Source organism: Schistocerca nitens, chromosome 2 (assembly GCF_023898315.1).
Source record: "Schistocerca nitens isolate TAMUIC-IGC-003100 chromosome 2, iqSchNite1.1, whole genome shotgun sequence".
Classification (NCBI taxonomy): domain Eukaryota; kingdom Metazoa; phylum Arthropoda; class Insecta; order Orthoptera; family Acrididae; genus Schistocerca; species Schistocerca nitens.
The window spans coordinates 422,157,046-422,733,761 of record NC_064615.1 but is presented as its reverse complement, the minus strand read 5'-3'; the positions used below and the strand labels follow the sequence as shown (position 1 = coordinate 422,733,761).

The window sequence follows — 576,716 nt, the reverse complement described above, 5'->3', positions numbered from 1 at the left end:
TGGATAACCGAATCAGAAGCTCAGTAACATTAATGATTGACTGTATCAGTTACTCCATATGATAAAATAAATGAAAATTGGATAAAACTGAAGTACGTTAGAGAAATCTCGATCTAGAATTGGAAAACTGGATAAAAAGAGAAGAAGTGAAGCTGAATACGAAAAACCCAGACAAACAGAAGCCAATTTGAAAATAACATCGCAATACACCAGACAATATTAGACGGTGTTTTTGCTGCAGTATTAGGACTAAAGAATGAATTTGTGTCCGTAAAACAGCGATTCGACATGAATAATCAGCTGAGAAAATATTCTGGAATGTTGTTGGACATGTGCAAATAAAGGCTGGAACAAGTAAAGTGAATAGAAACTGAGACCAAGGTGGACGAGTTGCAACAATGAATCACTGTAGCAGAACAGGAAATAAGCAAGAAAGGTCAGGAAATACAGGCAGGTCCCAGAAATTGTCGTGTGTGGGGCACAGAATGAGAACTGTAAGCAAAATTGTGAGAAATCGAAGTTCATCAGTCGGAGAGAATTTAAAAGAGGTCCTTTACACACAATACAATTTGTGGACAGACTGTGGAGAAACGTTCATTGGAATGGGATGCAGAAAATGGAGAAAGCTTGTACTATGATTAAAGATAGTCAATACTGGCGTCTTATGCATTAAACCAATGCTAAAACTTCGAAGAGATGAATTCAGAAACTATCAGGAATTTTGGCTCCCTGAAATTTAAGCAGACATAATGATGGAGTTTATATGGAGTCGAGGCTAAATTGGTGGAAGTGAGTATGTATATTACAAAAAGACGTTCAGATGGTTATGTTCTACTTGCAAATTTGGTAGCAATGAAGTAAAGATTTCACCATTATGGACGAATTTGCCGTGAGTGATACAAGATGAGCCGGCCGAAGTGGCCGTGCGGTTAAAGGCGCTGCAGTCTGGAACCGCAAGACCGCTACGGTCGCAGGTTCGAATCCTGCCTCGGGCATGGATGTTTGTGATGTCCTTAGGTTAGTTAGGTTTAACTAGTTCTAAGTTCTAGGGGACTAATGACCTCAGCAGTTGAGTCCCATAGTGCTCAGAGCCATTTGAACCATTTTGATACAAGATGAGCTTGGTTCTATAGTAGGCAGTGTCACGCTTCAGAAACTACGTAAGATCAGAACCATGCATGAACTGGATGAATAACTCGACCAGAAGCGATAGGCATATGAGAAGAATATTCCAGAGGTGAGCGAGGAAGACCTAATTATGGACGAAACTGCAGAAGAAATAAAGAAGAATAGGAAAACATATCTTCGCAGAACGATGCAGAAAGAGAGGGCCAATGAAGGCTCATGTTTAGGAAAAACAGAACGCCTTGGACAACTAGAGATAGGTCTTTCATATTCACATGGCATGGGCTATAATTATTTTTTGGAAAAAGGCGTTAACATATGAAGTCTCGGAGTATTTCTCTCGTGTTGGTCTTTGGTAGGTGTCTGTGATATTCCTTATGGTATTTTGTTGTGGTGGTTCACTTTTCCACAAATATGAACCATAGCCTCATCGAAAACACTTAGCGTGAAGAGAATTCGCTATATTCCATTTCCACTTCGAATTCAAAAAACCCAACATTATAACTATTGAATCCTGTATCATTTGAAACATTAGCGTCGTCGCAAAACACGTCAGGCGATACACGAGGAATAGCTGTCTCTTGGCAGAGAGCCGGCCGGTGTGGCAGAACGGTTCTAGGCGCTTCAGTCTGGAACCGCGCGATCGTTACGGTCGCAGTTTCGAATCCTGCCTCGGGCATGTATGAGTGTGATGTCCTTAGGTTAGTTACGTTTAAGTAGTTCGAAGGTCTAGGGGACTGATGACCTCAGATGTAAAGTCCCATATTGCTGAGAGTCATTTGAACCATTTGAACCATCTTGGCAGAGACGACGACTGAACTTTGATGGACTAAGAGCGAAACACTGGTGAATGCATTCTACATCTTGCACTAGCACACGGCGGTGGTCTGTGGCTTTCTCTTTCCGTAAACAACTGCTGGTGCCATCGTCGAATGCTTTGATCGCCAGGCCACATGGTGCCAAACATTCGACGAAAAACACGCCACACTGAAGTAAGTGATTTGCACCTACTGAAATGGAGAACCGACGTTACCCATTCGTGAAGAAGATGCATCTGATTCAGAATAAAATTATCACTGTTGAAGTGTTCTTGGGGTTCCATATGAATGGCTGTGTTGAAACTCCGTGACGTTTCAATAAGTGTCACTCTAAGTATCTTCTCGTGAAATTGCCAGATGATGATGATAGTGACACTCAGTGAAACGTCATGAAGTTTCAACACAACCATCCACATGGAAGGCCGGGACGACTAAGTCATCAGTATACGCCAGGAAAGTCTACATTTACACATAACAGAATTACCTCTTATATAAAAGCTGAACTCAGCCTACTTTTTAGTATTTCATAAATTTAGTCATTTACCTTAGAAATTCCTATACCATTCTAATGTCAGTAAACACTGTATGAGCCGTAGCACCATTGAGTTAGACTGTTTTGTCTTGCGTCTCTGGCTCAGGTGTAGTATCGACTATTACTCTTGATGCCCCATTGCCAATATCTATGTGGAAGAGTTGGTATATGTGGGTTGTGTCCTTAGAAGGTCTTTGCTTGCCAATATATATATACGTGGTTCGCTGGCCCGAGAGGGAGGCACGAAGTTTTCGGATTGGCGGTAGCGTCGTGACAAGAGGTGGCCACGAGCTCCGAGCTGATGAAGCCGCGAGTGGCGCAAGGAGGGCCTGCGCAGAGCGAAGATACCGGAGTACTTCACCGGGGTCAGCGTCGACTAGAAGCAGCTGGCCGACATTCCGTCGGCCGGTTGGCAACATTCGTGTCGGACGACCACTCGTGGCCTGGCTGCCGTCTTCTAACCGGTAGCTGATAAAGGGGAGTAACATTCTGTAATCCTCGTGGTGATTTGTGTCATTGTCTACCTGCCCTCCTTATTATTTTCTGGTTTTCACCCGATGCTCAGAATTTTACTCGGTCGGCTCTTTGGTTGTAAATATAGACAATAGTATTGTAGTAAGACACTAGTTGTCGTCTGAAAATCTGTCCCGCTGTTATACTGCCTTTCCTTTCTGGTTTGTACTCAATCATTAATATCCTAATTAATCAGCTTTTGGTCGTAAATACAGCTGGAACAATTTTACTAAGGCACATGTTGCCATTAAACAAAAGAGTGACCTTGTGGTTAGATTTAGCTGTTAACCGGTTCAGTTCTTTGATCAAAAAATGTGTGTGAAATGTTAAGGGACATAAGTGCTAAGGTCATCAGCCCCTTAAGCTTATATACTACTTAATCTAAATTATTCTAAGGACAAACACACACACCCATGCCCGAGGGAGGACTCGAACCTCCGCCGGGACCAACCGCACAGGCCATGACTGCAGCGTCCCAGACCGCTCGGCTAATCCCGCGCGGCTCAGTTGTTTAATTGTAATTGCTTTTCTCAGTCATTAGTTATAATCTGGACAACCTGTTGTACTCATCTGTTCGTTTCCATGTTTGAAAGACCGTGTCATTATTGGTGTATTATGATGCTGTCGAGTGTGTTCTCTTCTAATAAGTGATATTTTAAGACGTTCCTTCAGAGCAGTCTTAGTAACTGACAATCCGTTTAACCTTGAGAATATTAACAGCCAACTGTCACCAGGGCTTTAGTCAACTGTCAGAAGGGACCGATTGGAGTCCAGTCGCAGCTTGGTTTCCGTCTGAAATTAAGAGGTTGGTTACTATGAAGTAAGCCTTATGACGGTCATATTGTTTGCTAATCTGTTTATCTTTTAAGCACAGTTGCGCATCTTAACCGTGAACCTTTCGACATGCAGCTTTAAAATTAAAAATTAAGTAATCTGTTTTGAGTAATTGAAAAACTCTTGTCATCAGTGGTGCTTGTATAGTTTTCATGTATTGCAGAGGGGCATTTAATAAGACAGACTGGGTCCAGCGCGGTAGTAAACACCGATGTTTCACCTGATAACGGGCGGGTTACAGGTCCTGCCGTCTTGTAATCATTGTCATATTGTTTGCTCCTTTGCCGTACAGCACTCCAGATTTCTTTTGCAGAGATTAAACGCTTATTGAACTTAAGGTTTAAGGCCAAAAGAACTTTGCAAAATTGTTCATGTTGTTAAAGAAAACGCTATGTTTAAATGCTTCGATTATCTGTAGAACACAGTTTATATATTGTTACATAAACAGCTTGTGTGAAAAGAAAGTTATATTGGTGGGTCCTCCCTTCCAAGTTCCCCTTAATTCCAGTAAATAACACGTATTACTTTGTAATTGCCTTGTTAAAGAAGCACAGCTAACCTATATAGAGTGAACCGTATGAAACAGACGCATTACTGACACGTTGCGGTGATCAAGTCTCAGTCCACGTCGTGAACCACTAGACTATGAACGTACCACCACCAGCAAATCTCCGTCTCCACCCACCAATGAGGAACTCATTTTAAGGACAACTGATGAAGAGCGCTTTCACAACTCGTCTTTCATCTTTCTAAAGATATTACGCCTTTGACCACTTCTAAAGAAATTATGTCTTCATATGTTGTTTTCAGTACTATTACAGTTCAGGTTAATAGTGTTTATAATAGTAATACTAGCAGCAAACCTCCTGCAAATAACTACATAATTACAAACAAAATTTTCGTTCATTAATGAAAATTGAAAGTAAGATAAATATTGCATATCTCCAAAGTATGAGACTTTTAGAAAACTAAACCAAATACAATACTAGCAAGAAAAAAGTACAAATCTAGCTATATGTAGTGCAGTAGATATTGAGGCGCTATATTTACATCCACGTAAAAATAAAGCAAAAATTAACAGTGATATCCGCCACTCATGGATTTGTACAGGGTGTGAACGAAAACTGTTTTCAGCGTACCACAGTGTGATGTGGAAGTCGAGACGGGCAATTTGATGTCAGACACTTGTGATTGATGAAGCTGGAAAAAACCTCAAACTGGCCTACAAAAACTACCTGTGAGGGCAATAAAAGAAAAATACTTTTGAACAAGTTGGGCAAAACTAGTTACGTGGCCGTTCGACCCATATTTAAGCCATACTAGCTCAGTCGTCTCGTGGTAAGAAAGGCCAGAGGAACAGCTCACTTAAATTATTAAATTTACGCTGTTAAATTTCACAAAATTGTGAAATAACACTTACAGAGACCTGAAGTCTACAATTTGTAAATGAACAACTAAGCCGATATATTAACAGGGAGAGCGATGTACACTTAATTTAGTGACGGTACAGAATATCTTTATTTTCGCTTCAGAATGTTCCGTAGCTTTAAATTCCTATAAAATGGTTCAGATGGCTCTAAGCACTATGGGACTTAACATCTGAGGTCATTAGTCCCCTAGACGTAGAAGTGCTTAAACCTAACTACCTTAAGGACATCACACACATCCATGCCCGATGCAGGATTCGAACCTGCGACTATAGCACCAGCGCAGTTCCGGACTGAAGCATCTAGAACCACTCGACTAAAGCGGCCGACTTTAAATTCCTATACCTTAATTTCGCTTGAGTATTCAGAGTAATTGAGTTATCACCGAGTTCTCAAATGGCTCTGAGCACTATGGGACGCAACTGCTGAGGTCATTAGTCCCCTAGAACTTAGAACTAGTTAAACCTAACTAACCTAAGGACATCACAAACATCCATGCCCGAGGCAGGATTCGAACCTGCGACCGTAGCGGTCTTGCGGTTCCAGACTGCAGCGCCTTTAACCGCACGGCCACTTCGGCCGGCCTCACCGAGTTCTGTAATGGTCAAACGTTGGCTCACATAATTCGCTGCAGTTCCTGTGGCCGTTCAGTTTGCGTGCGATCTGTTACATTCCCTTAATATGAATCTTGTTCAGAGTACTATAGGTAAAAGAAATTGTTTACTGTGTTCGATGAGGAAAAGTTGCAATTGGCTTTTACCTAATTATAACTTTAACTAATTGTGGCGGGGTGCGGCCGCACGGTTTGAGCCGCCATGTCACCGATTGAGCGGCCCCTCCCACCGGAGGTTCGAGTCCTCCCTCGGACATGGGTGTGTGCGTGTGTGTTGTTCTTAGCATAAGTTAGTTTAAGTACTGTGTAAGTCTAGGGACCGATGACCTATGCAGTTTGGTCCCTTAGGAATTTAAACACATTTGAACTAATTGTGGTGCACATTTCAGCGGCATAATTTACAATGGAAGAGATTATACATGACGATGCCATGTTCCCCAACATTTCGGAAGATGGTAAGAGGAAGAATTTATGTATTACATTGAGATGTGGTAAAATGAGAAATTTAGTGGCTACCGCAGTATTGTTTTGGTCGAAATGTGGATATTCTAGAACTTAATGGTCCAAATTATAACACGTACAGAGTCCTAAAAAAGAACCAATTTTTTCCTTTACTACCAACACAAAACATCTACCTAAGAGCATAGGCAACTCATAGCAACTATAAAAATGACGACCACCAGTCTCAGCTTACGATTACTGCGGCACGTAATATTTGGTCACACTCTCTCAAATATTGCTGATGTCTGATTTGCAGTGGCAGCTAGAAAAGTACCAAGTAAATTCACGTAACAATATTTGGAATAATATCCGTAGTAGTTAAACACAGTGTTTGCACTGACCATGGTGCACACCCTCTCCCTCCAACGCAGCGATGAGGTTTGTGTTAATATCGAAGTGTGATGGTGTAGAATCATTTGGAAGCACATCTTCTCTCGGAGAGCATAAGTCTCTGAGACCAGTGCCAGCACATTCGAAGAGCAAGTACAGTATTCAGCAATACGATTTGCGGACATTTCATGTTCATCTTGTGTAATGTTTGGCCAGGATGGACAATAATAAATCACAGGATTTAAAAAATGAAGGTATGTGGTTGGATAAATACAATTTCCTGCAGCAAGTGCATGAAACAGTAGCCCTACAATCAAGCCGGGACTAACACACGATACGGTCCGGCATCCATCGCATCCTTTCCTCAAGGTGTCATGCTATCGCCCTCCTACACGTTTTCAGCTTTCCAGGCGTTGGAGCAACTATTTGTCACTAAAGCAGTTACGAGATTGTGTGCATCCCCCTGTAGTCCTCTCGCCAAGGCAAAATCGTTAACTGTAAGGGACTTGAAGCCGGGTCCTCTGCAGTGTAATCAGACCTCCTGATCTGTCACGTATGGAGGCCCTATTTCGAATCGGCCATTCAGATATGTTTGGGAATTTGTACGAAACTTCATTAACAAAATAATTTCGCAACGAAACACATCTACGTGGTTGCCAATGTGCGGATGTTTCTTACGGAGTCGGTTGTTCGGACGCACATACATACCAGACTAGTTTCTGGATGAGAATGTGCCAGCCGTTACAGGTGTTTATAAACATACACAAAATAAAAGTAACTGATGAACTCACAAAAGTTCGGCGTAACAACACATCGACTGAATATTCCTATTTCCGAGGAACGCAAGAAAACTATGAGTTGTAGAGGTATTAGAAAAAGAATACGGCCGAACATCATCAGAAACGATTCAGGAGTTGGTGAAAGTATTGATCCTCCCATTAGGCATGCCACATTATTCCTATCGTACGTAAACCGAACGCCTTACGTGTAACCATCATACATAACTTCTGGTTAAAGGAGCAACAGATAGCAGACCCAATTATTAAATGAAGTCTACGCATAATTGTTCAGAACAAGGAATCACATATTTTTACATAGATTCATAGTTGCATCTGTGATTATCAGATGAAAAAATATTGTAGTAAAGTAGTGGAGCAAGAGCTAGAAACTAGACGAAGTATAAATTTAGTTTTGAGTGAAACACTCAGTACCACAGAACGAGTTGCAAGTAATTGACACTGATCTTTCAGCTTTGCGTCACAAGAAGCCTGGGCCTCTACAATTGCTGAGTGTACAAGAAGGCTAGACTCTATTTACTGTATTATCCTCCGGCCCATCCGTGTATATGCGTTTGAATAATAACAGTAGGTAGGTTAATTACGTGTGTAAGTTTATATCTGAATAAATCTTACCGTTACGCTTATAGTTTCCTCCAGACTGTGACAGATTCCCTTGTGGTGTAGTGGCTAGTACTCACGCGCTTAAATAACTTTATTGCAAGACCTTTTTATAATTACTTAAATTCCTTTAACTACCACTTGAAGTTTAAGCCTAGTCAAAGCATTCCCACTTGCTAGAACAAAAACTTATAGTCAAGAGATAATGAAACATAATAGTGAAGTGATACCGCTAAATACAATAAAAAAATTTAATACAAGAAGAAAATAAATTAAATTGGCCCTTTAAATAAATTAGAATATTATCCGAAGAGTAGACAACTATCCATTTAACAACTTTTTACTCACTAGCTTTAGCCACCTATTCGCTTTTAGTGTTGATTTTCAACATTAAGTACCATTTACAGGTAATTACACTCTTAAAGTTATGTTTCCCTGCTGACCAGGATGAAGAAGTTGAGGTTTTTCTTTGTTTTTTTGGCTCACATCACCGAGCAACAAAAACGACTCTTGCATTCATAAAGAAAAAGGTGAGAGCCATCATAGGCAAAATAATAGACTTATATCAGACGTGCTGGTGTCAACACATACGAAGATTGACACTCAAACTAGAAAAGTTAATATTTCGCATTGAATTAACCAAAAAACGAAGAAGGTTTTGCAGAACAACAGTTATAAATTTCCTCGGATATAACCGATAAAGCATGACTCATGTTAATATTCGTGTTCTCAAGGAGATAGAAATAGAGAAAAAATTTCACTCACTGAATAGGGAGTAGATCAGCGAGGAAAATGAAAAACGGGCATTTTCTATAAACGATTGTTGGAAATAACATCAAGAGTAAATAGTTAAAAGCAAATTTTTCAAAAGACCAAAGAAGTCAAAATTAGTCCAGTCGGACTGGGATAACAACTACGGGAGGTATAAGCCGAATTTTGGTGTAAGTAACGGAAACATTCAGAGAGAATCAAATACTTGTGCTGTTGCGGTTTCTTCCGTATACTTCCAGCGGATGACAGGATCGTAACCTATCCCCTTTGTTACTTAATATGTAGATACAGCAAGCTGTAAGGACACCAACTAGAAGTTAAAGTTCAAAGTAAGAAAAATGGAAGTCTTTATGTTGTCCAATGACACTGTAATACTCCGACACAGTATTTGACCCGGAATATCAGTTGAACTGAATAGATATCAGTCCTCTGACTGGTTTGGTGTGGCCTGCCATAAATTCCTCTCTTGTACTAACCTCTTCATGTTAGAGTAGCATTTGCACCAAACGTCCTCAGTTATCCGTTGGATGTTTTCGATTCCGTCTTCCTTTACAACTTTTATCCTCTTCTGCTGATTCTGTATTGCAGAGGTTATTCCTGGTGTCTTAAAACAAGTCCTATGATCTTGTTCCTTCTTATTGTCATTGTTTTCCATATGTTTCATCTTCGCCGATTTTGTGCGCAAACTCCTCATTCTTTACCTTATCAGTCCACTTAATTTTCAACATTCTTCTGCAGCACTACATCTCAAACGCGTAAGTTTTGTTCTCTTCCGATTTTCCAACTGTCCTGGTGGAATTAGATTAGGAAATTAGTCACTAAAATAGTAGACGAGTTTAGTAATAATCGACGATGACTGAAGTGAAGAGGACATACACTACACGGGCAGCGGCAAGAAACATGTTTCTGGAAAAGAGCAGTTTGTTAACATCGAATGTTAAATGAAGAGTCAGGACGGTTTTCTGACTATATTTATCTGTAGTGTAGCCACTTAAAAGTGGAAAATCAATTACAAACAGTCCAGACAAGAAGATAATTGAAGAGATTGTAATGTGACGCTACATAAGAGAGACACATATTAAATTGGCACGTAAGATAACGGTGAAGATGTACTGAATCGAACAGGGGAGAAATGAGATTTACTATACGACTAAAAGAAGAGTTCGATTGATAGCACATTTGCGGAGACATCAGAGAACCGTCAGCTTGTTAATGGTGGGAATTCGTGTGATGGGAGGGGATGTGTAGGTAATTGAAGATAAAATTAGGAGAGGGAGACCAAAGTTTGACTGCGGTGAGCAGGTTCAGGTGAAAGTAAGTTGCAATAGTAATTCAGAGATGATGAGGCTTACACAGAAGACAGCTGAGAGTTGTATCACACCAGCCTACGGGCTACCGCTCCGATGACTGAATTTCAGTTTTTATATTATGGACACTGGACACTTTCCGCCACTAGAGAATTAACTTTCACTACGCTATGCTAGTATGTTTCCAAATACAGGTGATGTTGTACGACGTTTCCCGTGGTAACAGTGCAAAAGATGACTGTACGTTACTTTATAACGTATGCACAAAGTCTTCCTTGTAGCATTTACTTTTGTATTTCACTGGGCATCTCTGTAACGCTCTCGTAGTTAATGAACCACCCATTGGCGAAATATGCCGCTCTTAGTTGATACTTACTTTCTTCTATTAATTCTCCTCGGTAAGGATCCCGATAATTTATGTAACAACCATTATGCCCGCATCTCGTGGTCGTGCGGTAGCGTTCTCGCTTCCCACGCCCGGGTTCCCGGATTCGATTCCCGGCAGGGTCAGGGATTTTCTCTGCCTCGTGATGGCTGGGTGTTGTGTGATGTCCTTAGGTTAGTTAGGTTTAAGTAGTTCTAAGTTCTAGGGGACTGATGACCATAGATGTTAAGTCCCATAGTGCTCAGAGCCATTTGAACCATTTGAACAACCATTATACAAACCTTTCCCTTCATGGATGAATCAGAGTTGGCTAGCTAGCTGGGCTAGCTACGTCTAATCCGTGTAAGAGATAATGGGACCAGTTAGTGTGTTCATATGCTCTACAGAGATATATAGAGATGGATAAGATGGTTTCAGAGAGACTGAACGTAGGAAGGAGGCTAAGGACCGCACTGGGGATCGTCCCTTTGGAGGTAGGAGCCAGTGTCCCTTCGAGCCAGACAGTAGACTCACGACAAGGGCAAAGCGGAAGAACAGTGTGCATTTAGCCGGCTGTGCAGCCGCCAGGCAAACACTGAGCGATAGATCACCAAAGAATCTGCCGCTCGGTTTGAGTAGTTTTGTCTTTTACGCCCAACATTTTTAGCAAGAATCTGTCACCGTTCATGGAGGAGTGGATTTTGGACATTTGCGAACTTCCAGGAAGGGATATAAATAACAACTTGCTAAGGTCTAACCATTAGCCAGACCCCATAACGCAGAAAACATAAAGGGCAGGGTAATAATAATATCAGGGAGTACACCAGCTTCTAAAGCAAAGGGAAAAAAATTATTAAAATTCAAAAAAGTTTGTTCTCTCGCATATAAAAATATCAAAAATACCAATTTCTTAAAAAATAGATTATTCATAGCTCCTGAAATAACTATGCTTGAAAGTTGGGCACATCACATACCCATTACAACACTGAACGTGGCAAATTTTTAGAGAGAACTAGGCCAGCAGATTAGGACAAGTCACTTAAACACACGACCCGGAAAGGACGTACTGCCGATCCGCACCGCGTGTTCATTTGCTCCAAGCACTGCCGCTGGCTCCAGCTCCACACCGAGCGATGATTCCAAGTAAAGTGCTGCACAGCGCTCTTCGAAGGCCACCAGAACGCCGCTCCAGGGCCGCTTTTGAATCATAGCCGGAGCAGCGATAACCTGGTGAGACGCCAGTTACAAGCTATCGATAGTGGGGAGGTTAAACGAGCCACCACGCCTCAAAGGTAGGTTTTGTGAAAGTGGACAAGCTTGAAACCAACGTATTTAATAGATATTACCAACACGAAAGGTGTGGCATGAATCAGAATACGAGTTTTAAAGCGATTTGATTTAAGAAGTCGTTCACATTACAATGCATGACTATTTGCGGTGAAGACTGGCCTCTCTACAGCGTGAAACAAAACTTATGCACTGTTAGGAATCTCTCAGAAGTTGGTTATAATAACGGAAATTTAGGAGAGTGATTGTAATTATTTCATACAGAGTGAATTATATTTACATCTACATCTACACTTCACAAGCCATTGTACGATGTGTGTTAGGGAGGTGGGAGGAGCTGGGGTATTTTGTGTAACACTGCCATTGCCCCCCCTTTCTCTGTTCCAGTGGCATATGGTTCGCGGGAAGTACGATTGCTGGTAAGCCTTCACGTGAGCCGAAATCCCTCTAGTTGTATCTTATTGTTCTTTTATCGAGGAGGAAGCAGTATATTGGTTATACACTGTTGGGACTTCAAACACAGGCCACACAGTAATACTGAAATTGAAATTGTAGGATACCACAAGTCGCTTATAACTTTTTCCTTATTTTTTTACATGTTTCACTCAACCAACGCGAGCATCTTCAGTAATTACGTAACACAGGCTCACACGTTACAGATATCGGGCTCGTTATGGCGCTATACACAGCGCGATACATGTAACGTGTCGTGTTCAGTCACCTTATGTCTAAACATCCTCTCGTAGGTCGAGTAAAACACGCAAAAATAAAGACAAAGTTACATGTGACTCGTGGCTGCTCTAGAATTTTGGTTTCTAGCTGTCGCTGTTTCATTTCCGGCAATTGCCTGCGACTGCGTAATGGAGAACGCCTGTTTCACAGTTGCCACTGGACTTGGCTGAGCATCTCCGTGACGCTTTCGTGCTTACTAAATTAACCTCTAAAGAAACGTACTGCTCTTCTTCAGACACTCTTCATTTTCTCTTTCCGCCCTATCGGACGATCAATATTCATGTATTGGTGGAACGAGCCTTTTGTACGTTACCTTTGTAGGTGACATACTGTTATTACATGTCCTGAGGATTCCTCCAATGAATCTGTCTGGCATCTGGCTGTAATGGGATTAGTTTCATGAGCACGCATACTGCTAGATATTTTATACACAAATCAAAAGAAGTTTTGCATCAACTCAGTTCCGAGAGTTCCGGGACCTGTAAAGAAAATTGGAATAGAGATCAACATAAACATCATTTCCGCCCTTGCACATTCAATGTTCTACCACCATACAGCGAGACCTTCAGTAGTGGTGGTGGTCCAAATTTCTGCACACACCGGCACCTCTACTGCCGAGTAGCACGACCTCTTGCATTGATGCATGCCTCTATTGGTCGTGGCATACTATCCACAAGTTCATCAAGGCACTGTTGGTCCAGATTGCCCAACTCTTTAACGGCGATTCGGCGTAGATCCCTCAGAGTGGTTGGTGGGTCACGTCGTCCACAAACATCCTTTGTCAATTTATCCCAAGCATGTTCTATAGGATTCATCTCTGCAGAACATGCTGGCCACACTAGTTGAGCGATTTCGTTATCCTCAAGGACTTTATTCATAAGATACGCACGATGGGGGCGCGAATTGTCGTCCATGAGAACGAATGCCTCGCCAACATTCTGCCGACATGGTTGCATCATGGGTCGGAGGACGGCATTCGCGTATCGTACAGCCGTTACGTCACCTTCCATGACCACCAGCGGCGTACGTCGCTCCACCATAATGCCACCCCAAAACATCTGGGAACCTCCACCTTGCTGCACTCTCTGGACAGTGTGTCTAAGGCGTTCAGCCTGACCGTGATGCCTTCAAACACGCCTCCGACGAATTTCTAGTTGAAGGCATACGCGACACTCATCGGTGAAGAGAACGTCATGGCAATCCTGAGCGGTCCATTCGCATGTTTTTTGGCCCATGCTACATGATGACGTAGTAGGAAAAATCGCCATGGACGTCGGGAGTGAAGTTGCGCATCATGCAGCCTATTGCACACAGTTTGAGTCGTAACACGCCGTCCTGTGGCCGCACGAAAACCATTATTCAGCATGGTGGCGTTGCTGTCAGGGTTCTTCCTAGCCATAATCTGTAGGTAGCGGTTATCCACTGCAGTAGTAGCCCTTGGTTGGCCTGAGCGAGGCATGTCATCGACAGTTCCTGTCTCCCTGCATTGCCTCTATGGCCGAACAACATCGCTTTGGTTCAGTCCGGGACGCCTGGACACTTTCCTTGTTGAGAGCCATTCCTAGCACAGAGTAACAATGCGGGCGCGATCGAACGACGGGATTGATCGTCTAGGCATGGTTGAACTACAGACAACACTAGCCGTGCACCTCCTTCCTGCTGGAATGACTAGAACTGATAGGCTGTCGGACCCCTCCTTCTAATAGGCGCTGCTCATGCATGCTTGTTTACATTTTTGGGCGGGTTTAGTGACATCTCTGAACAGTCAAAGGGCCTGTGTCTGTGATACACTATCCACAGTGAACGTCTATCTGCAGGAGTTCTGGGAACTGGGGTGATACAAAACCTTTTTTGATATGTTTAGAAGTTAGTGCTTCCACTTTTTTTTTTCCAATCGTGTAATCATGCAGTAATGAGTGTATATCTCTATGTAGTCACAATAAGTTACATTTGTTAATATTTAGTGCCAAGTACAGCTCCTTGCACCAAGTGTCAATTCTGTGCAGGTCTTCCTGCACTTCCCTACAATTTTATAGCTTTTCAATTTCTCTGTATACCGAGAAAAGCCCCATGGAACTTTCGACGTTATCTACTAGGCCTTACCATACACTGTGAAACGTAATGGTTCAATAACACTCCCTTTGGGCACGTCCGAAATTACTTTTACGACTGAAGTCTTCTCTCCGTTTAGAATGACATAGAATGCTAGAAACTCTTCAGTACAGTCACACACCTAATCTGATAATACATATACTCGTAGTCTTCTCATTATGTGGAAGTGCGAAAATGTACCGAATGCCTTACCGAAGCCAAGCAACATATTATCTACGTGGGTGAATGTATCTAAGGCTTTCTGTATCTTGTGGACGAACAAGGCCAGATGGGTTTTATACGATCGTTGTTTTTGGTACCCATATTAGTGCGTACAGAGGAGACTTTTGGTCTCCAGAAATGTTATGATACGCAAGCGTAAAATTGTTACAAAATTTTACAACAGACCAACGTCGAAGATGTAGGCGTATAGTTTTGTGCGTCTGTTTTCCTCGAAAAGGGGAAAGACCTGTGCTTTTTTCCAATCAACAAGAGCGCTACGATCCTCTAGAGACCTACTTTGCGCTGTTGCTAGAAGGTGGAAATTTTTTTGACGACTCCGCGGTCATGTCAGTGGCCTTTTCTCTGTTGAGCGATTTCAGTTGCTTTTCGCTCCCTTGGCCACTTAATTCGATGCATATCATCCTGTCGTTCGTGCGACGATAGAAAGGAGGAACTGCAGAGCGTTCTTCTCCTATGAAACAGTTTCGGTAAAAGAAGTTTAATATTTCAATGCCGTTATGGTCACAGAGTGACTGGGCAGGTGGATTCAATTCGTTTATTTATTAGTATGAGTCCAAAACTTCTTACGATTTTCTGCCGAGTTAGTAGACAAGAGTTTTCATTTAGAATTTGTTGAGAGCTTGGCGCATGCCTTCCTTACGCTAATTTTAGCTTCGTTTAAATTTGCAGAGAAGCTATCTTTGGTTTTGTAGCGGCTTCATAGCACGACTGACAAAACACGCTACGTCTTTCCCGTCTCTTGCAATTGTGCTCGGTATTTAAGAGGGTTGCCCAGAAAGTAACGCATCGCATTGTCTTTCTTCAACAATTCTTTATTGAACATAATGGGAATTACACACATGAAAGAATGGTTTTATCTACACACCCTATTTCTCCACGTAACCTCTGTCCCGTTATAAGGCCTTCCTCCAGCGCGAAGCAATGTTATACCCTTTGGTACCAATCGTTGTCTTGGTGGTGGAGCCTGTGCTTCGCTGTGTGAGTCACCTCCTCATCGTTCTCAAAATGTCTTCCATGAGTGGCATCCTGTAATGGCTCAAACAAGTGGAAGTCCGAGGGGGCTAAGTCAGGGCTGTAGGGTGGATGGGGTAACACTGTCCAACCCTGTCTTGCGATGTGTTCAGCAGTCTTGTGTGAGGCCGACCGTTATCGTGTTGCAGCAAAACATCAGGGTTGCCCGAGGCGCGTCTTGAATTTTATTAACATGTTGACATATGCTTCTGAATTAATGGTACCGCCTCTAGGCATCACATCAATGAGAAGTTCCAGAAGACAGTGATTATGACCTCAAAGGCAGAAGAAGTTGCTTTGAATTCTTTCTTTTGTGGGGAATAGGAATGGTGCCATTCGATCAACTGTCGTTTTTTCTTTTTCGTGCTCAAACTAATGTACCCAGGTTTCATTACCTGTTACAATCCGGGACAAGAAGGCCTCCCCCTGAAAACAGTGCAACGAATCAAGACAAATGTTTTTTTTTTTTTCTGTACGGTTTGTGATAGACCTTTAGACACCGCGGGACACCCCTTGCACACACTTTTGAGTATCTTAGAGTGCTTATAATTGCATCCACACTTCCTTTGCTGCCTGACAGGTGCAGCGCCAACTGCCGATTCATTCCTCGGGAATGAAAACATCAACTCGCTGCAATGTGTAAGGTGTGACAGCCGTGGACGGTATCCACGACTGCTGCAAATCGTGGAGCTCCGCCGAACCGCCTTCTGATGACCTCCATGGCCAGCGGCTAACTGTGCTTTTATCGACAGCAGATGCTCCATACATTTTGCACATGCGTTTGTGAATATTCCCCACAGTTTCTTTATCTGCAGAGAGAATGTCAACGACGGCACTTTGCTTGTAAAATACATCGCCATTTTGAAACTGTCCCGTAGCTCCGCTATGTGTCGTAAGTGACAGAGACTTGGGGCAGCAGACTTCAAATAATGCGCTACTGGCCAGTAAAATTGCTACACCACGAAGAAGACGTGCTACAGACGTGAAATTTAACCGACAGCAAGAAGAGGCTGTGATATGCAAATGATTAGCTTTTCAGAGCATTCACAAAAGGATGGTCCCGGTGGCGACACCTACAACGTGCTGACATGAGGAAAGTTTCCAACCGATTTCTCATACACAAACAGCTGTTGACCGGCGATGCCTGGTGAAACGTTGTTGTGATGCCTCGTGTAAGGAGGAGAAATGCGTACCATCACGTTTCCGACTATGATAAAAGTCGGATTGTAGCCTATCGCGATTGCGGTTTATCGTATCGCGACATTGCTATTCGCGTTTTCGAGAGCCAATGACTGTTAGCAGACTATGGAATCGGTGGGTTCAGGGGGGTAATACGGAACGCCGTGATGGATCCCAACTGCCTCGTTTCACTAGCAGTCGAGATGACAGGCATCTTATCCGCATGGCTGTAACGGATCGTGCAGACACGTCTCGATCCCTGAGTCACCAGATGGGGACGTTTGCAAGACAACAACCATCTGCTCGAACAATTCGACGACGTTTACAGCAACATGGACTATCAGATCGGAGACCATGGCTGCGGTTATCCTCGACGCTGCATCACAGACAGGAGCGCCTGAGATGGTGTACTCAACGACGAGCCCGCATCTCGTGGTCGTGCGGTAGCGTTCTCGCTTCCCACGCCCGGGTTCCCGGGTTCGATTCCCGGCGGGGTCAGGGATTTTCTCTGCCTCGTGATGGCTGGGTGTTGTGTGCTGTCCTTAGGTTAGTTAGGTTTAAGTGGTTCTAAGTTCTAGGGGACTTATGACCACAGCAGTGGAGTCCCATAGTGCTCAGAGCCATTTGAACCATTTTTTACTCAACGACGAACCTGGGTGCACGAATGGCAAAACGTCATTTTTTCGGATGAATCCAGGTTCTGTTTACAGCATCATGATGGTCGCATCCGTGTTTGGCGACATCGCGGTGAACGCACATTGGAAGCGTGTATTCGTCATCGCCGTACTGGCGTATCACCCGGCGTGATTGTATTGGGTGCCACTGGTTACACGTCTCGGTCACCTCTTGTTCGCATTGACGGCACTTTGAACAGTGGACGTTACATTTCAGATGTGTTACGACCCGTGGCTCTACCCTTCATTCCATCCCTGCGAAACCCTACATTTCAATTGGATAATGCACGACCGCATGCTGCAGGTCCTGATTCAAAAAAGTGGCTCTGAGCACTATGCGACTTATTTTCTAGAACTTAGAAGTAATTAAACCTAACTAATCTAAGGACATCACACACATCCATGGCCGAGGCAGGATTCGAACCTGCGACCGTAGCGGCCGCTCGGTTCCACACTGTAGCGCCTAGAACCTCGCGGCCACTTCGGCCGGTGCAGGTCCTGTACGGGCCTTTCTGGATACAGAAAATGTTCGACTGCTGCCCAGGCCAGCACATTCTCCAGGTCTCTCATCAATTGAAAACGTCTGGTCAATGGTGGCCGAGCAACTGGCTCGTCACAATAAGCGGGTCACTACTGTTGATGAACTGTGGTATCGTGTTGAAGCTGCATGGGCAGCTGTACCTGTACACGCCATCCAAGCTCTTTTTGAGTCAATGCCCAGGCGTATCAAGGCCGTTATTACGGCCAAAGGTGGTTGTTCTGGGTACTGATTTCTCACGATCTATGCTCCCAAATTGCGTGAAAATGTAACCACATGTCAGTTCTAGTATAATATATTTGTCCAATGAATACCCGTTTATCATCTGTATTTCTTCTTGGTGTAGCAATTTTAATGGCCAGTAGTGTACGTGTGTAACGTTTCTCATTCGTAGAATTGTTTTCTGCTGAGAAAAAATGCGGTGCATTACTTTCTGGGCAACCCTCGACTAAAGCCGAACTATCAGAGCTGAAGTTGAAATTTTCGTACTAATCTTTCACGTAATCTGATTTGGATTTATCAGATCATAGCTTCAAGAAACATTTATACGTATGTAATTCGAGGAGATACAGTCAAAGAGCAACTGTGAAGTGAAGATTTTAGCGACGATGTGTTGTTATCTTTCAAAGATGAGCAATTTAGAACTTAAGCTTAGAACGTGACCTGAACGATTCCCAATTTCTTCTATTTAGAGAGAACGATCTGCATGGTAGTTAGAAGACTTAAATAACGAATTTTCGACCTGTAGAGGCAATGAGCTTTACCGCAAGAAGATGAGTATGCTGTGAACGGTACGCTCGGTCAACCAGTAAGTTCAGAAAATAGTTTGTCATTGCTATACAGAGACTAAAATCTCGAAATTAGGAACTCATACTGATTAATCTCTAAATAAAGCTGAGGCAAATTTTAGCCAACGGAGTGTATCGAACAGTGGACTCTGGTATTGAATATTTTCTGAAGCTATCATTCCCACCTTCATCGAAGCAGCGCAGTCGATTCAACCGCAGTTGAATGAATCTCGTATTGCTACTTTTACGCTCATTTTCGCTTCGTTTACCTTGTGACAACTATGAGTTTTCTTATTCATCGATCTGCTTTTTCTTATCCCAGTAGATCTATGGACGTTTTCTGTGCTGAAGTCCAGTATTAAAATGTGCAGAGGAATCTACTGACGTTCTGATACAACCTTAAATTTTCGGATCATAAATAAAAAAATTTCGCACTTTTACATTTATGCATCGAGATTAGCTGTGACTAATGAATTAATAAAAGAGACATGTGCCAGGGGAATATGGAATCCGTGTCACAAGTCTTGTTCGTAGAACAAGAAAGGAACGCATTTTCACAATACGTAAATGTTTTATTACGCAATGTTCCTCAGAGAAAAGCTGCACGCGTGGTTGTGTAATTTTTTGTTCCCATGAACACTGTGTACAAAGAGGTAGCCATACTGTTTCACCATTGAATGTAACACCCGTGGTTGGATATTTTTCTCTTCTGAAGAGCAGTGTTTACATATAGATGGCCAGTCCTCCTTTTAGTGAAAGCCATCGCTGCTTGGTAGTATCGCGACAGCATTTTGCCGAATTTTTAGCCCTGGGTGCCATAATAACAGCGATAACGCATGCCAAACTCAAACTCTGTGAGCGGAACGCCACTTGGTATTTACTGCAGGGAATATGTGCTTCCGCACTACACACGGCTTTCCATGCAACGAAGAAGACACAAACGTTAAAGACAAACAAGCCATGTTGAACATTAGTCTCGGCGCAGACAGAGCACTTCTGCCGACGCGCCGCGCTGTGCCTTTTCCACACGCATTTATATATATTGTCTTCGCTGCCTCTTTGTAGGGAGCCTGCGTTTACCCAGCGGACGCCAGCTAGGCTCTGTTTACAGTGTCCACTTACTCGGTAGCAGTATATTCTCTAAAATAAACACGAAATACGGAGCCCATTGAAACGTCTAAAATCCACGAACCTTTCTCAGAAACTTCTAATTTTCGTTTGTTTCGTGCCTTACGTTTACCATCAGTACAGTCATGTTTTTCTCTTGTTTAATGACAATATGATGACGTCTCTGACATTTACTATAACGTGATATCTCTGTAGCGGCAAGTAATGGCCAACGACTTACGTAACTTAATTCTGGACTTATTTCGACCGGGACACATGAATTCATTGTGACTAAGTCACTTATTCATTATTCGTAGAGACACACGTAGGATACAAAATAGCAGTTTGTTACTCCCCTCCGTCCCCCTCCCCCCCACCCCCCCGGGCCACCGCCACATTTCAGGTGGTACGGATGCCTAGTAGTAGATTAAAGGTCATAAATACAACAAACAAAATTCTGGCAGTCTGCCTATTGGCTTCTGTCTCGGGTTCTTCGACCGACGTTCATCTGATGATTTTACTGACGTTTCGCCAGCTCGAGTGACTGAAATTGTCAAAGCTTCATCCTCCATTGCCGGTGGTGAACTAGAGCCGAGCTCGCGGTCACGGACTATATGTACCTGGCCCGTCAACGTCCGAGGGCTTCTGCGTGGTCATTTCCGGTGCGGTTCTCCTCTTGCTGCCTGCGACGGTCGTTAGCTGCAGTACGGGAAGCCAGGATCCGTTTACCTTAGGGCTTTCCTTCTTCTTGTTGAAGATATTGTCGTGTTTTTGTATTTCTGCAGTTTCTCTGAACAAGCAGGTTTGATAGTGCTTCTCTACAGCCAGAAATTCCGTGTCGGCGATTTTTATTAAGTGGGCTGTCTCACTCAATGCGTGCTCTGCCACGGCCAGTTTCTCCACTTGCCCCAACCTGCACTGTCGCTTATGTTATTTGATCTTGGTGTTGATCAGGTGTGACGCATGGTGCAGGGAATGGCAATTGAATCTCAATGTAGACAAGTGTAATGTGCTGCGAATACATAGAAAGATAGATCCCTTATCATTTAGCTACAAAATAGCAGGTCAGCAACTGGAAGCAGTTAATTCCATAAATTACCTGGGAGTACGCATTAGGAGTGATTTAAAATGGAATGATCATATAAAGTTGATCGTCGGTAAAGCAGATGCCAGACTGAGATTCATTGGAAGAATCTTAAGGAAATGCAATCCGAAAACAAAGGAAGTAGGTTACAGTACGCTTGTTCGCCCACTGCTTGAATACTGCTCAGCAGTGTGGGATCCGTGCCAGATATGGTTGATAGAGGGGATGGAGAAGATCAAACGGAGGGCAGCGCGCTTCGTTACAGGATCATTTAGTAATCGCGAAAGCGTTACGGAGATGACAGATAAACTCCAGTGGAAGACTCTGCAGGAGAGACGCCCAGTAGCTCGGTACGGGCTTTTGTTAAAGTTTCGAGAACATACCTTCACCGAAGAGTCAAGCAGTATATTGCTCCCTCCTACGTATATCTCGCGAAGAGACCATGAGGATAAAATCAGAGAGATTAGAGCCCACACAGAAGCATACCGACCATCCTTCTTTCCACGAACAATACGAGACTGGAATAGAAGGGAGAACCGATAGAGGTACTCAGGGTACCCTTCGCCATACACCGTCAGGTGGCTTGCGGAGTATGGATGTAGATGTAGATGTAGATTGATCGTCCAGTCATTCCGACATAAACTTTTCCATGCAATTGTGTCATATGATGACATGATGGAGACCGTGGATGTTGTTTGAAGACAGGTCCTAACACCATCAACATAAACTTTTCCGCATGTGCATGATATGCGGTATATTGCCGACAGTGTAAGTGGGTCCCTTTTCTCCTTTGCCGATCTAAGACACTGTTTGATTTCCCTTGTCGGTTTGAAAATCGTCATTACGCCGTGTTTGCGCAATATACGGCCGATTCTGTCCGTCACTCTGGGAATGTATGGCAGAAAGGCCGTACCCGACATTTCATTTCCTGATTTCTTACTTCGCCGAGTCTGTGGCTCTGTTACATTCTAATATAATTTGTGAAGTACCCATTGCTCCTCAGAGCATTTTAAAGGTGTTGCATTTCGCGTCTGAGATGCTACGGCTCACATATTCGTCCTGTTCGCGCTACGAGCGTATTAATTATGCCTCTTTTCTGGCTCGGGTGGTGGTTTGATAGTTTGTGCAGGTATCGGTCAGTTTGTGTTGGTTTTCGATACACGATGTGTCCCAGGTTTTCGGCATCCCTTGTGACCAGCACATCTAGAAACAGCAGTTTTTTGTCCTTTTTTTATTTCCAAGGTAAATTTTATGTGACATGAAGGATGTTCAAGTGTCTCAGGAAGTCACCGAGCTGTTCTTCACCATGGCTCCACACCACGAAAGTATCATCGACGTACCTGTACCACACCTTAGGTTTGCAAGTCGCCGAGTCCAGTGCGTGTGCTTCGAATTGTTCCATGAAGAAGTTGGCCACCACTGGAAGAAGGTTACCCATGTCGACGCCTTCCAGCTGTTCGTAGAAATTGCCATTCCGTGTGAAATAGCTCGTGGTGAGACATTCATGGAAGATCTTTGTGATGTCTTGTGGGAAAATGGAACCTATGTGTTCCAGACGTCACTGAGTGTCACTTTCGTAAACAAAGAAACAATATCAAAGCTGACAAAGATGTCGTTTGGTGCAAGTTTCAGATTCTTCATCTTCTCTCTGAAATGTTCTGAGTCCTTTATGTATGTGTCGGTCTTCCCCACGTGCGGCTGGAGCAGAGAGGCCTAGTGTTTTGCCAGATTATACGTCGGTGAACCATGTAATAAAATTCGCCGACACGGAAGTTCTGGCTGTAGAGAAGCACTATCACGCCTGCTTGTTCAGAGAAGCTGTAGAAATACAAAAACACGCGAATTGCTTCATCAAGAAAGAGGAAAACCTTAAGGTAAACGGATCCTGGCTTCCCGTAATGCAGCGAACGACCGTCGCATGTAGCAAGAGGAGAACCGCAACGGAAATGACCGCGGAGAAGCCCTCGGACGTTGACGGGCCAGGTACATATAGTCCGCGACCGCGAGCTCAGCTCCAGTTCACCACCGGTAATAGAGGGTGAAGTTTTGACAATGCCAGCCACTCGTGCTGGCGAAACGTCAGTAGAATCATCAGATGAACGTCGGCCGAAGAACCTGAGACAGAAGCCAATAGGCAGTTTGTCAACAAGTGGCCACGAAAGGCTTAACATTATTGCAAACAAAATTGTTTTTGATATATTAAGAGTAATTTGTTTAATACATAAAATGTGTTAATATAATGATAATGCCAATGTTAATACTTAAATTTGTCATGTTATATGGGAACCACAATTCAGATTAATGTAATCTACAAGCAGCTGTAATGCACGTGGTGATAGCAGTACGCTTAATAAATATTAGTAGAATGTTAGTGGTGCAGTAGAATTTATTTCACAAGTAATAATAATAAACATAGTAAAATAATAATAATGGGCGTTAGTTTCAAAAAATTGCAGTTCGGAAGACGAAAACTTTCAAATGCATTAGACAGAAAATTTGAGAAGAACATGTCTCAAGCAACTAATTTAGTAATTTATTATCAACAAAAATCTTTTTAATTTTTTTAAAATTCGTTTTTTATTCCACAATCTTCTGACTGGTTTAATGCGTCCCACCTAGAATTCCTCTCGTGTGGCCGTGTGCCAAACTTTTCAATTCAGAGTGCAGGCCTCTGTGGCCGAACGGTTCTAGGCGCTTCAGTCCGGAACCGCGCTGCTGCTACGGTAGCAGGTTCGGATCCTGCCTCGGGTATGGATGTGTGTGATGTCCTTAGGTTAGTTAGGTTTTAGTAGTTCTATGTCTATGGGACTGATGGCGTCAGATGTTAATTCCCACAGTGCTTAGAGCCACTTGAACCATTTGATTTTTCATCTCAGAATAGCAACTATACTCTATGTTCTAAATTATTAGCCTGATGTATCCCATCTCTGTCTTACTGTACATCTTTTAACCTCTACAGCTCCATTTAGTAACGTGGCAATTATTCCTTGACGTCTTGTCGGTGTTGTCAGTGTATTCCTTTCCTCGACATTACGAGAAATTTCTTCATCAAATGAAGGCCTGTGCTTGATACTAGTAGACTTTTCATTGTCAGGAATGCACTTTTTCCAAGTGCTAGCTTGCTTTTTATTTCTTCATTGCTCCATCTATCATGGGTTATTTTGCTACCCAGGTGTCAGAATTCCTTAACTTCGTGATCCTCAACTCTGATGTTAAGTTTCTCGCTTTTCTCGTATCTGCCCTTCTGACTACTTTCGTCCATATCCGATTTACTCTCTGTCTATATTCTGTGCTCATTAGACTGTAATTCCATTCAAATATCGTGTAATTCTTCTTCACTTTTACTTTCACTGAGGATGGTAATGATATCTTTCCGCACCCTGAACTTAAACACCACTCTTGAAACTTCCTCTTATTTCCATAATTGATTATTCTCTGTATCCATTGAACATTAGAGAACAGAGACTACATGCCATTCTTATACCTTTTTTATCGACCATTTCGTTCTTGGTCTTCCATTCATGCTGTCCTGTCCTGGTTGTTTTACATACCGTGTATCACACGACTTTCCCTATAGCTTACCCTTACATAACTAAGAATTTCGAAGATCTTACACCACTCGAGTTTGTCGAACGCCTTTTCCAGGTCGATAGATCCTACGAACGTGTCGTGATTATTCATCAGTCTTGCTGCCATCATCAACCACAACGTCTGAACTGCCTCTCTGGTTCCTTTAACTTCCCTAACACCAAACTGATAGTCATCTAAGAGACCCGTGGTTTTCTCTGCTATACTTCTGTATACTATTCTTGTCAGCAACTTGTATGCATGAGCTGTTAAGCTGATTGTGCGATAATTCTCGCTATTATTCACTCCTGCTATATTTTTAAATATTGAAAGTCTACCCCTTGTTTGTGAAGCTGATTAATTTGCATTTAAGGGATGTCTCCCTTTAATATAAGCGGACGCAGTGCTCCATGGTTGCCATTCCTACCGCTATGTATCTAATTCTTTCAATTAGGCCCGATTAATTGAGATATGGGGTAACCAAACCCGCTAGAAAAGATAGTATTCTAGTTTAAAAATGAAGCAACGGATAACGCAACGTCGGTGAATGGCCATGGAAGAATACGTGCACATTAGGGACGGTAAGACTTTCTTTTTCTGATACTATGAATTCAGTTAGTCGCATGAAGTGCATAATGCATACAATGGATATGCCTGGATTGAAAATTCATAGAATACAGTCATTATCTCAGTGGTATGGATGAAGGATACTAAATAACGCTAAGAGAGAATTTCAATCATCATTCTAATTTATTTCGATAATATTTAAGAAAACTATTACTCTCTGTGACAAAATATTTAAGAAAACTATTACCCTCTGCGACAAAACATTTAAGGAAACTATTACTCCTTGTGACAAGACATACATGAAATCTATTGTATTTAAGGAAACTACCACTCTCAGTGACAAAACCTACATGAAGCACTCTCTGTCTCTTGCATCTCGTTATACCGGAAACATAGACAATACTTGGTCACCAGTTACATCTACCAATGATTAAAATGGGTAAAAATTAATGTTACTGAATAGTGACCTCTTAACACTATTTAGTTATTGTCACACCTATTTAACGCGCGGAGTAGGGATGGATATTACCTTTCACTCTCTATAACATTACTTTTGTTACTACACATGCAGTACCATGCGGATAAGTTCATGTGGAAACCGCGTATTATGCAACCGCAATGCAACGTGAACAAACCAGCTCAGGCTTCATGACTCCACATTATTCTTACTATGATTAACGAATAGCAAATCCAGTGACTACCGTTATGAATGCTGGCAACATGTGACGAAGTTCGACAACAAAGAAACGAGTAAAATAAACCGTTGAATCATGAATAATTTATATTGCTTGTATCCAGAACGAAACTATGCAACAAATGACACATTGTTTTCAACATATGATCCATATATAATATGAACAACAGTGGAGACGGGTTGCAGCCTTGTCTTACCCCTGAAACTATTCTGAACCATGGACTCAATTTACAGTCAACTCTAACTGCTGCCTGACTATCTATGTAAAGACCTTTAATTGCTTGCAAAAATTTGCCTCCTATTCCATAATCACGTGGAACAGACAATAACTTCCTCCTAGAAACCCGGTCATATGCCTTTTCTAGATCTATAATACATAGATACAATTCCCTGTTCCACTCGTAACACTTCTCCATTATTTGCCGTAAGCTAAAGATCTGGTCCTGACAACCTCTAAGAGGCCTAAACCCACACTAATTTTCATCCAATTTGTCCTCAACTAATACTCGCACTTTCCTTTCAACAATACCTGAGAAGATTTTACCCACAACGGTGATCAAAGAGATACCTCTGCAGTTGTTACAATCTTTTCTATTTCCATGTTTAAAGATTGGTGTGATTACTGCTTGCTTCCAGTCTGATGGAACCTGTCCCGACTCCCAGGCCATTTCAATTATCCTGTGTAGCCATTTAAGACCTGACATTCCACTGTATTTGATGAGTTCCGACTTAATTTCATCCACCTCAGCCGCTTAATTGCACTGCAATCTATTGACCATTTTCTCCACTTCCTCAAATGTGATTCTATTTCCATCATCATTCCTGTCCAATTGTACATAGAAATCTGAAACATTACTGATCGTATTTTCACCTACATTGAGCAACTCTTCAAAATATTCCCTCCATCTGTCCAAGGCATCAACAGGATTCACCAGCAGTTTTTCTGACCTGTCCAAAATACTTGTCATTTCCTTCTTACCTCCCTTTAGAAGACTGCTAATTACACTCCAAAATGGTTTTCCAGCAGCTTGACCCAAGGTCTCCAACCTGTTTCCTAAGTCTTCCCAAGATTTCTTCTTGGATGCTGTAATTATCTGTTTGGCTTTGTTTCTTTCTTCAACATAACTTTCTCTGTCTACCTGAGTTCTAGTATGTAGCCATTTTTGATATGCCTTCTTTTACCTTTTACAGGCTGCCTTGACTGTGTCATTCCACCAAGCTGTTTGCTTCATCCTACTTTTACACACTACTGTTCCAAGACATTCTTTGTCCACTTCTAGTACTGTGTCCCTGTACCTTGTCCATTCCTTTTCCAGTGACTGCAGTTGAGTACATTCAACTAACTGGTACCTTTCTGAGATCACTGTTATGTACTTGTGTCTGATTTCCTTATCCTGAAGTTTCTCCACTCTTATCCTCCTACACATGGACCTGACCTCCTGCACTTTCGGCCTCACAATACCAATTTCACTGCAGATTAAGTAGTGATCAGTGTCATCAAAGAATCCCCTGAATACACTTGTGTTCCTCACAGCCTTCCTGAATTCCTGATGTGTTATTATATAGTCGATGACAGATCTGGTTCCCCTGCCTTCCCAAGTATACCAGTGAATGTTCTTATGTTTAAAAAAGGAGTTTGTGATTACTAAGCCCACACTATCACAGAAATCCAAGAGTTGTTTCCCGTTCCTGTTGGCCTCCATATCCTCTCCAAATTTACCCATAACCTTTTCATACCCTTCTGTTCGATTTCCAATCCTGGCATTAAAATCACCCACGAGCAGAACAACTACATCACTGAGTGCGTCAACTATCCATCTTATCTTGATCTGTCCCTTCACAATGCGAATATACTGACACAATCCTAATTTTCTTGCTAGACACTGTCAAATCTATCCACATCAGTCGTTCGTTTACATACCTTATTGCAACTACGCTGGGTTCCATTTCTTTCCTGATGAAAAGCCCTACACCCCATTGTGCTATTCCTGCTTTGACTCCTGACAGGTAGACCTTGTATTCACCCACGTCCTCTTCTTTCTCACCCCTTACCCGAATGTCACTAACAGCTAAAACGTCCAACCCCATCTTACAGCCTCTGCCAGCTCTACCTTCTTCCCAGAGTAGCCCCCATTGATATTAGTAGCTTCCCATCTCGTTACCATTCGTTTGCTGAGTCGTATCTTAGGAGTCCCTGGTTTGTCAATTAGAGGTAGGACCCCGTCACCTCCAAAGGTCCGAGGCATTTTGCTCTGATTGTTGCCAGCATCATATTTATAGTACCAGGGAAGCAGGTTGCTAGCCTTACTTGCCCCGGGTCCCATTGAGTTTTACCCATAACGGTTGAGGGACTAACCGGTGGATTTGGTAGTCTTTGCCGTCTGAGCACAAAGGTGGCCACGACTCGGAATATGCCACTCGTACGTTGCCCGTGGTTCATGAACTAGGACATGATACCAGAAACGCACACCATGAACAACCAGAGGTTAATTAGGTAGATGAAACATTGGAAGGACGCTCTCGGCGTAAAATGAATTATTAAACATACAGAAATTAATCAGTCAGTTAAATGAAGCGTCAACCTGTGACGTTTCAATGTATGGATGATGTTTTTCTGAAAGTCTGGTGGTGTACTGCTTCCCTCACAAATTCTAACATCAACGTAAATAGTCCTTTCGTTGTTACGTCTCTCAACGAGTTTAGAAATCCCGGAGGAATGTTTCCATCCCTTCTACCTTACTCAGTCTTAAGTCGTTCAGAGTTCTTTCAAATTCCGCTTATAATAGTTATAATACTGTATCGTCTCTCTCTTCCCTGTCGACTCCTATTTCTTCTTTACCACGTCTTCAGACACGTCCTCCCCTTCACAGAGGTCTTTAATGTCTGAGGGAGTGCTGAAAAATAATGCCTCCGAATTTTCTATGTGAAAACTCTCAAAAACTCTTTTAAATAAAACAGTGGTATTAACAACCTACACCTTTATTCTTCATATCTTCATTTTTACTTCTCAACCTAGTGACGCTGGCGACGATCAATGTTTCCCAGCCAGAGTACAGTTTGTTGATACACTAAACAGAAAGTGTTCTTTAAGTTTGGGAAACAGAAGAAAATCCGATGGGGCCAAGTTGGCACCGCATAGGGGATGACAGAGGACAGTGAACACAAATTGTTGCGGATGTCGCAGCACTAGTAGGTGGTCTGGCATTGTCATGTTGAACAAGAGGGTTCTTCATGTTTGGATGAAGTGTTGGAATTCGAAATTAGATTGAAGCACACTGTTTTTCTCGCGTACACGTAGTTAAGTTACACATTACAATTCGGAGCCTTCTTGCGACAAAGGCTGCAGATACATAAACATGAAAAATAAATGTGTACAATGGTAAAGAACATTTGTTGTGTTTAAAAAGCATTAAACATTCACACGTACAAAATTCGGGGGTATTACTTCGCAGCACACCCTCGTACTCTTTCAACTTACCCGCTCTATCCTCTGCATTTACCAGCGGAATCCCCATTGCACTATTCATGTTATCGCCCTTCCTCTTAAATTTCCCTAATGTCATTTTGATTTTTCTGTGTGCTGAGACATTCCAACAGATAATCATTCCCTTTTCTATTTCTTCACATTTTTCACACAGCCATTTCACCTTCGCTTCCCTGCACTTCCTGTTCCGAAGTGACTTGTCTTCCTGTATTCCTGAATTACGCTGAACATTTATGTACTTCTTTCTTTTGTGGAGCTACTGTACTATTTCTTGTGTTACCCACCGTTTCTTCGAAGTACGTTCCTTGTACCTACGTTTTTCTTTCCAATTTTGTATGATTGCCTTTTTTACAGACTGGCATTGTCTTCAGCTGAAATACCTACTTAACTCTTCATTATCGCATATCAGAGATATTCAAGCGCACCTCTCCATTCCTTAGTACTTACGTATCCTGTTTCTTTGCGCATTGATTCGTCCTAACTTAAATGTAAGTCTACGCTCATCATTAGCACTACGAGCGTGAACACGGATCTGCAGACTGTGGCTATGTGATACTGCAATGTCGACGATGCTGCTTCTTTCAATTGTTTCTGCCTTTGGTTGGGAAAAGTTAATCTTTCTGTTTTTTTCTTCACTTTCTTTTCCTAGTGGAGGATCTTTCCCTTTCTGCCTTGGCTTCCTCATCATCTACGGTTTGCCGGTTCTGCCCATGTACTCAGGTGCCGTTTTGTATTTATTCTTGACAGCACATACGGTCAGCTTGTAATAGTATGCCTTTTCTTGGTTTGGATGTTCTCTGGAGCTCATCAGGCTGTTAACCCACATGTGCAGACTCTCAAACAAGCAGCTGAAAAGTATCGAGAATTAAACAAAGCTTTCTAGGATATTTTGCCATTCTTGTGATCCCTAGTTTACACGCCACTGTATGCTCCAAAGGTTATCTAATAATTTGGGTGTTAATAAATGGAATATCATTTTTGGTGGGGTGGATGGCCACGTTGCCAATGAGAACGATGTTCTCCACCACATCCACGTTCGATCCACGTCTGCACACACATTCTCAGTTTGATAGAGAAATACTTTTATCGGTCAAAAATACGTTCTTTACAGACGTAGTCATGTTTTTTGACTGCTATAATATTCCTTCGTTTCCACTCTATGTGGCTACTTCTGTACCTTGAAAAGTGCTGCTGATAAATCCTTGTGAACAGTGGCTCTACTATCAACTAGCAGTATCAGGTACACATACACTTAAAGTATAATTGCTGAAATAACTAATAGGGTCTATGTCCAAAGCACTGATTTATTCAGTAACACAAATACTAAATTCTCATTCGACTGACATACATACAGTCTTAGTCCGTGCCAGAGCGGAGACCAAGTCCAAATCAGTGAACTCTACGAGCTCATTCCCGGCGTGGATACTGATCGGTGGCAAGATCTCGCGCTGTGACTGGGCTGCTGAACCACGTCGGACTCGTCTTGGGCAAGCGTGACATTTCTTCAGTGAACAGTTCGATGCTCCGCGGCACGTGAGCTGCGGTAAGGGGAGCAGCAGTTGCGTTTGAAGGTTTAGCCTCGGAGAGCAGATGGTGTCCTGGTATCTGGTTTGCACAGTGAAGTGAAACTGGACACGATTTATTCCATGTTACTGCTGTAGGGCGACAGAGTTCATATTTGCTAGCGATTACAGCAAGAGACCACTCGTGTCGCTAGCGGAATCGCTGCGCCTGGTGATTGGACTGCCCCGTGCATCCTGCGTAACCAGAGGGAAGGCTAGCATGCAGTGTTTCGCGACTCGCTCTAATAACTACTTCGATGTACGTAATTTGTTTAGCGCACTTCTGAAAGGTCTCCAGATATCCATGGACGTAATCTGATATTATGTCACCTCTAAAGCCTAATAGGCAAAAAAAAAAACTCTTTACACACACCCACATCCATTATCAAGAGTAAGACATGCCCAGAATAATTTCGTAAATGTCTTGGCGGTACGCCACACAACGTCATAAAAATGATATTTAATAACTTCGCAATGTACCAAAACTGACATCGTAATGAAATAAATATTATCGCAGAAAAAATAACAAAGATTCTGTAATCATTTAATGTGATCTGCGAATGTAACTGCAATCTCTGTTCTTTTGCTCTCTCTTTCCTTTTGTTTCTGTGTAGTGTAAGAAGCCATTTTGTGATGAGGCACGAAAACGTGTAAGTTTCATGTAATATTAAGCCTAAATATAATCAATTATTACTTTTAAATGTGGTAAAATTTTATATTTTCCTGTTCCTATATTCATAAAGCTGCAAAATTAATGTCTTTATGGAAATTTTATAGGGGAACATTGTTGCAGTGGTCAGCTCTATTGTTCTAAATGATAATGCCCCAGAGCAGTAATAAATATCTTAATATTTGCTAATTTTGACAAACATAAATAAATATAAATGTAGGACATTTCTCCTGATTAGAGGTCCTTCCATCGCAACAATAAAAGTAATCAATATTTCCATTATTGAATCATATCTGAGTAAAGTGAGTTCAGTGAATTTTTTCGATCACCGCTTAACGAAACTCCGAGAATCACCTTAGCCTTGCATTTTCATAAACGTAAAAAGTAACTGACGATAGTCAATTTCAATAACAAAATTAAGTTACATGTCTAGAATTGACTGTGTTGGTGATTTCTTTAATACAAAGACATCGTGTCGGGCAAACTAACTGCGAGAAGTACCACTACTTAGTCACCGGTGTAAATAATTTTCCACTTGTGAAGCTGGCAGATTAACACTAACTCCACCTTTTCATAACATACAAATTCCAATATACAAAAAGAGCCACCACAATGGAGCCCACAATGTGGGGCATGAACCACCGATAAACGTACCTGTTGTGGAGGTACACGAAGAACCACCACAAGATACGGAAATTAGGGAAATTACAGAAATGAAATAACTGACCGGTAGTACCACAAATTGCGTCTCAGTAGTAAGTTATATCTGTAATTCTTTCTGGTTTAATTTGATAGACATGAATAACTTAGCGACGCTGCAAACTATTAATTTAACAATAATATCGTTTTAGCTGTAAATCAGCCAACAGCCTTGAAAATCGTACAGTTTATATCGCGTTAAGGTATACTAGTAACCGGGCAGCTCGAAGCCAATCGACAGGACTGATTGTTGCGGGGAGGCGACTAGAGGATAGCTGTTGATTGTGGAGGAAAATGGAGTCTTCTTGCTGCGAGATGATGAAGTGAGGCTTTAATGTGAAGGTAATAGAGACAAGTTGGTCTTCTTAGTATCTGGGCGGTTGACAACAGCATAGCTGAAATTTATGCTTTCAGAGAAAATCCACTGTGGAATTTATATATTTTCTCAAAGTATTTTATTTTATGAACAAAAGATTGCATCATGTGTCGTGTGAAAAGGAGTCATATCGAAAGAAAATGAACATTTCTCATTATTTAGTGGGTTTTAGTGCAGCGCAGTGTACATTAGTTGTCATCTCACGGTTGCTGTCTCAGTAGTTTTTAGCTTTAAAAGGACTTATATTTTATTAAAAATATGTATTTTAATTTCACATTCGTTCTAGTTTCGTCTAATTTATCACGTTGAATCAATCTACTTGCATTCATTTATGCTCCGCTAATGAAGTTTATTAACTTTAAGACAGTAGGGAACTGTTTTATATAGGTTCGTTATGGGCTTCCATGTAGTTATTTTCGAGTCAAAGAAATTGATCCAAATCTGATGGTGAGCTGAACGTGACAAATCAAATGAACTTGTAATTTATTTAACAGAGGGTGATTTATAGGTCACAAATGGGAGGCTTCCAGGATGTTTCATTTTAGCAAAACCCATGAATATTACTGTGGAGCACTACAACGTCGGCAGGGAACAGTAAGTATCAGTTAGTGTCGGTGGTTCGACGAATCGCATCACTACAGTCTTAAACTCGATTGTCAGAGGCTTCACGCCCAGCAATCATAATATCGGTAGACCGAGACTTCATTTAGCTATATTCACAACTTGGATGCAGACTTAACAACACTGTAATTCATACGTCGGTACGAGATTTCGAGTCGCATCACACTGGGTGGTGCAGTGAGCAAAGGCGACGCACCTACAGACTCTGGTGGAACGAATAGAACTGCATTCCAGCAGAATCAGCACACACAACAGGCGTTCAGGGACTTCAAGAACATCTTTCAACTACCAGCTGCGATGCTCTAATTTTTTTGTTTGCTAGGGTATTCATAGCTATAGCAGTTCACAATAAAACGTCACTATTTAATTGTGGTTCGATACGGGGCGTTACTGAACCAGTAATTCCAAAATAGGGAGTGGATATGTCAAAGGAGGCATATTCATGGAAATTCATTTGAGTAAATTAGGATTTTTATCCTGGAAACTTGAAATTGGGGAATATGGACTACAATTGGGAAAATATTTTTGGGTGTTAAATTATAAATCAAACAGCATTAAAATCAGCGTGAATGATAAACTGGAGTGACTGGAAATCAGCGTAAAGAGCTGCCAGTTCATACAACAGCCGAAAAAAGACTGTACTGTTCGACTGGTTCTGAATCATACAGAGATTATTACAGTCGATTTGTCTGAGACCAATAGACGTGACAATTTGGAAGAGTTGCTGCAGATGTTCCATAGAGTGCAAGTATTAACTTCCATAAACTTGCGTGCAGCATCTGGCAGACTGGTTCAGCTTTCAAATGCCAGTAATATACAACATTTTTGTTTCGGCACATATTAGCAGTTCAAGTGGAAACCCTTCGCTCTCATTGTTTCTTCTGCCACATTTATTACAAGACTGAACACGATCCTTTCTGATGAGTTAAGGCTTGGCTTTACCTTACATATTAATTACATTTTGATAGCTGAAAAACGTGCGGAACCAACACTGAGGTTTGAGGAAGATTACTAGAAGGTTTAGTCAATCTTGGGTTGCCGTCAACGTATAAAAATCGCAGTTTTGTGAGGGCAGTATAATATTATTCGTAGGTCATATTGAGTCAGCGAACGGTGTTCAACCAGATCTTTAAAAGATTCAGGCAGTGAAAGAATATCCCGGAAACAACTGAGAGCCTCTCTAGATTTCATTAAATTCTATAGGAATTTCTTAACAAAACCATATTATCCATGCCCCGATTGACCAAGTAACTGGGGGAAAATTAAGTCTGTAAACGGCACCATGATGCGCATAGAGAATTGGGCAATATTTGTGATACTTTAGTTAATAAACCGATTCTACCGCATCTGGACCTTAATAAGTCGTTTTGTATTGTGACAGATAGTTGTAGGACAGATTTTTGTGCCGTTTTGTTCTAAGAACATGAGGGTAGTGATCCACAGAACTGAAAAGCAATTCTTTCTCTAGTAGCGTTCTCTCATGGTGTGAGCGGAACTATTCCTTATCCAAATGCAAGGCACTTGCCATTTTGGGCACTAAGAAAAGTTCGTTTCCTCCAGTTCGGGAAGAAGACATGTATTCAACAATCAGCTGTAGAGCTATTCATGACAGCAAAACTAACGAACGGGAGTCTAGCTTGTTAGGCACTGTATTTGCAGGAGTACCAATTCACTATGGAGGACATACTACGGAGTAGGAATGTAGCTGCAGATACATTGTCCCATGCATCAAACGGTTTGACACACAGTGTTGAAGACAACCAATGAGACAACGATTTCAGCGTGTTCTACTGAAAGAATGTAATCTTTCAAGAAGATGTAACTTCCACAGTAGAGCAAAATATGCTCGAGCAAGACAAAGACTCGGTGTTGAGTGAGATAAAATCGAAATGGTACGATGATGACGATGAACCACTGAGTAATTTGTTTGATGAGAACATTGAGTCAGTGGATGAAAAGCGCCTTTACATAAAAAACGACGGAAGATGATGAGTATGAAGATAGAGATGATGACGATGAACCGTTGGGAAATTTACTTCATGAGCAGATTGAGTCAATGGATAAACATCACGTTTCCACAATAAACGACAGAAATCCGAGACAAGTGCGTTTGGAAAACGATGAGAATGATGATGAAAATGATGACGAAAATGGTGAAGAATGGGAAGACGTGGACCGCGATAATACAGAAAAAAGAATTTTCTGATCAGCAATTTGATTTGCTAAGAAGATCCTAAATCAATGAGCTCAGATCGGAAGGAGTTCATGGATAAGGTGCTCCTAGAGGCACGTACGATTGGGTGGAGCCCATGGAAGGTAATTACGAATAATAGGATGAAGACTAGAGAGTGCGAGAATGGTGACGACTCACTGCAACGAAATTAATTTGATGCCGAAATTGAGACAGAATGTGATATTGTAACTGTGAGTAACAAATACATAATGAATATACACTCCTGGAAATTGAAATAAGAACACCGTGAATTCATTGTCCCAGGAAGGGGAAACTTTATTGACACATTCCTGGGGTCAGATACATCACATGATCACACTGACAGAACCACAGGCACATAGACACAGGCAACAGAGCATGCACAATGTCGGCACTAGTACAGTGTATATCCACCTTTCGCAGCAATGCAGGCTGCTATTCTCCCATGGAGACGATCGTAGAGATGCTGGATGTAGTCCTGTGGAACGGCTTGCCATGCCATTTCCACCTGGCGCCTCAGTTGGACCAGCGTTCGTGCTGGACGTGCAGACCGCGTGAGACGACGCTTCATCCAACCCAAACATGCTCAATGGGGGACAGATCCGGAGATCTTGCTGGCCAGGGTAGTTGACTTACACCTTCTAGAGCACGTTGGGTGGCACGGGATACATGTGGACGTGCATTGTCCTGTTGGAACAGCAAGTTCCCTTGCCGGTCTAGGAATGGTAGAACGATGGGTTCGATGACGGTTTGGATGTACCGTGCACTATTCAGTGTCCCCTCGACGATCACCAGTGGTGTACGGCCAGTGTAGGAGATCGCTCCCCACACCATGATGCCGGGTGTTGGCCCTGTGTGCCTCGGTCGTATGCAGTCCTGATTGTGGCGCTCACCTGCACGGCGCCAAACACGCATACGACCATCATTGGCACCAAGGCAGAAGCGATTCTCATCGCTGAAGACGACACGTCTCCATTCGTCCCTCCATTCACGCCTGTCGCGACACCACTGGAGGCGGGCTGCACGATGTTGGGGCGTGAGCATAAGACGGCCTAACGGTGTGCGGGACCGTAGCCCAGCTTCATGGAGACGGTTGCGAATGGTCCTCGCCGATACCCCAGGAGCAACAGTGTCCCTAATTTGCTGGGAAGTGGCGGTGCGGTCCCCTACGGCACTGCGTAGGATCCTACGGTCTTGGCGTGCATCCGTGCGTCGCTGCGGTCCGGTCCCAGGTCGACGGGCACGTGCACCTTCCGCCGACCACTGGCGACAACATCGATTTACTGTGGAGACCTCACGCCCCACGTGTTGAGCAATTCGGCGGTACGTCCACCCGGCCTCCCGCATGCCCACTATACGCCCTCGCTCAAAGTCCGTCAACTGCACATACGGTTCACGTCCACGCTGTCGCGGCATGCTACCAGTGTTAAAGACTGCGATGGAGCTCCGTATGCCACGGCAAACTGGCTGACACTGACGGCGGCGGTGCACAAATGCTGCGCAGCTAGCGCCATTCGACGGCCAACACCGCGGTTCCTGGTGTGTCCGCTGTGCCGTGCGTGTGATCATTGCTTGTACAGCCCTCTCGCAGTGTCCGGAGCAAGTATGGTGGGTCTGACACACCGGTGTCAATGTGTTCTTTTTTCCATTTCCAGGAGTGTAATTTATTTTCTATTCGTGTTAGGTTCTGGTAAGTTGGTTTGGTTTTGTGTGATTGTCTTCAAATGTATGTATGCAGTGTGACACTCAAAAGGTGGGGTTTTTAATGATTTTGGGTTTCCATTGAGTGACATTTTTTCGGAAATGTATTTTACTGCTCTTTAATACAGACTGTCTTAAACCTTTTCGGTCAAACTGAAGCAGGTGACAGAGGGACCAAAACACATTATACCGTGATGCATATTTATTGTGTTACGAATATACACTGTGTAAAAACAAAGCAGCTCATAGTAATTGTTCAAATCGACGACCGTCAGTCTCAGTGCACATATTGCAACGGCGAATGTAGTTTTGCCGCATTCTCGCAAAGATCCTGGGTGTCTGTTGTGAACTGGAATAGGCAGCGGCTGATAAACAGCGAACAATCCTCGCCGCCAAATAGGCCACTGCCCTCAAGCACCTGAACATTAACTATCCTCGTCTTTGGACTGGAAGCCAAGGTCCTGTCCCAAGGACAGCGCAACTTTCGAATCTCTCACCACTAGACGTTTTCCTCTGAGGTTACGTCAAGACGTTGGCGTATGAAACATCCTTAAAAACAATGAAGACAGCTTGCTGGTGTCCAAACTATCTGTCTCCTATTACGACAAACACCAGGGATGTTTGAGAGAGGGAGCCAGAGCTTCGTGTGGCGTTGTAATGGATGCATTGAGACTGGTGGTCATCAGTTTGGACAGTTACTGTGAGCTACGTCGCCGTTATGTGGTGTCAGCTGTGTATGTCCATGGAACTATAAATAAGCATGTCCTACCACTGGTTCCATATTTCAATACAATCGGTTGTTAACCCACTATCACCTGTTATCACCTATTCAGTATTTATTGTTCACCTTGTTGTAGCTGTTTAATTAACTTTAAGTGTTGTCGGTTTTTAAATATGATTGTATGCTTTGTACTTTTCTCGTTGTAATTATATTTAATTATTTCCTTTTTGTTGCCGTTAGGCCTTTTCTGGACTAGTTCAACAATCTAATTACACCCGACTAGATATATCTGATTTCAAACTCATCCTGATCTGTGTTTTTGTGGATATTACTGAAGTAAGTGACGTATCGTCAGTATAGGTATATAGGGGTTTGTTCCTACTTTCACAGGGCATGTTGATTTACCGTAAAGTAATATTTTTCTAATTTGCTATGATTCTAAAAGCACTGTGAAAGAAACTAATAATAAAATTGTTAGGAGAAAGTATTGGCGCTAACTTTCCACAGCAAATTTATTTCTGTCACAATGTTTCTTTTCGTGACGTTGCTGTGATGAGAGAAATCTGTTAGATCTCTGTCATTTGCTTTTCTAAACTGTCCATTTGCTTTTGGCATTTGGTAAATGTTTGTGAATGTGACGGATCTCTCGGAAAGAAGTAAGCAGTAGTTTTCTTTTGGTTTGCAAGTTGTTAAATGATTACATGGGTCCGCAGTCCCCGTTTCTTTCCTAATCCTTATAATGTGAAAACCTAATCTGATTACAGACTATAAAGAGGTGGATTAACACAAGGAACACTGGAAGATGCTGGTACGTGTCTCACTTCGTTCATTTTGACCCAGACAGTCTCTTGCTTTAATTCAAAATCCGTCAAGACTGTTTTCCAGGAGTAGTTTCATTGCGGAAACAATTGTAGCCATCCAATTAACTCTTTTAATAAAATACCGATAGACTCTGCAATAATTCTCTTCATAGGTAGAGGAACCAAGTCGTTTCTTACTGAAATAACAGTCTTTATTTCGTCTGAGGTAATGTTCAAACGGTTGAGTTTCACCAGAGAGCCGTGTGTCTCCTGGCGGCCCTCTTTGAGGTACTCAGACAATGCATCACCTTCTCGTGATGCATTCAGAAGAGACGCCTGTCCAGGACGGTCCCTTCACAGGCCCTGCATCACGATGGACACTTCGCCAATCAACAGCGGAGAGAGGCATCTTTCAAGCTCGATGGCTCCCGCCCAAGAACCTGTTTACGCCCCAAGAGTACGTACTGACGCCAGTCTAAGGTTGACAGCTATGCTGATTAAGTGGTAACTCAAGTCCCTGACAGACGTAATGAAGATAGTTACAAAAACTTTAGGTAATGTTTAGGCGATATCGAAAAACATTCAGAATCATAGGTGGAGGAACAAGCGCTTTGCTCATATCTCGTATGCCAACATCATGACTAGTGCCCTCACTGATCGCTAATTTGTGGCTTGGATCTTTATGAGACTCATAAGACGAGTGGAAGGGAGACGTGTGGAAAATTGCCATTCTTATAGCTACGAATTGTTAAAAATGATGTCAAGTCTGCGTAATTCAATAGCAGCTAAAGTATCCTTAAATATAATATTGAGCTAGAAATTTGGTTAGTAATCGGAGCAACAGCTCCAAATCTACCTTCCAAACTCTTTCAATAGGTGAAACAAATAAGCACGAATCCTGGTAGGCTGGTGTGTGCATTCGGCGGAATTAATGCTGTGCAGACGCCACAGAGAAATTAACAGTTGAGAGCACATCGTTAGGGAGGGTAGTGGAGAACTTCCGGTTTCATAGAGAACATTGAGTTCCGGAGGGTGGAACACAAAAGGTTCTGATGTGGAGGGTGACGGAGAACAGCGGCTTCCTGTTTCCGAGATCGATGGGGAGCAGCTGATCTTCGTTTGAGGTCCAAGGTGGCAGCCAGAATTGTAAATATTCTCGCTGCAATTATGCTTCGCAATGTGTCAACTTTAGGAACCTTATAATCAAGTTAGGGTTCTGTCGCAGACTAAGTCATGATGCTTTAATTTTTATATCCATTCTTTCGCGATTCCGGAATCTTGAGTTACCATTGACTTGCTCGTCAACTTTCTCAGTGCACCTATTACTTATGCTTCATGTCTAACCTCTCCTTAATACCATGGTTAACGCAATAACTTCTGCCACACCATTTAAAGTCGAGTCATTTGCGATCTGTGGAGGTAACGCCTTTTTTACACCGTTTTTCCCGATACCTTGGGTGATCACCAACTGTCCATTACTTCTAATTCAGACGATTTAATAATTCATGTATTTCTTGTTATTTTTAAACGAAGAAGTTCGCCATATTCAGTTTTTTTAGCTTTTTTCGTTGTGTACATCATGGAAAGACAATTACTTAGTAATCGGATTTCTCTGTATATTATTTCAATAATCAGTTAATCCCATGTCACTTGAATATCTATTAGGTACCAAGGAACACTGCTTCTCATGACAGCTCATTTACGCAAATCCCATTTTAAATCAGATAGCTGCTGATCATCCTACAGGCCATAGGAACATTGATATATTTTTGTGTTAATCACTGACGCTCGGGCGTCTACAACCCCTGAATTAAATCATTAATAGAATCAGTAGCAGCAGCTTGCAGTTTATTTAGTCCATCCCCACTTATTTCTTAGTAATAGTTTACTTTCATTTGACTCACTCTGTGAGGGTACTTAGTCCTCCCCAGTCTCCCCTCTTTTAAGTCATAGAGGTAACTTTCAATATTTGCAATGAGATGATTTGACAATCACAAAAAAATTGTCCCCAACAGAGCGCAGTTTAATACGATTAATAAAAGGGACATGTTTCCACATGACTATGTAACTGACAAATTCGATTTGTTGGACGAAGATTTGTCACAAACGGAAGCCGTCAACAACACGTTGGCTGGTGACATCACAATAAAGAAATATGAATACTGAGGAGCGTGCAAGGTTTGGTGTTTACTTGAATGTAAGACAATAGGAGATTTTACCGGCATTTATTTGACAATAGTTGTCTAACTATTAGAGGAAACCTTTGAATATTTTAGCTCACTCTATCTCAAAATTTACTAACTGGATCTAGCCCATTATCTGGTTTCACTTCGTTTAACATGGGATGCTTTGCTGAAAACTAAAACTTATTACGAATATTTTGTGTAAGTTAAGCTTTCACCTCAGCAAACTCAAATATATTAGAATTTCGCTACCAGAATAAAGACTGTGGTCCCAGACTGATGTTGAGAGTGACGCAGCGAGGATGTGGACCGATTGAATTATTTTGCATAGAATTTGCAAATCGCCGTTTGGTAGTGACTGTAGCTGTATGATTGATTTGAAGAACTTGGTCGTCTTGTCTCAATGACTGCATGTTCCACACACATAATGATTAAGAATGGATGTCGTATATTAGCAATAAAATCACACCAGTGGCAGAAAGGTAGCAAATCAAAGTGTTGCGTCTTCCCTGCCAGAAATGCGTAAAATTGAGACTCATGACACAGTGAATAATGAAACAAACATGTGGACTGGAGGATTTATAATGAAACACCACGTTCATAACTCAGGGTAAGCTAGTATCTCGTGAAATCACTGCATTTTTAGCCCACGATGCTTACATGTCAAAAACTGAAAACTAAAATACAAGTAGGAACAACCAGTCTTTTCCTATCGGTCTCAGAAAATTTGAAGGTTGCGCCTCCTTTTATTATACAGGTAATAGAAATATAAACATTGAATCTACGGCCGTAATCTTTCTACAAATGTTTTACACATAACATAGATTTTTAGAAAAGGACTACTACAATGTGAATGACTACGGTACAATTGATTCGTTGTGAGTAGTCAATCCAATTTTAAACAGCGGGAAGAAAAGTTAATATACACATTTCTTTTTCTTGTTCGATAAAAAAATCCTTAGAAAAACTTGTCCGTAATAAGTTTGACATCTGAGCGACACAAATTTATGGGGGTGAGCATCGATTCCTAACATTTGTCGGCTGGCTGCACAATGTCGGAGAAGTGACATCAGCTGCGGATGATGACGTTGAGGCGTAGCATCTCTAAATCGTCCCTACTGAGATAGGAGGTATGTAAACAGACTTGCAGTAAGAGGTCGTCAGATGACTCGAGCGCAAGTAATTTCTGTGGGATATGATAAAGGTCACCATAAGACGAACACTGTTTGAGCTGCAGTGAAAATATTCTTAATTTTATTTCAGGCTTTGTTTATTTAATTTTCTAGTTTTTTTTACCAATTACTACTATTATTGTGTTTCGTTATGACAGTGAAAGAAGGTGGGAATGTGAAAAGGGCTCAGAAAAAGTAAATCAGCAATCGACCAAATATTTACACTAAGACAAATATTACATAACAACTGGTAGCACAATCATGATACCTTTCGCCAGTTTATGCATTTCAACAAAGCATATGACAGAATAGTAAGAGAGGAAATTTAGAGGATAATGGTAGAGTGTGGGATACCTGAAAAACTTATAAAGTTAACTAAAACATGTGTCATGGAATCAAAGTACAGAGCGAAAGTACAGGAGGAGTTCTCAGACGCATTTGAAGTAAAAACATGAGGGAGAGAGGGAGATATTATGTCACCAAATCTGTTCAATTTGTCCCTCAACAACACCCTGAGGAGAGTAACATGTGAAAGTGCAGTAGGAGTCATCATAGGAAATAAGATAAATGTCCCGGCTTTTGCGGATGATATTGTACTGATAGGAAAGAATATGGAAGACCTGGAGAAAGTGGGGACTGTGCTAATGGAAGAAACAAAGAAGGTAGGTCTAAGAATAAATGAGAGGAAAACAAAGTCCATGGTAGCAGGAAGAAGAGCTCATTTAGAACCAAACCATCTGAAAATCGGAAATCTAACAATGTAGAAGACAGACACATTCACCTTCCTCGCTGTCAACATCAACAAGCAAAACCTTATAGATCTAGAGATAGTAACAAGAACTCAAGCTAGGGGAAGATACCTAGGTGCTATGCACAACATCATAAGATCGAAGTTACTATCTAGGCAGGCAAAAATAAGAATATATCAAACCATCATCAAGCCAATAACGTGCTATGCAAGTGAAACATGGACCCTGACAAAGAAAACTGAGAAAAAACTCATCACTTTTGAAAATGAAGTACTGAGATGAATATATGGACCAGTGAAAGAAAATGAACAGTGGAGAACAAGGGAAAAGAGAGAACTAAGACAATTATACTGACGTCGTAGCGAGTGTGAAAATAAAGAGACTAAGATGGTTACGAACATGTGAGGAGGAGAGGGGAGAACACGGAAATAAAGGCTGTAATGGATGGAGAAGCTGAAGGAAAGAGACCACAGGGACGGCCGAGAATGATATGGAAGGATAATACCGTGGGAGACACGCAGATAATGGGTCTGGGAGATGAAGATGCAGATGACAGGAAAGCGTGGAAGGCTGGACTGAGTGAGGCCACGGACCGGCTGTGGTTTTTGTGGCCAGTATAAGTAAGTAAGTAACTTTTATACCATAAGTTGAAGTAATTGGTCACCTGAGTAATTTTCGCGAATGACGTGTGCATTAGTTATTCGCACCCATGTCGTCAGGTTATGGTACTGGGGAAAAAAGATAACGATTTCAGAAAATTCGTTTTGGTAAGAGGGAATTAATTTGATTTTTATGCGTTATCTAAATTTATTTGCGTTAAGTTACTGTTCTAATTCGGTGATTAATTTTGATTGGTGCTGTATTTACGCACTGGATTTAGCGGGCTTGATATTACTCTCCGACTGGCTGTGATGTTTCTCTTCCAGTCGTAAATTAGCATATTCGCGCATATTTTGGAAACTAGAAGCTCCTTTTGTATAGAGACAGCAGTAGAGTCGTGGCATGGATTTCATAGTGATCAGACCTATTGATACCTGCTCCACTGGAAATTAATTATATTGTGATATCTCGGTACTAAAACGCTTGGAAAGTGCCGTATAGTGTGGGAAGGAGTTCGATTAAAAGTACGGAGTCAAATTCGGAATGTTTGGTGATGTTTACTACACATCCCGCGTGGCATATTGCTCACTCGCCAGCTTCAACATTTTGTTCCTTTAGGCTAATATTAGCAACATTTTAACAAGCAATTCTAAAGGAAACAGTCCGCGGTGAAACATTACCATAAATTGGCTACAGTTATGAATGAGGTGTTCGCGCGAACTTTCACACTTTGTACAGTTTATAATAAGTCTTGGCAGTGACTGGTGTATGCAATGTTATCATAATAGAGTTAAATTTTACGCACATGAACACTTTCCTATAACTTTTCCAACCACCGACAAAGCAATTTTCATACGATTTGTAGTTACAATGTGTACAGCTGTTTTTTATACCATTTTGAGGCTGAGGACTGCATTTCAGTAACTGCAAGGAGGTGTGCATGTGAGAAGAAGTTAACCACAAGGTGAGAGGATCTTCGCAATGCACCGAAGCGCCGTATATGGTGCAGCACGGATCGAGAAATATTAATAGCTGTAGAGGAGAGAACTGCAGTCGAGACTAAATGTGAAAATGAAAACTGTTGAACAGTGAGCAAAAAACGGGATAGAAAAGTGTGTAACATAGTGGAAAAGCAGGACAATGCAGTGAGAACTGTAATTCCACCATGGAAAGAAAGAGGACATCCCAGATACGACAGACGAAGCAGGGTGGATTTAGGGGGGGGGGGGGGGGGAATGACGGACGCAGCGGCAACTGCGCTGACGGAGTTGGCCGTCGACGGGAGACCACGAACTGAGCCTAAAGTCGACAAATGGGGGCAAGTTAGGTTTAGTTGAGCTACTGTTTGCTTGTATCAAAAGACTTTTTAAAAGGAAGGGAATGACGATTCTGCAGTTGTGAAGGAAGAGGTTATGATTCAGTCTGATGGAAGTGCCAGGCAGGCAGGCGTTACAGCGTGCAGAAATGTGGGTGAACTAGAAATTAATGATGCTTCAGTTCCCAATTTACAACAGTTACCTCCAGCTGCCGGTCGCGGTGGTCTCGCGGTTCTAGGCGCGCAGTCCGGAACCGTGCGACTGCTACGGTCGCAGGTTCGAATCCTTCCTCGGGCATGGATGTGTGTGATGTCCTTAGGTTAGTTAGGTTTAAGTAGTTCTAAGTTCTAGGGAACTGATGACCACAGCAGTTGAGTCCCATAGTGCTCAGAGCCATTTGAACCATTTTTTTACCTCCAGCTGTCAGAGAGAAACAGGGACAAAATGTTTTAACACATGTAACTAGTGGAGAAGGTACCAGCTCTTTTAATAATAGACTTAGTGGTTTTTGTGATGCTGATTTATTTGACATGAGCCAGAATGGCTTAAATGAACAAGGGACAAGATAGGCAGATGCCAAATTTGATATGTTGCAAGTAAAGCAAACTGAATGGGAAAATGTAAAGGATATGTTAGCAGGATTAATGCTTAGCAACAACGTAGCAAATAAAAATATTAATAGGAAAACTGATCAGCAGTCCAGTGCTATTATTAATTATTCAGCTGGTGAGCTTAACAGCACAAAGTTAAAACTGATATTAAGTCAGAAACCAGACTCTAATCTAAACGAAATGTGGCATAAACAATTGAAGGCATTTGATGGAAAGGTCGAAATTAAGGATTCTCAAGGTGAGGAAAGCTGTAAAAAAGTCCTCAGATAGTCAAATAAATGAATTAACTGGGACCATACAAACGTTAGCTACTGGAAGCATGTAAAGAGTGGGTCAGATACAGGTACATGTTCAGAAAATTGAGCACAAAACAGCTGCATGTGAAAGTAAGTATACAATTTTGAATAGTAAAATCAATGAAAAAAGTGAAAATTGTTTAAAATCTGTAAAAATAGCGTCTAATCAAGTGGAAGAAGTAGAGACAAGCATAGACCATTCAGGGAAGTGTTACAACCCACTCGAGCTCAGAGGTCGTAATATGTAGGTCTGGTTTGAAAGAGAGGGATGACTCACGCCGCGGCGTGCAGAGAAACACAGCCAAGCGTGACACCGACTTTATTACATAGAAGATACACAACGGGCCTTCTGCTGAACTCGGCAGTGGAGAACGCCAATGCCGTAATCTGTAGCGTCGGTGTCCGGTCGCCTCGTCTTGCGGACGTAGCGCTCACATTCACACCATGGGTAAGTGGGCGCTGTGTGCGTTAGCTGTGCTCCTTGGCTCGTAACACGGCTGACAGCTCCCTGAAGCGCGACTCGGGGATCCCATGCAGAGCGCCGAAGGGAAGCAGCCGACCGCCGTCGATGTAGTGAGCCTTAGCAGATCAGGCCACACGCCCGGGTTCCCGGGTTCGATTCCCGGTGGGGTCAGGGATTTTCTCTGCCTCGTGATGACTGGGTGTTGTGTGACGTCCTTTGGTTAGTTAGGTTTAAGTAGTTCTAAGTTCTAGGGGACTGATGACCATAGATGTTAAGTCCCATAGTGCTCAGAGCCAGATCCGGCCATCCGCACAGGGCCGCTCGTCCAGTGCCTGCAGACAGCTGAACATCCGAAAGGCCGTGAGTTTGCGCCCCTGTCCATCCCCTGTGGACGGCAGCTTGCAGTCCACCGGACGATGCCAAAAAAATGCTTCAAATGGCTCTGAGCACTATGGGACTTATCATCTGAGGTCATCAGTCCACTAGAACTTAGAACTACTTAAACCTACCTAACCTAAGGACATCACACACATCCATGCCCGAGGCAGGATTCGAACCTGCGACGGTAACGGTCGCGCGGTTCCAGACTGAAGCGGACGATGCCACCCAGAGAGCGGAGGGCAGTATTCCTCTCGCTCCTACCCCCGGTTTAGCTCCAGGTGCGACGCGCTCCGCCGCAGCAGTGACGCGTCCGTGCAGCGGAGGTTGGAAGTAGCCTCAGCGGGCTGGCTGGCCGCCAACATACATCACCAAAAGGTGGTCGTGGTTGGCCTGCAGTTTAAACAATCATCATTATCTCCGATTCTAGATACGGACAGAAAGGCGGCGCCACTGTCTGCTTTCACCCTCCGCCCTCTCCCGTAGTTCCTCTGTAGGGGACAAGTAGAGTCTTCGTTGATAATTACGGCAGCTTTCCTTAGCCTGCTTCGGGCCATACATACAGGTCAGCAGGCACCGTTGTACTAAAAAGTATGTGTTATTCACAGCTCATTGCTGCTGTCTGGCCCCGATTATTTCACATTTGCATATAGTGCCAACCGGGCCGTGCCTTCTAGTCTGCGAGCGGTGTTGTAAACCTGCCTCGCAGGATCGTTTGCAGAATATCAACATTGCCAGCGCCTGCCGTCCAATGTGCCAATCGGTTCCTTAACTACTATCTACCAGCCACAGCTGCGCGAGATTGAAAATAATTCCCCGAACCCATGCCTGCATTTATTTATGGTGCAGCAGAAGGGAAGTTGTACACTTTTTGCTATATGAATTTGAAGTCAGTAATAGTGAGGAGAGTGACAGTTTCCCTATTAGTTACTGCAGAAAAGGGGGCTATGTGACAGAGTGTAATGAATATGGCACTGCGAAAATGGGGGTTCGCCCAGAAGAGTAGCTGGTTGTAAGAGATATTTATAGAATCAGTAGGAGTAAAATGAGGTAGAGTGTTTGCTGACTTTGGTAAGCACACCACCTGAGGAGTGGTTCGTTCCCTAGCTTGGTGCATCCGTTCTTATTTTCTGGTTCAATCCTTTCGTATCTTTGTTCTATTCCCATTCTACTCTTCAATTTTTGTTATACTCTTTTCTATTGGGGTTCTGTCCTATTTAAAGTGACCGCAACGTCTGTGGATTCAGAAAATGAGTCTTTGGGACAGTTATACACTCGAAGCACCTGCCATTTCGTGCAAAGTAGGGCAACAAATAATTTTTGTTGTAGCGTAATTTTATATGCTGACAGTTCAATGTTCTGTACGAAACTTTATTTGGAAGAAATAAGGTTCTGGTATCCATTCTGGATGATAAATTTGAATCAACTCTGGAGTTTGGTATAAAATAGATGTGTACCGCAGTGACAGAAGGTTAATAATGTGCAACATTAGACCGCTACGGTCGCAGGTTCGAATCCTGCCTCGGGCATGGATGTGTGTGATATCCTTAGGTTAGTTAGGTTTAAGTAGTTCTAAGTTCTAGGGGACTGATGACCACAGATGTTAAGTCCCATAGTGCTCAGAGCCATTTGAACCATTTGCAACAGTAACAATATTGATGGAAGTAAGCTAGAGAGAGCTTCAGCGGAAGCCAATGGTTATTGAGTACAGGTAGCAGGGCCTGAAGCTGGTGTTTTTGTAGGTAGTAAAGCACAAAATGTGTTTACTCCAGTGTAGAGATGGAAGTTTAGAATGAACAGATAGTGATTCGTGTGTTGTGGTCGAAATGGTAATGCACAAAAAGGGTGCCTAATTTAGGAAGTAAGGAAGGTTTATGTGGAGAAAAAAGTGTTAATCTTGTGATAGCTGAAGCTGTAAGCAGTCAAATTTAGCTTAATGAGGTAAATTCTATTGCATGTGGTATGTATGTAACTCTTGAGCAGGCACATTTATTCTGTTAAACCATGTGAAAGTAAGCTGGAGAGAGTAGGATGCTAGTAATTGGATAGCCAGGGAAAAATGGATTCAGAAATGGACTGTTATAAGTTGTGACATTTGTAATACTGAAGGTATCAGGGAGATAAATGAGTTGGAATAAATACCACAGAGGGCATCGCACTCTTTGCAGTGCCAGGCAGTTTCCCAGAGAAAATGCTGCCATAAGGTAAAAGCAACAAAGCATGAGTTCCAAAGAAGCGAATTTTCACGTTATACGATAAATAAAAGCTATATGGTCAATAAAATTCCTCTGGGTTTGAGGCCGCATTGTCATCTATAAAATTCCGACATTTCGGCGACTGTTGCCTTCCTCAGGGTATTACGAGTTCATGAACTCCTAATACCCTTCCTCCTTACCCTCACACCCAATGACAGCACTAGTCCATAGGATATAAGTAACCAAACTAGTGCTCATTCAGTAATTGTCGATACAACATGAGGAAGGCGCATTCCAACAGTCGCCGAAACGTCGAAATTTTATAGATGAGAAATCGGCCTCAAACCCAAAAGAATTTAATTGACTGTGACGACGACCGGGAAAGCCTACGTTTACGAAAGCTATATGATTCAATATAGAAATGTAAAGCAGGTCTGAAAAGTTGTCTTATTATAATAAAATTTCTCTGTGTGCTAATGTTCAGTACAGCTCCCAGCATGAAAACATATATCGGTAGTAACACTTAGAAACTTATAAATGCGAGAGACAGTTTACAAAAGAACTTATGGAACTTCCCAGAGACACAGCTTTTGGGAAAACGACAACGTGCAATAAATGAATTATGTAGTAAATTGTAATTGGAAAGTAGGTTAGGAGCTGTTGCTCCGATTACTAACCCAGTTTCTAGCTCAGTATTATATTTAAGGATAATTTAGTTGCTATTGAATGACGCAGACTTGACATAAATTTTGACAATTCTTAACTATAAGAATGGATATTTTACACATCCGTTAAAAGCTTCTTGTAGGTATCCATCACAGGTAAATTTTTAAGAGCAATGAGGCAAAAAGTTTTAAACTGCATTGCACACACATGGATATATCACATAACTACCTCAAATATTTATGATTTTACTGAAAGCGTTCTGCATAGGTCGTTCGATATCTCGTGTTATCCCATTAATACCATTTACAACAAAACGAAAGTTGGTTTAATGAAAGATGAAGGATCGGTGAACATAAATACAGAATTCATTGGACTGAGTGAAAAAATGCATGCTCTCGAAAGTAAAACATAACGCGTAATGCGTATACCGGAAGTTGTGAAACATTTATAACTAACGAATTAAGCATTGCTGATAACTGAGACAGATAAATCAACTGTTCAGTACACAATTCGGTCGAAGTTCCCACTGTAACACCATGAAAACTGGAATTGTCAGCGAAGGTCAATAAACCCTTCATCCTGGATGATGAAGTGAGCGCTGAAATGACGGTTCATTTTCAAGAAGACAGGACTAGCTAGCAGCTGTATGGGTGACTGTACGTCATTTTAAATTGACTGAGCTGTACAGTACTGACTGTAGATAGAAGTAAAATAGCTTACAGGTTGTAGATGTATTACAGAAGTGTGAGTGTAACGTAATAGTTATGGACGTTGATGATACATAATCTGAAATTGTAACGTATATGTGATGTTAATATAACACACTGAAATTTTAACCTACTTGTTGTGGATGCATAACGCTAATATAACGTAAAGCTAAGGTAACACAATGATTGTAGCTGCCTTAAGATTATATGACATACTGATAGTAGTTTAAGTAACACAGTTAATCTATTATGGCAATGTAAAAAAAGTTCCATAATACAGTGACCTAAATAATGAGCCTTATCTTTTAATCGATACCAGTCGTAAGAGAACGGATGCCTCTTGTTACCTGCATGGCAAATAGACTGTTGAATCTACTTTATACATGTGCACAATTGCCAAGATTACAAAGCGTGAAAGTTTTCGTCAAGGGCTTACTTTGTAAGATAGTGCAAGCGCACAGGCCTATTCCAACTTACATGGCGGACAATCATGAGCAGATATTATGTAGTTGACCAGTAGGAGCCATCATCTCCGCCTTGCCCAGTTTTGCCGAATAAAGCTGTTGGATTCTCTGCTTCATTTTTTTTCAGAAAATTTCAAATAAAATTAAAAGAAAAGTGTGAGACGGGTAATGGCTTGGTAACGGACTGTAGGGTTTGGGTAATGGAGGGAGGAAGAGAAATGTCATTTACGAAACATTAAATTTTATTGAAAATCGTTATTGCATTCGTATTTACCGTGTCTGTGAAGGGACGGGATTCCATTAATACTGCGTTAGTTTATCATTTTAGTTCTAAAATAGTTTTACTGTAATCTCACAAAGTTATGTTAACATCTTTGGTGAGGTTAGATGGTCTTAAAGCTATACCATAAAGCATTAGGTTGCAATGTCGTGTACATGTTGCCTGTGTCACAGTAATTACTTTTCAAATTGTAGAACTATCCTTCTCTAAATTCCTCCACCAATCACTTCAGTTCCTGGCCTTCGTAAATAATTCTCCTTTTCTCAGACCCATCACCTCCACATTCCTGTTCGTATCATTCCTCCATTCTGTCCGTGGCCTTCGTCTCCCTTCTGCTCTCCACGGATCATGAGAATGCTAATCGCTGTAGTCTTTCGTTTTCCATCTTAATTAGGTGTCCAGCACAGATAACCCACCTTTTCTACATCCTTTGGACAGTATAAACTTGTGGGTACAGGTGCAATATCTCCTGGTATTTTAATATCTCCAGTCCTGTGACTGGGGATACCTCCTGGAACCAATTTTTACCTAAATATCCTTCTCTTTAACGACTAGCAGTTTTTGTTCATCTAGTTTCCTTAACGTAAATATGTCAGATTAAGATAGGGTTACCAGAATAATTAAACTCCCGTATAACCTCGTTTTAAAAGTTCTAGAAATTTCTCTATTCCACAGCAAATCCTGTAAGCAAAAATTTGCTCTAATTGACATTGCCATCCTTGCCTTAATCTCAGTTTCCAGTCTGTACTGTTCGTTAAAATGTTTCCTAAACCTTTAAATAATTTTTATTCTTTGAAGGGTGAATTCGGCAACTGTCACTGGGGTACGATAATTAGGTGCCTTGCTTAAGAGCATGTACTTAGTTTACTCATCATTTATTTGTAACTGGGCTGTTTGCTGTCACTTCTTACAGCAATATCTTCCGCATACAGAAGTCCGTTTATTGCGTCATTACCAGTAGTAGGGCAACAGGGTCTGTGGACAACATTGATAGTGTGGGCTGCATACATTCAGAGCCAAGCATAAACTCAGGGAGAAACATAATTTATTTATGATCCCCTCACCCTCCTCTTAACCTGTTGTTTGGCTAAGTTGCTTATAAAATCCGGACAGGTGATTTATGATCCCCTGGGGATAATCCCTCCTTCTGACAAGCCCCCCAATGCCTTACCCCCTCCTCCACCCCCACCAATCCGGGAAATCCCCTCACTGACGCAGCCATACCTTCAGTATCAATTAATTGACTAATTAATTACAGAAAATAATTAATTATTCCTTCTCTCCTGGGAAATCGCATATTCTCCAATCCCCTCCGTACCCCATCCAGAATTGGTGAGAAAAGGACTCAGTCTGTACTGGAGAAGAAGGATCTCACGATACAAAATTGAAACCAATGGCTATTACATAACAGAGAATATACTGGTTATTTACAAAATTTAATTTTCAGGGGTTGGATCTCTTTATTTGTCAGTAAAATCTTACATGTGACAGATACATGTCTTACTTAAGTGCACTGAAGAGCCAAAGAAACTGGTACACCTGCCTAATATCGTGTAGACCCCCTCCCCCCCCCCCACAAGCATACAGAAGTGCAGCAATATGACATGGCACGAAATCGACTAATGTCTGAAGCAGTTCTGGAGGGAACTGACACCATGAAACCTGCAGTGCTGTCCACAAATTTGTAAGACAGGGTTGTCAGACATGTGATGTTTTACTGCTTCGTGATATGGTACACTTGTAAAATTGCTGTATGGGAAAATCCCTACTTCAACGCTACCTCGGAACTTCTGTGTGCTATCATTCATGTGCCGATTGTAACTCACTTAAATTTTGATATCCTACCGTTGCATAAACGTGGTCTTGGTTGTACAGGTACCCACATGTAGCTCTAACGAAATCGATGTTAAAAATTATATGTCCATATAAATCTAGTTATGGCTTTGCTTCTGAATGAAACAGTCTTCCACACAAATACCATGACATTGAATATAGACAGTGATCATGGCATGCGTATTTTCAGACTGAAAGTCCAGGCACATGTCATCAGCCATTAAAGCTAGTAATAAAATCACACTTCTCATCGAATTTAGATAGTGCGTAGGCTGGGGAATGTAGTATTAAGTCGATATTTACAAGTCCCTCATGCTGCTGCTAGATGTTTCCTCTACTAACGAACAGTATTTACGCATTATGTCTCGATATCATGTGGACAGAGTAACACAGGTTCTGCAATATATCCATTGGATTATAGGCGAGGGAGGATTACGGTTGATTGAGAATAATCACATATAGTAGATGGTATGCTCTGCGAGGAATTACTTAAGAAATGCAATGCTAGATTGAAGTCTGTCTATGATTTGGAATCAAGTATTTCCATTCAACCACACACTCCTTTAGATCCTGTGGAGACATCTTTTAATGATTACAGCGACCGGTGAATCATATTCGTGGCACTTTCACATCCTGAAGCGAGTTACTTTTTTTGAACCTATCTGCTAAGGAGCCCACACATCAACACTCCAGTGTGGTTTTAGACAGTCTCTCTGCATCTTGTAACTGGTCCTCAATCTCCGACCTGCTCTCCGAGCGGCTTTGTACATGTGATCGGTCAAATTCAAGTTGAAACCAAGAGGAAATCAGATAGTGCTGTATCTACCACCTTCTACATTCCGTGGATAAGCGGTGTGAGATGAGTTAATGTGTCAGGAATGTTTCTGTCACATTAATAGAATTCACTACAGATCTGGAAATCAGATCCCCTACAGACTGCAGTACCTGTAGATGGTATGCTCTGCGAGGAATTACTTAAGAAATGCAATGCTAGATTGAAGTCTGTCTATGATTTGGAATCAAGTATTTCCATTCAACCACACACTCCTTTAGATCCTGTGGAGACATCTTTTAATGATTACAGCGACCGGTGAATCATATTCGTGGCACTTTCACATCCTGAAGCGAGTTACTTTTTTTGAACCTATCTGCTAAGGAGCCCATGCTCTTGAACGCAACGCAATGCAGTAGCATATCATGTCAAGTCTTCCTAATTTTCTCCATAAGGAACACCACCATAACTACTCTTACGGTGTTTTCTGCTACCTCTTGTTGCAGGAGAAGGCTTCGTTTGGCCATGAATATATCGCAGAACCTCCTTTATGTTGTCCACATGGTATCGAGATAGAGGGCGTTACAATTATTTTCTGTTAGCGTGGACAATATCTAGCAGCAGCATGAAGAGTTGCAAATACCGGCTTAATACCACATTATTTACCCGAATCACTCTCTAATTTCGGTAAGAAGGGTGAATTTATTAAGAGCTTACACTATTGGCGACGTGCAACCGCACTTTCGGTAGGTTAGTACGCATCCTGAGACCATCGTCTGTATTCGATATCGTGATACTTGTGTGCATCGCCACTTCAGTCGGAAGTAAGACCATACCTGGATTTATAAAGCTTGTATAGTTTTAACATGGATATCGTTCGTACTACTTGTGTATGTCTGTAGAACCAAGACCGCTCTTTATGCAGAGTGACAGTAGCATGGTCGTCGCGATTGTGTTTTTAATAGCTGGTGTAGCTGATGGCTTATAATACGATTACGGCTCTCTTCTTAAGACAAACTGGTACCATTAACATGAAAAACAAATTTTCGCTAAATAATGCTTAGTGTTACCAGCATTCAGTTATTGGCGAAGTGTTGTAGTTAGTAGGGGATGTGTAATAGATCGCTGTGATCCACAGGTTTATAAAATATGTGTTATGGTGGAATGTTACTGTGGTCAGTGTTCCAATATGTGCAAAGAAAATATATCCACCGCAAAGGAGGTATGGATTTTACGTGGAAAAATTACGATTTCAACACGTCGACAGCCGTAAGATTTTACGTGGAAAAGTATGTATAGACGTAATGAGGATATAGATATTGATATTTCAAAGTGATATTCGCCCCAGATACAGCCGAGATATTTATGATACATCGCTCAGTGTCGAATGTCACCAGATTCGGGATGCAATAATATTTAAATGCAATTGCAGTGATAAATATATGACTGGTTTCGTTGGATGACACTGTTTGGCATGCTGGGTGCGTTTTGGGTGTACACATTGGCCGTAGTGAATTGACATTTGTGGCATAACACTGTCGCTAGCGGCGGGTATAAATAAAATTTACGCCTTGTCAGCTAGTCGGTTCTTGGCAGCAGCTGCGGGCACAAGTCCTGGCGGCTGTCTTCGCGGCGCCCTCAGTTCCGGTGAATTGTGAACTAATTCTCAATATGTGTTGGTTAGCCTTCATGACGGTCTGTGTTGTGCTTGATCTCTGACTTTTTTATGGACATTTGAGAAGATTCAATATTGCGTGTATTGACGCTGGACGTACTGATGAGATCAGAATTCCAACCACTAAGGTAATCCTGTACACCTTCCATGAACAGCAGGTCCTCTTGGATGTCCCGAGCCCGGCTGCAGATCAGATTCGATCGCTGGGATCCACGGCGGCAACTAGCAGCGTGCCGCATATGGCCTGGGGCACTGCGTGTAGACATCAAGACATGAGCGCGAGCGGTATGTGTGAGAGTTTCAGCGATTTCTCACATCTAGCCATGACAACTACTTCTATGGACTGTGGTTTAAATGTGTCATGTTTGATGGTTCAATGGCTCTGAGCACTATAGGACTTGACATCTGATGTCATCAGTCTCCTATAACTTACAACTACTTAAACCTAACTAACTTAAGGACAGCACACACATCCATGCCCGAGGCAGGATTCGAACCTGCGACCGTAGCGGTCGCGCGGTTCTAGACTGAAGCGCCTAGAACCGCTAGGCCACCCTGGCCGGCTGTCATGTTTAGTGGTTCTCAATACATCAAAATGCCCTCGGTCTTGCAGTGGTGTTTGTTGTTGTCCCTATCCTGACACGAAGTAGGTAACCTTCCTTTTGCTCCCTAATGTTGCAAACAGAACCAACTAAGGAATTCTATAGTGCTTCAGAAACCCAAGTGCAACGTCAAATATTCGATTGACTAATTTATTGTTTTCGATAGTGCTAGTAAATAAATGCATCTATCCAGATCCTCCTGCAAGTTGTTCGAGGACATAGCATGCAACTGAGCTGTAATTTGAAAATTTCAGCTACTTCCAATGTAATGCACTTCCACCCAAATGACCTAATTGTGCCAGTATCCACCAATAGGAGGCTAGTGTAAAAGATTCGGTAGGGGGAAGAAAAGGGATTGGAAACCAAGAACTAGTGGGATTGAATTCTGCCAAGTATACCAGATATATTATCCACCGATATGACGTAAGGAGAACCTGGCAGCACACAAAGGGTATCGGTTTAATTAATCTGGTCAATCAATCTGACAGAGTGAAATAATATTTCCAAGACATCCACAGCTGTTGGTTTCCAGGTACCCATTACTTTGTTCAGGGCGAAGGGAGGTTAGTGTGGCACTCGGCAGATGCTACCTACTTCTTCTCAAATGTCTTTGTTCCATCTGCTATAGGTTCCCATAGAAGTGTAAACATGAGAACAAAGAAATGTACCGACTACAACGTCTGCATGAATGACGAGGAGGACAGTGGAGGGGTGTGGAAAGTTGAAGTAGTGGGGGGCATCTTGGTCTGTGTGTGATAGAATACACTGGTTCACACAGACAGGAAACAACTACTTGAGATAGAGAGAAAGGCTGGAAGTCAGTCTGGTATCAAATTTCAAATGGGTGCCATTTGCTGATGGTTTGTTTGCGGAGGATTACCTTGTCTCACAGGTGCAGCGGTCCGTGGCCGTTGGCATGCGCAGTGCAGTGCGATTGGCCCAGCAGTCAGCCACGTGATCGTCAGCGTTTTTTCGCGAGATATGTTTATCTCGGTCTGTGACAGTTTAGTTATGAGTGGTGAGTGTTTCAAGGCGGTTACGCTTGCACGATCGGAAAAACCTATGTATTTAATTATTTTTTTTCGTTGCATTTCACAAGACCTGCACCTTCTGAAACAGCAGAGACTGATAAGGGTTTCTCACCAAATAAAAGAGAGATCCAAAGCCTGAAAACTGAATTTTATAGAGAAACAGTACATCCTTTGCAATGTAATTGAATTTCCTGGAGTGCAATCCTTCCAATCCTGCAGTTCAGTGATGTTTCCCACCAATTTTTTCTGAGAGGTGTGGGGTGGGAGGTTGCGATAGGTGGGACATTCTCTGGTGGTGACATTGTGCTCCAGCTCAGTCGATCCCTGCATGCCTAAGTGAGCACACACGAGAATTTCTTCCAACAAGACAACACCTACGAACTGCAGCAGTGTAATTACCTAATTAGGACATGTAATTGCTGGATGTAAGCTTTTCCCACCAAAAAGAGAGATCCAACCTCTGAAAATTGAAATATATAAATAAACATTATTTCGTCGGCTATGTAATTTGAAACGTCCCCTTTTTGAAGAATTGTACAAGACTGTGCTTTAACTGACATACAATATTTTTTAGCGCAACGCAATCTGACTTTCAATAATCCCTACAAAAGAATGGCCCTGTCTAATATTAACCTATACGTTTCACAAATCACTTACCTCACAAAAATCTTCGTTACTCGAACTACTGCAATACAGCGAGCGCCACTACTGCCAGCTAAATAAAAGATTCAAACTAAGGAAGGCACTAACTACTGATAGGCATAGTTAGCAAATGAAAGACTTTAATAGAGAACAAACACTGTATTTACCTTAATAGTCATATTATATATAGCAGTTCATGACAGTCTTACAAATTTCAAAACTCCGCCATCTCTCTCGCCACATCCATCACTGCTGGCGGCTCACCTCCAACTGCGCAACGCTACGCGCTGTTAACATCCAACTGCCGCTGCCCAACACTACAATGGCAGACAACAATGCAAACTAGCCACAGACTGCACACAGCACAGCCAGTGATTTTCATACAGAGCGCTACGTAACGTTGCCAATAAGAAAACATAAACAGCCTACTTACATAGCCCCCATGCCCCCACAAAAAAATTTACAAATTGTTTTGGGCAGTGGCCAATAATGATTGGATAAAATTTTTCATAATTACAATAACAAAGATATCAAATGCACACACTTATTGATACACTGTTGGTCAAAAGCTAAAATTTTCTCACAGTCCATAAAGACAGTCCTGATCGTTCATCACAGTAAAATAGCAGTGTTTTTCTCAAAGTCTGAGCAGTAAAAGAAAATGCACACAGAAGTAGTAGATTTCCATGCTGTCTTGAAGAAGTAGTGTTGTCCTTCCAATGGAAAGACAGTGCTGACTCTTGACATGTAGACAAGTAATGGGCCACAACAGAGCAAACCCACAGCAGAGTCAATCGAAGTTTTGAAGAGTATTGGTAGGTCATCACAGAGCAGACCCACTGTAGTCCTGGTAGAGATTACGGTATTGGTGGGCCACCAGAGGCGCAGACCCACTGCAGTCCTTGTAGAAATAATGGTACTGGTGAGTCAGCAAAGACGCAGACCCATTGTAGTCCTTGTAGAGACGGCCAGAAGCCATCTGTTGCAAATGTGCAGGTGCACAATCACCATCGAAGAGTCTTGCGGACAATATAGCAAGTCCATAAACCACCACTTGTGCACTCACAAAGTTTCTGGAACTGTCCTTAGAACCAGCAATGCTGTTATCCAGTCCCTTGCTGAATCATTAACACACGTGCAAACACTATCAGTCCCTACTTCTCACATATTGTCCATATACTATGACCAACAGAAACGTGTGCAGTGAAATGTAACTTACAAGTTACTTAATTTGATGAACTGGTGTCAATTACAATTTTATAACATAAGAATACAATAACAAAGGTACAAAATACATCATTAAAGAACATAACAATACAGATAACATTTGTAGTAATAGGGGCTTTACAAAAGAATAGAAATAAACATATACATCAGTGTTACAGCAATTATGACATAAGTAAATACATAAAAGATCAGAATAATTTTTGAAACATCAACTTCACACACGAGCATTAAAACCGAACAGTATTAATAATGTCTAACATCTTTACAAAATAAATAACATATTATTAATGCAAATTATATTTGAGGATAACTGTAATTGCTGGATGTAAGCTTTTCCCACCATAAGGAGAGATCCAACCTCTGAAAATTGAAATATATAAATAAACATTATATCGTCGGCTATGTAATTGATATTGACTTCAATTTCGTACTATGAGATCCTTCCTCTCCAGCACAGACTGGCTACTTTTCCCACCAGTTTCCAGATGGGGGAAGTGAGTGGGAGACGGGGATGGGAGGGGAGCGCTGGGCGATTTCCCAGAGGAGGAATTATTAATTAACTTTTAGATTCAATTAATTAATCAGTTAATTTGATATCAAAAGCGTCCTTATACTAGCGAGTGGCTTCCCATGGGGGTGGAAAGGAGGAATTGGAGGGGAAGGGTTGGTTGTTTCTCAGAACGACAGGTCTAAATCAACCCTCAGTGGTTCATAAACCACTTAGTCCACCAATAAGTTAAGGAGAGGGAAAGAGGATTGTAAGTCAAGCAATGTTGCTCCTAAATGTGTGCAGCCCACACTAACAAATGGCCCAGATATCCTGTTGCCCTGTTACTATTACCCACTCTTAATCAAGCTAGGTTTAATGTTTGTGAAATACAATTTGTGAATATGATCGGTTGATCTGATCTGTGGCTGCGAATTACACTATTTTAAGACATACAGCAACCGTCCTTCTTTACATGTATTTTTATTTACGCCAGCGCACGTTTTGGATTTTCACTAAGCGTTGGATACTGCAACTAGTATCCATAAAGAAATTGTTGGTTGCGGCACTGCATAAGATAATTACCTGTTTCCTCTGTCTGCCTTTTCTAAAACTGAATGAAATTGTTTTGGAAATTATTCATCTCCTTATCTGTTCTGACTTGAAAATGCTGTGACATTCCTCTGCTGATCTTTACCCTGCAATGGGAGATGCTCTAAACACGTCTACATTATACGTATTAACTTTTTTTGGAAACTGAAACCCCTTCAAAACATTGGTGACACTGATGACTGTTTTTTTTTATTTTACATTCAATAGTTAGCTACTCAAAAGAGTAGTCCACAGTGGAATGGTGGTAGTATTGATTTCGTACGAGGGGCGCTCTATAAGTAATAAAAGACATTTCCTTTCTCGACCAGTTTCGGTTGAGAAAAGCTGGAATTTCTTGTGGGACATCGTGGAATAATACCGCAGAGAACCAGGACATCGGACATATTCATATACACTTGCGGAATGTCTACGGAGACCTGGAAGTGAAGCAAAGCGCAGTGAGTCGTTGGGCGAGCTGTCTGTCATCATCGAAACAGGGTCGCGCAAACATGTCCGATCTCCGACATTCTCGATGATTGCATGCACCTGTGACTCCTCCAGTGTAATGGATGGATCACAACCAATCACCTGACTGATGAATTGGGCGTCTCTGTTAGTGATGTTGACACACTCGTCCACCAGTTGGGATGCTCAAACCTATGCGCCTGCTGGGCTCCTCACCGCCTAACAAACGACCATGAAGAGCGACGAGAGACCATCTGTGTGAAATTGCTTGCGCGTTACAAGGGTGAGGGTCACAATTTTTTGTCGAACATCGCCACCGGTGAGGAAACATGGGTTCATCACTTCGAACCGAAGCAATCCATGAAATGGGCCACTCCTTCTGTCCTCCGCAAAAAAATATTTAAATGCGCACAGTCATTTGGTACAGTCATGACGACCGTCTTTGGGAATTCTGAAGATGTTATTCTGTTTGATATCCTTCCTCCATGAACCACGTACCCTGCCACCGGTGGGCAGGCTTGTGTGCCTCTGCGATAGAGATAGCCATACTGTAGGTACAACCACAATGGAGAAGTATCTGTTGGGAAGTCAGACATACGTGTGGTTCCTGAAGGTGGACAGCAGCCTTTTAAGTAGTTACAGAGGCAACAGGATGGATGATTGACAGAACATCGATCGAAACGGCTTGGCTGATACGGTATTGCGAACGGCTGAAAGCAAGGGAAATTACAGCTGCAACTTTTCCTGAGGGCATGTAGCTCTACTGTATGATGATGGTCGGCAGCGGTGGCCTAGCGATTCTAGGTGCTTCAGTCCAAAACCAGGCGACTGCTACGGTCGCAGGTTCGAATCCTACCTCGGGCGTGGATGTGTGTGATGTCCTTAGGTTGGTTAGGTTTAAGTAGTTCTCAGTTCTAGGGGACTGATGACCTTAGATGTTAAGTCACATAGTGCTCAGAGACATTTGAACCATTTTAAATTATGATGGCATCCTCTTGGATAAAATAATTCCAGAGGTAAAATAATCCCCCATTGGGATCTCCAGATGGGGACTACTCTGGAGATGTCTATCAGCAGAAAGAACATGCGTTCTACAGATCAGAGTGTGGAATGTCAGATCCCTTAAGGGGACAATTAGGTAAGAAAATTTTAAAATTGAAATGGCTAGGTTAAAATTAAATGTTGTAGGAAGTTCGATGAGAGGAGGATACAACTTGTGGTCAAGTGAATACAGAATTATAAATACAAAATGAGATAGGGATAATGCAGGATTAGGCTTAATAATGAGTAATAAAAATAGGAACGCGAGTAAGCAACTATGAACAGCATAGTGAAAGCATTATTGTTACCAAGACGAACACGAAGCCCACACCCACCACGGCAGTACAAGTTTATAAGCCAACTTTCTCCGAAGGTGATAAAGAGACTGAAGAAATGTATCATGATAAAAAAGAAATGATTCAGATAGTTATAGGAGACGAAAATTTAATAGGAAAACGAAGAGAAGGAAAAATGGTAGGTTAATATTGGCTGTTTGAAAGGAATGAGACAGAAAGCCGCCTGGTAGAATGTTGCTCAGAGCACAATTTAATAATCGTTAATTCTTGTATTAAGAATCGTGAAAGAAGTCTGTGTATGTGGAAGAGTCCTGGAGACATCGGAAGATTTCAGACTGATTATGTAATAGTAAGACAGAGATTTCGGAACCAGATTTTAAATAGTAAGGTATTTCAAGGGGAAGATGTGGACTCTGGCCACAATTTATCGGTTATGAACTGTATATTAAAGTAGAGGAAGTGGCAACTATGTAGGAAATAGAAGATATGGGACCTGAATAAACTGAAGGAACCAGAGGTTCCTGAAAGTATCAGACGGAGGATTAGGGAACGATTGACAAGAACAGTCAAAAGGAATACGGTAGAAGAAGAATTGATAGCTTTCAGAAATGAAATAGTGAAGGCAGCAGAGGATAAAATAGAGGAGGTTTCGCAGAAATCCTTGGCTAACACAAGAGATAACGAGTTTGACTGATGAAAGGAGAAAATATAAGAAAGCAGTAAATAAAGCAGGTGAATTGAGTACAAAAATCGAAAAATACCTAAGGAGGGATTTATAGAGGATCAATGTTAGGATTTAGAAGTAAATATCTTTAGGGGAAGGATAGATACTGTCTACAGGAGAATTAAAGATGCTTATGGAGAAAAAAGAAGCAGCTGTATTAATAGATGAGTTTCGCTATTTGGGCAATAAAGTACTGACAATGGCTGAGTTAGAGAGGATGTAACATGTAGACTGTCAATGGCAAAAAATGCATTTCTGAAGAAGAGAAATTAGATGTAAGTATCTCTTCTGAAAGTATTTGTATGGAGTGTACCCATGCATGGAAGTTAAACGTGGACGATAAACGGTTTAAACAGGTAGAGAATACAAGCTTTTGAAATCTGGTGCTTCAGAAGAATGCTGAAGATTAGAGGGGTAGATCACGTAGCTAATGAGGAGGTAGTGAATGGAACTGAGAACAAAGAAATCTGTAGCACCACCTGACTCGAACATGGGATCTTTTGGTAGGACACGTTCTGAAACATCAAGGCATCACCAATTTAGTATTGAAGGGAAGTGTTGGGGGTAAAAGCCGCATAGTTAGACCAACTGATGAATGCAGTATGCAGATTCAGAAAGTTGTAGATTGCAGTAGTTGCTCGAAGATGAAGAGGCTTGCACACGATAGATAGCATGGAGAGCTACATCAGACCAGTCATCAGTCTGAAGACCCCAAGACAAGACAGGTCCTCGCTCATGGTGTAGCGATCAACTCTGAAACGTATTGTGCTACCCTTCAGTGGGTTCGTCGTCACAAAAATGTAAACCAACTTCCCTTTCTCCATGACAACGCAAATCCTCACACGAGTCTGCGCACCTGAGAGGAGCTCACAAAACGTCACTGGACTTTTCTTTAGCATTAACCCTACAACCCGTATCTCGCATATTCCGGCTTCCATCTGTCTGGTCCAATGAAGGATGCACTCCGCGTGAAGCAGTACGTGGATGACGGGGAGCTTTCTGATGCAGCAGTACGTTAGCTCCCATGTCGACCACTAGAGTGGTAGCATGTTGAGATATAGGCCATCCTGGTAAGGAGGCGTCAGGCCGTCGCACTGAACGGAGATTTGGTTGGAAAACGGGGTGTTGTTGCCAGAAGAATTGGAATAATGTGATGCTTTTGAATACTGCTTTTAGAATAAAAATGTGTGATATTACTCACTCAGCACCCCTCGTAATTATTGTCTTTTCCCTTATTTAGCGAATACTGAGCACTTCTACTCTCTCGAAGTTATATTGCATTGTCCTAAGCATTTTTATTTGGATTAAGTTCAGAACTCATTGCCTCATTTCCGAACAGGCTTATGAATATATGGGTTTGTAATTTATGAACTTGTGTACTGTCGAGTTACAATTTCCCTATTTAATATAATCCGGTTAAAAAAGTGTCGCATTCTGGTTTTAATGCCCTGTGTTTCAATTAGCTGTTGTTTCCCTTGGGAGAAATAATGTAATCATTTACTGAAATGAAATGGAATCGACGGGGGGGGGGGGGGGGGAGGTCCGAATCGCGCACTGATAGCTGGCTCTGCTGACGAAGTTTTCCCTGGAGCTCTCCAGTGCCCAGCGAGGAGGCGAAAGGCTGCGCGTGGGCAGTGCGTCTACTGGCGCTGATGGCTAAGCCACCGAGAGCTGGCCGGCTCTGTGAAGCGGTGTCAACAAGTAGGGTAGGGGCAGGGGGTGGGGCTCGGCATGCGCGTCACGCCGCCTGCCACCTCAAACTGGCGCCCGGCGCTGCCGCCGCTACGTGACCAGCGGTGGCAAGCAGGGGGTGGCGGCGGGGGCGGCGGCGGCGGCGGAGGGCAGCTGATGGCCGGCGTGCGAGCAGCGGACGGCGGGGGCAGGGGACCAGGGCCAGATAGCTTCCGTGTCGACGGCGGCGCCACGTGTGGAAGCTAGACAGGGGGGCCCAGGAGGAAAAGCCAGTATTCATGGATACTGTTTGAAGCAATACGCTTCATATGAACATATGCACTATTCCGAATGACTTCTGAAGTAGAACATATTTAACGCACACAGTTACTTATTAGCAGTATAGTTCAAAACAGGTTGACACGCGGCCACATGTATAAAAGTTAGTGAACCTTACAAAATGCGTTTTGCAAAGCATCGATTGGAAAATACGTATTTTTAACGCGTTCGCCTCTTCACATTGACGCACACGGCACATTACAGCTGTTATATATTTCACAAGGAATCCTCGAAAATCCCCATCATTATCTTCAGTGCATTTATATACTCTTGGGAAAACATGTAGCCGGCCGAAATGGCCGTGCGGTTAAAGGCACTGCAGCCTGGTACCGCGAGACCGCTACGGTCGCAGGTTCGAATCCTGCCTCGGGCATGGATGTTTGTGATGTCATTACGTTAGTTAGGTTTAACTAGTTCTAAGTTCTAGGGGACTAATGACCTCAGCAGTTGAGTCCCATAGTGCTCAGAACCATTTGAACCATTTTGAAGACATGTGTCTAACAAATAAACCTACCATAGGCATACTCTTAGATTTGGATCGGCTTTGAATATGTTGTAGCGCCGAGTAAAATAAGAGACACATATTGTTTTTTCATAGGTGCCCATATCGCTGTTAATAGGATGAAACACACTCGTGAAAAAAATTGAAGTTAATGTTTCCTAATGAATGTCATTGAAACGGTAACAGATATAACAGGACTTCTAATAAATGTTCTCTGGTTTTAAATGTCGTTATAACGGTGCACTCAGGTTGTAGAAAAAGGTAATTTTTTTCGAAATCCCCTCTTCCCCACTATTTTGTTTTTTTTATTTCAACACATGACTAATAGCAAAACGCATGGCAACGTTAATACCATTTTGATCCACATACGATAAAGTGGTATCGCAACTGTTTGTTGTGCCTGGTGCTCAAAATCAAAGTGCATTCAGTACTTCTTTGAGTCGAACAATTCGGCGGTTCCTCAAAAAAATGGTTCAAATGGCTCTGAGCACTATGGGACTCAACTGCTGTGGTCATTAGTCCCCTAGAACTTAGAACTACTTAAACCTAACTAACCTAAGGACATCACACACATCCATACCCGAGGCAGGATTCGAACCTGCGACCGTAGCAGTCGCACGGTTCCGGACTGCGCGCCTAGAACCGCGAGACCACCGCAGCCGGCGATGCGGTTCCTCATTACTGTACATATATATACAATAAATTTACAACAGTAACATGCAAACGGTTTGAAATATAACACAATTAAATCTTTGAAGGTCACAACCTGAAAACAAAAAGGTACACCAAATGTAAAAAAACTGAAAAGTAACATTAATTTTATATTTCATAAAATTAAAAAAAAACTGTGTAAGGAACAAAAATGTACAGAAGATGCGGAATATATTTATCTGGGATATACTTGTTAAGGAACCCATCATGAGAACTGTCTTTGAAATGGAGAAACATGGGGTGAGCGTACAGAGATACAGAGGTATTTGTAGCTTGCTTTTGACAAATGTGCCTTTGGAATACCACTTCATCATATATGACTGAATTTTGTGTTAACGATGTTACACGTTTTGCCTAATGACAAACGTTGAAACGAAATGTGAAATACGGGGAGGGGGCTCGGCTCTGAGCACTATGGGACTTAACATCTATGGCCAACAGTCCCCTAGAACTTAGAACTACTTAAACCTAACTAACCTAAGGACAGCACACAACACCCAGTCATCACGAGGCAGAGAAAATCCCTGACCCCGCCGGGAATCGAACCCGGGAACCCGGGCGTGGGAAGCGAGAACGCTACCGCACGACCACGAGATGCGGACACGGGGAGGGGGGGTTGCGCTTTTTCGACAAATCGGGGTGCACCGTTGTAACGTACATTAAAAACCGTAGAACCTCCATTTGAAGTTCTTTTATGCCTGTTACCGTTTCAAAACCGTGTTCATTCATATGTATTACAGTCATTTTTTTTAAGTTGTTTAACACATCCTCCACCCTAGAGGCCATAAGGATTCGTTAAAATGTGTCTCGTATTTTAATCTAGACTGAAACATAAAAATCCGATTAAAATCGAACTGTATCCCTTGAGTAGCTTTGGTTGTGAGTGCTAATGCGCTTTCGTAATGAGGACAGCAGCGTCCGTGATGCGACGAAGCAATTCATTTCGCGCATTCATCTTTCGTTTGTACACATCAGACTTCATCCAGCATATAATCAAATTTCAGTAGCACGGGATCTGGCGACCTTTTTAGGTAGTTATTTGTACCACCATGACCCGTATTGCAATTAGGGTAAGTGCGGGTGATACGTTCACTCGCCTGGTAAAAAGTGAAGGAGCTCCGTCGTGCTTGAAGAACATTGCAGTGCGCATAGCCGAAGAAACGTCGTCGTGGTGTTTAAAAACGAATTTTACAAAAAATCGCATGTAATTTGGTCTCGTCAATCACTGTTACAAAATGAGATGACCTGTCAATATGTTACGGATAATACCGCACCAAATATTGATCGATAATCGAATTGGAAATGCGTTTCCATTGTTGCGTGTGGATTTTCCTGTGATCATCGATGATGGTTATGAGTGTTTCGATTCCGCTCAGTGTAAAAGTGGCTTCGTCAGTGCATAGTAATGATGAAAGCAGTTATCGACGTAATTGAACCAGAGGCAAAGTAAAGGTCGTGTTGTATTATTTGTGTGTGAAACAGGTACAAGATATCCGCATCTAATGCTCGCCCTAAACCTGTTCGTGAGTCACTGATGCGTGCAGAAAGTCGCCGTGTACTGGTAGTAGAGCTCTGCTGCAACATATCAACGGTGTGCTGCCGATCCTGCACAGGTTGCTCAACTACATGTGCATAAGTAAGCTGGGAACTTGCAAAAATACCTGTTTCACGCAGTGAGTTAATGTCTCTGGTAAATAGTGTACGATCAGAAAGTCGACGCGACAAAAAGGGACGAAGGTATTCTCCGACAGCACTATGAGCACTGTCATCGTAAATGCCGTAAACATACAGTGTATATGCATATTTTTCATTACTGTAGATGGGTGTAATCTTAGTGAACTCACGTGGAAACATAAACGACGGACAAAAAGTCACAACAAGGAAAAATAGTAGCGGTAGAGTAATGAAATTCCGGGATTACAATTTTATAGGTAACATGCTTAAGAGATTAACACTGTAAGGTCACAGGTTAATGTAAGCTCCAGATAAGGCACTGAAACTGTGAAATGCTGGTACGTTACTACCCGGTGTAACTGCCAGAATGTTGAGTGCAGGCACGCAAACATGCATGCATTGTGTTGTACAGGTGCCTGAAGTCAGTTTGTGGGATGGAGGACTGTGCCTGTTGCACTTGATCGGCCAATACAGGGTCGGTTAATGTTGTTTGTGCCACTGGTGTTGTCCGATGATGTCCCATATGTTCCTGACTGGTTTAAATCCAGTGTGCCTAACACGCAGACACACGCAATCACACGCAGACAGGCATCTTTTTAACCAACATACTGCCATTACTGGCACTGAGGCAGAACCAGCTGTCATCAGAAAACATAACTGACCTTCATCCTGCCCTCTACGAGATATTGCTTGACACAACTGGCATCTCGCTCGGAATTTTCATTGAACGAAACGATACGTAACAGTTCATTGCCGGCCGGAGTGGCCGTGCGGTTCTAGGCGCTACAGTCTGAAACCGCGCGACCAGCAACGGTCGCAGGTTCGAATCCTGCCTCGGGCATGGATGTGTGTGATGTCCTTCTGTTAGTTAGGTTTAAGTAGTTCTAAGTTCTAGGGGACTGATGACGTCAGAAATTAGGTCTCATAGTGCTCAGAGCCATTTGAACCATTTGAACCAAACGCCAAACACGTTGGTCTTCGCTCTCGGTAGTGCCACGTGGCCGTCCGGAGCCCCGTCTTTTGCGACTGTACTTTCTCGTGACAACGGCTGCCAGCGATCGTCTACATTGGCTACATTCCCCCTGCCCCCATGTCTTTCTGCAGTATCGCAGAAGGAACATCCAGCTTGCCGTAGGCCCATTACAAGACCCCATTCAAATTCAGTAAGGTGTCGATACTGGCGTCTTTGTCGCCTTGCGTGTGTTTTTGAGCATCGTACACTCTGAAAGGTAATTAAAGCTAACGAACGTTACAGCGTGTAATTAAATCAAACATGATTTGCATCGTCGTAGTGGCACCACTATCGACGCTGTTGTGCGACAGGCGCGAAATTTGAATAGACATCAGTTTTCAGGTGTAGAAACACGACTATCAACTTTCGTTAAATCGCTCAACACTTTCTCGGTGTTGTGATTTTTGTCGTCAGATTAATTATCCGATGCTTCTGTCTCATACCCCTTGATGGCCTCGCACTACATCGCTCACAAGACACCATGGACTGCGTTATTTACTGGTTAGTTAAGGTGCACAAAGAGATCCCGAGTAAAGTGTCTGAAAGGAACAACGTAGATTGGGCTACAATAATGCCTCAGAGAAGGTAAGGGGGTAGGACACGTACGTGTGCGACACTAACCGAAAAACAAATGTTTATTAAATGTGTTCTATTTCTGAAACCATTCGAAGTAGAAATCTATAACAAATTTTTTGCCTCAAATGAGCATTCGTCTCACATTCCAGAATACTGACCATTTCTCGTGGGACATGCTGTATGTAAATAATTATCAAACGTTTGGCAACATGGTAGCGCTAATTAAAAAAGTTCTATATTGTGTGTGCTCAGTTGTTATTGGTTGCCGCGCGGGATTAGCCGAGCGGTCTGGGGCGTTGCACTCATGGACTGTGCGGCTGGTCCCGGCGGAGGTCGGGACGTATAAGTACGTGGCATCATGTAACATTCCGCCAGTGCGGACGTTATTTGCCTCGTGATACATTACCCGTGTTAAAATGGACCCTTTACCAATTGCTGAAAATCTCGATATCGTGTTGATGTAAGGCTTTTGTGATCAAAATGCCCAACGGGCATGTGCTATGTATGCTGCTCGGGATCCTGGACGACATCATCCAAGTGTCCGGACCTTTCGCCGGATAGTTACGTTATTTAAGGCAACAGGAAGTGTTCAGCCACATGTGAAACGTCAACCACGACCTACAACAAATGATGATGCCCAAGTTGGTGTTTTAGCTGCTGTCGCCGCTAATCCGCACCTCAGTAGCAGACAAATTGCGCAAGAATCGGGAATCTCAAAAACGTCGGTGTTGAGAATGCTACATCAACATCGATTGCACTCGTACCATATTTCTATGCACCAGAAATTGCATGGCGACGACTTTGAACGTCGTGTACAGTTCTGCCACTGGGCACAAGAGAAATTACGGCACGGTGACTGATTTTTTGCGCGCGTTCTATTTAGCGACGAAGCATCATTGACCAACAGCGTTAACGTAAACCGGCATAATATGCACTACTGGGCAACGGAAAATCCACTATGGCTGCGACAAGTGGAACGTCAGCGACCTTGGCGGGTTAATGTATGGTGCGGCATTATGGGAGGAAGGATAATTGGCCCCCATTTTATCGATTGCAATCTAAATAGTGCAATGTATGCTGATTTCTACCGTGATGTTCTACCGATGTTACTACAAGATGTTTCACTCCATGACACGACTTGTAACGGCGGAGGTTCTAGTCCTCCCTCGGGCATCGGTGTGTGTATTTGTCCTTAGGATAATTTAGGTTAAGTAGTGTGTAAGCTTACGGACTGATGATCTTATCAGTTAAGTCCCATAAGATTTCACACACATTAACATTGGTATGGGTTACGGAGACTCACCTATTAGAATATAGTTAAAAGCTCACAGAAGATCTTAGGCGAAGACAAATAATTAAGTTCAAAGCTGATTTTCATAAATTGTACCTCCGACGTCAACGCACATTTACATTCTCTTGACGACACAACGTGTCGGTCTTCTGAGGTTGTCTAGGGTCACACTAGTGATTGCTTTTGGTGACATTTGTTCTAATAAGCGCCGCTCGAAAGGACCATTTCTCGTTTGGGGCAGGGAGCAGCTGATGGTGTGGAAGACACTTGCACGAGCATTCCGAAGACTAGCTGAGTCTTCACTTGTGATTAGTTTCAGACAGGCGTGCGCCAGCGGAAGGGAAGCTGAGGAAATTACGTGCGCAGTTGTACCACCTGCTCTTAGTGACGATTCCGTACTGTAGCTATTATCACGTCGGCTTCAAACGTGTTTCAACCGTCCAACCAAGCTAATGGCAATACCGTCGAAAACTAAGGTGTGGACAAGAAAGGTTAACATTTCTGCTGATTCATCTTCGGTTAATATCGCCTGAACATCAGAACGTGCTGATCCTCGTAGCCAAAGAAAATTCTTCGAATTGTGCTGGAAGTTCGTCTACAAGAATGTCTGAACAACGAAACCATGTAAGACAATACAGTAACACAACGGACCCAAGGAAGTGTTCGTCTTTCGTAACACACCCACACATTAACAGAGAAGTGTCCATGAAAATGTGTTTCCCGAAAGACTAGTGGATTTTCGTCGGACTACCGATTCGAATGACGAGTATTGTAAATACCTTCACTAGATACAGTGGTTTAATCGTTAAACATGGTCAATGGGTTTAATCGTCGATGTCCCCTAGGCAACAAAGTTCCTATCTTCTACATTTATCTCATTCTCGAAGGTGTTGATTGGACTGTAAATAAGATAGCGGTCATGCATACGCGATGTCCGTCATACAAATCGTAACAGAAGAATTACTTGAACTGGCAGACGAAAGAAAGAAAGAAAGAAACACAAAGATGTTCAAGGCAAACAGGAATACACCAATATAAGACTCTTAAGAATGCTAGGCAGCCAAGACGAAATGACTGAGGGAAAAATGTGGAGATATCGGAAAAGAAATGGTCGTCGGAAGGACTGACAAAACATACAGAAAAGTCTAAACAATTTTGGATTGGGTTACAACATTAAGAGCTCAATGATAGTTTCATTGTTAAATGCAGATGAGAGAGAGGATTGGTGGAAAGAGTACATTACAGGCCTGTTGTGGCAAAGGATTCGTCGGATAACATATTAAAGGAAGAAACTGGAAATTAATATGGAAGATATATGTTATCCAGTATAAGAGTCAGAGTTTAAAAGAGATCTGGAATTCTTGATATGAAATGAAGAGGAAGAGAGCTAGCACTCAAACGGCTATTCAAGTTGGCGCCAAGGCTCTGTGATGCTGGCGACGCACCATCAGACTTTCTAAAAAATGTTATCCACACAAATTTGAAGGTACTGCCGGTATATAAAGGAGAGAACTACTGCATAATCACCTTAACAGTTCATGCATCCGAGACGCTGGCCAGAACAATATACAGAAGAATGGAAAAGTAAATGTAAGACCTGTTAAATGGCGATCAGCTTTGGTTTAGGAACGGTAAAGGCACGAGAAAGGCAGTTCTAGTGTTGCGCTTGGTAATGTAAGCAAGACTGAAGACACACTCATAGGACCCGTTGGCTGAGAAAAACAGGTGCAAGACGTTCGAAACTCTGAGAAAAGTAGGAGTACGCTGTAGGGAAAGATGGATAATATACAATATACACAATGACAATGAGACTGGAAGACCAAGAACCACGATGTCGAATTACAAAGGGTGTAATTCAACGATACAATCTTTTGCTCTTCCCTTCAATGAGACAAATAAAAGCTAATTTTATGAGTCCAGGAAGAAAGGATAGCTATCAAAAGTTTCGATGACGACAATACCATTCTTAAGGACATAAAGAGTAGCAGAATGAGTTGAAAGGAATGTGCTGTGTAATGAGTATGTAATGTGGATTGGGAACAAACCGAAAAAGTTAAAAGTAATGCGAAGAAGAGGAAATGAGAATGGCGAGAAACTTAACATCAAATATGGTGATCACGAAATAGACGAAGATAATCAGTTTTGCTGCTTAGGCAGGAAAATAACTCATGAAGAACGAAGCAAAGAGGACGTGAAAAGCAAACTAGAACTATTAAAGAGGGCATTCCTGCAGGAGAGCAGTCTACTGGTATACCACATATAAATTTCTGAGAACTACATTTGGAACACACCATTGAATGGTAGTGGATGGTGGACTGTGGGAAAACTCGCACAGCAGAGAATCGACGTTTTTGGTGTGGTGCTACAGACGTATGTAGATAGTGAGACGGACTCATAAGGTATGGAATGAGAAGGTTCTGCTCCGAATCGGTGAAGAAAGGAACATATGCAAACACTGAGTACAACAAGAAACAGGATAATAAGATATGAATTAAGGAATAAGAGAATAACCTGCAAGGCACCAAGGGGAGCTGCAGAACTTAATAACTGCAGGGGAAGACAGAAATGAGGACAGAAGGTGCAAATGGTACTGTGATATAAAGAAGTTGGCGCAGGAGTGAAATTTGTGACCGGCCTCATCAAACCAGACAGATGCCGGATGTCTCAAAAAATGAAGCCAAACGAAAATCGAAATTCTGTGAGAATCTGTTCAAAGACTGCGCTCTGCAGACTGAATTGTTTCTGCTACATCAACCGTTGCCTTTATATTTGTACCTTCAGATGCTTCCGGATGCAGAAAAGGAACTGGCTTAGTCATCGGCCCATTTTTAAGGCGAAAATGGCTGCGTGTTTACGGACTCTACAGGAAGAAATCGCCTAGCAGAGCATGGAACATCTAAATAACTGCAATGGTAGTCTAGCGAACGAAGTGGACGTGACGAGTGGACTTCGAAAGAATTATCCCAATGGGATCGAAATCAGTAGATGTGACTTGCATGTACAGAAGAAAAAATGATTACAATTTCAGAAAAAATGTGATGTTTTGTTCAACACAAAAAGTTACACATATTAAGCAAATCAGTAACGCAATGGTTCACTTCTGGGCCTTATGTCCTGTTGTTCAGTTTGAAATTATTTGGTAGAGTTGAGGAAAATCGTGCCAAATTCTGTACAATTGGCGCAGTAGATAGTCAAAATACCGGGCTGGTTGGAGGGCCCTGCTCATAATCCTCCATACACTCTCACTTGGGGATCTTCTAGGTCAGGTTAGTGCTTGGCAGACACAAACACAAGCAGCAAAAACTTTTTCTTTGGTCCACAGTCTCAACGCATTGCAGAATGAAAACGTGGTCCAAATAGGCGACGTTCTTATTATCTGAGCGATCAACCAAATTCAACCTAAAATGATCCAAGGTTGAAATTGTCCAGTAATAAAAAGGATACAGCGTACTTTGACTATGTTTCCATTCTCAAAGCAGTAGAAACCGCGCCATGTGCGGGTAGGCATTTGTTTCTTGAAGTATAGTTTGCCTTGACAGGCAACAACACGGGGCATAGAATACCGCCGACATACCGCAGTGCTGTTAGGTACCCGCGGATGACAACCAAATGGGTCATGCTATGAAATGAAATAGCACCACAGATCATCGCACCTGGCTGTCGGGTAATATGGCTGTTGACATTCATGTTGGTGTCCCATCACTGTTCGGAACATCTCCAGAGACGTCTTCGCTGGCCATCGGGGCCTGCAGTTGGCTTGAGTAGATATCTTCAGTGATGATGTCCCGGTGACTGGTGAAGACGTGTCTGTAGATGCTCCAAAAAGTACTGGGATATCCTATTGGCTGTTACCAGCCGACAGCGAGGAGTGATGGCCTGGGGTGCCACTTGATTTCGTAGTAGAACCTCTTTAGTAGACATCAGCGGTAGACTTACAGCATGGCAGTAATTCGACGATATTCTACGCCCAATTTTGGTACCCTTCACGGCAAGGCATCCTGGGTTTACATCTCAGAAAGACAATAACCACCCATATATGGCGAGAGTTTCTAGTGCTTGTCTGCGAGCTTGGTAAACCCTGCCTTATACCGAGCGAGGTGGCGCAGTGGTAAGACACTGGACTCGCATTCGGGAGGACGACGGTTCAATCCCGCGTCCGGCCATCCTGATTTAGGTTTTCCGTGATTTCCCTAAATCACTCCAGGCAAATGCCGGGATGGTTCCTCTGAAAGGGCACGGCCGACTTCCTTCCCCATCCTTCCCTAATCCGATGAGACCGATGACCACGCTGTCTGGTCTCCTTCCCCAAAACCAACCAACCAACCAACCAAACCCTGCCTTGGTCAGCAATGTAACGACATCTGTTTTTGTTTGTTAGAGTGTAAATTCCGTTTTTCTCCAAGGCAAATTTGAAGTGCGGTGTTCTTGTGTGCGTCTCTATCCTTTTTGGCTGTAGATCGTAATGCTGTGTTGTTATAAAGGATACGGTAAAACTGTTTGCTGACAGTTTAGTGACTGTTTGCGGAGTTTCATTGTCTAATCCAGTAGTCGGACATTTTGAAAGTTGTTTGACTGCCACAGGGGACTTGCTAGTGATGTAAAAGAATTGACTATTTTAGTCCAATCTCGTGGGTCAAAGCAAGGCTGAAGATATTTATTTAAACTGATCGGTTGTTTGGGGCAGCTCACAGAAGTCATCCGGCCCGGCAAGAGACATCTCCGCAGCTGTCTATGGAGTACCACGACGCGTGTTTTTTTTCCTCGAACACTGCACAGAGGTAATAGAGCGTGGATTTCAGCTACAGCCACGAGTAGGACCTACCTTGGACAGTTCCGGGGATAGGAAGAGACGGAAAGTCAACATAACATCTCTTCCCTATACTATCTACTGCAGTACAAATTAGATCGTTATAAAAATAGGACTGAACAGTTAGAAGGAGAAAAAGTCGGGTTCTGGCTCATTGGCTCAATTCCTGCCTCACCCTCCGGGTTCGTTAGAAATTGAGCCACTTACCCAGAACCCGCCTTTTTTCTCTCACTATACTCCAACTATTCAGGTCTAACACACCCCAGTTTTACTTAAAAAGAACGTAGTTTTTACAAAGGTGCACATAAGAAAAATGAATTTTAATGTTCTTTTATAAAAGGTGCACGTAAGAAAATAAATAAACTGAATTGGCGAATTAAAGTAAATGGTTCATTTCCCTAGGTGAACGTAAGAAAATAAAGAAATTCATCCTAAAAAAGTTCAAAACATTCCCTATCGCGCAACTTCCACTCAGTGATTACTGAGTTTGAGGCCTCTGCCTTCTGTATGTCAACTCAGCATGGATCTCATCTTTGAATTAACTGAGCTGCTCCATTATTCGAGTTGAAACACACCACCCCACCTACAGAGAGGTCCGAAACCCACTTCGATTGTGATAAATCGTACAGAGTCGAGGATAGGAAATGTTCTGACAAATGGCTAGCTGTCTTCAAACCACTGATGCTTGATGACTCCATGAGATAATGGCCGAAATCCTTCAGTCTGAATACTCGGTTAAGAGGTTTGACAGAGTAAGAAGGATTGAAAAGAGTTCATATAATTGGTATTTGAGTCACAAACAAATTACCCATTTCTTCATGGGTTTATAGTATAATATTAATTACTATCATCATGTTAAACAGTATATTAGCTCAACTTTAAACTTTAATTAATCTAAATCGGGTAAAAAGTAGTAAATACCTTCGAAAACTTCAATTGCACTGAAACAATGGTATCAAAATATATTGTAAATGATTATAAAATTTTGGACTATATAATGATCATTAAAATGATTTTAATCACTTAGAAACTGTAGGAAGCTTTTCAATTACCTTCATTTCAAAGTTTAAATGGCTCAAATCGGTTAAGAAATAGCTAAAATAAGTAAAATATTGTATTATAATTTTCTGCAGTGAGAGGCCTGTATTCATAGTTTCCTCAACTGCTGCATGACAAGTGTAGCTGGGAATGACAGTGACAGAGATAAGGAGGTGGAGTAAACACAAAGCCATGGCTACACTGTGCGGTAGCCGGTTTTCTCACGCTTACATTTCCTCCAGCCATGAGTTGAGTTAGAGCTGTACTTGGAGCAGGACCTCACGTAACATTGTGCTTTCTACAGCAACAGTATAGCTCGATTTTTCACTAATTTCTCAGCCAAATTCAACCGATTTTAAAAATTCCAATTTCTAACATGATAGAGGTAAAAACTGCTTTATCTGTTTACTTTCCAATTTATCCATCTTTTTTGAAAAGTTTCAGATAAGCACGAAGTTATCACATCCATAAGCTTTTTAAATTTTTCATTAATTTATGTAGAAGTAAATTGAGCATTGTATGTAAGATTCTTCTTTCCATACATAACAACATATGCTAAAGCATCTTCAGGAATTTTATTATTAAAAGTTACACATAGTCTCATAGTCGTTTTCTATTATGTTACTGTATAGTTTCAGCGAGTCGTATTAATAACATATATCGCATAATTTGTTACAAAATATGGGCTAATATCAAGATCTGCTTTCAGTTGTCTAACTCGTTTAAAATAGAGTAATGCATCATATGCGGTGACAAAATGATTTGGATGATTAATATTACACATCTTCTTTGGGAAAATTTCGTTTCTTTCATTTTCCAAGTATATATTCTGTAGATTAACGTGATCGAATAATGAAGAGTCCACAAACTGATTATTTTTACGATTTGTCTGAAATGTAACAAATATGAAATATGGCATATCAATTTCTACTGAGTTATAGTAATTCGTGATATCTAGTTCAAAATGATTCTTACCACTCAATCCAGCAACTTCTACAGTTTGTAGTTCATAAAAAGGTATCAGAAGTTTCGTATTTTTCAGTGTATATTCCCTTTGGTCAAACTCATAATCTGGTTCACATTTAACAATTGGTACACAAATATCTATGGATTCTACAACAGTTTTGCCAACTTTTGGAAGAGTGTCTTTTATTTCAATTCCAGCATCATTACAATCAGACCATCGAAGAGTAGAATCTTCAGAACTTGGTGACCATGTAAAACTTACTGTTAAAACTCCCTCCCACATACTTTCTCATAATCTTTAAAAATTCCACCAAGTATTCATAATCGATAAAGCAGTTAATTTTTTCCTGCTCTTCATTTTTCCATAATTAAGAATATACCCTTCCATACGTATTTTAGCAGAAAGAAATGTAGTCAAATGCAGTAAAACTGATGAGGAAATAAAAGGATGCTCTATTTTAGATATAACATTGTTTCCCTTATTTATGGTTATAAAATCAAAACTTTTGCCAAATAATTATTGATTAAGTTCTTATTTGATTCTCCATCATAGGTTGCCATCACTTCCAGTAATACTGAATTTCGTGTCTAATTGGGGGATATATTCAAGAGTAGCTTCACATATCTGTAAAAATGAAGTACTAACAAAGTGTCAGTTTGGTTTCCAGAAAGGTTTTTCAACAGAAAATGCCATATATGCTTTCACCAGTCAAATTTTGAATGATCTGAATAACCGAACACCACCCATTGGGATTTTTTGTGATCTCTCAAAGGCTTTTGATTGTGTAAATCATGAAATTCTGCTAGACAAGCTCAAGTATTGTGGCATGAGTGGGACAGTGCACAAATGGTTTAATTCGTACCTAACTGGAAGGGTGCAGAAAGTTGAAATAAGTAGTTCTCGTAACATGCAAAGATCAGCACATTCCTCAAACTGGGGAACTATCAAGAATGGGGTTCCACAAGGGTCAGTCTTGGGTCCTTTGTTGTTCTTATTATATATTAATGACTTGCCATTCTATATTCATGAAGAGGCAAAGTTAGTTCTCTTTGCTGATGATACAAGTATAGTAATCACACCTGACAAACAAGAATTAACTGATGAAATTGTCAATACTGTCTTTCACAAAATTACTAAGTGGTTCCTTGTAAACGGACTCTCACTGAATTTTGATAAGACACAGTACATACAGTTCCGTACAGTGAATGGTATGACACCATTAATAAATATAGACCTTAATCAGAAGCATATAGCTAAGGTAGAATATTGCAAATTTTTAGGTGTGTCCGTTGATGAGAGATTAAATTGGAAGAAACACATTGATGATCTGCTGAAACGTTTGAGTTCAGCTACTTATGCAATAAGGGTCATTGCAAATTTTGGTGATAAACATCTTAGTAAATTAGCTTACTACGCCTATTTTCACTCATTGCTTTCATATGGCATCATATTTTGGGGTAATTTATCACTGAGGAATAAAGTATTTATTGCACAAAAGCGTGTAATCAGAATAATAGCTGGAGTCCACCCAAGATCATCCTGCAGACATTTATTTAAGGATCTAGGGATATTCACAGTAGCTTCTCAGTATATATACTCTCTTATGAAATTTGTTATTAACAACCAAACCCAATTCAAAAGTAATAGCAGTGTGCATAACTACAATACTAGGAGAAAGGATGATCTTCACTATTCAAGATTAAATCTAACTTTGGCACAGAAAGGGGTGAATTATACTGGCACTAAAGTCTTTGGTCACTTACCAAATAGTATCAAAAGTCAGACAGATAACCAACAAGTATTTAAGAAGAAATTAAAAGAATTTCTGAATGACAACTCCTTATACTCCATAGAGGAACTTTTAGATATAAATTAAGGAAAAAAATAAAGAAAAAAATAAAGAAAAACAAAAAAAACACAATAAAATAAAGTTGTTATATTAACTTAAGTATGTTGTTAAATTAACCTAATTATGTCATGTATTGAAAAATTCGACTCATTCCACATCATTACGAAATATCGTATTCATGATCCATGGAACTAGTATTAATCTAATCTAATCTAATATAATGATTAGGATGAAGCCATCCATCAGCAATATTTTTGTTATTGCAGTATCCTTGTTGGGCACATTTAAATTATTTTTTGTCTTCTCTTTCAGAGGAAATTGGTAAAAGTGATAAATCTCAATTTTGTGCATGATACAAGCAAAAGCTGCTTCAGCTGTCACTGATTTATCAAGGGAAATAATTATTAAGGCATTTCTAAAACAACTGTATAGTCACCCCATTGAAGGCAATCAGATTATCATTTGGATAAGTTATAGTTATACCTAAATTTGGGGTGGGATCAAATATATGAATATTTACAGGATAGTGTGGTTCATGAATAATTGGTCCTCCAAATTCTGCATTGGGGTTGAATGAGGCAATAATTTTAGTTTCTCTGTGAGAATGATCACCGTATTTCACAAACATTCAATCAGCTAGGTAAAAATTTATATTTCTTAATTCAAATGGAACAATTTTAGGAACATCCCTAGCAATGCACACATCCAATACTATCTTTTATAACCAAACACAACTTAACATCACTCTCAATAGTTACTCTGCTTGAAATTTCATCTGCTTTAATGTGAATAATAGGCTTTTTCGAATGAATAACATTTTTTAAAGTTTTTCAAATTATACTGACCTGTTACAATATCTATTGTTCTCCATCAAAATATAGTTTATTATTTCGGATGTAACATCTAGAGTTAAAAAAGTTGACTAAAAACCAATGAATGCAGCATTAATTAAGTTGTCTTGCATTGGTACAGTCAATCTGTTTTTGGGAACAGATGACTAGTAATTCTGTTGAAATAATCCGCTCATTTACTATTTGAAAAATTTATTTAATTAAATGAATACAGATTGAGAACCAAAAATAAGAATTCCTGAAAGGAATTAGCATATAGCTAAGGTAGAATATTGCAAATTTTTAGGTGTGTCCATTGATGAGAGATTAAATTGGAAGAAACACATTGATGATCTGCTGAAACGTTTGAGTTCAGCTACTTATGCAATAAGGGTCATTGCAAATTTTGGTGATAAACATCTTAGTAAATTAGCTTACTACGCCTATTTTCACTCATTGCTTTCATATGGCATCATATTTTGGGGTAATTTATCACTGAGGAATAAAGTATTTATTGCACAAAAGCGTGTAATCAGAATAATAGCTGGAGTCCACCCAAGATCATCCTGCAGACATTTATTTAAGGATCTAGGGATATTCACAGTAGCTTCTCAGTATATATACTCTCTTATGAAATTTGTTATTAACAACCAAACCCAATTCAAAAGTAATAGCAGTGTGCATAACTACAATACTAGGAGAAAGGATGATCTTCACTATTCAAGATTAAATCTAACTTTGGCACAGAAAGGGGTGAATTATACCGGCACTAAAGTCTTTGGTCACTTACCAAATAGTATCAAAAGTCAGACAGATAACCAACAAGTATTTAAGAAGAAATTAAAAGAATTTCTGAATGACAACTCCTTATACTCCATAGAGGAACTTTTAGATATAAATTAAGGAAAAAAAAAGAAAAAAATAAAGAAAAAAAAACACAATAAAATAAAGTTGTTATATTAACTTAAGTATGTTGTTAAATTAACCTAATTATGTCATGTATTGAAAAATTCGACTCATTCCACATCATTACGAAATATCGTATTCATGATCCATGGAACTAGTATTAATCTAATCTAATCTAATATAATGATTAGGATGAAGCCATCCATCAGCAATATTTTTGTTATTGCAGTATCCTTGTTGGGCACATTTAAATTATTTTTTGTCTTCTCTTTCAGAGGAAATTGGTAAAAGTGACAAATCTCAATTTTGTGCATGATACAAGCAAAAGCTGCTTCAGCTGTCACTGATTTATCAAGGGAAATAATTATTAAGGCATTTCTAAAACTACTGTATAGTCACCCCATTGAAGGCAATCAGATTATCATTTGGATAAGTTATAGTTATACCTAAATTTGGGGTGGGATCAAATATATGAATATTTACAGGATAGTGTGGTTCATGAATAATTGGTCCTCCAAATTCTGCATTGGGGTTGAATGAGGCAATAATTTTAGTTTCTCTGTGAGAATGATCACCGTATTTCACAAACATTCAATCAGCTAGGTAAAAATTTATATTTCTTAATTCAAATGGAACAATTTTAGGAACATCCCTAGCAATGCACACATCCAATACTATCTTTTATAACCAAACATAACTTAACATCACTCTCAATAGTTACTCTGCTTGAAATTTCATCTGCTTTAATGTGAATAATAGGCTTTTTCGAATGAATAACATTTTTTAAAGTTTTTCAAATTATACTGACCTGTTACAATATCTATTGTTCTCCATCAAAATATAGTTTATTATTTCGGATGTAACATCTAGAGTTAAAAAAGTTGACTAAAAACCAATGAATGCAGCATTAATTAAGTTGTCTTGCATTGGTACAGTCAATCTGTTTTTGGGAACAGATGACTAGTAATTCTGTTGAAATAATCCGCTCATTTACTATTTGAAAAATTTATTTAATTAAATGAATACAGATTGAGAACCAAAAATAAGAATTCCTGAAAGGAAATCAAAAAAATAAACATGGCAAACTTTTGCCAAATTCTATTCAATGTGCAATTATAGGACCAAGTGGTTGTGGAAAAATTACACTAATGTTTGACATATATATTTCAGCTCCATTATGGTTGAATAGAAACAAAATTAATTGTCTGTATTTCTTTTAATAGTTCAGATCTACCAAAACATCAAGAATTTACAAAAGGTGTGAAAAAATTGAAGATAAGCATAAAGAAAAAATGGCTACTCATATTTAAAACAACGATGAAATTATTCCCTTAGATGAATGCCAAGAAAATTCTGTTGTGGTATTTGATGACTTCGTTCTAGACAATCAAGATGTAATTAGAGAATATTTTACTAGAGGATGACACAGGGATAAGGATGGCTTTATTTAGCTCAAACTTGCTCAAAACACAGAAGCAATTATACATAGATAATCTCAATTTCTTAAATACTTTTCGACAGGATGATACAAATTTAAATAATATTTATCATGAATTTGTAGGAGGCAATTTAAAGTTTGTTGATCTTAAAGAAATTTGTAGTAAATGTTGTAATGAGTTTTGACATTTTACAATAGACATGACTACAAAACCAAATGAAGGTAAATACAACATTTCATTACATAAACATAAACATAAATGTTAAACATAAACATAAAACTTTCAACACAAACATTAGAAAAGCTTAATTAATGTTTTTTCCTCTTTAAAATACGATCTGAAATATGTTAAGAAAGGTAAGCGAAATACAACGAAAGCTGAAGAATGGAAAGCACAATTCTAGCTTTCCAAAAACAACCAAGAACAGACTATGAAAAATATTAACAAGGACATCAGTCCACTATTAATGCCAATGAACAAGTAAAACAAGTAATTGAAGGTTTTATTGATAAGGTTCTGAAAGCAATTAAAGAAAATAGAGAAGTTGTAAAACAAATCATTTAATATCTTTGTCATACAGAAGATTTTTGAGATTTGTCACCAATTAAACCATTACATGATTGGTCTGATGGTATTCATGGTAAATATGCCTATATATTAAGTGAATCAGAAGTTCTAAATGTTTTAAAGAATTATGCTGAAGACAGACAAACTCAAGGTGCCATTAAAGGAATAAGGAGACACAATCTGACATTCATTAGGATAAAGCTAAAAAGTTAGAGAAAGAGTGTTAGAGCACATTAATCATAATGAAAACAAAGAATTTGTTATGAAACCTATTGGCATGTTTCAATATGTCAGTAAGCAACCAGTGGAATTCAGTGGAGATAAATTGTGAACTGGTGAAAAGACATTTGAAGGAACTCATGGATTAAAAGTCTTTTCACTGAAAAACATAATACTATAGATGATATGGGTAAAAAGTTTGATGGTGTAGATTTATCAAATTACTAGTATATATTATTCAATTCAGGGGCACTGAAAATAACCCAAATAATATAAAATCAAATAAAGGTAATAAATATAAATATTTGATACTGCAAATTGTTGACAAGTATTTCATAAATATAAGAAGACTGACTATAGATTCTTCAGATGTTTCTCATCTCCTAGGTTTTCCAGATTCTTTGATAATTCAGAAACAAGTTTGCCTGAGGAAAAAGGTAAGGGTTTAATAAACAAATATACAGCAAAACCAGTTGAATATGAGTGATGTTAGATTTAATCGATAGATTCACTGTAACTCATGAAGAAGAAATGGCGAGAAATAAAACTTATGATAGAAATGTTGGTATAGCACAAATATTAACAAATAAATTCAATGATTTCATAGTCGATTATCCAAAAGGAATTCCATATTTAATTAGAATTTTGAATAATGTTCATCACACTTTAGAAAAAGTGAGAAATATGGCTCAGGTTTTGTAAATAACTTAATTAACAACTTACCATTTGTAATGCATACTCCAGGCTGTTGGTTTTGTGGCCTGGGGACCAAACTAGATAAAACATTAGCTAGAGGAGCTCAAGGAATTAATCCACCAGATAAAGCTTGGAAACAACATGATGTGCAATATCATAAACCCAAAGATTTAGAAAAAAGACATATAGCTGATAAGGAACTTCAATTAGCTGCAAAAGAAAGAATGCATGCAATTGATGCTTCAACTGTCATCAAAGAGCTGCAGTTGCTGTTAGGGCTACATTGTATAGAAGGAGAGAATTAGGGGTGGGATTAGGTCTGGATGACAATGGTTGGGTGGTATGAAAAAATTATTTAATTTTTTAATTTGTCTAAATGAATAACTTTTCAATCGATTACACTTTGAAACTAGCAACAAAACTAAATCAAAATGAATTAAATTTAAACTGAAGAATGATCAGTTAAATAGTATTGAACCATTTTAAGTGACGCACAAAAAGAAGCAAAGAGACAAAAACTTATGGTAATTTATTCACTACACTATGTATTCCTGTTGTGAAAAACTATTGAATATCTAACAAAAAAGAAATATGTCTCTGGATTAACACAACATGAAGGTGGATGTTTACCATTACTTTTGGCTGCGTTACCATAAATGACAACTACTGGTTCACTTGCAGCTGGATCTGCAGCAATTGAAAATGCAATAATAAACAAGAAATAATCTGATGCAGAATTGGAAGAACAAAAAAAGGCATAAAGAAGCAAATGAAAACAAAAGAGAAGGAGTCAAAAATTCAAAGAAATGATTAATAAATATAATAATCCATTATCACCACATTCATGGCGTTTTTATGGTAGATGAACTACCAGATCATCCTTGTGAATACGAATATGAAACATTTTATTTAGATACATCTCGTCACGTTGCTTCTCATTGGATTTGTTATTATTAGAATGTTGTTGTTGTTGTGGTCTTCAGCCCTGAGACTGGTTTGATGCATCTCTCCATTCTACACTATCCTGTGCAAGCTTCTTCATCTCCCAGTACCTATTGCAACCTACATCCTTCTGAATCTGCGTAGTGTATTCATCTCTTGGTCTCCCTCTACGATTTTTACTCTCCACACTGCCCTCCAATACTAAATTTGAGATCCCTTGATGCCTCAGAACATGTCCTACCAACCGATCCCTTCTTCTGGTCAAGCTGTGCCACAAACTTCTCTTCTCCCCAATCCTATTCAATACTTCCTCATTAGTTATGTGATCTACCCATCTAATCTTCAGCATTCTTCTGTAGCACCACATTTCGAAAGCTTCTATTCTCTTCTTGTCCAAACTATTTATCGTCCATGTTTCACTTCCATACACGACTACACTCCATACAAATAATTTCAGAAAAGACTTCCTGACATTTAAATCTATACTCGATATTAACAAATTTATCTTCATCAGAAACGCTTTCCTTGCCATTGCCAGTCTACATTTTATATCCTCTCTACTTCGACCATCATCAGTTACTTTGCTCCCCAAATAGCAAAACTCCTTTACTACTTTAAGTGTCTCATTTCCTAATCTAATTCCCTCAATATCACCTGACTTAATTCGACTACATTCCATTATCCTCGTTTTGCTTTTGTTGATGTTCATCTTATATCCTCCTTTCAAGACGCTATCCATTCCATTCAACTGCTCTTCCAACTCCTTTGTTGTCTCTGACAGAATTACAATGTCATTGGCAAACGTCAAAGTGTTTATTTCTTCTCCATGGATTTTAATACCTACTCCGAATTTTTCTTTTGTTTCCTTTACGGCTTGCTCAATATATAGATTGAATAACATCGGGGAGAGGCTACAACCCTGTCTTACTCCCTTCCCAACAACTGCTTCCCTTTCATGCCCCTCGACTTTTATAACTGCCATCTGGTTTCTGTTCAAATTGTAAATAGCCTTTCGCTCCCTGTATTTTACCCCTGCCACCTTTAGAATTTGAAAGAGAATTTTCCAGTCAACATTGTCAAAAGCTTTTTCTAAGTCTATAAATGCTAGAAATGTAGGTTTGCCTTTCCTTAATCTTTCTTCTAAGATAAGTTGTAAGGTCAGCATTGCCTCACGTGTTCCAGTATTTCTACGGAATCCAAACTGATCTTCTCCGAGGTCCGCTTCTACCAGTTTTTCCATTCGTCTGTAAAGAATTCGTGTTAGTATTTTGCAGCTGTGGCTTATTAAACTGATTGTTCGGTAATTTTCACATCTGTCAACACCTGCTTTCTTTGGGATTGGAATTATTATATTCTTCTTGAAGTCTGAGGGTATTTCGCCTGTTTCATACATCTTGCTCACCAGATGGTAGATTTTTGTCAGGACTGGCTCTCCTAAGGCCGTCAGTAGTTCCAATGGAATGTTGTCTACTCCGGGGGCCTTGTTTCGACTCAGGTCTTTCAGTGCTCTGTCAAACTCTTCACGCAGTATCGTATCTCCCATTTCATCTTCATCTACATTCTCTTCCATTTCCATAATATTGTCCTCAAGTACATCGTCCTTGTAGAGACCTTCTATATACTCCTTCCACCTTTCTGCTTTCTCTTCTTTGCTTATAACTGGGTTTCCATCTGAGCTCTTGATGTTCATACAAGTGGTTCTCTTATCTCCAAAGGTCTCTTTAATCTTCCTGTAGGCAGTATCTATTTAACCCATAGTGAGATAAGCCTCAACATCTTTACATTTGTCCTTTAGCCAGCCCTGATTAGCCATTTTGCATTTCCTGTCGATCTCATTTTTGAGACGTTTGTATTCCTTTTTGCTTGCTTCATTTACTGCATTTTTATATTTTCTCCTTTCTTCAATTAAATTCAATATTTCTTCTCTTACCCAACGATTTCTACTAGCCCTCGTCTTTTTACCTACTTGATCCTCTGCTGCCTTCACTATTTCATCCCTCAAAGCTACCCATTCTTCTTCTACTGTATTTCTTTCCCCCAGTCCTGTCAATTGTTCCCTTATGCTCTCCCTGAAACGCTCTACAACCTCTGGTTCTTTCAGTTTATCCAGGTCCCATCTCCTTAAATTCCCACCTTTTTGCAGTTTCTTCAGTTTTAATCTACAGGTCATAACCAATAGATTGTGGTCAGAGTCCACATCTGCCCCTGGAAATGTCTTACAAAGTAAAACCTGGTTCCTAAATCTCTGTTTTACCATTATATAATCTATCTGATACCTTTTCGTATCTCCAGGGTTCTTCCATGTATACAACCTTCTTTCATGATTCTTAAACCAAGTGTTAGCTATGATTAAGTTGTGCTCTGTGCAAAATTCTACTTGGTGGCTTCCTCTTTGATTTCTTAGCCCCAATCCATATTCACCTACTACGTTTCCTTCTCTCCCTTTTCCTATACCGAATTCCAGTCACCAATGACTATGAAATTTTCATCACCCATCACTATCTGTATATCTTTTATTTCATCATACATTTCTTCAATTTCTTCGTCATCTGCAGAGCTAGTTGGCATATAAACTTGTACTACTGTAGTAAGTGTGGGCTTCGTATCTCTCTTGGCCACAATAATGCGTTCACTATGCTGTTTGTAGTAGCTTACCCGCATTCCTATTTTCCTATTCATTATTAAACCTACTCCTGCATTACCCCTAATTGAATTTGTATTTATAACCCTGTAGTTACCAGACCAGAAGTCTTGTTCCTCCTGCACCGAACTTCACTAATTCCCACTATATCTAACTTTAACCTAACCATTTCCATTTTTAAATTTTCTAACCTACCTGCCCGATTAAGTGATCTGACATTCCACGCTCCGATCCGTAGAACGCCAGTTTTCTTTCTCCTGATAACGACATCCTCTTGAGTAGTCCCTGCCTGGAGATCCGAATGGGGGACTATTTGACCTCCGGAATATTTTACCCAAGAGGACGCCATCATCATTTAATCATACAGTAAAGCTGCATGCCCTTAGGAAAAAGTACAGCCATAGTTTCCCCTTGCTTTCAGCCGTTCGTAGTACCAGCACAGCAAGGCCGTTTTGGTTATTGTTACAAGGCCAGATCAGTCAATCATCCAGACTGTTGCCCTTGCAACTACTGAAAAGGCTGCTGCCCCTCTTCAGGAACCACACGTTTGTCTGGCCTCTCAACAGATACCCCTCCGTTGTGGTTGCACTTATGGTACGGCTATCTGTATCACTGAGGCACGCAAGCCTCCCCACCAGTGGCAAGGTCCATGGTTCATGGGGGGGGGATTATTAGAATAAAGATCTAAAATTTGTTATTGGTTCATTTGGAGCTAACATACCAAGCCAACTAGTGAAATATTTGGGGAAAAATGATCTAGACTAAAGTTTATGAGAGAATACAAAATTTTAATGATGTAATATGTGCTCACTTCTGTTTGTTTGTTTTAAAACTATTCTGTGATGTTTTTGAATTTAATGATATTTTGTGTTTAATAAATAGACATTTTGGAAATAAGGAAAGCAAAGGAAAAATAAAAAAAAATGAAAAAATTAAATAATAGTTAAAAAATTAGAAAGTTTTATTAATAAATTTCATAGAGAATTATGAACCATTTTTAAAGCAGAAAAGGGATATATTGATATTAAAATGTAGAAGAATCATAGATATAAAAGATCTGGTAAATGTTTATGATGCAGTTATTGAACAGTACACAGAAAAAGCATATGCTACAAAACATGAATACATAAATATTTGAACACATATTAATAATTGTATGACTGCTGCACAGATTAATGAAGAAAAATTAATCAGATTCATCAGGGTAACTATAATGCTATAAAAAATTTCGTCACAAAATGAATAAGAAAAAGGTTTTTAAGATTATTTTTCAAAGGCACATATAGCTCCATACTTAGATGAGTTAAGTTATCTTCAAGATAAATGATATGATAAAAAAATAATTGAATTTCCGTTTATGACAGGAGGGGAACGAAAAACACACAAAATCAAGTATAGGCTAATTTTTTTAAAAAAATCTGTTGTTATTGGTCAAAATATAAATAAGGAATTATCTTTTAACGACTCTGATATTACAGTAAGTGGTTACGATAATCTTGATGAAGTACTTCCTACGAATTGTTCAACAATTGTAAATAAATCATGTTTTCTGAGTGTAAGATTGAAAAATTCTGTTAAAAGTATTCCAGTCTATTTAAGGTTAATTATATTTGGTGAAGTAATTTAAATCTTATTAAATTTTTATTCTATTTAAATTAACAACCACACTTCACACTCAGCTCTTCACCGGTATCACACTTATTTTTTGAAATGTAAAAAATTTACTGAGACTCATAATCCTCTCAGACTCGCCACTTAAATGGACACTAGGCAACTGAAGTTGTTTGCACACTGTGTAAAACTAAAAAGAGGAACTTCGTTGAAAAATTGAGCAGGTGAACATAGTTTAGCTCTCAGTGATCATATAAATATTTGTGACCAAATTAATAGTGCATTATATACACCAATAAGGAAATATTTTAAATGAACAAGTGTAATTTCTCTCTGTATTGATGATCTGTGGCAAGGTGAACTAGTCGAAATGAATTCAGGTAATTTGAAAGGTATTTCGATATAAATTAAGGATATAAATATTTATTAACAGTTATCGACATCTTTTCTAAATTTTCTTGGGCTATCGCAGTTAAAGATAAAGCAGGTAAGAATGTTGTTGATGCTTTTGAAAAAATATTCCAGTTGAGACAACCAAAAATTTACAGACAGACAGTGGTAAAATGAAGATTTTCAAGAATTGATGAAGAAATACAACATTAACCATTATTCAACATTTACAGAATTAAAAGCACTGTTGTTGAAAGATTCAATTTGTGGAAGAAATTTTGTCTTCAAGGTAATTATAAATGGGTCCAACCAATCTCGAAATTAGTTGATGAATACAATAACACAAAATATTCGACTATAAAAATGAAACCAATAGAAGCTAATAAAATGAATTATAAGATAGGCACTATTGTGCCAAATGATAAGGCTAAATTTGAAAAACGAGATTAAGTGAGAATCAGTAAACTTAAACGACTTTTTGAAAAAGATACACTGCTAATTACTCAAAAGAAATTTTTGAAATTGAAGATGTCATTCATTCTAATCCAATCATATATAAACTAAAAGATATCGAAGGAAATTTTTATGAGCAAGAGCTATAGTAAACAAAATACTGAGATTGATATCTTTTTGAAAATGTTTTCACATTGAAAGGAGATAAAGTGTATGAGTATGTTAAATGGCTGGGATCTGATAATTCGCATAATAGTTGGGTTAGTAAAGAGAATGTCTTACACTGATTCTATCTTAGATGGGCAACTGCCGAAATCAGTATTCAGAATGTGTCTGTGTCTACACCAAGATTCTTTATATCTTTAATAAATTCTTCCTGTGCATAATTGTTCAAAATATGTTGAGATTACACACAATTGTCAAATTTTATTGGATTCATAGATATGTAGAACATTTATGATGAATTCCAAGTTAAGAACATTCGAAAATATTATTATCGATGAATAATAATAAAGAACCATCTGATTCATCAACAAAAAACTGTGAAGGTTGTCAAAATATAAACATTTATGTTGTTCTTATGTAAATCCTTTACATAAAGATAAATATAACAATAAATGTAAGTTGTACTTTAGAATACATGACAAATAAGAAATTCGAAGCATCTCAGACTTATTAATTAAATATCTATACATAAGGATTCTCTCACTGATCAATTTTGAAAACTTAATTTTTACAAATCTAATGAATTTTATTTCCTTTAAACAGAAAGGAGTGATTCACAGTTGCTCATCTTCAAGATTATTTGAGAGGTCAAATGGAGAACTTCACGATTGTCCAACTTCATGATTACTGTAAGAGAGAGAGTCAAAGAGGGTAAATTAAATTAAGGCAAGCTGACGTAACTGCATTTATTGTTAGACATCATACAGCATAAGTCGGTTCCCCCCCTCCCATGAACAAACTTGTGAAAACATTACCTTATCATAACACTGAAAATGATGATGAAATTTTCCAAACTAAGGCGGATAAACCACTGAAAAAATAATTCCTTTGTCTACCAATGCATTTGCAAAACAGAAAACTGAAGATAAACCATTGAAAAAATTTCCATTTTCCACCAATGTGTTTGCAAAACATAAAATTAGAACTAATGAGGAAAAACGGTTTCCCTTTTACACTAATTAATCTGAGAAACCAAGAGACAGGAAAATGGTTAGAGTTTATGTAGTTGATGCTGCATTTAAAAACAAACTACAAACTATTAATTTAGAAAATAATAGAAACCCAATAGAATCTAACCATTTCTTGACTGTGATAAAACCAAAAATTATGAAAATTGTAAAAGAGAGCCTGAAAATCATAGCAGTTTGAAGGTAAAACTAAGAATATGTTCTGAGTATCAAATGAAAACAAATGAAAATATTATGGGATATGGTTTTCAAACACAAAGTTTTACAATCACAAATGAAAGAGAATTAATTTAAAAATTTAAGTTTGTTTAACAAGATATTTTATCGAGAATCGGTGATTTTCAAGCACATGGAACTTAATGGTCATTAAAAAGAAGTATTGGTTTACGATTAGGATTTATAGGATCATCTTACATTGAATTACCAGATGAAATAAAAAATAACATGCATGTATTAATGTGAAAAATAATGATCAAGATTGTTTTCTGTGGTCCCTTAAATCTGCATTATATCCAGTAGATATGAATTCTGAAGGAGTTACAAAATATAAAAATGTTGGTCTTGGTCTTGATGAAAAACATGAAAATTTGGTATTTCTTGTAGTATTTGATCATTTTCGAAAAACTGAGAGTTCAATTAATGTCTCTCTTAATGTTTGTTCATCTGATGCAAAATATTATGTGCATCCATTAAAAATTACGAATGTAAGAAAGAGAAATGTATAAATCTCCTTTATTTTAAGGGAGGAGATTGTGACATAAAAAGTTACCTAGCCTTGTTTCCTGCCAAATTACTAAAGACAAAGAAGCAAAATTTATTTGTGATATATGTTTACTCCATTTTACTACCACAGAAAAATTAGATAATCACACACCAAGATGTTTGACTAACAAACCATTAAAAGTACAAATGTCAGACAAAGGGTCATACATTAATTTAAAAAATTATCAACATATGCAGAAAGTTCTGTTTCTTATTTATGCTGATTTTGAAAGTTTACTGTTGAAGATGGACAACTGTGAACCAGATCCATAAAATTCATATACAATGAAATATTGAAAACATGAACCAACTGGATTCTGTTATTATATCAAGTATGTTAATGGGCATTACAAAAATATCCTGTTGTTTACAGAGGACCAAATTGCCATTAGAAATTTATTGACTGCATAAAATTGGGAGAATTTATTCTGAAATTGAAAAAATTATTCCATTAACTACTGTAGAACAATCAAGACATAAAAAAATCTAAAGTTCATACACTGTGTGGATATCATTCTACGAGAAATAGTATAAAGGTAACATCATGATTATATGACTGGAAGAAACATAAACCCATTATGTAATACATGTAATTTACAGTTAAAACAACTAGGCTTTTTACCAATTTATTTACATAGTTTATCTGGATATGACTCTTACTTGCTTGTGAAAGAACTTTGGTAAGATACGAAAGAAATAGATTTAATACCCAAAAATGAAGACAGGTGTACTAGTTTTGGTAAAAGGACATGAAGTTTGAAAATGAGATTTACTGATAGATTTAAATTTATGGCGTCTTTAACTCACAAACTTTCATCAAATTTGAACTAAAATCAAATGAAAAATGTTATGAAGTTTTTCAAAGCCGAATTATTCGATTTAGTGATCAGAAAGGTGTCTATCTATATGATTAGATAGATTCTTGGAAGAAATTTGAAGAAACACAATAACCAGCAAAAGAAGAATTTAACAATAAATTGACTGACCGCAAAATAAGTGAAGAAGATTACAAACATACAACTGGTTTGAAAAAATTCAGTATGAAACATCTCCGTGAATATCGTGTTTTGTATCTGAAAACTGATGTTTTGTTACTGGCTAACATGTTTGAAAATTTTAGAAAAACGTGTATACAAACTTATGATTCAGATCCTTCTTGGTATTTTACATCTCCTGACTTGTCTTGGGATGCAAGGATTCATAATACTCAACAACAACTTGATTTGTTACATGATTATAATTTGATTCTGATTGTTGAAAAGGGAATAAGAGGCGGAATATCACAATGTTGCAAGAGATATGTAAAGGCAAATAACAAATATTGAGTGATTATGATGTGACTATTATTTAGCTTATTTAAATGCAAATAATTTTTATGGTTAGGCTATGAGTCAATACTTGCCATATGGAGGATTTGAATAGGGTGAACCTGAGTCTTTCGATTGTGCAAATACAATTGAAATGTCAGATACTGCTAATAATAGATATATTTTAAGTAGATTTAGAATAACCGAAAGAATTATATGATTTGCATAAAGGTTTACCACTTGCACATCAAAGAAAGCAATTTGGTGGCTACTCTGCTTGACAACCAGAATTATTTAGTTCATTATAGAAGCCTCAAACAGTATCTGTCTCTTGGAATGAAACAAAAATACACAGAATCTTAAAATTTAAGCGATCTTATTGGTTGAATAAATACATAGACTTGAATACTCATATGAAAAATGAAAACCAAAAGTGCTTTTTGGGTAAGATATCTACAAATTGATGAACAGTTCTGTGTTTGGTAAGACAATGAGAAATAAAAGAAATAGAGTGGTTGCAAAATTGTTATCAGATGGAGAAATATGTGATAAATTAATAGTAAAGCCAAACTTTAATGGAAGAGCTATTTTTAATGGAAACCTTGGTAATTCATATGAACAAGGCAGAAACCACATTTTATAACCTCATTTATATCAGAATGAGCATATTCGATTTATCTAAAGAATTTATAGATGATTTTCACTAAAGAATAGTGAAACCAATTTATGGAGAAATATTGAGTTGTTTTATCAAATTATGTACAGTTCTGAAGATTTTTATGAAGATATTAAATCGATGATTGATTACTTTGATAGAAGTGATTATCCAGCATACAATATTTATAGAATTCCACAAGTAAACAAGGAAGGTTTAGGAAAAATGGTAGATGAATGTAATGGAAAAATAATGGAAGAGTTTTGTGGTTTGAGAGCAAAAATGTATGCTCATAATGTTGGTGGTAAAATAGACAAAATATCTAAAGGAGTTAAAAACTGTGTTGTTAAAAATAGAACAAGAAGGTTACAAAGATTCTTTGTTTAAAACAAGGGAACACTACATAAAGGTCAATATGATTTGAAGTGAAAGACTTGAAATATACACTGTTAAAGTAAACAAGATGGCATGGAGCCATCATGATAATAAAAGATATGATCTGGAAAATAAAATAGATACATTACTGTATGGACATTACAAATTATAATATATAAGTGAAGTTTTTTCTATATTAATGGAGACCATAATCAAGAAGCTCAGGAATGTAAGTGTCTGGAAAGAGATGAAATATCGAAGTGAGCTAGATGTTAACGTTTTATATAATGTTACTGGATGTGAATATTTTAATACAAGATATCGAGAAAAAACTTGTATAGATCTTAATAAGGACTTTAAAATTTTTTACCAGATATAAATTCTAAATAAATTAGTGACTGGTATGTTCAGTTTTATGAAAATGGACAGATGAAATTGAGATACAAGGGATGTAGAAACTTAAAAATAAATATAAACAATTTTGTGATCTGGAACTCACTATGTGAAGTTTTTTTCCCTCAGTGCTAACTAAAGTTTCAAATGACTTACAATATTGAACCTCAATTCATTTATTAATTTTCTTATATGCACCATTTATTTTCTAATGTCCAACAAACATCTTCTTACATGCACCAGTCATTTTCTTACATGCACCTTTTATAAAAAAAAATCATTTTTCTTTCATGCACCCTTGTGAAAATATATTCCTTTAAGTGAAAATGGGGTTAGACCTGAACTGTTGGCGTGTAGTAGATGAAAAATGTGGCTCTGGATAAGTGAGCCAAAACCCAACTTTTTCATCTACTACAGTTTCAGAACTAGTAGTGTTCATCAAAATAATGAAAACAGCTGATGAAGAAAACGTAATACTAACCATTACCTTTTGCTAGTGAGTGTAATTGTGCCAAGCGACATGAATGAAGAAAAAGAATGAAGATTGAGTCTAACGTCTCATTGACATCGAGTCTTTAGAGACTGAGTACAATCTCTGAGAGTATCAGGGATGGTGAAGTAAATTGGCCATGACCTTTCAAAGCAACCATGCCAGCATTCATCTGGAGTGATTTAGAAAAATCATGGAGAACCTAAATCCGGATGGCCAGAAACAGGTTTGAACAATTGTCCTCCTGAACTTGAGTCCAGTGTGCTAACTACTGCCTACCACCTCGATATGCTGCAAAGGACAGGTGATTATTTTAGTTTATATTTGGTAACATTTTAAAGCATGATATAGCAATGCTTTTTAAAACTGGTCAAATTCAACAGTTAGCACTGCAAATTCCTCTTGACTCAAAACAAAGTGCATACAGAAACGCATATTTACCGGGATTTGAACACTTTTATGTAGCACTTGTTGGTAGATCTTTGTTTTTATGATATGAAAATAGTACTTGCTTTGGTGGTTCATGAATAGTCGCCAAAGTATTTCAGGTTTTCCTGTATCAAAGACTGCAAGAGCATTTTACTTTGAGAATTATGTACTCTGATATCAGTCATGTATGTCGAGTTCTGTTGCATGTCAGTTTCAATTGCTTTAGTGTGTATTACTATGCAGTAAACTTCTAGTAACTCTGGGTACATAAAGCGGTGTCGTATCTACTGACACAAATTACTTTTGAGTAGCTTGTTTGTACTCAGGCTCACAAACTCGATATGTTACACAAAAAAAATGTATGTATGATAATTTTTTTGTTTCAGATTCGTTACAGATCATGTTAATGTGTGTGTTTCAGTCCACATGTGGAATGATGAATGAAGTTATACGGCTCATATTCTGTGGCACATTGCATAGACATAATCTGTATGTTGTTTAACGATGGATTTACAGTCGAAATTCGCCAGTAACAAATAAATAACCTCAAAGTTTTACAGCCCATAATGGACGTTACCTTTTGAAACCAGTTTTTCATTTGTTATTATTGCATTGTTTGCACGAACTTATGACCTAGTATTTTCTTCATTTCCACTGTATCTTAGCAATGGAAGCCTACCACAGAACAATTGACCCAGAGGATATAATTATCTGCTATGGTTTATCTAATGCAAGTCCCCAGCGCGACCATGGCATCTACGTTATTAAATATTCACATCATAGGGTATTATTTGATAAGCGTATCATTTGAGTATTCCAGTATACCAAATGGAAATCAATAGATGTCCTCACTCAGTGTGTACGACTATGATCGAGGAGTCTGTGCTATAATTAGAGTTCAAAACTCCTTGAACCAGTGGGCAAAGAATAGGAACAGCGGAATGCATGATTAATTCTCTTATAATAACGGTATTTCGAAAAGATTTGCTGTATTTATACCATCTTAAGCACATCCATGTCATACAGCCACAATATTTGTCAGAAATGTAGGCTAGATCAACGAGTGGTGAAGATTTGGAATTTAAATTTCAAGCTCATGGAGTTTATATGATCTCTCTTTGTCTCCTGGCTGTGTACTGACATTCACTATTGCTGGGTATGAACTTTATGGCTCACAAGAATATTTTATATATCTTGTTTTCTTTTAGTATCAATGTGTGTTATGGCGCTTGTTTACTGAGTGTTTTAAGGTACTGTTCTATGTAATATACTTGAGTGTTCAGTGTCAGACTGACAAGACTCAGTCAGATGTAGTGGATGGTAGGAATTACTGGATATTAAATTATGGCAATGTTTTCCTATGACAACTTTAATTGCCATGCAGATTACTTGAACTGTAGCTATTTTGGCATTTATTTACCTCAATAACACGGCATTAATAAATTTGCTACACTGATAATTTCAATGTGAAGTACCACTTTTCCCTTCTTCGTTTATGCAAGATAGCTTTTATTAATTTCATGAGGTGTAAAATTTTTATTACATAGATGAGACTGGCTTATCACGATAGACTCCGTGTAACAGCATAAATTATTAATTTTAATGCTTTTATGACATGATGTAAACTTAAAACAGGGTCACTACTGTAAATTGCAGTCTTCCTTTTCCTGGTTTCACTGATTGTACTTTGAGATAGGTGTAGAACTACATATCACCCACATTGAAGTGCTATTCATAAACACTTTCAGCCAGATTTCATTGGTCATATGATCTGCTATTTATCCTTGTTGATATGATGAAAATGAGAATCTGCATTTTCCTGTTCCACACGAAGGAAGAAATGGGCACATATATATTAATATATGCCTGATCCTGCCCTTCTATTAGAAAACAGGCACCGCTCACGTCTCTATGATGGCGGAGTAATAATTACAATGTGTAGTTTTATAAGGATATCTAAACGAGGAAAGAGTTAGCATTAGTGTGGTAATTTGGATTTTTCTGGTGTTAGACTGAATTTTAAGGACCTGCAAATGCCTCTTAAATGTGATACATGTAACTTGACGACTTTGGATAACGACAGATATATTTCCTGATCAGATTCCCTGATGAGTAACAATTTTGGCGACATACCAAAATTAATGGACTGGTGGTCAGTTGATTTTGCGGTATACATGGCTCTGTTCAGAATATGTGGATCTACATTGTCAAGGACCAAGCAGTGCATGTCTCCATAATGTTCATTAGCTGACATAACAGAATTAAGTGTTTCACATTATGATCCTCTGGTCCATCAGCTAAAGCCCTGGAGGGAACAGCAAAATTTAAATAATGATAAATGTCAAAAAATGGCTATTATCTTCTGCTAATAAATTGATGTAGGAGACACCACAAATCTGTGTCGAATATAATGATAATTTGTTTGTCAACCACATGGAAGAATACCTAGAAATTATGGTTCCACAATTATTCAGTTCTGGAATAAAAGTAGATAAATAAATAGCTGATATGAAGACTGCATGAATCTGTGCAATCTGAATGGTAGTAGACTCCTGAGAAATCAATAACTCATCAATGGCTCATGAAATAACAAAGCCTCATGCTTTTAACCAGGCACAAATAATCGCAGAACGGGAAGTAAATCACGCCAAAGTTTCTTGAAGCACATCTTATTATGCTTGCATACAGTTAAAGTCCACACTTACTCCATGTCTAATAGTCCATCTTGCCTCACAATTTACGAAGCATTAGAAAATTATAAATTATTACCGACTGATAGCCACCCTGGTGTACGATACCAAGTCTCTCTTCCCTATCATCACGGCACCAAGTCTTCCTTCTATCCAGTCTCGCCACAAAGTGTTCCCCCTATCACATCTGGACAAAATATGATACACAACTCCACATCTACCAGATATACTTCTTTGGTCACAAGAGCCACTCCACGAATTAGAAGGCCTTGCTGCTTGGGACACTCACAAACATTCGCTTCCCCACCAAATAGAATATTTACTAAACATGTGTAAAATGGACCACCTTTTGCGTAACAATAATGTTACAGGTTAGATATTTGGCTTCAATAAAGAACATTTCCTCCTGCTTCTGCAGATACCAAACACGATATTGTACATATAAATAGGTAGACACAATTAAACATGATCTCATGCTTATGCTCTTATTAAAAAAATGTATAAGTTTGGCCAGCTGCGTCTTTTCTTTCTCAGTCTATGAATGGTGTTAAATGTAATGGATAATTTACCATTTTTAAACTACGAATGTCTCAATCCGTTGATGGTATTAAATCTTGTAGTTCATTTACCGTTTTTAAATTACGAATGTTTCAATACTGGCAAACACAGCTTTTACACTCCTGGAAATGGAAAAAAGAACACATTGACACCGGTGTGTCAGACCCACCATACTTGCTCCGGACACTGAGAGGGCTGTACAAGCAATGACCACACGCACGGCACAGCGGACACACCAGGAACCGCGGTGTTGGCCGTCGAATGGCGCTAGCTGCGCAGCATTTGTGCACCGCCGCCGTCAGTGTCAGTCAGTTTGCTGTGGCATACGGAGCTCCATCGCAGTCTTTAACACTGGTAGCATGCCGCGACAGCGTGGACGTGAACCGTATGCGCAGTTGACGGACTTTGAGCGAGGGCGTATAGTGGGCATGCGGGAGGCCGGGTGGACGTACCACCGAATTTCTCAACACGTGGGGCGTGAGGTCTCCACAGTACATCGATGTTGTCGCCAGTGGTCGGCGGATGGTGCACGTGCCCGTCGACCTGGGACCGGACCGCAGCGACGCACGGATGCACGCCAAGACTGTAGGATCCTATGCAGTGCCGTAGGGGACCGCACCGCCACTTCCCAGCACATTAGGGACACTGTTGCTCCTGGGGTATCGGCGAGGACCATTCGCAACCGTCTCCATGAAGCTGGGCTACGGTCCCGCACACCGTTAGGCCGTATTCCGCTCACGCCCCAACATCGTGCAGCCCGCCTCCAGTGGTGTCGCGACAGGCGTGAATGGAGGGACGAATGGAGACGTGTCGTCTTCAGCGATGAGAGTCGCTTCTGCCTTGGTGCCAATGATGGTCGTATGCGTGTTTGGCGCCGTGCAGGTGAGCGCCACAATCAGGACTGCATACGACCGAGGCACACAGGGCCAACACCCGGCATCATGGTGTGGGGAGCGATCTCCTACACTGGCCGTACACCACTGGTGATCGTCGAGGGGACACTGAATAGTGCACGGTACATCCAAACCGTCATCGAACCCATCGTTCTACCATTCCTAGACCGGCAAGGGAACTTGCTGTTCCAACAAGACAATGCGCGTCCGCATGTATCCCGTGCCACCCAACGTGCTCTAGAAGGTGTAAGTCAACTACTCTGGCCAGCAAGATCTCCGGATCTGTCCCCCATTGAGCATGTTTGGGACTGGATGAAGCGTCGTCTCACGCGGTCTGCACGTCCGGCACGAACGCTGGTCCAACTGCGGCGCCAGGTGGAAATGGCATGGCAAGCCGTTCCACAGGACTACATCCAGCATCTCTACGATCGTCTCCATGGGAGAATAGCAGCCTGCATTGCTGCGAAAGGTGGATATACACTGTACTAGTGCCGACATTGTGCATGCTCTGTTGCCTGTGTCTATGTGCCTGTGGTTCTGTCAGTGTGATCATGTGATGTATCTGACCCCAGGAATGTGTCAATAAAGTTTCCCCTTCCTGGGACAAGGAATTCACGGTCTTCTTATTTCAATTTCCAGGAGTGTAGTTATCGTTCAGAAAAAGTTAACAATTTATATAAACATAACATGCTCATGTATGGTTAGAGCTGAGAATTGCCACAAACCTTCTACTTGCTGAGTAACTGTGGAGGATACTAAGGTCTGACACATTTACACAACGAAAAGATACAGAATGGAGTAATTCGGTAAATGAAATATGTATCAATTTGTTACTTTCAGGGATGGCAGCTAGAGTGAGGAGTCCCACATTCCATTTCTGAAGATTGCATGAAACTTTCGGCAGTTATTAATGTCAGTGACTACTGTAAGTATGTTTGTAGACTTTCTTCAACTAACTTCTTCGGTTTCTGATATATTTTTAATGTGAGAGTCTTGGTAAATGCGTCTCAATGCCACAAGCACGCTTATATGTTTGGATTCGTAGTACAGTGAGGCATCAATTTATTACAGAATTATGAATTGTTTCAATATGCCCTTCTTTCATACAGCATCGAAAACCGCCATTGTAGCAGACATGTAGTGAAAGCCCTTTTGTCGTCTGCTGCTTGTCGACCTTTTGTTTGCGTGTGCTGTCATCTTTGAAATTCCCTGTGCTAAGAGCTCTCGCCTTTGGCCGCAGTAGTTGGACCCATCTCTCTTGATATAGTTTAAAACTTCTTCCTGCCTGATTTCACGAGTACTTGCGCGATGTTACATACCACTGGCAACCCACCATTTTCTAAGTGTTGATCACACACCAGCGAACTGCATGACTAGCTACATGCAAATGTGCCTCGTTAACAGCATTTGCTTTTTCTTTTTGTGTTTTGTTTAATGTTCCCTTTTAAATACTTTAGGTAAACATTAATTGTGATCATGATTCATTTTCAATTTCTGAGATGAGTACTGAACTGAAAAATTTGGTGGAATCTCTCTCGTTATGTAGAAGTGGAAGACATTACACGCCACTTTATTAGAATCAGAGGGACACTAATAATAAATGCTTCTGCTTTTTACCTCATTTCTTTGACTCACTAGCACTGAAAGACATACGACTATTTGAGTACATCTTTAATTAGAGCATATCCTATCAACTATGTACGATAGTTTATCGTTTTGATTGCCATTTTTATAATATTTTATAATATTTTACTCGTATCAGTGCCTGTAACAGGGGTGTCCAACGCACAGCACATGGGCTGTATGCAGCCCAAAGCAAGTATCAATGCAGTCCAAAAAGGACCATCTATGAAAAAATTGTTCAAATGGCTCTGAGCACTATGGGACTTAACATCTGAGGTCATCAGTCCCCTACAACTTAGAACTACTTGCCCCCAGGGGCTCAGCATTCATTTGCTGGGTATGCGCTTAGCGACCCAGGGGTTCCTGAGCTGGGGACTGGTACACGCCGATAGTTCCCCATTCACCGTAAGCTCTGGGCATACTTCAGCGACCACCATGCGGCGCGGCGGTGGAACGTTGTGTGTCTCAGGGAATGGGGATATTGGCTTGACCGCCCGGATCGCGAGGATGGAATAAACCTCTATAAACAACCCCTCAATCTCAAGGTGTGCTGCGCGCTGATGAGATGCATGGCTGTTGAGGTGGAACAGTCGTTAGCGGGCAACCGCTGGGAGACCTGACGCACCTCAGTTGTATAAGGCTTACCTAGGTATGCGGGGTTCTGTCCAGGTGGACTTCTAGTTCCCTAGCTGCTCATGGGACCTAGATGGATCCTTCGAAATCCTCTTTTCCTCCTCCCAGTGGAAAGGGTAGGCCGCTGGAAGTTTCTCACACCCAGTCTCTGAAGAGGGCTCGTGCAGTCAGTCCCCCTGACTGCAGCACATCTTTGACAAGTCAACTCTTTATTAACAGAATGCTTTCTGGTAATCAGAACGTGTTTCTCATTGTAAAACGGAAGGAGGGTAGTTTTGAGAAGGTTTCGCCCTTCTATATACAAAAGGGTTTGGAGGGTATCTGTGGCTCCTTAAAATGAGTGAAGCGTTTGTGTAATGGGACCTTGCTCGTGGAAACTTCCACTTCCCAGCAAGCAACTAACCTCCAATCTGCTAAATGCCTTGAATTATAGCAAAGGTGTTGTGACATGTCGGGATCTCGTCGGCATTCCCAAGGAAGAACTGCAACGTGAGTGGGCTCCAGAAGGTATCGTTGATGTCCAACATATTATGAAGAGGGTTGAGGGCAATCATGTGAAATTCGACTCCTTTATTCTGACCTTCAGGAGCACGAAACTGCCAGAACATATTAAAGCTGGCTTCCTTCGCCTTAGTGTGAGGCCTTATTTCCCGACCCCAATGCGCTGTTTTAAATGCCAGCATTTTGGGCATAACACCTTAGTTTGTAAAGGTGACGCACCTTGTGGCAACTGTGCTAAGGCTGCTCATGAAGGAGTTGGTTGCTCGTCTCCAGCCAGATGTATCAATTGCTCTGGAAACCACCCTGTTTGGAGTAGGGACTCCCGAATATTTTAGAGGAACGCGAAGTCCAGGAAATAAAAACCACCCAGTGTATACCCTATGGTAAGGCCAAGAAGATCTATAAGTCGATGCAACCTCCCACATTTGCTACATATTTTGCATCCTCGTTCAGAAGCCTACTACAAAAGCCGATGCCTCAACGCAGACAGAGGTGGTAAGTACTGGCACTAATACCTGCAGCTGTCAGTGCACTTGCAATGCAGCCAGTGTTTCAGAGCCAGTAGCCCCTACTCGAACGGCAGACAAGGGTACAGTGGCGAACGTGGGCCAGCCCCTGGCGCCTCCAACAGCTGAGGCGGTTCTGAGGCACATTGCGGCCATTATCACTGCCACATCGGCTCCCCTAAAGCCCACCAAACCGCAGAAAGCTCCCGTACACCAGTAATAGCGGGTCAAATCCCGTAGTAAACCGACTGACATGCGGATGTTGTTTTATGTGAGGCTTCATCTGACTCTTCCCCAGAGTTGGTGGAATACGACGTATGTGTGGGGCAATCATCTCGCCCCACGCCTGCCCCTCCACCTGCTGCGTCTCCCTGCCCCGTCGGAGAGGCAGGATGAAGGGGCTACCCCTATCATAGATGGCTCCCATACTTCAGTGGAACTTGTAAGGGTTCAGGACGCATGTGGAGGAACTTCGTCTACTCTGTCAGGGTAAACCACTGTGTCTGTGTCTCCAGGAGACTTATTTCAATCCCTCATACTCCCCTGAGCTACGAGGCTATACACTCCACAAAAAGGACGGTCTGCGTGGAGAGAGAGCTAGAGGAGGCGTAGGTATTTTCGTCAGGACGGACTACCACTCCTCGCCTCTCTCGCTTACGACGACTTTACAGGCCGTCGCTGTGTCCGTGCACTTGCGTCATCCATTGACTGTCTGTTCACTTTACTTGCCCCCACATGACGCACTTGATGAAGTGGCCCTCACCGACCTTCTTACACAGCTCCTCCAGCCATTCATTGTTTGTGGTGATTTTAATGCCCACAATGTGCTTTGGGGCTCTGCAATTACCTGCCCAAGGGGTAGAGCAATTGAGAGGCTTCTCCTGTCATCCTGTGCCTACTGGCTCAATGGAGGACAGAGTACTCATTTCTGCACAGCAACTGGGTCGTTCTCTGCCATTGATCTCTCGCTTTTCTCTCCAGCTCTTGCCGCCAGTGCTCACTGGGAAGTGGTTGCTGACTTGCACAGCAGTGATCATTTCACAATCTGGATTCACCTGCCAGATGGCGTTGGCCCCGAAAGGAGACCACCACGATGGGTGCTCAGTGGAGCCGACTGGATACTGTGCGAATGTTGAGGCGTGGGTGGATCATATTACCAAAACGGTCCACCACTCCGCTGCAGCATCCATTCCACAGTCCACAGGCCACCGGAAGAGGCCACCTGAGCCCTGGTGGAGTGCCGAATGCCGCTCTGCAATCAGGACCAGGCGTGCGGCTCTGCATCGGTTGAAGTGTCGGCCGACTGCTGAGAATCTTGCAGCCTTTCGGGTGGCGAGGGCAAGATGTCGTCGCATTATTTGTGAGAGCAAGAAGAGGTCGTGGCAAAAGTTCGTGAACACCATTAATCGTTCCACCAAAAGTTCCATTGTGTGGCAGACCGTCAGGAGAATTTCTGGCAGAGGAGGGAGATGCCCCATGGCTGCTGTAATGGATAATGGCACTCTCCACACGGATCCGCGAGACATTGCCCAGACTATGGCAGCGTATTTTGCCACAGTTTCTGCAACAACCAGTCAGGATCCAGGTTTCCAGCGCTATAGAGCGGTTGCTGAGAGATGTAGTCTGGACTTACAGTCCACCTCTCATGAAGTTTACAACTGCCAATTTTTTTTGTGGGAGCTGGATTCTGCGTTGTCTGCCGCTCGTGACACATCCGCTGGTCACGACATGATCAATTACAGTATGCTACGGCACCTCACAATGCGCAACAAAGAAATCCTTCTTGCACATTTTAATGCCATTTGGGCGTGAGGTCACTTCCCTGACTCGTGGCGTGAGGCAGTTTTAATTCCTTTTTTAAAACCTGGGAAAGACCGCACGACCCCGAGTAGCTACCGTAGTGTTGCCCTCACTAGTTGCATGGAGAAGACCTTGTCTGGATGTTCGAATCCTGGCAACTCCTTAGTCGCTTTCAGTGTGGGATCAGGAGTTTTCGTTCCACCTTCGATAATCTTGCCCTCCTGGAGGCGGCTATACAACAAGCTTTCCTGCGCCGTCATCACCTTCTAGGTGTATTTTTTGACATCGAGAAGGCCTAAGATACCACTTGGAGGCCTCTCATGCTGGAGCAGCTTGACGAATGGGGTTTTCGTGGTTGTTTACCTCTTTTTATTCAGTCTATCCTCTCGCCACGCTATTTTAGATACCGAATTGGTGACGTCCTGTCTGATCGTTTTGAGCAGGAGAACGGTGTCCCTCAGGGTAGAGTTTTAAGTATGACTCTCTTTACCGTCGCTATTAATAGCATCACGTCCATAGTGAAAAGTCCTGTCCAGCGTTCCTTGTTTATGGATGATTTCTCTTTGTTTTTCTCTTCTTCAAGCCTTGCAACGACAACGTGTCAGTTGCAACATACTCTTAGACGTTTGGATGCCGCAGAAGATTGGTTTTAAGTTTTCCACCGATAACTCTGTATGTGTTCTTTTTCACCGTTCTCGTCCGATATTAACCTTTCCTGAGCTGAGGATGAAGGACACTATCCTTACTTTTAACGACACTGCGAGATTTCTGGGGCTCATTTTTTACTCGAAGCTTACGTGGTTACCTCATCTTAAAGACCTGAAACGGCGATCACCTCAGGCTTTAAGTATTTTAAAATGTCTTAGCCACAGTACATGGGGATCTGACAGTACTTGTCTGCTCCAGTTTTACAGGGCGTTTGTGCGATCTCGACTCGATTATGGGTGCACGGTGTAAGGGTCTGCGAGGCCTTCTTACTTAAAGTTGTTGGACGCTTTGCACCATGAAGGGCTTCGGTTGGCCACTGGCGCATTCCAAAGTAGCCCCATACCAAGCCTCTGTGCAGAGGCTGGTGTACCGGCACTTCATGTGCGGCGACGGCTACTTACAGTACGCCAGGCGTATAAAACTTTGTCCACGCCATACACACCTGCATACCACACCGTCGCTGAGCCTCCTCTGGCACGGCTATTTCATAACCGGCAACGTGCGACGCAGTCTACATCTACATCTACATTTACACTCCTCAAGCCACCCAACGGTGTGTGGCGGAGGTCACTTTACGTGCCACTGTCATTACCTCCCTTTTCTGTTCCAGTCGCGTATGGTTCGCGGGAAGAACGTCTGAAAGCCTCCGTGCGCGCTCGAATCTCTCTAATTTTACATTCGTGATCTCCTCGGGAGGTATAAGTAGGGGGAAGCAATGGGATTCGCGCACAGGATTGCTTCGCTGCGATTTCTATGGCTGGTCTTCGTGTTTTACGTCGCGGTTGGAGCAGATTTCCGCCTTGGCTCCTGCGGAGACCCAAACTTATTTTAGATTTGACTAATTTTAAGAAAGATAGCACACCAGATTTTATATTGCAATCTCTGTTTTTTAACATTTTAGATGTGCATCACGGTTTCACCGTCGTTTACAGTGATGGCTCCAGACTGGAGAATTTCCTTGGCTGTTCTGTGGTGTTCCCTGATCATGTTACCTGGATTCGCCTCCCTGCTGAATATACCGTTTTCGCCGCAGAGCTCCACGCGATCCTGAAGGCACTGGAGCAGATGAATCGTGTTTGGGGCGATCGATTTCTTCTCTGCTCCGATTCTCTTACTGCCTTACAATCACTGCAGAACCTGTACCCGACTGAGGAGATGGTCCAGCTGATATAGGACCAACTGTACTTGCTCTAACGGCAGGGTAAAGAGGTATCCTTCTGCTAGGTTCCTGGTCATGCAGGCATATGGGGCAATGAACAGGCAGATCGGGCTGCCTAGGAGGCCTGCATAGGGCAGGATGTGGTCCAGTGTCCTATTCCCTTGCAGTCTATCATCTCTGCACTCCATAGGAAGTGCATGGAGTTGTGGGAGGACGAATGGCTGGCGGTGACGGCCAATAAACTGCGGTTGGTAAAGTCAACTACTCGGCCGTGGCGTTCCTCCTGCCGGTTGCTCAGGCGGGATTGGGCACTGTCCTCTCACACATAGCTTTTTATTACGGCGGGAGGTTCCTCCGTTTTGTGATGCTTGTGGTGTGCACATCTCTGTACGGCACATTTTAACAGACTGCATTTTATACCGTGATGCACGGGTAGAAGCACAAGTTGATGGGGATCTGCCTTGTGTTTTAGCTAACGATGAGACGTGTGTGTCTCGGGTTTTTAAGTTTTGTGATGTGTCTGGACTCTGGCCTAAACTTTTAGGCTGGAGGTTTTAGTGTATTGCAGAGTGGCTGACTCCTCCCTTTTTTCCTTGCGGTCAGCCAGCCACTTCCATCTGCTACATTGCTTTAGCTCCCTCTACCACTTTCTTCCTATGTTGTCCATGATTTACTGCTGACGCCCTGCTTCAGTCCACGCTTCGGTGTGGGTAGGCACATTTTTTCAATGCTTGTTCCCTGTGTTTTATGTTCCGTTTTATGTTAATGGCTCTGAGCACTATGTGACTCAACTGCTGAGGTCATTAGTCCCCTAGAACTTAGAACTAGTTAAACCTAACTAACCTAAGGACATCACAAACATCCATGCCCGAGGCAGGATTCGAACCTGCGACCGTAGCGGTCCTGCGGTTCCAGACTGCAGCGCCTTTAACCGCACGGCCACTTCGGCCGGCCCGTTTTATGTTACTGTTCTGTGTTTTTTCCTTGACACCCGTCTCACTACCGCTTCGTGCACTCAAAAAACACTCTACTACTTCTACTTAGAACTACTTAAACCTAACTAATTTAAAGACACCACACACATCCATGCGCCAGGCAGGATTCGCACCTGCGACCGAAGTAGTACCGCGGTTCCGGACTGAAGCACTTAGAACAGCTCGGCCACAGTGACCCGCCAACCATCTACCACACTATCGGTAAATGATAAATAAAAAAAATGCAATTTCAAACTCTCTCCCTTTCTTGGTAGTAATTGTATTATGTGCGGCCCAAAAAATAGTCTCCTTTTTCGATTGTGGCCCAGGTGACCTAAAACATTGTACACCACTGGCGTATAAGAAATTATCTGTGGGGGACGTGTTTTATTTAATTCTAACTTTCTGTTAGCCTCTATTTCATAAACACACTTTCTCTTGCATGATATCCATTCTGTTACTTTGACTGGGGCTAAGGTGTATTATTTTCTCTCTCCGAGCTTAGGAATAGAGGGCTAAATTGTTGGAAAGCACAGGACAACAGCACGGGGGAGAATCGAACAACAATGAGAGACATTGTTGCGGAGGATTCCAGTTCTTTCTGACTTGGCGTACGAGACCTGGAGAATGTAGGCAGAACGATCTTTCCCACCAAAATCGTGTGCGAGAGTTCCCATCTGCTGCTGAAAGTTCGAGGCCTATCGAGATATCTGTCAGTTAAAAAGCGCGAACAACGGATGCGTAGAGCATGTTCTGTGACGTTAGCCGATTGGGCCGTCGTGCTGCTCCCAGTATGGTAGACACGTGACTGGTCGGAACGTGCGCCAGCAAGTGCGTCCACTAGATGTACCGAGGTAGCTGAAGGTGGACGAGCTGCAGTGTGGACGTGTTGGAGATGCTGTTGGTCGGTGGGGACGCTGTGTCCGGCTGTATCACGCGACAATGACGGCGAGGCGAAATACAGTTCCTTACTGGCGTACTGCTAATTGGGTAGCAATCAGTGCTTGTTCGTAGCCACAATTTTTTGCACCACAGTCTTCCCGAATTGCTGAAACCTTCGCCGCTTGCGTCATAGGCTAAATTCCTTACACCACTCTGTTTTAGTTGACCATTATATTCGTCCCCATGCTTCAATAACTGTAAATAATATCTTCGAAGTTGTCAGGTCTTCATTTCGTAAGGGATAGTAGCGTTTAAGAATGTTGCTTGCTACGCAGTTCAAATGTACTTCATGTAAAAGGAGCTGTTAATGAATCGAAAGGCTTGAATTCAGTCTTTTGTTTCAAGCCCCCAAGGTCATATTCAGAGCCCTTACGCAACAAATAATATACGTGTATGATGTACTGATAAACAATGCATTTGCCTCCATAAGGCCATACTTTGCTTCTCGTTTCCGTGGCGTTATGTTAAAGAAATTATTTTACTTGTTTTTAGGGCAGAACTTCCTCCTACTGTAATTAATCGTAGTGTGGCCATTGCACTCACAGAGTACGAATTATCAATGGAGCCATTAAAGCAACAACGGGAATAGTTGATTAAAGGTATTTCTATCACATTTTTGCTTGTTTTTAGCCATAAATACAGTTAAGGTCCCATGTTTATCATTAAACCACTCCATACTACCAAAATTAAAAACACAGCCAGCACCCTATAACATGACGCTACCCTGTCATACCCAAAGAGGCACCCACGTATATGCGCAAGCACCGATGCTGTACTATCTTGTGCTGGCTGGAGTGGCCGTGCGGTTCTAGGCGCTACAGTCTGGAACCGCGCTACCGCAACGGTCGCAGGTTCGAATCCTGCCTCGGGCATGGATGTGTGTGATGTCGTTAGGTTAGTTACGTTTAACTAGTTATAAGTTCTAGGGGACTGATGACCTCAGAAGTTAAGTCCCATAGTGCTCAGAGACATTTGAACAATTTTTAGTATCTTGTGTAACTCTTTGGACTCACAGATAGCCGCATGCCTATCATACCCCATGGCAATCTCTTTGACTGCTGCTACCAGACGCTCGCTCGAATACTCATTTTTTCTGTAGTGGAACTGCGGCGTGGTGTGATCTTGTTACTCTTTGTGTTTTGTCTTGGTTCTGGTCGGCCGTCCGCTCATCGGTGCTGTGTTCGGTTCGTGTTGGTGCAAATCTGTTGGTGAAATGGCTAGCCGTCTTTTGGCTTACGAAGCGCATACCAAGTACAAACAATTGCACTCACGTAAGATGACCTTATTTTTCCGATGCTGAAGCTATATACAGTATACCGTTTACATTTCTTCGGCATTCTGACCGAAAATGGAATTTAGTTCATCCTGGATTGGATTCAGCCATATGCCCACGTGGTCCTGATACCCTTGTATTTTTAAATGAAGTCATTCCGCTTTAGAATTTTGAAATATTATTTACTGCGATTGAAATTTCGACATATGATCATTGCCAAGCAATCTGAAAGCAATCAGCCACGAAATAAAATCACTTAATGACAAAGGTTGAGATATGAAAATTTCAGAGCTACTACTTGGATATTATTTGGTAACTGCTTTTAGAATGCATCAAATGGCCATGTGTCGAAAATGCTGTGGCAGTTAATAATATTTTAACAGTTTAAAGCAGAATGACTTCATTTAAAAAGAAATTATCGAAAACTTTGGATCCAGTCCTCATCAAAACTATCCATGCATTCTGTTGACCTCGATGAACACCCTCACCACTCATTCAGCAACAAATAAGTCTGACTCTCTGATAGTATTATTTTATATACTTTGTAAACTCACCTATTTTCTGTACATAGGGCGAATTTTGTAGTTGATGAGTGAACTTCAGTGTACACTTGCTTAATCTGTCCAAAGAGGAGTTTTCTAATACAACAATTAATTACAAAATGTGGTATCCGTATGTTTTGCCAAGCTTCCCCTGTTCTTTAGTAATACCACAGTCTGCAAAATGCCATACTATGATCACATGTCCTATTTAAAAGGGGTGCTTCTCACAAATATTTTGCACTTTTCCTGTCGTTAAAAGTGTCATCACATATTACGTGACATTCAGCATTTTGAGGTAACTAACCATACAGGAAACGTGGTAAATTCAGCAGGGCATCCAGCACTCGCTACGGATAAGCTTTCACGAAATCTGAAGCCTCGGGTGGTATAGAACTGATATAATTAAATTTTCCTTGAAACATTTGGGTATCAACTTTATTTACGACAACGTTAGAAGCTGAAGAAATGAATTACAATCTGCGACACGGTCTGGGGCACATTTTCATCCATTTCTTCAGCTTCTGTCATTATTGTAGACCTCGGGTTGTATTCAGTGTTTGTTGTTTGTATACCTGAGTACTGTTGGGAGTTGATTCGAATTCCACGTAGTGCATGGCACTGAGATTTCCTTTATGGAGGTATACATTTGATTACGAACTGCTAGTCTATGCTCTTTCTAGCTGACATTACCTTTGTTTATAGAACTAGGCGATCATTACCAATTTCACTTCTCTCCATGTATTACTCTGGAGTTTGTTTTCCGCTGTGATTTTGAAGGTTAAGGGGTGTCACCACATAATGGTCGGAAGTATATTTACACATGCTTGCCGGATTAATGACTGTAAACGTTGCAAATATCTCTGACATTGGTTGATTTGTTAAATTAATGAAAAGACAACAGTAGTTAGCTTTCACAGTTTCCTCATAATTTCCACCCAGATTACACCCTCATTAATAAGTTACCGTATATTAATATGCGCAGTGCGGCTGTACGCGTTATTATATAAGCACTACATGCACCGAAAGTAGCCGAGTCTAGCTGACTTGCATTCCAATACAAGACTTACCTGATGTTTTTGAGAAAATCTTTTAATAAACGATCAACCAATGGTCTTTCAAAGAATCTTTGAGGGAAGTTTCAAAGGCAAGATTAACAATCGTTAGTTTACTGTAGTTATAATTTCAGTAACCATACGGATCGTCAGGTGCATTTTCTTTGGTGTTTCGACAGATATTTGGAGTTTCGCGTTAGCAGCGTGTAGCTGGAGTCAACCCAAATAAAAACTGCTAATCATCTCTTTCATACGACGTCCAGTGTCCATTCGTTGCCCATTACAAACAAAATGATTTTTAAAGGGGAAGTTTATGGTCCGTTGGACGGAGCGGTCCCACATTAGTTGGGTGGTTGCTGTTTAAAGGGACTGAACTTCTAAGGACATCAGTACCCCAAATTACTCAAGTGCATTATTCGTTATATCGACATATATTAACAGGAGGAAAACAAAAATCAGAATTGGGATACATCCACCAAATAATTGAGGACGTAGGTTGCAAATGCTACTCTGAAATGGAGAGGTTGGCACAGGAGAGGAATTCCTGGCGGGCCGCATCAAATGATTTAGGAGTCTGACGACTGAAAAAATTTACTGGTGCAGTAAACCACGAAGAATAACCAGCAATCCAATAGCTACTGAGCAGCGCTTGTGCATGGCGGTAGCGGTCAGTGTAGGCCAGCGCTGTTGTCGCTGCACTAGTACTCATTATTCTTCGTGTTTTACTGTCCGTGGTAGTATTTATCGATAAATTGTAACGGACCGGTAGAAAGACCTAGCCAATGGTACCTGAGTCTAATGAGGCAAACAAATAAAAATAATTGGAGCCACAGTGATATACAAGTTTCGAAGTAACCGACGTCTCCACCAAAGATTCTCACGCTGAAATCACAATCAAGTCCAAAACCAAGGCATGGCCCCACACTTACGAGTGAGACACATTTAATACAAACACCAACATATAGCCAGAACAGAACTGACCTCCTGGACTGAAAGTACAGCTGCAAATATCAAATGTTCCAGAATGCTAGTATTACTGAGTATCGAATACTCCTGAACATGCAAACATTATAGACGTGACGTCTTTTAGGAGCCTCCCAGAAACAATGAATACTAAAAAACAAAGAATCGCTGTTGGCTTAGTTTAAACTGATGACTGTCAGCAGGCAACTACGCAGAACTGCTCGCGCCACAACACGTGGCCTGTGGGAATATGAAATTCTCAAAGTCCTGCTGTTGTGGAAGAAGCCCAAGTCTCCATTGTTGCAATATATTTCGTTGCAGTCACGGTTTTTTCCTCGAAACAGAATGGCTGACGCACATTTTCACAAGAAACACCACCTTACACGTTCACTTTCGTGCTCACCGACTTTTGTGGGTTCTAGAGTCTCCATGTGAGCGTGTTAGCCGGTTAACTTTACCGCTAACTAGAAATTTTTTTTCATTGTGGAAATTAACCAGGATGAACATGTCGTCTTTCAAGAAAAGGACTGCAGAAGTCAATACGTTTTGTTGTGATTCGCTCAAGAGCTTGTAAAAGCCTGTCTTCTCGTTCCTTAGAATTTCGAGGTCGATCTGTTCTAATAGCTTTGAACATGCAATCCGTCCCTTCAAATTGGTCACCATAATGACGAACCTAGAAACGGGTTCTGATTCATTGATTTAATATATGGACTAAATTACAGCTTCTCCGTTACTGTTTCAAGGAAAAGTAAACACAAAGTCGTTTGATATGTAGCTGACTGTAGATCATAGCGTTCCTAGGGTGTTACTTTGGGTGTGAACATAATCAGTAATTTGTGCTCGACGTTAAAACACAGTTTATTATGCTTACTTTTTTCTACCAACAACGAGGGGAGTGTAAAGTATACTCCACGATGACCTGATGTAATTGACCTCGAATTCAGGAGTTAGGCCTGCAGTATGCGTCTGCCCGATAGGGTAGAACTTGTCCATTGCTCTATCGATACTGTCTTAAAGAGTTTTGTTTTGCTTTTGTAACTGACATTGTGAACCAGACCGGAGTGACAAAGCTAGTATTGGGAGATAAGCGAGCGTCAACAGGACGCAACCGTGAATATGTACTAGGCGACTACGTCTTCGTTAAAATTAGTAATGTCAGAACTAAAGAAAAAGTACCTGGCGGTTGTAACATTTTTTCGTAGGTATCAGGTTAAAAGAAATGCCTTTATGACAGAAATATCCAAAACGTTGCAGATTTTACCCTTATCACGTGTACTACAAAGCTTGGACAAAGTTGAGCGACAAAGAGCAAGTGTAATTTTATCTTCGGTTTGGGAACAGATTACTGCAGGTATCACCATAATATAAACATCACATGAGATTTTCTATACAAACCCAAGAAAGATCACTGTCACACAGGAATAACCACGGCCACCGCCCTAAAAAGGGCAAAACAAACGCAAGTATACTTAATACATGTTAAAAGAAGGAAACTAATGACGTTTATTTCAAAAGAAAACGAGATTTCGCTAAATCCTCTATAATTAACAGTTCATTTGAGTACTTGATTTATTTTTCGTCTTGACAAGGTAAGTTAAGTTTTTAATACAGTAAATACGAAAATATGTTCACAACAAGAAAATACTTTTCTTTAAAGATTAGAGTACATATTAAAATACCTCATATGATTTTTACAATTGTTGATAAAAATATGGCACACATCAGACAATAACAATTAGGAAGTTACTAACACTAGTATTTCTCGAATTGTGAAGTACACTTCTAGTGATATTGAAGACACATACCAAGAACCTTTACCAGAAGAATTATTGGCAGATGGCTTTTGAACTACGAAAGTTTGAACATAAACACGATAGTCAAAAACAATATCCCTTGTGTAAGAAATCGATTAGCATTTTAATAAGTGTACATAAAATACTTTAAATGTGTCATTAGACTATAATAAAGAAATGGAACTGTAATATTACTAAACGATAACTGACATTAAGGCTCAGTTTCATTGGTTTACGAAAATGCATAATTACCATGTAGTAGTGTTTAAATTAAGAGTACATAAAGGTAACAGCAAAAGTATTGAGTCCAAGGAAGTATCAGGTTTTGTACAAATGCACGAATCTGACATCTTCCAAAAGGAAATCTTTGAGTATTCCACCACCGAACTGATAAACAATATTTTGGTAGAAACTGACGAACTTATTGGTGTCCCTCATAGCAGAGCATATTTTTTGCGAATTGCAAAGTTACTGACGTCCTGCAACGTCTTAGGAAACATTATTATCTGATAGATGGCTGTCACATACCTTACGAAAAATATTTTGCTCTTTGTAATACCGTACACTTTAGTACTTTAACTGAAACGTTAAGTTTCAAGATACCGTTAATCTATAAAGGAAAATACCATTATTAGATCGCATCATAAGGACAGTGTGGCCACACGTGAACGTTTTTCCGGATAATAGCTCTTTAGCAAACGTAGATTCTAACCTGGACACCTGTCTTCCGCGGGCAGGAAACTTTCGATAGGACTATCCATGCAAGCATCAGTTCAAAACCTTATCGTGTGAATGATTCTTCTCCATATCTTCCAAGCTTCAGGTTTCATTCTAGCTTTGACTATTATATATATTTTGTAAATGTTCACTCAACGATAACCTCGCTAAAACTGTCGTAACCTAAGTGATTATGGGTGTTTAGAGACAGTGGAAATGTGAAAGAATGACGTAATGGTCACGCGTACTGCCTCAAAAAATGTTTCTGCGGGAACTGTGCAATGAAATTACAAATTTCGTCGGTATGGTAATAGCTGCAGAGCACCGTTACTCATCGTCTGTAGTGGATGCGTAACGTTTGAGGGAGGCTATTGATATGTGTACTCAACTGGCAGTGATAGAAATGTTACGGCTGCAGTTTTCTGCCGTTTGATACGACGATCGGCCGTAGCTGTTCTGGTCCAATACTCAAAGCCGGAAGAAAGTATTAAAACGGTGAGGTGTGGAATATCTTTCAGAAATTTTCAGATCTCGGGCGAATAAACACAGGCACTCAGTATGTCAAAAATATAAAATTTCACTATAGCGAGTAGCTGACCAGGTCTCATGAGTTATATCTATCATTAAGGCAACGTTTAATTTCTATTTTTTTAAGGTGATGAACTTTGCTTTTGATGAGTCAAGAATATAATATATGTAAATGGGCTAGTAACTCACACACTTTTAGTTCCCCTCTATTCACAAATGGACATTAATATCGAATATATAAATTGTCATAAATTGTAAGGTACTTTAATAGATTTGTAATAGATAAGATCAAAGACAAATCATATTAACGATTCTAAAATGTGACACTCTTTATCTTTTTATTTCAGTGCATTTATGCTATAAAATTATTCGTCCCAGCAGAAATACATAGCTTCGAGTGGCATCATCGATTCGATAAAACTAGCTGCTAATTAACTTGTGAATTGAAAAAGGGCCAATCTTCGGTAGTAATTATGCCTCAATTAGTAGCGTGGAGAAACTATTAACTGTGTAATAACTGCAATTGAAAGTGATTGTGCTTTAGGTGAAGCTGTGGTATTGTTCTGAATTAATAACCTCAGCTGGTTATGAATACCATTCTTTGAAACGTTTTGTTAAAATTTGTGGTGTGTCAGTTGTAAAAACATTATAAAGTAGCACAACTATACGTATTTTGAGTGGCGGACGGCGTACGTATTCATGGCTTTGCTACAGGTCTGTCTCAGTAACGGCGCGCTTCCTATTACAGTCGTTGTTTTCTGTTAGGCTGCTATCCGAACAGTCGTCTGCTAACTGCTCTTCGGGCAGAGTACCACGCACGAGGGCCCATTCACGTATTTCAGGCACAAGCACACATGCACCAGCTATCCCACTACACACTTTCTCTCCCGTATCATCTTTGACATTGTTAAGCAACAATCATCATCCTAGTAAGTATTCATAAATATTAATATAGGCATTTCCTAACTCGTTTACGTTCAGAGAGTATGTGTTCTTCCTGAATCGAGTGTCGAAACCCCTCTGCCTTTTCCCTATGTACTGTTCACAACTGTACTTCATCCTATACAAGATGACGTCCTCAAAATTTAGGGACGGGTACTTTACCAAAACAAGAAAGAAACGTCCATTAAACATGGAGCTATGAGTACTTGTGTATCCTTGATGTTGTGAAACACATCTCTTCTACTGTAGCTCATTGCTTTCCATATTTTGGGAGGAGAATGTATGGAACACAACAAGAAAAATTGTCCAGTAAACATGGAGACTAAAGTGCATACGTTGATAGCGGTAAGCACCTGCTCCTGTTGGCTACTGTGAAATACATCTTTCCTACCGAGAAAGTGATGATAGCTCTTAAGGTATGCACATTAGAGCCCATGTTTAGACATTATTTTCTTCTTTTGGTCCATACAAGTTCCTCCAAAATTTTGGAAAGTTTGTAGCAGAATATATGTGTTTCACAGCCTCGAGGACGTACAAGAGCTCATAGTTCTTACGGTACGTACATTAGTGGCCATGTTACTACACTTTTTTTCTTGTTTCGGTATAAAGAAACTGTCCTCTAATTTTTAAAATGTAGTTGTGAAACGCCCTTTACACGCATGAATCGCGAAATTTGTTCCTGCTGTTACAGTCTTCATGGCGGAACCCGAATTTCTTATACGTTATTTTTTCGAAAAAAACTATGTTTGCATTCGTTTGACGAGAGGATTCTTCGATTTTGTAGGAAATATCAGTTGCAGGATAAGGTCAGGTGTTTTCTGTTGTAGTTATTTGTGACATCACCTCTGCTTACTTGTTTTATTCCTTCCTTCTTTACCTCATTACTAATTTTCATAATGCCATTACCTCTATATCGAATGGCCATGGCCGCTTGCTTCAAATTTCAGGTTCATGTTTCGGGAGCGGCTATCGTAATAACTTACACTAAATTTCATTAAAATAAGACCATTTGTGGTGTGCGACCTTTGTTACATAGTCTTGTGTATTTTACCAGTAGGTCAGGGCCTGCTATTGTAACGCATCGTATGACTTGTGGTCTCACTGTTTCCTCAAAAATATTCGTATTACAGCCACACAGTAGACCGTCAAGCTGTCTAACATTCTGGTGCAACTGAGTTGAGGCTAGACTACAGAGAAGTTGCTATTTCTAGTTCCCGCGTTGCATTATACAAATAGTTCCCAAGCGTACATCCATCAGCAAACCACGAATATAAGCCAACTCATTGCTCTATTCAAGACAGTATCAGCACAGTATGAACATTGCCTGAAGATAGCATTAGGACCGGGTCTACAGTCGCCGGCGAGAAGAGACAACTGGGCATTCTACAAGTGATGGTTATTATAATTCACTGAATTCTGGGATGAACCAGAGTAACAAATACATCAGCGCAAACGAACAATGAAACATTAGCACGCACCATTTTCATATTTCACTTAATTATTTGTAATGTTTCTATAGCTGCAAGTCAATACTTTCCGCCGGAAACAATTTACGAAAACTGACCTGTTCATAGTGCAGTGACGACCCGAAAATCTACGAACGTCTGGAGTGCCACTATGCTATTCTGCGTGCAGAATATGCATACCCTTTTGGTATAATTCTACGCATGCCCAACAGGTACACATTGCTGTCAATTACACCTGCTGAACCGTAAAAGGTTTCCTAAAGTCTACTCCAGTCCAATGACTTTACCGATTCACAGGAATAGCACCATCACCTATTCCACGAATTCTAGCTGCGGATGAGGGAAGAAAGAAAGTGGAGCGGGAAAGAACGCATCCTCTCTATGGGCACGAACTGTACCATTAACGACTGAAGTCAGGGAGGAGTTTCCTTAGAATATCGACGTCGCTTATAATCACTGCTGGAAAATCTAGAGTGCAACCATCGACAGCTACAACCTGCTTTCCCCCTAACTGGAATATCTGCCTCATTGCTTTGATGAAAAATGGTTGATTTGGAAGTCCCTGAATATACTCATATTTGGAGTTGCTAGAGCAAAGGTTAATTTGGCAAGATGGGACTGCATCGATCATGATGATACTCGCTGTAACTGTGTAGAAGACCAGACTGTTTGTCACATCCTTAATGTCGACTATGTCCAGCCTCCTGCACGGACAATATACTTGATCAAAGAACAGAAAATGCCATGGAAGTGACCAAGTTTTGGGCAAAATTAATACAGCCATCACTATGTGTAATATGAACGCTCCTCATACGAGAATTACAATACTGTACAGAGACTGCGTTGCCATACCAAAGCCGGCAACACGAATCGATACCGCAGACGCCAGCGAGGGCTCGATGCAGTCTACAAAGACGTTTGGGACGTACTCTTGAAGACCACGCCTACTCTCTACGCAAAATGGAGCCATCACGCTGAGGTCAATATAGTGTTCAGCTAGCAATATCTCTGCCCATTTCAAAACCTGAGATTCAGCAGTCAACAACATCGATTAGGACAGTGTTCGTGAAGTTTCAGATAGGCATCGCATATAGTTTTGTCGAGGTTGATTATAATAATTCAAGAGGACAGTTTGTTAATTAGTGCATCAACCGTCGCTTTGCTAGTGCATGACAGCTCTAAATTATTCAGTACCCCTGTGGCAAAGAAGTGTGGCAAAGGTAAGTAAATCTTTTATTCGTTCAAGTAGCAAAGTGAACTAAAGTTTCATTTGTTGCTGTTAAAAATGAGCCGTATCACAGAGCACTAAAAACAAACAGAGCTATGGCCAGATTATTGTAGTCTCATCTGGTCACAATAAGAATAAATAAAAAAAGGGAATTGTTAATAATAGATTTCAGCTATCAGTCGTCCTTTCTAAATCAAATCTAGATTTCAGGTAGAAACTAGCCATTCTCAATGCACTATCAGTTTTTATCAATGCATGTAATGCCTGTTGGTCGGGATTCATCCACAGCTCATGGAATACACGCATTGACCAAAAATTATAGTGCATTGAGAATGGCTAGTTTCTAGCTGAAATCTAAATCTGCCAATAAAATTTTAAAAGGACGACTGATAGCTGAAATCTATTATTTACAATTCAATATAACAGTCGCTGAGTGCAACAGCCTTCTGAATCGAAGGTAACCTGATCAAATTAAAAAGGTTTCTATAAATAAATTACTGTTACTTTTTGTTAATTTGAGTTGCCCTTATTCTGCCGTAGTAGTTGCCAATCCTATTTGGCCCCATGATGAGGTGGTGTAATAGCTGAACTCAAGCAAGCCACCTCATTTCAGTGTTATGGGGTTTCTCTTCCTATCAAATATACCGGGTGATCAAAAAGTCAGAATAAATTTGAAAACTTAATAAACCACGGAATAATGTAGATAGAGAGGTAAAAATTGACACACATGCTTGGAATGACATGGGGTTTTATTAGAACCAAAAAAATGTATTGATAGACGCGTGAAAGATCTCTTGCGCTCGTCGATTGGTGATGATCGTGTGTTCAGCCGCCACTTTCATCATGCTTGGCCTCCCAGGTCCCCAGACCATAGTCCGTGCGATTATTGGCTTTGGGATTACCTGAAGTCGCAAGTGTATCGTGATCGACCGACATCTCTAGGGATGCTGAAAGACAACATCCGACGCCAATACCTCAGCATAACTCCGGACATGCTTTACAGTGCTCTTCACAACATTATTCCTCGACTACAGCTAATGTTGAGGAATGATGGTGGACATATTGAGCATTTACTGTAAAGAACATCATCTTTGCTTTGTCTTACTTTGTTATGCTAATTATTGCTATTCTGATCAGATGAAGCGCCATCCGTCGGACATTTTTTGAACTTTTGTAATTTTTTGGTTCTTATAAAACCCCATGTCATTCCAAACATGTGTGTCAATTTGTACCTCTCTATCTACATTATTCCGTGATTTATTCAGTTTTCAAATTTATACTGACTCTTTGATCAACCGGTATATGTTTGACACCAGAAGCATAGGATGATTACAATAAATCTCATAGAATAGGAAGGAGAATCAGCATCGGTCGTATTTTTTTGTTTTATTATCCGGAAAATCGATTTTCGGCCACTTAGTGACCATCCTCAGTGCTGTAATATACAATTAAAGTTGGTAGGCACTGTTATGACTGGTATCACATATGTGATCGCTCTAAGCTTGTTAATACCAGTGCCTACCAACTTTAATTGTATATTACAGCACTGAGGATGGTCACTAAGTGACCGAAAATCGATTTTGCGGAAAATAAAAAAAAAAAAATTCGACCAATGCTGATTCTCCTTCCAATTCTATCCACTATTTGGTCGTGGTGCACAGATCACTCCATGGAATCGCCAATCAATAAATCTCATAACGAGATTAAACATCTCACCAGTAATTAAGAGCCACTACTTAATCAAGACCTAAAATGGGAGAATGGAATCCACCGATATATCTGGAAATGAGCTGAAACTCAAAACTGCCCAGTAGTGCTGTATAAAACTTGTGTTTAACAAACAGCCCATTGTATATAGTGAAGTTTTTCTTCGAATACTTGTAATTGTGGTTATTGTTTGTGTGTGTGAGTGTGTGATGGTGTGTGCGTTTGCAGCTGTTGCGAGGTTCTCTGGAGGCTGCGCTTCACTGGCTGCGAGGCAGGCGCTGTCAGTTAGGAGAGTCGGTAGGGCAGGTCGACGTGTCCGGAGAGCCTGCTGCGCCACCAGCAGACGTGGCAGACGGCGGCGACGCAGCAGACGGCCAGCACGGCCCCGCAGGCGGCGCCCACGGCCACGGCGGCCCAGCCCACCTGCTCGGCGCCGCGCAGCTTGCACAGCTCGGGGTTCTCGTCGTGCGGCCCCAGCGCGCCGGTCACGTTGGGGCAGTTGACGACGCCGTTGCAGACGAGCCTGGACGGCACGCAGAAGCCGGCGTCGCCGGGGCACAGGTAGGCGCAGTCGCCGGCCGCCAGGCCCGCCTGCGCCACCGAGCCGTCCGGGTTGCGCGGCAGGTGGAACAGCTCGGTCCACGCGATCTTGAAGGCGGTGCGCGCCGGCCACACGCTGCCCGCGAACTCGATGCGCACCGCCGGCAGGTGGCCGCCCGCCCCCGCCCCCGTCCCCGACGCCGGCGCTCCGGCCGCCTCCGCGGCCTCCGTCGCCGCAGCCATTATGTCCGCCTCCGGGATTATGGGCACCTCTTTGAGCACGCTCACGTTGCTGCCGCACACCGACAGGAAGGGCTCAGTCTTGCCCGGCAGGAAAAGCTGCAGGTGGCCGTCCTCGCACGAGCGCGACGCGAACTTCACCTTGTCGAAGTGCAGCCAGATGTCGCGGTCCCGGTGCACCTGTTGCAATAACAGTATTCGTCGCAATATCTCAAACAAACTAACACACATAGTCGACCACTATAAAAAAATACCAAACAAATCGAAATTCAACCTACTGTAAAATCCGGTGAATCAGAACTGTTCTTTACTTTAAAAGAAAAAAATTTATAAGTCTATAATAACATTAAAACTGTAAAATCGCTGTGTCTATCTGTTTTTGTATGCGTTAACCTCCAAAACTACTAGACGGATTTCTACGGGGTTTTAACAGGTAACATCAGCGTAGCCTGGGGTAACATATAGGCTTTATTTCATTAGAATTGGGCAAGGAAAAGAAATACACAATAATTTAAGGTTTCATTAATTTTTTCTTGTCTGTCTGTCTTCTTGAACACGCTGATCTCAGAAACAACTGCACGAAGTTTCGTGGGGTTTTTGTAGGTAACTTGAGTACCGTATAGCTTTGAGTACCGTGCAGGCTATATTGAAGCAAATTCGGATCACGAAAAAGAATGATATCCATACACATTATAGCAATGCTTGTATCTTTGTTCTACGTCTCCTCGGAAACCAAAGGAAAGGCTTCATCCAAACTTTGCCTACATGTCATTTACTGCCTGGGAAGAATCCCTGTGCAGGTAACAGCCAGCTACCTGCCCAAGAAAGCCCGCCCGGTTGGCCGCGCGGTCTAACGCACGGCTTTTCGGGCAGGAAGGAGCGCCGGTACCCGGCACGAATCCGCCCGACGGATTACTGTCGAAGCCCAGTGAGTCGGCCAGTCTGTGCATGGTTTTTAGGCGGTTTCCACCTGCCTCGGCGAATGCGGGCCGGTTCCCCTTATTCCGCCTCAGCTACACTATGTCGGCGATTGCTGCGGAAACAAGTTCTCCACGTACGCGTACACCACCATTATGCTACTATGCAAACATAGGGGCTACATTCGTCTGGTGTGAGACGTTCCCTGGGTGGTCCACCGGGGGCCGAACCGCACGGGCCGGCCGTTGTGGCCGAGCGGTTCTAGGCGCTTCAGTCTGGAACCGCGCGACCGCTACGGTCGCAGGCTCGAATCCTGCCTCGGGCATGGATGTGTGTGATGTCCTTAGGTTGGTTAGGTTAAAGTAGTTCTAAGTTCTAGGGGACTGATGACCTCAGATGTTAAGTCCCATAGTGCTCAGAGCCATTTGAACCATCAGATGTTGTAATATGTCAGAATGACTGAGAGGTATGATTTCGGAGAGAAGGGTGACTCACGTTGAAGCATGCAGAGAAACACCAGCAAGTGTCTCACTGACTTCATTGCATCGATGGTACACAACCGGCCTTTTGCTGGTCCAGGTGAAGGCACCTTGCAGTGTACACGCATCCGTGGGTCAGCGCCAGTGACAATGCCGGGATCTGCTGCATCGGAGTCTGGTCGCTCAGTCTTGCAGATGGAGCGTTTCTACTCAGGCCACGGCTAAGTGGCGCGCTGCATGTGTTCGCTGTGACGATAGCTCCCGGTACGGTTGACTGTTCCCTCAAGGGCCACTGGTGGATGCCATGTAGAACGCCGAAGGGAATAAAGCAGTCCGCCGTCGATATAGTGAGCTTTAGCAGCTCAGGCCGTCCGCCCAAGGCAGCTCGGTCGGCGACCGCAGGTAGCTCTGCATACACGTAGCTGCAATTCGTGCCCCAGCCTCGTCCCTGTGCATTGCATCTTGCAGTCCGCTGGACCATATCACCCAGAGAGCGGAGCCCAGTATCCTTCTCCTTCCTCACACCGATGCAGATACAAGGTGCACCCTGCCCCTCCACACCTATGATGCATCTGTGCAGCGGAGGTTGGACGCAGTTTCAATGAGCCGGTTGGCAGCCAATATGCATCACGAAAAGGTCGTCTTGACTGGCCTGCTACTTAAACTATCGTCATTCTCTCCAGCTCTAGACGTGGGCAGAATGGTGACACTTCGGCCTGATTTTAGCGTCAGAGCTCCCTCATTTATATGTCCTTTCCCTACACGTATGACGCATTTCTTCTTGGAGAGACAAGTGGGGTGCTCTTTAATACACTACTGGCCATTAAAATTGCTACACCACGAAGATGACGTGCTACAGACGTGAAATTTAACCAGCAGCAAGAAGATGCTGTGATATGCAAATTATTAGCTTTTCAGAGAATTCACACAAGGTTGGCGCCGGTGGCGACACCTACAACGTGCTGACATGAGGAAAGTTTCCAACCTATTTCTGATACTCAAACAGCAGTTCACCGGCGTTGCCTGGTGAAGCGTTGTTGTGATACCACGTGTAAGAAGGAGAAATGTGCACCATCACGTTTCCGACTTTGATAAAGGTCGGATTACAGCCTATCGCGATTGCGGTTAACCAAACCGCGACATTGCTGCTCACGTTGGTCGAGATCCAATGACTGTTAGCAGAATATGGAATCGGTGGGCTGAGGAGAGTAATACGGATCGCCGTGCTGGATCGCAACGGCCTCCTATCACTAGCAGTCGAGATGACAGGCATCTTATCCGCATGGCAGTAACGGATCCTGCAGCCACGTCTCGATCCCTGAGTCAACAGATGGGGAAGTTTGCAAGGCAATAACCATCTGCACGAACAGTTCGACGACGTTTGCAGCAGAATGGACTATCAGCTTGGAGAACATGGCTGCGGTTACCCTTAACGCTTCATTAAAGACGGGAGCGCCTGCGATGGTGTACTCAACCACGAACCTGGGTGCACGAATGGCAAAATGTAATTTTTTCAGATGAATCCAGGTTCTGTTTACAGCATCATGATGGTCGCGCTGAACGTACATTGGAAGCGTCTATTCGTCATCGCCATACTGGCGTATCACCCGGCATGATGGTATGCGGTGCCATCGCTTACACGTGTCGGTCACCTCTTGTTCGCACTGACGGCACTTTGAAGAGTGGACGTTACATTTCAGATTTGTTGCGACCCGTAGCTCTACCCTTCATTCGAACCCTGCGAAACCCTACATTTCAGCAGGACAATGCACGACCGCATGTTGCAGATCCTGTACGGACCTTTCTGGATACAGAAAATGTTCGACTGCTGCCCTGGCCAGCACATTCTCCAGATCTCTCACCAACTGGAAACGTCTGGTCAATGGTGGCCGAGCAACTGGCTCGTCACAATACGCCGTTCACTTCTCTTGGTGAACTGTTGTATCGAGTTGAAGCTGCATGGGAGCTGTATCTGTACACACCATCCAAGCTCTGTTTGACTCAATGCACAGGTGTATCAAGGCCGTTATTACGGCCAGAGGTGGTTGTTCTGGGTACTGATTTCTCAGGATGAATGCACCCAAATTGCGTGAAAATGTAATCAGATGTCAGTTCTAGTATAATACATTTGTCCAACGAATACCCGTTTATCATCTGCTTTTCTTCTTGGTGTATCAATTTTCCGCTCGGCCACATCTGCCGGCCGTAATGAATACATTGTTTATACCTTTTTCAATGTGTTTGATCCATACTTGCACTCTATTTGTTGCCTGATATACACGTTGAATAGTGTATAGCTACTACACGTGGTAGTCGATATTGGAAAAGGAGAGCACTTAGTCACCTGCAACGAACCTTACACATAATTCAAACCTTTACAAATCTTTTCTCGCTTACAGCACCCACAAAATGATGAAAGCAATAAACGTTTATCACTTACTGCATTTTTGATGTTCATATGTTAAAACTGTTGCATCAGACAATGCATCATGACGTTTAAATTCTTAACTTCTTTGCAACTAATTCCATTCGCAATACATTTAGCAAAAGTATCCACATATGCTGCTGAATGAATCCACAAAATTGTATCATTGTACGGCACAGAGAGAGGGAGAAGAGAAGATGGACATAGAATGCAAAGAGAATATGGACAGAGAGAGCAGGGAGTAGCAGATCGACAGAGAGAGGGGTGGGAGTGGATGGTGTGAGTTTCGAAGAGGTGGAAAAACAGAAGGGGGGGGGGGGAGGTGAAGGATGCATAGGGGGGCAAAGGAGACTGACCGAACGAAGGGGGAAGAAGGAGATATGCTACTAGAAATGAAATAAATACGTGTCCATTGGCCGGTGTGGCCGAGCGGTTTTGCGCGCTTCAGTCTGGAACCGCGCTGCTTCGGCCACAGGTTCGAATCCTGCCTCGGGCATGGATGTGTATGATGTCCTTAGGTTAGTTAGGTTTAAGTAGTCTATGTTCTGGGTGACTGATGACCTCAGATGTTAAGTCCCATACTGCTCAGAGCCATTTGAACCATTTTTAAATACATATCCGGGTAGCGCTGGGAAGTCAACTAGTTTTAAAAATTAAAAACCAAATAAATATTATGTGGGACTACGAGTCTCGAGCCTAACTTGATACTTATACCCAGTTTTGGGACCAATCTCATGATTAATATAATTAAAAAAGTAAGAAGAAGTACTTCTATTCATCCCCGGGAAAAGGTTGAATAAAAGCAAGAGTCTCTATCGTTTTATTACTTGTATTTATTTCTCCATTCGGCAAATAGGGACGATAACAAGAAGCAAAATCTCTCTGGTTCAGAGAAAGTTTAATTCACTACAAAACTAAGAATAACGGATGACTTCTGATCATTTAAACTGTCTTCCAAATGAAAGGTGTTATATTTCTATTTAATTTATTGTAAAATTATGTTGATGTACGTGTATGTTAATAGGTTAAGTGACTGACATCATCTTTAAAACCTATCACGTATTTGAATCTACAAGTCGCACGTACCCCGAGAAGTAACTGAAAGCTTTTGAATGGCTAGAAAGTGAGTAGTGATCTGTTAAAACAAACGTCTGTTACCGGCCTTGATTTTTGCGAAGAGAGACCAACGTACCTCTGCCTTCTACAAAACAAATTTTACATGCACACGATCTAAATGACTATTTATTTCTCATGTACTGTAATCACAACCTGTGTACAGAACAGCGTCGTGTGTCTCTTTATTTCCGTCAAGTTCTTGGTCTTCATTGGAAGAAACAGTGACGATTCCTATTTCTATTCACTCCACAGATACCGAAAACGTAACCCTATGTTTTCAGTTAGCCGAAACACGAGTCTAATATTAGTATACATTGAAGCCGAGCTTTTGGTTAATGAAACAGAATTGCAAATTCCTTTCTAGGTACTTAAGTTAAAACAATGCAAATTATGTTGGCATTTACATATAAAGCTTGGAGTAAGCAAATTCAGCCAACATCCGATGTTTGTCATACAGTGAACAAAGCATCTATTAACAACGTACACAACTTAGAAATACATACTTTCCGTGTTAAACTGGTTCACTACCATTCTAGGCAAACAAATCTTTGAGTTATATTCTCATTTGTCTCCGACGCGATATGGTACAACTTCCGTGGGAGCTTGGACTCCCTTCACGCCATTTTAAGGTACGCCTTCAAGTCCTGCATCTCCCTATTCCGTGAGCAGCTGCATTCTGCTGGCCACACTACATGGTTTGTATAAGCAGCAAAACCCAAATTCGGGAAAAAAGTATTGAAGATCACAATATGGGATTGTGGGCCTTACGTCCGCCTTGATGCAAAATATTTTCTTGCTTTGTTGTCCTTATTTTCGGCATACTGTGAAAGGTAGCTGTCTTATTTACCATTACTATTTTCAAGAAGTTTTCATCGTAAATGTATATGAAGTTGTGAGTTTAATAAATGTACTGAACATCTGTAGTATCGGTATAATCATAATCTTTGTAAGTCTGTTATTGAGACCACAAATGTAGGTCAGAGATGTTACTTCTTTAGAAGAGAGTAGCAGTAGTGTGGGTTGGACAGACTGGCTATGTAGTTTGTTCGAAAAGGATGGAAGCTGGCCTGCTGTTAGTGGAGGCAGCATTATTTAAAAAGGGTTTTGTAAAAACATAATTTGAGGAGAAATTTCGAGGAAATGATATGATATGAATGCAAGAATGACTAAAGGTAATTTTTAAGATAATCCAGTCTTTTTTATTTGTAACTGTTTAGTTTCTTGTTGTTAGAAGTTTGTGTATGGTTAAAGGTTGCTGTAGAAATTTTATTGTGAAACACATGGACCTCTCTGATAGTTGAAACAAGTGTCAAGGAATGCCATTTCACGGAAGGGATTTATTAAGACATATTTTTGCTGACGTTTTTAGGTGTGAGAATTTTATGAAAATTTGTAATGTTGCCATGGCTTAGTGATGCATGGTTAATCTCGCAGTCTTGTTCTTAATTGTCAATCGGTAAGATTATTTTCCCCTTTTCATATACTTTCATGACTCTGCATACTCGCATTGTATATCTCGAGTTGTGTAATGAACAGCGTTTCTATTGAAACTCATAAGATACTGTCCTACACTGCACATCGCAAGTGCATACAGTAAATGAAATTAGAACTGTGACAGTGTCATCATTATCCTAATAGTGAGAGGTTACAGAGCAGACGAGCGTTCTGTGAGCACAGATAAGCCAATCAGATTGATTACCGTCAAAGCTCATGTCCATTGTAAGGCACAGTGACTGTCAGAATGTTTTTGTGTAAATGTTAGTACCATTTCTTATGTTTAATACTAGTAAAAGCTTTCTGTGAAGCGCTACCTTGTAAATTTTCAAGCAGTTTTATTATATAGTGAGATGCATTAATTTTTATGTTCATCTGCCGTGTATTACAGTAACGGTTCTGATACAGCAAGACTAAAGATAAACATTAGCAGTATTTTAATGGAATCATTTTGTTTGACAGTTTCTTAACATACGTTAAATTCATTGCAAATATGATTGCTTTCTTGCAGACGAATTGTCTGATAATCCGACCAGTCTGTATTTCTCATCGTGTAGCTTCAGCTCCCTCCACATAATTACGTTCGAAATTGTATTTGAAAACAGTTCTGTCAGCCTGCACTTATTTCTACATCAGAACAAGTTTTATTCATTTATCACTTACCACTTTTGAAGTTTAGCATTAAACTTACAACTTTCTGTGTTTTTGCTACCGTTTCTTCGGCAGGCAGCGTGTCATCTGTAATCGTATGATTGGCTGTTATTAAATGTGAACTTACGTACGTCAGGGTTACGCTGTTGGGAATTGCGTTGTTGTGGTGGATACACTTTTGATGTGCACTAGTTTGTTAAATTCCTGAAGCATTTATATGGATAATTTTACAGTTCAGTAGGCCGTATAGCTTATTTCTGTTTCCACACAGTATGTAACACGTGTTATTACTTATTCTAAGGAGGACAGGTATGTACTTATTGAAATCAAGGTAAAGCTTGCATAAAGGTTTGGCGTGAATCTGGTTACCTGTATGATTCTCACTTATCCATAGTGCTACAGTTGCTGACTGCTGCCAATTCAAGAATTTACTGTGTAGAGTAAGATTGAATAGCTGTTAAGGATGTAGGGTAAAAGCATGTGTGCTGTTTCCGTAATGACAGTTTAAGAGCATGAAAGAGCGTCAGCCATTACGACGTTGGTCATTCGTGTGGGACAGATGGAGAAATGCAGACGTATTTATCTATGAGTTGTGACTGGGTCGTGTTAGTGCAGTGTTCAAAATTTTATAACGACACATTAGAGCCTGTGAGAGTCGCATGCATTCCTGGGTATCAGAGTGTGGATTTAGAATGATTTCAGCAACTTAGCAAGAAAAAGGTTTGAGTGCGGAAACATTTTCATGAATTTGCGATTGTTCTGGACTTGCGATTAACACTGGAACGTTACGTCTGAAGACACATCGTTGAACTCAGAACGATTTTTTAGTAGTTTACCGGGAGTACTCATTGGTCGACCAGGTGCACTGCTCTTGTTTATTTATTAAAAAGCTATAGCTGTTGTCATTGCAGTGATTCAACTAACACAAGGAAAGATTAAATATTTTAATTTGAATCAAAACTTCATTATTTTTTACCGCTTAACAAAATCCTACCTGCGTGTTATTAATTCATTGACCAATAGAGTGGCAATTTATCAGTGTGTAGCGAAAAGTGCATTTGTTGTCTCCTACGCGTTAAATGCAGCCAACTAATTAAAAGCAGTCACTCATTCTGAACCCAGGAACAGTTCAACCAGCACATATTCATTTTACTTTTAGTCCTTATAGTTAAGTATCTTGGGCATAATTATAGGCGATGTAATCGTAATTTGAGAGCGGATTTTATTCACGACATTCCCGTTGGTTAAAATAACAAAACAAAAATTAATAAGTAGCCTGCTCACAACAATCCCTGGTCTATAATCACACGAAAGGTAATACAGGTATGTTGCAATAACACTTGTATGGAAAATAAATAATATGTAACTTTCCCAATACGTTAACTGGTCTGAACTGCTCGCAGCATCGCGCCAACACGCAGGGAGCATCTCTGGAACTAGGCAGACGCGCGTATACGAAGCTCTCGCTAAGTTAAGTGATTAACATTGAAATAAGAGCTAATTTTGTTAATATTTTAGACTAGTGTATATACTTCTTCTCTAGGCTATCTATTGAAGATTTCGCTTTTCTGACCGTATTTAGGTTGGAAAGGAAGTATTTCGTAAAAGGCCGGTACTCTCTAGTTTTGTTTACGTTTTTTAGGCGTAAATTTCGAGCGATTGAAGATATTCGTTTTTGACTAGAGTTATCGCTTTAAAGTCAAATTAATTCGCGTAGGTCATACAGACCTAGGTAGTTTTGGAATTAAATTTAAAAGACTGTTTACATTAGTGTTTATTTACGAATTATTAGGCTACACGTTACGAAACTACGGTGGTCTTGTGCCAACTTATTCTCTGCTTTTGTGTTAAGTTTGTCTATCAAACAATGTGTGACAAATGTGGTGGTTGCCGTAGAAATTTGAAAGAGGGGGTGTTCTGTGTAGACAGTAAATTATGGTTTCATTGGGGCGAATGTAGCGGCGAGGAAACGAGGGTACAAAATGAGGCTCTTACATGGCAGTGTAGGTTATGTAGAAAGGAGAGAAAAATCGCTGAACCAAAATTTGTGCCCTTAAGGCTGAATTACAAAACGCGAACTTAGAATTACATAGGTTACGGGAGGAAAAAGACAGTGGGAACTGGGAAAAAGTAGCAAGCAAAGGGCGAAATAGGGAAACACTAGAAAAAACTACAGAAATTAAATTAGTAAATCAGTTAGGCTTGCTATAAAAAGTGGAGGAAGTTCCTCATCCAGACGTAGTTGAAAGTCGGTTGAAGCAGAATATTAGCTTAAAGAAAAAAGACAGGTCGAGATCAAACCAGAATAGGAAAAGAAGAATTCTGCTTATAGGCAGCGGTAATGGGAGGGGTGTAGGCCAGCAGATTCGGCAGAAATTAGGTGCAGGGTACCAGGTCACAAGTTTTGTGAAACCAAGTGCTAGCCTTAGCCAGGTGACAGAAAGCTTAGGTCAGCTATGCAGGGACTATGAGAAAGAAGATCAGGTAATTATAGTTGGGGGAGCAGGAAACAGCCTGGCTATGAATCCAAGATACAGTATTTGGAGTGACCTGGATAAAATAGGAGCAGAAACTGAGCACACAAATGTGTGGTTTTTGGAGTTCTTTCAGCGTCATGATCAGCCCTGGGTGAATCTGTAAAGTATGTTAACAATGAGATGAACAGGATCTCCAGACACCGTAAGTGCTGTTCCAGTAAATGCTATTGGTGGGTGGGGATACACTACACATGGCCTGCACCTAAATAGGGTGGGGAAAAATTTGTTAGCATCTCTATTAGCAGAAACTGTAAGGGGGTCCACAGTCACACAAGGGGTGATTCCTGTCGTTAATGGGCCCAGGCAGAAAGATTTTTTAGGTTAAAGCCAAAGTCCAGGCAGATGACAATCGAGATAAATAGAATAAAACAAACTTCATGTACAGTAAATAGGGGTAAAGCTAAGGGCAGTATCAACTTACTTCATCAAAATATCAGGGCAGTAAAAAATAAGGTACATGAGATATTAGTGTGTTTAGATGATCTCAAAAATAAGAATGAGATTGATGTACTCTGACTGTCTGAACACCATGTAACTGTGGGCATATTACACTTGTAGATCTAGGATGGATAAAAGAGAATTTGCCATTTTCATAAAACAAAAATGCAAAACTCTAAAAGTAAGCTAATTTTGTGTTGATGAGCACTTTTAGGTTTGTGCATGTGAACTTCAGCTAGGTAATGTAGTATTGATATTAGCAACAGTGTACAGGTCCCCGTTAGGAGACTGGGAGCTGTTCATAAAAAAGTTTCATACCCTATTATGCAGTCTGTCAGACAAAAAGGAGAAGTCATTAATCTGTGCTGATTTCAATGTAAACTTTCTAAATAATTCTGAGAGGAAAAGTGAACTAGAAGTGTTATTAACAACATGCAACAGTGATCAATTTCCCTACACATATAGCTCAAGACAGTAGCACGCTAATAGATAATGTATTTCTACAGAAAGAGGATGTAAAACAAACACATGCTTCCCTGTGGTAAATGGATTGTCAGACCATGATGCACAACTGATTAACATACAAAACCTAACAGGGTGTACAGTTCGGAAACCATTAAGTAAGAGTGTAAGGTCGCTCAAACCGGTATCTATAGAGCACTTCAAAGAAAGCTTAAGAAATGTTACCTGGGGAGATGTATATAATGAGGCAAATGCTAATGATAAATGTAGCCTATTTCTAATAAATGTATATCCCTTTTCGAACATTGTTTCTCAAAGAAAATTACTAAATGTAACACCAACACGTTTCAAAGACACCTTGCATTGCTGCAGGTATTAAAGTGTCTTAAGAAAAGAAAAGAAAACTTTATGAGACAGCAAGAACTAGTAAAGATCCAGAAGTACATTTAAACTACAAAAATTCTTGTAACATACTGAGAAAAGTTGTAAGGAAATCAATAAATATGTGTGTTAGATAAGAAATTAACAACTCCGGCAATAAAATCAAATCAGTATGGAATGTTGTTAAAATGTCCCCAATAGGAATTTTCTGTGACTTGTCCAAAGCATTTGATTGTGTGAACCATGACATTATGTTACAGAAATTACGGTTCTATGGCATAAATGGTATAGCGTATGAGTAGTTTAAGTCATACCTACAGAACAGGAAGCAAAAAGTTTCCTTATATGGGTCAAGTGATTTAAATAAATTTGCGACATCATCTAACTGGGGTGAAATTACATTAGGTGTTCCACAGGGTTCAATGATGGGTCCCCTTCTGTTCTTGATATATTTGAACGACCTCCCTTCGTATCTGAAACAGGAAGCTGAACTGACACTGTTTGTTGATGATACAAGCACCATTATTAATCTGGTAAAAGAAACTCAAATTGAAAGTGATACAAATAAGGTCTTCGGAAAAGTCATAAATGGTTTTCGGTAAATGGGCTTGCTCTAAACTTTGAAAAACGACAGTACATCCAATTTTCTGCTGCAAAAAGTGCATTCCTTCAATAAATAGAACATATCAACGGAAGTCAGTAGACATGGCTAAGCACACAAAGTTTTTGGGTGTACACAGAGATGAGAATCTTAATTGGAAAATTCATATTTAGGATCTTCTAAAGCGACTAGGTTCAGCAACCTTTGCAATCAGAGTAATTGCCAATTCTGAGGATATAGAAATTATTAAGCTAATATACTTTATATACTTTCACCTTCTGTTGTCATACGGAATAATTTTTGGGGCAACTCAACATTTAGACAGAAAGTATTCACTGCTCAAAAGAAAGTAGTTAGAGTGATGTGTGGGGTTCATAGTCGCACATCTTGCAGGCATCTTTTTAAAAGACTGGGAATTCTTGCAACAGCTTCACAGTACATTTACTCACTTATGAAATTTGTTCTCAACAACAAGGACTATTATAAGTACAACAGTGACATTCTTGATTATAATACCAGAAAAACGAAAGACTTACACTATCCTTTACTTAACCTATCTTTGGCACAGAAATGGGTAAAATATGCTGCTATTTAATTTATGGACAAATTACCAGATGAAATAAAATGTCTGACAGATAGCACTAATAGAGTCAAAAATATATTTAAATAATATCTACTTGACAACTCATTCTATACCATAGATGAATTCTTGAATAGGAATAAATAAATCTACAAATATAGTATATGCATTCTGTGCCATTTAAGGTAATGGGGTAAATAATAGAAATACTAATCCTTAACTATGTATTGTAATATATACATATTAAAAAATCTTGTTTCATATGTGCATTTCTTTTGTACTTGACACGTTCCACGTCATAATGGCTACCGTACCGTGCGACTGATCAATGGAACACGCAAACAACTAACTAACTGACTAACACGCCGCTAGACTGCAGCCGTCATGGCGTTCACATCACATCAGCGCAGATCACGTCATGGGGCATTGTTTGTGGCAATGCGCTGTGGATGCGCGCTGTTCATAACTTTATATATAGATTAGTTTAATAAATACATCGTGATGAGTTCATTGAAGAGAGATTTCTAACCTATTGCTAAATCTTATTTGACATGTTGCTTAATTATAGGTGTCAGTTGACAATCCTAAAGCAGCATTCAGTCACGACGTTGTATTCTCCGCCGGTTCCATGTCACCTAAAAGCAAGAGTTCACTAAACTACTCTGTGCAAACAGAAGTCTACAGGTTTTCTTAATTGAAGACACCGATCTATCATTTTTTGTAATGTCAGCTGCCTGCTGTAATACGTAAGGCGCTTCGAGCGACAAGAAAGTAGTCATGGCTGCAAGAGCCAGATATCTTACACTCATCAAGCAGCGCCATGCAGGCAAATTCACCTTTGCTGTTGCCTCATGGCGTTGTCGTTTAAAGGTTGCCTTCACTTAGAGTAACAGGAAGAATTCTGCTAGGGCCGCACAGAGTTTGAATAATGAGTGAGGAAATTCGGTGAGAAAGGTCAACATGACTATCTTGACCCTTCTCACAGTCGGTTTATTAACTCTTGTGTGGTCTGTAGTCATTCGAACACTTAACCGCCGGTCTGTGTTCAACGCAACATGCGTACTAAGCACATTGTCCTCGTTTCTGCTCGTGAATGGGCATCTGCGTGGGGATCGTCTTCCACAGACTCACGACCTCTTTTGAAACACTTGTGCCGGCTAAATAGCCGTTGCTTTTGATTAGCCTTCACTTTCTGACGTTCGTTAAGTCCTGCTCAGCGTCTCCATAGCCGACTTTCAGACTAGCACACAGAATCTGATGGTGTAGCTCTTTCTATACCATACAACTTTAAGCTTTGACTGAGCATATAGACAGAGGACGATCTGTTTTGACTTAAGGATGGAATACTCTTTTTGTAGCACAACAAAAGTGAAAGGTTATTTCCTTGAAAAACCATAGTATTCTCCCATTTGCAACGAAGGAATTCGAAAGAGTAGAGCCAGAGTATTGAACATGAGCGAGTCCAAGGGTGAACTGAGTGCAGAAAAGAGTATTAGGTGAACAGATATAATGACGCCAGCAGAAGCAGAAGCATCTGAACGGAGAAGCACGACACGAATTGGAAAACCTCTGTAGCTCATAATATGATCTATTTTACCAAAACGGGGGAAATATCGTGACCTGCAGAAACCGTGAAGTATGCACTCCCCATATTGCCAGAACACAGAGGGAAAAATGTGAATGAACCACTCTGTAGAATATCAGAAGAGAAAAAATGCCGAAGAAATTAAGAATATAGTTAATAGGAGGATAATTGTTGAATGCACCTGTATTGATTGTGCCAAGGAAATGAGATGCCAGTCGATTAGTAAAATACAGATTCGAACAGACTATGGAAACTGAACGAAATCTCTTTGGGGGAAGACTTTTCCAACCCTGAAGTAAGTGAGATATTGGACCATAAAGGATAGCCAAGAATTTTTGCACTTTAGATTTGGCTAGGGTACTATCTCATTTAAATGAACCAGTAGATAAGAGAAACGATAGCATTCCGTGCCAATTTTCATCAGTATGAATACAAAGAGATGATGATGCGGTTTAAGAATGCACCAAGCACATTTCAGAGACTGATGACTATTATTCGGCAGGATTGCGAGGTACAAAATGTTTGTGGATTAGGATGAAATAATTAACTATGGAAGTTTTGAAAGAGCATAATGAGAATTTGCACAAATTCTTGGACAGGGTTACGGTACATAGATTAAAGCTGCAAGTAGATAAGTGCGAATTTCTGAGAAAGGATGTAATATTCCTAGGACACAGAATAAGCCATAAAGTTGTAGAGCCGAACGAGGGAAATGTGGAGAAGGTAAAGAACTTTCCAGTTCCGGAATCCATCAAAGAGTTAAATGGATATTAATGGTTAGCCAGATATTACCTTTGGTATATTCCCAAGTTCGGTAAGATTGCAAGTCCACTACATCAACTGTTGAGGACTGGAGTGCCATACGAAAGTGGAGGCCAGTAATAAGCTGCATTTGAGGAATTAAGAGAGAGATTTCTAAATCCTCCCATACTGAGCTACCCACATCTCGAGAAACCATTTATAGTGACTGTCGACATTTTAGCATCGCAACAGTTCGAAAGCCACTGGCGTGCATTTTCGGTGTCAAAGATCCATCATGAATGTTACTGAAATGGAGATTTAAACTACAGAAGTATTCTTATGACATTATGTACAAATCAGGAAAGCATAATTCAAATGCAGATGCATTAAGTCAAATGTGGTCTGATGAAGTAAAAGATATAAGCGAAAGTATGGGACACATATTAATGTTTAGGGAAAATAAAAAAAAGCGGAAATGAAAAAGGAAATGCATGGTAACCTATAAGGGGCACCAAAGGATGCAAATAACATTAGACCGAATAAGAAATAGTCTATGGACTGCTGCCAGACGTACGAGAAAATTTTTATTGGTAACTATAAAATTTTATTTTTTCAGTTCTTTGTTTCTGGTGAACTGGAACGTGTCTCACCGTAAATTTGTGGTTGAGTGTGAGCAGGTGTGACACTGGACGTCACCGGATATCACCACCTACCCACAGTCCACCTGAGTAGTGTTCTCATCTTGAGTACTGCTGAAGGGATAATGATTTATTAAAGCATGGGTGACTAGGACACATTTGCAAAGTACCATTCAGCGGCCAATCAGAGGGCTGTGGATGTTAACGTGGGGGCTCAGGACAGGCTAGCGAGAGCGCGGTGGACCATAGGAAACGCTCTCTTTGTTGCCAGCTCTCGACGTAACCAGAAGTGCCTTCCTGTTCATTCTTGTTCGGGCACTGTGCCCCTCAGTCTGGCTGTCCGTGGCCTCCCATGTGCCACGCTCTTACACCTGCAGCCTTTACTGATAGCTTACTGATAGTAAATTTAGCAAATTTGTTCGAACATCTCCTGCTCTAATTTATTAATTTCCTTATATTCCCGGCCGCTCACGTTCCGCCTTGACCATGTCCTCGATAAAATCACGAACAGAAGTGTAAACGGTGGAAAAGCATCAAAAGAGGCGTAGAAGAAGGCGTTGGGAAGTGCGACAAGTGTCAAAGGAATAAGTACACTCTGATAGAGACAAAGGTGCCTCTAGTAATTACAGACACAGTGACGACATTTGTAAGATATGTAACACAGATACAGTAGGTCTGTTAGATAACACAATGACTGGAAATTGATATTTGATATTTCACATTAACATAAGTAAATTCGTAGCAGCAGTAACAGTCGAGAAACAGGGCGCCGAGACAGTGTTGCAGAAATTTGTGGAAGAAATTGTGTTTATGTAGGGAATTCTGTTAGTATTTAAGGATTCAGGAGCGATACAGGCCACATCATATCACTGACAAACAGAACGCTGATGGAATATGTACGTCACAAAAGAGTTCTGTAGTAACTGGGATCTGTCGGTACCATATAATATTTTGGTATTTATTACAACGCCATAGCTGCGACCTAGAATGCGAGAAGTGAACCGAGTGGCATGAGAAAAGAAGCGAAGAAAGTCAGTAAGGATCACTGTTACCAGACGCATAATTCAAGAATATTCAAAACAGGAAACTGGATTGGTTTATGTAGCGTGATGAGACGGTAATAATAAGTCATTCTAAGAAACTAGATGCACATTCCTGAGGGCCGTAAGAAGTAATTACAGTAAACCTGCCCAATATCACAATTAAAAACCTAGAAATAAGCAAATAAAAGTACTTGTAAATCGGTTGCAGTCTTATTATTAATGACAAGAAAAGTGGAGACACTATGAAGATGATTTTTTTTTTTTACGGAAGCCTGGGTTCAGTCTAAATTGATGTCATTGTCATTGACCCTGCTAAAGAGTCCACTGAGTGCCGAATCGCGTGAAGACACAGTGAAGATCCAAAATATGAAAGACACACTTGTGATTTGCTTCTGTCATCATGGCAAGATACAGATTACGAAAATTGCATGGAAAATTATGACGTACATTAACATGATAATGCATGACGATTAATTCTATAAAGTGGCCTGGATAGAGAACAGAGACGTCCAAAAGTGCCGAGAAAGATAAGCAAATTAAATATCATTAGGGCTGAATATAACATTCTGAGTAATGACAGTAATTCAGCAAAATTGTAACAAAGCAGACACATAGTTCAACAATAAATAAATCACAGCTCCAGATCCAGTAGAAAAATTGTCAGGTCTTTGAAGCAAACTCTCTAATAACGAATTCACGGTATCGAGGTATCTCCAGTAGGCTAGTATCGATACATCTGACGCTAGTATCGATACATCTGTCGACAAATCAACACTAATATCATAAGTGCAGCACTCTCATAAATATCCTTCAAAGTTTTGGCATGTCCATATTGGTCAATAGTGCCACAAGGGTGGGTACAATGACTGGATCAGTAATTGACCATGTGGCCATAAATATGGACAGGGAAATATGTGATGTGACTATCAGACCATATCTGTGACATAACATTAGTAAAATGAGACATGGAATCATTCCCTAAACTATAAGCCTACAAATTACATCCACCAGAAATTAAAATAAAGGTTTTTCAAAGGAACTAGCAAAAAAAAAAAAAAAAGCTGGGATGAAGTGTATAAGGAAACCAAGGTGAATATGAAATTCTATAAATTCCCCGCATTATTGAAATTGAACTTTGAAAATTCATTTCCAAAGGTACACATGTCTGTATCAACATCTCAGAGAAACAGATCGATAACAACAGGTATTAAGAAGTCCTCCCAAACACTCTAATACTTCAGTTCCATGAAAAAAAGTCGCAATGATCCAGAATTCTTAAATTTCTATCATATCCATAGTAACGTGCTCATTGCTGCAAAACAGACATTTCATGAAAAAATAATATAAAACGCAAAGAATAAAAGCAAAGCAATCTGGGACGTTATAACGAAAGGCAACAGGGAGAGGCAAAGAAATGCAGAATAACATGCTGCAAAAGGAGGAGGATAACATAATAAAGGATCCACAACACTTATCAAACTATGTAAATGAGCATTTTTCAAGTATTGCAGAGAAGGTACAGCAAAAATTCACCCAAAAAATTTAACACCTGTAAATAATGTTGCACTAAATACAATGATGTTGCTTCCAAAGACAGAAAATGAAGTCAATAAAACTGTTCAAAAACTAAAAAATAAAAAGTCAGTAGATTAGGATGACGTACCAAGGTGTGTACGGAAACAAAGCATATGGATTATACAAGGCCCCTTAACAAACATAATAAATGAGTCATTCACATCAGGGACATTTACAGAGCAGTTAAAACAGGCAAGAGTTGTATGTCTGCTGAAGTAAGGCAATGCAGAAGACATAGAAAATTACCTGCCCATTTCCCTGCTGTCACCATTCTCAAAAATATTAGAAATAATTATGAAAGATAGATTAATGAATTACCTGAATAAATACAATCGTTTAAGCGAATCACAGTTTGGTTTTCGAAGTGGCAAAAACACGGAGTCAGGCATGGTAACATTCACGAAAGTTGTACTTGAAGCTCTTGATAAAAATGAGTGTGTCACAGGCATATTTTTGTATCTTTCTAAGGCCTTTGATACAGTCAACCACAAGATTCTATTAAATAAATTAGAAGCATTAGGAATAAGAGGGGTAGCCAATCACTGGTTTCGATCATACCTAGCAAATTGGGTACAAAGAATAGAGATAGCACATACTTCAAATAGATATAAATATTTAGTAAAACACTTATCAGAACCAAAATACATTAATATAGTGGTTCTGCAAGGTAGCATATTAGGACCAATACTATTCCTGATATACGTGAATGACTTTCCCAGCAGTGTTACCCATGGTGAAAAAATTCTCTACGATGATGACAGCAATATTATAGTCGCTGAGAAAGCAAGAGAACTCCTTGCAGAGAAAGCAAATGAAGCTCTTAAGGAAGTTTGCGACTGGTCAACAAGCAATAAAATGACTTTGAAAATAAAGAAAACTAATGCCATGAATTTCAGTTGGAAGAGCAAAATGAAATTGTCTTCTAATGTTAAAATATAGATAGCACCTCTATAGACTGTGTAACAAATGTAAAGATTCTAGGAATGAATACTGATTCTCAGTTGAAGTCGTGTGAACACACAAAGGTAGCTGCAAACAGAATATCATCAGCATGTTATGCTCTTGGAGTCCTAACATCAGTGTGTAACATGCAGTGTCTTTTAGTTACTTACTAATCATTTTTACACTCAATTCTTAGCTATGGCATTCTTTTTTGGGAAACAAATGTACAAAATAGAAACATAGTTTTCAAACCGCAGAAAACAGCCATAAGAATCATAACCAAAAATGGTAGTCAAACTCGTTGTAAAGATCTGTTCAAAACACTGGGGATTTTAACTTCTCAGTGTGAATACATTTACCAGTCAGTCGTACACATCAAAGAACATTGGTAATTATTGCACAAACATTTCTGTCTATGACCATGGAACAAGAACTAATATCAATTTACATTTGCAAGGAAAAAATAAACATAAAACTCAAAAGAGTATTTTCTACCAAGGAATAAAACTGTACAATAAACCGCCAAAAGAGATAAAAGAAATTTCAAAATACACTTATTTATAAAGGCTGCTAAAAAGTACCTGTTATGCAATACATTTTATACATTGAAGGATTAATTAGATAAAACTGAGTAGGGGTTTGGTAAAAAAAAGTTATACAAATAAATAATAATGATTATAAAACATCCAACATTCCACATTACACCTTCAAACTATGTTTTATCCTTTTGTTCGTTTCTAGAAAAACGTACCTCCAGGCTATGTATCGCACAGTACTAAAACTTCTTCCTCCTTCTGAGCTCAACATCTCACTGATTATAGAGGGATGCTGACTCAGTTTTTAAAAATAGGTAATGGGAAGTTGTGCTACAGAAAATGCCCAGAGATCACCAGTGTGTGTGTGTTTGTGTGTTTAGTGAATGAAGTGTTACAAAACAATGTGTGTATAGTGTGTGCAGTGACTGATAGTGAGATATGAGTGAACAGTGCGGCGTTACATTATTTCATTAGCTATTTGTAAAAAAGAAAAAATAATTAATACCGGTAGTAAGTCTAATGATTGTCTCTAACTAGAAATCTGTAAATGTACCTTTAAACGAATTAGCTTACTTAAAATTGGTCTAAACTTGTAAATACTTTGACATGTCCTATGTCCTTGTAAAAAGAGATCTGCGGATGAATAAAGCTACTACTGCTACTACTACTAGTACTACTGTATAAAACCAGACTTGCCACACAAAAATCAGAGATTGTTCATGGGGGATTTTAGGTTTCTCATCGTCTCTGATGGCTAATTAGAGAGTAATAATTTGCTTGGTATTTATTCATTTTATTACTTCAACTACATTTGTTTCTGTTGAAATATCTTCACAACTGTGAAAAAGCCGTGCACTTTAATGGGGATGTTTATTTCAATACTAGTTGAGAGCTTCGGTTTGCCCAGGTATGTATTTATTTCAATCTTCAATAAGACCATCTCCTCCTTGCCCCATCTCCCTGTCCATCTACTCCTTCCCCCACTGTCCATCTGCTCCTTCCATCTATCTTCATCTCACCCCCTAACATTCACGTCACCTTACCCCTCGGTCCATCTCCTCTGCCCCCTCTCTCAGTCCATCTCCTTCAACCCTGTCTCTCTGCCCATCTCCTCCTTCCCTGTCACTTTGTCAATCTCATCCACACTCTCTCTGTCCATTTCCTCCTCTCCCCTCACTCTTACTTTCCATGTCCTCATCTTCCCTTTCTATCCATTCCCCCTCATCCACTTTCTTTCCCTCTCACCCCCCACCCTACAACCTCCATCCATCTACTCCTAGCACCTCTCGAGCTGCCCATCTCCTCATCCCCCTTGTCCCTTCAGTTTATTACTCTCATACAGAAAGGAGGTTGCTGCTTCTTATACCCACAGTATCTCTTTCCAGATAGTAGGCAATATGTATACAGAGGATCGTTCACATCGATCCAGAGGGCTTAAGAGGAGTTCTTAAGCCAAGGCTCTGCTTATGATGACATGTGTCACGTATATTTAATATATATTTAACTATGTTTTACACATACATCACCTGTAGATGAATCATTAGTCTCTACAGTGAAATGAATTTGTAGATACATACAGTCATTTATGTGAATAGTGTAGGCGAGATGTGTTGCGAAATAGTTAGTTATAAATAAGTAATAAATTAAAACGTCTTGCATGATATAACAGTTTCTCACGCATCTCCTTGTTTATTAAGTCATGTCTCCTGATCTATGTTTCGTATGATGATATATATTTTTGCACTTACATTCAGTAATATATATGAATACTGTCTGGATGTCTGGAAAATGTGTTGTAATTATAGTAACAAAGAAGTAATAAATTAAAAGGTCATGCCTGATGTGGCAGCTTCACTACATTAATAGCAAAAATGTTGTGAGCGATGAACGTTTTTTATTTTACCTTCTTGTGGGCCTTATCGACTAGAAAAAGTTCGAAAGTATGTGTAAAGTCGGTTGCAAGTAGATAAGTACCCTCAATCTCAAAAATTCGATGAATATATTCTGGCTATTGGCGCGAAGTGGCTTATGCTACTTTTCACCCTCCCCCCTCTTTTTAAGAGCTAAGTGGTTCTTACTCCTACAGAGTATCTTTTCAGACAGTATGTGATCGTGCGTAAATCTGTGCAAGCGGTGCATTACATCGTCAGCATACAGGAATAGCTAGAGGGCCCCGCATGTAAGAGTCCTAAAGTTCTCAATCGGGAAGAGATCCGGCGACGTTGCTGGCCGAGGTAAGGTTTGGCTAGCACGAAGACAAACTGAAATGTTAGTCCTGGATTGTTTGCCATGAAGGGCGACAAAGCAGGCCGTATAATATCGTCGTTGTACCACTGCGCTTTAAGGGTGCCGTGGATGCCAACCATAATGATCCTGCCGTGGAAAGAGAAGGCATCCCAGACCATCACTCCTGTTTGTCGGATCGTGTGGTTGGCACCATTCAGGTTGGTTTCCCACTGCGGTCTGGGGAATCTGTAGACCACGTCTTCGGTGTTTAAACTCATGTCTTGAGTAGAAATAATTCAGTGATGAGTCTCGCTTGGAACTGAGGCCTGTCGACCAGAAAAGACGTGTCTGAGGACGCCCCAGACAGCGATGGCATACCGACCTGAGGTTAGCCCGTCATATTACCGGACTACCTAGTCTGATGATCTGAGATACAATTCCTTTCATAGCAGGTCGACTTTGGTCGTCATCTGCAGGAGCCTTATAGCACAGCGGTACGTCGACGATATTCTACCCCCCCCCCCCTCTCCCCGTTTCGCAGCCCTTCATGGGAAGCCAACCTCGGCTTACATTTCGGCAAAATAATAACCTCACTCCCGCAGCAAGAACGTCTACTGCTTTTTTTTCTTTTACGGATCATCAGTTTCTGAGTGGTGTGATGCATTCCGCCACGAATTTCTCTCCTGTGCCAAACTTTTCAGCTCACTGTAGCAATTGCACCCTACGTCTTCAGCTATTTTCTGCATATATTACAGTCTCTCTCCTCCCCTACAGTCTTTACACTCTACATCTTCTTCTAGTACCATGGAAGTCATTCCCTGACGTCTTCACGGATGTGCTATCATCCTATCCCTTCTCCTGGTCATACTGTTTGCCAAGCCCTATCTTGTCCAACATGGTCGATGCATCTCTTCCAGATTGAGAAAGTTTGGAACTTTGTGGGCAGGGCCCCCCAAACATCTCTGGATTTTGATGGCAGAATCTTCCAAACATGTCTGTATTTGAAACTTTCTGGCAGATTAAAACTGTGTGCCGGACCGCGACTCGAACTCGGGACCTTTGCCTTTGGCGGGAAAGTGCTCTACCGACAGAGCTACCCAAGCACGACTCACGCCCCGTCCTCACATCTTTACTTCTGCCAGTACCTCATCTCCTACCTGCCAAAGTTTACAGAAGCTCTCCAGCGAACCTTGCAGATCTAGCACCCCTGAAAGAAAGGAGACATGGCTTAGCCACAGCCTGGGGGATGTTTCCAGAATGAGATTTTCACTCTCCAACGGAGTGTGCGCTGATATGAAACTTCCTGGCAGATTAAAACTGTGTGCCGGACCGAGACTCGAACTCGGGTTCTTTTCCTTTCGCGGGCAAGTGCTCTAGCGACTGTATTTTTTGTAAACCCGCCAATTGGACAGAATTTGGCACGGTGTACCTCAGGTGGACATCCAACAACACCATCAATCAATGCCAAGCTGAATGACTGCCTGCATAAGGTACCCTGGTGGACCAACGTATTACTTTTTTGCTGAATTTGTCTCTTGAATAAATTAACTTTGTTTTCTGAACCTGTAATAATTCGTTTGACTGTACATGTACTTGTCATCTAACGATATCTGTCCCATTTCGAAAATTCGTTCGTAGTGCTCCCCCCCCCCCCGCGCCAGTTTTAAGTGCATTATGGCGGAAGAGGCGAGCGCGTGTACCTGGAGCTCCCATATGCAGCGGATCTGTCGGGGCGGCTCCGCGTGCCCGAGAGCCTCATAGTGCGGGAAGAGCAGCTCGCCCTCGGTGGCGGGCGCGAGCAGCGGCGGCCCGCACAGTGGTCCGTGCACGAACTGGTAGCGCGCCTCGAACAGCGGCGCCGGGTGCTTGAAGTAGCTGACGGCGGCGTGCGCCGCGTCGACGCGCAGCTCGAGCGCCAGCCGCTCGGAGCGCGACACCACCGACACCGGCGGCTGCTGCGCGCCCCCGTGGCACAGGCAGCGGCTGGTGGCGCCCTCCGACTGCGGCTCGGTCCACGCGGCCGGCGAGTAGGCGGCGGAGACGGCGGACGCGTTGCCACCCGCCGCGTCACTGGCCGGCTCCCACACCAGCAGCTTGTCCACGCGGTCGCTCCAGCAGTCCGTGCACGACACCGCGCTGTACGGGTGGTCCTGCAGGAGGGTAAGGATAGTGCTGGACGCTCACCGTGATCCAGTACATTTACATTACACCAGATGTAGAAGTAAACAATGTCATCAAAAGCATCCGGACACACACAAAAACCTATCTTTTTCATATTAGGGCATTGTACTGTCACCTACTGTCAGGTAATCCATATCAGCGACCTCAGTGGTCATTGACATCGTGAGAGCAGAATGGGCGCTCCGTGGAATTCACGGACTTCGAACATGGTCCGGTGATTGAGTGTCACTTCTGTCATGTGTCATATGTATGTACGCGAGATTACCACAGTCCTAAACATTCCTAGGTCCACTGTTTCCGATGTGATAGTGAAGTGGTAACGTAAAGAGCCACGTACAGCACAAAAGCGTACAGGCCGACCTCATCTGTTGACTGACAGACACTGCCCACAGTTTAAGAGGCTCGTAATGTGTAATAGGCAGACATCTATCCAGACCTTCACACGGGAATTCCCAACTACATCAGGATCCACTGAAAGTAGTGTGACAGTTAGACCGGAGGTGAGAAAAATTGGATTTCATGGACTAGCGGCTGTTCATAAGCCACACTTTACGCCGGTAAATGCTAAACGACGCCTCGCTTGGTGTAAGGAGCGTATACATTGGACGACTGAAAAGGGGAAAAACATTGTGTGGAGTGACGAATCACAGTAAACACTGTGGTGATCGGATTTCAGGGTGTGGGTACGGCGAATGCCCGATGAACGTCATCTGCCAGCCTGTGTAGCGCTAACAGTAAAATTCCGAGGCGGTGGTGTAATGGCTTGGTCGTGTTTTTCTTGGAGGGGGCTTGCAACCCTTGATGTTTAGCGTGGCACTCTCAAAGCACAGACCAACATTGATTTTTTAAGCACCTTCTTGCTTCCCACTGTTGAAGAGCAATTCGGGGATGGTAATTGCATCTTTCAGCACGATCGAGCAATTGTTCATAATGCACGCCTGTGGCCGAGTGGTTACACGACTATAACATCCCTGTAATCGAGTGACCAGCACAGAGTCCTGACCTGAATGCTATAGAACATCTTTGGGATGTTTTGGAAAGCTGACTTTATGCCAGGCCTCAGCGACCGACATAGATACCTCTCCTCAGTGCAGCACTTCTTGAAGGATGGGCTGTCATTCCCCAATACATCTTCCAGCACCTTATCGAACGTGTTCCTGCGAGAATGGAAGCTGTCATCCAGGCTAAGGGAAGACCAACATCATAGTGAATTTTAGCATTATAGATGGAGGGGGTCACGAGCCTGTAAGTCATTTTCAGCCAGGTGTCCGGATGCTTTTCATCACATAGTGTACGAAACCGGAATTAGGTTGCAGTAATTACAGGTCTGTTGATTGAAACTGATGAACAATATTTTATCTCCATTGCTATTTATATATTTCTCCCGACTCTCATGCAGGCTCTGAATGCAGGCTATGAATTGAACGCCAAACAAACTGCTCTTCTTTTGAATCAAACCAGTCAGCGAGCCCTTGTCGTACATTTTCATACGGATTGACACGTTGTTCGGGGAAATAGTGTAACAGTGATGCAAATAGATGATAATCGGACGGACCCAAGACTGGAGAATAAGTTGCATGCCCTGGTATTTCGCAACTGAAATCCTCGATCCTTTCCCTGAGCTGTTTTCCTGTGTGTGATGGGGCGTTATCATGGAGCCACATGACTTCGTGTGGCGTTTTTCTTTATTTAGGTGGTTTTTCACGTAACACTCGATTTAAATCGATCATTTGCTTTTGGTAACGATCAGTGTTAACAGTTTCGCCATGTTTTAGCAGCACATAATAGATGACACCCTTCTGATCCCACCGAACACAGAGCATTGTTTCTTTCCAAAGTAATTTGGTCTTGCAGAGGATGTAGATGGTTTGCCTGGATTCACCCATAATTTACGTCGCTTAATATTTTCAAAATATGTCAATTTTTCATCACGTCTTTTTTTTCTGTCGAGCAGCGTTTCAAAAGTGGTCTTTCGATTTGCTTATGGTCTTTCATTCATTTCATGCAGAATCTATTTTCCCAATTTCTGTACCTTTCCCATAGCTTTCAACTGAAGAGAAACGGCTTTCTATGTTATATTCAATTGTTCTGCGAGTTCCTGTTGAGATTATCATCTGTATCCAATATGACCTGCAATTTGTTGTCTTAGAACTTTCTCGTTGGTTTCACGGGATCGTCGTTTCTCATGTCAAACTCACCACTTTTGAATGTTTTGAACCAGTCGAAGCACTATGATTTCCCAAGAGCTTGTTTTCCGGAAGCTCGACAAGTACTCGATGCGATTCTCCAGCAGTTTTCTTCAAATGATAACAAATGCTCTCCACAAGCCAGAAGCCTCAACATGTTTACGGGTTTGAAACACATACCAATGTATGTAACTTTGGTTACTGCGTGTTGACATTTTTCGTCAACCGTTACAGTAAGCAGATGGTGCTGTAGACGCGCTCTCACAGACCCTGCACTGACTGTTAGTAGCACCATCTATAGGCAAATTCCGCATTCCATACTTCTACACTTGGAACATTAGTGTGCAGATTTTTAGGATGGAACGACAGTGAGACGGTCGAAAAAACTCGAAATTTTTTTATCATCGAATTCGAATGTATATACATTGAAGAATTATTCCGCAAAAAATAATGCGGAAACTCCAAAACGTAACGATTCTGTGAGCGTTTGAAGGTGAGCGTGCACTACACGCCTAGGCGTTATAGAATCCGTTGCCAAAAGTCGTTATCGATGCCACCACCCATATTTATACCGACTGATCTACTGAAGCGTTGTTTGGGCGGTTTAACTCAAAATATGAATGAAAGTTTGAATAGTCTCATTTGTGGAAACGCTCCAAAAACAACATCCTGTCGAAGCCAGATTGTCAACATTGCTTCAAATTTGGCAGTATGTCTATTCAGTGTAGGCCATACTCCATTAATGCACGTGGCAAATGGGCTTCAAATCAAAATCGGCAATGAAATGCACCGGTTCTGTGAAGACAGGGACGCCAGCAGCGATGCGCCCAGCCACGTAAAGGGCTTTGAAGACAAAAATGTTCAAATGTGCGTGAAGTCTTATGGTACTTAACTGCTAAGGTCATCAGTCCCTAAGATTACACACTAAGTAACCTAAATTATCCTAAGGACGAACACACACACACCCATTCCCGAGGGAGGACTCGAACCTCCGCCGGGACCAGCCACACACATTGAAGACAAAACTGAGTACTTATCAGATCAAAGTAGCAGAAATCGGCCATCCACTATCCGGGGCGATAATAATTACGGATGTGGCATCGACGATATCCCGTAAGTTTGAAGCTTCGTCCCTTTTTTTTTTTTGTGACGAACACTTGTCAAACTTTAAACGCGTTTTTCTGAAAACCGTGTTGTTCGAGCGTGGTTCTCGCTACCCATACTACAATTTTCATCTAATTTTGATGATTTTTAATCTCCCTTGAAGAAAATTCAAATTCTTCAATTCATCGTAGCCGATTTTTTATGTTGATATTTAGTATTTTTTCTGCCAAAAATATGGTTCCACAAAAGATGGGTACAAAAGCTGCCCAACAGCCCATTTTTCAAATACCTATTTTCGCAGTTTTTTTTCTTTTGCAAATCCCTGCGATGAAATAGCATTAAATCTGTAAGGACCAGGGTGATATTTTAGTTTCCTGTTTCAGATACCCGCAACCGGAGTTACAACTACAGCCGTCCATCTATTTCCTTTTAGATCTGCCTCGGGAAAATCCCAATTACACAGTGAGGATACTACTTTTTTCAATGAAGAAAATGCCAATTAGAAGTTCAATGTATGCTGTATTCATTTCATCAAACCCCATTTGTTCTCTGTATTCCAGTACGGAGAAAAACAATCCTGAATTAGAGCTATAATTTCGTCCGTCACCCTCTCGTTGGCCCCTTAAGGTCGGAAGGAACTTTCATATGATGTGTCACTATCAAGTAACACAGCTCTATAAACATTGCGCCGTACATTGGAAAGAGCTGCTATAGTATTTCATAGAAGATGACAAAGAAATACGCAAAGAGGCGACCAGAAATGACATTTTTATTCAAAGAGAAAAATTACACAGAAGTCATCGCGATTCATGATGGTCCCATGGATATTACGAAAGGGGTACGCAGTTGGTAACAGAATGTGTGATCACCACCGACCGCAGTGCGTCCTCTGCAATATGCTATCAGTGTTGTGTGATGGCGGGCTGGGTGTGCGAATGTGTTCTCTATAGGCGAGAGCCAGTTTGATTTTGTTAATTACACGCCGCAAGAGTAATTGATTTGGTTGGTTTACTGTAAAGTCTGTGTCTTGTTTCTATTATTCTGTGAACGTAAATGATTCGGTTTATGCCATTTTAAAACGAGAGTTACCTTTTAGTTTTTGTGCGTGAGAGTGATTCATTCAAAGGTTTTTTGTGCAGAAGATAGTATTGAGATACATTGCGTAGGTAGTAATGTAAGTAGTGGGTGACGGGAGTACTCATAGAACAATGTTTGGATCTCTAGGTGATATCATCGTGTCCTGTGGTTAACTCCAGAAGCTGTATTTACTGTCTTTTTCTGTCTGTGGCCAAAGCTCATGTATCTTATCCATCTATGCACCACAGAGTTATTCGCGCGTAAACAGTTATTTATGAACGAGACCGCGAGTGTATGTTTGTTCCAATCTTCTATTAGTCCATCTTCTCCTTAACCGTCCCTCTGTTCACATCTTCTTTTCTTTTTCTGTTAATGTCCTCCTTTCCACTCTTCTTATTCATCTGCTCCTCTTCGCCTTCTCTCTCCACTTCCTCTTCCCCTCTCTCTGACCAGCTCGTCATCCCCCCTACTTGTATCCATCTCCTAGCTTCCCGCTCTCTCTGCCCAGCTCCTCATCCTTCTTCTCTCTCAGCATTATCAGCCTTACCCCAGTAGGGGACTGGCGGTTTTTACCCCATAGTATTACTTTCCTGATTGTTGCTTATATGCGTACCATAGTTGGTTGAAAACGTACCTGGGTTTTAGGATAAACTTTCTATCCGAAACTTTGCCTGCGTATGCTTATGTCAAATGTATTTCACATGTATTTAGCATAGTTTACAATTATTTTACACATATTTCACCGCTATGTGTAGAGTATTTCACTCTGCCGTTTCGTTTCTAAGCAGCACAATGATTATGAAGTCGTATTTTCTGAACCACTGTTGTGAAATAGAGTTCCCAGTAAACAAATAATACATTAAAATAAGCAAGCAATATATTAAAACGTCGCGCTTCTTGCGGTGGTTTTACTGTATGAACAACGAAAATGTAGTAACGACTTTTTTTCGTACATCCTCAGCGAGAAAAAGTTAAAAGTTTGAAATTATGTGTAAGGTTTGTTGCTAGTCACCGAGTGTTCTTACTCTCAAATACTGAGTAAGTAAATTCTGAGTATTCGCACGTCATGGGCTACAATGCTTTTCCAGCCCCACCTCTTTCGACAGGTAGCTATAGATAACGTAGCTTATGTGTTCATTCAGGGAATAAGCCATACCTTTCCTTTTCCAAATCCTTCCAGCCGTTTCCAGTGTGAAGGAGTAACGCGCACACACAGCTTCCTTCGCATTTATATGATTATTATAGTTGTTGGGAGATCTGTATGCTGAGACTGTGTTTATTTGCTTTTGTTTCACTGTTTCGAGGTCATCTTAGTTCTTTTTTCTTGTTTTAGGGCTGCCTTTCTAGAATTATATTGGGCTGCAAATTGTGTTATGTTTACGTGTTACTGTTCTGTCGTGAAGACGACTTTATGCTTTACACACTAGTTGGCAAATTGACCTCACACCTGTGCAACCACCCAGATAGATCGTCACTGCACCCAGACACTACGCATGAGCAATGCTGCTGCCGACCGTCTCCTTTGTCCGCCTCCGGCTCATTGTCAGTAAGCGAACAATTACACCTGAATTCGCCCGAACTGCGCCTCTGGCCACTGGCGCGTGCCGTTACGGTCCGCAGATGCCTGTCAGCTGGTGCGTGTAGTCCAACTCCGATGTGCCTTCCTCAGATAAAAGACTCCTTCGCTGCACGATTTTTCGTACAACCCCGCAACGTTTCGTTTTCTATGGTCATATAAAAACTTTATTTTCCTATTACGTTCCTCTGTAGCCACTCTTCTGTAAGCATCGTCACGATAGGCTAAGTTCTCGATCTCCTGCTTGTCAATCCCCACTATTCTGAAACGACCACCTCTCTTTCTCCCTCCTCCTTTCCTTTGTCGCTTTTGCTGTTAGTTATGACTGGAAAGCACAAAATTGTTGACATTGTACTCTACTTATTTATTTAGCCGGTTGTCGGCTTACAAGCTGATCGACTTAACTTCAACTGACTATCGTAATCAACGAGGCTACCATACTGGTGAACTACAACGGAAAAGATGTTGTACGTCGAGAGTTAGTTGCAAATACAGACTATATGTTGTCTTCAACAGTAATTTAATTGAAAACATTAAATTTAAACAATCAAATAAGTGTGTGTGTGTGTGTGTGTGTGTGTGTGTGTGCGTGTGTGCGTGTGTGCGTGAATATATGATTGGAGGGAGGAAGATAACATCAGCAACAGAAGAGAAACTGTACTATTGCTATGTGTGTGTGTGTGTGTGTGAGTATGTGTGTATGTGTGTGTGCGTGTCTGTGTGTGAGTGCATGTGTGTGTATGTATGTTGTGTGTGTGCGTGAATATAAGGATGGAGGGAGGAAGATAACGTCAGCAAAGAATTACACACAACAGAAGAGAAACTGTACATGTGGTAAAAAAATGAATAAATTACAATTTACAATAAAAAAGAATTGATACAAGACACGAGTAGCGAAGCACAGCTTGAAGTTGTATTAATATGGAAGGGACAAGGAAAATGGAGCAAAAGTCTTTCAGCACATTACCTTTTCAGCTTTTGTTTGCTAAGTAGAGGCTGTGGGACTGTTGCTGGTAACTGTGGCCTCTTAAAGCGCACGTATTTTGTTGTGATTCTCATTAAAGTTCTTCATGATGGAATGCCACGCTATCTTACGTGCAGTTACACTTTGGTCTGAGGAAGGCCACTGCATCAGTCCCGAAACGTCGCTTTATATCGGTAACTTAGAATTTTAAATTTTTTTAGAGAATGACGTGGCAGTCAGTAATGACTGATTTTAGTGAGATTAACATCGACTGCGACTTTCAGATTCCGTCTACTTCAGAAGTAGCATTCCCTGTCAGCCTAATTATGGATTATGGTGGTGGCTAGGCAACGGAGGTTATCCATGATGCTTTAACAGATGTCCTATCATTGTGTCCCTTTTTCTTGCCATTGTTGTTCATAAGCGTCTCTCTCCGCCAATTCCACGGAGAACCTCCACATTCCCTATCATGCCAGTCCACCTAATTTTCAACATTCTTCTGTAGCACCACATCCCAAGGGATTCGATTCTCTTCTGTTCTGGTTTTCTCACATACCATGTATCAGTGCCACAGAACGCTGTGCCCCAAACGCACATTCTCAGATACTTCGTCCTCAGGTTAAGACCTATGTTTGAACCAGCAGACTTCTCTTCACCAGAAATGCCTTTTTTGCTAGTGATAGTCTGCTCTTAACATCCTCCTTGCTCCGTCTGTCATACGTTATTTTGCACCATAGGTAAAAGAATTGTTTAAATTCATCATCTTCGATATCTTCAACTGTAATGTTAAGTTTCTTACTGTTCTTAGCTCTGCTACTTCTCTTTACTCTCGTTTTTCTTCGATTTATTCTCCATTCTCATTCTGTACTCACTACGCCGTTGATTCCATTCAACATATCTTGCAGTCCCTCTTCATTTTCACCGAGGATAGCAATGTCGTCAACGAATCTTATCACTGATATCGTTTCACCCTGAATTTTAATCCCACTCTTAAACTTTTCTTTTGTTCCCCTCATTGCTTCTTCGATGTATACGTTCAGCAGTTGGGGTGAAAGACTGTATACCTGTCTTACACCCTTTTTAATCCGAGCACTTCGATCTCGATCTTCCAGTCTCATTGTTACCTCTTGGTTCTTGTACATATTTCGCTGTAGCTTACTCCTAGTTTTCTCAGAACTTGTGACATTTTTCACCATTATACATTGCTGAATACCTTTCCCAAACAGACAAATCCTATGAACGTGTCTCGATTTGTCGTCAGTCTTGCTTCCATTACCAACCGCAACGTCAGAACTGCATCTCTGGTGCCTTTACATTCCATAAAGCCAAACTGATCGTCATCTAACAGATCCTTTCCTGTCTTTTGTATATTGTATGCATAAACGTGAATTACGGCGGCATAGAACCGAATACCTCGAAACAGGACCAATGCAGTAGGGCAAGCACAGTTAAACATCCATCGGAGAATGATGAATGTGTATGGGGCAGCATGTCTGTCGAATACCACCGACGTGGAACGGTGCATAAGTTCCACACAAGAGGCACTGCTGCTACATGGTAATGAATGTACCCATATGGGAAATGTTGTAACGCGGAAATTACGCCAACTCAAGTTGGAGATATTCGAGCATCCGCCCTGAAGATCTGACCGCTCCCCTTGCAATTATCAAGCCCTCTGTTCCTTAAAAAAGGCATTGAAGGGTCGACGATTCTTGTCGGACGAGGATACGCATCAGGCAATTACGGACTTCTCCACGCAGCAGGACACGGTGTTTTACCAAACGGGTATCTTCAGCCTGGAGCGTTGGTGTCATGGTTGCCTCAGTGCTCATGGTGATTATGCCTGATTGGCATGTTGATTCACGGCTGTACGGTGTTCAAACGGAAGCTTTTTTTGATCGCCCCGTATATGTTTATGTTTACATTTCGACCTGACCATTAAACCCAACATCTTCTATAACCTGTTCTCTTTGTCTGCCTCAATTACTTTTCCCTCTGATGCTCCTCAAAGGTGCCAGGTTAACTAATTCTCGTTCCCTTAGCACACGTCTTTCCAATCGGTCTCTCCTTCTGACGAAAGCCTTCCATGTCAATTTCCTTAGCACTTCATTTAGTACTTGACCCGTCCATGTAATTTGTAATGTTACATTTTCACCTACCTCGTTCCTCCCCGCATTTCCTGTAGTCCATCTTTCTCCGTCCACGCAGTTCTGTACTCTCCATTACCAGCAATTACGGTGGATTATAAAGTTCAGCACGAATTACAGTGAGACATCCATACAAGAAAAACCGTTTCCAACTTGGAACAGTATTGTGTATGTGTATTGAATTGGGGACCCAGACGGAGAAGCGTCGTCCCGCCGTAGTGGTTCACAACCTTACAACAGGCCACAGCAGTCCACCCACCCCACCACCACCCTACAGCGAATCCAGGGTTAATGTGAGGTTCAGCCCCAGTCCAAACCCCCCGCCCCTCCGGGAACGTCTCATACCAGACGAGTGTAACCCCAATTGTTTGAGCGGTAGAGTAATTATGGTGTACGCGTATGCGGAGACAGTGTTTGCGCAGCAGTCGCCGACATACTGTAACTGAGACGGAATGAGGGGAACCAGCACGCATTCGCGGAGGCAGATGAAAAACCGCCTTTAAAACCACCCACAGGCTGGCCGACACACCGTAAATCGACACGAATCCGTCTGGCGGGTTCGTGCATGGGACCGGCACGCCTTCCCTCTCGGGAAGCAGTGCGTTAGACAGCGCGGCTAGCTGGGCGGGCTTGAACATTATTACTGACAGGTAGTGAAGACCATGCTTTGATTATTTCATGAGTATGAAGGGACACGAGTCATAAAATTATTTCGTCGGTAAAATAAGAACAACACAAAAATATGGAACCTTCTCAATACATCATTTGGTTTTAACTACAAATAATAATAAAAAGAAAAGTTGTGCCAGTTGCTAAAATCCACTCTGGTGGTAACCCTGTGCACAGTTTACACTACACATGAACTATTCAGATTGTCTATCAATATATGTACTTATTACGATAAACCGAAAGCATATTTATCTAATAATGCATCGAACGTATACCAATTGCGGAATCTCTTCTGGGAAGCTAACTATTCTGAAAACAAATCTGCCTAAGTAGAGAAGGCGATTGATAGCTTTTCAGCCCGCATGATATGTTCCGTTAGCTTATTCATTTTATGTTATATTGGTTATAAATTGTACTGTATGCACTGCAGTACGCCGAAACATCTTGATATATCTTGGTGTAATTTCTGGGATAGTTTAGTGTACTACAGTAAGAAATAAAAAGTGATTCGAATAAGAGTATTCTCTTCAGTTAGACAAGACAGTCGCATAATGTATGAGCGTTTTTAAAATACCTGATGTCAGCGGGACCGTCAGATTTCTTTGTAGATTTCGAGTTTAGTCGTTTACTTGGAGCTGTCACAGCACATGTTTTTGATAGGAGAACAGCCCTAGAAGCTGTAAATGCAGTATCACCGTCCAATGAACAATTTAGCTGAGCTGGATAGTGCTAGGGATGCACTGATGAGGTTGAGGATGTGGAGGGGAGGAGGCTAAGACAAGTGAGATATGGTAGTACGGAGTAGGGGTAACAGACAGTGAAGAGTATTGCCTTGCTACATCAGTTAAGTAAAGAAGAGGCTCAAGTAACCGTAGATGTAGGTAACACCCAACAGATTGTCGTTAGGAAACAAACTGTTTCAAGAAAAGTAGGAGGAAAGTTCTGTTGCTAGGAAGTAGCTATGGAAGAGGTTTGGGCCACATTTTGCAAGAAAAGGTATGTGACAGGTATCAGGTCATAAACTTTTTCAAGCCCAGTGCATATCATAGTCAAGTGCTAGAAGATGTACGGTCCTTGTGCAAGGACTTTACAAACCAGGATCGTGTTTTTCATAGTGAGAGGAGCAGGAAACAGGGGTCAGGAATAGAATGTTGAGAGTAGCCTGGTAAAAATATCTCCCGCGGGTGCCTGTTTTCAGGACGTGTGATCGGCTCCAGTTGAACACCTATGTAAGGAGGGTCAGTACGGAGTTGGATCGGATGCTTCGGATGGCTACTGGGTAAGATATGGCTTTGGTTCCTTTTGATTCCATTGGTACGTGATATTTCACTAGGTTTGGCAGTCAGTAGGAAAGGGAAGGGCAAAATGGCTTGGTTGATAGCAAAATCTTTAAGGAGGTGAGATGGGCACTGCAGTTCAAGAGAGTACCTCTTCTTTAGGCCAAGATCAGGGGTCAGTGATTCAACATTAAAAGGAATTAAGCTTAATTAGAAGCTCATACAGGAAGGCACTAATGATATTAATGTATCACAAGATCGTCATGAACGTAGACTGAAAAATAATGTTAGTATATTTCATCAGCATATCAGGGTATTATAAAGCAATGCAGATGAGCTCCTGGTTTGTTTGAAAGAAATAGAAACTGAGGATGTAGTAGATGTACTATGTCTGTCTGAACATTATACAGTTACAGATATGGAAAAGTCAAATGGAGTGCATATAAGCTTTCAGCACATGTAAGTAGAGACAATATGGTGAATGGAGGAGTTACCATATATGTTCAAAGTTATCACAGGGTTAAAAATTGAGGAACTAAAAAACTGTGTACAGTAACATGTAGAAGCCTGTGTGCTTAAACCAAGTAGTGTTACTTTTATAAATGTAACGTTGTACACGTCTCCATAGAAGAATTTACAGCTCTTTCTGAAAAACAGGATTCCTCTGTTGTGATGTCAGAAAAAGAGAAGCAAATTATTATTTCTTGAAATTTCAATGTAGATTTTCTGTAAGGGTCTGATAGTAAGAATGAAAATGAAGTATTAGTCGGACCTTTCTATCTGATATCAGTTATTCTTATTCCCACTGAGGTACTACAGGGAAGCAGGACACTGATACATAATATGTTGTAGACAAAGATAAATTTAATCAAACAAACGTTTTACCGTGCTCAGAATAGCGTTTCTGCTCATGATGCACAGCTATTTACAGGGTATGACATATCTCAATGCAGTAATACAAAACAGTGCTCCAATGTGATGCATTAAGTTAACGATTTGACAATTGCAAATTTTAGGAAATGCTTCCAACAGTTAAAGTGGCATCGGGCGTACTGATGCTAATGTAAAATATAACTTATTTCAAGACATGTTTGTGCATACAGTATATTTGAAAACAGAGCGGTGATAAACCGAATGCAAATTAGAATGATGGCTTCTTCACAAATGGGAGACGTAGGCTAATAAGGTATCAGAAGGCCAATTGGCCACTGAAAATTTAAGAACCCAATAGCTGCGACGAGTGAAATTACTTCCCGGTAACAGGCAAAGAATACTTCTGTGTCTGTTAGTGTAGCAACAGATACTATTTTGCAACTACTTCTGTAGCTTTAAAACGAAATGACTGCTACTAAACGGGAAACAGGTACTATGAATCAAAATCTGGATATAATGATAAACGGTATGTCAACTATGAAACAGCAAACTAGTAACATGAATCAAATCGGAAATAGTATCATGCAAAAACAAGACAGCGTGGCTGATAACTTTACTATCGTTGTTCAGAAAGAAGACAATATGGTTAACGAATACAGTCACTTGAACCGAACGAAGATCAATCTGAACAGTTCACTGAAGCATACACCGAGCAAAACACTTCTGCAGAAATGATCAGTGACGACTTAGACCGAACGCAAGAAACTTTAATACATGATTTCCGTGAATGGCAAGAAAAGCCCAAAGTCACATTAACGATAAGGCAGGAAAGCTAGAAAAAGAATTAAAAGCAGTAAGGAATCACTTTAAGAATGACACATCCCAGGTAGCTAAGGTAGCGGTGACTTGTGATGATCCTAATCCAGTGCCCAATGTAAGAACTTACTTTGATGAAATGCACTGTAGAAATCTGTCGCCACATAAACATACAAGGGGGAGTATGGGGAACGGCACCTCGAACCAGAAGTTCAAGCTCAGCAATCCAAAGTTTTGGTGGTGTAATTGCCTGAAGATGTTTTGTTGTATTTTCTGTGCAAGCGGAAAATTACTTGATTAATAACAGAAATTGTACTTATATTTTAATGCATTATGCAATACGAGGCATAATCACAAAAGGTTCATAAATGATTTCATTGCCTCTGTTCACTGCATTCCATTACAACAGTCTTATGTAATTTAATGTTCTTTCATACAAATAAATCTCGCATTTGGAGATGATAGTCTCTGTAATACACATTCATGAATTCAAGTTAGAATTTTGTGTCAATATTTATACCGTTAACAGCACGTGCACGCTCGTGAGTTGTCGATACTGGAAGACCAACAATAAAACATTCTCCCTCTCCCGTCCCCTAAACTTGCAATGTCAGCGTTATTTTCCCTTCTGCCCCTGACGCACGTGGCCAACTTTACTTAGCTGAAAGCTCAATTCACCAACGTCAATTAAAATTAAGTCCTTTTCAAAATATTAGTGCCTGTAATGCCACATTTTTAGATTTGCCGGCAAGTTGTTAGATTCATATTGTTACAAAATACAGATAAGAATCGCCGTCCACATAAATAATTGATTCGGGTCGCATGTGGCCCGCAGGTAGCTATTTGACGACCACTGTGATACACAAAAGTATACTCAAATACAAACGGTTTGAAATTTTCACGTCTGTGACAAGCAGAAGTGATTACAATGACAAAACGTATAACAGTTGTGGTGCGAGTTACTTCTCGCAGCTGCACGTAAAGTTTTGTTAGAGCGCTACGTCACAAGACGAAGACAGCAATTCGGTTACGCGGGCAATCATGCAGCCGCTGTATTATACTCGATACACAGAACGCGGCCCGCCTTGTGTCAATAAAATAACATTGGCGGAAACCCAAACTGTTACCGTCCTCCGGATCATGAAACAAAACATTGAACGTGGCATACTACACATGCTCTGGTGCGTTACACAAACAAAACACCACCAGAATGTATGAGGGCGGTTTTAATCTAAATCATTGACCTGTTACTTATCCCACTACCAAAACGTATAAAGAACTATATTCACACAGAGGTCTTAAAAATACTTTGACCCACTACAGAAGTAGAAAGTGAACGACGGGTTCAGAAAATACAATTTTTTATATGGGGTCACCCACTTCTTAATTGTTCAATAGGCACCGTTGAATGCTTTCAAATTATGGCTGAACTAAGGCAAAATAAAAGTTGATAGGTAATGTAGAACTCTTGTGAAGTGAATAGCGTCCTATGTTCTCTCTGAGATGCTTTACCTTTATTCTACTAAATGAATGTAAATACTATTTTGTAAGTAACTAGAATTCATTAGAGGTTCGTTACTGTTATTCAGTAGGTACACACTTGTTATGATGAATAAGGATAGGTATATGACCACTGTAATAATTAGGATAAGTTTGTAAAAGGGAAACTGGGTGTTGTGTGCTGTCCTTAGGTTAGTTAGGTTTAAGTAGTTCTAAGTTCTATGGGACTGATGACCATAGATGTTAAGTCCCATAGTGCTCTGAGCCATTTGAACATTTGTAAAAGGGAATCGGAGTCAAACGACACAACCCCGATGAGTAGTTAGGTGCATATTGGCCGGGAGTATGGAATATTGGAAAGGGACGAATGAATCGACCTTAAAAAAGAATGGAATTTAACTAATGAACATGTAAACAGCTGTGCAAAAATGCGTATGTAATGAGTATTTAATAAAGCAGATACTTTCTCATGTAGAACAGGTAAGGTTATCTACTTAAATTAGCTAGAATATAAATACTAGCACTCTCAGAGGCCTGAATGAATGCGGTAACAGACGCGGTATGCTACACGGATCTAAGTTTAACTGTGTCAACTGATAAAATAAATATGAATACTTTAGTACGAAGCCTAGGTCAGAAAATTGCAAGTATTGCTCATTTATGCCTTTTTAGACAATATTCCGTTTCTGCGCTATAGATCCAAGTAAGCACCTCACCACATATTAATACAAATACAGAACCAAGTACAGCGGGAATAATGTAATTAATGGAATACGATCTTGTAGTGTTACGGGGATCTCTTTCAGTAACAACTTCATCACAGTAACGAGTGTAAGCTGTAAAGGTATTTGTAGTGAACCCTGACAATAAACTTTCTATATTAGCAACGAAATGAGAATGTAAATAGCATCTAGTCCTCAAAGTCACTGAGGATTATATGTATTCTTCCTAGAAAAATGAAACCGCAGAACTGTGTGCTGTGAACTTACCGTGACCATAACCCAGTGAAAATATCTGTCACTGGGTGATATGACGAAATAATGTAGAGATACACTGGCAGCGAAACCTAGTAGGTGATAAGAAACTTATCAATTAGTGTAAATCTACAAATAATAATACACGCTTGGTATGTTACACTGATGCTTCTGACCAAATTTTGAAGAAAATGCAGAATTTTGAGTAGCACAAGATAATTGGACTAAGCCTATTATTGTTACCAGCTTGAAATGTTCTAAACAGGTATATAATTATTTGTAGGAGTAAGTGAGTAGTCTCATAGAAAAAAATATGATATGTGAATGAAAAAGGAACAAAGTTTTCGCGTTAAAATGCATTGTGAATCTAACAAGATAAATAACAAATGTACGCTTCTACTAATATATCAGACGTATTTCTATGCACAAATAGGCTGATGAGGGGTGGTATAAAATTGCGTGTACGAGTCTCAAATAAATGAATTTCGTAAGTTCCGCGCTTAGAATTCTCGATTGTTTCCGTTGTTGGGGCCGACTTTTTTCACACATTGGTGCTTGTAATGATTTCGTTAGCGCATTAGAAATTTATTGTCTTCACATTTCAGTGAATGAATTAGTGATGTATTGTCTTGCTAAGAACAGTTGAGGAGGACACTATATGCACTAAACTGTGTTCCCGTTTGAGCGGAGTTAAAGGACGAAATATCTATTTTCCGGTCACCTGGATGACCTTCCCGCACAGAAAGAGGAATTTGTAAATGTACAAAGTTTTGTAATATAAAGTAAAAGCATCAGATGAAGTCTTGGCTAATAGCCAACTACTTGTGAGCGAGACATACACATGCACAATATGTTCTATAAGACGAAGAAGAGAGAATAAATTTGTTTCATCCATTCTTAGCAACTAATTGTGTTACGTGCACTTAAGATAGTTTGTGATGGACAGAAAACGAAAGGGTGACAGATGGCGGTGCGTAGTAACTGTTTCACCCACTCTCAACAAATTATGCGAATATGAAACTACATTTCACTTACCAGTACTGGGACGTTTCGGAAGCGAAAAGCAAATGCAGTCACAAAAAGATTCTTCGATCAGTGAATAATACCAAATACTGTAAACTGCTGGTGATACACACGTCTTGAACGTTCACTAAATCGACGACATGTGAGTCGCGCCATTCATTACGGCAGCATGGCTGCCGGGTATGGCGACGCAAGACTCAATTAACGTCAATGTCCTGATTCAGACGCCTAGACTCTTAACTTTCAACGGACAAGCAAAAGGTTTTTAAAATGACAAAACGACGCTCAAAGACACTGTAAGCTACACCTACGTTTAGTTATCCCTAGACTAAACATTCATTAAAGAAAATAAGCTACAAGCTCTCTGTAGAGTGCCGTGAATAAGATTGACACAGCCAGGTAAAGATACAGTGGCATCAAATTTATGTTCACGAGAATTCCTTACAAATAAATTCTGATGCAAGTGAAAACGACTATTGTCGAATAAGGAGAAAACAGAGAGCCGACCCGAGAAACAAACTTGCGACCTTTGCCGTTCGCTGAGCAACCCAAGCAAGACTCAGGCCCCGTCCTCACAGCTTTAGTTCCACCAGTACCTCGTCTCCTAATTTCCAAACGTTACAGAAGCTCTCCTACGAACCTTGCAGAACTAGCAGTCCTGGAAGGAAGGATATTGCGGAGACATGAACATTGGAAAAGTGTATTTAACTATGTATATGAAACCCTTAAGTGTGTTCGCTGTCCGGCAGACGGTTTTAATCTGCCGGGAACTTTCATATCAGTGTATACTCCACTTCAGAGTGAAAATCTCATTCTGGAAACATCCCCCAGGCTGTGGCTATGCAATTTCTCCGCAATATCCTTTCTCACAGGAGTGCTAATTCTGCAAGGTTCGCAGGAGAGCTTCTGTGAAATTTGGAAAATAGGAGACAAAGTACTGGCGTAAGTAAAGCTGTGAGGACGGTGTCTGGGTCGCGCTTGGGTAGCTCAGATGGTAGAGCACTTGCCGGCGAAAGGCAAAGGTCTCGAGTTCGTTTCTCGGTCCAGCACACAGTTTTAATCTTCCGGAAAGTTTCATATCAGCGCGCACTCCTCATTGTGGAAGGAGAAAGCAAATTAAATTTAACCTCAACTGAACATTTTTGGCCCACACGCAGTTATCTCGTGTGTGCCACTATTCTAACACCCATCTATTCTATGTTTTCATGCAATCGACGGAATGTCGACGTCGTCATTATCTCCTACAATCCTGTCCTGAATGGCGTCGAGGTATCTCGTCCATCACTTTCGGAAAAGAACTTCATGGAATGTTCTGGCTTCCTTTGGTGGGTCCTGAGGCACCACGTCATTGCTTTTACATTCCTACGCACCTGCTCCGTCGTCTCAAACGCACTTGTCACCGGCCTATCCAGATGACGTTCTCATTTAAAATTCACCTCGATGTTATGACTAAAGAATTTTTATCCAACCTTTTAAAGAGAAGTCTAAAACGGCAACCAAGCAACTTGTGCTTTGTGTTGCATGTTGAATAATTAAAGTAACTACAGGTAAGTATGGTGCAAAACTATTACTTGAGCTAATTGTGTAAAAGATCTGACTCCTGAAGATAGAAAACTATTAAGACAGACCCAAGGACAACTCAGCATAATGAAGAACGTGTTTTTCTATATGTATTCGCAGAATGCGCGGGTCTTATAAAGCATATAGTGCAAGAATTTATTTCTGCCCAAAGATAAATACTTATCTGAGCCTTTTATCTATCATTTCTGGACATTAGGAAGTACTGAAAGTCTTTTGAGTTTGATTTCGTCAAGTGAATACAGTAATTTACTTGCCTCAAACAAAGGGCCTGTGCAACGAAATTTTAGATATTATCTCTTTCTATTCTTGCTTCAATAAATATGTGGTATTTTGGAGCAAATTTAATAGTCTGACTATAAATATGTTATTTGAGGTCGAGGAAACTACCTGTATTTGGGACCTGCAGTCATAATACATAAAGATTGAAGTTATCAGTTAAAAATATGTCATCGTTGTAAAACAATGTCCACCTTTTGTCCGGCATATTTCATTTGTTTCTTTCATTTTCAGCTTTCCTCCCTCCTTTGTCAGGTTATTTCATTTTTTACAGCTGATATCCTTGGTACGTTATTGACAAAAATTAAAGTGGAAATCCGGGTGAGTCTGACGGTATAAAGGAGAATAGCCGGTTTGAAAGATGTCTGTTTTGCCACCATTTCAGCTATCTCATTGAGGTGTCAACTAATTGTAGTAATTATTCGAAATAAGCCTGCTTTTCAATTTACGAACTCCGATTTGCTAGTGCGAACAATACTGACGCACTTCAGGGATTCGAAGCTGACACGGTCGTGAAAATCAGAAACCAAGACAGTTATTCCAGCAACTTACAATATTTAGTGGAAAATTAACATTTCTGTTCATCTTTAATTTAACTCGCCAGTTATAGTTATGAATAATCAGTTCTGCACTGTAGCATAATGAATCACAGCCTTTAATTTTAACAGTCAGAACGCAGATACGTTCGTACTGTGGTAGCCTCTCCTGGTCTGTTTACCTATCAAGTTACTATATGGCATATTTAAGTTCTTAAAATTGAATACAGAAGTTAGTTTGATTTGTAATTTAGTTTCATAGTATTTTACTACCCCCTTTTTCATTGTTTTTAAACACTGTATGTAAGAGTGACATACAACAAGTTGAAAGCGGTTGTTATACTTTATGTGGAAAACATTGTTGCGAAATACAACAAACGAAATTTGTAAAACTATTTTTGGTAGCCATGTAGAGCTTTTATCTGCGATCGGAAGCTAAGGAACGGTACATTGAAGAGGATCGCTAAAGCTTCAGTGAGAAGCTTTCCCTTACAGGCAGCTTGCAAACGTATAAATCAGGAGTTTTGATATTTTACGAAACAAATACTGCAACATTCTTCGCTCCTTTCTGCAGAAAATGATATATAAATTATCTCTGCGTGACGTTTGGAAGTACTTTCCTTTTAATTTATAATATTACTTACGTATGTCGGAAACTACTTAATTTCGGACGTGCATCTCTTCATATGCGGATATGTTGGGAATTACGCCATAGAAAAGCCTCTGATTTACACCTATAGACAGAAAATATGCGGCACTTAATGCTGGCCACTCTGCTGTTCGCAGTGTGTCTGCTGCTTGGCTAATTTTTCTTTGCAAGTAATTAACTTTTGAGTGAAATACTGACTTTCCAAGTGATGTGGTGCAGACACAATCTAAACATGCCTAGAAGGGCCAGTCCAGCACTATTGGAATGGCCATCAGGAATAACAGATATGGTTTATAAAGTATTAAACATCAGTCTGAATCTCATACCTCCACCGAGGTTTCATAATTTTGATCTTGTGGGGCACCAAGGCCTCAATATGTTTTAAGAACGAAAATATGGTCCGAGCAGGCAGTAATCTATTTATTGTCTGTGCCATTAGCTAATTCCGATCGTCTGTCATTTTCAGGCACCTCAAATGTATCCACAAAATGGTGGCATTGGTTTATACACTCCTGGAAATTGAAATAAGAACACCGTGAATTCATTGTCCCAGGAAGGGGAAACTTTATTGACACATTCCTGGGGTCAGATACATCACATGATCACACTGACAGAACCACAGGCACATACACACAGGCAGCAGAGCATGCACAATGTCGGCACTAGTACAGTGTATATCCACCTTTCGCAGCAATGCAGGCTGCTATTCTCCCATGGAGACGATCGTAGAGATGCTGGATGTAGTCCTGTGGAACGGCTTGCCATGCCATTTCCACCTGGCGCCTCAGTTGGACCAGCGTTCGTGCTGGACGTGCAGACCGCGTGAGACGACGCTTCATCCAGTCCCAAACATGCTCAATGGGGGACAGATCCGGAGATCTTGCTGGCCAGGGTAGTTGACTTACACCTTCTAGAGCACGTTGGGTGGCACGGGATACATGCGGACGTGCATTGTCCTGTTGGAACAGCAAGTTCCCTTGCCGGTCTAGGAATGGTAGAACGATGGGTTCGATGACGGTTTGGATGTACCGTGCACTATTCAGTGTCCCCTCGACGATCACCAGTGGTGTACGGCCAGTGTAGGAGATCGCTCCCCACACCATGATGCCGGGTGTTGGCCCTGTGTGCCTCGGTCGTATGCAGTCCTGATTGTGGCGCTCACCTGCACGGCGCCAAACACATATACGACCATCATTGGCACCAAGGCAGAAGCGACTCTCATCGCTGAAGACGACACGTCTCCATTCGTCCCTCCATTCACGCCTGTCGCGACACCACTGGAGGCGGGCTGCACGATGTTAGGGCGTGAGCGGAAGACGGCCTAACGGTGTGCGGGACCGTAGCCCAGCTTCATGGAGACGGTTGCGAATGGTCCTCGCCGATACCCCAGGAGCAACAGTGTCCCTAATTTGCTGGGAAGTGGCGGTGCGGTCCCCTACGGCACTGCGTAGGATCCTACGGTCTTGGCGTGCATCCGTGCGTCGCTGCGGTCTGGTCCCAGGTCGACGGGCACGTGCACCTTCCGCCGACCACCGGCGACAACATCGATGTACTGTGGAGACCTCACGCCCCACGTGTTGAGCAATTCGGCTGTACGTCCACCCGGCCTCCCGCATGCCCACTATACGCCCTCGCTCAAAGTCCGTCAACTGCACATACGGTTCACGTCCACGCTGTCGCGGCATGCTACCAGTGTTAAAGACTGCGATGGAGCTCCGTATGCCACGGCAAACTGGCTGACACTGACGGCGGCGGTGCACAAATGCTGCGCAGCTAGCGCCATTCGACGGCCAACACCGCGGTTCCTGGTGTGTCCGCTGTGCCGTGCGTGTGATCATTGCTTGTACAGCCCTCTCGCAGTGTCCGGAGCAAGTATGGTGGGTCTGACACACCGGTGTCAATGTGTTCTTTTTTCCATTTCCAGGAGTGTATATTGTGTGTTTACACAAAAGATCTCATGTACTTTGGCAGTGAAGTGTATATACACACGAGATCTTTCATGTAGACTGAAAATATATAAAATAATCCCATCATTTTCGCGGGTGTATTTCAGGTGCTTGAAACTGACACAGAGTCGAAATTAGTTAAACGCACGGACAACAACAGATTGAAGCCCTCTTGGAACATGTTTTCGTTTTTCAACAATGTTTCAACTGACAGATAATTGATATATTCTCTCTGTCTATCTGGATCTGAATGATAGTGTAAATTTCAGAAGGCTGATGTCTCAGGAGTTTGTACTGAACGTAAGAATTCTATTCCTGAAGCTGTTGTGGCAGCCATCATGCCAGTTTAAAGGAACCTAGCTCACCCAGAACTGCTCTGAATGTATCTACAGGGTGGCTTCATAATCCCTATGAGTCTTTCAATAATGCTGATCACGCCTCCCCAAAAATGTGTCTGGAGGGTTAAATACATTGAAATTGGGAGTTAGTGACGAAATAATTGGAGGAATGAGGGCTCCAACCCATGTTAACATCATCCCAAGTTGTGATACTGTACAGGTCTTGAAATTATTAGACGAGGTGCAACTTCCCAAGGTACACTGTGCAGCCAAGTTCACCACCAAAAAAGCAAGATCAACACAAGAGTGACAAGGGTCATGATGCTGACTATTCTGCAAGGTACCTTTGATTCTTAACTAAAAAATTTCAGTTTTTGTCATTTCAATATTGAAGTATGATTTTTTTAAAATGACCTAGTTTATCTTTATGCAACTATATATCAAAAACTTATTCTGATAGTTTCATGAAATTTTGTTACACGTTTTATTCGAACATGCTGTGTCAACTGAACCAATATCATGGTAATGATCTGAATAGGTATGAACCTAGGGGCTTACATTTACAAATACTGGTAATAAAAACAGTGCTAAACTTAAAAGAATGTATCTCCGGTTCTTTTCTACCTCATCACTTAGTTCTGTTTCCGTAGACATAATTAACTTGAATAAGTTACCTGCAAAATTTTGATTACTGTCCTCATCGGTTAGATAAGCTTGGCTCATTTAATACTGACCGCAAAGACCCCGCAAACTCCTCTTAATGGATCGAACACGATTGAATTCAGCTTTTCAGAGGTCTGGGAGGTAGACTGGGATCTTCCCTTACTGTCCCTGATCTATATATAGAAAAGGCCTCGATGGTTATTAAAACAAGTGAAATGACAATCAGAGACTTTACTGGTCTCATACAGATATGATTTTATGTCTAAAGCCTGATGCCGAGAGTGAAAATTTGTACGATGTCCGGGATCCGAACCTAAGCGGTGGTGGTGGTGGTTAGTGTTTAACGTCCCGTCGACAACGAGGTCATTAGAGACGGAGCTCATGCTCAGGTTAGGGGTGGATTGGGAAGGAAATCGGCCGTGCCCTTTCAAAGGAACCATCCCGGCATTTGTCTGAAGCGATTTAGGGAAATAACGGAAAACCTAAATCAGGATGGCTGGAGACGGGATCGAACCGTCGTCCTCCGAACCTAAGTCTCCAGTTTACTAGGCAGGTGCGCTAGCCACTGAGCTACCTTGACACAGCGGTTTGCGTCACTGCATGATTTGCCCTGATAGGCCTCCCTCCTCGATCCAAATTCTTACTGCCGCCCCAGTCTACTTTAAATTCTCACACACGAACAGATTTGCTGAGGCTCTCCATGTTCTGGAACAGCACCTCAGCATTGAACAAAATTGGGGGAACTAGCCTAAAAGCCAGGTGCAGGTTCTTATAGAGATGAAATGACACATTTTATGAGACTTTAATGGCATCTGGGGTCGCAGTGAGAATTCAGATCGAGAAGGGAGGCGTGCCAGGAAATCCGTGCAGTTGTGCGAACCGCTGCGCCAACGTTAACGTCTATTTGGCGTCACGCATCCCCCATTTTGCAAAGATGCTCCCGATACCATCTACTCTGGCTCACCGCATGTTGGCGGTTTTGGAATCCTTTGTTAGTACGGGCATGTTTTTTAAGATTTGTTAGGAGTTCCTCTCCTTCCCGAGGAGCAGAGGGGGTTTAGGCCTTTGTCATTTTCAGAACAGAGCGAAGGCCCTGTTCGTCAGCTGTCATCTGCACCTGCGGCGACGAAGCCCGACGTGCCTCACAAGTCTATTATTACTGGAGGCCTTACGCCCCACCTCACTCTCCCCCCCCCCCCCCCCCCCGTTATGATATCGGACATCACAGCCCCTTTCTTCTACGTTAGCCAATTTTTCCTTGAATTAAGCTACATCTACACCGCACTGCTACCCACACGCTTGATGACGACGAGGGCGATATATACTGCCATACAACTGAACAGGACCCCGAATATGATAGAAAGCAAACACCATACTACATAGTGGCGTGCTGTGTGGCACTGCCACCACCCTTGATATTGATGTGCAATCTGCATAATACGTAACTGTTGATGGGCAACAGTTGTGCCAGTCCCGCCTAGATCACTTCCACCTCGCCGACTCGCCCTTGTATGCCACATGCCAAGTGACTGACGCGGATGAACGTCGTTTCGAATGCGGGTCGGCAAAGGACGTTTGGTATTTGGTGCGTCAGATATTGGCTTTCCTGACACGCACGACTACCGACAGGATAACTACACAACCACTTCTTTTCCCAGATGGGGTGTATTTCCCAAGAGCAAAAACGAAGTCTGTGATGTGGATTAGCAGTCACGCTGTTCACTACCTATTCGGCAATGACGTAAAAGACAGTACCCTATTTTTGGTATTACCTCAACGAACGACATTATGCGATCGTCAAGAACGCTAAAGAATGTTCAAATGGTTCTAAGCACTATGACACTTGACATCTGGGGTCATCAGTCCCCTTGACTTAGAACTACTTAAACCTAACTAACCTAAGAACATCACAAACATCCATACCCGAGGGAGGATTCGAACCTGCGACCGTAACAGCAGCGCGTTTACGGTCTGAAGCGCCTAAAACCGATCGGCCACAGCGGACGGCTCGAGAACCCTAAATACGTACAATATTTTTCTAATTTTCTTTGGAGAGCATTCCATAACGCGCCTCGCAGCTGGATTATCCATGACATGAGAAGATAACCTTCGAACCTCTTTCCAGTTCCTTTTTTTAATGAGACTGAACAAACAACGGAAACAACACAGCGACGAGACGACAGTCATCTGAAATCCCGCAGCGGTCTATAGCATGGAGCGTCCTGATGTCGTAACGGGACGACTTTTATTATTGTCGTCATGTGACTTAAGAGGAACGGCATTTCTTTATGCACTTGTATATATATATATATATATATATATATATATATATATATATATAAAACATATATGGCTTAATGGCTAGCACATCTGCCTAGTAAGCAGGACACCCGTGTTCGGTTTTCGGCCTTGGTACAAATTTTCACTCGCTGCTTCAGTCTATATACATACAATCAAACAGGGATTACGGTCATTTCTTTCCCAATCCTTCTTGACCCGTTTATCATGAATGACTATGTGCTATTAAACACCCGCCCTTCAGGCAAACTATTTACGTAGCCGAGTGATAACGTAACTACTGAGATCCCGCTTACCTTGAAGCCCATGGACTCTATGGTGAGGATGACCCTGGCGAAGAGCCTCCTGTCCGTGATGAAGCGGTACTGGCAGCGCACGCTGTGGTGGTGGTCGGGGCTGCGCTTGTACACCAGCGTGTTGAGGGGCGAGCGCAGGCGGCCGGAGGCGCTGCGCCACGCGGGGAACACCTCGTCGCAGGCGCTGCCCCGCACCGCCTCGCCGCTGCGGCTCGCGTTGAAGAAGTCGTAGTGCGCCCAGTAGTACAGCGAAGACCTGCCGTGGGCACAGGCTAACGTCGCGTAACGAGTTCCCGCACAACATAAAGCTGTGGGTAAAACGTAATGACCGGCTGCTTAATGGCGGATAGGTCCACCTTTGGAAAGAAATGCGGCGTCCGAGAAGCTTACGTCCACGATTCAGCATGATTTTAGGAAGCTTCACTTGTGCGAAATTCAGCTTGCTCTTATCTCACGTCATATGCTGCGAACTATGGATGAAGGGCAACAGGCGTGTGCCATATTTCTAGATTTCCAGAATGCATTTGACGCGGTGCTCCATTTCTGTCTGATGAAGAGGGAACGAGCAAATGGGATGAGTTAAAATATGTGAGTGGTTCGAAGACTTCTGAAGCTATAGACCCCAATACGTGGTCCTCGATGGTGAATATTCATCAGAGACAAGGGTATTGTCGGGAGTTCCCCTGGGAATTGTGACAGAACCGATATTTTTCTCTATATACGTAAATGATTTGGAGGACATGGTGGACAACAATCTGCTGTCGTTTCCTCATGTTGCTGTTGTGTACAGTGAGGTGTGGAAGCTGAGTCACTGTAGGAAAATACGGGATGACTTAGACAAAATTTCTACTTGATGTAATGAATGGCAAATAGCTCTATGTGTAGAAAAATATAAGTTAATGAATGCGGTTGGGTAAGGAAAATAATCTCGTAACGTTCAGGTACAGCGCCCTGCTGGACGCTGTCACGGCGTTTACGTATCTGGGCGTAACGCTGCAAAGCGATGTGAAATGGAAACAATATGTGAGAATTGTGAGAGGGAAGGCGAATGGTGGACCTGGCTTCATTGGGATTATTCTAGGAAAGTGTAATTCATCTATAGATGAGATCACAAGTAGGACGCTAGCGCCATCTATTCTTGAGAAATGCTAGAGAGTTTGGGATCGGTACCAGGTCGGATTAAACGAAGACATTGAAACAATGCAGAGGCGGACTGCTTGACTTGTTACCGGTAGGTCCGAACAACACGCAAGTCTTATAGACATGCTTTGGGAACTGAAATGGGAATCGCTAGAGGTTAGGGCGAAATTCTTTTCAAGAAACACTGCTGACTAAATTTAGACCCGGCACTTGAAGCTGACTGCAGAACGATTCTACCGCCTCCAACATATATCGCGCATAACGACGACGAAGATACGAGAAATGAGGGTTCATCCGGAGGCATATATATAGTCGTTTTTCCCTCGCCCTGTTTGAAACAGCTAAGGAAATGACTGGTAAGTAGTGGTACAGGTCGTACGCGTCGTACGGTGGGTTGCGGAGTATCTACACTCCTGGAAATTGAAATAAGAACACCGTGAATTCATTGTCCCAGGAAGGGGAACCTTTATTGACACATTCCTGGGGTCAGATACATCACATGATCACACTGACAGAACCACAGGCACATAGACACAGGCAACAGAGCATGCACAATGTCGGCACTAGTACAGTGTATATCCACCTTTCGCAGCAATGCAGGCTGCTATTCTCCCATGGAGACGATCGTAGAGATGCTGGATGTAGTCCTGTGGAACGGCTTGCCATGCCATTTCCACCTGGCGCCTCAGTTGGACCAGCGTTCGTGCTGGACGTGCAGACCGCGTGAGACGACGCTTCATCCAGTCCCAAACATGCTCAATGGGGGACAGATCCGGAGATCTTGCTGGCCAGGGTAGTTGACTTACACCTTCTAGAGCACGTTGGGTGGCACGGGATACATGCGGACGTGCATTGTCCTGTTGGAACAGCAAGTTCCCTTGCCGGTCTAGGAATGGTAGAACGATGGGTTCGATGACGGTTTGGATGTACCGTGCACTATTCAGTGTCCCCTCGACGATCACCAGTGGTGTACGGCCAGTGTAGGAGATCGCTCCCCACACCATAACGCCGGGTGTTGGCCCTGTGTGCCTCGGTCGTATGCAGTCCTGATTGTGGCGCTCACCTGCACGGCGCCAAACACGCATACGACCATCATTGGCGCCAAGGCAGAAGCGACTCTCATCGCTGAAGACGACACGTCTCCATTCGTCCCTCCATTCACGCCTGTCGCGACACCACTGGAGGCGGGCTGCACGATGTTGGGGCGTGAGCGGAAGACGGCCTAACGGTGTGCGGGTCCGTAGCCCAGCTTCATGGAGACGGTTGCGAATGGTCCTCGCCGATACCCCAGGAGCAACAGTGTCCCTAATTTGCTGGGAAGTGGCGGTGCGGTCCCCTACGGCACTGCGTAGGATCCTACGGTCTTGGCGTGCATCCGTGCGTCGCTGCGGTCCGGTCCCAGGTCGACGGGCACGTGCACCTTCCGCCGACCACTGGCGACAACATCGATGTACTGTGGAGACCTCACGCCCCACGTATTGAGCAATTCGGCGGTACGTCCACCCGGCCTCCCGCATGCCCACTATACGCCCTCGCTCAAAGTCCGTCAACTGCACATACGGTTCACGTCCACGCTGTCGCGGCATGCTACCAGTGTTAAAGACTGCGATGGAGCTCCGTATGCCACGGCAAACTGGCTGACACTGACGGCGGCGGTGCACAAATGCTGCGCAGCTAGCGCCATTCGACGGCCAACACCGCGGTTCCTGGTGTGTCCGCTGTGCCGTGCGTGTGATCATTGCTTGTACAGCCCTCTCGCAGTGTCCGGAGCAAGTATCGTGGGTCTGACACACCGGTGTCAATGTGTTCTTTTTTCCATTTCCAGGAGTGTATGTAGATGTATATTTTGCATGGCATTGGTCCCTCAAGTCCTTGTATGGTTGAAGGTTAACAAGAAGTTTTCTTACATTATCTTTATATTCACGAACGGTTTCGATCACGGATCATCTGCACAGCGGAAAAAAATCTAGCGTTCCAGGTTCACAAGTTATAGATTCTATTTAACCAGAAAGATATACTACAGAGCTAACTTGCAAACGTTAGAAAAAGACACCCAACGCCATAATATCAAGAACGGTTTCGATCACGGATCATCTGCACAGCGGAAAAAATATCTAGCGTTCCAAGTTCACGAGTTATACATTCTATTTAACCAGAAAGATATACTACAGAGGTGACTTGCAAACGTTAGGAAAAGATACTCAACGCCATAATACCGGCTTAAACAAGCAGAAAACATTGAAAACCCGAAAATGAGTGTCATGTAACAGCAGTAAGTCCACAGCACAATTGCTCTGGCATAGTAACGTGAATGCGATTCTATTCTTATTTTACAATGTTGACGACAGCTGAAAAATAATGTTTTCGCTTTTGGGGAACGTCGTCAGAATCCCGTAGCAATAGTGCAGTTGTATTCTGAAAGGTATCATGATGGTGTCAAGTAATAACGACCTGTTTTTGCGAACAATATTAAAAAAAAAAACTTCAAGAAACCGGAAATGTGAAGAAAAAAGCTTTCCAACGGTAACAAAACTTGCAAGTCAGTTGAAGGGTTTAGCAAGCATGACATGTGATGTTGTCACAAACAAAATTTTTCCACTGTGTGAAAATGATCAACGATAGAAACCAGTTGTCTATAAATATATTGTAAACAGCACAGTGTGTCTCACGCATTTCACCAATATATCGATGCTGTTGATAGTTGCCTTAAAAAAATTTTTGCTAACGAGGAGACCGCAGGAAATCGGACTTCGTAATTTTTTTAATTTGTGGTACGTGAAGTTCAGGACTGAAATTTCAATTCCCAAAGCAACTCGATGTAACTGAGAAGAATTCTCGAGAAAATCTACTCTGAAATTTTCCGAGCATCTTTAATTGCGTAAGAGTGAGCTGGGCTGCGTGGCATATAGTACAATGCTTTCTTCCCATACAAATGGGTTGTGTTCGATTCCTAGGCAATGCATTATTTTCAATGCCGATGCATGCTCTACGAACATCTCCATGAAGCGTAAAATACATAAAGATGAGAAAAAGAAGAAAAATCAGTAGCACTCGAGACCGGTAATCGCTGGTCTCAGTCTCCTTTCAGTCACTACTTTTTTTCGTTTTTTCGCTCAGTTCGAATACACGCGTCATTTAAATATGAAAGACATGAAATGTATGGTAATGGACACACAAAAATGAGCTTCCTATTTGTAACTAAAAGTCGCACACAAACTTCAGTTTCCAGCGCAAATATAATTTCTTATTTAGTGATGTTTTGTGAAAGATTACTCTTTAGGATCGTTTAAGTTAAAACTAATTTTAACTTCCGCCCCATTAAATTTAAAGTTAATTTAATATGACTGAATAACATGTAGTTACTTTAATGGAAACTTTTGGGTATGAGAAGTCGCTTCCCCACCAATTGTGCCCCGCATTTCCAGATAGAAATTTTGTTGCTATTTTGAATTCTGAAGCCTATAAAAATGATTAGAAGCTGTAGTTCATAAGCATACTCTGACTATCGATGTCGAAGTCAGGACTTGGAATAAAAGTTCTGTGGCGCTGCAGAATTCCAGCGACCGTCTACTGTGAAATTCCTTTAAATAATCAGAGGCAAAATCGTCCTCCTTGGGATAGCCGTCTTGGGTTCTATGAGGTATTCACTCTGCAGCATGGAAATCAGTCTCCAAGTTGGGTATCAACTTCTATAAAGTCCAGAATTTAATCTCTTAAAATAGAGCAAAAACGACTGTGGTGCAGACTTAACTGATTTCTCGGAATACAAAGTTTCCCGGAGTGAATAGTTTCCTACAAGTTACGACGTACTAATTATTGGTCCGAGCCACACACTAGGGAGGAGTTAAAATATCCAAAGAACTGAAGGCACCTACCCCATTCATGAAATTAAATTTGTCCATGGTTCAAATGGCTCTGAGCACTATTGGATTTAACATCTCAGGCCATCAGTCCCCAAGAACGTAGAACTACTTAAACCTAACCAATCTACGGACATCACACACATCCACGCCCGAGGCAGGATTCGAACCTGCGACCTTAGCGGTCGCGCGGTTCCAGACTGAAGCGACTAGAACTGCTCGGTCACAACAGCCAGCCAAAGTTTTCCATGAATGGTGTTCCCTGCTATATTTCATGTTCCTAACTACATTTCAATATACATATTGTATTATTTGAAATGTTATCATAATTCATCAAATTACATGCGGTATTCAAAATTATAGCTTACAACCGTGCCGCTAATTACAGTTCCTTTCCGTTCCTACTCCCCACAATTCTCGATCAGAAGTAAGAAGTCCATTTTTCATATAACGTTCAACATTATATCTACAGAAGTTTAACATCACAAGTCAGATATAATTTTCCTCTCGCTGTCATAATGTCTTTGAGCCGTATGAATTTCTTGTGCGGCTGTACTTGATCAGCAAGTTATATTGTACTAAAAGGTAGGTGATACGGAATTGCTGGTTGTTCTGTAGGGACGGATACGATAAACTGAATATGACCTATGTGACCTTAGACTACAAATTTTACAGTACTGCGAACTGCCAATGTGACGCCCCCGAGCCAAAGGAAATTAATACCGTATCGATCAAAAATGCTGCATTTTCAATATTCCCCTTAACTTACATGCAATTTTCATAAAAAATATAATTAGATCTGAGTTAATATTCGTTTCATGAATTTAATAATTAAATGAACAGACATTCTAACTGAACAAAAAAAAAACTAAAAATATAACTACCGAAACGAGGTCGTACTAGCTGTTAACCAGTCTCGAGCCCTACCGATTTAGTTTTCATCTTAACGTACTTTACACAACACGGAAGTGCTTGTAGGACATTTATCGAACTTGACTCGAATCCGTGCCACCTACGTGGATTTAAGCAAAACACTCTGCCTTACGAGAGTTCTCTTAACTTTAGTTAGTTGAGAACGCTCGGGAAACTTAGAAGTCGATTTTCCCGATAGTTTTTGAGAGTTACATTGAATTTCTCTCGATGACTAATTTTTAGCCTGTGAACTTCACGTATCATAAACATAAAAAATTTATAAAATTCAGCTACCGTATGGTCCCCTTGTAATCTTACGTGCGGTTTTCGCTGGGCTATAACGGACAGTGTATCGAATTTTCTAAGTATGCGTATATTTACATGCATTTATTAACTACAATGGCAAAATTTTGGAACTGCGTACTTTATTGCAAGGCATTGGAAAGTTTCTTCAAAGAGGACATCAACGACGTAATGTGTGTGGAACTTGACCAAACAGTAACAAAATTGCAGCACTGTACGAGCGTGACGAGAAGAGTTCCCATTCACCTCTGCTCTACTGCACCATATGAAAGCAAACGGAGCAGCTCAGGAACAGGTCGTGTATTTAACTACGTATTTGAAACCTTTAAGTGTGTTCTCTTTCGCTGTAGTGATTAGACAACGTGATCGTGATTCCATTCAGATTTTTACAGAGTTTACGACAGCTGAAAAATTATGTTTTCGCTTTTGAGAAAGGTCGTCATAATCTCGTAGCAATGATACAACTGTTTTCTAAAAGGTATCCCGATGGTGGCAAGTAATAACGAATTGCTTTTGCGAACATTGTAGCTTGAGCATTGTCCTGTAAAATGATGGTCAGGTCTTGCAGGAAGTGTCATCACTTTTGTCTCTAAGCTGGTCGTGGGTTGTGAACAGCATACAGACAGAAGTGATGACACTTTCTGCAGGACCTGACCAGCATTTTGCAGGACAATGCTCAGGCACGTACAGATCAAGCTGTTACTGATTTGTTTGACTGATGGGGCTGCTAAGTGCTACACCACCTACTGCACTCCCCTGACCTAAGTCCTCGTGAGTTCAACTCGATTTCAAAACGGAAGGAAACACTTCACGGCGTTGGCTTCAGAACTGCTAAAAATTCGTTGGGCAAAAGGCTACGCCGCTCGAACTGTCAACACAACTGGCTCTGCTAAGAGTGTCCTACGACATCCACATCACTGGCAACGGGTTATACACAACGCAGGAGACTACTTTGAAGGTCAGTAAAACTTTGAAACACGTATCTATTTTGTACGGGCTATAAATAAATAGTTTATTAAACTCCCAACCCTCGAATTTTATACGATGTAGCTACAAGCAGGCCTGACTTTATCGACAGTGTCAGTATAGTCATGAATTAGCGATCATGGTGTCGTCATAGCAACCATGGTTACCAAAGTTACTAAATATAGCAGGAAGGCTGGAAAAGCTTTTGTGCCGGGAATAGCAGCTGAGAACATATTCAAAAGAAAATACGTCCGTTAATGCCTGAGCAAATTTCAGTCTATTTTTTGTCGACTGTTGATACGTATGTCACATCTTCTGCAACTTGTTGGAGAGATGTTATCTGGATTTCGCTTGGTAATGACTACTAAGTCGAAACTGGCCAGTAGCAAACAAACGCCAAATTTTACTGCCCGTAACAGACAATGTTTTCATTTTCAAAAATATATCGTGGCTCTGAACCCGTGTGGAACCAAAGTCACCAAAATAACCAATTGTTAGCTTGCTACTTAGACAATGCATGCACATAAATTAGTTCGGATTTGATGAGCGTAAAGGAATTATGGGCAATGTTTAAACTAATTGAATATTACGCTCTGTTCATGTATTTGCCTAGTAAGTAGGTTAAGGACGAAAAGACCAACAATGGTTTAATAAAAAAATTCGAAAAACGCTGAAGAAGAACAGATGTTGCACTTTCAGTTAGAAGGGGGAATGCCGACAGTCGAAAGTTAGTTGAAAAATGTGCGTCTATAGAAAGATCGATATGCGAATTATACAACTTCCATCTTCATATCTTAGCAAAAATCTTACAGAGAACACAAACAAATTCTAGTCCTACGTAAAATTAGTAAGTTGGCCGAGGATTTCTATCCATTAACCTGTCGACAAGCCTGGTGTGGCAATAGAAGATAGCAAAAGAAAAGCTGAAGTTTTAATGTTCATGTTTAAAAAATAATTTGCGCCAAATGACAGCCCAAACATAGCATTGTTCAACAATAGCAGAATATAGAGGGTACAGATATTGGCAAATCTGCCGCTGAGAAGCAGCTGAACGTGTTTATAAACTAGTAAGTCAGCAGGTGTAGATGAAACCGCAGATCGTTATTACAGAGAGTACTTTTCATCACTGGCCCTTTAATTAGCTGTCGCAAATCTCTAGCCCAGAGCTAAGTCTCAAGCAACTGTAAAAAAAAGGGTAAAAGAACGCACCGGTAAGTTACTAGCATCATTAACATCGGTTAGCTGCAGAACTCTTGAGCGTATTCGAATACACTGAAGAGCCAATGAAATTGGTACACCTGTCCAATATCATGCAGGGCCCCCATGGGCAGGCAGAAGTGCCGCAAGATGACGTGGCATGGACTCGACTAATGTCTGAAGTAGTACTGGAGAGAACTGAGACCATGAATCCTGCAGGGCAGTCCATAAATTCGTAAGGGTACGAGGGGGTGCAGAACTCTTCTGGACAGCACGTTGCAAGGCATCTCATACGTGCTCAATAATGTTCATGTCTGCAGAGTTTGGTGGCCACAGGAAGCGTTTAAACTCAGAAGAGTGTTTCTGGAGCGAATCTGGAGCAATTCGGGAAGTGTGTGGTGTCGTATTGTCCTGCTGGAATTGCCATGTCCGTTGGAATGCACAATGAACATGAATGGTTGCAGGTGATCAGACTGGATGCTTACGCACGTGTCGCCTGTCACATCTGTCAGACGCGTATCTAGATATATCAAGGCTCTCATATCACTCAAACTACACAGGCCCTACACTATTACAGAGCTTCCACCAGCTTAAACAGTCCCCTGCTGACATGCAGGGTGCATGGACTCATGAGGGTGTCTCCATATCCATGCATTTGATACCATTTGACAGGAGACTCGTCCGATCAGGCAACATACTTCCAGTCATCAACAGTCCAATTTCAGTGTTGGCGGGCCCAGGGGAGGCGTAAAGGTCTGTGTCATGCAGTCATCAAGGGTACACGAGTAAGCCTTTGGCTCCGAATATGTTTTGTTGAATGGTTCGCACGCTGAAGTTTTCAAAAAAATCTACAGCAATTCGCGGATGGGTTGCGGTTCTGTCACGATGAACGATTGTCTTCAGTCGTCGTTGGTCACTTTCTTGCAGGATCATTTTCCGGCCGCAGCGATGTCGGAGATTGGATGTTTTACCGAATTCCTGATATTCACGGTACACTCGTGAAATAGTCGTATAGAAAAAGCCTCATTACATCGCTGCCTCGGAGATGCTGTGTCCCATCGCTCATACGCTGACTTAAATCTTGACAACCTGCCGTTGTAGCAGCAGTAACCGATCAAACAACTGTACCACACACTTGTCTTATACAGGCGTCGCTGACCGTAGCGCCGAATTCTGCCTGTTTATGTATCTCTGTATTTGAATAGGCATACCTATACCAGTTCCTTTGGTGCTTCAGTGTATAGTAAACTGACTTGGAAAAAAAAAACTGTTATGTTCGGAAAGTCAGCACGGAATTAGAAAGCTTTACTATCGTGAATATCAATTTACCATTTTCTCATATATTTTGCGAACTTTGAATGCAGTGCAACAAGCAGATCCCATACTCCTATATACCCGGAAAGTGTTTGACCCAGTCCCCCCTCCATACAGACGGCCTACGAAGATCCGAGCACACGGAATAGGTTCACAGGTTCAGTGAGTAACTCCATTAACAGAATTCAAAGAATTCAGTACGATATCCGTGGTTGCGGGTGATCATCAGAGACAAGGGTATCGTCAGGAGCGCCTCAGAGAAATGTGATAGGACGCTCTTGTTCCCTGTTTACGTAAACGATGTGACTTGTAGATTGAACAGCAATCTGCGAGTGTTTGCTGATAACGCTGTTTTGTACGGTCAAGAGAGTGTTTGTAGGAAGATACCGGATGACTTAGACAGAATATCCGTGTCGTGTGACAAACGGCAGCCTGCCTGAAATGAAGAAAAATATAAGTTAGCGCATATGAATAGGGAACCGCTTCTATTAAATAACTTGGCATAACGTTTTGCCAAGTGCTATGAAATGGAGGGAGAATTTGAGGTCCATAGTGGAGAATACTAATGCCCGATTTCAGCTTATTGAAGAATTGTAGGAAAATTTAGCTCACCTGTAAAACTGATTACTTATAGAATTCTTGAATATTGGTCCAGTGTTTGGGAGCCCGCCGGGTCAGAATAAAAGATGACATATAAGCATCGGGTTCGATCAACATGCGATTATTATGGAGATACTTCGTAAACCCAACTTTAAATCACTGGAGGGAAAACGACGTTCTTTTCACACAAATTACAAAATTTACAGAGCCGGAATTTGCGGCTGTCAGCCGTACGATTCTACTGCTGCCACCGTATAAGGACCACGAAGACAAGACAAGAGAAATCTGAGCTTGTATGCAGGCATATACTCGTTTTTCTGTCGCTTTATTTACGAGATGAACGAGAATGGCAATGGCTAGTAATGGTGTAAGGTACTTGCCACCATGCGTGTTATGGTGGCTAGCGGGGATGGACCCGAGACATAGGTTCCGAGAAAATGTTGCTGTATGGCAAGTAATTTAAGTAAGTCATAAAGGTTTTTTTGCAACCTAATCTATACTGCAGATTGAAATACACATTCCGGTCTCTTTGCAAGACTTGTAAAGAAATGAATATTTGGTCCGGTGAGGAAAGAGCAACCTAATATAAAACAGCAAAATACACCCATATTTTGGGTGGAGCTACGATGACTGGTGTACTGGAATTCATGGAATATATCTGTTTATGAATATTTGTGTGGATATTATATAGAAATTTGTTATTTTTCACAATAATCAAAATTACCTTATAAACATTTCAATAATCAACGTCCTAGGGAAGTAACTATTTATGTCAAAGTACTTTGGTGAATGTAGAAAAAGAACGAAAATAATAGGTCACCGAACCAGATAGAAAGAGTAATGTTAAACGATAATAAAAGCAAAAATTTTTTGCCATTCATTTTAGTGTAACTTGTAAATTGCAAAAAACTGGAAATGAAAAACATACGCTTAATTGAGTAACGGGCGACAGGAATAACGGACGAGGTACACAGATGAAACTAAAATTTCAGTGACACTGCAAGTTCCATAGATTTCAGAGTCTTTCAGTTCTATTAACAATAATTTCTGCCCATCGCTGAACTGTGTTTCTATGAAAAAGTTATTTGCATTTTCAGTGCAGAAAAGTTTATCATCTGTTGGAGGTTTGTGAACAACCATAAACTGAGTACCAATTAGTACTTTTAATCCAATGGATCCCCATGCAGTATAATACAGCGCAAAGATGGCCAGACATATATTACCAAGTTAAGTGTAATAAAAAGTCATTCGTTATAAAAGATAAAATTGCCGATCGTAACTCCTTCCAAAACAAAACTGCCGCAATCCCACATAACAAGCTAAAGGGACACTGAAGCGCCAGACCGAATCTCTTTTAATAATCCGAAGGTTTCGACATAAAAATAAAGATTAATATACCGCTGTAAAAAATTTAAAGGAATACTGATATCTTAAATATAATACATGAGTAATATAATAAATTTGTCAACGTTTCTCGCATTTGATTTTGAACTTGTGTTTATTAATTCATTCATGATCCAGTGCCTATGTTTCTCCTATTACTGTACGTCTGTTTTGAGTCTACTACAGTTTATTTTTTGCAATTTCTTATCCTTATCCCGCCTTGTGCATGCATCGGTTCTTCTTCTGGAGGTGTCATAATTCTTTCCATTGCTCTTAGAGGCAAACAATATAAAATTAATAAGAATTAAACGTACATTGTGTAATAAATTATTGTCGTAATGACTATCATCATATTTTATAATGACGGTGTGAGACTAGCATGCTACTGTTTATCCGTCTAGGTGGCACTAAGGTTTTGTGCTGGGAGATCAGTGGCGCTGGACGACGTGTGTAGAGCGTATATGAAGCAAAAAATACAGTGACAAATGCCGTCAGGTTAAACTGTTACAGGAAGTTTATTTGGCTACCGAAACTGTAGCTTATACGAGCGGTGTCAGTAACCGTCACCAGAAGAAAACAGCGTTTCATGATCAACCGCTCTAGTAGGCTAAGGCTACAGTAGGCAGTAGCAGAACTGAACTCGAGAACCTACATCGAAATTGGTTAGTCGATGCCGTAACTCCACCTGGTGAGGTTTGAGGTGCAGTGCACAACTCTGTGATCCATTGCTAATGTCCGATGCTGCATGGAAGAATCTTTTCACGTTTGTTTCCAAGGCCGCTTTTGGTCATCTGATTCGGCTAAAACTGATACACTACTAGTCAAATTTCCGAATAACACCTGTCAAATAGGAGGAAGGTGCCACAGCATATACTGCAATGAGAGTCTGTCTGTCCTGTATTGTTTATCGTAGTTGTATCAAATGTGGCAACATCTTGTGGCGATACGAAGAAATTTACTGTACACAGATACAGATCTGTAACGCATTTATTTACTGTCGAAGACGGGTGTACTTTTAAATTAAAGAATATCTATCGATTATTACACTGACATTTTAACTGAGGATCATGCAACAAGATGAAATACAGATTTCCTGAAATAAATTTGCTGAACTGTTTTGACATTGTAGGAAGAATGGAATTGGATTGAAGTTGATCTGTTTTAGCAGGGAACGTAAGAATGAAATACTAATTTTATGGGAAACATAAATTAAGAGCGTATGGATACGAAAGTTGACCCTTTATATTCATATTCACAGTTGTATCACAGCAGTCTTTCTGCACAATTCCAAGCAGCAACAGGGGCAGCTCTTTCGTATTACATTAACACTGACCTGTTGCGAAATTTAAACAGACGGTGGGTAGCTTCAGTGCCTCACGTCACCTGATATTTTTGGCTGTTACAGGGCTGATCAAGCAAGCGAAATAGCTTTGAAGAGTCTGTTAGTGTGAAGGTTCTTCGCCGAAAATCTAACAGGATTCACTCGATAACTGGAATCCATTTCATAAAGGAAAGAGATTAGGGCTTTAAATGAAACGCATACCGCGTGCCACCTGATAAAAAGTATCTATGGCGCACGGGATGTCATTAACCCGTTATCAGAATGTTCTGATAATTTATGGTGTTATCGAGCAGCGTAAATAAAATATTTCACGTGCAGCTACTCTTCTGAATTCAATCTCTTTGTACTGGTACAGCTTTCATTCCATTTACGGGTATTGTTAGCCAGTGCATTTAATGAATTCTCTTTCCGTGCGCGAATGGTACCTCATCGCTTTTGCAGGAAGCTCCACTTTCAGTTCATAAATGAAGAATCTGCTAGACAGGTATCTTCATTTTCTGATCGAGAAGGACAGACTTGTGAACAACGGCACAGTGTTTGAAACCGTCTGTGTTAACAGAGAAGGAAAACTTTTCGTGTACTGGAAATTATCGGTGTACTCTGCAATACATTACGCTCATTTATTTTACAAAATATTGCGTGTAATTAATAAAGGAGTAAATTTTTGAATGGACATGACAGCGCTACGAGAGACTGTATCATAAAAATGGGAAAAATACGTCAAGTGATGTAATATCATCAGTACAGTACCAACTAGAAGTTTTGATAATCGGGCCAAATATGACTCATCCTTGCCTTCAAAGAAAATACTGCGAGGTGTATCTGCTGAACAGAAAAAAACAAGCATTCATTCATGTTTGGATGAGGTTGAAAATAAATTGTAGCAATATTTTCTTTCGAAGACTGTCGTACAGTTCAGAAAACACACGCATGATAAAGCGCAAACGTTTGAGCAAAGCACATAAAAAGTGTTGAAAGTGTCACACCATTTCAGCAGACCTGAAAAGAATTAAAAACTCACATTATGTTCGATTTCAAGGAAACTACTGTGCTCTACGACTGTGATGTAATCCAGGATAGAATGAATGTCAGCATTGGCCGTAATGTCTTCTGTCTTGTTTTATTGCGATGTAAATTTAGATTTCAGCTGACTGTGCAGCTGTGACCAGTGCATTATAAGCATTCATGTAGAGTGAAGTAATTATTACGACACACATTAAAATATGACTTCGGCACGCACAAGCATTAGTCCAAATAGCTGAAATCTAGAGTTTCAGTGCAGTAACAAAGACAGATGATGTTACATCCGAGGCTGACCTTCTTTCTGCCCTGCATTAAAATCACTGAGATTTGCGGTGCTTGTTTTGTTTCTGGTACGCGGTAAAAAAGCATGCTATCTGCTTGGAAATGGATTATCTCCTGTTTGTCAAATAAAGAACTCATTGTGATAAATAAACAAGACATTCCTCATAATGGAGCAATTCCCAAAATTAAATTAATAAAAGTGGGAACGGACCTCACTCAGTATTGAAATGAGTAATGAATAATACCATTCAGTAAATGTTTCCTAGCATATTTATTGAAAAAGTATTCTTCTTTCACTTACAAATTGCTTGTTATGAAAGTGGATAGACGAAGCAAGTAATGAAGAATAGATCTGCTTCCTGTTTTATGTTACCCAGAACACGAGATAAACAACGCAACAGTATCATATGAGACTTGTGAAAAATAATGACTGCGAATTTTTTATTCTGTTCTCATTACCGGCTGACATATTGCATGTCATGCAAATTGCTTGATTGACTTTTCCACTTCGCTGACGCAAGCTGTAGCCCTCTGCTGCTAGAGGGCTCCGAATTATAGTGTGTAACATGGTGGCGTATAACGTTACCATGGCGATGGGTGAGAAACAGTAATCGAGCTTCGAATTCGAAGCGTTCGTGAAGACGCGTAGTCCTGTCTCCTTCAGCACGACAGTGCCATATCACACAGGTGCGCTGCAACATCTGAAGGCGCAGGTTCACAGTAGTCATCGACCAGTCCCGACCTGCCCCCATCCCAGTTTCACCAATTTCCAAGACTTCACTTTGGCAGATGAAGCTGTGCAAGTAGACGTGGTGTTGTGACTCTGTCGATAAAGCGAAACACTTTTCCGGTGACAGTATCAACAAACTGGTCTCTGTGAGAGTTGCGCTCGTCGTCCGGACGACTATGTTGACAAAATAAAAAGTCGTAATAATGAAGAATAAACATGTAGAATGTTAACAAAGTTTCTTTTATTTGAAAAGATTTAAAAGTTCCCACATAAGAAAATTCGTTGGCGCACTTCTCAGCACGCCCTCCTAATAATGAGATGTTAAGTCAGATCTGTCTTTAGACCAGGAAGTAAATACGACACCTGTACATGATGTAACCACAATGGGTGCTTTCAGTATTCAGTCCTATGACGTTAGAAATCAGTACTCTTCCGAGTTAATACGACAGGTCCGCACACCACACGGATTCGTGTAAAACGGGAATCAAGGAGCCTTGTTTCCCTCCACCATTGCCTTAAGTTATGTCAGTAAGGGGTTGCGTATGTGCCAGTCGATTGTATTGACACAGCGCAGTATGATAGGTCAATAAGTCAATGTGGAGACGTGACAGAGCGGCAGACAGGGGCATCCATGTTTCGACGTATTAGTGACAATACAGGAATGAATTTTACCTGTTTTTGATGTATCTTTTCGGACTGACCAACGAGTCTACAAGGAATGATGTATGTTTGGAAACTATATAACACGATATAATTACAGAGTTCGTAGAAACATTTTAACCCATGCTTGTCAATCATTTACCGTAACTGCCAATTCCTTCCAAACATATCCATTCTGGCGACACGTTTTCCCTCTCGTATCACAATGGTATTTGGCTGAAAATATCGACGTGATCTACAATGTCCCATGGTAGTTACTTCGATGGGGATTAAACAATCATATCCGGAATATTACAGTCGACACATAGTACATTAGAATGTTAAATAGTGAACAGTTAAAAAGCTCGAAACAATAAGTAGAAGGAAAACGCCGTTGCCCACTATATGGAGTGCACAATTTCATAGTGTTTCCTACTGCAGTCAACGTTTATGAAACTTTACCGCATGTTTTCATTTTTGAAGCAGTGCCTGTTACGTTTCTCATCACCATTCGAGACTCTGAGCTTTCATAGGAGCACTGCGATGTTAACATAATATTCAGTATTGAGGTATGCATTTTGTGACAGGTCTAAGACAAGAGATTTACGTTCTCTGAATTACGTTAAGACAGCTACCCATGATGTAGCATTTTATTTGGGAGTTAATTGACCAATTAAAATGTGATGATTATTATCTTGACATACAACTGCATCTAGTTGCTGCGCCACAGTTCCGCCTGGAGGAGGAGGAGATTAGTGTATAACGTCCCGTCGACAACGAGGTCATTGGAGACGGAGCGCAAGCTCGGGTGAGGGATGGATGGGGAAGGAAATCGGCCGTGCCCTTTCAAAGGAACCATCCCGGCATTTGCCTGAAGCGATTTAGGGAAATCACGGAAAACCTAAATCAGGTTGGCCGGAGACGGGATTGAACCGTCGTCCTCCCGAATGCGAGTGAAGAATCATTCGCTACTCCAGGTGGAAACCGAGCGAGGTGGCGCAGTGGCGCCACCTCGCTCGGTTTCCACCTGGAGTAGCGAATGATTCTTGTGGCCGACTCAGCAAAACGACGTCATAAGGAGGGTATTGCAAGACGCATCAGTAACTAGGCATGCTAGTGCGAGAACATAAATTCAGTGCGCAGTAACGTGTATTCAGGAAGCTGTAATTGCAATAGCCACCTTACTGGACCTCTGAAAAAGAGGAAATGCTACAGTTTACAACACTGTCAGAGGTTCTAGAGTACTGAAATGACAGGAAAGCTAGGGCAAATGATGTCACGAGTACCCAAGAGTTAAGCCTGGCAACTCCTGCCTGTTATGACCTAATGGTCACGAACACTGCCGTTTTAGAAACACTAACCTGGTATATTTATTACCAAATTCATGCAGAAATTCTCAGTTATGTGGTCACTGCCAGCCACTAGTCAAATCAGAGATCTATGCCCCTGTATCATCCATGATGAAACCGCATACTGCCCCAGACAGACTGCGTCATCAGCAGCTACAGACTGACGCCTTTTTCACCGGCGAGGATCCCTCTGGGTGACTGTCTACAGCTACTAGTCGTCTTGCTTGTGGAATGGAGTTCGAGCCAGGGCCTTACATCTGCCCAGCCATCACGGCCTGAGCAGGGCGAACACTGTAGTCTTTCTTTGTCGAATATGGACACACGCTGTCACTGTCCACAATAGCCATCTGCAGGCACAGGACACTGTCGTCATCCCTGCTAGGGACCTCACCTGCCCAGTGAGTTGTCTCGCTGATTAATTGAGGCAGGCGAGCTGTTTGATACCACGAACTTTCCGACCTCCGCGCACCGCCTGGTGCTGTTCCTGTGTCAAAAGTGTTGCCATCGTGCTAAAGTAGCAGCTCCATGCTGACTGGCCATTGCCTGACGAAACGCACAGTGGGTCGTCCTTCCGATGGGCCCTGCTTAGACCCAGCCAATCATGGCCGCCTGGGTCACTGGGAGGCATTAACCGCGTCCCCAGCTATGTCTTCGCTGCTGCGTGACACCTGATGCCGCAACACTGCAGTCCCGTTCAGGATGGTTAACCGATAACATTCTGATGTATGTCAACCTCACCAAACGATGTGACTGCACTCAAGCTGGCTGCTACACATTCTTGCAGTTAATTAACAGGGGACTGCTCCCTGTTGATCAAAAAGCACAACAATGCTAATAACCACTCTTCTACCCTTCGTTACAAAGAGTTAATGTACTTCTAGTGAAACAGTGTACTTGTAACACGTTGATGTTGTTACGAGACAAGCTAAACTAAAACGTCATCTTAGCACTGGCTTAAGTTAATCGTCAGTTGAGTTCTGTCCAACTTATTTGGCCACAAATTTCCCACAGTTACTTAGTGGATGTTCAGTTTCGGAAAGCCACGCACATTGCATCTGGTACATCTCTGCCTACACCCAGTGCTAAGCAAGATGATCCAACCTCATATATCGCTCCGTTATGGATGTTAAATCATATAGAAAGGTCCCTGAATCCGACTGAAATACTGTCAGTTAGCCAGGAAAACCGCAATGAGCTTCTTAGACAGTGCAGTCAATCCTGTGGCCGCTTGGAAACCAGAGTAGTCATCTTCTCCCAAGAAAGGCTTTTTGTGAATTAGAAATACAACTACAAAACTCGTCTTGAATATTGCTCGCGTTACCTGCCGCAGATAGTCGAGACAGATATAGGACATGGAGTACAGCGGATACTCTCTATAGCTGGGAGACTCTTCAAAGTGTGACTGCAGCAAGCTGGCGCACGCAGTGCCACATATCACGGAGGAGTGCGCCCTGGAAAAACTTCTTTCATGTTTAAAACAAGTGAGTGCTCGCAACACCTGGACATTAATCATTGACTTTTCCTTTTGTTTATCTAACTGACAGTTTATCGTTGTTTTGTTTCTAACTGTTAATATACTTGTGAATGTCTAAAGGTGTCAAATACTACGAAAGTATATAAATGGGGAGCTGCTAACTAGGGTACATCACCGCTACAATAATGGCATATAAAATGATATGCACCAGCTCAGTTCTGAAAGAAGCTACTCTTGTCGCTCACCCAGAATAGCTGCCAGTCTTGCTCTCGAAGCGCACAAAGAGCGCGTTCCCGGTGGAGACGAAGTCGTGCTTCTCCATGGCCCTGGAGAAGGTGTCGCAGAAGGTCTTGATGATGCGCGCGTCGTCCGCCCACGCAGCGTCGTACAGCGTCAGCGACTCCCCGCAGTCACCTTCATAAGGCTGGATGGGCGCTTCGATGCGGTTTATCCTGAAACTGCACAGGAGGCATTTGTAAATCACATTATTAAGCTAGTGACAGGATGAAGCAAATGCGAAAAATTGGAACAACCAATTCGCAACAATGAAAGACTTTTTCCAAGCAGTGATCAGCAGAGTCCTTAGATTACGCCTTTCTAATACAGAAAATAACAAACCACTGTATACTGCGGGGAACTGATATAAAAACGGCTATCATTTCTGTGTAGTTGATAAGAGATGTGATTCTAAACTTGGGGTTCTTCGAAACAGACTACATAGACAGTGATGATGTGACCGTAAAGATATAAATTCGTTTCAGTTCCCTTTCATGGCAACGTATCTAATACACTCGGAACATTGTTACACAGATATAGTGTAATAATTGCCTTCAAAGCCGAAAACACACTAGGTCAGCTACCTGTACACGACATCAAATCTAGAATATCTGCTACACTGACTTCAATGCCTTCTATATTGGCCAAACAGGCAGAAATTTTGAAACTAGATTCAGAGAACATACAGAAGAACTGAGGAAGGTTTCAGAAGATAAATCTAGCTTTGCGTCTCACTTAACTTCAAAACAATCCATTGTCCCTAATACTGCCAATAATATAATAATTATGAATAAATGGTAAGTTCCCGTATGAACAGTTTTGAGGAAACTGAAATCTACAGTCCTGTCCACCATAGTAACAGTGATATTCTTAACGAAAGAAAAAACCTGAAAAACTTTGTTATCTTGAATACCTTTCAAAATAGTTTCTATGTGTTATAATCTAATTAATTTTAAACCTATTACATCCCTTTAAAGCAGACCCATCTATCGTAAACAGTACCTTATGGCTACATGCCGTGTTAACATAGTGTTTGCGAACAGAAGTGTTCTTTGTTACTGTGTTCATTCACCGTTGTTGCTTCCCAGATCATCATAGAGTCTCGGAGCGTCATCTGCTGTGCTTCCTCGTTTCGTAATAATACTCTAACTTTTTTACACGTCTTGTCATTATGCACCTCTGTCAGTCATTTAAGTCTAACTTCCGTTCTTATTTTATTTTTAAACAATTTTATCCTCTTTTGTCTCATAATTTCCATTTGCCTAATCACCTACCCACCCCGTAATAGCCCTACTTGTAACTTGCTTCTCCCGTATTAAAGTATTACTCCTGACCTCCGCAGTCGTCCTGTGCCCGCTCGGGACACCTAACTTGCAAGTTCAAGAGACATATGTCGATTTACTAGACTATGACAACTTGTTACAATATTTACGTTACCATGGTGTTTCCTCGTGTTTGTTGACAAGTCTTTCAACTTTATTTAATTTATATAGCATATACCCATTTTAATAATAGACCAGTTCGCCCTATATTATGTTAGTTGATTGATTATATGAATTGTGTGAACGAATTGTTTTGAACATTTATGTGTTTGAATTGCTGTTGATGATGATTATTGCTCTCATTTGATTAATTCGGTCATACTTCGCTGTTTCATATGATGCAGATTCCGCTAAATAATGGTCTTTGTGGCAGAAACCGGTGGTGGTTAAAAATAAAAATAAAAATTGCAACTGTGGCGGACATTTTTTCAATACTAAACATAACGATAAACACTGAACTGATGAATAAATATTGCACGCCAAGAAACAGGTACCTAATAACTTCAGACTGTGGAGTAATCAGTGGAAAGACACTAAAAATATGCATATCCAGCTCAGTGTCTTTTGAAGTAGCAAGCATCTCTAACAATCCACATCGACGATATGTTAAACCTTTCAGGGTGGGTACTTCTTTGGAAACTTGACTACATATAATTAAGCCTTGATGTCCTGTTGTAAACAAATTCATGCCGCTATCTGACTTCAGTCATGAAAAGGAATTAAAGTATGTAGCTCACACGTAGACAAGTCGCGGATCCAATGAATGGTAGACATTGCAAGTATAATCAAATATCAATCATTGCGAAAATTCCAGAATGAGATTTTCACTCTGCAGCGGAGTGTGCGCTGATATGAAACTTCCTGGCAGATTAAAACTGTGTGCCCGACCGAGACTCGAACTCGGGACCTTTGCCTTTCGCGGGCAAGTGCTCTACCATCTGAGCTACCGAAGCACGACTCACGCCCGGTACTCACAGCTTTACTTCTGGCAGTATCTCGTCTCCTACCTTCCAAAGTTTGGAAGGTAGGAGACGAGATACTGGCAGAAGTAAATCTGTGAGTACCGGGCGTGAGTCGTGCTTCGGTAGCTCAGATGGTAGAGCACTTGCCCGCGAAAGGCAAAGGTCCCGAGTTGGAATCTCGGTCGGGCACACAGTTTTAATCTGCCAGGAAGTTTCATTGCGAAAATTATTCGCAAAATATTATATATGTTAACTTCTATAACAGCAACTTATAGCCGACACGGTGCAATAGGCATCGCAGCCCTTTCCTGTAATCACAATATTCTAAAATGGTAAAACTTCTCCAAGTTACACGAATTACGATGAGGTTCGAAGGAATTCAATATGCATGAACTATTGCATATATCTGAACGCTCGATACAACAGTCTCTGCAAGTCGTATTTGTGGAACATGAACACACATACTGTGTAAAATCTGCTACAGCAATTTTGCACTTAGTGATCGGGTAGAACTTACCTTTACTTTTGAAAAATTTGCATGCAGCGATTGGAATGTTTAACACTACAGACTGGAGAAAACCGTCTTGGAATTCAATGACTTATGCTTCATCATAGCCCACAATACGACAGACAAAGCGGGTACTTCGCAATATGTGAATACGGATGATGCACAGCAGCAGACATCAAAGTGTTACTTAAATGTTCAACAAAAGACTTGAGAGAGCGGGAGCGATAACAAGAATGCAACTAAACTGTATGTTGATTTTAAATCAAACAAACAGGATACATGAGGGCACTTGGCATTCTAGATACACACACTATTTAAGTCGGAAGTTAAAGAAATGACAATGACACAAATACCTACGCACGACTTCAAAGTAAGCACAGAATGAACTAAGTTGAAGGGGAGAGTGACGAAATTGAATGCATAATGCTTTGTTTGGACTGATGGTCATAAGAAGTTCCTGTAACATGCTTCAAACTTACTAAAAGCCCAAAGGCTCTGCACGCGCCTGAATACCAGCTCACCTTCGCACTCAAAGCAGTTTTAATGTGCAAAATTCGTGAAAATAAGCCAGGGCTAAAACCGCCAAGTGAATAAAATCACTCCCATTTCTAGCCTGTAAGCAACCACTTCGAGTAACAAAAATTTCTCACCAGCAACTGAAAACACGAAGCGCCACATCTGTCCCAAGACCTTTCATAGCAAACATGCTGGAAGAAGTACGTTTCAAAGCCGAACGCTTGAAATGGCATGCACGGGGATGGGCTGAAAACGCCCGGAAGCTGTCAAAGCTCAAAAATGGTTCAAATGGCTCTAAGCACAATGGGACTTAACATCTGAGGTCATCAGTCCCCTAGACTTAGAACTACTTAAACCTAAGTAACCTAAGGACATCACACACGTCCATGCCCGAGGCTGGATTCGAACCCACGACCTTAGCAGCCGCGTGGTTCCGGACTGAAGAGCCTAGAACCGCTCGGTCACAGCGGCCGGACTGTCAAAGCTGACCATGCCTCTTGGGAGACATCTGACAGAGACAGACAGCTCGAAAAATCGGCGCTGTATATCTCGATAGTGGATACAGAGCATCTTTACACTTAATGAACTGAAGAACTGAAAGAGCCCGTGTAACACACAACATTCAACCTTAGCTCTCTGCCCTTACCTCAAGTCACAAGATATCTACTATAATGGATTCGGGCTACACTGATAACCACATTCTCTAAGAACATTAGCGTGACCTCCTGTCAAAAGAATGAATAACGACGTTTCGCAGCGTAGCCCATGGAGAGACGTGCAGGAGGAGAGTTGGTAGGGTTCTGGAAGATACTGACATGAAGGTGGAGCCATGTCGACACCGTTGCCGTGGCCAGCAGCTGAAGGTTTCTGGGCTAAGAACACATGGCACGAACAGTCCGGTCGACTGGCTTTTAATCTGGGGAGTTTCGTGGCCAGGGAAGTACGGCAGTCATCCTGCGGCTCTCCGAACGATGGACGTACACGTTGAGCTGTTTAACATGTTGCATTGCCCTGTTGGTAGATTCTATCAGCAAACTATATGTAGGGGATGTACAAGGTTCTCAAGGATAGTTGCATACGTGCGCTGATTCATTGTTCCTTCCAGAATGAAGAGATCCCCAGGGAATTCTACGAAAACATGCCCCAAAACATAACGCTCCCTCCTGCGGCCTGGAGCCTTTGCATTCAAATGTTTCACGACGTGCTCGTCAACGGCCGTCAGTCCGATGGAGCACGAAATTTGATCCGCCTGAAAAGAACACGTGTCGCCAATCAGCGGGTGTCGAGTTGCGGTATTGGCGTGCAAATTGCAGTGTACGTTGCCTATTAACAGCTGTACTTGCATGGACCAGGCACCTGCTGTAGAGACCCACAGGCAGCAATGTTCGCTGAACGGTCGTTGAGGAGACTTGGTAGCCCCTTGGTCCATCTGGGCCGTCAATTGTTCACCAGCTGCACATCTCCGCAGCCGTCGTTCACTCCTGTCATCTATTGGTGAGGGTACACCATAGCTGCCTCAGCGCCACTTTCGGATAGTCCATTTTCCCAAGCACAGTGTAAAATAATCACGGCGGTACGTGAACAGTTTACAAACTCAGCCGTTTTGGAAATGTTTCTATTCTTGGTCCGAAAGCCATTGATCATACCCTTTTGGATGTCAGATAAATCGCTCCGACTACGGTTCAATTGTTCTCGACGTCCCGCGACACGGCTTATACAGCCTCCACTGCTTGTGCTTCCACCTGCCGTCTGTGGATGGTTATTGGAGCTCACGTCAAACATAGGCGGTAATAACATTAATGTCATGGGCCATACCCGACATATTTATGTCGATTTGGAAAACGGGCAACACCAGCGTGCGACTGTGGTGCTCCGGATGAAACACCCGAACATGTCGTCTATGACTGCACGTTATATGACGATGTGGCGCTCGAACTCCGAAACCAATTACCAAACAGAGACACATACACACTACTGCGATGTGCCGAGACCTTTAATGTCCTCAACAATTTGGCAAACGAAATATCCAAAAAGATCATGAGGGATTTTATTAGAAATCAACACGGTTAGAGACCAAAAATAACCCGATGAAGACACAGGTACACCTACAATTGCCGCCGAGCGCGGTACTGGCCGGTTGTTTCACGACCGGAATCCGCCGCGCTGATGGACCAGGAGAGCAGGTGTACCATTCCCGGACTTAACTTATGCACTAGATTCCTTAGAAAGTAGTTACACTAGAAAAATGTAAAATTAGAACACTAACATTACTAACATAGGTAGGGACTGCAGCGATTTCAAAAGTAGTTGACCAGCCCAGTGCCAGGGGCACGCTCACTGGGATTAGCTCAGTGAGCAGGCCTTATTAGTAGGTTTGTATATCATCTGGCACACCTGTAACGCTGCAGGGTAGCTAGTCTTAGAATAACCAGAGTAGTCAAGTAGCTAGATTAACCCTGTCCATAGCAAGTGCCATTAATCAATCAGTATAAGCTGCTTGTTAAGTATAATAATTGGACCCACTAATTATATAAGGTGGTGGTTTAGTGTGTATAATACAATGTTTGTTGTTTATGAATCATCTGTATCACAATACTTGTTTTTCAATCGTGTTATAATGTTGTATCAATAAAGAAATTTTTTTAAAAAAAAGATACATTAATGTGACAGTACAGTGTGTAATTTTTCATTTTATTTTATATTATTTTGGCCATGTCTATGTAAGATGTAACTGAAGTTTCGGTTCAGTGACGAGAAAAAAGAAATACACTTCCTAACATTTCCCTTGCGGAAAATCCGAACTCAGAGAAAAATCCTGTGTTTAGTGTGTCTCGAATCTTCCTCTTGTGAGTATCTGTGTAGTGCCGAAGGTGTTTGTCGGCTAGCAGTGGACGTACCTGGGGAAGTAGAGGCGGACGACCTCGCCGGGGCGTCCCCGCATGAGGTAGGTGCAAGAGGTGTGCGGCGGGTACCAGTGGGCCACGCTCAGGAAGATGCCCTCCGAGTCCCCGGATGAGGCGAGCGCCTCGGAGCTGAGCAGCCAGTCGCACGTGCCGTTGCGCACGCCCGCCGTCTCCACGTGGCCCGGCCAGCTGCCCACGTTGAAGTGGAAGCCCGTGTTCAGCAGCGGGCCCGCCGCCGAGCTCGAGAACTCCACCAGCAGGTCCTCCGACGTGCCGATGATGGAGTACGGGAACTTGCCCATGCCGCAAAACACGCCTGAGGGCAATGGCGAGCGTCACACTCTACCCATAAAACTGGCTCACGTTATTTACAAGTATTAACAGATTTGTCACCAACCTGACACAAACGCTTTTCAGAGAGAATATTCCTATTTCAAAAGATCATATGAAGAGTGGAAAGTGAAAAGTTTCTAAGTAGCAAATCTCACATCTGCCAAGATATACGATAGTGCAAGAAGTGTTGCTTTGTCACTGCTGTCCAAATGAGAAGTGCAGTCCGCAGCTCGTGGTCGTGCGATAGCGTTCTCGCTTCCCACGCCCGGGTTCCCGTGTTCGATTCCCGGCGGGGTCAGGGATTTTCTCTGCCTCGTGATGACTGGGTGTTGTGTGATGTCCTTAGGTTAGTTAGGTTTAAGTAGTTCTAAGCTCTAGGGGACTGATGACCATAGTTGCTAAGTCCCATAGTGCTCAGAGCCAGACAAGTGCACGTACCGAAATGGTTCAAATGGCTCTGAGCACTATGGGACTTAGCTTCTAAAGGCATCAGTCCCCTAGAACTTAGAACTACTTTAACTAACCTAAGGAAATCACACACATCCATGCCCGAGGCAGGATTCGAACATGCCGCCGTAGCAGTCACACGTACCGAACTGTGCCGCCATCTGCGCGCGTTTCCCGTTGGCATTGGCTGGCCGGAAAGGCCGAGCGGTTCTAGGCGCTACAGTCTGGAACCACACGACCGCTACGGTCGCAGGTTTGAATGCTGCCTCGGGCATGGATGTGTGTCATGTCCTTAGGTTAATTAGGCTTAAGTAGTTCTACGTTCTAGGGGACTCATGACCACAGCGGTTAAGTCCCATAGTGCTCAGAGCCATTTTTTGAACCTTGGTACTGATCTGATAGGGTCACGTGGCCGCCTGCAGTTCGAGTCAGGTCTCACAGTCAGAGAGGTAACAACTGCAATGTACTCCAGCGAGGAATGCACCGATATGATACTGATCTAAGGAGAGACGCAGCGCAGTGCAGCTGAGGCCCAGAGGCTGTATTGACAACGGTTACCGACGCGACGTCTAAATTCTGCGTATGTTTTCAGAGACAGGTTTAAGAACGGAGGAAGCTTTCCATGTACAGTATGTCGTGGACAGACCTATCCGCGACACAACCGATGTTTCCCGGAACGTTATCGAGTATTTAGAAATACATGCCACGCACGGTAAGTACAATTTAAATGAAAATTACGCATACGTACAATGAAGTATAAACGAAACTGTTACGGTGCTATTGTTTTTAGGTTTCTGTGTTATTCTTCTCTATAATAAAATAATAATAATAATACTATTAAGGTTATTAATATTATGAAAGTCGTTACATTTCCCCTCGTAATAGCTATTTCTCATCGTAATTAGGACAAAGATGAGTAGGAGCGGATCTCGGGATATGGAGATATGATAGTAGCATCTGTTTACGTTGCACCTACACCATCAGCTACATGGAAACGATATCCAAAATAGGGTATTGTTCAGCCACATCTCGTAAATAAAGTCGCCGTAAATCCAGATTTCATCAAGCAGATTTTCGATTTCCTGGGTAGATTAATGATATTTCGCCAGTGGCGCTCCTGTGCTCCCTGCCACCGTTGGATAAGCAGCTGCAGCAGCAAGTCGTATACTCCTAGCTCACTCATTTGTTACATAGTTTAATTCTTAATTTCTTTGCATGTTTTTGGTACTTCCAATGTTTAATTCATAAATTTCGGTCGTATTATAGTATTTGAGAGTTGTAGCATCGCGTTTTAGTACCTGAATAGTGTAACATCGCGTAGTCTCCTTCCGCCGCCGAGCAGTGTGTCAGCAGTGCGCAAGTAGCAGCATTACTGCATTTACTAGGCAATCTTGTATTTTAATAACCGTTTAAATTTTGTGTCGATTTGTTTGCGCCCTCTGTAGATTAGTTCAGACGTTCTTTGCACAACAGTTTTTAGCATGGATAGGGACTGCAACTGCTGTGTTCGGATGCAGGCTGAGTTGGCATCCCTTCGTTCCCAGCTTCAGGCAGTGTTGGTTTCGGTCACACAGCTTGAGGCTGTTGCCAATGGGCATCACTGTGGGGGTCCGGATGGGGGTTTGTCGGGGACGGCCAGCTCATCCCACGCATCCCCCGATCGGACTACGACTGTGGTTGGCCGGGATACTGCCCGCATTGAGGCTGATCCCTCACCTATGGTAGAGTGGGAGATCGTCTCAAGGTGTGGTAGGGGGCGAAAGGCATTCCGGAGGGCTGAACGGAAGGCCTCTCCAGTTTGTCTGACGAACCGGTTTCAGCCTCTGTCTCAGGCTGATACTGATCTTTGGCCTGTCATGGCTACTTGTCCTGTTCCAGAGGTTGCCCATCAGTCTGCAAGATCCGGGCGGTCGCAGAGGGTGGGCTTACTGGTAGTTGGGAGCTCCAACGTCCGGCGCGTAATGGGGCCCCTTAGGGATATGGCAGCAAGAGAGGGGAAGAAAACCAATGTGCACTCGGTGTGCATACCGGGGGGAGTCATTCCAGATGTGGAAAGGTTCCTTCCGGATGCCATGAAGGGTACAGGGTGCACCCATCTGCAGGTGGTCGCTCATGTCGGCACCAATGATGTGTGTCGCTATGGATCGAGGAAATCCTCTCTGGCTTCCGGCGGCTATCTGATTTGGTGAAGACTGCCAGTCTCGCTAGCGGGATGAAAGTAGAGCTCACCATCTGCAGAATCGTCGACAGGACTGACTGCGGACCTTTGGTACAGAGCGGAGTGGAGGGTCTGAATCAGAGGCTGAGACGGTTCTGCGACCGTGTGGGCTGCAGATTCCTCGACTTGCGCCATAGGGTGGTGGGGTTTCGGGTTCCGCTGGATAGGTCAGGAGTCCACTACACGCAACAAGCGGCTACACGGGTAGCAGGGGTTGTGTGGCGTGGGCTGGGCGGTTTTTTAGGTTAGATGGCCTTGGGCAAGTACAGAAAGGGCAACAGCCTCAACGGGTGCGGGGCAAAGTCAGGACATGCGGGGACCAAGCAGCAATCTGTATTGTAATTGTAAACTGTCGAAGCTGCATTGGTAAAGTACCGGAACTTCAAGCGCTGATAGAAAGCACCGAAGCTGAAATCGTTATAGGTACAGAAAGCTGGCTGAAGCCAGAGATGAATTCTGCCGAAATTTTTACAAAGGTACAGACGGTGTTTAGAAAGGATAGATTGCATGCAACCGGTGGTGGAGTGTTAGTCGCTGTTAGTAGTAGTTTATCCTGTAGTGAAGTAGAAGTGGATAGTTCCTGTGAATTATTATGGGTGGAGGTTACACTCAACAACTGAGCTAGGTTAATAATTAGCTCCTTTTACCGACCTCCCGACTCAGCAGCATTAGTGGCAGAACAACTGAGAGAAAGTTTGGAATACATTTCACATACATTTTCTCAGCATGCTATAGTCTTAGGTGGAGATTTCAATTTACCGAATATAGACTGGGACACTCAGATGTTTAGGACGGGTGGTAGGGACAGAGCATCGAGTGACATTATACTGAGTGCACATCCGAAAATTACCTCGAGCAATCAAACAGAGAACCGACTTGTGGAGATAACATCTTGGACCTACTGATAACAAACAGACCCGACCTTTTCGACTCTGTATGTGCAGAACAGGGAATCAGTGATCATAAGGCCGTTGCAGCATCCCTGAATATGGAAGTTAATAGGAATATAAAAAAGGGAGGAAGGTTTATCTGTTTAGCAAGAGTAATAGAAGGCAGATTTAAGACTACCTAACAGATCAAAATGAAAATTCTGTTCTGACACTGACAATGTTGAGTGTTTATGGAAAAAGTTCAAGGCAATCGTAAAATGCGTTTTAGACAGGTACGTGCCGAGTAAAACTGTGAGGGACGGGAAAAACCCACCGTGGTACAACAACAAAATTAGGAAACCACTGCGAAAGCTAAGAGAGCTTCACTCCAAGTTTAAACGCAGCCATAACCTCTCAGACAAACAGAAGCTAAACGATGTCAGAGTTAGCGTAAGGAGGGCTATGCGTGAAGCGTTCAGTGAATTCGAAAGTAAAATTCTATGTACCGACTTGACAGAAAATCCTCGGAAGTTCTGGTCTTACGTTAAATCAGTAAGTGGCTCGAAACAGCGTATCCAGACTCTCCGGGATGATGATGGCATTGAAACAGAGGATGACACGCGTAAAGCTGAAATACTAAACACCTTTTTCCAAAGCTGTTTCACAGAGGAAGACCGCACTGCAGTTCCTTCTCTAAATCCTCGCACAAACGAAAAAATGGCTGACATCGAAATAAGTGTCCAAGGAATAGAAAAGCAACTGGTATCACTCAACAGAGGAAAGTCCACTGGACCTGACGGGATACCAATTCGATTCTACACAGAATACGCGAAAGAACTTCCCCCCCCCCCCCTTCTAACATCCGTGTACCGCAAGTCTCTAGAGGAACGGAAGGTTCCAAATGATTGGAAAAGAGCACAGGTAGTCCCAGTCTTCAAGAAGGGTCGTCGAGCAGATGCGCAAAACTATAGACCTATATCTCTGACGTCGATCTGTTGTAGAATTTTAGAACATGTTTTTTGCTCGAGTATCATGTCATTTTTGGAAACCCAGAATCTACTATGTTGGAATCAACATGGATTCCGGAAACAGCGATCGTGTGAGACCCAACCCGCTTTATTTGTTCATGAGACCCAGAAAATATTAGATACAGGCTCGCAGGTACATGCTATTTTTCTTGACTTCCGGAAGGCGTTCGATACAGTTCCGCACTGTCGCCTGATAAACAAAGTAAGAGCCTACGGAATATCAGGCCAGTTGTGTGGCTGGATTGAAGAGTTTTTAGCAAACAGAACACAGCATGTTGTTATCAATGGGGAGACGTCTACAGCCGTTAAAGTAGCCTCTGGCGTGCCACAGGGGAGTGTTATGGGACCATTGCTTTTCACAATATATATAAATGACCTAGTAGATAGTGTCGGAAGTTCCATGCGGCTTTTCGCGGATGATGCTGTAGTATACAGAGAAGTTGCAGCATTAGAAAATTGCAGCGAAATGCAGGAAGATCTGCAGCGGATAGGCACTTGGTGCAGGGAGTAGCAACTGACCCTTAACATAGACAAATGTAATGTATTGATAATACATAGAAAGAAGGATCCTTTATTGTATGATTATATGATAGCGGAACAAACACTGGTAGCAGTTACTTCTGTAAAATATCTGGGAGTATGCGTGCGGAACGATTTGAAGTGGAATGATAATATAAAATTAATTGTTGGTAAGGCGGGTACCAGGTTGAGATTCATTGGGAGAGTCCTTAGAAAATGTAGTCCATCAACAAAGGAGGTGGCTTACAAAACACTCGTTCGACCTATACTAGAGTATTGCTCATCAGTGTGGGATCCGTACCAGATCGGGTTGACGGAGGAGATAGAGAAGATCCAAAGAAGAGCGGCGCGTTTCGTCACAGGGTTATTTGGAAACCGTGATAGCGTTACGGAGATGTTTAACAAACTCATGTGGCAGACTCTGCAAGAGAGGCGCTCTGCATCGCGGTGTAGCTTGCTCGCCAGGTTTCGAGAGGGTGCGTTTCTGGATGAGGTATCGAATATATTGCTTCCCCCTACTTATACCTCCCGAGGAGATCACGAATGTAAAATTAGAGAGATTAGAGCGCGCACGGAGGCTTTCAGACAGTCGTTCTTCCCGCGAACCATACGCGACTGGAACAGGAAAGGGAGGTAATGACAGTGGCACGTAAAGTGCCCTTCGCCACACACCGTTGGGTGGCTTGCGGAGTATAAATGTAGATGTAGATGTAGAATAGACACAATATACATAACCGGGCTCCTGAAAATCTTCACTGGTTATGACCATTCGGAGGCGCGCTGGTGTGTTAACGTATGGAACGGTATTCTAGGAGGTCCCATCTTCATCAATGGACCAGTTCATTTGGCTCCCAAAGTAACTGGTGAGCTAAATTTAGGGATCTCCTAGAAAACATCCCACTTCATTTATCTGTTATTCATTGATATCAGCACCATTATGTACCCCCGATTATTGTAGGGGGTTTAGGGAGTATCAGAACAATGTGTACCCTAAACGGTGGAGAGTCGTGGTGGTTCCATTCGATGGCCAGCGAGATAACCTGATTTAACGCCCTTGGATTTCTTATGGGGTTATATCAAAGCCAAGGTTTACGAAACTGAACCGAAAAACTCAGATGTTTTAAAAGAAAGAGTATGTCATGCTTGCTCTTCAATACCATCAGAAATGTTACGAGATTCCATGTCAATACCGAAAGGCTCTTACATTAATGCATCCAACAAGGCGGACATGCATTTGAACATTTGTATTATTAATAATGCAGTTACAAACATCTGGCAAGGAAAGCATTTCTGAAGAAGAGAAATTTGTTAACATCGAGTATAGATTTAAGTGTCAGGAAGTCGTTTCTGAAAGTATTTGTATGGAATGTTGCCATGTATGGAAGTGAAACGTGAACGATAAATAGTTTGGACAAGAAGAGAATAGAAGCTTTCGAAATGTGGTGCTACAGAAGAATACTGAAGATTGGATGGGTCGATCACATAACTAATGAGGAGGTATTGAATAGCCTTGGGGAGAAGAGACGTTTGTGGCACAACTTGACTAGAAGAAGGGATCGGTTGGTAGGGAATGTTCTGAGGCATCAAGGGATCACCAATTTAGTATTGGAGGGCAGCGTGGATGGTAAAAGTCGTAGAGGGAGACAAGAGATGAATACCCTAAACAGAAACAGGAGGATGTAGGTTGCAGTAGGTACTGGGAGATGAAGAAGCTTGCACAGGATAGAGTAGCATGGAGAGCTGCATCAAACCAGTCTCAGGACTCAAGACCACAACAACAAATATCTGCCAGTTTATAACATAGGTTTAAATGAAAATCATTTGTGATATTCATTGTATTCATTGTTCTTTGTGGCAGTCAAAGATGTGATAGCATTTATGTAATACTGCCAACTGTGAATCACGAATGTGTTGTTAATAAACTGGCTGTCGTATGTTCGTATATTGATATGCTTTGGCGCTTGTATAAATTCTTTCGGTCAGGGACAATCAATCTTCTAAACTGGCACCTTCCTCGAGACCCGAAATCTAACCCAGCACCGCTCCTACAGCAAGTAAGTTTTCTGGCGACAAGCTATACGACGAGTTATAGACGCAAAGCGTATGATTTCAAGCGCTGGTCTTATTTATAGCAGGGTCTCCTCCTTGTTGGTGTGGAGCGCCCTTTAGTGTTCTACTTAGGCAAACCTTTCGGCGTTTGTGGTATCGAGGATTAACTAACGTCAACGGAGGATGGCGTTGGTGTGACACCTGGCGTGCATCTGTATTTGTACATAACTAAATTGAATAAAAAAATTGAGAATATTCTGATAATACACAAATAAGTTGCTCCCCACAGCATCAAAAAGGAAAAATAATGAGCCAAATTATAAATTAAATATATTCTTGCTAAATAATTCCTGGCAGATAAAACTGTGTGCCGTACCGAGACTCGGACCTTCTATATTTTTGCTACTTCGTTACACCGTATGAAAAGTGGAAAGCGAAAAATTTCTGAGCACGAAATCTGATATTCATCAGGAAAATGAAAAAATACAATCTATCTCTCTTTGTATGTAGCTAACTTGAGTACAAGTAATTTGGAATGTATTCTGATGCTACTGCATCATCGCAAAAAATAATGAGACTAATTAGAAAATAAATTATAAAATAAATACTTTATTACAAAAGTTTTAAGCTTAATGGAGCATGCACACAAACAGCTGACAAGAATAATGTACGGAAAAATGGAAAACAGATTTGATCATCTGTTAGGTGACGATCAGTGGGGCATTTGAAGAGGTAAAGGCATCAGAGGCACAGTTCTGAGATTGCACTTGATAATGAAGCATGATTGAAGAAAAGTCAAGACACCCGCATAGGATTAGTCGATCTAGAAAATCGTTCGACAGTACAATATCGAGCAATAATGGTGAAAGGTTAGGAAAAAAATAGTAAGTTATTGGGGAAGGTGGGTGATGTACACCACGTACAAGAGCAAAGTAGGAAAAATAAGACTGGAAGACCACGAACGAAGTGCTCGAACTACAAACTCCGTAGCAGTAGCATATAGTCTTTCCTCCCGCTGTGCAATCTATACACAGAAGAAACAATGACCGAAATAAAAGAAAGATTGAAAAGTAGAAATAAAAAGTCAGGGTGAAACGATATCACTTACAAAATTCGCTGGTGGTAATGCTATCTTCAACGAAAATGAAAGAGAATTACAGGATCTGTCGAAAGGAATGCATTGACCAATTAGTACGGAATATAGACTGAGCGTCAACTGAAAAACGACAAAAGTAATGAGATGTAACAGAAATGAAGATAGCGAGAAACTTGACATCAAAACTGGTGATCATCAAGAAGGTGAAGTTAAGGAATTCAACTACACAGGCAGCGAAAAGCACGTGACGGATGAAACAAGGATGACAAAAGAAAGCAGACTAACACACTCACAGAACGCATTCCTCACCATGAAAAGTCTACTGGTACCAAACAAACACTTTAATTTGACGAAGAAATTTCTGATGATGTACGTTTGGAGAACAGTACTGTATGGTAGTGAATCACGGACACAACAGAAACGAAACGTTTTAGATGAGGGTCTACAGAAGAACGTTGGGAATTAAGTGGACTGATAGGGTAAGGAATGAGGAGGTTGTCCGCAGACTCGGCAAAGAAAGACACATATGGGAAACACTGACAAGAAGAGGGGACGGGATTATCGTACATGTGCTATGACATCAGGGAGTAACCTTCACGGAACTAGAGTGATCTGTATAAAGTAAAAATTTTATGGGAAAACGGGGATTTGAATATATCCAACAAATATCTGAAGACGTAGGGTGCAAGGTCTACTCTGAGATGAAGAGTTTAGTGCAGGATAGGACTTCACGGAGGACCGCATTAAACCAGGTGAGTGGCTATAGTTGCCAATGAGAAAGACGTATTTTCGAGATGAAAACGTCATACAGAGACAAATGAATACGGTTACCAGTTACTAGCCGACACCTTCATCTTCCGAGAGCTGGTCATATTTCTATTAAATTCATTGTTTTTAATGTTAATTGTTTGCGGTTTTGTCCACAGCAAATGTAAACTACAACAACAAATCTAATATGAACATGAAAAGACGTAGAAATATGAAGTTATCAGTTCTAAATGGAGTCCACTTGTATTTTGTACACTGCAACGGTGTCAGAAATGTAAGTATTCGACAAAATAACAGGAAGTAAGTTTTTGTTCCAATTACCACTGTTACTGAGGCGCTACGTTTTATTTGTGATAGTGCAAGTGCATAAAGCTACATCAGGTTCTTACGTGGTCGAATGATACTCAAAAAACACACTTCCCATATCTTTCAAAATTTGAACCTCCAGAGATAAGCACAGCTTGGCATAATGATCAACCTCCATATAATAATGCGTGTTTGATGACTTTCTCCATGGTTTAGCGTCTGGGTCAACTCTAGGGACATAGGGCGCAACCATAAGAATTTTTCACATAACCATTAGAAATTGTCAAGCCATCCGACCGTTAGCCACTCTTCATGTCCTATTTTGCGGTGACGTTTGTGTTTCAAACCACACGGGATTCAATTCCTCCAAGTGTTTCGTGGTGGTGATGAATAACAATGTGAACAATAATGTATTTATAGAGTGCAAGGTTACTTTCGTATGGGCGACGTTCGATTACTTTTACAGATACAGCATCTTGGTTCTGTAGTGAGTAATGGTTTTGTAGTAGGCTTAGTGCTCAATATATTTATAGAGTGCAAGGTTACTTTTTATAGGTGACTTGGCATTACTTTCAAGACAACAGACTCTGGATTTTGTAATGAGTAAAGCGGATACAATTATCGCCCCGAAGTTGTAAGCTATGTACGAGTTCTTAGCGATGAATAAGAGAGAGAAAACGACGCTCTATGAAGGAATCGTCCGTATGGACTACGTCTTAGAGTGTATGAGTAACATTTGTCACCATCTGGTTTCCTAAAATATGCTTCAAAATGGTTCAAATGACTCTGAGCACTATGGGACTTAACAGCTGAGGTCATCAGTCCCCTGGAACGTAGAACTACTTAAACCTAACTAACCTAAGGACATCACACACATCCATACCCGAGGCAGGATTCGAACCTGCGACCGTAGCGGTCACCTGGTCCCAGACTGAAGCGCCTAGAACCGCTCGGCCACACCGGCCGGCTAAAATATGCTTCCTTTTATTGATGTTTTACTTAAATTTGCTTCAAGTACGAGCTAGTGAGATACGGTTGCAGCTTGACTACGATATTAGGTAATACGTCTTTGCATGCTAAGTAGTTTACAGGAATTGAGTAAGGTCAGAAGTCTGTTGCTGTGTCACTGGGGGCTTATGTGAAGCACGTTTTAACACTTTCTCATTGAACCGTTATCATTATTGTGTGTGAGAGGTACCTGTCTTCTGTTATACTATCTTTCATACAGTTAACAAATTTCGGCACTGTGAACTGATGGCTACACAACTGGGGAAGCTGCCTCACAGCGGAGAAGCTAACAGATGGTAGGACAGCATATTCCCTTCGAAAAGTTATTAAGTTAAGTAGATCCATTCCAAATTATTTAATGAAATGCCGCCTCTTATCTCGTCTGATGCGTTAAATAGTGTGAAAATTAGCGTTGTGTGATTAGTTTCAGATGTTTATCGAACGTATTCCTTGGTGCCTACGTATTTTATTCTGCATATCACTAGAATATCCCGGTTTGAGAGTGGTTTAAGCAATTTCAAACACATTCACTCCTTACTACCTCTGCTGTGAAACACAAACGTGATCGTCACCAACAAACTTAGGGTTTATAAGGCGCTTAGCAACGACGTACCGTAGTCCGTCTCGCACTCCATGCCAGTCCACTGTTAATTCAGTTCGAAACAGATGTTTCCGACTTATACTGATGGCTCCACTTTGGTTAAGTGTAAGAGACATACACGAAGAACTGAAGGTCATTACCATCAGCAACATGATCACATTTCCCACCAAAAAACTATTAGAGAGGGTCGAAAATCTTATACTGACAATGCTGCTCTTACAAGAGAAACTCTCCATCTACTCACCCCCCCCCCCCCCAGATTTAGTTGTATAGTGGCCTAGTGGATAACCCGTCAATACGTGAACACAGAAGATCAAGCACGAAAAAAAGAAGTGGTACAGTGAACGGCCCAAGCTAAAGATGTGAAATGGCAAGCGAATTGTCACAATCACGGAGTCGTGGTTGTGTGGTGACGGTGTTGGACTGCAAAGTGAAAGATCCACATTAAAATCCTCCTCGTGCCCTTATTTTTTTTTTCACAAAATTATGAACTTTCCGTCCGCTCATTGGTATGTCTCTTCTCCTTCTGTAATCTTGGCAATTATCATACTATACAATGGTTATAGATTATGAGTCATATGATAACAATGTATTGCCGTCGCAATCGAATAGTGAGAGCATGCGAGATGCCACGTAGACGTCTAACAGAAATGAAAACAACTTGTAAAAGGATGTGAACTATGTTACAACAAAGGAAGTCAAGGGTCAAAACTTCCAAAACAGAACGCAAGAGTTATAATATGTGCTACTTACGTAGGAAAGGAAGGTGGGAACGTACGTCTAGAGATCCCTTTCTTACACCGGGCTGCTGGGAACGGACATTACACCACGACGCTAACACAGATTAGGAAATGGCAAACAGACTCGTCGATGACCAGACGAACAGTCCATAATTTTGTGAAAATTATGGGCACGAGAGAGATTTGAACACGGATTTTCACATTGGTAGTCCAACACCGCGACCACATAAGCACGACGTCATTGCTGTTATTATTCGCTCTCTGCTGTATATCTTCCGCTTGGATAGCTCACGGTTTACATTTGGTTTCGTTTTTCACAGTTCGGTACACCTCCTACCTGTTTTCATGCTTGATCTGTGTTCAGGTTTTGATGGGGTTTCCATTTTGCTGTTTCACCACTAAATGTGAGGGAGGTGCGGGGGGTGGGGGAGTTTCCATTATATAGGAACAGTCAACCCAGGAAGATTGGATGATGTGATAGTTTAACACTCAATCGCTGAGCACCCAACACAGGCAATAAAGTTTAACGAACACGTGAATAGGGCAGTAGAGAAACGATGTAAATTTATAGATCAGACATAGTTATAGGGCTATGGTTCCAAAGGCATGATGACATACATTGCAAGGATTTTTCTGTAACTTTCTTGAGGCGAATTAGTGCTGAAAGTGTGAAATACTGTTTATATGCGTCTATGCGAGATTCCGTTCGATCTTCACCCTATCGCGTGATTCAGGGCTTATAGAATATAATACTGCACTTCAGATGGCTCTCTGCATGTAAATTTATATGAATAAAAGGATGTCGTAGGATATTTTAAGGCAGCAGACTCAAAATTGTTAAACGGTAATAAACTGGACCAATAACTACGTAATTGCTAGTACATACTTCGTTATTCTGTTCTGCGAGGTTTACCAGTAGCTCTGATACATGCAGTCCGTTAACCTAAGCATAAAAATGTGGAGTGGTTCCTTCTTCTGTAATGACCATTACTGTTACAATACTCTTACCCTCTTAAATACCGTGAACGTAAACTAGGTCCTCCTTTCAATATTTATAAGAATTGGAGCTCATTTTCTATGAAAAGTTTAGTTTTGAGCCGGTTTCAATAATTAAATGATTTGTTACCAAAAGCTTAAACATTTCAGTCGTGTGATGGAATTCACAGATTTGATAACCATTCTGTTTGAAACGTGAATAAAACTAGATTATGAAAATACCTGTACAACTGCGTAACTACTGGGGAAATACAAAACGATTGCGATTTAATTTACGACCAGAAGCTAACTGAGACGATGTATCAAACTTAATTATAATTTGCTGGATAGAGCTGCATATCTCAGACGAGTCACTGATCAACTACAAGAGGCCAGATGGACGAACAATACGTACAAGTCTTGGATGGTACTGAGGCCCAAAGATCTACACCTAAATCCTTCTCCATCATTCACCTATAAAATAGTTAATCATTTCGGCTTCAAATAACAGATTTCTCTATTCGTCCTTCTTTGAAAATCACTTGTTGTCTCTTCTGATTCAAACAAGCGGCGCTTCTAAGAACTCACACTTCCAATAAGAAAGATCTCTGAGATCTATTATGATATCTATTGAAGTATATCGAGCAATTGAAAGTATATCGTGTAATTCAAAACTTATACAGTACACGTAGCTCTTCCTTGTACCGATGTAAATTATACATGCATCCTCCACTGTCAGTGCCGTAGATTTAAAGACAATTTATTTTCAGATTCAGTGCTACGTCTTCCGTTAAGCTCATTTTCACAGCTCCTGCTGCTCAAGGGGGACCCCAGTTAATTTAATAAGAACTTGGCTGCCAGAGAACTTATGAAGTTAGAAGTTGTGTTCCGAGTCGTCGCAGCGGTAGAGAAGCTTCTAGAACGTTAACTTCCCCTAATACCCGGAGTTACTCTTAATGTCTCCGAACATTTTAATTTAGTCCATGATTTGTTGGCGAGTTTTGGGTGAAGACGGATCGTTCAAGCATGGACGGAACACCCAAGGGAGGATTAATGCGTCGGAGCGTTCGTTAGCGTTACGTTGGCAGGGGTCGATGACCATGGGTTGCAGACAGCCGGTCTGTGCGGTACAAGACCAGCCAAAAAGCTGCAATTGTTTGCTAGTCGGAAAAAATATGGGGCCATAAAAGTGATGAATGGCGGTAATAAAAAAGCGCAGTCGCCTATCGTAATATGTTTAGACGTATAGCAGCAAATTAAAACAAAAATGGGTGCATTAGTGTTACAATAAAAGCCAGTTTACTTAACTGCTCGGCAGCATAACAAACAGAGTGTTTAGTAATAAAAGATGCATTTAATTCTGAAATATTCGGAATGAATTATTGCACACACTGCTTGTAGGATGTAAAATGAATAATTCCCAAGTGAAAACTACCGCACATCAGAACGCGCGAACAACGAAAACACGTTAAATGTTATCCATAAGAAAATACAGAAGTGTGCTGGTGTCATTACATTCATAATTTTACAGTATCCTTGTCAGCCGTGATGTACTCGATAGTAGTACGCATGCCAATGCTGCAAAAATGAAGAAAAACAATTTTCCGCAGGAACAGTTTCGAACGTATGTCAGTGAAGTACCGTTTGTATAGCATTATGCTACCGGTTCATTTCTAGACACCTCGAATGCTATACTCACTCTTATTTGATACCAGAACCGGACTGTGTAGATAGGAGAACAATGCGTTTTGCGGTAATTGACTACTTAAAGCTCGTTGTTGGATTTAGCGAATACTGCAAGCACTTGCTATGTTGAGATACAAAAAAATTGAGCAAACTATTTATTTAAATGCCAAACTGTCTGTAATTTTTAAATCCTACCCCTAGTGATTTCATAATCGTAGTCATATATATAATAAATTTTGGTTCTTCTCTCACGTACCATCATGAGATGATTGACATATTCTTTATTATTATATGCAAGACGTTTTTGTTGTTGCAATACGCCATTTATGCCAATTATAAACTATGACATGTTAAATTTCATTATATGTGACAGTGTCACATCAGATGCTTCGATATTCCTGGTGATAAAAGTATGTCCACGTTGTCTGTAAACCAGTTGCTATTTTCACTTTGCTAAACGACTCATGTTCTGTTCACTTCAAATGATATACATTTTAGCGTCAGAATATCATGACAAGCAAATGAATGAAGTAACAGCGATTATATTAATTATATTAATATAATAGTTTTTTGGTAGATTCCTACTAAATTTAGTAGTTTTCACTTGTGTCCCAGATTTGACAACGACCTGCAAGTAATCTCTAAACCAGTTTTCCTTACATGTAATCATATTATCATCAGTCTCTAGTCACTTGATAGATATTCAGCCCATGACAGAACAGCTTTGTCGACGCAAAAAGTCGTGACTAGGTAACCTGCATCAACCTCCCTATCCATAACGGTTGCATTGTTGAAACACATCCCAAATGCATAAGATAAACCTAACTAACTTTTAATCTAAGAGCCTATATGGGTTACCACATAACTGAGCTTTCGTAGGATATTTAATTGCCGAATTACTTTATTTCGTAGCTACTATTAGTACCACGCATTCTGCAAACTCAACACACCCAGCCAAGTACGTAGAAGAGAACACCGTACTGTGTCGCCGTTTCTACACTGCATAGTAGAATTAAAAGATCACATTTTCGAACATCATAAATGACTCCCATTGCGACACGTAAGTTTCAGATTTCGCTCAAAGGTGCCCACAACCTTCCTTTGTAATGAAGCGAGTGATACCCTGTGACGTCACCGTCGGACACAGTGACTCCTCAGACTGCAAGGTTTCGACGCTATGAAAAAAAGGCCGCAGCTAAGAAGTTCATGTGACCTGTGAGGTGAGTCAATGACGTCACACTGGCATCAAGTTTCACAACAGTTTCGCGCAAAGCCATCGCGGATGTGTCACACCACTTGCAGGTAGTCACACCCCATCTGACCCACATTTCACTCCTTCTTTTGACGTCTCTGTGGTAGAGGTCGGAACCGTGACCCCCAGCGTTGAAATCACGCAGTTTCCTGATGAGTGGCCGAGGGAAACATTTCAGACACACATTTGCTAAGAATCGACAAGAAAAGGCCTCTGAGGGCATTAATGAAACCACCCCTTTCCCTGGGTCGTTGATTCACATGTATTTCGTGGTCGAAAACAACAGTCCGCAGTGCAACGAGCAACCGAAAGATATTCTGGGCATTCTTTGGCACTGTTGACACCCTCAGTCGTTTCAGTCGTTCTCGTAGGACATTTTGGGGTTGCATCCCTGTTGAACGTGATCACGCCCATCTTGAGTGCAGCGAGACTGTAGATTTTGTTCTCGCGTACAAATGGGAACCACTAGGAGCTGTTCAGAAACACTCGACGAGATTTGAAGGTGATCTGAAGCAGTGAAAGGTAATTATGCTTTCTCAACCTTTCTCTTTTGCATCCTCCTGTGGCGTTATCAGGCGAAGGCGCAACATTGACATATGTGTGAATAAAACAGCAAATCATACCTCTAAAACCCGCCAGTTCGGAAAAAGCTTTGATGGTACACACGAAGGTTTATTGAGCGGGTTACATATATACACTCCTGGAAATGGAAAAAAGAACACATTGACACCGGTGTGTCAGACCCACCATACTTGCTCCGGACACTGCGAGAGGGCTGTACAAGCAATGATCACACGCACGGCACAGCGGACACACCAGGAACCACGGTGTTGGCCGTCGAATGGCGCTGGCTGCGCAGCATTTGTGCACCGCCGCCGTCAGTGTCAGCCAGTTTGCCGTGGCATACGGAGCTCCATCGCAGTCTTTAACACTGGTATCATGCCGCGACAGCGTGGACGTGAACCGTATGTGCAGTTGACGGACTTTGAGCGAGGGCGTATAGTGGGCATGCGGGAGGCCGGGTGGACGTACCGCCGAATTGCTCAACACGTGGGGCGTGAGGTCTCCACAGTACATCGATGTTGTCGCCAGTGGTCGGCGGAAGGTGCACTGCCCGTCGACCTGGGACCGGACCGCAGCGACGCACGGATGCACGCCAAGACCGTAGGATCCTACGCAGTGCCGTAGGGGACCGCACCGCCACTTCCCAGCAAATTAGGGACACTGTTGCTCCTGGGGTATCGGCGAGGACCATTCGCAACCGTCTCCATGAAGCTGGGCTACGGTCCCGCACACCGTTAGGCCGTCTTCCGCTCACGCCCCAACATCGTGCAGCCCGCCTCCAGTGGTGTCGCGACAGGCGTGAATGGAGGGACGAATGGAGACGTGTCGTCTTCAGCGATGAGAGTCGCTTCTGCCTTGGTGCCAATGATGGTCGTATGCGTGTTTGGCGCCGTGCAGGTGAGCGCCACAATCAGGACTGCATACGACCGAGGCACACAGGGCCAACACCCGGCATCATGGTGTGGGGAGCGATCTCCTACACTGGCCGTACACCACTGGTGATCGTCGAGGGGACACTGAATAGTGCACGGTACATCCAAACCGTCATCGAACCCATCGTTCTACCATTCCTAGACCGGCAAGGGAACTTGCTGTTCCAACAGGACAATGCACGTCCGTATGTATCCCGTGCCACCCAACGTGCTCTAGAAGGTGTAAGTCAACTACCCTGGCCAGCAAAATCTCCGGATCTGTCCCCCATTGAGCATGTTTGGGACTGGATGAAGCGTCGTCTCACGCGGTCTGCACGTCCAGCACGAACGCTGGTCCAACTGAGGCGCCAGGTGGAAATGGCATGGCAAGCCGTTCCACAGGACTACATCCAGCATCTCTACGATCGTCTCCATGGGAGAATAGCAGCCTGCATTGCTGCGAAAGGTGGATATACACTGTACTAGTGCCGACATTGTGCATGCTCTGTTGCCTGTGTCTATGTGCCTGTGGTTCTGTCAGTGTGATCATGTGATGTATCTGACCCCAGGAATGTGTCAATAAAGTTTCCCCTTCCTGGGACAATGAATTCACGGTGTTCTTATTTCAATTTCCAGGAGTGTACCTGTCACAACCTTCCACATGAGTCATCCTGGCAGCTGCTGTAGCGCCTGAAGATAGACAAACCGCACCCAGGAGTGTCAAAGTGGTTGCCTGTACCTCAGGCGCTAGAGCAGCCGTCAGGCTGATTGGTGTCTGAATTTCTGACATGTACATTTGTAACGTGCTCAATGAAGGTGCGTCGGGTTGCACCGAGAGTGTTGCCAAACCAGGGAGATGCTAGAAGGACCCTTTGCCCTTTTAGTCAGGAACTTATTAATGTTGCACTCCCACGTGATCACTTGACCGGAGGGCGGGAAACAGGAGAGTTTAAAAAGCATACCTAAGTACTATTTGAAGCGAAACAAGCGCTGTATCGTTTGTAAGATACAAGGGCGAGCGAGGGCGCCGGGACTTACCCCAGTTCACTGCTAGCAGAACCACGTCACCTTAACGCGCTACGCGTAGCACACAAGATCGTTCTATAACTAAGTATAAAATTAAAAGGCAAAATTTCCATTTGAAAATTTGTCAATATATATTTTATTGTAATGACATTTTGAGTATCAAATCTTAATGTAATGAAACCAATGGCTTCCATCAAAAAAACAGTTTTAAGAAAAAATGAATGGCGCTAAATAATAAAGCTAGAAAGTCAGAATTTGGTCAGAATGTGCCTCTGGAGGTACGAAATGCACGGTGCAAGTTTCAAAGCAAAAGAATTAAAATTACAGCCGGAATTCACGTTTCAATAAAATTGAAGGCGCTGAATATTGAATTTAAAAACGTAAGAATTTGTTTTATGCTTCAGTTCACCGTAAAAATAATAACTAAGATATCACGTTAAGCTACCTTTTATAGTTTTTGATCAATTTAATGAAAAACCAAATTTGTCACTAAAATAAATTAAGTACCCGCAATTTTAATAGTAGAAAATTTTGGTTACAGCGCATGATAAAACCTACTAAATAATAGAGTTATACCAAATTTTAGAACCGCAGTAATAATAACATCCAGTACTAGTTCTAGTAAAGGTATGGTTCAGAGGTAACGATCTACCGTTACTTCCAGTATAAAAATTATAGAAGGTAATGTTTTCAGTTCAAGCGAGCTGAAACTTTTTCTGTGCTTTCAAACAACTTACGCGAATGCATGTAAAAATAAGAAGATTCGAAATTAATTGATAACTTTGTTATTAAAAATTATGTGTGCAAGGCAGCGGTCGTACAGAGGCTGCTGCAATGTGCACAAGACAGATAACAACAGATATTCCCTTGGCCGTCCGGTGCGGCACATATATAAATACAGCCAGAGAGGCAGGAGAGAAGGCGCCACCGACGTCCAGAAGAGGCAGCTCATGCACGTTGCGCCCTACGCGGACGATACGGCGCTCTACGAAGAAGCATCAACTCCAGGCTGATGCGTCGCCGCCTGCAATCGGCTTGCGACGTCCTTGGAGCTTGGGCTACCAAATGGCGGCTCAGGTTTAAAGGAGCCAAAAGCCAGGCGGTGATCTTCACAAGGAAGAAGATTCCTGCCGACCTGCAGCCACTCAGCATCATGGAAGGTCCCATCCCATGGTCGAACACCGGACGCTACCTAGGCGTCACTCTGGACCGGCGCCTGACGTGTAGGGCGCACATCAGGGAAATAAGGGGTAAAGCGCTTGGCAGATTTCGCTTGTTATACCCCTTACTCAACCCAGCGACGACCCTGACCCCACACGGCGGCATAACTCTGTCCCTGACACTAATCAGGCCTGTGTTAGAGTACGCTGCTGTTGTATGGGGCAACGCGGCCAACCCGTCAATTGCAAAGCTGCAGACGGTCCAGAAGAACGTGCTTTGGTTAGCGCTTCACCTGTCACGAGACTTCAGCATCGGAGAACTCCACAGATTAGCAGGAGTACCAATGCTAAAACACCGATTCCGGCAAGCGGCGCATCGTTTTTATGCGGCCGGGCGGACGCCGGAGAACGACCTCGTCCGCAACTTGGGCAACCAAGTGCACTGGCGCCCGACCACGAGATGGCCAGACCTGTTGCTGGTGTAACGGAACGCCGCAACATGAGCAAGAAGACCCACTAGTAGCAACGCAACCATGAAGAAGATTCCAACGAGCAGACCACATTCAACACCCTCAGGGAGATGTAGGAAAGGCGTGATCCGCCCATTCTACAACTCACTGGAGCATGAAGCTCCATGAATTTGCGAAGCTAAGCGAAGCAGGAGAAAAGGTTCGCTTCGCACTCAGCCACTGTAAGATCCACGTCTGTTAACCGTCGGATTGCGCTCTGCCTCAGATGACGTCAGAGACGGACTGTGACAAAAGCGTATTTGCGGTAAAAACTGATAGTGGACTAGCGAGGACTGTACACGGTCCTGGATCGCTTATATTTTGCTAAAATAACTGTTAGTGTGCCGTCCGTGATAATTACAAATCTGCGTGACAAGCGGTGAATATTATTTCCACTTTCGTGACGAGCATTTATTTCAAATAGTTATTCGAGTATTAGCAGTCAAGGCGAAGGAAAATTTGGTAGGAACGTAGCGCGGAAGTGGCCCCTGAACTGCTAGTTGTGCTGATTAGAATTGAGAGATTTACTGTCAATTTAACACTGTGGTTTTCAAAGTGTTGTGCATGAGATACTTTACTCAATACATGTTAGAACTAGAACTTTATACCTTCATATATAGGCATAGTCCTGACCCCGATAAGTAGAAAGAAAATAGAAACATTTCTTTCAGTGGGTTACACCAAAATGTGGCCGTGCAGTATGCAGCTCTCTGGCTGACCACAAAAATAGTTGCCAGGCTCGAGTGAGTAAGAAGGCGAACAACAATACTATAGAACCAACAACAACTTAATACTTAACCCGCCGCCCCACACATTTATTGCTTCGGATCACGTTCAGACTTCGTCGAATGGTTTTGTACGCTTTTAAGTGCTACCATCACGTGCCCGAGATCAAAATTGCGGTTGCGTTGTACTACAATAGCGTGAGATCACGTTCAATGGGGATACAGCAGTACAGTGTTCAAGAACCTTTGCAACGTCCGAAGGTGTCAGCAGTGTTCAAGGATGTCAAGAACGTCTTCCCGTTGGACATCACATTGCGATCTTCCGTTTTCGACCCCGAAATGTGTGGGAATCACCGCCCGAGGGGAAGGGGTTGTTTCATTGACGCCCTTTGTGTCACCACCTGAAGCCTTTTATTGTCGATTCGTAGCGGTGGAGCGTCTAATTTTTTCCTTCGGCAACCAATAAGAAAATCAAGTAATTTCAACTGTAGGTATCTCGGTTCTGACCTTCACAGCAGAGATGTCACAGGAAGGGGAAACCGTGGGTAAGAAAGGCTGTAACACCCTTTTCACTGTGTGACACGTCCACCGTGGCGTTAGAAAGAAGTGTGGTGAAATATGGTATCAATGTGACATCATTAACTCTCCTTACAGCTCACGTGACCTTCTGAGCTGTGGACTTCGTTTCGCACGTATCGACGCCTTGCTGTTTGAAGCGTCGCCACGATCGAGCGTGATGCTGCTGGGCGCTACACTTTAACACCTTCACAGAGGAAGGCTGGAAACAACTTCGAAGCAAATTCAAAACTTCTGCTTCTCAATTTGAGACAGTGACAAGCCCGAATAAGTTATCCTTGACTTTTGTTGCGCAGTGTAGTTAGGTGACGTGGAATATCAGTAGCCTTCAGTGATGTTCCTCGACGTTTAATGTACAGCCAGCATACGGTCACGGAATGCAGAGAGTTTCTTACAATTGATATATGTTACTTAGTGTTCTTCTGTACTGTACGTTAGCTGGGCCTGTAAAGTGGATTGAAGTGAGTGCATATCTACATCTTGATTTGTATGAATGCGGTGACCGATTTAATCAAGCAAAGGTCCTAGGTAATAAAACGTATTAGGTTCGAAATCTGTCACACATTTCCTGGGAAGATTATTAATTTGATAGTTCGAATAATGGCGTTTTCTCCATCCTCCAGCAGGAGGTAAGAAATGTGAGTAAATATTTAAGTCCCTGTCTCTTCAGTTAATCGCTTCTGGTATGGCCCACATACTTCCTTGACTTTAATAAGAATAGGTTGAACGGCGGTGATCTAGGTACCTATTGTGTTATATGGTTTTGACTGTGGGTAAGTTTTTCAAATGAAGTAAGAGGCAGCTCACAGTGGCGTCCCCTGTTCCGTGACTGCGTACAAACCGGAGAAGCGGTCCCATCCACCGTATTAGATTGAAATCCATACATTCGGCTGATTTATTCAATGACGTACTGCCTTTTGGCAGCGCTTAGTTTTGACGGACACAGAATGTCGGGCACCAAGTTCGGAGCTTTTCAGCTTTAATGTTTTAGTAATATGTTCACCTGAATATTTGGGTCTTAGCGTAGGTGAAGCCATTTATCAGTACCCAAGATTAATACTCATAGCTGTTACTGCCCGATCTACAACGCTGCTTTCAAATTTTATCGCCCTTCTCAAGGATAGATATTTCTGGAAGTGTTGAGACGGTACAAATTGTAGAGTGAAATTACAAACTATGGGTATCGTTTAACCAAAAATGTGATTCTTCGTGTGAAAACTAGTTGAGGAGGTCAGTTCTTTACTTAGCAACAAAAAGTCTGAGATCTTTTGTGAATTTACATCAGATTTGCATATGCAGGAAAAGATGTGAGTGTACAGTTCTTAATCAGAGGGGTGTAAGAGAAATGCAAGCAGCATGTGATTGAAGGATCTAATTCTTTTAATTATTTGAGCAAGTATGTTGTTAGATACATTACTTCGTTTTGAACAGTTCTCTTATATTGGTCTTCAGATACGTGAAATTCCAGACCTCCTCGTTCACACGTGCCTTAAATTAACGAAGACTGAAGTGTAGCTTATAAATGCCTTGCTAAATACCTATGACAGGAGCCGATTCATCCTTGCCGTCATAGATTTTGATGTAATCGTATGGGCAGTTGCGCTCGCCCGACGAGATGGGCCTCATGGGACAGGTCATGATGTTCTCGCAGCGCTGGCCGTCTATGTTGAACTCCTCGTTCTCGATGTAGAGCTTGATGAAGGGCAGCCTCGTGTTAAGGTGGTAGCGGCAGTGCAGCCCCCTGGGGTAGACGCCTGGGTAGGCGGGAGACTGCACGTAGCACGTCTGCAGGCGGCAGTCGCGGAACACTCGCTCGCAGTAGGATCTGCAAGCATAGGATAACACTGTGAGTAGGTTGTTTAGGTTCTTATTGGTAACGCCACGTAGCCCTCTGTATGAAAATCACTGGCTGTGCTGTGTGCAGTCTGTGGCGGGTTTGCATTGTTGTTTGCTATTGTAGTGTTGGGCTGTTGGCTGTTAACAGCGCGTAGCGTTGCGCAGTTGGAGGTGAGCCGCCAGCAGTGGTGGATGTGGGGAGAGAGATGGCGGAATTTTGAGAGCGGATGATCTGGACGTGTGTCCATCAGAAACAGTACATGTGTAAGAATGGATGTCATGAACTGCTATATATTTTATGACTTTTGAACACTATTAAGGTAAATACATTGTTTGTTCTCTATCAAAATCTTTCATTTGCTAACTATGTCTATCAGTAGTTAGTGCCTTTAGTAGTTTGAATGTTTTATTTAGCTGGCTGTAGTGGTGCTCGCTGTACTGCAGTAGTTCGAGTAACGAAGATTTTTGTGAGGTAAGTGATTTGTGAAACATGTAGTTTAATTTGGTCAGGGCCATTCTCTTGTAGGGATTTTTGAAAGTCAGATTGCGTTGCCCTTAAAATATTGTGTGTCAGTTTAAACACAGTCATGTGTAATTTTTCTAAGGGGACGTTTCAACACCTCCCATCTTTATAAATTAAAAAAAAATTATTATACGATATTTGTCCTTCAGTTGTTGATACGAAGACAACTTAGTGGCGGTAGGAGGAGTAGTTTCTCGTTTCTGCAAGGAGTTACTCAGATTGCAGACTTGAGTGGCGACAGTGACGAAATCTTACAGGCGGATTTCACTTTAGCCTTTAAACCTAGATCGAACTGTCACACCCTCCGCTGTACCGACGTACACCCGTGTTACATATCACATTAACCGTCTCAGTGGTCGGTAACGCTGACTCTTCCTAGTGCGATGTAGGTCGCCCCGGATATATTAGCGCTTAGTATTGGCAGCGTGAGAAAAGTGTTTGACAGAGTAAGACATTTGACAATGTTAGTGGTGAACTATCTCTAGGATGGAGAATTTAAGTACAGTGTCTAACGTACGTGTGAAATGGGTCTCCTTTTCCATAAGCGCAAAGTTATTTACTCGTGATTCGGTTCCTTTATATACGTTTTACAGGTACCCTTAGTTTCATCTGTCACATTCATTAACTTGGTAATCTACACTCATGCTCATAAATTAAGGAAAGCTGCAGAATTTGGCGCCACACAACGAGGCTGGAATCGTTACCATAATCTTGAGATCACACTTTGTGGCACACGGAGGGCCCGTGATACCACCTGCTGTGTTTGACCAGCCTCCATTCGCCCTAGTATTCTAATCCTCAAAACGTCTTAAGGGGCTCCGGAAAGGCTCAAAATCATGAAAAGTTCAATTTTTACTTTTTTGCGTTTTCTGAATCTGCAGACTATTACCTTTTAATAGATATATAATTTATTCAATTCCGAAGACTACAACTATTTTTAAATTTTTTTTGAAATGTGTTCTACATGGGCGTGACCCACTGTGGCGCTGTTAAACTGCTGTCAAATGGTGTTATTATTAACGTCCGTGTTCATCAGGTACATTTTAGTGATGTGAGACAAAGTATGTGTTGTGGCTCTCCTGTGATGGTTCAATATATATCGCTGGTTTGATTGTCGATTGTTTCATGTTTATTTACTCTGTCGTTATCTCGAAAATATTCGTAATTAATTCTGTTTCTTGAGTCTCTGTTTTGTTGAAGTATAATAATGAGTAAAAGTAAAGTTATTAGAAATCCTCTGAAGGCTTTTAAGAAAAGGAGAAATGTTGGAAAGCCAAAGGTATGTGTTATTACTGTAAACAATAAAGACGATAACCAAGTTAGTGAACCTAACCTCTCAAGTACACCTGCCCATAGCAGTCAAAGTGGGAAAGAAAATCACAGAAGAAGCTTGGTTCAATGAGTGAAAACTATGAATGTTTTATGGGCGAATCGGATGTGAATGAAATATTTGATATGTCGGTTCTCAAAGGAATTTTTTCAAACTGTGTAAGATGTATTCATTGTAGTGAAGTTGGTCTGGAACTCTCCATAATAAAGCACGTAGGACTTGCTAGTGAAATACAACTGAAATGTGATAAGTGTTCATAGATGACCACCTTTTGGAACAGTGTTGCAGTAACTGCAACTGAAGAAAATGGTAGCAAAATCTACGAACACAACATTAGATTTGTTTATTCCTTGCGTTCAGTTGGTAAGGGTGCTACTGAAGGTGCAATTTTCTGTGGCATCATGAATCTTCCAAATCCCCCAACCAAGTTTACGACCTATAATAAATTAATAGGGTCTAAAGTAGAAGATGTCTGTATAGAATCTATGAAGAATGCTGTGGAAGAGGCAGTAATGGAAAATAATGGTAACAGAGATTTGACTGCAGCGTTCGATGGTACCTGGCATAAATGGGGACACACATCTCTTCATGGTGTAGTATCTGCCACCAATATGTATACAGGGAAAGTTTTAGATGTAGCAGTAATATCAAAGTATTGTAGATGTCCACAAAAATATAAAGGTACACATGAAAATAATTGCAAAGCTAACTATAGTGGCAGTAGTGGAGGAATGGAAGTGGCTGGTGTTGCCAGTATATTCCAGCGTTCTGAGGCGTGTGATAAAGTGCGATATGTTAATTACCTTGGTGACGGTGATTCTAAAAGTTTCAAACATGTTCAAGGACTGAAGCCCTATGGTGATGATGTTGTAGTGCAGAAATTTGAGTGTATTGGACACGTACAGAAGCGAATGGGAACAAGACTTCGGTGACTGAAAGCTTCGTACAAAAAACTAAAACTCAGTGATGGTAAAGGGTTGGATGGGAAGGGAAGGTTAACTGACAGTGTAATTGACAAAATACAGAACTATTATGGAGTGGCTATTAGGCAAAATACACAAAGTGTCAACGAAATGAAGAAGGCTGTTTGGACTCTTTTTTTTTTCATACTTCTTCAACCGATGAAAATCCCCAACATAGCTTGTGTCCCAAAGAAGAAGACAGTTGGTGTAAATATAACAAAGGATGCTAACTGGTGAAGTGTACACTCATAATCATAGTCTGCCTCATGCAATAATTGAGGTGATAAAACCTATTTTCAGAGACTTAGCAGCACCTGAACTGTTGAAAAAGTGTATTCACGGAAAAACTCAAAACCCCAATGAAAGTGTAAATAGTGTTATATGGTCGAGAATCCCCAAGACTGTATTTGTTGGAATAGAAACAATTCACTTTGGTGTGTATGATGCTGTTGCGACTTTCAATGATGGCAACATTGTAAGGTGCAAGGTATTTAGAAATATGGGAATGAAGATAGGTTCTAACATGGTACGAGCGATGCTTGCTTTAGACAAGGAACGCCTTCGGGCTGCAGACAGGGCTGTAAGGAGTCTAGAAATACAAGCAACAGTAAACAGGAGGAGGAACAAGAGGAAGCTGGAGAAGGAGTTTGCAGAGGATGAAGATAATCCATCCTATGGACCTGGAATGCACTAAAAAGCTAATCCAATCTTTGTCGCTCGATTCCCAAAACTTTTATTTTCTCATACTAATTACATGTTTTCTAAGGATCTTCCAAACATATTTGTTTCAAACTTTCAATAAATGTTACACAGTACCTTCTGCATAATTTAACACAGCCTCTTTCCAAAAAACTGTATATTTTTGAATATATAAATAAAAAATTGAAAAAAATGTTGTGAATTTTCATTACAATTGAAAAAAAATCATCTTTAATAACTGAACTAAAATTTTGTAAAATCCCTGTGTTAAGTTGTAGCCCATATTCCAATAAATAATCTGTAAAAAGTTCAACTTCCTACCTCAAATACTTTGTGAGGAAAGATGTAATTTATAAGCGTTATTTTATCATTGCAAGTATAGGGCGTTCCGGAGCCCCTTAAATATGTGTTCTTTGAGCCATTTTCAACACACATTCACCATTAGCACGGCTGAAAACGTCTGCACATTTACTCGCTGGACCGCACTCTGACATGCACCAACACACCTCTGCGTATGTGGACTGCTGCCAGCGCCACCGTGCGACGACGGCAGGTCAGATGCACCACATGGTCATACTCCGAGGTGATTTAACCCGCAAAACGCCTACCACAGCGTTGTATCACCATTAATCAGCATTATCCTTAATCTATGAGCATCAGTGTGGTTCCTGTGGTGTCTGTATATTATGTTGACAAAACAAATTGTTTCCAACAGAAGTAAGGACCAACATTAATAACCACTTCAATAAACGATTTTGTTTGCGTCTGGCGATTTGCAGACTGTCTCTAGTCGAAGCTATAAACGATCAAGGCTGCTATGAGTGTTACTTGAAGAACATATTTTCTGAAACACCCGTTACAGTCGTGATTGGAGCACAGCGTGTTCCATTGGATTCTCAAAAAGACATCTGCTTGCACTGAGCTGCTAGTACACTGCTTGCTTACAATTTTGTGCACATCTCTACTGTTAGACGTAGACGAATATAGTTACCGCATCTGACCAGCGAAACAGTCATGTTCGGCATCCTATCACCGTATGAGGGATACTGTTGCATCCAAGAACACTTTCGAACAACATCGTTGTGGTTGTCCATGTGTTATGGTCTGTGTAGACTTAATATCCCATTGGCGTACTGGCTTCTAAATCTTTGAACTCTCTACAGTCACCGGTGAACGTTATTATGATATTGTACTTTTTCTCTATGTATGCCTTTTCAAGGATGCATTTGGCCCTGACCAAATTTTTATGCACGACTATGTGCGATGGAAGAAGGTTGTATACATCGAAGAAGCGTAGAAATACTAGATGGTATCAGATAGATTATATAATGGTAAGAAAGAGATTTAGGAACAAGGATTTAAATTGTAAGACATTACCAGGGGCAGATGTGGACTCTGACCACAATCTATTGGTTATGAACCGTAGACTAAAACTAATGAAACTGCAAAAAGGTGGGAATTTAAGGAGATGGGACCTGGATAAACTGACTAAACCAGAGGTTGTACAGAGTTTCAGGCAGAGCATAAGGGAACAATTGACAAGAGTGGGGGAAAGAAATACAGTAGAAGAAGAATGTGTGGCTTTAAGGGATGAAACAGTGAAGGCAGCAGAGGATCAAGTCGGTAAAATTCCTTGGGTAACAGAAGAAATATTGAATTTCATTGATGAAAGGAGAAAATATAAAAACGCAGTAAATGAAGCAGGCAAAAAGGTATACAATCGTCTCAAAAGTGAGATCGACAGGAAGTGCAAAATGGCTAAGCAGGGATGGCTAGAGGACAAATGTAAGGTTGTAGAGGCTTATCTCACAAGGGGTAAGATAGATACTGCTTACAGGAAATGAAAGAGACCTTTGGAGAAAAGAGAACCACTTCTATGAATATGAAAATCTCAGATGGAAACCCAGTTCCAAGCAAAGAAAGGAAAGCAGAAAGGTGGAAGGAGTATATACAGGGTCTATACAAGGGCGATGTACTTGAGGACAATATTATAGAAATGGAAGAGGATGTAGATGAAATGGGAGATATGATACTGCGTTAAGAGTTTGACAGAGCAGTGAAGGACCTAAGTCGAAACAAGGCCCCGGGATTAGACAACATTCCATTAGAACTACTGACAGCCTTTGGGGAGCCACTCCTGACAAAACTCTACCATCTGGTGAGCAAAATGTATGAGGCAGGCGAAACACCCTCAACTTCAAGAAGAATTTAATAATTCCAATCCCAAAGAAATCAGGTGTTGACAGATGTGAAAATTACCGAATTATCAGTTTAATAAGTTAGAGCTGCAATATACGAACGCGAATTCTTGAATGGAAAAACTGGTTGAAGCCGACCTCGGGGAAGATCAGTTTGGATTCCGTAGAAATATCGGAGCACGTGAGGCAATACTGTCCCTAAAACATATCTTAGAAGCTAGATAAAAGAAAGACAAACCTACGTTTCTAGCATTTGTAGATTTACAGAAGGCTTTTGACAATGTTGACTGGAATACTCTCTTTCGAATTCTGAAGGTGGCAGTGGCAAAATATAGGGAGCGAAAGGCTATTTATAATTTGTACAGAAACCAGACGGCAGTTATAAGAGTCTATGGGCTTGAAAGGGAAGCAGTGGTTGGGAAGGGAGTGAGACAAAGTTGTAGCGTATCCCCGATGTTATTCAAACTGTAAAGTGAGCAAGCAGTAAAGGAAACAAAAGAAAAATTCGGAGTAGGTATTAAAATCCATGGAGAAGAAATAAAAACTTCAAGGTTCGCCGATGACATTGTAATTCTGTTAGAGACAGCAAAGGACTTGGAAGAGCAGCTGGACGGAATGGACAGTGTCTTGAAAGGAGGATATAAGATGAACATCAACAAAAGCAAAACGAGGATAATGGAATGTAGTCGAATTAAATCGGGTGATGCTAAGGGAATTAGATTAGGAAATGAGACATTTAAAGTTGTAAAGGAGTTTTGCTATTTGAGGAGCAAAATAACTGACGATGTTCGAAGTAGGGAGGAAAAATGGTTCAAATGGCTCTGAGAACTATGGGACTTAACTTCTGAGGTCATCAGTCCCGTAGAACTTAGAACTACTTAAACCTAACCAACCTAATGACATCACACACATCCATGCCCGAGGCAGGATTCGTACCTGCGACCGTAGCAGTCGCGCGGTTCCAGACTGTAGCGCCTAGAAGTAGAGAGGATATAAAATGTCGACTGACAGTGGCAAGGAAAGCTTTTATGAAGAAGAAAAATTTGTTAACATCGAGTATGGATTTAAGTGTCAGGAAATCGTTTCTGAAAGCAATTGTATGGAGTGTAACAATGTATGGAGGTGAAACATGGACGATAATAGTTTAGACAAGAAGGGAATAGAGGCTTTCGAAATGTGGTACTACAGAAGAATCCTGAAGATAAGATGGGTAGGTCATATAACTAATGATGAGGTATTGAATGGAATTGGTGAGAAGAGGAGATTGTGGCACAATTTGACTAGAAGAAGGGATCGGTTGGTAGGACATGTTCTGAGGCATCAAGGGATCACTAACTTAGTATTGGAGGGCAGCGCGGAGGATAAAAATCGTAGAGGGAGACCAAGAGATAAATACACTAAGCAGATTCAGAAGGATGTAGTCTACAGTACGTAGTAGGAGATGAAGCAGCTTGCACAGGATACAGTAGCATGGAGAGCTGCATCAAACTAGTCTCAGGACTGAAGACCACATCAACAACAACATGTGCGATCGCGTCAAAAAACACAAGTGGAGGAGCTCTTTGAACGAGAGGATATTCGCCGAATGGTCTGGCCCGCCCGTTCCTCCAAGTGAAATCCAATCGAGCACATTGTGGATGCGTAGGGGAGACGTACTGCATCGCGTCCACATGCACCAAAGTCCATCCAGCAATTGCCAACAGCGCTGGTGGAAGAATGGAACGCCCTACTACGAAAACTCCTTACCAACGAAGTGGCCAGCTTGGGAGCACCTTCCAGAGCTTGCATTACCGACCGCGGTGATCTCACACGCTACTAACACCCGTGCCTCACCTTTGGAAATGTCCAGGGGACCATGATAAACCGCGGCGACTTAAGTGTAATTATTATCTTGGAATAAAAGTGTAATTTCTACTTGTCTTACTACGTAATTTTTAGTTACCTTGTGTACTGTACTGTACTGCAGCAGTTGTTTCTATGTACGCTCCAAGTTTCATCGAGCTATATTACCTGGTAGTGAGGTATCGTGCGAATGGTACTTTCGTCTTTAAAGATTTTCACATCACTGATAAGAAAGGCAATACAGAATCATTTACTTCTGTTATAAACATCAGCGATGTAAAGTTTAGAATTGAGTTTCAGTGACTGTAAGAGATAAAATGCTGAGTGTTTCAATTAACAGTACTTCATGTCATCAATGGATTGCTATCGAGTAGGGAAATGTGTTGTTCCTTCGGTCTCTTTCCAGACATTCATCTCTACGCAGGCCTGTAATAAACATTTAATATAATTTCTTACTCCATTTATAAATGAGGGCATTCATTTTTAGGTGCTTCATTGTTTTCTTAAAATTACGAACAATACTCCGGAAAATTTGGGATTTTCCAGATGTGGAAACATATTCCATGGTGTAACATGGTCATGAATCTGTGAACAAATATTCGATAGAAATTTAAAGGTTTTACATTATTACTCTACTGCAAACAAATAACCAATAAGTAGACTCAAATTAAGCAGAAGTATTATCCAAAACCAGTTACACGTATATTTTGAAGTAGAAGCTTTTCGAAACTAACAAATATTTTCATTTTAGAGACTGGTAAATTTGCTAAGACATAACAGAAACTCTGTTCATTTGCAAGTATCACATTTTCCATGGTAAAAGGCCTTCTGCTGGTTCAAGGTACGAAATGGTGCACGACCGACCAGGTATGGCTTAAGTGTCCACATGTTAAATAATAAATCTGAACATTAATAGCCCCTTACCTCCTATAAAAATCTGTACATGAGGAATTAACAATATATTCCAAAGATAATATGAACACATGGCATCTGTTCCTTTCGGACATGTCCAAAAGAACAGACTTCATGTGGAATCCGCATACTATGTTTATACATATTATGTAAATTGAAAGTGTGTGGGGAGAAGGAAAGGAAACGGAAGCAACTGATGATGTCGCCTGCATCTGGACTTATAAGGAATCGGCGGCGACGAGTGAAAATGTGTGCTGGACCGATACTTGAACGTGGGATTTTCTGCTTACTAGGCAGTTGAGCTTGTGTAATTTTTATTTTATTTAATTTTTTATTTTTTGTTCGAACCTCTGACCTCTGTCTTTCGCAGAAAAGGGCTCTACCCAGTTTCCTTTCTGTTTCTTTATGGTGGTGTAAAGTGTGGTGGTCAGTTTCAGACTCGTACAGACACGGTGAGCAGGGATCGAAACCTAATGCCATTCCATTCCCATCCCTGAACGCCCCCTCCACTTTGCCATCCGGACACGATATTTATTGCAAATGCACGGAATATCTCGGCACGATCCCCAATCGAGCCACCCTCCCACCTAGCGCTACCTGTCTATGTCCTGCACACTCGCTAATTTGAGATTCCCGCCAACGTCAAACGATGTTGCACAACCACACTGAAGGGTATAGATTGATTCACCATAGAGACAAATCAGTTATAAGAAGGCGTGATGTCTGTTCTTTCAGACGATTCCGAAAAAAAAATTCCAATGCTGCTGATATCAACAATTCCTTCCCTTTCTTTTCATTTTTCTTCCCTGTCCGAATGAACAGACATTATGCGTTCATGTAACTGATTCGCGTAGATGGGCAATGGATGCACAACCTTCACCGCGAATGCACAAACCGTCCGACCTCTGGCGGGAATCTAAAAATTAGCGATAGGGACTGCAGGTAGGTGACGCTAGCTGGTAGTGCTGCTCGGCAGTAGACTGCGCCAACATTATCCGTCCATTTTCGATAAACTGTCCGGATGGCGCAGTGGTTAACGTAGCTGCGTAATACGCAGAATATTCTGGGTTCGAGTCCCGGCCCGGCACAGATTTTCAGTTTTCCCCGCCGATTAGGCAAGAAATCCCGATGCAACTGTTCACATAAGGCCCTTCTCTTTCCATTTATTTCTCCGTCCTCAGTTTCCGTCTAGATACTACCTCAAAGAGCTTTGACATACTATATAGATCTCACATATGTAAAACGCCGAACTATTTACAAATGATACGCTAAACAAATTGATAAAAAGTGCATAAACTGGCGGAAAACTGCTTGTTGCGGCCTGTATTGTGCTTTTCTTCATGTGATTCTAAAATTAGTGACTAGGGTTAAGCACCGACCGAATAAAAGTCTTTTGATGCTAGATACATTGACCTCTAGGTACAGCACTTTCCCCTAGCTAGCTTTCGTTCATATTTTATTCTCTACTTTTGTTTCTGAAAATCTCTGACAGATTAAAACCGTATCAGACCGAGACTCCATCCCAGAAACTTGCTATTGTTGACAGTTCTACGAGGAAGCTCATCTTTTATTTTATTTTGACAACACCAACAAGTATTTCAAATGCCTTGTAACATTCAGTTTATAAACCTGTATTGACATTGCAACAGCAATGATACGTCACCTCCAGGCGCAAGCGCTTTTACATACAGTTTTTCATGAAGTGCACTAGCCGGTGGAGACCGGCTACGACAGTCTGAAATGCTTTTGTTATTGTTGACAGAAGAAAATAAAAGAAAACTATTAGTCGGCATTACAGTATCCAATGACAATGTTATTTTTCCACTGAAGCTCTTTTTCATACCTTGCTGGACTTTGCTTTTAGGAATAAATTAATTTATCTACAGAGCTGCGCAGTTTTGAAAGTACTTTGCAGATTAAAAGTGCACCCCCCACCCCTCTCTGAAAAGCTACTACAAAACCTTGCCATGTTATTGCTCCACCTCATCCTTCCTTCTAAGAGATCTAAGCCGGCAGGGAACGGAGCAGAGCTTCTGTGAAATTTGGAAAGCAGGAATGAGGAACATACAACAGAAGGTACTAACGTGCTTCATTAGCTTTCCGCGATAACTCAGTCAATAATGCTGCAAGCTAAAAGTAGGGTTCTGGGTTCCAATCCAGGTCCTACACACAATTTCAAATTAGCTCTCACTCCACTGGGAAGTGAATCAGTGGGCCTTTGCCTTGCTGTGTTAAGCGATGACGAGGATTGAAGTACAGCTCCGTGCTCCAGTTCGCGTACGTGCTGGGTAACAATGGAGCACCATCCCGACAATTACGCCTGATGAGAATACAACGTTCACATGAGCACACATTGTCAAAAATGTGGGGCCACTGAAGTTGCAGGTAAAACTTCTAGGAAGTCAGAGTAGCTGCAATATTCCACCAAGGTGGATACTTTAACAGAAGTCATGACAATATTACACATGCTTGTCACAACATCTGCCTGGAACAGAACAACTCCATTAGTCAAACATGGACATTGCTAGGTGGGATTACGTACCCGGGTATGACCTCCCCTCTCCTGTTGGGGTAGAGTTCCGGATGCTGCCCATAGCGCAGGTAAACTTCCAGCTGCTGCTCGGCACGTGAGTCAAAGCTGAAGTAGGTCTGGTCCGTGAAGTTGTCCGCGTGGAACACAACCTTGACGAAGCTGGTCTCAGAAATGAACGTCTGTGGTTGTTCCGTCTCACCGCAAAACACTCCTGGATCCTTCCGGTTGCTTACGTCCGTTTTGGCGTTACCATCCACAATCTGTCACACAACCATGAACACATAAATGTTAGTAACATGAAACTAACCTTAAATTTCAGTTACAAGCACAGTTTGACGTAGTAAGTGTGTTAAAAAGAACGCAAGCATGAATTTGACTGCTTACATGTGGTATGATGCATAATAAGTGCAATTAAAAGTAATTTGTCATTTTTTCCTGGACAGTCGGACGTACTTAAATATTCCGTATTTACTTTCGCCAGTACTGAGCAATGTTCTTCAGTTGCGTCGCATCCTGCAGTACAAGTATGACTGAAAATTGTTGACAACTGTTGTTATCGGTATAATAAATATTTACACCATCGAAGAAAGAGGAATTTCAGTCGAGTCGGTTTTTCGTGGGAAAGGAAGTAAGTATAGGAGCTGTACTGTATATTCCACCCAATGTCTGAGATGATAGTTAATGGACTGCATTCAATGATGTATATATATTCCTCGTTCATAAAATCGGGTAACGGTATGAGCATGGAATGAATTCTGGTGATGAAAATTCCTACGGAGATTGATGACCCAATTCCAAAATATGAAAGAAAGCTACGACATAACAAACAATCGACGACTAGGTAAATACAGATGAAATACAATTAGGTTTAAAGAAGGATTGGGTAGGAACTCGACCTTGCGATATTCAAATGAACCATCCCCACACTTTCCTTATGAAATTTATAGAAACCACGGGGAAACATAGCCCGGATGCCCAGATGTGGTATTTGAACCATCGTCCTTACGATTGCGAGTCCAGGGTCCAGTGTCTTTTCCATGACTAATTCACATCATTATTAGAAAAAAGCCTTATAAATATTCAGCATGTAGGGATATTAGCGAATTAGTTTGCGATGGGAAGGTAAAACGTCTCGTTCCACACCATTGCGATAAATCGTGCAAAATGATCCAGGGAAAATGAAATTAACTACCTAACTACCACTGTAATACCTCGTCGAGCGATCCCGTAAGAGGTCTTCATTCGTAGCCACACTTCTCGTTGTTTGATTTTCAGGAACTATGTATTACGACAATTTCATTTCCTGTCTCTCATAGTTAGAACAACAACTTTTTAAAAAATAAGAAAAGATCCGTGTGACTTCCGATACGCTTCTACTAATGGTTGAAATACACTGACGGAAAAAAAATCGCATCACCAAGAATGGGTTGTACGACGTAAATGAAAACTAGCGGTCATGTTTCTACATCGGAAAGATGATGTCTATTCAAATTTCGCGCCAGTAGCAATAAAGTGGCTCTAGTAGCGCCACTATGAGGCTGCAAATAAGATGTACTTTAAATACACACTGTAACAGTCTACATTTACATCTATATTTATACTCCGCAAGCCACACAACGGCATGTGGCGGAGGGCACTTTACGTGCCACTGTCACTACCTCCCTTTCCTGTTCCAGTCGCGTATGGTTGGTTGGCGGGAAGAACGACTTCCGGAAAGCCTCCGTGCGCGCTCGAATCTCTCTAACATCAAATTCGTGATCTCATCGGGACGTATAACTAGGGAAAGCAATATATTCGATACCTCATCCAGAAACGCATCCTCTCGAAACCTGGACAGCAAGCTACACCGCGATGCAGAGCGCCTCTCTTGCAGAGCCGGCCATTTGAGTTTGCTAAACATCTCCGTAACGCTATCACGGTTACCAAATAACCCTGTGACGAAACGCGCCGCTCTTCTTTGGATCTTCTCTATCTCCTCTGTCAACCCGACCTGGTACGGACCCCACACTGATGAGCAATACTCAAGTACAGGTCGAACGAGTGTTTTGAAATCCACCGCCTTTGTTGATGGACTACATTTTCTAAGAACTCTCCCACTGAATCTCAACCTGGCACCCGCCTTACCACCAATTAATTTTATATGATCATTCGCTTCAAATCGTTCCGTACGCATACTCCCAGATATTTTACAGACGTAACAGCTACCAGTGTTTGTTCCGCTATCATATAATCATACAATAAAGTATCCCTCTTTCTATGTATTAGCAAAACATTACATTTGCCTATGTTAAGGGTCAGTTGCCACTCCCTGCACCAAGTGCGTATCCGCTGCAGATCTTCCTGCATTTCGCTGCAATTTTCTAATGCTGCAACTTCTCTATATACTACAGAATCATCCGTGAACAGCCGCATGGAACTTCCGACACTATCTACTAGGTGAGCGTTAGCTGCATTTAGGACTGGACCTGGTGAACTGATGTTAGTAAAGAATGATTTTAAGGCGACAAAGACGCCATTATAAACACCTCTCTGAGCATGAGTTGTATAATACATTGTATAATACCTTGATCTTCCTTCTGCAATACTGCAGACTGACTTGGCAGGAATGTGGCCACGGTACATGGTTGTTGGCAGCGGTGGTCATAGACTATACGGTTGCAAGAAGACCAGGTTCCGGAAATTCACGTAGCGCTACCGAGAGGGAAGACCATCGTTTTCGGAGTGGGGCTCTCGCGCATTGTACTTCATCTGTTGCAGCAATTTGAGCAGCCTTGGCACCGTAGTGACACAACGAACTGTTGCAAATTGGTTGCTTCTAGGACAGCTTCGAGCTAGACGCCCTGTAATAAGCGTTCCCCTGACACCAAACGACCGCCATTTGCTACTTCAGTGGTGTCAAACAAGAGCTCACTGGAGGGCAGGGTGGAGATCTTTCTAGTGAAAGGTGGTTCTTCCTCGGTGCCAGGATGGCCGTGTGTCGATCAGAAGGAGGCTAGTAGAGGGCTGCAAACAACCTGTTTGCGTGCTAGACACACCGGAGCTATACATGGTGTTATGGTCTTCGGTGCGCTTTCGTATGGTACGAAGAGCAGTCTCTGGTCACACCACACAATCTGACTGTAAATCTGTACGTCAGTGAAGTGATTCAACCTGTTGTGCTGCCATTCATGAATAGCATTGGGGATGACTTCGAACAGGATAATTCTGACCCACATACCGCGGTTGTAACTAAGAAAGCCGACTTGTGCGTATCCAATCGAGCACATACGGTAAATCATGGGACTACAATTCCAGCATCATTCAGAAATAGCGTTAACCGTCTCTCTGTTGACCGACCATGTCCAACAGGCTTGGAACACCGTGTCACATACTGACATACGGCATCTGTACAACCCAATGCATGCACTTTGCATGTTTGGACTTAACATTCTGACGGTTAACCTTGTTATTAATATACTAGCGTTTCATATTTGCAAGGGAGATTAAAATTTTGGTCTCCACAGCACGTTTTTCAAATCTCTTACCCACTGAAAATAACTGCTCATGTGTTTCCGACAGACTGACACGCCAGCATTTATCACCATCGATTATTGATTCACCCTGGCATAGTGTCGAAGCAATATGGAATGACCTAAAACAGTATCTGTCATCCACGCTCAGTTCGTTTAGATACCCAGACAGGGTAGAGCCATTTCCGCCGCCATAGGTGGTAGCTCGATGCACTAAATTTCACTCTCTTTGCATTCCAAATCACCATAGAATTTAATCACGAATTCATTGTACTACACTATAAATTCATACATTTGTTACACTTCCTTTTTGTTACTGCAGTTTTAATTGCGAGCACTATACAGGGTGGTCCATTGATAGTGACCGGGCCAAATGTCTCACGAAATAAGTATCAAACGAAAAAACTACAAAGAACGAAACTCATCTAGCTTGAAGAGGGAAACCAGTTGGCGCTATGGTTGCCCTCTAGATGGGGCTGCCATTGGTCGAACGAATATCAACTGCGTTTTTTAAATAGGAACCCCCATTTTTATTACATATTCGTGTAGTACGTAAAGAAATATGAATGTTTTAGTTGGACCACTTTTTTCTCTTTGTGATAGTCACAAACGTATAAGTACGTGGTATCACGTAACATTCCGCCAGTGCGGACGGTATTTGCTTCGTGATACATTACCCGTGTTACAATGGACCGTTTACCAATTGCGGAGAAGGTCGATATCGTGTTGATGTACGGCCGTTGTGATCAAAATGCCCAACGGGCGTGTGCTATGTATGCTGCTCGGTATCCTGCACGACATCATCCAAGTGTCCGGACCTTTCGCGGGATAGTTACGTTATTTAAGGAAACAGGAAGTGTTCAGCCACATTTGAAACGTCAACCACGACCTGCAACAAATGATGATGCCCAAGTAGGTGTTTTAGCTGCTGTCGCGGCTAATCCGCACATCAGTAACAGACAAATTGCGCGAGAATCGGGAATCTCAGAAACGTCGGTGTTGAGAATGTATCACGAAGCAAATACCATCCGCACTGGCGGAATGTTACTTATACGTTTGTGACTATTACAGCGCCATCTATCACAAAGCGAAAAAAGTGGTCCAACTAAAACATTCATATTTCTTTACGTACTACACGAATATGTAATAAAAAAATGGGGGTTCCAATTAAAAAACACGCAGTTGATATCCGTTTGACCTTTGGCAGCGCCAAATAGCGGGCCAATCATAGCGCCATCTGGTTTCTCCTTGTAAGTTGGACGAGTTTCGTTCTTTTTAGATTTTTCGTTTAATGCTTATTTCCTGAGATATTTGGCCCGGTCACGATCAATGGATCTCCCTGTATAAGCGGCGAACATAAATCTTCCGTTCAGATATCATACAGGAGTCGTGAACATCGAGACAATTATCCACACCGACGCACCAGTTTGAAGATACCCGTTTGACAAAACACCGTGGACTGCTACGTTAGTTTGTAAATTTCTGCTGCAAATCCTCGCTAACGTAGACACTTCTAGGCCTTGCTTAAGGGACTGAAGAAGTGATAACCGTGGGAAAAACCCAGACATTAGGGCTAGAGCTCGAGTGTACAAATTTCGACTGTCCAGCCTGCCGGATCGACTGGCGTCGTGTGTCTAATCGTTAACAGTACTGGACTGGGCGCACCATTCCAAAACAGTGGTTTTCGGCAAACATACAGCCCCATACACTTTCTTTAATTCTTCAATGGTGTCTACTGGTGTTTGTCCATGAAAAGAATAAAAGCACGTTGGTTCTGTCTGGACACCTTTGCTAATTACGTCACCTTATTTTACTCTTCCGCATTTACTGCAGGCATGTCGAAGAGACAACATAACAAGTGCTAACATACCCAAATAGGAATCGTGCCACGTTGGATGTTAAGGTTACAAGTGCACATATTTCTACTGATGACTGAGAGCAGTGTACTGAACAAAATTGCATCAGAATTTACTTCAGTGTCAGACTAAAAACTACAGCTATTCTGAGTAGGATGTTTAGGTTGGTTATATATATATATATATATATATATATATATATATATATATATATGGTGAGTCGCGTAAGACGTAACACCCCCACTATTCCGTTGGCGATTGCACGTAATCACAACGTTTTTATTGACCGAGTTAATGAGGCAAATACAAGTTTTTTTAAAATGGACGATATACTTTTTTTACCATCATTCGAACGCTGTAGAAAAGACGCGTATAGTGATGTAACGCATGTTGCTATTGTGATTCAAACTTCACTTAAAAGACGCTGGGAAATATTGTACGATTGAAGGTCGAGGCGGTTGGAAGCGGCTGCAGACCGTAAACACGCTTCGCGCGACCCGCAAGCCGAGTTGCCGTGACTGAGAGCAGTGTACTGAGCAAAATTGCATCAGAATTTACTTCAGTGTCAGACTAAAAACTACAGCTATTCTGAGTAGGATGTTTAGGTTATATATATGGTGAGTTTCGTAAGACGTAACACCCCCATTATTCCGTTGGCGATTGCACGTAATCACAACGTTTTTATTGACCGAGTTAATGAGGCAAATACAAGTTTTTTTAAAATGGACGATATACTTTTTTTACCATCATTCGAACGCTGTAGAAAAGACGCGTATAGTGATGTAACGCATGTTGCTATTGTGATTCAAACTTCACTTAAAAGACGCTGGGAAATATTGTACGATTGAAGGTCGAGGCGGTTGGAAGCGGCTGCAGACCGTAAACACGCTTCGCGCGATCCGCAGGCCGAGTTGCCGTGCTCTATGCAACATGCACAGCCTACGCTACGTACGTAAACCCTCATCCGCCCTCTTTTAAGCAAAGTTTGAATCACAATAGCAACATGCGTTACAGCACTATACGCGTCTTTTCCAGAGCATTGGAATGATGGTAAAAAAAGTATAGCGTCCCATTTAAAAAACATGTACTTGCCTCATTATCTCGGTCAATATAAACGTTGTAATTATTGTGTATGTACCAACGTATCTGCCCCATAGTCCTCTATGATTCGCCGAAAACCGCATTCCGAACGTGCAGTCTCCCCCGGAATAAAGGGGGTGTTACGTCTTACGCGACTCACCCTGTGTATATATTTGCAATGGTAAACAATTTCAGTCGGTTTGTGAAGAACAGGAAACTAAACAGGATAGGCCACAATCTAAGAAGATATTGCCTTCTAGAGTTCTAGTAGAGGAAACTGAAATTTCCCTTCCGAGAAAGAGAGAAAAGGACAGAACAAGGTTTCAGGTCCTGGATGGTGTCAGCACGTCACAGGGAGGGTACCAAAGAATGAAGAGGAACGCAGAAGACAGAGAAGCACGGAGGGGTATGCAGTCAATACCTGGCGCAAGGCAGACAATCCAAGTATGATGTGACCACCTTCAGACTCTTTGTACCATGATAGATGGTGACGGTAAGGAGAGCAGGTATCTTGGTTCCACAAACGTCGACTGCTCTGAGGCACAATATGTGCTTCGTTCACTGCCAACGCCTACCATCATAGTATAAATGATCAGAAGATGGTCACAATACGACCGAAATCAGTTACCATTGCAAATAAATATTATATTGCGATCCACACTGCTTTTTAGATAATTTTTAAAGTCTTTAGCTAGGCCACTGATTTTCTGCTCGAGAAATGTTTTCTAAATTTATCAAGCCATTAATGTTCATTCTGCTCTGAGCAGCACTTTCAGGTATTGAGGTGCGGACGCGATGGCGCTGAACGGGTAGTCTGCTCCACGGTGCAAGTACAACAGTGCAGAAGGCAACAGGTTTCATACACTCCTGGAAATGGAAAAAAGAACACATTGACACCGGTGTGTCAGACCCACCATACTTGCTCCGGACACTGCGAGAGGGCTCCACAAGCAATGATCACACGCACGGCACAGCGGACACACCAGGAACCGCGGTGTTGGCCGTCGAATGGCGCTAGCTGCGCAGCATTTGTGCACCGCCGCCGTCAGTGTCAGCCAGTTTGCCGTGGCATACGGAGCTCCATCGCAGTCTTTAACACTGGTAGCATGCCGCGACAGCGTGGACGTGAACCGTATGTGCAGTTGACGGACTTTGAGCGAGGGCGTATAGTGGGCATGCGGGAGGCCGGGTGGACGTACAGCCGAATTGCTCAACACGTGGGGCGTGAGGTCTCCACAGTACATCGATGTTGTCGCCAGTGGTCGGCGGAAGGTGCACGTGCCCGTCGACCTGGGACCGGACCGCAGCGACGCACGGATGCACGCCACGACCGTAGGATCCTACGCAGTGCCGTAGGGGACCGCACCGCCACTTCCCAGCAAATTAGGGACACTGTTGCTCCTGGGGTATCGGCGAGGACCATTCGCAACCGTCTCCATGAAGCTGGGCTACGGTCCCGCACACCGTTAGGCCGTCTTCCGCTCACGCCCCAACATCGTGCAGCCCGCCTCCAGTGGTGTCGCGACAGGCGTGAATGGAGGGACGAATGGAGACGTGTCGTCTTCAGCGATGAGAGTCGCTTCTGCCTTGGTGCCAATGATGGTCGTATGCGTGTTTGGCGCCGTGCAGGTGAGCGCCACAATCAGGACTGCATACGACCGAGGCACACAGGGCCAACACCCGGCATCATGGTGTGGGGAGCGATCTCCTACACTGGCCGTACACCACTGGTGATCGTCGAGGGGACACTGAATAGTGCACGGTACATCCAAACCGTCATCGAACCCATCGTTCTACCATTCCTAGAGCGGCAAGGGAACTTGCTGTTCCAACAGGACAATGCACGTCCGCATGTATCCCGTGCCACCCAACGTGCTCTAGAAGGTGTAAGTCAACTACCCTGGCCAGCAAGATCTCCGGATCTGTCCCCCATTGAGCATGTTTGGGACTGGATGAAGCGTCGTCTCACGCGGTCTGCACGTCCAGCACGAACGCTGGTCCAACTGAGGCGCCAGGTGGAAATGGCATGGCAAGCCGTTCCACAGGACTACATCCAGCATCTCTACGATCGTCTCCATGGGAGAATAGCAGCCTGCATTGCTGCGAAAGGTGGATATACACTGTACTAGTGCCGACATTGTGCATGCTCTGTTGCCTGTGTCTATGTGCCTGTGGTTCTGTCAGTGTGATCATGTGATGTATCTGACCCCAGGAATGTGTCAATAAAGTTTCCCTTTCCTGGGACAATGAATTCACGGTGTTCTTATTTCAATTTCCAGGAGTGTATGAAGGGCTTATTTCAATAGTGGTACATGTCCATTACCTCCACTTTTCTGCCTGTAATGCTTCTGAAATTAATAATACAAACAAACAGAAAGAAAGGTTCATCTCTAGGAAAAAGTCATATGCTTGAATATTTCTTGTATCTCAACTGCAGATTTTTTAGCGCCTATTTAACTTTAGGACTCTGTACCTCACAATGAACAATAATGCACTTGTATTACTATTGAAATAAGCCCTTCACATTGTTAAACGAAGTGAGTCCATATTAAGACATCAATTATCCAATCAATTGTACTTATACCCCTAATAACCCGTATGCAAGAGACGCGTCAAAGCATAGTACAAGTGCTGGAGCACCACACGTGACTGGGTCTCAGCTCACAGCACTGCGGCCGGCTCTTGCGGCCAGCTGTTGGCTGGTAGCGGCAGCGGCGCGCCCTGTGATTGTGATTCATTTGTGGAAGACGGGGAGCCAGCTGGGCGCACAGCGTTAATTATCGACTGCCCGCCGCGGACAATGGCGCCGGCAGACAACACTGCGGGCTGGCGGCTCCTGGTGCGCACGTGCGCTGCGCAACTGCGCCGCGCCGAGCTGCCAGCCGTCTATTAGAGAGCCCTTAATTGAATTATGAATTGGGCTGTCCCTAAATGGAGCTTCCGTCGTTGAGAGTTGGCAGCCAAAAGGAGCTGCACTATTCACAACTACCTGACTGATATCACCTTCCTCTCTTTTTTATTTGCCCTCCTTTTCTCGAGGCAGTTCTGCATCGGCAAATATTCACTGCTCTCGAATGCAACGAACATTTTCTAACAATTTAGTGTTCTTCCTTTCATCTGCAGTCGACGCAGTACCCAACTACGTAGTTAGCTATTCTCTTTCATGCTGGTCATTTGTGAGCACGTATCGAGAACTTTGCAGGACTACTCTTAGGCAGGAAATCTAACATAGGTGGCGCCGATTCACTATCTACGCAGCTAACGAGCTAATAAAAGGTTAGCAGTAATTCTGCTCTCCACGACTTCCAAAAGTTTTCATGAAATTCTTCACACAGTTCGAGAAATAAAGCTTCTCATTTATGTACTAGTGAAAGGTACAATGCAACGCTATGAATGAGTAAAGACTGTATCTAAAACTGATTGTACATATGACTGTCAGTCATACAAATGACCTAATTTACATTTAACGATGATGACAAGATATCGTCGAAACACTAAGGGACAAATGACACTGACATAACAGTGAGAACAAAACATTCAAGTATAGTGCACTGGAGAACAGATTAAAGTAAAAACAAATAGCACTGAACCGGCACAGAATCACTGGAATAATCTTCTCAATATTAGATAAAGAAATTTTTACGTTTGTCTTGGAACTTTTGGCTAGCATGCCGTATCGATCTATGATCACAGTTCATCAGTAGTGACCCGGGGAAGAGAATTTGACGACTAAGGTTACTTTCTTCGTGTTCGTTACGAAAATGTTTGTGAAACAGTCAAGTTGTTACTGTTTCAGAAAACCTTGAGAAACGGCAACCATAGCTGTGACGTGAGAAGCCGCTTCGGCTGTATTTAAACTTTTTATTATGAAATCACAAATAGTTTCACAGTACGTGATGACGTCTCGTGTTGCGGGAATGCGCACAAACTGGAGTTGTGGGTCCACTGACCATTTTGGACTTGGATCCCTACGATCAGTTGCTTTTGAATGGTTGACGTACCGTCGTTTAGCGCTTTATTAGTTTGGTCTGAAAACGAATGTTTTTTTTCCTTTCCGGGTTATTTAGCTATTGTGACATAAATGTCACCTGATGATGTCGTTCCCAGTGCCACGAAACGGGGTGTGGTCTGATAATTAAAATATTAAGTACACCCGAAGCGGCTTCTTAAATCCCAAAATGCTACTGTTTAAGCTCCTCACAGTAGGCACTTGACGGTCCGCTTATTGTAGTGACTTAGTACGTGCACTACGTGACCAAAATTATCCGGGCACCTGGCTGAAAATGACTTAGAAGTTCGTGGAGCTCTCCATCGGTAATGTTGGATTTCAATATGGTGTTGGCCCACCCTTAGCCTTGATGACAGCTTCCCCTCACGCAGGCATACGTTCAGTCATGTACTGGAAGGTTTCTTGAGGAATGGCAGCCCATACTTCACGGAGTGCTGCACTGAGGAGAGGTTTCGACGACGGTCGGTGAGACCTAGCACGAAGACGGCGCTTCAAAACATCCAAAGCGTGTTCTGTGGGACTCTGTGCAGGCCGGCCCCTACAGGGATGTTATTGTCGTGTTACCAGTACGTCACTGGCCGTGCATTATGAACAGGTGCTCGATCGTGTTGACAGATGCAATCGCCATCCCCGAATTGCTCTTCAACAGTGGGAAGCAAGAAGGTGCTTAAAATATCAGTGTAAGCCTGTGCTGTGATAGTGCCACTCAAAACATCAAGGGGTGCAAGCCCCGTCTACGAAAAACACGACAGCAAAATAATACCACCGCTTCCCAATTTAACTGTTGACACTAGACACTCGGGCAGATGACGTTCAGCCGGCCGGAGTGGTCGTGCGGTTCTAGGTGCTACAGTCTAGAACCGAGCGACCGCTACGGTCGCAGGTTCGAATCCTGCCTTGGGCATGGATGTGTGCGATGTCCTTAGGTTAGTTAGGTTTAATCAGTTCTAAGTTCTAGGCGACTGATCACCTCAGACGTTAAGTCGCATAGTGCTCAGAGCCATTTGAAACATTTAGATGACGTTCACCGGGCATTCGCCATACGCACACTCTGCTATCGGATCGCCTCATTGTGCACCGTGAATTGTCACTCCACATAACGTTCAGTCGTCCAATGTTTACGCTCCTTACACCAAGCGAGGCGTCGTTTGGCATTTACCGGCGTGATGTGTGGATTGTGTGCATGCGACCATGAAATCCAAGTTTTCTCACCTCCTGTCTAACTGTCATAGTACTTGCAGTGGGAGCCGGCCGAAGTGGCCGTGCGGTTAAAGGCGCTGCAGTCTGGAACCGCAAGACCGCTACGGTTGCAGGTTCGAATCCTGCCTCGGGCATGGATGTTTGTGATGTCCTTAGGTTAGTTAGGTTTAACTAGTTCTAAGTTCTAGGGGACTAATGACCTCAGCAGTTGAGTCCCATAGTGCTCAGAGCCATTTGAACCATTTTTTGAACTTGCAGTGGATCTTGATGCAGTTTGGAATCCCTGTGTGATGGTCTAGATAGATGTCTGCCTATTACACATTACGACCCTCTTCAACTGTTTTCGGTCTCTGTCAGTCAACAGACGAGATAGGACTGTACACCTATGCAGTGTACGTGTCCCTTCACGTTTACACTTCACTATCACATCGGAAACAGTGGAAGTAGGGATGTTTAGGAGTGTGCAAATCTCGCGTTCAGACGTATGACACAAGTGACACCCAATCACTTGACCCCGTTCGAAGTCCGTGAGTTCCGTGGAGCGCCCCATTCTGCTCTCTCAAGATTGTCTAATGACTACCGAGGTCGCTGATGTGGAGTACCTGGGAATAGGTGGCAGAACGATGCACCAAATATGAAAAACATATGTTTTTGGAGGTGTCCCGATAGTTTTGGTCACAAAGTGTATATTTTAATATTTTAATTATTTGTCGCATCTTTGAGAACTAAACGGGGTACGTGACCAAATCGAAAGGCAAACAGGATGTTTGGAAAACATGAAGCGTTGAGCTACAGCCGGCAAATAGTTACCTCTTGTAATCTGCAGGGCAGAAAATGACGTACTATCGACCAATTTCAGATAATTCGCTATAGAATTGATTTTCCTTATAGATGCAGGAGCCCATATTACTCTACTAAAAAGGAATCTGTCACTACCATATACCGATAAAGAAGCAACAGGTATGGATGTGAAAAGGATTAACACATGGTACAGTGAACATGCTTGGGACAGCGATAATGAGTTAGAGAATAGACGGAAATGTAGTGGGAGATTACTGATTTCGCGTGTTAAGGAAGCGAACAGACATCCCATCCAGTGGTTTGGTAGGCATAAATTTTCTACGAAAACAGGGAGTTTCTACTGATGCAGCAAAATACAATTGGACGTAAGTGGGTCTGACGTGAAGTGGTTGACAGTATCGGTTAGGGAGGTACCCCAGGAGCACACTGAACCACGAAACGCTATTGTAAAGATGAGGGAAGAAATGTCTGTCAGGAAGATGAGAGTATGGTAAACGAATTCCATGGAAGAAAATGACGTAATAAGACTTTGAAAGGACAGCATACTGACAGTGCAAGTAATGGAATGAACCAAAATTACCAGTGATGGAGAACCACATACGAGAAGACACGGCAAGGAAACTGAAAGTTTCAAAAGCAAACGGTAAGACCGACGGGATGAGACATCATAAGGCCTGACTAAAAGAACAGGGGTGATTCCAGAAAGGAAAGATGTTATAGTGCATAACATGACTTGATGTTGTTTGTGTGTGTTTAATTACTAAAACCCTCTGCAGCAAAACAACTGTAAGGAATTTACTAGAAACGCCAGAACAGGCACAAGATTATGATAAACTGCTAAGGGTCAGAGACGATTCGCAAAGGGACCACCTAAATGAGGAAGAGAAACATGAATTATAATACTATTGTGATGGGTTTCATTTGAAGCGTACTGAGTGACACGTATTGTGAGACAGTAAAAGGACACGCCTCCTATTTGGCCAGGCAAGGGTATAAATGGCAGACCACATCGGATCCCAGGATCACGGATGAAGATATTAAGAGACCATATAGAACAAAGGTTATCTGACGAGTCAAAGTCAGTGGAAAATGCCTGTATTATTAATTCCTAAGTCAGTACTGAATACAGATTGACAGTAAATCGAAGAAAGACGAAAGTAGTTAAAAGTAGGAGAAATGATGACAGTGAGAAATCTAACATCAGAACTGGTGCTCAAGAAGTATATAAAGTTAAGGAATTCTGCTTCCTAGACAGTAAAGTAATGCTCACCGGATGGAACATGGACATAAAAAACAGAATAGCACTGGCAGAAAGGGAGTTCTTACCCAAGAGAAGTTTGCTAATAGTAAATATAGGTCTTAATTTGAGCAAGAAATTTCTGAGGAAGTACATTTCGGCCGTAGTACACTCCTGAAAATTGAAATAAGAACACCGTGAATTCATTGTCCCAGGAAGGGGAAACTTTATTGCCACATTCCTGGGGTCAGATACATCACATGATCACACTGACAGAACCACAGGCACATAGACACAGGCAACAGAGCATGCACAATGTCGGCATTAGTACAGTGTATATCCACCTTTCGCAGCAATGCAGGCTGCTATTCTCCCATGGAGACGATCGTAGAGATGCTGGATGTAGTCCTGTGGAACGGCTTGCCATGCCATTTCCACCTGGCGCCTCAGTTGGACCAGCGTTCGTGCTGGACGTGCAGACCGCGTGAGACGACGCTTCATCCAGTCCCAAACATGCTCAATGGGGGACAGATCCGGAGATCTTGCTGGCCAGGGTAGTTGACTTACACCTTCTAGAGCACGTTGGGTGGCACGGGATACATGCGGACGTGCATTGTCCTGTTGGAACAGCAAGTTCCCTTGCCGCTCTAGGAATGGTAGAACGATGGGTTCGATGACGGTTTGGATGTACCGTGCACTATTCAGTGTCCCCTCGACGATCACCAGTGGTGTACGGCCAGTGTAGGAGATCGCTCCCCACACCATGATGCCGGGTGTTGGCCCTGTGTGCCTCGGTCGTATGCAGTCCTGATTGTGGCGCTCACCTGCACGGCGCCAAACACGCATACGACCATCATTGGCACCAAGGCAGAAGCGACTCTCATCGCTGAAGACGACACGTCTCCATTCGTCCCTCCATTCACGCCTGTCGCGACACCACTGGAGGCGGGCTGCACGATGTTGGGGCGTGAGCGGAAGACGGCCTAACGGTGTGCGGGACCGTAGCCCAGCTTCATGGAGACGGTTGCGAATGGTCCTCGCCGATACCCCAGGAGCAACAGTGTCCCTAATTTGCTGGGAAGTGGCGGTGCGGTCCCCTACGACACTGCGTAGGATCCTACGGTCTTGGCGTGCATCCGTGCGTCGCTGCGGTCCGGTCCCAGGTCGACGGGCACGTGCACCTTCCGCCGACCACTGGCGACAACATCGATGTACTGTGGAGACCTCACGCCCCACGTGTTGAGCAATTCGGCGGTACGTCCACCCGGCCTCCCGCATGCCCACTATACGCCCTCGCTCAAAGTCCGTCAACTGCACATACGGTTCACGTCCACGCTGTCGCGGCATGCTACCAGTGTTAAAGACTGCGATGGAGCTCCGTATGCCACGGCAAACTGGCTGAAACTGATGGCGGCGGTGCACAAATGCTGCGCAGCTAGCGCCATTCGACGGCCAACACCGCGGTTCCTGGTGTGTCCGCTGTGCCGTGCGTGTGATCATTGCTTGTACAGCCCTCTCGCAGTGTCCGGAGCAAGTATGGTGGGTCTGACACACCGGTGTCAATGTGTTCTTTTTTCCATTTCCAGGAGTGTATATTATGGTAGTGAAACATGGACTGTGAGAAAACCGGAAGAGAAGAAATTCGATGCATATGAAATGTGTTGTTCGAAATATTGTTGAAAATTAGATAGACCGATAAGATAATTATTCAGGAGGTTATCCAGGGAATCGGCGAGAAAAAGAGTAGATGAAAATCACTGACAAGAAGAAGGGACAGGATTGTAGAACATGTGTTAAGAGATCAAACGTCACAGCATATCCTCCATGGTACTAGAGGGAGCTATAGAGGGTGACAACTGTAGAGAAAAACAGAGATCTAAATTCATCCGGCAACTAATTGAGGACGTAGGTTGCAAGTGCTCCTCTAAGATGAAGAGGGTGGCACAGGAAAAGAAATCATGGTGTGCCGTGTCAAAGCAATCACAGGACCGATGATTCAAAAAGAAAGAAAGAAAAGGGCGTTCACAGCACCCAACAGATGTAGCAAGTGGATACCGCCAAACATCAAAGAGCATCTAGGACAGGGAGAACACAGCCTTTACTGCTGATTATTTGCACTATGAGAATAAGAGGGTGTCATTGAGTTGCAAAGGGGCACCTAGCATATTTCAGAGACTGATGAACGACACATTTACACGGTCACAGGAAACAAATTGCTTGGTATATTTTGATGAAGTTATTTCTCATGGGAGTTCCTTGAGAGAACTTAACGAAGAATTGTGAGAGATTTTAGACGGGCTAAGGGAACATCAGTTGAAGTTGCAGCCACGTAAGTGTGAGTTTTTGTGAAAGTAAAATATCTTTGGGATATAACACATACAAGAGTAAATTTCAACAAGTGAAATGTGGAGAAGGTGAAGAGATTCTAAGTGCCAAGGACAAGAAGGTAATTAAAGGGATACGTAGGTTTAGTAGGATACCGTTGAAGATACATAAAGGATTTTATCAAAATTGCGGCTCCATTTCAGTACTTGCTAAATGTGAACGATAATTATGATGGAGGAAGACAACAGCAAAAACAGTTTGAAGATTAAGAGAATTGTTAAGCAATCATCCCACAGTACAGTATCCTGAATTTGAAAAGCGTTTTATCACTATGACAGCTGCAAGTGGGGAGGTGGTTTGTGTAGTTTCATCACAAAGGAAGAATGGAATAACGTATACTTCAAGGTCACTGAATAAAGCAGGAAGAAACTATTCAGTTTCCAATCTGGACTGTTTAGCATTAGTATCGTCAATGGAAAATTTTCGACCATACATATATGGAATGAGATGCACTGTAGTAAGCAATGACAACTCATTAATGTGGACTTCAAGTGTGAAACACCTGTCCTTGCGCTCATAAAAAGGGAGACTAAAACGTGAATAATATTCATACGAGATTATATATAAGCCAAGCCCACTGAATGTCATTACGGTTGCCTTAAGTAAAATGCGAAAGTTGATGAAGAGCCACCCATAGACGAAAACAAAGAGAATGTAAGAACAATAACAGAGAATAATGAACTAAATGAACACTGTAGAGCTCAGTGACGAACTGAAGCCCGAAATCATGTAGGAAGTAGACGACAATCCATTGATTGGACATCAAAGGATACACCAACGTCCGGATCGTTTAAAGAAATGTAGCATATGGAAAAGAATGAAAAAAGATGTTGAGGAGTGCAACAAAATGTGCAAGTAGTGCCAGCGAAATAAATTTGTTCAGAGCAAGGCAATAATGTCATTAGCGAATATAGAAACTGCAGACACAGTTTTGACAAATATTGTATGAAGTTGGGAGGCAATATCAGACGGCAACAAATTGATCTTAGGCCGGCCGAAGTGGCCGTGCGGTTAAAGGCGCTGCAGTCTGGAACCGCAAGACCGCTACGGTCGCAGGTTCGAATCCTGCCTCGGGCATGGATGTTTGTGATGTCCTTAGGTTAGTTAGGTTTAACTAGTTCTAAGTTCTAGGGGACTGGTGACCTCGGCAGTTGAGTCCCATAGTGCTCAGAGCCATTTGAACCATTTTTTTGATCTTAACATTCCAAGGAAAACATGTGCAAGTTTACCGTAGCACTCCATTTCGAGAGGCAAGACGCAGACACCGTTGCAGAAATACTCGCAGAAGAAATGATATTATGGACGGTATTCCTTCAGTATTGTAGACAGACCAAGCGTCAAACATTCTAAGTAACGTGTCGAAGAGATTATTCAAATATTTAAAGATAAAGAAGAGTCAGCTGTTCACCCCCAGACAAATGGGCTCTTACGACGGAAGTACCGGTCGCTGATCATAACAATTAGGTTATGTGGGATCCCCATAGTATTTTCTCTGTCAGTCCGCACAGAATAGCAGCGCAGTGTATACCCCCTTTGAATTAATGTTCAGGAGAACAGTAAACTTACAGGACTATTACAGAAGGGGACAGCTATAGTAGGATATAATTATGATGGTTATGTGTAAAAATTCAAACCGCGGATGCAACAAGAGCTTTGAGAACCGAAAGATAAAACAAAGGATGTCAAAGAAGCGAGCAGGGTCTAGTATGACAAAACAGAACATTCTAGACCATTTCAGGTAGGCCATACAGTTTTACTACATAGTGAGGTGGTAAGACGTCGGAGATCAGAGAAATTTGATTCCCAGTTCAGAGGCCCAGTGGTAGCAGTAAAACCAGAACTGCAAAATGTTGTAATAAAGACAAAAAAAGGATACAAGAGTTCAAAATTAAAGTCAATAGAATGAAACGTGGAAATTTTAGAGGCTAAAAACAATATTTTGCTCACAGGCGCATCATGGTGCCACGGACAAAAGTGATTTGGTTTTTAATTGTCACAACGGGTGGTAAATCTTCAGCTGTGGAGTGCTCGGATAGACGGATAAATATTGTGAAGATGCAGACATCCCCTGGACTATATTACTATCATAAAGGAGAAGTCGAGATAACCAGTACAATCTAGAAGTTGGTGGCTCATGTGACTCTTAAGACAGCAGGAAAGACATTTCTCACCGCAATACAAGTAGGTATGAGGGTAGAACAACAGTGTAAAGATAGAATGGAGAAACTAAAGATTAGCAAGGTAGAATGTAGCATTCTGATAAATGGGATTATGTGCAATGTAGAATGCTTACAAGAAAACAGATCCTTAATACATCAATTAATCGGACCAGTAGGGTGACAGTAGATAGGAGTTCACAACTTCAAAGGAGAATTTCGAAAGATATTGCTTAGAACTTTGAACGAGCCAGATGTTGCCTCTCGTAAGATTCACAATACAGCATGCAGTCTAAGTCAGAACAATCGTTGAAATTATCCAAAGAACATTTGGCTGCAGTCAGAGTCACATTTTCTGGTCTGGAACGTACAGTAGATTCGATCGCCTCGAATGAGCGATTGCTCGAGAATGAAATAACGATATAGGAATAATTCATCACATATTCTCTGAGAACTACAGATCATGGTCTGAAGAGGATTGCAGCCGTCTTGAAATCACTGGACAACTCTTATTGAATGAATTAAAAAGCATGAAATATGAACAGTTAGGAAGTGCAGTAATCCCCTCACAAAAAGGCATTCTTGTCTCTCACATTGTAAATCCAGTTCAGACAGATACATATCTAAGGCTAATTGAAGACGAATTAAGATACATAACGTTTCCGTTACCTTTAGTGGAAGAATATAGTTACATACTGATAAAAATTATGGGCCATGATTTATTTGCAAGCCGCGGTGTGCTCCATTACCTAATTAGTAACCTACCAACTGAGATTAAGAAGTTTAATTTTATTAAAACGTTGGTGCTACCAATTAAATTGACCTATGGCACGGAGCAATAGACATACTTATAAGCAGAGAAAGTATATATATGTAGCCACACAGCTCTAAAAAAAATTTACACTCAGTTATTTCCCGGTCAGTTACAATACAAGGAAAGTGATAAGCAAAGGACTATATGTAAACAAAGGTTCTGGTTAATTTCAGCGGATGACCGAGAGGACTACGAACTGAGGTTATTATAAGACACTCGAATACATGAAAATTGTGTTAAGAAAATTATTTCATTACAAAGATTATAGACAATATTATGTACTAATGATTGATTACAAACAGTTCCTGAGGAGGAAGACGCAACCGTTTTATGTAGTATTATTATCTATCTACGAATATTAAACTAAATAGAAATGGATTAATGAAATTTCAGGAGAATTATAAAGGGTACAGAGAGTTTATAACCAATCAGACAAGGTGATCCCGATGAACTAAACCAGATGAGATATAAAACAAAGTGTACATGTAAACCTAGGATGTTGTAAGGAAATGGAAAGGAAAATCAGTACCTCATAAATGCGAATCGAGTTGCATTTAAAACATATCACCTCAAAGGTAGATGGCTTAAGAGTGTCAGGTAGATAATTAGAAGATCTTCATATGTTCAAAGATTAAGAAAAGAAAGAAAGATAAAAGAAGGTTCAAATCAGTTCACTTCCTACCTCTAAGAAGTTAAGTTTAATTATTTCTCTTATTCTATTTTTATGCTGTCCAAAATGAAAAAAAAATTTCTTTTTCACGCAAAGTGTCGAAAACTCTATTAAACATATGATCGGACATTCGACACATCAGAAAAAGCCGACGATATTCTTTGGCAGCAGCAAGTGCAGTACCATGGTACAAGTTGTAAACATACACCTACCTACATACTGTTCGTAGTGTAAATGGGCAGCATTTTAGCCAGCCAGTGCACAGAGTCAGTTAACCGCTGCTTCTCTCTGATAAACTCACAGTCCCGCGCACCACTTCACTCACTAACATCGCCGACATTTCTAAGTTCAACGTGGTAATTTAATGGCAGAAAAACATCCCGAGCAAAAATGTTGAAAGCAACGAAGTAGTTTGGGTTAGAATAAAACCGGAAGAGCTTGGGTGGATAAGACTCGCACTGCTCGCACACTAGCAAAAAAATAAACCTACATTACATGTGTCGCATCTCGGCAAGCATTCGGAATATGGCATATGACCATATGAAGTTTTTTGGTTCAAATGAGTGGTTTTGTCACATTCCCGAGTATTGACCAATCCTGAGGGTACCCTGTATCAAACATTAGCTATAGTTGAGCCATAGTACAGATTAACTAGTACACGGTAAAATGACTTTTTCTACCATAACTCGAACTTACACAGTACCTGTAGTGGAAATCAGTATAAAGGCACGGTTCGTACGAAAGTAATGTACACTGTCTAAAGCATACACGTGTCGAATTTATTATGAAAGTGGTAGGTACATGTAATACAAAAACAACCGTGACGGAGTTATATAGTTTCTTTCTTAACACGAGTAAAAAAATAATGCGTTGGACGTACATATTGCCCTGTCGTGTTATTGCATTCTTAATACTTCGTCCAACTTCCATTCTTCCTAATTACCTCTGAAATTCTCTTTGGCACTGATTTAGTTAGAGTTTGTAGTTCTTGCTGTGTAAATGTCGCCCACTTGTCTCATATCATTCTTTCAGCTCACATACTGCGATAAACAGGTCCTGTAAGTACTCCGCGAAGGTTTCCACAGTGTTGAAATTCAGACTGCGTGCAGGTGAGAGCAGGATATCGATATCTTTATCTCTAAACGACTTTTTTGCTCTGCAGAAGCTTTCACAGATGAATGACCTTGTTGAAAGATTACATTTTCGTCCCATAGGCTCTCACACATTCTAATTCATTCTGTCTCTAGCACCTCAGTGTACATTTTCACCCATGCAATGCGTGAGTACTTTTAGTGCAGAATGCTGCCCAAAGCGTAACGCCCCCGCCACCAAAATTTCTGCCCATTCTTACATCCAGCTCTGTTGTCAGATAATGACAATCTTACTGAAAGCCATCTGGACCATCTAAATTAATTTTTTTCTCGTCACTGATGATCACTTTTCCCATCCTCAGCTCAATGAAATGTGTTTTTCAGCAAACTCCAACCTAGCCCGTTTATGTTTGGGTGTTAGAACGGGTTTGTGCAGTCGTTTCTTGAAAGCAAGATGTTTTCATTTGACATAATCTGTCGCACACCTCTGACATTTACTGGCAACTGCAGACCAGCAACAGCATGAGAAGAATAGCGGTTTGTGCCCGATGCTTTGCGCAAAAGTAACCGCTTTGATACCTTGGATAACTTTCTACTTGACCCAAATCTTCCGTTCTGTCCATTTCGTGCACCGAATGTAAGGAAATTATAAATAAATGTACTTGAACGGCTTAACTTTTTGACGATTTGACGATTTCAGAGTCCCTTTTCGATGTTTACATATCCGCCCAGTGGGAAGGAGGGGGGGGTGTGGGGGGGGGGGGGTCCACCGGGGGCCAAACCGCACAATAGCCCTGGTTTCGGTGTGGGGCGGCGGTGAGGTGAGTGGACTGCTGTAGCCTGTTGTGGGGTTGTGTACCACTGCGGGCTACGGCGGGGACGGAGCCTCTCCGTCATTTCTAGGTCCCCAGTTCCATACAATAGCATACAATACAAGGGTGTCTGTTTCCCGTCTTCAGGAAGGGAACGTACACACACTTTGACACCACGCAAAGCCGACTGCTTTTACACCGAATTCCACCCTCTACCATCTGAATCGTTGATGTGTTGTTATATACTGCACTACCACTTGACTGAATTTCTCAATATACTGTATTTCGGACTACTGCGTTTACAATGTGCGCCACTATTCCAGCCGACAGTGTTAACTTTCCTACGAAGGGCCTTTATACTGATTTGCACTACTATAGTGGTACATCGTACCCTCCGTCAAGCACCGTACCGTGGTTTATGGAGTACATATATAGATGTAGGTGCATGTAGGTTAACAGGCTACAGTAGGACTCCATTACCAAATGACACATTAAAACTGTCGATCAAAGAGTGAAGTGCTGACTGGTGGCTCACTTGGTAAAGGGTTTCATAAAATGCAGGTATAGTGTACTAGTTATTCCCTTTTCTGTTGCGCTAGACAACAGAGTGATGGAAAAACGACTGTGAATAAATCTCTGTACGAGCCCTAAATTCTCTCATCTTATCTTCGCGGTCCTTGTGCAAAATGTACGTTGGTGGCAGAAGAATCGATCTGCAGTCTTCCTCAAATACCGATTCTCTAAATTTTCGCAATAGTGCCTCGCGAAATTAGTGTGGTCTTCCCTCCAGGGATTCCCATTTGAGTTCACAAAGCACGTCTATACCAATTGCGTACTGATCGAACCTAACGGTAACGAGTTGTGCAGCACGTCTCTGACTTGCTTAATTGTCTTCCTTTAGTCTGACCACTTTGGGATTCCAAACACTCAAGTAGAACTCAAGAATGAGTAGCACTAGCGTTCAGTATACTATCTCCTTTGTAGATGAGCTACATTTTCCCAATATTCTTCCAATAAAACGAATAGAGCATTCGCATTCGCTGCTACCAAACTGACGTGCTCATTCCATTTCACATTGGTTTGCAGCTTTACACCTAGATATTTAATAGATGTAGTTGAGTGAAACACCACCCTGCTAATGCTGTAGTCGAACGTTGCACGACTGTTTTTCGTACTCATCCGCATTAACTTGTATTTCTCCACATTTAATGCAAGCTGGCTCTCATCACACCAATTAGAAATTATGTCTACGTCACCTTGTACTCTCCTTAAGTCCCTCAACGACCACACATTCCCCGATACCAGATCAGCAGACAGCCGTAAATTGCTATTCATCAGTGCATCACATCGTTAAATGTATCTGGAGAATGAGAGCGGCCCTGTCACACTTTCCTAGGGCACTCCTGCCGATATCCCTGTCAGCGACGAACACTCCTTGTCGAGAACAAAGTACTGCGTTCTATTTTGATTAAAGTTCAGTCTTGATCACGTTATGTCTGTTTAAATGAGTAACCGGTTTCGATTTTTTCTATAAAACCATCATCAGACCTGTGAATAAATTTTAAGAAATACTAGATACCAATCTTTAAATCAATGAAAGTCTAATGATGTCAAAATTTTAACAAAATAAAATAAAATTAATTATACCCATTGGCTCCCTTGGGTTGGTAGGTGGAGCTCTCCTTGCTGCTGTGCAGTCAACTGATGGTTATGAGTGCTGAGCACGAGCTTAAATATGCAGAGGCTCCGCCTACTTCCTGTCACACTACTTCATAACTGCCAATCAGCGTTCATAATATGACGCCATCGTCAAAGTATAAAAGTAGGAAATACACTAATAACATAAAATTGATTCATTTAAATATCTGATTAACAGATAGTAGTTATGTCTACAACTTATTTATATTTTGGATAAAAACAGTGAATTACGATGTGTGATAGCTGTGCCCTCTATGGACAACCTTAATACTATTACAGTGCCAGTTACATCAAAGATGTAAAAATCCTTGGCGTTGTGGTATATATCGATTATACCGAGTCGCCTACATCACAATTGCATCTTTGTTGGATGCTGCACAATCGTCTTGTTTTAACTGTAGTTTTTATGGCAATGTTCTTTATAGCATTAGGTTAGCGGCTAATAGTACGTTCCACATTATGTATATCTGAATAACTGATGAGACTGCTGATGCTGCATATTTTACATACATTGCTTTTGCCATGGGTATAACTAATCTTATATTTTTAAAAAACAAAAGAGTAGATGCTTTTATTATAAAATTTCGTCAAAAAGGTCGTAATAATATTTTTCGCGAAAATCTAATTGTTCATTGAGCAGCATTGATGATTTGGTTTTCGAATGAGCATATATCTCGATTTCTTCTAGGATATTCATAAGTAAGCCTTTATTTGCATAATGAAGAACTTGTAAATTCTGTTGTACTGTCCCCTCAGCATGATTATTGAATGTTATATGATGACCAAAAACAGACTTTGTTCGTGAGGTACCTGACGTATGTTCTTTGTACCTTACCGCAAAATTTCGACCTGTTTGGCCGATATATATTTTCTCACAGTCTCTACATTGGATCTTGTACACTCCTGATCTGGTAGATTTTCCATTATCTTTATTTACGGTATGTCTTAATTTTTGTTGTAAAGTATTGTCAGTTGTAAATGATATTGTTATTCCAAAATTTTTGAATAAATTAGTGATTCTATCTGATATGTTTCCCATATATGTCATCTTCATATATTTTGGATTACTTATTAGTGGAGTACTTTGTGATTGTTGTACTTTATTAAAAATGATATCTACCTGTCATGTGTCGAAAGAGTTGGTTTTTGCAATTTGTTTTAAGATGGTCATTTACTTTTTGATCTCATTAGCTTCTAGCGGTAATTTTAGTATTCGGTGTATCATAGACTTAAAAAATGCCTTTTTATACTTGTCAGGATGACATGATGTAGCATTAATAATAACATCAGTGGTTGTAGGTTTCCTGTATATGGTGAATAAATATTTCCCGTTGTTATTAGTTATAGTGAGATCTAGGTAGTTAATAGATTTTCGATTTTCATGCTCAACTGTAAATTGTAACTTCGGATGCATAGAGTTTAATTTTATAGCAAGTTTCTCAATTTCGTCTTTTGAACCATTATAAAGTAATAATGTATCGTCTACATATCGCTTGTAATATATGATTTTATTTGCGATATCAGGGTTATTTTTCAGGAATTGCGTCACAATGTGGTTTACGAAAATGTCTGCTACTGTCCCAGCCAAAGAATTTCCCATTGCTAAGCCATCTTTCTGACAATAGATTTTAGTATTATACGAGAAATAATTGTAATCTAAAGTGCATTCAAGTAGTTCTATAAGTTCGATTATTTCGTCTTTAGTCATATTTTTGTATTGTATTAAGTTATCCCTAATTATATTAATCGTCTCAGTAATTGGTATATTTGTATATAAATTTTTAATATCTAATGAGGCGAAATTTGCACTAGTTGGAATGTCTATATTGTGGATTTGTTGTGTTAGTTCATAACTGTTTTTGATACTGAAGTTGCTGTCATATGTATAGAATGCTTTCAAAATTTTATTAAGTTTCATATTTAGTTTATATGAAGGACTACTTCTGTAGTTGACAATAGGTCGTGCTCAGCACTCATAACCATCAGTTGACTGCACAGCAGCAAGGAGAGCTCCACCTACCAACCCAAGGGAGCCAATGGGTATAATTAATTTTATTTTGTTAAAATTTTGACATCATTAGACTTTCATTCATTTAAAGATTGGTATCTAGTATTTCTTAAAATTTATTCACAGGTCTGATGATGGTTTTATAGAAAAAACCGAAACCGGTTACTCATTAAAACAGACATAACGTGATCAAGACTGAACTTTAATCAAAATATAACAATTAATTGATCACTGTATTCCAAAAATGTTTACCAAAATTGTGTACTGCGTTCTATTACCTAAAACGTCTTCCAGTTACATATCTGAGAACCCAAACCGTATTCTCGTACCTCCCTTAACAGTTTGCAGGAGGCACCGTGTCAAACGCTTTCCGGAAATCATGGAATCTGCCTGTTGCCCTCCTGTTGCTAAATTTCGCCTGAGGTATGCTTTTTAAATCCGTGCTCATTTGTGGACAACAGTTTTCCTGTCTCAAGGAAAGTTCTTAGACTCTAACTCAGAATGTGTTCGAGAATTCTGCAGTGAACCTGTGTTAAGAATATTAGTCTGTAATTATGTGGGACCCCTTTGTTATCTTTATTACACACCGAAGTAACCTGCGTTAGCTTTTTTTTTTTTTTTTTTTTTTTTTTCTAGTCACTTGCCACTTTGAGCTGGGCGAGAGTTCACAACAAATGCAAGCTAAATACTGGTCCGATGCTCCAGAGTACTCCCTCTAAAACCGAATTGGAATTCTGTCAGGACCTGGCAACTTACTTGTTTTCAGCTCTTCCAGTTGCTGCTCAGCATCAGTGATGTTTGTTTGTATGTGCTCCATGAGGGAGTCTGTGCGACGGTCAAACAACGGTGGAAGTTGCTGTATGCTTCGGGCACTGATCTTACAGACCCACAAATTCTTACTAACGTTTGCCTGTCTATATCTGCGCGTTCTTTCTTGAACCTAGAGTGCTGCAATCTCTGTTACCTCAGTATTTTCCAAATCTGATTATTAAACCACGGGGGTTTTTTCCATCCTTAATTCACTTACATGACATGTACGTCTCCTGAGCTCGAAACAATCACTTTAAACTACGCCCATAGTTCCTCTACTCCGTCTTATTGGAACTAATGATGTCCATTCATTATCTAAATCGGATTCTGACAGCTGCATACCTGATTTTCCTAGCGTAACTACTCTCATTGCCTTTTTGATGAATTTATTAATTCTAGTAATCACCATATCGATGAGGACAACATTCTCACTAATTCTTGCCTCTTTACTGTCACTGTCTATAAGGTCAAGCATATTTGTTGATATAAGATCTTTAATATTTCCACTCGCGTGGGCTGTCTGACTATGAGGGTGTGCTGAAAAGTATGCCTCCGGATATTTTATGTGAAAATTCTTAAAGTTTCCTAAATCAAACGTTAGTATCATTCTACAACTCTATTTTTCGTATCTCCATACTTGCAGCTCTCTGCCTATAAAGAGCTCCCAATCGTAACGTGTACCATGACGGTGTGTAATGTAACTTCGTCGGTGAGTGGGAAACAGCGTGCTGTGGGCGTGTTGTGTATTCGAAGAGAACGTTCACACTTAGATAATTCTTTCCTTCAGCATGATATGCGAGTGCATACACGGGAGCAGCGATATCTGCAACGATCCGATTCCTGGATTGACTGTCATCGATCAACCTACAAACATTCCCGACTTGCCCTACCCGAGTTTCATCTGTTGGCAAAACTTAAAGAAAACCTTCGGGGACCATCTTGACAGTCATGCAGCGGTGCAAGGTGAGGTCCGGTTCGTCAACAAAGTCAAACAATCTATAGTCCCGCTATCAAGAAAGTGTTCTCTCTTTTGGAGAAATGTGTTCGTCCCTGGTTGACAACGTTCAGAAATAGTTAAAAAAAATAAAGATGTAGAATAATAACAGATTTTGTTTTATTTGAAAAGCTTTAAGAGGTTTCACATAGAAAATTAAGAGGTATTTCTTTGAAGCACGCGCTCGTATCAATCCAAGGCAGTTTTCGGGAAACATGTTCGAATGTACTTCACAAGACTGTTTTCCCTACCACCCGCAGTGAACCCATAGCCGTCCCAGTCTATACCCTGTAGACTGAAGTCGTCTCAAATAATACTGCAAGATCGGGGTATTTCCGCGCTGCTGTGCGTGGACTGACTCTGCAACTTTTGCGGCAGTATTAGGTGGCCGGTAAACACATCCAATAATTAACTTGAGTTCACCTGGGCCTGCTACTCGTGTTCGGATAACTTCACAGTCAGGCTTAGTTTCGACCTCGATAGACATAATATTTTCGTCAACAGCAATGAACACTACCCCTCCTGAGGCGTCAAATCTGTAATTTAGATATATGGTTCATCCCTTGCAAAATATTTGGGAGCTTTTTACTTTAGATTCCAGTCAGCTCTCAGTACCGAGAATTATTTGAGCGCTATAACTTTCCTGAAGGGCATTAAGTTCAGGAACTTTGTTATGAATCCTTCGATTATGCATTGTTGAAATTTTGATAGTATAAATGTATCTACGTCGTTCACAACCTGATTTGGCTCTCTGGCCTAGACTAAAAAATCCACGTTTGCACTCCACAAGTTTTCTGCCACTCGAGTAACTGTTCCCTTTTGCGTAGTATGCGCCTAATACATCAAGGAGGTTCTACAACCGAGAGCGCAGGTCCATAGATCTGCAGCCATGACGGTCACAGAAGCATCAGCCTGGTTAGAGACCAATTGGTTCCAAATAAAAGGACCCCGAACGACTCTGGTTATGATGCTGCCAATTTCGAGCTGTTTGTGCCCTGCCAGAGAGGCCAGCAGTCTTCACCACTTCCGCTATCTGCCCATAGCAACTGAGGTTGCCATCAGAAACCAAGCGACAGGTGGCCCTATCACCAACATGAGTTACACCTTGCAGACTACAGCACACCGTACCCTCAGCAGGCAGGGCCTCCTCCACAGCTCGCCTGAGGCCTTCCGACATACACAGTGAGCGCAGAATTGAATATTATCCAGCCCTGGGCGCTTCGTTATATCCCTAAGAGGCTCCGTAAAGGGATTAATATTGGAGCTCCCGATAACTATTAAACCGCTCCCACCGTGTGCCTACTCGGTCTCTGCTGGAGGAGCGATCACCCGTCCAACCAATGAGTGAATGCGCGAGGCTAGAAGGCCAGCCTCCGCATTGAGTCTCCGCCTCGAGCACAGCAACCGCGTAACAACCCCCCACTCAATCTGCAGTGAGCATGGAACCCCATGCTGGGCTCTCTGGAAGGTGGACAGGTAGCAGACTCCGTGCACGAAACAAGCGAATCCTTAAGTGTCCCATGAGTCACGCCAGTTTCTCCTCTGCTACCACATCCTGAAGCAACAGCCTGTACCCACAAAAGTCTTCAGCTGTTCGCGAACTACGGGCAGGTCCTCCTGCGTCCGCACATAGCTCGCATCCATGCTGTCTGTCCTACTTACTTTAAGAATTAAACTATGAAAACATAGAGAAAAGCTAAATATGTTACTAGCTAGTTTTCTGGTGGTTTAGTAACTTAGCCTAGCAGCTGACTCAACTGTGATGAACGGTCACTGGCCGCCCCCCTCCTTCCTGACCATAAGACAAAATGACGACTGGGTTATAGACTGCTCGAATGCACACGTTACCGTTGTTAAAACGCGATACTACACCTCTGAAACACAAAAATATGCGAGTAATTTAAGAATTAAACTATGAAAACAAACAGAAGAGCTAAATATATGGCTTGCTAGTCTCCTGATGCTCCACCAACGAAAGCTGACACCTCAACTGGCACATTTAAACTGTGGAACGAGCAGACAACGATTTGATGTGGCGAAGACGAGTCGGAAGCTGCGCCAGTGATCTACAAGAGGCCAGAGGGTATGTATGTTTAAACAAATCCGTAATTGCACTGCACGAGTGATATTCAACGCTGTTACATGACAAGGTATAAATTTTACGAAAGCCACAGTGTGTCCGGAACGTTGTGGTCCTCAAATAACTCCTTCCATGCAGCTCCGAGTCAATGGAGCTAGCGAGATCTCACTCATGCATTGGGTTAGAACGATCCAAGCGCGAGTTACGTGCTAAATAGAGTACACAAACACAGAATTAGACTTGCGCTGTCCAAAAGACCTTTGCCTTGCTTAAGAGCAAGGGAACGTCCTAGCCTCCTCAGCTTGCTGCCTCTGGGTATCGGCCAAGGAGGTAGATGTTTGTTTGTGTAGGGGAATGTGGCAGAGATTTCGTTTGCAAGTCATGGTTCAGGATAGTTGCAAAATTTGATTCTTATCTCAATGCCTACAGATAGTTTAGCAATAAAGACTGTATTAATTTAAGCAGACTTAGGCTAATAGGCGTGTATGCAGACCGATGGGATAAATCTACATGTAAGATATTTGCCGTCGAATTCTTTGATGAGCTGTATCACACAGCTGAGATCAGTTGACATTACTTAGAAGCAGACTCTGGTGGCGATCATTTAGAGCTGACGAATATTAATGTGACTGGTTTTCAAGAAATACCTTTCAATTCAGACTGTTGCGTCACACATGTCAAAATAAAGTGATGGATCTATGAGGAAGTCTGAAGGGCAGGGTGCCTAGAACCTTAACCTAGTAAAATCTCGCTTATAAAGCTTCATAACTGTGCATTTCATGAGAGAACATAATGAAAGTTAATTTTTAAAGCTGAAATAGTATCTTAAAAATCTTGGATTGGTACATCTTCCTCAAAACGTTCATTCAGCATAAGCTTTATCCCAAGTCAGGCGCCTCGCTTCGTTTGACAGTGACTTCCAGGTAAGTCTGCTATTGAAGAACTTCTAAACGGCTCTTCCACTAGACATGCATATTGGCAGCATGAGTGTGTAAAGTAAGCTGGTAATTTAGCCCGCCATGTGAGCTTTGAAGTTGAATTGATTGACGCTCAAGTGGTAATAGTAGTGAAACCAGCTAATGAAAAAGGATTTGATCGGATGCCAATATGTCGTGACATATACAGCTAGTGGACAAAATGTGGAAACACCGAAAACACAACACATTACTATGGCTAATATTAGACCTATGTAAGAAACCCTTTGGCACTTTTCTTAACGGACAAATGCAGCTCATGTACGGGTTTGAAGGGAACCTTATACCATTCTTCCTTCAAATTTGTGGCAAGTTTAGGTAACGATGAAGAAGGTGGAGCAAAACCACGCTCCCTTCTGTATATATCAGACTACGAACGCTTCGTACCACTGACGTCAGATGACTATTATTGCCCGAGGATATTCGAAAATTCGTCCTCATGCTCACAAAATCAGTTATTAATGATGCGAACTGTGGGAACAAGGGCCCTGTCGCCTTCGAACACAGCGTCACCACTGGAGAACAAACATTGTACCATGAGGTGGACCTGATGAGCCAGAAATAGTCACGTAATCCTTAGCAGAATGGTGGCCTTGCAGTATAACCATGAGGACCATGGAATCCCGCGATACGACCAGGGGAGGTGTGACAACTCATCCTCGTGCTCCTGGACGTGGCGAACTGTGTCAACAATGGCCCTGCCGTCTTAGAGCACTACATCACCACTGGTCATCAAACACTGTACCAAGGGGTGGGCCTGATCAACCAAAATAATCGTTACATCCTTGGCAGTAATGTGACATTGTATAGTAACCGTGGAATGAACAGCAGCACCCCGTCATGTTTCACTCTTGAGAAGTGAAAAATAGACACATGCTGCTAAATAGCTTCCTTCCATGGCTCCGTAGTCCAGATTTCATGGCTTCGGCACCACATCTTTCTGTTACGGGCATTTGCATAATCGATGAGTGGGTTTTGGAATACCCTACTTATGTAGTTCCCCACTTATGGAGCTACTTTCGTGTCGTATGGTGTTAAACGACTATGAAAATCTCTCAACACCCATTTTAGTTAGCGATCTGACAACTGTATGTGGTATAAATCTTCGTACGGTGCCGCTTGAACCACTAAACACTTCGGCTGCTTTGATTACGGAAGTACCCACCATAAGAGCACCAACAGCTTGCCCACGGGTTGTTTGCAACTACATCTACATCTACATCTACGTGATTACTCTGCCATTCACAATAAAGTGTCTGGCAGAGGGTTCAATGAACCACCTTCATGCTGCCTCTGTACCGTTCCACTATCGAACGGCCCGCGGGAAAAACGAGCACTTAATTTTTTTTCTGTGCGAGCCCTGATTCCTCTTATTTTATCGTGATGATCATTTCTCCCTATGTAGGTGGGTGCCAACAGAATGTTTTCGCGATCGGAGGGGAAAACTGGTGATTGAAATTTCATGAGAAGATCCCGTCGCAACGAAAAACGCCTTAGTGTCATCGATTGCTACTCCGACTCACGTATCACGTCTGTGGCACTATCTCCCCTACTTCGCGATAATACAAAACGAGCTGCACTTGTTTGTACTTTTTCGATGTCATCCGTCAGTCCCACCTGATGCGGATCCCACGCCGCACAGCAATACTCCAAAATAGGGCGGACAAGCGTAGTGTAAGCAGTATCTTTGGTAGACCTGTGGCACCTTCTGCCAATGAATTGCAGTCTTAGGTTTGCTCTACCCACAATATTATCTATGTGATCGTACCAATTTAGGTTTTTGTAACTGTAATACCTAAGCATTTAGTTGAATTTACAGCCCTGAAATTTGTGTGGCATATCGCGTAATCGAAATTTAGCTGTTCTTTTTTAGTAATCATGTGAATAACTTCACACTTTTCTTTATTCAGGGTCCATTGCCACTTTTCCCTCCATACAGATACCTTATCTAAATCATTTTGCAAGTTGTTTTGATGATCTGATGACTTAACAAGACGGTAAATGATAGCATCATATGCAAACAATCTAAGGCGGCTACTGAGATTGTCGCCTATGTCGTTAATATAGATCAGAAACAATATGATGTATACCGCGAACTGTTAATTCAAGTTTCAAATAACTGAATTCACCTTCTTATTGCTAAAGGTTGATCTGTGAATTCTGCGTAGCTGTGATCGAAGGGAAAACCGTAAACCTGAAACTGTGACCTGCGGCGTCTAACAAACATTATGACGCCAGGATACGGCAAGCGTTAAATGAAGGAAGTGTTTCCTACTTCCGTCGATGCACGTAGACTCACTAATTACGGTCATTCTATAAACACAGCGCGTTACTGCAACACTCACCACGGGCATCTACGACTGAAAGGATCAGGAAGACATCAATAAATACTGGACTACACGCTCAGGAACTATGGACCAACATCGTGGACGTCGTCCATTCGCCGGCAGCATCAGCTAAGTGTCGACTGATTTATAATGTCAGAGCTCAACCCACGCTATCTACCAAAAATGTTCAAATGTGTGTGATATTTTATGGGACTTAACTGCTAAGGTCATCAGTACCTAAGCTTACACACTAATTAACCTAAATTATCCTAAGGACAAACACACACACCTATGCCCGAGGGTGGATTCGAAGCTCCGCTGGGACTGGCCGCACAGTCCCTGACTGCAGCGCCACAGGCCGCTCGGCTAATCCCGCGCGGCATATCTGCCAAAAAAACTTTATATTCAGCTTAGTAATTGTGTGAGAATTATCTTCCGAATAACTGACGTTGCACTTAACTTTCGACTGCGTTTTTCCGCAGCTTTCAGAATTGAAGATTAAAATAACTTTTGTCCATGAAACCAGTTGGTTTTATGGCTGTTGTTAATTTGCAAGTACAGCTTTCTTTTCATCCGAAACGTCATCATTATCGCAAATAACTGCTGTTATAATCATTGAGATCAAAATTATTCACTCTTTATTTCCCATATGATGATGGCGTCCTCTTGGGTAAAATATTCCGGAGGTAAAATAGTCCGCCATTCGGATCTCCGGGCGGGGACTACTCAAGAGCACGTCGTTATCAGGAGAAATTAAACGCGTTCTACGGATCGGAGCGTGGAATGTCAGATCACTTAATCGGGCAGGTAGGTTAGAAAATTTAAAAAGGGAAATGGATAGGTTAAAGTTAGATATAGTGGGAATTAGTGACGTTCGGTGGCAGGAGGAACAAGACTTTTGGTCAGGTGAATACAGGGTTATAAATACAAAAGCAATTAAGGGTAATACAGGTGTAGGTTTAATAAGGAATAAAAAAAAGTAGGAGTACGGGTAAGCTACTACAAACAGCATAGTGAACGCATTATTGTGGCCAAGATAGACACAAAGCCCACGCCTACTACAGTAGTACAAGTTTATATGCCAACTAGCTCTGCAGATGACGAAGAAATTGATGAAATGTATGATGAGATAAAAGAAATTATTCAGGTAGTGAAGAGAGACGAAAATTTAATAATCATGGGTGACTGGAATTCGAGAGTAGGAAAAGGGAGAGACATAGTAGGTGAATATGGATTGGGGCTAAGAAATGAAAAAGGAAGCCGTCTCGTAGAATTTTCCGCAGAGCATAACTTAATCATAGCTAACACTTGGTTCAAGAATCATGAAAGAAGGTTGTATACATGGAAGATCCCTGGAGATACTAAAAGGTATCAGATAGATTATATAATGGTAAGACAGAGATTTAGGAACCAGTTTTTAAATTGTAGGACATTTCCAGGGGCAGATGTGGACTCTGACCACAATCTATTGGTTATGAACTGTAGATTAAAACTGAAGAAACTGCAAAAAGGTGGCAAATTAAGGAGAAGGGACCTGGATATACTGAAAGATCTAGAGGTTGTACAGAGATTCAGGGAGAGCATAAGGGTACAACTGACAGGAATGGGGGAAAGAAATACAGTAGAAGAAGAATGGGTAGCTTTGAGGGATGAAATAGTGAAGGCAGCAGAGGATCAAATAGGTAAAAGGACGAGGGCTAGTAGAAACCCTTGGATAACAGAAGAAATATTGAATTTAATTGATAAAAGCAGAAAATATAAAAATGCAGTAAATGAAGCAGGCAAAAACGAATACAAACGTCCAAAAAAGAGATCGGCAGGAAGTGCAAAATGGCTAAGCAGGGATGGCTAGAGGACAAATGTAAGGATGTTGAGGCTTATCTCACTAGGGGTAAAACAGATACTGCTTACAGGAAAATTAAAGAGACCTTTGGAGAAAGGAGAACCACTTGCATTAATATCAAGAGATTTGATGGAAACACAGTTATAAGCAAGGAAGGGAAAGCAGAAAGGTGGAAGGAGTATATAGAGAGCCTATACAAGGGCGACGTACTTGAGGACAATATTATGGAAATGGAAGAGGAGGTAAGTGAAGATGAAATGGGAGATATGATACTGCGTGAAGAGTTTGACAGAGCACTGAAAGTTCTGAGTCGAAACAAGGCCCCCGGAGAAGACAACATTCCATTAGAACCACTGACAGCCTTGGGAGAGCCAGTCCTGACGAAACTCTACCATCTGGTGAGCAAGATGTATGAGACAGGCGAAATACCCTCGGACTTCAAGAAGAATATAATAATTCCAATCACAAAGAAAGCAGGTGTTGACAGATGTAAAAATTACCGAACTATCGGTTTAATAAATCACAGCTGCAAAATACTAACGCGAATTCTTTACAGACGAATGGAAAAACTGATAGAAGCCGACCTCGGGGAAGATCAGTTTGGATTCCGTAGAAATGTTGGAACACGTGAGGCAATACTGACCCTATCACCAATCTTAGAAGAAGACAATGTTGACTGGAATACTCTCTTTCAAATTCTGAAGGTGGCAGGGGTAAAATACATGGAGCGAAAGGCTATTTACAATTTGAACAGAAAGCAGATGGCAGTTATAAGAGTCGAGGGGTATGAAAGGGAAGCAGTGGTTGGGAAGGGAGTGAGACAGGGTTGTAGCCTCTCTCCGATGTTATTTAATGTATATATTGAGCAAGCAATAAAGGAAACAAAAGAAAAGTTCGGAGTAGGTAATAAAATCCATGGAGAAGAAATAAAAACTTTGAGCTTCGCCAATGACATTGTAATTCTGTCAGAGACAGCAAAGGCCTTGGAAGAGCAGCTGAATGGAATGGACAGTGTCTTGAAAGAAGGGTATAAGATGAACATTAAGAAAAGCAAAACTAGGATAATGGAATGTAGTCGAATTAAGTCGGGTGATGCTGAGGGAATTAGATTAGGAAATGAGACACTTAAAGTAGTAAAGGGGTTTTGCTATTTGGGGAGCAAAATAACTGACGATGGTCGAAGTACAGAGTATATAAAATGTAGACTGGCAACGGCAAGGATTTAAATGTCAGGAAGTATTTTCTGAAAGTATTTGTTTGGAATGTAGCCGTGTATGGAAGAGAAACGTGGACGATAAATAGTTTAGACAAGAAGAGAATAGAAGCTTTCGAAATGTGGTGCTACAGAAGAATGCTGAAGATTAAATGGGTAGATCACATAACGAATGAGGAGATATTGAATAGAATTGGGGAGAAGAGGAGCTTGTGGCACAACTTGACTAGAAGAAGGAATCGGTTGGTAGGACATGTTCTGAGACACCGAGGGATCACCAATTTAATATTCGAGGGCAGCGTGGACGGTAAAAATCGTAGAAGGAGACAAAGAGATGAATACACTAAGCAGATTCAGAAGGCTGTAGGCTGCAGTAGGTACTGGGAGATGAAGAAGCTTGCACAAGATACAGTAGCATGGAGAGCTGCATCAAACCAGTCTCATGACTGAACACCACAACAACAACAACATTTCTCATATGCTCGCTTATCCGTATTTGCGTATTTATTTGTGTTGTTTACTGGTGTTGTTTTTTTTATTTCATTGTTCCTTTGTTTTACGCCAATCCTCATGCGGTTTAGTGTGCTTTGAACAGTTGCGCACTGTCCGCCATTACATTAGCATGTATTGGCTCACCACGATTTGCACAGTGCGTTTGGTGAATAACCATGTTAGGGGAAAAAGTTTTTGATTTTGACAGAGGTATGAATACTCGTGATGTTAATCATTTTTGAGTTCCGCTTGCGTGTGAGGATGTAATATACAGTTACTCCTGGGGGAAGTTAAATATTCTTGGATTCAGTTCCCCTACAACTTCCGTGTGTGAGAAATCAGAGGAGACGGATCGGGGTACCGTCTTAGTAGCTGAATACGGTCGGATCCATGGTTCAAATGGCTCTGAGCACTATGGGACTCAACTGCTGCATTAGTCCCCTAGAACTTAGAACTAGTTAAACCTAAGTAACCTAAGGACATCACAAACATCCATGCCCGAGGCAGGATTCGAACCTGCGACCGTAGCGGTCTTGCGGTTCCAGACTGCAGCGCCATTAACCGCTCGGCCACTTCGCCCGGAGGTCGGATCCATCTCAGCCAATATTTGAGGAGGTACTGTTTGATGCAGCAAAATTTTTGACACCACTGATCCTTAATGTTATCAAAGTATACCACGAAGCCCCAGTAATTCAGCAATCCGGTGACTGGTGACCGGGGGAGATGTGACAACTCATCCTCGCCTCGCACGGTAAAATTTCCCGGCGTAATAATTTGTCGTATTCATATCGGGTCCCCAGAGGGAACATCTCGGCATCTGGACACAATATTTCGGCGGTCCACCTGGCCTTCATCTTCAGGTGAGTAGGCTGTCGCATTACCTCGCCGGAACTGAAATCGCGCGGCTCCTTTATATATCGACCGTGGGTCCACAGCGCGTGCGCGAAAATAACTTGCGGCCTTTCAAATAGTAAATGAATGAAGTGAGGTGGCCCTTATCTACGCACTCTCTAACTCAGAGTTGTAATATTAAAAGTTTTGGCCGGCTACGTTGTCTAGGGGCTGGGATACGTAGTTGCCGCATTACAGGCCAAATACTGCTGAGTCTACAGTATACGAGAAGAATACGCACATGAATCGGATGGTCGAAGGTTTCTGTCACTCGGCAATTGCGAATTATGAATGTAACATATAAATTTATAAGTGAAAGATTGCAATTAAATAAAATCTGCAGGTACTATCTTATGGACTTTAAATGGTGAGTACGATAGTAGAAGTACCTTTGAGAATGTGGTATATTTCTGCAAAAGACTTATTGGTGTCGATGGTCCAGCAATTAAATAAAATATAAGTTGAATAACAGGGAAACAATAGATTCCTGCTACATACATACATCATCATTGAAGACTGATTATGCCTTCCAGCGTTTAGTCTGGCGCATAGTCCCCCTTATAAAATTCCTCCATGATCCCCTATTCAGTGCTAACATCGATGCCTCTTCTGATGTTAAGCCTATTAATTCAAAATCATTCTTAACCGAATCCTGGTACTTTCTCCTTGGTCTACATCTATAGAGTTCATTCCCAGTTTGTCTTTGATTTCCTCATTGTCGACACCCTCCTACCATTGTTCCCATCTACTAGTACCTGCAATCATCCTAGCTACTTTCATATCCGTAACCTCAACCTTATTGATAAGGTAACCTGAATCCAACCAGCTTTCACTCCCATACAACAAAGTTGGTCGAAATATTGAACGGTGCACAGATAACTTAGTCTTGGTACTGACTTCTTTCTTGCAGAAGAGAGTAGATCGTAGCTGAGCGCTCACTGCATTAGCTTTGCTACATCTCGCTTCCAGTTCTTTCACTATGTTGCCAGCCTGTGAGAATATGCATCCTAAGTACTTGAAACCGTCCACCTGTTCTAACTTTGTTCCTCCTATTTGGCACTCAATCCGTTTATATCTCTTTCCCACTGACATTAGTTTCGTTTTGGAGATGTCCTTACATTTCTGATCTAGGTCTGAAATATTACTTTGCAAACTTTCAACCGAATCTGCCATCACAACTAAGTCATCCGCATAGGTGATACTGCTTATTTCCTACTTCACGTAATTATGTAGATATTCACTTCTGAACGCATACTACGACTTCACTGTAGAAGCCACGGAAATCACACAAGCGCACAGGTCGGCACTCCGATATATATCTATCCTCCGCGACCACGCGAAAATCGCTCCAGTGTCCAAGTCTTTGCGCTGACTCCGCGTCCGTCGCGTCCAGCACTTCCCGTGTCTTGTGCCGTCCTGCCCAGAACTCCCCCGTGTCCTCTCCGGAAACCATGCTCTCCTCCCACTTCCATCCAGTCTCCCCATTCACCAGCGATGTGATTGGCTACAGCGCTCCCACGATATCTTCAAGCGAACGCACATTCACAAACATAATGAAACACTTTTTTAAATACTGGATTTACATTTAAATAACTTGAAATTAAATAAATATTCCTACGGCCGGACCATAAACACGCTCTAACACACATTATTAGATACATAAACAAATTAAATAAACATATATCAAAGGAATAGAACAAAATGTAGGCCAGTAGTCAAATGTCTCTGTGCTTTCTAAAACACAGTAAATATTTAACCAATTTCTTAATGAATAGTATATACATCGGATATAAACAAAGACATAGATGAATTAATATACTTATAAGCATGCTGCTACCGTTTCTTCGTGTAACTGTGCAGTACTTATGGCCTGACGCGATCGATAGTAATCGGCCACTTTGACCTCCAATAACTCATGTAATATTCAAGTTACATACCTGTAATAAATACCTATTTAGGTTTACACTAATAGCTTTCTACAGACGCGTAGATCGACGAAATCGGATGAACCGTTTAGATTTTGGAAATTCGTACTGGGTGTTACTCGAATAATTTATCGGCAGATACTAAACTTTAAACTAATAAAGATATTGGATATCTGATTACACCATCAGAATCGTCTTGCAAATAACGGTATTATACATTTTTCTTTTTGAGGTATCATGATTCATCTGGCTACTATTAATTTCTATACGAACTGTGAAATGTCTGCCATTAAGGGTTCACAAATTCCGCCATCTTTGGCACTCTTCGGCATAGACATCTCCTTCACCGACACAAAGCACCGTCCTCGTCACAGCGGAATTCCCAGCCACGCGGCTGGACCATGCGCTGGGGCTACCCCTCTCGTCCGGCTAACGTTCGGCACCATGTGTTTGCTGCCGGGCCCCGGCTGGCCGAGCGACCCGTGCGGCCGCACCAACTCCGAACTTAGCAATATTTCGAGGGCGCCACAACTCGCCCGTTACTTCACACACTGCCCTCTAGCAACAGGCACAACAGCGCACCGGTGGTGAAAGCTCTCAGAAACAATAAATCTGTATCAAATTCTATTGACAGTTTTTGAAGACCGAGACAAGGACCGATGTTTCTTAATGTCAAACAGAACAGGGTTCCAACACTTTACTTAAACGATACGTCTTACCTCTTTTTCTAATATTGTCACATAGCCGTATTTCATTGGCTTATTTGATTACACAGTTCCAATACCGTGACGCGAGGGCAACCACTTGTGTCTCATCGCACAACATTTTATGTCCTTCCGTAACACAATGTTCCGCCACGGCAGGTTTTTCTGACTGAAAGAAACACGTGTGGCGATGATGCTCCACGCAACGAGCCTGAACCGTACGAGTTGTTTGTCGATATAGACTTTCCCGCAATGACACGAAATCTTGTAGATTCCGAGCTTTCTCAAACCTAAATCATCCTTCACTGAGCCCAACAGGGCTCTGCTCTTAGTTGGCGGACGGAATACACTTTGCATATTAAATTTCTTCAAAATTCTACCTATTTTTGAAGATATGCTCCCCGCAAAAGGTAGGAATGCCACCGATTTGCTTGTATCTTTCGTTGGTTCCCGCGAAGTTTCAATGTCCAGAGCACGACGGATCTGATAGTCAGTATAACCATTCTGCTTGAACATGGCTTTTAGATGGTCCAGTTGTTGCGTCAAACTCTCTGCATCTGAGATGGCGTAAGCTCGTTTTACCAATTTACGTAAAACCCCCTTGCGTTAGTACGATGGATGACAACTTGAAGCGTGAAGATATCGGTCCGTATACAATGAACACCATCTTCTAATTTCCCATCATCCGTCCTGTAGACCAAGACATCTAAAAATGGAAGTTTTCTATCCTTTTCAACCTCCATCGTGAACTTAATCCTGGGGTGCAGGCAATTAAAATGATCTAGGAAGCGATCTAGAGCATCCCTTCCATGTGGCCATACCATACTCTGTTTAATGACAAATACTTTGAACAAACTGACGGAGTGGCTATAGGGAGTCCATTATCCCACCATAGTCGCCAATTTGGTTATGGAAGATTTTGAGGACATTGCGCTGAAGACGGCGCTCTTAAAAGCAACTCGCTGTCGACGATACGTTTATAGTATGAACTTCGTTTGGTGATTGACAGATGCAGCGACAACTGCCAAGTCGTAATGCATCTGTCCTGGGGAATGACGTCAGCTCGCTGCAAACAAGTCAGGTGTGATAGCTGTGGAAGGTCTCCCCGACGGCTGCAAATCGTGGAGCTCCGACGAACCGCAATTTGATGACCTTACCCTCCGTACCCAGTGACTAACTGTACTTCTATCGACAACAGATGCTCCATAGACTTTGCACAAGCATTTGTGAATATTCTCCACTGCTTCTTTCTCTGCAGTGAGAAATTCAATGATGGCACGTTGCTTGTAACGTACATCACCAACAGACGTTATTTTGAAACTGTGCTGCAGCTACGCTATCTGTCGGAAATGACGGACACTTAGCGCGCTCACTCAGCAGACTTTCTCATTCGTAACATTGTTTTCAGCTGGGAAGAAAATGCGGGCATTACTTTCTGGGCAACCCCCGTTATTGCACTTCCTTAGTATTCTGTCAAACACCCCAAGCCTACCACCTGCTTTACTTTCATATTTGATGAATAACTGATTGAAATATTATTGTAATAACTTCCAAATTTTATGGTTTTTACAACTGAAGATTGTATTACAGCAGAGGAGCGAGTATAGTGCAAAGTGCAGGGAAGGAAAACTATACTTGGTTGTATTTTTATAATTCCCTGCTTTCTGATTTTATGTTTAGTTGATATGGTGAGAACATTTGTTCATCTAATGCCACCCAATGTTATGAACCAGATGCATGTAAATAGCATTTTACTAATCTCAGAACTAGTCCTAGTGAAAGTAATTGCACTTCTTTCAGGTCTTAATTTAAGCTCCTCTGTCCCCTATTGCAGTATCTGATGATAGCCTTTGAAGGCTGAAACCGGTCATGATTTTATCATCAAAAAGAGATTGTGCCAAAAACATTACCTTGTACTAAGTCAATGACGGATCTGCAAACAAAATTAAATTTTCTACAACGATCTATTTCATCAGTACATTTTGGTCGTTATTAAATGCCTGTATTCAAATATTTACTAACTCTACGGCGCAACTTGCACAAATTATGTTTCCACAGTCCAAGTAAAAGACATACCCGCTAGGTTAACCTGGAGTCGGATAGGCGCGCCGGCCCCGGATCGAATCCGCCCGTCGGATTAACGACGTAGGCCGGAGTGCCGGCCAGCCTGTATGTGGTTTTTAGGCGGTTTTCCACATCCCACTAGGTTAATACCAGGCTGGTCCTCACGTCCCGCCTCATTTACACGGCTCGCAGACATCTGAACACATTCACGCTATTCGATGGTTTACACTGGACGCAGGCAGTTGTGTTGTTGTTGTTGTGGTCGTCAGTCCTGAGACTGGTTTGATGCAGCTCTCCATGCTACTCTATCCTGTGCAAGATTCTTCATCTCCCAGTACCTACTGCAACCTACATCCTTCTGAATCTGCTTAGTGTATTCATCTCTTGGTCTCCCCCTTCGATTTTTACCCTCCACGCTGCCCTCCAATACTAAATTGGTGATCCCTTGATGCCTCAGAACATGTCCTACCAACCGATCCCTTCTTCTGGTCAAGTTGTGCCACAAACTCCTCTTTTCCCCAATCCTATTCAATACCTCCTCATTAGTTATGTGATCTACCCATCTAATCTTCAGCATTCTTCTGTAGCACCACATTTCGAAAGCTTCTATTCTCTTCTTGTCCAAACTATTTACCGTCCATGTTTCACTTCCATACATGGCTACACTCCATACAAATACTTTCAGAAATGACTTCCTGACACTTAAATCTATACTCGATGTTAACAAATTTCTCTTCTTGAGAAACGCTTTCCTTGCGATTGCCAGTCTACATTTTATATCCTCTCTACTTCGACCATCATCAGTTATTTTGCTCCCTAAATAGCAAAACTCATTTACTACTTTAAGTGTCTCATTTCCTAATCTAATACCCTCAACATCACCCGACTTAATTCGACTACATTCCATTATCCTCGTTTTGCTTTTGTTGATGTTCATCCTATATCCTCCCTTCAAGACACCATCCATTCCGTTCAACTGCTCTTCCAAGTCCTTTGCTGTCTCTGACAGAATTACAATGTCATCGGCGAACCTCAAAGTTTTTATTTCTTCTCCATGGATTTTAATACCTACTCCGAATTTTTCTTTTGTTTCCTGTATTGCTTGCTCAATGTACAGACAAAATAACATCGGGGAGAGGCTACAACCCTGTCTTACTCCCTTCCCAACCACTGCTTCCCTTTCATGTCCCTCGACTCTTATAACTGCCATCTGGTTTCTGTACAAATTGTAAATAGCCTTTCGCTCCCTGTATTTTACCCCTGCCACCTCTAGAATTTGAAAGAGAGTACTCCAGTCAACATTGTCAAAAGCTTTCTCTAAGTCTACAAATGCTAGAAACGTAGGTTTGCCTTTCCTTAATCTTTCTACTAAGATAAGTCGTAAGGTCAGCATTGCCTCACGTGTTCCAGTATTTCTACGGAATCCAAACTGATCTTCCCCGAGGTCGGCTTCTACTAGTTTTTCCATTCGTCTGTAAAGAATTCGTGTTAGTATTTTGCAGCCGTGGCTTATTAAACTGATTGTTCGGTAATTCTCACATCTGTCAACACCTGCTTTCTTTGGGATTGGAATTATTATATTCTTCTTGAAGTCTGAGGGTATTTCACCTGTTTCATACATCCTGCTCACCAGATGGTAGAGTTTTGTCAGGACTGGCTCTCCCAAAGCCATCAGTAGTTCCAATGGAATGTTGTCTACTCCTGGGGCCTTGTTTCGACTCAGGTCTTTCAGTGCTCTGTCAAACTCTTCACGCAGTATCGTATCTCCCATTTGATCTTCATCTACATCCTCTTCCATTTCCATAATATTGTCCTCAAGTACATCGCCCTTGTATAGACCCTCTATATACTCCTTCCACCTTTCTGCTTTCCCTTCTTCGCTTAGAGCTGGGTTTCCATCTGAGCTCTTGATGTTCATACAAGTGGTTCTCTTATCTCCAAAGGTCTCTTTAATTTTCCTCTAGGCAGTATCTATCTTACCCCTAGTGAGATAAGCCTCTACATCCTTACATTTGTCCTCTAGCCATCCCTGCTTAGCCATTTTGCACTTCCTGTCGATCACATTTTTGAGACGTTTGTATTCCTTTTTGCCTGCCTCATTTACTGAATTTTTATAATTTCTGCTTTTATCAATTAAATTCAATATTTCTTCTGTTACCCAAGGATTTCTACTAGCCCTCGTCTTTTTACCTACTTGATCCTCTGCTGCCTTCACTACTTCATCCCTCAAAGCTACCCATTCTTCTTCTACTGTATTTCTTTCCCCCATTCCTGTCAATTGTTCCCTTATGCTCTCCCTGAAACTCTCTACAACCTCTGGTTCTTTCAGTTTATCCAGGTCCCATCTCCTAAAATTCCCACCTTTTTGCAGTTTCTTCAGTTTTAATCTACAGGTCATAACCAATAGATTGTGGTCAGAGTCCACATCTGCCCCTGGAAATGTCTTGCAATTTAAAACCTGGTTCCTAAATCTCTGTCTTACCATTATATAATCTATCTGATACCTTTTAGTATCTCCAGGGTTCTTCCGTGTATACAACCTTCTATCAGGCAGTTGGGGTACACTAATTCCGTGCCGGGGGTACGGGGTGGAGGCAGGAAGGGCATCCGGCCACCCCTTAAATTAAGCTTGCCAAATCCGATTAACCATGGCGACCCTGCGTCACTGCGGGAAAAAGGCACAGGCAAAAGAAATAAAAAGAAAATCCAAGTAAAAGACACACTCAAATAGCTTAACTATTCCTTGTATTACATGTAATAACGGAACGTAGCTTCGGGAAACATGTAGCGTCCTGACTAAAAAGATTCACAGTGGCAAAGTTAGAACACGTTGGCGAGGCGTATTTTCAGGTTGCCGTAATCCGCCTTGTCGAGGTGGTTGATAAAGGGCTCTAGACTTCTGTTACTGTGTCCACGAACCGTAATTCGGTGGAAACATCAGCAATAACAGGCTGTAATTACGGATGAACCTCGAACAGCGTCTGCAAGAGACAGCGACACTCGTGTGTTGCGGCGCACGAAACAGCCAGGATCGTGAGCGGAAGCTGGTGTCTCTTCAATTTTAAATCGAGGCCACGTCCTGCCGGCGCAGTGGTTCGCCGGCAGCAGGGCCCCAGTCCAGTCCGGTCCGGTCCGGTCCGGTCGCGGTCGTGGTCGTGCTCGTGGTGTAATCAGGCCTGCGCTGTGGCGGCTGCTGTGCACACACGCCGGCGGCGCCTTTTGTGTGCCGCGCCGCAGCGCGCAGCCCGCCTGCACAAAGCAATCTGCCTGTTGTGCGAGAAACAAGGCCTTTAGCGGTAAAACACAGCGCCGCGCCCCGATAATGTACGCCGAATGAAAGCCCGGGGGACATCGGGCCGGGGCCGCCATTGCGACGAGGCCGTAGCTACCGGCTCCCCACTCCGCCCCGTTCGAATACTTGAGCAAGACAGAGGATACTGGTAACATGTGCTCATTCGGCGGCTGCTCCACAATGACGACTACGATGTCTAAAATGTAGCGTCAAGTCGGATTTGAGATCATTATACTTCGGACTCGATATCGATCGAGATGGGGGCAGGGACGCGTACACTGCACTCTAAATTCGAGAGAGAAGACGTTTGAATCCTGTAACGGCAGTCCCGATCTAGGCAATTTTTGTCATCATTACAGCCCTATGACGGAATTGTTACTGTAATGAGCCGACACAAAGACCTCCATCTCGATACTTGTAGAAACGAAAACAGTATCACATCCATAACGACCTCATAACAGAGTCAAATTTTAAACTTTCCTATGAGTCGGTAGTCCTGACCACTGCGTCCGACCCGGTATACCAGGCCAATACCTTTACTGAGATATGTGTGTATTTATGTATGTGTGTGTGTGAGTGTTTGTGTGTCTGTGTGTGTGGATGGTTGATTGGAGGGGGTGGGGGGCGGTGAGGCAGGCACTTAGGTGAAGTAAGTAGGCTGTTTATGTTTTTATGTTAGTAACACCACGTAGCGTTCTGCATGAAAATCACTGACTCTGCTGTGCGCAGGCTGTGGCTCGTTGACATTTTTCGAATATTCGGTATTGTAGAGTTGGGCAGTTGGATGTGAACAGCGCGTAGCGTTGCGCAGGTGGAGGTGAGCCGCCGGCAGTGGTGGATGTGGGGAGAGAGATGGCAGAATTTTGAGAGCGGACGATCTGGACGTGTGTCTATCAGAAAGAGTAAATTTGTAATACGGTATATCATGAACTGATATATAATGACTTTTGAATATCATTAAGGTAAATACATTGTTTGTTCTCTATAAAAACCTTCCATTTGCTAACTATGTCTATCAGTAGTTAGTGCCTTCAGTAGTTAGAATCTAGTATTTAGCTGGCAGTATTGGCGCTCGCTTTAATGCAGTAGCTCGAGTAACGAACATTTTTGTGAGGTACGTGATTCATGAAAGGTATAGGTTATTGTTAGTCAGGGGATTATTGAAAGTCAGATCGCGTTGCTCCAAAAATATTGTGTGTCAGTTTAGTGATGATCAAAATAAGTAAAGAGAAAACTGTCTGAGTACGTTGAGTTTTGGTCAGCTGTTTGTAAATCAAATAACGTAAGAGGTTTACCAGCACAGTAATTCGTAATTTTTCTAAGGGGACGTTGACCCGGTAGAGCAGACCACTACCTTCACTGAGGTATGTGTGTAAGTGTATGTGTACGTGTGTGTGTGTGTGTGTGTGTGTGTGTGTGTGTGTGTGTGGGTGGGTGGGTGGGTGGGTGGGTGGGTGGGTGGGTGAGTACTCTGCCAGTTTTTCTAGTGAATGTAAGAGAAATACAAACTTCAGATCTAAATATACACAGGAGACGCGAAATAGGTACGTTGTGTATCCGAGGGAAGACAAAGAAATAGCACTGTTAAATATTTACTAGTAATAAGAAGTGATGCGGACGTAAGAAACGTTTCTTACGTCTGGAGTACAGTATTTTTCACAAGATATGAAAGTGAAACAGAACTGTATGAAAAACGTTAAAGAAGAGGAAAAATCCAATTGTAGTGGAACGGAACAATAAATAAATATCTTGGCTCGAATTTGAAAATGGAGATGAATCAATGAGTAGAAACAGTAAAACATATTATCAATAAATAACAAATAAGTAGCAACGTGTATGTTAGACGAAGTTAAGCTGAAGTTGTGGACGACGACGCCTAACACGAAAATAAATATAGTTTTCCAAATGGTTCAAATGGCTCTGAGCACAATGGGACTTAAATTCTGAGGTCATCAGTCCCCTAGAACTTAGAACTACTTAAACCTGACTAACCTAAGGACATCACACACATACGTGCCCTAGGCAGGATTTGAACCTGAGACCGTAGTGGTCGCGCGGTTCCAGACACATGCGCCTAGAACCGCTTGGTCACTGCGGCCGGCCTATAGTTTTCCAAAGACTGTCTCAGCAAGAAGTCACCAATTACAAGATTATTATATATTACGTAATACATATTGTATATTTTACAAACGTGAAAGCTGGACGACAAAAGGTTCCAATAATGGAAGCTTTCGAAGTGTGCTGCTATAAGGACATTGAAGATGGATTAATCAAAGAAATAATGAAGAGATCTGAACAGAATTACGGATAAAAGAAATTTATGGCACCAACATGAGTAAATGAGACATGGTAAACCTCAACACCACCACGTCTATCAATGAATACAAATGTTTTGCCCATAGCGCTGCTGTAATCCTCTAATTCTATCAGCATTTCGTATTTTCTATGTATTTTCCATACTCTCGGCAAGATAAAAGCAGTGCTCAGTATGTTGCAGGTGTGATTGATTCTGTTGTATCTACTGCCCAGGGCCAGACTCTGCGAAAAGTGTAAACTTGCCAAAACTGCCCATTCGTACCACGATACAAAAATAACAGATTTTTTCGTACTTGCGAGTAAAATTAACGTAGTATTTATGACCAAGAGCATTTGATACAACTAAAGAGGGAGGAACATGCAGCAGTCCTCAACAATTAGGAAGCCTAGGTTAGTTGCAAAGTCTAGCAGATAGAAGGTTCTGCTGCTAAGTAGTTCCCACAGTAGAGGTGTGGGCCAGCAGTTGTAGGAAGTGTTGGGGAGTGAGTACCAGGTCACCAGCATTATGAAGCCTAGTGCAGGGTTGACTCAGGTGACAGACAGCATAGGGGAGTTATGTAAGAATTTTACAAAGGAGGATCAGGTAGTGATAGTGGGTGGAGCAGGGAACGGTCTCGATAGGGATGGTGAATATGATGTAGGTGGTGGCCTGGTTAAGATAGCTACTCAATCTGGTGGCATTAATGTGCATTTCGTGCAACTGTTTCAGCGTCATAATCGGCCTTACCTTAATGCGTCTGTTAGGCGCTTTAACGTGGGGCTGGGGAGTGCGCTGATGGCGGAGGGCATGGATCACATCTCAGTGGTGCCAGTTGGGTCTATCAGTAGATGGGGTTTCACTAGAAGTGGCCTGCACCTCAATAGGTATGGGAACGGGAGGCTGGCTAAGTTTATAGGTGACAGTCTAGAGGGTGGTGGTGCTGGTGGTGTCACTCACAGAAAAATGCGTGGAGTAGTTGGTGTTAGCACGTTTTTTTTAGATTGAAGTCAGCTGATAAGTTGTTGTTGTGGTCTTCAGTCCTGAGACTGGTTTGATGCAGCTCTCCATGCTACTCTATACTGTGCAAGATTCTTCATCTCCCAGTACCTACTGCAACCTACATCCTTCTGGATCTGCTTAGTGTATTCATCTCTTGGTCTCCCTCTACGACTTTTACCCTCCACACTTCCCTCCAATGCTAAATTTGTGATCCCTTGATGCCTCAAAACATGTCCTACCAACCGATCCCTTCTTCTAGTCAAGTTGTGCCACAAACTTCTCTTCTCCCGAATCCTATTCAATACCTTCTCATTAGTTACGTGATCTACCCACCTTATCTTCAGCATTCTTCTGTAGCACCACATTTCGAAAGTTTCTATTCTCTTCTTGTCCAAACTAGTTATCGTCCATGTTTCACTTCCATACATGGCTACACTCCATACAAATACTTTCAGAAACGACTTCCTGACACTTAAATCTATACTCGATGTTAACAAATTTCTCTTCTTGAGAAACGCTTTCCTTGCCATTGCCAGTCTACATTTTATATCCTCTCTACTTCGACCATCATCAGTTATTTTACTCCCTAAATAGCAAAACTCATTTACTGCTTTAAGTGTCTCATTTCCTAATCTAATACCCTCAACATCACCCGACTTAATTCGACTACATTCCATTATCCTCGTTTTGCTTTTGTTGATGTTCATCCTATATCCTCCCTTCAAGACACCATCCATTCCGTTCAACTGCTCTTCCAAGTCCTTTGCTGTCTCTGACAGAATTACAATGTCATCGGCGAACCTCAAAGTTTTTATTTCTTCTCCATGGATTTTAATACCTACTCCGAATTTTTCTTTTGTTTCCTGTATTGCTTGCTCAATGTACAGACAGAATAACATCGGGGAGAGGCTACAACCCTGTCTTACTCCCTTCCCAACCACTGCTTCCCTTTCATGTCCCTCGACTCTTATAACTGCCATCTGGTTTCTGTACAAATTGTAAATAGCCTTTCGCTCCCTGTATTTTACCCCTGCCACCTCTAGAATTTGAAAGAGAGTACTCCAGTCAACATTGTCAAAAGCTTTCTCTAAGTCTACAAATGCTAGAAACGTAGGTTTGCCTTTCCTTAATCTTTCTACTAAGATAAGTCGTAAGGTCAGCATTGCCTCACGTGTTCCAGTATTTCTACGGAATCCAAACTGATCTTCCCCGAGGTCGGCTTCTACTAGTTTTTCCATTCGTCTGTAAAGAATTCGTGTTAGTATTTTGCAGCTGTGGCTTATTAAACTGATTGTTCGGTAATTCTCACATCTGTCAACACCTGCTTTCTTTGGGATTGGAATTATTATATTCTTCTTGAAGTCTGAGGGTATTTCACCTGTTTCATACATCTTGCTCACCAGATGGTAGAGTTTTGTCAGGACTGGCTCTCCCAAAGCCATCAGTAGTTCCAATGGAATGTTGTCTACTCCTGGGGCCTTGTTTCGACTCAGGTCTTTCAGTGCTCTGTCAAACTCTTCACGCAGTATCGTATCTCCCATTTGATCTTCATCTACATCCTCTTCCATTTCCATAATATTGTCCTCAAGTACATCGCCCTTGTATAGACCCTCTATATACTCCTTCCACCTTTCTGCTTTCCCTTCTTCGCTTAGAGCTGGGTTTCCATCTGAGCTCTTGATGTTCATACAAGTGGTTCTCTTATCTCCAAAGGTCTCTTTAATTTTCCTCTAGGCAGTATCTATCTTACCCCTAGTGAGATAAGCCTCTACATCCTTACATTTGTCCTCTAGCCATCCCTGCTTAGCCATTTTGCACTTCCTGTCGATCACATTTTTGAGACGTTTGTATTCCTTTTTGCCTGCCTCATTTACTGAATTTTTATAATTTCTGCTTTTATCAATTAAATTCAATATTTCTTCTGTTACCCAAGGATTTCTACTAGCCCTCGTCTTTTTACCTACTTGATCCTCTGCTGCCTTCACTACTTCATCCCTCAAAGCTACCCATTCTTCTTCTACTGTATTTCTTTCCCCCATTCCTGTCAATTGTTCCCTTACGCTCTCCCTGAAACTCTCTACAACCTCTGGTTCTTTCAGTTTATCCAGGTCCCATCTCCTAAAATTCCCACCTTTTTGCAGTTTCTTCAGTTTTAATCTACAGGTCATAACCAATAGATTGTGGTCAGAGTCCACATCTGCCCCTGGAAATGTCTTACAATTTAAAACCTGGTTCCTAAATCTGTGTCTTACCATTATATAATCTATCTGATACCTTTTAGTATCTCCAGGGTTCTTCCATGTATACAACCTTCTATCAGGCAGTTGGGGTACACTAATTCCGTGCCGGGGGTACGGGGTGGAGGCAGGAAGGGCATCCGGCCACCCCTTAAATTAAGCTTGCCAAATCCGATTAACCATGGCGACCCTGCGTCACTGCGGGAAAAAGGCACAGGCAAAAGAAATAAAAAGAAAATCCAAGTAAAAGACACACTCAAATAGCTTAACTATTCCTTGTATTACATGTAATAACGGAACGTAGCTTCGGGAAACATGTAGCGTCCTGACTAAAAAGATCAACAGTGGCAAAGTTAGAACACGTTGGCGAGGCGTATTTTCAGGTTGCCGTAATCCGCCTTGTCGAGGTGGTTGATAAAGGGCTCTAGACTTCTGTTACTGTGTCCACGAACCGTAATTCGGTGGAAACATCAGCAATAACAGGCTGTAATTACGGATGAACCTCGAACAGCGTCTGCAAGAGACAGCGACACTCGTGTGTTGCGGCGCACGAAACAGCCAGGATCGTGAGCGGAAGCTGGTGTCTCTTCAATTTTAAATCGAGGCCACGTCCTGCCGGCGCAGTGGTTCGCCGGCAGCGGGGCCCCAGTCCAGTCCGGTCCGGTCCGGTCCGGTCGCGGTCGTGGTCGTGCTCGTGGTGTAATCAGGCCTGCGCTGTGGCGGCTGCTGTGCACACACGCCGGCGGCGCCTTTTGTGTGCCGCGCCGCAGCGCGCAGCCCGCCTGCACAAAGCAATCTGCCTGTTGTGCGAGAAACAAGGCCTTTAGCGGTAAAACACAGCGCCGCGCCCCGATAATGTACGCCGAATGAAAGCCCGGGGGACATCGGGCCGGGGCCGCCATTGCGACGAGGCCGTAGCTACCGGCTCCCCACTCCGCCCCGTTCGAATACTTGAGCAAGACAGAGGATACTGGTAACATGTGCTCATTCGGCGGCTGCTCCACAATGACGACTACGATGTCTAAAATGTAGCGTCAAGTCGGATTTGAGATCATTATACTTCGGACTCGATATCGATCGAGATGGGGGCAGGGACGCGTACACTGCACTCTAAATTCGAGAGAGAAGACGTTTGAATCCTGTAACGGCAGTCCCGATCTAGGCAATTTTTGTCATCATTACAGCCCTATGACGGAATTGTTACTGTAATGAGCCGACACAAAGACCTCCATCTCGATACTTGTAGAAACGAAAACAGTATCACATCCATAACGACCTCATAACAGAGTCAAATTTTAAACTTTCCTATGAGTCGGTAGTCCTGACCACTGCGTCCGACCCGGTATACCAGGCCAATACCTTTACTGAGATATGTGTGTATTTATGTATGTGTGTGTGTGAGTGTTTGTGTGTCTGTGTGTGTGGATGGTTGATTGGAGGGGGTGGGGGGCGGTGAGGCAGGCACTTAGGTGAAGTAAGTAGGCTGTTTATGTTTTTATGTTAGTAACACCACGTAGCGTTCTGCATGAAAATCACTGACTCTGCTGTGCGCAGGCTGTGGCTCGTTGACATTTTTCGAATATTCGGTATTGTAGAGTTGGGCAGTTGGATGTGAACAGCGCGTAGCGTTGCGCAGGTGGAGGTGAGCCGCCGGCAGTGGTGGATGTGGGGAGAGAGATGGCAGAATTTTGAGAGCGGACGATCTGGACGTGTGTCTATCAGAAAGAGTAAATTTGTAATACGGTATATCATGAACTGATATATAATGACTTTTGAATATCATTAAGGTAAATACATTGTTTGTTCTCTATAAAAACCTTCCATTTGCTAACTATGTCTATCAGTAGTTAGTGCCTTCAGTAGTTAGAATCTAGTATTTAGCTGGCAGTATTGGCGCTCGCTTTAATGCAGTAGCTCGAGTAACGAACATTTTTGTGAGGTACGTGATTCATGAAAGGTATAGGTTATTGTTAGTCAGGGGATTATTGAAAGTCAGATCGCGTTGCTCCAAAAATATTGTGTGTCAGTTTAGTGATGATCAAAATAAGTAAAGAGAAAACTGTCTGAGTACGTTGAGTTTTGGTCAGCTGTTTGTAAATCAAATAACGTAAGAGGTTTACCAGCACAGTAATTCGTAATTTTTCTAAGGGGACGTTGACCCGGTAGAGCAGACCACTACCTTCACTGAGGTATGTGTGTAAGTGTATGTGTACGTGTGTGTGTGTGTGTGTGTGTGTGTGTGTGTGTGGGTGGGTGGGTGGGTGGGTGGGTGAGTACTCTGCCAGTTTTTCTAGTGAATGTAAGAGAAATACAAACTTCAGATCTAAATATACACAGGAGACGCGAAATAGGTACGTTGTGTATCCGAGGGAAGACAAAGAAATAGCACTGTTAAATATTTACTAGTAATAAGAAGTGATGCGGACGTAAGAAACGTTTCTTACGTCTGGAGTACAGTATTTTTCACAAGATATGAAAGTGAAACAGAACTGTATGAAAAACGTTAAAGAAGAGGAAAAATCCAATTGTAGTGGAACGGAACAATAAATAAATATCTTGGCTCGAATTTGAAAATGGAGATGAATCAATGAGTAGAAACAGTAAAACATATTATCAATAAATAACAAATAAGTAGCAACGTGTATGTTAGACGAAGTTAAGCTGAAGTTGTGGACGACGACGCCTAACACGAAAATAAATATAGTTTTCCAAATGGTTCAAATGGCTCTGAGCACAATGGGACTTAAATTCTGAGGTCATCAGTCCCCTAGAACTTATAACTACTTAAACCTGACTAACCTAAGGACATCACACACATACGTGCCCTAGGCAGGATTTGAACCTGAGACCGTAGTGGTCGCGCGGTTCCAGACACATGCGCCTAGAACCGCTTGGTCACTGCGGCCGGCCTATAGTTTTCCAAAGACTGTCTCAGCAAGAAGTCACCAATTACAAGATTATTATATATTACGTAATACATATTGTATATTTTACAAACGTGAAAGCTGGACGACAAAAGGTTCCAATAATGGAAGCTTTCGAAGTGTGCTGCTATAAGGACATTGAAGATGGATTAATCAAAGAAATAATGAAGAGATCTGAACAGAATTACGGATAAAAGAAATTTATGGCACCAACATGAGTAAATGAGACATGGTAAACCTCAACACCACCACGTCTATCAATGAATACAAATGTTTTGCCCATAGCGCTGCTGTCATCCTCTAATTCTATCAGCATTTCGTATTTTCTATGTATTTTCCATACTCTCGGCAAGATAAAAGCAGTGCTCAGTATGTTGCAGGTGTGATTGATTCTGTTGTATCTACTGCCCAGGGCCAGACTCTGCGAAAAGTGTAAACTTGCCAAAACTGCCCATTCGTACCACGATACAAAAATAACAGATTTTTTCGTACTTGCGAGTAAAATTAACGTAGTATTTATGATCAAGAGCATTTGATACAACTAAAGAGGGAGGAACATGCAGCAGTCCTCAGCAATTAGGAAGCCTAGGTTAGTTGCAAAGTCTAGCAGATAGAAGGTTCTGCTGCTAAGTAGTTCCCACAGTAGAGGTGTGGGCCAGCAGTTGTAGGAAGTGTTGGGGAGTGAGTACCAGGTCACCAGCATTATGAAGCCTAGTGCAGGGTTGACTCAGGTGACAGACAGCATAGGGGAGTTATGTAAGAATTTTACAAAGGAGGATCAGGTAGTGATAGTGGGTGGAGCAGGGAACGGTCTCGATAGGGATGGTGAATATGATGTAGGTGGTGGCCTGGTTAAGATAGCTACTCAATCTGGTGGCATTAATGTGCATTTCGTGCAACTGTTTCAGCGTCATAATCGGCCTTACCTTAATGCGTCTGTTAGGCGCTTTAACGTGGGGCTGGGGAGTGCGCTGATGGCGGAGGGCATGGATCACATCTCAGGGGTGCCAGTTGGGTCTATCAGTAGATGGGGTTTCACTAGAAGTGGCCTGCACCTCAATAGGTATGGGAACGGGAGGCTGGCTAAGTTTATAGGTGACAGTCTAGAGGGTGGTGGTGCTGGTGGTGTCACTCACAGAAAAATGCGTGGAGTAGTTGGTGTTAGCACGTTTTTTTTTAGATTGAAGTCAGCTGATAAGTTGTTGTTGTGGTCTTCAGTCCTGAGACTGGTTTGATGCAGCTCTCCATGCTACTCTATACTGTGCAAGATTATTCATCTCCCAGTACCTACTGCAACCTACATCCTTCTGGATCTGCTTAGTGTATTCATCTCTTGGTCTCCCTCTACGATTTTTACCCTCCACACTTCCCTCCAATGCTAAATTTGTGATCCCTTGATGCCTCAAAACATGTCGTACCAACCGATCCCTTCTTCTAGTCAAGTTGTGCCACAAACTTCTCTTCTCCCGAATCCTATTCAATACCTTCTCATTAGTTACGTGATCTACCCACCTTATCTTCAGCATTCTTCTGTAGCACCACATTTCGAAAGTTTCTATTCTCTTCTTGTCCAAACTAGTTATCGTCCATGTTTCACTTCCATACATGGCTACACTCCATACAAATACTTTCAGAAACGACTTCCTGACACTTAAATCTATACTCGATGTTAACAAATTTCTCTTCTTGAGAAACGCTTTCCTTGCCATTGTCAGTCTACATTTTATATCCTCTCTACTTCGACCATCATCAGTTATTTTACTCCCTAAATAGCAAAACTCCTTTACTACTTTAAGTGTCTCCTTTCCTAATCTAATTCCCTCAGCATCACCCGACTTAATTTGACTACATTCCATTATCCTCGTTTTGCTTTTGTTGATGTTCATCTTATATCCTCCTTTCAAGACACTGTCCATTCCGTTCAACTGCTCTTCCAAGTCCTTTGCTGCCTCTGACAGAATTACAATGTCATCGGCGAACCTCAAAGTTTTTACTTGTTCTCCATGAATTTTAATACCTACTCCGAATTTTTCTTTTGTTTCCTTTACTGCTTGCTCAATATACAGATTGAATAACATCGGGGAGAGGCTACAACCCTGTCTCACTCCTTTCTCAACCACTGCTTCCCTTTCATGCCCCTCTTATAGCTGCCATCTGGTTTCTGTACAAATTGTAAATAGCCTTTCGCTCCCTGTATTTTACCCCTGCCACCTTTAGAATTTGAAAGAGAGTATTCCAGTTAACATTGTCGAAAGCTTTCTCTAAGTCTACAAATGCTAGAAACGTAGGTTTGCCTTTCCTTAACCTTTCTTCTAAGATAAGTCGTAAGGTTAGTAATGCCTCCCGTGTTCCAACATTTCTACGGAATCCAACCTGATCTTCCCCGAGGTCCGCTTCTACCAGTTTTTCCATTCGTCTGTAAAGAATTCGCGTTAGTATTTTGCAGCTGTGACTTATTAAACTGATAGTTCGGTAATTTTCACATCTGTCAACACCTGCTTTCCTTGGGATTGGAATTATTATATTCTTCTTGAAGTCTGAGGGTATTTCGCCTGTCTCATACATCGTGCTCACCAGATGGTAGAGGTTTCTCATGACTGGCTCTCCCGAGGCCATCAGTAGTTCCAATGGAATGTTGTCTACTCCCGGGGCCTTGTTTCGACTCAGGTCTTTCAGTGCTCTGTCAAACTCTTCACGCAGTATCTTATCTCCCATTTCGTCTTCATCTACATCCTCTTCCATTTCCCTAATATTGTCCTCAAGTACATCGCCCTTCTACAAACCCTCTATATACTCCTTCCACCTTTCTGCCTTCCCTTCTTTCCTTAGAACTGGGTTGCCATCTGAGCTCTTGATATTCATAAAAGTGGTTCTCTTCTCTCCAAAGGTCTCTTTAATTTTCCTGTAGGCAGTATCTATCTTACCCCTAGTGAGACAAGCCCCTACATCCTTACATTTGTCCTCTAGCCATCCCTGCTTAGCCATTTTGCACTTCCTGTCGATATCATTTTTCAGACGTTTGTATTCCTTTTTGCCTACTTCATTTACTGCATTTTTATATTTTCTCCTTTCATCAATTAAAAATATTTCTTCTGTTACCCAAGGATTTCAATTAGCCCTCTTCTTTTTACCTACTTGATCGTCTGCTGCCTTCACTACTTCATCCCTCAAAGCTACCCATTCTTCTTCTACTGTATTTCTTTCCCCCATTCCTGTCAATTGTTCCCTTATGCTCTCCCTGAAACTCTCTACAACCTCTGGTTCTTTCAGTTTATCCAGGTCCCATCTCCTTAAATTCCCACCTTTTTGCAGTTTCTTCAGTTTCAATCTGCAGTTCATAACCAATAGATCGTGGTCAGAAGCCACATCTGCCCCAGGAAATGTCTTACAATTTAAAACCTGGTTCCTAAATCTCTGTCTTACCATTATATAATCTATCTGATACCTTTTAGTATCTCCAGGATTCTTCCAGGTATACAACCTTCTTTTATGATTCTGCAACCAAGTGTTAGCTATGATTAAGTTATGCTCTGTGCAATATTCTACAAGGCGGCTTCCTCTTTCATTCCTTCCCTCCAATCCATATTCACCTACTATGTTTCCTTCTCTCCCTTTTCCTACTGACGAATTCCAGTCACCCATGACTATTAAATTTTCGTCTCCCTTCACTACCTGAATAATTTCTTTTATCTCGTCATACATTTCATCTATTTCTTCATCATCTGCAGAGCTAGTTGGCATATAAACTTGTACTACTGTGGTAGGCATGGGCTTTGTGTCTATCTTGGCCACAATAATGCGTTCACTATGCTGTTTGTAGTAGCTAACCTGCACTCCTATGTTTTTTATTCATTATTAAACCTACTCCTGCATTACCCCTATTTGATTTTGTATTTATAACCCTGTAATCACCTGACCAAAAGTCTTGTTCCTCCTGCCACCGAACTTCACTAATTCCCATTATATCTATCTTTAACCTATCCATTTCCCTTTTTAAATTTTCTAACCTACCTGCCCGATTAAGGGATCTGACATTACACGCTCCGATCCGTAGAACGCCAGTTTTCTTTCTCCTGATAACGACATCCTCCTGAGTAGTCCCCGCCCGGAGATCCGAATGGGGGACTACTTTACCTCCGGAATATTTTACCCAAGAGGACGTCATCATCATTTAATGATACAGTAAAGCTGATAGGTATACCTGCTTAAAGGAATTCCCTCTAACTAAGGGCTCACCTTCCGAGGATGTAATGTTTCCAAGTAGAGAAGGAATTAGCACATTTAGTCAAAATACAATAGGTATCAGAGATAAAGTTAGTGAACCGCATTTAGATGTTGACTCTGAAATTATTGGTATATCAGCGCACCACTTAAATAATTTGACAATTCAGAGTCTTCCTTTACTAGGATACAGATTACCTGGCGGTTTCTCATGGAGTTCCTTGCAGGGTAGGGGAGTGGCTATATACGTACAAAATAGTACTCCATTTGAGTCCACAGACGTGTCACGACACTGCACTGAACAGATATTTGAATGTAGTGCAGCGGTAGTTGAATTTAGAGAAACTAAACTTCTAATTATTGTTGTTTATAGGTCCCCTAACTCCGACTTCAGAGCATTTCTGCGCAAGGTAGAGAGGGTTCTTGATTCACTTTGTAGGAAGTACCAGAAACTAGTTATATGTGGTAACTTCGCCGGCCGTTGTGGAAGAGCGGTTCTAGGCGCTTAAGTCTGGAACCGAGCGACCGCTACCATTTTTTTGTGGTGACTTCAATATAAATTTCGTATATGATGGTGCAAGAAAATGGATGTTGGTAGATCTCCTAAATTCATATGATGTGATGCAGACTGTGTTTTTTTTCGTCTAGGGTGCAGGGGAACAGCAGCACAGCCACAGATAATATTTTTATTCATTTTTCATACCAGATGGGCACTCTGTTAGTAAAAGCGTGAATGGCCTTTCAGACCATGATACACAAATTTTTAACACTATAAGGCTTTTGTACTCAAACCAATGTCATATTTAATTACAAACTATGTAGGAAAGTTAATCCAACAGCAATAGAGAGTTTTTTAAAACTTTTCAAGGAAAAAGAGTGGCAGGATGTTTATAGTGTCGGTAACATAGATGATAAATACAATGCTTTCCTTAACACATTTCTCATGCTCTTTGAGAGTTGCTTTCCAGTAGAACATTCTGAATGGGGTACTAGCAGTAATGGGCAGCCCAGGTGGCTGACTAGTGGGATACGGATATTATGTAGAACAATGCGGGAATTATATCAAAATGCTACTAGTCACAACCGAGCTACAGTAGCCCATTAAAAACAGTATTTTAAGGTGCTTAAAATGTTATTAGGAAGGCAAAGAGTATGTGGTATGCAGATAGAATAGCTAATTCACAGGATAAAATTAAAACCATATGGTCAGTGGTGAAGGAAGTGTCTGGTCAGCAGCACAGGGTCAACGATATAAAGTCAGTTCGTAGTAAAAATATTTCTGTTACTGATAAATCGGATATATGTATATTACTTAACAATCCTTTTCTGGGCATTGCTGGTGAATTAAATAAAAATTTATCTTCTACAGGAAATCGTATAACTTTCTTGGCAAACGCCTTTTCGAGATTGATGTCTGAAATACTCCTCTGTGATACAGACAAGAGGGAGATTGAGTCCATAATTAAATCGCTGAAGACTAAGGACTCTCATGGTTATCATGGAGTGTCTAGCAGAATATTACAGTACTGTGCTGCACATGTTAGTCCAGTATTTAGCTATATTTGTAATTTTTCCTTTAGGAATGATCAGTTTCCTGAGCGATTAAAGTACACAGTAGTAAAGCCGCTTTATAAAAAGGGACAAAGGGATAATGTAGATAATTGTAGACCTATTTCTGTGCCATCAGTGTTTGCAAAAGTTCTTAAAAAGGCTGTTTATGTAAGGATAATTGATCATTTTATATCACACGATTTGCTATCAAATGTACATTTCGACTTTAGATGTCGTTTAATAACTGAAAATGCTATATTCCCTTTTCTCTGTGATGTACTAGATGGGCTAAACAGAAGTTTTCGAACGCTTGGCATATTTTTAGATTTAACTAAGGTATTTGATTGTGTTCATCACAAAACATTGCTCCAGAAGTTGGACCATTATAGAATACCGGGAGTAGCTCACAATTGGTTCACCTCTTACTTTAGCAACAGGCAGTAAAAGGTCATTATTCACTATGTTTATAACGGCTGTGATGTGTGGTCTGAGTGGGGTATTGTCAAGTGGAGGGTTCCCCAGGGATCAGTGTTGGGGATACTCCCGTTCCTTATTTATATAAATGGTATGGCCTCTAGTATTACGGGTAACTCTAAAATATTTCTGTTTGCTGATTACACTAGCTTGATACTAATGGATGTGTGCAACATTGGCTCTTTTTCAAATAGTGCAGTACAAGACCTAAGTTCATGGCTTGTAGAAAATAAACTAACGCTTAATCACAGTAAGACTCAGTTTCTACAGTTTCTAAAACACAATTCAATAAAACCTGACGTTTTAATTTCACGGAACGGGCATATGATTAGTGAAACTGAACAGTTCATATTTCTAGGTGTTCAGATAGATGGTAAGCTGTCGTGGAAAGCCCACGTTCAACATCTTATTCAAAGACTTAATACTGCCATTTTTACTATTCGAACGGTATCAGAAGTGAGTGAGCGTTTGACACGAAAATTAGTCAACTTTGCTGATTTTCATTGGCTTTTGTCGTATGGTATTATATGTTGGGGTAATTCTTCCCATTCCAAAAGGATATTTTTGGCTTGGAAACGGGCGGTTCGGCCAATAAGTAGTGGAAGTTCACGAACCTCTTGTCGACATCTCTCCACGAGTCTGGGTATTTTTACATTGGCCTCTCAACATGTGTATTCCTTGTTGTCGTTTCATGTTATCAGTATTAGTTTATTCCCAAGTATAAGCAGCTTTCACTCGGTTAATACTCGCCGAATGACACTGCATTTGGATCGCACTTACTTAACTCTTGTGCGAAAAGGTGTGCAGTATACTGCTGCATCCATTTTCAATAAGCTGCCAAAAAAATTTAAAAATCTTTGCAGTAATCCACGCGCATAAGTGCCGCAACATGACGTGGTATGGACTCCACTAATCTGCCGCCCGGTCAGCCGAGCGGTCTAGAGCACGGGTTTCCGGATTGGGAAGGAGCAGCTAGTGGCCGGCACGAATCCGCCCGGCCGACTTGCGTCGAGGTCCGGTGAGCCGGCCAAACTGTGGATGGTTTCTAGGCGGTTTTCCATTTGCCTTGGCGAACGCGCGCTGGTTCCCCTTATTCCGCCTCAGCTACAGTATGTCGGTGACTGCTACGCAAACAAGTTCTCCACGTAAGTGTACACCACCATTAAGCTACCACGCAAACATAGGGGTTACACTCGTCTGGTGTGAGACATTCCCTGGGGGAGTCCACCAGCGGCTGAACTGCACAATAACCCAGAACTAGGGGTTTGGTGTGGGGCAGCCAACGGTGATATGGACGGTGGTAGTCGTCGTGGGATTGTGGACCACTGCGGCTGCGGCGGGAACGGAGCCTCTCCGTCGTTTCTAGGCCCCCGGTTAAGATACAGTACAATACACTGTCTGAAGCAGTGCTGGAGGGAACTGGCGCCATGAATCCGGCAGTGCTGTCCACAAATCCGCAAGAGTATGACGGGGTGGAGGTCTCTTCTGAAAATCACGTTGCAAGGCATCCAAGATATGCTAAATAATGTTCGTGTCTGGGAGTTTGGTGGGCAGCTGAAGTGATTAAACTTAGAAGAGTGTTCCTAGAGCCACACTGTAGTAATTCTGGACATGTGGTGTGTCGCATTGTCCTGCTGGAATTGCCCAAGTCCGTCGGAATGCGCAATGGACATGAATGGATGCAGGTGATCAGCTAAGATGCTTACGTACATTTCGCCTGCCAGAAGCGTATTTAGACTTATCTGTGGTCCCATATCACTTCAACTGCAATGGCCCACACCATTACAGAGCCTCCACTAGCTTGAACAGTCTCCTGCTGACATGAAGGGTCCGTCGATTCATGAGGTTGTCTCCATACCCGTACACGTCCGTCCACTCGACACAATTAGAAACGAGACTCGTCCGACCAGACAACATGAGTCCAGCCATCAACAGTCCAACGTCGGTATTGACGGGCCAAAGCGAGGCGTAAATCATTGTGTAGTGTAGTCATGAACGGCCTTCAGCTCCGAAAGCCCATATCGATGATGTCTAGTTGAATGGTTCACGCTGACACTTTTTGATGGCCCAGCACTGAAATCTGTAACGATTTGCGTAGGGTTGGCACTTCTGTCACGTTCAATGATTTTCTTCAGTCGTCATTGGCCCCGTCCTTGCAGGATCTTTTTCCGGCCGGAGTGATGTTGGAGGTTCGATTTTTCACCGGCTTCATGATATTCACGGTAGACTCGTGAAATGGTCGTACGGGAAAATCCCCACTAGGAGATGCTGTGCCCCATCTGTCGTGCACCGTCTATAACACCACGTTCAAAATCATTTAAATCTTAGTAACGCGCCATTGCAGCAGGAGTAACCGATCCAACAACTGGACCACACTCTTGACTTATACAGGCGTTGCCCACCGCATGTAACGTTCCCTGGCATTTTCACAATTTATTTGTAACATATACGCCGATCTGGGCAAGTTATATATATATATATATTTATATCTTAATATTACTGAATGTGGTATGAAATATGTTTATTTTTATTATATTTTTTTGTAACATTTCTCTGTATTAGGATAGGAAATTTCTATATTTATTATGTGAGTGTAAAAGTGTCAGTATTTGCGGTATCAGCGATATCAGCGATATTTGCTAGAAATCGATTTACAAAGAAATGTTAATAATCGTAATAGTCGTGCCGTTGTTTATCTTTGGCATGTGGAGACTCTCTGTCGTTGTATGGACAGAGCAGCCAGTGTATGGACAGAGCAGCTAGTTGTGTGGACAGAGCCGCTAGAGTGAGGAAGGGTCAGTTGTGGACAGAGCAGCTGAAGTGAGGAAGAAGTGAGGAAGTGTTAATCCTTGATCGCTCTAGCAGACGCGATGTGCAGCTACGCTCGCGCCCATTAGACGCGCCTGATTCATTAACCCGCATTGTGGGCACTAAAGGTTGTGTATGCATCGTGGTTATCCAGCAGAGTTAAGATGTACTTCTTTTGTATCTGTCGGGACTTTGCCGCCTTTAATCAAAGCGTACGAATTAATGTGAGTTGACTTGTTGTTTGGGCTAAATATATTAGTATTCATTAAAAGTGTGAATTATTTATGTAAATGAGCATGCCCACGTCATCTATAAACCACATGCGTAATGTAATAGGTTTGATCAGTGATAAATGTCGGCTTGGCAATAATTAAGACATTTTCTGTTAATTAAAATATTCTTGTGTTCTATGGCTAGTGCCGGGATAAAAGTCAGTAAAAATATTTCACAAAAGGAAAACCCACTGCATTCTGGAAAGTGTATGCCAAGGCCGAATGATTTAAGAGACTCAGTTCTTATCCAGATAGTACTATCCAATTAATATGAGTGCACGTAATAATTTCCTTTAAATGTACGTAATCCTTAAGAAAGTAAAATTTGTTTTTTTATTACCACACGTAATGAAGAGAGTGGTTCTACAACAAAGTTCGCACTAAGGCAAATTAACTTTTAAGCAAGAAATAAAATTATTTCCTTTTTTTATTTTTACGAAATTTCAAATCATTCATTCCAGGAATTTCATTAAAATGGCACCCAGCGTGAAGCTCGATTCAATTTTAAGAGAATATCATTAAAATGGCGCCCAGCGTGGGGCTCGAATATGCAGTGGCCACGAAATACCCTTGAGATACCTAGGGAATTAATATAGTCGAACTTTGTTGCAGGACATTTAATAATTTTGTCATGTACTGTATGTATTGCTTAACCAATATTGTGTGGTAATACCTGTGTATGATTTTTTGCATGAGAACACTATGTATCCGGAGCTGAAGCAGAGAGCTCATTATTTTGAAAAATTAATAACCTTCCACAATATCAGGGGGCAGCAGCACCCAAGATAGATCACCAAAAGGTAAAGCTACAGTGTAGTTGTCCTGTAGGTAGTAAAGTAGCCTCCGTGCAGTGTCCTCGGATCATTAGTGGTGTGCTTGTTGTTAGTACTTTGTTTTAAAATAACAGGACATTTAAGTAGTTAGTCATTGTAGTATATAGTACGTATGTATTGGATAATGTCCATTTCTTGTGTGCTTATGTGAGTGAAACCTGAAGTGTTAGGATACTTAGTTCAGATTTTATTTCTTTTGTTTACTATGGTTAGATTGCGTAGTCAGAAAGATATCAACATGGATAATGAGCAACAGTTAGTTAATAGTGATACCGAGTTAGAAAATGGGACACAAAGTAATGTTAGTGACGTAGCTCAGGAAGTACAATGTGAGAATCTGGGGGCAGAAGGGCAAGAAATGTTGCCACTGCCACCCAGTGATTCAGTTGATAGCGTAAATAATGTGCCATCCGCAAGCACTGGGCACGGACCAGAGAGTGGTGTGATGTCAGAAGTGCAATCATTAAAAGATATGTTTGAGCGCATGATCACTTTCCAAGCTGAATTTGTACTAATGCAAGCAGAGCGTGATAAAGAACGTGATGCCAAACAAGCAGAGCGTGATAAAGAACGTGATGCCGAACAAGCAAAGCGTGACCAGAGATTGGTAGCTGAATTTGCATGTAAACAAGCAGAGCGTGATAAAGAACGTGATGCCAAACAAGCAGAGCGTGACCGACGCATGTATGAGAGGGACTTGCAGTTGATGCAAGCTTTAGAAGTTATGCAAAGTGACATTGTTAACTTGAAACAAAAATATGAAACCATGCCCAAAACGGTGCAAGCATTAAGCGAAGGACTAAATAGTATTCAAATGGCTAATGCCAATATCGTAGAGGAAGTCAGTGTCCTGACTAATAGGGTCGAACAACTAGAACTTAACACAACCCACGTAATTGAGAACAAAGTGATCGAACATGTGCACAAAGTAGAACGTAACTTCATAAAGGAATTAGATGAGAAAGTGCACGCCGCAATTGAGGCCAGAGAGATGGATTCTACTGCGGATGTGCAAGATCTTAAAAAGATAGTGCAAAAGGACATTCCGCTGTGGCAGCGGAGTGTGGACCGCCGTCTTGCCGAAATGGAGCTAAGTTTGCGGCAAGACGATGCGTCCAACAATGATAGGCATATAAATACAGCAGTACACAATTGTGACTGCAAGACAGGACAGGCAACCGATGTAAGCGGAACAAATAAATGTCATTCCAAAGTAGTGATTGAAGAAAGTCTGATTAGGAACCGACAGTTTCAGATCTTTACAACGGAGAAGAAATCTGTTCACCCTGTAGTGTTTATCAAGGGATTTAGAAACATTTTGCCTAGCGTTTGGAGTCATACCCAGAAAATACAGTTTGTTATGTCTTACATACAGGGAGATGCTGCGTTATGGGCAACCGAAGCAGCTGACAGTTGCGATACATATGAGCAATTCGAAAAGGCATTCTTGGCCAAATATTGGTCAACATGTATTCAGGAGAGATTACGGAAGGAAGTATATAATCCAGAGCCGTATTCTCCACGATTAGGCAATTTGCGAAAATATTTTGAGAAGTACATTAATAAGACCCGTTACTGGGACGAACAGATTTCGTCTCGGGATTTGATCAGACTTTTGAAATCACACTTGCCGATAGATGTAAAGGAAAAGCTTATACACGTGCCCGAAAATGATATGGAACATTTCTTGTCTATTCTGGACGCAATTGACCTGATTCAGGAGGACATTAAGGCGGCCTCTGAACAGATTAGAAGTAACGGAAATAGTTATAGAAATGGTAGAAATAACACGCCTCTAACCAGTAATAGAAACGGCGGAGGTAATAATAGGAGACAAGGGTATACACAAAACGGAAATAGAGATAGAGACCGGAACGGAAATAGACCACCGGGGAATAATGATAGGAAAAGGAGGTTCGATGACCGGTATGAAACAGGCCCACCAAGCAGTCATAGATGGAAAAATGCCAGGGGGCCGTACAACACTAATACTTATAATGATGCAAACCGAACTTGGCCACAGAACCAGAGGCCCAGTCCGGACCGGCAAAACAGTGATAGATATGACAATAACCGACCGCCACCACAAAATGCGCCAATTGCGCAGCCGTGGCGGCCGACGCAACACAACGTGCACATAGTGGAGGTCAATGACACAGAGCAGCCACGCCCATCCACTAGCAATAATTCAACAAACTAGATGCGGCCGAGATACGCTCTCCATCGTCGGCTACGGTTTGGAGTGAGAGCAGCCCGACACAAAACAAAACACCGAAAACAATCTGTATCCTTAGGTATAATGACGGGGTACAGATGGGAGATGAATTAATAACCGAACCATCCACGTGCATAAAGGAACACAAGGACAATGTACAAGTGATAATAGAAGTTAAAATTAACAATATTGATGTGCAAGTGGTCATAGATACAGGTGCTACTGTTAGTGTTATGAGTATGGACTTATTCAAGGTACTGGGGAAGGAAAGGCGTATGCTGACTTTTCCCGTGAATAATTGTAGAGTCACTGGAGCCATAAGTGCACAGCGACAAATAATTAAGCTCCAAGTGCGGGTAAAGATGTATATAGGGGAAGAAGCCATAACGAGCTCATTCCTGGTAGTAAAGGGTTTAAAGGTAGCCTGCATTTTGGGGGTAGATTTTTTGAGAGAGAGGGACGCAATAATAGACCTTTCTAAGGGAAAATTAAGTTTGATGAATGCTGGTAGGAGAATAGAATTTTCCATGCTTAGATCTGAAGAGGTACCTGTACCTAATTGTAACGCCATAAATATAAAATGTAGGAATCAATCGATACTACAATTAGACAATTATTGTCCAGGGCAGAATCTCTATTATCCTGACGTACAAGGTGATCAATCAAAGGCGAATATGGATATATTAGTGAACAAAGTATCACAGTCCGAAAATTTAAATTCAATTCAACAGAAGGAAATAGTACAGTTATTATCTAATTATGCAGATGTATTTTCTGAACGACCAGGAGTTGTTAAGGGATATCAATACAAGATCGAGGTAAAGCCTCACAAAACTTACTGTCGAGCCTCATACTCCATTCCTTGGTCCAAGAAGGAAATAGTAGCTAAGGAAATAAGAAAACTGATCGAGTGGGGAATAATAGAACCGTCTTTGTCCCCTTATAGTAGTCCATTGGTGGCGGTAGCAAAAGCTGACGGACAGGTACGGTTAGTACTGGATGCAAGAGACATAAATGAAATCATTGTACCTGTCAGAACTCATCCGGAAAACCTTGATGAGCAACTTCGAAAATTCCATGGAGTGCAATATTTGACATCTATTGATATGAGAAGTTCTTTCTGGCAAATTCTACTTACACCCGAGTCGAGACAATATACTGCATTTATATTTGGGGGAAGAAGCTACCAATTTAGGGTACTACCTTTCGGCCTAAATGTAAGTGCAGGAGTTTTCATAACAGCCCTTGACGCGGTTTTGGGTCCGGAGTTGCTGCAAAGGGTGACAGTATATGTAGACGATCTAGTGATTGCCACTGCCACCTGGGAGGAGCACGTAGAACTACTGAGTAAAGTCTTAGAAAGGTTTAAGCAAGCAGGGGTAACAGCGAATCTTGATAAATCCAAGTTTGGACGTAATCAGATTCAATTCCTAGGTCACATAATAACACCACAAGGCATCAAACCTGACAACAAAAAACTTGATGCAATTCGTGGGTTTCCTAGTCCTAGAACTAAGAAACAGCTCAAGGCATTTATAGGTCTAGCATCCTTTTTTAGACGATTTGTCCCGAACCAATTAATGAATAACGAGTCGTTATTGAGCCTGTTGCGTAAAAATGCGCACTGGGTGTGGACAGACGAATGTCAACGCGCATTTGACGCTATCAAAAACGCCTTGGTGAATGCAAACATATTGCGACACCCAGACATGACAAAAGATTTTTGTATAGCGACAGATTCGTGTTCATACGGTCTGGGTGCTTGTTTATTTCAGTGGGAAAGGAGCAACGACCCCACAACAGTAAAAATAATCGAGTTTGCCAGCCGCACACTAAGCAGCTGCGAGGGAGCATATTCTGCTACCGAATTAGAGGCTCTTGCAGTGGTCTGGGCGGTAAAGAAATTTAACTACTATATCTATGGTAAGGAAGTCAAAGTATTCAGTGACCACCAGGCTCTGAGCTATTTAATGACTTGCAAATTATACCATACCCGCTTGCTAAGATGGAGGTTAGCATTACAGGAATATAAAATTAAAATCATGTACCTAAAGGGACAAGATAATGTTGTGGCAGACGCTTTGTCGAGGCTTCCACTAGGGCAATCCTCAATGTCAAATATTTTAGAACAATCGGAGGAATATCGAATACTCTTGGTACAAGATAAAGTACATAGGAGGGACTTTTTACACATGTGTAAGAATATGTCTATATTGCAGGAAACTGATCCGATCTGGGGAGATATAATTAGCAAAATTAAAGAAGGAACCAATCTTAAAAGTGTTCAGAATTTCAAAATAGTAGATAATATTCTGTATTATAAAACAAGTGTGTCAAATGACCACGGAGTCGTGTGTATACCACAACAGGCTATCCCAGCTGTAGTGTGGCACACGCATTTAGCATGGGGTCACGCTGGGATAGGCAAAACAATAAGGATTTTATCCAAATTCTGTTATTTTAAAGGGATAAGCCAGCAGACTCGCACCATTATCAGGACTTGTCCTCTGTGCCAAAAGGCTAAGTTTCAAAATAAGTCCACAAGGTTTGAACTGCATCCTATTGTGCCTCATCGACCACTTCAATTAGTATCTATAGACATAGCAGGACCCTACCCACGAGCCAGGGGTGGATTGAAGTACATTTTAGCGGTGTATGACCTCTTTTCAAAATATTTAAAAATATACTGCCTTAAATCAGCCACTGCTCGTGGAATAGTGAAATGGTTAGGCAAAGAATATTTTATACAAGTAGGTAAGCCTGAAGCGATAATATCGGATAATGCTTCATATTTTACAGGCCATACCTGGAAAAACTATTTATATGAACAAGATATAAAGCGTATACTAATTTCCCGCTTTCACCCACAAGCAAGTTTAGTAGAGAGAGTATTTGGAGAGTTAAATAAATTTTGCAGGTTATACATTGCATATAAGCACACAAGGTGGCCAGATATGATACATAAGTTTGTCGAAATTCACAACGCAACCCCGCATGCTTCTACGGGGTATCCACCAAATGAGATATTAATGAATAATAATCGAGCTCTGAACGAGTGGCTGGCACCCTTGCCTAAGGTCCCAGTCATTCCTGAGCCTAAGGAAGAGAAGATAAGAAAAGCGGGATGCAACCTTACCAGGTGCGCCCAGAAAAGGACGGAAAAATATAATCGACATGTAACGAATAACCAAACATTTAATGTTGGGGACTTGGTGCTCTTACGCAATCATCCTAAGTCCTCGGCATCTTTGAAACAGAATAGCAAGTGGCAATTGGTGTATAATGGACCTTTTAGAGTAGTAAGTGTGCCACATGAGTGTAGCTATCTCTTAGCAGATCCCCACTCAGGGAGAGTACGGGGACTGTATCCGTGTAAGGATGTAAAAGCATTCCTACAGTAAAAGACTAATAGTCCTATGCGGACACCGTTCCTTTGTAAACAATGAACATTAATAAGGTGTACTAGTGTAGGAGTGTATAGTTATAAGAATATGATTGACTTTTTTCATGTGTGTGGATATTTGTGTTATGTACTCTTTTAATTTGTGTTTAATTTGAGATATTTCTTGGCACAATCCTTTATATTATGTGTATCTATGTGTAGCTGTCAGATTGACAGATCTGAACCCGGAACAATATTAGTAATATAAGGCCCTGAGAACTTTATTATCTCACTAGTGTTATCACAAAATAATGCACCCAGTAGTGACCCGAGAGCACCACGGGAGGCAACCTTGTTGTAAATTTATGTAGCGTAAAGAAACTCACAAAGAAGCTTCAATTGAAGCATGTGCAGATTCAATCAATAAGAAAGAGCTAGCCAGATACGGTCCAAGTAAATTTTCGCCTACAGAGACTTCACTGTGGTTACGTAGGACGTTGATTGTATGTACGTAAATCTTACACTCTGGTAAAAGGTTACGAATGTGCTGTTGCAAACAAATTCAGCAGCGGACATTGTAAATAGAAATAAATAAACTTTAACAAAGGTGTAGTATTGTGCGGCAGAAACACAGTGACAGTCACTGATAAAGAACTAGCACAACACGAATAGTGAACCGATAACGGACGGTGGATAAACCTAGTGTCAAATTTTAACTTTTTGTATGTAAAGGGACGCTAGGAAAGAGCGTGTGACTAATGACAAGTCATGACGGTGGAAAATATTGTGTGCCCATAAAAGTGTACTGTGACAATGAAACCTTGTGCGAACCAGACTAGTGAAGGCCTACTGAGTAATAACTACCACTAATTGTGTGCGTTCTTTCCCACAGCAGGAAATACGGATAGTATACTGTTTGTGAACTTGTTGCATGTTTCCTGGAGCACCGCAAGAAGACGTCGCACGGGCGAGCTGGTATCCAACGCGTTCGGCTATAGCAGCTATGCAGCGGCCACAGCAGCCCGTAGCAGACCAGACAGCCACGCCCGTACGCGCCGTAGCTGTCAACGATGGGGCGGTGACCTACACGAAGTCAGCGCGCCGCGCCGAGCGCCGCACCCCACCGCTCATCAAATACATTATTGGCTTTTGAAATGTTTACATAAACTGAATAACATATTAATGACTTCATTTTGATAAACATTGAACATGTACTATGTACGTCCGTAATTGATATATCCTAGGACAAGTGACCTTGTAGTGTATCACAAGAAAAATAGTGATATTGTGTAATTGTGTAATTGTGTAAACCCGTTTGTGACAAACTGCAAAAATACTTCAAATGAAAAACTGTTAATATGGACTATAAACCAACTGGGATGGCTGGGCTCCGGCACAGTTTTGCCCAGGTTTCCTGATTGCCTACGCCCAAATGGGGGAGCCATGTACTTATATAATCCTGGGGCTAATTACAAGAGCCATTCCATAAAACATACAGAGGTGTAAAGAACGTTACTGGCACCATTGTGTCAAAGTGTAAAACCTCTTTGCCAAATGCTGCCAGGGGGCAATGTAACGTTCCCTGGCATTTTCACAATTTATTTGTAACATATACGCCGATCTGGGCAAGTTATATATATATATATTTATATCTTAATATTACTGAATGTGGTATGAAATATGTTTATTTTTATTATATTTTTTTGTAACATTTCTCTGTATTAGGATAGGAAATTTCTATATTTATTATGTGAGTGTAAAAGTGTCAGTATTTGCGGTATCAGCGATATCAGCGATATTTGCTAGAAATCGATTTACAAAGAAATGTTAATAATCGTAATAGTCGTGCCGTTGTTTATCTTTGGCATGTGGAGACTCTCTGTCGTTGTATGGACAGAGCAGCCAGTGTATGGACAGAGCAGCTAGTTGTGTGGACAGAGCCGCTAGAGTGAGGAAGGGTCAGTTGTGGACAGAGCAGCTGAAGTGAGGAAGAAGTGAGGAAGTGTTAATCCTTGATCGCTCTAGCAGACGCGATGTGCAGCTACGCTCGCGCCCATTAGACGCGCCTGATTCATTAACCCGCATTGTGGGCACTAAAGGTTGTGTATGCATCGTGGTTATCCAGCAGAGTTAAGATGTACTTCTTTTGTATCTGTCGGGACTTTGCCGCCTTTAATCAAAGCGTACGAATTAATGTGAGTTGACTTGTTGTTTGGGCTAAATATATTAGTATTCATTAAAAGTGTGAATTATTTATGTAAATGAGCATGCCCACGTCATCTATAAACCACATGCGTAATGTAATAGGTTTGATCAGTGATAAATGTCGGCTTGGCAATAATTAAGACATTTTCTGTTAATTAAAATATTCTTGTGTTCTATGGCTAGTGCCGGGATAAAAGTCAGTAAAAATATTTCACAAAAAGAAAAACCCACTGCATTCTGGAAAGTGTATGCCAAGGCCGAATGATTTAAGAGACTCAGTTCTTATCCAGATAGTACTATCCAATTAATATGAGTGCACGTAATAATTTCCTTTAAATGTACGTAATCCTTAAGAAAGTAAAATTTGTTTTTTTATTACCACACGTAATGAAGAGAGTGGTTCTACAACAAAGTTCGCACTAAGGCAAATTAACTTTTAAGCAAGAAATAAAATTATTTCCTTTTTTTATTTTTACGAAATTTCAAATCATTCATTCCAGGAATTTCATTAAAATGGCACCCAGCGTGAAGCTCGATTCAATTTTAAGAGAATTTCATTAAACGCAGCGCCGTATTCTGCTGTTTACAATCCCTACATTTGAATACACATGCCAGTATGAGTCTCTTTGTCGTTCACTGTAGTTCGGATAGCTTTCTATCAGCGACTAGTGACCATGGTGCAGACTAGATCTTGTACTTAATAATCGTTAAACATCGTAGCAGCTTGTACATCTTCATTAGCTTGAACATTGTTCATTTAGTTATTGAAACAACTACTTCCTTGCGTTATAATATTGTTGTAAGCAACTGCTTAAGGCCCGTAGGCTTCCTCAAATATTTGCAATGGGAAAGGTGGTTTTATTAGTAAATATCTATTGAATGAAATCACTTCCTTCGCGCCATAGTGCTTGTGCTACTGTAGACGATTATGCAACTTTGTTTCAGGACAACAGTTGAAGCTTTTTCTTAGTGTGCCAGTAACCAGTTTGGAGCCGGTGCGAGACATTGTGGAGACGTGCTTACTGTGTCTGTAGCCTTGAGGAATGTGGGGCATGCAGTGCGATCTGCTGCTACAAATTGCATGTTACTGGACTGTGGTTGTAGTGTGCTTGCCTCAAGCAAGGGCTATATCTAGAATTCTATTCCGAATAACGGATGTTGACAGCTGTCGTTAAGAGTTTGGTGTACCCGTGTTATCGGTGGTGAGGTGGTAGTGACTGAGTTTGCATTGCTTCCCGCTCTTCGGAGGTTTTTATCTCCTTCCGTGACATATCTTAAGCCATTCTGCATGGTCGTTATTTTACATAGCTTGTTCAGGCTGGACGGTTATTAAGCCCTTACTGGCTGCTAAATTCATTTGTCCTTGACCACTCGTGAACTGTATGCGCTATTGTTTGTCATTAAAGACGTGTGGATGCAGAGGTTATTTCACAGAGTCTTTAAAAATGATAAAGCTGTTTAGGGTAATATTAAGTGAAGGTGCTGTGTTTCATAGTTCGCTATTCATCACGTTAAGGGGATGACACCGTGGTTTAGGTCGAAAAGAAACGAATTTCGGTTTTTATCATATTTCGATAGATGAAGGTTTTATTTAAGTACTCCGAAAAGGATTTTGCTGAAAAAAATCTTCTTCCTCAGATGGTCATTTGATTCCTGTTGTTGTTATTCAATAAGACTGCCAAGTCTGTTTTCATCGTACTATGGTGATGATTTTTTTCATTAGATGTGCGGTGGGTGTATTCACTCTTCATTGCACTTGCATATTTCTTGTACTCATCCCAAATATTAACATTTGATTCTCAGTGATTTTCCTTTGTCAAGGTGAACTACATGTTTTATACTCATCTTCCATTACATTTGGGTCTCTGAAATTTTGTCGTTCTGAGTTATGTTCTATTACGCTAATATAAAACTTTTTACAGTCTCGCTTCTAGTTTGGTTGTGTTCAGATGATCTTCAACGTGATATCGGTAATTACAGATACTTTCAGTTCAAAGCTGTTTGGTAACTGTTGGTGGAAAACGCGTAATTCTTTTTTTCGTTAGTGACATATGGACGAAATTTAAATCACGGTCTCGCTCTTTCAGTCTGATGGCAAAAACGGGAATGACAGCGTTCGACAAGGAAGACGCAGCACGCTGATAACTGACGTTCACATGTGAGATGTCGATGCCATATCATACTGTGTTTTTGTGTTCGGTACAGCTGTCGGCATTACTGATAGCATTCTGTGGGGACTTCTGGAATTTCACCAGATACCATGTGTCATACTCCATGTTCTCTGGACAACAGTACAAAGAAGGGATGTTCTCTCTTTGATTCTTCTGAATATTATTCACATAGAGCAAATTAAAGGAAAATATATAGGAAGATAAATTATTCTCTGAATTTGCAAAATTTACCAAGCAGGTCATTAATGCGTAAACAACCGCTGCTGCACCAAGAGCATGGAGATGTTTTAGAAGGCCCCTTTTTTTGTACTAAGTTACCCAAGAGACTAACCAAATAATCAGTCAATGAACCTCAAGTCAGCAATCAAGGGTAAGTTTAAACATTAGGTAAAAACGAGTACGTGATGCTACACTTATGGCTCCTTAATGGGACATAAAGCTGTTGTCAGTCTGTAGTAATTCAAATGCTATACTGAGTATTGTGTTATAGTATTTAGCGAAATATCGGCAAACCTAAACGCATCCAGATTTTGAAAACTGCGTGTTACACAAGACTTTCACTTCCTAAGTTGTTTTGCATTTAGTAACTCACGAGCTAGTCTTTTCTAACATTTTTAAAAGACATTCTGTAGCAAGTACCGATAACATTCTGTAGCCAGTATCGATATGCACTACATTTTCTTTGATTTTTGTCTCTCCGAGATACTTCGGAGGAATTACGTTATCTCTGGTGGTTTATGCGCACTCCCAGACAGTTAGATAATGGTTGGTTTGTCCATGTTCGCGTATAACTTTCCGGTAGTCGTATGGTGAGTAGACATAGGGCTGAGGCGACAGCAGCAGTCGGCTGATTTGGTGAGAACGTTCCATGCTAATGGGGAAGGTGCCGGTGTCACTCCATTTGTGTGCCACTTGTATCTCACGGTTATTTTTCATTGCTATGGTGTGGTGAACTTTTATGATTTGCTAAGGCGAGCTACAACTTAGGTACGAGGTGTTAGAAAAGTTTAGTCTTTGTGTTTCTCTTGAGCTAGGACCTGGTTACAGGACTGGTCTATGGTCACTCAGTCCGAAGTTATATATTCGGTTTCGTCATCCTCTCCTACAATCTAGGTCATTCTGTATTTTGCTAAGAGTTCAACACATAAATTTGAATTTATGTGATTACTGCATTTCTCGATTTACTTTCCACGTGTATCTTTGATGTAAACATATTTCAAGCTAACGTAGATCATTTAATTACATTTTGTGTTACGCATTTGTATATTTTTAGGTAATTTATTTAATATTTATCTGTGTTTCCGTTTATCATTTGTCTGGTGCTATCCCATTCACACATGTTGCAAGGGATACAGTTCAGATGATGCAATAATTCGAATTACACACAGTTTCCCACTTGAACACCGTTAAATACCCCGTCCACTGTACTCATTTTTCAAGTGTGTAAGTTATATCGCTGAGTTCTGAATGTAGAATTGCCCTGGTAGATTTTATAGGTGCGCTAGCATGTTCCATGAAATAACTTCAACAGTGCATGCCATTGAAGTGTTTTGTATTCCGTAACAGTTCCTGCCAGTTCTTGCGGATTCATATATTTTGTAACACGTCATTATTCAAATAGCTCGAAGAAGTATTACCGGAAATTATCATATCCATATCTATGTACGGTGATTATAATCAGGGGCCAAGATCCCCATGCACAGTCTGCTAATATAAGCTGATCACTATTACACTTTCGTAATTTTATATCGTTTTATGGGTAACTTTTAACGGTGGTTGATGTTCAGTCATAATGTCTATACCAGGGTTGCGCCAATTGCGCGTGAGTTAGAGCTATTAACTTAATATCTTAGTCTTTGCAACGTTAGATTGCGTTATAAGAAGCCCTTTGTGTCATGAATTTATTGTCAAAAGACATTTATGAACTAAATAAGTGTATAGATGCCCCTTGTATTTGTTGTACAATTTCCTAAAACAGCTTCAGAAATGGCTGTGAGCACTCTTGGACTTAACATCTGAGGTCATCAGTCCCCTAGAACTTAGAACTGCTGAAACGTAATCAGCCTAAGAACATAACACACATCCATGCACGAGACAGGATTCGAACCTGCGACCGTAGCGGTACCGCGGTTCCAGACTGAAGCTCTTAGAACCGCTCGGCCACACTAAAACAGCTTCCACTTGCATCTTCACAAGCAAAACATTGTACAAGGTTAATCCATCTTTTGAGGCTGTGGTATGTTTCAGATAGTGCTATAATAAAACGTCTTTGTTTCGAAAAATTTTCTTTATGCAATACATAAATTTTGTTTTGTTTATTCCTTTGTCTGAAGTATTGTTTACTGAAGTCGTCTGCCACTGTCATGTCAAAAGAACGATACGTTCGTTCACTGAATGTTTCCGTGGCATTCAAAAATACGAGTTCATTACTGTACGCTCTGTGTTACGCCAGTGGGAAGAATGATAAACCTTCTACGTGATGCTGTCTGACCGTATTATCGTATGACATTCATAGGCACCACAGGTGGATTCTTCAATGCTTTTTATCTCGCGATCTGTATAGCGGGTCCGAATGAAATTGAGAGAGCAGCGGTGACTTTAAACGGCGTCGCGCAAGACCCCACATTCAAATATAAGTGTTAACGAACATTTCCTTCGAGACAAACTATTTTTCATATAAGTGCTGGTAGTTCGATTAATTTTATGCACAGTTAACCCTGGCACCACTTAGCTCGGATTTGTCACATGGATGTCTAAGGGGGGACAAAAATTTCCCTCACGTGTTTTTCACTTCTTAACGTTTTTTGTCTGTTTTGATTGTTTAATGAAGTAAGAATTTCTTTACTAGGTCCTGGGTACTTACTTTGTGATAGCGACAATCGAGACGAATCCAACAACGTGTAACAGTAAGGTCTTTGAAGGTCAACGACGGTCAAAAAGGTGGCATGAACGTCCATTTACAGAAGATGTTGGAAGTGATGACCATTGGTATCAATGCAGTGCTGCAATCTTCTTATAATGGACTGAGTGGTATTCCTTATCACATCGGCAGTCATCGGACCACATGACAATTCTCTCTCGTATATCGTGCAAATAGTAAATATTCACCGAATACGGCATATCGACCTAACGTGCCATTCACATGTAAACAACATTCGAAGGTCTTGCAGTACAACACTAATAGGAATGGTAGGACTAGTATCGTCGAATCAAGGGAATGTGAATGATGTATTCCTTCGAAGAACAAGTCGATATGCTTCTCATTGACGGAATATGCCAACAAAATTCAGTGAGAGTAGAGTCTTATACGCTGAAACATATCCTCAACGTACTGACCCGACACGTCGTACGTTTAAATATGTGTATGATAAAATGAGAACAATTGACCCTTAAACGCATCGGAAACATATCCGGCAAATGAAAGATACTAATCAGGAAACGGATATTGGTGCTCTTACCCTGTGATCCGAGATCCTTGTGTTAGTTCGCATCAAATCGCAAAGGAATCTGGCATGGGCCTGAGTAGTGTTGTTCGTCTCCTGCATCGCCATAAATATCATCCTTATCATATTAGTGTCCACAAAGAATTAACTGGTACGGGCTCGTACACGTCACATTGAATTCTGCCGATGGGCTCAACTTCAGATTCGGAGGGATGAAACATTTATTAACTGGATTTTATTTACTGACGGGGCTACATTCACGAACCATGAAAATGTTAATTTGCATTACATGCATTATTGGGCAACTGAAAATTCTTTTCAGCTGCGGCAAGTTGCACACCAAAATCCTTGGTCGGTGAATGTATGATGTTTGGAGTCTGGAAAGCAGAATTATAGGCCCCTGTTTCATCAAATGAAATCTTAATGGTCGGAAGTACAACACATTCATGCAAGAAATATTAGGTCTGTTATTGGAAAAAATACTTTTAGGAACAAGGAACAGAATGTAGTATCAACACGATGGGTGCCGGCACATTTTTCACTGATGGCTACAAATTAGTTGCAGAGACAATACCCAAATCGTTGGATTGGACACGGAGGAGATGTGTTGTGGCTGCTCGTTCGCCGGACTTGACGCCTCTGGATTTTTTCTTGTGGGGATCCGTAAAATACATTGTTTACAAAGATGTTACAACTACACCAGAAGATATGTGAGAGAGAATTGTCAGAGGAGGTGCTTCGACAAGTGCTGATGTGATAAGGAATACCTTTCAGTCCATGATAAGAAGATTGTAGCACTGCATTGATACCAACGGTCATCACTTTGAACACCTTCTGTAAATGGACGTTCATGCCACGTTTGTGACCTTCGTTGACCTTCAAATACTTTACTGTTACACATCATTGGATTTATCTCGTTAGCCGCTATCAGAAAATAAGTACCAAACTATAGCATCGCATCTAAAAAGCAAAGTTGACCTTCATATCTCTGAAGCGACCCCACCTAGCAACATAAAACCGACGTCATGTTATGGCCCCCGTTGTTCCATGTAACTTTTGTCCCACGAACTTTTCAACTCCTCTCAGACTTTCGGAGTTGTTCCTGGTAGCAATAGTTAGTGACCCACTATATATATATATATATATATATATATATATATATATATATATATATATATATATGTGTGTGTGTGTGTGTGTGTGTGTGTGTGTGTGTGTGTGTGTGTGTATTTACATGTACTTTACAAATACTTGATTTCACCGTACTGCTGTGATTTCACATTCACCGTTGTCTGTTCCTATTTGTAGTTTAATCTGTTGTATTGATTATATGTTTAAGACTTCTTACATAGGATAGGCATAATCGTCTGGCTACTGTGCAACGTTAGCGTTTGCGACTGCTGAATGTTTCGTTGTCATTTTTACTGAAAAGTTCCTACTCCCAGCACAGGTAAAATAGTTACAACCCTTTCTCTTGCTGTACCTGTGGCCTTCATCACTGATCTAACTTGAAGAAATGCCTAATAAGATTCAGACAGTGTTCAATGTTAAATTGATACTGAGCTGGAGCTCATTTCCATTTAGTCTTCATTATTGTCAGTTGATATCACATTCTGTGCACCAAGCTTCCCTATCTTTGAACTTAATCTTTGTTACACAGGTCTTATTATATGTTTCACAAGTGGAGATCAAGAACATAAATCGTGTAAAGATTCAATTCTTCGTGACCCATAGCGTTTAAATTATTGAGTTAAATAAGTAACTTCCGTTACACTATAAATTAAAGACACATATTTTGTATATAGCTCTGACCTTGTGAGGAAACGAGACTCTCAGTACTACGTTTGAATCAGCCAATTATTTTAATAATTGTTGTATACTTAGCGTATCATTGTTTGGAGAACTTAAAATGCTGTAGATTAACTGCAGCACGAAATTCATAGATAGTTCATGTTAATTAGATAGTTGCATGTTCATTAATTCATTTGAACGATTCTTTCACCGATATTATGTGCAACGAGTTAGTTTACAGAATGTGAGTACATGATTACTGTCGAACTTAATGAATACATTATTATTTTTAGTCTTACTATCGCAACTACATTTGTTAATTTTACTGTTTTTCCTATTGGCCACTAGTTCTTTCGTAGAAATTCTTCAGTTATATAGAACCATTGTCCGATAAAATTGTTTGATTGTTGCTGTCTCTCGTTGCTACAGTGTTGCTACATCCACTGCTGGCAACAGCTAGGATGTAGGCGACACACAAACATCGCAGGTCATTTCACACACTCTATTAACGCATAACGCCGAGCGGTGTTGGAAGCAGCTGCCGCTAGGTATTACAGAAGTGGGAGATTCTCTGTCCACAGCTGATTTTATGTGACCAATGGCTGAACTGTGACAGACGATGGGCTTTGTAGCCTTGTATTTGAACTCATGTCCTAACCTAACTACAAACTCATAATGTGCAACGTATGAGAGAAACCAGCGATCAACGATCTGTGGGAGAAAGGAAATAACGATCGCTTTGTTCAGGGCGCTTGAGGCTAACCTCTACGTCGAAACTCAAGAGAGAAGAATTTCATAATATTTTAGGTTGAACAGCCATCTTCCACAGTAAAATTTTAGTTTTAGCGGTGAAACTAAACTGCAATCTCTCATTCCCATGGGTTACCTGCAACCATCCTCACGCTGACCATACCAGAGGCTGCATAAATAAAAAATGAACATCCCTGGTTCGCACTTGGCAGCAGATTATAGGCGACAAGGACAGATTCCAAACGCAAAAAGAATGCTAGGCTGAAAAATAGGACTAAGTAAAAAAGTCTGTGACGATGAAAAGATGCAGCGAACTACTAAAAATAAATACAGTTACATTTAAACGAATTAGTTACATAAAATTCGTAATCAAAGTCTTTTGTTTAGAACCATAAAAACAAAAAATTTCGCTGCATTTTAAGAGATTCGAACTGTCGACCTTTTATATGTCAGCTATATAGGCTAACCACTACGCTATGCTATTACGCCCCAAAAGGTTGTTATATTTAGAATCTGGTGTCATAGCTGCAAAGACTGAGAGCCTTGAAAATTCAGTTTCATGCAACATCGTGCGAAAGTTATCTGATGTAGGCCAACCTTTGTGATAATAATAACTATGTAAATGACACTGACCATGTCTTAGCAGCAGGATCCAGTAGTGTTTGGTTAGTGCTGTGTACGAAGTGCATATTTTTTGCTAGCACCTTTGTGTGTGTGTGTGTGTGTGTGTGTGTGAGTGAGTGAGTGCGCGTATGGGTTTGTTTTTGTAGTGTCATTATTATGTACGATGAAATATCAAATAATAGGACCAGACACGGGATTTGGGACCCAAAAACATCAAGAAAGTAAGCCGGACAAGGAACTGAAAGTAAACTAATTGTTGTGGCAGTCTGGCTATGTTGAACGGTTCAGGTATTGAAGAAATCATCTGCATTGCGTGAAGTGTCAACTGTCATGTAATTTTGGTAGGCTTGCAGTTGTCCTGGAGAAGTGATTTTAAATTAGATTTAAAACTTTCTTCGCGTCCTGTCAGACTTTTACGTTATTGCAAAAACTATAAAAATTATTTTTTGCCATTTATTGAACTTCATTCTGAGCCACAATCGCTTTAATAATAGAAAACAAAGGTCATAAAGATGTGGACATGACTGTTCTTCTCAAACTATGATATTATTTGTGACATATTTCTTATAAATCAAGACGGTGCATTTCAAATGCCTAGCTCTTTAATGGGATACTGGCATGATGTCCATTGGTGATCACCACATTTTATTCTTCATGCTCACTTTTTTGTAAGCAATGCTTTCTTTCTGACTGATGAATTCCCCAGAAAATAATTCTGTAAGACATTATGACAGCAGGTTGATATGTTTGTTTCCAATATAATCAATTATACGAAGAACAAATGTAGCTCAACTTAATTGTTTGAGAACCACAATAATATGCTCCTTACAATTAAAGTTCTCATCAATTTGTATGCTCAAAAATGTTGGCATTCTACTCAGTTTACTCACTTGTGCTGATGTGCTACATCAGTTGTTGGTATGACTATCTGTTTTACTGTACTGAATGTAGTGTGTTTTTTCAAAATTTAGGGAGAGACCATTTTCCAAAAAAAAATATAATAATTCTTAGAAAAGTATCATTTACCAACTTCTTTGTTGCTTTCTCTCAAACTGGGTCTATTATGACACTAGTATCATCTGGAAAAAGTATTAATGTTGCTTGTTGAATATCAAGTGCAAGGTCATTCATATATATATATATATATATATATATATATATATATATATATATATATATATATATATATATATATATATATAAGGAACAAGAGTGGACCCAAAATTGAACCCCATAGGCCTCCCTTTGTGGTTTTTTTCCCTGCCACTAAAATTTTCTGCCTTCCCAAAATTGTCAGAATAATTCTGCAAAAACTGTGCGTTCCTTTTTCTAAGTATGATTATAAGGGAATAACAAGAGCTACACAAACAAACGCCTTGGGAAGACCACGAAAATACCAACTGACGATATATTATTGTTTAAGACATTTAATGCTTCATGAGTGAAAGTATAAATAGTATTTCAGCTGAGCAACCCATCTCGATTCCTAACACTGATATGCTAAGTGAAATGTTTCCTCTTAAAGCTATTACCACTCTTGAGTATATTATTTTCTTTTATATTGCGGAAAATGTTGTCAGTAAGGAAACTGAATGATAATTGTTCAGGTCTCTCTTGTCATGTTTCTTATGAATTGGTTTAACAACTGCCTAACTTAACTTGTCTGGAAAAATTTCCTAATTTCCTATGTCAGTGGTGCATTGCATATACCACTAAGGACATTGCTTGTTGATGTGGAAAAACTTTTCGGAATTCTGTTTGAAATTCCATCAACCCCATATTAGCTTTTGTTTCTTAGAGTTTTTATAATTGTATTAATTTCAGTGAAGAATGTCAATGCTCCTTATTGATGCCTAAAGATTTGACATTTTAATATATTCTCTTGCTTCTTCAATCGAAGCATTGAATATTATATTTGCTGTTGTCCATAGAAAGTGATTGTTAGTGGTACCTGAAACCTCTGAATTATCAGTCAGAACACTGTACTTCTGTTAAAATGTTATGGAATCTTGCACAATGTCTGGCAGTCCTGTCTCTTATTTGATAATGTTCAATATAGCTTTAATCTTATTATCTGCAGTACTTAGTTCTATCAGGACATTGTTACTTCTCGGCATTTTAATAGATATCCTTAAAATACTAGAGTGTTTTTTTTGTAGTCTGCAAGTAATGTTAGATCTTAATTTACTTTGGCCTCTATATAAATTTCCCTCTTATTCTTACATATTTTAATTCCTTTAGTTACCTAAGGCTTATTTATTTTTAAATGGGTCTTGTGGATAATTTTTTTAGGAAAACAACTTCAAAATATTTACACCAATATACTTTACAACACAATAATGGAATTGGGTTGGACATTAGTGCCTCATTCTAAATACACCTCATGCAATACGAACGCTGGTACCTACCACTTAAAATACTGTATCCTGTTCTCTTTCATAAACTTCATTGTTTGTATGATTCTGCCTCAGGATTATAAGGTGCAATACTGTTTATTTCTATTAACTGAGTACAATAATCATATTATGATAGGACATGCAAAAATGAACATGACTTCTAAATGCAGCTTTCCATTTTTTTAAGGCATAGGTATGAATAAAAACAACTTATAACAATGCAAACTCGTTGACTTTTGTGCTTCAAGGCAGTTCATATCAGTGAGTCAAATCTACAATGAAAATAAATCTTCAAAAAAAACCCATCAAAATACGGCAATGTTCTCATTTGCATTTAACACTTGGACATTTTTTACTTTGAATGAAAATATAATTTTTTTTAATGTAAATTAAATGTTACAGTATAATGTTTGCTCTACTATATTGTATTATGTATTTGTAACAACTTTGAGTGTAATAACGCAGAAAAATTGTAATTTGCCTACTGTAACCTAAATATTGCTAACAGTGTTTCACCAAAAATTCTGATTTCATTGTTGCTTCACAGTTATTTAAAATATTTCAAATCAGCATAACAAAATTCAATGACAAATATTGGCAGTGCTTATTACTTGAAATATTCTTAGAGGTAAATGTTATATTTAAACATGTAAATCAGGAACGTCTTCCAAACAATCAAAAGCGATTTGACCTATGTGTGTGTTGAACAACATAAGCATATCGCCGGTGATGAATGCGTACTAAGTTAAGTCCTCTTGATTGTCCCACGCTTTTCCAAAAATAATTTATGGTAAACCACCAACATCTTCCTTCTTCTCATCACCTCTGACTGGAAGGCTGAGAAGTGCTTCAACTCATGGTTAAGAAAAGAGATGTGTAATGGTCCATCTGCATTTCTAAGGAGCCTTCATTCACTGATTGCTAGACCTCATTATAATCCTCTTTCCTTACAAGTGTCAGGCTTTATCATAAACATTTCTATAACTACCAACAATTATAGTCAATTTTTAAGTAGCTGTGTCTTCATAATAATAGTTATTAATAATTAATACTTGGACGAGGGAGCACAGGAGCTCGAACTGATACTAACAGCTGCTATGCTCGGGACTGTCTGACCGCGATTGGAAGGGAAATCAGGTGACTGATTCAACTTCTCTTATTGGCCATAATGGGCTAGTCTCCTTTGCACGAAATGTGTAGGGGAGAGAGTTTTGTGTTTGCTCTGTACCATGCATTTTCACATATGTGTATTTTGCAACATAAGCAGCTTCACTTAAATTGCTTATCCTATATGTATTATTCCATAATCTATGTGATTTGTTTTAAACTGTGGACTTGATCGCCTTTGCATGCCAGCTCCTCAGATAGTCCATTAGCAATTGGGTATACTTTAATCGTTTCAGCCTGAGCACAGTCAATAAAAATGTTATCAATCAATGTCCTACTATTTTACTGCACACGAGCTGGAAAACTGAATATTGGAATTAAACTGAAACATCCAGATAGTAATTTTAGTTCATTTTCTGGTCCATATCCTTCAAAATATCTACACTGAAATCTTCACAAAGTACTAACTGTTTCTTCTTGCCCCACAGGTAGCTCAAAAATGCAATGAGATAATAGATAGCTCATAAATAGCTGAAAATTTCTTGGACGGGATCTGTAGGCTGTTACAGTTATCATAGAAGTATTCTGCAGTAGCAGCTCACAAGAACGTACTTCCAGGTTCTGATCAACACAAAAACTATCCGTTTCCGTATATTTGACTATGTATCATATTTTAACATGTGTTTTGCAACTCCTCATTATTCCATGTAAACCCTACAAGAAGCAGTGCAAGTCTATAACGCTTGATAATTAACTTCTCTGTACCTGTCGTCACATGGTGTGCAGAGTGGTACAGAATATTTGTAACTTCAGAATATTTTATTTCTTCCAGGTATACAGTAAGCTCATCTTTTTTTTCAACCCTCTAATGTCTTAATGACAAAAATTAATTTTATTTTTCTGGGTACAGAGGTATTGAGGTCTTGTACTGTCAAATTTCTTTCAGTGTTTTGTGTCTGTAACCTGTCTCTAACCCTAAAAACGTACCCATATTCGACTGTCATCTGATTGTGCCTGGTAGCAATATTACAAATACCTTGGTCATAATACAAAGTTTTGTTATATTTGTTATTGTCGTTGGTAACCTTCATCGAGCCTTAAATCGTTTGGGTTCTGTTTGTGATTGAGAGTATACCGCACTGACCTCCTTTATTGAGCAGATGATCCAATCTTTAGAAAAAATTGTTAGATTAAGATAAACTCAGTTTGGAGAAGTAACTTTTTTGTTAAGAGCTGGATTGTTTTTCTCTCGTCCGCTAGTCTAGTTGTCGCTGTTAGTGCTTATCGTTGAAAGGCGTGCGTTTGCCAGAACGATGTTAAAGCCAGAGTTCGCTGTTGAAGGAGTAACGGTGAATTTATATAGTATCTGGACGTCATTTTGTGGTTGTACACCGAGGCAAGAACTGTGTCCGCTCCTCAGATACGCATTTTCAGAGCTCAGGATTACAAACTGGAACGAGACTATTTCCGATTATTTCCGTGATATTTAATTTTCTTTTCTGTTCTCATTTGGCTGGATGGCGGCCGCTGATAGAAAAACCTTCTGACGAGTTACCTACCATTACTGATTCCACTTTATGGCGACCATACTATCAGCTTAACAGCAACAGTTGTGGCAATAAATGCTTATTGAATGTGAAAGGGCACTAAATACTGAACTCTGTGTTGATTGTTAAGGACAATTTCAGACTGTGGAAGTTCGCAGGGAGGAGGACTTATCAGTCCATTTTCGTAAGAGAGGTCATAATCTAGGAACTTTTTTCCTGAAATTTCGCCGGTTTTAAGACCAGTAGTATTGATTTGCTCAATTGCGATGCAGCAATCGTTTCAGCGCAATTACGCTACGCCGTTTGTTCGCTTGTTTATTGTTCGCCGTGCAACATGCATCATAAGATAAACTAGTTGTTTAACTTCATTATCCACTTGCTTCTTTACTGAGTAACTAAAGTCTTCATTGAGTGTGAACTTCCAGGTACAAGTAAATTTAGTATCATTGAAATGCTGTTCATTATCTTAAAATGGTTTGTGTAATTGCCCTTGATCTGCACAACGACTTTGACTAACTCATCAATTGTTTAACTCTAGCAACACAAAGGGGGAGGTGAGGGGGCGAAATTGATAGCAGTATTTGTTTTATTTGTGTAATATATCTATTTGCTGGAGTGAAGTAGCAACGATTTAGGTAGTTGTAGAAAAAATTTCTAGAGTATGTCCTGTCAAGGTTTTATGATTTTTGTGAATTATTTAAATCTGCATATTATGTTTAATTTAAGTGCAGCCAGCTATTGCCTCCCCTTACGCATCGGTCAGACAACTTTTCTGTTTAAAATATTTTTCAATGTGCGAGAAAGAAATGCAGTCTCTGACTGTTGGTACCGCTGTATTGTCGCCATTATTGTTTTGAAATAAATCTCCTTTGTTGTTCGCGCAGTTGTACATTACTCGCAGGTCTATTGAAATGTCAGTATCAGAGGTTTCTCACAGAGGAAGAGGTGTCAGGCATAACAAATGAAGCAAGTGAAGGTGATGAAAGTGATCTAGAAGAATATGACACCGTTGTGACATGTGATAGCGACACAGCAATTGAAAATTGGTCAAGTTCACGGAGTTCATCCCCTGATGAACAGTATGCAGCTGCTTCCAGCATAATTATAAGAGCAAAAATCGGTAGGGATTATATTACTTCGTCTCCAAGGCAAGTACGCAGTTCAGTACAAAACATAGTGAAATTTTGTGAAGATTTGACTCATGAAGGCTTGACCTCTAGTGTGTCAGAATCTTTCAAAAACTATGTAACTCCTGAAATAATTAAGATTATCGTGGACTATACAGACCAAGAAGCTCGTAATAAGAACTTAAAACTTACAACGACAGAAGAAATGTACGTCTTCATTGATAATTTGATACTCATCGAAACGAATAATGACACTAGACTGTCTCTTGAGGACTTACGGGGGAAAATACTTGGAAAGAATATCTACACAGCTAAAATGAGTCGTATTCCATGTGGAGAACTTTTGTCCCTGATTAGATTTGATTACAAAGAAACAACAACGGAAAGACGAAAGCAGGATAAGTTTTGCCCCCTCCGTGAGGTTTTCGACAAAACCGGCGAAATGTTAGTGAAATACTACATACCAACTGCAGATCTAACGATCGATGAAATGCTCTCTCTATTTCGATGAAGATGTCCCTTTAAGGTCTTTATGAGAAACAAGCTTAGGAAGTATGGCATACTGATTAGGATGTTATCAGAGGCACACACACGGTATGTTCTAAAAATGGAGATCTATACAGAGAAGGGTGAACGATTTGTCGAGGAACGGAGTGCAACGGCAGTTATTAGACGCCTAGTGAATCCACTGGCAGGAACTGGAAGAAACATAACAACAGATCGTTATTGTACATCCATAGACCTAGCTGAGGAGCTTTACAATTAAGACAAGTCAACTTTGGTGGGAACATTGAAGAGTAACAGAAAACACATACCTGAACAGCTAAAGAAGACGCAGGGTCGAGAGCTATATTCCTATAAGTTCTTATTTAGAGATTCGAAAACAGGCAACACACCAGTTACCTTGGTTTGATACATCTCCAAACTGAAGCCTACTAAGAATCTCCTACATCTTTCCGCACAACACAATGAAAACAAGGTGGAAGAGTCGACAGAGAAGAAAAAGACAAATATTATTCTCTACTACAATAAAACCAAAGAGGGCATACACAGCAATGATCAAATGACGCGACATCATTCAATAAAAAGAGGGACGAGAAGGTGGCCATTATCTCTCTTTTTGACCTTGATAGATATTGCCTGTCTCTATGCTGGAACAATTTTCATGATTAACAACCCAAACTGGAATAAGAAGAAGCATAATGTAAGAAGGCTGTATCTGCTAGAATTAGGTCAACAGCTCGTTAGGCAAGTTGTGGAAGAGAAAGAGCAAAGAATATAATGGGTATAGAAAAGCCTATCATCTCTGCAATGGAAAGTGTTCTAGGGAAAACGCTGCCCAGCATTACTACAACTGTTCGATCTGTTGAATTTTATTCAAGAAGAAGATGTCACATTGTTTGAAGAGTAAAAATTGTAAAAAGGAAAAGGACAAGATGACAAAAGTGTTTATAGTTTGTTGTACGTGTTCCAACTACGTGTGTTCCACTCATTCTGCAAAAACAGTCATATGTAAAGGCTGTGAAATTGAAAGTAAAAGTGAGTGGGAAGGAAAAACTCAAGTGTAATTTCTAACTTTGACGTTCTGTTTTCTTATTTGTGTTTTTCTATTGTACGTTTTTTTATGATTTCTTAATATAAGTCTGATATATATCAAAGAGTTAGTTCCATGATAAAAATATAAAAAAATAATTCTCATATTCATTACTTTATTTATTGTATTTGTATAAGTTATAATGACCTCCATATCTCTGACGCGACCCCGCCTAGCAACAAAAAACCAACGTCATATTATGGGCCCCGTTTTCCGATGCAACATTTATCCCACAAACGTTTCAGCTACTATCATACTTTCGGAGTTATTCTTGGTGGCAATAATTGGTGACTCACCTTGTATATATATATATATATATATATATATATATATATATATATATATATATATATATATATATATATATATATATAAATTTCCTATTTCCTTACACTAACCCAGACATCCAAAATGAAGCGATCAGGGGACTTCAGTTTAAAATCCTATGTAGATAAGTAACATTCAATAAAATATCTTTTATTCACTTATTAAGCTTAAAAATTTTACACAGTCATGGCCTTAAGATTATAGTACGTGAAACAAATCTGAACTCGTTGTGCCAGTCTATTATAGAGAAACACTGATCGTAACAATCAAATAGACTGACGAAATGACAAAAGAATAGGTTTTCTTGGTATATAATTACAAATTAAAATTTTTCGAGTTTTTTACTTATCTTGCAATGTGAAACCCTGATTTTTGCCAAAAGTAGTATGTAGTATGAGACATAAATTTCATAAGCCAATCTGTTTAAGAGAAAAAGAGGTATTGACTGATGGGCAGACTAAGAGACAGATGAAAAATGCCAAAAATATTTTTTCATGTTATGTAATTGCAGATTTAAAATTTTAGGATTTTTTTCCTTTACTTGGGCTGTTGAAACCTTGTTTGTTTGTCTACAGGAAGTACGCTATGAATTTTGATAAGTGAGTTTTCAAGCATCGAAGTATGTGACAAAAACATCTTTTGATGAAGTTGAGCTAGCAGGTTAAAATTTTAGCACTGTCATAGACCTTAATGGAGTATGTTACATAAATATGAACTTCATACATCTAGCCGTTCTTGAGAAAAGGCGTTCTTAACAGTCCGACAAACAGAGAGACAAACAAGCAGGCGGAAAAAAAAGATCCTACTATAGTTCTGTTTTACAGACTGAGGCAAGGAATCCTAAAAACGATTTTAGTACATTGAAAGCGAATTCGGTGTTAGCCGAACTGATTCAGTGCATGACAAGGGAAAGAAAGTTGGAGGCATTCTTTTCTCGAACACCAGACAGTACGTGAATGTCGTAGATTAATGTGGAAAATCTTCCCATACATCTCATACATGTCTTGGGGCTAGAGCTTGTAACACTAACACAACTGGTAAGTCGTCCATCTTGCTGATACGTTATGTTCGGCATGGGACCTTCATTCAGCAGCCAAAAATCTCTGTCATCATCAGCAATCATCATCAGCAAAATAAACAGTACGTTATCTCTACAAAGACTCATCACCGACAATATCTCAACAGCGTTACAGCTGAGAGATGACATATGTTTCAGAAGAAAGAGAATTCCCTTCAATTGAGAAGCTCAACCATCTTATTAATTTTTCTCATGCAGTAACACAGTGCTTTAGTATCTTTCGTACTAGGCCAAAAGAAAGTGGACCAACAGTCCAGCTAATTCGGTAAACGTAAATTGTGGCTATTTATGTCTCCGGTGCAACAAAAAGATCGGCGACTCTCAATTAGTAAATTTTTTTTTATCGTTGTATAGAGAAGCATTGTTTCCTAGCCACCAACCTGTGCTCTTAAAAGCACGATGAATTTACGACTGATTTATTTTTTAATATGGTGATTTCTGCATTGGAATGAAGCGTAAATACCTCCAGCTATTCAATACGGGTCAATGAAGACGTGTTCCAGTAATTCAGTATTGTTAAGGGAATAAACGCAAGAGAAATGAGTTCAGTACTGAAATGAATGCCAACAAGAAGTCCTTCATGAAACGTAACACTATAAAAGACTAATTTTGTAAAATGATTTGATGAGACTAGACCATTCCGGCGATACAACAAAGAGCAAAATTGTACCCAATACGAGTGATATTTTTAAAATAACGGGTTAAAGCGATAACTGATGACTTAGTTTTCATGACAAGAGAGGAAGTTCATTAACATGCATCTAGGTATGCTGGCAATCAGAAATTTCACTCTTGCTCAATGAAAACCCAAATACATGTATGAACGTTCCAATTTCAGTGAAAAAGCGACCCTGGCGTGCAGACGTGTGTATTTAAGCGACAATCTCGTTAAGGGTAATGGTGGACAAGCAGTCACGGTGACGCTAGAGCGGTACCTGTCGCGGCGCGAAAACTTACTCGTAAATGTGCTTGGCAGACACATTCTCAAGTTGTAAACAATTTCTTTGAAGTATACTTGAAGTCTAGCGTCGACTTAACAAAACCATTTACATGCACAAATTGAAAAAGGTCACTCGACAGGAACTATCTGATACAACAAGTGGACACTTGGATAGGAACATCGTTTTACAGTGCGTTCTGAGGAACATCCGCGAAGAAGACGGATAGGGAGTTGAACTTCCGCCTATGGGGGAATATTGATTTTTCTCAAACACGTTAAGCCATTATTGAACACTGGGAGTTACATGAAAATTTAAAATAATTCAAATACTGCTGTACAAGGAGCTTAACTTTCTATCCAAATTCAGAAAGGAAATCGATGAGTTTCAAACAACGTTTTATATGTCTTGTACAATATTTTAGCCTTGCCGAAGTAACGAAAAAAATCACTTCGATAGCCCTGAGATAAACTAATAGAGGTGAACCGTGCTGCGAAAACGACGTCTCGAGCCACGCGACTTAAATACTTTCTTTATGTGAGCCTCCTACCCCAGACTCAGGTGGGTTACCGCTATATTTTCGTTGCGATGGAAGACTTCTTCCGGTTTGTATGATTCACCGTGATTTGGGAGGTGGAGGGGGGGGGAGGAGGGGAGGGCGAGCGACCGGCCAGCATTAGACATCGTAATAAAATTATCTATCTTGAAACGTCCCCTTAGAAAAATTATACATGACTGTGCTTCTACTGACACACAATATTTCTTAGCGCAACGCAATCTGACTTTCAATAATCCCTACAAAAGAATGGCCGTGACTAACATTAACCTATACCTTTCACAAATCACTTACCTCACAAAAATTTTCATTACTCGAACTACTGCAATACAGCGAGCGTCACCTTTGCCAGCTAAATAATAGATCAAACTATTGAAGGCACTAACTACTGATAGGCACAGTTAGCAAAAGAGAGATTTTGATAGAGAACAAACAATGTATTTACCTTAATATTGTTCAAAAGTCATAATATATATAGCAGTTCATGACATCCATTCTTACAAATGTACTGTTTCTGATGGACACACGTCCAGATCATCTACTCTCAAAAATCCGCCATCTCACTTCCCCACATCCACCACTGCTGGCGGCTCACCACCAACTGCGCAACGCTACGCGCAATTAACATCCAGCTGCCCAATACTACAATGGCAGACAACAATGCAAACCAGCCACAGACTGCACACAGCGCAGCCAGTGATTTTCATACAGAGCGCTACGTGGCGTTACCAATATAAAAACCTGAACAGCCTACTTACACACTCTTTGGTCCACCTGTCGCTCTCGTCGGCAATAACGCAATAACGCCCCAGCCTTCCTGTATTGGGAATTCAGTACATTTTGTTTTTGGCGTGGGATCCATCACGTAAGAATCCCTTCCCCCCCGCCATAACTGTCTTTCACCAACCCTGATGTTAAGTTTCTCGCTGTTATCATTTCTACTACTTCTCATTACTTTCCTCTTTCTTCGATTTACTTTACCACTCAGCATATTCCGCAGTTCTAGTTCTTCTTTACTTCCACTCAAGATACCAAAGTCATCAGCGAATCTTATCGCTGATATCCTTTCACCTTGAATATTAATTCCGATCTTGAATGTTTCTTTTATTTCAGTAACAGCTTTTTCGATGTATTTACTGAATAGTAAGGGAGAAAGGCTACATTCCTCTTTTCCATCCTTTTTAATCCGAGCACATCGTTCTTCGTCTCCCATTCTTATTAACCCATTTTGGGTCTTGTATATGTTGTATATTACCCGTCTTTCCCTAAAGATTAATCCTATTTTTCTGATAATTACGAACACCTTGCACCATGTTACATTGTTGAACGATTTTTTCAGGTCGACAGATCTTGTGAACCTGTCTTGATTTTTCTTCAGTATTCCTTCTATTAACAACAGTAACGTCAGAATTGCCTCTCTGGTGTCTTCACCTTTCTTATAGGCGAACTGATCATCTCTTAAAACATCTTCAGTTTTGTTTTCCATGCTTCTGTATACTATACTCGTCAGCATCTTCGTTGCATGAACTGTTAAGACAAGTCTTCCCCCCCCCCCTCCCCCCTAATAGAGGCCATCAATCTGCTCCTTTCACCAATCCGCTGTCCCCTCAGCATTTAACAGTTGAATTTTCATTGCAGTCTTAATGTTAACATCCTTGCTGATAATTTCGCCGAAGATTCTTATAACTTCCTAAATGCTGAGTCAGTCCTTCCAACAATTATTTCAGTTTCGATTTCATCACATTTTTCCTACAGCCATTTCGCCTTAAATACCCTGAACTTCCTGTGTATTTCATTTCTAAATGACTTACACTTTTGTATTCCTTCCGTAATCGCTCATTTTGCTTTCAACATCATCTCATTAATCACTTTAGTGTACCACAGTCACATTTAATTCTAATAAACACCATTACCCTGGTTTCATTTTGTGGATGTTCGTCTTATACCACCATTTGAAGACACTACCATTCCGTTAAACTGATCTTCCGGGTCCTTTGCCGTCTCTTACATAATTACAAAGTCATCAGCAGACCAGTAAGTTTTCATTTCTGCTTCTTAAACTGTAATTTGTTATCCAAATTTCTCATTAGCTTCCTTCACAGCTTGCTGAATGTATGACTGCATAACATCCGGTATATATCAGTAACACTTCTTAAATACTTCTTCACTTTAATGTCTAACTATTACACTTGCAGCCTTGATTCTGTACGTGTTGTAGAAAATCTTCGTTTCCTGTATTTAATCACTTCAACCTTCAGAATTTCAAACAGTGTGTTACAGCGTTTCTCTAAATATACAAATGCTATAAACATATGGCTCGGAGCACTATGGGACTTAACATCTGAGGTAATCAGTCCCCTAGAGCTTAGAACTACTTAAACGTAACTAACCTAAGGCCATCACACACATCCATGCCCGAGGCAGGATTCGAACCTGCGACCGTAGCAGTTGAAGCGCATAGAACCACTCAGCCACACTATAAACATAGGCTGGCCTTGTTTCAACCTAAGATAGATCTGAGAGTCAATATTGCATTCGTGTTCCTACAATGCTCTGCAGCGCAGACAGATCGTTCACAAGTTCGGATTTTACAGTGGCCAGGGCCTGTGTTCCTGGAATTTATTACATTCTTGATGAGATTTTAGGATATTTCGGCTGTCACATACATCTTGAATATAAGATGAGAAGTTCCATTTACTGAACTATGCTTCAGATGCTATTGCGTCTCGAGTCGTTCGTACACTCTTCACAGTACACACACGACCATAATGTGAGCCTTACTCACCTGCATATATCCCCCGAGGCAGTGAGTGCTGTTGAGGAGCACGCCCACCTTGAACTTCTTGAAGCGGATTCGCAGCACCCAGTCGCGCGGGGTGCCGCGGAATGATCGGAAACGGTACCAGCACGTCATCGGCCGGCCGACGTTCTCCGCCGTCACCTCGGGACTCGCCACGTCTTCGTAGATGTCCACCGTCTTGTTGCAGTGGTCGCGCCGCGCCTCCGCTGCAAGTACGGTTGCGTCAACTTCGCAGTGAATATGGTAACAACTACGTGTGCATATAGACAAAAAAGAATGAAAACATATGGTTTATACTGGAAAATAATGGTATTAAACGAACTAAAATATTCTTGGCTGCAAGTTGCACACAGGTACTATCCAGAAACTGGATAGACATCTTCGACTACATCTTTATTTACACTGAAGCGCCAGAAAAACTGGTATAGGCAGGCGTATTCAAATACAGACACATGTAAAGAGGCAGAATACGGCGCTGCGGTGGGCAGCGCTTACACGAGACAAAAAGTGTCTGGACAAATGTTAAATCAGTTACTGCTGCTACAATGGCACCTTATCAAGATTTAGGTGAGTTTGAATCTACTGCAAGAACAGGAATAACAACGGCTAAAGAGAATCGTTCAACATGACACAAGTGCAACCCTTCCGCAAACTGCTGCAGATTTCAATGCTGGGCCGTCAGCAAGTGTCAGCGGCAAACCAACCAACGAAACATCATTGATATGGGCTTCCGCGGCCAAAGACCTACTCATGTACCCTTAATGACAGCTCTGAGCAAACGCCGCTACGTTCGATCTTTAACGAGTAGCCGTCGGACCTTGCGTTGTCCGTGGTGAGAGATAACGCCTGAAACCTGGTGTTCTCGGCATACCCTTGACACTGTTGATCTTGGCATATTTAATTTACTAACGATTACCGAAAGAGAAAGTCCCATGCGTCTACCCACAACCACCATTTCGTGTTAAAAGTTCGTTAATTTTCGTCGTGTGGCTATAATCACGTCGGAAATCTATTAACATGAATCATTTGAGAATAAATGATAGCTTCACCAATGCACTGCCCTTTTATATCTTTTGTACGTGATACTACTGCTATCTGCATATATGAATATCGCTGTCCTATTACATCTGTCTTCTCATTGTATACTCTCTAGCACCATCAACAATATAAAAACAGCACTGCCCTCTGCAGTTCGTTAGTAACGAATCTACGTTACAAAGCTACGATTATGATCTAAAGAAGCTACATAATTTCGTTACAGTTGTTTACGTATCTACAGCTTCCATAATAAATTCGATACATGTTGCTTCAGACACTGTAAATTACTTTCGTAGGAATCCTGCCCCTGTTGTGTGCATTCCACTATGGTTTCGAGACAAAAGAAGTTCACCATTTAGAGATTCATTTTCTTGCCGTAAAGAGTACATTATAGCGCGAATCTGACATTCTCGAATACTCGGAGAGTCGTTTGGTAGGTTTAAAGTGTATAACCAGACACCGTGAAAGTGAATGCTCTCGGCCAGAAATCTTGGCAGCGTCCCATCTTCATCTTCTTCTTGTCGTTTGTCCAGCTGTCGCAGGATTCGCTAATGATGAAAAATTGGCTGTCCTTTACTTGACCAAAACAGTCTTACCCGGGTCTAGTGCAGCCGGCCGTTGTGGCCGAGCAGTTCTAGGCGCTTCAGTCCGGAACCGCGCGACTGCTACGGCCACTCACGATCTACCGCTTGGACTGTCACGCACCCACTAGCACGTCGCATTCAATACGCAAGCCACTTAAACAAACATAACAACACAATACCCAGCAACTACAAAGGTTGAATGGTACAAACAAGCGTCGGTGTGGAAACTTTTCAAAATGCGATATCTTGTTAACAACTCGCACTATAGTCTTGCAACAAACAACATATACTTTCTAATTTACCTACGCATTGTTCCATTCAAAAAGAGTATTTTAGCATAAAAATAAACTTTCTAAGTACTATTACAATCTGTTTATTGGCTTTCAATATGAGCCCCGGACTACCAGTCCGTTCTGTTAAAACCACACATCAATAGTTCTTTCTATTTCCGCTATATTTGCGGAGCAAGATTTTGATTGCTGTATATTCCATTCTCCTGGTTCTTCGGAGAATTTCCTCATTTCTTATAAGTTCACTTACTTTTTAGCATCTCTGTCTAAATCTACATTTGATGCTCTTCGGTTCTCTTGTTCTCAACAGTCCACGATTAACGTGTGTACCATGCTGTGCTTATGACGTACACTTAAATATTTATTTTTAACAATTAAATACTAGTACTGGAAATGTTCTTCTGGCCTCTTTGCCTCAACCGTCATGCGTTAGTTACTTCATTTACAGGGTAACGTAACTCCCTCGCTTTGCCTAATATGCGGTCAATAGGTTTTGTCACTATTGAAGACTTGCCCATATATGAATAACGCTGTTCTATGGCATCTGTCTTCTCATTGTATACTCTCTAGCACCATCATCAACATTGACATTGACATACTTTGCATTATGAAGGCATTATTTGAAACATGTTACTATTTGGCCATTATGAAAGATAAATCTCTATTTACATAGTTCACCGCACAGCACACATGACATCGCCAACGGGCTTTACCGAAAAATGAGATATTACTACCATCTAGCGAGCTATAACTAGAAAATTTGGACACACCGCTACGTAATGGATTACAGCTGCTAGGACCATTCTTCGTTGCTACTCTAGAACGAAAGTAGGAGGAAAACATTGGAGAGAAGCGAAAGGGAAGGTAGAACATGTGTTGGGAAGTAAAGAAACTGGTATACATTACAGTGATAAACAGGACACATACCAACGAACATAGCCTAGGACACATACCAACAAACATAGCTTCCATAATGGCACAGAATGTTCCAGAGTATCAGTATTGTTAAATAAAAGTGCTTTACGCTAACATTAGTGGTATTTCCTTGATCCTTCCTCTCCCTCTCTCATAAGAGAAGTATCAAGCAAAAACAATACCTTCATCAGACGGTTAGACATCGTTTCGGTACGTATCTTGGCTGTTTCAATGGCAGTTCAACTCAAGAGACCAAATATTTCACTATTGTACGAAGAATGAAAGTAAAACTTCCTTGTATTTCTTTCAGAGACCACCAACTGGTTGGAAAATAAGTTAAAGATATAATAAAAGGAATACGCAAACGAAGAGCGAAGGTAATAGTGTATAGACGAAAATAATCAGTGGATGCTAATCGTCTGTACAGAAAAGAACAGTTTAAAAGCTTAGAAAAAAGATTAGATGAGTATATTGGTTAACTTATGAAAAGGTACTGATTTGAATGGCGAAGAAATTAGATTTTTCGCACAACTTGAGTAAAAGTTGAGATACGTGATTTAATGTGAAAGTTCCAAGTCAGAACGGTCGTACAGGAGTCAGACAATATATTGTTTGCTCCTAAGAGAGTAAAATTTGCATTATTCGAGCTCGTGTGGAGGGTTACCATTAGTCGCAATTCCCCCGAACCATTCTCAACTTGAACAAGAAAATCAGAAAGTGGAACACGAAGTACCTGGCGCCACGTGTTATAAGGTGACTTGTGGAGTATGAATGTAAGTGTAGGTGTAATGGGACAAATGCTGAGGCATCACGTAATACTAGATAGTTAACGGAGGGTAATGTAGGGGAAAATTGTAGAGGATGACCTAAAAATAATGTTCATGTGTTTGTTGGTTACAGTGGTTACTAGATGATTCCCCAGGTACTACGTCACACAGATAATTCTTGTATATTAACAACAAGATTATCTCTTTGTTTCTATGTACGTAGTTTACTAGCGGCCTTCTATAAGTACTGCAACACATTATACACTCCTGGAAATTGAAATAAGAACACCGTGAATTCATTGTCCCAGGAAGGGGAAACTTTATTGACACATTCCTGGGGTCAGATACATCACATGATCACACTGACAGAACCACAGGCACATAGACACAGGCAACAGAGCATGCACAATGTCGGCACTAGTACAGTGTGTATCCACCTTTCGCAGCAATGCAGGCTGCTATTCTCCCATGGAGATGATCGTAGAGATGCTGGATGTAGTCCTGTGGAACGGCTTGCCATGCCATTTCCACCTGGCGCCTCAGTTGGACCAGCGTTCGTGCTGGACGTGTAGACCGCGTGAGACGACGCTTCATCCAGTCCCAAACATGCTCAATGGGGGACAGATCCGGAGATCTTGCTGGCTAGGGTAGTTGACTTACACCTTCTAGAGCATGTTGGGTGGCACGGGATACATGCGGACGTGCATTGTCCTGTTGGAACAGCAAGTTCCCTTGCCGGTCTAGGAATGGTAGAACGATGGGTTCGATGACGGTTTGGATGTACCGTGCACTATTCAGTGTCCCCTCGACGATCACCAGTGGTGTACGGCCAGTGTAGGAGATCGCTCCCCACACCATGATGCCGGGTGTTGGCCCTGTGTGCCTCGGTCGTATGCAGTCCTGATTGTGGCGCTCACCTGCACGGCGCCAAACACGCATACGACCATCATTGGCACCAAGGCAGAAGCGACTCTCATCGCTGAAGACGACACGTCTCCATTCGTCCCTCCATTCACGCCTGTCGCGACACCACTGGAGGCGGGCTGCACGATGTTGGGGCGTGAGCGGAAGACGGCCTAACGGTGTGCGGGACCGTAGCCCAGCTTCATGGAGACGGTTGCGAATGGTCCTCGCCGATACCCCAGGAGCAACAGTGTCCCTAATTTGCTGGGAAGTGGCGGTGCGGTCCCCTACGGCACTGCGTAGGATCCTACGGTCTTGGCGTGCATCCGTGCGTCGCTGCGGTCCGGTCCCAGGTCGACGGGCACGTGCACCTTCCGCCGACCACTGGCGACAACATCGATGTACTGTGGAGACCTGACACCCCACGTGTTGAGCAATTCGGCGGTACGTCCACCCGGCCTCCCGCATGCCCACTATACGCCCTCGCTCAAAGTCCGTCAACTGCACATACGGTTCACGTCCACGCTGTCGCGGCATGCTACCAGTGTTAAAGACTGCGATGGAGCTCCGTATGCCACGGCAAACTGGCTGACACTGACGGCGGCGGTGCACAAATGCTGCGCAGCTAGCGCCATTCGACGGCCAACACCGCGGTTCCTGGTGTGTCCGCTGTGCCGTGCGTGTGATCATTGCTTGTACAGCCCTCTCGCAGTGTCCGGAGCAAGTGTGGTGGGTCTGACACACCGGTGTCAATGTGTTCTTTTTTCCATTTCCAGGAGTGTATTTGTCAGTCGATTTCAGAACATAAATCTGGATTACTTTTAGGAATATCGTGGAATATTTCCGCTTCAATGCCTATAGTTTCATGATGGACGGCAGCGCTATACGTAGCCTTAACAATAGCCAGTGTAGTGGAGGTGCGTACCAAGCGAAGAGCTGTCATTCAGTTTCATTTTGCGGAAACGAGAGCAGCGCAGATACTCATATTCGCTAGCAGAATGTCTACGGAGACCTGGCAGTGAACAAAAGCACGGTGAGTTGTTGAGCGAGGCGTCTTTCACCATCGCAAAAAAAGAAAAACAATCGCGCAAACCTGTCATCTCTCACGTACCGGTCGGGCTCACACATCTTCACGTAATTGATGAAACGATTTCAGCGTGTTGCTCACAACAAGAATGTACAGGAACTTCATCTTATTCATGACGACGCATGGCCTCAGACAAATCTGCTCATCCGAGAGGAGCTCACCATACTTTACTGAACTGTTATTCCTCATACACCCTACAGCTCGGATCTCGCATCTTCCGATTTGCATCTGATTGGCGGAATGACGGATGCACTTCATGGGAAGCAGTACGTGGATGATATGGAGATTATTGATGCATCAAGACGTTGGCTTCGGCACCGACCAGCAGATTGGTACCAATCATGCATACGGGACTTCTCGGTAAGGTCGCGTAAGGCCATCGCATTGAAGGGAGATTATGTTGAAAAGTAGGGTTCAGGCTGCAGATTCCTCGACTTGTGCCAAAGGGTGGTTGCGTTTCGGGCTCCGCTGAATAGGTCAGGTGTCCACTATACGCAAGAGGCAGCCAAACGGGTATCAGGCGCCGTGTGGCGTGGACTGGAGGTTTTTTTTAGGTTAGAGGGTATCGGGAAAACACAAGAACGGCTTCAGTCACAAAGGCCGTAGGCCGAACACAGGAAGAACTTAGATACATGAACCATTGGTATAACAGTTGTAAACTGCCCTAGCTGTGTTGGGAAAGTACAAGAGCTTCAAGCGCTAATAGAAAACAATCATGCTAAAATCGTTATAGGCACTGAAATCCGGCTAAAGCCGGATACAAGCTAAGCCGAAATTTTTGCGAAGAACCTAACGGTGTTCTGAAAGGATAATCTAAACACGATTGGCTGTGGCGCGATTGTTGCTGTTAGCAGTAGTTCAACTTGTCGCGAAATTGAAGTAGATAGTTCCTGTCAGTTAGTATGGGCAGAGGTTATTGTTGGCAACCGGAAAAAAAATTGGATCCTGTTACCGACCTCCCAATTCAGATGATACAGTCGCTGAAAGGTTGAAAGAAAACTTGAGTTTAACTTTAAACACGTACCCGACTCATACGATTATAGTTGGTGGTGACTTTAATTTACCCTCGATATGTTGGCGAAAATTCATGCTTAATTCCGGAGGTACGCATAAAATGTCAACCGAAATTGTTCTAAACGCATTCTTTGAAAATTATTTCCAGCACTTGACCTCTTAGCAACAAATAATCCTGAGTTAATAACGAGCTTGAAAACCGATATGGGGATTAGTGAACACAGGGTTGTCGTAGCGATATTGAATATTGTAATCCCCAAATCCCCAAAAATGAACAAAAAATCTACCAATTCAAAAAAGCAGACAAAAATTCACATGAAGCCCTCCCGAGAGACGATCTCCACTCATTCCAAATTAATAATATAAGTGTATACCAGATGTGGCTTGAATTCAAAGAAATAGTATCGGCAGCAATTGAGAGATTTATACCAAATAAATTAACAAACGACGGAGCTGATCCTCCTTGGTACACAAAACGGTTTACAACGCTTTTGCAGAAACAAGAAACAAACTTTCCAACCCCAAGATTGGCGATCTTTTACAGAAGCTCGAAATTTTGTGCGGATTTCAATGCGAGATGCTTATAACAGTATCCACAACGAAACTTTGCCTCGAAACCTGTCAGAAAATCCAAAGAGATCCTGGTCGTATGTGAAGCGTGTTAGTGGCAAGAAACAATCAATGCCTTTTCTGCGCGATTGCAATGGAGATGCTATCGAAGACAGTGCTGCCAAAGCAGAGTTACAAAACACAGCCTTTCGAAGTGCCTTCGCAAAAGAAGACGAAGTAAATATTCCAGTATTCCAATCGAAAACAGCTGTCAACACGAGTAACGTAGAAGTAAATACCCTCGGGGTAGTGAAGCAACTTAAATCACTTAATAAAAGCAAGTCTTCAGGTCCAGACTGTATACCAGGTACGTTCCTTTCGGGGTATGGTGAGGCATTAGCTCCATGCTTAACAATCATATACAACCGTATGACGAAAGATCCGTACCCAAAAACAGGAAAGTTGCACACGTTACACCAATATTCAAGAAAGCTAGTAGGGATAATCCACTTAATTACAGGCCCATATCGTTAACATCAATATGCAGTAGGATTTTGGAACATATATTGTGTCCGAAGATTATGTATCACCTCGAAGAAAACTGTCTATTGACACACAGTCAATATGGGTTTAGAAAACATCGTTCTTGTGAAACCAACTAGCTCTTTATTCACATAACGTGTTCAGTGCTATTGACAGGTGATTTCAGATCGATCCCGTATTTCTGGATTTCCGGAAGGCTTTTGACACTGTACCACACAAGCAGCTTGTAGTGAAATTGCGTGCTTATGGAATATCGTCTCAGTTACGTGACTGGATTTGTGATTTCCTATCAGACATGTCACAGTTCGTAGTAACTGACGGAAAGTCATCGAGGAAAACAGAAGTGATTTCTGGCGTTCCCCAAGGTAGTGTTATAGATCCTTTTCTGTTCCTTATCTCAATAAACGATCTGGGAGACAATTTGAGCAGCCGTATCAGGTTGTTTGCAAATGACGCTGTCGTTTATCGACTAATAAAGTCATCAGAAGATCAAAACAAATTGCAGAATGGTTTAGAAAAGATATATGAATGGTGCGAAAAGTGGCAGTTGACCCTAAATAACGAAAAGTGTGAGTTCAACAATATGAGTGCTAAAAGGAATTCGTTAAATTTCGGTTACACGATAAATCAGTGTAATCTAGAGGCCGTAAATCCAACTAAATACCTAGGTATTACAATTATGAACAACTTCAGTTGGTAGGAACACATCATCGCCCCCTGAGATGATCGGTCATGAGTGCTGTAGGGATTGGATGTAGGACTGCTTTGTGTAGGAATCAAATATCGGTTTTCAGGTTTTATAGACAGAAAGGTAAGGGTTTCTGGTCAAGGTAATATAAAAAGCACCATAAAATCGTATAATTGCAGTTGGATTCGCAATAAACATAAAGATAGGGTAGAGAGTGATTTATTAGGTACAGTTCATTGATAGGGTTACTTTCACCAGTTTCGACGGCAAACCAGAGCCGATAAAATTAGTTCACGTATACGTACCGACGTCGCAAGCAGATGATGAAGAGACAAAGTATACAGTTATATCGAAAGGGTATTCCAGCACGTAAATGGAGAGATAATCTAATAACCATGGGCGAATGGAACTCGGTTGTGGGAAAAGGAGTAGAAAGTTACCGGAGAAAATTGACTTTGTCGCAGGAATTAGAGAGTCGGAAGATCAACTGAGTTCTGCTTAAATTTCAGTTATTAACAGCAGATGCAGTGAAATATCAGAAGAGCGGGGGTTGGTCATGGGAAAGAGCCTGAGGAACGGGGATATTCCAGCTGTACTACATCATAGTTAGACGCAACATTTCTAAATCTTATACAGGTTTGTTAGGTGTGTGTGGGAGCAGATATAAACTCGAATCACGATTTACTGATAATAAAGAATATACTGAAGTTTAACATAATCGTATGAAAGAAGCGCTGTGGAAGGAAGAGAGATACTTCAGTGCTGATGAATGTTGAGACCTGTCTGAAGTTCGATACAGATGTGGATATTGCTCTTTTTAGAGAAGTCCAATCTTCTTTATCTTACCTGGTTACTGCGATGAAGAGTACCACAGTATGAAGGTAAGTTGAAGAAGAATGTACTTCTCTAAAAAGAGCAATCGCAGATGTTGGAAATACAAACACAGATACGAGGAAGGTAAATGCTAAGTAAGCTTGGGTAGGAGAAGAAGTATTTCAGCACTCAGCATACAGGAAAGTAAAAATTATCTTTGATGAAATTGAAAGGAATGGCAGCAATATTTGGAATGCGACGAGAATTCCGGTAACTCAGAGGAGAGAATGATGAGGTGAAAGAGTAGATTGAGTACCTCTGTGAGGAGGATGATTTCTCTTGTATGATAGATGAAATGGCCGTCAATATGGAAGACACAGAGTATCCAAAATTAGAGTCAAATTTTTAAAGTAACTTTGGAAGACGTGAGATTGAATAAGGCAGAATGGACAGAGACCATTCCCTCAGAATTTCTAAAATCATTTGTGGAACTGGCAGCCAAAGAACTATTACTGTTCTGTGCAGAAACTTCAAGTCAGACGAATAGAATAAGATTTTGGCGAGAAAACTACGTTCAGTTCTGAAGGTTCTTGCTTTACCGTACTGCTGTGACTAGCTATGTGACAGATGTTTGTGCAAAGAAAACCTTGATGATAATGATTGTGTTTAGGCAGCGTGAAACTCTTAAGTTGAAATGAAGAAGAGTTGAAATGAAGAAGACGGTGTCATGCCGGCCCACATCAAACCAGTCAGGAGACAGAAGACCACTCTCCCCTCCGTCCCCTCGGCTCCAAAAGAAAAAAAAAAGTATAGTTTTCACTTGAGTTTCCAGCTAATAAATGCCAACGTTTTGAGTGTTCTGACTTTTATAGGGTCAAATATTTTCACTTAAATGGACCTAATCTTAGAGCTTAAAGGACAAGTCTGCCTTTGAATCGCGACACTTGATGTCCGCAGGAGCACGCACAACGGACGATATCATAGAGCAGTTGTTGTTTACAACTCTGAGTCTGAGAGAAGGACTGACGGGCTCTCCGTTAGCTTAGTTGAAACATACACTACTGGCCAGTAAAATTGCTACACCACGAAGATAACGTGCTACAGACGCAAAATTTAACCGACAGGAAGAATATGCTGTGATATAGAAATGATTAGCTTTTCAGAGCATTCACACAAGATTGGCGCCAGTGGCGACACCTACAATGTGCTCACATGAGGAAAGATTCCAACCGATTTCTCATACATAAACAGCAGTTTACCAGCGTTGCCTGGTGAAACGTTGTTGTGATGCCTCGTGTAAGGAGGAGAAATGCGTACCATCACGTTTCCGACTTTGATAAAGGTCGGATTCTAGCCTATCGCATTGCGCTTTATCGTATCGCGACATTGCTGCTCGCGTTGGTCGAGATCCAATGACTGTTAGGAGAATATGGTATCGGTGGTTCAGTAGGGTAATACGGAACGCCGTGCTGGATCTCAACGGCCTCGTATCACTAGCAGTCGAGATGACAGGCATCTTATCCGCATGGCTGTAACGGATCGTGCAACCACGTCTCGATCCCTGAGTTAACAGATGGGGACGTTTGCGAGACGACAACCATCTGCACGAACAGTTCGACGACGTTTGGAGCAGCATGGACTATCAGCTTAGAGACCATGACTGCGGTTACCCTTGATGCTGCATCAGAGACAGGAGCGCCTGCGATGGTGTACTCAACGACGAACCTGGGTGCACAAATGGCAAAACGTAATTTTTTCGGATGAATCCAGGTCTGTTTACAGCATCATGATAGTCGCATCCGTGTTTCGCGACATCGCGGTGAACGCACATTGGAAGCGTGTATTCGTCATCGCCATACTGGCGTATAACCCGGAGTGATGGTATGGGGTGCCATTAGTTATATGTCTCGGTCACCTCTTGTTCACATTGACGCCACTTTGAACAGTGGACGCTACATTTCGGATGTGTTACGACCCGTGGCTCTACCCTTCATTCGATCCCTGCGAAACCCTAAATTGCAGCAGGATAATGCACGACCGCATGTTGTAGGTGTTGTATAGGCCTTTCTGGATACAGAAAATGTTCGACTGCTGCCCTGGCCATCACATTCTCCAGGTCTCTCACCAATTGAAAACATCTGGTCAATGGTGGCCGAGCAACTGGCTCGTCACAATACGCCAGTCACTACTCTTGATGAACTGTGGTACCGTTTTGATGTTGCATGGGCAGCTGTACCTGTACACGCCATCCAAGTTCTGTTTGACTCAATGCCTAGGCGTACGAAGGCCGTTATTGCGGCCAGATGTGGCTGTTCTGGGTACTGTTTTCTCAGGATCTATGCATCCAAACTGCGTGAAAATGTAATTACATGTCAGATCTAGCGTAATATATTTATCCAATGAATACCCGTTTTTCATCTGAATTTCTTTTTGGTGTAGCAATTTTAATGGCCAGTAGTGTGTTTACCCCTGCGGATTGTCACACACTGCTAGTATGAAGGACGTTTTCCCAATAGGCCCAACGAGGACACTTCCTTTTTACAGCAGATCTGTCCGAAGCCTTTTCTTCCTTCCCCAATAAACGTTATCAGATGAGGCGACAGTGAAAGGATTTGCGGTGGACTATATGGAGCTTCGAACAGTGGAAACAGTCTTGCAGTAGTTCACAAACCGTGAAATAACCCGACACGGAGTATCGCCGTCTGATAAGACGGCTACGGCCTGTAATTGCCGGAGTATTCAGATAGCTCGACCAGATAAAGGTAGCCGGGCGCCCGCACAGGGATAGCTGTTCCGCCAGAGCCCCGGCAATAAAACACGGCAATTTGGCTCATTTAATGGCTGGCGTAAAACACGTAAGCGGCGCCGGACACCCGGCGCGTGCCCGCTTTTTATTTCGCCGCCGTTAAAGAGCAACTAAAGTCAGCGGCGGCAGCTCGCGCCTGCGAGGATTGGGACGCAGCCCGCGTCACGCACAGTGGCCGCGATTTTCACTTGCGCCACCGCAGAGCTCGCTCCACACCGGCGCACTTTTCCCTTTTTTCCCCCTCACCGCGTACTGTTTTTGTTGTCATTTTTTTTGTCGCCCCTGCACCGCTGCAGCGTGGCCACCGTTCCAACCGGCGCGGTCGACGCCCGCACGGCGGCAATTTGCTATGCATGGAATGGGTGCGATGGGGCGAGATGAGGGCTGTTAGGCGGCGGCAGCCTGCCTGCGGTCCCCCAAGCCGCGCGCGCCATCCAGACCGGCTACGAATTCTCTTTTAACTCCTGCCGTTGCCCCCGTTTCCTCTTTTTTTATTATTATTTCGCTCGCCTGCCCGGTGACCCAGAAGCATTTTTCCAGCATGCTCCTCTCGCAAACACTCGTTTCTCATACGCACGCATCTCACGTAATTCAGCGGACGCACTTCTGCCGTCAGGGACCTTTCCGGACAGCACGAAATTAGATACGGATGCTGCGGACACGAGCGCTCTTAGCTCGCAGCTTGAAAGGGAGGCGAAACGGCGGGATCTTTCTTTCACAGCAGAGCGCAAGCCACCACTCGCACACCGACCGGACCGTCTAATGCTCCTGTTTCAGTTAAAATGGAGAAGAGGGTCTGAAAGCCACTGCCGCCTACTGTTGTAACTGAAGCGCCTTTTTTACAGTCCCTCCGTCTCTTTTCTGCCACCGCTGCTCTTAAAAGCTTCAGTTCAAGCTTTTGGTCTGAACTCTCTACGCAGCTCCCAGTATACGTCCCCACCATGACGGGGCAATAATACCTCAGCAGCTGGCAATATTCAGGTATCCGCTTACATACTTCGGAGTAGTCAGCATTACGAGTGACAGCGTAGAGGTGAAACACCATTCGACTCATGGAGCAAAAACATCTGTAATCCGCTTAGTGTGTACAGTATTATAACCAGACAAGTGATTCCGCTGACTATTGCTGATGTTAGTGAATCTCAGAAGAACAGACACGGGGCTTGCAGTTCACGAATGTAAACGTGCCAAACATGAATGGACCTAGTCCATACTACCAACTATTAAGGTCTTACCTCACTTCGAAATTGACAGAAATGGAAAATAAATGTTTTGGCTCACATCGTTACATAAAACAAGTATCGTTTTTCAATGCTGGTGTGGACAGACTTCTTAGTATACCATGCTTCTGTAAGATACATCCGATTGTCAACTGCAATGTCTTCTGCACGCATAAAGACAGAAAACTGTAACCTTTATCTCAAGTACGGAATTACAAAATTTCCTTTCCCGAAAGATCCGCCTGGTTTTAAAAGTGCATACTTTTAAAAGACTTTTCTAACTGCTTATTAATCACAATGCGATGTAAAAAAGCTACAGAAAATTCTGACAAATCATTTTATTCGTCTCGATGAAGCAAATTCAGCTGCTCTTCGAAACAGTCACAGCAGCAATTGTTATGACAGACTGAACAGTAATTAATGTTAGCAGTTTCTCACATTGTGTGAAAACTTCAGCTATTCACAAACGTAGGAAGCTATGGAGACGTATGATGTCTTAAATTAAAATAATGTTCAAAACTAAAATATATTGTACTTAAATCATGTGGCTGTAAGGGTACAGAACAATTAAGTGTACTGAAACAAAATTTGTGGCTGAAACGCGGATAAAGTTTCATTTATCTCAGATGTGATGACGGCATGCGAAAACAGATGGACTGAGTACTTTAAAGGAAACAAAAAGTTCGTTTATACACATGCTCAATAATATTTATTTTTTTACTTACTCTATTTTGTTTGCTCATACACGTTTGTTTCGTTTCCGTATTTTCGTTTCCAAATTTCTTTCCTAGCTTGGTTCCACAGGTATTTTTTTTCATTTCAGTTGTTATCTTGTGATGAATGAACGAAATGCTAAAAATGTCTACATCTACTTCTACGTGACTACACTGCAATCCATACCCCAGTGCCTGGCAGAGAATTCTTCAAATCACCTACGGACTATTATTCTGCCTTAACATTCTGTAACTGGGATAAATAAACACTTAAATTTATCTGAACGAGATCTGATTTCTCTTAGTTTATTGTGGTGACCATTTCTCCCTACATAGACTGGCGAGAATAAAATATTTTCACGTTCAGAGGAGAAAGTTGCTGATTGAAATTTCGTGAAAAGATCTCTTCGCAATGAGAAACTATTTGTTTTGATGATTGCCATTCCGACACGCTTATCGTAGCCGTGACGCACTCCCTCCCTCCCTCCCCTCCCCCTGTTTCGCCATAATATAAAACGAGCTGCCCTCCTTTGGACTTTTTCAATTACAACCGTTAGTACTATATGGTAATGATCCCATACAGCACAGCAGTACTCTGAGAACGAACAAATGTACTGAAGGCATTTTCTTTAGTAGGCCTGCAAGAAATCATAGTACTACAGGAAGGAACACGTCACACCTGTGTTCAGAAGTGAAAGCACCTGTTCATTCCATTAAAATGCAACTCATCAGAACGAAAATTTAAGTAATTTCATTGCTTTTGAACAATTGTAAGGATCCTAAACCTCGTCATATGGCTGCAGCTCGATTCCACCACATCAGTGCAGACGGTGGCTGTACTGGTTGACGAATCCATCATTGGCAGATGCTACAGCCCTAGTCAATTAGCAGTGACTTTCAGCGTGGAAGTCTGGCAGCAGAGCTTCCGGTTGAGGGTTGGAGATGAAGTCGAAGTCTGACATCTAATCGAATGTTAATTAAAATGAAACTTCTCGTTTCTGCGTCTTGCATCAGGCACTGACATTTCATTGGCTCAACTCAGGATCTTCCTAGCATATGTCAGCCCCCTTCCTCTAGGTGGGTAACATATAACTTGTGTCCTATGATCCCCTACGGAAGAAAGTCGTATCATCCTGTGTGTGTGTGAGTATGTGTATTTTTTCGACCAATAAGGTGCTCTGCATTGTCACTGTCTGCTGTCTCTTTGTAACTTATTATTAACTTATTTACCTGAGCCGTTGCTGGTGGGTTTTACATTACTGTATTTTTAGTGTCACAGATTTCGGAGGTGTCTCACTTTTTCAAAGGCCCAGGATGTAGGTCACCTATCTGTCTGAGGAGAAATGGCCAGCGTTCGGCAGAGCAAAGGGGTGAATGACTTGCTGCTTCTAGTGATCCACATGTCTTTTCACAGTGTGGTTGCGGTCAGAGTTTTCCCTCATCTGCAGGATATAGAAAATACTAGTTAAGTATAAAAGCATAGTAGGTTATATTATTTGTTCACCAAAAATCACTAGCTGCAATTCATCATATTCTTTACTGTCAGTTAAGTAATCCAATGAAATGGGATTCCCTTCATAGATTTCCATACGTTATGGAACTTATTCCAGAAAATCTCATCCGTAACAAAAGTTACGGTAGAAATTTTGAGAATTTCATTTAGCCATCAGAAAACACATTTGAAAAGAAAAAAAAATGCCTGTTGAACCAGACTGAAATCAAAAAGAAAGAAACGAAGCAAACACGTCAAAACAAAAAAAGGTATCTGAAGAAAAACAACTGTCACCATCTGCATATGTCACCTTTTCCAATTCTGTTATAAGTCCTTTAACCATTTCCCAGATCTTTCGCACGTGTTAGTAAATACACTGTAAATTTCTGCCTCAGGCCACTGATTATAAATACTGGCTTCAACTAATCATCATCTCCCAATGAGGTGATTTCAACGTAGAACATACTGTCACACTGAAATCACAGTGAAGACCAAATTCGGACGCAGGGTCACCAATCAAATACAGCAAAGTACTGTTGAAGGCAGTGATCAATTCAAATTAGGTATTTAAATCCAATATTGGCCCTGAAATATTTCTTTACATATTAAGTATAAAATATTGCATTAGTATTTTTGAAACTGGATGGCTCTATAAGTCTGGTGCTGGATTCTTGCCAGATAAACACTATTATACTGCCAGAAGAAGATCGGCTTGAGTTTCTGGAGGAAGTACCCCACAGATTCCACAGCAAAAGTGACCAAACTGCGAGCGAACTTATGACAGATTCAGTTTGACCCTACCTGTTGGCAATACACTTCTTTTTGTACTGTGGTAGGTGTTACAAATTAAAGATATCACCGTTTAGTTCGTCTATGTGTTCTTGTGTTTTGATTCAAGTTCTCGATATCGTACTGAACAACAAGACAGAAGATTAGTCATGAAATACATTAATGACAATGTTTGAAACAAAGTCACGATCCGAGCTCAGTTTTTAATTGTGAATCTGGCACATGCGTTATTGATGCTCAGGTTAAGAGTCATTCTATACATACCAGTTTTTAGGAAAAAAGAAGATTGTTTTCATGAGTGACTGCATATCCTGAGACAGAATTCGACCTGATGACGGCAGATGAATAGTGATACGGGAGTTCGCACAACTCTCCACCCAAAAGCATGTGAGAAGCTCCCTTGGGCTAAAAAAATTTTAATGGAGATTCATGAGGTATAATGTTATTACATTTAGCAGACTATGAATTCTCATGGGTAAAAACAACCCGTGGAACTAAGATGGGTGCCAATAGGGACTTTGATCAGTTGGTACAAGCTTTAGTGAATGTGCTCATCCTAGCGCACCCAAGTCTGTGTATTACTTTTTTGCTTCACCAGGGACAGCAGAAAAACTGGGACAGCAGTGGAGATATCCCAGGAGGTGGACATCATTGGAGAAATGTGGCAGAGAAGAACTGCATTTGCAAATAGTACGCCGAACAAATGTGAATGTAACTACACTGTCGCTGAATTGCAATCTTTAGCAATGTTATGCTGCTTTCGAAAGTTCTGTTATCGCCTGTATGCAGAACAATCACAATATATATAGATCACAAGGACCTAGAGTCTCACATGTCAATCAAACTCACATGGACAGTGGTCTCACTGGGTGTTTTATATGCAGGAATTTTATTTTCAAGTGAACATGTCCCAGCAAAAAACAAAACAGTCACAGATACGCTGTCTCACTCACCTATCAGGCTGAAACCGGAAATAGAAGAAGAAATTATTGAACATAGGTTCTTTATCTTGCTCCATAAGAATGTCTGAAAATTTCTTAGAAAAAAATCTGATGGGCATAGATCAGGTGCCAGACAAACATCCGATGCAGCTTGGAGGGGAAAGAAAAGTGAAAGATAAGAACTTTCTGGCTCCGAGACAGTACTATCCACTTAGAAACAACCTATTATTTTGCCACCAAAATTTTAAGGACTGCTTGTGGCTGATATGTGTGCTAAACAGCTAATAAATAAATTAACCTGGTACACAGATCTTACCTATGCTCATTTTGGGTCGGACTATTTCGACAATAAATTTAAGGAGTTGGTCTACTTCAGTAGTATGTAATAGCATATGAGAAAGGTGTTTGTAAGTGCAAAAAGTCGAAATTTCCAACCAGAAAGCAGACTCTTCCCTTTTTACCAATCATTCCAAGGAAGTTAAAAGATATACAGCCTTAGAGCTCAGGCCACCGGTTGTGAGAATGATAAATGCTCACCATTATATCTTGGTAGTATTTAAATATATTACCTTGACACTATTTGAGAAGACTGCAGGAAGTTCTGTCTCCAAAAAAAATTCAACAGAGAATTTGTGGGAGTTTTGCGATACGTCAAGTACTGTAAGGTGTCTAACAAATTACACACCATACATTGAATTCTTGAAATAATTCCGGTTGACTTGATATGTCACATGACATAGTTACGTGAAATTGAACGAATGTTATTAAAATGCTGATGTAAGAAATAAGCCAGCATTTCATGAAGATAAACTGCTAACACTATCACTAGTAACTGTACGCAAGTAATTTCCCTGACCCGAGCTACGAGATTCAGTTTTGATGGAAAGAGAATTTTACGATGGCAATGCCCGTCCCATGTACACCGACACAGTTCGCCATGGGGTATCTAGCGGACACAATGAGATGCTCGCCGTCACTGCGTAGACTGTTGGCAAAAGCCACCCCTTGTCCCTGCTTTTAATGAGGAGCCTCCGGAAAGCCTTTCTACAGAAACACGGTGGGAGATGCCAGATAGAATGTATGGAGATGAAACGTCTGGAGAAACCCAACACAAAACATACGTGACTCATTGTAGCCACCTGCATTATAAACTCGCATTATGAAAAAGAGATTTATCTCAGTATTACCTAGCAGAAGTTAAATTCAGCCCTACGAAAGAAAGCCCGCATCTCGTGGTCGTGCGGTAGCGTTCTCGCTTCCCACGCCCGGGTTCCCGGGTTCGATTCCCGGCGGGGTCAGGGATTTTCTCTGCCTCGTGATGGCTGGGTGTTGTGTGCTGTCCTTAGGTTAGTTAGGTTTAAGTAGTTCTAAGTTCTAGGGGACTGATGACCATAGATGTTAAGTCCCATAGGGCTCAGAGCCATTTGAACCATTTTGAACCCTACGAAAGAAACGATGACTGTGATAGGATACAAAAAACTTTAGTGCGTGGAGTTATAACAAAGTACAGTCCGATTTGCCAGAAAGAAAACGCGTGGCCACAAAGCTTTGATACAGGCAAATTGTGGACAGAGTAATAGGCTCCTCTTCTCTTGCAGACATCATCGAGTGTTTGAGCAAGGCGACTCGTGCCATGCTCAGATGATTGCGAGAGTCATTATGTGAACACTTGTTCACAAGCTCGTCTTAAGGAGTTAAACTGCTAAGTCTCCTAGCACAGAGAATATCACCGGGCAGTGACAGTTAACGCTTGCGAGTGATTTGAGGGCAACGACGCACGCGCGATTCCAGCCAATTAGGATGTACCATGCCAATTAACTTAGCTAGGGAATAACTAGGAATCTCGGTTTCACCAAGGATGTAGGAAATGTATCTGACTGGTGTTTAACAGTCGACAGAGATTTAGAATAGATTTTCAGGTTCGCAGCTTGCGCCGACAGCCGCCACTGTCGCCGCCAACGCAACGGAAACACACGCGCGCTTGTGCCACACCAGCAAGTGATATTCAATTGACACTCTGAACTGCGGTCGCCCTCATCTCTCCTATTTTTTTATTTTTTTACATTAAACCATGTCCTGTATTTAAGCGTATTCATGATTGTCGGGCCTAATTGAAGCAGAAATGGGAGATGTCCGATGTGAAGAAGAGGACTGATCAGCCACTGTAGGGTTATGGATTGTTTTGATTGAGTACTTCTCTCTGATTGCTCTTTACCGATCCCCATTCAATTTTAGGTATTTTAATTGTGCATTTTAATGTAACTGATATCTCTGGCCCCAACTGGATTTAATTTGTTTGTATTTTTATCGACCCCAGGCATCTTCATCAACCATATTACCATGAAAGAACCTTATAATAGTTAGGAATTTCGTTTCACAGTTGTGAAAACCCAGTATCAATATTTTCCCATCCTGTACGTAACTTCCATAACATTGCTACATCATGACGTCATAGTTTGAGAAAGAATAAACCTTAATAGCGAAAATATTAGATATTAATCTCTTTCGCTAAGATATAGCTATGCCTGAATCCGTACACTAATTTCTTTTAGCGAAAGCGTTTCCTTTACAGGGAGTGTAATGGAACCGACATTGAGATCACTGTCTGATTACATGACTGTACATACTGCTGCACTGCAGCTGTGGATGGTGACTTCCTACCTTGGAGGTCGTAGGTTCAACACCAAATTCCTAAAACACCCACAGAGCGTCCTTGCGTAAATTTGGTAGGAAGATATATCAGAACCAGTCACACATGTGTTACAGTACGATCTTGTCATTGGAAACTGTTTCATGCTAGAGAAAGTGAATGTTACACAACTGGAGAGTAAAAGGAATGTGCACAACAAATCCGTTCACATGTCAGCTTGGTGGAGAGAGTAATATGAGAAATAGGAACCTCTGTCTTATTTATTGCAACAAGTGGCATGATACTTAGGATGTCTTCGTTAAAAATTTCGAGTTGGTACTGAATGAGCTGCCACATGACTCAACGAAGATGGAACCAATCAAGTTCTTGGCAGACAAGCACCTAAGGACAGATTAGAGGGGTAGTGACGTCTCTTACGCAAAAATTCGCTAGACACAGGTAGATGATTGCAGAGGCTATCGCAAACATCAAGAGACAGAAAAGAAATGCCCAGAGAGCCATGAAGTGATTTTTTGCAGAAGCTAGATGATAGTTGTGAGGACATCTATCATGGAAAGGATAGCGTTAGTTACACAAATAGTTTCCTTTGTATACTGGGACATTTCGCATAAAGTGTCTAATTTTCAGCAGTGTGACTGTCCTTTAAATGCTATGCACAAAAAAGACAAAAGGTATGCACCACTTTTAAAAAATAAAGCCCTTCAATCTCTGGAGTTCGGTTGTTTTCGTCAAATGTAATTGTTTCGGATGTATATCACTTTTAATTTGCGCTCCTGGTCCATAAACATTCAGATTTCGGTGCCTTGTCTTAAATGTTGTGCAAAGTGTAGCATGCTGGAAATAGCCACACATCGCATAGTATCTATTTTATCTGACGATTATATTTGTCTTCATGAAAATAATATTACAAGGCTGATATCGTTTAAAATACGTGTATTTTTCTCGCAACACGCTCACGGAGGGGTAATGTGTTCTGTATGAGTGAAGAAGAAACACGTGAAGTGCTAAATGCAGTGTTGGTGAGAGGCTTTCCTGCGGTCATCAGGATGTAGACAAAAATGCGTAGGGCGTCAGGCTCAGATGCACCTCACAATTGTATAAAGTCAGATATAATTTTAAACAAAACCTCTGCTTTGTTGGAACAGTGTCATAGTTGTATCAATCAATACTTAGCTCCCTTATATTGTTTCTAACAATCAGTCAACACATGTCTTGGTAATTCTATACAGCAAAAACGTAATGCATGTTTTCTGTAATGTTCCAGATCTACTGCTTCAGATACAGTCAAAGAGGGATGTCAGGTGTGCTCGTCTATGTACTCGAATACGCGTCTTCTTTCAACCCTGTTGCAATGTGACAGAAAAGGTAAATAAATCGTCAGGCATCGTTTCTATTTATTTTCGAAATTGTAGAAATGGAGTACCTCTCATTCGTATTAAGTCCTATTACATTAAAAACACTGTATCCTTTGGTACACTTAAATTTTTGTGGAGACTTTGGTTAGTAGTGGAGCTGTACAACTCTGAGCACAGCCTGCCAGATTTCCTCCCTTCCAAGATGATGTATCCCACTTCGCCCCTGCCAATGAACCCACGACTTCTCGCTCTCTTATCCTCTTCCCCATCCTCCTTCTCGCAATTCGAAAACTGGAGATTGGACATTATACTGTTGGTTGTTGATACAGGAACAGTCTGCATAGTTGCCTGATTCTTTCAATATGGCGATACTGTGATGCCACATAGCACTCAAGAAGTTGTTGGTAAAAAGATGGCATCCTATATGACATCACTTGTCCTTGATGGTTCCCATCCCTCTCCTCTATCACCGAGAGAAACCTGGTCCTGCACGTGACATCATGATTGATTGTAATTACAAACACAGAAAACATCATGTGGATACAACTACTGAGCCATGTCTGCAGAACCACTGCAATCGGCCCACACAGCCTGCCTTGGAAATTCCCATATACGCTTGTGTTCTACATAGAGCAGCTGGCACCAGTAGGCATAAAGAGACAGGACTGCTCATGTCTCAGCCCCTAACCCCACTGCAGCTCGACTGGATCGCAGTGGCCGGCCAAGCCTCACCATTTCCCCATACACAGCAGAATGCAGGCAATTTATGTCCATATCACGCTCAATATATATGAGCTACGCCAGGTGATGCTACTCTACCACTGAACTTAAATTGCGACCAAGATCGTTCGAGGATCATTAAAGTAATTTCTACATGCGTTAAGCACTGGTGGTGATACATCACAGGAGTTGACGCAGCCGTATCAATAATAAGTATGCTGCCTGCAGCTTGTAATGTTAAGTACTCCACAACCATATCTCGCCCAAGCTCAAAATGTCATCTGGTGGTGGAACAACGATGTCGCAATCAAATATAGTGATTCCAGATTTCCTGAAGACTATCTCCCACGTAACTGGTGATATGGATTATGTTGGGTGGAGGTGTGCCCCCTTTCTTCCCCCCAAAACGTCACCTCCACTCCACTCTCGATGATAGTACGCGTATAGCGCAAGACGTCACATATCCAGTGCAGAATTTTACTTTTCTCAAGCTTACAAAATTTTTCTCGGAATTCAGTTTGCCAATTCATCATTAAGGCGTGGCTCAGGTCACGTCTGATGCGTTTATAGCTCATAGACTGGCGTGTGTGGAATGTGGTGAACATGCCGGAATAGCGTGTATTATTATGGCAGACCTGCAACTAAAGTGAGTGGATAAACCTTATGTAAGGCTGAAAAACTGTTACGGAGTGGTCTGAAACACCTAAATGACAGTGTCCTCATACGCACTGTGTACAGGAGTAGTCTGAGTCCTTAGTTACGGAATATTTAACTAATAATAATACAGTGTGTTATACTGGGTGTCGGATTTCCCACATCTCAATAAACACAAGGAATTTAGCAAATAATGTCAGCAACACTATAAGACTCTTCAGCGAAAGTGCTGCTCTGCAGAAAAAAGTATCATACATGGATAATCGTAAGGAATCGCGCAGAACTGAGGACAAAAAGTTCCTCTGGTGTAATGAAAGATGCTACCTTTAACATGTGCTAATGGCCACAACATAAAGAATCTAATAGCATCTAATTACAAGCTAAGTGGCGAACATCATGTAAGTGTTATGGTAATAATGTCATATAGGAAGATTGTGTAAAATAGGCATACAAATATTATTCCGTTGCTTAATATGGTTATAGACCAGAAAACCGCTAATATCTGTACCAAATACCCTCAGCCACGTACAATACGTCGTCGAGTGTATATTAAGATGCAAATGGAACTACAAATTGGTATAATTCTTATCTAATACTTCGAGGTTGCTTCTAAATCAGATCGCTTGCCAATATTACACTAAACACTAAGGGGACTACTTTCGTAATCTACAGGTAGACAAGACCGTACTTTGGATCCATATATCCCTAAACCTCTTCTTCATGCACAATGTCTTTCTTGCAGCATCTACGACAGGAGTTTCATTACTATCTCCGTGATGTTCTTGTATTGATTAGACGATCGCATGCTTGTCACTCTTCGTTAGATCTTGTCTGTCTCTTCTATTAATGTGGCTTTGTAATATCAAGACTGGTGTGCAATACTAAGAAAAAAAAAGCAAATGTTTTCTTTAAGCATAACGTACTCAAAGTATTGGTGTTCACGCAACTTCTACTTGTGACGTGGGAAGATAGTTACCTAATCATAGTGTTGGTACTTGTGTAATCAATTTCCAGGTAGTTTACATGCAAGTTAACCATTTCATGAAACGAATGGTTGTCAAATATTGTAATTCTACAGTTTTTAGAACTCGCCAAAAAGTCTTCCATATTTTAGGTGCATTGTATGGTATTCCTGTATCCCAAGTGGACATATTGAACTACAGCTTGATACAATTTTCATTAGACAGGAAGACGCACGGTATGGATTTGTTATAAGATCAGTAAGATGGTTATTAATCGTTAATATCTATTTCACGTTTTTTCTAGTTAAAAGTTTAGCTACGACGTTGCTACCACTGTTTTAAGTAAGATGGGGATGTGTGTCAGCGTTTTATTCTGGGGTTGGATTATTGTTCTATTTATTTTGAAGTTTTATTTCAGTTACGCAAATATCAGCAGCAGTCTGCGCGATCTCTACGCCGATTGCGACGCCAGCAGACACGGCACGCAAAGCCACGATGTGGTACCTATACCTCCATGGTTACTTTTGTGTCTAGACAAGACAGCCTAGACACAATGAGAGGAAGCCGAAAGGCACGCGCTTAAACTCACGCAGGCTGGCGTGAGGTCTGAAACAGGATACGTAATGAATGCTATAAAGAAAAGTACGTAGCTTCTGGAATACTTAACTTTAATCCACATTTGAAGAACATCGCTCTTGACGATACATTAATAGAATCTCAATATCAATTGAATACGGCGCCTTGCTAGGTCGTAGCAAATGTAGCTGAAGGCTATGCTAACTATCGTCTCAGCAAATGAGAGCGTATTTGTCAGTGAACCATTGCTATGAACGTCGGCTGTACAACTGGGGCGAGTGCCAGGACGTCTCTCTAGACCTGCCGTGTGGTGGCGCTCGGTCTGCAATTACTGACAGTGGCGACACGCGGGTACGGCGTATACTAATGGACCGTGGCCGATTTAAAAGCTACCACCTAGCAAGTGTGGTGTCTGGCGGTGACACCACAGTTACTGTGTAGGTAATACACTCATGTACAAGACGCCATAGCTGGCGAGAGGAGCGGCCGTCCTGTTATATCTGGCTGCTGAACATCGGCTAGAACACATAGCTATTAGAAAGCGACGCTGTTTCTGACGCGCCGAGTTTACATCTGTGTTATCACATTCCGCTAGAACTTTTAAACGTTTCTGAGGCGGTACATGTTTGAAATTCAAAGAAACAAAAGTGAATTCTTTGTTAAAATCAGCGACTCCGTACCAAAAGCAACGAAATTCATGTCAAACTCGATTCGTAATAACAGATTTTCTTAGGTTATCTGATAGTATTCTCGGTTTCAGATAAATAAATAACATTGTGAAAATTTACTCCATACAACGCTATAATACAGAAAAATAAATGTAGCAAACTACTCTGCATTTTGTATCCAGGTGCTTACCACAGGATTCACGGACTATTTCGCGACCTTTCCATCGTCGAATATACTGTGGTGAAGACCGAACTAATCACATGTTAAACGCCTAAACATTTTTGGATAGTGCTCTGATTTCTCTTACTCCATTAAGAATACCGGTTTATCCCTATGTAGGAGCGGGCCACCAAAATCTTTTCCCATGGTTTTACTGATTGTTATCCCATGACACTTCCCCCCCCCCCCCTGAATGTAAAGATGTCATTTATACTCGAGCAGGTTAATAATATTAATATATATTGAATACAGATTTCTTATGCCATATCACAACTATTATAGGGGTGTCAAACAGAATGGGACTTTTCAGTATGTCTCGCTTTACTGCGCAAGGATCGAATATACTTGTCAAGTTACTACCACGAACCACATAACACTGACGTAGTTATACATACATCTAGAAATGCAATACTGTGTGATTACGCTATTGACAGCCAATCACTAGAAACAGTGGTAATTATGTCGCTGTATGTTGTACGGAAACTACATATCAAAGGGAAACGCAAGGTTAAAAAAAGTCAGAGTCACTCACCTTCTTTAAAAATAGAGGCATTGCTGTTTTTTACGAACAGATTAGTCAGTGACAGGATGTCAATGCTCCGTAATTAATAAAGTGGCTAATGACTTATTTCTATTCTTGGAAGGAAAGGCATTCTAAAACAACCGTTTTTTTCAGATGTGCTACATAGACCAGAACGCGAGTCTGTTACCCACAGGAAGCGTTTTGTAATGGAGCACTTCGCCTGCCGCTAAGTGATTCCTGCATCTCATCAAAATCATGGAAAAAGTTGCCAATAGATTGGCGTTTCGTATTGCGTAGCACTTTATGTGCAGTGATGCAATATAGCTGTCAAGCTACACTATACCTACCAGTTTAATACTGTATAGCTCAGTTTATGACTTTTCAGTTTTGCTTCTAGATTACTTATGAGGTATCGGACTACCGGACGCGCATATGTGAAATTTCAAAGAGAATACACTTTATTACGAAATAAAGAGTACCAGTACCTTATAGGAATAAGTGTCTCTTATACTTTTGAAATATTAAAGGTACTTAGCTAAAAAATGGAAAATGTCACTTTGAAATAATAACTGCACAAGTCAAACTTCTTTGTCTTATTATCACTTTAGCAAGTATCACACATCCTCAATAACGCTTACGCTCTTCCAGTCTCGTGTTAACAGTAACGCTTGTTCCACATTGACAATGAAGTAACCAATGGTAGGTTGTGTTTCCACATTAATTAAAGAGGTAATCAGTGATCTTGGAAGTATTTTAATTTACAATCTACCATCAATATGTTACCTCATGCAAATTACAGGTTCACAGACACGACACTGTTTCAACCATAAATTTCAGAGCTGATCCCGATCAGCTTTCCTCGAAATAACTAAATTACCCACAACTTTTATCCTACAAAGCAATGTAACACTTTCAGTTATTAATTACACTTTCCAGTAATTTCTTCGTACTATTTTACCCGGGAAGCAGGTGTGCGGGTCTGCTGATTGTGGGGCCCCAACAACGGTTCTCCTTGCACCCATCAAGATGGTGCGTGAACACTAGAGATGGTGAACAGTTGCTATAGAACAGCAGGACAGTGGTCCCTTAGAGAAAAGGCGATCTCGGCATCGAAAGTTCCAGAAACTATCAATAAGTAAGGGATACAATATCGATACGTTGCAACATCAAAGATAGCAGTGTACCTTAAACACATATACACCTCTAAATTTACCACCTAAGTACAGGGCTATTACAAATGATTGAAGCGATTTCATAAATTCACTGTAGCTCCATTCATTGACATGTGGTCACGACACACTACAGATACGTAGAAAAACTCATAAAGTTTTGTTCGGCTGAAACCCGCACTTCAGGTTTCTGCCGCCAGAGCGCTCGAGAAAGCAGTGAGAAAATGGCGACAGGAGCCGAGAAAGCGTATGTCGTGCTTGAAATTCACTCACATCAGTCAGTCATGACAGTGCAACGACACTTCAGGTCGAAGTTCAACAAAGATCCACCAACTGCTAACTCCATTCGGCGATGGTATGCGCAGTTTAAAGCTTCTGGATGCCTCTGTAAGGGGAAATCAACGGGTCGGCCTGCAGTGAGCGAAGAAACGGTTGAACGCGTGCGGGCAAGTTTCACGCGTAGCCCGCGGAAGTCGGCGAATAAAGCAAGCAGGGAGCTAAACGTACCACAGCCGACGGTTTGGAAAATCTTACGGAAAAGGCTAAAGCAGAAGCCTTACCGTTTACAATTGCTACAAGCCCTGACGCCCGATGACAAAGTCAAACGCTTTGAATTTTCGGCGCGGTTGCAACAGCTCATGGAAGAGGATGCGTTCAGTGCGAAACTTGTTTTCAGTGATGAAGCAACATTTTTTCTTAATGGTGAAGTGAACAGACACATTGTGCGAATCTGGGCTGTAGAGAATCCTCACGCATTCGTGCAGAAAATTCGCAATTCACCAAAAGTTAACGTGTTTTGTGCAATCTCACGGTTTAAAGTTTACGGTCCCTTTTTCTTCTGCGAAAAAAACGTTACAGGACACGTGTATCTGGACATGCTGGAAAATTGGCTCATGCCACAACTGGAGACCGACAGCGCCGACTTCATCTTTCAACAGGATGGTGCTCCACCGCACTTCCATCATGATGTTCGGCATTTCTTAAACAGGAGATTGGAAAACCGATGGATCGGTCGTGGTGGAGATCATGATCAGCAATTCATGTCATGGCCTCCACGCTCTCCCGACTTAACCCCATGCGATTTCTTTCTGTGGGGTTATGTGAAAGATTCAGTGTTTAAACCTCCTCTACCAAGAAACGTGCCAGAACTGCGAGCTCGCATCAACGATGCTTTCGAACTCATTGATGGAGACATGCTGCACCAAGTGTGGGAGGAACTTGATTATCGGCTTGATGTCTGCCGAATCACTAAAGGGGCACATATCGAACATTTGTGAATGTCTAAAAAAACTTTTTGAGTTTTTGTATGTCTGTGCAAAGCATTGTGAAAATATCTCAAATAATAAAGTTATTGTACAGCTGTGAAATCGCTTCAGTCATTTGTAATAACCCTGTAGATGTTTTGTGGTAGAGAGTAACAGTATGTGTAGAAATCCCATATAGGTGGCTTACTGAAATATGTAAAAATGATTAAAGGGCTCTGAACGTGAACGAAAATAATTTGAAATTGATTAAAGTTATAAATTGTAGGTATTATTACTTGCCAAAATTCTTAATATTTCTAGTACGAGACGCACGTGACGCTAATGTCACTTAGTTATGTCTCTTTACTGTGTAGACCAATTATTACATACTAACACTACTACTCGTAAATTAAAGTTAAGTGGCTGATTATATATGATCGACACTGGAAACAGCTGCTGTAGTGTAGACCAGGGTTTCCCAAACTGTGTTCCGCAGAATGCTGGTGTTCCGCAGGAAATGAATGAGTCCTCCGTGAAAAAGTATATATGTCAGTTTTATTGCCATTTTGACGGTACTATTTTTTAAATGTTTTAATGATATCTACGTTATTAGTTTTAATTAAAATTTAAAAAACCGCTGAATAAAATGTATTCCTCTCACTTTTTAAAATTTCATTAATCTTAAAAATAAACATGCCGTTCCATCAAAATACGAGGATTCTCAAAGTGTTCCGTCAGACAAAAGTTTGGGAACCCCAGGTATAGATGACCCAGTCGACAATGTCGAAGGCTCCATGGGACTGGGCCCAGATGTCGTGACTGTCTACAAGAAGACAGCAATGCAGGAAGGCTGTATCGAATTGCAGCGGATAGCTGATTTTTTTAGGGATCTGGACTCAAGTACATGCAACTTACTGCACGCGCCAAGAAATCCAGTACCGTACGTTTACATTGTTTCTGACAAATCGCTAAACATATTATCTGCTTTGTAATTTAAATGTCTGGAGCTATCTAAAATTGATCGACCAAACAGAACCGATAGTCGAAAAAGAAATTTAATCCATCCATGTAAAATGTGGTAGCTGCTACAAAAGCGGCTTAGTGCTAAGCGGAAAGGTCCAGATGTCTATGGATCCCAAGCACGGCCCTGTATATATCTACATTACGAATGTAGTAACCTCGATGTTCGGTGTGATATTCTGAAGGGAGGTAGATTAGAAGCAGATCTGAAATTAATAAATAAGAGTTACACCCACTTCTCCTCTTGTCTACATCTACATATATAATCTGCAAAGCACTGTACTCGGCTTAAGGTATATGGTGTAGATTTTAGCAACTGCCTATACATAAACTGGGCAAAGTAACAGTGACTGTCTGAATGACATTTCTTACGCCACCAATAAGTTTCATAATATCACCCTAAGAAGATGAATAATGATGAAACGTCTCTATGTGAGCTTTTCTATTGGCTCTATAGAGCTGACCAGTTTTCTGTTCTTTTACTACCTCTGAAGAAGGGTGAACAGCTGATATTGTGATGTCTCAGCTTATTTCTGTGCACTTATTAAGTGTATATGTACTTATAAACCCACGTTTATCAGGTTCAGTGCTATATTTCTGTGTACCATGCTATATTTCCGTACTCTTTTTCCCACTCCTTATCTCGACTGCTAGGGAGACTGTGGAAGTGTCTGTGGTTAATGCTTCTATACAGTTTCGTTCAGGGCACGGATTCCTAGTGTGGTAAACCTTTGACCAAACAGAACCTAATTTGAACTGAGCTGTAACCAATCTCAATGCAATATGTCTTTATGTTGAATGCGCAACTGAAGTAAAACGACTTTCTAGCTCTAACCAAATATCCTTTTACTTCGCGTCGTCACAACATTGTTGCAGAGATTTCGAAAGCAAAACAACCAGCACGCAGTGGCTAAGATAGATTTTTATTTCTAAAAAATAAGAAAATAAATATAAAAAAATAAAAAAATTCAAACTGTATTCAAACTGCTGCATGAAACATAGTACAATGTGATAATGCCTAATGATAAACAGAGGGATGGGGACAGTAACTATTCCCATGAAATGATATTCCAAGGCAACCATTTCAGAATGGTGTATGTATTCAAAAAGACAGAATAAAACTTTGTGTGATCTTCACACATGACATTTATCTACAGTACTCTGCTTAACAGAGTGGTCAATGATTTAAAAAGGGCGCGGTGTTAACAATGAATTTCCGTAAAGGTCAGATTAATCAGCTGAAATCTTAATCCATGATTCAGGGAAGTAGGGTGGTGTTTTGTTCAGCTCTAAGCAAGTAAACCAATTTAACTAGCTGTCAGTAATCACTTCTACAAATTAGGTGCGTAGTACTTCAATCTTACCTCAAACTTCTTCTCTTCAAAATAAATAAATAAATAAATAAATAAAAATAAAAAATAAATAAACACCCCTTTCACCTTTCTATGTATACATATACACTGGCAACAATTTCGCAACTATGAACGGAATAGACGCAGCATGGCTCTCTATATCTTGAAGGGACATTCAACGACTTGCTGATTCCATATCAGATCGAGATGCGGCACTATGGGGGACAAAAGGAAGTTCAACATGATATTAGGAGGTATCTCATGACTTCTTCCACTCAGTATATATAAATCATGAAAATTCTACTAAAATAGTAAATATGAACAGTAAATTTCATTATTCAGCAGTTGACAATCACTAGTTCTCTCATTTATCACATTTTTCGGCTGCTCTGTGACGTCAATGCTGCCATCACAGCAAACCATGGCAACCATTAATTTTGTGCTAGTATCCTGAACCAGTAAGATACTGCATGAACTCCAGCTACATTAAATTTATGGTAAGGCAACTGACCTAGAGTTGTAGGGGACAAGGGACAAGGAAGAGGGAGGAAAGAGGGGGAATGGGTAAGAGGGTGGGGAAAGTGGAGGGGGTCATATATCATTTTGACATGAGGAGATCTGGCAACAGTGCAGTCGGCACTCAGAGTTGTATAGCTGTATTACTTAGGTATTCTACATGTGAATAAATGTTTGTACAGCAGAATCCCTTTATGTATGAAGTGTGGATTTGGAGTGTATTGCACAAGAGATATTTATAAATTTTCTATCTGGAGTGTGTTGCACAACAAATATTTATAAATGTTACGTAGATGATCTGAGCAAAGAACTTTGCTTTAAATCACAGTATATATATTTTAGATATTAAATTTTTCGTTTGCTGTTGTGCTTTTCATGTCATTTTGATAAGCAGCTATGAGGAGAAGGAGTTCATTCCAAATAATGATTTTCTCTGTTTTGTTGTTGGATGAAAAGTACATGTTGTAATACAAATATTAGTCTAACAGAAGTAAGTTGTTCTTCATGTGTCTCTCACAGAGGATACCCCTTTTAAAAAAAATCAATTGAAGAGCATGCATCTGTGGAAACACTCCATTTATTTTTGGTACAATTACCACTTTGTCAACGAATACGAAATGAATGATATGTTTCCTAGTGTTTTGTGCTAGTCTGAAACTTGTGCACTTAGATTTAAGTTTATGCTTTTCTAAGCACCTTTGCCCTTAACCAATGAATAAGTTTCTGCCATGACTGGATGGTCTTATTTCCATCTTGTAATTAGGTTATGCATAAGTTGCGCTTGCACAGAGTAAATATTGGTTAGGTGTAGGTATTTACACACATCCTTATAATTTCGTGCATTCTTTTGCGTTAACGTATGCACGATAGGGAAATATGCTTTCCCAGTGATTTTTACGTCATCATCATCATCATCAGCAGCAGCAGCAGCATTTCCTTCCAGCGAACCAGGTAGGAACTTGGTGAACGATATGCCTCCATTGGTTTCTGTCCTGATATAGCTTTCCCTCTCCACTATTTGTACGTAAGTTGAAGAATTGTGCAGTTGCAACGATAAATTTGTTAGATCTTAAGTCATTTATCAATATCTCTCTTTTATCAGGGCTCAACTGTCAAAATAGGCATGAAAGAACTTATACTGAATTTTTAATGTATCTTAAGATTGCTTTGTTTATGTCATGTACATAAGCACAAGACACGAGTTACAGATATATCTTTTATTCTACTATGAAAATCACATAAGCTATAACATTCTTCCAGTAATAATTTCCAGTAGGAAGATTGTTACCTTTCTTTCTCGCTTACCATTGTATGGTAGGTCAATTTTTTGGCAATGCCAAAACTAGATGATGAACAAATGTGCCAAAAAAACACACAATAAATAGATTAGAATATTTTTTTTAAAGAGGCATGTAGGTGATGTTATACAACTGCTACAGATCACTTTCCGATTCAGTAACATCTCACTTTTATTTACTTCTTCAATTAAAGTTTACAGTGAAGACTGGTGGGTGCTGGAAGGAGGGTTTTCATACAAAAAAGTAGATTCCAGAAAAAAACAATCAGTACTGTAGTGTATAAGAGAAGGGCTTTGCTTAAGAGTTAGGTGGCATCTGTGCAATGTTCCCAGGGCCTGCTCGACATGCTCTGTAGTTAGGTGCGACGATGTGTTAGACCCCACGTACCTACTTGATATGTAAAAAGTACCTATTTAGCATGGAAGTCAACAATAATGTTGCATTTTTGTTACAACGCAATGCGGAAAATTAAGCATGCTCTCAACACTATTTTCTGTTTGGGCAACCCTTCTAGACACTGCGCATGCTTCATCAACCAATAGTTAAAGACCGTTCAAACAGAGCACCAACTTCAGAAATTGTCAGAGCGTATTTATTCATCATATCAGCGTAACTTATACAGCGTTCCCTTCTATTTTTATGCTTTGACGAACATTTATATTCGTCACATTACCTACAAAGTCGCTATCACCCCACCAAAGAGAGTTTAGACGAGTACAGGGAACTTGGGATTCTGGTCATTAATTCCCTGGAACCGTCCTGTGCCGAACATAATCAAATCCTCGCTGTTGTCCCATGCTGACTTTTCAGTTTGAAGCTTTTTGCTACAACATAAGATGTTAGTATCTGATCTCAGAGTCGATATTCTTAGCAGCGCGCATTTATCTGGTCGTTTGTGCATCTTGGATATGGAGTTCTTAGAAAATGCGATGTGTGCAGACAAGGAACCCCGATTTTTCCTTCTTTCAGTCTTCCTAACGATATCAGTCAAGTTGCAGCTTATTAACTTCAGTTTTTCATTCTGTATTTTTTCTATTGAAGAGTCGCACTGCAGTAAGATTCTTAGTGGTTGTTAAATTCGAATAAAGATTACCGTTTGTGAAATCGATTTCCATTCATGAATTCTGCTTCCTACGACTTATCCACCGATTAGGTGACCCTCATGTAACAAATATTATCAGAAATACACTAACGTTTTGTTTCAATGTGATGATGTTTCCGCTGTGTGCAGGGGCTAAATTACTAATGAAATTTTCCATATCATGCAGAGCTGTTTTTCTTGGTGACGAGAAGTTAGGGCTGACAGTTTTTATCTTCGAGATCAAACCCCTAATAACGTAGTTTTTTTGTCATCCAGTCATCTTCGTCAACACTGATTTCCAACAGGTCATCAGCATGTCCACAGTTATATACTTTGCCGCTTTCAAGTAGTCTAGGGTGTCATCAATGTGCTTCAACAGGTGGAAATCTTTCTTCGTATGTTTTTTCAGTTATAGATAGTCGACGCTGAAGCGCCAAATGTCATCCTTCTTCATTACGAGGGCCACCGGAGAGTGCGCAGTACTCTTTGAAGTTTCAATGATCTCACTTTGCAGCATCTTTTGCACTTCTTCCGCATTACGCGTCGTTCAGCCGGCGACACTCTAGATGACACCTGGCTAATTGATGAATGACTACCTGTGTTGCTATTCTGCTTTATCCAGGACAACTTAGTCTGTCGTTCCCCCACTCAGGATTTGAAAGCCTTCGGTGACGCAATCATTCGCCAATCTTCTTCCTCGGTCAATGCAGATTTTATTTGCGGATTTATAGGAGATTCCCTCCCTGCGTTGCATGTAATGGTAACTGACGATATTAAGCTGTCCTTCGGTATGCACATATCATTAGCGATGTTTATAGCTGCTCGTTAGAGTTAGTGATTCAAAACAATCCTTAACCTTCTGGCATGTAGATTTCTTTTATGAGCTTCAGTTCCTTACTGCAGTCGACAAAAGCGTCACTGTGTATCTCAGCATTGCGATTGACGACTGGAACTCGTCTCGTTGATGATAGTGAGATGACAATATCTTCAAAGGCAAAGAACCGTCCAGATCCATCTATGGTATTTGTGATTGTAGGCGCTGCAGTCTGGAACCGCAAGACCGCTACGGTTGCAGGTTCGAATCCTGCCTCGGGCATGGATGTTTGTGATGTCCTTAGGTTAGTTAGGTTTAACTAGTTCTAAGTTCTAGGGGACTAATGACCTCAGCAGTTGAGTCCCATAGTGCTCAGAGCCATTTGAACCATTTTTTTGTGATTGTAGGAATAGTTTCTTCAGCTTGTTGTACTGATCTTCAACAGTCTATTACTGCTTGTGATGGCTGCAAGCTGTCCTATGAATATCATTACAACTACATTCTGTTAATATGACATGCTCGAATGATTTTGTTCTCTCTTTGATTGGGTTCTTACATGTTTCTGCTCATTTGCGACTTCAAGCCTTAGCCTTTTTATTAAGAAACAGTCTTCCTTTGCTGATGACCATAAACATCCGAGATTACAGAAAAGGAATCCCCTGAGTCAAATAGTTCCCTTACAGATCACCAAAAGACGATGACGTCCATGAGATTTCCTGACATCTCTGGCGTCTCTCGTCCATGGAGGATTTTCATCTGTGGTGCCTCACGCTCATAAACGGTCACGTCGCTTAGTTTCTTTGAATTCGGCGGCTAGGCGAGCGGTGATGGGGATTGGCTACGGTGTCCTGGGGAGCGACTTCGTCCAAGGAATGGCGATGATATTTGCCCCACAGGTCCACTATAATTGAGTGCAGTTGACTGGCCCGAACAGGACTGTTGCAGTGGGTGGCCATACGGTTACCCGTCTTCGAACACTATCTTTTATCTCTGCAATAGCAGGCAACGCGTCCAAGGCTTGCACTGTGAATATGTACTGCCGTGTTACTCTCTGTCCTCTAAACGTCCGTTTTTCTTGACGGAGCAGTTGGTTGTATCCGCTTTGGATGAATGCTGGTTAGTCATTTGACGGTTGCGACTACCTTTAAACAGAGTTGGCTGAGTCCATCTTTCACGATGGATTCGATTAATGGTGGAGATACGTACCAAATACAGATGTAGCTACATCTACACTCCGAAAGTTACCTTTCGGTGTGTAATGGAGGGTACCTTGTGACACATGGTCACTTCCCCCATTTATTGCTCCAGTCGCTAACGATCCACCAGAAAAACGATCACCTGTGGGCTGCCGTTTGGGCTCGAATTTTTCTAATTTCATCTTCACGGCCTTTTCGCGAGATCTATCTAGGATACTCTTTTCGGAAATTAAGGTCTCAGAACTTAAACAGTAAACCAAATTGTGATACAGAACAGCACTGGTAGCCATTTATACGAGAAAGATACTTACACGTGTGTCTGTGTGTCATATACTATGTACTAAACAGTCTTAAACTGCCAGGAATGTGAATTCGTTAGTAGAAAATGACGCCTAAAATCTCGACTGGTCAAAAGTGGAATGAAATTCTAAGTTTTTTGCTGAAAAAGTCTATCTTTGCAAGCAAATGGTACCTCCTTTCAGTATATTTCAATGTATCTGCGAAAATAAACTTTGTAAGGGAAGACAGGATATTTTATAAGGACAGAGATAAATTACAGTACACAAAACAGATTAGTGATAATGTTGCATATGTAGATATGAAAATTTAATACAAAATGGGAAGTAATACAGAACGGCATAAAACCGAAAATAGTGCTTATTTCGTTTTTTTTTTAAATCGTCTTTTCGCATCTCTTGCTTTACCTCCAAGGTTCTGTCACAAGGAGGATCCAGACTTGAGTCATTGGTGGAGTAAAGTATAAACTGGCCATTCTTTAGGCCACATACGGTCTTTGGCGACAGGTGGCGAGGCGCTGAGTGTAGGCGAGGTCACCGCTGACGCAGTTAGGCCCGCCCTTTGAAGTCGCACGCGGAACCGACTATTTCCGGCGCGGCGTCGCGATGTCTCTGGGCGCCTGTGAGGTCGGTGAGCGCAGTGGTGTGGGCCGGCGGAGGGATTGGGGGGGGAGGGAGGGAGGAGTGAGTGGTGAGGGGTGGGGGAAGGAAGGTCGGCGGACAAAGCGCGGCCAACTATCTGCCTCTGGCTGCTCTTCTCCATTCACAGAGGAAAAAACCCCGCTGGTATTGTAACGCCGTAAATAACCCGTTATATCGGACGCAAGTGATTTATGCAGTGCGGTCTGCAGCAACTGAAATTTTGCTCCCTACCCAGAGGTACGACTGAGATGATTACAAATAAAATAAGTGGAGGTCGTGAGGATCTTGATTTCGACGCTAGGCCAACAAAATCGATCGAATGATATTTCAGTACCGAACTAAGTAACTTCTGACGTTGGTTAACAGGAAATAAAAGTTATAAATGTTAAAAAAAATCCACAAAATATGTCGCAAAATTCAAAGAAAATTGATGGAATCCCTCACAAGAGCACAGTGACTGATGAAGCTATTCCTTAGAATTTCTCTTTGAAGAGATACATTTTTCTTGGTACCAATAAAGAAAAGTTTTCTTTTGTACCTCTGAACAGAACACGAGATGTTATTAAAGGATGAACATCTGAAGATAGAGATTTTCGATCTTAAATAGTTGTATTAACTTGCATTAATTACTAAAAATAATTATAGCACCATTATATCTGAACCATTGAAAGCTGGCAGTAGTTAACATTTGGAAATGAGAAATACTAGGGTAATAAGAAAGTTTTCTACTGACCACCTTCTTCTGAGAAGGTATGGAGTAGGTGTTCTTAAGCATCATGGACTGAAAAAGGCGCCTGAGGGCTTGGCTAATGTTGATGAGCGACAATACGTACAAGTGGTCTACAAGGTCAGAAAGAATTTTGAGTCGTCTGGTGTTGTTTTGGTGTCCAAAAGTCTATTCCTTACTGTTCGTGGAGAGCACGGACTGGGACACCGAGTTGTTGAGTGTCTCATTTGCACACAGCGCTTTTCAAGTGTTTTTAGGTGTGGTAGCTATATGAGCGGCTGTGTACTTACAGGAAATAGAACAGGCACAAATACTACGTAGCATGTAAGGACAGAGGTTCTGTACATAGTTGCCTGAGCACTTAAACTGCCTTTACGGATTTTGTGTATGGCTTACTACGCCTGGGTACGAGTTTTTACGCCTGCTTATGCTTCTCTTCTGTAACATTATTTAGTGTAGTCCTTGCAATAACATAGGGTGAGACAAATTATTATCGTAATCTTATGGTGCATTTCTACACTAAGAAAAACATGTGTTTAGTTAAATTAATCTTGTAGTTGTGGTTATTAATTTAGATTTTCGTTTCGCAGCTAATTTGTAAAACTTGAACACGAAAAACTGGAGCTCGGTTATGCTGTGCATTGTGCGGTCGAGCATCTAAGTGTAACTTACTCTGCTGCTTTCCTGTATCTTTACTACTGGCTTTTTTCTCTTAAGATTTGGTTTTGTTCGTTGTCTATTCATTAAGAAAACGTTAATTACTGTAGGGGAATTATATATATTCATTGTCAGTCAGAAGTTGTGTATTACTCCCTGCATTTTCTTTAAGATGGCTTTCTTATTTTTTATTAATTGCTTATGTAATAGCCAGACTTTTGTTGTTCTTTGAATCGTAGGCGTATTTAGCTGTCACTAATTGCTGCTCTACGCATTAAGGCTGCATGATTAGGCTGCATGATTAGTACGTAATTTTTTTAAAGATATTTGGTTGTTTAGAACTTTTTGTGGTGTTTATGTTATCAGTAGAATGCGTGTTTAAGAAGAAAATGGCTGCTCTACGCATTAAGAGGCTGTAAGACTGCATGATTAGTATGTATTTTTTAAAATAGATTTGGTTGTTTAGAGCTTTTTGTGGTGTTTATGTTATCAGTAGAATGCGTGTTTAAGAAGAAAAGTATGTAGTGCTATAATTCCCAACCCCCTCCATTAGTCAGTCTATGTTGCTGCTAATCCTGCCGTATCTATACGTTTGTGTAATACTTAAGAAGAGATGAATACTTCTGTCATCAACTTCTTTACATTGCTTAGAGAGATATGGACTGACGTATCCAACGAATGTGAAAACCATAATGATAATGAATGTAGTGATTTATGAGTAGATATTTGATTTTACACCCTAAACACAATGAATTCGTTAACCTAACTGCATCTTAGAGTATCAAATTGGGTTCTGTAATTATGTAAACAACAAACAAATGAACCTATACGAGCTATACATATTAAATTCTGGCCCAGTTTAGAAGCCCGTTTGATACGAGGTTTCGGTGACTGCTATGTTACAATGAAGAAGACCTCTGAGCACGCTAAGGATTACGGAAAACTGATAATTGAACAGCTGTTTTCTTTAAAAAAAAAGGAAACATGGTTTTCAGAAGCCTGTAACGTAACCGATCTTTATTTAAATCGTTCAATTACATAATTTCGACAACTTGTCATTTTCAAGTGCCAATGTGGTACTACGTATTACATATTGTAACTGCCAACTTTTTTTTTCTTTTCCTAGACGAAGCAGATGCCATTTATCATCATTACATTGGGAATGGATTCCCATTACGGAAGATACAACGTCAAATGTCATTTTGCGTTACCAACGTTTGTGATGTGGATCCATTCCCGATGAAATGGTGGTAGATGATGTCTGCTTTCCATGTGTAAAGAAAAAATAATTTGGAAACTGACAAGTTGTCAAAATTAATTGATCGCAGTATTTCAATAAAGATCGTTCACACTGCAGCCTACCATAGACCATGTTTTCCTTTTTCCTTTACTAGTAATTAAGCGGCCGTGGATACGCTCAGGAACAAAATTTTACTGACTGCTTTTTCATCGCTACAGAAACCAAAACGATTGCTTTGCAAATGGAGAATGCAATTTAGAAATACATACTAATAATTTTAGTTGAAATATACCTCTCGTTCTAATGTGTTTCCCTTTATTAGTTACGTTTATTAACGTGAACCGTGGATAGTATTTACGACCTCCCGCTGGTTAATTTTGTAGCCTGCTAAACTCTTTACATTTTTATGATTGAATAATTCACTCCTCAGTGTGCCACTCTAAGACTGAGTGGTGAATAGTTTAAACAATTTCTCCTTCTTCTTGTGGTATTACATTCGTGAATATGTAGTCTGTGCATTTCAAACTACAAGTGATGGTTGTTGGCAACCCAACATCATAATGGAATAAGTGTACTGTGAGAATGTTGCCAGTATGTTCAAATAATTAAGGGATTGTCTATAAAGGCTCTACGGTGGACACCAGATATCCTTATTATATTCTTCCCTGCAACCCACTCATTTTTCCTCAACGACAATTTACTCCAGTTTAGCGTCACATGAAAGGTGTGAATGTAAACAGCCAAAATAAGTAACCTTTCTGACAAGCTCATATAAAAAAAGTCAGAAATTAGTCGTAATGCACAAGTTGCAGTGTTAACGCATCTAAGACCTGTAACACATTATTTCAGCTTCTTATCAGTATAAACTTCCACGAATTTAGGAGTGGGCGTTAAAGTTTCATGATTTTGCAAATTCAACGAGCTGAAATGCTAATCTTCTTCATCGGTCAACAATCACAAAAAAGATAAAGGAACGCTGTCTAACTTGCAAGTAAATTGTTACAAGCAGCGCCTTCAACAAGAAACGGTACGGTACTACTCGCTAACGTACTTCTCATGGAAGACGTGAACTACTAAAAAAGGCATTTTCATCAAACCGCCGCAATGTATCATCCTCTATCCGGTTGAGGAACTCGACATTCGGCGATATCGCAGGTGTTTTCTCTCTCCTCAACGCTCCAGCTACCGTAAAATGGGGTTGTATAGTTACTAACATATTACTTAGTAACAACAGTACTCGGTAGCGTTTTATTCTTAGATACTGTAACTCGGTTTGGCATTCTACATATAGCTCTGCTCCAGAGTGTTCTTGCATAGTCATTCATATAATATTCGAAGATACAAGCAAATTCATTACGCTCGAGTTGGTCACAAACATAACGTTTTTGCAGGGAGAAAAATGTGTTCGTGAATTTCTTGGACGCTTTCTGGTATTGCCGATAGAATTTGAAGATTTAACTAACTGAAGGTAAATTCATATGAGTGGGTTATATGTGCAGATCTTTCTACATAGAATTAACTGCCACTCGGGGTAGCCGCGTGTTCTAAAGCGCCTTGTCACGGTCCGTGCGGCTTCCCCCATGGAGGTCGTGGTTTGATGGTGTGGGGTGGGATTATGATTGGTGCACGTAGACCCCTACATGTCTTTGACAGAGGAACTGTAACAGGTCAGGTGTATCGGGACGTCATTTTGCACCAGTATGTCCACCTTTTCAGGGGTGCCGTGGGTCCCACCTTCCTCCTGACGGATGATAACGCAAGGCCCCACCGAGCTGCCATCGTGGAGGAATATCTTGAAACAGAAGATATCAGGCGAATAGAGTGGCTTGCCTGTTTTCCAGACCTAAACGCTATCGAGTACGTCTGGGGTGCTCTCGGTCGACACATCGCTGCACTTCTTCAAACCCCTACGACACTTCAGAAGTACCGACAGGCACTGATGCAAGAATGGGAGGCTATACCCCAGCAGCTGCACGACCACCTGATCAAGAGTATGCCAACCCGTTGTGCAGCCTGTGTACGTGTGCATGGTGATCATATCCCATATTGATGCTGGGTACATGTACAGGAGACAGTGGCGTTTTGTAGCACATGTGTTTCTGGACTGTTTTCTCAACTTATTACCAATACCGTGGACTTGCAGATCTTTGTCGTGTGTGTTCCCTATGCGTCTATGCTATCAGCACCAGTTTTGTATAGTGCCACGTTGTGTGGCACCACTTTCTGCAATTATCCTTAATTCATGAGCATGAGTGTAAAATTCCAGCTTCAAAACTCTGTAGAAAGAGAACCAATGAACAGAGTGGCGTTAAATTTGAACAGTATCGTGTTGATGCAGGGGGAACCGTTGTCGGAAGAAAACGTTTACGAAAACTTTGCCGATAGATGGCGCTGTATAAATGTGGGCGTCTACAAATGCAAGATGAATATAAATAAGACGGATATAGTTGACATTGCACATCGCACCATACGTACTGTCCAATTTGAATGACTGCACAAGTTCGGCAACGACAGTTATTGCATGTTAGGTATGTCCATTCCTCAGGGCAAAATAGATTTCAATTGTCTTGAGACCAAATGTGCATACACAAAAAACGGACTTGTTTTTCTCATGAGACTAGTGCAAGACATGTTGAATGTATTACCCACCGTTTTCTGCCCTATTTTGAAATCCAGAAAAAGCATGTTCCACAACAGTTGTGCAATGCTTGCCTTCAGTTTACATACGATCGTAATTGGATCGCTGAAGACACCATCTTAGAGATAATCCCTCACCCAGAAGTCTCACCGATTGAAATCCGGTAATCTGGACGATCAGAATTTTAGCATTTCAGTAATGCCTCTAGAGTAGCCGGTTCACATGCTGTGCAATGAACAGAGAAGAATCACCTTGCATTTAAATGATCCTTCCCACACATCCACGCGGCTGAAGTTTGGAATGATGTTGGTGCGCGAAGGACTGTCACAGCGTTTACCACTGACGCTACAGGTAACATAACCCGCAGAACTCATCTCCCCAGGGAAAAGAAATATGGCCCTACGATAAATGATGCAGATAACCCACACCACACAATCACATTGCATAATGAAATGGTACCAGATGACGTGCTTGCTTGTTTTTCGTTGCCCATCTTCTACAGTTCTGCGTGTTGACATGTCCCAGGAGATGGAAATTAGCTTCCTCTGTCCACGTAATGATTCATGGCCATTAACTGTCCATTGCCATGCGAGGAAGAAATCCCAGAGAGAACGTTTGTCTTGCTGGCAGGTCGGCAGGAAGCAACTCAAGAACATGGATGGTATGGTTGATACTGTATGGATGAAGGATGTTCTGTAGGACTTTATGCATCGTCATAACAGACATGTTCAACGTTTGGGCAGTTCCCCGTGGATGCATATATGCGCACTTCTACTCCATCCCTCCTCAATATCTGTGGCTACGTTTTCGACAGACGTCGGATCAACTGCTTTTCATCCTCGGTGACACTGCATTTCAAATGAACCAGTCTTTCCTAATTTTGTAATCAATTTCTTAGTAGACATCGGACTAATGTCTTTTTTATTGGCTCGAGTGTCCAGAACTACTGCAGGGCTACTGTACTAAAGCCACTGTTCTTGAAAAGAGCTTTAACAACAGCTCAAGTGGCTTCCTGGAGACAGTCATGTTGGACATCTCTGATGCAAACTGAGGAACAGTCGTGAGCTGTGCGCCTGTTGGTGTGTATATACTGACGCTTACAGAGCCATATATTGCTCAAATACTTGTCAATTCCCCTCATTTTTCCCCATGACCATTCAAATAGCGTCGATAATACAGTGTGAAAATATGACATTATCCTGAGCAGTCATTCTTGAGAGAGGATAAGTTACTTGGAAATTGTAAATTTGTGGTAAGGTCTTATGGGACCAAACTGCTGAGGTCATCGATCCCTGAGCTTACACACTACTTAATCTAACATAAACTAACTTACGGGAAGAAAGACACACACACCCATGCCCGAAGGAGGACTCGAACCTTCAACGGGGAAAGCCGCGCAGACCGTGGCAAGACTCCCTAGGCCGCTCGGCTACCCCATTGTGGCGAGAAGTTACAATCTCACCTATTTTTCGTACATGGAAAAAGTCTTTGTTACAACCTGACAAACCTTGAGTGAGACTCTAAAAAGTTAACGGCCTGAGCAGACGTTATTGGAGCCTGGTATGGCACTAAAAGCATGAGGTATTTTTATGGTTCTTAGCTTGTGGAAACGGCATGTTGGGAGTTGAAAGCAATTGGCGGCAAGCCAATCCCTTGGTAAATCTTGCCAGACGGGCCCCCAGCCATACAAGGCAGACAGGGAAGCCCGCCTTCAAGAAAGGTCCTCAGCAGAACAATGCTGTGATACCTGCTGCAGCGACAGCGGAAGCCTGGACTGGAGGCAATGATCTGAAGGAATGTGTCTACATGGTGAAGTCATAAAATGGGTATTGTGTGCCGAGCCACGGGTAATAATAATTCACCTTTTTCTGTGTTTACCGATAGTGCAAATAGCCGAGTGAACCACTTCCAGTCTCCCTCGTTTGTATAAGAAAAAATCCGGCGTCTGAGATACGTCTGTATATCTTTATTACACCTCATAGCTAGGCCTAACGAGCTCCAAGGCGCAGGCGATTTATATAAAGAAGTTTGAGATTGTATCTCTTTGCTTGTTGCTGTGGGAAGTGATATGGCATCGGAGAGAATCATCTTCCCCCTCTGTGAAAACTTAAAAAGACAGTAATTGGCTGTTTCTTTTCTTTTTTTTTCAGAGACACAGGTTTCTTAACTCTTGCCCAGGTTCACATGAGTCTGTGCTGTAGTGTGGGAGGGGATATTTAGTGCCTCTAGAGCACTGTGATAGGCTCAAGACAGGGTGAAGGCGGTGCCGTTGGTGCAGTTTGCAAGCTCAAATGGCTCTGAGCACTATGGGACTGAACTTCTACAGTCATCAGTCCCCTAGAACTTAGAACTACTTAAACCTAACTAACCTAAGGACATCACACACATCCATGCCCGAGGCAGGATTCGAACCTGCGACCGTAGCGGTCGCGCGGTCCCAGACTATAACCCCCAGAACCGCTCGGCCACTCCAGCCAGCCACTTTGCAGGAAAACGAATTTTTTTTCTGGAGAGGTGCAAAGCACTCGGGTGCGGGACATAGTTCTGAAAGCACTTCTAGTCGAGGGTGTGGCATGTGTAGTTGGTACCTGGGACCTGTCCTGAGACTGACTTCACTTGCCAGTTGTTTGGACTGGGGAGCCTTTGGTGAAGTTCTTACTGTTCCAAACAGTGTGACTTCAACGTCTCAGACTGCTCGTTAGCAGAGGGCACACTTATTCGTTTCTGGTTTACCAATCTTGATCGTTTGGTATCCTTCTGCGCTCTGTCGTATTAGTGAGCCAAATTTGTCCTTGGCACAACCAGCGGACGGGTGTGTCACACACTGAAATCTACCTTGATTTCCGGGCTCTGGTAGAGAGTACGTTGCAATCTGTTAGCCTGATAGCTAGACCGTGAGATTTTAGCATATCTTTCGCGGCCACAGTCGATTCACATGTCCCGCCTCCACATCTCACCTCTGCCGAACACATCTCTCCAGCTGCAATTAAATCACCACACAAAGCAGACAGGTTAATGTACTGCTTTTGCAGCATTTTCAGGGCGTACAGATCTCAATCGCCACTTGCTCTCAGCTGCACCATATAGAGAAACTTGAGTAGATTTGACCAATCAAAGTCTGCTCAGCATCTCCAGTTCTCCAGTTCAGTCTTAAGCCACATGTTAGTTGTTTACGGTATTAAATCAGTAACATGTTCAGCATAATTTATGTCTGTTTTTTCTTAGAAAAAAATTAATGGTGTTTGAACATTAAAATTATGCCAACACAATCACTTAAACGGTCCCACCATCGTTACCTCTCATTCTTTTTATACAGCCTTTTGAAACTAGAAGATAAATTTTAGACCCCTGTAAAAACCAAATGTATTTAAAATTATGTAGACTATGTCCATCTGAACGTTTATTGGATCACCAAGTAAAATTTGAAGTACATTGGTCAAGTACTTCTCGATATTATTGGTAACAACTTTAATCAACGACTTGTCTTTATGCAGTAGTGTACAAGTAGGTAAGTCTCATTAATTATGTCACGGACATTTTTGAATGTTTTAGTAAGAAATACGTAGTTTAATTTCGCATTATAGCTTTTTTTTAAATAAAACATACAACTGCCCTAAATGTCGTATTACATGTGTCATGACTTTGTTATTTCTCGTACTCTGAATTTGTAAATAAATGTCTAACATTTAATTTAATTAGCTTATATACAGTACATTGTGTTAAATGTATTTTTGTGACATGTTTTTTCTCACACACTTCCAATGAAGAGATGAACAAATAATTTTGTAAAAGTTTTATTTGATTATCTTTGTTAGGGCAGTTAGTTATTTTCTATTACTTTTTTTTCAATTTAAGGAAAGTAAAAAAGTGTTGTTGTTGTTGTTGTGGGCATCGGTCCAGAGACTGTCATCTCCAAGTACGTACTACAATTTACATCCTTCTGCATCTCCTCAGTGTGTTCATCTCTTGGTCTCCCTCTACGACTTTTACCCTCTACGCTGCCCTCCAATATTAAACTGGTGGTCCCTTGATGCCTCGGAACATGCCCTAACAACTGATCCCTTCTTCTAGTCAAGTTTTGCCACAAATTCCTCTTCTCCCCAATTCTACTCAGTATCTCCACATTAGTTACCTGATCTAGCCATCCAAACTTCTGCATTCTTCTGTAGCACCACATTTCGAAAGCTTCTATACTCTTCTTGTCTAAACTAGTTATCGTCCATGTTTCACTTCCATACATAGATACACTCCATACGAATACTTTCAGAAAAGACTTCCTGACACTTCTCGATGTCAACAAATTTCTCTTTTTCAGAAACACTTTCCTTGCCATTGCCAGTCTACATTTTATATCCTCTCTACTTCGACCATATTCAGCTATTTTCCTGCCCAAATAGAAAAACTCATCAACTACTTTAAGTGCCTCATTTCCTAACGTAATTCCCTCAGCACCACCTGATTTAATATGACTACATTCCATTATCCTCGTTTTTCTTTTGTTGATGTGTGTCTTACATCCTCCATTCAAGATACTGTCCATTCCGTTCATCTGCTCTTCCAGGTCCCTTGCTGTCTCTGCAGAATTACAATGTCATCGGCAATCCTCAAAGTTTTTACTTCTTCTCCATGGATTTTAATGCCTACTCCAATTTTTTCTTTTGTTTCTTTATAGACTCAATAACATAGGGAATAGGCTACAACACTGTCTCACTCCCTTTCCAACCACTGCTTCCATTTCACGTCCCTCGACTCTTAAAACTACCATCTGGTTTCTGTGAATATTGCAAATAGCCTTTCACTCCCTGTATTTGACCAACGCCACCTTCAGAATTTGAAAGAGAGTACTCAGGTAACATTTCCAAAGACTTTCTCTGAGTCTACAAATGCTGGAAACGTAGGTTGGAATTTCTTTAATATAAGTCGCAGAGTCACTATTGCCTCATATCTTCCAGCTTTTCTACCGAATCCAAACTGATCTTCCCCGAGTTTTGCTTCTACCAGTTTTCCCATTCGTCTGTTAAAAATTCGTGTTAGTATTATACAGCCGTGACTTACTAAACTGATAGTTCGGTAATTTTCACACCTGTCAACAGCTTCCTCTGGAATTGGAATTATTATGTTCTTCTTGATGTCTGAGGATATTTCGCCTGTCTCATACATCTTGCTCACCAGACAGTAGAGTTTTCTCAGGGCTGCCTCTCCCAAGGCTATCAGTAGTTCTAATGGAATGTTGTCTGCTCCAGGGGCCTTGTTTCGACTTAGGGCTTTCAGTGCTCTGTCAAACTCTTCACTCAGTATGATATCTCCCATTTCATCTTCATCTACGTCTGCTTCCGTCTCCATAATATTGCCCTCAAGTACCTCGCCTTAGTGCAGACCCTTCATATACACCTTCCAACAACTTTCTCCCTTTCCTTCTTTTCTTAGAACTGGCTTTCCATCTGAGCTCTTGATATTCATACAAGCGGTTCTCTCTTCTCCAAAGGCCTCTTTAATTTTCCTGTAGGCATTATCAAGCTTACCTCTAGTGATATGTGCCTCTACATCCTTACATTTGTCCTCTAGCCATCACTGCTTAGCCATTTTGCATTTCCTGTCGATCTCATTTTTGAGACATTTGTATTCCTTTCCGCCTACTTCATTTACTGCATTTATATATTTTCTTCCTTCATCAATTAAATTTGTTGCCCAAGGATTTCTACTAGCCCTCGTCTTTTTACCTACTCGGTCCTCAGCTGCCTTCACTATTTCATCTCTCAAAGCTACCCATTCTTCTTCTCTTCTTCTACTGTATTCCTTTCCCCAGTTCTTGTCAATTGTTCCTTAATGCTCTCTCTAAAACTCTCTACAACCTCTGGTTCTTTCAGTTTATCCAGGTCCTATCTCCTTAAATTCCCGCCTATTTGCAGTTTCTTCAGCTTTAATCTACGTTTCACAAACAATAGATTGTGGTCAGAGTTTACACCTACTCCGTAAATGTTTTACAATTTAAAACCTGTTTCCTAAATCTCTGTCTTATCGTTATATAATCTATCTGAAACATGCCAGTGCCTCCAGGTGATGTGACCAGCTATATCATTGACAAAGTGTTAGGTGTTTGAAAATGACAGGTGGAAGATGAGTCCACGTATACAACCTTCTTTCATGATTCTTAAACCAGGTGTTATCTATAATTAAGTTATGCTTTGTGCAAAATACTACCATGCAGGTACCTCTTTCACTCCTTACCCCCATTCCACATTCACCTATTACTTTTCCTTCTCTTCCTTTTCCTACTGTCGAATTTGAGTCCACCATGACTATTCAATTTTCGTCTCACTTCACTATCTGAATAATTTCATTTATCTCTTCATTCATTTCTTCAACGTCTTCGTCAGTTGCAGAGCTAGTTGGCATATATACTTGTACAACTGCGGTAGGCGTGGGCTTCGTGTCTATCTTGGCTACAAAAATGCGCCCACTATACTGTTCGTAGTTGATTACCCGCACTCGTATTCTTTTATGCATTATTAAACCCACTCCTGCATTAGCCCTATATGATTTTATATTTATAACACTGTATTCACCTGACCAGAAGTATTGTCCCTTATGCCACCGAAGTTCACTAATTCCCACTATATCTAACTTTAACCTATCCATTTCCCTTTTTAAATTTCTTAACCTACCTGCCAGATGAAGGGATCTGACATTCCACGCTCCGATCCGCTGAACACAAGTTTTGTTTCTCCTGATAACACCGTCCTCCTGGGTAGTCCCCGCCCGGGCATGCGAATGGGGGACTATTTTACCTCCGGAATATTTTACCCAAGAGGACGCCATCATCATTTACCGATACAGTAAAGCTGCATGCCCGTGGTAAAAATTGCGGCTGTAGTTTCTCCTTGCTTTCAGCCGTTCGCAGTACCAGCACAGCAAGGCCGGTTTGGTTAACGTTCGAGCTTTACAGAGCCAGAGCAGTCAGTCATCCAGACTGTTGCCCATGCAACTAATGAAAAGGCTGCTGCCCCTCTTCAAGAACCACACGTTTGTCTGGCCTCTCAACAGATACCTCTCCATTGTGGTTGCACCTACAGTCTCACCAACGGCAGTGTCCATGTCCATGATTCATGGAGGGTTGGGACTAGAAAAGTGTATATCAACAACTTGGTAATCTTGGTGAGACAGATATTTCTGTGTACAAAACTCATAAATCCGAGCTAACTGTAACGAAGTTGTAATTCTGTATCACCAACCAACCCTGTGCCAGCCCATCTTCAAGACAGGTGTCTGACCCTGTGTTAGACGTCTTGTCATACTGCCGTCCTGAGTTAGGAGTTAACTTTGTGACAATGAACATTCCATGTTTTGAATACCTCATTGCAAATAAAAGCTTTATTACTATCAAAATTAAAGAAAAAGTTTATAAAAGTCGATTATATTGAAATTTAATGTTGCAATACATCTTTCTACAAGATTATCTTTCAAGAAGTGCTAAAAATATTACAAAGTTGCCAAATCTTTACTGGTATTGGATTTGTTCATCACTTTAATTTCAACATATGTGAATTACTCGATGAAAGAAATAATTATTATGTATTTGAACTCACTGTGAAAACGGTGTATTTTTTATCGAATTGTATGAAATGTGGTTCAGCACCGATAATTCGTTAACTGTAAAAGAGGTTAGTTTTAAACAAGTTTTGCCAAATTGCACCGAAACTATTTACAGCTTACAGAAACACTAAATGTGAATAAAACTTTAACATGAATGATTCATAATCCTTCAGAGGTCCCATTGGAGAAGGTGAATCTCATCGTCTGTACCAGTGCGACGTGTGGTGTGTGGCTTGATATTTTTGGCTCCAGGGAGCAACTTAAGCGTAGACTTAAGGCAATGATTTCTAAATGCGGAATCGTAGCTGTTTTAGTTGAGAATACTTTTTACAAATACGATAAGTCTTTAAAAGCTATCCGATGCATCAACAATTCCACGGTTTTATTCGGCAATGGTGACAAAATGTTTCTCCTGATAATTCGATAATTCCCTTCGTAGCACACTAAAACTCCAGCTGTTACGTAAAGAAGGAGTTAGTACTGTCCGAGAAGAATACCAAACAACCCTCACCCAACATCCTCTACCATCGCAGTGGCAGGTAGTTACGGCACTTATGCCCCACTCCTGCCACATTTATTACATTTTTGTTGCTATGTTTTAATTCACAGTATTGGAAGATTTTGATATGGGAGGCTACCATGCAGGCAGGATCACAAGCCAAACTCATCAAACAACGTGTCGGATGGTCACATAACGTGAAAACGGCTTGGCAAGCAAGAGCGATGCAGTACTGGCACACACACACACACACACACACACACACACACACACACACAGAGAGAGAGAGGGAGAGAGAGAGAGAGAGAGATAGCGAGAGAGAGAAAGGAGTGGCGTGGTCGCCTGAGATCGCTGAAGCGATTAAAGATCGCCGGTGGGCGCTCCATCGTCACAAGCGACATCCCTCCATAGAACACCTTATCGCCTTCAAACGGCTGCGTGCGCGAGCCCGCCTCCTTATCCGCCAAGGCAAGCAGGAGTGCTGGGAGAGGTATGTGTCCACCATTGGCCTCCATGTCACTTCATCTCAGGTCTGGGCCAAGATTCGACGCGTCTTTGGCTATCGGACCCCTGTCAGCGTCCCTGCACTCTCACTGAATGGAGCAGTTTGTACTGACTCCGCCGTCATTGCAAACCGCTTGGCAGAGCATTTTACTATGAGTTCGGCTTATGCGAATTACCCCCTGGCCTTCCGCTCCCTTAAAGTGCGGATGGAACATCGGAGCCTTTTGTTTCGCAACCACCATCCAGAATCGTACAATGTTCCATTCAGTGAGTGGGAATTTCGCAGTGCCCTAGCCGCTTGCCCTGATACCGCTCCTGGGCCAGATCGCATCCACTGTCAGACGCTGAAACGCCTTTCACTGGACTGCCAGCGACGGCTCCTCGACCTTTACAACCGTCTCTGGGTGGAGGGTGAGTTTCCGTCGCACTGGCGGGAAAGTATTGTTATCCCCATTCTGAAACCTGGCAAGAACCCTTTGGAGGTGGACAGCTACCGTCCCATTAGCCTCACCAACGTTCTTTGCAAGTTGCTGGAACGGATGCTGAGCCGGCGCTTGATTTGGTTTCTGGAGTCTCGGGGCCTTCTGGCTCCGTCTCAGGGTGGGTTCCGTAAAGGCCGCTCCGCCGCCGAGAATCTGGTGAGCCTGGAGTCGGCCATCCGTACTGCCTTTGCCCGCCGTCAGCAACTGGTCGTTGTCTTTTTCGACGGAAGGCGTACGATACGACATGGCGTCATCACATCCTTTCTACGCTTCATGGATGGGGTCTTCGGGGCCCTCTGCCGATCTTTATCCGAAATTTTCTGTCGTATCGTACCTTCCGCGTGCAAGTCGCGGCCTCCCATAGTTCCTCCCGAGTCCAGGAGAACAGGCTACCACAGGGATCTGTCCTCAGTGTCTGCCTGTTTTAATTGCAATAAACGGGATCCTGCAGCGGTGGGAAATTCTGTCTCCCCTTCCCTTTATGCAGACGACTTCTGCCTTTACTGTAGCTCTATTGGCGTTGCAGCCGCTGAACGTCAGCTTCAGGGCGCTATCCGCAAGGCGCAGTCTTGGGCTGTAGCGCATGGCTTTCAGTTTTCGGCTGCCATGACCTGCGTTATGCATTTCTGCCGGCGACGCACTGTTCACCCGGAGCCGCGGCTTTATCTTGATGGCCAACTTCTTGCTGTGGTTGAGACACATAGGTTTTTGGGTGTAGTTTTTGATGCCCAGTTGACCTGGCTGCCTCATATTCGGCAGCTTAAACAGATGTGTTGGCGGCATCTAAATGCTCTGCGGTGCCTGAGCCACACCAGGTGGGGCGCCGACCGATCTACTCTGCTACGGCTCTACCAGGCGTTAATTCAGTCTCCTCTGGATTATGGGAGCCTGGCTTATGGCTCAGCATCCCCATCTGCGCTGCGTGTGCTGGACCCAATCCTACACAGCGGAATACGACTTGCCACTGGTGCCTTCCGGACCAGCCCAGTGGACGGCATCCTTGCGGAGGGAGGTGTCCCTCCATTGCGGTTAAGGCGCCAAAATGTACTGGCCGCTTATGCTGCCCATGTTTTTAGCTTGCCCAGGCATCCAAACTATCGTCTCCTGTTCCCGCAATCAGTCGTCAATCTGCCAGACCGTCGGCCCCGGTCAGGTTGTGCGATCGCGGTCCGCGTCAAAGAGCTTCTCACCAGGCTTAGGGTTTTCACTGTTCCACCTCCTTTCCCGGCCACTTTGTATACACCCCCATGGCGTGTTCCTCGCCCTTGCCTTCGGCTCGACTTGGCACAGGGCACGAAGGACTCAGTCCCTCCAGAGGCCTTCCTCCGCCGCTTTTATTCCATCTTGGCCACGTATCAGGGCTCTGGCGTTGTATACACTGACGGTTCAATGGTTGCTGGTCGTGTCGGTTATGCGCTAACTCTAGGGGACCATTCCGAACAACGTTCCTTGCCGGATGGCTGCAGCGCTTACACTGCTGAGTTGGTCGCCATCTTTCGTACCCTAGAGTATATCCGCTCCTGCTCAGATGAGTCCTTCGTGAACTGTAGCGATTCCCTGAGCGGTTTACGAGCTCTCGACCAGTGTTTCCCTCGTTCTCGTCTGGTGACGGCTATCCAGGAGTCCCTGCATACTCTTGCCCGTTGCGGCCGCTCTGCGGTCTTTGTGTGGGCCCCCGGTCATGTCGATATCCCGGGCAATGAACAAGTTGACCGCCTGGCGAAGGAGGCCACCAGTAAACCATCTCTGAAGATTGGCCTCCTGGAGACTGATTTGCGGGCACTCTTACGCCGCGAAGTTCTATCGCTTTGGGACACTGAATGGCGAATCTGCCCACGCCAAACAAACTCCGTCCAATCAAGGCGACGACCACTGTGTGGCGGTCGTCCATGCGGGTCTCCCGCCAGGAGTCTGTTGTCCTCTGCCGGCTGCGCATTGGACACACTCGGCTGACGCACGGCTACTTACTGCGCCGCGAGGACCCACCTATATGTCGCTGCGGCTCCGTTTTATCTGTTTTCCACATTTCACTGGAGTGTCCGCTTTTAGCTGTGCTCAGGCAGACGTTCGCACTGCCTGACACGCTCCCTGCCCTTTTAACAGATGACCCTGCTATGGCTGGCTTAGTTTTGCGTTTTATTCGGGCAGGGGGTTTTTATCATTTAATCTGAGTGTTTATGTTTTAATTTATTGTTTTGTGCAGATTCTGGCCTTTGGCCTACCGTTTTAAACTCAGTTTTTAATGTGTTCTTGATGGCTGGCGTTTCCTTTTTTATTTGTTCCTATGGTCGGATAACCACCGTCACACACTGTGTGATTTTATTTCGTTTTGTCTGGTCCTTGTCTACGTTTCTTTTGTTCTGTGCCGTCTGTCTCCTATTCTGTTGAACATTTTTTATTCTCTGTGGGTCTTTTTAGTATTTGGAAAAAGGTACCGATGACCGTCGTAGTCTGGTCCCTTGAATCCCCAAACCAACCAACCAAAGGAGTGGCGATTCGCCTACAGCGTTGGGTACCAATAAGCGAACTCTCAGTTCATCAGGAAATGCTAATTAAAAATTTTAGTTACTGTCAGTGCTTGTTCATGAAAGGACAGACCAATCACAAGTGCTCCTTGAAAGGACAGGCACCACACTATTAAGATAATTTACTAGGCAGCCTACGATCGGTTTTCGAGGTGGCAACACGCGAACTGGTGTCTGTAGTGCAACTCCGCGTCATGACGGATTTGATTGTTAAAGTTGCCTCGGAAAACATATTTGTATGCCTTCATGTTGAATCTAAGGTCGTTCCAAGCACTGTTCGATTTTTTCGGTACTCGGAAACTAATGTTTAATGAGCAGGAGCCTTGTTATGAGTATTAACTGTAGACTGGCTCTAGAAATCGTAGACTATTTATGCAGTTTCATAAATAAAACGAAATTGCCTAGTTGGCACCCTAACAGTTTACGATTCTCGTTATACGTAAGTATTTAAACCTACCCACTTGCCACATTATTATGTACTGTTTATTGTACAAGCGTTAGAGCTCTCAACCGACGGAGAACAAACCAACTGGGGCAATGCCTAAAAGACACGAGGTAACCAAACTGGATGCAGTTCAGTTACGAGAAGCGAGACGGATGCACTGGACTTCATATGTAAATCACACGTAAAATCATTTTGAGTCCCTGACTATATATTTTGGCAGTCGATATTGGGAAAATTCATTCACTTGTGTGCTATGTTAAACCGCAAAGCGTTAAGGAAAACCCATCTGCACTGGCACATTTGCACATCTTCATTGGCACATTTGCAGTGACCTACCATTACTTCAAAACACGGATTAATCCAAATGGCATCATTTATGTATCTCATTTTTATGACAACAACGTGGGATGAGGTCACAGGATTTTTGAATACTAGACTCCTGGCGAATACGTTCATAGATCTTTTAATCTGACCAGCTATATCATTGACAAAGTGTTCGGTGTTTGAAAATGACAGGTGGAAGGTGAGTAAGGCGCACCTGCGGTAAAGATATGTAAAGCCTCGCCTCTGGTTAAGGCGAGCCCGGCACGTAACGAAAACTGGAAGGATGTGCTACGAAAAGCTTTACGAAAAGTTTTAGTTTCTTGCAGCGAATTTGCAGTTTATTTGCCGCCAGAAAATAGTAGCTAATACTGTTACGACCAGCGGTAAACAAAGAGGGCATTGCACACTGTGTGGAACAGTTAGATGTTTGTCACATCTATGAGAACGTGCTATAAAATGGGTAGACGGAATGTTTGGAAGTGTTTGTGCGTCTAAGGTAAGTCGCATTATCTGAATGGTTGATTATTGCGGTGCTGCCAATTCGTATTGTTATTCAGCTTCTGAGGTTTCTAATAAAAAAGCATTCCATGTACTTCCTTAATGGTTGCAGTGAACCAGCTTCAGATGTTTGTTTCATGCAGCGTTCCAAGATTCTGTGGCCTGCGTTTTCCTTTTGCTGCGGCCCAGCGAGCTACAAAATCATCTACAGACCGACGCCACGTTAGTTCTGACCCTGTGGCCGAGTTAAGAATCGTTACCATGGCTCCGTAGGTAGTTTGCAAATAGCCGTAATTGACGGCCAGTGCAAACCACGTCATAGGTACAACTTCCAGGTTACACTGCAATCACAAGCCGTAAGGTGGGTGGATAAGAACGTCATAATCTGTAATAATAATAATACGAGGGCTATTTTTCTTTAGAGGTCTGATCGGTCGTGAATTGGATATAACAGTTAAAATCAGAAATGTTTCATTTGTGGCATTCAGCTACACCTTCCAAGCTATTTTTCACGTAATTGGCACTCCGACTCACACATTTGTCGGAGCGTTGAACCAACTTTCCAACCCCCTCGTCACGGAAACCAGCCTCCTGTACTCTCCACAAATATTCTATCCTGGTCTGCATGTCATCGTCGGTGCGAAAATCTTGTTCTCATAAACAGCGATTTATGTGAGCAAAGAGATTAAAATCGGACGCCAAGTCCGGGCTGAATTGTGGGTGATCAAACACTTCCCATTGAAAACGCTGCATGAATGTCGTTTCGCAGCTGCAGTGCACGGTCGAGCATTGTTCCGAAGGAGGACAATGCCTGATGACTACATTCCTGTCTTCATATTTTGAATTGGTCTTTGCAGAGGATTTTCTCGAATTGTCTGATCCACTCACTGAACAAGATCATCCTTCCCTGACAGCCTGCATCTCGCTTCAAGGCTCGTTGACCACTGCCACACATTGCTATCACGTATTACAGCTACCGTAAGTGGGCTGTATGAAATCAGGTGAAACACCTCAGTATGAAGAACGGGAATGGCAGCACGGACTTCTAGCGGTATTTTTCTAGGCACTATTATGTGCTCACTGTGCACTGAAACGCGAAAAGTGCGACGTGAGGTGAGGGACAGGCATTATGGAGGCATTGCAAATAAGCTTCATCGGAGTTTTCAATGTGGTTTAATTCCGAGACCGAAAGGAGTTGCCTTCATACCTGTCGAATTCGTAGTATGGTATTGGAAACCTTCAATTTGCTTCACAATGGTACATGGCAGTCTAGTGTGAGCTAGAGTGGTAGACTGTTGTTTTGTTTGGGACCACAAGTAGTCTGGGTTAAAGGAGTGAGGGGATGACAATAACATACATACAATGAGAGCCACTAAAATTGCAACAGCATGAAGGTAGCGTGCAACAAACTTAAAACTATGAAGAATGCTACTTGCTTGGGTATTACAATATTTACATTAAAATACAATGACGGGAAGAAACTCTCAAGACCGAAAACTAATTAATGTAGAGTAATGAAATTTCGGGAGTACATTTGTCGAGGTAACGAATTTAACTATTTAACATTGCAAGATCACAGTTTAATATATGTGCGAAATAAGCTATTTAAAATGTGAAATTCTAGTACACTGATAAGCGGTATAACCGCCAGACTGTGGAATGCAAACATGCAAATCCGTATGCATCGTGGTGTATAGGTATCAGATATAATTTTGGGGAATAGAGTTCCATGATGTTGCACTTGGTCGGTTGGTACTGCGACCGTTAATGCTGTTTGTTGATGACGCTGAAGTTGTCGTCCGATGATGTCCCATATGTGGTCCATTGGAGACAGATACGGTGATTGATTGGGGCAAGTTCACCCTGTCAACACTCTGTAGAGCATGTTGGTTTATAACAGCTGTATGTGGGCGAGTTTTATACTGTTAGAAAACACACCCTGGACTGCTGTTCATGACTGGCAGCACAGCAGGTCCCATCACTACATTGACGAATAAATTTGCCTCCAGGGTGCGTGCGATAGCGGCGAAAGTGATTCTGTTGTCATATGAAATTACACTCCAGGCTATAGCTCCATGAGCAGCTGCAGTAGCAAGCAGCAGGTTGGCTGCAGGTCCTTAACTGGCATCCTTGTAACCACGGCCATTACTGGCACCGAGGTAGAACCAGCTTTTATCACGAAACACAAGTGACTTACAACATGCCCTCCAATAAGCTCTCGCTTGAAGTCACTGAAGTCACAAAAGGTGCTGATCTGCGAAATGTGGGATGTACGCTACAGGACATCTGTCTCAAGCTCTCCTTGAAGTAACCTACTTGTAACAGTTCGTTGCGTCGTTGTGGTGCCAACTGCAGCTCAAATTGCTGCTGCAGACGCAGTACGATGCCCCACAGCCACACGCCGAACGCGGCAGTCGTCTCTCTCGGTAGTCCACGTGGCCGTCTGGAGTCCGGTCTTCTGGCGACCGTACAGTGTGGTGACCACCGCTGCCAGCAGTCATGTACGGTGGCTACATTCCTGCCAAGTCCTTCTGCAGTATCGCAGATGGAACACCCAACTTCTCGTAGCCCTATTACACGACATCGTTCCAACCCAGTGAGGTGCTGATAATGGCGCCTTATAGGCATTCTTGACTAACATCGACTCACCGCGTCCAGTCTCAAAGGTAGCTAACGCTCAAAATCATTAGAACGCGTATTTAACGCAAACCTGACTTGCATCCTCATACTGGCGCTACTACGCCGCTTTTAAACGAGTCTCGCGAAATTTGGAAAGCTATTATTTCTAATGTGGAAACACGCCTACCAGCTTTCGTTTATGTCGCACAACTCCTTCTCGGTGTTGTACTTTTCCCTCATTGTATGCAGGACTGACACCTTTCACAATCTCTGTATAAATAAAGATTTAGTGGTAGTTTTATCGTGCATAGAACAGATGTAAATATTGTTTATTTGTGCGAAGATCGTATTTTGCCTCGTGTAAGATACAGCCCGCCACGAAATCCTCTCCTATGCCAACCTCTTCATCTCAGAGCATCGCTTGAAATCTACGTCTTCAACTGTTTGCTGGATGGTTCTAATCTCTGTCTTCCTCTACTGTTTCTACCCTCTACAGCTCCTTCCAGTACAATAAAAGTTATTCCGTGATGTCTTAACAGATGTCCTACCATATTGTCTCTTCTTCTTGTAAGTGTTTTCCATATATTTTTTTCTCGCCGCGCCTCCGAAGGTTGTCTCTTTCCTTACCTTTTCAGTCCACACAATTTTGAACATTCTTCTATATCACCAAATCACAAATGCTTCGATTCTCTTCTTTTCCGCCGGCCGGTGTGGCCAAGCGTTTAAAGGCGCTACAGTCTGGAACCGCGTGACCGCTACGGTCGCAGGTTCGAATCCTGCCTCGGGCATTGATATGTGTGATGTCCTTAGGTTAGTTAGGTTTAAGTAGTTCTAAGTTCTAGGGGACTGATGACCTTAGAAGTTAAGTCCCATAGTGTTCAGAGCCATTTTTTTTCTCTTCTTTTCCAGTTTTCCCATAGTCCACGTTTCACTGCATACTAAGCTGCGCTCCAAGCGAACAATGTTAGAGGTTTCTTCCTCAAATTAAGGCATATGTTTGACACTAGTAGACCTTCCTTGGCCAGGAATGCCATCATTGCCAGCGCAAGTCTGCTTTTACGTCCTCCTTGCTCCGTTCGTCAATGGTTAACTTTGCTGCCGTGGTAGCAGAATTCCTTAACTTCATCTACTTCGTGTTCACCAATCCTAATACTCTCATTTCTGCTACTTCTCATTTATTTCATCTTTCGTCGATTTACTCAGTGTGTACCTATGAAACTATTCATTCCATTCAGCAAATCCTTTAATTCCTCTCCCTTTCACCGAGGATTGCTATGTCTTGATCAAATCTTACCTCTGATATCCTTTCAATTTGAAATTTAAATCCATTCTTGAACCTTTCTTTTACTTCCGTCATTGCTTTTTCGTTGTATAACTTAAACAATATGGGCGAAACACTACATTCCTGTCTTACACTAATTTTAATCCGAGCACTTCGTTCTTGGTCTCCTACTCTGATTGTTTCCTTTTGCTTCTTGTGAATATTATATGTTACCCGTCATTCCCTATAGCTTACTGCATTTTTCTGATAATATCGAACATTTTGCACAATCTGAAATTAACGTGTTCTCTCTCCAGGTCGATAAATCCTGTGAAAGTGTCTTAATATTTTTTTGTCTTCCTTCAATTTAGAATTGCCTCTCTGGTGCCTATACCTTGCCGAAAGCCAAATCCATATTCATCTAACACAATCTCAGTTCCTTTTCCGTTCGTGTATGTGGTATTCTTGTCAGCATCTTGTATGCATGAACTTTTAAGCTGATTGTGCATATGGAATATCTCTAATAGATTGAAATTGGGGTCTATACTAGTAGTCTCATTTATTCGATGTGCATCTTAAAGTATTCTCGTGCGTAAGTAGTGTGTTACAATATGTTACTGGTTATATTCCGCACAAGGACGCAAAGGCCCTTTCTTCGGTAATAACTTTCAGATTTTCCTTTTCAAACATGAAAAATCATTTGAAAAACTATCGGACATTTCCATTAAATCTACAAAGTTTCAGCCAGCTAGGCTGTAATACTGAACCTTATACCCTTCGTTTGTTTCTGTAATTCCCACAGAGTCATACTCGATGCTGGATACTGTGAGTATTATAGAAATCGTAACATGGATCTACAGGCACCGTAACGTCAACATAGTGATAGTTTTTGAAATTGTTTTTCTCAATTTATGAAGCTTCTTGTTTCTCAGTTTTATATGATTATTAATAGGCGTAAATGAATTTATTCTCCTGTCAACAATATGTAGTCTGAAAATTGGAGGAAAGAACAAAAATTAAATCGGTATGTTAATTATTCAACGAAATTGCAAGGAGAGACCTGCAAATTTAATTAATATATTGTTAAAGGCGACAGGTAAACATATTACTACAATACAAGGAACTAGATTTCTGGTATTCTACTTGCTCCTGAAATTTAGAATTCTGTTCCGTAATCGGATTTAGCTTTGATAGGGAATGATTAGGTGATTTGATGATGAGAATAATCAAATATCATCAGTTTCAGAACCATTACTAGAGGCAGTTAGTTGCGAGGCTCTTTGACAATCTTGTTGAATAGAAAGGATACAAAAATAGGATTTTATTACAGTATGGCTACATTTTTCATCATAGTATGATGCTACTCACACGATTCCAAGATCATGGGATCTCCATATATGTTTATTATTCCTGAAGTACACATGAATAACATGTAGTATTTTAATTCACATAATTTTAGAAGCAATGTGCATACTGTCGAGCGATACACGTTCGCTACGAAAAGAGCAAACAAATGTAGTTTGCTGGGTCAGTTGATGGGATGCTTAAATGGTTAGGATCTGATAAGGGCCTGAATAGAATGAGCGACGGCGTACAACAGAGGTTAATAATATAAGAAAGATTCACATTATTTTCTGAAGCGACCTACTGACTGTAAAACAACATTTTTTTTTAAAAATTGATTGTAAATAGTTATTCCATGCAATAACGGACAAGAAACCTGTAACTATAAATTACCTTTTATTTATTATTTTCTATATTTCTTTTATCGAGAGTGTAGTTAGCTATTTTATTTTAGTTTGCTTTGCGTAACTGTCCGCCGTTCTGCTACGTTCTTTATACGTTTGCACATAATGTTCTTCAGCAGCTCTATTGAAAAATATAAACGAAGATACCGCAGCCAATTACTAATAACAACAAATTCTTGTTTTAATCAAGAGTTTGCTCTTATAAACTTTCTTAAATTATCTAGTTGGGAATATCAGTTTTGTATGAAGTGTTAAAATGGCACCGTAAGACCAAAAACCTTTAACGGAATCCTACTCAGTAACGTAATTCACGTACATTTAAGCTTACACACATAATTTCTACACTTACTGTTTGCACCACAACATCGTAAATAAAAAGGGAAGAGGGGGAGCAAGTGTAGAAATTAACATCTGACACAGTGTTTTTTTCACGATATTAATTTATGTTGTCATTCACATCGACAAATACAATTATTCTTTTTGTTTTCTAACTCTGTCGGTTTCACTCGATGGCTGATTGCCTTCCAGATAGTCTCCATGTGTGGCACACACATACGCACACGCACGCACCACACACACACACACACACACACACACACACACACACATACCATACACAAAAAAGGAAACTTTAGATTTCAGAATGCTTGCAGCTCAGTGAAAAGCTGCCTATTCAGCCCATGTTTATCAGCAGCAAGGAAACCACAACACAAGAGCCGCGTCCAGTGGAGCACATGGAGGGCTTCGTGCGCTCTGCGTCTGGTCGCGGTTTTTTTAACTACACCGATCACGAACCGTAGCTTTAGTCTCAAATTCCGATCCCGACGTCCAGTAGGGCGCGATTTGTACTCAGTACGCAAGAAGAGCCGACCAAAATATTGTCAAAAGAGCCACAAGGATAGCAGTGAAGCAAAACGGCAGATATTTGGAAACATGTCGAACCGCAAACAGGCCGCACCACGCGCTGAGCTTCCCCTTATGGCCGCTTATTTTGTTTGTTTGTGTGTCTGCAGTATGCGCGGGCGTACGTGTGAATTAATCTTGCGTCCTGCACTGTGCCATAATGCTTCATGCTATATTAGACAAAGGGAAACGCTTGTAGCTATAAAAATATGTTCCTAAATTTATTTCTTAACGATTGTATCATACTGAGCGAAGAAACAGATAACATAGTAGATTACATACTTTGGTTATTACTTCAGGCTTGTAATTTCTAACATGTTAGCTTGAAAGCATGGCTTCGTCAAGTTCAACAATTTCTTTGCTTACCTGATGAGGCTCACTCAATGACAACTAATTTATCATTTGTAAAAAACAATAAGAAACGTGTTGGCGTTTCTCACTGGTTTCATTGAACCCATACGCGAGTGTATATCCACTAACTATCAACAAAGCTATCCGCTCTGTATCACTGTTTACATACAATTATTGCCAAAAAAGCAAAGGCGGCCGCTGTTGCCGAGCGGTTCTAGGCTTCAGTCCGGAATCGCGCTGCTGCTACGGTCGCAGTTTCGAATCCTGCCTCGGGTATGGATGTATGTGACGTCCTTAGGCTAGTTAGGTTTAAGTAGTTCTAAGTTATAGGGGGCTGATGACCTCAGATGTTAAGTCCTATAGTTCTCAGAGCGACCTGCTACGGTCGCAGGTTCGAATCCTGTTTCGGGCATGGATGTGTGTGATGTCCTTAGGTTAGTTAGGTTTAAGTAGTTCTAAGACTAGAGGACTGATGACCTCAGATGTTAATTCCCATAGTGCTTAGAGCCATTTGAACCATTTGAAAAAATGAAACCCGAGAGAAGACTGAGTGATACTGAATGCAAGATTAAGGCCAACGAGAAAAATTGGTATTAGTACTTCAGCAGTATGTACCATGCATAAATGGAAACATTTTTTTCCTAACAAAACACGCATTGTAGACTGTCGACATATGCACTAACGTGCAGGTCTTTCCAGTACTGTACATTTGTAAGAATACATAGGGATCAGACATCAAACGAAATTTGTTATCCTTGCAATGAGCAACTGGATACCACTGCGTGTTTTACCAAAATACTCAGAACACATTTGTGGAAAAGCTTCAAGATTTTCTCTGTGGTGTTCTTGTGCACCCTGCAGAAGTCCTTCTTTGATATGACTGTGTGCGGTTACGAGGCCACACTGGTGGGCTGACGAACATGTCATCGTGAAGTCCTACTATAATATGCCAGTATATTCTCAAATTGTCCCTGAACCTGTTTTATAATTTAATATGCAGATGCAATAGTCAGTGAAATCAAATTACCAACTCTGCAGGAGAACCGCCAGCAATATTCACTACTGAAAATGACTGCTCTTCTAATTATTTCTTTATCAAAATGGGTCTAAGCACTATGTGAGTTAACATCTGAGGTCATCAGTGGCCTAGACTTAGAACTACTCAAACCTAACTAATCTAAGGACATCACACACACACATGCTCAAGGCAGGATTCGAACCTGCAACCGTGGCAGCAGCGCGGTTCCGGACTGAAGCACCTAGAACCGCTCGGTCACAGAGACCGGCTCTTTATCTCTTTTCCTGTTGTTCGGGGGAGGCTCTGATCGTATCAGATATGGTGGTTCCAGCACGCCTGTCTAAGGAAAGTTTTACTTTGAGGAATGGAATAGTCGTAAAGCTGTTTTCTGCTGGGAGCCATTTCCTGCACAGGTACAGAGCAGAGGGGGACAGTCTGCCATTGCAGCGCAACAGGCGCTTGGAGTGAGGACGAACTGTGTACCATAAAATTGCACTGTGTGAGAAGTGGAAAGAATACTTTTTAGCTATGGTAAGAATGTGAAAGACAGGAGAGAAAAAAAAAGCCATGTAGCATTGGAGCAGCCGTTAAGCCGTGGAGGCATCTGGAATGTTTGTGAGGGCTTCATTCTATGGCTCATTCTAATTACTTCGGTAGCGGGGGTGATCTCCCTCGCGTATGTCGGTAGACAATTTTTGGTTGCCCATGACTGAAGTTCGGTCACTTAATGGAGGAGATCTGCCTTCTTTCCCACGTCATGGAAGAAATGTGTCTTACTGGATAACCACAAGAAAATCCGCCGTAGTACGAGTTTGGTAAACTTTTTTGATAATTAATAATTTATCGAAGCTCGCAAGGTCAACGGCCCAACAACATTCTGAAGCTGATAGAACCAGCTTGGTTTCGTAAAGAAATATAGTACACGTCTGCCTAGGTTACCACACAAGACACTTATCCAGGGTTTGAGACAGCATGCTGCGTGTTAAAAGCTGCAGAGCGAGATGTCTCGAACGTGGGGCAGAATACAGAAGAAGAAACGAATTCAGAATTTTCAGCCACTACCGTAGCCATCTTCTGCCCTCGCATATATAGGAGCGGTAAATACCTTGGAGCGGTAAGTATGTGGTGTCATTGCAGCCACCGAGACAAGATGGTGATAAAGTTAGTTAACTTGTATCGAAGTTTTACTTCACACATCTAATTTTCACAGCCTGCTGTTTGTAACCATCCTACACTTATGTGAGAGTACTAGTGTCCACTCATGTTTCTCCATGACATTTTTTTAAAACGTTACAGTTTCCCGAATTCTTTGATCTTAATGATAACATGGTTTTATATCGTTTTATGTATCCACCGATATGTTCCTATTCAAATCTTTTTTGATATCTCTTGCTAATAAACCAGACTGTTACAGTGACCATTTGTTTCCTTTTGTAGTTTGATGGATGCTGTTATCAGTATGTCTGTGTGAGCTGAGATATCCATAATTTTCAAGCGGAACTGGGACTCCCCTACTAACTTAACTTAATAAGCCGTTATCCGGTGTGTGACCTTGTTTCTTTTAAATTCACATCATCTTACGGTAAGGGTTATCAGTATTTCATGAACGCAAACCAGATATTATAGTTGACTATAAACTTCCATACTGCTCACTGTAGAGCAATAGCATCGTAGGACTATACAAAACAAGTCATCTAACGACTCATGTGGGAAACTGGCGACTTCTTTCCAGGAAAAATTTTCGAAATCTTTTGATCCTCTGATTTCCACTGTCATTTTTATAGGTCACTTCTTAAGGATTTGTCACCCACTATTTGAATCAATTTATTCATTGATGATTTTTGTCCAGAAAAATATATGCATAACACCACAGTAACAATGAGCTTCAGGCAATTAAATTAGGCTTAAGTTGCATGCGCTGTACTAACTTGTGCTTCGCTTGAAAGACGAACATGACGGGCAGGTAGAGCCAGTTCTTGTCCTCATTTCCGACTTCACACTTCTAGGAGAACAAGTTAGTGAGTTTGTGATTTTGTGTATTTTATTGAGTGTATGGAGGTATTCTTTTGGGGCTAGAGTTCTAGCAGTACTACTTCCACATTAGATAGGAGCTGTTCACAACATCCACACTCCAAGCGAGGTTGGTGAAGGAAACTGCATTGACTAACTAAGGCAATTCAAAGGAAATATGTAAGAGACAGATGATTTACGTCCCAATAGGTGCACACAATGCAGTGTAACTGGTACATCGCGCCTTGTAACCAATCAATACCGGAATTCGGTGAAACATGCAAACGTTGCACTCACTCAGCACGAAACTGGCAGGAAGGTGCTTGGCAATGCGTAAGTAGGAGAATGTGGGGACAGCTCCTTTGGTCACTTGCCGGAGCAATAGGCAATGGTTTATATAAATGATTTAGGTAAATTTAGTAGTGCGAGAAGTACTAGTTAATAACGTTTGCAGTAAACTATCACGTGAACAAAATGGCGAGACTAGTGTTGTAATCTAAAGTTGCAAGTGGATATTTTTCATTTAATACATTTATGTTTTTGGTTGTAATCTTGTGCATCATTTGCGACGTTTGCAAAGCTGGACATGGAGTACTTTTGTTTAGTCACCCGTTACATCAGGGATATGCATGAGCGATATAATGTTGCGCATGTGAAAATATGGCAGATATGTTTAATAGGGGAGTACCGAAACAAAGAGGCGAACGCATTGCATCCATGGGAGGCGACTGGAAAGAAAATTGGTTATCACTGGTTAACAGCCCTCCTGTGGGAGGTATGTCAGTTTACACTTACTTTGTGTACGGGTGGATTAAAGGGATTTCTGGAGAAATCTCACAATGCAACATGAAGCAGAACATATCAAGAATAATGAATTGTCGAGAGCAATACAAAAGCAGAGAGAGGCAGGTTGCTGTATTGGAAAAACGGAGTGACGACTTAGAAGCTCGGACTGTGGAACAGTTAACGAAAATCCAGGATTTCTCTGAAAACATGGGAAGCAAACTGAGAAACGTCTCACTAAAATGGAAACAGGAATTGTGTGGCAGTGCCACCAGGCCGAAGTGAAAGTAGTTGCAAGACTAGACAAGCAGTAGTGGAAGGTAGATTCGGAACAAGAAACAGTCACTCAGAAGCAACACAGCACTGTCACAGATCAGCAAAAGGAAGTGCGTAGTTCGAAGAGCAAAATTAAGAAATTCATGAAAGTTTCAGATGAACTCAAACAAAATTTGTAACTGATCGAAGACAGTCGCAACAAGCAGAACAATGAAATAGCTATTCTGGACAATACAGAGCACAAAATCTGACAGAGGAATGTAACGTGAAGTCAGCTCTAATTATACACAAGAGGCATCAGAAAAAATGATAGTAATCATCACACTAAACGGATGCGTGAGTCAAAATTTATTTTTTGATGATTTTTCATGCGCGAGACAGTACTGCAGCCTTACGTTAAGTAAATAATTCAGTTGTGGAGTTGATCTGTAATATCATCAAGGCTTAAAGTGATTTACAAGTTACAAGCTCGCATCTTATGGAAGTAAGGTTACTAGAAGCGAGGATGCTATAGTGCATGATAGGTGATTAGAAGATTCACTGGAACCAATGTTGTTCCAAGCTTGGATTCTTTTTCTCAGGTGGTAGATGTGACGATTCATCAGGAAGTGCGTTCGAATAAGATCCAGAGTGTGCAGGATTGTTTTGTGTGTTTTGTTTATACTGTTCACAGGGGATGTGACTATGATCTGAAGGAATCCTTAACTGTGATATTGAATACCATAGCGAATGGCAGGTACAGCCCATCGATGTAGCAGCTTGCTAAAGAGTAATATAAATGGAAAACAGAGGGAAGGTAAGACCACATATTTAGGTATGTAAATAAACTGTGTAAACGTGTCGCTGTTGCATTGATTTTCATAATAAGAGTATTTTGTGTCCTTATGTACTGTCTGTCATACTCGAGCCTGGATGTCTTATGTGTGGTTTAGAATCGTCATTCCAGAATTATAATGGAGAACTTGTTTCCAGAATTTTATCTAACAAAAGGATGAGAAGGTAGTTGTAAAATAGATGAACATCAGTCATCAAATAAATTAGTATATCGGCGCACGCTGCCAGTGCAGTAGTTAGCCATATGGCACGAGAATTTCTATCATAAGTTGCATGCTCAACAAGCTAGAGAAGATTCTGATAAACATCACCGGAGACTTCAGGAGGATATCGTATTTTCATGTGCTACGTACTAATCGCAGGTCCACTAATTCATGACTATGCCCTAACACAATAATTGTCATTATCTTCTCTATTAGGATTCAGTACAGAGATTAAAATCTAATTTCCTCCCTATGTTCATCAATAGTGTACACATTACTTGAAACTTCCTGGCAGATTAAAACTGTGTGCCCGACCTAGACTCGAACTCAGGATCTTTGCAAAGATCCCGAGTTCGAGTCTCGGTCGGGCACACAGTTTTAATCTGCCAGGAAGTTTCATATCAGCGCACACTCCGCTGCAGAGTGAAAATCTCATTCTGGTACACATTACTTATTCATAAGTGATTTAATTGCTCATTTTCAGATGGTCAAAGAGCCTGAGTAATCAATCTCTTCAGTACTGAGAGGCCAAGGAACCAAGGTAAACTTGTAATGCAACTACCTTTTGTCATTAAATATTAGTAGTTTTTAAAGGCAAAGGGCCGACAACACCAGTGAACATTAGCAAAGAATTTATTACTACCACACACAACTCCATAGATCAAGAAGCCAATAATATAACCATATAACATCGTCTACTTAACTGTCAACTGAAGCTGTCAAACTTACGAAAAATATTAAATAATCTTAGCGAATATTACTCTACAACAAATTTCGTTACTGGGACATTACATATCTACAATTGAGGTGGTTATCGAAGTAAGTACTACGAAATATTTATACAAAATTGTGATTAGTTACAAACAGACATAAAATGGTGCAAACTCCTTTGAGCACTATGGGACATAACACCTGAGGTCATCAGTCCCCTAGAACTTGAACTACTTAAACCTAACTAACCTAAGGACATCACGCACATCCATGTCCGAGGCAGGATTCGAACCTGCGACCGTAGCGTTCGCGCAGTTCCAGCACAAATAGACACAGATATGTGCGATAACAACTCGATATATTTGCAGATAGCTTCATAATGACCACAGAGCCGGAATAAGCTTATAGCACCAGAAAATGACATCGTAAGAAAATGTCTGAGAATATAGCAGCGTTTTGGCTAACTAGAATTATAATACCCCTATAAGACGTCTGGTCCAACCGAGCTGCATGAATCTGTGGCTTCAGTATGGCACTGCATTAATTTTTTTAACTAATACCAGTGGAAAAATGAAGTGTGTCCTTCACTTCAGTTACGTTAGAAAAATACACACACACACACACACACACACACACTGTGCAATGTACAACTAAAAGTCTGGGCAGTATACCAATGGAATTAAATTAGTTAAAAACTTACAACTGACTTCTACTATGTTCGCGGTCCGCACATTTCCTGCTTACAGTAGTACTCATTTTCACAGCAACTCGCAGGATATTCGTATGTGTCATATTAAAATAAAGCTTAACCCACACACTAATTTCCTTCAAGACTGAATATTAATTCCGTCTGCTTCCCTGAACATAATTTTACTTATTGTCATTATTTCTTTGTATACGTTTACAGTTCTTACCAGAAAGTAAATACTCGCGTGTTGCACTTTTGAAATTAAACTTACTGCAAACCATCATAGGCGTCACTGAAAATCGTAGTAGAGGCGTGCGACCACTCCAATAACAATTATGAAAATGGCTTTAAAATAACAGGTTGGTCGCAAAATATTAGTCTAAGAATGTTTCTGAGCCATTTAATATTCATTATGAGTTCCAAGCTCAACTCATCTTCAGCAACTTTTTTTTTAACAGTGTTGCAAATTTGCACGGGTGTCTTAAAAGAGGACGTGTGCTAAAATTTCACTGAACAATAAAGACGTTTAACCTTGTAATACAGACTGAATATACAGCTTTGACATGAATGTCAATTAACGTCAAAAGAAACCTAAATTTTACTGATCCACTTAGCAGATACCTTTATGACTTAACATGTATGTTCCATAGCGCCGAGTAATTTGGATAGAGGACAGTCCTAGTCCTACACAAGAGTGCTTGTTAAGACTAGACGGTCCAGCCGTGGTGGCCGTGCGGTTCTAGGCGCTGCAGTCCGGAACCGCGGGACTGCTACGGTCGCAGGCTCGAATTCTGCCTCGGGCATGGATGTGTGTGATGTCCTTAGGTTAGTTAGGTATAAGTATTTCTAAGTTCTAGGGGACTGATGACCTAAGATGTTAAGTCCCATAGTCCTCAGAGACGTTTGAACCATTTTTGAACACTAGACGGCGTAAGTGCTGTCGCGCTGTGTTGCCGTAAATGCTCAACACATAACTGCAAGTGATAATAACAGTTTCTATTACAAAATGTTGACAGTTTTTCTTGCAATATACATAGAAGTTAATGCCAACCTCAGGCAAGGACAAATTTAAAAAAACATACGGGGTTTTAGTTCCACATGAGGGAGCTTACTCACGCTGGATTGTGTAAGTGCTGTGAAGCTAGCGTATATAACCTGCACGTAATTACAAGTGGTATTTTCTAAACACATCGTAGTATTTGAAATAAAAATAACGTGCAGGTCGTACACGGTAGCTTCGTAGCACTTACGCCATCCAGCGTGAGTAAGCCCCCTTTATGAGGATCTAAAACCCTGTACATCTTTTAAATTTGTCTTTATCACAGGCTGACAGTAACTTTTATTATAGCGTAAGAAAAATCTGTATACATTTTGTAGTAGATGCTGTTATTATTACTTGCATTTATGTAACGGACATTTATGGCAGCACCAAAGCGCTTGCGCTATCTAGCGCCAAGCTGCGAGACTATAAATACATCTCTCCGTTATCAATTTGTTGCCAGGTCGTAGGAAGATGGTCAGAGCCCGGAACGTGTAATGAATAATAAATGGGTCCAGCAACATCCTGCGACTATTATTTTGCGCTCCACCAGCTACTTAAAAGCCATTTTGATCACTATTCTGTAAAAGTCAGTTTCGTTTCCCAAAGTTGAGGATACCTTGTTATCAGGAAAGGGTACGCTTCGCCCCTGTTTTTCGCTCACTCTGGCAGTTTCTTCCTCTCGGTAACATATTTATGAATTATTTAATTTACGTTGTACAAATTTCATCTTTACAAAAAAGAATTAGTTAGTATAGGACTACAAGTGAAAAGTATGTCTTTCTTACTCTCTCCACCTTGTTTCACTCAGTAAGAGAATGGAAAAAGAAGTTACATACTTTTTTGTATGTTCCAGTAATGTCGTTTTCAGGCTGCACACCAAAATTTAACCATTTTTACCCAAGAACTGACAACATCCTGTGGTCGTTGAGAGCGCTGTTTCACGATCACTGTATTTGTCGACTGATCGAAATTCTATTCTCTTTTTACCCGGCATGTCTGATAATTTAAAAATTCGACGGAATGAATCTTTTAGGATGCGTTTCGCCATCCGGAAACCTGTGTCAATCAGAGATTACTTTTAGCTGCACAGCCATCGGAAAATCCCTGCGGGAAATTTCGGTAGGAAGCGTGGGGTGGGAGTCGGTTTAGATACCGGAGCGTCAGTCGGCCTCCTTATCGAGATCGCCTGCCCGCCGTTTGGCAGCGTGGCGTCCCCGCCGCCACGGAGCCGGTGTTTGGGGAGCGGGCGGCAGTGGGCGGCCTCGCCGTGCACTTTGCCGCGCGCAGCCCTGGCTAGGTAAGGGGTCGCGCCGGGCGGCCGCGGCCGCTATCGCTCGACACACATGGCCGCCCCAACCAAGTGTATCGGCGCGTGAGCACCGGAGTGGGACGTGTCAGGCCCGCCGGCGCGCCGCTGGAACAGGTGGAGCTGGGTGGGAGGGCTGCGTGTTGCGCTGCACGTTTCGTGCCGGTCAACGTGTCGCACACGTCCGTGCGTCACAAAAGCACGCCACGGTCTTGGCACACTGAAAGACGGTTTCTCGTTTTCGGGATTGTAACTATTCATTTCCATCATTTACTGTTGGTTGCACTATTTACCGACAAGTTCCTGCAACAGAAAATGAAAGACGTTACATATTCTTCTCTCTTCTGCTTTATTTCGGTTATCTGCGTTTTGGGATGATGTCGGTCTGACGTCTTCTTCTCCTTCTTCTTGTTATCGTTCCTCACTTCGAAGGATAGATTTATAGCCTCTGCCGGCCGGTGTGGCCGAGCGGCTCTAGGCGCTTCAATCTGGAACCGCACGACCACTACGGTCGCAGGTTCGAATGCTGCCGCGGGCATGGATGTGTGTGATGTCCTTAGGCTACTTAGGCTGAAGTAGTTCTAAGTTCTAGGGGACTGATGACCTCAGATGTTAAGTCCCATAGTGCTCAGAGCCATTTGACCCATTTTATAGCCTGCTGTATCCACAAAAAGGTCACGAAGTCCTTCGTTTCCCTGCATTGCTCATTCCTACAGGTCTATACTCAGTTATCTATTTTATCTGCCCCCACTCTTTTCTTATCCCGTTTTCAGTTCTTTCGTTAATACAAAACATATTTAATTCCTTCCATATTCAATTATCTGTTTCATGTCTCAGAGCACATACACTGAAGAGCCAACACGACGTGGTATGGACTCGATTAATGTCTGTAGGTAGTGCTGGTAGGAACTGACGCCATGAATCCTGAAGGGCTGTCCATAAGTCCGTAGGAGTACGAGGCGGTGTAGTTCTCTTCAGAACAGCACGTTGCGAGGCATCCCAGATATGCTCAATAATTTTCATGTGTGGCCAGGCAACTGTTTAAACTCAGAAGAGTGTTCTTGGAGCTACTGTGTAGCAATTCTGGACATATGGGGTGTCGCATTTTCCTACTGGAATTACCCAAGGCCGTAGGAACGCACAATGGACATGAATCGATGCAGATGATAAAAAGGATGCTTACGTACGTGTTACCCGTCACAGTCGTATACAGACGTATCACGGCTCCCATGCCACTCCATCTACACACTTCCTATACCGTTACAGAGCCTCCACCAGCTTGGTGAGTCCCCTGCTAACATGGATCCATGAGGTAGTCTCCATACCCGTACACTTACATCCACTAGATACATAATGCAATGCCGGTGTTGACAGGCCCAGGCAAGGCAAAAAGCTTTGTGTCTTGCAGTCATCAACGGTACACGGGAGACCTTCGGCTGGGAAAGATCATATCGATGATGTTTTACTGAATGGTTCGCACCCTGACAGTTGTTGATGGCCCAGTATTGAAGTCTGCAGCAACTGGCGGAAGGGTTACACTTCTGTCACGATGAACGATTCTTTTCAGTCGTCGTTGGTCCCGCTGATGCCGGATCCTTTTCCGGCCGCAGCGATGTTGGAGATTTGATGATTCACTGGATTCCTGATATTCACGGTACACTCATGAAATGGTCGTACGGGAAAATCCTCACTTCATCGCAACCTCGGAGATGCTGCGTCCCATCGCTCGTGCGCCGACTATAATACCACGTTCAAACTCATTTAAATCTTGATAACGTGCCATTGTAGCAGCAGTAACTGATCTAACAACTGCACCAGACAGTTGTCGTCTACCGATCGCAGTGATGTATTCTGCTGTTTACATACGTCTGTAGTTGAATAAGCATGCCTATAACAATTTCTTTGAGCTTCAGTGTTCTTTTACTTTCCTTACTAATTTAACTTCGGCTGACTGTATCTTTATTTCGTCTTTCCTAGATACTGCCCATATCTCACTTCTACATGTGAGCAGATCTATTGCCACTACTTCGTAGAATTTTGTGTCTGTTCTCTCCTGGTTTTATTGGCTTATATTCTCTGTATCATGCGACAAAGGATTTAAGACTTGAGACTGATTAAAAGTGTGTACTGTACTCAGATTGGACTCGAGAACTCAAGAACCTTGCCTTCTGTAGCCAAGTGTTCTACCGAATGAGCTACCAAAGGAAGTTCACGACTTCTCCTCACAGCTATACTACCTTCAGTACCTCATTGCCAACCTTCCAGAATTCAGAGAAGTTAGTTGAAACTTGTAGGACTAGCATTTATGGAAGAAAAAATATTGCTTGGTCACAGGAGAACTTCTGGGAAGTTCGGAAGGTGCGAGTTGGAGTACAGCCGGAGTGAGGACAGTTCGTCCCCCGTCCTGTGGAAGTTAAGTCGATAGAGCACTTCCCGCGGAGGTTAGGCCCAGATCACAGTTTTACTCCGTCAGAAAGTTTCATATCGGCCGACATACCGCTGCAGAGTGAGAAATTCATTTATTTGAAACTTACTTTAACTTACTGGGGATGTCATTGTCATATTCATAACGTACATCAGATACTAATAGCTGAAACTGAAAGTTCAACTGATTTCGCATGAAGCATTGTTTAGAATGCTTGGATCTTTTCCTTTTGTTTCATTTTCAGATGTTTTCAAGTTACACGCATCAAAAAAAGTTTTGCATCACCCCAGTTCCCAGAACTCCTGAAGATAGACGTTGACTCTGGATACTGAATTACAGACACAGTCCATTTGACAGTTCAGAGATGTCACTAAACCAGCCTAAAGATATAATCAACCATGCATGAGCAGCGCCATTTAGACGGAGGGGGTTCGACAGAGTATCAATTCCAGTCATTCCACCAGAAGGAGGTACACGGCTCGTGTTGTCTGTAATTCAGCCATGACTAGACGGTCAATACCGCGGTTCCATCTCGTCCGTATTGTTACTTTGTGCGAGGAAGAGGTCTCAACAAGCGAAGTGTTCAGGCGTCTCGGAATGAACCAAAGCGATGTTGTTCGGACATGGAGGAGATACAGAGAAACAGGGACTGTCGATGACATGCCTCCCTTAGGCCGCCCAAGGGCTACTGCTGCAGTGGCTGACCGCTACCTACAGATTATGGCCCCGAGGAACCCTGACAGCAACGTCACCATGTTGAATAATGCTTTTCGTGCAGCCACAGAATGTAGTGTTACGACTCAAACTGTGCGCAATAGGCTACATGATGCGCAACTTCACTCCCGACGGCCGGCCGCGCTGGCCAAGCCGTTCTAGGCGATTCAGTCCGGAACCGCGCGACTGCTTCGGTCGCAGGATCGAATCCTGCCTCGGGCATGGATGTGTGGGATGTCCTTAGGGTAGTTATGTTCAAGTAGTTCTACGCTCTAGGGGACTGATGACCTCAGATGTTAAGTCCCATAGTGCTCAGAGCCATTGAACCATTTTGAACCACTCCCGACGTCCATGGGGTGGTCCATCTTGGCAACCACGACACCATGCAGCGCAGTACAGATGAGCCCAACAACAGACCGGATGGACCGCTCAGGATTGGCATCACATTATCTTCACCGACGAGTGTCGCATGTACCTTCAAAAAAATGGTTCAAATGGCTCTGAGCACTATGGGACTTAACATCTGTGGTCATCAGTCCCCTAGAACTTAGAACTACTTAAACCGAACTAACCTAAGGACATCACACACATCCATGCCCGATGCAGGATTCGAACCTGCGACTGTAGCAGTCGCGCGGTTCCGGACTGAGCGCCTAGAACCGCTAGACCACCGCGGCCGGCCATGTACCTTCAACCAGACAATCGTCGAAGACGTGTTTTGGCGGCAACCCGGTCAGGCTGAACACCTTGGACACACTATCCCGGGAGTGCAGCAAGATGGAGGTTCTCTGCTGCTTTTGGGTGGCATTATGTGGGGCCGACGTACGCCGCTGGTTGCCATGTAACGTTTCGTAACGGCTGCACGATAGTGAATGCCATCCTCCGACCGATAGTGTAACCATATCGGCAGCATATTGGTGTGACATTCTTCTTCATGGACGACATTCGCGCCCCCATGGTGTACATCTTGAGAATGACTTCCTTCAGGATAACGACGTCGCTCGACTAGAGTGGTCAACATGTTCTTCAGACATAAGCGCTATCGAACATGCTCGGGATAGGTTGAAATGTGCTCATTATGGACGACGCCTCCCACCAACAACTTTGTGGGATCTACGCCGAATCGCCGTTGAGTAGTGGAACAATCGGACCCAACGGTGCGTTAATGAACTTGTGGACAGTATACCAGTTCGAATACAAGCATGCCTCAATGCACAGGACGTGTGTACAGTAATCTGAACGACCACCTCTGAAGGTCTCGCTATATGGTGGTACAACATGCAGTGTGTGGTTTTCATGAACAATTAAAAGGGCGGAAATGATGTTTATGTTGATATCTATTCCAATTTTCCTTAAAGGTTGCGGATCTCTCGAAACCGAGGTGATGCAAAACTTTTTTCATGTGTATAAAGTTTGGCAGTTGAGTCCAAGCGATCTTGAGCAAATTGTAGATCATCCTCCGTCTTTTATAAAATTATTCGGTCGTCAGCAAGAAGCATAATATTTAAATGTGTGTTTCTATGAATTAATTTTATTCTTGGGTTAGATTCTGGCTTCGATTTTCTACGTCGTCAGTACTAAATAAAGTAGGTCGTAAAGTGCACCCTTGTCATACTCATCTGCTAGTTTCTAGTGGTAATGTTCTCTCTCAGCATGTATTAATTATAATTTCGTTATTTAAATACAATTTTGCTATCACTTCCCTTATGTTCTACAGCATTTACCTCTTCACTCTATTGAACGTTTTTTCGTAATCTGCAAATGCAGTGTGAATCTTCAAGTAATGTTGTCATCTGTTTCCAGTTAACTGCTGCACTACTGTAATGTTGTCACAGCACAATCGTACTTTTTGTTCCTCCAGTAAGAGGACATACACAATTTTTTGTCTGTTGTTAATTATTCGGGCACATAATCTGTAGACAGTGTCCATCAGACTTGTTCCTCTATATTTTTTACAAGCATTTCTAGTTGCTGGTTTACAAAGCGATTAGCAAACTCGGCAGTGCCTCGAAATTGCTAAATATGCGTGTGAAATGGATATCCATCCTAATCTTCTTCCCCCAGCCTCATTTTCTCCACCCAGTCTCTACTACCCCACCCACCCTGTTTGTTCATCTGCTCTTTCACCTCATATTTCTGCGCATCACTTCCTCCCCTCTCTCGCTGTCCTGTTATCTCTTTCTCTCACCCTGAACCTCTTTTGTTGCAACCGAAACCTTGATTGGGAAACGAAGTCGCTAAAATGAATGGATAAATCAGTTGGGATCAATAGTGTATGGGGTATGGGTGACTATTTCGTATAGTTTTAATTTATATACGAAGAAGAAAACAAAGTAGAGCGTTGTTGTGACTGCAAATTTTGCCTGAGAATCTATTTAAGCGGAAAGAAATGTTTTTGAGTCATCAGTATTCCACGTGGTTCGATGCGGCCAGCTACGAATTACCCTCCTGCGCCAATATTAACCAATTCAGAGTAGCACTTACAACCTAGGTCCTCAATTATTTGCTGGATATATACCAGTCTCCGTGTTCCCATAGAGTTTTTACCCTCTACAGCTCTCTCTAGTACCATGCAAGTTACTCCCTGGTGTCTTAACAGATGTCCTGTCTTCCTGCACATCTTATTGTCAGTGATTTTCATAGATTCCATTTCTCGCCAATGCGAAGAACCTCATTCCTTACCTTATCAGTCCACCTAATTTTCAACATTTTTATTTAGCACCACCTCTCAAATACTTCGATTCTCCTCTGTTCCGATTTTCTCACCGTCTGTGTTTCACTAAATTCAATACTGTGCTCCAAACATACATTCTCAGAAATTTGGTCTCCAAGTTAAGGCCTACGTTTGATACTAGAGACTTCTTTTGATCAGGAACTCTCTTTTGTCAGTGCTAGTCTTCTTTTTATGTCATCCTTGCTCCATCCGCCATAGGTTATTTTGCTGCCCAGCTCGAGTTTCTTGGTAATCTTATGTCTGCTACTCTTCATTACTTTCGTATTTCTTCTATTTACTCTGGATCCATATACTATATTCATTAGATTGTTCGTTCCGTTCACAGGTTCTGTAATTCCTCTTCACTTTCACTGAAGATAGCAGCGTCATTGGCGAATATAGCCATTGATACCTTGTCCACTTGAATTCTAGTCCCACTATTAAACCTTTCTTTTGTTTCCGTTATTGCTCCTAAGATATATAGACTGAAGAGTCATGGGAAAAGACTGTATCCGTGTCTTACACCCTTTTTAATGCGAATACTTCGTTTTTGATCTCCTACTCTTATTGTTACCTCTTGGCTTCTTGTACATATTATGTATTACTCGTCTTTCCCTTTAGCTTACCCCTACTGTTCTCAGAATTTCGAACATTTTCCATCATGTTTCCAGGTCGAAAGATCCAGTAAAAACGTCTTCGTTTTTCTTCAGTGTTGCTTCCATTATCAACGTCAGCGTCAGAACTGCCTCTCTGTTGCCTTTACTATTCCTAAAGCCAAAATGATCGCCATGAAACAGATGCTCGATTTACTTTTCTATTCTTCTGTATATTATCCTTGTCGGAAACTTGGATGCATGTGCTGTTCATCCGATTGTGCTAGAATTCTCGCAATAGTCGGCTCTTGCAATCTTTTCTCCTAGAGTAGGTTGGTTATCACCAGTCTCAAACATTCTATAGTCAAAAATGAGTAGTCGTTTTGTTGCCACTTCATATAATAATTTTATAAATTCTCATGAAATGTTATCTATCTCTTCTGCCGTATTTTATGTTAAGTCTTTTAAATTCTGACTCTAATACTGGTTCCTCTATCTCTTTCTCGTCGACTCCTTCTATCAAGTCCAGAGAAGACCACACACTGATAGATGCATTCAGTGTACTCTTTCCTCCTATAAACTCTCTTCTCTGCATTTAAAAGTGAAAGGTCTTTCAACACTTAATGTTAGAATCTCTGCTTTTAATTTCACCACAGGATGTTTTGACTTTCCTTCCGATGTAAGGAGTCATAGCAGAAAGTAAACGTATACCGTTGTTAATGCTAAATGACTGTATTTATTAGAACTAGAGATCACGACCAGAGATGTCATTTGGTAAACTAACACTGTGGTGTTTCTCGCCTAATCTAATCGTGTAAAAGGGTTAACTGGATTAGCCTTCTGCCAAAACTAAGTAAAAATTCCCTACCAGCCGGCTTCACACAGCGGGAAAAAAGTATTCATAGATATAAAGAAAATTACAAGGTACAGTCTTAATACTGGATATCTCGTTAAATATGATAGGCAGATAGTTCTTAACCCGACAGTGATTGATACCTCACAGTATACAAAATGTATACCCCTAGAGTATCGTGTAAAGCCTTTGAAATAAACTGGTCATTTACTCTTCGAGGTTTTTTTCTACTTATTTAGTTATTTCAGGAGGTATAACAAATCCCTGGTCTATTCCAGGATTCTTGATCAGCTTCTCTCACCATTTTCTTAGCATAATTATGTTTAACTTGACACTGCGCTTTGGTTTCCTTTATGTTGGTGTAGATATGTAATGCTAACTTTTTCTTGCTCTTTCATTGCATTTGCTGATAACTTCATATTTTGACACCCTGTCTCCTCCTAAATTTCTTGTTTTTCCTACTGAGTCCGTCACCCTCTTAGTCACGAATGCTTTCATGTTTTCCGATTCTGTATTTCTATTATTATCTGTTGATTAATTTTGTAAATAAACTTCAGGCTCAGTTGAAAAAGACTTCTTATACTATCTTGTTGCCCAAAACTGACTTTTCAAAAAGTCTTCGAATTTACTCATAATAGTTCATTTCTTCCATATAGTAATCAGATTTACCATGGAAATCATCAGGAGGTTATCTGACCCTATGTCGCTACATCCATGATTAAGTACTCTTACGCCCTGTTCAACTCCTCCGATCCCTCTGTTCACTGCCACATAGTCAAAAACCCATCTACATTCCCTTGTACTCCAGGTGTGTTCTGATTATCTTTCTTCCTAAAGAAACGGTTGGTAATTTTGATTTCTATATACACGTTAAAAGACCACTTATCAAAAGCTTGAATAACTACCTTTTGCTGAGCGGATCACTGCGAAACTTGCAGGAAGAAATTCGATGATGTTCCGCGGTTTGTGACACGTTCCACTGTTCTGCAGGTAGATTCCATCGTGCAGAGGAGAAACAAACCGCATGTAGACGTGAACTTGGTCGCCAGGGTTTGACGCATACTTCTGCTGATCCACTGTGCCTCCAAGAACGACGACATTAGCCAGGCAATGACACGAAAATATTTCCCAGACCATATCGTGCCCTCCTCCGGCCTGGACACTTCCGAAGATTTGTTACAGGGTGTCTGCTTTCAGGCCGATGGAGCATAGGCCGAGATTCTTCTGAAAAAACCGCCAGTTTCCTCTCAGTGGACGTCCATTTGTGTTACTGGCGTGTAAATTTCGGTCTTCGTCGCCGATGAGTAGCAACGTCGGTGTATGAACCAGGAGTCTGCTGTGGAGGCCCGCACACAGCACGTTCGCTGATCGATCATTCACGATACACTATTGGTAGCCCCTTGGTTCTTCTGAGTAGTCAGTTCCTCAATAATTCACATCTCTTCGCCCGCACCCATCAGTTACTTCCTTCTGTCCCATTAACAGAATATAGTTACACCTCCTTTGCAGTGTTCTCAAAGTGCTGGATCAAGTGTTCTTCTAATACTCTCTCGTATAGTCTCTAGCACTGTACTCCAGATTTGTTTCTGTTTCTCTAGTACTTATACTACATGAATGATAGACAAAATGTGACCTGTGTCCAGTGACACATGAAGCAATCTATGGTATGGCGTCTTGAGGTCACCGCTTCGAACTTTTATATTCATCAGGCAAATATTGCGTACTGCATAGGTGCACTTTGCCTGAAAGCCGTTCCCGACAGCTTACTACATTTTACTCTCCACCCTAATACTATTCAGCTATCTAACATACCCCGTTCCTCTATAAAAGTCGTCCCGAATATTTGCACTCAGATCCTCCCCCTTACTAATTAATATCCACGTTTGCATCCTCACAGTCATTCTGCCTATCGCTGGATATCTTTTCCCTGTAATTAAAGATAGGTCTACATGACCTCTTACTTGTAATTCCTAAATCTATTACACCAGTTCCTTGACTTCTCCTTACCACTTTACCCTTTACTTACTAATACATAGCTCTATAACTGTAATTAATTACTCTATAATACTTCCTGTCACATTATTAAACAAGGTAAACGTAACTGATGAACAAGTAATCCTGGGTGTCGTTCACTCTTTCACTTCCATAAAGAAAAAAAATCTCAAATTACACAAATGGCGACCACAGTGGGTAAAATACTGGTAGCTGTAATGCTTATATTCATAACTTGCTTATGCTGCTTCTCTCGGTACTGCTGGCGTGATGCGTATATACGTCCCTTCTATGACGTTATAAATTTATCGAACGAGTGAAGGGTATCCGGGTTTAAGGTATCGTTCAAATGGGTAAACATCTAGACTGGCAGTATCTCCAACTGCTTGTTTGACGAAAACAGCGTTTTGCGACTCAGTTGTCCATGTATGTCAATGAAAACAGCTCCCTGCAATGTAGTTGCGTCTAACATTGCTTTAATTATACTCTCAGTCAAAACCCCAACTATGTGGCTACAGCTGTTTGCACTTCTAACGCATTCAGCTAACTCAGTACCCTTCCAAGGTCACTATTTGTGGTCTTCTTGGTGCTTTGTGCACATTTCTAACTCTTGTACCATACTCTTGTTATACTTATACGGATAGGGTGTCTGTTCTTTCGGACATGTCCAAATGAACAGACACCATATCCGTATAAGTATATAGTTCTGGCGATACCGGCCATGACCTTCCTCTTCTGTGCGGATACACACATATTACCCGAACTCTCAGCCTGCTCCATGTTTACCAGCTGGTGGTATGCCCCTCTTCAGATCCATGTTTGACAAGTATCTGGTGGTTATATTTAAACTGATGGTGTCGCGAGTGCTGCAGTGTGGCAGTACACATCACAGGACGTTGAAACACGGTAGGTAAGTTCATTCATCGGTGCACTCGTGGAGTATGCTGGAGAATGCTGTGCACTGTTTATGAGTTAGACTGTGCAGCTGGGAGAGGGAGGCGACCTTTTCCCAAGACAGTTGTTGATGTAGTTGCTGCCGACTGTGCATCACATGCCTCAAATTCTACAGCTGACACGGGAATTCTCTCTCCTCTTGTCAAAAGTTCAAAAGATTTTGCTCCGCATCTTACCGTGGTAACCCTCCAGCTGTAGGGGTAACATCTTTCTGATTAGTAATCAAAACGTACTCCGAGGAAGACTTCCGGCGTAAGACATCGTCCTCATTCTGCCATGCTGGAGCGGACAGAGCCTCAGGGCACTCTCCAGCCCCTGGAATGGAAAACTACCCGTAAAGGTGGAAGAATCAGCAATGAACAACGGCATGAAGTTGCAAAAGGCAATGGAAAGAACTACGTTAAAGACACATTGTGCACGTAAGTGAAAAAGTATCTGGCCCCATTCGGATCTCCGAGAGGGGCTTGCCAAGGGAGAAGTGACCATGAGGAAAAGATTGAATATCCATAAAAGGATAACGTTCTCCGAGCCGGGAAGCGGAAAGTGATAAGTTTGAATATGGTAGTGAAGCTAGAAAATTTGAAAAGAGAAATGCAAAGGCTCAGTCTAAATGTAGTAGGGGTCAATTAATTAGTATGGAAAGAAGACTAGGATGAGTACAGGCTGATACCAGCAGCAGCAGAAATAGGTAAGACGGGGCAGGATTAGTTATGAATGGAACAACAGAAGACATATTTCAGTTAATCTTTGAAAGAAACAAGTACAAAAATGATTAGAGATTCAAGAACACCGAAAAAAGGAAAGACAAGTCGCTGAGTAATGAAAGAAAAAAGAGTCCAGGGAAGCTAAGGCGAAATGGCTGCAAGAAAGATATGAAGAACTAGAAAAAGAAGTAGTTGACCGCAGGACAAACTCAGCATGTTCAAATGGTTCAAATGGCTCTGAGCACTATGGGACTTAACACCTGTGGTCATCAGTCCCCTAGAACTTAGAACTACTTAAACCTAACTAACCTAAGGACATCACACACATCCATGCCCGAGGCAGGATTCGAACCTGTGACCGTAGCGGTCACGCTATTCCAGACTGAAGCACATAGAACCGAACGGCCACTCCGGGCGGCTAACTCAGCATGTAGGAAAGTCAAAACAACCTCTGGTGAAATTAAAATCAAGGGTGGTAACGTTAAGATTGCAACGAGAATTCCACTGTTAAATGCACAGGGGAGAACGGATAGGCGGAAAGAGTACACTGAAGGATACCATGAGGCGGAATATTTGTCTGCTGTCAGAGAAGAAGAAACAGGAGTCGATTCAGAAGCAATATTGGATCCAGAATTAGAATCAGAATTTAAAAGGGCTTTAAAAGACGAGATCATATAAGGCAGAAGGGTTAGTAAACATTCCATCATAATCACTAAAATCATTGGGGAAAGTACCAACAAAAGGACTATTCACGTTGGCGTGTAGGATGTATGAGTCTGGCGATATACCATCTGACTTTCGGAAAAATGTCACCCAAGAATTCTGAAAACTGCAAGAGCTGACAAGTGCGAGAAATATAGCACAACCAGTGTAACAGCTCATGCATCAACTTGCTGTCAAGAATAAAATACAGAAGAATGGAAAGAAAATTGAGGTTGTCTTAGCCGACGAATAGTTTGACTATAAGAAAGGTAACGACGCAAGAGAGGCAGTTATGACATTTTCGTTGGTAACGGAAGCAAGACTAAAGAAAAATTAAGACATTTTCATAGGATTTGTGCAAATGGAAATAGCGTTCGACAGTGTAAAATGGTGCAAGATGTTCGAAATCCTGAGGAAAACAGCGGCAAACTATTGGAAGATACGGGTAATACACAAAATGTACAAGAGTCCGGAGGAAATAACAAGAATGGAAGATGAAGAACAAAGTGCTAAGATTGAAAATGCTGCAAGACAGGGATGTCGTATTGCGCCCCTACCATTCAATCAATACCTTGAAGAAGCTGTGGTGGAAATAAAAGAATGATTCAAGAGACTTATATCTTTTCTAAATGAAAAGATATCAGTGATACGATTCGCTGATGACATTGCTGTCAGCAGTGAAAGTGAAGTATTACTTGATCTGCTGTACTGAGTGAACAGTGTAATGAGTACAGAATATTGACTGAAAGTAAATCGAAGAAAAGCGAAGTTAATAGGAAGCAGCAAAAGGTACAGCGAGAAAAGTTAAGAAGTTCTGCTACCTAAGCAGCACAATAACCAACGACGGACGGAGCAAAGAGGACATGTGGAACAGACTAGTACCGGCATAAGAGGCATTCCTAGACGAGAGAAATCTTCTAGAATCAAACAAAGGCCTTAATTTGAGGAAGAAAGTTCTCAGAATGTGCGTTGGAAGCAAAGCCTTGTAGTGAAACATGACTGTAGGAGAACCGGAGTAGAAGAGAATCGAAGCAATTGAGATGTGATGCTACAGACGAATGTTCAAAATTAGGTTGATTGATAAAGTAAGGAAGGAGGAGTTTCTGGAATGAATCGGGGAGGAAAGTAGTATATGCGGAACGCTGACACGAAAAAGCGCAGAATGATAGAATATCCAAGACGTCAGGGAATAATTTCCATGGTACTAGAGAGAGTTGTAGTGGGTAAAAACTATAGAAGAAGACAGAGATTGGAATACGTCCAGCAAATAATTGAGGACGTAGGTTGCAAGCGCTACACTCAGATGAAGTGGTTGGCACATGAGAGGAATTCGTGGCGTGCCGCATCAGACCACAATAAGACTGATGACTCTAAAAAAAATCCTTACAACATTCAAAATGTGTACCGAAGGTAGGCTACAACGCCGTGATTTTGCCCTTCGGTTCTTGACACTCGTGGAAATAGATGGCATGGGTCTAGGGGATATACTTCGGACGAACAAGGCACATTTTACCCTTCACAGTGCCGTGAATCCACAGAACCGTTGCATGTGGCGTTCTATTCGGCTACATGTTGTGCAGGAGCATCCACTGCACTAAGCTTATGTGTCTGTGTGGTGTAGTTTCACAAGCTCCTTCACTCTCGGTGCGTTTTTATTTATTTATTTTTTTTAAAGAAATGGAGATGGAGATGACATCTCGTGGACCTGTTTGATGTACAGTGACACCTAACGTGGTATAAGACAACACATGATTCCGGCTCTGCAGTAACGCAGCTGTGACCACACCATTATTTTCATGCGACATAGGGCGACGCTAATGTCGCTTGCCAGTTGAATGGTTTACTTCGAGGAATCTTCGGGAGTGGCCGCATCGTCTCTAAGCTGTTCCTAAATGTGTGGCCTTGCAACTCTCCCGACGTGAATTTTGGTTGTGAGGCAATCTGAAAGAAAGTGTCTGTCAGGGATTTACCCAGAGTTTTCTTGATCCGAAGAATAGAATACGACAACATATCGCTCTACTTTCAGCGGATATGCGGTGAACAATTCTCGAGTATACCATGTTACAGATGCAACATGTTAATGAATTGGTAGACTATACTGGACAAATGTTTTAGCCGGCCGGTGTGGCCGTGCGGTTCTAGGCGCTTTAGTCTGGAACCGCGTGACCGCTGCAGTCGCAGGTTCGAATCTTGCGTCGGGCATGGATGTGTGTGATGTCCTTAGGTTAGTTAGGTTTGAGTAGTTCTAAGTTCTAGGGGACTGATGACCACAGATGTTAAGTCCCATAGTGCTCAGAGCCATTTGAACCATTTTTGAACAAATGTTTTAACTTGTGACCATACCCTAATAAACATCCTAGAACCACCGGTATCACATGTGCGGGAAGTAGAATTATTATTTCAGCATACTTCGTGAGCAAACCGATTAATGAACATACCTAGGATATTTATGCTTCCTGCTATGTATACAGTTAGCACTGTAGCACTTGCAACATTTCAGTTTAATTATAACCACATGGTATCTACAATGACACAAACTGTCGAGTGTCTGTAATATTAGAGATGGAGTACACACGAGTGGTAACCCTTGCTTTGAAGTAGAGACAATCGAAACTCACCGTACATTGTCTGGTATTTCCCGATGGTTTTTGGGCATGATGACAATGCTTTCACCCCAAGGGCTATCACTATGTTCATTAATTCTATCAATTAAATGCTGTTCGATGAATTCCACCATCAATAACTGTAACTGCTTTGGAAAAATGTCTGGCTTGCTATTCAACGAATATTGCTTTCTGTCGATATCATATGTTGTGTTATAACCGTCGTTAGGCCCTTCGGTACAATAACCTCGTCTATGCCAAAATTTTCCAAACCTCTCCATCTATATCCCTAATGCGTACTATGCTCCTGCGCACAATACAATGCGACTTATCGAGTTCCGCTTTGAAGTCCAATGGTTCTACCATACACAATAGTTCCCTTGGTAAGTCCATACCTACACTAACCGTGATCAATTTCTATACAGCTGCATCTATGTGATCCTACGAGTTAACGTTCGTTTAACTGCCAAAACATTTATGACAACCGCACCTTACAACAGTTTCACTAGCAGCTCTCTCCCCAAGTGTAAACAAAGTTCCAGTAAGCTCGATGGTACATCGCCTTAGATTAATTATAGCGCGATTTTCATCCAAAAAATCAATCCTAGAAATGCACAGTAGCCGTCATTAACACGTGACAAGACTTCCGTATGGTCTTAAACTCTTCACCCCAATGCTAAAAGTGAGCAGTGTGGTACCCAATGATCCATCTCATTATTTCCCACTCCATGTAACCTATACCATGGAGACTGAAGTCTCTTCCCAACCAAGAGATCCTTACTAACAGCCGTCAAATGTGCACCCATGCCCACCGAGAATTTATGTTCCTTATTATTCACTTTTGCCAGGCAAGTAACAACGGCTCTCTGCATACATCCTTTCAGTCTACGGCGGTTAAGACTCTGCCGTTTGTGTGTAACGAAAGCTTCCTTCGATTCCGTTTATCCTGCTTCCTACTTTTGCAAAAAAATGTTCAAATGTGGGTGAAATCTTATCGGACTTAACTGCTAAGGTCATCAGTCCCTAAGCTTACAAACTACTTACCCTAAATTATCCTAAGGACAAACACACACACCCATGCCCGAGGGAGGTCTCGAACCTCCGCCGGGACCAGCCGCACACCTACTTTTGCAGCCACGGGCCTTACACCCCGCCACACCACACTCCAAACACTGCGGCTGGTGACATTGCTTTCCTTGTGGCCCACCTCTCTACATTTGTAACATTTCACGTCAGATCAGAAAATTCCACTGTGATTCCGTTTGTGAGCTGCAACGTCGATTTCTTTCAGATGTGTGGCAACTCTGATGATAGAGGACAAATAATTAGGATTTTTCATCCAAAACCGCCGTCATTAATTTTCCGAAACATCCCTTTCGAATACGTCCAACGCCCTTTATACTCTGCTTCCCGCAAGAGGACTCCACCTACCTCGAGGTCACTACCTGCCCCAGCACTGTGCGGCTGTTCGTAAGTCTGCGGGTTCATATTGCGATTACTGTCAGAGAATGCGTCTACCGATTCATTGTGCTTCTGAGTTAACCCAATGAGTTTTTACCTCTAAAATCTGGAGCCACTCTGCTTAATATATGGCTGGAGAGCCTTTCAGCCAGCTGGTCAACTATCTGTGTGTTACTATGGGTTTGATGGCACATGATACACGTTTTAGCGTCGCGCACTAGTAGCAACATGTACGGAAACGTTTCCTCAGATCAATTCCATTACTTCGCTGCTCCCCTCATATCATCAACAAAGACCGATACATTCTCAGATTTTCCCGTAGAAAAAGGCGTAGTGAGACTGGGTGCATAGAATCAATGGACGGGACAGGTTTTGGGGTCTTCTCCCTGAGATTACGTATGCTCCCTCGCGACTTGTAACGCTTCCAGTTATTGCTGCAGCTTCTCATAAACGCGGTTTTGTTCTTCTTTATCCTGGAGTAACGCGGCTACAACAATCCTCAGAACTTCAACGGCTTCACTTCAAGTTGTTGCGCGCGTTTCAGATTGTTGTGTAGCATCCATTATGCGTTATGCTAAAGGACAAACGAGAACCCAATACACTGACACTATATCAAAAACAAAATAGTCATACCTATCCGCTGCAAGAATCATTGCCCAGCGAGACTCACTGCACTGCTGCCCTACGTAGCGAAACCCTCTACAGATATGACAAGTTGCCAGCCCTGCTCTTCAGCAAGGCAATTCATTCCCCAACAAGTTGCAATACTGGCACCTAGTTGGCCGTAAATATTCTTCCGTGAAGTTATCCCGGAACTGTGAAAAATCTGTGGTTTCTGTGATCTAAGCAATGTCACTCTTAAGTTCTTATGAATGTCCTATCTACCGACATGGCCACAAAACAAAAGGAAAATAAAACAAAAATTGGTCACTCACTGCGCTGTATAGTGACAGATGTAGATGATGGGTGCAGATGTGCAGGTGTGGTTCCTCCACAGCGGCGGCAGCTGACTGATGCTCGTCTGACTTCAGATTATAGCAGTTCAACGGACGTGACCCCCTATGTGGATTCAGGGCGGTCAAGCAGCGAGCGGATGGTGATGTCACTTCCAAGACCTCAATGAGACAGCATCAATTTACTGATGAGGGTTTTACACTGATTCAGTGTCCTGTTCAGGACAGCCTGGTAGCAGCCATGCTACGCCTCACTGGCGCATCAGCAACCCGTAGGGAATGAGCAGTCGAAGCACCCGGTGTTGCCCATGGTGAATCCTGAGGCCACGTACCGGCAGTCTGTGTGTCTCCAAAGGCCAGCGTTATTTTGGACGTCCGCTGAAGCCTCGTTGAACGTAGTTCCACTTAGTCTTGCCCCCTATAAATCTGCATACCGCTGACGGCGGTTGTCACGATTGTCAGAACGCAGAAATCCGAACAGCGACATCAAGAACAGCCCAGCGTACAGGAAGATTGGACACACACTGCCAAAGAGCAATGGCGCTAGGTTTCGTGCTCCTAAGTTGAGCAAATTGCACTCAGACAGAAGTGTTCTTCATTGACAGAAGATCTGCCCAGCCCTCAAGTTCTGTCAGTCACCGTTGTCACTCATCAGAATGGCAGCTCACTAAGGTGAAATTTCCTTCACAGCTGGACGGCTGCTGACTTGCAGAAGAGGACTCCAAACTGCAGTAGCTGGCAACACCTCTTCGTAGGTCACCAGATTGTAGTGGAACTAACGGAGCCGTCCTTCGTTGATATCAATGATGCAGACAGAATGAGGAAAATCTGACCCTGAGTGTAGTAAGCAAAGAGTTACGTAGTGATAGACGACTTGACTTTGACCCCCCCTCCCCCTCCACATCTCCCTCTAGCCCAATCTTTACGGTGATCGAACGTGCTCCAGCTTTTCGAGCCTAGCTGGAGAACGCCCTTTCGAGCAAGGTTTGCAGCACGAAACGTAGCTTTGCGTAGTCTTTAGGTCCAGTTACTCAACGCTGCTCCATTAACAGAATATTGTTACAAACCCTTTACAGTAATGTCACGGTGCTGAATCGGGTATTTCTAACGATCTCCCTCACCCAGTCTATGACAATGTTCTCCTGCCTTGTTTATGTTTCGGCGAGTCCCAACGTTTAAACGCGTTACACAAACACTACGTAAGATGCAGGTGCGCTTATGCCTGAATGTCGTCGCAGACAGCCTAAACAATTTTATTTTCCTCTACAATACTATTTTTCTGTACAAGACTACAGCGCTTTCCAACCAGTTATCTATGTAGATGAGGTACCTCCCCACAATATTAGCGGGACATTAATCTACATCTACACGGATACTCTGCAAATCACATTTAAGTGCCTGGCAGAGGGTTCATCGAACCACCTTCACAATTCTCTATTATTCCAATCTCGCATAGCGCGCCGGAAGAATGAACACCTATATATTTCAGTACGAGCTCCGATTTCCCTTATTTTTTCTTGGTGATCGTTCCTCCTTATGTAAGTCGGTGTCAACAAAATATTTTCGCATTCGTAGGAGAAAGTTGGTGATTAGAATTTCGTGAGAAGATTCCGTCGTAACCGAAAACGCCTTTCTTTTAATGATGTCGGTCCCAAATCCTGCATCATTTCAGTGACACTCTCTCCCATATTTCGCGATAATACAAAACGTGCTGCCTTTCTTTGAACTTTTTCGAGGTACTCAGTCAGTCCTATCTGGTAAGGATCCCACATTGTGCAACAGTATTCTAAAAGAGGATGGACAAGCGTAGTGTACGCAGTCTCCTTAGTAGGTCTGTTACATTTTCTAAGTGTCCGGCCAATAAAACGCAGTCTTCCGTTAGCCTTCCCCACAAAATTTTCTATGTGTTCCTTCCAATTTAAATAGTTCGCAATTGTAATACCTAGGTATTTAGTTGAATTTACGGATTTTAGATTAGACTGATTTATCGTGTAACCGAAGTTTAACGCGTTCCTTTTAACACTCATGTGGGTGATCTCACACTTTTCGTTATTTAACGTCAACTGCCACTTTTCGCACCATTCCGATATTTCTTCTAAATCGTTTTGCAGTTTGTTTTGATCTTATGATGACTTTATTAGTCGATAAACGACACCGTCATCTGCAAAGAGCCGAAGACGACTGCTGAGATTGTCTCCCTAATAGTTTATATAGATAAGGAACAGCAAAGGGCCTATAACACTACCTTGGGGAATGCCAGAAATCACTTCTGTTTTACTTGATGACTTTCCATCAATTACAACGAACTATGACCTCTCTGGCAGGAAATCACAGATCCAGTCGCATAACTGAGACGATATTCCATAAGCACGCAATTTCACTACGAGCCTCTTCTGTGGTACAGTGTCAAAAGCCTTCCGGAAATCCAGAAATACGGGATCGATCTGAAATCCCCTGTCAATAGCACACAGCACTTCATATGAATAAAGAACTAGTTGTGTTTCACAAGAACGATGCTTTCTAAACCCATGTTGACTGTGTGTCAATAGACCGTTTTCTTCGAATTAATTCATTATGTTCGAACACAATATATGTTCTACAATCCTGCTGCATATCGACGTCAACGATATGGGCCCATAATTGAGTGGATTACTCCTACTACCTTTTTTGAATATTGGTGTGACCTGTGCAACTTTCTAGTCTTTGGGTACGGATCTTTCGTCGAGCGAACGATTGTATATGATTGTTAAGTATGGAGCTAATGCATCAGCATACTCCGAATGGAACCTAATTGGTATACAGTCTGGACCGGAAGACTTGCTTTTATGATTATAGTGTGCTTTTAGAGAGCTTTGTGTTTCTATATTTTAGACGACTTTGTGCTCGTTCCATTGAAGGAATTTCGCATCAACATACGAGACTTCATGTACACATGGTTTGTAACTTACCTATTGCCTGTCTTTTTAGTATGATATCCGTGTGGATATTAAGTAAATAAATGATTTGATTTGAATCTCAATCCCAAACAACAGTCCTACAGCTTGTCATGGTTAGGCGACCCTGGAAAAATAAATATATCCCTTGCATTTCTAATTTGTGCGTCTCACTGTGACGGTGCTCCATTGCGAAGCAGGCGCCGAACAATTTGCTTAATTATTAAATGTGAAAGTAGTTCGATTTTCGATAGTGGTTTATGATCTATGAACTCATATTAGATGTTCTAAACAGGGACGAAATAAGGATTAAAAAACGCTCACCTTTCATCTAGCTTTCCAAGAAATAGGACATCTGAGACAAATCTTTGTCTACTACGAATGTTGTCTGAGTTATCTGCCCTTGTCATATAGAGTCGAATTCAGCAGTGCTATACCAAATATCCGTGATGATTTATTAGTTATCTGTGGTTCTCAGTAAATGCTCGCATCATTCACTAATCTGTATAATTGTATCATAACACTCTCGTTCATTCTGGGTATGTCATTTCACGCCGAACCGACTTGTTTAGCGTGATACATGGTCTTCAGCACATCGCAAGTGAGGTTCTCCGTTCCTCCCTTATTGTATCGGTTCTGCTTTCTACGGTAAAAGCCGTTATTGAAAGATAATCATTGCAAAATCCATCTAACTCAATGACAATAAAGCGGGAATACAGGAAAAATGATTTACTGGCCCATCGTTGTCAGAGCGACTGGAGGATGGTGGATATGATCAGTTTAAAAAAAATGGGAGGAACTACTAAGGGCCTCACTGAAGGAAACTATCGATATAGCACCTTGAAATAACCAAGATTAACACGGAAAGGTACACTAGTGTTGCAGAACACCGCTGTGAACATATTTCCTGTTGGAATCGAGTGTCTTAAGGACCAAGGCACCCAGCTCGGTGCTACATCTACATACATACTCCGCAATCCACCATACGGTGCGTGGCGGAGGGACCCGCGTACCACAACTAGCATCTTCTCTCCCTCTTCCACTCCCAAACAGAACGAGGGAAAAATGACTGCCTATATGCCTCTGTACGAGCACTAATATCTCTTATCTTATCTTTGTGGTCTTTCCGAGAAATATAAGTGGGCGGCAGTAAAATTGTACTGCAGTCAGCCTCAAATGCTGGTTCTCTAAATTTCCTCAGTAGCCTTTCCTCCAGAGACTCCAACCGGAGTTCCTGAAGCATTTCCGTAACACTCGCGTGATGATCAAACCTACCAGTAACAAATCTAGCACCCCGCCTCTGAATTTTTTCTACGTCCTCCCTCAATCCAACCTGATATGGATCCCAAACGCTCGAGCAGTATTCAATAATAGGTCGTATTAGTGTTTTACAAGCGGTCTCCTTTAGAGATGAACCACATCTTCCCAAAATTCTACCAATGAACCGAAGACGACTATCCGCCTTCCCCACAACTGCCATTACATGCTTGTCCCACTTCATACCGCTCCGCAATGTTACGCCGAAATGTTTAATCGACGTGACTGTGTCTAGCGCTACAGTAATAATGGAGTATTCAAACATTAGGGATTCTTTTTCATATTCATCTGCATTAATTTACATTTACCTATATTTAGAGTTAGCTGACATTCTTTACACCAATCACAAAGCCTGTCCAAGTCATCTTGTATCCTCCTACAGTCACTCAACGACGGCACCTTCCCGTACACCACAGCATCATCAGCAAACAGCTGCACATTGCTATCCACCCTATCGAAAAGGTAATTTATGTAGATAGAAAACTACAGCGGACCTACCACACCTCCCTGGGGCACTCCAGATGATACCCTCACCTCCGATGAACACTCACCATCGAGGACAACGTACTGGGTTCGATTACTTAAGAAATTTTTGAGCCACTCACATATTTGGGAACCAGTCCCATACGCTCGTACCTTAGTTAGGAGTCTGCAGTGGGGCACCGAGTCAAACGCTTTCCGGAAGTGAGGGAATATGGCATCCGTGTGATACCCTTCATCCATGGTTCGCAAGATATCATGTGAAAAAAGGGCGAGTTGCGTTTCGCAGGAGCGATGCATGGACAGCATGGACAGAAACCTCTCTGTCTCAAGGAAATTCATTATATTCGAACTGAGAATATGTTCGAGAATCCTGCAACAAACCGATGTTAAGGATATTGGTCTGTAATTTTGAGGATCCGTCATTCTACCCTTCTTATATACAGGTGTCCCCGGCGCTTTATTCCAGTCGCTCGGGACTTTACGTTGTGCAAGAAATTCGCGATAAATGCAAGCTAAGTAAGGAGTCAATGCAGTAGAGTACTCTCTGTAAAACCGAACTGGAATCCCATCAGGACCTGGCGATTTATATATTTTCGACCCATTCAGCTGCTTCACAACCCCAGGGATGTCTACCACTATGTCCTCCATACGGGAATCTGTACGAGACTCAAACGGCGGTATGTTTGTACGATCCTCCTGCGTGAAAGATTTCTCAAATACTAAATTTACAATTTCAGCTTTCGTTTTGGTGTCTTCCGTTGCCAGGCCAGACTAATCAGTGAGTGACTGGATGGAAGCCTTCGACCCGCTTGCCGATTTTACATAAGACCAGAATTTCCTTGGGTTTTCGGCAAGATCTTTTGCTAAGGTATGACGGTGGTAGTGCCGGCCAGAGTGGCCGAGCGGTTCTAGGCGCTACAGTCAGGAACCGCGCGACCGCTACGGTCGCAGGTTCGAATCCTGCCTCGGGCGTGGATGTGTGTGTTGTCCTTAGGTTAGTTAGGTTTAAGTAGTTCTAAGTTCTAGGGGACTGACGACCTCAGAAGTTGAGTCCCATAGTGCTGAGAGCCATTTGAACCATTTGAACGGTGGTAGTGTTGAATGCTTCGCGCATCGCTCTTTTTACAGCACCACAAATCTCCACTAACTTTTGCCTGTCCTCATTCTCTCGATCTTTCTTGTACCGCGAGTGCAACTGTCTTTGCTTCCTGAGCATTCTCCGAATGGCAATAGAACAAGGAAAAAGTGTCTTTCAGTATCGCGTATGTAACACTTTAAAAGTGACGAGGTACTCACTACGACTGAGAGGGTATTAACTTCTGCGTGACGTGGTTTCACCTTCCGCTGGTGAGCGGCCGCCGGCGTGAAAAGCCTTCCGCACCAGGCGACGGCGGAGGCGGCGCCCAGAGAACAATGCGCGCCCTGCCGTGCCTTCCTGGAATTAGGTGAGCCGTCTCGCGACTGTTATCATTAATATAAATGCTTCCATCTGCAGCACAATTGCGCCGGCTAGGTGGCTGCGATATCTCGGTGGCGATCACATTAAGCTTCCTTTCGGGTCCAGCCGAGGATTAAGTGGGGCAGCAGCGACGGCGGCGGCGGCGGCGGCGGCGGTCCGCCCCCGGGTTTAGACAGCTGCGTGAGGGGCGACCTGCCACGGCCGACCCTCATTACTTCCGCTTTTGAGTACAATGGCGGGTCGAAAAGAGAGCTATGCTTGGCTTTCATTCTCGCCCATTCCATTTCCAAGTCTACTCTTAAAGCCCGTTTTATGCTGTTCCTGGGTAACCTTTCAAGCACGAAATAAACCAGTGCTCCTCTTGAAGATGGACAATGCAGTGCAGTTCTTAGCACTTCATGCAGAACTGTCATCTAGCCCATCGCGTTACGAGATCACTATTTATGATTGACTCAGAATTGCAGGACGACGCATCTTGAACGTTTCCTTCGTGTTACTGTCACATTTTTGCAGGTCTTTTCCATTGGTTCCCTTTTGCGTATTGTCAAAAGAATATTAGCTGTGGTCGCATACAAGAAAAATCATCGTTTTCCTTTAACTAATTCTTATTCTCAGATAGGCATAATACAAGTCACAGGAATTCGAAATCACTGACTATTGAAATGCAGTAATGAGATTACAATGAGCTGACAAAACCCATGGGATTCCTCCTAATGTCGTATCGGACTTCCCTCAGCCCGGCGTAGTGCAACACCTTGATGTCGCAAGGACTCATGTCGCAAGAAGTCCCCTGCAGAAATACTGACGTATGCTTCCTCAGTAAACGTCCGTAATTGCGAAAGAGTTGCCCGTGCAGGATTTTCTGCTCGGACAGACCTCTCGCATATGTCCCACAAATGTTCCGTTGGAGTCACATCATGCTTTCTGGGTGGAACCGTCATTCACTCGAATCCTCCAGAATATTCTTAAAACCAATCGCGAGCAACTGCAGCCCGGTGACATGGCGCATTGCCATCCATAAAAATTCTATCGTTGTTTCGGAACATGAACTCCTTGAAGGGCTGAAAATGGTCTCTGAGCAGCCGAACATAACCACTTCCTGTCAGTTCTATGCAATGTAAACTCAGCCCACACTATTATGGGGCCACCTACAGCTTGCACAGTGTCTTGTTAACTTGCGTCCATGGCTTCGTAGGGTCTGAAACACATTCGAACCCTACCTTCAGCCCCTACCAACTACAGTCGGGGCTTATCTAACCAGGCCACGGTTTTCGTGACGTCTACAACCCAACCGATATGGACGCGAAACAAGGAGAGGCGCTGCAGGCGATGTCGTGCAGTTAGCCAAGGCACTCGCACACTCGCCTACTGCCATAGGCCATTAACACCAAATTTCGCCGCACTGTCCTAACGGATGTGTTCGTCGTACGTCCCACATAGATTTGTGCTGTTATTTCACTCTGTGTTGCTTCTTGTGTATTGACAGTGACAACTATACACAAACGCCGCTACACCGTGTCATATATGTGCATATCACCATCCAATGACTTTTGTCACCTCAGTACAAAAGGATAATAATGCGAACTTAAAACTCAAGCAGTGGTCCCTAAATACCAGTGACTGAATATTCTAAGCTTCGGAAAAATTATTGAATAATTTATCCGAATAAAGATCTTTGTCACTCGTTCTAGTATGCAGGAAGGTCCACTGATGAACAAAAAGAAAAGTAAATTTTTGCCGTGAGGTGGCATGATTTTTACATTAAACCGAAACCAGTTCACGGTCAAATGTGTGCACCGTGTCTAATCTTCCATTCACAATTTCACTGCCTTCAAGCTACAAAGAAAGACAAGAAATATTCTGCTCTGCTTGTCTGGAGCTACTGCACCGTCATAGGTTTAACAAATGGTGCGAAAATAACAACTAGGTTGGAGTCTTCAGACATTTTAGTGTTCATACTGATGAGCATTTATAATGAAAAAAAAAAACACTTTTGGGGACTCATAAAACAGCTCAGCCACATATAGAAACCATGAGGAGAGACCAGTCAGTCAGTTTACATCTACTCTTGGATAACTTATCTTTACGAATAAGACTTCATTGCTCAAAAACATGCTGTAAGAACATATGTGGTCGTCATTCACGATCTGTTCGAGCAGTTAGGTCCTTCAGTCACTGGTGCACAGTATATTCATTCCTTCATCAGACTGATTGTAAAATTCTATTACAGTTCAAAAGGAATAAATATAAACATAATAGCAATACGAGAAGAAAAAAATTATATTTGTTAGTCCACATTAAAGTTGTGTTTAACACAAACGGGGAGCACATTAATCAGTGCAAAATTTTTGATCATTTAACCAATGAGATAAAATTTGGAAACCAACTGAAAAATGTTCTCCTTGACAATTTCTGTTCGGTAAAAGAATTTCCATTTTTTTAAAGGGTGAAGTTGTTGGTATGATGTCCATATATATGGTTAATGTTGTAAAATGACTCGATCCACACCATTACGAAGAAGTTAGGAAGATAAGAGTTTACCGTCTCGTCGCAATCGAGACCATTACAGACGGAGCACAAGTTCTCAGTATTTCAAGAATGGGGAAGGAAATATTCCGTGCTCTTTCAAAGGAAATATCCCAGCATTTGCCTGGGGCGATTTAGGAATATCACAGAAAACCTAAATATGGATGATCGGACGCGGATTTGTACCGTCGTTCTCGCTACTTTGGGTCCAGTAACTGCTGCGACACCTCGCTCGATCACAATACTGCGGTTAATCGTATTGTACAGAATGGCAACCAGTCAAGGAATATTTTAGGGAATTGGTTTAAGAAATTTATTTCAAAGTTCCAGTGGAATGTTTAAAAGTTTTCTCCGAGAGTCATTCACGCCGTGTCTACGTGACACCGGTCGCTTGCCTTTCAAAACCGAGGCAGTTCTGTCCAGTTGAAGCTGCTGACAAGAGACGCCTTGAGCCCTTTGCTGAAACTACGAATTCGCGCCATTGGTTGTAGCCAATAGCGTGCACGGGATACCGATCATCTGTTTGGACGCCGGAGAGTCCTGCGGAGTGGAACAAAGTTGCTTCTCTCTCTTGTAATCCAGACCTCGAGCAGAACAGACGCATTTTAGGAAGGCAGAGCATCTGGCTCTGCTTTCACGACCGGCCACCAACGTAAGTTAACATGAACCGCTTCCCCTTCCGTTACCCATTTTAATTAATTGTTCGCGCTCCTAGACTGGCCTAAACCTGCTAACTTCCGACTCTAGTCGCGCCTTTTGTACTCCGTGTATTGAGATATATCCACTTTATTGTAGTTAATTTTCTGTTTTGTCATTTAATGGCAGCCCTGGAGGCCCACTATCAAGTCCTGACCGCTCGACCTCCGGCACACCGCCGCCACGAGGCATATTTAACGACCTTCTTCCCCCTTCCCTGCCAATTTTATACATTAACATTGGTGTCAGAATTTCCCTTCCCCATCCGCAAAACACGTACTCTTTTACAGTGCGAATGATTCATACAACGTGAAGATAACTAACTGTGCACAGATTATCTATATGACATACCACGTGAACCAACGGTGCGCTGTGCCCTGCATACGATTCTCCAAACATCTCAGCAGCAAATGCTATAAGCGTGGATGCTACAAGCGTGGACTCTTGGCTTTCTATGCTTCATGGGCTTAGGTCCGACGATGCCATGCCTTTTGATCAAAGGTTATGCCAAATTTTTCGCGTGTACTGTGAGCTTAGCAAAAGTATGTAAGAAGGCGATCAACCTTTCTACCAGACACAATAGCTACTTGGCACCGGAGTGGCCTACTGTGCAGCTTAGAGTTGACGGAAGCCACAGGACCGTTCCACAGTCTCTGCTGTGTGTGCGAAAAGATAACTGACTTATTTTCGACTCTCCCGTACTGTCTAGCGGGAGTGAAAGCAGATTTAAGGGCGCTTTTCGAAGACGAACAGATATGTCCACAAGACACGAAAAGTCAATACTTAGGGACGAGACGAAACTTTCCAGTATTTATTGGCAGAAGCTCTACCGCTACAACTTTGCCTTTAAGGGCCAGAACTGCACCAGGAATGAGTAGACGAAAGTTTGATTTAGATCAGAAATATTATGAAAACAGTAAACAACGCACATGAGAAGCCACAATAAAGATATCTGTCATTTCATCACTTTATCCTTAGTGCAACTGATTTGTCTGCATCCTTCATATCTAATACCTACTTTTCTTTACAATTAAGCGGAATATGATGCCACTTCTGAGTACAAAATCCATAGACAGCTTCCAAGGGATTCTTCTCTTCGGCGAACGGTCCTTACTCTCATCGCATTACTTCAAGTGTCAAGACAGCGATATCCTCTCTGACCACTGGGCAATGAAATGGCGTTCATCAAAGTAGTGTTTCACGTGTGACAGTCATTCCCACAACTGTATAGTAGTGTAACAGAGTATATGGAGTTAAGTCCTTCGATTATTATTTCGGTAGTACTTCTCCATCATTTCCCCCTCCTCAATCGCTAGCAATAAACCTCAGCTTTCCGCAGTGCTGACTTACAAAGATGTAGTGGCACCTCCTGAATCGAAATGGCCTTGTCATGAAAATATTAACACTAAATCTAAATGAAGATCGCATGGCGTGAATGGCTGTGAGACTCCGAAGGGCAGGAGTTTGGCGCAAAGGCTGATATTCAGGGACTTTACGGCCACATCCCTCATGCCCCACCGCCGTAAAGGGGAAAGGAAAACAGTCAACAGTATGCGACGTACCACTCGAGTAATGGCCAAAGTCGACAGTGCTCAACTTCGGTGATCTGACGGGAACCGGCGTATCAGGCTCAGCAGGGACGTTGACAGTGCTGACACTTGAAAAACCGTATTGGGTTAAATGTTTCGATGTATGACTTAACTCTCGTTCCAATGATGTATGGAACATCTGACTAAATACCTAAGTGACTGACTGACTGACTGACAGATGCAACCTGTCACAATATGCTCTATTTTGATACATTAATTATGGCTAATAATTAAAAGGCTAGAGTTGTGGGTGGAGATCTTAAGACGGAATTATTCTCCTGAGATGTATTTGTGAGTCCTCTTTTATGAATCACATAATGCTTATAAATTTTCTGAAGTGAAGATTAGGAGCATCGATGTGAAGAGAAAGGCCAAATACATGGCGTTATATCTGATTTATACTTACCCATCTGCCGGCAGTTACACCAACGATCTTCCTCTATAAGTGTTACGTATTTTAGGAAGTTAATGGGAAGCGTAGTAATAGACAGACAGACCGAATCTCTGTGATCCAGTTTTAAAGAGCCTTTGTGACATCCTGGCATCAATAGGGTTGCAAATGGTCATGCTATTTCCACAAGTTGCATAGTTGCAACTTAATGTTGATCCTGCTAACAAGCTCAATTTCACGGTAATTATACTATGTGGGGATGAGCAGTTTTAAGGGAGGAAACCAAGTGACCCAGACGGTTCCCTCTTTCATTAAGATTACGAGGTGTCGTTTGCCAGAGACATCATATCTCAACTTACAGAATATATTAACAATGTTGGACGTCGTGCATCTATAGGGAATTAGGCTGGCCATCTAAGATTAGAACTAGCCGATATTGCTGAGCCATCACTTAACATTTAAAACTACTCCTACGTTGCGGCAAGCCTGTAAAACAATTTACACGCCAAAAGCCCTTTCGTGTCACATCAATAAAAAGACATTTAATTAACTTTCAGACAGCAATAAGGCCTACTGAATTCTAGGTGAGGATTACTGTTTTTGAGATGCGTGTTGGCATACTGCAAGCTGTCGCGTGCTTTAATCACAAATATGTATCTGAATGAAGCTAAATGTTATTATTTTTACATAAAGAAATGCATTATCCTCTCAATAATCTTCAAATCGTGAGCTACACCCAAACTTTTTATATATGAATCGGTCAATTTACTCGTGGCACTTCTGTTTCCTATACTTGTGTTCACTTTCAGACCTCACTTTCAGAACACAAAATAATAATCAAACTAATTAGTATACCCAAGTACCACTACAATAAGATAAAAACAGTGAATAGTTGAGCGAGTAGGAATGAGAACAGTGGCGTATTTAAGCTATCGAAATAATGACAAGTTTTATTAATAGTCTTTTATCAACAACTAGCTGATAAATCTTACACAAAAATGACTAACACAGATCAGTAGAGGAACGGTGTTTGGTTGGCAAACCATACGTTGTGGTTTAAGCTATACAAATTCTCCCCTGAATTAATCCCTTTTACAACGCAGTCTTTGTTGACATGAATCCACTGTGAGGCTCAACTCTATTCATAAGGAATCAATTAGGACCAGGTGTACCACCAACTGCGGTTCACCTGAGAACAGGGAGCTGTGTATATCATTTAACAACCCTACGCCGGTGCAGCAGTGTTGTAGCGTTTCACCTCGAATCAGGCGGCAGCAAAACAGCTCGCTGTGGGCGAGGAGTAGTGCGATGCGGCAGCTGTAATCTCTGACACGTACACGAAAATATACAGACTACACGACCTGGCGTTCTGATTATCAGAACGCGGAAAACTTCCCTATGAGGGCCGTGAAAGCCTGACAGGTTTCAGTGTGAGGTGGACCCGTTCGCTGGTCTGGCCAATTCAATTTGACTCACAGGCACGACTGTGCTTCCTGGAATTGTCAAACGCCATAACGCATACGTTCACCCTCGTGGCATACGATATGTCTGATACGATATGCAATTCCACTGTCGGTACAGTTGGAAACTGCCACTGGCTGTTAGTAAACGACAAGATGCAGACCACAAGTCTCTCCCACTAGGGAAAGACCTGAAGTTCTCCATCAGGAGAGGAACAGAAGACGAAGAAGAACAACAATCACAACCACTTTCCATGAAGCCTCGGTACGGAAGACGAATTAGCAAAAAACGAAACCGCCCCCACATTGCAAAAACCAATGTAACTATCCTCTACTCATTGAAACTGCCCTCTTCGACTGGCTGGTCTTGTAGCCAGTCTAGATACTGCACGGGGGTTCCTACTCTGGGAGAGCGAGCCTCCACTTTGGATATCCTGAGAAGAGTCAGTTAGCAACTCCAAATCACTCTTTTCTGAAAAAAGAAGACTTTAGACTAGGGAGGCGCCATTCTCACAATAAGCAAGGCCATGTTTCGGCAAAAAACATCTACCTTGATGGGACCATAGACTCTCATTTACGGATGATCAAATCTTTCCGGGCCGACCATTTCCAATACCTCAAAGAAGGCTGTTAAGCTTCCTAGACAATCGTGCCCGTGAAACATATGTTTTTGCTTCTCGCTAAAAGAACCTGGTGGGCTCCTGGCGTCAGGGGGGGGGGGGGGAGGGAGGGTAGTTGCAGTCTTGCCTCCAATAAACACTGCACCAGCCGCTCTGTCCGCATCTTTCCAACTTATAACATGAGAATGCAGAGTTGTATGACCTTGCCACCATTTGCACAAAACATGTTTGTATCAGTGTCTTCCTCCATCCACTTTCAACCAACTGGCTGCCTTCATGATGGACTGCTGCCTGGCCCAGGTAAAATGTTTTGGGAACCCCCACCCTCCTGTCCCACCTTAAGCGAAGGAGGAGAGTGCTACGGACAGAAGTCCCTCTGCGGATATGATCTACTGAGCACAGCTTCCCAGACTCACTCACACAGGCGGGTCGCTGCACTCAGCATCTGTGGCCCCCAATCCATCTCTCTCCCTGTTCTGCGTTGCGTCCGCTATTGCTCCTCAGGTACAATGGTTACATTCATGCAGTTATATGAACATTCTGCCCACAAGTTCGTTATGTAAAATGTCATTAACTAAGTATAGCAAATGCAGTACTGGGGAACACCGAGATCATGAACCAAACTATGACCATTACTCTGACTGACAATGTTGTTAAAGTGATAGAATGGCATGCCACCTCTCAATATTTCAAAGTTTTGCTGGTCTGAGAAAGTAATCCAAACAACACAAAACACACTTCACTTACTTTACGGGAAACACGTATCATTCCGCTGGACATAAAGCACACAGGAGTCTAGGAAAATTGACAACCAGACCATGCAGGCCAAGCAACAAAGGGGGAATAGAGGAACAGACAACGTCATCACACTTACTGTGGATCCCTTGTGGACTGTCATCTCACATTTGAGTCGGAGAGCTACGCAACTGTGAGGGGTGGGGAGGGGGGGGGGCGAAGAGGAGTGCCTGGTAGTGGCGGATAATAAACAAATTTCGATAAAACTAACTATCCAACTGAGTCTTACATCACACTCGTTCGTAGATGGGATGTCACTACGCCTAGTGTATTACGATCATAGTTTTCTAAGTGGATCGTTAGATACACGTTCATCGTGATGTCTGATAATGTGGCTAACTTGGTACGATTATATTAGGTTGGCGTCTAAGTTCGAAGCCTTCCTGTTTTGCTTGTTGGTATACCGGTTCTATGGGTTTGTTTAGCGATTTTCATTTCACATTTGTAGTTAACTACAGATATTTGATTCGTTTGGAGGTATAGAGTGGTGTTGTGCACGCTAGAAAGTGTTGTGTTAAGTGGAGTAATCGGAACATTTCCGACGTATATTCTTCTGATGAGTACGAGTACAGCAAGAAAATGGTTTTCTCGTTTTAAGGCGGACCGTTTTGACGTTACTAGTTCTCCACGTTCACGGTTTGATGAAGACCGTTTAAACCCATTCATCCACAACCATTCACGTCAGTCGACTCGAGAACTGGCAAGTTTGGTAAACTGTGATCATTCCACCATCGTGCGACATTTGCATGCAATGGAGAAGCTACAAAAATCGGTTGTATCAGTATCGTACGCTCTAAGCCAAAGTCGCAAAAATCGGCGGGTGGTCTGTGAATTTCTACCCGGTCGTCACCAATTGGCTCGTGAATAACACCGGCTAATTATATCCTGTATAGTAACAGGTGATGAGGAGTGGTGTCTTTATACTAATGTAAATAAAAGAAAGGAATAGTCGAGCCCAAACAAAGCGGCAATTCCCTGTACAATGGCCTGCGTGCATCCACAGTAGGCCATGTTCGACGTTTGGCGCAACAGAAACGGTGTGGTGTACTACTGATTGCTTCGCCGAGGTGTAACCATCAGCCCGCATCTCGTGGTCGTGCGGTAGCGTTCTCGCTTCCCACGCCCGAGTTCCCGGGTTCGATTCCCGGCGGGGTCAGGGATTTTCTATGCCTCGTGATGGCTGGGTGTTGTGTGCTGTCCTTAGGTTAGTTAGGTTTAAGTAGTTCTAAGTTCTAGGGGACTTATGACCACAGCAGTTGAGTCCCATAGTGCTCAGAGCCATTTGAACCATTTTTGTAACCATCACTGCTGACGTTTATCGTTGACAGCTGCGACGTCTTGCAGATGCAGACAAAGAACAACGACTAATAATACAGCGTGAAGTGATGCTACTCCACGATAACGCTCTCCCGAACTCTGCTCGACTGACAACAAACACTGTACAGGAGTTTGGTTGGGAAGTCGTTCGTCTTGCGCTCTCAGATTTTCACCGGTTCGCTCTCTGTCGAACAACTTCAGAGGAACTTCCTTTCTGAATGGAAATGGGTACCGAACATGGCTGGACGAGTGCTTCGCCTCAGAATCACGTGATTTCAACAGTCGCGGAATCGAGAAGTTACCCCAACGTTGGCAGATTGTTGTAAGTGGCGAAATGATGATGATGATCGAGAGGGTTGTATGGGCGCACGACGGCAAGGTCTTCAGCGCCCGCTCAGTAACAGATTGAGACGGGTGTCAAGAAAATACTCAGAACAGTAAGATAAAACAGAACGTAAAACACAGTTAACAAGGTTGGAAAAATAAGTGCCTACCCACACCGAAACGTGGGACGAAGCATGCCGTCAGCAGTAAAACTTGGACAACACAAGAAGAAAGTGGTAGAGGGAGCTAAAACAATGTAGCAGATGGAAGTGGCTGACTGACCGCAAGGAAAAAAGGGAGGAGCCAGCCTCTTTGCAGTACACTAAAACCTGCAGCCTAAAAGTTTAGGCCAGAGTCTAGACACATCACAAAACTTTAAAACCCTAGACACACACCTCTCATCATTAGCTAAAACACAGGGCAGATCCCCAGCAACTTGTGCTTCTGCCCTTGCATCACGGTATAAAATGCAGTCTGTTAAAATGTGCCGGACAGAGATATGCACACCACAAGCATCACAAAACGGGCGATCGTCCCGCCGTAATAGAAAGATATGTGTCAGAGGACAGTGCCCAATCCGAAGACGCGTGAGGGTCACTTCCTCCCGCCTGAGCAACCGTCAGGAGGAACGCCATGTCCGAGTTGTGGACTTCACTAACCGCAATTTATCGAGCGTCACCGCCAGCCATTATTCCTCCCACAACTCGATGCACTTCTTGTGAAGTGCAGAAATGACACAGTGCAAGGGAATAGGACATTGGACCACATCCTGCTCTCTGCAGACGAAGTAGAATAGTTGTTGATGAGTAAAGTCTCCGTTAGGTGTATCTGTTTTGTTTGTTAAACTCATGGAAAAAGGCTACAAACCTACATCCCAACCCAATACAACTGTGTAACCTTCCGAGGCCAGAAATAGTTAACATGGAAGTTTTCTGCCTGCGCTGTTGCGTAGTATTCTAACTAACTACCAACGATGAAATCAACGTTAAGGTCGCAGTTAAAATGGCCTTCTTTGGCACCCACCAGAAGAACCAGAAGGAGGCCTTTGTAGCCGTAGCCGAACCTTGGTTTGATCAGTGATAGTTATTTACCATACGACGCCGCATCATTCCTGTGATTAGACTACGAAATAAGTGAATCGATACTTGTCCCGATCTGAAGTATTAGCATGTTGATCTTCCTAGCAAATATATAAATAAGAGAAGCCACATAGATACATTTTACTTCATTCACTGTTAGTGTACTAAAACTGAGTTTTCTAGATTTCTGATGCCTGTACAACCTTAACAACGTACTATATCAGTTTTTTTCCTGTTAAGGCAGAGAGCATATTTCCTGGTATGCTAGTCGCTATCCTCTTGTATGAACATGAAGGACTGTGAGTTATAATGTATCCAATTGGATGACGCGCCCAGTATACGCTTCATTTTGTTCCTGCGATAGCAGTGATTTACGCAATGGCCTGTGCAATTCTTCCTCCATTGGTTACTTTCTACTCTGAATTAATTCAAGGTGAAGTGAAGGGACGAGATACTGAAACAGAGCAAGAATTTCTCAGATCTGCAAGATTGTTGTACAATTTCCTAAGGTAGCGATTACTTAAATTCCTTAAAATCTTCATTATTTCCCTAAATGGGAAGTATGCGTTTATTTCAAACAAATTCAAAGAAAAAGCATTCTTTACTTTCAAATACAGTTAGCTTTTAATGATTTGCTTAAAGCACGTTTTATCCAGAAACTGTCGAACATAATGTTAACGACGGAAGAGGCCAGTGCTGTGCATCCAGGACCTGGGATATATTACATGCATCGCCACGTGTGCAGCACTATTTCACATAACATACTGTTAACGACAGCTATTTAAGGTCTGTGCTTCTGGAAAATTGTAAATAACTGTCTAAGTTCTCGATATACATACCGCGTGTAACTAGAAAAGCCTTCATCCATCGAAGCACTATGACTTTTTAATAATCGATTTAGTGTGAGTGTATTTAGTCGAGACTGAAAATGGCTTGCTGTACACTCTTTAGAGAGAAGTGCCACTGTGTTCGTCACAGCTGACATCTCCAGTTCGCGTCGGCCAAAGTACGTCGTCAGACTTGCGAGAGTGCTGGCTGCGACCGTAAGTCAGCGGGAAAAGCTGCTATAAAAATAAGTGCGGCCATGTTTTCCTTGCAGCGACGAGCCCGATATAGCATTCGAGAGATCGTAACACATTTTTCACGTTCCCTGAGGCTCGTGGCTTTCAAACGTCGTGCCGCCTCCGTGGGATCAATAGCGCCACTCCAAACGGGCAAACATTCACGGCGGAAGATACCGCAAACCTCTCAGACAAACACGCTACTGAGATTTCTGGTACGCCATTCAGGATAAGGGCGTAACTGCATTTTCAGATGTAGAGAATTCTTCAAGCAATGGACATTCACATCACTTTTTACTCAGTGTGTGAGGTTCTTGAACATGAGGCTGAAATACAACAATGCTTCTCTGCAAAATGTCTCACAAAGAAATATAAAAAAAAGGAACTGAAAGATCAGTGCGTCGTCAGAAATTGGTAGGGGACAGGCACACACATAACAGTCAGGAGTATTGGAAAACCCATATGCAGTTTCGTAAAGTTTCTACTGAACTGCACATAATAGGAAAATTTTGCGGTCATCGGTCATGCTGCTTTTGGGGGCTAAGCAGGTTATAAAATCGCACTATTACAGCTAGACGATGAAGAAACAATGTAAACTATACCAAACAATACCTTACAGTAATTATTTGCTTATTCTTAACATTTTACCCACTGACGTGAAATTTAAATATTGTACAAATTTTCATTGTTAGCTGTCTATTAACGATTGGATAATATCGCTGAGTAACACAGTAATTGTGGATTAGCGAGAAATACACATAATTGAATGAGACATGACATGCACATACATTAAATCTACAAGAGCATATCCAGCGTTGGAACATAATGACAGCTGGGAGTTCTGACGGGTAAATGCGAAGCTTATGAGGGGCTCACATCACTTGCAGATTTCTGGGGTAATTGTAGCTGAGTTACCTGTAATTCGCATCGGTTCTGAGAACCCTCCACTAACCACCATCTCAGTAAAGCTACAGACGCCTGAAACGATAAAGCACGCATAAAACTTCTTTAGCAGCACATGGACATTCTCAGGAAGCTTTACCAACTTTCCAGTTACAGAAGTGAACAAACAATGGGAGCAATGTGATACAAGGCACTGTAACAAATTGCGTCACGTAGGGAAAGACAATAACAACATACACCCAACACTGAAGGCTAACACAAAAAGCAAATGCGAATTTATTAGACTTGTAAAAAGCTATTTATAAAAACGTTCATTAGAAATAGTACGACCCAAGTCGATTTTGAGTTTCTATGAATAGTAGTTGAAACAGAACAGCATCACCGAAAATTAAGGTTCAAGACTTTATATACGAGCTCTTTCAGCGCAGAATTCAAGGAGGGTATTGGCGTTTTCCCCCGGCGGCTAGAGAGGACGGAACCTCAGTGAAATAAATGAGTGGCTTTGGTTATTACAGTAGAAATGGAGCACTGGGAGCGTGCTTAGCGACATGCAGTGGTTCCCTGTCAGTTGACAAATGGTCAAGTTAAGACTCCTGAATACAGAGTCCTGTTAACAGTGAAGACAGATGGTATATGTTGATTGACCGAGTGCAGTGGCGCAGTGGTCAGCACACTGGATTCGCATTCGGGAGGACGACGGGTCAAACCCGCGTCCGGCCGTCTTGATTTAGGTTTCCCGTAATTTCCCTAAATCTCTTCTGGAAAATTCCAGAATGCTTCCTTTGAAAGGGCACGGCCGACATCCTTCCCCATCCATTCCTAAGCCGTTGGGACCGATGACCTCGCTGTTTGGTCCCGTCCCTCCAAATCAATCAACCAATCAACCACTCAACAAACAGCACTGGACTTGCATTCGTGAGGACGACAGTTCAAACGCGCCTCCTACCACTCTGATTCAAGTTTCCCGTGATTTGCTTAAATCGTTTCTGGCAAATTCCAGGATGGTTCCTTTGAACGGGAACGGCTGATTTCCTTCCACATCCTTCCCTTATCCGAGCTTGTGCTCCGTCTCTAATGACCTCGACATCAACGGGGCGTTAATCACTAATCTCTTCCTACTTCTAAATGTGCATTGAGTGCGTCGGTCGATTGCAGTCATGTATTGCATGGTGCGGCCGCGAGGACAGTATGGTGTGTATGTTGTTCCATACAAGTTGCTCGTGTGTGTTAACCGTTCTAGGAACGACAGTTTGTTTTATTCCCCCGAAAAAATCATACTTGCAGAACATTGCGTGATTACTGTTTTTAGTAGTGTAAGTAGGTTTGTCCCTCGTTTGACTGTAGTAGTATCAGTGAGTAATTTGTGAAAGTAATGGCTATTAGCGGTAGTGGTAGATGTTATTATTCATTTGTGCAGCTGTACAGGATGAGTCAGAAAGAAAGGTACATTGGTTCGAGAGGTGACAATGTGAACATATGCCCACTTCTTAACAGTTTCCGAGGAAAGCCATGGGGAACAGGACAAATGCCGGGACATGGTGATCTAATGTTTTGTTTGATTGTATAAATTTCCTCACAATATGTGTTCCAAAAGTTCGCAGTAAATTGCCCTTCACTCTGCAGCTCTTGCAGATAGCTGCTGTGTTGCTGATCAGTGACTATTCGTAGTGTCCGTTCCTCGAGTACACGCATGTAAAATAGGAGCGAGGAGTTTCTCCTTAGTGTCCACTCTGAGCGTGTAGACTTCCCTGCATGGCCAAACGCACAAACAGTAATCTTATGGAGTAAGACCGGTTGCTCAGGAAATGACTCTACGATGGCGTAAACACCATGTACCGCCTGCAGGACATGTCGCCCCAACATACGCATGGGAAGTGAGCTTTGAATCGGCCAGTGGAGACAACACTGCATAGTCTCACTTGGCATGACGCTTTCGTTGGATTCGCATATGAGTGCTGGTGAAGAAGGGCATGCGGCTGAAGCACTCGATTTGCAAACAGCTCTCTGTTGGATACGGTTAACAAAGGGGAATACGTTAATTTGAAGTTTTTCTTCACAATCACTAATACTATCACCCGTCGAAGCATGTACATTTCCTTGTGTATATAGTTGATGCTCGACTGTAGCGTGTAAGTGCAGAAAGTATGGTCCTACCGTTTGTATTTGCCGTTCTTATTGAGAGGTGATTCTCAGTTTTTGCATTGGTTCTGTTATATTGTGCCCAGCTATAGCTGCTGTAGTCCAGGAGTGCGAATACTTTTATCTGTAATTTTGCTGTTGCTGGTGGCATCTTACGTGTCGTTGTGGCTGTATCTATTATTAGGTTGTTGTATGATCTTGGTTAAGAAGTCTTTAATTTATTTCTGATGATCTGGAACCCAATTTGATCAACAACTAGAGCTGGGCAATATACCTTTGAGTTGTCATTATTGTTCATTATTCTGTTCTTGTAATTTGTTATGGTAGCTTTGTCTGAACACCAAAAATTATGGTAGCTTTGTCTGAACATCAACAGCTCAAACCGCCCTCCACCCAAATCCTATTCTACAAGGCGTCTGAAATTTAGTTCATAGAGCTGCCACCCAAGGCAGCAACAATATCTCTAACCCAACTGTGCGTCGAATCTACCTACACTTAGTCTACATATACTGGTGTGTCATTCTACATCTACATCTACATTTATACTCCGCAAGCCACCCAACGGTGTGTGCGGAGGGCACTTTACGTGCCACTGTCATTACCTCCCTTTCCTGTTCCAGTCGCATATGGTTCGCGGGAAGAACGACTGTCTGAAAGCCTCCGTGCGCGCTCTAATCTCTCTAATTTTACATTCGTGATCTCCTCGGGAGGTATAAGTAGGGGGAAGCAATATATTCGATACCTCATCCAGAATGCTTCCTTTGAAAGGGCACGGCCGACTTCCTTCCCCATCCATTCCTAAGCCGTTGGGACCGATGACCTCGCTGTTTGGTCCCGTCCCTCCAAATCAATCAACCAATCAACCACTCAACAAACAGCACTGGACTTGCATTCGTGAGGACGACAGTTCAAACGCGCCTCCTACCACTCTGATTAAAGTTTCCCGTGCTGTGCTACTTCAACTCTATGACAGTTTCATCAGTCGCATTGACAGGCGAGGAATGACGTACAAGTCTTTTTGGCAATAAATCGCCAATCGGACAACTATTTCCACTCGACGAGTTATAGTGGAAGGGGAATCTGCTGGCAAGGACAACAGTTGAAGTCTCTCTAGCCACGCGAGGAGAGCGCGGGCAATATGCGAAGATCCCTTATCTTAGTGAAAGATAAGACCACTATTATAAGGCCACAGTCACTGGCGTTAGCAAGTCACCAAAATTATTTTGGCTGTCCTAATTACCCGTTAAGTTAACCGGAGAAAATAGTGTTATCATGTTATGTATCCATGTAAGCCTTTAGGTCCGTCATCGCACTGTCCGCGTAGAGATATTTGTCTAGCCGCAAAGAAGCCCATATCCTGACTCAAGGTACGTAACGTGGCAATACGATCCTGCAAAGAATGTGTCTGTGCTCTCCGGCGCTAGTTCACGAGAGGCAGTTTCAATCCAACATGACGTTTAGTATGACCCTCTAGAAATCATTCCTTCAGTATTCGCATTGCATTAGTGGTATCAGACCAATATGAGCAGCAGTGTCACGAAACGATAAACCACAGTCTCAACGGACACCGATCCTGCCACTGTGGAACACCAGCTAGTGCTGGTAAACGTTTCTCTTTCCTCCACGACGGCCATTACGATCTTTTCAAGAACAACTGTCACGTCGCCATGTACTGCGCAGTAACATTCGTTGCTATACAGCCCGCAGTATTGGAGCCGGAGGCCGTGAAAGAAACCGCCACTTGAGTCTTAGCCAATGAGTCATGTGCACCTGCTACTATGGCTGCGGGAGAGCGGCTCCTGTGTCACATTCACCACCTATAAGAACCTAAATAAATGATATTAAATATTATTCAATCATTTTAAAATCGGTGCACTACCTTTTGACATTCAGGAGAGGATTTTATCCCAATTTCAGATTTATCACTATCATAGTTTCACAAATAGAAAAAAATTGCTAAAAAAGTAAAAAAAAAACGACGCTTAGGGAACTAAATTCAGTTTGGAAATATAATAGTTTATTTTTTGGTATTATACAGGGTGTCCCAGCTATCTTGTCCACCCAAAATATCTCTGGAACAATAACAGCTATTGGAAAACGATTCTCACCGGTATCAATGTAGGGCTGGGGCCCATGAATGTACATATTTGGAAACATTCTAAAACGAAAGCATATGTGTTTTTTAACACAAACATATGTTTTTTTAAATGGACCTCCTATATTTTCTCTTCAGCAATCCATAGCATGACAAAGCACATACATAATGGCGTTGATTGCATCGCAATAATCCCATTACATCCCGAGATATTGAGACGCGAAGTTGACGCTTGAAACACCCGACATGCGCTGCTAGCGCACGTCCTGAGGTTCAGGCGTGAACCCCATGCTGCCCGTAATCGCAGCAGGATGGCAGCAGACCGTATTATTCGTTTCGGACCTCTTAATAAGTATGGAAGTGTGATTACGCATGTCAATCACATCGCGATTACGGGCAGCATGGGGTTTACGCCTGAGCCTCAGGACGTGCGCTAGCAGCGCATGTCGGGTGTTTCAAGCGTCAACTTCGGGTCTCAATATCTCGGGATGTAATGAGAATATTGCGATGCAATCAACGCCATTGTGTATGTGCTTTGTCATGCTATGGATTGTTGAAGAAAAAATATAGGAAGTCCATTTAAAAAACATATGTTTGTGTTAAAAAACACATATGCTTTCGTTTTAGAATGTTTCCAAATATGTACATTCATGGGCCCCAGCCCTACATTGATACCGGTGAAAGTCGTTTACCAATAGCTGTTATTGTTCCAGAGACATTTTGGGTGGACAAGATAGCTGGGACCCCTGTATAAAAACATAAACAGAACTCTCGGTGTGCAGAATTAATTAATTGAGATTTCCATATTAAAACTTTAATTATTTTTCGTTTTCGTAATATAAAAATCAGACAAGATTATTATTGGTGTCTAACATTGTTGTGGGAGTATATGTGAGTGAACGGGAGAGTGTACGTGGGGCATTTGTCAAATTTTAATGTTGCATTATATACCGTCTTAAGTAACCTGCAAGGTTCCCTCTCGTTACCTGTCGTGGGAAAATGGTCATGCGGAATCTACCCACTTTGCTGATGACGTATGTCTAGGTGTGATTGCTATTGTAACAGAGTAGCAAGAAAGTCAACTGGAGTATTATCTGTATCTAAAGGATATTTCCCGATTTATTGGCTTTTACTTTTCGTTTATTAAACATTACTTTAATGTTTGTATGTCATAATGACATAGATGCGTCTGTGTATAAGGATTGGTGTAGGCCAGTTTTGGCGCGAGTATGATTATGAGCAGGCATTCTGATTGGCAGCGAGTATGGTTAGCCAATCAGAATTGAGAAGGTTTCCACTCGTTAATATTGAGTTCCTCGCATTTGGTACGTGGCATGACTAACGCTGATGTAGTTGCGGATAGTTTTGTGAAGCTTGGAAGTTTTGGAACTGTTTTGTTGCAATGACATTAGCATGTGAAAATTTGGCCTTGATAGTATCCACGTGGCATGTTTCAGTACTCAACCACTGAGCATTTATGGCGAGCAGTTTTCTTTCTTCAGAAATCCGTAAGAAGGACCGAACGTATTAACTCAAATTGGTGGTGAAGTTAATGACTGTGGAAACTTTGTTTAATTTCGTTCGGGTTTGGGCAGATTTCTGGCTGCTGTGCGTGCGAAACAAGTGTAAGACTTGTGAACTTGACGAAAATAACTAATAGTTTAAATGTGGATTGAACAGTATCGTTTCTTTGGCTATGAGAACAAGAAAACATTTTTGTGTGGAAATTTCGGACATTATTTTATAGAAGCAAATCCATGATCTTACCGCCTGATAACTTTTGTTAATGACAGTTTTCTGGACAGCTTTATTTCATTAGTAGGGTTGCGCGGCCTCAGTAATTGTTGATATTAGATGGTGTTTTTTAACAACGCTGCTCTTGCATCATCTTGTAAGTATCTACGTTGCCGACTAGAGGTACATCGAACAGAAGCCGTTGTGAGGTGGGTGAAATTTTAATTAGTAGCCTGCACAGAGACAACGACGGATTTCTAACCCGCCGCACCGCACAACCAACGTTCATATGCGTCTCGTGAACGAGAAAGTCGCTCAGTAATTATTCCTTGCTTTATTCCTACGAACCTTCCTAATGCTACGAAGGTATTTTTCTGAAAGCAGGCAGTTTCTGTTCAGGATTCCGACACACCACATTATTTCCTACGCTTATCACTACAAACCCCAATTTTTCGAAATTATCTCCGTTCAATGCGACTGTCTTACGCCATCTTAGTGGAAGGGCCTGTACGCCAGCGTGATACCTCAGCACTGGCCGACGTCAGAGCTGACGTCTTGCCGAACCAATAACCTCTGCATCATCCATCTACTGCTTCACACGGAGTACAAACGTCTCTGGGTCAGACAGATGGAAGACGGAGGATGCGATATGCGCGCTGTAGAATGGATGTGGAAGAACAGTGCAATGAAGTTTAGTGATCTCACAAAATTTCATTGGACTATTCTTCTCACAGGCTGCGCAAACTTGTGTGAGGCCTTGCTTCGTCATGGAGAAGAAAAAGATCGTTTGTTTTTTTGTGGAAATGAACACGCTGAAGTCGTTCCTTCAGTTTCCTGAGGGTCCCACAGTACACTTCAGAGTAGTTCGTTGCAGCATGAGGGAGTGCATAAAACAGATTAACCCCTTAGGAGTCCCTGAAGATCGTAGTCGTGATTTTGTCGGCTCACGGTGAGGCTTTGAACTTTTTCTTCGAAGGAGAAGTGGGGTTGCGCCACGCCATGCACTACCGTTTTGCTTCCTGTTCGAAGTGATGAACCAATTTTCCATGGCCTGTGACGATGTATGATGAAAAATTGTCACGATTGCCCTCGTGACTCACAATTAATTTCGGTCAGATGATCATTCGTTGCTCATTATGGTCTCCTGTTAGGCGGCGAGGAACTCAGTGGCCACACACCTTCGAGTACCCCAGCTAGCGGACGAGTGTGTCAGCTTTACCAACAGAGATTTCCAGTTGTGCAGCACGGAGTGTGACTGTAAGCAGCCGATCACTTCGAATGAGGGTCTACGCACGTTGGCCGGCCGAGGTGGCCTAGTGGTTCTAGGCGCCACAGTCAGGAACCGCGAGACCGCTGCGGTCGCAGGTTCGAATCCTGCCTCGGGCATGGATGTGTGTGATGTCCTTAGGTTAGTTAGGTTTAAGTAGTTCTAAGTTCTAGGGGACTGATGACCTCAGAAGTTAAGTCCCACAGTGCTCGGAGCCATTTGAACCATTTGTACGCACGTTCCAACACAGCAGTACTCACAGCTACGTCCGCCCGACCAGCACGCCGGAGACGAGATAGGTTTGCGCGACGTTGATGACAGACGCCTTACCCAACGAATCACCGCTTTTCTTTATTTCCAGGTCTCCGTAGATATTTTACAAATGTCTATGAACATCTGCGAGGCCCTAGTTTGCCGCCATAAGAAACTCAATGACAACAATTTACGTGGAACGCACTTCCGTTACAGATGCCATTTTGAAGGCTACGCATAGCGTAACTACACTACTGCCCATTAAAATTGCTACAGTACGAAGATGACGTGCTACAGACGCGAAATTTAACCGACAGGAAGAAGATGCTGTGATATGCAGTTGGTTAGCTTTTCAGAGCATTCACACAAGGTTGGCCCCGGTGGCGACACATACAACGTGCTGACACGAGGAAAGTTTCCAACCGATTTCTCATACACAACAGCAGTTGAACGGCGTTGCCTGGTAAAACGTTATTGTGATGCCTCGTGTAAGGAGGAAAAATGCGTACCATCACGTTTCCGACTTTGATAAAGGTCGGATTGTAACCTATCGCGATCGCGGTTCATCGTATCGCGACATTGCTGCTCGCGTTGGTCGAGATCCAATGACTGTTAGCAGAATATGGAATCGGTGGGTTCAGGAGGGTAATAGGAACGCCGTGCTGGATCCCAACGGCCTCGTATCTCGCAGTCGAGATGACAGGCATTTTATCCGCATCGTGCAGCCACGTCTCGAGCCCTGAGTCAACAGAAGGGGACGTTTGCAAGACAACAACAATCTGAACGAACAGTTCGACGACGCTTGCAGCAGTATGGACTATCAGCTCGGACACCATGGCTGCGGTTACCCTAGAACCTGCATCACAGACAGGAGCGCCCGCGATGGTGTACTCAACGACTAACCTGGGTGCACGAATGGCAAAACGTCGTATTTTCGGATGAAACCAGTTTCTGTTTAGAGCATCATTATGGTCGCATCCGTGTTTGTCGACATCGCGCTGAACGCACATTGGAAGCGTGTATTCGTCATCGCCATACTGGCGTATCACCCTGCGTGATAGTATGGGATGCCATTGGTTACACGTCTCGGTCACCTCTTGTTCGCATTAACGGCACTTTGAACAGTGGACGTTACATTTCAGATATGTTACGACCCGTGGCTCTACCCTTCATTCGATCCCTGCGAAACCCTACATTTCAGCAGGATAACGTACGACCGCATGTTGCACGTCCTGTACGGACCTTTCTGGATACGGAAAATGTTCGACTACTGCCCTGGCCAGCCAGCACATTCTCCAGATCTCTCACTAACTGGAAACGTCTGGTCAATGGTGGCCGAGCAAATGGCTCGTCACAATACGCCAGTCACTACTCTTGATGGACTGTGGTATCGTGTTGTTGCATTGGCAGCTGTACCAGCATACGCCATCCAAGCTCTGTTTGACTCAATGCCCAGGCTTATCAAGGCCGTTATTACGGCCAGAGGTGGTTGTTCGGTGTACTGATTTCTCAGGATCTATGCACCCAAATTGCGTGAAAATGTAATCACATGTCAGTTCTAGTATTATATATTTGTCCAATGAATACCCGTTTATCATCTGCACTTCTTCTTGGTGTAGCAATTTTAATGGCCAGTAGTGTAGTATCGGAACTTCTTGAAACTGTATTGTCTCAAGCTGGAATACTCCACGATATATATGCCCGCATCTCGTGGTCGTGCGGTAGCGTTCTCGCTTCCCACGCCCGGGTTCCCGGGTTCGATTCCCGGCGGGGTCAGGGATTTTCTCTGCCTCGTGATGGCTGGGTGTTGTGTGCTGTCCTTAGGTTAGTTAGGTTTACGTAGTTCTAAGTTCTAGGGGACTGATGACCATAGATGTTAAGTCCCATAGTGCTCAGAGCCAACTCCACGATATATCTCAGCAAATTCTGCATTTTTCCAGCCGAAACTGGCGTAGAAAAAAAAAGTGTTGCATTACTTATTGAACGTCCTCCGTAATAATTCGCATTTCTAAGCACGTGGCCGGCCGCGGTGGTCTTGCGGTTCTAGCCACTGCAGTCCGGACCCGTGAGACTGCTACGGTCGCAGGTTCGAATCCTGCCTCGGGCGTGGATGTGTGTGATGTCCTTAGGTTAGTTAGGTTTAAGTAGTTCTAAGTTCTAGGGGACTGATGACCTAAGATGTTAAGTCCCATAGTGCTCAGAGCCATTGGAGCCATCTAAGCACGTGGTACGCTTTATGCTGATTTGACGTTAGCTTAATGCAGTATTCGTGGTATTACAGTTTGAATGACAAGCAGTGTAGAGTCGAAGCACATGCTCGGAATTTGGAAAGAATAGGAAGTTTGTCGCCGGCCGAAGTGGCCGTGCGGTTAAAGGCGCTGCAGTCTGGAACCGCAAGACCGCTACGGTCGCAGGTTCGAATCCTGCCTCGGGCATGGATGTTTGTGATGTCCTTAGGTTAGTTAGGTTTAACTAGTTCTAAGTTCTAGGGGACTAATAACCTCAGCAGTTGAGTCCCATAGTGCTCAGAGCCATTTTTTTTTTTTAGGAAGTTTGTCGATGGTGCACTTTCAAAGGAGTAACCCCGCTATTTGCCTAAAGTGATTTACGGAATCAGGAGAAACATAATTCTGGAAGCCCGAACGGGGACTTGGAAGTCCATCTTACCGAATACCGTTCTATTACAAATTTTTCATGTGTGTGGACCAGTAATTGCAAAACTGGGTGATGAGAACTTCCCTACTTTTTGATGAAGATGTCTGTTGCTTTGCGTACAAGTGGGTGCAGAGTGTTCCAAGGCAAATACTTTCTACAGGAATGGAATTACTTTATATACTCTAGGGAATCTTCATTGAATGGTTTACACCCTTTAATCAATACAAACAATTTATAATTTTGTCATTTGTTAATGACACACGGCCACGTAAATTCAAGTTCTAGTTACTTAAATGTTGTTGTTGTTGTGGTCTTCAGTCCTGAGACTGCTCTGAAGCAGCTCTCCATGCTACTCTATCCTGTGCAAGCTCCTTTATCTCCCAGTACCTACTGCAACCTACATCCTTTTGAATGTGCTTAGTGTATTCATCTCTTGGTCTCCCTCTACGATTTTTACCCTCCACGCTGCCCTCCAGTAGAACATGTTCTACCAACCGATCCCTTTTTCTAGTCAAATTGTGCCACATACTTCTCTTCTCCCCAATCGTATTCAATACTTCCTCATTAGTGATGTGATCTACCCATCTAATCTTCAGCATTCTTCTGTAGCACCACATATCGAAAGCTTCTATTCTCTTCTTGCCCAAATTATTTATCGTCCTTGTTTCACTTCCATACATGGCTACACTCCATACATATACTTTTAGAAATAACGTCCTGACACTTAAATCTATACTCGATGTTAACAAATTTCTCTTCTTCAGAAACGTTTTCCTTGCTATTGCCAGTCTACATTTTATATCCTCTCTACTTCGACCATCATCAGTTATTTTGCTCCCCAAATAGCAAAACTCCTTTACTACTTTAAGTGTCTTATTTCCTAATCTAATTCACTCAGCATCACCCGACTTAATTCGACTACATTCCATTGTCCTCGTTTTGCTTTGTTGATGTTCATCTTATATCCACTTTTCAAGACACTATCCATTCCGTTCAACTGCTCTTCCAAGTCCTTTGCTGTCTCTGACAGAATTGCAATGTCATCGGCAAACCTCAAAATTTTTATTTCTTCTCCATGGATTTTAATACCTAGACCGAATTTTCTTTTGTTTCCTTTACTGCTTGCTCAATATACAGATTGAATAACATCGGGGAGACGCTACAACCCTGTCTCACTCCCTTCCCAACCACTGCTTCCCTTTCATGACCCTCGACTCTTATAACCGCCATTTCTGTACAAATTGGAAATAGCGTTTCGTTCTCTGTTTTTTACCCCTGTCACCTTTAGAATTTGAAAGAGAGTATTCCAGCCAACATTCTCAAAAGCTTTCTCTAAGTCTACAAATGCTAGAAACATAGGTTTGCCTTTTCTTAATCTTCCTTCTAAGATAAGTCGTAAGGTCAGTACTGCCTCACGTGTTCCAACATTTCTACGGAATCCAATCTGATCATCCACGAGGTCGGCCCCTATCTGTTTTTCCATTCGTCTGTAAAGAATTCGCGTTATAGTTTGCAGCTGTGGCTTATTAAACTGATAGTTCGGTAATTTTCACATCTATCAACACCTGCTTTCTTTGGGATTGGATTTATTACATTCTTCTTGAAGTCTGAGGGTATTTCGCCTGTGTCATACATATTGGTCACCAGATGGTAGAGTTTTGTCAGGACTGGCTCTCCCAAGGCTGTCAGTAGTTCTAATGGAATGTTGTCTACTCCCGGTGCCTTGTTTCGACTTAGGTCTTTCAGTGCTCTGTTAAACTCTTCACGCAGTATCGTATCTCCCATTTCATCTTCATCTACATCCTCTGCCATTTCCATAATATTGTTCTCAAGTACATTGCCCTTGTATAGACCCTCTATATACTCCTTCCACCTTTCTGCTTTCCCTTCTTTGCTTAGAACTGGATTTCCATCTGAGTTCTTGATATTCGTACAAGTGGTTCTCTTTTCTCCAAATGTCTTTTAAATTTTCATGTAGGCAGTATCTATCTCCCCCCTAGTGAGATAAGCCTCTACATCCTTACATTTGCCCTCTGGCCATCCCTGCTTAGCTATTTTGCACTTCCTGTCGATCTCATTTTTGAGACTTTTGTATACCTTTTTGCCTGCCTCATTTACTGATTTTTTATAATGTCTCCTTTCATCAATTCTATTCAACATTTCTTCTGTTACCCAAGGATATCTACAAGCCCTCGTCTTTTTACCTACTTGATCCTCTGCTGCCTTCACTACTTCATCCCTCAAAGCTACCCATTCTTCTTCTACTGTATTTCTTTCCCCCATTCCTGTCAATTGTTCCCTTATGCTCTCCCTGAAACTCTCTACAACCTCTGGTTCTTTCAGTTTGTCCAGGTCCCATCTCCTTAAATTCCCACCTTTTTGCAGTTTCTTCAGTGTCAATCTGCAGTTCATAACCAATAGATTGTGGTCAGAATCCACATCTGCCCCAGGAAGTGTCTTACAATTTAAAACCTGGTTCCTAAATCTCTGTCTTAGCATTATATAATCTATCTAAAACCTATCAGTATCTCCAGGCTTCTTCCATGTATACAGCCTTCCTTTATGATTCTTGAACCAAGTGTTAGCTATGATTAAGTTGTGCTCTGTGCAAAATTATACCAGGCGGCTTCTTCTTTAATTTCTTAGCCCCAATCCATATTCACCTACTACGTTTCCTTCTCTCCCTTTTCCTACTACCGAATTCCAGTCACCCATGACTATTAAATTTTCGTCTCCCTTCACTATCTGAATAATTTCTTTGATCTCATCATACATTTCTTCAATTTATTCATCATCTGCAGAGCTAGTTGGAATATAAACTTGAACTACTGTAGAGCTTCGTGTCTATCTTGGCCACAATAATGCGTTCCCTATGCTGTTTGTAGTATCTTACCCGCACTCCTATTTTTTTAATCATTATTAAACATACTCATGCATTACCCCTATTTGAATTTGTATCTATAATCCTGTTTTCGCCTGACCAAAAGTCTTGTTCCTCCTGCCACCGAACTTCACTAATTCGCACTATATCTAACTTTAACCTATCCATTTCCCTTTTTAAATTTTCTAACCTACCTGCCCGATTAAGGGATCTGACATTCAACCCTCCGATCCGTAGAACGCCAGTTATCTTTCTCCCGATAACGACGTCCTCTTGAGTAGTCCGCGCCCAAGATCCGAATGGGGGACTATTTTACCTCCGGAATATTTTATCCAAGAAGACACCATCATCATTTAACCCTACAGTAAAGCTGCATGCCCTCGGGAAAAATTATGGCTGTAGTTTCCCCTTGCTTTCAGCCGTTCGCAGTACCAGCACAGCAAGGCCATTTTGGTTAGTGTTACAAGGCCAGGTCAGTCAATCATCCAGACTGTTGGCAATGCAACTACTGAAAAGGCTGCTGCCCCTCTTCAGGAACCACGCGTTTGTCTGGCCTCTCAACAGATACCCCTCCGTTGTGGTTGCACCTACGGTACGGCTATCTGTATTTCTAAGGCACGCAAGCCTCCCCACCAATGGCAAGGTCCATAGTTCACGGTGGGTGGGGGGAGGGGGGGGGAGTTACTTAAATATCTTGAAAAAATTTAATGCTCCCACTTTCTCTAGAACATAATAAATCAATCAGGAGTCAGTCGTAAGACCACATTGGTTAAAATAAGACCCGTACCACAATTTCGCAGCCGGAAGATGTGACAGAGCGCTTCTAGGCGCTTCTGTCCGGAACCGCGCTGCGGTTACAGTCGCGGGTTAGGATCCTGCATCGGGCATGGGTGTCTGTGATGTCTAGGGAACTGATGACCTCAGATGTTAAGACCCATAGTGCTTAGAGCCATTTGAAAAAATTCCCAGGGTTTTACTCATCCACACTAATCTGGGCAACAGTTTTCTGGATTTGTAATATTTTTGTAACACTCCAATGTGCCAGTATTTTTCTCTTCACGGAATAAATAAAGAAAGACGTGAAGCGGAATTGGTCCAGATGATCTCTGTTATTCGTGCACGTATCATTCATGTCGTGGTTCACTATACTCGTTGGTGTTACGGAGCTGAACGGGACATAGTGAGTGTACTATAATCTCAACGCCACAGTTGCAATGCATACAGGCTTTCAGTAGTCAACACATCCACTTCAAGGTTCGACTTATTGTCCGACAGATTTAAAGAAGCATTTGTTTTTTCTATAACATACATTTTGAATGTAGATCTCCAGTTCCCTCGAGAAGGAAAATGAAAAACGTTACTGTAATTAATGCGTTCTTTGGCTCATATAGAATCATAAATCAGTTGCAGTCTCTGACAGAATTACAATGGCATCGGCGAACCTCAAAGTTTTTATTTCTTCTCCATGGATTTTAATACCTACTCCGAATTTCTCTTTCGTTTCCTTCACTCCTTCCTCAATATACAGATTGAGTAACATTTGGGAGAGCCTACAACCCTGTATCACTCCCTTTCCAACCACTGCTACCCTTTCATGTCCCTCTGACTCTTATAACTGCAATCTGGTTTCTATACAAATTTTAAGTAGCCTTTCCCTCCCTGTATTTTAACCCTGCCACCTTCAGAATTTGAAAGAGAGTATTCCAGCCAACATTGTCAAAAGCTTTCTCTAAGTCTACAAATGCTAGAAACGTAGGTTTGTCTTTCCTTAATCTAGCTTCTAAGATAAGTCGTAGGGTCAGTATTGCCTCACGTGATCCAATATTTCTATGGAATCCAAACTGATCTTCCCCAAGGTCGGCTTCTACTAGTTTTTCCATTCGTCCGTAAAGAATTCGCGTCAGTATTTTGCATCCGTGACTTATTAAACTGATAGTTCCGTAATTTTCACATCTGTCAACACCCGCTTTATTTGGGATTGGAATTATTATACATGGTTGGCTCTCCCAAGGCTATCAGTTGTTCTAATGGAATGTTGTCTACTCCAGGGGCCTTGTTTCGACTTAGGGCTTTCAGTGCTCTGTCAGAAACTTCACGCAGTATCATATCTCCCATTTAATCTTCATCTACATCCTCTTCCATTTCCATAATATTGTCCTCAAGTACATCGGCCTTGTATAGACCCTCTATATACTCCTTTCACCTTTCTGCTTTCCCTTCTTTGCTTAGAACTGCGTTTCCATCTGAGCTCTTGATATTCGTACAAGTGGCTCTCTTTTCTCCAAAGGTCTCTTTAATTTTCCTGTAGGCTTTATCTATCTTACCCCTAGTGAGATAAGCCTCTACATCCTTACATTTGCCCTCTAGCCATCCCTACTTAGCCATTTTGCACTTTCTGTCGATCTCTTTTTTGAGACGTTAGTATTCCTTTTTGCCTGTTTCATTTACTGCATTTTTATATTTTCTCCTTTCATCAATTAAATCCAATATTTCTTCTGTTACCCAAGGATTTCTACTAGCCCTCGTCTTTTTACCTACTTGATCCTCTGCAGCCTTCACTATTTCGTACCTCAAAGCTATTCATTCTTCTTCTACTGTATTTCTTTCCCCCATTCCTCTCAATTGTTCCCTTATGCTCTCCCTGAAACTCTGTACAACCTCTGCTTTAGTCAGTTTATCCAGATCCCATCTCCATTATATAATCCATTTGAAACGTGCCAGAGTCTCGTGGCCTGTTTCACGTATACAACCTTCTTTCATGATTCTTAAATCAGGAGTTCGCTATGATTAATTTATGCTTCGTGCGTAATACTAACATGCGGCTTCCAACATGCGGCTTCCCCTTTCATTACTTACCCCCATTCTTCATTAACCTAATACATTTCCTTCTCTTCCTTTTCCTACTATCGAATTACAGTCCACCATCTCTATTAAATTTTCGTCTCCCTTCACTATCTGAATAATTTCATTTATTTCATCATACATTTCTTCAATTTCTTCGTCATCTGCAGAGGTAGTTGGCATATAAACTTGAACTAATATAGTAGGCGTAGGCTTCTTGTCTATCTTGGCCACAATAATGCGTTCCCTATGTTGTTTGTAGTAGCTTACCCGAACTCCTATTTTTTTATTCATTATTTAACTTACTACTGCATTACCCCTATTTGATTTTGTATTTATAAACCTGTATTCGCCTGACCAGAAGTCTTGTTCCTCCAGCCACCGAACTTCACTAATTCCCACTATATCTAACTTTAACCTATCCATTTCCCTTTTTAAATTTTCTAACCTACCTTCCCGATTAAGGGATCTGACATTCCAAGCTCCATTTCGTAGAACGCCAGGTTTCTTTCTCCTGATATCGACGTCCTCCTGATGAGTCCCCGCCCGGAGATCCGAATGGGGGACTATCTTACCTCCGGAATATTTTACTCAAGAGGACGCCATCATCATTTAACCATACAGTAAAGCTGCATGCCCTCGGGAAAAATTACGGCTGTAGTTTCCCCTTGCTTTCAGCCGTTCGTAGTACCAGGACAGCAAGGCCATTTCGGTTAGTGTTACAAGGCCTGATCAGTCAATCATCCAGACTGTTGCCCCTGCAACTACTGAAAAGGCTGCTGCCCCTCTTCAGGAACCACACATTTGTCTGGCCTCTCAACAGATACCCCTCCGTTGTGGTTGCACCTACATTACGGCTATCTTGATTGCTGAGGCACGCAAGCCTCCCCACCAGCAGCAAGGTCCATGGTTCATGGACCACCATTTATACTGCTGAGAATAAACATAATGCAATGTTATGAAGCATAAGCTTTGTTGTTGTTCCATATGTCGTGGTAAATGGAAATATTAGTGTATTGAGCGATATCATATTAGTTAACTGTTCATCCCGTCAATTTCGGTTCAGTCCTATCGCAGATCCGAAGATGACAATATAATCGTGTTCAGACCGATTATCTATATCGAATAAATATTTTACTAGCGATCTTAGCGTTTGAAAGTTTCTCCAGATCCCGCAGTGTTGAAAATCGCCGCCATGCTCATTCACGACAAGAATATATCTTCTAGTCATGTAGGTATTCGGACTTGCACAATTCAGAGAATTTCGTTCGCCACGTTGGCGCAGAACTTTTGAAGCGCTTGAGTGTTCATCGTCCAGTTTGAATAAATTAGACATATATCACAATCAAAGGGAAGTCTTGAAGCGACTGTGCATTTATGCGATAGTAGTGACTTTAAGAAATTAAGTCTATATGCAAAGGAAATTTAAAGTTTAGCTAGTCTTCTTGCACTAACGAAAGATATCATTAACAGTCATAGACCCTAAGCATACCATTAATCGTATGTGTGATTTAGCCATCGAAATAATATCATATTATTTATATTTACGTGTGAAGCAAGTTTACTCTGCCAAGTCAGTAAGGGCACAAAGGTGGTTTCTTATTGCTGCGAAAACTTTCGGCATTAAACAAGCAAATTCTTACTTAGAAGAAAAGAACTTGACAGACTTGTTTCTTGTGTTTTTTCCCTCATGAGTGTTGCTCATATATACACACATCAAAAAAAGTTTTCCATCACCCCGGTTGTCGAACTCCTGGAGATAGACGTTGACCGTGGATACTGGAACAGACACAATCCCTTTGACAGTTCAGAGATGTCACTAAACCACCCCAAAGATTTAAACAACCAGGCATAAGCAGCACCTACTAGACGGAGAGGGTCCGACAATCGATGAGTTCCAGTCATTCCACCAGGAAGGAGGTACATGGCTGTAGTTGTCTGTAGTTCAATCATGCCTAAAACGACAATACCACGGTTCGATCGCGTCCGCATTCTTACTTCGTGCCAGGTTACTACTGCGATGGATGACAGCTACCTACGGATTATGACTCTGACAGCAACGCCACGATGTTGTATAACGCCTTTCGTGCAGCCACAGGACGTCGTGTTATGTATGACTCAAACTGTGCGCAATAGGCTGCATGATGTGCTACTTCAATTCCGACGTCAATGGCGAGGTCCAGCTTTGCAAGCACGACACCATGCGGCGCGGTACAGCTGGGCCCAAAAACATCTCAAATGCACCGCTCAGGATTGGCGTCACGTTCTCTTCGCCGATTAGTGCCGCATATGGCTTCAACCAGACAATCGTCGGAGACGGTCAGGCTCAAGGTCTTAGACATACGGCCCAGCGAGTGCAGCAAGGTGGAGGTTCCCTGCTGTTTTGGGGTGGCATTATGTGGGACCGATGTACCCCACTGGTGGTCAAGGAAGGCACCGTAACGGCTGTACGATACGTGAACGCCATCCTCCGACCGATAGTGCAACCTTATCGGCAGCATATTGGCGATGCATACGTCGTCATGCACGACAATTTGCGCCCCCATCTTGAACATCTTGTGAATGACTTCCTTCAGGATAACGACATCGCTCGAATAGAGTGGCCAGCATGTACTCTAGACATGAACCCTATCGAACACGCCTTGGGTGGATTGCAACGGGCTGTTTATGGACGACGTGACCCACCAACCACTCTGACGGATCTACACCGAATCGCCGTTGAGGAGTGGGACAATCTGGACCAACAGTGCCTAGATGAACTTGTGGATAGTATGCCACGACGAATACAGGCGTGCATCAATGCAAGAGGAAGAGCTAATTGGTATTAGAGGTACCGGTGTGTACAGCAGTCTGGACCACCACCTCTGAAGGTCTCGCTGTATGGTGGTACAACACCCAATGTGTGGTTTTCATGAGCAATAAAAAGCGCGGAAATGATGTTTACGTTGATCTCAATTCAAATTTTCTGTACAGGTTCCGGAACTCTTGGAACCGAGGTAATGCAAAACTCTTTTTTTTTGTCATGTGTGTAGATATATGTAGTTTCCTAAAACTCAGTAATGTTAAAGTACTCAAGGAAGTTAAACTACACATGTAAGTTAAGCAATGAAAATCCTTAAACTCTTTCACCACAATGAATAAAGATTCGTAGCAATAAATGAGTCATAATTTTGGAACTGTAGCTTCGGTCACAGTAATTCGAATGTCTACCACCAACGTTTTAAGTTAATAGTAAATAAACTTATTTTCTGTAACACCTTTTTTCATCAGTTAATAAGTTGTTATGCTTGTTCCTAAGATTATCGCAGGCTTACCTATTTCCGTGTTTTTCTTTATGTGTGTCTGTTACTCCTGAATTGTTGTAAAAATTTTAAAGGACGTCGTGGATAGAGATTTCGCTTGTGTTATTTCCTGTACCAAATAATAAATACGATACGTTTTAAACCAGGGAACGGACAGCAGCTCATGGAACAACCACTGAAAACATTGCTCCTCTGAAATTTCGGATTGACATGGTTCATGTTTAGAGCTACAGAGCAGCATCTAATGTTCTTCACAGTGCAAGGCAGACTGTACGCTTGTACACGTTTTGTTATTTTTAGACTGCCAGCATTCCGGTGGCGGGATTGTAAATCCGAAAAAAGAGGATTAACTCCGCCGGAATGTTTCCATGCGAGTCCACGGCTTTTCATCTTCTGAGCGAGCTGCAACAGACGAAAAGGCTGTGCCAGAGTGCGAGAGGCTTTTGACTAAGGACAGATACCGCTGCAAAGAGTCTCGTGCCTGAAGCAGGAAGCAGGGTGGGGGGGGAGGGGGGAGGGGTTTTCGAGATACGATTATATGGCAACGTCACGGTTATGCACATTACGGTCATCTGGGTGACCGCAATAAAAGACATTTAAAAGTCTTACCTTAAACAAGTTATCCTAGATAATGGACTGCATAATAGCCTTTATAGAAGTCTAGCTTAGCGCCCACTGCTTCGCTCTCGTAGTGTGTATGGTCTCTAAAGACTTTTTTGTTCCTTTGTATTTCTTTAATAGAATTTTTTGTTGTTTACTTACTGTAACATCTTCTAAACGGTTCACGTTAATTGAAGCCATGGAAGCATGGTCTTTCCGGATGTACTTACAATCAAAACGCGGTTCTGGTAGCTGGAGTTGAAGGCGTTTGTTAATCCTGCCTTTATAGTTGAAGTGGTAATACCTCCATAGAAACTTTCATCCCCTAACATATATTTAAGTAGTCAAACACCAGTTTTAATAGATTCAGCTTCATAAATGTTTTAATATAAGGAAATATTTTCATAAAAATGTTCATCCCCTATTTCACCCACACAGTTGTCAAATTTCCAAAAAACACTGAAACACGTATTTTTTTAATTTCCAACCAAGAAGCTAAATGCAAATTATCATATATTTAGTTTGAAAAATGCTTTCATAATTAAAAAATTTCTTACAACGTTTATGGGCTGAATTTTCAAAAATACTGAAACACTTTTTTCATTTCCAACCGAGCAGTCAAATACCAATTTTCATAGATGTAGCTTTAGAAATGATTTAGTAGCTCTTTAATAATGACATATTTTCACAACAAATTTAACCCATATTTGACCTCCACAGGAGTTAAATTTCCAAAAATGCTAGAACTTGGATTTATTCTTGTCTGACCCAGAAACCAAATACCAGTATTCGTAGTTCTAGCTTCAAAATTGCCTTAATAGTGACATATTTCTAGAAAACGTAAAGGCAACAAAGAGGGAGTTCTGACGTCGCGCTGCAAATTGAAAGCTAGACTGAAGTATATGTCAGCTTATAAAATGCATACAAAATTTTAGAAATTCAGAGAGAAATTGGAAAATGCAACAGGGAAAGAGGGATGATATACAAAACGTCCTAGAACGCGAACAGGAACAATGAGGTTGGAATACCAAGAACGCAGATAGGGATGCACTCCTTTGCCCCAACTGTTCAGTCTCTTCGTCGAAGATGTCATGATGGAAATAAAACGAAGATTCAAGAGTACAATTAAAATTCAAGGTCAAAGTATATCAATGATAGGATTCGCTGATGACTTCGCTATCCTCGGTGAAAGAGAAGCAGAATTACAGAATCTGTAGAATGGAATGAACAGTCTGATGAGTATAGGAGTAGCAGAAATGAGCATGTAAAGGTTTTTTTTTTAAATTACTGCTAACAGTCACAAAGTTTGTCAACTGTTGTATTACTTATTTCTTTAGCGACATGTTTTCAGGGTTAAACCTCATCTTCAGGCTAAATGGCATTACAAAAACAACTTTACAATAAGGTCATTGTTAGTTGTAAAGTTGTTTTTGTAATACCATTTAGCCTGAAGATTAGGTTTCACTCTCGAAACACGTCGCTAAATAAATACGTTATACAATAATTGACAAGGTTTGTGACTGCTAGCGGTAATTAAAAAAAAAAAACGTTTACATATTTCTTGAGACAGTCACGGTCGAAAAATAGTCAAAACGGCTTCAAATTAAGAAATGAGCATAGCGAGAATGTTAACATCATAACTGGTAAGCTCGAAGTAGACGATGTTAAGGAATTATACTACTCTGGATGCGAAATAACTGATGACGGACAAACCAATGAGGACATAAAAAACAGACTAGCACAAAAAGAACGCTTTCAAGGCTAAGAGAAGTCTTGTGGTAGCAAACCCAGACCTTAGTATGTCGAAGAAATATCTGAGAGTGTACTTTTGCGGCACATCATTGTATGGTAGTGAACCATGGACATTGGGAAAACCGAAACAGAAGAGAATCGAAGCGTCTGGGATGTGGATAGGATAAAGGATGAGGAGGTTCCCCGCAAAATCGGCGAAGAAATGACGAAATAGAAAACTTTGACAGGTAGAAGGGACATGTGTTTAGTTACCAGGAAATAAATCCCAGGGTACTAGAGTGAGCTGTATAGGAAGAGAGAGATTGGAGTACACTCTGCATAACTAAGGACATGGGATGCAGGTGCTACTGTCCAATGTCTCACTGTACTGTCTCCAACACACGGTGGAGCGTCGTGCCCAAATCTACATCTACATCCATACACCGCAAGCCACCTGACGGAGGGTACCTTCAGTACCTCTTTCGGTTCTCCCTTCTATTCCAGTCTCGTACTGTTCGTGGAAAGAAAGATTGTCGGTATGCCTCTATGAGGGCTCTAATCTCCCTGACCTTATCCTCATGGTCTCTTCGTGAGATATACGTAGGAGGGATCAATATACTGCTTGACTCCTCGGTTAAGGTATGTTCCCGAAACTTCAACAAAAGCCCGTACCGAGCTACTGAGCGTCTCTCTTGCAGAGTCTTCCACTGGAGTTTATCTATCATCTCCGTAACCCTTGCGCAATTACTAAATGATCCTGTAATGAAGCGCGCTACTCTCCGTTGGATCTTCTCTATCTCTTCTATCAACACAATCCGGTACGGATCCCACACCAGTGAGCAGTATTCAAGCAGTGGGTGAACATGTGTACAGTAACCTAAGAAATGTTCAAATGTGTGTGAAATCTTATGGGACTTAACTGCTAAGGTCATCAGTCCCTAAGCTTTCCCACTACTTAACCTAAATTAACCTAATGATAAACACACACACCCATGCCCGAGGGAGGATTCGAACCTCCGCCGGAACAAGCCGCACAGTCCATGACTGCAGCGCCTGAGACCGCCCGGCTAATCCCGTGCGGCCACTGTAACCTACTTCCTTTGTTTTCCGACTGCTTTTCCTTAGGATTCTTCCAATGAATCTCAGTCTGGCATCTGTTTTACCGACGATTAATTTTATATGGTCATTCAATTTTAAATCAATTCTAATGCCTACTCCCCGATAATTTATGGAATTAACTGCTTCCAGTTTCTGACCTGCTATATTGTAGCTAAACGTAGTAGTAGTAGAAGTAGTAGCAGCTTCATTCATCCATATATCACTTTTTACCAGGGTATAGGATACGTCAAAGTATTTACAAATTTAGATCAATTTCAAATAAGCTAATTCGCATACACCTATATTTACAGACTTCTAGTTGGAGACAATAATTAGATTTACTCCTGGTAACTTATTTAATAATGTAATGCCACATTCTTCACTCATGTCTCACGATCAGTCACAGCACAGACTATAGACACATTTTTTCATAATACTTCACTCACTAAACACACACACACACACACACACACACACACACACACACACACACACACACTAGTGATCTCTGGGCCATTTTCTATACTGCAACTTCCTATTTGCAATCCTGAAAAGCTGAGTCAGCATCCCTCCATAATGAGTGCGATGTTGAGCTCAGAAAGAGGAAGAGGTGTTCGTATTGTGCTATGCATAGCTTGGGTGAAAGTATTTCTAGAAAGGAAAAACAGAAGGGAAAAAACAAAGTGAAGGTGTTATGTGGAATGTTGGATATTTTATAATCATTATTTATTTGTATAACAGTTTTATCAAACCCTTATTCTGTTTTAGCTAAGCAATCGTTCAGGGTATAAAATGTATTGCATAACAGTACTTTTTAGCTGCTTTTTTAAATAAGTGTATCGTAGCAATATCTTTAATCTCTTTTGCTAATTTATTGTAGGGCTTTATTCCTTGGTAGAAAATGCTGTTTTGAGTTTTATGTTTATTTTTTCTTGGGAAATGTAAGCTGAGTCTATCTCTTGTTGCATGGTCATGGACAGAGCTGTTTGTGCAGTAATTACCAATGTTATTTTTGATGTGTACAACTGACTGGTAAATGTATTCACATGGATAAGTTAAAATCCCCAGTGTTCTGAACTGATCTTTACAACGGTTCAAATGGCTCTGAGTACTATGGGACTTAACATCTGCGGTCATCATTCCCCTAGAACTTAGAACTACTTAAACCTAACTAACCTAAGGACATCACGAACATCCACGCCCGAGGCAGGATTTGAACCTGCGACCGTAGCGGTCGCGCGCTTCCAGACTGAAGCGCCAAGAACCGCTCGGCCACACCGGCCGGCAGATCTTTACAATGAGCTTGAGTAGTATTTTAGATTATTCTTCTTATGACTCTTTTCTGGAGTTTGAAAATTGTGTTCATATTTTGTGCATTTGTTCCCCAAAAAAGAATGCCATAGCTATTATTTGAGTGTACATGTGAATAATATGTTACTAAAAGACACTGCTTGTTACTCACTGATGACATGATTCTAAGGGCATAACATGCTGATAACATTCCGTTTACAAGTACCTTTGTGTGTTCACAGCACTTCAACTGAGAATCAATATTCATTTCTAGAAATTTTGTATTTGTTACGCAGTCTATAGAGGTGCCATCTACATTTAATTTAACATTGTTATTTTTCTTCTTCAAACTGAAATTCATGGCATTCGTTTTATTTATGTTCAATTTCACTTTATTACTTATTGACCAATCATAAACTTCCTTGAGAGTTTCATTTGCTTTCTCAGCATTTCCTCAAGTTTGTTTCCTTTATCACAGATCTCGTGGTACATTAAGTTGAGGGATTAAACCTGGTTACGCAGTATTGGAATCTGGACGGTCAGACGTTATGAGACAATTCAGCAATACTGTCTCGCTACAGTGGCTGTGAAATGAACAGATTATCACGAAAGCATACCATTTACCTATTGCTCCGAAAGGAATAGGACATTATAACCGTGATACTTTTGTACTACTCAGTGCCCTGTTGTCTTATCTGACAAACAGTGCGATATTCTGGTTACGGAAAAAAGGGGACACAATACGCCAATTATATATGAAACTTAATTTTCCTAATTTTCCTCAACAATAAAAGTATGTTTTCCCCATGGATGCCACGATAGCATTAGAAACTGACATTCAGAAACTCATGGGAAATGTAATGAAACGCAACAGTGTGTTTTATGATTACATACAAGAGTTCTCCATGTGAAAGCGTGAGAACGTTTTCGAAGTGTTTGGGAATCGCTCAAATGGCACCAGTCCTGTCTAGGCACCATATGTCTGGAAGTTAATTTGCCGGGCGGATTCAAATCGGGACCGATGCATCTTCCTGAATGCTGGAAGCGGTCTGCTAACGTGCACCGCTAATCGGACAGGTGGCTGTTCTACCCGTAAATGGAGAGATTGCTGTATTTTTCCGGTCGTTTCTGCCTATGTAGAGTAGAGATCAGGCTTCCTGTTACTTTTATCTTTCCCTTCTGCTTTGTTTTACTCAGATACCTGTGACTTGCCGATTCTACTACTGAAGTTGTAGTCTTTGCTGTTCGCATCAAGTACGGTCAAGCTGTGAATTGGCTTCTTAAGCTGGCCGTGGGACGTTTTCTGCTTTAAAAGAGGCCTCGGGCAACCGAAAACTACTATGTTTCAAACGTAGCTCCAGGATTCCTGCCATCACAGAGACCTGCACACTATAAGAAGCTTTATTCTGCAAAAGATAACGGAAACGTCTGGAAACGGACATATTTTTAAATAGATGAGCGCCCTTAGAGAACTGTTATTTGGGGAGGGGTGGCTGCCAACCCTTAACAATCCCACCTCCACTCTTTCCAGAGGAACCGTGCTTGCTTCTTTATGGCGTGCCAGAAATTTTTCAGTGGATGACTCTCCATCCAGGGTAGTACAAGACGTGATGTTGAAAATCCATCTTGAATTCAGATGAACCTAAATGCATATACTCGGTCAGTCACATTATATTCGACGTCAGCATGTGATAACCAGTCACACACGACAGGTGTCAACACTGACAGTTGAGGCTATACTAAGTGTGTCGGGAGGACGCAGCAACAGTGCAGTGCTGTAACGGAGCTATTTACCTGACATCCAAACGTACACCATCGTTGGTTATCGGGGTAAGGGTGGAAACATTTGAGAAAAGACTAAGTTTGTAAACTGTTTGCGTGTCGCCCTGGTTAAGGCATACGGAGCATGACAAAAGGGCGATTCACTCAACCGGCGCCGAGATAACTGCGGCCCACCACGTGCAATACAAGACAAGTGTGAAGAACGGCTGCGGAGATGTGTGCGGGAGAAGACGGCAACAATTGAGCAACTGATCGCCCACAAGAACCACGGGGCTACCAAAAGCGTCTCCTCAATGACAGCTCAGCGGATGTTGCTGCGTATGGACCACAGCAGCAACCGTCTGGCTCATCCACCCAAGCTGACTGCTGCTAATCGGCGACGAAGGCTGGAATTTGCATGTCATTACCGCAACTGGTCGTCCCCTGTGTGGCGGCATGTAGCGTTTTCAGATCAAACATGCATGCTCCATCCGACAGATGGTAGTAGGAGTGTACAGAGTGAAACTTTTGGAAGCAAGCACATGCAACTATCGTCCAAAGGGTCTAGTCTGGAGGAGCGAGCGTTATTGCCTGGGGAATGTTTCCCAGGCTAGAGGAGCAGCGTTATGCTCTGGGGAATTTTTATGTCCAAATTCCCTGAGTTACCTCGTCATTCTGGAAGGCACAGTGGATCAACACAAGTATGCATCTAACACTGGGAACCATATCGACCCCTACAGGTTGTCTGTTTTCCCTCGGCACTATGGCATCTACCAGCAGGACAATGCAAAGTGTCACACAGCTCGGAGTGTAGGTGCGTCGTTGGAAACACACTAAGATTAATTTCTTGTACTCCCCTTACCATCAGTCCACCCAGATATAAACCCAATAGAGAATCTGTGCGACTACCTCGATTGTGCTGTTCACGCCATTGGTACTCAACCGAGAAACCTACCAGCTGGCCAGAGCACTTGAGTCGGCATAATTCCACATCCCTTCTTGAAGTTAACTGATTTTCATGTTGTACGTCCGTGCTGCGAAAGGTGGTTATTCGGTAGACATTTTCCCAGATGCAACTCCAGGCAGGTGTATATGAATGTGTGCAACGGAAAATAATAAACGCTAAAATGATGATTTGGCTCTGTGTGATCTTAGGACACCTTCATTCCCGTTTTATACGTAAATTACAATCGAAACATAATTGTATTATGAAGGCAACTAATACTAGTAAAAGCCAGCCATGGTGGCCAAGGTGTTCTAGGCGCTACAGTCTGGGACCGCGCGACCATTACGGTCGCAGGTTCGAATCCTGCCTTGGGCATGGATGTGTGTGATGTCCTTAGGTTAGTTAAGTTTAAGAAGTTCTAAGTTCTTGGGGACTGATGACCTCAGAAGTTACGTCCCATTGTGCTCAGAGCCATTTTTTTAACTAGTAAATGATAAACATTGTTGTTCACTGTACAGTAATTATAGATTAAAAACAACCCTTTAAGTACAATTGTCTATATTTCCTAACAAAAATTATTAATCAATTGCCCAACTCTGCCGCTTATTATGACTGCACGAACTAATATCAATACCGCGAAATGGCTGACATTATCTGCGTACCAAACACTAGAAGACACTACTTCCAAAGATAATCTACGGTGGTGTGGATGGAACCTCAGTGGAAATAAACTAACGTGATCACAGCTGTTTAGTTTTATAGCCCTAATAAGCCGAAGAAATCTGCAATATCACCATATGGACTGCCACAACGTCCGTGTAGCTACTTCTTGTTTTTAAGCAGGACCAACACTTGTGCGGCCGTTCCACCCAGAGCTTGAGTTCTGCCTGCCGTTTCATCTCCACTGGCGTTCCCACCTCTACTACTATAGGCAATCATTCATTGCGCTGTTCTGTTAATAAAGACACTCCGTCACCTTTCAGGCAATAAGCGTTAACAATTATTTACAAGACGTGCATGACAATGTGAGTCTCCTTCAAATATTCAAATGTACGATGTATAACATCGTAATTGCTTATTGTGGTTGTAGTTCACGGCAAAGTATGTGGATGAGTGCTTCTAAGTTGCGAAATTAAAGCCACCTTACAATTTTAATGGTGCTGGTCCGTGTGTATATCGCTCGATTATTTTGTCTTTTGTGGACAGCAGTAAAACACTAAACTGCAAGTTTCAAAAAACTATTTCCACGTCATCGCAAAATCTCTGCTCTTGCGTCCAACGCGTTGTCCGTGATAATGTGATTCAGCAGATAAGAAAAAATCTATTTTGGAAACGTGTAAAAAGCCCCTTGCCATCGTTCCCGCAATGAACCTCGTTAATCGGCAGCGTTCACGGGTTGATGACCACCAGTAAAACGGTTTGCGTGTTGGCAGTGTCAAAGTCCCTTTAATTTTCGCTTTATTCCGGTATTGTGTTCGGCCCAACGTCCTGTCGCCTGCAGCAGTGTGACATACGGTGCCGCCGAGCCTTGACTGCTGCCGTTCAGCGTTTGACCGCCGGTCGATAGATGGCAGGAGCGGTGCGGCAGCCGAGAAAACTGTGCGGCGGCCGTGTCGGCCAGTTGAGCCCACGCCTTCCCACAGAATTCCTCGCCCCCTCTCCCTCCCGCCCCTACCGCTACTGCAGCCGTGCGACGGGCAGACACTGGTCAGGGGCGGTCGCGACACGTGCTGCGCGGTGTCGTGTCGCGTCACGCAGAGGCAGTAACAGGGGCAGAGTGGAGCTGGCGGTGTAACTCGGGTCTGCTCAAAGCGTCTCCTAATGGGGCCTCGTAATCTCACGGTGCTGCAGAATACTGCCTGCCTGTTCATTTCCTCCGCAGGTGACGCCACTGCCACGCGAAACGGCTCGCACGAGGCGTGTTAAGCCAGCGAAATGATGAGCGTCAGTAAACCATTTAACTGTGCATGCCGCCAGCCAGATCTGGCGAAACGTGGGTGTATTTTCTGTTACCGAAATATTACACCAGGACAATAACACTGGTAGCAGCCGTTTGTCATTTAGCTCACAAAGAGACTGTACGAATTTCCCTCAACGTTTTGATTCAGGTGACACGGTGTGTAGAACTTCAACATATGTAAACATGAAGACGCAACTCTGAACCGTCTCCGAGAAAATCAATACTGAATGTTTTAGGCTTATTTATATACTTAGTATGGTCGTTAGTGCCTACGTAATCCACCGCTGATCGAGTAAACTCATAGCTTTATGAGCTCTGGATCGAATTTCACTCCAAGAACGTGTTTTCATTCCCATGCAATTCTAAAAAATTACCGATACTCATTGATTCGTTTTTTAGTCCATAACCATTATTTACAACCCAGGTCGTAGCCATAATTTTATGCAGCACAAATAAATTGCAGATAGTAAATGGGAACAAAATTTTACAATAGAAAGGATTTGCACTAGAAAAAGAAACAGACTCAGAAAGTAATTGACTCATACTATGTGCCAGGTGATTCCGCGATACTCCGTCGAGTATACTAGAGCATTACTAACGTGTCATCAGAACATTCGACATTGAAATCTCTACTATTATGTTCTGTATCACTGAAACACACGTTGGAACGTTAGATGAATTTTTCGTTTTGTCTTTGCAACACATGTTACAAAATACAATATTTCTCAATATATAATTAATTTATAACACGCTATTATCTCCCCTCCATTTTGGTTTCGTCCTACGTAGAAAATTTATAAGTCAAACTACAAAAATATTACATTTGGACCCATACTAACTGAAAGTGAAATAGTAAAACTAACAAATAACTGAGTTTGTTGTAGAAAATTAAAAGTTACTTAACGATTAATTTGTTCCCTCTAAGAGACTGAGCACTGATTTCAGAAGGGAAGTTGGTGAAGATCTAGAGCAACTGTGAAATGTGTGGTTTCGTCGTTCGGAAGGTCTTTCGTAACGTTACACTTCATAAAGAAGCACTTCATAGGCAGATAAAACACTGCCTTATGATTGTTCAAGCTTGACCAGACGCGTTGCAGCACTGTGAACACATCGTGGAGACTCCATTTTGTAGAGAACAGCCCTTTCTTCTCTTTCAGAGACAATGAACAGTATATCCGTTACTTCAACTTGGTCATCAGTTGTCATCTTACGTGACGGCTTAACAAAGTAAGATCAAAGAACATCAGATCTTTAGAGGGCAACTGTCGCTAAAAACTTCAATTTGTAACAGCAACACGTCACACAACATACCGATCTCTAAGAAGGAAATAAAATTTCTTTACCATCTGTACAAATAATATGGTAGTACAGCACATGTTGACAGTCAAAAAATAAAAATGCAGCAGGTTAATATGAAGACTCGATCGAGGACTACTTCTTCCATGTATCTTGGCGAAGGGCCATCATCATAAGTAACATAACGTAAGTGCGGGCACGAATGTGGATATTCTCGCATTCACGTTATACACAAAATACTTATTAGAAAACGTCGACAGAGCTTTTGCGGCAGTTAGTAGAAAATTCTGTCCTGCACTGGAAGTGGGAATTTTGGCTACATGCGTTAGCATTTGTGAAATTCGGCTCCTCGTTCTGCCCCTGGCAGTTAAAACAGTAAACAGTAGTAGCCATTAATCAGTAATGCAGTTAAATATCTCTTATACTACGGAGCCATATAAGACGTTACCACCACGTGAATTTTATAACGGCAAATGTGAATCCCTTTGTGAGGTGTCTTGGAAGGGACCTAAAGAGCGTTTGTTTATCGAAGAAGTAACAAGACACTAATGCGACCTCGTACTTGGATAGTGCTCGAATGTCTGGAATCCTTAGCACGTCATCTTGGCTGTCCTCAGCTCGTGGTCTAGTTGTTAGCGTTACTGCCTCTGGATCACAGGGCCTGGGTTCGATTCCCGGCTGGGTTGGGGATTTTCTCTGCCCGAGGACTGGATGGTTGTGTTGTCCTCATCATGTCACCATCATCATCATCATCATTCGTGACAGTGGCTGCATTGGATTGAGAAAAAATTGGACTGTGTAAAAATTGGGACTTCATAAGGGAGCTGATGACCGGGCAGTTGAGCGTTCAACAAACCAAACATCATTATCACGTCGTCTTGGCTGGTGATAGGGAATAGTTTAGAGAGAACCTGCACTCGTTTAAATTCCATAAGAATGAAAAAGAAGACGCCGTGCATTTCGTGACAGACGTCTTAAGCCGCCTAAGCAGAAATTTCCAAGACCTCGCATTTACTCTCTGCTCGCCTTGATCATGGAGGTATTTTAATAAACGAACAACAACGTGGGTCTAATGTTAAGTTATGAAAAATATCCTCCCGATCTCCAACTACCTTGAAGGACTCGAATACCCGTTAACTGCATTATGGACTAGCGATTGTACGGTAAAACGAGAAAGAAACTTGTAGAGGCAGGCGTATTCAAATATAGAGTTACGTAAACAGGCACAATACGGCACTGCGGCCGGTGACGCCTATGTAAGACAACTGTCTGGCGCAATTGTTGGATCGGTTACTGCTGCTACAATGGCAGGTTATCAAGATTGAAGTGAGTCTGAATGTGGTGTTATAGTCGGAGCTCGAGTGATGGGACACAGCATCTCCGAGGTAGCGAAGATTTTTCAGTACGACCATCTTACAAGCATACCGTGAATATCAGGAATCCGGTAAAACATCAAATCTCTGATATCGCTGTTGCCATAAAAAGATCCTTTAAGAACGAGACCAATGACGACTGATGAGAATCGTTCAACGTGACAGAAGTGCAGCCCTTCCCCAAATTGCTGCAGTTTTCAGTGCTGGGCCATCAAAAAGTGCCAGCGTGCGAACCATTCAATGAAACATCATCGATATGGACTTTCGGAGCAGAAGGTCCATCCGTGTACCCTTGATGACTGTTTTGCATCTCGCCTGGGTCCCTCAGTACAGACATTGAACTGTTGATGACTGGAAACATGTTGCCTGGTTGGACGAGTCGCGTTCCAAATTGCATCGAGCGGATGGACACGTACGAGTATGGAGACCAACTCATGAATGCACTGAACCTGCATGTCAGCAGGGAACTGTTCAAGCTGGTGGAGGCTCTATAATGGAGGAGGGCGTGTGGAGTTGGAGTGATATGGGACTCCTGATACGTCTACATACGACTGTGAAGCGTGACACGTGCGTAAGCACCTTGTCTGATCACCTGCAACCATTCATGTCCATTGTGCATTCCGATAGACTTTGGCAATTCCAGCAGGACAATGCGACAAACCTTACGTCCATAATGGCTACAGTGTGGCTCCAGCAACACTCTTCTTAGTTTAAACACTTCCGCCGACAACCAAACTCCGAAGATATGAACATTATTGAGTGTATCTGGGATGCCTTACAATGTGCTATTCAGAAGAGGTCTTCACCTTCTCGTACTCTTACAGGATTTATGGACAGCCCTGCAGTAATCGTGGTGCCAGTTCCCTCGAGCACTACTTTAGACTTTAGTAGAGTCCATGCCACGTCGTGTTGCGGGACTTCTGCGTCCTCGCGGGGGACCTACACAATATTAGGCAGGTGGACCAGTTTCTTTGGTTCTTCAGTGTACATGTGTATCATGGATACACACAACAGAGGAAATCCACATACTTAGTTGACTGCAAAAACCAAACTGAAATATTTAAGCAGATTTTTAGGGCATGCTTAATTAGCTACATTGCGCATTACATCAAAGAAAAGATTGATAGAACTAAATAAAGGATAACAACGATCGAAAGTTGTCGTTTCACTTCGGTGTATGTCATAACGGCATATTCTTATGTAATTTCAATGTACTACGTTATACATCAGGAGGTCGTTCTGCAGCTCATACCTTGCTGCGTGTATATAGTTAATAAATCAAATTAAAACAGATAAAAATACGGGCTTTAGCAGTTTCCAAATACTGCTGCACAATAGTGTAGAAAAATTAGAAAATAATATCTCCCCAAACCTATCTAGCGACGAGACGACGGACTTAGCAGTTCTTCAAACCGAAGTATTTTTAGTAAGGAATACTTTAGAGGTACAAAATGCTAAACCTTGAACATATCATACCGAGGCCCACCAGGTAGTTTTATAGCGGAAGATATTCTATAAAAGACATTTGCGTACCACACATCAGACATTCATTCCCATTCTGAGCTACGAAGGCAGTAATTTCTGCATGATTTTTTCTCATAACATTCTCATGTATAGAATACATCTAATATTTTACTATGACTTCCCACTGAAGATAAAGGAAAATCTAAATAATGACAGCACGAGGTGGAAATTTAATTAGCATGTAATTACCTGTTGCAGTTATCCTATAATACAGTAATTGTTCTCTGTTTCTAATGCAAATTCCTTTCGTATACGTTGGCCTATTTCTGTTGATAGAGATGTTAATTATTTATGATTGCATTTTGTGCTGCAAAGTTGTTGTTCGTGAATATATTACTGTCTTGAAAATTTTTGTAATTTACGAAAATATTGTAAATTAATTTTCATCTAGTATGTCCATATAGGATTTAAAGTATGATCTATGAATTCAAGCGAGAAATGAAGACGACGGCAGTTGATGGGGAGCATTAGTAATGAAACTATGCTGATGAGACAGTCAATGTATGTCGGTGAAAGGTAAGTATTTTGGAGTGGTATCCGAGGCAATAGGTGGTATGGATAGCATAGCTTAACTGGAACGATATAAAGGGAAGTTTACGTGAGATATACGTCTTTGTGGCGAAGAGTATTGTCACGAACTGTCTAATTGTGTAACGCTAATATGGGTGGTGAGATTTATATCGAACCATCACGTATATAAAGCTGTTCAACGACTGTGGAAGCATATTCGAAAGGGATTATAGTTGACCGCAAATTAGAACGTGAACGTTTACTGACGAGAAGAAGATCAGATGCTACAATTTTTGATTGATGACTGGCGGCATCTACGTAAAGCCTGAGAATTTAAAAAGTGACGGACATTGATTCTACACGTTCGGTTTGAGGGTCATGGACGTGAAAAATAAAGAATGGAGACGGCGCTATAGACCTACGCCAAAGTCTAACGTAAAAGTGTCGACACTGCGTCTCGTTTTTGTTGACCCCCCCCCCCCCAGCAATAGCAGTGTTTCAAGCGGCCAGCAAGCGACACTTCTGAACACGGTATCGGATGAGTGAGAATACTGACGTTTTTATAGATTTGTAACATAGCATTCACGGCAGGAAGTGTACATCGTAACATAAAAATCGACAAAAACTAAAAAAAATTACGCGACATTTGTTCTTATCTAGTTTCCCAGCGTCACTGGGAGAAACGAAACGGTGCATTTCACGTCAGTTTATTTACGATTCTCTTGTAGCGTACAGACATTCACGGAATAATGTAGCTTTCCTTTAACAGCAAAAAGAAAAAAAAATGCTAGTTAACACCAGAAGACCGTACCTTTTACAGAGAGACTTCGTGTATCTATCCAACATAGCAGAGTTTTGTCCGCTACACTTTCAGCTAAATCAATGAATGTAAAACTTGGCAAACCTATTTGGAATGTAAATTTACATTATTTAAGTTTTCAAGTAAGCCAACACAACGTGACGATAAATCGTTAAAAGCAATAAAACTGTTTCCAATGTTCCCAAAACAGGAAAAACCAATTCCACAATTGTTGCTAAATTTTAGCCACAAACGGCCAAAATCTTCAACACATTCGCCTTTGAATCAAAAGTAATTACATTTAGAAAGATATTCTTGTAGTAGATAGTCCAGTCAAGTGTGAGAAAGGGCTAATCATTGGACTCCACAAAAAAATTTTAAGTGTCAAGGCAAGTACTATGATAACAACAACAGGCAACAACAGAAATATATTCTTCTTAAGGATGAACTGTATTTGTATTTTCATGCTTTCAGAGAAATAAGCTGAAAATATAGACATATTTGAAAGTATTTCTTCATGAATGAGTTGCACCTTATGTCATTGACTCAGTGTCATTCGGCTGTTTTCACGTGTATTCCACGATAATTCATGTATCTTGGTGATTTTCTAACACATGGAACGCTAAAATACAACAACTATTGCTATAATTAAGTATAAAATAACTAAAAACAAACATTGCTTACAACTCATGTGACTGTCTGCTTTCTTACAGCTTGGAGCTCTCGCGCCACTCCAGCTGTCAAACAGTAATATATTTCGCAATAGAGAGTGCCGTGACCGTATATGTTAGATTGTGCTTACGCTGGACGTTGGTTTGAAGGCTTAGTGGACTGGTTTCACAGCCATGTTACAAAGCCCAAAACATTAGCAGACTACTGTTTAGCATTGTCTCTTGGTTCTTATTTCCGTCGTGTGCACGCAACAGCTGCTATAAATACAGGGTGTTTCGAAAGGAATATACGTATTTCGAATGCATATATCTATTAAACCTAAAGACATACAAATACGAAACCTTACACACATTTTTACGAACCTCTCAAGTTCAGATTGCCGATGTTCAATATGTCCTCCACCAGCGACACGAACAATATCACATCGATACTCAAATTCCTCCCATACTCGAGCAAGTATGTTCTTCATCACTGATGTTATGGCAGTAAGGATCCGGTTCTTCAACTCCTCCAAGTTCTCTGGGAGTGGTGGTACATAAACGTAAAATCCGGTGACCGTGGAGCCCAGCTGAGACATGCTTAGTCGCCAGCTCCTTGACGACCAATTTAACGGTTCGGTAGAGTTTCATTCAGATATTCACGCACTTGGCGACTACAGCGAGTGGGTGTCCTGTCTTTTTGAAGAATGAAGTTGTCTTTGTGCAGCCTCGGAAACAACCACTTTTGTAACATAGCGAGTTACTGCTGACAGTTAACCGCGTTTCCATCAAAGAGGAATGGGCCGTAAACAGATGATCGGGCTATCTAACAAAACAAATTGACTTTGGGCGAATCTCGTACATATTCAATGACTGCATGTGGGTTCCGGAGGCCCCAAATTCGAACATTGTGTTTGTTTACCTGACCACTGACATGGAAAGTCGCTTCATCACTGAATACGATGCGTTGCCTGAAATTTTTATCATTGTTAATAGCATCAAGAATCTCGTTACAAAACGCCACACGTTTGCGTTTGTCATAAAGACACAGAACTTGTAACAGCGGTAAATTGTACGGCTTCAAAACCAATCGACGTCTCAAAACACTCCAAATTGTTGTTACAGGCAGTTGTAACTCCGGACTGGCACGATGAATTGATTTTGAAGGACTACGTTGGAAAGCAGTTTGAATTCGTGGAACAGTTTCTTCAGGAACACGAGGGCGGTCATGACTCTTTCCTTTCCATACACATCATGTATCTGGAAACTGTCGATACCATTTGCGAATGTTCCACCCTTTCGGAGGATCAATTTGGTACCTCAGCCTTAAACGTCTTTGCACTGTAATCACGGAACTGCACTTCGCAAACTCGTGAACACAAAATGATTTCTGCTACAGAATAGCCACTTTAAACGCATGACGGTTACCAAGCAAATCAGAAGACAACTAACATCTAGAGGCTATTAATATAAATTGGACTATGTTTCTCTAATAGCTGAGCCTAGGCACAGCGATCTATAGTTTGGACCAAATAATACATTGCAATACGTGTATTCTTTTTGAAACACCCTCCACTAAAAATTCCAGTACCTATTGGAATAACGTACTGTCAAAATCGCAATTTCTAACGTTTTTCTGTTTTTGAATGCGTATTTCCTCTTGTGGTGCGGCACATTTGGCTTCGTTAACATCACTTGTTTTTGTTGATATATTTCAGATAACCAAGAAGAGTAGGATGTGATGTGAAAAGGTTGCTTTCGTAATCCATTTAATTTCACTTTTACTGTATTTGTATCAGTAGCGAATGAAGATGGAACTCCGAAACCAGTGCTTCTTGTTTGTTTCATCTTCAAAATTCAACTCGTAGCACAAAATTTTTAATGTCCACATTTGCAAAAAACTTGCCTATGTGTTTTTTTATTAGTTCTTAGACGTGTGCAGTGACGAAAGAAGCAAGATATGCTATCGTATCTTGTGCATGTCAACAATCTGAACGATTACTGAAATCTCAAAGAAACAGAACTTCATAGACGTATATCTCCTTCCAAAATAGAGTTCTTGTTTTCCTAGATTGTCAGTGCATTACTTTCAATGTAGTTTACAAACCTTCTTATTGACGTACGGAGTATCATTCAGACTGTAACCAAATAGCAAATTACAGGGTAAAAAATGACGTAAGTTTTAAACATGTTCTAGATTAAGAGAATGATCTCAAACGCTTAGACCCTGCCAAATGGATATTTTGCTTTAACACAATTTTTTTTTTTTTTTTTTTTATAATGATAGCCTAACCTGTGCAACGCGTAGGCCTACCTTTCCAACAGCAGCCTATTTGTTTCTTATCTCGGAATATTCCTCGCCAGTAGCTCTATCAGATTTTCAGGAATAACCAAACGTAACACAATAGTAATGTTCGTCTGCTTGGACCATCTGCTTGATTTTACTTCTGAATTTCATTTTGAGGTTTTCAAAATCTAAGCTTAGGCCATGCTTTGCGATACATGCTGAGAAACGGTTCGGTAGTGAAGCATAATTGCTACGTTAGGCTGAAAGTTAGCAATTTAGATACCGGTTGGCAAAGCCAATGAATGTGAATGGCAAATAAAATCATAGCATTTGCCACTGTGTCTCATGCATCAATTTTACATGTAAAAAATTTTCTCATCTGCGAGAAGAAGAACACTGATATTTACGGGCTATTAAAAAGTAGAAGTCTGATAAATTGTGATCACAGTTTTGTTGAATGTAATGCATTTGTTACACGTTTTGCACAGCGTTTCTTCCGTCGCAGTTGGTATCTCTTGACAAGGTGCCTTGATGAGTAGAAGTACACGATTGTCTAATGGATGCTGATCCTTCAGTCTAATTGATGTTGACCGTTCATATGTTCAGCCAAGTCAGCGAACAGTGGTCTGAACAGAAAATGGCCATGTGTCACTGACATACGCACTATGAGAAAAGATATATTTCTGAGACTTTCCGGTTTCCAGCACTACACTTTATAAATGTATTTTCTGCATAAAGACAAATGTCTGAAACATCATTTGATGGTGAAACTAAATCATCTCTGCTCTTCCTGTATATGAGAGAATAAAGAATATGACAGCCATCCTCTCGCAGCACTCACAAGCATGGCTCACACTGAAGTGTACTTTATAAGTGCTGAACAATGAATCCCGCAATGTGCACAACAATATAGACCGCTACTCCGGAGAGAAACACACCAGTTTCAACTTAGTCATGATCGTGATTCGCCAAATGGATTTCCACATCTACTAACTGTGAACGCTCTGAAGTGACACTGATGTCCTCTTCAATGTCTGTCCACCATAAGTAAGAATAGGAATATCTTCTAGTGTTACAAAACTGCCTTTCTCATACACACGAATTTCATTGTGTACCAATACTCTCTTGCAGTCAGACATGAAGTGACGTGCAGTTGCGTTGTTATTACATCCACTACAGAAACATTTTTAAATGGTTCTGAGAGCACTTGTAAAGGGGAAGGATTTTCAGTTCATTGGCAGAAGAATGAAGCTCAACTAACGTTGCATAAAGCTGTAAAACACTGGAAATATTTAGAAGGAAACCAACAAAACTAGTCTTCTTGTTCGCGTCGACAACTGTTGGACCTTTACGTAATGGAGACGCTGTAAGTGTTTTAAAATACTTCTGTGCATCCAGTAAAAAACTTCCCATAACTCTGAAGTTCTGAACGGCAAAGAGGCGCTTCCACTAATTCTGTGTAAGGGTTCTGGAACCCAGCATATTAAGAAGGAGGTTGAATATTTGAATTAATCTAATTGTTGCAGATGCACCGTTAAAACCAGGTAGCTTCATCTCACAGCAATATTCCATTCCATTTACTACGGGACTATTAAGCAGTTAGTCTGATAGCTTTACTTTCATTTTATTATTACGAAAATGAATGTGGCTGCTTGAGATGCTGTTGCGGAAATGGAGTCCTTCTTTTACCTGTACCTTATGAAGTAATTCAAAGAGATACCGCGAAATAATATCACCTTGCTCATCCCACAAATGTTCCTTTTCACCCAAAGTGGTTCTAAAGAGATTAAACATGTGTGGAAGATCTAAAATAAATGCCACCTCATAAATTATACCTTTTGTAAGTAGGCTGTTTAGGTTTTCTTATTAGTAACGCCACATAGCGCTCTTTATGAAAATCACTGGCTGTGCTGCGTGAAGGCTGTGATTGGTTTGCAATGTTGGAGTAATATTCGCCATTGTAGTGTTGGGCAGCTGGATGTTAACAGCGCGTAACGTTGCGCAGTTGGAGATGAGCCGCCAGCAGTGGTGGATGTGGGGAAGTGAGATGGCGGATTTTTGAGAGAGGATGATCGGGACGTGTGTCCCTCAGAGGCAATACATTTGTAAGATTGGATGTCATGAACTGATACATATAATATGACTTTTGAACAATATTAAGGTAAATACATTGTTTGTTCTCTATCAAAATCTTTCTTTTGCTAACTGTGCCTATCAGTAGTTAGTGCCTTCAGCAGTTTGAATCTTTTATTTAGCTGGCAGTAGTGGCGCTCGCTGTATTGCAGTAGTTCGAGTAACGAAGATTTTTGTGAGGTAAGTGATTTGTGAAAGGTATAGGTTAATGTTAGTCAGGGCCATTATTTTGTAGGGATTTTTGAAAGTCAGATTGCGTTGCGCTAAAAATATTGTGTGTCAGTTTAAGCACAGTCATGTATAATTGTTCAAAGGGGACGTTTCATATGTCGACCCTTAGCCGAGGATACCTCACTGGAATCTTCAGATTTTTTCTTGTATTTGTGTAATTAGTCTAGCTTTTGTTTATTGCTAGCGCGTAATTGTAGAGAGAATCTCCTTTGTAGTTGCAGTCTTTCATTTTTGTACAGTAAAACAGTTGTGGCATGCATGTAGATTTGCACCAAGTATTTCACAGCTGCGCTTGCAATTAACTAGATATTATTTTCAGTGCAATGTGAATGTGTTTTCTTATTTTTGCTCTTCAAATTGTGCTTTTCTGTGTTATCGTGTGAAATATTGCGACAATTATGGCGTGTGAAAAACGTAATACTAGGCTCCAAAGTAAACTGAGAAATGACAGTGAAGACGAAAGCACTGTGTTAGCGCCACCGTCTAATGAATTAACTAATGTTCAACATAGTAATTTGGTAATTGTGCATAGGGAAATGGATCGGGCGGCAAACAGTGGTGTAGACAGTGAAACAATTAGTGAACAGGGAAGCATTATCGATCGATCGGTCGGCAACAGCTCGCCTCAGGAATCCGAAAGGAAAGGACACAATCTTGCAAATACTGTAGATTCAGGTTTAGCGTCCTCTTCGTTTTCTCAAATAAGTCAAGACACATTTTCTGCTTTTCAAAATGCGAATATTGCCGGTTCAAATGCACTGCCGCATAGCACCGAGGAACATGTTTCAGACACCAGTGCATTGTTATTACAGTTAATGAAACAAATGGCACAAAGGCTACAAAAGTTAGACACAACGCTTGAACAAAATCAGAAACAGATGGGAAAAAAATCTTCAAACGTTAGACACAATGGAACAACACCAAAGACAAACACAGCAACAGTTAGACGCAATGGAACAAAAGCTTCAAAAGTTATACTCAGTGGAACATACGCTTGAATAAACACGTGAAGATTTAACGGCTGAGTTACATAACATCGAATCGAAATGTCAAAAAGTCTGTAATGACGTAAAAACACAAATTTGTGAGCATTTCCAACCTATTTTTTCGCGGCATGAAAATACATTACAGAATCACGAAGCAGCCATAAAAGAACTGCAAACTATTGTTCATGAAAATCGTGAGACCTTGCAAGCGAAAATTGACTCAGTTGCATCTACCGATTCGGTTACGCAACTTGCAAAAACTCAGGAAAACTTAAAGGACACAGTAGATACGATTTCAACATAAATGGACACTGAAACTTGGTTCAGAAAAACTCACTGAGGAAATAAGTTCACTATTGGAGAAAGTAGCTGAACTTTCGGATCAGTTCACTAACATATCTGCAAAGGTAGATGACGATCTGAATGACACAAGACCTGTAGCCATCACTGACACAGAAGAGTATGAAAAAATTAGGAAATTCAAACAAAATCAGAATCAAATTAATACGCAACACAAAAGAGAAATCCGGGAAGTACAAGATCAGCTGACACAAGTAATACAAAAATTACATATTTCAGAGGACACTCGAGCTCCAACACGGGAAGAGGGACTTAGAAATACGGAAAAGCCGCAAAATAATAACACAGGGCATTTCGGAAGTTATGAAAGAAATTGGCAATGTGCACCGAATTTTGAGATGGAACCGCCGACACGACGTAACAATGACCGATATGCGACTCGCCGACACGATGATTTTCACTATAAGCTGTTCTTTACTACACGTAAATTCAAAACATTTAAGAATTCCGGCAACGACATTCATCCACAAGCTTGGCTTCATCAATTCTCTCATTGTTTTCCTCCCAAGTGGTCATTAGAGCACAGATTAGAATTTATGTGTGGCTACTTAGAGAATGAACCAGCTGTGAGAATGCGATCGGTCATTCACGATTGTCACAGTGAAGGAGAATTTTATCATGCCTTCCTCTCAGCATATTGGTCTCCAGCTACACAAGACTGAGTAAAACATAGCATCATAATGATGAAACATTTCGAACAATCTGAATTTTTCAGTCTTGTGAAATATTTTGAAGACACGTTGCACAAGAATCAGTACTTGTCAAACCCATACAGCCTCTCAGAACTCATCCGCATTTGCTTAATCAAATTACCTGAACACTTACGACATATTATTTTGGCAGGATGTTGCAAAGACGACATTGAAGATTTTCAGGGACTCTTACAAGAATTAGAAATTGACACTGACAATCGCGGAATGCGAAAACAATTACAGGTCACATCCTTCGCAATTCCGCGATGAAAGAAATAATAACTGGACACGACAAGGCTATTCTCAAAACACAAATCGCGACCAAAACAGACACCACCAGTATGACAACCGTTGGCAGAATAATAGTTACAGAGAAAGATTGCACTTCCGTAATTATGAATATGACAGAGATAACCACAGAGACAGACAATATCGAAACCAAAACAATTATTATCAAGGGAGGCAGAATAACGTCAGACGCATTGGTCCTCCGCGCAGTTACGATTCCGGGAGAAATTCTCCACCACGTTACCGACAAGAAAGAAATATGAAATCTACCGACGTGACGACAGACGATATGATCGTAACGACAGACCTGAATTGCATCAGAACTGGCAGGATTCAAACAGGGCAGGACCCTCTCGACAAGGTGAATTTGTAGAAGTTAGGTCTCCTAATCGTAACAACGACGCGCGCCAACAAAGAAACAGACAATGACAAGCACTGTAGGCAGCCACGTGTGCCAGCTGGCTCAGAAAAAAATAACATAGACGCTAACCTTGATAAAAACTCCAATATTCTTTACCGACGTATACCACATGATAATTGCGTTGAAGTTGAAACTCTGCTTATTAGGAAAAGTAAAGGATTGCACTACATTTCACATGTAAATCCGTTTATTGAAAGATAATCTGCTTTTTAACTTTGTCTTTGCCATAAAACTTTTCACTTCAGATTTCTAGCATGCTTTTCAGAATTAAGAAACTGTTAACATGCAAAAATGTTTGAAGTTAAATATCCAGTCAAGAACCAAGACGACTTATTTAAACAGAAATTACGAATGCATTGTTATAGTGAACAGACGTCACAGTGTTGTTGTGTGTGTACATTCTTGTTTATTAGTTGCACGATTATGTAAAGACTATAAGGCTTACATACTTAGAACATATACTGGTACTGCTAATGAGATTTTAATGCAACATTTTGGTTTACTTGAAAATACATTCTGGATTTAAAGTACTTTCTGTGAGATACAAGATGACACAGTGGTTAGTTTATATGACAGCTACACGATTTTATCATGACGCTACTAATGAGTGACAATTTACAATGTTGCTTTTGCGGTCTTTCTGTTTTATATCTGCACAGGTTTTCTGAATTCTTCTGGAAAGAAAACTTGTTTTAGAAGTAACTTTTGTGGTATAGCTACAATGAGACAGCCTTTTTCGTAGCACAACAATACGTTACAGCACAGTACTTTCTTCATCACGGCAATAAGCGTAATAAGTAAGATAGCTATACGCAAAGCATTTCACTTTTGTTTATCATGAGGTAAGTACATTGACTTCTGCAGAACTTAGCTTTCGGAGGACGATAACTACGACACTTCCACAGAGATTATCTTACAACAAGACGCACAGTTTAGCGCCACAGTACACGTACTTGAGTGATTAATTTTGTACTTAAAACATTTATTTTTAAAGATTTTTGAATTACAATGATACAAAGGTTTTCCGTGATACATTTCATTCCATTGCTGTAATCTGTAACACCTGAGGGTATAATTACATTATTCCTCAGGGGGGTACACGCTTACTTTGTGTACCATGTGTTTGGCAAGCACAAGGAGCCCTAGCTAATATGGTATTTGCTTATACAACTTTACACATCGGTACCATATTTCTCCAACACATAAATTACACAGCTATCTGATCATTTCACTGAGAGAAACAAACATTTATTGACTACATCAGTGACAGATGTTTACGTAATTACACCGTTGGATAACTTCACACTTACGAAATTGTACTTTGTCTGTACTCTGTGAACTGTTCATATTTTTCGGAACCATTGTGATATTATGAGAGCTTTGAATGATATATTTGGTATGGGATCACGATTTTTAAAGTAAGATTGAGGTAGATGACACTATTGAAATGAGCAGAGAATTTTTTTAGGTTTTGAAATTATTTGCAGAAAGCTACGACGTTTTTGAGATATGGCTGAGTTTTTATGGTGTTATTATTACGATGACAATGTGTATTATGCTGTTGAGGTATGTTTATGATCAATAAGCTGATGCTATTCGAGCAATTTGACTATGCTACGTATTTATTATGATGAAATATTGAAGGAGTGTCGACGAATATTTATATGTGTAACAAGGTAAGGAATAATGAGTAGTGGTTAGCGACACTGACTTGTGAAAAAGGATGTTGGAAACCAAGAACCGTACTTTAAGAGTTATGAAATGTGTGTAATTGCGTGAATGTACCACAATGCCGACGAAAATTTTTTGGGCATTGTTATATTTACAGGATTTTGTTTCTACACATTTGTAACGCAAATTCTCGACCTGTGAAAATTTTATATGAGACTGTCACTGTAGCGGAAACTGCTTTCGTAAATATTTCGGTAAGAAATGTAAGTGACTTTGACGTAATGCGTTTTGGGCACCCAGGTGGGAGATAGAAGCCATTAGGTAGAGAAAAAGAAAGAGGCCATTATCCTCGCTATTGACATTTCTTTGTCGAAAGCATTGCAAATACGACATGCTCAAACTTGAAAACATATGATTACACTGTGGAGCTCTTAATTTATGATATTTACTAAAATGCCTAATGAAATGATGAGAAACATTTTACATCTATTGTCTTTCTAGTTGACAGATTGCTCATTTTGTTTAATATCTGGTTTCCAGCTGTGTTGCAGCATTAGTTTTATAAAATCAAATTAAATGCATTTGCTAATGTGAACACTTTCTGTCAGCAGATCTATTAAATAATAATTTTATGATCCACATTCGTCGAAAAGAGACCTCTTGGAAAGGAAAGAAGAATAAGAAGGGACTAATAACAATAACTGCATACATAAATTTCTTTTCAAGTACTTGGTAATATTTTTTTGCAATAATTTGTTGTGGTGCACCACTTTAATTGCATAGATATTAAGATGTGAATAGAGAGATTTCCCTTTTCTGCATTATTTGTCTTTAGTGTAATATTTTTTCTTCTTGAGCTTTGTCATGTTTAGATATAAGTTATTTCATTTGCTGCTGCTGTTTGCCAGGCATAGTGCTACTCAATTTCACTTTGTATTACTGTGTTAAGCCAGTTTTACTACTGATTTATTTTTCTTCTTTGCTGCACATTGCCTTACATTAGCTGTAATATTGCAATTGCTTTCCTAATTTATATTTATCGCTGGTTGCTTTGCCAATTTGCATTTTTTTGTCATTCCTGTTTGTGTTAATTTGTTGTGTGTTGCTGCATTGCCTTGTCCCTTAGTATATATATCTGAGCTCAGAAGATTTAAGTTAGCTTAAGATGGGGTAGACTATATAAGAAACTATGAAGAATAGGAAATGCATTGCGAAGTTATATGAAAATGATTTGGGCAAAAATGAGTATTGTACAATGAGAAATATTTATTTAAAAGGGTTAGATAGGATTTTTTTGGCAGGAGCAAATGTTGAAATAAGAGGAAAGATTTATGGAATGAAGTTTTGGGTTGGACTGCAGTACCAAATGTTACACTGAAAACAACCCCTGCATTTTTCTCTTGTGTTATTCTGCTATGTATTTGTGTACCCTTGTTTATTTGTATTTTTCCTGTCTTATGTGTTTATCTGATGAGAGTTATGTTGTAGAATTTTTCAAATACTATGTTATTTACTTTGTAAAGATGTTTAGACATTATTTATTCTGTTTTGTTTTAATGCTCACATGTGAAGTTGATGTTTCGAAAGTTATTCTGATCTTTTATGTTTGTACTTATGTCATAATTCCTGTAACACTGATGTATCTGTTTATTTCTATTCTTTTGTAAAGCTTGTATTACTACAGATGTTATCTGTATTGTTATGTTCTTTAATGAAGTATTTGGTACCTTTGTAATTGTATTCTCATGTTATAAAATAGTAATGGACACCAGTTCAGCAAATTAAGTAACTAGTAAGCAATCATTTCAGTGCACACGTTTCTGTTGGTCATAGTATATGCACAATATGTGAGAAGTTGGGACCGTTAGTGTTTGCACGTGTGTTGATAATTCAGCAAGGGACTGGTTAACAGCATTGCTGGTTCTAAGGACAATTCCAAAAACTTTCTGAGTGCAAAAGTGGTTGTTTATGTACTTGCTATATTGTCCGCAAGACTCTTCGATGGTGATTGTGCACCTGCACAGTCGCAACAGATGGCTGCTGGCCGTCTCTACAAGGACTACAGTAGGTCTGCATCTCTGGTGGCCCACCAATACCATTATTGCTACAAGGACTGCAGTGGGTCAGCACCTCTGGTGGCCCACCAATACCATAATCTCTACCAGGATTACAGTGGGTGTACTCTGTGATGACTTACCTACCAATATTCTTCAAAACTTCGACTGACTCCGCTGTGGGTTTGCTCTGTTGTGGCCCATTCCCTGTCAGCATGTCAGGAGTCAGCACTGTCTTTCCGTTGGAAGGACAACATTACTTCTTCAAGACTGCTTGGAAATCCACTACTTCTGTGTGCATTCTCTTTTACTGCTCAGACTTTGAGAAAAAAAAAATTAAATTTTACTGTGATGAATGATCAGGACTGTCTTTATGGACTGTGAGACAATTTTAGCTTTTGATCAACATTGTATCAATAAGTGTGTGCATTTGATATCATTGTTATTGTAATTATGAAAAATTTTATCAAATCATTATTGGCCACTGCCCAAAACAATTTGTAAAATTTTTTGTGGGGAGCATGGGGGCTATGTAAGTAGGCTGTTTAGATTTTCTTATTGGTAACGCCATGTAGCGCTTTGTATGAAAATCACTGGCTGTGCTGTGTGAAGGCTGTGGTTGGTTTGCATTGTTGGAGTAATATTCGCCATTGTAGTGATGGGCAGCTAGACCTACGGAAATTGGTATCTGGTTTCTGGGTCAGAAATATAGAAGAACTTCTTTCATCACATTTGGAAATTTAATTCTATGGAGGTGAAACAATGGGTGAAAGTTTTTCTTGAAAATATATCGTTATTAAAGAACTACTACAGTATTTTTAAAGCTGCATCTTTTTGGTATGTGAATTCTCAGTTACAAATTAAAAAGAAAACATGTTTCAGTGTTTTTGGAAATTGAACCCCTAAGGGGGAAACTGGGGATGATTTTTTTATGAAAATATTTATTACAAACAGTTTAAAGCATTTATATGAAAATTTAAATTTGGCTTCTGAGTCAGAAATTTTAAAAAAATACTGTTTTTGGAAATTCAGTCCCTATGGGAGTGAGGTGGAGGATGAAAGTATTTACGGAAATATTTCATTGTGCAAATATTTTTTAGGCTAAATCTATGAAAATTTGTATTTGGCTCCTCCGTCAGAAATAAAATATGCGCATATCACTGCTTTTGGAAATTCAACCCCTAAGAGTTTGAAATAGGGTCAGACTGATTCACTGACTCATGATTGCCAAGTCCAAACCATTAAGGATACAAACTTGAAGTATGGAGCAGGTGTGGGTCATACACTATAGAAATCAGTTAAGAAGGATTCCACTTCTAAAAGGGTGAAATATGGAATGAAAGGCTTTTTGTAAGTATGTTATTATTAAGGACATTTTAAAGCTAGAAATACAAAACAGGTATTTGATTTTTCAGTCAGACAATAAGTGTTTCATCGTTTTTGTAACTTCAATCTCTATGAGGGTAAAAGAGGGGGTGAAAATTTATTGGAAAATAAATAATTACTGAACGATTTTTAAGGGTACATCTACGACAACTGGCATTTGGCTCCTAGGTTGAAAGTAAATGGAATGTATTTCAGTGTTTCTTGAAATTAAACCCTTAGGGGAGTTCAACAGGGAATGAAAACCTTTAAGAAAATATATCGTTACATTAAAAAAATTTTAAAGTTAAATCTACGAAAATAGATATTTGACTGCTCATTTAGATATAAAGAAATATTTTTAGAGGATGAAAGTTGCTATGAAATATCTCCACAAGACGCAAAAGGCATGATTAATAAAGAATTTAGACTCCAGCTACCATAACCGCTATTTGGTCAGAATTACATTCGTTAAAGACCATGCTCATAGGCCTTAATGAGCCTGAAAAGCTTAGAAGGATCTGCAGTTCGTGAACAACACAAAAATTCGATTTAAAAAAATCTCTACAGAGCAAAGCAGCGGGCGCTAAGCTAGTTATTAATATAACTACGTACTACGGATTATAGCGTTTCGTAGAGGATCCTTTATTAATGGAACACCTGATGTACGAGGGTAAGACAATTATTATCAGCAATTTAGTTATATTTTTCTTTATTTTGGTAGTACTGTCGTTTTACGTTAATGACGCATGGTTAGTTCATTTGTTGTTGTATCTTTGCAGTTTTCAAGCTGCTAGATGAGTTTCGTTATCGCTGCCGTTCTGTTAATCATGGCTGCTCCGTTGTCTATTTGAACGAAAGAAAAGCAACGTTCACTATCCGTTTTTTGTGGTCGGAAGGCGTATCAGGGGCCGAAATTCATCGAAGACTTTCGGTACAGTACGCTAACAGTGTTTTGCCACATCGGAGTGTCTATGAATGGATTGAAAAATTCCGAAATCGTCGCACAAGCGTTACGCACTATAAAGGAGCCGGACGACCGTTTACCACCACAAATGAAGAAACTATTGAGCGTGGACATGAAATGATTCTCTTGGACAGACGATTAACCATTGACGAAGTGGCACATCGTCTGCAAATTAGTCGCGGTTCTGCCTACGAAATCATCCACAACACCCTTGGGTATCATAAAGTTTGTGCAAGATGAGTCACGAAACAACTCACACAGTCGCATAAACCAACGCACTTGGACATCTGCAAAAAACATTTTGATCGCTATGGTAACGAAGGAGACGATTCCTTAGACAGGATCATTACTGGTGACGAAACATGGATCCATCATTACGAGCCGGAGAGTGAACGGCAGAGTATGGAATGGAAACATCCAAATTCGTCGTAAAAAAGTTCATGACCCAATCGCCCGCAGGAAAACTGATTCTTACGGTTTTTTGGGACTCACAAGGTCCAGTACTTGAACATTATGGAGAATGGGTACAACAATAAACACCGTAGGTTACAGTGACATGCTTACTGCCAGGCTAAAGCCTGCAATTCGAAGCGAAAGCCGAGGAGTGCTGTCAGAAAATGTTGTGTTGTTGCGCGACAATGCCCGTCCGCATACTGCTGCCGACACTGAAACGCTCCAGAAACTCAAATTTGAAGTACTGGGTCATCTTCCATATAGTCCCGTTCTTGCCCCTTCTGACTATCAGTTGTTTGGTCCACTCAAACAGGCATTAAGGGGCCGTCGATTTGTCTCGGACGAAGCAGTGAAAGAAGCTCTGCATTCCTGGCTCGCAGCTCAACCGAGAACCTTCTTTTACGAGGGCATCAGGAAGCTTGTACAACGATGGACTAAGAGCGTTGAAACGCAAGGAGACTATGTCGAAAAATGGTATTCATGTAAGTTTCGTATTTGATTACAAAAAAAAATTGATTCAAATGGCTCTGAGCAGTATGGGACTCAACTGCTGAGGTCATAAGTCCGCTAGTACTTAGAACCACTTAAACCCAACTAACCTAAGGACATCACACACATCCATGTCCGAGGCAGGATTCGAACCTGCGACCGTAGCGGTCGCGCGGTTCCAGACTGAAGCGCCTAGAGCCGCTCGGCCACACGGCCGGCAGTACAATTTTATAACTACTTTGCGGATAATAATTGACTTACCCTCGTATTCCACTATATATGCGTTCCTACATTCCATTACTTGCCTCGGGTTATAAAACAAGCACGAGAATGCTCTCTTTGTCTTTTCTGGCGTTATGGCCGTAATGGATAGAGCAACAGTTTGTTTATGTTGACGTATCTCACTCATATCGCCGAATCACTATATGTGATGCCATAAGAGCAAAATACCCCACATTCTGTATCTCTGCACTGTGTAAATTACATTTTGTGTGATTTTGTTTTCGGTTTCTAAGTTGTGTTTTTGAGGAGAACATGAGGAACGAGGCTGTATATGCCTAGATTGGTATGCGAAATCGCCAGAAATCACTGGCCAGCTTATAAGAACGAATTGTAGTCCGATCGCTGTTTCGATATCGTGGACTGAAGCAAGATCTCGCTCCTCAGTCCGTCTCGCAAACAGTCGCACACTCTTAATCAGCAGGAAGTCGCTCTAATAGCAAATCAGTTTCTCCTACAAGAATTTTTGATAAGGTGAGACTCAAGTAGAGTTGAGCCCAACAGTTTGTGGGTTTGGAGTAACAGAAAAGTGCCTCGCGTCAAAAATGTAGTATTTGGTGTTTAGATAATATATTAACACGAAGTAGAAACTAGGCACGTTCAACAATTTCGTAAATGTAACAAGAATATAAGTACGCATTCAGAAAAATATAAGCTATTCACTAATGAAAGCAATGGAGTATTATTTTGTACGCGTTCAAAGCTCATACTGACTGTCACGCTCAGTAATGGTACCAGAATATTATGGTGTGACGATGCTGATAATGTAGATTAACATCTTGTACAATCAGGGACGTGATGTCGAAACAATGTAAGAGCACAGAGAGTGGTTCGTGAACGGGCCATAGCGAAACGCAACGTATGACTAAATAGTTACATACCGATCAACGTGAGGACACAACGATCTCATCAGTTGCACACCCTCTGCCTATCTGCAACTCCCACCCGCACTCTCTTCAGAAATTCCTTTTAACCGGCGCAGTGGGTCAAAAAATCGTTGCGACCTTAAGATCAATTATATTCAAGATTTCCAAGCGACGAGGCCAGCAGACGCAGGGATCTGAAGATGTTTGTCGGTAAATATTCTGTAATAAATCTCAGTCGAAAATCGTCCGAAGGAAAGATTCCCGCTGTCGCTGAACGAGGATGAAACCCCCGCCTCTTTTCCTACGTCAGGTTTCCCTCTGTTTTTCTAAATCCCTTAAGATAAAAGATGGATGTTGGCTGGTTCTTTTAAAATGGTAGCATTCCTGTCCTGTAATGTTCAATCCAATCCTAGGTTGCTCTCCATCTGATCTCGACGTAGATGGGTTGTGAATCTCTTACTTTCCGAACGTACGGCGTTCATTCTGTTTATCAGATGGAACGTTTTGTGCAACTATGCGGGTGCTGGTTATTCCGGAAAGAACGAAATAGACTATGGTGAAAATCACGTCGACAACAAGGTCAGCGCAAGCGTATGACGCATAAGGTAGTGTAGGAAATTGGCCGTTACCTTTTAAGCGAAACCACCTCAGTCATCAGCGAAACAAATTAGGTACAATAGTAAATGTGGACGTTGATGACATTGTAGTAACTATTTAAACATGGCCGCCTAGTTCACTTCCGGATGATAGTCATAGGCAGACCAAGTTTACACACACAAACACAAACACACACACACACACACACACACACAGACACGGGCTATAGTAAGACATCTTAGTATACTTAACTCTGTCGCTTAGAGTTTGCTGAAACATGAATAAGCATTGAATGATTCTAATATTTTCTCTTGCGCGCTGTTATAAGAAGGACACTTAATGAACTATAGCTTCGACGTAAAATAGCTCTAAATCACATGGTTGCTTTTTACCCCTAATGTTTCATTTTTGTTGTTCCACATGCGCGATGAATGTCTGACGGCTGCCAATCAGCACTTCTTTAACGAAATTTAAATACTGAAGTAAATGTGGAATCAGAGAAGCTATTCAACAAAGCATTCGCTACTACATTGGAAAGTGATAAGGAAAGCAGAGCATATAAATATAATGTGGACGATTCAAACGTAAACTATTCGTTGCGAAAGTTATTAACTGCATTGCGGTCGAAAATACATTGCAGATGCCGAAAGGATCGATTTGAAATTTCCCGTCGAATCATTCAAACTTAAGTCGATCACTTCAGACAAACGGTGAGGAGGTTCTTTCAACATTACCTCCCTTGCCTTGGTCCACTTTGCCTGAATGACTTCTTGTGCTGTAAAAGACAAGCCCATTTTCGACCTAGCAAAGTCGCTAACTGTTTCTGTTGGAAAATTTGTAATACAGAGCTAGACAAAGAAAATAAAGAATATAGAAAACACGATCCGATATCAATATAACGTAGTACATTTACCAGTGCGAAAGTAAATACTTAGGTTTGGAATTTTCTGTGACGGGTGTAACAGCCACCTCACTGCGTTAGCGTTGTTCGTGTTTAATCATTTTACCATGCGTGATAGAGCATATAAATGGCGTGATCAATTTCAGATGTTAACTGATTGACTGCGAAGGACACGGAGAAGCCGCCTACTCGTGTGGAGCAGCCCGTAAGTAACTGACAGCAACTAAAAGGAGCGTCACTGTCGGTCTTCATTTAGACGGCTGGCCAAATCGTGCCGTATCTGGAATTGTGGGGCCTTCGAATATGACAGTGATCAAATACTGGAGCTTGGGAACTTTGGGGGGAGGCATACTCGTCTTCAAAAAATGGCTCTGAGCACTATGGGACTCAACTGCTGAGGTCATTAGTCCCCTAGAACTTAGAACTAGTTAAACCTAACTAACCTAAGGACATCACAAACAGCCATGCCCGAGGCAGGATTCGAACCTGCGACCGTAGCGGTCTTGCGGTTCCAGACTGCAGCGCCTTTAACCGCACGGCCACTTCGGCCGGCTACTCGTCTTCAAGGTTCCGCTCAACCACCACTGACAACCTGAAACGAGGATCTCACAACTGCGCACCAAGCACAGCGTAACCCCTCCACATTTGATGCTGTCATCTTCTTTGTTATGCAGCACAAATGGTCGGAGACCAGCAGCAGCCGCATGGGTAGGCTCCCTTTAAAACCACAATACAAGCGGCTGCCTCAGGAGTGGTGCACTGACCGGGAAGCATGGACTGTTGATGAATGCCCTCTCACGCTGCTCAGTGATGATTGCAGTTCTAGACTACTCCAGAAGACCATCATATGTGAGAACTGCAGCAACCTGGACAGAGGTGCCGGCCGAAGTGGCCGTGCGGTTAAAGGCGCTGCAGTCTGGAACCGCAAGACCGCTACGGTCGCAGGTTCGAATCCTGCCTCGGGCATGGATGTTTGTGATGTCCTTAGGTTAGTTAGGTTTAACTAGTTCTAAGTTCTAGGGGACTAATGACCTCAGCAGTTGAGTCCCATAGTGCTCAGAGCCATTTGAACCATTTTTTTGGACAGAGGTCTCATTCTTCCGATGTCTTGGAGAGGCACATCGGTGCTACTCGTGGCTTCATGGTGTGGGGAGCCGTTGGGTATGACTTCAGGTTACGGCTAGTAACGGTTGAGCGAACTCGAACGGAACGACACAGCCGTACATCAGGAACATTCTGCGTGCTCATCAGTTGGCTCCTCCGGAACAGCGCCGTGTCCAAATTTTTCAATAGGACGGTGCTCGTCGACACGCTGCATACGGCACTATGAACTGTCTGCGTCGTAATGAGGCACTTCCGTGGCCAGCGAGATCTCCATATCCATCCCAGATGGAATATTTGTGAGAATAGCCTAGCCGTCAGCTCCTCTGCAGTGGCAGTATGCAAATTTTGCAAAAACAGACATAATGTCTTGTGGGATAACAGCAATCAGTGATTTTATAATGTTACTTAAAATCCGTCTTGATTGCAAATTTTTTTATTCATATGACCGGTTTCGGTTCATTCAGAACCATCTTCAGATCTGATATTTCAGTTACAGGAGTAACCCGTCCAAATCCAGCAACTTTCACATGCTACGTCACATTGAAATTTGCAATCAAGACGGATTTTAAGTAACAGTATGCAAATTATCTAGGACCATTCGTGGGCCACCCTGCCTCAGGAGAGGCTTTATGACACCCTTCCCAACCGAATCACTGACATTACATCACAAATTCTTTCATTCCGCGAAGTTTTGTTTCGTTTACTCCTCCTCTTCTAGAAGTTTCACTCTTTTGTTTTTTGATCAGTGAGAGCGTAATTATACGGTAACCTCCCGTACATTCCCAGACGCCTCGTATTATAGCAATATTTTCTTAATCCTCCAGGCATAATTACTGTCCACTAATTTCTCCCATCAGTGATCGCTATTGAAAATATTAATTCCGCGAAGTACTATCGATAGTTCAAAGTTCCTGAGCGATACATATCGTGTATCTACAGAAAGAAGACAATATGTCTCAAGGGAATGCGAGAAGTGGAGAAAAACTGACATTTCCTGTACTACGTCTAAGTGAGCGGGGGAGGGGATGAGAGGGGGGATTTTTCCATCCTTGTTTCTCCGTCAGTGTTGTACTATCAATCCACGAATGATATCGCCTCGTACCTACCAGCAGCTGTGGTACAAATAACACAAGCGAGTAACAAAGAGTTGCGGAAGAAGATTATAGAGACGTTCATCTTTAAGTATGCTCATTTCATTATCTATTCTTCATTTGACTCTCACAACAGAAGAACATTTCGCAACCTTTCGAAATGGTTCTTCCTCTTATAAACAAAAACTAAACTGTTCATTGAAATAGCACCCGATTGATTAAGTCAGAGCTTATGATTCAAATCAGTTGTAACTCCAAAGAGTTTTTAATTTGCAATAGAAGATAAAGGATTTCGGAGCAAACGTAATGCGTACGTGCGAATTTGTTAAATTTTATTGAGATTATATTTGTTTATTATATGTGATGAGCAAATAAATTAAATAATAATTGTTTAGAGTAATTAATTACATTTATCGATGCATAGTCCCAAAAAGGAGGGGATACTCATAGGTGCGGAAAATGTCAGAAAACGTAATACTGTACAACAAATATGTTTACAACGTAATTTGTATAAGACAGACAACCAACTGCAACAAGATATTACTGTAACCTGATTTCGACGCCGACTGTGGGTGACTTCATCATCATAAGATCCAAACAATTACATGTCGTAACAAATGAACAGATTTACGAGCCAAATGCTCTCGTCTTATAAAATACTTCTTAATAAGATAATGTCAAAATTATATAAATATTATATACATTGAAACTGACTTAAAATTAGTAATTGTCACTAAAATTGTCGCTACATTATGTAGAACAGTTGAATATAATACATATTTCTGAGTTTACACCACAAATGAATCTTATTTCAGGCTTTTTCACTTTAAAAACTTTCTATCGATTTTGTGATACCACATGACATAACAGAGTAGAAGTAAGCAAAATTTGCCAGTTTTTTTTTGCACAATTATATCTCCACTGTCACCAATTCCAAGGAAATTCTACTTAGTTATGCAGTTGAAATTCATTGGGACTAAATCTCGCTTAAACTACCCTTAAAATCATGTTCAGATGTTGCTCATCTCCCTTGAAACTACTGTCAAATATTGACCGACCTGTGTTATAACACTGTAAAAGTCACAAGTGAACAAATGTATCCCATTCGGCACTAATCATATTTCGCTTGGTAAAGCTATTGGTTAGATAAGAGCGCTGACCATTTTTTGTTGCTCCACAGATACGTTGACATCTGAAAACTCATCTTCACTCTTCTCCAATTTGTCCTATGATTGCAACACATTTGATGTACTAGTGTAACATTTTGACACAACACTTTAACGAAAGGCTAGAGATTGAGGACTAAGCAGAAGGTAGTTTGGCAGAGCTGCAGATGAGTATCTTGAACATGTCCAAACGATTTAAAAAATGTATGTCGAGAAGAATGAAATTGTTCTTCAGAAAATTATCGTATTTCATAAAATCATTTTTGCGTCCTACAGCATATATCTCGTAGGGATTTCAAAATTCTAAAGTCTGCGATGTGATGATACGTTCTCGAAACCAGTTGCGGAATACTAAATATTTTAGAATATTTTGGGTGGTTATATACAGAAATGTTCATCAAATCGTTTATATAGACTGAGAAGTGACGTCCCCAACAGAACATGGGTATGCACAATTGTGTTGGGTTTTTTGATTCAAGATTTTAAATCCACAGCACAATTTATTATAATTTCTACAGCTGCAATTTCAGTACTAAATTATTTTGATGGTTTTAGAGTAGGAACCACGACAACAGTTTCACGAAATTTATTTCCATCTGTTACATACCGATCGATGGTGTACGTGACGATTGCTGTCAGGAGCCATATAAGCTCACATATTTTTAAATTATTTTCAATGGTTGAAAACTACTGTGTTGGTAGTGCCGTAATCACTTGAAAAAGACTTAACGCCGAAATGCAAATAGAACAGTCGACGGTGAGCACCATGCCATTTAAAATATATGTATGAGCATTTGGATGAGCGTTTCATCACGCTATTAGTCTCCACAATACCCAAGACCAGTCAAAATATCAGAGAACCAGCTTAGTTCAAACAAAGGAAACATTACCATTCCATGTGCAATGTCTATTTTATGTTGAAAACAATTTTTATTTGTACCCTCAAGACGTACCAATTTCTTCGCCAAACTCTTGAGCGCAAAGTAGCATCTACACCAATCGAACTTAATTATTCGTTGCACATGCTTTAGTTTCTGTATTCATGCTTAATCACAGTTTTTAAAGGCCACTCTGATATTGCGGGAGTGATTCACTTGCCGTACATATGCCCTTCTTCAATTTAGTGATTTCCACGTAATCCGAAGCTCAACTTTGGCGGATAACTACCTCTCATCTCATTAGTTTAGTACATTTTCAGCATTGGCTGTTAACTCCATGTATGGGACGTTTCGAGTCTCTTTTTGTGCAATTTGCTCACAGGACATGATACGTAACACTGCTCTCCGAATGCCGTTCTTAACAAACGACTGGCCACTCGATTGCTTCTTTATGTTCACTCGTTTTTTTTCAGTCCAACGAATCAACAGAATTAGTCTCTCCGATCACGTCCTCCATATGAAAATTTTTCACTCACTCACCGTCTCTTAAATGGGTTCACACAATATGAGAAAAGGAGACGATGAATCGCCGACAGTTACCTCATTTATATGAATGTTTTCATTCAGTCTCTCGATGTGAGTGATCTCATTTACATACCTTTCCAGGTTTTTGGTTATACACTAATCAGCCAAAACATTATGATCACTGCCCAGTCTGGATGACTCCTGGTGGGGCTGTGGGCACGTGACGCTGTAACAAAAGTGTATAAGCAGAGAAGACTCTGTCTGGGGACCTCCTAAGGGAAGATATGGTTTACAAATGGGCAAGTCGATTGAGATAAGCGATTTTGACAAAGGGCAGATTATTATTGCGCAGACCCCGTGGACGAGTATCTGGACGATTCTGTCGAAAACGGCGAAGCTGATCGAATGTTCTCGTGCTACTGTCGTGTGCGTCTACGGAAAGCAGTAGCAGGACAGTCAAACTACCTATGTAGTAGGACTAGCACGACTTTTCACAGAACGAGGGGTTTGGAGACTTCTCTTCTCTGTAAAATAGGACAGATATCGATCTTTGATAACGCTAGAGAAAGAGCGCAATGCCGGAGGATGGACATGTGTTTGAGAACACACGAATCAGGGCACTTTGCTGAACAGGGGTCTCAGCAGCAGATGACCTCTGTCATCCCCACAAAAGCCGTCATCCAAGCGAACGGTTGCTCGAAACGTGCACAGTACCACGGTCGCAAGCAGGTGGAACAGTATTATGCTATGACAGACACTTTTCTGTGCGTGCATGAAACCTGTGGTTGTAATCGAAGACACCATGTCAGCTGCGGACGATCTGTATACCTTCATGTCTCATGTCTTCCAAGACGACAATGCCATCTTTCAGCAGTATCAGTGTTTTGTTTGTCGAAACCAGGATCGTGCTACGTTGGTTCGAGTTGCATTATAGTGAACAGACGCTAATGTCTTGGCCACAACATTCGCCTGATGTGAATCCAATGGTTCCCATATGGGTCACTATCGAGCGCAATCACCTGGTACACAAATCAGCATCCTGTTATATACGGGAATTACAAGACTTGTAAGTAGTCAACTTGTGCCACACAGCTCCACAAATCTACCAACGAACTGTGGAATCGATAATGCGCATAATCTGTGATACACATTTACAATCATGACCCAGCAAGCTATTAAGCAGGTGGTCATTATGTTTTGTCTCGTCAGTGTACATGTGTCATGATTAGGCTTCCCAACAATTTTACAGACAAATAACATATTCCAGAACGAGATTTTCACTCTGCAGCGGAGTGTGCGCTGATATGAAACTACCTGGCATAAACTGTGTGGCCGGCCGAAGTGGCCGTGCGGTTAAAGGCGCTGCAGTCTGGAACCGCAAGACCGCTACGGTCGCAGGTTCGAATCCTGCCTCGGGCATGGATGTTTGTGATGTCCTTAGGTTAGTTCGGTTTAACTAGTTCTAAGTTCTAGGGGACTAATGACCTCAGCAGTTGAGTCCCATAGTGCTCAGAGCCATTTGAACCATAAACTGTGTGCCCGACCGAGACTCGAACTCGGGACCTTTGCCTTGAGCGGGCAAGTGCTCTACCATCTGAGCTTCCGAAGCACGACTCACGCCCGGTCTCACAGCTTTACTTCTGTCAGTATCTCGTCTCCTACCTTCAAAACTTTACAGAAGCTCTCCTGCGAACCTTGCAGAACTAGCACTCCTGATAGAAAGGATACTGCGGAGACATGGCTTAGCCACAGCCTGGGGGATGTTTCCACAATGAGATTTTCACTCTGCAGCGGAGTGTGCACTGATATGAAACTTCCCGGCAGATTAAAACTGTGTGCCCTACCGAGACTCGAACTCGGGACCTTTGCCTTTCGCGGGCAAGTGCTCTACCACCTGAGCTACCGAAGCACGACTCACGCCCGATCTCACAGCTTTACTTCTGTCAGTATCTCGTCTCCTACCTTGCAAACTTTACAGAAGCTCTCCTGCGAACCTTCCAGAACTAGCACTCCTGAAAGAAAGGATACTGCTGTGAGACCGGGCGTGAGTCGTGCTTCGGTAGCTCAGATGGTAGAGCACTTGCCCGCGAAAGGCAAAGGTCCCGGGTTCGAGTCTCGGTCGGGCACACAGTTTTAATCGGCCAGGAAGTTTTCAAATAACATATTATTTAATGTAGAGTCCGATCCTGGTAGCTGAGTGGTCAGCGCGAAATAATGTCAATCCTAGGGGGCCCGGGTTCGATTCCCGACTGGGTCGAAGAATTTCACCGCTCAGGGACTGGGTGTTCTGTTGTCTCAGTCATAATAATTTCATCCCCATCGAAGCACAAGTGGCCGAAGTGGCGTCAAATCGAAAAACTAGCACCCGGCGAACGGTCTACCCGGTGGGAGGCTCTAGTCACACGACATTTACATTTTATTTCGAGTAGAGCCGAATAGAAGGTATATATTTAAAAAGACGTAATTTCAAAATTTATATATTTACTTAGTTCTGTAAGTGCTTTCTTACTTCTGGGGCTCTATGTGGAATTTAATTTGATTTTAAAATGCGCTGTATTTTAAATCTATGTTTAAATAAACGATAAAATTCTGCCGTGACAAGAACCGGAAACTTATAAGATAAACGATTTTGAATTGTTTGGTAACTTAATGACTTGTTTATTAAGAATATACAGTCATTTGTGACAAGTATTTTCTTTTTCACGAGAATTACTTCTCATCATTTGTTAATTTTCTTCGAGTTTCTTCAATTAATATACAAACGGTACTGTCGGAGGAACATCCGCAACTGAGCATTATACCAGTGGTTGAAAATATCGCTACAGTTGTTAGGTTCTTTTTTTTTCGAACACGATCAGTTTCGGGCTCTTATACCTCCATCTTCAGTTGCTATAACTTCGTGCTGGGACCCAGAGCGCCGCGATGGACGAGTACAGGACGCGTTGTAATTCCAGTGAGTGCAGAGAGTCAATTAACATAGTTTAAGAATCCATACAGATACCGTATATCGCACTGAATTTATCATCAAAATCACTTTTTATCCAGTGAAATTCCCTCCATTGCCACGTTAATGAGAGTTTCGGGATTTTGCTCGAGACAAAAGCTCACTATTAAGTAATCATTGAAGGGATATTGTACGTTCCTTTTCAGCTGTTTAAAGTTATGTACTATTCACTTTGTATTAAATCATAATTGCAAATGATGCCTAAAGTACACTTGGTACAGCCATAAGCATTGAGAGAAGAAGATGTTTGTGTTTAATTTTTAGTCTTATATATCCGCGCACTTACTAACATTTTACCTGCTGTGTTCTCATTCAATAATTTAATTTTGTTCAATTTTATGCGTGTTTGGGTCTGTGCGAGATAGTTTTCTGCTACCCAAGTGGCTCTGAGCACTATGGGACTCAACTTCTGAGGTCATTAGTCCCCTAGAACTTAGAACTAATTAAACCTAACTAACCTAAGGACATCACAAACATCCATGCCCGAGGCAGGATTCGAACCTGCGACCGTAGCGGTCGTGCGGTTCCAGACTGCAGTGCCTTTAACCGCACGGCCACTTCGGCCGGCTTCTGCTACCCAGTTGGAGTCTGACAAAGTTAGTAAAGTGTAGTCGGAAGTTTGCTAGATCGATACTTTGCAGCTTTATACAAGAAGACGTGGTGGCGAGGTTCGATCAGCAGCAGCTGGCCAATTTGATTTTGGCAGACCTCCCCGCTAATGTTCTAAACGAAAGACTCGCAGTTAGCGCCATTGTGGGTTGGGGAGTGGTGGATGGGTGACGCTGGTAGTAGAACTGGGCAGGTGTTCTTTGGTTTGTGATATTAAGTGAGAAGCCATCCCAAATGTTGTAAGCATGTGAAATATTTAAGTTGGAATACTAATCACAACACTTCTTTTGGCAGATAATATTTTGCGTTAATTGATACGGGGACATTTCAATTTGATAGAATGTTGATTCAGAAGTTAAAGCTGGGTGATATTTTTGTTCCTTTTCTCAGTCATGACACACTTCTTTCTTCAGGTTACAGGAAACTGTTTTAGGACAGCATGTGTTACAGATAACTGAAATTTGTACGTGCGTGTATTAACCTCTAGTTGTTATAGATTCAAGACATTAATGCAAGCATTCTTTCATTTTGCCTGTGATTCTTTGTTGAGTGGCCAAGCACGTGTTCCGAGAAGTAATTTGGAGCCTGTGACTGCGCCGGGTATGTTCTACCTTTGCACTAACATGGCACCAAGGAAAATATAACGTTCTTGAGCCACATCACAACTTGAGGAAATGAGAGTGTAGAAATTACAGCGTGTGTTACAGGTAGTTGCAATATTTAAGTGCTTGTGTTAACTTTAAGTTGCTATAAAATAGATTCACTACATTAATCAGAGGAATTCTTTTATTATCTATATGATGCTTGGTTCAATATCCAAGCACTATTTCTGGTGAGTAGTACTAGCACCTATGTCTCCACGGAGAATGTACCATGTTTGCACTGACGTGGCAACAAGCAAAATATAGTGTTCAAAATGGTTCAAATGGCTCTGAGCACTATGGGACTCAACTGCTGAGGTCATTAGTCCCCTAGAACTTAGAACTAGTTAAACCTAACTAACCTAAAGACATCACAAACATCCATGCCCGAGGCAGGATTCGAACCTGCGACCGTAGCGGTCATGCGGTTCCAGACTGCAGCGCCTTTAACCGCACGGCCACTTCGGCCGGCTAAAGTATAGTGTTGTTGAACCACATCGAAAGTTGAAGAAATGCAAGTGTAGAAGCTATATTCGAATTAGTAAATGTCCGGTAATAGTCCCTGATGTGTTGGCAGAAGAGCCAACACCGTGTTGCTAGAGGAGGCCGAAATGCACGCGTTTAAACTCACGCAGACTGGCGTGAGGTCTGGAACAAGATAAAGTAATTATCCTATGAAGAAAAGAACGTAGTTGATTGAATACTTAACTTTAATCCATAATTGGAGAACATCGCTCTTGTTGATACATGAATTATAATCTCAACATAAACTGGTAATGGCGCCTTGATAGGTCGTAGCAAATGACGTAGCTGAAGGCTATGCTAACTATCGTCTCGGCAAATGAGAGCGTATTTGTCATTGATCCATCTCTGGCAAAGTCTGCTGTACAACTGGGACGAGTGCTAGGAAGTCTCTCTAGACCTGTCGTGTGGCGGCGCTCGGTCTGCAATCACTGACAGTGGCGACACGCGGGTCCGACGTATACTAGCGGACAGCGGCCGATTTAAAGGCTACCACCTAGCAAGTGTGGTGTCTGGCTGTGACACCACAGTCTCCATGCTAATCATAGACGAAATTGCACGACGATATTCATTGTAGGCACTGACGTGTGTCATAATTAGTCAATGAACACCACACAACTGAAGTAATTTGTGTGAGCAGATTTGAATGTGTACTTGTGGTCGGTCCACGGTGAGACCATATGGCATCGATCCACGGTCCTCTAGAGGTTTCATTGTCCGTTCAACAATGTTCTCCGATCCCAAGGATTTGATTTGAATATTAGAAAGTGCCATGTGCAGATTTTTAAGTAACATAATTGTTTCACATAGATTTACCATTAACATTTCCATTATGCCAAATAAAGGCTATTTTATAGTCAACTGAGGAGTTGCAAATGGCATGACTGTAATTTTATTCTCCAGAAATATGTGTGATTGGTGTATGAGTGTACGTGATTTGGATTATGGGTTTGTTGAAAGTCGATAAAAATCTTAGGTTGCAAGAGCACAATCATACTCTATCCCACGCACACGTTGATTTCAAAATAAAAGAACCAAGACAGATAATAGTTCATGTGACGACTAAGTAAATGAGTATAATAAAGTTAGGCATATTTCACTGATACATCGTTGACGCTCCACGTCGCGCGAAATCTTACTTATTTCTTCATGCTCTTCATATACTACACCTGCCACTTTTCAAAGGTCGTGGAACGTGAACAGATTTGGATCCATCTATATGATCTGTACGTATGTAGCCGATAATGTAATTTTCTCCACCATATATTTTCCTTCCGCGCATGTGCAAGTGTTTTAGCGCTAGACTCAAATAACTTTTTTTATTGATGGACAGCATCACATCTGTTGAGTGAAACGGATGCAGTCTGTCTTAAAATCTGGCTATATCCTTCCAGTCTTCACGTACCCCTGATGGAACTTTTATGTTCAGCTTTGTAACCCTAACGATACATTGGCTTAATTAGTTAAGTGTTAGTTACATCTGGAAGAACTCAATCCACGAAATAAATTAATTTGTGTAAATGATGAAACAACTAGTTTCATTAAGTAGAACGGGTTAGCAGCTCAGTTAACTGAAACACTAAAAAGTGATTTCGACTGAAAGAAGGAATACATGATTCAATCGTAGAAAAACTACAGAAGTATTTCACTTGGAAAGAAAGAATGCGTAATTCAGAAAAAAATGCCAAACGTTTAATACTGAAATCGCATTTACATGAAACAGTAAAAGTTGATAAATAACTAATTTCGTGTGTAAAGTAGTTAGTCGTCGTATTTCAAACTATCTCATGTAAATGTGATGAAGATACTAAAAGGTTCTGGAAAAAAAGTTAAGTTTTAACAAGTTACACAAAGATCTCTTTCTCCATTACTGATAATGTCAGGCGTTACTAATATGTGAAACAACAATGAACAGGATCGACTGTTGTACAAGGCCCTAGTGCGACCATTTCCAGAGTATTTATCTAGTGCTTGGAGTCGTCATTGAGCAGATATGGCAAAGGACGTAGAACAAATTGGGATTGCGCTGTATCAGATCAGTTTAGCCCTTAAGAAAGTGAAACAGTAATGCGTCGCCTTCTTATTTGCTTCTCTACGTTTCTCTAAGGGGTCAGCATTGCTATATGGATTTCGGCAATGTTACTGTCAGTTGTCGGCCGGATATCCTTCGTGACGCCACCTCTCCCACAGAGACGGAATCTGTGAAATCTCACCTGCTTGTACCTCATGTACAAGTCTGAGAACATTTCCTAAAGTTTGCACTACGTCGAAGACAAAGGAAAAGTGCTCCGACTGAAAACAGGTACAAGGCAGGGATGCAGCATTTCTTTCTTCTGATGTTGCTCTTCTGAAGCTGCAGTGATGGAAATAAAAGAGAGTTTCAAGAGTGAGATTAAAATTCCCGGTGAAAAGAATTCTGCGATAAGATTTGCTCATAACATTGCTATCCTCAGTAAAAGCGAAGAAGAATTACAAGATCTATTGAGTGGAATGACCAGTGTAATGAGTATAGGATATGCACCGAGAGCAAATCGAAGAAAGACGGAAGTAATGAGAAGTAGCATAAATGATAGCGAGGAACTTAACGTCGTAATTAGTGAAGACGAAGTCGACGAAATTAAGTGCTTCTCCTACGTCGTGAGCGGATTAACTCATGACGGACGAAGCAAGGAGGACGTGAAAAGCTGGCTACCGCAGGCAGGGATGGCATTTCTTGCCAAAACAAGTCTACTAATATCACACATAAGCCCAATGACGGTATTTCTTGCCAAGACTAGTCTGCTGGTATCAAACATAGGCCCTAATTGAAGAAGAAATTTCTGAGAATGTATGTTTGAAGCAGAGTATTGTTTCGTAACGAATCGTTGACTGCGAAAAGGCCGGAACAGAAGAGAATCGAAGCATTTGCAGGTGCTGGTACGGAAGAACGTAGGAAACTAGATGGGCCAATAACGTAAGGCTGTTGTCCACAGAATCGGTGAAGCAAGGAACATATGGGAAATCCTGACATGAAGAAGGGATGGGACGAAAGGGCAAGTGATAAGATATCAGGAAATGACTATAATGGTGGTAGAGGGAGCTGCAGAGGGTAACAACTGTAGAGGAAGACAGAGATTGGAATCAATCCAACAAACAATTGATGTAGGGTGCATCTGCTTATCTGAGATGAAGTGGTTGGCACAGGAGAGGAATTTGTGGTGGGCTGCTCCAAACAAGTTAGAACACTGACAACTAAAAAAAATAAAAAAAAGGAAAAGGTATCTAAGAAGGAACGTACCGGCTCGATATTTGCCTTGTTGGATGTGAGATACCACCTAAAAACAACATCCACTCTGGCAGGCTAGCCAGCCTCGTTAATCCGCGAGGAGGATGTAGGCCAGAGATGGTTCACCTCACCGAATCAAACAAGCGCCCTGTTAACGCACTCGGTTATTGGAAGGTGTAAGAGAAACCTTTGAAAGAAAGACAATATAGAGGCCGGAAAATCCTGTTCAGTAGATTTAAAGAATCTGTATTCGAGGAAGACCGTGTGACCAGTACACCGTCAACGTAGTGTGTCTCCGCAGGGATCGTGAGGTACAAGGGCACGCTGAAAATTAATGTCTCTGAATTATTTATGAGGAAACCCATATAGCTTTTTAAACAAAATAAACTTTATTAATATTCAACATCTTTATTCTCCCCGTTTACATGTTTATTTCTCAAAATAACCACCCTGGGTACGAAAACATTTTCCCCAACGAGAGACCACTTCGTTGGCACTGTCACTATGGAATGTTTGATGCTGTTGACGGAGCTACATCCTAACCTCTCCTTGCACCGCTTCATCACTATCAAATTGAAGTCCCTGAAGGTGTTCTTTAGGTTTCGTAAAGAGATAATCAGATATCGACAAGTTGGGACTGTATGGAGGTTAGCATCACAGTTTCCTTCATTACGAGCACAAACAACCCAATCCTCATACAAATATCTCCCTATCTTTGGAATTTAAGGGGCTCCGGAACGGCCTATACTTGCAATGTTAAAATAACGCTTATAAATTAAATCTTTCCTCACAAAGTATTTGAGGTAGGAAGTTGAACTTTTTACAGATTATTTATTGGAATATGGGCTACAACTTAACACAGGGATTTTACAAAATTTTAGTTCAGTTATTAAAGATGATTTTTTTTCAATTGTAATGAAAATACACAACATTTTTTGCAATTTTTTATTTATATATTCAAAAATATACAGTTTTTTTGGAAAAAGGCTGTGTTAAATTATGCAGAAGGTACTGTGTAACATTTACTGAGAGTTTGAAACAAATATGTTTGGAAGATCCTTAGAAAACATGTAATTAGTATGAGAAAAGAAAAGTTTTGGGAATCGAGCGACAAAGATTGGATTAACTTTTTAGTGCATTCCAGGTCCATAGGATGGATTATCTTCATCCTCTGCAAACTCCTCCTCCAGCTTCCTCTTGTTCCTCCTCCTGTTTACTCTTGCTTGTATTTCTAGACTCTTTACAGCCCTGTCTGCAGCCCGAAGGCATTCCTTGTCTAAAGCAAGCATCGCTCGTACCATGTTAGAACCTATCTTCATTCCCATATTTGTAAATACCTTGCACCTTACAATGTTGCCATCATTGAAAGTCGCAACAGCATCATACACACCAAAGTGAAGTGTTTCTATTCCAACAAATACAGTCTTCAGACTATGCTTATGAGTGTACACTTCACCAGTTAGCAATCCTTTGTCATATTTACACCAACTGTCTTCTTCTTTGGGACACAAGCTATGTTGGGGATTTTCATCGGTTGAAGAAGTATGAAAAAAAAGAGCCCAAACAGCCTTCTTCATTTCGTCGACACTCTGTGTATTTTGCCTAATAGCAATTCCATAATAGTTCTGTATTTTGTCAATTACACTGTCAGTTAACCTTCCCTTCCCATCCAACCCTTTACCATCACTGAGTTCTTGTTTTTTGTACGAAGCTTTCAGTCGCCGAAGTCTTGTTCCCATTCGCTTCTGTACGTGTCCAATACACTCAAATTTCTGCACTACAACATCATCACCATAGGGCTTCAGTCCTTGAACATGTTTGAAACTTTTAAAATCACCGTCACCAAGGTAATTTATCGCACTTTATCACACGCCTCAGAACGCTGGAATATACTGGCAACACCAGCCACTTCCATTCCTCCACTACTGCCACTATAGTTAGCTTTGCAATTATTTTCATGTGTACCTTTATATTTTTGTGGACATCTACAATACTTTGATATTACTGCTACATCTAAGACTTTCCCTGTATACATACTGGTGGCAGATACTACACCATGAAGAGATGTGTGTCCCCGTTTATGCCAGGTACCATCGAACGCTGCAGTCAAATCTCTGTTACCATTGTTTTCCATTTGACAGCAGTTTAACAACGCCACAGTGGGTCACACCCATGTAGAACACATTTCAAAAAAAATTTAAAAATAGTTGTAGTCTTCGGAATTGAATAAATTATATATCTATTAAAAGGTAATAGTCTGCAGATTCAGAAAACGCAAAAAAGTAAAAATTGAACTTTTCATGATTTTGAGCCTTTCCGGAGCCCCTTAATAGAGGCAAGTTTTCCGCAGTTAGAAACTCGACTACAGCACGCTGTTTCTCACTTACTGCCATAGTTACGTTACTCATTGTCACGTTACACGCTACGATTTGGAGCCACCTAGCGGCAGAGGGTTATAATTTGTGTCAGCGGGAAAGTCGATCGAATACTATGTGCGACATGTTACAGCTCATCAATATTGAGAACAGAATGTAAGAAATCGAGAGCATTACTTTTATCACTACCTAATGATTGAGATTAGAGCACGTACAGAGCCATAGGAACATTTTTTCGTTGCTCACGACGTGAATGGAACAGACGGACATTTCGCCATGCCCTGTACAGTGGCTTGTGCAGTGTATATGTAGATGTAGACTTGTAAACTCAGGAATTTCGTAAGTCAGGGCTATGTATCGCTATAGTAGTCTTACACTGGGGAGGAATGCGCTCATTCTCTGTGCAAGCCTACTTCTAATGTCCTTCCTGCTTTGTCTGTCATGTGTTATTTTGTTTGCGAGGCGGCAGGAAGCGTTCACTTCGTATACTACGAGGTCCTCGATTGTGATGCTGTCTTTGTTGGTAATTCCAGTTGCGTTGGTCTTTAATACCTTTGAGCCGGCCGCGGTGGTCTCGCGGTTCTAGGCGCGCAGTCCGGAACCGTGCGAATGCTACGGTCGCAGGTTCGAATCCTGCCTGGGGCATGGATGTGTGTGATGTCCTTAGGTTAGTTAGGTTTAAGTAATTCTAAGTTCTAGGGGACTGATGACCACAGCAGTTGAGTCCCATAGTGCTCAGAGCCATTTGAACCATTTTTTTAATACCTTTGAAGTTCTTTCGTTTACTCTCAGTCCACAAAATATAGAGTCGAAACCTACTCGTTTCGTTTGTACCTTGTCCCTCGTTAGGGAATTTTGCCGAAGAACACGCTAAATTGCTTCCTTTCTTTATATTCTTTCCTAGATTCGCTTTGATTATTCCAGTTTGGCACGAGAGCAGTTAATCATTTACGTATAATACAGTCGCTTATTTCCTAAGCTGGGTCTTTTTCGTAACTTTTAAAAGATTTAAATGAAACGTGGCTGGGCATATAGAAAACTTCCCGGTTGTCACATTCTGAAACCACGACTGACAATTGGGGGAACAATTGCGTGCCCCATGAAAACTTTTGAGGCCATGATATTGCTAGTAGTTTAATGAGAAATAAGGTAACGAACGAAATGTGAATATCTACGTAAAGTATAACTTCAAGACGGTATGGTAGCGCACGCAGCGGCAATTGGGAGACTGTGGCTCTCAGCATATGTTTGCTGCTATCGGGCTGCTTTCTCATACAAAGGGCATGTACACGACGTACGCACGGAGCAACGAACAAAATTTTGAAAATTCAGGATAACAGGATTCTTTACGAACGGCCCACTATTATTAGTATTCTGGTTTTCATTGCACTTACACCGTATCTTCAGCGGGTCGTCATATTAACTATTGAATTTGGCGAAGTTAGGTTACAGGGCGGCCAGATGCAATTGGGCCAAGCTTATTGGTATGTGGCATTAATTGCGCACGTCCACTATCATAAGTCCACCATAAAAAGTATGAAATGAGGAATAGCAGCCGGCCAACTGTATGCCATCAGCTGTTAATTTTGGATATTTTACTTAGGGTACACGTTTCAACGCGTCAATAGCGTCTTCTTCAGACTCCAATACATCAAATTTTTGGAGTATTCCAGTCGTATTCAGTGCGTAGTACAGAAACCACTTAGTAACAGGACTTCGAAGAAGTCTTTCGAACAGATGGATGTTGCATGTGTGGAGAGCATACACTGTTTGAAAAACTTCTACGGCGTCCAGTTACCACAGTGGTTCCTGTATTATGCACATATACGACTGTAATTCATTCGATGTACTGAGACCTGAAGAAGGCCCTAGTGTGGTGTTGAAACTAGTAGCCTAAATAAATTTTTCAAAAATAACCACTGATAGTATATATTTCTACACCACTATCAGCAGTTGTTCTTACTGTTGGTGAACTGTGTAAGTCGAATGTTCTGCTTCAGACGTAATCAGTGAGCTGAAACTTTTGTAGGTGCGGCGACTTTTATCACGGCAAAAAAAGTAAAAAAGAAATCACGTGTAGATTTTACCCAAGCTTTAGCAGCCACTGTCGTACACGCGTTGAGAACTGAGCGTTTTACCTTTTACATAACCTTTTTATGTTTGGTATATTACAGTGAAAAATTTCATTTATAAGACACTTTATCTATCTAAAATCGGTTAGAACTGTGTGTTCGCTAAAAGTGCGTCAAGCTTACAAATGCCAAATGTTCGTTTTCAACACTGAGTAAAGTGGAGACGATTTTTTTATGCCAAGGCCGCATAAATATTTCATTCTTATAAAACAGCCGTTTTCGACAGACATTGCGGTCGTCTTCAGGTCTTCAAAAACATGACAGCAAAGTCTGTCGAAACCGGCTGTTTGTAAATCAAGAAATATTAATGAGATCTAGGATTTACAAAGTTTTTGCTAAAAACATCGCTTCCTCTAACTTCTCACTAAGAGAAAATTCAATCCATTTGTTTACAAAGTAACATACAGTTTCATAATTGTCCAATAGTGGTAAAAATATAATATATGAGACAAAAATGGAGACGGAAGCAAAATAAAGATGTAATAGATAACTGATCTGGGTTAGATGTCTGAGGCGTCTTGTCACGGTCCTCGCGGCTCCCCGCGTCGGATGTTCGAATCCTTCCTTGGACATGTGTGTGTGTGTTTTCCGTAGCGTAAGTTAGTTTAAGTAGTACGTAAGGTTAGGGACCGATGACCTAAGCATTTTGGTCCCATAAGATTTTACCGCAAATCTTAGAAATAAAGAAGAAATTAAATACGCTACGTTCAGCGTTCCTTAATCTGCGAATTATGATAGTTAACTCGAACAAAGTTGCTTGGAAAATAAAAGGTAACAATTGCTACTCGGTAGCATCAAGTAATAGATGTAGACGAGTGAGTCTTTTAATAGAAAGAACATAAATTCTCTGTGATCCTGCGCACGTATTAATTTTTGTAACCGCGACATTCACCTCCTCATTTCGTCTCGTACAACCTGAGCCGAGAGAGTTGCGTTCAGAATGTGTCTGTTAACACGTGCTGCACACAGCCACGACCAGTGCCGAGCCATTAACTGAACACAACCGACAGCGCGCCGGGCTGGCAATGTAATGACAGCCCCAGCATCAGTGCAAACGGCAGCAGCCGGTTTATACTGCGGCTTTCCCCCCGGCGGATAATAAGTTAGCAGAGTGGAAATAATTTCAAGGTATATTATCGTTCCCGTGCTAAATCATTTAAAAGTTAGTGCCAAATGGGTTAATGGAGTTTGTGTTAATGCCAGTTAGCGGTGTAATCAACCGGGCAGTGGGCATTGAGTGCCACGCTAATGCATGTACGCCATGTATTAGCTTCCCGGACCATTTCACGATATAGCGACGAGAAAGAGATATCAGCTTCTGCGTCATTTCTGTTAGCCGGCCAAGTTTTATTGCAATTTGCGTATGGTCCGACCCGGTCTCTATGGAATTCGACAAATTAAGGCATGAAATAGAATGCAAACGTTAGTCCTATCACACTACTCAACGGAAGGATAATATCGACATGCATGTAAATTACATCACGCAAGCAAACAGAAGAGTGATGAGCAGGATAACCACAGAGATAGGTAATAAAATTCAATGACCAACAGACAGGCAAATAGCGGACGCAGGAATGAGTGGTATTTTACGTTATGTAAGGTTTAAATCGAAATAACACACTGTGCATTAGTCAGTGGCCGACAGACACCTCGTTCCTTCGTTCAAACCTTCCCTACCTCGCCCCATCCTAAGCTTTCGATAAAGTTAAATGTAAAAATATGGCCTACGCAAAAAGTCAAGTAATGCACTCGTCGATGACAATCTTGGCAGTCATAAAGTTTTTATTTTTTTTTTTTAAATTTATATTAAGAATGTGAAACTTTCCTTGGACTGAGATAAGTGAGATATTGTGTCAGTTGAAGCGGAAGCAACTGGTGCGCGTAATGGTACTAACGGTTGCCACCTTTTCCCAGTAGTACTGTTAGAGATGCTTCCCTGTTAACCGCTACTGGTATTACTCAAACTTGACGATTTCAGTCGGAAGCAAAATGACTGACAGCAACATCTTTTTAAGACGATGCAGCTGCGCGGAGTGGCCGTGCGGTTTGAGGTGTCGTGAAACGGATTGCGCGGCCCCTTCCGTCGGAGGTTCGAGTCCTCCTTTGGGCGTCGGTCTGTGTGTTGTTCTTAGCATAAGTTAGTTTAAGTAGTGTCTAGGTCTAGGGACCGATGAACTCAGCAGTTTGGTCCCTTAGGAATCCACACAAATTTTAACATTTTTTACGATGTAATTCCAGGTCATTTTCTCAATTCTCTGCTAGGGAAAGCAAGTACTAGCAGATTTTAAGTCGTTAAAAAGGTATGTAACATTTCATTCGTTCAGTAATTTGGAAACATAAATACTGTGTTTGGAAGCCTTACTGATTTTCATATCATTACGAATACCACACGTGATATTCCGGTAGAAATCTCTTTAGGGCAATCAACGCCGTAAAATTAGTCAGTGACATGTAGGGATGGAAACTCAGTTCGGTTTTACAGAGAGTACTCTAAGGCACTGGCCGCTTACCTAATTTGCCTGTATTGCGTATCTCTCGCCTAACGTGAAGTCCCAAACGACTGGAAAAGTCACACATGATTCCCGTACATAATCAGGGTAACAGAACGGAGCCTTTAATTACAGAGCAATATCCTAAACGTCGGTTTGAATATATTTTGAGTTCGAATACAATACATTTCCTTGAGACAGAGAAGCTTCTGTCGATAAATCAGCAGGGATTCAAAAGCGTTGCTCTTGGAAAACTCAGCTTTCCCTTTCTTCACATGATATTCTGCAAAGCTGGATGGAGGGCAACAGGTAGATTCCATATTCTTAGATTTGATGGTGCTGTGGTATGCGAGAAGCAGTCGTCGTTAAGGTTGTATAGGAGGATACAACGTGACCTGTAATAAATTTCTAAATAGTGTGACTAATGGCAGCTTTCTCTAAGGGTACAAAAATTAAGTTTTTGTGTAGGAAAACAAATCCTGTAACGTTAGTATCATGCTTGACACACTCACGTCGTTTAAATATCTGAGCGTAATGATGCAAAGTATATAAAAACAAGCACGGGAGGAGGATAGTAAGGATACGTTTAATGACTGTCTTCTGTAGTAACAAAACACATGAATGTCATGTGCCCAGCCATTACAGTCGAGGAAGCACATGACTGCCCATGGACTGAGTGAAGAATTAACGAAGGTCGTGTCGCAGCCTATTTAGTATTTGCTTACGTGCGAAAATCATTTGCAGTGACCATGATACACTGAGAGTCATCTGGTAGATTTACAGACAATTAATTTAATTAAACTCGTTATAGTGTACCTTAATCGTAGTTATCATTTTCACCTCTAAATTCACAGAAAAAAAGTTGTACAGATAAGATATGTTTTAGATACTTTTGGTGATAAGGAGCAAAACTTCAACATAACAAATAAATTTAATTATTAAAACTGTAGGGTATACCTCACGTGTAGTCCCCCATATGACTGACTGGGTAATTCTGTTCAAAGATTCCATGACGACAAGGTCGTACAACACACAATAAAACCAGCCTTTATATGAATGCGTGTTGTGTGTTCTTTCAGACATGTCCGAATACAGAAGTCCGAAAGAACAAACACCACACATTCGCCGGGCGAAGTGGCCGAGCGGTTCTAGGCGTTACAGTCTAGAACCGATCCTGCCTCAGGCATGGATGTGTGTGATGTCCTTAGGTTAGTTAGGTTTAAGTAGTTCTAAGTCCCATAGTCCTCAGAGCCATTTGAACCATTTGAACCACACATTCAGATAATCGATTCGCCTCGATGGGCAATGAATCCACCACCTTCAGTAGGGATGCACAGTTGCATTCGACCTCCTGCGGGAGTCTCAAAGTAGCGAGCATTGAGGACAAGGAAATGAAATGAAATGAGCGTATGGCATCGTTGGACGGGAGGCCACTTTCGGGGTAATTCGGCCACAAATGCAAGTCATAAATCTCATTCGACGCGACATTGGGCGACTTGCGCACCGGTTATGAGGATGAAATGATGATGAGGACAAACTCCCCAAGCGGAGAAAATCTCCAACTCGGCCGGGAATCGAACCCGGGCCCGCTTGCACGGGAGCGAGTAAGTTACCACCCAGCTAAGCAGGCCGGAATGACACGGAAGGGGACTGCAGATAGGTAGCTGTAGGTGGGAGTGAGGGTCGGTCGACGGCCGTCCCGAGTTAATCCACGGAGTTGCAATAAACACTGTGTGTGCGTGGCGCATTGGTTAGCGCAGCTGCCTAGGTAGCAAGAGATCCCTGGTTCGAATCCATGTCTGGCACACAGTTCACTCGTCGCCGCTGATTCCGCGTAAAGCTCCGATGCTGCTGACACCAAAGTTCCTGCTACCTCATTTGCGCCGAGCGGGGTAGCCGCGCTGTCTCAGGCGCCTTGTCACAGTTCACGCAGTTGCCCCCGGCGGAGATTCGGATCCTGCCTCGGACGTGGATGTGTATGTTGTCCTGAGCGTAAGTTAGTTTAAGTCAGATTAAATAGTGTGTAAGTATAGGGACCGATGACCTCAGCAATTTGGTCTCACAGGAACTTACCACAAATTTCCAACATTTTCTCTCCTTTCCGTTCTCACCCCCCTCCCCCCCCTCACCTTAAATTTACATAAGACTATACTTTGTGTAGCATTGTGGTGTCAAAATCAACTTTCAGGTTCACGGCAGCTTTACCTTTCATTTCGTATTATCGTCATTTTTATATCACCCATACCATCCCCCAGATTAAGTTCTTCTTTATCTATGTACGTGGTAGTTTACTCATGATAAGATAGTTAAATGAAATTTCTCTGCTGTACATTCTTCCAGACAACACTGGCAGCGCCAGACAGGGCTAGAAACACCACCGGTAGTTAGACCGGTGGCGCTGTTATTGCGCTGCCTTTCACTTGTTTTGTCCGGGGCGGACAGCGCGTATGAAATGTTATTTGAATTCCTGGGATAGCTGGTCGGTGATGCGGCGCCGGTAGTGAGTTCGCATCGCGGACAGTGGGGTGCTTCTGCACAAACCCGTAAACCCCGCCAGTAGGGTGCTTCTGCACAAACCCGTACTCCCTAAACACTGGCGACGGACGCCACGGTGCCCCGCAGGAGGGTTAAAGTGAATTGTCGGCGTGGCAGGGGCAGCGGCCGAGGGCAGACGGGCTAATATCTGGCGCCACTGCTGCATCTGTTTTAATCCCGGGCCAGCGACCCCGGGAACGCCGTAAAGAGATTTCGCCGCCGGCCGCCCTCTGAGATGCAAATTGCTCTTCACCCCCTGACCTGCAGGACGACGGCGAGTAGGCGGCACTTGCTAGCAGACCGTCGGAAGCAATTTGTTTAGCTGCGGCCTACCGCCGGCTGCGCCAGCTGTCGTATATTCATATGCGCGTACGAGCACATTGAAATTCGTGCGCGGTGGCAACTGTGGCAAGTGCGGGAGCGCTCTCGGCGGCCAGAAATTCGAACACGTGAACTCCAGACGGCTGTTATCGAGGGCTTTACAAAACAGTGGCGACTCTGCATTTCTGGGTCGTTAGCTGGCGGGAAAAGTACACATCCTCTACTAAAGGCACTCTGTTTGCCATACCCCACCTCTCTTTCTGCTTCTCTCTCTTTCCCACTTCCCATTCCGTCTCCTCCTCCTTTCCCCACACAATATCTCCCTGACGCGGCACACACACTCACACACACACACACGCACACACACACACACACATACACAAAACCAAACAGTGGAGAGAGGAAAAGAGACAGCATGCGTGCAAATGGTATAAGTGCAAAATCAGATTTTTGGTGCAGTACATAAATGAGTAGTGAATAGTAGGATTACAGTTAGTATTGGTTGGTTGGTTGTTGGGATGTTTAAGGGGGACTAAACAGCTAAGGTCATCAGTCCCCCAAGTTAGTATTGGTAAGAGATGACTATGTAGGAGTGAAACTGAGAGCAGACGACTTCTCATCCTTTTTCTTTTGTTTTTGGCACATAATAAGAGTCACACTTCATTCGGTATTGGTCCATTACGTATTTTGATGTTCTTAGGAAATATAAGTTTCATTTTATAAATAAGACTTAGCTGCCTTTATGTAACGAAAGCAGTTACCTTCCATGCATGTACAGTTTACATGCACGAACATAAATCTTCATCAAGATGAAAGGCATGTGCTTCGTGTTGTTATTGGATAGCACAGAAGTTATTTAGCAATAACAGGAACATGTTTTATATAACCTCGACTAAGTATTCAAACAATGTTTGATATGCTTTTGTTTCGAGTTTCTTTTTTTTTCAGCTTTTTTGGGGGAAATTGCGTATGATGAATTTGTATTTTTTTTTCATTTTCACAAAATTCGATTGTTTCACGTTAGAAACCTATTTCCGAATAAAAACGGAATTTAACAATGACAATATCAGTTTTGCTGCAAATGCTGTTTACTTTTAGGTAACAGAAAGCAGGATAAAAATGTAGAACAAAAATCTTCCATGGGTTACGCGGCCCTGGTAAGACACTGATCGCATACGCAGACATAGCGTTAGAAATGAGATGACGCCAGATAGGTATGCAATATACATAAACTACAGGCAACGTGGTTTCCATTTTAACGGGCCACAGCTACGAGGAAAATTATCGTAATCTACGCTTACGTACGATAGTCTACCGTAGCATAGTCTAGTTTTACAGCTCTAGTGAAGATATTTCTATTGGTGACTGAGCACGATGCACTAAACAATATTACATCACCGTTTACCTCATTTGCAGACTAATAATTGTAGCTATTAGGCGTAGTATGTTTATAAGTTGGTTAGCGCCTACAAGTACATGTGGCAAGTGGAAGACATTAACGTTTATTTTCCTCTGGACAGTAGATCAGGTATAAAAGTATGTACACGCGGACACAAATCGGTTAGCCTATCATCTACATCTACATCTACATCTACATTTATACTCCGCAAACCACCTAACGGTGTGAGGCGGAGGGCACTTTACGTGCCACTGTCATTACCTCCATTTTCTGTTCCAGTCGCGTATGGTTCGCGGGAAGAACGACTGTCTGAAAGCCTCCGTGCGCGCTCGAATCTCTCTGATTTTACATTTGTGATCTCCTCGGGAGGTATAAGTAGGGGGAAGCAATATATTCGATACTTCATCCAGAAACGCACCCTCTCGAAACCTGGCGAGCAAGCTACACCGCGATGCAGAACGCCTCTCTTGCAGAGTCTGCCACTTGAGTTTGCAAAACATCTCCGTAACGCTATCACGGTTACCAAATAACCCTGTGACGAAACGCGCCGCTCTTCTTTGGAACTTCTCCATCTCCTCCGTCAACCCGATCTGCTACGGATCCCACACTGTTGAGCAATACTCAAGTATAGGTCCAACAAGTGTTTCGTAAGCCACCTCTTTTGTTGATGGACTACATTTTCTAAAGACTTTCCCAATGAATTTCAACCTGGTACCCGCCTTCCCAACAATTAATTTTATATGATCATTGCACTTCAAATCGTTCCGCACGCATACTCCCAGATATTTTACAGAGGTAACTGCTACCAGTGTTTGTTCCGCTATCATATAATCATACAATAAAGGATCCTTCTTTCTATGTATTCGCAATACATTACATTTTTCTATGTTAAGGGTCAGTTGCCACTCCCTGCACCAAGTGCCTATCCGCTGCAAATTTTCCTGCATTTCGCTACAATTTTCTAATGCTGCAACTTCTCTGTATACTACAGCATCATCCGCGAAAAGCCGCATGCAACTTCCGACACTATCTACTAGGTCATTTATATATATTGTGAAAAGCAAAGGTCCCATAACACTCCCCTGTGGCACGCCAGAGGTTACTTTAACGTCTGTAGATGTCTCTCCATTGATAACAACATGCTGTGTTCTGTTTGCTAAAAACTCTTCAATCCAGCCACACAGCTGGTCTGATATTCCGTAGGCTCTTACTTTGTTTATCAGGCGACAGTGCGGAACTGTATCGAACGCCTTCCGGAAGTCAAGGAAAATAGCATCTACCTGGGAGCCGGTATCTAATATTTTCTGGGTCTAATGAACAAATAAAGCGAGTTGGGTCCCACACGAACGCTGTTTCCGGAATCCGTGTTGATTCCTACAGAGTAGATTCTGGGTTTCCAAAAACGACATGATACTCGAGCAAAAAACATGTTCTAAAATTCTACAACAGATCGACGTCAGAGATATAGGTCTATAGTTTTGCGCATCTGCTCGACGACCATTCTTGAAGACTGGGACTACCTGTGCTCTTTTCCAATCATTTGGAACCTTCCGTTCCTCTAGAGACTTGCTGTACACGGCTGTCAGAAGGGGGGAAAGTTCTTTCGCGTACTCTGTGTAGAAACGAATTGGTATCCCGTCAGGTCCAGTGGACTTTCCTCTGTTGAGTGATTCCAGTTGCTTTTCTATTCCTTGGACACTTATTTCGATGGCAGCCATTTTTTCGTTTGTGCGAGGATTTAGAGAAGGAACTGCAGTGCGATCTTGCTCTGTGAAACAGCTTTGGAAGAAGGTGTTTAGTATTTCAGCTTTATACGCGTGTCATCCTCTGTTTCAATGCCATCATCATCCCGGAGTGTCTGGATATGCTGTTTCGAGCCACTTACTGATTTAACGTAAGACCAGAACTTCCTAGGATTTTCTGATAAGTCGGTACATAGAATTTTACTTTCGAATTCACTGAACGCTTCACGCATAGCCCTCCTTACGCTAACTTTGACATCGTTTAGGTTCTGTTTGTCTGAATGGTTTTGGCTGTGTTTAAACTTGGAGTGAAGCTCTCTTTGCTTTCGCAGTAGCTTCCTAACTTTGTTGTTGAACCACGGTGGGTTTTTCCCGTCCCTCACAGTTTTACTCGGCACGTACCTGTCTAAAACGCATTTTACAATTGCCTTAAACTTTTTCCATAAACACTCAACATTGTCAGTGTCGGAACAGAAATTTTCGTTTTGATCTGTTAGGTAGTCTGAAATCTGCCTTCTATTACTCTTGCTAAACAGATAAACCTTCCTCCCTTTTTTTATATTCCAGTCGTAGATCCCTTAGTGGTGCAGTTAGGACCGAGCAGAAAATATCAGGTCGTAAAGTTTGTGACGTGTTTGGGGGAAGACTGTTCGAAGCAGAGAAAAAACAAGCAACACATTCATATGTGTGCATATTAAGGTACCATACATAAAACTATCTGCCTTATACCCTTTACATCATTTACGTACAGCGATCACAGCTGGCCAGTGAAACCGTAAAATGGCATGAAGTCTACTAAACACTTCGATGCCGAAAGCTGTCTGTTCAGAATGTTCAAATGTGTGTGAATTCTTAAGGGACCAAACTGCTTAGGTCATCGGACCCTATACTTACACACTACTTAAACTACCTTAAACTAACATGCTAAGAACAACACACACACACCCATGCCCGAGGGAGGACTCGCATCTTCCGCGGGAATGGTCACAAAATCCGTGACATGGCGCTTCAAACCGCGCGGCCACTCCGCGCGGCGAAGCTCTCTTTTTGGGCATTTGTCAAACTACGCATTCACACAATTATCGATAAGCGCTTGCTGATTCCAAAGAACCTGCAGGCACTCGTCCGCTAAAATAGCTTTATCTTTGGTTGAAAATGGAAAAGGTATATCATAAAGGTCCCTTAAACTCTGATACCGGACGGCCAATACTACTGCTTGGTGCAGGAAATCGGTTAGCAAGGTCCACATGGCTTGTGAACAGAGAGACACTTTCATCTTGGGTATTAATAATCGCTTCAGTTGTATTTTGGTCCTTTATTACTGTACCACTACCGGTTTCGTGGCGTTAAAGCCAAATCTTTAGGTGACATGTGATTAAAACATTAGGCTTTAACGCCACAAAACCGGTAATGGTACAGTAATAAGGGACCAAAATACAGCTGAAGCGGTTATTAATACCCAAGATGAATACTCATAGCTGTGGTAGCCCTACCTACAAGGTTGTCTGCAGAGGGGCACTCTTCGTTTCCGCCTGCTGCCGGAGACATTCTATGTTACCTGCTTGCTAGATGTGCCGAACCGTTTTAGCACAGTCGTTTTGTCTTGTGATATTGAAGCGACACCTTACAGGGCTGTGGTGAGATGGTTGCCTGCTTGCGTCGTGTTTGCCTAATTATACGTTACGTAGTTTCTCAGATTAATTCACGCAAGATGCTCTGCAATTGTATTTCATGTGGCAGCCAATATCCATTTTCTGTTCATAAATTCGGGCCTACAAGTTGTCTACTCCATTGCATATCTACTCAGTAATAACATTTTGGGCTTTAATATGAATATACGATTATTTTTCTGTGTTTTGTAAATGTGTGTTCACTTTAAATCACAAAGTCAGTTGCAAGCCACTTGTACGTAAGAAATACTATGTAAAATAAATGAATGACTCTCCACTGTTTATAAAATATGCGACTCTTACCAAATGATTTACCACTTCTCTGATGCTTGTTTTCAAATACTCAAATGTGCCCACTTAAGACCTTCGCTGACATAATGAATTGCACCTCAAGACGAAAGACAGTCAACTGCCTTCAAAAGGATAATTTTATTTTCAACTGATATTTCACTTAACTGGGTCTGTGCCTGTGGAAACAGAGCTGCAGCGTTTGCAGTGATGAAGACGTCAACATTTAGTTGCCACAGGACTCATTTCAGTTTGTTAAGTGTTGCATTGTACAGTGTGCAAATCCACTGACATTGCACGAATCTCTCCTATAAGGAGTGAATCATTAATACGCATAGATGGCAGCTACATGACTTCAATTTTAAGGATTGAGCTGTCAATCTCGTTTGGTTTAGATTATGTTAAATACCCCTTTCATAAATTCATTTTGCCATGAGAGAGTTCCTGATCACTATAGTAAATGAGGTCAATTGGGCATATCGCGTTGTTGTTCACTCATGGCTATGTTTCAGGACATTAAACCGGTATCATAGGGTCTTTAAACTAACAGGTTAAGCTTTAGTGTAGTTACTGAATGGTTCAATATGGTTCAAATGGCACTGAGCACTATGGGACTTAACATCTGAGGTCATCAGTCCCCTAGAACTTGGAACTGCTTAAACCTACTAACCTACTACTTAAACCTAACCAGCCTAAGAACATCACACACATCCATGCCCGAGGCAAGATTCGAACCTGCGACCGTAGCGATCACGCGGTTCCACACTGAAGCTTCTAGAAACGGTCGGCCACACCGGCCGGCTGTATTTACTGATTAGCTTTTCAGTACCACCTCACAAAATAGCAAATGGTAACACCACCTACATCCACTATATAAGGAAGGAAGGAAGATTAGCTTTAACGTCCCATCGCCATCGAGGTCATTCGAGATGGAGCACAAGCTTGGATGGTTTCACAGATGAGGAGGATATCGGCCGTGCCCTTTCAAAGGAACCATCCCGGCCTTTGCGTGGAGCGATTTAGGGAAATCACGGAAATCGTAAACCTGCACACCGTACGCAGGTTTGAACCGTCGTCCTCCCGAGCCCAGTGTCCTAACCACTAAGCTACCCCGTTCGGTCATCCACAGTATAAGTAATGATTATGGAGCGAGTATCTCATTAAGAAATCGTGAACGAGTGTTAGTTGTATGTGAAAATATCGTGCTATGCCAAGAGTAAGATGGGGAAATACAATCCAGCACGTATTGGAGTTCGACGAGGCCTGCACTTTATCAGTGGGAAATATTTCTGCTGGCGGGGGTTGAAATATGCAGCCTACAGGTGCAAGAGGGTGTTACCCGTGAAAAGTAGGCAGTGGGTGCGAGAAGCAAAATTAACGATGCCTGTGACCGAAACACAAAACGTACACAAAGCTGTTTGGAATCAATAATCTGTGGATATATCGTGATAAAGGCAACTGCTGTCTCATATTTAGTATCATGAAAAGGTGACCTACTGTAGCCCTTCCCATTTAGCTATAGTATACCCCATATGGTGGTCTGTGCACCTAAACAACAGATAAAGCCGAACGACAAATGCAGCAACATCGCCGAGATTTGAAAGTCAAGTGTAATAAAGGGCTTCTGGAAGAGTAGCAGGACCGTTTTTAGTAGCTGCTGTGGAACACCATGGATGGTTCAGTGATTGCGCCTTGTGCTGTTAGACAACAAAGCACCGTAAACAGCTGAGAGCAAGGCTAAACTACTGCGGTTACATTTACCACGGTCGTGAAGCTGTAATGAATGATTTAATGCTGAGGTCATCCTTGTGGGAAGAATATTCAGTACCTAAAATAGTCCTCCATTCGAATCTCCTGCTCCGAATGTTAAATAGTCCTGCATTCGAATCGCCGGCATTGTGGTACTACTCTGGAAAAGTCAGATAAAACGAATCTGGAATTCTACAGGTTGTAGAACGGAACGTTCCAGCCATTAATCATCCCCGTAGTATGGAGAACTTGGTAAGAGAGATGGTTTGCTTTGATACAGCGACAATTAGCGAAGTGCACAGGTAAGAAGAAATACAAAATCTGAGAGAGGTAATGCAGGAGTAAGTTTAATAAACATTAACATAGCGGGGCGAATCCACCACAGCAAATTTGTTCCACCTCGAATGCGGGATAGGAAAAATATCTTCAGAACATCAACAACCATGCTATAAACTCAATATCAAAGAAGATATGTGCTAACAAGTACGAGTATTATCGATCCACGAGTTTTAATAAATAAGCAAGATCGGGCGACACAATACTGCCAGAAGTCTATTGCTTGAAGATAAAACGAACAACTGCAAACCTTCATGTATATCACTTGTAGATTTATAACTTTCCGAGTAGACTCTGTGTAATGTGTGGGTTACCAGAGATCAAAAACTAGGCGCCGGACGGTTATCTATAACACACAAAAATCTGATTGTAGTAATTAGAGACGTTTCAGTTTGAAAGGAATAGTTAGTACCTGGAAAATGCGTTACGAGATGAATATTAACAAAATAAGGAAAATAGCAATGTAGTCTGCATGAATTATACCAAGTCGTATAGGCGGATGGAGGGAGGGAAGACGAGTAAGCGGAGATTTGTATTAGCAAACGATATATGAAAAGTAGTAGGTACGTTTTGCCGCTGGGGAAGCAACTGACAGCGGATGTAATGAAGATATTAAGTAGAGACTGGCAAAAATACGAAAAGATTTTCTAAAAGAGTAGAAAAATTGCATCATGTATTTTAGATTTAGTAATCTTTTCGGAAAGAAATGGAATCGGGCGGTAGCCCTTCATGGAAATGAAGCTAACGGATCATCGCAGTTGAAACAATAACTAATATACCTCATTTTTTATTTACTTTTTTTGGAGATTTTTCTGCATGTAAATAGTGTTTATATACGACTCATAAAACTGATTACGAAATTAATTCATGCCGTCTTACAAATATGTGAAACGTTTATAAATTGGGACTTCTCAGGACATAGAATTGTAAAGTAAACCTGGTACTCCAAAGTTCCATGAAAAGAGAACAAGAAAGTTGCGCAAGACTCTCTTCCGCTTTTAATTTAGAGGACGTAGGGGCCTACTCTGGTGACACGTAGCTAATCGCTGCTGGGCGTGAGGCGAGCTGGAATAACTGCGAGTCGGACAGTATTTGCACTGCAAGACAGCAGCAACGAGTCATTACTTCCTGCCAGAAACGTTCCACGCAGAATTAGCGTACGTTACGTGCGCAGAGTAACAGAGATGTAGAGGGGATGGAAAAAAATGTGGAAGCGCAGTCTCAAATCCATGCTTCAACATAAATGCAGATAGTTCAAATGGCTCTAAGTGCTATGGGACTTAACATCTGAGGTCATCAATCCCCTAGACTTAGGCCTACTTAATCTTAACTAACCTAAGGACATCAAACATATCCATGTCCGAGGCAGGATTCGAACCTGCGGCCGTAGCAGCAGCGTGGTTCCGGACTGAAGCGCCTAGAACCGCTTGGCCATCACGGCCGGCGTAAATGCAGATGCTAGCCGCGTCAGCAGACTGCGCTTTTGTATCTGACCACGAACGGTACCAGTGTAATGTCCTCAATACGTCACAGCTAAGTGAAATCTTTCGAGTGCAGTTGTTGGTGCTCGTGTGGTGAATACTTTTTAATCAATATAGCTGAAGTGGTGGTGTATCCAGAGGCACCGTATCGGAGATTTATATTGCACGTAGGGAATGCGAGACAGACGTCCGCCCAGATAGCTGAGTGGTCGCCCGCACGGTAACTCAGCGTGTTCGGTCAGAGGGGTAGCTGCCCTCTGTAATAAAAAAAAAATGAGTTAATTGATCAACGACGAACTGAAACGGGTGTCTAGCGACGTCCGCACCGAGCACATGCAACGAACGAAAACGAACATAATGAGACAAAAGAAAAAGTGGTCAGCGAGACGGATTGCCGTCCTACGGGCCCGGGTTCGATTCCCGGCTGGGTCGTGGATTTTTTCCGCTCAGGGACTGAGTGTTGTATTGTCTTCTTCATCATTTCATCCCCATCCGGCGCGCAGGTCGCCCAATGGGGCGTCGAATGCAATGAGACCTGCACCAAGGCGGCCGGACGTGCCCCGCAAGGGGCCTCCCCGTCAATGACTCCAAGCGCTCATTTCCATTTACCGTGACAGACGGTCATTGAAGAGGACAGTGACGAACAACGAGAGGACGACAGCAGCAAAAACCACTGTAGAACTTAATGTCACACTCGGAAACTCTGTCAGCACCAACACAGCAAAAAAGGGAGCTCCATAAGCAGGGAGTAGCAGGGATTTCTGGAATCCCAAAATAGCACTGATGCGAATGCCCGTAAGAGGAAACCGTTGCGTCGAAGCTATGAAACCTGGTATGAGTCTTCTTTCACACTGTTTTGAACTTCTGGCCGAGTTTACATCCCAAGAGTGAAACGTTGCGTGGGTTGGGTGACGATTTGGGCAGCCATATAGAGTTAACCCATGAGTTCCGTGGTTCCTCAGCAAGGTAGCATTACTGCGGAGAATTATGTGACAATTCTGGCTCATGAGGTGCACTGTACAAAGTTTGTTCCTCAAAGGTGAAAATGTTTTCCAAGACGACATGATTCTCTTCGCACAGCTCGCATTGTCCAGGACGTGTTTTGTAAGCAGGAACAACAATTGGAGCATCTCCCCTCACAAGCAGAGTTAGCAGATCTCAGTATTATAGAGCCTTTGTGATTTCTTCTGGAGGGAAGGCTGCTTGATCACTATCGACCCCTAGCATCGATACCTGAACTTGCTATTTCGCTGGAAAGCTGATATGAGATTCCTTTTAAAACCATAGTGGACCTATACTAATCCATTCCGCGACTACTAAAAAATTACTTTGAATGTCAATAGTTTTCCTACACCGTGAAAGGTGTGGTAATTTTTTGTCTTCTTGGTATTAACATACTTTTATCCACCGCATTACACACGGTTCCAGCGGCTTATTGAACACTTCATCGTAATGAAGAGGCGACATTTTGTAAAAAACATCGTTTACACCGATTAGCATGAAAAACCAGTCACGGCGAGTGTATTCAAAAAATGTGTGTGAAATCTTATGGGACTTAACTGCTACGGTCATCAGTCCCTAAGCTTACACACTACTTAACCTAAATTATCCTAAGGACAAACACACACACACACACACACACACACCCATGCCCAAGGGAGGATTCGAACCTCCGCCGGGACCAGCCGGGCGAGTCTGTTGTTTCATTAACTATAATGTAGTGACATTATTGCCATTGCACTCTGTAATTACTGTCTGTCATTACCCTCCTAGCATTAAGACATGGGATACAAATATACTTGCTACTAATTTCAATCGAGTTTCATTGGGTAAATGACATACTTGCATTAGTAATTTAAAAGTAGCTTTATTGCAAGTGGAACTGGCTCAATAATGCAAGACTTTACCAAAGATCTTCAGTCTAAATTTGAGAAAGTAATCAATGCCATTACATTAAATAGCTTTCTGGAGATTAATCTGATACGTATCCGTTATATTTTCTAACTTATTTAATGTGTCTGTGATTTGAATGAATATATATTGTTGGGGTTTTGAGGGCAGTATTCCGGCGATAAAGTATTGTTTTGTTCGAAACTGTTTCCCATGTTACTCAGAAAAATTTGTTTTAGTTACGGTGAGATAAGACAGTGCAAACAACTACCGCCAAGCGTTTCAGTTGTGTTCGTGTTATTACGGTAAAAATTGTTCCACTACATATTTTCAGATTTTTGTTAAGAAGTCTAATTCCTTAAATCAAAGTTATTTTAGAGTAGTACATGAAATCTTCGCCTTTCACTCGCGGCGCGTTTACGCAACGGTAAACGTACGTGATTGTGTAAATTATGGGATCCGCTGTTCCTACATTTAACTACCAACGCATTGAGATTTTCGATCGGTAACTCTCACCCACAATGTTTTTTATTAATTATGTTTTTATTTTGGTAAATTTACCATTTCAAAGAAGTAGTCGTTAGTACTATATTTATCAAAATTACGAAAATTCCCTAATTACGGTGGGGTGGCATGGAAAATCGCCATTTTTGCAGTAGACATAAATTTCTTCATCACTTTTCGTTTCTGCTCTTGAACCGATGGTTCTATTATCCAAACTGTTAGATTCACGGTCGCACCGCCAGTGTAATTTAACAGGCAGGAGTGTTCCAAAGCATTACGATGAACATTACAAAAAAGGGGAGAATTGAAGCTTTTGAAATGTTAGTCTGCAGCAGAAAACTGAGAATTAAGTAGGGAGATCGCATAAATATGTGAGGTAGTGTGTCGAATAGAGGAGGAAAGAAATTTTTGGCACAACTTACGAATGGATAGGCTCTTAAGAGACACCTTGAAGTGTCGTTAAGTGCAAGGTATACGGGTTGTAAAAGAAAGTTAACGCTTAACTGCAGATTCATGTGAATGTGGTCTGTAGAGAGGAAGAGACGCTTTCATGTTGAACGGTGTGGAGTGAAGAATCCGACCAGACTGTTGACTGAAAATCACGAAGACTACTGTAAACTGTACATCTGAAACAATAAAACAACAAAATCTCTCGGATACTATTGCCACAAGCAGCTATTATCTGGCGGTCTTTGGTATACATAAGCAAATGCTGTAACTAGAATAGACTTACGGAGCGGCAAACCGATGGGAGAGGTACCTCTCACAACGAATTAGCTTAAATTATTTTGACTGTCGCATAACTGTCCCCGATGATGTAAATTCCAATTAGTTCTATCTTTAACCTCTGCCACTCCCCCTCTCCCCCGCCATCTCCCGAACACCTCAAGGTAGCTATTGAAACTTTTCCTTGGGTAAATCCCACCTCGGAGGAATCAATGGGAAGAGAACCAAGTGTCTAAACAGACTGGCTTCTTCAATATTCATCGTCCTTGGCTGCTTATGGATCTAAAACTAACGAAAGAAGAATACCCGGTGAAAAAAAGAAAATTGTCCCATGATGGTGTAACATTCCGTTGCCTGAAAAGCGGTAAAGTCAAGTGCACACAACGTAACATAGTGAATCATTATGAGACGTAGGCTTTCAGCTAGTGTACGTATTCAAGTGTTTGTTTGCAGATAAATGTCTGCACAGTGGAACCACTGAAATCTCCACTTTTCGGTTTCGCCTCATAGGTACCCGAAACGAATTGGCGTAGCCCTTTTCCACATTATCAGTGACCTTTTTTTGCGTCAGTCCTTTGACTGGCTTGATACGGCCCTCCACGCATTGCTGAACTTGTTGCAATCTCTGTCTCCCTGTACAGTTTTTACCCTCCTCAGCTCTCGCTGTAGATGTTATTCCCTGATGTCTTAACAGACGTCCTATCATCCTGTCCCTGCTTCTTGTAAGAGTTGTCCATATGTTTCTTTTCTCGCCGATTATTCGGAGAACCTCCTGATTCCTCACATTGTCAGTCCACTTAATATACAACGTTATTACCCATCGGCACATCTCAGATACATCTATTCTCTTTTGTTCCGGTTTTCCCACAGTCTATGTTCACAGAATGCTGCGCTCCAACGGTGCATTCTCAGAAGTTTCTTCTTCAAATCAAGGCCTGTGTTTGACACTAGTGGATTTCTGTTGGCCAGGAATGCCCTTTTTGCCAGTGCTAGTCCGCTTTTGATGTTCTCTTTGCTGCGTTCGTGATCGGTTATTTTGCTGCCTAGGTAGTAGAATTCCATCTACTCTGTGCTCACCAAGTATGACGTTAAGCTTCTCACTATCCTCATTTCTGCTACTAATCATTAGTTTTTTCTTTCTTCGATTTACTCTCAGTCCATATTCCGTATTCATGAGACTTCTTTTCATTCAACTGATCCTGTAATTCCTGTTCATTTTAACTGACGATATCAATGTTATCATCGAATTTTATCACTGATATCGTTACACCCTGAATTTTAATCTCGCTCTTGAAGCTTCCTTTTATTTCCGTAATTGCTTCTTCGAGAACAGATTGAATATGTGGGTGCGAAAGATTACATCCTCTAACACACTTTTCAACCCGAGTATTTCGGTCTTGGTCTTACACTCTTATTTTTCGCTATAGTCCGTCACCCATCTTTCGCATTGGGTTACCACTTTTCTCTTCAACACTTCGATCATCTCGCACCATTTTACTTTGATGAAGGTTTTTTCCAGGTCGACAAATCGATGAACGTGTTTTAATTTTTCTTCAGTCTTCCTTCCATAACAAACACTACGTCATAGCTGCCTCTCTGGTGCCTTTACTGAGCCGTGCGCGACTCATGTTCATGCCGTTTATTACTTCACATCTGGTCTTTGCAGTACTGCCGTCCCGTATATTATACGATTTACTGGCGTCACTAAGTTGTTGGCCTGCCTGCCCTTGAGTGCCAGCAGCAAAGCTAAGGACACTGTCGTACTATCTTTGGAGCGACCGATAGTATTTCCGGGTCGTCGTGTGCCGAGAGTTCAGTCGGGATGGAGCTCCAGTGAGGTCAGCACAGCCAGTACTCGCCCGACCGCTTTGGACACACATCCACTGTGCAACGGAAGGAGACTTGAGCGGGGACGACCGTTGGTTGGTAGTTCGGTCGGTCGTCTCATCGGGCGACATGTATTTTGTCTTCCGATCGCTTCTGGGCCCCTTCAATTGATCATCTTACGGGTCTTTGGTCGGTTCTTTCCTTGTGCAGAGATGTAGGATGGCCAATAGGCCGGTGTTCCCTCTGCATGGTTGGGTCCGAGCCAGTGGGCCCGGGTCACCGTGTCTCCGAGTTCCGAACGGACATGGAGTTGAGTCAGGATGGAGCTGGAGTGAGGTCCGGACAGCCAAGACTCGCCCGACTGCTGCTGACACACATGACTTGAGTGGGGACGACCTTGCTTTGTTGTTCGGTTGGTCGTGTCATCGGACGACGTATATTTGGTCGCCAAATGCTTCGGGTTATCTGTGTGTGTCGACTTGTTTTTCGTCCTGGTTGTTCCACAGTGATTGCTTTTACGATTGTTCGAGTTCTTGTGGAAGTGTTTACGTGGATCTGCGTCTAGCTTGTGTAATTTAGACTGAACTGTCTGCATACTGGAGTAGGCAGTCGGTCGGTTGGGACAGTGCAGCGAGGAAGTCTCCGCGGGGAGGCCATTAGCATAGTCCAGAATGAGATTTTCACTCTGCAGCGGAGTGTGCGCTGATATGAAACGTTCCTGGCAGATTAAAACTGTGTGCCCGACCGAGACTCGAACTCGGGACCTTTGCCTTTCGCGGGCAAGTGCTCTACCAACTGAGCTACCGAAGCACGACTCAGGCCCGGTACTCACAGCTTTACTTCTGCCAGTATCTCGTCTCCTACCTTCCAAACTTTACAGAAGCTCTCCTGCGAACCTTGCAGAACTAGCACTCCTGAAAGAAAGGATATAGCAGAGACATGGCTTAGCCACAGCCTGGGGGATGTTTCCAGAATGAGATTTTCACTCTGCAGCGGAGTGTGCGCTGATAGTGTTCCGCAGTGTGTTTTTCCTCGCCGTGTTGTCCTCACCGCATGTAGTTAGACAGCCTTTGGTGTTGTTAATATTTTTGAGTGGTTATTATGCCTTGGCTGTTTTAGACACCAATTTTGAAGATGTAGTACTGCTGGTATCTTCGTCCTCGGCTGTTATTTTCCGTTGTTGTGCCGCTGGTCGGCGCAGCGGAATTGATTAGCTTGTTGGTCGGTCCTTCAGCCGTCCCTGTGTCGGGTTGCCATCTGATTACTTATCTTATTCTTGGCTGCCTATCTTACCTAACCTTACGTTAGAGTTACCTCCTCAGGCCGACCCTTGGAACGCTTCTGAGCACCATTGTTCTGTTGATTTTAGTTTGTGGTTTTTGTCTCAAGTTCGATGCGAGTCCCTCAGCCAACAATTAATTTTGTTTGTTTTAATGTTAAAATAGGGCCTTAAGCCGTCTTAAGTCTAAACTTTCAAGATTCTTGTTTGAACTAATTTTTTTCTGAAAAAAAAGGGAATTGGCTCTATTGAAAATCCTTGGTTCAAATGGCTCTGAGCACTATGGGACTTAACTACTGAGGTCATCAGTCCCCTAGAACTTAGAACTACTTAAACGTAACTAACCTAAGGACATCACACACATCCATGCCCGAGGCAGGATTCGAACCTGCGACCGCAGCGGTCACGCGGTTCCAAACTGACGCGCTTAGAACCGCACGGCCACACCGGCCGGCGAAAATCCTTGTTATGTAGGCATTAAGCCGTGAGTTGTTCTATGTTCAGTATGTGGCTTTCTGCCGAGCTTTTATGTCAAATATTTTGAAGATAAGGCCTTCAGCCATCTTGAATTAAAATCTGAAAATTCACTTGTTTGAAACCTTTTTAAATTTTCTTCTCTATTCTAAATTCTTGTTATCCAGGCCTTAAGCCTCATTTCCTCTGTGTCCAATGTGTGACCTTCAGCTGAGTATTTAGGTAAGATTTTCTTTTTTAAGTAAGGCCTTCAGCCGCTTGTATTTCTTAAACCAGTTTTAATAACTTGTGTTCAGGCTTTCAGCCGTATTGTTTTGAATCATTTTAAGGGCATGTGTGATTAAGTGCTTTGTGCAACTTACACTAATTGATTTTGGCCCCTTTCCACAACCATAACCTGATCCGCTCTGTCCTGCGACACCAGATATCATTTATCTTTCATAAAGCCAAACTGGTCATCATGTAACACTTCCTCATTTTTCTTTTCCATTCTTCTGTATATTATTCTTGCCAGCATAATGGACGCATGAGCTGTTAAGTTCATTGTGCGACATTTCTCGCACTTGTCGGCTGTTGAAATCGTCAGAATTGTGTGGATGACGGTTTTACGGAAATCTGAGGGTATATCGCCAGTCTCATACACTCAACACATCAACGTGAATAGTGGCTTCTGCCGCTTCATTTTGGCCCCTGAACCGACGTGCAACTATACTGTGGAGCTGGGGCTTCACTACGTAGAGAACTAACAAAGTAACTTTACAGTCTGGAGGTAGCGTTTATGATTACCTGTCGTAATGTGGCACTGGCGGACACTGTTAAAACAAGCGAATGACATTTTCAGTGGTAATGAGAGGGGGGAAAATGTCTCCAGCTGATATCTGTAAGAATGTGTGGGAATACGGTTCGCCGGCCGAAGTGGCCGTGCGGTTAAAGGCGCTGCCGTCTGGAACCGCAAGACCGCTACGGTCGCAGGTTCGAATCCTGCCTCGGGCATGGATGTTTGTGATGTCCTTAGGTTAGTTAGGTTTAACTAGTTCTAAGTTCTAGGGGACTAATGACCTCAGCAGTTGAGTCCCATAGTGCTCAGAGCCATTTGAACCATTTGGTATACGGTTCGCTAGGTTTGAAACGGTACAGGCTGGTGTTGTCCGTCGAGCCGGAAGGCAGAATCAGAAGAGGAGCAGAGGGACGAGTATTGGTAACGGTTAGGTGCGGTTCATTTAGCGCGAGGTGGCCTCTCCCTGCAGCCGGCATCTGCCTCCGCGCCGGCAATCACGAGGCGGGCCGGGCCTCTCGCGGGGCGCAATCAGATCCGGCGTTCCTGCGTCTCAGCCCTCGTCACGCTCGCACAAATTGTAGTCCCACGACGCCTGGACGCTGCCTGCGGGAAGTCGCCTCAAGGCGTAGACGCACCTGCGAGCCCCGTTCCTCTGTTGCGTAGTGCTCCGGTAAATATATTTCTCCAAACAGAACCTGCAGCGATTTTCTAAAGGCCAACCTGGTGCCAGGGGCACGCCCACTGGGATTAGCTCGGTGGGCAGCCTAAAGTAGGTTTATACAATACCTGGCACGCCTGTAACGCTGCAGGAGGTACCTTCTGGAATTAGAGATTAGTTCTTACCCATTGAACAACTAGCTCATCATTTCCTGTAGCATGTAAGTAGAAAAAAACTAGAATTAGAAAGTGCTGCTAAATATCATAGAAATGTATTGTAGATGTTAAGACCCAATAAGGTGATGGGTTATTATGTATGATATTATTGGATTGAATAAACAATTTAAAAAAAAATAAATTTCCGGCTCTCTCTTCGCATTTCTCGCCAATAAAAGGTCGTGCGAGTTTTGCAATATCTTTGCACAGCTGAGTTATGTTGGAGTTGTCCTTGATAGTATGAGCTTAACAAAAATATCACACACACACACACACACACACACACACACACACACACACACACACACATATATATATATATATATATATATATATATATATATATATATATATATATATATATATACTCCTGGAAATTGAAATAAGAACACCGTGAATTCATTGTCCCAGGAAGGGGAAACTTTATTGACACATTCCTGGGGTCAGATACATCACATGATCACGCTGACAGAACCACAGGCACATAGACACAGGCAACAGAGCATGCACAATGTCGGCACTAGTACAGTGTATATCCACCTTTCGCAGCAATGCAGGCTGCTATTCTCCCATGGAGACGATCGTAGAGATGCTGGATGTAGTCCTGTGGAACGGCTTGCCATGCCATTTCCACCTGGCGCCTCAGTTGGACCAGCGTTCGTGCTGGACGTGCAGACCGCGTGAGACGACGCTTCATCCAGTCCCAAACATGCTCAATGGGGGACAGATCCGGAGATGTTGCTGGCCAGGGTAATTCACTTACACCTTCTAGAGCACGTTGGGTGGCACGGGATACATGCGGACGTGCATTGTCCTGTTGGAACAGCAAGTTCCCTTGACGGTCTAGGAATGGTAGAACGATGGGTTCGATGACGGTTTGGATGTACCGTGCACTATTCAGTGTCCCCTCGACGATCACCAGTGGTGTACGGCCAGTGTAGGAGATCGCTCCCCACACCATGATGCCGGGTGTTGGCCCTGTGTGCCTTGGTCGTATGCAGTCCTGATTGTGGCGCTCACCTGCACGGCGCCAAACACGCATACGACCATCATTGGCACCAAGGCAGAAGCGACTCTCATCGCTGAAGACGACACGTCTCCATTCGTCCCTCCATTCACGCCTGTCGCGACACCACTGGAGGCGGGCTGCACGATGTTGGGGCGTGAGCGGAAGACGGCCTAACGGTGTGCGGGACCGTAGCCCAGCTTCATGGAGACGGTTGCGAATGGTCCTCGCCGATACCCCAGGAGCAACAGTGTCCCTAATTTGCTGGGAAGTGGCGGTGCGGTCCCCTACGGCACTGCGTAGGATCCTACGGTCTTGGCGTGCATCCGTGCGTCGCTGCGGTCCGGTCCCAGGTCGACGGGCACGTGCACCTTCGGCCGACCACTGGCGACAACATCGATGTACTGTGGAGACCTCACGCCCCACGTGTTGAGCAATTCGGCGGTACGTCCACCCGGCCTCCCGCATGCCCACTATACGCCCTCGCTCAAAGTCCGTCAACTGCACATACGGTTCACGTCCACGCTGTCGCGGCATGCTACCAGTGTTAAAGACTGCGATGGAGCTCCGTATGCCACGGCAAACTGGCTGACACTGACGGCGGCGGTGCACAAATGCTGCGCAGCTAGCGCCATTCGACGGCCAACACCGCGGTTCCTGGTGTGTCCGCTGTGCCGTGCGTGTGATCATTGCTTGTACAGCCCTCTCGCAGTGTCCGGAGCAAGTATGGTGGGTCTGACACACCGGTGTCAATGTGTTCTTTTTTCCATTTCCAGGAGTATATATACTTAGTACTATACCTCTACGGAATTCCCTCCATCGTGTAGTTAACGCCGAATCACTTCGGTATTTTTAATCTCCACTTTCGCAACCTCGACAGTCAAGTAACTACACTGAAGTGACAAAAGTCATGGGATTCTTCCTAGTATCATATCGGACGTTCTATTGGCTGGCGTAGTGCAACAACTCGAGGTGGCATGGACTCAACAAGTCGTTGCAGAAATATTGAGCTCTATAACCGCCCATAACTGCGAAAGGGTTGCCGTTGCAGGATTTTGTTCACAACTGATTCTCGATTATTTCCCATATATCTTCGATGCGATTCATCTCGGCAGATATGGACAGGCAAACCATTCGCTCGAATTGTCCAGAATGCTTTTCAAAACAATCGCAAAATCTGTGGTCCCGTGACGTAGTTTGGGAGCACGAAATCTATGATTGGCTGAAAGTAGTCAATGATCGGTTCAATTTATCCAGAGGACCCATCCATTCCATATAAATACAGCCCACACCATTATGGTGCCGTCACCAGCTTGAAGAGTGCCTTGTTGACGACTTGGGTTCATGGCATATGCGCGTCTGCATCACACTCGAACCCCACCATCAGATCTTACCAGCTGAAATAAGATCTCATCTAATCACGAAACGGCTTTCCAGTCGTCTAGCGTCCAACGTACGAGGGTAAATTTGTCTGATATACACCCATCTAATCTTCAGCATCCTTCTGTAGCACCACATTTCGAAAGCTTCTATTCTCTTCATGTCCAAACTATTTTTCTTCCATGTTTCACTTCTATACATGACTACACTCCATACAAATACTTTCAGAAACAACTTCCTGACACTTAAATTTATACTGGATGTAAACAAATTTCTCTTATTGAGAAATTCTTTCCTTGCCATTGCCATTCTACATCTTATATCCTCTCTACTTCGACCATTGCCACTTATTTTGCCCCCCAAATAGCAAAACTCATTTACTACTTTAAGTCTCTAATTCCCTAAGCATATAATATAACTGTATTAAATTACGAGTTTTAGTTTGATGCATTTTATACATATATATTTTAAAGAATCTTACGAGTTAATCTTCTCTGTTCGTTGAAGCGGGGTTGTTTTAGACATTCTTGTATGTATTTTGTTGTATGTTAACCGGGGACTTAGCAACGACGGAGTGGCTCCGTCCCCGCCGCAGCCGCAGTGGTCCGAAACCGCACGACGACTACCGCATTCCACTTCACCTCTCCGCCGCCCCACAGCGAACCCTGGGTTATTGTGCGGTTCGACCTCCGGTAGACCCCACAGAGAACGTCTCACACCGGACGAATGTAACTCCTATGTTTGCGTGGTAGAGTAATGGTGGTGTACGCGTACGTGGAGAACTTGTTTGCTCAGCAATGGCGCCGGCAGGGGTGGCCGAGCGGTTCTAGGCGCTTCAGTCTGGAACGGCGCGACCGTTACGGTCGCAGGTTCGAATCCTGCCTCGGGCATGGATGTTTGTGATGTCCTTAGGTTAGTTAGGTTTAAGTAGTTCTGGGACTGATGACCTCAGAAGTTAAGTCCCATAGTGCTCAGAGCCATTTGAACCATCAGCAATGGCCGACATAGTGTAACTGTGGTGGAATAATTGGAACCAGCTCGCATAAACAGAGGCAGATGGAAAACCACCTAAAAAGCATCCACAGACTGGCCGGTTCACCGGACCTCGACACAAATCTGCCGGGCGGATTCGTGCGGGAGACCAGGCGCCCCTTCCCGCCTGGAAAGCCGCGCGTTTGACGTCACACCATAATGGTATACAGAGGCTGCGAATGGAGCGGGCACTGCGGCTCCACCAGTGAAATTAGCGTCGAGGTGGAGTCTTTGCGTTCTGCTCCGTTCACAACCATCGTTACTGTCATGGTGTGAGGTCTAAAGGTGCTATAAAACAGACCGAAACCGTTAATCTCATAAAAAAGGAAGTTTCTTGAAGTTGTGATTGTTCATGTTCAGTTTTGACAAGTTTTGTTTACCGTTCGCTATACCGTAGTGTGTGGACGCCATGAACTGCTGGTCGGCGGCCAGAGAGAACAAACTAAAACTTTGATCGCCAGAAGCAAGAGGAGCTGTGCGGGGAAGCTCCGCCTCTCTCTCACGCAGGGCAACCAACGTACAGCCGTCTTCTGTTTTTCTGCCAAAACAGAACTGAGACATGGTAACAGCGATCGCCGATCCAAACTCCTGTTATGAGGCTCATTATCGAGCTCTGTGATTTGACGGACAACGACTGTTTTCTTCACTCATTTCAAAATAACGAAAGAAAACAATGTTTCAAAATAACTAAAGAAAACAACGAGCAACACGCAGCAAAAAAGCATTCGGTAACGGCCATCACGCAATCGCTTGCTGAGGTTGGCAGTGTCGTAAACGAAATAGTTCACTCTCAAACTCTGCCGGTATTTGACGCAACCACAGTTCACAAGCACAGCCACCAAGAGTCCATCTTATAGTGTCTGAATTATAACAAGTTATGAAGCTTAGCTAGCAGACAAATGTAGCTAGGTCCCAAGGACGAGTCCTACTTTGCATTACGCGGCGTTTGTCTTATACAGTCTATTCAGTCGCCCCGCACTTAGCGTGGTGCCAGGGCATCGAACGCACTGATACGTCGCTGCGTTCGTGTGCTTCTTCTTTTGCAAAAACGGTCTTACAAAAATTAACTTTGCCAGATAATGTGCAATACCAGTAATTGAAAACTGTTTTACGCTATTTATAAGCAAAAAATAAAGACATTGCAAACCAGCTCTGAAAAAATACTTCATTTGTGTATAATTCGATATGGAATAGCAATCCTTAGGAATTCCTCATTTTTGCATTTCGAGGCAAAATGAGGATTTATCACAATTCCAATTTTTCAAGTAACTATGTATCACTAACTATGTGAAAGCAAGTATTATTATTAGGTTGGTGCACAATTTCGTAGCGTATTTCCAAATGTTTCATACCCACAACAGGTACACATAATAGATACTTTAGTCATCAATAATATATTCCTCTCCCCTGTTTACAACAATCTGTCAGCGTTAAAGTAACTTTTCGATTCTGCGGCTGTAAAAAACACATGGTTTTGAGGCGAAGAACTTGTCGAGCGATGTTCGGAGCGCATTTGCATCTGAAAAGGAAGATCGTTGAAGGTTATTCAATAGAGAGCGGAAGAGATGAATAGCTGAGTATGCAAGACCAGGTGAATAAGGCGGATGCGGAATTCCCAGCCCATCTCGTGTATAGTGTTGTTTGTCAGTCTAGCAGAATGCAGGCGGGCGTTATCGTGGAGTAGCATCTATTCACGCAGTCTCCCTGGTCGTTGTTCTTGGGTTGCGTCTACCAGACGTCTGGGGTGTTGACGTTAAATGTCAGCACTGATGGTTACACCTCTTGTAAGGAGTTCGTAGTGTCGCTGTTCCACCAGATGCCTAACATTACGTTTTGTGGATGCGCACAGATTTTTGTAGGGGCAGCTGCCATTTCTTCAAATGGCTCAAACGGCTCTAAGCACTATGGGACTTAACATCTGAGGTCATCAGTCCCATAGAGTTAGAACTACCTAAACCTAACCAACCTTAGGACATCACACACACCCTTGCCTGAGTCATGATTCGAACCTCCGGCCGTAGCAGCAGCGCGGTTCCGGACTGAAGCGCCTAGAACCGCTCGGCCACAGCGGCCGAGCAACCATTTCTTCCTTTTCCTTATGTTAGTTCAAAGATACCGTTCCCCGTCACCAGTAACGATACAGGATAGGAATGGTCGGTGTTGTTCACGAGCCAATTGTTGACGAGTGAGCGGAGATGTACATTATGGATACCCACTGATTTTTGTGATGATGGCTTAGAGCATGCGGTACACATACACGACTTTTGAACAGTTATGTATGTATGGGCAGAGGTCATTGTTGGCAACCGGAATAAAATAATAACTGTATCCTTTTACCGACTTCCCGATTCAGATGATACAGTTGCTGACAGGTTCAAAGAAAACTTGAGTCTGATTTCAAACACGTACCCGCTTCATGCGATGATAGTTGGTGGTGACCTTAATTTGCCCTCGGTATGTTGGCGAAAATACATGTTTAATTCCGAAGGTACGCATAAAATATCACCCGAAATTGTGCTAAAAGCATTCTCTGAAAATTATTTCGAGCAGTTAGTTCATGAGCCCACGTGATTAGTAAACGGTTGTGAAATCACACTTGACCTCTTAGTAACAAGTAATCCTCCGTTAATAACGAGCATCAAAACCGATTCAGGGATTGGTGAACACATATTTGTCTTAGCGTGACTGAATACTGTAATCCCCAAATCCTCGAAAAATAAGGGAAAAATATACATATTCAAAAAAGCAGATAAAAGTGCACTTGACGCCTTCCTCCACTCATTCCAAATGAATAATATAAGTGTAGACCAGATATGGCTTAAACTCAAAGAAATAGTATAGGTAGCAATTGAGAGATTTATACCAAATAAATTAACAAACGACGGAGATGATCCTCCTCCGTATACAAAACGGATTAGAACAATGTTGCAGAAACAACGAAACAAACATGCCCAATTTAAACAGACGCAAAATCCCCAAGATTGGCGATCTTTAACAGAAGCTCGAAATTTAGCACGGATTTCAACGCGAGATGCCTATAATAGTTTCCACAGCGAAACTTTTTCTCGAAACCTGGCAGAAAATCCAAAGAGATTCTGGTCGTATGTGAGGTATGTTAGCGACAAGAAACAATCAATGCCTTCTCTGCGCGATAGCAATGGAGATACTATCGAAGACAGTGTTGCCAAAGCAGAGTTACTAAACACAGCCTTCCGACATGCCTTCACAAAAGAAGACGAAGTAAATATTCCAGAACTCGAATCGAGAACAGCTGCCAACATTAACGTAGACGTAAATATCCTCGGAGTAGTGAAGCAAAATCACTTAATAAAATCAAGTCTTCTGGTCCAGACTGTATGCCAATTAGGTTCCTTTCGGAGTATGGTGATGCATTAGCTCCATACTTAACAATCATATACAACCGTTCGCTCGACGAAGGATCCGTACCCAAAGACTGGAAAGTTGCACAGATCACGCCAATATTCAAGATAGGTAGGAAGAGTAATCCACTAAATTACAGGCCCATATCGTTAACGTCAATATGCAGCAGGATTTTAGAACTTATATTGTGCTCGAACATTATGAATTACCTCAGAGAAAACGGTCTATTGACACACAGTCAACATGTGTTCAGAAAAAATCGTCTTGTGAAACACAACTATCTCTTTATTCACATTAAGTGTTGAGGGATTTCATATCGATTCCGTATTTCTGGATTTCCGGAAGGCTTTTAACGCTGTACCACACAAGCGGCTCATAGTGAAATTGCGTGCTTATGGAATATCTTCTCAGTTATGTGACTGGATTTATTATTTCCTGTCAGAGATGTCACAGTTCGTAGTACTTAACGGAAAGTCATCGAGTAAAACAGAAGTGATTTCTGGCGTTCTGCAAGGTAGTGGTATAGGCCATTTGCTGTTCCTTATCTATATTAACGATTTTGGAGACAATTTGAGCAGCTGTCTTGGGCTGTTTGCAGATGACGCTGTCTTTTATCGACTAATAAAGTCGTCAGAAGACCTAAACAAACAGCAAAACGTTTTAGAAAAGACATCTGAATGGTGAAAATTGACCCTAAATAACGAAAAGTGGGAAGTTATCCACATGAGTGCTAAAAGGAACTCGTTAAACTTTGGTTACACGATATATCAGTCTAATGTAAAAGCCGTAAATTCAACTAAATACTCAGGTATTACAATTACGAACAACTTAAATTGGAAGGAACACATAGAAAACGTTGTGGGGAAGGTTAATCAAAGACTGCGTTTTATTGGCAGGTCACTTAGAAAATGTGACAGGTCTACTAAGGAGACTGCCTACACTACGCTTTCCGTCCTCTTTTAGAATACTGCTGCGCAGTGTGGGATCCTTACCAGATAGGACTGACGGAGTACATCGAAAAAGTTCATAGAAAGGCAGCACGTTTGTACTATCGCCAAATATGGGAGAGAGTGTCACAGAAACGATACAGGATTTGGGCTGGACATCATTAAAAGAAATGCGTTTTTCGTTGCGACAGAATCTTCTCACGAAATTCCAATCACCATTTTTCTCCTCCGAATTCGTAAACATTTTTTTGACACCGACCTACACAATGAGAAACGATCACCAAGATATAATAAGGGGAATCAGAGCTCGTACGGAAAGATAAAAGTGTTCATTCCTTCCGCACGCTGTTCGAGACTGGAATAATAGAGAATTGTGAAGGTGTTTCGATGAGGCACTTGAATGTGATTTGCAGAGTATCCATGTAGATGTAGATGTAGATGCATACAAATGCCGCGCTATGGTACAAATCACATTTTTCAGTTATCCAGTACACTGATGTGGATCATTCTGGATTAATCCGTTTAAACGATCTTCTTGAAACCCCGAAGGCTTTCTTGAATAATGGAAAAACGATCCACCTTTTGTTTGTGGCTACCTTCGCTCCTGTCACACCTCCATTCAAGTCTAACAGAAGATTCTGTCAGAAATTGATCGATTTCTTAACTTGGCACTCAACATATAGCGTCCAGAACACCACTCACTACCTCCAAATGACAAAATGACAATATACAAACACAAATAGCTGCAGTGAGCACAAATAAATAACGACAATCGAAAAATGAATCAATAGTAAGCAGAATACCAACTTGCAAAGCAAAAACGCTTCTGACATAAGCACCAACCTAACGGAAACTCTAGTGACATATGTCATATTACTCTAGTACCATACCTTTTCCAGTTCCTTATTCAGTACTTTGCTAAATTTATTCTAACTAACGTATAATACAGCGTGATGGAAAGGCATACAGAGCTCTTACAGAGGAGCATCCGGACGCTTCCACCCACATAAAAAATTGTAGTATATGAACTTGCAGGGTTTGCAGTTACAGAATTTCTAATCGCTCGAACGGTAGGCTCAGTGATTTGCACTATCTACTACTGGAAATATTCAATATATGAGATAGCTTCGTTATTCAGTTCATACCTCCTTTCGAGAAATACCACATTATTGTGATGCAAATACAAATATTTTATGTGGAGATATAAAGCGTTTGGAAATATTTAACTGCCGCACTTGAAGTCGGCCCGCAACTAATGCATGCATGTGCGGTGGCGCGTATCTCAGAGAGAGCTGTTTCGAATCCTGGCAGTGGAAGAACCTATAGCCTCTACTTTCTCGGGAAATCCCTTACTAACGCAGCTACCTCGGCACGATTCATGATCATCCCTCAAAGATATACTTCTCGCCTGCCTTCTAAATGTTCCAGCTCAGTTAGATGTCTAGCAGAAGTAATACTCCTGGAAGAAAATAAACTCCAGAGAAATGACAGAAATTTCTTGGTTACAGCTTAAGCGATGTTTCCGCGAATAAATTTTTCATTGCAGAGCAGAGTGTAAGAAGTTTGAAGGAGCTTCACTCTGCTGTAAAGCGACATATTTATTTTAGAAATAGAGATTCTTGAGTTTTAACTGTTGTGCTCGGGACATAATTTGAGCGTCTGACCTCTCACTCTCATCTCAGAGCACAACCTGTCTTATGATTATTTTTGTCCTCTTTTTCCTTCTTAGATCATCAGTCTTCTGACTGGTTCGACATGGTCTGTAACAAGTCCCTCACCGGTGTGGTGACATCACCGTCATCATACTCTGAGAGTAGCAGTTACATCCAAAGATGTCAGTTATTGGTCGGGTGTGGTTCGTACTCTCTTCCTGTACTGTTCTGCCACGCTAAAACTCACTCTTGACAGCCTTCTGTTTACTTAATACGTTTACTATCAATCTGTCACCTTTTACCGTCAGTGTTTTCCACTCATTCCATTTCTTACTGATTTGATTGGAAATCTCTATATTTATTATCTCATTTGTCTCCCAAATTTTCGACCTCATTGTACAGTGTCACATACGAAATGATTTTCGTATTTTCCACAGTCCAAAATACATTTCCACACAACCAAATGGACATTCTCAGAAATGTCATCCTTATAATAAGACTATTTCTTCTATTTAGAGGAATGCTCTCTTTACCTGTGCTAGTGCTTTCTTGTATCCTCCTTGCTTTCAGGTTACTGAGTAACTTCGCTTAAAAGGTAGCAGAATTCCTTCACATGGTCTTCTTCATGGTCTTTAACAACGGAAGCGAAAATTATCGCATTTTTACAATTAATTTCATCTTATGGGTACAGAATTGTAGGCTTTATTTTCAGAAGTAAACATCTCACCTTATAACTAGATGGTTATGCATGAATAGTGTCACTCTTCATAACTTTCTACGACTACTGCAGCTCACGGCGCAGCAGTTGCATCGTTTACAGCATTTTGGTTTCTTGTAACGGAGCCAACGTTTTACAGCGAGAGTATCGTGTTGTGGTTTCTAATATCTATAATATCACTTGCAATAAATTTCTTCAAAACGTGTAGTATCAGTAGTGAGTGTCCGGCATTGTGTAAATTTATGTCTAGCGTGTTTTAAGATCTAGGTAAAGAATATTTCTGATTCACGAATCGTGATAGTTTTACAAGTTTACCTAACGACGCCGCAGTGATGCGTGTCGGTGGAGAGCTTTTTCTTTTATAACTTTTTGCCTTCTATTTTCGTTTATACCTGAATTCTCTTTGGTTAGCGCACTTACATGTTTTTACGAGCGTAATCGTTACTTAACTATCTCCATAGCCGAGGTCGCTTAAGCACGCTCCGCCCGGAGGTAAGCCGGTATCAATCCTATGAGTGGAAAATTTTCACTGACGATATTTCGCCAGCAAGTGCAGGGGTGGTGGTGGTGTCGCTTCATCCATAAGAACAGAAACCTAACACTACGCTGTACGAGCACTCGTTATAGCCCTCCACAAGACACATCTTCTCCCACTCTATCCATCTCCCCCTACCCCTCTCTCTGTTCATCTGCTGCTCTCCACTCTGACCTTCTGCTCCTTCTTCCTCTGTCCATCTCGTCCTTCGTCCCTCTCAGTCAGTATCCTCTTGCCCCTCCATCTCCTCTTCACCCCTTGTAAGTCCATCTCATCCTTTTCCTCTCTGTCTTCTGTTACCCTCATCTTTCTTTTCTGTCCATATCCTCCTGTTCCCTCTCTGACCTTTTACTGTCCACCGGCTTCTCCTGCTTCTCTCCATCTCCTCTTCCCCATCTCCCTGCACACATCCTCCTGTGCCCCCCCCCCCTCCCCCGGCTCTCTCACCATTTTCGCTTGCTCCTTCTCTCTATCCATCTCCTTCTCTTTCCTTTCTCAGTTTATCTCCACCCTTCCTCCACCCTCTATCGTCCGGTTCCTTCTCTTCCCTTTCTGTGAGTTTTCCCTTCACCTTCTCTGTCCCACAATCCCCTCTCTCTGTGTGGCCTTCTCCTCCTGGAGACCTCTCTCTTCGCGATATTACCTCTACTCGAATAAGAGGTTCCTGGTTCTTACCCCAACAGTATTTCTTTCCATATAGCAAGTAGTATGCGCACCAAGTAGAGTTGAAATGGATCTAGCGGTTCAGGAGGAGCCTTTTACTTACGGCTTTGCCCACTTCAAGACAAGACACATATGTTTCACATAAATTCAACATAGTGGTACACATGGTTCCAGTGTAGCTTTCCCGAAGTACGCCCTGCAATTTCGTTTAATCGCAGCTCACTGTTTATGACGTCATATCTCCTGAACTATAGGTTAGTACATTGAACGGCATACACGGATACTGCCAGCTGTGTTGCGAGTATTATTAGTAACAAAGGAGTAAGAAATTTAAGTCTTGCATGATGCGACAGCTTTCACGCGCTCATTGTTTATGACGTCATACCTCCTGAACAATGTGTAGAAGAATGATATGATTTGGAAGATACATTTAGTGGTATACATTAATACAGTATGCAAAATGTAGTTAGTAGTAAAGAAGAAACAAAATGAAACGTCAAGCTCGGTGCAGCAATTTTACTCCATGAACAGCGAAAATATACTAAGCTACAAACTTTTTACCCTACATAGCTTTGTGGGGGCTGCCAGCCATTAAAAGTTTGATAAGGGTTTAAAATTATTTGTTAAGTTTGTTGGAAGTCATTAACTGCTCTCATTCAAATTACTTGATAAATAAATTCTGGTAGTGGCGCGTCGTGAGATACACTTATTTCAACCTCTACCCCCACTCCTTTGAATGACAGGTGGCTGTTACCTCCACTTTGTTGTCATTGCCTGTGATCTTGTCCAAGGTCTTTAACTGTGTACACCATAAAATTCTATTGAGGGAACTAAAGAAGACATACAAAATTGTTAAGGCTTTCGTGGCCACTTGTTGACAAACTGCCTACTGGCTTCTGTCTGGGGGTCTTCGGCCGATGTTCATCTAATGATTTTACTGACATTTCGCCAGCACGAGTGGCTGGCACTGTCAAATCTTCAGCCTCCATTGCTGGTGGTGAACTGGAGCTGAGCTCGCGGCTGCTCGCGGCTGCTTCCGTATTTATCAGTGAAATTCCGACTGCACTCTTAATGTTCCCATTTCTGCTTTTAATTTCACAGAAGGCTGTTTTGACCTTTCTGTATGCTGAGTCAATCTATTTCACAAGCATTTCTTTTTCGATTTCTTAACACTTTTCATTCAGCTGTTCCGCCTTAGCTTCCCCGCACTTCCTTTATCTTTCATTCATAAGTGACTTGTATTTCTGTGTTCCTGGTTTTGCCTGTAAATATTTGGGCCTTCTACTGCCTCCAAAACCCCAAATGTAATTCTTAATCATTTCACCTCCAAGTGATCTTTGAACAGCTTATGTTGATAGTATTGCTGTGTAATGACAATCGACAGTGTCTTGCGCCGTAGCCTCGTTTATTTTTGTTCCTCCCAAATTCGTACTATTAACTACAGATGCTAGCAGTATATGGCAGTGAGTCAGTCAGTTCACACAAGCATCAAACACTGCAACTTACGGATGTGTTCATGCCGAAACGTAGTTGTACCGCAGGCCGTTTGCATCCTGCTAAGTCGCTTGTTTTTGCGCTACACCTGCGCGTTGTCTTTTGCCAATAAAAATTTATTCGCTTAATGCAGCGTCGACGTATTACTGACTCGGGGATTTTAACTAATACAGCAAAAATACTATGAGTTTGGCACTTCCTAATTTTTGGAGACAAGACCGTCGTTCATTTCACAGTGTGAATCGTTGGAATAGCACAGTAGTTCTTTCGCAATGGACGGTAAGAATTTGGAGGACGTTACGTTTATACACGAATGAAACGAAATATTATCATCACCTCTTTATTACCCTGCTGGTCCACCTCTGGGACGCAATACAGTAAGGATTTTGCTTGAAGTGGATTGAATAAGCCCTTGGTGGGTTCCCACTACTGTGTGATATCAGATGTCTACGCAGAGGTCACGCCATTACCGTAAATTTCGAGCCTGTGGTTTACTGGCGACAGCGTCCCACATGTATTCCATCGGGTGGCGAGGACATCATCTTTTAAGTTACTTTCGTGTTTCTCAAAACACTGAAGTATGATTCTGTCTTGTGACTTGGCGTGGTATCTGACTGGAAGTGTCCCTTGCTGGAGGAGGAAAAATAAAGGGATGCAGGTGGTCCGCAATAATGTTCTCGTAAGCCTCAATTGTCGTAATACCATTGCTAGCTACCACAAGTACCATGGCAACAAAGTTCATTGTCACTCTTAACATAGTACTGCCGGAACCAGTCTGCGTCAGTGACACAGTGTACGTTTTCAACTGCCGAAAGCTAGGATATTAGAGTACCCGGAAGTGACCATCGACCAGAGTAACACGAAACGTGATTCATCCGACTAAGCGACACAGATCCCTTAACGGTCCTCTTTTGATGATCGCTTGCCCACTGCAATCGTTACTAACACCGTCGTTTGCTGAACTTGGGAACACAAAGAGTTGCCTAATATCCAACCATGTTCAGCCATATGCTCTGAACGGCGTAGTATCCTAAGGAACGGTGTTGTACCCTGTCGTCAGATTTACCGCAGTTCGCCATCTATCTTGCTTCACAGAGTGCACAAACTTTCGACCTGCACGTACTGTGGTGAGGCCTTGACGTCCAACACCTTGTTGTGGTCTTCATCGTCCTTGCGTCCATGAGTGACCACGACAGTAGCTTGTCAACAGCCAACCAGGTTTGACGTTTCCATGATGCTCGTACCCAAGCGCCAGGCACTGTGAGCACCAACCAACTATCGATATTATAAATCCGTCCAGACGATAGAAACGTCACCTGGCGAGGAGTTGCTGAGTCAGGCACACGCACCGTGCGTGGAGTATCAGTGAGCGTGCTGTCCCTGTGCAGAATGAGGAAGCCGCGCGATCGATAGGAGTTTCACCGATGACCGAGAGGCTGGAAACGAACATTTTTGAAACTGCACGACTTGTAGGGTGTTCGGGGAATGCTGTGGTGAGCGTCTTCAACACCTGGCGAAAATAAGGTGAAACCCCGTCCAGAAGTCGTTGGGCTGGGTGGCCGCCCCTCATTAAAGAAGTCAGACGTCGTAGACGGAGCAGGCTGGTAAAATACGACAGGCGGAAAACTGTGACGGAACTGACACCAGACTTTAATGCTGGGCAGAGTAGAAATGTGTCTGAACACACAGTGCACCGAACGCTCCTAGCTGTGGGTCTCCGCAGCCGATGATTCATGCTTATGCAAAGTTAACACCACGACATCGCCAAATACGACTGAAATGGGCACGGGACCATCGGCACTGGACGTTGTTGCAGGGTACTATTTTACATGGGCTGATGAATCCCGATACCTACTACAGGGCGATGGGAGGGCGAGAACGCGTCATCTTCCAGGGGAGCAGCTCCTTGACATCTGTACTGCGAAATGGAGATAAGTTTGCGGCGGCTCCATTAAGCTCTGGGAAACCTTGACGTGGGGATCCATGGATCGGTTTAAGCTCGTGCAAGGCACCATGACGGCCAAGGGGAGTCGTACTCTGGTTGCAGACCACGTACACTTCATCATGGTGATCAAGTTTTCCAATGGAAGTGGCATTTTTCAGCAATATAACGCGCATTTCAAAAGCTAGGAGTGTGATGGAGTGGTTCGAAGAACACAGTTGAGAATCTAATTCATGTGTTGGCCTCAACTCGCCATATCTGAGCTCAATCGAACAAATCTAGTATGTGACTGAACGTGGCGTCATTGCTTATCGCCCCTCCCCATGGAATTTACAGGAATTATGTGACCCGCGAGTGCAAATGTGGTGGCAACTCCCTCCAGCGACTTAGCAGGTCCGCCGGCCGCGGTGGTCTCGCGGTTCTAGGCGCGCAGTCCGGAACCGTGCGACTGCTACGGTCGCAGGTTCGAATCTTGCCTCTGGCATGGATGTGTGTGATGTCCTTAGGTTAGTTAGGTTTAAGTAGTTCTAAGTTCTAGGGGACTGATGACCACAGCAGTTGAGTCCCATAGTGCTCAGAGCCATTTTGAACTTAGCAGGTCCTCATTGCTTCCATGCAACGACGCGTCGCAGCTGTTATCTGTCCCAAAGTGGGGTCTACGGGCCAGAGGGTAGGTGGTCATAATGATTTGGCTGATCAGTGTACATTCTCCTTACTGCGTTACATGTTATGCGTCGCCAACCCGACCAGGTGGCATTCAAGGTAGCAGTGTCCACTGGTCATGATGTTTTATGATCACAAGTTTAAATTGTACATTGTTGTTTAAATAGATGACAAGGGGAAAGACTTTTGCAACCTCGCAGCTGATGAGAAGTGAATGCTTAATACGAGGATTACAGAAAGAAAATCTGAAATTCCAGTTAGTGACCACTTTGGCTGAATATCTGATGTAAGAGGGGAAGAATCTCCAGTGTACTAGCCCGCATTCGTATGCCCTTTAGCTCCGATGAAATAAAGTGATGGTAGGGTTTGTCACTTATTCATTTGCTTAGTAGTACATGTATGCAGTCGTTGTGCACCCGAATTCCTCACGCTGTAATACCGCATCACAGCGCTAGATGGGCCAAACCAAAACGGTGCAGCTCACAGACGAAGTGGAGTGTCGTGCGGCAATTCTTTCCTTAAATTTACAGGGGTAAAACATTAAATGGTGGAAATGTATGGCAACAGTGCACCATCATGAGACATAGTTGATAGGAGGCTAATATGCTTCCAGTGTGGTCAAAGAAGTGTAAACGACGAAGAAGGGAACCAGTCCACAGTGAAGAATCGATAACCGTAGGACGAGGGCAGCTACGCGAAGAGTGGTTTATAACAACCGAAGCAATAGCGGAAGAAGTGAAAATCAGTCACAATGTGATTTTAAAAGGGGCAAACCGTCACAGAAGCAAAGAACCGAAATCTCGTAAGTAGACTATGGGAGACTGTCAGAACAAAGCGTTGCGAGAAGCTGTTCTAGGTATTGCGTTTGCTGCTCTATAACGCACAGGATACACTTATAGACGCTGCTCCTTGGGTTTTTGGGTTTTTAAATTTTAGCTAACCTCAGTGTTCTACATTTCTCTCTTTCCACGCAAGAAGAAACCATTGCGTGGCAGACATTTCCAGAATGACGGCGAGGGCTAACGTTTCCTGAACACTCAAAAATGCACACTTCTTAAACCTAGGTCTCCGCTATTTCGAAAAATTTGGCTCTCTTCCATAAAATAAAATAAAAGGAATAAATAACATAACATGTTTGTCTATTGCAGTTTGACTACATTTGGTGATACTTAATATTATTTAGTGATGATTGTAAACTTATTCCTTCGGAATTTACTGCATATATCAGCTTTATGTTTACATTTTACCATACAAGGCTTCTGTTTTGATCAGAGACTGTCTCTGTAACGTTGCTTTCGATGTTACCTAACGACGCGCTTTTAATGCTGTTGGTATATGAATCTCTCTTCCATAAAAGTAGCAAAAATCTATTTCGTCAAGTTGTTTACGAGGTCCTGGCATGTACTCAGTCGCAGTGCATAGAGGTTTTCGGAGTTGCTCTTCGACTTGCTTTCTTGACCTTCGTTTACATCCTTAATAGCTTAATCGCCATGCTCAGTTTGCCACTGTTTCTGTTGAATAGACGATGGCACTGCGAAATATAACTACATGAGACGAGATCTGTATTGTGTTCAGTCTACGTGCTCACTTTCGTGAGCTTAGCACTAATGTTTCATTTTAATGTAAGTACAATAGTATTTGAAATATCCATATACTGGAATACTTAGATGCATTTTCACGTACATATTTCCAATCTTCAGTTTTCTTGTACACTTCACTCCACAGAATCAGTCTGATGATGAAATTTTGAATCGCGTCACGCTTAATAAGGAATTGTGCGATAAAGAGATTTCTATATTTCAAAGTTATGCCATAAATATTTATCTCGCCCAATAACTGCAGCAAAACCTTTTCGTTCAGGCCGCTTGGGATACGAAAAGCGTGGCATCAAATTAGGTGTGGTAGTGCAAGGGCCTTATACCGAATACAAGATGAGAACTATAAAGTCGGACAAGTATGCAAACAACCCGTCAACAGTTACATTTCGTATAGAGACTGAGGTAACAGTTGAGTGGGAGCGCCAGCTCTGAGCCCTCATACTGACCTTTCCTGGCGTTTGCGACGGCGCTGGCGGCGGCGAGCAGCAGGAGCGCACACAGGCCGATAGCAGCCGGCGCGCGCTGCAGAGCCATGACAGCTGGCGGGTCCCACGCGATGCGCCCGCTCTGCCCTGCCCGGTCTACTCGGCACCTCCAGCCTGCCGCATCCCCCTCAGAGACCTGCAACCAGCACACCACCCGATCACTGCAACCTGCGCTGTTTGCTTCCGTGACGGCAACATTCGATGATCCTAGACCTAGGCAAAATCCTTTTTAGCATTCCGTACCTCACCCGGTAAAAAACGAAACCTTTACACAATTGTCCGCCTGTGCCTGTCCGTCTGTTAAGAACCGTATTTATCAGGGACGGAGCGAGGTGCCAATGTTAAATATACCGGGTGATCAAAAAGTTAGTATAAATTTGAAAACTTAATAAACCACGGAATAATGTAGAGAGAGAGGTAAAAATTTACACACATGCTTGGAATGACATGCGGTTTTATTAGAACAAAAAAAAAAGAAAGTTCACAATGTCCGACAGATGGCGCTGGATAGCAAAACGTCAGTGACTACGCATGACAATCGGGTATAAATGGAGCTGTAATGAGAGAGAGAATCAGATGCGCCAGCAGTTGCAGCAGGTTGACTTTACCTGAAAAGGCGCTTTTAGTGAAGCTGTATTATCAGAATGGGGAATGTGCTAGTTCAGCGTTACGATCCTATCGCCATAGGAAGGGGATTCGAACGGGTAAAGGTCCATTGACAAATGCAACTGTGGCGAGAATAATTTCGAAGTTCGAAGCCACGGGTTGTTTAGACGATAGACCCCGTAGTGGCCAACCGAGCACAAGGGGTAATGCTGCTGTGACCGTTCAGGAAGAAATGGAGACTGTAGCGGTTTCGGTTATGCACGGGGAAGTCAGCGCTCGTGCAGTCGCACGTCGCACCGGCATTCCAAACACTACTGTTTGGTTGGCGCTTAGGCGTACCCTCCGATGCTATTCGTACAAAATCCATCGGCATCATGAACTGTTACCTGACGATTTAGTGAAGCGGAGGGCATTTGCGGTGTGGGCGTTTCAAAAGATGGCGGAAGATGACGATTGGTTGAGTAACGTGTTGTGGACCGACGAAGCTCATTTCACACTCCGAGGGTCTGTCAACGCCCACAACTGCAAAATTTGGCCTACTGAAATTCCTAGAACTGTCGTGGAAACTCCATTGCACGACGAGAAAGACAGGGTATGGGTTGGATTTACCACATCTACCTTATCGGGCCTTTTTTCTTCGAGGAAATGCGTGATTCTGATTTTGTAACTGCAACCGTGACGGGTGAGAGGTTCGCCGATATGTTACAGAATCTCATCATCCCTAGAGCCTGACTGATAAACACCTGCTGGAACGTATGATATTTATGCAGGATGGCGCTCCACCCCATATTGCTAGACGCGTGAAAGATCTCTTGAGCGTGCTGTTTGGTGATGATCGTGTGCTCAGCCGTCGCTTTCGTCATGCTTGGCCTCCCAGGTCCCCAGACCTCAGTCCGTGCGCTTATTGGCTTTGGGGTTACCTGAAGTCGCAAGTGAATAGTGATCCACCGACATCTCTAGGGATGCTGAAAGACAACATCCGACGTCGAAGCCTCACCATAACTCCGGACATGCTTTACAGTGCTGTTAACAACATTCTTCCTCGACTACAGCTACTGTTGAGGAATGATGGTGGACATATTGAGCATTTCCTGTAAGGAACATCATCTTTGCTTTGTCTTACCTTTTTATGCTAATTATTGCTATTCTGATCAGACGAAGCGCCATCTGTCGGACATCTTTTTAAGTTTTGTAATTTTTTGTTCTAATAAAACCCCTACGTCATTCCAAGCATATGTATCAATTTTTACCTGTCTATCTACATTATACCGTGATTTATTCTGTTTTCAAATTTATACCGACTTTTTGATCACCCGGTATCTAATATACGCTGATGAGCCAAATAAACTGGTACAGGCATGCGTATTCAAATACAGTGAAATGCAGACAGGCAGAATACGGCGCTGCGGTCGGCAACGCCTATATAAAACAAGAGTCTGGCGCAGTTGTTACATCGGTTACTGCTGCTACAAGAGCAGGTCATCAAGATTCAAGTAAGGTACAGCGTAGTGTTTTAGTCGGCGCACCAGCGATGGGACACAGCATCTCCGAAGTAGCGATGAAGTACCGATTTTCCCGTACGATCATTTCAAAAGTGAACAGTGAATATCGGGAATCCGGTAAAACATCAAATCTCCGACATCGCTGCGGCCGGGAAAAGATCCTACAAGAAACGGACCAACGACGACAAGAGAATCGTTCAGCGCGACAAAAGTGCAACCCTTCCACAAATTGCTGCAGATTTCAGTGCTGGACCATCAGCAAGTGTCAGCGCGCGAACCATTCAACGAAACATCATCGATATTGGCTCTCGAAGCCGAAGGCTCACTCGTGTACCCTTGACGACTGCACGACACAAAGCTTTACGCCTGACCTGAGCCCTTCAACACCGACAATGGACTGTTGATGACCGGAAAAATGTTGCCTGGTCGGACGAGTGTCGTTTCAAATTGTACCGATCGGATGAACGTGTACGGGTATGGAGGCAATCTCATGAATCAGTGGACACTGCATGTTGGCAGGGGCCGGTTCAAGCTGGTGGAGACACTGTACTGATGTGGGGAGTTTGCAGTTGGAGTGATATGCGACCCCTAATACTTCTAAATATGACTCTGACAGGTGACACGTATGTAAGCATCCTGTCTGTTGACCTGCATCCATTCGTGTCGATTGTGCATTCCGACGGACTTGGGCAATTCCAACAGGACACTGCGACACCCCACACGTCCAGAACCGCTGTAAAGTGGCTCCATTCAAAAGATGCGGCAATTTATCTCACTTATTTCGGTACTGACAAACTTAGCCATCAAAACTTGTAGGTGAACTATCCATGTACATAATTAAATTTGTACGGAACCGCCAGGACGCGAATGCTACTCCTACTTGTCCTGCTTTTTCAGTTACTTCCGACAAAGCTTCGTTTTATGTCGTTTAACTTCCTCCATTGTTTTTCCGGTGAGCACATTACACACTTGAAATTTTACTCTAGAAGTTCTCCAAGCGACCCAGGAAGGCACCTGAGAGGAAACCTTGTGTTACTGAGGAAATGAATTTATCGTCGAAAGAAGAAAGTGTAAAAATATTCAAGCGAAAACAGGAATACGGCATTATCGGCCACATGCGAATGAAACGATTGCTGAAAAGGTGAGGCGACGTGATTATAGGAGAGCTGTGAAGAAATCAATAAGTATATAGTCATCAGAAGAACAGAAAAAAAAATGGTTCAAATGGCTCTGAGCACTATGGGACTCAACTGCTGTGGTCATAAGTCCCCTAGAACTTAGAACTACTTAAACCTAACTAACCTAAGGACATCACACACATCCATGCCCGAGGCAGGATTTGAACCTGCGACCGTAGTGGTCGTGCGGTTCCAGACTGTAGCGCCTTTAACCGCTCGGCCACTCCGGCCGGCTCAGAAGAACAGATTCAACAGAAAGTCAAAAGGACCTTTGGTGGATGTAATACAGAACATTTCAACATTCAGAGGAAGGAAAAACTCTACTGTAAAACGTATAGCAAAGAGCGGTTACGTTGAAAGAGTAATCTCTAGGTCTGTACGAGGGGGAATTGCCTGACGATGTGACAGATGAAATGGGACTTTGTTTAGAAGACTTGGGGGTACCTGTATTACACTTATAGTTCCCGAAAGATCGTTGGATGACTTGGGATAAAAGAAGCGGAAGGCAAAGATAACCTTTTCCCGAAATTTATAAAGACATTATAGGAAGTGGCGATCAAACAAATGTTTAAGTTAGCATGTAGAATGAATGAGATGGGAGGTACCACCAGACTTTCGGAAAAAATATTATAAACTCTATTTCGAAGATACCATGGGCAGATAAGTGCGAGAAATATTGAAAATCAGTCAGTATGCTTAGCTGAGTGGTTAGTACCAGCGTACCATGTGCGAGGGCCAGGTTCGATTCCCGACCATGTTGTAGATTTTCTCCACTCGTGGGCTAGGTGTTGTGTTGTCCTTAACATCGTCTCATTACCACTGACATTCAAGTCGCTCCCAACGTGGCATCACCTGAAAGACGACTTGCAGCAAAGAGGCCGAACTTCCCCGGATGGGACTTTCCGTCCAACAACGCTACACTATCACTCATTTTTTTATCGTAAAATCAACCTAACAGCTCATACATCCAAGTGGCTGACAAAGATTATGTACAGATGAATGGAAGAAAAGAGAGGTTCTCTTAGACGACCATCAGTAAAGGTTTTCGAAATGTAAAGGAACCAGAGAGTCAGTTCTGAAGTCGCAATTGATAATGGAAAGTATACTTAACAAACATCAAGGTACGTTCATAGGCTCTGTCGACCTAGGATAAGCGCTGGCTCGTGGTCGTGCGGTAGCGTTCTCGCTTCCCCACGCCCGGGTTCCCGGGTTCGATTCCCGGCGGGGTCAGGGATTTTCTCTGCCTCGTGATGGCTGGGTGTTGTGTGCTGTCCTTAGGTTAGTTAGGTTTAAGTAGTTCTAAGTTCTAGGGGACTTATGACCACAGCAGTTGAGTCCCATAGTGCTCAGAGCCGATAAGCGCTGGACGTGGTAAAATAGTGCAAACGTTTGAACTTCTCAGAAAAATTTCATGCAAGCTGTAATATTTAAAATGTATTATAATCTTAAAGGAAAAATAAGAGTGAAATACTGGGATTAAAACGGATGTAAGACAGAGATGCACTTTTTATTACCTATTTCTTTGCACAATGAAACAGAGAAAGAATTCCAGGAGACTTTGAATGGAATGAACTGTCTAATCAGCAAAGAATATGGACTAAGACTAAACCAAAGATCGGCAAAAGAAGTCAGGAGTAATAGTGATAAGATTAGTAATTTACCATCAAAACTGAGACACTGCGAGCCTGATGAACTGAAGGAATTCACTTATCTTTGTAGCGAAATAGCCTATGGCAGACGAAGGTAGAAGGACGTAAAAAGCACAGTCGAAGAGAGTTTTTGTGGCCAAAGGGAGTGTACTTGTATCAAACATCCACGTTAATTTGGCGATGAAAATTCTGTAAACGTACGTTTGGACGGACGTCGAAAATTAGGTGGACAGATAGAAAATGAGCAGATTCTCCACAGAACACTCGGGCAAGGAAATGTGTGGAAAACACAGACACGAAGAAGGGGCTGGAAGATACATCAAACGTTAAGACATCGAGGAATAACTTTCCTTGTACTATAGTGTGCTCTCGAGGATAAAAAAGGGTAATGGAAGAGAAAGATCGTAATATATCAGACTCATAATTGAGGACGTTGGGTTGCTTCAAATGGCTCTGAGCACTATGGGACTCAACTTCTGAGGTCATCAGACCCCTACAACCTAGAACTACTTAAACCTAACTAACCCAAGGACGTCACACACATCCATGGCCAAGGTAGGATTCGAACTGCGACCGTAGCGGTCGCACGGTTCCAGACTGTAGCACCTAGAACCGCTCGGCCACCCCAGCCGGCGGACGTTAAGTGTTTAGTGGCGCAGCATAATGATGAAGTGGAGTATCGTACGGTAATTCGTTCTCGGCAGAAGCGGAAATGTTGCAGCTCTATTACGCCAATCTACACTCCTGGAAATTGAAATAAGAACACCGTGAATTCATTGTCCCAGGAAGGGGAAACTTTATTGACACATTCCTGGGGTCAGATACATCACATGATCACACTGACAGAACCACAGGCACATAGACACAGGCAACAGAGCATGCACGATGTCGGCACTAGTACAGTGTATATCCACCTTTCGCAGCAATGCAGGCTGCTATTCTCCCATGGAGACGATCGTAGAGATGCTGGATGTAGTCCTGTGGAACGGCTTGCCATGCCATTTCCACCTGGCGCCTCAGTTGGACCAGCGTTCGTGCTGGACGTGCAGACCGCGTGAGACGACGCTTCATCCAGTCCCAAACATGCTCAATGGGGGACAGATCCGGAGATCTTGCTGGCCAGGGTAGTTGACTTACACCTTTTAGAGCACGTTGGGTGGCACGGGATACATGCGGACGTGCATTGTCCTGTTGGAACAGCGAGTTCCCTTGCCGGTCTAGGAATGGTAGAACGATGGGTTCGATGACGGTTTGGATGTACCGTGCACTATTCAGTGTCCCCTCGACGATCACCAGTGGTGTACGGCCAGTGTAGGAGATCGCTCCCCACACCATGATGCCGGGTGTTGGCCCTGTGTGCCTCGGTCGTATGCAGTCCTGATTGTGGCGCTCACCAGCACGGCGCCAAACACGCATACGACCGTCATTGGCACCAAGGCAGAAGCGACTCTCATCGCTGAAGACGACACGTCTCCATTCGTCCCTCCATTCACGCCTGTCGCGACACCACTGGAGGCGGGCTGCACGATGTTGGGGCGTGAGCGGAAGAGGGCCTAACGATGTGCGGGACCGTAGCCCAGCTTCATGGAGACGGTTGCGAATGGTCCTCGCCGATACCCCAGGAGCAACAGTGTCCCTAATTTGCTGGGAAGTGGCGGTGCGGTCCCCTATGGCACTGCGTAGGATCCTACGGTCTTGGCGTGCATCCGTGCGTCGCTGCGGTCCGGTCCCAGGTCGACGGGCACGTGCACCTTCCGCCGACCACTGGCGACAACATCGATGTACTGTGGAGACCTCACGCCCCATTTGTTGAGCAATCCGGCGGTACGTCCACCCGGCCACCCGCATGCCCACTATACGCCCTTGCTCAAAGTCCGTCAACTGCACATACGGTTCACGTCCACGCTGTCGCGGCATGCTACCAGTGTTAAAGACTGCGATGGAGCTCCGTATGCCACGGCAAACTGGCTGACACTGACGGCGGCGGTGCACAAATGCTGCGCAGCTAGCGCCATTCGACGGCCAACAACGCGGTTCCTGGTGTGTCCGCTGTGGGTCTGACACACCGGTGTCAATGTGTTCTTTTTTCCATTTCGAGGAGTGTAGATGACTTGTTTAGCCCGCTTTTACTTGCAGGCTCATCTGCAATATTTCTGGCTCCGATTGTACACTGAAGCGCCAGAGAAACTGGTATAGGCATGCGTACTGAAAGACAGTCATTGTGGCGGTGCGGTTCTTGGCGCTTCAGTCTCGAACCGCGCGGCATCTACGGTCGCAGGTTCGAATCCTGTCTCGAGCATGGCTGTGTGTAATGTCCTTAGGTTACCAGAATGAGATTTTCACTCTGCAGCGGAGTGTGCGCTGATATGAAACTTCCTGGCAGATTAAAACTGTGTACCCGACCGAGATTCGAACTCGGGACCTTTGCCTTTCGCGGGCAAGTGCTCTACCAACTGAGCTACCGAAGCACGACTCACGGCCGGTCTCACAGCTCAGTTGGTAGAGCACTTGCCCGCGAAAGGCAAAGGTCCCGAGTTCGAATCTCGGTCGGGTACACAGTTTTAATCTGCCAGGAAGTTTCATATCAGCGCACACTCCGCTGCAGAGTGAAAATCTCATTCTGGAAACATCCCCCAGGCTGTGGCTAAGCCATGTCTCCGCAATACCCTTTCTTTCAGGAGTGCTAGTTCTGCAAGGTTCGCAGGAGAGCTTCTGTAAAGTTTGGTAGGTAGGAGACGAGATACTGGCATTCGTCCTTAGGTTAGTTACGATTAAGTAGTTCTAAGTTCTAGGGGACTGATGACTTTAGATGTTAAGTCCCATAGTGATCAGAGCCAATTGAACCAGCGTATTGAAATACAGATATATGCAAACAGATATAATACGGCGCCGCAGGGGGCAACGTCTATTTAAGACAGCAAGTGTCTGACGCAATTGTTAGATCGGTTACCGCTGCTACAATGGTAAATTGTCAAGATTAGAGTGAGTTTGAATGTGGTGTTATAGTCGGCACACGAGCAATGGGACACATCTCCGATGTAGTGATGAAGTGGGCATTTTCCCATACGACCACTTCATGAGGGTACCCTGAATATCAGGCATCCGGGAAAACCTCGAATCTCTGACTCGCTGAGGCCGGAAAGATCCTGCAAGAATGGGACCAACGACGACTGAAGAGAACCGTTCAAAGTGACAGAAGTACAACCATTCCGCAATAGTGCTAGAGATTTCAATGCTGGGCAGTCAATAAGTGCCAGCGTGCGAACCATTCAATGAAACATCATCGATATGGGCTTTCGGAGCCCTACACGATATTAGACAGGAGTAGCAGTTTCTTTGGGTCTTCAGAGCATAGTATTGTTAGCCACTTTTGTATTTCGCTTGCTTTTCCTGTCCCCTGCAGAGTAGCCTGCCTATAATATGGTTTTGCATAAGACGTATGCACACATGTTTGCTCGTTGCGTCTATCAAATGGATGACTGACGAGACAAAGCCTTACGCCTCTCCTGGGCTCGTCAACACTGGCATTGGATTGTTGATGACTGGAAAAATGTTGCCTGGTCGGACGAGTCTCTTTTTAAATTGTACCGAGCGGATGGGCGTGTACGGGTATGGAGGCAATCTCATGAATTCATGAAACCTGCATGTCAGCAGGGGACAGTTCAAGCTGGTGGAGACTCTGTAATAGTGCGGGGAGTGTGCAGTTGGAGTGATATGGGACCCCTGATACGTCTAGATACGATTCTGACAGGTGACACGTACGTAAACATTCTGTCTGGTCACCTGCATCCATTCATGTCTATTCTCCTTTCCGGCGGACGTGTCCAATTCTAGCAGGACAGTAAGACATTCTACAATTCCAGGATTGCTACATAGTGGCTCCAGGTTCCTTCTTCTACGTTCAAACACTTCCGCCGGCCTCCAAACTCCCCAGACGTCAAAGCTATTGAGCATATCTGGAATACGTTGCAACGTGCTGTTCAGAAGAGATCTACACCCACTCGTAGTCTTACTGATTTTTGGGCAGCCCTTCTGGATTCAGACATTAGTCGAGTAGTTCGGCGTGCTCGCGAGGGCCCTATACGATATTAGAATTGCTACACCACGAAGATGCCGTGCTACACACGCGAAATTTAACCGGCAGGAAGAAGATGCTGTGATATGCAAATGATTAGCTTTTCAGAGCATTCACACAAGGTTGGCGCCGGTGGCGACACCTACAACGTGCTGACATGAGGAAAGTTTCCAACCGATTTCTAATACACAAACGGCAGTTGACCGGAGTTGCCTGGTGAAACGTTGTTGTGATGCCTCGTGTAAGGAGGAGATATACGTACCATCACGTTTCCGACTTTGATAAAGGTCGGATTGTAGCATATCGGGATTGCGGTTTATCGTATCGCGACATTACTGCTCGCGTTGGTCGAGATCCAATGACTGTTAGCATCATATGGAATCGGTGGTTTCAGGAGGGTAATACGGATCGCCGTGCTGGATCCCAACTGCCTCGTATCACTAGCAGTCGAGATGACAGGCATCTTATCCGAATGTCAGTAACGGTTCGTTCAGCCACATCTCGATCTCTGAGTCAACAGACGGGGACGTTTGCAAGACAACAACCATCTGCACGAAGAGTTCGACAACGTTTGCAGCAGCATGGACTATCAGCTCGGAGACCATGGCTGCGGTTACCCTTGACGCTGCATCACAGACAGGAGCGTCTACGATGGTGTACTCAACGACGAATCTGGGTGCATGAACGGCAAAACGTCATTTTTTCGGATGAATCCAGGTTCTGTTTACAACATCATGATGGTCGCATCCGTGTTTAGCGACATCGCTGCGAACGCACATTGGAAGCGTGTATTCGTCATCGCCATACTGGCGTATCACCCGGCGTGATGCTATGGAGTGCCATTGGTTACATGTCTCGGTTACCTCCTGTTCGCATTGACGGCACTTTGAACAGTGGACGTTACATTTCAGATGTGCTATGACCCGTGGCTCTACCCTTCATTCGATCCCTGCGAAACCCTAGATTTCAGCAGGATAATGCACGACCGCATGTTGCAGGTCCTGTACGGGCCTTTCTGGATACAGAAAATGTTCATTTGCTGCCCTGGCCAGCACGTTCTCCAGATCTCTAACCAATTGGAGACGTCTGGTCAATGGTGGCCGAGCAACTGGCTCGTCACATTACGCCAGTGACTACGCTTGATGAACTGTGGTATCGTGTTGAAGCTGTATGGGCAGCCAAGCCAAGCTCTGTTTGACTCAATGCCCAGGAGTATCAAGGCCGTTATTAGCGCGAGAGGTGCTTGTTCTGCGTACTGATTTCTCACGATCTATGCACACAAATAGCGTGAAAATGTAATCAAATGTCAGTTCTAGTATAATATATTTGTCCAATGAGTACCCGTTTATCATCTGCATTTCTTCTTGGTGTTGTAATTTTAATGGCCAGTAGTGTAGACAGTTGTACGAGTTTCTTTGGGTCTTCAGTGTATAACATTGTTAGCCACTTTTGTATTTCTCTTGCTTTTCCTGTCCTACCCTTAACAAAATGGCTCTGAGCACTATGCGACTTCTGAGGTCATTAGTCGCCTGGAACTTAGAACTACTTAAACCTAGCCAACCTAAGGACATCACACACATCCATGCCAGAGGCAGGATTCGAACCTGCAACCGTTGCGATCGCTCGGCTCCAGACTGTGGCGCCTAGAACCGCGCAGCCAATCCGGCCGGTTACCCTTAACATCCAAGCGCTGCTGTAAGTTCTTGAGTTCTCCTTGTGAAGACTAAGATGGCGTCGTTGCCCGCGTAGTTCTGCAGTAGGCTACCAGCGTAGTACAACGATTCCCTCCAATGTTGTGGAGGGTGGCGCCGTGCGACCACAGCCGGACGTCCGTCGCCACGCGGCGTGAACTTGTCGCCCGTGGCTGGCGCGCGTTCAGGCGCGAGGGTACGCAGCGTCCGGAAAACGCACCGGGCCGGCCTCCTGCCCCCGTCCGCCGCCTACACGGCACGTCGCTGCCGCCGCCGCCACCTATCCCCCTGACCGTGTTGCGGTCATTGATCGCCGCCGTCCACCCCCCTCCCCCCGCCCCTTTCCTGCGACTCTGCAAAGTGGTGGGTCCAAGCACGAGCCCAGGGTTAGGCCGGCATTGCGCCGAGGTCAGTGCGTCGATCGTTCACTATTAATAACTGACCTCTCGCCCGGCGGACCATCGCCTTTCGCTTGGCACGAATAGAGACCGATCAACGGCGGAGAGAATAAAGGGAGCGGGTGGGCCGAAAAGGAAGCTATTTATAATCCTTACGTAGGCTGCAGGCGGCACCATATACGGGCAGATTCTGAGCCGACGAGCGAGAACTGTGGTCACACATTTCATAAAAGCGTCAACATCGAGTCTCTACAGTGTGAGACTCGTCCTCTTCGTTTATATGATGCTAGGAAGAACTCCGTTCACAGGTGGTAAAATGGTTGTTTATTAAAACACGACCGGTTTCGCGGCTTTAAGCCACATCATCAGGTTAACTTACGTGGTAAGAAGCAAAGTACAGTGTCACAACTTTTTGCAGATATTAAAATTAGTAAAGTAATGTGTAAAATATACTCACAATGTTAAATGATCATAGGCATACCCGCCCCTCCCCCCTACCCAGGTAAAAAGTTACTATTCAGAGAATATCGTCAGTATTATGGTAAGAGAAACGTAAAGATGAAGTGCCCCATTCTTTAAAATTTGCTTGCATCTAAAAAGATAAAGGAAAACGTTTTGTAGTTAGCGGACGAAAAAAATTAAGCAATTTGATTAGTACATTCTCTTTCTATGAAATACCAGCCCCTACCCGCTAACAAACGTTAAACTGGACCGAGACTTAATCTGATTTTCGCCGGATCTCACATATCGTTATGAAGAGGTGGCATTCAGTACCATACCACTATCACGGAAATGCTTCAGCTGAGGAACTAGTTTTCCTTTTCTATACGTTCAGTTTAAACCCATCCACTGGGAAGTGATGGTGCCCCTGGACAAATGACTGCAATTCAGATAGGCGAGGTATCTACTCATACGCCGACCGCACTCTTTGTAAGACCTACAACAGGGCGTACTAGAATGAAACGGCACTTCTCAGAACCAATCCATGAGGAATATTTGTCCCAGAATCTGCTTTCTGCAGTAGTACATAGGTAGCACATTTTTTGGCGATAAATATAAACATCTCAGATGAGTTGCATAGGATAACAACATATGCACTGTCTCCAGAATGAGATTTTCACTCTGCAGCGGGGTGTGCGCTGATATGAAACTTCCTGGCAGATTAAAACTGTGTGCCCGACCGAGACTCGAACTCGGGACTTTTTTTTCGTCGGCAATCGCTCTATCAACTTTTTTTAAATTTATTTTTAGCCAGTTTTTGGGCAAGTGCTCTACCAACTTTTTTCCCCCGGACACGGTATTTTTTTCTTTTTTTGGAGTGAGGGGTTTTTATTTATTTATTTATTTATTTATTTATTTTATATGAAGGAAGGTAGTAGAAACAGAAACCTTTATTATTCACAAAATAAACATAGTACGTCCTAACAGATGATAACTGTCCTGGAAGGCACCTCGCTGCCGTCCTACCATGCAGCATGAAATAACAACAAAATCAAAGTGGGGTCACCTCCGGCACCCTCAAGGAAAGCATTTATGGATATGAAAACAAAGTCCGCAGCTCGTGGTCGTGCGGTAGCGTTCTCGCTTCCCACGCTCGGGTTCCCGGGTTCGATTCCCGGCGGGGTCAGGGATTTTCTCTGCCTCGTGATGACTGGGTGTTGTGTGATGTCCTTAGGTTAGTTAGGTTTAAGTAGTTCTATGTCTAGGGGACTGATGACCATAGATGTTAAGTCCCACACGGCTCAGAGCCATTTGAACCCCATTTTTGAAAACAAAATTTGAAGTACATCCATTTGCTAACTGTTCAAGCGTGAGGTTTTCGTAGGTCGCATACTCGCATAGTGTTCTTATTCGATCACATTGCTTGGTCGGTTTCACAACGAAAGCACCGTCGCTCATCTTTGCGCACCCGGCACACCCCAAGTATATGGCGGGTCCGCAGAAACCGTTACTAGGAAATTGGGATACCAATCCTTGTACTTTTGTAGCCGTAATAGTTTTGTGTGTCCATCTTGCAAGTATTGCCAGTAATCCAGGACGTTCACTAAGTTCGTACGTGTGTCTCTATAGATGTAATGGACCGTCATACCTGTGATCCAGCCGGCCGAAATGGCCGTGCGGTTAAAGGCGCTGCAGTCTGGAACCGCAAGACCGCTACGGTCGCAGGTTCGAATCCTGCCTCGGGCATGGACGTTTGTAATGTCCTTAGGTTAGTTAGGTTTAACTACACTCCTGGAAATGGAAAAAAGAACACATTGACACCGGTGTGTCAGACCCACCATACTTGCTCCGGACACTGCGAGAGGGCTGTACAAGCAATGATCACACGCACGGCACAGCGGACACACCAGGAACCGCGGTGTTGGCCGTCGAATGGCGCTAGCTGCGCAGCATTTGTGCACCGCCGCCGTCAGTGTCAGCCAGTTTGCCGTGGCATACGGAGCTCCATCGCAGTCTTTAACACTGGTAGCATGCCGCGACAGCGTGGACGTGAACCGTATGTGCAGTTGACGGACTTTGAGCGAGGGCGTATAGTGGGCATGCGGGAGGCCGGGTGGACGTACCGCCGAATTGCTCAACACGTGGGGCGTGAGCTCTCCACAGTACATCGATGTTGTCGCCAGTGGTCGACGGAAGGTGCACGTGCCCGTCGACCTGGGACCGGACCGCAGCGACGCACGGATGCACGCCAAGACCGTAGGATCCTACGCAGTGCCGTAGGGGACCGCACCGCCACTTCCCAGCGAATTAGGGACACTGTTGCTCCTGGGGTATCGGCGAGGACCATTCGCAACCGTCTCCATGAAGCTGGGCTACGGTCCCGCACACCGTTAGGCCGTCTTCCGCTCACGCCCCAACATCGTGAAGCCCGCCTCCAGTGGTGTCGCGACAGGCGTGAATGGAGGGGCGAATGGAGACGTGTCGTCTTCAGCGATGAGAGTCGCTTCTGCCTTGGTGCCAATGATGGTCGTATGGGTTTTTGGCGCCGTGCAGGTGAGCGCCACAATCAGGACTGCATATGACCGAGGCACACAGGGCCAACACCCGGCATCATGGTGTGGGGAGCGATCTCCTACACTGGCCGTACACCACTGGTGATCGTCGAGGGCACACTGAATAGTGCACGGTACATCCAAACCGTCATCGAACCCATCGTTCTACCATTCCTAGACCGGCAAGGGAACTTGCTGTTCCAACAGGACAATGCACGTCTGCATGTATCCCGTGCCACCCAACGTGCTCTAGAAGGTGTACGTCAACTACCCTGGCCAGCAAGATCTCCGGATCTGTCCCCCATTGAGCATGTTTGGGACTGGATGAAGCGTCGTCTCACGCGGTCTGCACGTCCAGCACGAACGCTGGTCCAAGTGAGGCGCCAGGTGGAAATGGCATGGCAAGCCATTCCACAGGACTACATCCAGCATCTCTACGATCGTCTCCATGGGAGAATAGCAGCCTGCATTGCTGCGAAAGGTGGATATACACTGTACTAGTGCCGACATTGTGCATGCTCTGTTGCCTGTGTCTATGTGCCTGTGGTTCTGTCAGTGTGATCATGTGATGTATCTGACCCCAGGAATGTGTCAATAAAGTTTCCCCTTCCTGGGACAATGAATTCACGGTGTTCTTATTTCAATTTCCAGGAGTGTAGTTCTAAGTTCTTTGGGACTAATGACCTCAGCAGTTGAGTCCCATAGTGCTCAGAGCCATTTGAACCATTTTGAACCTGTGATACACGCCACTGCGTTCGTCTCATTATGCGGAAAATACGTTTCCTCTGGAAAAAATACTATGTCAGAACAGACTGCTGTATAGATAGTGCGCCGCATGACTCTTGAGAGAGTCTAGACAGCCAATGCCTCGCAGCAGACCTGCCGATGGTCGTCCGTATCCAGCACGCCGCATTGCTGACACAAGGGCGAATCCGCCAAATGTATTGCGTACTTTTTATGATTTGTAGGGTATTTTCGGTTGACGACAATGTACCATGTTGATCTGACTGATGTAGGTAGGTGGGGGTGACACCACGTGCCAATTAACAGCTGGATGTTTGCGTTCCACCCTATTCCGGGCGATCTGTCGAAGAAGCTGATGGTACATGTCCTTTGATGTCGACTGTCGGGTCGTCGGTAAACGCTCTCGAACGTAACTGTGTTCCACGATGAACGTGCGCACATACGTTAAAGGGGGCGATATATGGCCCACACTGACTGGAGGAAGATGCGATGTTGGTACGAGTTCTTCGATGATCGTCCCCGTAAGCGAGTGATTCCTGTTGCGCCACCGTTTGAGCATAGTATTAATATACATGGCACGCGCCTTCTCGTGCACGTTCACTAAACCAACGCCCCCCTCTCGCGCTGGGAGGGTAAGCGTGTTGTACTGTACCTTAAAGAGTTGTCCCAGGCACACATAGTACCCAAAATCCGCCTGAATCCTCATAGCCATCGTGCGCGTGAAGGGGAGAAGGTGTGTCAGGTGGCACATCATGGGCGCGAGATAAAGGTTGACGAGTAACACTCGCTGCAGCATATCCATCGACCGTAGGGCGTTTAGTCGTACTGCCATGCGGACTCTGAGTAACAGTCTTCGGTAGTTATCCGCAGCCGTTCTGCTGTCCGTACGAGGAACACAATATCATCCGCGTATGCTCTGCATCTGAATGATAAATGCCGTAGGGAGATCCCGGTAATACGGCGGCGAAGGCCTGCGAGACACGGTTCTAAGGCGATCGCATAAAGGAGGATCGACGAGGGGCAACCCTGTCTCACTGATCTTAAGATCTTAAAATACTCAGTTATCCCTCCGTTGACCACGATCGCTGATCTGGCGCCGTGCAACAGCCGCATCACAGCATTGGTCAATAATGGCGAGACACCTATCCTGTTCATCACCGCCGCAAGGTACACATGATCCATGCGATCAAAAGCATGATCGAAATCTACTGCAACCATCGCCCCCCGGAGGCGGCATGCAGCCGCGAGGGCGACGACGTTACGATAGTCTCCCAAGGCTGTGTGAATATTACTGATGCCGCCAATGCAAGTCTGATCGGCATGTATTCGATTCTCCAGCGACTTTTTGATACGACTTCCCAGGATGCGCAGGAAGATCTTGTAGTCACTATTAAGGAGGGTCAAGGGGCGATAATCACAAGGCCGTTTGCCACCACGGGGCTTCGGTAGCGATATCATGAGCCCTTCCGTCAATTGAATGTGAACCGGTACTTTTTGCCGCAGAAGCTCATTAAACATACATAGCCCCATCGGTGTCATAATGGTCACAAAGGCACGGTAAAATTCCAACGGGAATCCGTCTGGACCTGGGGACTTGTTGCAAGCACCTCTTGTAATCGCTTCCTCCAGCTCTTCACACGTAATTTCAGATAACCCGTCCGTTTCCCCGTTCACACTCGTCGCGTCTGGGATCTCTTCCAGGACGTTCCCCAGCTCCCTATGACCCTCCCCGTTGCTCGCATAGAATCTGCTAAAATCATCCGTGAACGCCTGTGCTATGCCCCTTTGTGTTGTAAAACGACGGCCATCGCCGAGATCGATCTCATGTATTAAATTCCTGCGTCTTCTTCGTCTTTCCTTTATCACATAATGCATCGAGGGAAGCTCGTTGGGCAGGAAATCCTGCGACCTCGCGCGTATCATCGTACCTGCCATCCTCTGCGTCGCAAATTGTACCAGCTTCGCCTTAACTCGGTGGACGTCCGTCTGGCGTTCTGGTGTAGGTGGTTGAGCTAACAGTTCCCGGAGAGCCGTAAAGTAAAACTCAGTGGTCGTGAGCTGCCACTGAGAAACCTCCTTCCCGTACCCTATTAACGTCCTCCGTAAAGCTGGCTTCGCGCACTCGATCCACCACTGCAGGACAGAACCGAAAGAATTTCGTCGACGGAGGCAGCCATGCCACGCGTCCTCCACCATGCGTCGGCATTCTGCATCTCGCAGGTGGGAGACGTTCATCTTCCAATTACCCCTCCGTCTCCATACCTGCTGTCTATCAAGGTCAACCGTACAAATATATACCTCGTGGTCTGTAAACGCTGTCGGCCATATTTCTGCGTCCGCCGTCGACATTGCTAACGCCCTTGAAACGTAGATCCGGTCCAAACGGCCCGCGGAGTGGCTAGTAAAAAATGTATATCCTGGTTGGTTGCGATACTTCACGTCCCATGTATCGACTAATTCCATCCCGTTGACCAGCTCCCTAAGTTCTTGGCTAGTAGTATAGTTAGGTTGTTGGTCCTTTCTCTGGAACACACAATTAAAATCTCCGCCGAGTATGCAACACTCGTATCGTCCCTGGAACAACGGTGTAACCTCATGGGCGTAAAAATCTGCTCTGTCCTCTCTCTTATCCGAACCTGACGGTGCGTATATGTTGATCAAACGTATTCCACCTATGGTCACGGCCGTACCACGGGCAGAAGGCAAATACTCTATATCGTCTGCACGTACCACTTCCTTTAATAGTATAGCTGTGCCAAGGCCTCTCTCGTCACACGGGGAACAGTAAATGTCGTAACCATAAAAGTCCGAGGGGGGAAGTACCCGAACTTCTTGTAATAGTGCTACGTCTAAATCCGCAGCCTTTATCATGTCACTGAGCATCTTGATTTTTACCGGCGTCCCAATGCTATTGATGTTAACAGACCCTATCCGATAACCTTGTTGCATGGTGGTCAACGTAGATAGGGTACCGTACGGTCGCTAATTTTGCCGTACATAGGCTGCTGTCGGACTAACGTCCCCCGCCGTCCCCTCATATGGTCTGCCATTATTCCGTGCACTCTGTCGGTCTTACAGCGGGAGAGTGCTTGGGAGCAGTTCCTCCGGCATCATCTGTTCCCCACGGGGGTGGCTCTTCTGACCAGTCCGCTAGTGTCCCATCGTTGTCGTGCGGTGCAGGCGCCGTAGCCTCCTCAGTAGCCTGTTGCCGTCTATCGAGCTCCTTCGCTGTGTCTGGAGCATCGTCAGCGGTAGGTAGTGCCGCCGTCGCGCTGGCCACCGTTGCATCCACGCTAGGCAGTTCTTCTGTATCCATGGTCGTCTGTCCTGTGCCCGTAAACTTCTCAGAATTGTCTGCTAGATCAGAGTGGTCGCTCTCCACCGTGAGGCGGCGCTTCTTCCGGCGTTTTGGTGATCGCTGTTTACGTTGCCGGGCCTCGGAATCAGAGGTCAGCATGGTCTCCAGTTGTTCGTGGGGGACGTCGGAATCGTGCGCCGTCGTATTATCGACGTCTCCAAGTGCCTTATCTGAAGGGGCCGCAAGCGGAACCGAAGAGAGGGCGTCCTGTGACTGCTGCAGGCGGTCCAGCGCAACGTCGTCTTTCTGTAGCTAGCCACGGTCCGCCGCTGTATGTGTGTTCTGGTACGCGTCTGTCTCGCGGCCCACGTCATCGCGTAATGCGGCGACGTAAGTCATGGGGAACACAGTCGGATGCGGCGTGAGGGGTGGATCATCCCGTGGCAGCTGTAATAACCTTCGTCGAGCACACTCAGAACGCATGTGTCCCTCCTTCCCACATCCAGATCACGCCCTTGGTTGTCCGTCGTAAATGACTATCGCCCTACAACCGGCGATATACAAGTATGACGGGACGTGTTTCCGGAAGTTCGATCCGTATTTGTCTGACGCCATTGAGGACAGGATACGTCTTGAAACTCGCCCATTTTTCAGCCACGTGGGATAGGACCGTTCCGTAAGGACGCAGGGCGTCCGTCACCAATTCTTCTGGCACTTCGAATGGAAGCTCAAAGCCGCGGATCGTTCGGAGGCCCATGCTGGCGTGTTCAACTGTTACCGCTCCAACATTCCCGTCCGAATGACAGAAACGAAGTCCTTGTTGGTGTCGAAGTAGTAGTTCGTCACATGCCGCTTCATTTATGAGCTTGACATAAACCACGCTGCTGACTATAGATATGTTTATTCCAACTAGAACGTCAGGTTCTATTTTCGCCTCGTTCCAAAAATAACGTTCGATCTCGTAAGCCTTCGGTCGAGCATATTCGTTAACAAAACTAAATTTCAGTGTCGATTTGCAGAACGACAAGGCCATGATTCGTTCTATGTATACCGCGACACTACGCTACACACTTAACGTAAACACCTCTCGCGCAGACGTTCGGCAGGGACGTAAACACCGTCCGAACCGCTGCGCCGTCGAAAGCTGACTGAGCATCTGAGCTACCGAAGCACGACTCACTCCCGCTCCTCACAGCTCTACTTCTGCCAGTATCTCGTCTCCTACCTTCCAAACTTTACAGAAGCTCTCCTGCAAACCTTGCAGAACTAGCACTCCTGAAAGAAAGGATACTGCGGAGACATGGCTTAGCCACAGCCTGGGGGATGTTTCCAGAATGAGATTCTCACTCTGCAGCGGAGTGTGCGCTGACACTCCCAATGCCAGCTGACCACTGTACGTGTTGGGATACAGTTACCACGAAACGAAACCCTTCGGAAACCATGGTGGAAGTCCAGATAGGTAAATTTCGTAGTTTGTTCTAAAGTGATATATTTTTGGAAGGGGTCTGTCAAGAGGAAAACATTTATTTATCTTTTCTTCTGTTTCCCAGACGTATTTTGCTGAAGTTTTAGCACCATTAGTGGGCTTTTATTTTCTTTCTATTCCACAAAATGTTTACTCTTTACTACTTGTACACACACTGCCGGCCACGGTGGCCGTGCAGTTCTAGGCGCTGCAGTCCGGAACCGCGGGACTGCTACGGTCGCAGGTTCGAATCCCGCCTCGGGCATCGATGTGTGTGATGTCCTTAGGTTAGTTAGGTTTAAGTAGTTCTAAGTTCTAGGGGACTGATGACCTAAGATGTTAAGTCCCATAGTGCTCAGAGCCATTTGAACCATTCTTTGTACACACACTGTATAAATGTGGGATCTTAAGACAGTACATAAAATGTTGAAAAACAGACAAACAAGCGTTGTTTTCTCTCACATTTTGTCATCTGAAACTATACAGAACTTTCTGTACTATGGTTATTTTCTTGTAAATGGAAAATTCTATGTTAGTGTTAGTGTGTATGTGTGGTTTTTTTTTGTGGGGGGGGGGGGGCGGATAGGTGGACAGAGACAGACAGAGAGAGAGGGAGTGTTTGCAATATGTTTCACTTTTCTGTTTCACAGTGAAAACCTGCATTATTTTACTTTCACAGTCACTGTTTAGAAACTACGAAAACAAGATGGCGTACAGGTGAAGAATTGAACGTGTTCTGGGAGGGAGGTCTGAAACTTTGTGCGGCATGCGTGTCATTGTGTGTGTGTGTGTGTGTGTGTGTGTGTGTGTGTGTGTGTGTGTGGAGGGCTGAAAGAAAACAAATAATAATTGAACACTCAGCTTTCGCCACCGAAATACTGTTCTCTGCCCTCGAAGAACTATAAGACATCACCAAACCACAAACACCCTACGACCCATCTACTCCTCACGATACTACACACAAAACTAAATAACTAAACAAAACCCACCCAGTGAAAGAACACACAATCTTCCACGAAGAATTACGTAATATTAAACCTAACCATAGCATTACCAGTCATAATATTGCGAAGTAAATATATTTCCTACATTAAGATTTTTATGGGCACAGATAACAAAGGGAATTTAAACATAGAAACGGACAAAAAACACAGCATGTGGTAGCAAGGTATATATAAAATTCTTTCTCTTTTTCCAGTTTGTAAATATTGTGTTAAGAACTCAAATTTATATGGACACAAGTAGTAAAGTGCATTTTTCCTGTTCTGTAGAAGGAAAACAAAAGCACACTGCTGATGCTGAAACTTCAGCGAAAAATTTCTGGGATATGAAAGAAAAGATAAAATGTGTTTTGCACAAGTCGAACCCCTCTAAAAACCAATCTATTTGTAGGGAAACATTGACAAAAAAAAAGCTTCAAACTCAAAATGATTTCTCGGAAGATTTGGGCTCACAGTTAGCTGGACTAAATATTGCGTGTGGAAAGATAAACTTTCCTCAGTCTATGCAAAAAAGTAACAGTGGCCAAAAAAAGAGTAGCTACAGTGCTGTTTGTACTTCAGAAGAGGGAAAGAGATGTTTGAAATACAATGTTTGGATCTAATCTTCACCAGATCCGTTACTCATAGCTCCATACAAATGAAGTGTTCATCCTTTGACCGAAACTGCAATGGGGGTTAATTCCTGCCAAAATGCGCTGGAGTGGCATTCCGTCACCTCACAGGGATTTTCTTTTGAACTCAGGAACACAGTAACGAATCGGTATTGGTGATTTAAAATAGCACACTTGTATAACATTGCAACCTAACTTCAATTTGTATATACACAGACTGAAACGATACATGAGTGTATGTACAAGGCCAGGATTCGAACCCTGGTCTCCCGCTCACTAGGAACATGCGCTAACGACTACACCACTCTCGCACAGTTCAGTTATGCAAAGTATTGTGCCTGGGTGGCGTAGCGGTTAGCGCGTGTCCGTAGAGGGCAGGAGACCTCAATCTGCCTATATATATCATAGGTGTTTGGGACATGAAAAGGTCTGTGACTATATAGTTCAATTTAACTTTAATTCGTGACTGCGCCAGCACCAGTGAAAATGACACTGGGTGACCAATATGAAGGGATGGGGGGGGGGGGGGGCTAAATGCTTGATTAATTGATAGTGGATATACGTTCACCGAGCAGCTAAAGTGCTACTGTTTGAACGTTGAGGCTGGCCGCAGTCGGAAACATGACGTCGTAGTCGTAAAGACTTCAGAATTATGGAACAGAACTAGGGAGCAAAGTGGCACTGCTATGGGACAGACGTTGGCATCTATTATTTATATTAAATCTGGTGGTTTTATTGTTTCAAATGGTTTAAATGGCTCTGAGCACTACGGGACGTAACATCGGAGGTCAACAGTCCCCTAGATTTAGATCTACTTAGACCTAACTAACCTAAAGACATCATACACATCCATGCCCGAGGCAGGATTCGAACCTGCGACCGTAGCAGCAGCACGGTTGCGGGCTGGAGCGATTAGAACCGCTCGGCCACAGCGGCCGGCTTTTTATTGTTTATTTCATGATAAATGATGTTGAGCAACCTGCATTTCAGAACAGTATTTTGTAAATAATTGTTGCAATCTGTAACACCTTTATCGATATTATCTATATAAGTCTTATCCAACTAACTTCTTTCTCAATTTTACTTAATGTGATTTCTGTATAACCAAGCTCTTTGATGAACCAGCTACGTAAATGTTTTATTTACTATTTAAGTAAACGTAATTAATGAATGGATGTAATTTTAAGAATAATGTTCTGTAAAAGAATGGAAATGTTAAAACTTAACTTATAATACTGGTTCATGCATAGGGAAAATAGGTTTTTAATCATGTAAAACTTGGAGAGAAGTCTCTCCTCAACGAAACTGTCTTGGCAGGAATAGAAAAGGTGGATCTGGCTGTGGAACAGCAAGGCTCCTCTGTGGCAAGAGTTAGTCAGTGACCAGCAAGCACAGTGTTCCCAAGAAGAACAACAAAATTGTATAACATAGCCTCGGATCTGGAAGTAATTTGGCTCATTATTCATGGTATACTTTGGTTAGCTCCGTACTACGAAAATCCTACGCTAAGAAGACAATTTTCAGATCTTGTTACACAGCTGGACCTCTGAAGACTGTTGCCGTTTTTTTTGAATAGCCGCAGGAGACAGTTACTGCTACCACCTTCATATCAAATTATCGTTTGAGTACTGCATAACTGCACGGACCAGTTATGCAATTTCTTTTTCAATAAGAAGTTCGTGTTCTGTGAACTTTGTGTTCAGCACTCGTATTTTATCCTTAGTCGTTTAACTAGACAGGGTCCTATCACAAGTGATACGATACTTTCGAGTACCCTATTTTGTTGAGCTGCAAAATAATTTCCGTAAACATTTCCTACAGTTAATAAACTCTGTGGAGTAGTGAATTTCGTAATTATTCATTGAACATCTGTTTCTGAGTATTCTACATATTTTTCATAAAATGATAAAGTTTCACCAAAGTAGACCTTGAAGAGGCGGCATAAGGATTAATTATTGTGCAGGTCCGGGAAGATTAGTGTTTATAACTACATTTGCATCCAGTTAATAGTGTTTCTCATATTATATTGTGACTAATATGTTCAGCCTTGATCTGAGTCTACTGATAGCTAAGTTTCCGGGTCTGCATGTTAACAGTTGAGCCGAATTTAAGTTTCATATTGAAACTACAGCATTAATGAAACGCACTTGCCAGATCTCTAACATTTATGCTATAATAAGCAACTGGCTACAATTATTCAAACTATACTAGATCTTGGTACTACACGTTCCATTTCAGCTAAATAGTATAAGCAAGTGAATTCTCCTTGAGAATACAAATGATAATCGTAATTGAGCACGTATTTCCCTGGAAATCCCTTCAGTGACAGTATTTCCAATAATTAAGCTGATAAAAAACCTCATATCCGAGTTAGTAATACTCTGCCATTAATAGTCATTTACCTGCAGTGTTGATTAGCTTCCTACTTTAGTATACAGATATTAAGTGGTATTCAGAGTCTGTTTCTGCCAGAATATTTTAATACTCATTCTGTATTACTCATGCTAAATCACTATTACATTGCTTGCTAATGAGTACTACGGTCTTGTACTTTAATTGCAAAATTTATTTCATTATCAAGTAAAGCAAATATCCATAGTTAACCTTCTTTGTGAACAGTGCTAGTATTTGGTACAAGTTTGCCTAATTAGGCTGGTGACTGTTCTCTCTTGTTTAATTACAGTTACTTATAACTAATAGAATCTTGGTTCGTATCCCGTTTATTCCGCTATTGCTTGCTTTTAGTAGTCACGCTTTGAAACCCCAAAAATAGTTCGATACCCTATTCGGTATTTATCTACGAACGAAATCTATTGTGCGAGGCATCCACAATCTAGAATGGTCTTTTTAGTAGTCTAGAATGAAAATATCTATTCCAAAATCACCGATTTTATATCATAAGCAAACCGCATTCAAATTATTTCTTCTTACGTAGTAACTTGTCAATTTTAGGAACAAAGCAACCGCAACATGTGAGATGTTCTTTCGAAATGCGGAGACTTCTTAGCGCTTAATACCGACATGTTACTTCACAAGAACAATTAATCTAAAAAGGGATTGCTTATGACATAAATCGTCTAATATTTGAACAGATTTTGCGGTGCCATACTTCTAAACGGAAACCTTTTTTTCCACAGCGGTTGCGGTTCTCTTTACGACGTAGAGAAACATACATTTGTAGAATTTATTCTTCAATGCTTGTCGTGTGATAGTGTGCCAGATATTCGCAAGGGGTGGGCTAGTAGAGGATGTGTTTCACGTAAGGACTGTTCAAGAGGTTGGTGTGTTTGCTGTACATAGAGAGTAGTGTACCTAGGAACACATGTCGGTACTTTCAGTGTAGTGACATTTTCGAATAACATTAAGGACGTCATGAGGAGTTTCTGTCATTTTCGACCGCCTTTGTTGTTAGACAAGAGGTTCAAATTAGTGCAGCGTTTATAAATATTTCGACTTTTACCCATTTAAGCACTCTATAGTAAATTTAAGCTATTTGGAATATGCTATTAATCCTACGGATACAGAACTTTATGGCTAGTAAAATGCTATGTATTTTAGAAATAGGTATATAACCGGACCGAGACTCGAACTCGGGACCTTTGCCTTTAGCGGGCAGGTGCTCTACCATCTGAGCTACCCAAGCACGACTCACCTCCGGTCCTCAAGTTTTACTTCTGCCAGTACCTCGTCTCCTACCTTCCAAACTTTACAGAAGCTGTCCTGCGAATCTTGCAGACCTAGCTGTCCTGAAAGAAAGGATATTGCGGAGACATGGCTTAGCCACAGCCTTGGGGAATGTTTCCAGAATTTTGGAAACATCTCCCAAGGCTGTGGCTAAGCTATGTCTCCGCAATATCGTTTCTTTCAGGAGAGCTAGTTCTGCAAGGTTCGCAGGAGACCTTCTGTAAAGTTTGTAAGTAGGCTGTTTAGGTTTTTATATTGGTAACGCCACGTAGCGCTCCGTATGAAAATCACTGGCTGTGGTGTGTGCAGAATGTGGCTGGCTGGCATTGTTGTAATATTCGCTATTGTAGTGTTGGGTAGTTGGAGGTGAGCCGCCAGCAGTGGTGGATGTGGGGAGAGAGATGGCGGAGTTTTGAGAGGGGATGATCTGGATGTGTGTCCATCAGAGACAGTAAATTTGTAAGACTGGATGTCATGAACTGATATATATATATATATATATATATATATATATATATATATATATATATATATATAATGACTTTTGAACACAATGAAGGTAAGTACATTGTTTGTTCTCTATCAAAATCTTTCATTTGCTAACTATGCCTACCAGTAGTTAGTGACTTCAGTAGTTAGAATCTTTTATTTAGCTGGCAGTATTGGCGCTCGCTATATTGCAGTAGCTCGAGTAACGAAGTTGTTTGTGAGGTAAGTGATTCATGAAAGGTATAGGTTATCGTTAGTCAGGGCCATTCTTTTGTAGAGTTTATTGAAAGTCAGATTGCGTTGCGCTAAAAGTATTGTGTGTCAGTTTAGTGTTGATCAGAATAAGTGAAGAGAGTAGTGTCTGAGTACGTTCAGTTCTGCTCAGCTGTTTGAAAATCTAATAATGTAAGAGGTTTATCAGCACAATAATTGATAAATTTTTCTAAGGGAAGATTTCAAGTTTGGAAGGTAGGAGACGAGGTACTGGCAGAAGTAGAACTATGAGGACCGGGGGTGAGTCGTGCTTGGGCAGCTCAGATGGTAGAGCACCTGCCTGCGAAAGGCAAAGGTCCCGAGTTCGACTCTCGATCCGGTACACAGTTTTAATTTGCCAGGAAGTTTCATATCAGCGTATACTCCGCTGCAGAGTGAAAATCTCATTCAGGTATACAACCATTCTTCGTATACTATGATGCGTGTGATATTCGCAAATTAACTGAATTTTGTTAATGCCTTAACAATTTGGTTCAAAAATGGCTCTGAGCACTATGGGACTCAACTGCTGTGGTCATAAGTCCCCTAGAACTTAGAACTACTTAAACCTAACTAACCTAAGGGCAGCACACAACACCCAGCCATCACGAGGCAGAGAAAATCCCTGACCCCGCCGGGAATCGAACCCGGGATCCCGGGCGTGGGAAGCGAGAACGCTACCGCACGACCACGAGATGCGGGCTCTTAACAATTTAACCTGGCTTGAAAATGCAACCTGTGTTACTTCCTAAAAACTTCGGTTTCAGTAAGTATTTAACTTGTAACTAGTGTTTGATTATACAATGACGGATAAAAAATCACAACGCCGAGAAGGAGCTGTGCGACATGAACGAAAGTTGGTAGACGTGTTTCAAAAACTCCGTGGCACTCGCATAAGAATGGCGGTAGTAGGGTCACTATGAGGATGCAAATCGGGTCTGCGTTACATATACACTGCAACTATCGTGAGGGTGAGTTTCCTTTGAGATAGGACGTGTTGAATTTACGTTAGTGAAGAATGGCCTTAACGCGACAAAGACGCCATTGTCAGCATCTCACTGAGTTTGAACGCGGTCGTGTAACAGGGCTACGAGAAGCTGGATGTTCCGTCTACGATATTGCAGAAAGGCTTGGCAGGAATGTAGCCAGTGTGCATGACTGCTGGCAGCGGTGATCATGAGAAAGTACGGCAGCAAGAAGACCACGCTCCTGGCGGCCACGTGGCGGTACCGAGAGGGAAGACCATCGTGTCCGGGGTGTGTCTATGGCCCATCGTACTGTAACTGCAGCATAAATCTCAGCAGTAGTTGTGACCACATTGACACAATGAACTGTTACAAATTGCTTACTTCAAGGACAGCTCCGATGCAGACGCCCTGTGGCGTGCATTCCACTGACCCCAAACTATCACCATCTGTGACTTCAGTGGTGTCAAGTGAGAGTTCATTGGGGGGCAGGGTGGATGTCTGTTGTCTTTTCTGATGAAAGCTGGTTCCACCTCGCTGCCAGTGATGGCCGTGTGTTGGTTGACGGCCTTTAATCAACTTGTCTCTGTGGTAGAGTCACTACACGTACACCCGGAGTTATGGTCAGGAAAGTGATTTATTATGACAGAAGGAATATTCTCACGGTTATCCCAAGCACCCTGACTTCAAATCTGTTCGTCATTGTGGTCGTTCGACCTATTGTGATACAATTCACGAATAGCGTTCCATGGGGTGTTTTCCAGCAGGATAACGCTGGCTCACATACCGCTGTTGTAACTCAGCAACCTTTACAGAGTGTCGACATGTTGCCCTGGCCTGATCGATCACTAGATCTGTATCCAGTGGACCACATATGGAACATCATCCGACGACAATTCCAGCGTCATCCACAACCAGCGTCAACCGCTCCTGTATTGACCGACGAGTAAACCAGGCATGGAATTCGAATACCACAAACTATTTGGGGCCTGTACAAAAAATACATGCACGTTTGATTGCTCGTAGTCAACATATAGGGGGTTATATTGGTTATTGAAGTAGCAGCGTTTCACATTTGCAATGGCTTATCTGGTGCTTGCCTTAATTTGTGTTCCTACAATATTAATCACTGAATATGTTACCTAGACAAAAGTGTTGCAGAAATTTCATTATTCTACATTTAGCATTGTTCGGTGTTGGAATTTCTTTTGTCAGTGTAAATCTGCTTAGTTTGATTTTATTTACTGATCGTGGACTGTGGCAGAGTAATAATGTGACACGTAGATGATTAAATATAGCACTGACAAAACCTATTGCAACATTTTAAATTTCAATAGAATATTTGATTCTAGTCTGTGCCTTGCAATATTTTGGGACGTTTGGAGAAACATTAATTTTCAAGAGTAACTTTTGTTGTTTCTGGAAAAGACTGCACTAATAAAAAATTAGTACCATAATTGAAAATGAAATCAGAAAATTTAGCAAACTTTTATTATAGGGCTCGACAGAGACGAAAGTCGGTGTTCCAAGGTACAACATTCTCCCCCTGCTGAGACTGTTGAAGTTATGGCATTCAGTCCGAAGTTGTTCTGCTGCTGTTCTCCACTCTAGTCTACCCTGTGAAACTGTCATCTCTGATTAACTCTTGCAACCTACGTCTACTTGTACTTGCTATACTATTGCAAAATTTTAACTCTGCATACCTCCCCAACCCCAACCACGTTTCTGTCCATTACCAAATAAACTGTCCTTTGATGCCTCGGTAAGCCACCGGCCCAGCCCTTCCTTTAGTCAAGTTTTGTCACAGATTTCTTTTTTCCTCGATTTGATCGAATATTTCTTCATTGCTTATTTGGTCTATCTCTAATCTTCAGCACCATTCTATAGCAGAATGTTCTCTCTTCTGTTCTCTCCTTGTCGGTATTGTTTATCGTCTACGTCTCACTTCCGTCAAGGATACGCTCCAAGTTATTTGAAGAAAGATTTCCAATTTAAATTTTGTTAGATGTTAATATATTTCTTCAGAAAAGCTTGTTTTGCTATTATGTTTGCGTATTTTGCCCCGTATTTACTTCTGCTTACGAGATACCAATAAATATGAAGTGGAAGATGCTCTAAGAAATCTCTAGACAACTTTTGTAGAACACACCTAGCAATAATTTTGCCAGAACACAAGAATTTAACTTCAGTAATACAACATTGCACATACCAATTATTAATAAGTAGCAGCTACCTTTAATCAACATTTTTGCTGTAGGAAACGCTATTGAACGGTGCACTTTCGATTTCCCTCCATCAACAGCCTCATAGTGATATGCAGAACTTATTATACAAGTACTATAGTGTTGCACATCAGTCCCTCATCATGCGATTTACATGCAACATTAACTTTTAATTTCACGTTCTCACAATACATTTAAATTCTCCTTCAGGTGTTTCTGAGCCGTTTCAATGCGCGTGATCAGTAGTACATGCGAGTATATCTTTTCGTAACTGGTGAGAGCGTGTCTACTTTCAGCATCCTTGGGGGGGGGGGGGGGCAGCCGATCCAATGCCGACTTAGCGTTGATAGTTCGATCTCGCCGAGTGACATCGAGCTTTATCACCGGTGATGTGCTAGACACGGTACATTGTCACCTGACTCTAAATTGTGATCGAGTGAGAACATTCGTCTTGGAGCCTTTCTACTTTTGCTGCATTCTTCCAGTCCAAGCCTAGGCGTTAACTTATTGGAGCGCCTTGAAAACCAAGTTAGCCTAAGCGCACTAAGGTTGCCGCAGAACATTCACAGAAGAATAATCATTCGTCGAGAGCCGTACGTTAAACTTGCTCCGGAGGTAGCTGGAAAACAGACACTCACGTTTTTTATCATTATTGGTTAATGTTCTACATGTGTATCTGTCTTCCCCTTTGTCGACTGATAACTGATGAGAAAAGTCTTAAATGTTGTAATTTACCAACTCAGCTAGGGGACCTTTATAACATCTCCCCTGTTACTTTCGTAGCCTTACTGGTTGTGTTAAATTGCTGTTTGTCTCTCTGTTATATTTGTGAATCATTTATTAATCTAAGTGTTATTACTATTCCAACTCTCCAGTGGAGTTGTTATATCAACACCCCAAAACTGTGGTGAGGTTAAAGTTATCTAAGTATTTCAGTTCTGCATTTGTTGCCTTCTTGGCTGATTAACTATCGTTCTTTTACAAATGTTGAGACTCGCTTGTTTTAAAGGAATTCTGTGTTCAGAAATTTAATTTCTGCATAACGTCTGAAACTTCTTTATTTAAATGTGTGTGTCTGTACTTAAAATGCTGAATGACGGAGAAGATGAAACTTCTACGTTATTCGATTTTGAAACAGCTGAGTAAAAGTGAACGTACTGAGCCCACTTTCTCTTTACTTTTTCTTGACATGTCAACACTGACCCACAATATTCTAACATAACGCAACTGACTGCTCAAAAAAAAAAAAAAAAAAAATTACATCCTGACTTCAAATAACTAATACAAAAGAATGGCCCTGACTAAAAATAAATCTTAACAATAACCTATACATTTCACGTTAAGTTAACATGTAAAGCTATTTAGTCATTCAATTAATTATTCGAAGACCATTATTGCTAATGAAATACTGCTCTCTTATTAAAAGCTGAGATTTCTTTTTGGGACATTCCATTTGTCAAGTTTTGTTTCTGAAGAAGGTAAAGCAACTAAATTTTTTGTCTCAGTTGAGTTTTTCCTGTCCTAACACCTTACTACTTAATGCTATTTTTCTGCATTCTATCAGTTTCTTTTTCAAATTTTCTAGTTTCCAACAACATCCTAATCTTTCTCGTTTTATCCACTTACTCATTACTTCATTTATTTTGATGCAGAGAGTCTCTTATGGAACAGCTGTCAACCACAAATACCACTGTAGAAATAATCTCAGAAAAGTTTCTTCTTTTCGCTGTATAGTGATTAAATTTTATACAGAGGATGAACATATAAAAACAGTTCGATCAATAAATTTGTTGTATATACAAATGTAGATTTTCAAGTGATTGACTCCATCCACGTGCTGTTAATAATCGATGATTGTTTTACATTCGGCAGCAGATGCTTTTCTCTTCGACCAGCACCTGAATCCTGGCTGCTCTTCCATCATCACATCTTCAGTGCTGTTCCCTGCAGCTGTGGGACTGTTTAAATTGCTTTCATCAACCAGGCATGATTGAGAGAGTATTTCAGGTGGTACGGTAGTCACATATATCGAAGCCTTCATTGTCATAACAAAATGTGGAAACAATTATGACTTCATTTAATTTAGTGAGTGTTGTTATGGGGCAACAAGGATGATAAATTTCTCTATATGACTGAAATTTAAGTCAACTCCAGAGAATATATATACATACATGCTACAAAGTTTTCTCTGGGGTCGATTTCAATTTTTATATATATATATATATATATATATATATATATATATATATATATATATATATATATATACTACAAAGTTCGTCCTTTGTATAAAAATTCAATCACTACACAGCGAATACAGAATTATTCCTCCAGTGGGATTTGTGATTGACAGCTGTTCCATATCCACTGTATATACACACTCTTGGATTGTGAGCATCATCAGTTTTGTATATACTCTTGGATTGTGAGCATCATCAACTTTGGAAAATTTAAAATAACGCTCGGAATGTGAATAAAACGTTGACATCGTGATAATCATAACGCCACACATTATGTTGTACAAACGGACATTATCGAGCATGGAGGTATGTACAATTTCCGTCTGTTCCACATAAGTGTTATAGGAGCCTCACCTTCCATGTATTGGTTGTGCAGTAGCTCCTGTTCTTCCACTAGTGACTCGATGTTTAACTCTAAGGAAGAACTCTTCCTTTAATGTTCTTAGTGACTGAACAAATATCACAGATCATTGTACAGTGTTGCCAGATCTTCTCAGTGATGCTGTGTCCGTCGCAACTTTCTATCAGAAGTAGTTTAACGAACAAATAATGTCAGCCCAGATAAGCTATTGATAATGTACTGAAATTTCATACTGCAGTTAGTTTTCAGGTAAAAGTTTGCATGATTACCGATTATATATGTCGTTATGTTAAGCAGATTCTGAGCCCCCTTGTCGTTTGGACGCCGGCTGAATCGTGCCAATTCACAAAAATATCATGGAGTTATGTTCGAGGTAGTATAATGTTAAAATTATATGCTTCGAGTCCGTGTAAAGCAAATACGAAGCAATACTTCATCGGTAACTATTGCAAGGTCCCGGTTATGTACAAAAGCAGGGTAAAACAGACATTTTGCCCAAAACAACATAGATCACTCGTGAGGAAGGCAATCTAGCGAATCTTATTACTTGTTCGAAAATTCTTTAGTTGTAGTCTATAATAAACTCAACGCCACAGAAAAATTTTATCGCTAAGAGAATTTTTAGCATAAAAATTCAGATTTCCACGGATGCGGGACATTTCTAGTGACACCCTGCATCCCATAAAATTTTCTGATGTTACTAGCATACTTATTTTACAAAACAATCACGTTCAGCTATATTCTCGAGATTTCAGCTCTGTGTTGACTCGAAAACAGATTATAGAATAATGCTCCGTAAAATTTATCCTGCCGTTAACATCACAGTAAAGAATAAATATATCGATGCATTTATTGGTCTATAACGACAAAGGATAATTTGGCCTTTCCCTTTCTTCAGTTCTGCGCCTCAAGCGAGATCCAAGCAACAGTCTCGTGGCAACGGATTCTTAGAAGTAGATTAACATGTGTCTGTGAAATCTTATGGGACTCAACTGCTAAGGTCATCAGTCCCTAAGCTTACACACTACTCACCCTAAATTATCCTAAGGACAGACACACACACCCATGCCGAGTGAGGACTAGAACCTCCGCCGGGACCAGCTGAAGTAGATTAATACTTTTACTCTATCAAAAGATGGAGGGGAGATGACGTGGAGTGTGCTACGTTGTAAACATTTCGAATATAGTTTAGTCTACCTCTTCCCTATGTTTCATTTAACGTAGGTACATTTATGGACATTTCGATGAGCCCATGCTAGCGGGAGTTGAAACGGATTTCCGTACTTAATTGAAGAACTACATGAAAACTTGATTTCTTGTTTTCCTGTTTTTTTTTTGAACAAAATGTTTCAATTGTTTCTTGAGCGTGGAAGAAGATGTTGAAAGACATGCTATTTCTAAAATCGAAGTAAATATAAGATACCCTTCACAAAAGACCATTAAAGTCTTTGAGTGAAACAAACCTGTTATGTGTTGCGGAGCAAATTCTTCACCAAAATGAAGTGGTGGAAAGGGGTTGGACGGAGTGCAGAAACAGACACGCTCGTAAGCAACAAGTTGCTTAGCCTGACACCCAAAAATTACGGTGGTCGTACGACTAGGTTCATCGATGAATACGTACACTTTTATTTCTCACGATTCTTCGCTAAATCTGACGGAAACCCACTTCCACTGCAGCCCAAAGTACAATAGGTGTGAAATCATGATTCCCTGGTCGCTTTCCATTTCGCAGATCCATGTGCGTTTTGCACCTGCAGGGAAGAGATCGGAAAACTATGAAAGGAACGGAAGAAGGAACAAATTTCCCAGATCGGTCAAGAAGGAGGTGCATTCATAGTGACTAGCTCTCGCAAAGTATTTATGATCAGACACTGACACGCCGATGACATCTAAATATTACTTTTTTTTTTTTGAATCCACACCAAAATACACACAGAAGAGACTGAAGTCCGGTGTTACGCCAACAAGTGAACTGTGTAACGCATATGCTTTTTCGCGAAAAAGGTCATTACACTTCGCCAAAAATATTTATGAATGGTTTGTGGCTGACGTTCTCCTACTATTGCTTGTACCATAACTACAAGTCATAATGCATAAATTATACTCTGCATACACGTGAATAACCAATAAGGAAAAAAGGGTGTTTCAGTGTTTTCGTTTATGTTTCAGTTGAGAAAAGACACAAGAAACGTAATAACTATTGTGATTTTTATAAATATTGATGTAATAAGACTGAGTCAGGATGAAAATAAAAGTTAATTCTTACAATAAAGTAAAGATAGCAACCATCTACTGTTAATGATGCTATTTATTAAGATGGAATCGCCCCATTTCCGTTTTCGAACGACATGTTCGTCATCAGACAATTGTTCACGTTTAAAATTATATAGAGTATATGATGCATGACTAGTGGCAGCTGATTTTCATAATGGTGAAACTTCCTCGCTGTGGTGGTGCCCTATAGCAAGAGAAGGTTTAAGAAAAGAAATACCTTACTTTAAATGGACTTCCACAAAGAACCAAAATAACGGAAACAACTTTCTACGAGCTGCGTTATTTTTACATGTATGTACATCCTTATTCGAAAACAGGGAATAGTGCAATATAAAGAAGGATTTTGAATGTAAGGAATAGAAAAATACTAGAGCTTTTATGTTAGAGAGTTACTTATTTTGTTTTAATTCATTGTTTTCCTTTTACACTAGATTAGTCTTTTTTCTTATACCGCTTTAACTGTAGGCACCACTGCCCCACGAAACTTTCGCCGCAATGAAAATCAGCGGACATCGACTGTGCAACTCAAGCAAAACGTAATTTTAGACGTAAACAATTGTCTGATGGCGAAAATGCCTGTTCGTTGCTATTTGTTCGTAATAAACAGTATCATTAAATGTTTCTGGCTGTGTTGCTGACTGTATTGTAAGAATTGTAGTTGCACTGTATTGTAAGAATTAATCTGTAACAATTTTTAACTTATCGCACTTCTTAAAGTTATTTTGAATTATACCAAGCACAGAATATATCAGTGTTGAATTTTTAGAGCAACACATCAGCACAATTTTTGTATTAATTAATCGCTTGTAGGCCTATGCATCTTTTAATAAAGGTCTCGCGCCCTTTGAAATGCGGGAATGTGTAACTGACGTTGTTCAAAAGTTTAGTTATGTTTCTTCGTTGTATTTCGTTTATAAGACTATTTGTTCTAAAATTTGTTTACAATCAAAGAGGAAAATCCTGCATCACTTTCTTCGGGGTTAGGAATGTATATATGGTCAATGTATGTTCTTCCAGTGTTATTCCCATTCAATAAGATATATTAAAGTTTTGTATACTGTAAACACTGCATGCCCTTATTTACGGAGGTGATGAGCTGCGTGCATGGAAAGGTAGCGGGTTGCAGGCGAACGCTGGACAACCACCTGTTAGCTGCGGGCAGACACGCGGCTTGGCTTGCTGGTATGGCGACGTCACGTGGCGCTGGCCCAGACACGTGCGAGCATCCGCAACCCGCCCGTCACTGACTCCGGTCCCAGCCGTACAGCGTGGGCGGGGCAGACGTCAGTCGAGCGGCGGCTCACTGCGCACGCGCGGCGGCGCCTGCCCTTGACCGGCCTGTGGGCTCCCAATATAGAAAATAAAGGGCCGGCCGGAGTTGCGCCCCAGGTAGACAGGAGCTGCCACAGATTGTAATGGACACTGCATTCGCGGCTGCACTGCAACGATATTATGTTGACGTCATTGTTGATGTAGGAGCTGTGTTCCCAAAATCGGAGTGCTCTGATACAGCTGTCGTGTGCAAGCCTCTTCGTCTCTGCGTAGCTACTGCAACCTACATACGTTATAGACTTCTTACTGTTTTCTCCCACTACGCACACATCCCCCTATTACCTTACACTGAGGTGACAAAAGTTATTGGATAACGATATGCACAGAAGGCAGTAGTATTGCGTGCACAATATAAGGACAGTGCATTGGCGGGCTGTCGTTTGTACTCAGGTGACTTAAGTGAAAGGACGTCCGACGTGGTTATGACCCCTCGACGGGAACTATCAGACTTTGAAAACAGGATTGCAATTACAGCTAGACGCGTGGGACATTGCATTTCGGAAATTTCAGTATTCTGAGATCAACAACGTCATGGGTGTGCCGAGAATACCAAATTTCAGGCATTACCTCTCCCTAAGGAAAACTTAGTGACCGACGGTCTTCACATGACGACTGAGAGCAGTTCCGCTTGCTTAGATTTGCCAGTGCTAACAGACAAGTAACACTGCTTGATATAATCGCAGAAGTCAATGTGGGAGGTACGACTAACGTATCCGTTAGAATAGCGCGGCGAAATTTGGCGTTAATGGGCTATTGCAGCAGACGACCGATTCGAGTTCCTTAGCTATCGGCATCGCCTGCAGCGCCTCTCCTGGACTCGTGACCATATTGGTTGGACTCCAGATGACTAGAAAACCGTGCCCCTAGCTGATAGCAGTGTTAGAGTGTGACGCAGACCCCACGAAGCCGTGGACCCAAGTGGTGAAAGAGGCATTGTACAAGATGGTGATGGCCTCGTAATGGTGTGGGCTGCGTTTACGTGGAATGGACGAGGTCCTCTGGCACACCGATCATTGACTGGAAACGGTTATTTGCGTATACCTGTAGACTATTTGCTGCCATTCGTGGATTTCTTGCTCCCAAGGGACTAAAGAATTCTTATGGATAAAAATAAGCCACAATTATTGTTCACAATTAGTTTTTATTGTGGACAGTTAGGGCGAATGATTTGGCCAACCAGCTCACTCGACATGGGACATAGTCAAGAGGTCAGTTAGTGCATAAAATCCTGCACAGGAAACATTTCACAATTATAGACGCGTATAGAGGAAAAAGGACTCAGTATTTCTGCAACGGCCGGCCGCTGTGGTCGAGCCGTTCTAGGGGCTTCAGTCTGGAACTGCGCGACCGCTACGGTCGCACGTTCGAATCCTGCCTCGGGCATGGATGTGTGTGATGTCCATAGGTTAGTTACGTTTAAGTAGTTCTAAGTTCTAGGGGACTGATGACCTCAGACGTTAAGTCCCATAGTGCTCAGAGCCATTTGAACCATTTCAGCAATGAACTTCCAGCTTCGTGTGGACTCCATGCTACGTCTAACTGCTGCTCTACGCCTCACAGAAGGTGGTCCGACGCGATGTTAGGAGGTATCCTGTAATTTCTGTCACCTCAGTCTATTAAGATTCCTTGATACCATAAAGTGTGATCCTTTCTTATAGTCAGGTTGTGTCACAGTTTTCCTTATTCTCCATTAAAATTCGGTAACTGAGAATCAGTTATTCGATATTCATGTTCTGTAGCACTGCGGTCCGATACCTTCTGTTTTGTTTCTAGTTTCCACTATTCATAGTCCATGTTTCATTTTCCTACAAGAAAATTCCTAGCACTTAAATATAAACTCGGTTTTAACCAAACTACTGTTTTCAGAAATGCTATTCGGGCAACTGCTTGTGCATTTTATATCCTTCCACTTCTGTCCAAATAGTAAAAGTCATGCATTACCTTTCGTGTTTCTTATCCTATTTTAATTCCCTCAGTATCGCCTGATTTACTTCTATTCCGTTCTGTCCAATATTTTCTAGAATACCTATTTCACCTTCTTGAACTATAATTCTCTTTCTAAATTTCTCCATAGTCTCCTCCAGTACTGAAATGGCCATAGCTTAAGGGGTGAGAGATCATTTATACTCAATATAAAAATCATAACTTACCGAAATGCCGATAGTCAAGGGGTGAGAGGTCATTTCCATTCAATACAAATATCGGAACTCACTGCTTAGTAGCACAGAGTCTTAGGCATTCAATCATATCGCAAACATTTAAGTGATACATCATGACTGAAATGGGTTGTAGGGATCGGTTTTGGCTAATGTGGGTTAGCCTAATGCTTAGGGAAATCCTGTAAGAGGTACAACAGTAGTTCCATAAACTTCACACATCTCTTCATTAATGCACTAATACTATAGTGCACAGTGTATTGGTACTCAAGTACCACAGAATAATGTAACAGTTCGATATCAACAGACTCCACAATTCTTTGAGTCAGGTATGCCCTGGTTGTTAGAGGCCTGGCAGAAATTGAGATAATTGGGCTCGAAGTGTGAACAAACACATCACGAGAATTCTTGTAGCCCGGTGCCCGTAATGTAAGCACACCCGGCCTGCCACGTTAAGACACGTTGTCGTTATTCACCAATGGCATGGGTTCTTATAATTAACTGACGTCTACAGAGCTAAGGAAGGGGCACGCTGTGAAACGATCCAAACGACAATCTGGTAAGAAAATGGTTCAAATGGCTCTAAGCACTATGGGACTTTATCATCAGTCCCCTAGATTTAGAACTACGTAAACTTAACTAACCTAAGGACATCACACACATCCATGCCCGAAGCAGGATTCGAATCTACGACCCTAGCAACCGCGTGGTTCCGGACTGAAGCGACCAGAACCGCTCGACCACAGCGGCCGGCAATTTGGTAAGGCTACATGTTAATTGGTACCATAAGAACTTGCGTGAAATTCACACTGCACCTAGTAAAGTCATTCTTCTTTGCATATTTGTAGGTGCCCCACAAGTGTCCATCCACACTTCCGGCCAGGTAGGGGACATAGGACAATAATATTGCAGTACACAGAAAATCCATACAGCTCGGCAGACAAGTAGGTCTCTCCAAAAAAAGCTCGTTGTTTTTTCCAACAGTACATCGTCGCTACTGATATAAGCTTCGCTACAAACCTCCTAACTCACCGCTTTGAATGAGACATTCCCAATCCTCAGCATACCACGATTCCTTACACGTTGCCCCATTTAAATCATAAAATCTCTTTGCCGCACCCTGTACTTGCATTTCAAAATACAAATTATTTTATGCCTCTGTTTTGTGCGAATAAATACCAAAATAAATACTAATTTCGATGATGTATGAGAAAAAATTAATAACATTAACTGTTACTGTGCAAATATGAGGAATGGTAAGATATTTTGTAAACATTCGTCGTAATAAAACTCTACACTCTCTGTTGGTACCACTGCAGTCACGTATGAGACTTCCGTTGCTTACTGTCAGCGACACTGCAAAGAGTAGTGATTCGACTTGTTTGGTCGAAAGAGACGTAAGGGTCTAAAATCAATCTAGGTACAGAGCAACGTCACATAAAAGTGTTTACAAGTGGATCGGGATGTTTGAAGGTGTCCAGACGAATGTGGCACACCGTTCATGTGTCACGCCGTCTACGCTCACCACGGACAAAAGGATTCAGCAAGCTCAAGAGACGGATTTAGGGGATTTGCGACTTATTATTGACATGGTAGCGATTTGTCTGGACGTTAGTCATGGCTCTGCCTATCAACTTGTCCACGATGAATTCAGGTTTGCAAGTTCTACGCTATAGGTACTAAGACAGGTTACTGAAGAATCAAGGTGAAACGCGGAACCTTCAACGAGATAACCTCCATCCTAAATGACTACGTTAGTTCCCGCTTTTTATTAGGTCATTATGAACAGTTTTTTAATAACAAAATAAGTTAGAATCAACTTTCAAGACCGATTTTTTTCCATAGAGGTATAAATTTAAGTTGTCCTTCACAACTTGATGTATCTACAAGTTATAAAACGTTAATTTGAGCTTCACGCAATCTGTGTATACTACGATGTGGTCTTGTTCAAGATGTCGTCACTATCAATGAATATCACTGTTTCCCAGCGTAGTGGTGGCTCTTAGTACGCGATAAAAACAAATTTATCTCGTCGAACTTGGTATAGCTGTAATTCATAACTGCGTTGTCTTGCCTGGCCGTTAGGGTATACCAGGATACAGCAATCTTCAAACAGATGGCGTGTATAACATTACTGCTTTCTTTGAGCTGGCCCTTAGGATATGAGCAGGCTACAGTAATCTTGAAACGGAAGTATGTCGTTCCCTTCAAGGACTGGGATCAGAACAAAACATGGGTGCCTTATGGAAGCTACAGAAATAATATTCCTGACATATTCTTGCGCTACGGAAATTACTTGCAAACAATGTTGCGAAATTGGCAGTTACAAGGTTTGGCCAACAGAGTATGGGAGAAAAGCGAGGAAACGAGTGCTAAAACCACTCTAGGTCAAATAATGGACTGAAATAAGGTTTCAGATCTCTAAACGGGAAAGGATAAAGAATATATGATAAAGGGACATAGTTCAATGACCTTCATTCTGATGATGGTAGTATACTGCTTACTTCTTGTACAGATAAACTTCAACAACTTACAGTCTGTCCGTCAAAATCACAACTTTCTTAAACTTTATGCAGTATGTATAAGTAGTACCAAATATTTCTTTTAAGACTGTATGCAGTCTTGAAAGAAATATTTTGTGCTATCTGTTCGGTATCTAATATCGTGAGTGTTTCTGACACGATCGGCAGTAACCTTGATTAAGCACTTTTACGTGGCGGTTGCAGCGGGAGAAGTGCAGCATGCGCGCGGCGTATTTCTTAAAGAT

At 42.1% G+C, this 576,716-nt stretch overlaps 1 protein-coding gene across 1 annotated transcript; it reads right to left on the bottom strand.

The window, feature by feature from the left end:
- Positions 1–120,624: 120,624 nt before the first annotated feature.
- Positions 120,625–571,700, bottom strand: LOC126235062 (cubilin-like). Its single transcript, XM_049943797.1, has 11 exons — positions 571,607–571,700; positions 536,725–536,899; positions 322,226–322,446; positions 228,649–228,899; positions 217,343–217,629; positions 194,433–194,754; positions 188,197–188,409; positions 169,438–169,693; positions 144,530–144,637; positions 144,188–144,487; positions 120,625–121,299 (listed from the first exon to the last, which is right to left on the bottom strand). Exons 2-11 carry the CDS (start codon positions 536,810–536,812, stop codon positions 120,625–120,627), a joined length of 2,721 nt encoding a protein of 906 aa, XP_049799754.1. The 5' UTR covers positions 536,813–536,899; positions 571,607–571,700.
- Positions 571,701–576,716: the final 5,016 nt, after the last annotated feature.

Excerpts from the sequence above, each read along its gene's own strand:
- LOC126235062 (XM_049943797.1), bottom strand. The coding sequence starts at position 536,812 with ATGGCTCTGCAGCGCGCGCCGGCTGCTATCGGCCTGTGTGCGCTCCTG. Across the intron at positions 188,410-194,432 it reads GTCCGCCTCTACTTCCCCAG|TTTCAGGATAAACCGCATCG; the intron begins GTACGTCCACTG and ends CCTCCTGTGCAG. Across the intron at positions 144,638-169,437 it reads TAGAGTCCATGGGCTTCAAG|GACCACCCGTACAGCGCGGT; the intron begins GTAAGCGGGATC and ends ACCCTCCTGCAG.